The following is a 455446-nucleotide window of genomic DNA, read 5'->3' on the forward strand; positions in this document are numbered from 1 at the left end:
GTTCAGTTTCCATGAAGCTGTGCAGTTCTGGGTTGGTTTCTGAATTCTGAGTTCTATCTTGATTGCACTATGGTCTGAGAGGCTGTTTGTTATGATTTCAGTTGTTTTGCATTTGCTGAGCAGTGCTTTACTTCCAATTATGTGGTCATTTTTAGAGTAGGTGTGATGTGGTGCTGAGAAGAATGTATATTCTGTGGATTTGGGGTGGAGAGTTCTGTAAATGTCTATCAGGTTTGCTTGCTCCAAGTCTGAGTTCGAGCCCTGGATATCCTTGTTGATTTTCTCTCTGGTTGATCTGTCTAATATTGACAGTGGAGTGTTAAAGTCTCCCACTATTATTGTGTGGGAGTCTAAGTCTCTTTGTAAGTCATTAAGAACTTGCCTTATGTATCTGGGTGCTCCTGTATTGGGTCCATATATGTTTAGGATCGTTAGCTCTTCTTGTTGTATCGATCCTTTTACCATTATGTAATGGCCTTCTTTATCTCTTTTGATCTTTGTTGCTTTAAAGTCTATTTTATCAGAGATGAGAATTGCAACTCCTGCTTTTTTTTTGCTCTCCATTTGCTTGGTAAATCTTCGTCCATCCCTTTATTTTGAGCCTTTGTGTATCCTTGCATGTGAGATGGGTTTCCTGGATACAGCACACTGATGGGTTTTGGATTTTTATCCAATTTGCCAGTCTGTGTCTTTTGATTGGTGCATTTAGTCCATTTACATTTAAGGTTAATATTGTTATGTGTGAATTTGATACTGCCATTTTGATGCTAAGTGGCCTTTTTCCCGTTAGTTGTTGTAGATTCTTCATTATGTTGAAACTCTTTAGCTTTTAGTGTGATTTTGGAATGGCTGGTACTGGTTGTTCCTTTCTATGTCTAGTGCCTCTCTTAGGAGCTCTTGTAAAGCAGGCCTGGTGGTGACAAAATCTCTGAGTACTTGCTTGTTTGCAAAGGATTTTATTTTTCCTTCACTTCTGAAGCTCAGTTTGTCTGGATATGAAATTCTGGGTTGAAAGTTCCTTTCTTTAAGAATGTTGAATATTGGCCCCCACTCTCTTCTGGCTTGTAGTGTTTCTGCCGAGAGATCTGCTGTGAGTCTGATGGGCTTCCCTTTGTGGGTGACCCGACCTTTCTCTCTGGCTGCCCTTAGTATTTTTTCCTTCATTTCAACCTTGTTGAATCTGACGATTATGTGCCTTGGGGTTGCTCTTCTTGCGGAATATCTTTGTGGTGTGCTCTGTATTTCCTGCATTTGAGTGTTGGCCTGTCTTGCTAGGTGGGGGAAATTTTCCTGGATTATGTCCTGAAGAGTATTTTCCAGCTTGGATTCATTCTCTTCGTCCCCTTCTGGTACACCTATCAAACGTAGGTTAGGTCTTTTCACATAGTCCCACATTTCTTGGAGACTTTGTTCATTCCTTTTTGTGCTTTTTTCTCTGATCTTGGTTTCTTGTTTTATTTCATTGAGTTGATCTTCGACTTCAGATATTCTTTCTTCTGCTTGGTCAATTCGGCTATTGAAACTTGTGCATGCTTCGCGAAGTTCTCGTATTGTGTTTTTCAGCTCCTTTAATTCATTCATATTCCTCTCTAAGTTATTCATTCTTGTTATCATTTCCTCAAATCTTTTTTCATATCTTTTTTCAAGGTTCTTAGTTTCTTTGCATTGATTTAATACATGTTCTTTTAGCTCACAAAAGTTTTTCATTATCCACCTTCTGAAGTCCAATTCTGTCATTTCATCACAGTCATTCTCCGTCCAGCTTTGTTCCCTTGCTGGTGAGGAGTTTTGGTCCTTTCTAGGAGGTGAGGTGTTCTGGTTTCGGGTGTTTTTCTTCTTTTTGAGCTGATTTCTTCCCATCTTTGTGGATTTATCCACTTGTCGTCTGCGTAGTTGCTGACTTTTCAATTGGGTCTCTTAGTAGACACCCGGATTGTTGATGATGAAGTATTTCTGTTACTTGGTTTTCCTTCTACCAGTCTAGCCCCTTCGCTGTACGACTGCTGAGGTCCACTCCAGACCCTACTTGTCTGGGGTGCAACTATAGCAGCTGTGGAACAGTGAGGGATGCTACCAGTTTCTTTTTCTGCTATCTTTGTCCCAGGATGATGCCTGCCAAATGTCAGTCTTTTGGATATAGAGGGGTCAGGGAGCTGCTTCAGGAGATAGTCTGTACTTTATATGAGCTCAATTGCTGAGCTGTGCTCTGTTGTTCATTCAGGGCTGTTAGGCTGCTATGTTTGATTCTGCTGCAACAGAGCTCATTAAAAAAACCTTTTTTTCTCAAATGCTCTGTCTCGGGGGGTTGCGGCTTTGTTTTTGGATGTCCGTTGAGGTGTCCTGCCCAGCTAGGAGGCAGTCTAGTCACTTTTTGACTGCCACTCCGCCCTGCTGTTGTGAGGTTCGCCCTGTTGCTGCAGGCTCTGCTCTTCTGCTGTGGTCTCCGCCACAGGCTACGCCCTGCGGTGGAGTCTCTCTGTTGTAGGGGGTTGCCTCGGCAATGGCAGGCTGCGTCAGCAGTGTTCGTGTATCTCAGTAGGGGCGGGTTGCCTCGGCAACGGCAGGCTGCATCAGCAGTGGGCGTGTATCTCAGTCGGGGAGGGTTGCCTTGGTAATGGTGGATGCCCCTCCCCCACAGAGCTCTCAGGGACCGTCTCCACGGGGAGCGTTTGGAATCACCGTTTTGTCTGTCCCACTGCACTACCCCAAATGCTGTGTCCCTGCAATCCCCTGGGCTGGCCCACTGTCCAAGTCCCATTCTGTCTCAAGTTCAGCCCTCTCGAGTCTCAGGTTGCTGGTTCAACAGGGCACCCAGACAAGCGCACCCTGTGGGGAGCGCTGGGTAGGGCCGGCTGCCGCCACCCCAGCTGCCGGCTTCACCAGGCAGAACCTCTGCCTGGTGTCTCGCGTCTCCTTTATACTTGGGAATTTCCCCGTTCTGTGTGAATTTCAGACAAAGATCAGTCTGAAAATGCAGCTCTGACTCACCTCTCCACGGATTCACCGAGAGCTTCAATCCTGGGTTGTTCTCACAGTGCCATCTTGAGTCCTTCCCCCCAATTCTTCATTCTATAAATGAGAAACCTGAGGTCCTGGAGCTCATGAAGTCAATTTCTGACAGAGGCCAGAACCCAGATGTGCTGCTTTCTAGTTCTGTACCTTTTTCACCATATAACTTATTTTTCTTATTTTCTTTTGATTTTGCATGGTAGAATTCTCCCGGTTCTTCATGGTCTAAGATAAATGGCACATCTTCCAGGTGTCGAACCAGCAGTGAACCACTGCTCAAGCCTGTTTGCCCACAGTCCGTCTGTAACCTACTAGATGTTTGTGATCCTTAGCTCCTGTCTTGGATCTTAAATAGGTTGAGTGAAGGTAATGATGCTATCTGAGACAAGGTATGTCTATTAAGATGCCTTCCATATAGGGAAATCTCTGTGTCTGTTTTTCAAATTAATAATTAAACAAAAAAATGAGATGTATCAATTTAGATCCTTGAGTACTAAATCTGTAATATGAGAAAGTAGATGTATGAAAATGTAAAAACAATCATGCAACGATGCAATTCTTTCTGATTTCCTTGAGCAAAAGCTTCCACATATTTTTTTGTTTTGTTTGTTATCGATTTTTAAAAAATAATTTCATTCCTCCTCTTTAAGCCTGTTTTTTAATAAGAAGAGAATTAGTGAATTATAGTGACACCAAGTATTAGGGATTTAAAGATTAACTTTGGAAATCCGTGTGTCTCCTTAAAACAGGCAGAGTGTCATTTCAGCTGAGTGAAGAGGGGCTTCCAGCCAAAAAGACCCAGTCTAGTTAAATTGAAAAAGGATAGGTTAGTGTTTGCCAGTGGATGTTTAAACATAAAATAATCTATCACCTCAATTCTTCTGTTCCAGTATATTAAATAAGTAAATGTTTATTATACTAAATTCTATTACAAACTGGATGAGGGAAAGGGAGCGATGTTTTAAAACTAGGAATTTTATATATCTCATATATGGGATTACCTTTTAAAATACATTTCTATTTTTAAATATGTTGCTTATATAGGACTCAAGGGAGGGTTAGAAGGAAAAATTTAACCCCAAATGAAATTAGTCCTAAGGAAAATACACACACACAAACACAATTCACTCACGGAGGGACTACTAGTAATTTTTAAAACGAGACACAGAGGGTAGAAAGAAAAATGCAAGAACAGGCCTTCTATGTTTTCAATACTAAGAGTGAAGCAAAAAAAGTTTATCACAGCCAGTTGTTAGTGGTCATGGGGATAAGCAGATATTTAGACACTTGACTTAATTCAATTCACTTCAATGCTATGCAGCAACTAATTATTGAATGTTTATGATATGCAAGGCAGTATATTGGCTAGGAAATATAAGGTAATTAAGGATGATTGCGAATAATTTCTATCCTCAGAAATTTTGGGCAGTATGGATCTTGTTCATAGATCAATTGATCTGAATAACAACCCCCTCCCCATGTACAGACGTTACCACTGGTTCCTGGGAAAGAAGGCATCTCAATTGACCAGATAACTCCTTCTATTCATCATTTAACATATTTAATTTGTCTTCCTATAACTTAAGATTCTTTGTTTAACTTAAATCCGAGCATTTTCTCTAAATCAACCTTAAAGACATTTCCAGAAATGAAACTTTGAGTAGTTCTAAAATCCGAAGACCTCATTCAAAACATTAACATATTTCAATAATATTTACTCATATATCATATTTTACTAAATTCTACAAAATGCTTTAAAATTATATTCACTGAAAAACTAATGATAATTTTGTTTCTAGAAGGTCAAATGGAAACCAAACTTAAATGGCATCTTGGGCAAAATTTTATCAAAATGTTAGCTTCTTCAAAAGTTACTAAGTAGTGAATAGGTATTAATAGAAGCAGAACCTTTTCTGCTCCCCAACTAGAATGTGCACTCCTTCAGAGTAGGTACTCTGTTTTTCATCTTTGAAAAGTTAACGTGGGTCTTATACAGTGCCTGATACACAATGAGCACTTAGTATTGCATGTTCAGAATGAATGAATTAATAAATAAAACATATGGCCTGGCAATATTCATAAAACTTCACCTCTTAAATTCTAATTATCCACAAAATAGAGAATGATTCCGTAATATAGAACAATCCAAGAAACCAGGCAGGTGTTTCCCTGGGCCAAAGAGGAGAAAGTTACCCTGAGAAGAAGAGCTAGGGCAAGATGGCAGCTGACCACAGCACCTACTCCCCTTGATCTCCCATAGATGTCCTGTAGGGTGCACAAATTGTAGACATCTCTTCAGAGGTGTTCTTTCCACAGAAATATTATCACCAAGAGCTGCACCCCATAACCTGATATCCTGGAAGTCTGTCCAACATACTGAGCAGAGCTATCCAATTCCCAAAGTCAATGGGATTTATTGCCAAAGATTTCTGTGCAAGTGGTAGAGGACATATCATTCTCATCTTTTGCCCTCCTTGGTGAGATGTTTAAATAAACACATAGTTTCATTCCTGGACTCACTAGCTGGGTATTCTTTGAAACTTCAATTACAGATCACTCGAAGGAACAGTGTGACCTCCGAAAGCTCAGGCTTGGAATTCTGTGAGGAGGGTAATCACAAGATTAATGTTTTCCCTATTTAAATCTAATTTCAAACTAAAAATAGCTGCAAAAGCCTCTACTTATCTTAGAAGGGGAGGCAGGCTGGCAAGGGGTAGGGATTATACCACTAGAGAACATTCACAATAAATCCTCCAATGTTTCAGCATTGAATATGTTAATTGGGGACTATGAAATAGCGTTTGTCACATGTGCAGTGTGTCTCCCTTTGTCAATATGTGATGATTTTTTTGTAACACAAACAGAAATTCATAATTTTCAAATAGTCATATTTTGGTATTTAACATTTTTGAAGGGTTTTAAGCACCCCCAAATCATTGATTTATGTGCTGAATAGTCTCATTTATTATTTTCATTTTATGAAAAACATGAAAGAATTTAATTGACTTTCCCAAGGTCACTAGCAAAGCAATGATGAGAAACCTGAGAGTGAATTCTTTCTTCTTCCAAATATTTTGAAAGTTGGCTCATGCGAAGAAAAGAAAAATGCATGATGAAAGAGCACTTCTGGGAATGAGAAAGAAACTTAAGTCTCTCAGTGCCTAGAGGTCTGCGCTAGTTCCAAAGATAAAGCTTTTATTTTAAGCCCAGAGCTCAAATTAATCTTCACTCTAACTAAATATTTTTTATTATATTCTGAATTTGGAAAAATAAATGAAACAATCAGAAAGAAAAATGTTATGAAGTTTGCCCTTATTAGTCTAATATTTAATTCCAGTGTTTTGTGCTTTGGCACATATTTAAATAATTTAGGATTTCAGCAAGCTACCCATGTAAAAATATCTCTGGCGATGTAATATTTATTGAGCCAATAGTTATTGCAAGCTTAGTCAGATACTATTCTTGCCTTCCCATTTAATTCTCATAAAAAACTACGTGAAGCAGATGCTATTCATACCACGCCCATTTTATAGATGAGGAAATGAGGTATAAAAAATTTAACTTTCCCAAGGTCACAGAATTGTGAGGGTTGGAGACTGAATGCAAACAGGATGTGTATCTATCCAGAACAAAACAAAACAAAACTACACTGAACAACCTCACAGCTCTGTCAAAAGCTACGTTTTAGCTAATAAATCCTCGTTTCCAGGATGTTTCTTTTCTTTCTTTCTTTCCTTCTTTTTTTCTGGGAAGTTCACACTGAAAGGAGGTGTCTTAAAGCCATAAAAAACGATGAGTTCGTGTCCTTTGTAGGGACATGGATGAACCTGGAAACCATCATTCTCAGCAAACTGACACAAGAACAGAAAATCAAACACCACATGTTCTCACTCATAGGCGGGTGTTGAACAATGAGAACACATGGAGACAGGGAGGGGAGCACCACACACTGGGGTCTGTCGGGGGGAAAGAGGTGAGGGACAGCAAGGGGTGGGGAGTTGGGGAGAGATAACATAAGGAGAAATGCCAGATACAGGTGATGGGGAGGAAGGCAGCAAACCACATTGCCATGTATGTACCTATGCAACAATCCTGCATGTTCTGCACAGGTACCCCCAAAACCTAAAACACAATAAAATGTATATTTAGAAAAAACAAAACAGCAAGTTATATTAAAATATGCATTGCATGATCATAAAAAACCCTGACAATGATAAGAAAATCTTCAGCAGAATGTTAATTCAATATATTGTTTCCCAGAAAACCTTATTTTTATTTCTAGATTTTTCCTTATTCCTAAGTTTTCTCTATTGGTTTGAAACCTAGTTCTATTTTGTACATAGGAAGGCATTCATGGCAAACCAAATTCAAATTCCTACTTTGCTTCACATGGGCCGTGTGACCTGGGGCTTACTATCGAAGTTCTTCAAGCCTCTTTCACGTTGGTATTCAGTAAAGTGTTCCCAAACTTGTAGCTATAAATGTTTTGTTAGGAAGTAAAACAGAATTTAGAGATTAGCCTAAACTTAATTTACAAAAGAAAAAGAAATGAGGCTCAGAGAAATTCAGTGTTTTTGTTGTTGTTGTTGTTGTTGGGTTGTTTTTTTGAGATGGAGTCTTACTCTGTCGCCCAGGCTGAGGAGGCAGTGGCGTGATCTTGGCTCACTGCAACCTCTCTCTGCCTCATGGGTTCAAGTGATTCTCCTGACTCAGCCTCCTGAGTGGCTGGGATTACAGGGATCTGCCACCATGCCCAGCTAATTTTTGTAATTTTAGTAGGCACAGGTTTCACCATGTTTACCAAGCTGGTCTTGAACTCCTGACCTTGGTTGATCTGCAGGCCTTGGCCTCCCAAAGTGTGGGGATTCTAGGCATGAACCACTGTACCTGGCCAAAATTAAGTGATTTCCAAAAGCCTCTAAGCTAGCTCATTATGGAAACAGTAATGAACCCATGTTGCCAGAGTCCCAAGCATTTCTGGACTCTTTCACCACCCTGTGCTATCTCAAGCTGGTGAATAAATAACTGATAATCCTTGCCACCAGGAAAAATTTTCTTCAGGCAGCTAAGCATGATTATCTTCACGTATAACCAGTTACAGCGCTGGGCAGAGAGGTGGGGATGTAGCCAAAAGTCTTCTCAGTGTCAGTGAATTTTAAGTACTAGACAGTGTGTTCAGAGTCCCTTGTTGCCACTTGGTGTTGACTTACACTTTCCCATTTGAATCCATGACATTTTAGCTGAGCTCTGGAAGCTACACGAATATCACTTTGGTGGTTTCATTTTGAAGCTTAGCTGCATGACTTGAATAGGTCCTCATGCTTTTTCACAGGCTCGCCCTCCCTGAACATCTCCATGGAGCACCTCCGTGGAGCTTCTCACGGGAGCAGTTGCTAACAAAAAAAAAAAATTACTGCTGCCAACTGACTTCTTATGTGCATTGTTCTCTGTGGCAAGGCCCAGGACACTCTCTCTGGCTTAGATATGTTCAAATTGTTATCATTAATGTGGATAAATATATAGAAGGCTTGCTGAGCCAATTTACAGGTGATACAAAGATGGAGACTGCAATGAATATGATAGAAAAAGTATAAAAAGTAGGTTTTCAAAACAAAGAAAGTGATAATTTGGTTCCCTTCATTTTAGTCAGACCACCTATGAACTATTATTTTCCTTTCTAGGTACCAACGACATAGTTAAACTGAAGAGCATCCAGAATTTTTGATAAGAATAAGAGATAATTCAAAGCATGTGAAAATTATATAGGGTGGTTGACGGAACTAGAACTGCTTATCCTGGAGGGATATGGTACCTATCAAGAACTATGAAGGATCTGAGATTTTACCCTACTTGCAAAATAACAAGTTTGCAACAGTTTCATGGCTGCTGGCAGAAGACACAAGACTTCTGGGTCAGAGACAAAGGATAGTTTATCATTCACAGCAATCACAACACTGAGTATCAGCATTTTCCCATGCCAGTTCCTTAAGCTCCAGTTCCCACAGGTCAACACAAAAAAGCCAGATGGTGTTTGCACACACAATGGGCTGCATTACAGGAGGGGAACTCTGAGCTAGGTAAATCCCAGTATTTTATAATGAGCTGCAAGCAAACCTGCCCAGCCATTTTTTTAAAGGGAAGGGAGATACTATCTCTAAACAAATCTCTTTGAAAAAAGCAAAATGTTGTCAGTGCCTCTGCTGGAAAGACATGCAGAAACAGGAAAGATCCACAAGAGTGACTTTCAACAATAACTACATCTTGAGCATTGTAATGTTAACAAGTATTAGAAATCTTTGTCACTCCAGAAGACAAAACAAGATGCAACTGAAAAAAATTACAGAAAGACAAATTTGGGGCTGATTAAGAGATATTTTATAAACAACAAAACGAGCTAAAAATGGGATGGACACTTTAAGACGTTAGACGTGTTAAGGAAGAAATCAAGCAGCCACTTGTTGACTATTGAGGAAAATATTAATATACCAGAGAAGTACTGAATGTAGTGGCTGTATTAAACTTCTTCCAGCACTCCAGCTATCAGAAAGTAGAGGGAGAAAAGGAAGTGAATAAGAAAACTGGCAGGACAGAAAAGGATAAAGTATACTTTCGAACTTGAAATACTCAATTGTATATTTTCTGAAGTTGTATGTCCGAAAAGGATCCAGAAAACTCTTTGATAAACCACAGACTGCAGTATCCAGAGCCTTTACAAACTTTGTGTTGTAATCTCCCTTGTCGAGCTTCTTCAGCTAAAAAAAACAGCTCAAAAGTCTACTTGGAAATTTAAAAAAAAACAAAACTTTGAATCTTTATCCTAGATTGATTATCCCGTGTTTTGAGAAACAGAGTATTTGTGAAGGCATCCTCTACAATCTAACTGGAAATACTTCTGGTTGCCCAGACACTTAAACTGAAGCTTCAGGATATCCCAACAGAAAATACATCATCCATAGGACTTTTCCAGAAACAAAATATGTCTTCCCCCCTCCCTGCCAAAAGAGACTATTAAGATTATTATAACTCTCATGTCAATTAACAAATGAATATCTTTATTTATGATTTCATTAACTGGCCCTTCTATTTGAACTCATCTGTACACCACATATGTAAGATCCTGTAGGTACAACCAGAAGGTTGAGAAGTAGCCATATCATGCCATATGACCTCTCTGCTTCTCTGTTTCTTTATATGTAAAATGAGGAGGGTGAAATAGATTACAGCAATGCTTTTTTTCCCGCTTTTCAAACTCCAAAGAACCCAGGAAGAGCCTCTTTCTTAAAAGCTGGCATAAGTTTGGTGCTCTGAGGCTGGTCCTAAGGCTTGGAAGACAATAAGGGTGGAAATCCCTTTTAAAAGATAGCTTAAAGGGAATTTCTCTAACTCTGAAGCTCAGAAAGTAGAGAAACATCAATCAGGATATTGAGAAAAGCTGCGGAATGGAGGGATCTAAGAGAATCTTGTGGTGCTTTAGAAAAAGACATGAATATAGTTTATAACTGAAACTGAAGGCAAAATTTCCACTGTACTAAATGCAGCAGGGAACTCTATTCTAAAAACATTACCTTGGAAAGGACGAAAGACTGGCTAATACATTGGGCTTGGTTCCCTGATCAGAGCAAGATGCTAGATGGGGAAGCCTCATGTCTTCAGAGTAGACCCCTCTCTGAACATAATTCATTTATTCTTGTTAGAAACAAACAAAGCTTAGAGGGTTCTCCTTTTCCATCTCAAAAAAAATATATGTATTCTGGATTAGGCCAGTTGGATCCTGGATTGCATACGCACATACAGTCATTTGGGTACTTTCTGGATATCATGGCTCAATGCTACAACTTTTTGATTAATCAATAAATGAGACACCCATCTAACATCATTTTTCTTGGTCGATGCACATCTCACAAGTCACATCTTAGATTTTATTCAATGTTTTGGGGCTTAGAATATTTATTTAAAATAACTGTATTTCAACATATTTTACATGTCAATTCTGAAAGTTGACATCTTGAAATTATGTCTTTTTAAAAAAATAATTTAAGGTGAATAAGTGAAATTTCTTATCATATCAAATTTATCAATATGTTTACATTATAAAAAGCTCAGTGTTTCATTAAAACACTGTGCAATGAATCCAGTAAAAAAGGAACTTGAATATATATTTTTTCTGCATACATAAACATCTGCTCTAACTTTTGCCTCCTAAAATTATTTATTTTGCCTCAGCCTTCACCCTTAAAAATAGCAAAGCAATTGTCTGTCTTGAAATGTTTATTACTTTAACAAGAGAGTCAAATTAGGCTCCTTCACACCCAAGTTAAACTTGCTTTACTTAGTGTTTAAAATATTTTAAAAGGTCTCTTGGAGGGAGAGATGTTGATCTAGAACCTGAGATCTCTGGGGGAATAAAACATAGGGTTATGATTCCCAGCCCTGGCTAAGAATGAGGTTGCCGCATTTTTCTGAATCAAAAGGCAGATCTATTCTAGAGAACGACCTTGGGAAAGTCTAGGGTTGTTTTTTTCTCTATCCTGGGATGCAGATATACTCCATAAAGGCCAGCTGCACTTGTTATAAATATCTTGTAAGATAGGCAAAGAGCTGCGCTATAACTCCTCTAGCCAGAAAGCCAGGAGAGAGAGGGCTTATGTGATCTTTTGAGAATAAGGTGTTCACTCCAAGGAGCTCAGAGTAATTAAAACAGAGAGTTAGCACTTCTTACGGGGGGATCAATTTACTCTGAAAAGCCCAAAGCTTTTTTTCACTTGTTATGGTACTCTTGCTCTGGGCAAGGGAGGAGGCAGGAGAGCCAGCCGGGGCAGGTTGAACAAGGAGCAGTAATCTGAGAAGGGGAAACGAAAATAGAGTGGGAAATAAAGGGAGCGGTGAAAGAAGAGCAGGCTTTGCGAGGCCCTGTGGCACTTGTGGGCAATGCCTGTGCTCAAAGACCTCTCAGGGGGCCGGTGGCTATTTCAGTCTGTTCCCATTGTAGAAGTGGATCCTAGTGTTGCCCTGAGGAAGGGCACGGAAGCTGGAACTGACACACTACTCCCTAGGTCATTTTTCTCCTCGTGAATCTGCAATGACTCCCACCCTTGATTTTTCTGTTTAGGACCCTCTGAGGTCTAGCTCTGCCTTTGTCCTTCCGACAGGAGCTCCCATAGGAGCTGTCAAACTATCTACTCCCACCAAGCTGTATTCCTGTTTTGGGGCTGCATACCCACACCTCTGTTTCTTTATTCTACAGTTTTTTGTCTTCCTTTCCTTTGCACATATCTAAATTACCTCCATCCTCTCAGGTCAAGATCTGATTTATTTCGTATTAATAACTTACATTAAACTTTATGCCAAGCACTTAAACATGCACAATTATACCTGAGCCACTGTCTCCTGAACATTTCCTTTATTATTTTGGCTACATTCATCTTTCCTCATGTTTTATATTTTGAAGCATTTGTTCACTAACCCAACTCTACAGGATCAACCCCTATTGATCAAAGGCTGTAATAATATGTCCATTGTCAATAAACCCCCAGGAAAAATTGGAGTTAGGAGTTAGGATGACATAAGCTGGTAGAATTTTGACTAGTGCTGTTCATATATTTCCATATTGTCTAATAAAATTTTTCCATGATGATGTACAACTTTTATAATGAAAATCAGCTATTGTGCCATTGTGCTCCAGTGGAAGAAAGAGGAAGACCCCATCTCTTAAAAAAACACAGATAAAAATAGAAAGTAAAAAATAAAATAAAAATTAGCATACACATTAAGCTCCTCCAATAATTCTGATGGTGTGAGAGCCATAGGTCCATGTTAGTCATTTGAACAATAATTCAGTCATATGCCTTTTTAAATGTATTCTCCATCCAACAAGATAGAAGAGTATTCAACATTAAGAACTGGCCCTGTCTTTTCCCCCTCTCTCCAGTGCTAGCAATTACAGGCTCAAGGCAGGGGATCCATAAACACATGAGTGACTCTAACAAAAATAAGAAAAAAATTAATGAGGACACACATGACAAGGTACCTTTGAAAAAAGAAGAAAATCTTACAATTAATAGGTTAAAGAAGTGTGCTTCTTTTAATTAAAAAAGGTAATGACTAGCTGAAGAGAAAATTGGAAGACATAGATTATAAATACAGCCTAAGGGGGTTGGTTTAGATACAAGCTTTTCCTCCCAATAAAAGTTGTAATAAGAGGTATTCACATCTCCCTTTTTGGTGGTTTTAAAACCCATTGGTTTTATCTGTGCAGGACAATTTATAGGAGCCCTTCTTGAAATGGGAGAGGGATGAATAGATGACCTTTCATGCTGTTACCTCTTTTCTTCTCTATCTCTCGGAGAAATGTTAAGCCTCAGTATTCAACACCAGGCACCACCCCCAGTGCATTAGTTCTAGTGACATAAGAGAGGAAGCATTTCTGTTTCATGAAAAGTTTTATTTGGTGACTATATGCAATCATGAATACACATTCCTCTGAAGGCTGTAAAAGTCATCTCCTCTAAACAATTAACTTTTCATTAAAAAGAAAACCTTGAATCTTTACTAGCAACCTATTATTTTAATCATTTGTGTAAAAAGTAAATTAGGTAATGTATAGCTACCTCTATACATGTTATTAATATGAATACATAGAATGTAGTTAGCTTGATAAGTAGTTTTTAAAACTCTGTAGCCTTTGAATTAAGTTTCACTTGAAAAATAAGACGATATTCTCACTCACATTCACCAAGGACAGAACCATCTCTTTTAAGCTCTCCCATTGCTTCCCAATGCTCCCTGCTTTAGGAGAAAACAAGTAACTACTTTGGGTCCATTCAGCACAATCTTCCTCATTCTTCTCAGGACCCAGAGGCCCATGAAATAAAACAGAGACATAATTAGAGCTAGGAAATCTCTTCCTAGCCTTGTCACCAGATTCATATGAGATCCTTTTTAGCTTTATTCTCTAGTCAGATCAGGTGATGCTTTGTTTGACGGCAAATCTATGTCAGTATTGATGCTCTTGGTTTCACAATCACACAAGTTCAGGAGTATTCATTCATTGAGCAAACATAAAATTTAAACCTTCTTATGTTGGGTTAGTTAAATAAATATCCATTTCCAACATCCTCAAATGTCTTTAACCCAACTGCATATTTATAGAATAATGGATTAGGGTCCTGGGACCAAATATGGTTTCAATTTGATTTGTTGAGAACACTAAAGAAAGGGAATCCTCGCCGAGACATGAGGCACTTCACCTCCTCAGGAGGAGATGCTTCGCCATTCCTCCTAAGCAAGGGCATGGTCAAACTGCCCTTTCTCCAGGCCTTCAAGTCCATCAGCCCAGGTAGAGGTTGGCATGCTTCGATATGGATCCAAAAGAATCCGGAAGCACCGGACAATGAGAATGCCCAAGAAAATAAACAACAAAATCACAAAAACAAATGTTGTTTTCTGCTCCAGAGACATGCTAGAATCTGATGATATGTTCCCAAGGGGCACAAGTGAAGAAGGGATGGGCTGTCCACCATCCATGGTCCAGGGAAGCCAGAGCACAGGATCTCCTGGTTTCCTTTTCTTCCATCATCAGTCTGCGGAGGTCATAGTGGCTGCACCCTGGAGAGGCTGAGTTATCTGCAGGGAAAAAGAAAGGGAAGGGAAGGGAATACCTATAAAATAGCAGCCTTATTTTCTAGGCTTACAGTCATATTTTTCAAAGAGAAAGAGAAATCTGTAAACCAGATTTCTTTTTCACCAGAGATGCTCAATTCCGTATAATTACAGGGAAAGATATTTTACTCTTGCATGAAATTACCAGATTGTTCTCAGAAGGGCCACCTGGGGCCAGGAGGGATGGGCAGGGAATACAACTATAATACAGAAGATGAGAAATGTGCACAGTAATATTGACCTCAGGGCGTGCTGTCAGCTTGACATTCGAACCCAGACTCGCCTGCCAAGTCTCCACTAATATTACTCTCATATTGTTCTGCTCCAGCTCTGCTCCACTAATACTACTCTTACATTGTTCTCTTGATAGGGCCATAGTACGAGCCTCAGCTATGTGCCAGCACCATAGCTAAACTTCACAACCACTTTACTGCATGCTTCATGAGAGCAGGGATCTCTGTAGTCGCAGTGCAAGGAAACAGAGGCTAGAAAATGTTCTTAAAAGAGAACCCCTCTCCGGGACCATCAGGTTCTGGGCCTCAGGCTCCACTCTACTGCAAAATGGGTGTGGGACCCTGGAGAGGTCACCAAGCTATAAAAATGCAGGTAGAAATGCCTGCATCTTTCATGCTGCTATAATAAGGATGAAGAGCTGTGAAAACCCTTTGAAAATGATACAAAGAAGAAAAACAAACAAAGCAAAGTGTTACTTCACCTAAGATACAACTAAGGGAGCTATGCGGCTTCTCCTTTCTACTGCCTGGGCCAAGGGAGAGGGGAGGTATCTCAGACTCCCAAACTATCAAGTTACTGCTGCTTTTTCTTTTTTCCTCAGAAAACAAAAACCAGGTTCCATACTTGACCCTGGGAAGCACCTAGAGAATTAAGCCAAGGGAAAGGAATTGATCAATGCATATTTTCAAAAGGACAGTTTTTCTTACAGTGGCTTGGAGACTATCAGTAGAGAGGAAGAGAAGGAAAAGGACAAGCAAACACTATTTTAATTTTACTGGTAGAAAAACTTAAGATATATAGGTAATACTGTATCCAAATACAAGTATGTATTACCATAATAAAATGCAATTATATAAACGACAAGTTTACGCAAAGGTTATTAAAAGCTTCAGATACTGAACTAAATCTACTTAAATCACATTGTAAACAAAAGCATATACATTAGACACTACAGAAAATTAAATGACATTTGTTATGAATTTGTTTATAAGGAAAATTACATAGCAGTAATTAGCTATAAAAATAAAATATATGACCTAAAGCATCAACACAATATTTCTTCAGTTAACTTAGAATCATTGACTTCAAGTACAGCACTAGTAATCACAATATAACAGCTTGAATGCATATGGACACTTCAAAGTTTATAAAATCACAGTTTAGAAAACAGTTTATAAGGGGGATCACAGTTAGAATCTGGGAGGAAGGCGTTACTAATTCGAGGGTAATGCATCATTTTTGCAGCTTTATCATTTTGAATTTTTTTTAAAGTCTGGAACAGTTGCAAAACTCATTTATAATTGATGTTTGTTCTGAAATAAGATTGGGATAAAATTTTGACGCATTTTTAATAAATAAGCTCTTCAGGAATTTAGAAGATGTGAATGCACTGGGTTTTGTTTTGGTTTGCTTGTTTCTAAGCACCCTCCCAGCCTTGGGTATTAATTCCTCATGGGCCAGGCCGGGAAGGCCAGGAAGGGAGGGGAGGCCAGAGCCTCCAATGCAGGTCTCCTCAGTACTTCAGACCAGGGCCACCTGTGCCCACCAAAAATATCCAAATCATATTTAATCAGATGGATTATAAAATTCTCCAAGGGCTGAGCCAAAGGAAACCCTGCTGACGACAGAGGAGCAGACGCTGAGGCCATTCCTGGTATACTCCCTCTTTCTTTTTCATGTCCTGCTGAGGATCCTCTCACTTTGATCCGTGCTCTCCTCGCTGGATTACCAGAATCTCGTTCCATGTCCTTTTTCCCTCCAGCCCCAAATGAGGCCGAGTCCTGTTGTTTGTCCATTCTCAACAGAGCTGAGACAGGTATGCATTTTCAGAATGTTCTTTAGGAAAACACCACATAATCCAAAAAGGAAATATACAAAGAGCAAAGACCATTATCTGTATAAGTTGACATAAGAGTTTCTGGATCTGTGAAATCCAAAAAATCAAGGAAGAACTAGATAGAGAACCTTTTGAGTCCTTGAGAATGACCTCCTCAGCACTAGCAGGCTGACTGGTGCAGCCATACCTTGCTCTGTCCCTCCCTTCCCCACTGGGGTCTCCACTTGATGAGCAACATTGTGACCCCGGGAGCAGTCCTCCCCAGCCTTCTCTTCCATACAGGGCAAATGCCAAATCCTTCTCTCCTGGATCAACTCTCATACTTTCTAGGCTTCACCCACAACTCAGGATTTAGAGCAAGCAAACCATTCATTTTGGGGCTGCAGTGGTGGGCAACCATTCCAGAAACTCCAGCAAATAACTTATCCTGATTCAGATCACCTGCCATATCTGCCTCTTTAATCACCCTAGGAATGACTTGGGGGCTCAGATTCTGCACTAGGATGCCAACTACTAGAATGATTTTCAAAATCAGTTTTAACTTGCAGTTTTACCATCCTCAACTGATTAAAAGCCAAGGTACAAAGGAAGGGTTAGCCCTCTTTGCATTGAGAAGCCTCCTAAAATGTACATTCTCCAATGTCTTCATCACCATACCTTTCCTGATTTACCAAGTTAATGAGCAAATACAGGTGAGAGAATTTTTAAAACTCTGTAGCACATTGAGAGTGGTAAACCTCACCTCCCCCTGCAAACTGTGGTGCCCAAGTTCCTATAAAAATAACTGCTTTTGGTCAAACTGTCATCTCCTATTAAATTGCAGTATTTTACCTAGGAACGTGGCACATTAATGTGTTAGCAGGAAGTTGTGAGGACTGTTCCCTCCTGGAGGAGGACATGTGGTAGGTAGAAAGGTGATTGAAGGAAGATCTTGCTGGGAATGAGGGACTGTTGGATAGGACAGAAGACAGGTATGGTGGTGTGAGCAGGGGACCCACTGGAGAGCCCTGGGGGAGGGATAAGGGATGGTGGGTGACGATCAGGAGGTGATTGCTAAAGGGATAAAGAGATCCAGAAACAAATGCTATTTCACAATTTTGCTCAGGACTGATTGAAATCCCTAGAAGAGCCTGCCTGATGTTAAACATCCGATCAGCTAATCAATAATTTACCAATTTAGAAAGCTCAACAGCATGCATAAATTAAAGGAAGCATCAGCTACCATAACATGGTTAAAAAGCAATACATGTAATCATTTTGCTACCACAATACAAAAATATCCCAAGACATATAAATTTTTTAAATGTCTGTCTTGGAGTAAAATGTCCCTTTTTGGTAAAAATGATTCTTAGAAAATGTGCAAGGTTACTAATGACATCTTTCTTTTAGATGACCAGGGAAGTCTGTACAAGTCAATTATTCCAAAGGATTTTGACACAACCATCAGAAATCTTCATAACACATGGCAGCTATTTTAAGTATAAAGAAAGACCACAGTTACTCACAGCTGTATTTTAATCCTGAAAGGCTTTCCCCATCATATAGAACATCTGTGCCTTCCCTTTGTCAGGTCCATTTGTGGGTGCTCAGGAAATAAAGTCTAACTTCAATACTGAAAAATTAAAGAAAACTTTAATTAAAAGATACCATTTGCAAAAGTTATATAATACATTTCTTTGCTCCAGTCAAGCTCCCTTGGGATATTGGCAAAAACAGAAGACACCCATTAATTACTTATGAAGCCCAGCGGGAGCAGTCATTGTAGCCACCGTCATTCACACTCTTAGCTCACTTTAGTTTTAGTATTTTCAAAGTGGCTTTCCTCTTCCCTTGCCCATACTTCCTACAGCCTGCATCTCAATTCATCTTCCTAAGCCCAGATCTCACCACTCCTCCCCTCAGAAAACCTTTGCATCCCAGTGTCCACAGCCCATTAACCCCCTTGTGGGCCTGATGCCCAGATGTTTTCTGGACCACAAATTAGAAACTACTCTGACAGTAGAATTTTTAAGATCTGAGTTTTTATTTTTATAAGTTTAGAAAGGAGCCAAATGTGGCCGGGCGTGGTGGCTCACGCCTGTAATCCCAGCACTTTGGGAGGCCGAGGAGGGTGGATCATGAGGTCAACAGATGGAGACCAACCTGGTCAACATAGTGAAACCCCGCCTCTACTAAAAATACAAAAAATTAGCTGGGCATGGTGGCACGTGCCTGTAATCCCAGCTACTCAGGAGGCTGAGGCAGGAGAATTGCCTGAACCCAGGAGGCGGAGGTTGCCATGAGCCGAGATCGCGCCATTGCACTCCAGCCTGGGTAACAAGAGCGAAACTCCATCTCAAAAAAAAAAAAAAAAAAAAAAAGAAGAGGAAGAAAAAAAAAAGAAAGGAGCCAAATCACATTTAGTTCTCAGTAAAATGGCAAATGTGTTGATCAGAATAAACTTCCATGTAACTAAGTCTGTGGACACCTGCAGAGAATGTCCTCATTTTGTCTGCTTTTCAGCTTGATCTAATACCTGCTGTGCTCTGAACACCTCCAGGTTTCCTACCTCATAATGCTTGGAAAGATTCCATCTGTGGAAAGAAGGAGAGGAGGCAAGCATAATGAGGCAAGCATCTTTCCTCTCCTTGTTTCCATCTCTTTCTCCCTTAGAGTTCACACCAAATACGCCCTCCTTGGTGGGGCCTTCCTTGTCTCCCTTCACCAAGAAGTCCATCTCCAGAGACTTCACCTGTGCTCTGTGGCAGCACTGATTACAGTGAAAGTCTTGATGGTGTTTATCTCCTCCCTATTATACAACAAGCTCCTTGAGGAATTCTTTGCTGTCCTGGGATCATTGCCTCTTTAAATATAGGCTGAGTCAAATCTCCGACCCCTTACAGTCCAGGGAACTGAATTCAAAATTAGAGGTGACAGCTAACTGATGCAGAGAGGAAAAACAAAAGCACGTGTCATCCGGCTGGACTGAGGTGCTGGACCATCACATTTGACATAAGTCTTGGTTGAAAGAATCACAGCTAGTTCAAGTCACAATGACACTTTAAAACCCACAGATCTTGTAATTTGAGGAGCCATAAGTTATTTGGCCCTTTAGATTTTTTTTGGCCTCAGTGTTGGTGGGTGGGATCTGAAATATAAAAATCGGCCAGAGATGGACAGTTACGCTTTTATTTAATAGGTCAATTCTTTCTTACCGAATCTACTTTTTGGTGGGGAAGGGCAGCCATTTAAAATATTCTGAATCCAAATGTCTTACATGGAAACTATTAATGTCAACATGTACCCTTCTCAGGCTCGGATCCCTTGGACATTTTATTTCATTAGCATCTCATTATACAATTTCACAGTAAGGAAAAATATTTTCTCTGAAGAAAATATATCTGAAAGCAATGACATGTTTCTTTTTTTTAAAGTGACAGCAACAGAATTACTTAAGTGCACTGGACACCTTGTTCCGTGGAGCCACACACAGGCATTGATTCTACAGGTCATCAACTCAAGGCCCACCCTTTTGTAACAGGGTGCAATGACAATACTAATAGTTACAGTACCTCTGTAATTCTGCCTAGCACACAGTGGGAGTTTGATAAATAGGTGGGGATGAGTGAGTATTTTCTCTTTACACCATTTTTGTGCAAAATGATACTTATTTTTTCATTTCCGTTATGTGATCAATCACACTAAGGTATGAAAATTATAAACTGCCCAGAATTATAAAAACCAGTTACCACAAAGGTAGCACCACCCCTCCCAAGGATGTCAGATCCCATGTTTTTCACTGGCATGGTGGAATGAGTTGAAGGTGTCATTCCTTAGGTGTTAATGGCCTGTAGGGCACAGTGAAGCAATGCCGTCTGTATTTTAAGTACTCCTAAACCACATTATTGTAGTAACTAATTTTTAAAACTTCTGGGTCAGAAACCTAGTTATGTGGCTTGACGTGGTTTCAGAAGTAGATGTCAAAACAGCCATTGAATAAGGACCCTCACAGGTTTGCCCGGTTTCCATTCCCGTGTGACGGACGGGACACTTTATCCTACAAAGATATCCTGTGAACATTATTTATATTTACCTGACAGACTAACAATACCAATCTGTAGACTTTAACAGGAATGGAATTGTCTAGCTAGGCAGGACTGAATTTGCAGTGACTGGCAGAGACAAACTTACTCAAAATACTGCATTATTCTGCAACAGTTCTGAAGTTAACTGTTGAAATGTTAACATGGCTTTGAATGATTAAAGTAAGACATATCCTGATACCGAGCCTAAATAGAATCCCTCTCTAATTTTAGCGCTAAAGGAAGCCTGGGCTGCATTCCTGTTTGTATAACTGTAGTCTCTGAAAGTACATTTCATTCTCCAACCCACTTACCCACTCTAGACGTGTAAATCTCCCAAGTGATCCTGTTATCCATCCCCACCACAATTGTGAGCCATCTGCATAAGCCACCTCATTATCTAAGCAATGGAATCACCACATAAGCAAATATTATTCCCTTACCAATCTTTCAGAAATTCTGTGTATTATTTTATTGAACAGTAACTTGTGTTCCAGATATACATACAAAGATACAAAATATTTCATATAAATTCAAAGAATTTATCGCCCTATTTGTTATCAGCCAAGAACTTCAGGTAAAGATTTCCTGGCTCTTTCTAGGTGCTTCACAGATTTTAAATCCTCCCACTCCCCTTATTTTAGGCTCATTTAAATACATGGCAATGTCTATGTATTTTTTTCCAAGTACAGCCCTTCGGTTCCAATACAATAGCCCTGATGCTTCAAAATTCACAGGAGGGCTAAGGGTAAATATTATTTTATACTCTCAAAACATAGACTCAAGTCTGCTAGAAAGCCTACAAACAATGATTTTATAAACACAAGAATGTCTTCAGCTACAAATGTCAACAGGCAGTTTCAGAACTGTTGCCAGCCCCCACTGCTGCACTAGGAAATCTGTTCTCTGCTTGTTCCTGCAAAGTCAGCCTGCAGACACGTCTGCTTGGGCTGGGAGTGGACCCTGTTATTCTCAACTCACTACTGCTGGTAAGCTCTGGGTCAGCAGGAGACCTTTCTTTTCAGCCTGAACCTCAATCTCAGCTGTACTTATTCCCCCATCTTCATCTTCCTCTTAATATCTGCTTGAGGAATTTTCAAGGGACTGCAGGGCAAGGCTGCTGCTGCCTGAGAACATCAGAAAACACCATGAGGGTGCCCGGTTAGGAGCTGGTGGTTATCGAAAGGCATCCTTAGCAAACTGGAACTTTTAACTTCAAACAATAAGCCCTACTGCTCCGTCTGGTTTTCTTTGTCTTTCTTTGTGTGTTTCATAGTGAAAACGGCTACTTGCTGATACCTCAAAAGGCTAGTGCTACACACAGTTTATCAGCCAGGGACAGTCAACACTATCAATATGAGTTGTTGAGTTGTGATCCTTTGTAAACAAATCAGAGCACCCTTGTTACATTTTGGAAGGTTGGATGTTTTAGGTGACTGATAAAAAATAAAATTAAATAATGGGCAAACGGCTTTCAGGAATCAATTACTGCAGCTTAGGAAAGAAAAAAGCCTGCTTTACTACTTACTTCATTCAGTATCAATAACATTACAAACTTAAGCATGCTTTAAAAATAAATGCATCATTACATTTAACCCCCTCTCTTCTTAACTTTAGCTACCAACTGTTTAATTAGACTTATCTAACAACTAGATCTAAATTCAGAACTTGGGTCTGAAAGGCATCTATGCGATGATTGCTCATGCATCAATTGTAAAGTTAGAGAAAAGCATTTAATTAGCCTATCAAAGATACAGTTTGGGTCAAGTACCTGGCTCTGGCCGAATACATACTTGATCCATGTCCTGGTGGAACAGTTACAGGTAGTTACGAGCCTCTTTAGATTCCTTTCTTCCCGACCACGCCGTGTGAAAGCAGTAGACAGTGGTAGCTGCAAGGCAGCTGATGGCACACCCCAGGTCTAAAGCTGTTGTTTCAGGCTTAGAAACTTCCCATTAAAACCCCCAGTTAAAGGAGCACCGTCTTTCTGTGTGAGGCATCATTAACGGCCAATACTGCTGCTTCTTTGAGGTGAGCCATGATTTCAGTTCTGCCTCAGCAACTCTTCAGAGGATTCTGCTTCAGTGAGTAGAGGCAGTATCCTAGCAGTGTGTCTGAAATCATCTTCAAGAAAGCATTAACATTCAAAAGGAGTACGGGGGAAAACATCACTGGGCATTCCCATATCTTTTCAAAATCAAAACCATAAATCTACCAGTGCTCCCTCCTCTCTATTGATTGTTGACATTATTCCTCTTTGGGGGTGTCAATTAGCACCTTGCAGCCACGCTTCATATTGATTATAGTAGATGACCTTCAGACCAACTCAATTAATAGGAAGACTTCTGGGGAAGGGCATCAATTTAGCATTTGGGAGAAGAAGAAAGACTCATTTTCCTAAAGAAAACTAAAGTGACCTTTCCAAAAAGCAGCATGTATGGGGAGGAAAGAACCATTTAAAAAGAACAAGATCATAGTTTCACCGCCTGTCACCTGTTTGTAAATTAGCTGGGCAGTAGATTGCCAGGTTTTGTGTCTCTTTGAGCAGCCTGCATAACTGTGGCACTGGCAAAGCCCCATCTCACACAGGCCACCTGAGACCACTCAACGAATAAAGAAGATAGCTTTTTGTTAGAGAAAGCTGTTCTCATTCTACAGATTCTAGTTACCTGCTACAATGCTTAAATTACTTTCCTTTGATAAATAAATAAATTTCCTAAATAAAATTGGAAAACATTTTAGGATAAAATTCTTCATTGAAAAACCACCTCTCTAAAAAGAATTCAGCATGATGCTTAAGACGGAGCCCCCTTGTTTTTTGGCAACTCACCACTTGCTTTGTTGAAGTGGAAGTACAGTTAGCGACAACACACCCACCCACCAAATGATGGGGTGTGTGATATTTAAAGCTGCCTCTAACTGTGCCTGTCAGCTATGTTGTCTCCTTAGCTCTGGTGAGCAACCGGCTCTTACCCAGCAGCTCTAGGAAGCTGGAACCAAGCTCATTTTGTAAGAGGAAAACCCCATCTGCTGACAACAGACCACAGTCCTGGATAGAATAGGCCTCACACCCAAAAAGAAACTTTCAAATCAGATGCTAAATGTTAAGATCAAATGCTTGATGTTAGTCTAACCTAAGAGAACATGCAGATTCTTACCCCATTTGTTTCCCTAACTTTTAACTGAATTTTCTTTCCAAATCATTTTACTTACCCTATTTTCAGACACACATGCACCACATACCGTTAAGACAATGCGACACATGAAATCCAACCGAGCATGATCATCCTGTACTAACTGGCATCCCTCTGGCATTCAGTCAGTGCTGGCAGAGGGAGTGCCTGTCTTGGTAATGCCAACAGAGTGTGGTTGAGGAAACTTTCTGACCCCACCCTTCCTCCTATACTTATCATTCCATGTGGTGAGAAAACATCGTAGTTAGACATGGGCCTGGGTGACTGTATCTTGCCCTCCCAAAGAGGCCTTCTCAGATATTGTTTTAATCTACAGACTGGTAGAGGCAGAAGGGAACCTGAGAGGGCCTGGGGCTGTCCTCTAGCCACTCTGCAGGCTGAAACCATCCCAGAGAGATGAGTGCCTGGCCTATTTTTAAAACTCTCCAGGGAAGTAGATTCCATAACTTCCTCTGACAAACTCTGTTTAAATGAACTACTCTGCTGCTTACTTAGTCTAAATGGGTTGGCGCGTTTCTTTTCATCTTTTCATTCTGTCCTTGCTGCAAAAAGTCAGGCATTAACTACTACAAAATTTTGTTAGAATGCCCTTTCCCTTCAGGAAGGCCGATCTAGATAAACCAAAGAGTATTTGATGAAGATCTGGTGTTATGCTTGGAGCCAAATTTAAATCTCTCTTCTTAAAGATAATTATAATTGGAATTATTAAAATTAGTCCTTCCCCCTATGCAGCTACATTATGTGAATCATCATGAATTCTAAAACGATGAATAAGGGTTTACTAAAAATCCATGTGAGCATTTTAACGTAGATCCTATTTCTTTTGTCTTTAATAATCTTTGCATCTCTTCTCTGAATTCTTAAAATTCTGCTTTCTGGTGCAGCTTTAAATAGGAAGCCTAGAATACTACACCGAGCTGTACACAGCTCAGATACACAGGAAATTGTGATGAAACAGGATGATTTCATGATGTATACGTGGCTATATATGCTTCTACTTAACAATTCTGATCCCAGTGCCACTCCCAGGTGTCATTTAGTCTTTATGTTTAATGATACAACATCAAGAGTTAATATTAGTTAGAAATCTACTTTAAGAACTTCTACATTCTGATTTCAAGCCTCACCTTTAATGTTCTTTAATTTACAGTTCTTTCCTAAATGTCCTATGATGCACTTTTCCATGAAGAAATAGATAATGGATCTGAAAAAAAGACTCTATGAGCCATCAGTCTTTATGCCAGGACAAGGCTGTGTTATATTATTATTGTGTTTCTTTCTAACTCTGCCTAATCCTCAAAATAAAATTGAACAAAAACTCTATATAACCTTCAAAATATAAACATGGTTTTTATCACTAGACTTTTTGTAAAAATCTTTTCTTCCTTCCTTTGTGTATGTTCTTACTTTCATTTATCCAGGGACTATTCATGATCTCTCAGTGTCAGATATGTTCTGTGTTAGGTGTTGCAGAGAATAAACAATACGAATACTAGGTCTTGGCTTCTGTTTGTTCATGTTGTGCACTGAACAACTCTAGGAGGCTCCTTGATGAACAGGGCCATGAGGAGCTCCACTTCTAGCGATGATTGCTGAGATTCTTGACAGACTGGCCCACTTCCACTAAATTCCTAACCTTCCCAACCTCCACCTTCACGGCTCACCCAGCAGACATCTGAACTGTCTCCTCACCTTTCTATAGGACCTGGTTTCACAAGGTCACCAGTGGCTTCTGGTGGCCTCAAGCCAAAGATTCCTTTCAGTATTCATCTTCCTTGCTTTTTGGCAACATTGGGCACAGCTGAATACTCACTGCAAGGAAGGTTCAGAAAAAGAATATATGGACTAAAGTTAGTGGCGGGAATGTGCATCTCAGTCCCAGGGCCCCTCTCCCTTGCTTGGGGCCCTCTCTCTTCATATCCTCTCTTTTGTACTCTGGGGTTCAGGCCAGATGAAATTTATGCAACTACCAGAAAATGGGAAATGAGGGTGGAAAGACAAGCAGGCTAGGATACATGTTAATAACCCCACCAGTTTTTAATTCATTTAAAAAAAGTGCTAGCCAGTTTATGTGTGTTATTTTTATTTCTGTCTTCTTGTTTTTAAAAAATCAATTTATCAGGTAACATAAAGCTCTTTTTTTAAAGACAAGATTAGCTCTCTTTCTAATATCTCTCTGGTTTGTCAGGTCTAAGTTTATTTATCCACTCAGCTATCTTCACAGATCAGTGAACATTCAAAGCTTAAGGGAACAGTGGGAAAGGTTTAATGATATTCACACCAAGCCTATAAGTTGGGATCTGTATTTAAGAGTTATTAAAAGCAAGCAGGTTAAAGTCCAGTTGTAGATTGGTAGCCTCCGCGTTTGATCTTTTCTTGAATGCATTTCTGTATACATCACATCTGTGTTATGCTAAATGCTCTATTAGTAGCTGATAAGTCTAGAAGAGAGAAGGACTCCAAATAAAGATGAGAAACAATGCTGTAACACATCTTGGAAATGTATGTGCAAGAAAAAAACACTGACAGAATTGAATACTTTTGAGGATTATAGATTGCCCTACAAAATTTTGTTTAGCCTTTTCTGTATAAGTCAGAACAATAAAGCATATAACCAGGAAATGAATCACGCTGCCAAAAAAGCTGATCTCCAACCCTAAGAAGGAGCAACTTCACAAAATACACAGCAGCAGTTCTATTTAGAGGCGATATTTGCAACATTTAAGTTATCAATTCTAATTACAGTATAAAAGTATAAGGACATCACTATGGATTAGTCACTGTTCAAAGGAAATACTTTGGCTTTAACAGCCTGGTGGGTAAATTTATTCTTTTAAAGTGACTTGTACAATAATAACAATTTCCTTAATGGGTTGAAATACTTAATGCCTTTAAAATGTCATACAAAATGCCAATTAGAGTTTTATACAAATCATCCTTCTGTATTTTTATGCTGTCATTTTGGAACTGTTCTTTTTCTGTTCAACAGCCACATTTTAGAAAGGAAACCACTGCATGAACAGTTTGAGGACTGAGCAGCTTAGAACATTAGGATAACCAAGAAAATGAAATAGAAGGTACCTGGGAATAGCTGACCTATTAGCTTGACTTTAATACCTAACAAAATTCTGGAACCGAAAATCTTTCCACTGATAAGTCAATTTTGAAAACACCCAGAGGAGAAAAAAAAAATCATATGAAGCTGTTAAAAAATGCTTGTTTAAAAAAATCATAAAAAACCGATTTTCATTTCTGATATTTATACTTGTAGAATGGTGGAGGCTTGAGAATGTGGTAAATCTGAATGCAAATTTAAGCTGCCTCGATGCTACATCTTCTAGATGATGTACTTAAATGCTGCTTGCAAAAAAATTCAACTTTATAGATATTTCAAAATTTCAGTGGGACAATCGAGAGTTTCAGTTATGTAATATATTATTAAAATAGGCAGATATTAAGATTATATCTATCTCCTCCAAACTTGGGTATGAGGCCTATCATCTATAATTTTGCCTGTAAATAATATATATATTACATATTTATGTATAGTCAGGATGTAAATATTATAAATCATCTATATTTCTGTTATATATAATATTAAATTACCTTATGAGCTTGTTAAGCATACATATTTGGCCAGGAGATGGAGGGGGGAAGGGCAGCTAGGCCCAGATAATTTAATTCAGTAAGGCCAAAAACCTGTATTTGGAGTAAGAAACTTACATGATTAATGACGTAGAGCATATAAAGTCTACACTTTGAAAAATTATAAAGTTAAATGATTTTTTTCCCTTTTTGATTATTTGGCCATGATAAGCAGTTTAATTATGGCCAAATAATCAAAAATGGGAAAGAATCTTTTGAATATCACAGACTTCCATGAAAAACTGATTATATCCATGGACCCACCCTTAGAAAAAGGTAAAATGTATATGCCCCGCATTGAGAAACTCTGCCTGGAATTCCCATTCAAAATACATGCATCTTTTCTTCTCTTCCTTTCTCCCTCTTCTTGTTTCCTTCCATTGAAGTGGTAGTAAAGAATGACTGGAATAAAGCCCATAGGAGGAAGACAACAGAATAGAACGAGAGGCAAAGAGAAGCTTGGTCTATTTTTGGGAGAGGGAAAATGAATGGAGGAATGCTGAATGAAGACAGAGCTTAGAAAACATGCCAAGGCAGCTCCAGCTGAAGAGGGGAGTGACTACCCAGCTGGAAAGTCCGGTTAGGAAGAAGTGAGGCTAAATTAGGGAGAGGTGGAAACCCCACGAACAAATGAATGACCCATCACATTCCAAGGCTGTGGAGACAGCCAGTGGGTCAGGAATCCTGATATAGCTGTTGGGACAGGTGGCGGCAAGATTGAGCTAAATTACCAGTTATGATAGTCAGAACATCACAGAGAATGTCAGCATTGATTGAGTTTAGACCTGCTAGATGAGGAAGTGCATAGGGTTGCTGCTTTTCATTATAAACCCTTTTATGCAATTTGATTATTTAACCATGTGCATATTGGCTAACTATGCGCTATTTCACTTTGCAAAAAATATCAACATAGTGTGGGCAAACAATTAAAAAATAAAAACCTCACCTTTAACCAAGGCAACCAATCTCATATAATAGCATTTTAGGTACCAACACCAAATGAGTGGGTGATTTTTTGAGGACAGGGCACTTCTAGAACATTCAGAGTTTTCCCTCTAGAGTTATGGTCTGCTTTGCATATAAGTAAAACTAATCTTTCTTTGTCTTCCTCAAACAACTTATGTACACTTAAAATGTAATTTATTGTAATAGCATGCAGTGCAATAAAATCTAAACTACTTTCCTGGTTTTTCCACAGCAGGCAGACATGATCTGTTTTTATATGTGCTAGCTGTTTATTCATTTATATAGCTAACTTCTATTTCATTATTTATTTTTCATTTACTTATGTGTGTATATATTTATGCCCCATTACATTTCAGAAATGTTTGAAGAAAACTATGTAGTAGATTATATGTCATTAGGGGTAGCAGAATATCACATTTATTATGTGATATTGTATAATTATGTATTTATGTAAAAAATTATGTAATTTTTAAATTGGTGATCTAATAAAAGGCTGAATGTACTTGTTTTCAAATTTTGAAGAATAAAATCTTTTTAGAATGATTGTTTGGCTGAAACACTACACATATTTAATCTAAAAAATCTGTGTCCCTTATTAATTTATTTTTACAACTGTATATACTTACAAATGCAATAGCAAATACTTAAACACGTTCAGTGTTTTTTACTAACACAAAGGTGAAAAGGCTGGATGGTAAATTAGTAGTAACTGGATACAATTCAGAAACAATTTTCAAAGAGCTTGTGAAAAAAGCAACTCTTCATTTGAAATGCTCGAGAATAGTACTTTTAAAAAAACCTGAGACAGAACAGATATTAGCCAAGTCTTGCTTCTATTTCCTTTCATCCTCATGAGAATGGCCTTCAACACTGCTTTTATGAAGGGTCCTTGCTTTTGTTCTCAATTTTTTTTTTTTTTTTTTCTTTGAGACGGAGTTTCGCTCTTGTTACCCAGGCTAGAGTGCAATGGCGTGATCTCGGCTCACCGCAACCTCCGCCTCCTGGGTTCAGGCAATTCTCCTGCCTCAGCCTCCTGAGTAGCTGGGATTACAGGCACGCGCCACCATGCCCAGCTAATTTTTTGTATTTTTAGTAGAGACGGGGTTTCACCATGTTGACTAGGATGGTCTCGATCTCTTGACCTCGTGATCCACCCTCCTCGGCCTCCCAAAGTGCCGGGATTACAGGCTTGAGCCACCGCACCCGGCCTCAATGTTTTTCTTAATTCAAAAGTGGATGTTGGGTCAATTGAGAAAAATGAACATTAGGTATTGTCAATAGCCCTGCGATTCGTGCTGCAGGGGTTGGGTCAAATGCCAATATGATATTCAGTGAACTATGGATCACTAATGTGTAATCCAAGAAGAGCTGTTTGCAACTGGGAAAAGGATGAAGAAAAGTCTCTTCATCCAAGACCACTTCATCCACATACCCACGCTCCTAGGCCAAGTCAGGATGGCACACTGGGCCATTCATCATTAAAGGGTCACCTTTTCCCTGGCCCTGCCTTTGAGAATTAGCCTTTATGCCCTGAGATGAGCTCTCTCTCTGGCTTCTAGGGCTCTGTTTCGGTTTCCCTCTAGGGATGAAATCTGCAACTTGTCTCTCTGTCTGGTATAGTTTTTTGCGTCTCTTTTTTAACCCTCCTTATTCTGTAGTCCCATCACCCCCAAAACAAGAAATTTCTCCAAAGTGTTTCCCTTCAAGTATTGTCAATTGAAAGACTATGTGGCTCAGGAAAGTAAATACAACAAAGAGTAGAACATATTTTTGCAATTTCTGTCAAATCCTGTTTTTATGTCTTTCTGATATCTAACACCACAAAAGTAACAGTAAAATAGTAATAATAATACCACAATCACAATCACAAAACTCATCAACCTTGTACCTTTGGTATTTTTAGACACACTGAACTCCTATAATGGCAAGAATTGGACCCTCTGGTAAGTGATGCTGAGCATTTTTCCATGCACCTATTAGCCATTTGTATGTCTTATTTTAAGAAATATCTGTTCATATTTTTGCCTATTTTTAAATCAGACTTTGGTTTTTTTTTTTTTTGCAGCTGAGTTGTTTGAGGTTCTTGCCTACTCTGGTTATTAATCCCTTGTTCGATGGGTAGTTTGCACGTATCTTCTCACTTTCTGTGAGTTGTCTCTTCATTTTGTTGATTGCATCCTTCGTTGTGCAGAAGCTTTTCCGCTTGGTGTAATTTCAATTGTCTATTTCTCCTTTGTTTCCTGTGCTTTTGGGGTCCTATGCAAAAAGAAAAAAATCTTAAGCATTTCCTCATTGTTTTTTTCATGTCTTTAATCCATTTTGATTCGATTTTGATGCATGATGAGAGGTATAGGTCTAGTTTTATTCTTATGCATATAATTATCCAGTTATCAGCAACATATATTGAAAAGACTATTCTTTCTCCATTATACGTTCTTGGCACCTTTGTTCAAGATGAGTTGTTCGTAAATGTATGGATTTATATCTGGGTTCTCAATTGTTTCATTGGTCTATGTGTCTCTTTTTATGCAGTACCATGCTTTCTTAGTATAAATTTGTAGTAAATTTTTAAGTCAAGTAGTGTGATATCCTTGTTCTTTCTGCTCAGGATTATTTTGGTTATTTGGCTCTTTTCCGGTTCCATACAAGTTTTAGAATTACTTTTACTATTTCTGTGGAGAATGCCATTGGTATTTTGATAGGGATGGAATTTAATCTATAAATTGCTTCAGGTAGTATTGTCATTTTGACAATATTAATTATTCCAATCCATGAGAATGGAATATCTTTCCTTTTTTTTTTTTTTTTGGTGTCTTCTTCTGTTTCTTTCATCAGATGTTTATAGTTTTCCCATTATAGATCTTTTACTTCTTTGGTCAGATTGATTCCTAGGTATTAATAATTGTTGTAGCTATTGTAAATGGGGTTGTTTTCTTGATTTCTTTTTCAAACGATTTGCTGTTGGCACATATTAATGCTACTGCGTTTTGTGTGTTGATTTCGTGTCCTGCAACTTTACTGAATTTATCAATACTAAGTTTTTTGGTGGAGTCTTTAGCTTTTTCTAAGTGTAAGATCATGTTTTCTGCAAACAAGGCTAATTTTACTTCTCCCTTTCCAGTTTGGATGCCCTGCATTTCTCTCTTGCTTAATTGTTCTGACTAAGACTTTCATTATCATATTGAATAATAGCAGCTAAGTGGCCGAGTCTGGCCATAACAAGTGCTGGTTAGGATGTGGAGAAAGGGGAATCCTCATACATTGTTTATGGGAATGTAAATGCCACGTTGGAGAACTATATGGAGGTTCCTCAACAAACTAAAAATAGAACTATTGTACAATCCAGCAGTTCCACTACTGAACATATATTTAAGAGAAAGTGAATCAATATATCAAAGAGATATTTGCATTTTGATGTTTATTGCAGCACCATTCAAAATAGCCAAAACATGGAGTCAGTCTAAGTGACCATCAACAGATGAATGGCTAAAGAAAATACTGCATATATATATATATATACTATGGAATATTATTCAGTCATTAAAAAAAAAGATGAAAGTCCTATCATTTGCAGCAACTTGAATGGAACTAGAAGCCATTATGCTAAGTGAAATAAATCAAGCACGAAAAGACAAATATTTCATGTTCTCATTCATATGTGGGAGCTAAAAACATGTATCTCATCAAGATAGAAAGTAGACTGGTGGTTACCAGAGGCCAAGAAGGAGACGGGGCAGGAAAGAAGGAAGAAAAAATAATATAAATGAATTTTTACCACTGAACAATATAACTAAAAATAGTAAGAGTGGTAAGTTTTATGTATTTTACCTCAATAAAAAATGAATTTAGAAAAGAATTTGACCTTTTACATGTTTTCATCCAGTGAAATTTGTGTGTGTGTGTGTGTGTGTGTGTGTGTGTGTGTGTGTGTGTATGTGTGTAATTATTCTGACTTCCAGTTAGGCTGTAAGATACATGAGAATGAAGGAAGCTTAATTTATTTTTCACTTGAGTGAATATGATTTTAGGAGAGGTAACACATTTATCCACAGACCTCACTCTGTTACAAATCATCCTAAACAATCAAAGTAATTGGATTTTTTTCCAGTTGTTTTCTCTTGCAACATCATTGTTATACTTTGCCTGTCATAGTAAAACAAGTTTAAACTGGTTTAACCATTAATTGCTAGCTTCCAACTAGCAATCTTCATTTGTGTTAGACAAGATAGGCTAGATAATGCTATGATTTAAAAATATTATTTTCAGTGGCAAAAAATAACAAAAGTTTATTTTATTTTTTGAAACAGGGTCTCACTGTGTCACCCAGGCTGGAGCGCAGTGGCACAATCTTGGTTCACTGCAACCTTCGTCTCCAGGGTTCAAGCAATTCTCGTGCCTCAGCCTCCCGAGTAGCTAGGATTACAGGTGCACACCACCATATCCAGCTAATTTTTGTATTTTTGGTAGAGACGGGGTTTCATCATGTTGGCTAGGCTGGTCTCAAACTCCCAGCCTCAGGTGATCTGTATGCCTTGGCCTCCCAAAGTGCTGGGATTACTGATTTGAGCCACCACGTCTGGCCACAAAAGTTTTTTTTCTTGCTGCTTGTTCATGAAAGGTCATTCAGGGACTCTGCTCCTATGTCACTGTGATCTTTATTCCAAGACCCAGACCGAGAGACTGGACTCTACCAGATAAGGAGGTAGAGAGAAAAAAAAGGGGATGGCAAAGCATGTGCTGGTTCTTAAGGACTCTGTCAGTAGCTGAAATTGCATTGGATAAAGCAGATCACATGATCACATCTAGATTTAAAAGGCTAAGACATATAATCTTTTCTTAGGAAGGAACGTGGAATACTGTCAAGCAATAACATAGTCTACAACTACATTTAACTAGAGTGTTACCTTTTACAGAATGACTCTTATGAGATTACGTCCCCAAGATAAACTTTCATTAGTATAACTGTCCCCCATCTCAGCATCTGTGAGCTTCATCCTACACTAACACTGTCTTCCAGTCTTTGCTTCGTTTCCACCTGCTCTTGCTTGAACCTCCTGCTTCAGCCTCCCTGCCTTCTCTTTGCTTCTAGCCTCATCTTGGCTTGTGATGCCTTAGTTTATCTAGTTTAATTAGTCTCTAATCTACTGAGCCCTGTTGTGGATTATGTCTTGTCTCCTTTCTGGCTCAGCACAATACAGCTGTCTATTTAGCATGTTGCTCTTCTCATGCTGCTCCAGAACTGTAGATCATTCCTAATTGGCAATGGCACAGTCTGACATTTCCAGATGTACTCCTGTGTCCTGGCTCCAGTCCTAATGAATCAGTTATTACAGCCAGTATCTCACAGGAGCCATACCATCCCAGGACACATAGTATTATCATTGCAATTTTATAGCCATATAGACAAGATGTGAGGAGGTTAAGTTATTTACCCAGGAACACAGAGATGACATTAAAAACATTTTTGCCCGCTTCTCACTCTTCTTCAGTGTCTACATAAAGAACCAGGGCACATGTCCTTGGGACCTCTGGAGGGTGTGTCATGGAAAACAAATAAAAAATTTTTAAAAACCATGGCAGGTCTCAACATAACTCAAAGTTTGATAGGAGCCTCTGGAAGAGCAACGACATTCATTTCTCAGTGAGTGGAGAAGGCGGATGTGGACATTGAAAGAGACTGCATCGGCTTTGGAGTCTGAGAATTGTCTCTCTGGTCTGCAGAAATGTTCCAGTAGAGTAGATGAAGATTAAGTGTGGCCTGGGTGAGTATGACAGGTGGGTGGCAGGGAGGGAGCTTGATCTCCACTATCAGGCAACCATTCCTTGGGGCTGAGATCCTTAGAGAAAAGTTATTTAGGAGGTTCTTTTTCATATTTCTGACCTACTAGCAATATCCAAGAATAGATTACTAATTAGAGAGTGTTTTTGTTTGTCTCCTCTGTTTCTCCTGCGCCATCTTTTGCTGTTTCATTGCTTTCTTCTGACCGGATAGTACCTCTGAAATCTTTCTTCTCACCACCCTAATCTTCACCAGCCCCTCTGCTGGACGCAGGTAGAATTGAGCTAATTTTTAAAAAGCAGCAATATTTCTAATAAGGTGTAAGTGTTAGACTCCTGGGGACCCCACAAGGTGTAAACATTGCTTAATATTTCTGCTTCTTCATTCTTAGAGGACAACACAAGCTTGGTGCCTCCCCGAGAGCAGAGTAAAAGCTCCTCACAAAAAACAAGATAAACAAACCAACCGAAAACCCACACCCAAAGTCAGCGTTCTCCAATAAAATTAGCCTGTTCACAATCTTGCATGGATTTAAAGAGTGTTCAGGCTAACCTCGAAGTGGCCACCGAGTAGCAAGTCCACTAACTCAACAAGTGGGCAGCTGAGTCCTCTTGGTCCCTTGCTACTATGCCCACCCCTTACATTTACACAGTTGAATTTTCTCTTGAGTTAAAATGCTGCATTACAGGTGGCTCTGCACTCAACATAGCACTGGGTCAGGGGCTGGTTGGGGGTTAGGATAAATTGTCTCACTTAAAAGTCCACAAAAATCGTTACCACTTGATTTAAAGAAGAAATTTTCATCAACGTTTTCCATGTTTGTGTTTTCCATTATAAAATCATATCTCAAAACTGTACTCTAATTAGTGTGGCACCAAACGACAGCTCCACAATCCATCTCAGTGATGTTGCCCTGCAGGAGGCATCAACAAATAAGGCAATCAATGCTTTGCTGCTTTAAGGATATGGAGCTCCTTTATTCCAGGAAGAATATTGCTGAGTCTCGAGCTACATCACAACTAGAATGCAAACATGCTGCAATTTGGAAAAAAAATTGATACCATTTTAGACATAAATCATTCAGAGCAGTGCAATCTCCTACTGAGGAAAGAGGATGGAGAGTTACTTGAAGACTCCTGGGCCCTTCAGTTGTAATCTATGGGAGGCAAAGTGGTGCAAGGATCCTGCAGATCTGCATTTTTACCCTGACCACGGGGCAAAGTTGCCTTAAACAAGTCAGCTCATGGATCCCACTTTCTCAAGTTTTTAAAATAAGAACACGCTAAATAGACCGAAAATTGTATGATTCCATCTATAAAATGTCCATAAGAAAACATTATCACTCTCTTCTCCTGCACGGTTGAGCTTTCCAAAATACTCAGCATGTCCTTCAGGATCATGGGAGCAAGTGCAAGCCCTTTAAGAACTCCATCTTCTAGCAAAGAATAGATCCACCAGCATGTCAGGAGGAACATCAGGAGGGAATTTTCATCTGGAAGATGCAACTGATTTCTTGAGTTTCCATGGACATTTTTTAGGAAAATACCTTGCAGTATTGCCTCACAGTCTACTTCTGTCAAATGTGGGTAGCTCTACATTCCTATTTGCCTCCAGTCTGCACCTGCAGTTAGAAGTCATATGTTGAAATCTGAGGGGTGAAGGCTCTGAAACATGGTGTGAATGGGCGAGACATCCTTTCATTTTGCAGGAACTTCTACTCAACTCTAATGTTCGTTCAGTACTCTCTAGAGGGTAGGAGTGGGGTGGGAGGTAGAAGACAGAATCACATCTGTTGTAGATGAAGCACACTATCAACTTTTATACACAATCCTACCATTTAAATTGAGAATATCAAATATCCAGAGCTATTTTCTACAATCATTTGAGTATCAAAATAGCTCAATGTTGTCTTTTGGCCAGTCATAGGGAATTAGACTGTTTCTCTAAAATACTTGAGCTTGCTTAACCTCAATTCTACAAATGTGTTTTCATAAACACAAAGACAATTCAAATCTACCATGATTTGAGTAATTGGTTAACTGGTACAATTCAAACATAGTAGCTAGTGATAGCACTGGCTATTTTCCTTTCAAATGTTGCTGTTTATATGATGAAAACAAAGCTGATGCCTTGCAAGCAAAAGTATATTCTGTGAAGACCTAAATAAAAAGTCATTTCAGGGTGTAATTAGAAATTGTGAAGCCTTCATCAATGTTTCCAGTGGAGTTTCTTGTGATGCTTTGCTAGGTGAGTTTTTGCTACTAGGATTTCACCTTAAATGATTGACTAAATGCCTATGTATTCACGTGTCTTTACCATTTTTGGATTTGGTCATATTCAACCATAATGTAATTTCAAAAGTACTTCTATTGTTAGCAATTGTCATTTGTGCTGGCTTCTCCAGTTTGCTGACACATTTCTTAATGACTTCCAGAAACCACTCATCCACTGAGGTCTATTCCTCCATCAGCCTGGCCCTGTTCCAAAATGACCCTCCCTGGAATACACAACAGCAAAGTCTCAATATAAATAACTCATAGAAGAAACTTCGTTTAAAACAATTTAACAACTAGATTACAGACATATAAAAGAATGAGATTCTAATGGTATCCTGAGAGTTCATCATTAACAGCAGCTTAAGACGTAAAGCAACTCAAATCATTACATTGTTCTTCTCATCTTACCTGTACTCTTGTATACGTAAAATAAGAATAATATTAGTATTTACTTATGCCCAGAGTTGTGGAGATTAAGTTAAATTTATATAAAAGAGCTTGGAACAGTTCCTGGTACATAGAAGTATATGCTATCATATAAGCTACTACGTAATGATAAATATTACTTTTATCTTTTTTCTTCAGATTGTGTGTATTGCACACTTTTTCTCATGATAAATTATAATTTTTCTTTTCAATTTAACTCCAGCAAATTTAAACACAAATATAGTGTTAAAAACTATTCCCTATGCTCAAACTGGAACTGGAACACTGAACAAAGATTGAGCTATCTTTTAGATCATGTGTGTATGTTGTTGTTATTTTTTATTGGATTTTCATTTATATGCCAAACACCTTTAAGGTGTTTTACATGCTATAATTTACTTAATCCTCATAAATATATTAGATATTGTTTTTTACAACTTTGCAGCTAAGGAAACCGAGACAAAGACTGATAATATAACTTGTCCAATATCACACAGGTAGAAAATGATCAACAGAGGATTCAGATGGAGGCAGCTAGATTCCAGACACTACTTGTTTAATCTCTATTATTTCTTGTTATGGATAGAAAGTTCCTTATTTCAATTCCTGAGCTAACAGCTACCATTGTGCAACAATAAACAAGTCACTATTAAATTACTGTCAACTGTATCTCAGCAGAATTGCCCACGTTTAGATTCTTCACAGAGGCACACTTTTGTTTAGTGAGCAACATTTTACATATGTCCTAGATCCCTAGTTTAACATCAGTGAGAAGCCTTATACTTGCCCAGACGTCCAGTATGGATTAGAGCATGTAGCAGGCCTTTCATACATTTTTGGACCTATGTGATACCACTGGACTGTGAGCATTACATAATTCATTTGGAATGAGGTGATTTTTCTATTCTAATCAAGGACTCATTTTCCCTGCTGGTACCTCTCCCTCCACCATATATTTGGGGAAGTTTGCACTGAGTTCGCTGGAAAAGTGAAGAATCAGGATCATTATTCTTAAAGGCAAATTCTTTCTTTCTCTTCTTCATTTTTTTATTTTTTGAGACATTAACCACTAGACAGGACACTTAAAAATGTTACAGAGAAGTAGATTATGGAAAACGCCCATCTAAAATTCTGTTCTCCAGAGCCGGGTGTGGTGGCTCACATCTATAATCCCAGCGCTTTCGGAGGCCAACGTGAGTGGACCACTTGAGGTCAGGAGTTTGAGACCAGCCTGGCCAACATGGTGAAACCCCATCTCTACTAAAAATAGAAAAATTGGCCGGGCACGGTGGCTCACGCCTGTAATCCCAGTACTTTGGGAGGCCGAGGTGGGTGGATCACGAGGTCAAGATATCGAGACCATCCTGGTCAACATGGTGAAACCCCATCTCTACTAAAAATACAAAAAAATAGCTGGGCATGGTGGCGCGTGCCTGTAATCGCAGCTACTCAGGAGGCTGAGGCAGGAGAATTGCCTGAACCCAGGATGTGGAGGTTGCGGTGAGCCGAGATCGCACCATTGCACTCCAGCCTGGGTAACAAGAGTGAAACTACGTCTCAAAAAAAAAAAAAAAAAAAAAAAATTACCCGCACCTGGTGGTGGGCACCTGTAGTCTCACCTACTGGGGAGGCTGAGGCAGGAGAATCACTGGAACCTGGGAGGCAGAGGTTGTAGTGAGCCAAGATCATGCCACTGTCCTCCAGTTTGGGCAACAGAGTGAGATTCTGTCTCAGAATAAATAAATAAATAATAAAGTAAGAAATAATACAAACTTTTGTACTCCCACCAAATGTTGATCGGACCTCATGAATAAAAACAAAGCACATCAGGGTTAAGCACTGAAAGTCTCCTCTGCCTCAAAGATAAGAACCCAAAATGACTAAGCAGGCAGAGGGGAAGACACTGACAACTTGGATGTTATGTGGAGAAATCTTGGGAAGCATTTCCACCCTGCCCATCACTATTTTATATTTGAAAGCCAAGACCCAGACTCTTCTTCAGCCAGAAATCTGCCAAGCTCCCACCAGGGACCATAGAAAATACTCTAATTCTATTAGTAATGCATATATGTGTATTAAAACTAAGTGGAAGATTTTAGGTAGAAACCAATTTTCTCCTCTTCTATGAATTCCATTTTCTTCTTAAGCCTCATTCACTATGGGAAAAGCTGTTTCCTTCTGACTCGCTGTAATTGTGGAGTCACCTTAGCTTGCATTAGTTGTTATGATTAAATACTATTGATGGAAAAGAACTCCACAAGTATGAGATGCCTTCAAAATATTAAGCACTAATAATTGATTGTGGAAAATGTAACTGCAGTTAATTGGGGCAACACTCTCTTCACATCAACATTTAAACTTTTACTGTTTTATATTCTCATTCAACAGCCAGCAAATTTTTCCTGTAAAGAGCTTTGCAGGCCAGTTGGTCTTGGTACTTACCACTTAACTCTGTTGCAGTATGAAAACAGCCATAGATCAGGCATAGACAAGTGAGTGTGACTGTGTTCCAGTAAAAAGTTATTTCTGGATACTGAAATTTAGATTTTACATAATTTTCCTGTGTCATAAAGCATTATTGTTCTTTTGATTTTTTTCTTCAACATTTAAAAATGTAAAACCATCCATAGCTTATAGGCGTAGAAAAACAGGTGATGACTCTATGCATTATCTGAGGACAATAATCATATTTTCCTCATCTAAATGAGTGATAATCAGATGCTTCAAATAACAGTAATTTATGTGAGCACTACGGGGTCACAGGAACTTGCAAATCAATACAAGAAAGGAGAAAAATAGGGAAAGAAATAACTGAAATGTCGTACTCTTAAGAGTTGTTATACTATACATATACGATATAAGGCTTGTATACCATAGAACCCTTAAGAGTTGTACTATACTCCTTGTAAAAACATTTCTCAGGAAGCTATTTGGAAACATTGCCTTTGTTTTTTACTTTTAAAATTTGGGTCACAGTTGAACATGGATTGCTCGGCAGTGCGTCAAGAGGCTGCTGGGCCTTTGCTGTGATTAGTGTCAGAACTGAAAAGACGTGATACAAGCCATGATTGTTAATGGAAGTAACTGTTTCTCCTGTTATCATTCTGCATGGAAAAGAGAGAGAAAATAAACCTAAATAGAAAGAAAAGATCTCATGCTTGTTTGTGCATTTTGATGCTAGCCCTAGTGTTAAGCTTTTTCAGAATAATTCAAATAAAGCTACGTCTTTCTGAACCTTAAGAAAAAGAGATTTCTTCAGAGTTGCAGGGTGCTGCTGCGCCCCAGTTAAACAACCTTAACCATACTGAACTCTGCTGATAACTTGTACTGTTTCTCTGGTGCCCAGGAGAGATATGGGCTCACTGCCAATTCGGAAAGCTTCCTACTTGTTACTGTCCTCATCACCATGGACCCATTGTTTCTAAATGGATAGTGAGATCCCTAGTGGAGCTCCAAAGTATAAAACCCAATCATTTCACTTTCAGATTTATATAGTTTTAAACAATCACATCATAGCAACTAGAATCTATTAATACGGTCAATACCTAGCCACAAGTCTCAATGTCTCCAAAACCTGGGCAACACCAAAGAGCTATAAACTCTAGTCTACTGACATCCCAGTAGAAAAAAATCTTAGAATCACCAGGTTGGAATAAATTTTGAGTATCATCCAACGTTCCTCAAAATGTATCAGAACAATCCTTAGGTCATTTCAGTTGGAGGAGTTTGTAAAAAATGTGTAGCATTTTTTCCACCCTTTTCCCCGGCGATTAACAAAAGCATAGAGGAAACGTGCTATAGGAAAGGCAAGAAACTGAGATGACTCACGAAAAGACAATCAGTGAAAAAGCTTGGTCCTGAAACTCTAGTCTACAAATTGGAGTGAAAAGTAAAGGTAGTATGTTTGATGTCATTCAAGAGAAGTTTTGTACCTACGGCTTTTCGGCTTTTCGTTTGGAACAATACAAGCTCATTTCCTGCCCTCTCAAGAAAGTGAGCTCTTCTTTCCCTTTCCTAAGCCAAAACCTCCTTTTTCCTCTCTGTAAACAGCTTCTCCAACAACACATTTACCCTAAAGATTTACTCATTAACCTTGAAAAAATGTGGGGATTTCTCCTCAATTCTGCCTGGTCTAAGTACGTATTCTCATTATTGTTAGTGCATTTACTACAGATATTTACCAGATATATACTCTATCTGTCTATCTATCTATCTATCTAGGTACCAGATATATACTATAGATATCTACCAGAGTAGTTAGAGTGTATCCCCTTTAATGATATATTTATTCATTCAACTTAACTGTTAAATGCATAACATGTCAACCAGTATACAACTTTTATGTCTTAGATTGAAATTTAGGGTACAGCAGGGAATTTAAGTTATTTTGTGACTCAGAGTTGTCCCTAGACATTGTCTCCAGGGATGAGCCTTTGTATTGTCAGCTCTTGCGCTAACTTCTAAAAGAGCCTTCTGTATTTCCCTGCATTGAAACTTACCAGCTTATATCCTATGCCCCAGAATTCTCTCCATGGCTAGTAAAGAGTTGTGATAAGTATGATGTCATTAATAGCTATTAGTGACAATGTATCACTTTCTCTGAAATCGTGTACTTTAATCAGGATTATATTAAAGAAAATCAGAATGTGAGAAATAAATTTATATCAGAGCTGTAATTTCAGGCCGAAGAGGGAGGAATTTTTCAACTTTGGAGCTTCATCAAGGCTCTCATATATAACCACCTAGACATTCTATTCCTCACCAAACCTAAATAGTCCAGCTCAGAGAAGTACTCAATACAGGTTGAGCATTGCTAATCTGAAAATCCAGTATCTAAATGGTTCCAAAATTCAAAACTTTTTGAGCACCGACATGACACCATGAAAATTTTACACCTGTCCTCAATCTGACACAGCCAAAAGGGAGTTGCACAACACACGGCTTATTCAGTAGCCCCAAGGGAAAAATAAAATGACCCTCAGACTATGTGTATAAAATGTATAGAAAACATAAATGAATTTCATGTTTAGACTTTGGTCCCATTCCCATCTCATTATGTATATGCAAATATTCCAAAATTTGAAAAAAATCCCAAATTCTGGTCCCACCCATTTTAGATAACAGATATCAACTGTATATAATCTTAATAGTAATAACTATCCACACAGACTGCAAATGAAAAATGTTCATGGCAAATAGTATATGCAGCAAAATTTTAAGGTTATAGTTATCAAAAGCCTCCACATAATAATTATACATGAGAACTCTCTAGTCTGTATAGAATTTTCTTAATAATACTATATGTCTGAATTTCCTCAAGTTGAACATATGCTTGAGCTATATACATGGACTTGTGAGCATAATTAGTCAATTTGTGAATTTTAACCCACTTATACTTCTAATATCAAAACTTAAATTTAAATTTTTTTCTTGTATCAACAGCTTACCCTTAATAGGTCATTAGTTGCAAAAGTGCACTTTAATTGAATTCTATTACAACCAGTCTTAGTATACATTTCTGCATGTGGTCTTTAATAAAGCCATAAGCAAATGTTTCTTAAATATGTGCTGCTGTTTTGTCCTGTTTTGTCCAAGAAAAAACAAAGGACAAGGATAATACTAAGCAAAAGTAGCACAAGTAGTTAGCAAATTCATAAATCAGTGTTTAATCTATATTCCTCTGGTTAAAAGAGCAATTTTCAGGTTAAGCAAAGCCATTTGCCTTTATTACAGGTATAAATATTTCAGAGTATTAACTGAACTTTGATCATTGCTATTAAATTCCTCTGAGCATTCAAAATTTTAATGAAGGCAAAATATTTTTCACTGAATAAACAAATGATTAGCTGTAAAAATAGACATTTAAATGAATCCTAACTCATAAATGTATTTAGTTTTCCCTAGATGCAAGTAATAAGAATTCCTCTTTTTTGCCAGTGGCATAAACATGTATTTATGTAAATCTAAGCTTTAAGGAAAGATTTAGAAATGCCTTCAGAAAAAGTGATATCATTACCATAAGCATATTTCATAAATATATATCCAAAATATTTTAAAGGGATGGTTCCTCACATTTTTTAATTACATTCACTGATTTTTCTGATTAGTGAAGCTGTTTCTACTGAAATTCACTGTTTATTGCTTACAATGTCCTCATTTATTTTTGCAGATACATTTAGAAGGCAATTATTTTAGTAATCACTTTATAGCTGAAGGTACTAAAACTGAAGGACTTATCAGTCTCTCTCTCTCTCTAAGTAATGCTGCAAAACAATTTGGTATCTCTCTCTAAGCAAGGACACAAAACAATCAGTTGCAGAGCAACTAAGAAAATTGAGCCTTTCTGCACGATAACAATGCGATGTTGAAATCTGCCAGGGAACAAACTTCCGATGTGTGCCTAATTCTTAGGATACTTTTTTTTTCTGAGATGGGGTCTCACTCTGTCACCCAGGTTGGAGTGCAGTGGCGCGATGTCATCTCACTGCAACCTCTGCCTTACAGGTTCAAGCAATTCTCCTGCTTCAGCCTCCCACGTAGCTGGGACTATAGGTGCATGCCACCACGCCTGGCTAATTTTTTGTATTTTTAGTAGAAATGTGGTTTCACTGTGTTAGCCAGGATGGTCTCAATCTCCTGATCTTGTGATCCACCCACTTCTGCCTCCCAAAGTGCTGGGATTACAGGCATGAACCCCCGCACCCTGCCATTCTTAGGATACTTTTATTTGTTCAGGCTTGTTCACTGTCAGTGGATGCATTTGTGGAACAACAGACAAGCTCATGGATATCCAAAAGGAAAAGAGTGCAAGTATTAAAATAGTCATTCTTTCCTAGGTCCCTCACCAAACTGAGGGGGCAGTGGACCTGGTGATGGGGCCAGAGATCAGAACTGACAACTGACTCTGGCACTCAGACTCCTTCAAGGTCCCTGGGACATGGGTAGCTGTGGGATAGGGGCATTCTTTATTCAGGCTTAGCTCACATTTCCCTGGGGTAAAGGGGTCCAGACTCCTTACATATAATTCTGTCAGTTACTTCTTACAGAAGCCCTGTTAACTAGTTTGTATTATTACTCTCAATGTACTATCAAGATTGAAGTGATTAGGTTCACAAGATTGAAGCGATACTTAAATTCCAAAATACACATTCTTTTAGTAACAAATCAACCTTTAGTTTTTTAAGATGGGGCTAGAAAAAGTCTCTTTTACATAGACTACTGATGATTTATATTTTCACAGTAGGAAGGCAAAATTATCATTTGGAAAATAACTTATGTTATTTCTGAACATAACGTCCCAACAGGATGGGAAGGGGAGATTCTCTGTCACCATAAGGCATCTTTGCAGGCCTAGCTGTCGCCCTGATTTTGCTCTTTAAAAGGCCCATAAGGGCAGAAAAGTGTTAATAATGTTCCGTTTCTCCCTTGTGTAAAATCTGAGAAGGAACCCAAAGAGCCTGAGGTGTTGGACCATGGGATAGAGTATGTCACCTCTTGACTCTGGAAGGCTGGGCTTAGACTAGATGAGGCGACACCTCCTCAGGGAATTTTCCACTGCAGCTGACTGCACACTGGCAATGTGGTTGAGTTATTCAGGGTTTTCTTGTCCTTTTGTTTCTCTCTCTTCACTGGCACTCACACTAAAGTACAGAAAATCACAAAGATGTACTTGTGTATGTATACATTAATACTCAATGAGCTGAGATGAGCCTGAGGAGGGGGGGCGGGGGCTAACAGGGCAGAAGAGGGCCCAAAGCAATGCTATGTCCATTACTGCTTCTTTCAGAACCACCTCTGAGGCGGGTACGTGCAGGTGTCTAGACATGCATGAGAAGGGGGAAGAGCATAACACTTCAGTTATGGATTTCACGCACTGCGATTAGGATGTGAAAATAGTATTTGAAGGGATCTCACAAAAGTTTCTTTCTAGGCAAATTGTATTCCAAAAACATAGTTCACCTAAATGTCTTTGATATGAGTTAAAATGTTAGAATAGATATTATTAATGACTTTTATATGTGTGTGATATATGCACACACATATAATCTTACAAAATTTCTAATATATTTAGAGATACAAAGAAAAAACACCGTAAGTTCAAATAATAGAGATATAATGTGCATTGATATGCAAATATATATATATATGGCCTGATTATGCAAACCATCTTTTCTTGAAATTGATGAGGACATTCAGCTTCCTTATATGACTCACCCAAATCTTCCTTACTAAAGAGCAATCAGGAACTTGAAATCTCCTCAACCACCTTACTTCTTGGGTTTTTTTAAATTAGATTCACAATTTGTATTCCAAAATATAGTGTTTCATCAACTCATTCTTTAAAATCCAGTCCTGGGGCATTGCTAACATCAGAGTCATGTAATAAGCAGGAATGCTTTGCTGCCTGGGTATGCATGCACAGAGAGACACACAGACACACAGACACCCACCTCACACACACACCCCACTCAGACAGATACACAGACACACACCCCACTCAGAGAAATGCTCCTGTGCCTTTCCAGATCGGGACTGAGCGTATCTGCTCCTCTCAGTTCCACCACTGAACACTGCTCAACCCTGGAGAAGGAGAAGAAGGAGGCAAAATCAAAAACAAAAACACCCTAAGTTTCACTAAGAATTCACCCAAAACAGACTGAGGATAAATTTATAAGTAACACAGATTACTTAGAAGTAAATAGGTAATTTTCTATTAGGCAGAATAGAAACAAAAGCCATTCTATTCCAACTAAGTTCAGAAGTGAAAAATGTTTAAAATTGTGTTTACTTTGCACACCTCAAGTATATGACTACTCATTACATAACTAACTGTGAGATTTTTTTTAATTTCATTTACAGTGTAAGACTCAAAAGCTAATATTCAGAAACTCTGGGAATATACAATGATGTTAAAATTACTGAGTTGTACATAAAGGGGTTTTGCTGAGTGAATGTAAAGCAGGCTGCATTAATAACTCTAATGCCTTTAAAGCCAAAGTGAGGGACATACTTTAATTCATATGCTTGTGAAGTTCCTGTCTGACAGCTGATAGCATCATAATAGTCTTGTCCACATTGTTTATTTTCAAGTTAATAAAGGATTAAGGGATATGTTTTCTAGACAAACCAAATAGATGATACAGAATCATCCATGACAAATATTTTCTTCAGGATAAACCACAAAAGATATCAGCTAAGAAATATATCTTCTAAATCTCATATTAGGATTTGGGACATAAAAATAAAATGGGAATTACTCTGTCACAGGGAAAAAGCAAGTTCTTTACGAAAGCAATCAATTCAGATAAAATGCAACTGAAATATTTCTGATCTTTCTCAGTCAACTGGAAATAAATATGAAACCATTTTCTAACAAAGCAAAAATTGCCTTTGAACTTCATTAGTTACTTTTATAAACATAAGTAAATTACTTTCATTGCAATAATTTCCATTAGTTATTATCTTATTCATCTAATCCCAATTAAAAACTAAGAACAGAACACTTTAATAAATTGAAAAGATCAAATGTGTCAACAGGGTTTAAATTGTCTTGAGAGCATGTATTAACATTAACTGAGAAGAAAATATACCCACTGGAGATGGGAGGGAGGCATGTCCCACTTACTGAGAGTCAGTGCCCCTGATGGGGTGACCACTTGTCCTCTTGACATGCTAGCAGAGAAAAAAATAACAGTATCTTCTCTATGATCTTTTCAAAGACATTAATCAATACGAATATCATTCCAGATACTTACATATTCTAAACGACTGTCCTTAGTTAAACTGTCACATTAATTTATATTTTTAAAAATCAAAAACAATCTAATAACTGCATATTTTATGACAAAATTGCTAAATTCTAGGTCTTAAGAGGATTTATATATGAAGGGGCATGCTCTTGAAGTAGCCCATGTGAGGAATGGCTCAATCAGACGATCTCCAGGGATTGAACTGAGAATCACAAATTCATACAGAAATCACTTAGGTTGTTACAGTGCGAAAACAAAAGTTCTGTGTTCTTCAACACAGTTCTCTTACACAAGTTTGGGGGATTTCTTCAAGGAAAACCGAGCAACAGATCTTGTCTTATGTCATAAGAAGTCTATTTGCCCACTATGGAAAGCTGAGCAGACCTTGTCTTACATGACAAGGACTCTGTTCTTTCCCACTACTCCATCTAGGGTGGGGGACCCCAGCCTTCCAGATATCCTGCTGAGAGTGCCCATTTCCATGATGCATAATTATGGTGACCTCTTAAAAAAAAAAGTAGTGACCAACACATTGCCAGAAGGATACCCAAACCTCAGTAATAGAAACTAGAGAAACAGAAATGTAGAAACCATATTTTTGAATATGTCATCATTCATTCTCAGTCAAACACCATTATACGGATCTCATCAATAAATGCAGTGGCTTCTTTGACTTCTACTATACCTGTCTCTTCACTATGAGGCAAAGGCTGGCAAGAGAGAAAGGACTTTGCACTGTCCTTGGCTGCAAATTTTCCAGCTAACACTGTGGACAGTCTGCCCCTTCTGATTGCAGCAGAGCAGTCTTTTTAAAAACCCTCTTCATTATCTTAGGGGTTTTCTTTTTCCTCTCTTCTGTGTTTGACTTCCTGTTTCCTGTGTTCCACGTTTTTCTTCTTCATTTGTTCTCTCAGTCTCAGTGGATCACATCTTCCAATAGTGCTCTGGACAAGAATGCCTTGAATGTCTGATAACAGAGTCTGTGTTCTATCCTCTCATTTGGTTGATCTTTTACCTCTATATTGAACTCTACATAGGAAATAATATTATTCCTGAACTTTAAAGGAATTCTCAATTCCACTAGCTTGCAGAATGCGTTTGATTTTTAGTGCTTTGTATGTGACTTGATTTTCCATCTGGAAGCTTTGAGAATCTTCCCTTTGTACCCAGTTTTGAAATTTCACAATGATGAGCCATAGATAGGCCTATTTCCATTCATTGTCGAGGCCTCCTGTGGACCCTTTCAATCTGGAAATTCATGACCTTTACTCTTGGGAAAATGCCTTCAATTATCTTCTTGATGATTCCCTACCTTCAATTTTCTGTGTTCTTGCTCTTTTTGAACTTTTATTATTACATATTAGATTTTCTAGACTGTTTTCTCAATTTCTTATCTCCTTTGACCAGTTTTCTGTCTTTTTCTTCTATTTTCTTCGTTTTGCTTTCTGAGTGCCTCTTTTCCTAGCCTCTTGCTCACAGTTTATGGATGCAGTATCTTCTGAAACTCTCTGGGATATTCATAATAGGTGTTGGAAAATTTCTTCTTCATCAGTGGTTTTTATTATCTTGCTAAGTTGTTCTTTTCCTGTCTGTTCTGGTTTTTATCTTCCATCTTGGAGTCTTCCCTGATTAGAAACTCTAAACATGTATATGAGGCTGGTTGACTTTAAGCTTCACTACCAGGTAATCTGCGGAGCCCACTTACTAGAAAATTTTGATGTCAGTGACTTTAGGTCTTTTTTCTTAGGCTGTTTGGACTCTTCAAAGTAGAATCTTCCTATCTTCTACATAAGTGATAGAGGCCTGTTGAAGTATCTAAGCACTCAGGGATCAGTATGCATGAATTCACCTGGGCCTGTTGTCATCAGTATTGTTAGCATATCCCTACTCTGGGCTTGGGTAGTCTCAACTCTTATCACTGCCCCTTCCCTGGCCTCCTCATTGTGTTGAAGAATCCAATTGAAAAGTGCTGCCTTAAAGGACTAAGTATGACTGGCTCACTATCTCCTTGGCCAGGTAGAATCATTGACTTATTAACTGCTCAGATATGATGAAAGGACATATAATATTCCCACTACATACAGATGGAAAAGCTGAATCTCATCCATGGCAGAGAGTCTTCTAAGCAGTAAGCTCCCTTATTTACCTGGGAACCCTGATGATCAACTTATTGCTCAATGAGTTGCCCTTTTCAGGTTCCAAAACCCAGAAAATAGTTGGCAAACTGAAATTAAGTTGGTGTCTATAAACAGTAAGCATATAAGATTCATGGCAAATGTTTACGGTGCCTGCAACCTAAACTTTCACTCCCTTTTAGTGCTGTTAATTAAAAATAGCCCTCTTTTTCTTAAAGAAATTAACTAAGGGAGACAGGATGAAATACACATGCTGGAGGTAGTCATTAGAAATTCTCATAAGCTCTTATCTTTGAGTCATTTATGCACCAATTTTTCACAACAAACAAATGCTCATTTTCCATATGGCTTACCTTAGTTTCCATATTGTCATTTACTACGTCTTTTCCATTTGTAATTTTCTTTATTCGCTACTTCTCCAACTCCTTTTCCACAAGTTTCTTTCCCCTGTTTACACAGTAAATTCAAGATCAGTAACATTTCTAACCAACTGAGCTTTACAATCATCAGTAAATCAACCAACAAATGATTTTTAAAGTAGACTGCGTATGTGTGATGGAAGAATGAACAAGCCCAGGAGATAAAGTATGAGAATATAGAAGCCATCTTCATGAATATTCTATAGTTGCAAGATTTTTCTATGCAAAACAGTTACTTCAAATGTACATAAAATGTAACATAAAAATGCAGAAGATGTGTCCTTGATTAAGTTTCCTCCAGCTGGGGGTGCTTTGCCCTGACACTGACATGGTTAGGGATGATTAGCATTCCACAACATCCAAGTTCACAGTGTCAGTGGGTTGTCTGTGAGCTTGTCTGTATGAATAAAAAGTCATTCTAATTCCGTTAATATCATTAACAAAAAAATAACATGCTGGCAAGATTGGATTTGAACTTCTGTCTTTTATCTGCCAAATTTCCATTTTAAATTTAATCAGAACAGACATACTTCTAATGCTGAAAGCAGCTCAGTAACAGCTGACATTTATTGAACATTCACTACAAGCCATGCAGCGTACAAAGAACATGCATTATCATACACCATTCTTTCAAATCCCTGTGAGGTACTTGTGATTACTCTGCATATTTTACAAATGTAAAAACTGGGTCTTGGATTAATAATGTGACCAAGGTCACATAGCTGGGAAATTATAGAATCTAGGTTTCATGGCACCAGTGTCTCTGCTCTTAAACATGATGCTTCAGTGTTCCCAGTATTGGATAGAATACGTCTGAGAAAGAAAAACAAAATCCTAAACTCTCCAACAAACTGAAAAAAAACCCCTGGCCAAGGAGACCCCCAGAAAAACTTAAAACTAAGTTTCCTAGGCATGAGGGATGGGAGGTTGGTCAAGCCTCATTACACACTCAGTTCCTTGCTAACTACCTTTAGAGGTTTTTTTTCCTAAAAGTTAAACAGAAATCATCCCTAGAAAACAAAAAATGAAAGGCTCACTCCCCCCCAACTTCTACCAACTACCTGGTACCGCTATTGAATTCCTTCCCCTTTTCGGGGTTGGTTGGCAGCCACTGACCAGCATTCCTTTCTCATAAGGGAACACCAACCACAGGCTGGTTCTGGCCAACCCATAGAGGGCGCTCAGGGTGCATCTGTGTCCTCTATTTGACATTGTGACGTGTAGAGCCTAATTTTACTACATTTTAATGTCTCCACTCCAAAGTGAACACAGAATGTATGTAACATACATGTTTGTTTACCATGCATGTGCAACAATCCTCTCACGAATACTCCTAGCTCCTCCTGTAGTCTATTAAATATGTATGTCTAGCTGATCTGCCAAGCAGAACATTTCTGTGACACTTTTCTCTCCCTCAAAGTGACAGTGCCTAGTGGCCTCATCCGGTACTTCTCACTCAGCTCCCACCACATGGACATTCCTGTTTCTTGGAGGTACCAAGCAGCCCCCACCTCAGGGGCTTTGCACAAGCTGATAAGGCTCTTCCTCTTCGTGTCTTTATGATTCTGATCGGAGATCACCATGACTGAGAGGTCTTGCCTGCCTACCACACTCCTTTTTTTTTTTAACTCCACTATATTGTTTTCACCAAAACCTACTAGCAAATGTATATATACATCTATGAATCATACATGTGTGTGTGTTAGCATGTCACATAGTACTCAATCACTGTTTAATGAATGAAGAAATGACATTGGTTGTGCCAGTTGAATGAGTGCAGATGCGAAGCTCCTGATGCTGTGCAAGGGTTATTTCCCATTCCTCACCCACTCTTCTTTCCATAAACGGCCTTCCTTTTGCTTAAAGGGCCTAGAACTTGAAAACCAGTCAAGAAATTCAGCAAAATAGTGCAAAGGGAGGTGCTTTGCCTCTAGCTCTTTGTAACTAATCAGCTCTGCTTCAAGGGCCTGGAGGAGCTATTTTTCTTCCAGCCACAGCTCTTCCATTTAAAATGGTAATCCCAGGTCTCATTTTGTATTTTCTCCTGTACAAGGATGTGAAGGTCACCCACTTAGCCAACTCTTCAGTTCATGCGAAATGCATTTAGAAGCAGCAACTAAGGCAATATAAAAGTGAAGATGAATTAAAGTTATTTATATTCAGTAAAAATCTGTTGGAGGAGTAAGGTAAGAAAAATGTGTCTCCACAGCAGGAGTGCTCCATACGTAGTTAAGGAAAACCCATGAGCCACAAACCACTAACCAAGATTACAAACTCACTTCATTCCAGAAGCTGCTGGGCCAGGTAAGGGGCAGCTGAAGGATGATAAGGATGTGGCTCAGGTGCTTCCAAAGCAGAAGAACCGAAGTGACTGAGAAAAAAACTTGAAACAAGTTTATAAGTACACTACCCCAAAGTGATAACCACTGGGAAAAGAAGAATTCGATGAGCTCGTTTTTACGCTTACTCTACAGATTCGCTTTCGTTTAAATTTGAATCACAGAATACAGGAGCATCTTAATATTTTCTGGACTGACACTTTGAAAGCTGGCCATTTGACCCTTTGTTAGATCACATTCAGCTCACCTGCAAATGTACACATCACCTTTCTTCGGTCAAAACTTTACATTTCTCAGTAATGTCTCTTCCTGTGATCCAATGGATTACCTTTAGAAGTTCATGAAGCTTCCACCAGCTGGACGTAATCTTGATGTTACTCCGAAATAAAAACTTCAGTCCTTGTAACTTCTTTTTTTTTTCCTGATTCACAAATGATATTAAAAGGATGAATATTTTACTCCCTTGGATACCTACATTTAGTTTATGTTGACACCCTTGATGTAATTCTCTATGTGCTAAAATTTAACCCCTGGTGTTTATACGCAATACAATGGGTTACAGTGAAATTGTGACAATGTAGGGCCTTAGCATATTATTAAAAGGATTATTTTTATTTATAGCTGGATTACCCAGTATCATTATTCCAAAGGTTATATGGAATAATAAATTTCGCCAAAATTTGAACCATGTTCTACATGATTCAAGGATTGAACTTTTAATCCCTGTATAATTGAAGATGTTCAGGCAATTAACTTGGATTGTTTATGTGTTTTTCTGACTCAAAATAAAGTGGGGTTTTGTATCACTTAATGACACAGTATTTTTCACACTACTGGTCATGAAATAAATTTAGTGGGTCATAACAAGCATTTTCATAATGAAATAGAATAAAATAGAAAATACTAAAGTACAGCTATAGGAAGGAAATTATTTTTCATAAAACTTTTGTTTCAAAAGTATGTAAACATGTATCTGTAATATGTATATGTGTTAAGATGCACTATCAAATGTACTTGTTAATGTGATAATAGTAAAAAAAAGTGTGAAAGTCACTGATTTAATAGGTGCACTTTCATAAGCAATTAGCAGGTATCCATTGTAACAGACAAAAATCCAATTCTTAGATTAACTAAAAAAGAAACATCACTCTCCATGTGAACTAATTTCAAGATATGAATTTAAAACTATTGAAATTTCTCAAGAAAAATATGTACTTGACTACAAAGAAAATTCTTCTGACTTCTTGAAATCAAATTCCTAACTCACTTTATAAGCTGAAGAGTAAAACCAAACAGATACAAAAAAAAACCTCTTAGTTACCTGAAATAAACTTTTAAATTAGGATTTAAGATGACTGTGCTTTGTTGGCATTTGGATGAATAATTCGAAAGTTTTTTGTTAAAATGAAATGTAGACATATCTATTGGGATTTAAAAATCTTAAAAGAGGCCTTTTCAGGGCTTATTTCATTATGACAACAACTTTGCTGAGCCACTAGTGAGGGAAATGATATCTCTGGCATCTTAACGGGTGATGTCAAAGATGGGTACTTGATAGAGGCTGTCCTGGTCTCAACCCTTGTTCTAGAACCTTCAGTGGCTGCCTGTGTGAAAATTCTGCAGAGTCAGACTGTGGAGGGGAGCAGCAAGGAAGTCCTGTGAAAGTCCACACCAGCAGAATGAGATTCTAGTGTGGGGGCTGCTCTGGGACTGAATGGAAAATCTAAGAAGCTGCATATGCAGATTTACCCTTAGGTACTCAGGGGGCAATGATGGCCAAGAGTGCTTCTTGAGACCCATTGAGATGACCCCAGACTTCTGAAAGAAACTTGTACATCACCTGTGCCAGTCTGCAATGGTGAATGGCCTGACGGGAAACATTCAGCTTATTTTTCCCTCTGCTAATTGGTGTATCATTAAATGTTCTTTGCTGGAGTTTGAAGAATTCATTTGTCCTTATCTCACTCCCAAGAACTCCTTTGTTGAATGCCCCTCCTTTTTTTTTTAATATAGAAAATCAGCACAGAATGTGGCATCTGAGTAAAAACTGAACAGTTGACAAAAGCATCTGCATCTTGATTTAATGCTTTTGAAAAAGTTGAGCTGTAAAAATTAATCTAGTCCATCCATAAGAGTATTTGAAATTCATTGACCAGCCTCTAGAAACCTTCACAAGTCATTTTAAAAAGGCGCAGACTATAAATGGAAAATGTTTTTGCTGGGAAGAAATCCAAAAAGTAAAGCACTTCTAAAATTTATATCACACCATCTAGATCTTTCTGCCCTCATTTTCTCTTGCAAACAGTGTTATAAGTTTAAAAGTTAAGTTCCTAAGTCCAAACTCCATGAACAAACCTTTATCAGAGACCCCCATGAGACCAAGCGGTATAAATATTAGAATTCTAACAGTAGTTCCAGCTTAAACTTTTACACTCTCCTTTCATGCCTCTTTCCTCATATATGAAAATAGAGTCTGATAACTCTAGGGCATCCTGTTGATTTGGTGTTCAAAAGTAAGTCTAACTGGGCAAGTTTTAAGACCTATAGAGCATTTGCTTACTATGGTATACAGAAAAATACTCCCCCAAAGATATACACACATGCTAACCTCCAGAACCTGTGAATACATTACCTCACAGAGAAAAAATAATTCGCAGATGTCATTACGGACCTTGAGATGGGGAGATTATCCTAAATTACCTGGGCAGACCCCAGTAATCACCATGATCCTTACAGGAGGGTTGCAGAAGGAGTTGAAGTCAGAAAGAGAAGAGGTAAAGGTCAAAGCTGGGCTCAGAAAGGACAGAAGATGTTACACTACTCGTGCTCAAGATGACAGAAGGGAACATGAGCCACAGAATTAGGAATGCAGGCAGCCATCAGAGGCTGGAAAAGGCAGGAAATGGATTCTCCCTTTAGATCCTTCAGTGGGAAATGACCTGGCCAGCAACTTGAGCTTAGCCCAGTGAGACTGATTTCCAACTTCTCTTCTTTTGAATAGCAAAATAATAAATTTGCGTTATTGTAGGCCCTATGTTTGTAGTCATTTATTATAGCATCAATAGGAAATGAATATACTTACTAAACTCTTTTTGAAAAAGGAAAATAAAAGCTGAAGCCCTTTGTCTCACTTTTACTTTGGAGAGCGTGTGCTTGATTCTTAGAATAGCTGCTCTCACCCGCATCCAATCTAAAACTGGCCTTAGCCTGAGCACTTTCTCCTTGTCATATTCACCCAATTCCACTCATTTACTAGTGAAAAATGGAAGTCAACAAATTGCCTTACCCTCCCAAATAACATGAAAAATTCCATGATGGAAAAATTCTTTGACATAACACCTCAGAACACACTTTTAAAGGAATAGGAATAATAGTATATAACTAGCTAAATAAATACTAATATTATACTTACTAGAACATATATAAAATACAGAAGCTTTATAAATAAATCAGGCTTTTATGAATGCTGTCTTAATTTCCAGAACTCCTCATACTCATTTTCACTTACCTCGGTTTGCGTAGAAGTTTTTAAAACAGAAAAAAAGTAAGAAAGAGATGGATTTATTTTGCTTATCTCTTTTCCTATTTTCACCACTATTTTATTACCAGGTTATTTTTCACATTGGATATTATTTTACCATTTACTTTAGACTAGATCTGGTGACTTAATCGAAGTTCAAGTCAATCTCATTTCAGCAAATAAGGTAATTTAATTATTTTAAATTTCAACTTGGTAAAATATGTTCTCCATCATTAAAACTTTAAGAGCAAATCTGTGCTCTCAGACAAAATTTATTTTTCAAACTTTCTTTTTTTTCTTATTTTGGAATTTATCAGTAAATAAAACATTCCTTCTTAGACTCTCATCCACTCATGTCAGTGATCCTGTAAACCAGGAAGGGTAAACTATAAATGCCCCTTCATTTTGATCCTCTATTAACATTGTACTTTCATGTAACAGAAAAAAAAAAACGATTAAGAAGGAAAGTAAAAGTCAGATTCTCTGAAGCTTGACTTTCTGCAATAATCTATAAAGCAAATACATTTCTTCAGGTTCAGCGAAAGTGCTTACAAAACCTAAGGAGACTCCTGTAAAGTCAAATTTACATAAGACTTTAAATGGGAAAATTTGAATCCTAGAATTCAAAAGCTTGCAGGAAAACCTAGGATGTTATTACTGCGTCTTATCTTGGCTGTAAGTTACTCTTTCACAAGTGAGATTTGGCCCCAGAGTAAAATACAGCCTGAGATACAAAGAGTTCACACAAGAAAGTGCTCGTCCTAAAAACTCGCAAATAAAAAAGGGCCACACAGCAAGCTGGCAGTGAAATGAGAAACAACCTCTCAAGGAAAGGTCAAGAGAGGATGTGGAGTGAAAAATCTTTAGGGAACTGTCACTGTCTGAAAAGGAAAGTGACAAGTGACAAATTTCAGAGAATCAGAGGAGAACAAAGGATGGGAGCTGAAAAACATGGAATAGAACCACTTGCCTTCTTTTTTTGAGAGACCACTCAAGGTCATTTCCCAGGAATCCTTAGGAATTCTCCTCTAGATAAAAAAGGGGAAATGTTGGTCAAGATGCTGCTCAGATTGCTGCTAACTGGGAAGAGGTGCCTCCAGAAATAAGATGAAGCTGGGAGGAAAGAGATCTGGGTTCTCTGAGCTAGCCCAAGGCCTAACTTTATCACTCAAGCTCCTGGAAGATTTTTCTTCATTATTAAAAATAAAAATGCTTAAAAGTGTTGTTCCAATCTTCCTCATAATGATCTCCTGTGTGATCATGACCAAGCTTAAATTCACACACGCCAGGCACAGATACAGAAACACACACACACACACACACGTAGAGTTCTTAAGCCACTTCCCAATTGGTGGTAATTTGACATGTACGTATAAAGACTTTTAGTTCTTCCTGAGCCTGCAGATCGTGAGGACCTTTACCCCTGGGACACAGGGTTGCCTAGGGGCCCACAGCCTGTAGAGCTGAGACTCTACTTTAGCACTGATGGTAGATCATGGAAGGCATATAGTTCATTTTAAATGTTTGAGCAGCTACATTGAGCAGCAGGTGACATTAATAGTAAGAACGCATCTTATTTAACCCAATATATCAAAAAAATCATTTCAACACATAATTATCAAAATGTGTATATTTCATGGACACTTACACTAGAGCTCAATTCAGCTAGCCACATTTCAAGTGCCCAGTAACCATGTGCATCTCATGGCTCCCTTAGGGCAAGTACAGCTCTAAGGAATGAAAGTCATGAAGGTTTGGAGGAGACAGGGATAGGCTCAAGTGTTACTCAAGATGAGCACTCTGGTGGCCTTGAATAGTGATGGCAGAGCAAGAGTGGATGCAGGAAGCTCAAGGAGAGGCTGTTGTCGGAGTCCATGTGTGAGATGTTGAGGATGTGAGCTGCAGCAATGGCAGTGAGGACAGACTTGAGAAATGTTCAAGAAATGGCAACACTAGGACTTGGTGATTAGATGGGGTAGAGTAAGATGGAATAGTTTAGGATGATTCTCAGATTTCTAGCTACAATGACAAAGTCAATAGTATTGCAATTTGTTGACACAAGGAATCCTGGAAATAACATGTCAGGGACAAGATGAGGTGGGCAGCAGGGATAATTTATTTCTGAATGTGTTGAATTTGAGTTGCCTGTGTGGCATTTACATGGAGATGTTCAGCAAACTTTCAGTTATGGGGTTCTGAACGTCAGGTAAAAAATTGGGTCTAGAGATTTAGGAATATAGGTTTAGAAGTTTTTCCATAAATATATGTTCTTATAAGACCCCCTGAGAAGAGCCACGGGCCAAGCAATGGATGGAGGAAGAACAGTTCTTGGAGGGACTTGCACTTTGGTGATAGCCAGGGATGCTGGGATCAGTTGGGTGTGAGTTTATAATGGAACGTGGGTATCACTGGACACCACTGACAGAGATCCCTGTCTCTCCTTTTTCTTTCTCACTCCTTTGTTTTGTCCCCTTCCATTTTCCCTCCTAATCTTGGCTTCAAAGGTAGTAGGGGGAATATCTAAAACATGCAGTAGCACTGCTGATAATATTCAGTGATTTAAAAGTTTCCCAAGACTTACCCTTTATTGTGTCTTAAGCATTGTGAGAAACTATGCAACTCTAGTCAGAGAACCCCAAACTTGTGGTCATATGGAGGCTGAACTGAGAATAGTTCTGAAGGTGTTCGAATAAATATGCAAACCTATCTTCCAACTAGTTCCTCTAGCATCAATGAGATAAAGAGTTGAAAAGCTTTTCTTTAGATATTAAAATGTGCAATATTTTTTCAACAATGAAAATACTTTTAATATCTCCAAACTTGGCACATAGTTTAAAATATGCAGATATTCATCATTTACTTTAAGATAACTTTACATCTTTGAGGTTTTAATCGCTTCTTTTAAAAGTTGTTTTTAAAGATGTTCACTTTTGATGAAAGCACATTACAATGTCATTCTGTAACAGCAGTTTTCCATCAAATGCTTTTTTCTTTAAGTTGTGAAAACAACATTGATTATACTGCCAAGCACTGCTAAAAAATGTTCTGCATCATAAAAGGATTTGGAGTCCCATTTATTATCATCTAAATTGTATATTGCACACTCGATAGCAACATATCATAAACTAAGCAGCCTTTCCTACTTAAACCAAGAGATATTGTTATAAAACAATCCAGAAGCCTTTTTGGAAAGCTTAATTCGATGAGTTCCTAATCTAAAACGAATCTTGTTCCCCCAAGCAAATGCTGATGCTGTGATTGCCCCTTAGTTTTGTTCACAAGTTTGGTAATGTTGATCCCTTAGCATGGCATTGAGAGAGATTAGGCTGAATGACAAGGATGCTAAAAGTGTAGCAAATCCCTGAGGCATCACGGCTGGGTTTAGTTCCCCACATTTCATTACACAGAGGTAGTTGTGTTTTTCTCCTGGGAGCCATCAAATAAACTTCAGAAAGACAAACCTATTAGCATTGACCAAATGAATTACAAAATTCCCAATGTGGTGACCATATTTTTTCAGGTAAGTAAGAATAGGGAAGCCATTAGCATTTCTGTGGCCCAAATTTGAGGTTCTAAGCATCCTTTCCTAACACTGCTGCAAGAAAAGTGATTAACTATTGGGCACTGTGCATTACAATATGAAAAATACAGGCTGAGAATGAACCAACGCTAGTGAAGAATTCATTCAACTAACTTTTGTAACAGAAATAATTCTTGTTTATGTACTGTCTCTTATACCTTCATATAGCATATTTATTAGAAGATAGTAATGCTGGATTTGGTATCTAGGTCCAGTTTCTTACAATTGATGAAATAGTCTGAGCTGAACTTAAATACTGAGTGTGTGTGTGTGTGTGTGTGTGTGTATGGTACACACACACATATATATATACATGGTATACATATATATGGTACACATATATACAATGGTATAACTAAAAAGAATCAAATGATATTAGTTATACCGTTACTTTTTAGTTCTTTTTCATGGGATATAATACTATCAGAAAATATAAGCTTTATAGCCTTTATAATGTCAAAAAATGCCCATGATCCTACAGATCTTGTCACACTTCATCAAGAAGTAGAATCTATGTCTTTTCCCGTTGAAATTGGGTGTCCCCTGACACAAATAGAATGTGGAAGATGTAATGCCACATGACTTCTGAAGCTAGATTAGAAAATGTGATGCAGTTTCTTCCAGTCTCTCTTGGGACCCCCACCAGTGGAGTCCTAAGAAGTGCCAGGCCACCATACTGTGAGAAAGACCAAACTAGGCCACACTAGGAGACCAAACAGAGAGGCCGCAAGACTCATGAGCAGAGAGCTGCCTGGCCAGTCCCCAGCTGCTTCAGCCACCAGCTGACTGCACTCATACACGGCAGTCCAAACACAACCTTTCCGCCAAGCCACTTGTCAATTTCTGACCCACGGAAACTAGCTGGTCAGTCATTATTTTTGTTTGTTGTTTTAAGCCACTACATTTTGGGGTGAGATGTTACACAATATTAAATAACAATTACATATTTTCACCTTCTACCTTAATTAACGGGCCTCTTTAATAAAGGGACTTGCTGCAGATCTTTAGTGTAATGCCGTAATGCCCCCTCCACCTCTCTTCGTTTCAGTCAGAACCACGGAACTCATTCCACCAGCTGAGAGGAATATGGGCTGTTAAGGGCTCGCAGCTGTGTCTCTTTCCAGGGATTGCCGTCAATCAAAGGAGCTGCCTTGCCAAGGTACAACCCTCCCTTAGGAGAGAGCCCTGTCCAAAGACTGGTTGATGGAGGAGGCAAAGACTCAGCCTCCTTGTCTTAACACAGGCAACACAGAAAGGTCATCACAGCTCCAGAGCGCCTTGTGGGATAAGCTCAAGGCTCAATTGCAACCTTATCACACACAACTTCTTCCTCTGCTCAGTCTTGCTTCACTTGCTGCCTTACAAGTGTTATTCCTGAGGGTCGGCCTAAATAAGCTTCTGCACACAAATTTCCATTTCAAAGGCAGTTTCCAGATAACTGGACCTAAGACAGGCCATAGTCCAAAGTTAACTGCCAATACAAAAAAGTTATAAAGTCAGGCTCAGAGATGCTCTAAGTCTCTGGTTTTCCAGTAAGCAGCAATAACATTGAAAGATACATTGATGCTATGAACATCAGTCAACTGATTAGCATCTATAGACTAGGATGGTTTCCTTAACAGTCTTTACAGCATTTTTTGCTTGATCTGACACTTGCTGGACTTGGTCTAATTTGCCTGACCAAAACCAGCTTTGGCTTTAGGAAGACCCGACTATTCGATGTCTCAAAAGAGAGTATGCTAAAAATAAAGGCATTTTTAAAATGGATCTGCATCAGCAATTAAACACTTAGAGCAAGACTACAACCCATTTCTAAACCTTGGTCTTGGCTATGTGGCAGAATTTCAGGAGATACAGGTTGTAATTATCTAAAGAATAAAACTTTTACAACAAAGCTCATGAGACCTGACAGTGCCTAGTTCCATTTTTCCTAGAAGTGAGTGTTTTATTTCTTATGCTATCCACCAGTCACCTTCCAGAAGGATTCATTATTTCACAAGGACTGAAAAGAAAGACAGGGTTCAGAGATCATTGCTAGAGGCTCATGGTATGGAGACAGCTCAGTGATTTAAACCACAGGACACTCTTATTTTTTAAACCAAGTCCTAACTTCTTCTTCAGGCACTTTATAATTAACTCATGAAGACAAGCTTCAAACTTCTTTTCTCACTTGTTTATCCTCCATTTGCAAGCTCTTCCATGTCTTCACACGAGCACAGCTACCAGCAGAAACTACTGATTTCTCAGATTTTTCAGTCCTATCGAGGCATTACAGACAATTGGAAAGTGAATAGGAACACACGTTTACTGGCTTCTCAGTAATCTGCACAGTGTGATATGGAATCGTTCTGTCCTATCTTACCAGCTTGGGGAGCAAAATAAAGTACCATTTTTAAAAATCTCTAAATTAAATGAAGCTATCAATCCACCCATGGAGGACAGTGTTTCTTCCATTCCTGGGGCCTTCCTTCCCAAAAGAAGTTCTAAGACCCAGAGGTTGTTTACTTAGTCAAAGGGGTCAATTTTGATAGCCAGCCCTTTCAGGAGAGAAAGTGGGCCATCTTCCATGATCAGTCAAGTAATGTACATGCTGCTTCAGTGGTAGTGGCTGTTATTCCCACTGTGTGAAGGCAGGCCTCGCCTGCTGAGCAGACCACAGCAGTCCACCAGTGCTAACCTGATAGGAGTTGCTCCCACTCAGGGGAGAGTAGCATTGGTATATTGTTCATCTAAGACTTCCCAGCCCCACAGCTCTCTAGAGACATAGCTCCCTACCCTACACACAAACTCAGTCATCATCCCAGATTACTCGTGTTGCTAAAGTGGCTAGGTCAGATATGTCCAAGCATCCAACACATGTTTTGCTCAGAATTGCATCCCTCTGCCAAAACACCACTTACTGCCAAGGCTAAATTAGGGCACCCTCCTTGGAAAATGAGTCCCCAGACTACTCCACTAGTGTCAAGGGGATAGGCCAGATCTAGGGAATCAGTGGTGCTGCTGACAGCCTGGCTTAGCTGTCAGTAGGAAGCAAAGTGGTTATTGAGTTTTCCTCTTTCTGTTGACTGAATCTCTCCAACTTCCTTTCCCAGCAGGATGTTGAAGAGATCCAGTGTGGTTATTGACTTTTCCTTGGCTTTGAGGGAAAGTCAATAACCACACTGGATCTCTTCAACTTCCAGCCTCAGGGCCCCTCAATTTCCCGACCCAGCATGGTTCTCTGTGAGCGCTCCGCCTGTCTCATCTCCTAGCTTGCCATCAACAATCAGAGACCCACCTGCCAAACACATGTGCTTGATTTCCTATAGCGTGTAGGGGTAGCAACAAGAGGTACCAGCAGTTTTAAAATAACGTCATTACACAGGATTTCTCTGACTCAGTTTCCACTGGGTCAGGAGGAACTCTAGCAGCTCTACATTGGGAATACAGCTTGGGAATAATAATGGGAATTCTCAGAGATGTCCTGTCCATGTTCCGTGAAGCCCTTCTCTGTGTTCACAGCTATTACTGCTGCTCGCTGTAGAGTTGTCTCTTGTCACAGCGATCCCCAAAGCCAATTGTAACCCAGTGTCAGCTATCACTGACAATGTTCACCAGAGGCACAGCACTGTGGGCACACACCAGAGTGCTGCCCCTGCAGCTCCTACCTGGCCAGGGCACTAACATGTGACAAGGCCACTGGCAGTTCCTGGCAAAGTCACATCAAGGCAAGTACTGCTCACACTGAAGGAGAGGTTGTCCACCAAGATCAGCTCCAGAAGCCTGGATCGCTGGCTATTCATTTTCAGAGCTCTTATGCTTCATCCCCCATCTCACTCCAGCCCCCTCCCTTGGACACAACCCAATATCCCTGGAGGCAATTATATATAGATCCACACCGTGATTCCCCAGGACTCACTTTGTGCAATTCATGCAGCCTGACTCATTCTGCCTTTAGGGCATCTTCTTGTCTAGCAGATGCCCAGTTTCCATCATGGAAACTGCACCTGGCAGGCTCACCTCCTTGTCCCCCAGGCTTGCTCATACAAGCCTGAATCCTGGGGCAAGCAAAGCCCAGCCTCCTGCTTCAAACTCTACTGCCAGCATGTGGCCCATTTACTTTATAGATTAAGAGATGGCTGATGGCTGTGGGCTCAGACCTCTGGAGAGAGGTCAAGATCAGGCAGGTACTGTTCAAGTGGGTGCTGAGGTTTCTTCAGCAGGACTAAATAATGCATTAAATTTTAGTGGGGTGAGATGGGAAGCCACCAGGAAGTTTTTTGAGAAAGAGGAGGAGGACGGTTTAGGGACCACAGCTCAATTATAACATTTCCATTTTTCTCCAGTTTTATCACCAAATACCCCTTTGCTGATCTCTTAGGACCTACATTTTCCTGCAAGGACAAATAACATTGTGTTTGTTGTATGATAGGAGAGACCCTCTAAGAAATCAAGTCATCTGGTTTATGATAGCCTCCTCCAAAGGCAGAGGGATTTAGAGAACAACTAAGTTCTTAGAGGAAAATATTTCAACTTTCTAAAATCTGTGAAACGGAAACTGTCAGCTCTATTCCTAAGGACTCAATTAATTAAAGTTAAGTCTCCACAAACTCTGCCAAATGCCAACTCCAGATTAAAGGGCGTGAATGCACATTTCTGTTTGACCTCTTGTTACCAGTTAGTACCTGGCAGATTTGTGAAAAGTAGCTTTGTGTGCTGATGTAACAGAAACAGGTATTAACTAGCAAAGAAGGAAGGGAGAGTTCAAGGACAACCTCAAGCATTTAAAGTTGGTGACTTTTCCTTTCATCTTTTACCCCTCACTGCTCCTCTTTTCAAAGTGTTCAACTTTTACTTTTTCATCTTTTACTTTTCGCCCACATATATGTTTCTTGAATATCTTCAATCCTCTCTTCTCATAGGGGTGTGTCTGGGATGATCAACTGCTTTGAAGTCTGCCTGCTTTGGGTCTCTCAGTTAACAATACCTTTCCTTTCAAGATGTTACAAAGACACAATGCAATTTTGTTGTAAAGCTCCCAGTTTAGAGCTGGACACACGGGAGCTCAGAGCAGGTGGCGAGTCAAGGTGGCAGATGTCAGCTCACTGGCCGTCAGAGCTGGATGCCCATACTGGAGAAAAGGTAGTTTTGTCTTCTGTGGAGACCCAGCCGATCGCAGGTGCTTAATGTGGCTCTGCAGCCCTGGACCTTTCCCATCAGGGCCACACAGTGGGACGGTTAAGGTCTGAGATTTCTCCTCTGCTTCCCATCTTCCAAATTCCTCTGTTAAAAGAAATCTCCAGTCTAAGCAATAATCATTTATTTCTATCTTATTAGAAATTGGTTTAGGAGACTACTTTCCCATGTCAGTAAAGCAAACAAGGCAAATAATAGGGAAGTTTTAAAATGTGAGGCTCCCACAGAGGAGTGTTAAGAATTAAAAGAAAAGAAACGCTGCCAGGTAAGCTGGGAAGAAGGAAGTAAATGAATTGAATTTCCATTATGTAGCACAAGAACCCAATTAAGTAGGTATTAAACCTGCACAATAGGTACATATTATTCTTGGATTTTTAAATATGAGAAAGCTGAAGTTCAGAGGGGCTTAAAATTTGTCCCACCATTGATTGTGGAGACAACATTCGAAGTCAGGATGGCCTGACTAGTCTGCTGTGGTACCTCCCTGGAGTCCCATCCATCACTTACATCGAGTTTTCCCAAGGAAGCCACAGCTGTAGAGGGGCCCGCCATCTCTTAGCCTGGGGAGGGATGGCTTCAGGGCTCACTCTACAGAGGTCTGGAACTAAATGAGAACTGCTGAGGGTCTAATTGGATATGTTTTAAATCAGATGCCTTGTGATAATACTGAAAGATAACTAGCATAAAAACATTATTATTTATTGAGAGCTTCTGCTGTCCCAGACTCTGTGCACAGCACTTTATAGACATTGTCTCAGACAGAATGCCACTTAAACAGAAACCATCATTGGTCACTGGTATTCAACCTCTTCCTTGGAACCCCAAAGCCACACAATCTAAATGTATGTCCAGGTCACAAAACCAGCTTGTCAATTGACCTAGAAACCAATTTTTAAATTTTTCCCTATTCAATGCTTTCAATTCATCTTAAGGAGTTCTGTGGTTTCTAATAATGCTTAGATAACAAAAGCTGTAATCACCTTCAAACAGTATTGAGTTCAGTTCAGTCAGAAGTTACCGAGTTTGTCTGTTCTCCTAAAGAAACAAAACTCCAAATTCCTTCAAAATTAAAACAAGCATCATTGCCCTGCTATCTTGTTGCCTTTCAAGGACGTGCTCTCTCCCTTGGCTCTGTCAAATCAAGGCTGATTCAGGCACAGTTTCTAGGCTAGGATGGGGTGTGCATGCAAAGGTCATGCTGTCTGAATGGTCCCTTGAAGCTCCTCTCACTTGGCTCATGGGGTAACACTCCCCACTACCCCATAGCAAGACTTGGAGTAAGGGAGATAGGGAAAATAGAAATACCACAGCATTCCAAACTGCCTCCAAAGAAAATGTCTAAACACTCTTCATCAGTTTCACAGAACTACTGCCATCTCTTAGCCTGCCCTGCAGATGGGGATCTAACATCTTTGGCACATTGTGTTTTACTCTTGGGCTTGGGCTCACACAAGACAGCAGATAGTCTTTTGAATTCCTCTTACGCTCCAGTAAGGATACACATTCACACTGCCACCCTTTTATTTCACCATTCATACATTCTGAGAAATGCTGTGCTTTCTGGGAATCAGTTTCTTGTGTTGTCTGGTTCTTTTGTAGCACATGGCACACCGCACTCTGGCCCTCAGATATCATGACTGGGTGCAAATTCCTGCTTCCTGGACAAAGACTAGGCAGCACAGACTCTCACACTTTTGAGGCTGTGAAACTTCTAGGTTTTTCATAGTCATGCCATCTCCCTTCCACCTTAACAATTTCTGGAACATAGTGCAGTGGGACTGGAAACAATTTTATAATTGTTTTAAAGTCCTTTGAAAATGTCTTAAAGAATGCAAGATCTCCATTAAACCTGTTTCTAAAAAATTCTCTGTCCTTGTCCAGCCATCTTCTCCAAACTTTAACTATGACTATCTAAGGCTTTTTTTTTCTTTCTTTCTTCAGAGATAATGTGGGCTGGGTTTAGCGGCTCATGCCTGTAATCCCAGCAATTTGGGAGGCTGAGGTAAGCAGATCACTTGAGGTCAGGAGTTTGAGACAAGCCTGGCCAACATGATGAAACCCTGTCTCTACTAAAAATACAAAAATTAGCCGGGTATGGTAGTGTGCACCTGTAATCCCAGCTACTCAAGAGGCTGAAGCAAGAGAATCAGTTGAACGCGGGAGGTGGAGGTTGCAGTGAACCGAGATCACATCACTGCACTTCACCTGGGCAACAGAGCAAGATTCCATCTCAAAAAAAATCAATAAAATAAAAAATATACTATGAAGCCCATGTAATATGGGAGGAATTTCTATGAGAACAGACATGAAAATACTATTTTCAACATATATTTCTCCCATTATTACCAACAATAAATATATATTAATCCATCTTACAATAACTCCTGAAATGATGACAGGATAAAGAATAATAATCAAGTTGTAGCTTGAATTCTTGTCATTCAGTCTCAACGAGTTTAGCTAAATTTTATTTTTAAAAGAAAAAAAATGTTTTGCATGCTGCCAATAGCTCAATGAAATTTCACTGACTCTTCTCATTAATCCCTACTATCAGGAATTCATATCAGTCTGAGGGTCAATATTGTGAATATACACATAGACTTTTTTTAACTGTGTAATATGATTAAACACCATTGTTTGTGGTAGATAAGTTATAAAGACAAAGCCCTGGATATGCATGTCTATGAGCTCTTTCTAGAAGAGGCTCTTGATCAGAATCCTGTTTAAGTCAAATTAGCTGCCTTCTGTACTTCTACGGGTATAGAGTGCAGAGTAATTGTGAAGGTTGAGGAGGCTGCCTTCCTGTGGAAGAAGCTGTTCATAAAGTTGTAAGCTCCTCAAGGGCAGGGCTGCATGCTACATAAACTGCCTTTTAACCTGCCCTAGAGTAGTATGCTTTTCCAGTTTTTGATACATGATTCTCATTTGCAAAATATCACTCACTAATATGTGTTCATTTCTCTTTCTGAAATCATGCTAGGAAGATGGTAGAACCTTCATGGAACTGATGAAGATCCCACAGGTGTTTTCTCTGGATGTAGTTTGGAGTGCTGTGGCCAGCCACACACATTCAGGCTTATACCAGCTTTCCAGGACTAGTACTTCTCACATCAAGGCCTCAGCGGCAAGGTCTTCTCTTCAGCACCCCGACTACGCCTCTCAGTCATGTTCCCCGCTTCATAGCCACCAAGTGATTCATCACTGTTTGAAATGATCTTGTTCATTTGTTCTTTGTTCTCTTGTTTATTGTCTGTCTCTCCATGGATGTTTAAACTCCAAGAAAACAGGGACCTTGATGTCATTTGGGGCTGCATATCGTGACCTAGATTAAGGTCTGGCACATTGTAGGCACTCAGTAAATGAAGTTCTGGCCAGAAACCAGAGGAAACTTGAATAAATTGCTTCACCTAGGCCTTGGGTCTTCAACCACACAATCAAGGCACTTCTAGGTCATTGTTAAAGACCCTTCTGACTTTAAAGAAAAAAAAAACTCTTCAAATTATTTATATCCTTACACTATGTTTGTATATTTTGCTTTTGTCACAAATTAATATATTTATATTTTATAGATTTAATATACTTAAACATATAAATTATAAAATATATAAAGATATACAAAATATATAAAGTTTATATATTTTATAAATATATGAATACAATCAATATTATGATATTAAATATATTTAATATTTTAATTTGCCTTAATAAATTAAAACTATTGATGAAAGTAGGAATGGGGCATACAGTCAGTGGTCCCCATTATAGTTATTTGTCTCTGTTGAGGGACAAATATAGCTATTGGTTCCAATTATGGTCCCCATTATACAATTGGTCCCGAGTTGCAATATATATTTTTAGCCTAATCTCTTGGTATCTGGAAATAATTTTAATATTAAATTAATCTCTTTCCATTAGTTGGTTATTTTTCCTTAAATATTTTATCACAAGCTGCTAAATCCCTTCTGCAGAGTTTTATCGCCAAACTTTACAGTCCATCTCTCTATGGCAGAAAAGCAGTGCTCTATTCTGTACTCAAAGGATCTGTGAAGAAACCATAGCGATGAGGTTGGGCAAAGCCAACACCAGAAGACACCAATGCATCTAGCCAGGATTATACACAACTACTGGAAGGACAGAGACAAGGAGAGGCATAAATGAGATCAGATCCACAGACCCAAGCAACAGTAGGAGAGAAAGACATTCTTACCAATGCCTGGAGACTCCAAAGAAGACCCATAGACATTATTAATAGTGAAACTCACACCCAGCCATCTTTAATTGTCATAACACTAGCACAGGGACCAAGATCATGCACCTGATATCGTAAGTACTTTGGGATTGATAATAATAACTAAGAAAACATGAGGCAGGAAAGTCATCATTTCAGCTCTGAGATAACACCCAGACGTTTCTGAAATGTCCTGTATAAAAGTATAGCCAAGTGAAGAAATGCGGTTCCGCTCAACATTCAGTCTTTTCAGCTTGTCAATCAGCATGTACAAACACTTGCTTTGAAATGGCAAGAAACATCAACAAAGGAGCTCATTTAAAGTAAGAGTTTTCTTTGGGCATCTACTGTGGTTTAGGACTCATTTATTTACTAGCAGTAATCAGCTTTCTACTTTCCAGAGATCATTTTTGCCTAAAGCTAATCTGTACATAATCTGGATTAAGAAGTTCCAGCCTCTTAATAAGGTTCACCTCCACTTGTTTGTGTGCAGGTGCAATATTAGAAAAGCAGAATGATTCTCTTTATTCTCCCATCCCCAGCTTTCTAAGAAAGACTGGAAGTCTTTCTTACAGTCTTTCTTAGACTCAGCCCTTGTCTCACAGATGCAGTAATGGGTAGAGAGAAGAAGCTGAAAACACTTGGAGACACTGTACTTGTTTACATAAGGAAAGGCTTGAGTTATCCATAAAGGAAAACTCGCACAGCAACAGCAAGGAGAGGAAAAAGCCAGAGAATCAGAAGTGTTTCAGGGAAAGCCGGGAGGTCCTGGAGCATCAGACCCTGGGAGGAACTGGAGGAGCTGCAGCCGGTGGGTGCTGGCAGTGCGGGGCTTCAAGGAGCTGAATTGCAGAGGGGTTTCCAGGCTGTTCCATCATATGTTATATGATGTAACCCCCTTCAAACGAACTTCCTAAACACTCACCTGTTTCAAAGCTTGTGGAACACAGCAGAAGTGTTTCTCTCTTATGTGTTATTGTCTTGGTCTGGTTCATAAAGCAGGAGTATGATAGCCTGAAACATTGGAGTGGTATGTGGAAAGATCACATAAGGTGGTGCTGGCATTTAAGGCTCTGCTCTCTTTATTGAAAAGTGGCTGAAAGGCACAAAACCTGGCAAGTGCATTTAACCCTAACCCACACGTGCTTACAAGCATGACTGATGAACTCCCACCGGAGCGCCACTCAAGCCCACTCCTAGCTCCTCGGCGCCTCAGGTGGTTGCTGCGGCTGCTGCCAGGCATCACTGCAGTGACCACAGAGCACTGCTACATCTGCATCCACCCCTCCCTGGCTTCACCACCTCACACAGGCCCCCTCATACTGCTCTTGGGAAGAAATAACCCCAAAAATGTATGACTGTCTTTAAAATTGTACGATTCATTTTCTTCCTTAGATTTTTTTTCTATATTTTCCAAATATGCTGTGTTAAACAAATCATATATAGTTGTGGTACAACTTTTAAAAACTGGGTATTCATCCCCATTTCCTTGCACAGAGCACCTAAAAGCCTTGGAATTTCTTGAATCATGGCAGTTTCTTTTGTTATTCATGCTGAGCCTCTTTGGATCACCCCAGAGTTTATGCTAATGAGGTAACTTTGCGTGGAGGCCCCCTAGATAGTCTCCCATGGGTCTGGTCACCAGAAAGACCAAGTGATTATGGAGTTGGAATTTTAATCCCCACCAACAGACCTCCAGGATGCTGGGGAATTGGGGGTGGCTGGAGACCAAGCTCCATTAAAAACTCTTGAACAAAGAGATTTGATGAGCTTCTGGGTGGCTGAGCACGTGAAGGTGCTGGGAGGGAGGTGTGCTCTGAAAGGGCTGGAAGCTCTGAGTCCTGACTTCCATATCTTTCCCAGTGCATCTCTTGATTTGGATGTTCCTAAGTTGTATCCTTTATAACAAACAGTAAACCTAAGTAAAGTGTTTCCGTAAGTTCTGTGAGACAATGTGGCAAATTATTAAAATGAGGATGGGGTTGAGGGTACCTCAGATTTATAGTTGGTCAGTCAGAACTATTAGAGGCCTGGACTTGTGATTGGCAAGTGGGAGCAGTCTTGTGACATTGAGCTGACAGCAGATAGTGTCAGAATCTAATTAAATTGTGGAATACCCAACTGGTGTTTGGGGAGTTGAAAAATGGTCTGGTGTGGGAAAACCCCTCACACATCTGGTGTCAGAAGTGTTGTGTGAGACTGTAGAAAAACAGAGTGTATTTTCCCAATGGTCCCTTGACATACACATGTGGTATTTTAAAAGAAAGAAAGCAAACCATCTCTTAATTATAACAGTGGTTAAACAATGGGTTGGGCCACTTACAGTTGCTTATAGAGTCAATCTCTCTAGACAATTCTAAAAATATCAATGACTTTGACTTTGGCAATTTGGAAGTCAGCCTTCTTGGTAGCATAAAATTGTAAACAGTGTATACATTTCTCTTCCTTCACTTCTCATCCTGGAGGTCTGTGAGTGGGGATGAAAATTCCAACTCTAGAATCACTTGGTCTTTCTGGTGACTCTGGTATTCTCTGTAATAAAGGAGTTCTATTTACTCTTCTAGCTTTCGCCCTCCCGATCCATTTTCATACTGCCGTTCACTAGATCTGTGTCAAACAACACACACTTTGACCATGCTCAGAAATCTCCACTATCTCCTTGTTATCAGCTGAATGAAAACACACTCCTCAGCCAGGTTATCAAAGTGGTTCATAAACCAGCCCACTTCACCTCTCAGATCTCACCAGCCACGGCTGACACCCTCTACCTAATCCAGGCCCAGTGTTACCTGCTACCCTACCACAGAGACCGCTCTCAGTCCTATGCACATTCAGGTCCCATCTGTTCCTGTGGGTCTGAAATCCTCCACCCTACCTCCCCTACACTTCTCTCCACTGCCCACATCCACTAGACCTCATAAGGTCCAGCTCAGGCACCTCCTCCTTCCATGCACCGTTTCCTGTTGGCAATCATCCATACCATGCCCATAACTGCAATCTTTAAGTTCCTTTGACTTTATTGCTTACACTATTTGCAACTATTTATCTGTACTCTGATACACTTCTCAGTTGTTCCACACAGTTTAGTCCTTTAGCATATCAGTATGACAATACTATTTTGATGTTGCCATTGTAGTGGGTAAACTTAGGTGGCAGGTCCTCTCAGGAGGGGGCCTTGCCAGCACACTTTGGCAAGGAAGCTCACCTGGTTCAAATGGTCAGTCCATCTGGCCTCCAGAGATCCATCTGCTTCAGAATCCCTGTTTAATTACCTTGGAAGGGCTCTTATTAAGATTGTAGAAAGACAACCAAAAGAGATAACTTAAGAAGCAACGGTTTCACACTACGGGCTATGAACTAAATTATATTGTTAGACATTCAAATGGCGCATTTAAATTATACAATAAAATGCACTGCAATTTTGTTCTTTGGGATATTTATAGATGTCATACACATTCACAAAGAATGTTCAATGGTCATATAAATTCAGTAAATACTAGATAAAACAAACCAATTTATCTAGTCGAGCATTTCTCAGAGTCTCCATCATTTGTGCTGGGAATACCCCTTAGCGAGTTAGTGAGTGCGCTATTTCCAAAGGCTGACTTCCAAATTGCCAAAGTCAAAGTCATTGATATTTTTAGAATTGTCTAGAGAGATTGACTCTATAAGCAACTGTAAGTGGCCCAACCCATTGTTTAACCACTGTTATAATTAAGAGATGGTTTGCTTTCTTTCTTTTAAAATACCACATGTGTATGTCAAGGGACCATTGGGAAAATACACTCTGTTTTTCTACAGTCTCACACAACACTTCTGACACCAGATGTGTGAGGGGTTTTCCCACACCAGACCATTTTTCAACTCCCCAAACACCAGTTGGGTTTTAGAAAATTCAGGACCAATTTTCTATACAGAAATTTCCAGTAATCATGTTCTAAGGAACTCATTCTAGCTGACACTGGTATAGTTAAGGTGTTATCTTCCAGAACCCTCCTCATCAGGGTCTTGCTCCAGCCCTTAGAAAGCGCAGCTGGAGGGAAGGTTTATTTTCTTTTTATTTACTTAATTTTTTTTTTTTTAGATTCAGGGGGTATACATGCTTGTTTGTTACATGGGTATATTGTATACTGGTGGGGATTGGGCTTCTAGTGTACCCACTATGCAAACAGTGAACATTGTACCAAACAGGTAGTTTTCAACACTTCCCACCCTCTTTTGGAGTCCCCAGTGTCAGTTAGCAAATGTTTATTTTCTGTTTCTGATTTCCTCTGTGTTTTGTCTCCTGGTCATGTGAAAGTCCTCTGCTCTTTCATTGCATGTCTCACATTTCTTCATCTTCAGTACTGAGCCACATCACAAACTGTAGATAATTCTTGGCCTCTTTTTGCATTTGCTGAGGCAGCCTCTTGTTACTGACTAACATGGTGGATGCTGGAGTCCCACAATCTGGCTTTCAATGATAGGTGTTCCACTTACCAGCTGTGTAAACTGAAGACATTTCTTAAGCTCTCGGTGGCTCATCTATGAAGTAGGAATAATCAAAGAATATCCCTCACATGACTTTGTGAGAGATTAATACATATAAAGTGCTTATGCAGAATCTGGCCTCTAGCATGTGCTATTTGTATGAGTTTGCAGTACAGTCCTCCATTCTATTCCCTTAGCAATAGCAAACTATTAGCCATTCAGAAGACCCATGTACATCCTAAAACATTGGAAACCCGACTCTTGACTTTTAAAAACTGCTTGCTGTAATTGCCTAAGGAAACTCTTTCTGTGCTTTGGTGGAAAAAAGAAAAAAGAGTCATAGCAAGAATTAACTCACTGCTTTTGGTGAGAAGATGATGGCTTAAGAGTTATTCTCTCTTAATCTACTACAGAGGTCAGCAAATTTTGTCAAGGGTCACATAGTAAATATTTTAGGCTTTGCATGATGTAAGGTTTTCATTGTAACTACTCAACTTTGCCATTATAGTGCAAAAGCAGCCATAAGTAATATGCAAATGAATGGACACGACTGTGGTCCAATAAAACTTTATTTACCAAAACAGGAAGTTGGCTAGATCTCGTCTGCAGGCCCTGGTTTGCAGACTTCTGCTCTATTATTATCAACCCTGACCTTCCCAGCCTCGTGATGATTAGAATAGCAGTTCCAGGGTGGCCCTGTTTGTCAAATGTGAACAAGCTGACCCCTCTGGGAGCCAGTAGAAGTGAGAGAAGCCAGTTCAAGGACATAGCCAACAAACTTGGAGAGGAGAGGCAAGAGAACTGCAGAAAACGTTTGAACTGTATTGTAAACATTTGAATCAACTTTGTTGATACATTGTAAACATTTGAATCAACTTTGTGGAAGCCTTCCCTACCTTGGGGTTTTATGGTTATGTAAGCTGGTAAATTCCCATTCTTGTTTAAGCCAAGTTGTGTCAGGGGTTTTTTGCCATGTGCAAACTGAAGTCTTCTACTGACGCATCATGATTACAGCTATATTAAATACATCAATGAACACTTTATGGTGAATGCTCTTGGTGTTGGATTTGTATTTTATATCTAGCTAAAACTTTTTCTGGGTTATTCAGAAAAGAAAATTTAACAACTAAAGCCCATTTCAAAACGAATTTAGAGCCATTCATCTAAAAATTTCTAGGATACTTTAGACAATTCTAAAGTGCTTGGGGACATTATCTTTCAAGTATCTATTTACTCCTATTTTGTTTATAAAGCTCTCTTATATTTTGGTTATATTGCTTCTGGCTCTTCTATTATTTTACACAATAAACACAAGCAAATTCACCCATCAATCTATAACCCCTCAAAGGTCTGAATCTAGATGAGAGGTTCTCTAAACAAAAACAAAAGACACATTTGTACTGCCTTCATAAATCAATTTCTTCTGATAAGATTGCTTTGATGTCTGAGAGTCAGTTCTAAACATAAAACTCCAGAATGCTGTGACCACTGTTTTATCTCCTGTTTAGAACAGACAGGGTAGTACAGGGTTCTTAGGAAAAGTATTTAGAAATGTCTTCCAAGTCCACATAAAGATTCTCAATCTTGAACACTAGAAATGGGAGAGCCGAGTATGGTGGCTTATACCTGCAGTGCTAGCTACCTGAGAGGCTGAAGCAGGAGGATTGCTTGAGCCCAGGAGTTTGAAGCTGCAATGAACTGTGATTATACAACTGCAGTCTGGCCTGGCTGACAGAGAGGGACCCCATCTCTAAAAGAACAGAAAAGAACATTTAAAAAACAGTGGAAATGATAAAGGCTTTACCTCTTAGCATTGAACCCAACTATAGGAACAGTACCCATGAGGTCTCTGAGTAGATGGCAGGAACACTTTACACAACAGACACAATCCCTCACTCACACGTACTCACACATACCCTGAGACACTCACTATGCTCACAAATTTGTTCGTCACCCCTGGAGAAATTTATTTAAAAAACAGTCTGTGTTATGTACGAGTTCCCATACTCATCGACCTGCGATCCCACAGGGACATTAGCAATGGGATTTTGTTCATGACGGAATGAGTTTTCTACTACTGCTATAACAAATTATCACAAATGTATTACAGGAAAAACAGGAAAAGAATGATGTATTGCATTATTTTGCTTAAACAGCATAAATGTATCTTCTTATAGTTACCTAAAGAAGTCTGACACAAGTCTCACTGGGCTAAAATTAAGGCACAGTTGGGCCATGTTTCTTTTGAAGGCTCTAGGGAAGAATCTGTTTCATGTTTTTCAGCTTCTAGAGGCAGCCCACAGCCTTTGACTCATAGTTCCCTTCCATCTCCAAAGCCAGCAAGGGGAAGTTGAGTCTTTCTCACATGGAATCATTCTACTGTATTCTCTGCTTCCTTCTTCGATTTTTCGGGTCCCTTGTGATTAAACTGGGCCCATCCACATAATCCAGTATAATCTCCCCATCTCAAGGTTAGCTGATTAACAACCTGAATTCCCCTATCCTATGTAACACAGTTACCAATGCCAGACATTAGGACATGAATATCTTTGGAGGCCATTATGCTGCCTTCCACAAGAGGAATAGATAAGGAAAAAAATAAATAAAATACAATGAATGACAGGTGGTGATAAGAGCAATGAAGAAGTGAAGTAAGTCAGGGTATAGGTCATAACAGGACATACTATGTCTGGTTTTATATGGGTCAGTCAGAGAAGGCCTCGTGATTAAGGGGCATTGGAGTGAAGATCTCTAAGAAGTAAGGGAATTAGCCATGAAGCTTTCTTCAAGGGAAGCTTTCCAAGCAAAAGGAACAGTAAGTGTCAAGAGCCCAGAAAAAATCATGCCAGGAATAATGAAAAGAACAGAAAGGAGACAGGTAGCCAAAGCCATCTGCAGGAGGGAAGGAATGAGAGAAGACAAGGGCAGAGAGGGAATGGTGAGCATCGCATCAGGCTTACAAGGCAATTAAGAATGGCTTTGGATTTTACTCAGCATGAGATTGAGGGGTTTTCTTCTCAGTATTTTTAGAAACATTTTACTTTAAAGTGATTTTAGAAGAGTTGCAATGATAACCTAGAGTTCTCTATCCCTTTCACCCAGCTTCCTCTAATACTGACGTCTTATGTAACCATAGCACATTTATCAAAAGTAAGAAATAAACATTGGCACAAAACTATACAGACTTTATTCCGGTGTCAGTGGTTTTTCCACTGATGGCCTTTCCCTGTCTCAGGATCCAATCCAGGAGATCATGCTGCATTTAGTTGCCATGTCTCTTTAGTCTCCTCCAATCTGTGACAGTTTCTTATTCTTTTCCTGCTTTTCATGACCTTCACACTTTTGAAGAGGACTGAGCCTGTATTTGTAGAATGTCCCTTAATGTGAATGTACCCGGGCCAGGCACGGTGGCTCACGCATATAATCCCAGCATTTTGGGAGGCCGAGGCTGGTGGATCAGAAGGTCAAGAGATCGAGACCATCCTGGTCAACATGGTGAAACCCCGTCTCTACCGTCTCTACTAAAAATACAAAAAAAAGTCAGCTGGGCATGGTGGCGCATGCCTGTAATCCCAGCTACTCAGGAGGCTGAAGCAGGAGAATTGCTTGAACCCAGGAGGCAGAGGTTGCGGTGAGCCAAGATCACGCCAATGCACTCCAGCCTGGGTAACAAGTAAAACTCCGTCTCAAAAAAAAAAAAAAAAGTGAATGTACCTGATGTTTTCTCACAATTACACTGGGGAAGTGCCCTTCTGATTACATCTCGTCATGGCTTACCAACGGTGATGTTGGCCTTCACCACTAGGTTAAGATGACATCTTTCCAGGTTTCTCCATGGTAGTTACTATTTTTTCTTTTCCATGCTTTATACAAAGAAGTAGGATTCACTTCCAGGAATCCAGTTCACACTCAAAAGAAAGAGAATTAAGTTTTATATTCTAGAAAGAGGAGTATCAAATAATATGTGAACATACGTTAAAATTGCCACAGTAATTAATAAGTATTTTTAGAAGAGATACTTTGAGGCTATGAAAATGTCCTGCTTCCCCTTAAAATTTTGCCCACTAATTTTCATATCCATCAAAGGATCTCAGTTGTAGCCACTGGTGTTATAATGGTGATTTTCTATTTCCTATATTCCTTCTATGTTTAATATTTCTAAGGAAGATTTACCCCTTCCCCTTATTGTTTATTTATATCAGTATAGACTCATAGATAATCATTCTTTGGGTTATACTCTAATATTATCATAACTTTTTTTTATCCATTTGTTCTGGCTTTGGACATTGGGAACTCTTTCAGATTGGCCCCTGCATTCATTTGAGATGGACGTTTCATTAAATCTTGTTTTTAATGTATGCTCCATCTCCTGGTACCATAAGATGCCCCAGGTTCATCTTCTCTGTTCCCTGCCCTCACCTTGGATTCAGCCATTTCTTCATGGAGCCCTGGTTTGTTTTATTGGAACATGGTACCTGGAAGCCAGGATCTGGAGGCCTGGTGTGGTGGCTCACACTTGTAATTCTAGCATTTCGTGGGGCAGATTGCTTGAGGCCAGGAGTTTGATACCAGCCTGGACAACATAGCGAAACCACGTCTCTTAAAAAAAAATTAGCTGGGCATGGTGTCCCAGTTACTTGGGAGCCAAAGCTATTCAGGAGGATAAGGTAAGAGGATTAGTTGAGCCTGGGGAGGTTGAGGGTACAGTAAGCTGTGATCACACCATTGTATTTCAGACTGGGTGACAGTGAGACTCTGTCTCAAAAAGAAAAGAAAAGAGAGGGGAAGAAGAGAGAAGAGAGGAGACGAGAAGAAGAGAGGAGAGGAGAGGAGGGGAGGGGAGGGGAGGGGAGGGGAGGGGAGGGGAGGGGAGGGGAGGGGAGGGGAGGGGAGGAGAGGAGAGGAGACCAGGAGAGGGGAGGGGAAAGGAGAAGAGGAGAGAAGAGGAGAGGAGAGGAGAGGGGGAGGGGGGAGGGGGAGAAAGAAGGGGAGGGGAGGGAAGAAGATCCGGGTGCAGGTCATTGAAGAGATTTGAGAAAAGAGAGAAACACTCCAACTTGAGTTTTTGAAATTTTTTTTATGCTTTGCAGATTTGTTGAGGTATATTCACAAACTATAAAATTCATTCATCTGAAGTATAATTCAGTGGTTTCTAGTAGATTCACAGAGTTGTGCAAAAATCACCATAATCAATTTAGAACATTTTCATTACCCGTGATCAATTTGTACCACATTTATTAGTTAGTGGACATTTGAATTATTTCCACTTATTTTGTTTGACTTTTTTTGATTTTGTGCTCTTTGAGATGAAATTCACACTATACAATTAACTCTTTCAGAGTGTGCAGACCAATTTTTTTTCATAAATTCCAGAACAAATTCATTACTCCAAAAACAAATTAGCAATAACTCTTTTTTTTTTTTTTTTTTTGAGAGGAAGGCAGGAAGGGAGGGAAGGAGGAAGGGAGGGAGGAAGGGATGAAGGAAGGAAGGAAGGGAGGAAGGGGGGAGGGAAGGAGGGAGGGAGGGAGGGAAGGGAAGGAAAGAAATCAAGCAATGAGAGAGACATTGCCGACCTGGATCTAGAGGTTTACAAGTTGATTTCTTTTTTATTTATTTATTTATTTTTATTTATTATTATTATTATTTTTTTTTGAGAGAAGGAAAGAAGGAAAAAAATGAGTAAAGGAGAGGGAGAAAGAGGAAGAGAAAGAGGGAGGGTGAATGGAAATATTGCTTTATTCTAAAAAAAATGGGTATTAATAATGGCCAATCAATGTTTCATTTAAACCTATGAGTAGGTGTGATGTGGTATTGACAAGAATGTATATTTTGTGTATTTAAAGTGGAGAGGAGCTCTATAAATATTTATTAAGTTTACTTGTTCCGGATCTCAGTTCGAGTCCTTGATATCCTTATTAATTTTCTGTCTCATTGAATCTATGTCTCTATGTTTCTGGGTGTTAGGATCGTTAGCTCTTGTTGTTGCGTTGATCCTTTTACCACTATACCTTTGTTGCTTTAAAATCTATTTTATCCGATATGAGAATTGCAACTCCTGCTTTTTATTTATTAATTTATTTATTTTTGCTCTCCATTTGGTTGGTAAATCTTTCTCCATCCCTTTGTTTTGAGTCTTTGTGTATCCTTGCATGTGAAACAGGTTTGGATGTAACATGCCGTTGGGTTTTGGCTGTGTCTTTTGATTGGGGGATTTAGTCTATTTAAATTTAGGGTTACTGCCATTTGATGTTAACTGGCTGTTTGATTCATTGATGAAAATTCTTCTTTATGTTGGTGCTCTTTACTTTTTGGTATATTTTTAGAAAGGCTAATACTGGTTGTTTCTTTCTGTGTGTAATGCTTCTTTCAGAAGCTCTTGTAAAGCAGGCCTGGTGGTAATAAAATCTCTGAGTTCTTGCTTGTTCATAAAAGATTTTATTTTTCCTTCAGTTGTGAAGCTTAGTTTGGCTGGATATGAAATTCTGGGCTGAAGGTTCTGTTCTTTGAGGATGTTGAATATTGGCCCCCTCTCTCTTCTGGCTTGTAGAGTTTCTGCTGAGAGATCTGCTGTAAGTCTGATAGGCTTGCCTTTGTGGGTAACCTGACCTTTCTCTCTGGCTGCCCTTAGTATTTTCTCCTTCGTTTCAACCCTGATGAATCTAACGATTATGTGCCTTGGGGTTGCTCTTCTTGAGGAATATCTTCGTGGTGTTCTCTGTATTACCTGGGGTTGAATATTGACCTGCTTTGCTATTTTAGGAAAATTTTCCTGAATAATATCCTGAAGGGTATTTTCCAGCTTGGATTCATTCTCTCCGTAGCATTCAGGTACACCTATCAAACGTAAATTTGGTCTTTTCACATAGTCCCACATTTCTTGTAGACTTTGCTCATTCCTTTTTATCCTTTGTTCTCTAATCTTGTCTTCTTGTTTTATTTGACCTCTGATATCCTTTCTTCTGCTTGAACAATTCGAGTGTTTAAACCTGTGCATACTTCTCGGAGTTCTTGTATTGTATTCTTCAGTTCCATTAATTCACTTATATTCCTCTCTAAGTTGTCTATTCTCAATAGGATTTCATCAAACCTTTTTTCAAAGTTCTTAGTTTCTTTATGTTGGGCTACAACATGTTCTTTTAACTCACAGAAGTTTCTTATTATCCATTCCTTGAAGCATGATTCTGTTATTGGGATGCGCTCGTTCTCCATCAAGCCTTGTTCCATTGTTGATGTGGAACTGTGATCATCTTTAGAGGGAGAGGCGTTCTGATTTTGAGTATTCTTAGCCTTTTTACCCTGGTTTCTTCCCATCATCGTAAATGTATCCTCCTGTCGTCTTTGAAATTACCAACTTTCAGATTAGGTCTCTTGAGTGGACATCCAAGTTATTAGTTCCCAGGGCCAGAACGGCGGCGTTAAGACTGCTGGTGCTTTTCTGCCCAGGATTCTCCTGTCTGGCTTCCTTCTTGTGTCCGAAATAGGCGTCTCTGCCTTCCCGGGGCTCCAAACCTCGGTCAGAAGGGGAACTGGTCCTGTTTACTCTGCTCTGAGAGCTGCCGAGTTGAGGTGCCCTCACAGTCGCCGCGCCAGCCTCAGGAGTCGTGCTGGGGGCCCGTGTGGCTCCTCCAAACCTCGGTCCGAAGGGGAGCCAGCCCTGTTTACTCTGCTCCGAGAGCTGCCTCGCCGAGGTGCCAGCAAAACCACTGCACCAGCCACGAGTGCTGGTGACCCATGTGACTCCTCCACTGGGGATCTTCTGTTCCGTGAGCGACCTGAATTTGTCTGAAAGTGTGGTGTCCTCTAGTTCTCTGCACTTTAACTGAGAGCTGCCATCCCGAGATGTTAGCGATCAGCCATCTTGGGTTCTTAATTTCCCTTTCCTTACCTCTTGGCAATTACTGATCTGCACTCTATTTTTATGTCTTTGCTTAATTTTGGACATTTTATATAAATGGAATTATATAATACATAATTTGATTTTTTTTCACTAAATATATTGTTTTCAAGGTTTATCAATATTATTATAGTATGAATCAGTACTTCATTTCTTTCCTCCCAACTTTATTGAGGTATAATTGACAAAAAAATGTATATATTTAAGGTGTGCAACATGGTGTTGTGCTATACGTATACACTGTGAGGTGATTACCACAATGAAGCTAATTAACATATACATCACCTCACAGAGTTACCTTTTTTCTCTGTGATAAGATTTAAGATCTACTCTCTTAGCAAATTTCAAGTATACATTTTATTAACTAGACACCATACTGTACACGATGCTGAACTTATTCACCTTATAACTGAAAGTTTGTACCCTTTCACCAAGATCTCCTCATTTCCCCACCCTCTCACCCCTGGTAACCATCTTTCTATTCTCTGTTTTTATGAGTTTATCTTTTTAAGATTCCAAATGTAAGTGAGATCACGCAATATTTGTCTTTGTGTATCTGGCTTAGTTCATTTAGCGTAATGTCCTCAAGGTACATTATTCATGTCGTCACCAATGGCAGGATTTATTTGTTGTTTAGTGCTGAATAATATTCCTCTGTGTGTGCATGTCACATTTTCTTTATCCATATATCTGTTAACAGACGCTTAGGTTGATTCCATATCTTGGCTATTGAGAAGAATATTGCAATGAACATGGCAGTGCAGACATCTCTTCAAGATAGTAACTTAATTTTCTTTCACTATATATCTAGAAATAGAATTGCTGAATCATATGGCACTTTTATTTTTAATTTTTCGAGGAAATTCCACGCTGTGTTTCATAATGGCTATACCAACTTACAGTCCCATCAACAATGTGTAAGACTTCCTTTTCTCTATGTCCTCACCAATCCTCATTATCTCTTGTCTTTTTTATAATAGCCATCCTAAGAGGTGTGAGGTGATACTTCATTGTGATTTTGATTTGCATTTCTCTTACGATTAACGATGTCGAGCACCTTTCCACATACCTGTTGGCCATTCACGTAACCTCTCTGGAAAAACATCTATTTATGCCCTTTGCCTATTTTTAAAATTGGGTTATTTGGTTTTTTGCTACTGAGTTGCATGAATTCCTTATATATTTTGTATATTAACTTTTTACCAGATGTATGGTTTGGGAATATTTTCTTTCATTCCATAAGTTGTCTTTTCATTTTGTTGATTGTTTCCTTTGCTCTGCAGAAAGTTTTTAGTTTGATGTAGTCTCTCTTGTTTATTTTTGATTGCCTGTGCTCTTGGTGTCACATCCAAAAAAATCACTGCCAAACCAATGTCATGGAGCTTTTCCTTTATGATTTCTTCTCTGAACACTTAAGTCTTTAATCCACTTGAAGTTATTTTTTCTATATGGTATGAGATAAAAATATAATTTCACTCCTCCACCCGTGGATATTCAGTTTTACCAACATGATTTATTTAAGAGACTATCCTTTCCCCATTGCATATTATTGGCAGCTTTATCAAAGACTACTTGACCAAGTATTTTATTATTTTTGATGCTATCGTAAATGAGATTGTTTTCTTTATTTCTTTTTTCAGATAGTTTATTGTTAGTTTATAGAGAAAAAAGCAATTTTTGTATGTTGATTCTGTATCTTGCAACTTTACTGAATTCATCATTAGTTGTTTGTTTGTTTTTTAAGACAGAGTCTCACTCTGTCCCCCAGGCTGGAGTGCAGTGACCTGATCTTGGCTCATTCCAGCTCTGCCTCCCAGTTCAGGTGATTGTCTCACCTCATCCTCCAGAGTAGCTGTGACTGTAGTGCACACCACAACGCCCCAGCTAATTTTTGTATTTTTGGTAGAGAGAGGGTTTCTCTATGTTGACCAGGCTGACCTTGAGGCCTCCCAAAGTGATGAGATTACAGGCATGAGCCACTGTGCCTGGCCAATTCATCATTAGTTCTAACAGTTTTTGGTGGACTGTGTTAGGATTTTTCTGGGTATAAAATCATATCATCTGTAAACAGAGGCAATTTTACTTCTTCCTTCACATTTGGGTACCTTTTATTTCTGTTTCTTGCCTAATTACTCTAGAACTTTGATTATTATGTTGAAGAGAAGTAACGAGAGTGAGTAAACTTGTTTTCTTACAGATCTTAGAGAAAAGGCCTTCAACTTTTCACCATTGAGTATAATGTTACTTAGGAGCTTGTTGTACATGGCCTTTATTGTGTTGAGTTACATCCTTTCTATACCACATTTGTTGAGGTTTTTTTTAATCATATCATGAAAAGGTGTTTAATTTTGTTGAATGCCTTTTCTGCATATATTGAGATTATCATATGACTTTTGTCCTTTACTCTGTTAATGTAATGTTATAACATTTATTGATTGACATACGTTGACTTATCCTTGCATCCCAGGAATAAATCCCACATGATCATGGTGTATTATCCTTTTAACTCTTAATTCAGTTTGCTAGTATTTTATTTTGGGTTTGTGCATCTATGTTTATCAGTGATATTGGCCTGTAATTTTCTCTTCTTATAGTGTTCTTGTTTGAGTTTTGCATCAGGGTAAAGCTGGCCTCACAAAGGCCAGTTTGCAAGTGTTCCCTCCTCTTATTTTATTTAAGAACTGAGAATTGATAATTCTTCTGTAAAGGTTGGATAGAATTAACCAAGGAAGTCACAAGGATGTGGGCTTTTTGATGGGAGATTTTTTATTGCCGATTTGGTCTCCTTAGCTGCTATTATCCTACTTAGATTTTTTCAAGATTTAGTCTTGATACATTGTATGTTTCTATAAATGTATCTGTTTCCTCTAGGTCATCCAATTTGATGGCTTAGAATTTTTCATAGCAGCTTAATAATCCTTTGTATTTCTGTGGTATTAGATGTAAGGTATCTTTCATTTCTGATTTTCTTTCATTTTTAGTTGAGTCATCTCTCTTTTCCTCTTAGTCTAGTTGAAGGTTTGTCAATTTTACTTATCTTTAAAAAAAGCAGCTCTTAGTTTCATAGTTCTGTGCTTTGTTTCTCTAGCCGCTATTTTATTCATTTTATTCCTGATTTTTATTATTTTCTTCCTCCTACTACTCTAGGTTTAGTTTGTTTTTCTTTTTTAGTTATTCGAAGTATAAGATTAGATCATTTATTTGAGATCTTTCCTCTTAGCATTGATTTTTCTGCACCCCATAGGTTTGGGTCTGTTGTGTTTCTATTTTTGTTTGTCTCAAGATAGTTTTAACTTCTCTTTTTATTTCTTCTTTGGCTCATACATTGTTCAGGAGCATATTGTTTAATTTCCACATATTTGTGAATTTTCCAGTTTTTCTTCTGTTGTTAATTTCTAGTTTCATACGATTTTGTTTAGAAAAGTTGTGTGACATGATGTCAGTCATATTCAATTTTTAAGACTTATTTTGTGGCCTAACATATGACCCATCTTGGAAAATGTTCTGTGTATACTTGAGAAAAATGTATATTCTGCTACTGTTGGATGAAATGTTCTCTATATGTCTGTTTGGTCCATTTGGCCTAAAGCCCAGTTTAACTCTAATGTTTCCGTATTGATTTTCTGTCTAGGTTATCTATCCATTGTAAAAAGAAGGCCATTGAAGTCCCGTACTATTATATTGTTATGAATTTCTCCATTCAGTTCTGTTAATATTTGCTCTATATGTTTAGTTTCTTCAATGTTTAGTGCATATATATTTATAATTGTTATATCCTTCCGATGAATTGTCATTATATAATAATATGCTTTGCATCTTGTTACAGTTTTTGACTTAAAGTCTCTTTTGTCTGATATTAAGTAAAACTACTCCTGAGAGAAAGGGATCCAAGATGGCTGAATAGCAACAGCTCCAGAGTACAGTTCCCAGTGAGAACAGTTCAGAGCGTGAGTGCTCACCTCATTTCCAAACAAGTTTTCACTGCCCACAGACCAGGAGATTCCCTGGCCAAAAAGCACCAAGAGTTTTCAGAGTGGCAGCTTCAGCCAGTGTCGCATGGGTGCACAGAAACTCACACAAGTCTGGGTGGCCGTTTTGACTGGCGCCTGGAATTCCTGGGAGACAGAGCTGCCCATTCAACTGAAAGGGAGGGGGCTGAGACAGGGAGCCAGGAAACACTCTGGATTGAGCGTTTTGCAACAAGTGCAACTGGACCCAGGACCATCCAGCTCAGCTGGGGGAAGGGCATACCCCACTACCGAGGTAGTCTGCCACTACTGAGGCAGTTCACACAGCAGCAGGGCAGAGCCTGTAGCAACTCGGCAATGCCTCTGCTGGCAGACTGTGACTAGACTACTTCGTGTGTGACAGGGCATCTATGAAAAAAGTCAGCAGCACAACAGGAACTCATAAATAAAGCCAACCTTCCTAGGACAGAGCACCTGGGAAAAGAGGAGGTTATGAGTTCAGCTGCAGCAGACTTAAAGCCTGCTGCATCTGCCCGGCAGCTCTGCACAGAACAGTAGAGCTCCAAGCACAACACTTGAGCTCCTATAAGGGACAGACTGCCTCCTCAAGCAACTCCCCAACCCCCATATATCCAAAGAGACACCTCATAAAGGAGAGCTCAGGCCAACATCTGGCGGTTACTCTTCTGGGACAAGGATAGCAGAGGAAAAAACCGGCGGAAACCCCACAGGTGATCCCCAGGAGAGCAGGATCTGCAGTGGACCTCCAGCAGTCCTGCAGCAGAGGGGCCAGACTGTTAGAAGGAAAACTAGAAGCAGAAAGAAATAGCTTCAACATCAACAAAAAGGATATCTACTCAGAGACCCCATCTGAAAGTCACCAGCTATAAAGACCACAGGTAGACAAAACCACAAAGTTGGGAAGAAACCAGTGCAAAAAGGATGAAAACACCAAAAACCAGAATGCCTCTCCTCCAAGGGATCATAACTCCTCACCAGATGGAGAATGAATTGGATGAACTGACAGAAACAGGCTTCAGGAGGTGGGTAATAACAAATTTCTCAGAGCTAAAAGAACATGTTCTAACCCAATGCAAAGAAACCGAGAACCTAGAAAAAAGGTCAGATGAAATGCTAACTAGAATAAACAGCTTAGAGAAGGATATGAATGACTTGATGGACCTGAAAAACACAGCACAAGAACTTCACAAAGCATACACAAGTTTCAATAGCTGAATAGACCAAGAAGAAAGGATATCAGAGATTGAAGATAAACTTAATGAAATAAAATGAGAAAGCAAGAATAGAGAAAAATATGGGATTATATGAAAAGATCTAATCTACATGTGATGGGTGTACCTGAATGTGATGGAGAGAATGAATCCAAGCTGGAAAACACTCTTCAGGATATTATCCAGGAAAACTTCCCCAACCTAGCAAGGCAGGCCAACATTCAAGTCCAGGAAAGACAGAGAACACCACAAAGATATTCCTCAAGAAGAGCAACCCCAAGGCACATAATCATCAGATTCACCAGGGTTGAAATGAAGGAGAAAATGCTAAGGGCAGCCAGAGAGAAAGGTCGGGTTACGCACAAAGGGAAGCCCATCAGACTCAGACAGTGGACCTCTCTGCAGAAACCCTACAAGCCAGAAGAGAGTGGGGCCAATATTCAACATCCTTAAAGAAAAGAACTTTGAACCTAGAATTTCATATCCAGCCAAACTAAGCTTCATAAGCTAAGGAGAAAGAAAATCCTTTATGGACAAACAATTGCTCAGAGATTTCATCACCACCAGGCCTGCCTTACAAAAGATCCTGAAAGAAGTTCTAAACATAGAAAGGAACAACCAGTACCACCCACTCCAAAAACTTACCAAATGGTAAAAAGCATTGACACAATGAAGAAAATGTGTCACCTAATGGGCAAAACATTCAGCTAGCATCAAAATGGCAGGATCAAATTCACACATAACAATATTAACCTTAAATATAAATGGGCTAAATGCCCCCATCAAAAGACACAGACTGGCAAATTGGATAAAAAGTCAAAACCCATTGGTGTGCTGTATTCAGCAACCCCATCTCATGTGCAAGGACACTCCATCTCATGTGCAAGGACACACATAGGTTCAAAATAAGGGGATGGAGGAAGATTTATCAAGCAAATGGAGAGCAAAAAAAAGCAGGAGTTGCAAGCCTAGTCGCTGATAAAATGGATTTTAAACCAACAAAGATTAAAAGAGACAAAGAAGGACATTACATAATGGTAAAAGGATCAATGCAACAAGAAGAACTAATGATCCTAAATATATACGCACCCAATACAGGAACACACAGGTACATAAAGCAAGTTCTTAACAAAGTACCAAGAGACTTAGACTCCCACACAATAATAGTGGGACACTTTAACACTCCACTGTCAATATTAGACAGATCAACGAGACAAAATTAACAAGGATATCCAGGACTTGAACTCAGATCTGGATCAAGAGGACCTAATAGACATCTACAGAAATCTCCACCCCAAATATTCTAAAATTGACCCATAATTGGAAGTAAATCACTCCTCAGCAAATGCAATAGAACGGAAATCATAACAAGTAGTCTCTCAGACCACAGTGTAATCAAATTAGAACTCAGAATTAAGAAACTAACTCAGAACTGCACAGCTTCATGGAAACTGAACAACCTGCTCCTAAATGTTGACTGGATAAACAATGAAATGAGGGCAGAAATAAAGATGTTCTTTGAAACCAACAAGAATGAAGACACAACGTACCAGAATCTCTGGAACACATTTAAAGCAGTGTCTAGAGGAAAATTTTTAGCAATAAATGCCCACCAGAGAAGTAAAGAAAGATTTAAAATCAACACCCTATCATCAAAATTGAAAGAGCTACAGGAGCAAGATCAAACAAACTCAAAAGCTAGCAGAAGACAAGAACTAACTAAGATTAGAGCAGAACTGAAAGAGATAGAAACACAAAAAGGTTTTCAAAAAATCAATAAATCCAGGAGCTTGTTTTTTGAAAAGATCAACAAAATAGACAGACTGCTAGTCAGATTAATAAAAAAGAAAAGGGAGAAGAATCAAATAGATGCAATAAAAAACGGTAAAGCGGAAATAACCACTGACTCCACAGAAATACAAATTACAATCAGAGATTACTACAAACAACTCTATGCACATAAACCAGAAAACCTGGAATAAATGGATAAATTCCTGGACACTTGCACCCTCCCAAACCTAAGCCAGGAAGTTGAAACCTTGATCAGACCAGTAACAAGGGCTGAGGTTGAGGCAGCAATTAATAGCCTACCAACCAACCAACAAAAGCCCAGGTCCAGACAGGTTCACAGCTGAACTCTACCAGACTTACAAAGAGGAACTGTTACCATTCCTTCTGAAACTGTTCCAAACAATCCAAAAAGAGGGAATCCTTCCCAAATCATTTTATGGGACCAACATCATCCTGATACCAAAACCCAGCAAAGACTCAACAAAAAAAGAAAACTTCAGGCCAATAACCATGATGAACATAGATGCAAAAATATTCAATAAAATACTGGCAAACCAATTGCAACAGCACATCAAAAAGCTTATCCACCATGATCAAGTAAGATTCATCCCGGGGATGCCAGGCTGGTTCAACATACGCAAGTCTATAAACGTGATTCACCACATAAACAGAACCAAAAACAAAAACCACATGATTATCTCAACAGATGCAGAGAAAGCCTTCGACAAAATTCAATAGCTCTTTATGCTAAAAACTCTCAATAACTAGGTAGCGAAGGAACATATCTCAAAATAATAAAAGCTATTTACAACAAACCCACAGCTGATATCATACTGAATTGGCAAAAACTGGAAGGATTCCCTTTGAAATCCGGCACTAGACAAGGATGCCCTCTCTCACCACTCCTATTCAGTATAGTATTGGAAGTTCCAGCCAGAGCAATTGGGAAAGCCAAACTGGGTGCTAAGAGCCTCCTGTTTGTTTTTGCTATGATGACACCTTGAATTGCTTAAATTTGTATGCTTTCTCCCAATCCTGTAGAGTCAAGCCAGCTGTCTGCATGAGATGTTTCTGCTTGCTATTGCTGTAAGCGGGCATGCAATCAGAGAGCCAGCTTCATGGTGGTAAGATGAGGCACATAGAAAATTTGGAGTGCCCTTGGCTGAACACAGTGACTCACGCCTGTAATCCCAGCATTTTGGGAGGCCGAGGAGGAAAGATCACAAGGTCAAGAGATCGAGACCATCCTGGCCAACATGGTGAAACCCCATCTCTACAAAAACACAAAAATTAGCTGGGCATGGTGGTGTGTGCCTGTAGTCCCAGATACTTAGGAGGCCGAGGCAGGAGAATCACTTGAACACAGGAGGAGGCTGCAGTGAGTCAAGATCATGCCACTGTGCTCCAGCCTGGGTAATAGAGTGAGACTTCATCTCAAAGAAAAAAAAGAAAAGCCCTCAATAACCTATAGCGCTATTATTATTATAATTGCCATGACATACAGAGAGGAACTCATTATAGAGCAGGGCGCTGAGGGGATTTGCTGGGTATCAGATGGGAGGTGACAGAGGGAGTCAAAAGTTTTGAGCAGAAGGGAACAAAAGGAAAAGTATAGAAAGAGTGAGAAAGTGACAGATAGTATAAAAACAACTCTGAAAAGCAAAAAAAAAAAAAAAAAAACCCACCAAAAAAAAAAAAAATTGAAGTGGAACAAAGGGAGACAAGAGCAGTCCAAACAGCAGACAGAGCAGCTGACCTGGAAATGCGTCCTTGCACCCCGCCAGCAGCAGACCTCTCTAACATTTCTCGCATTTGTTCCAGATCTAGATTGAGAAACAAGAGGCCAGCCTTTTTAATTTGTTTTAACCTGATGGAAAGCTTCTTCCTGGATGCTTGTTTTAACTACTTGCAATGTGTTTCTTCCGTTCACAAGAACAGTCTTAATGGACTATAGGAAGTGAAAGGGAGCAGAAAGCGCTGCAAAGGAGAGGCCACCCCAACAAAGGACAGAAGCATTCTTTGTCTCTGGGTTGTGAAGGAACAAAGGACAAATGTGTAGAATAGGGCTGGAAAAACTGCAAAGGATGCTTTTTATTAATACCTCCTCTGAGCAACAGTCATTTCCTTAGACTTGAGGTTCAACTTGAGGCCATGCAATCAGTTTTCTCTGTTCAAAGTCAGCTGGTGGGAACTGAAGCAGCTTTGACCTCCTTACCATTAGAATCAGACTTGCTAAGGGGACTCCTAGAGGAGGAGAGTCCTGGAGCTTAACACGGTTCTACCTGTTTATCCTTATTAAACTTACTAAAGTTGCCTTAGCCAAAAAGTCATTATTCTGGGACCCCTGTAAATGCCATTGAGCTTTGGAAATGGCTAAGTTATAGCTTTTGTTTATGATTAAAATGAACCACCTATACAGCTAGAAAATTGACACGAAGCTGACCGGACCAGATCCACCTTATTTATTAAGGAAATCTTATCCAACAGAAAACCACATCAGAAAAAATACAGTAGTTAGTGTTTCTAGGCAAAAGGATCACCAGTGCCTGAAACACAGAAACCCGCTAAAACAAAAACAAAATATGGAAAAATAAGGGGTTGCGTGTGAAATTTATTAAACCTCTACAGTGAGATGTTTCAGCTCTGAAAATTCTCCTGTCTACGTCTTCCCCTGTTACTCCTTGCCCTTGATATCTTCCCAGATTTACTGTCTACTAGCAAACATTTGGGAGCAATGTGTCCTGCTGAAGGGCCAATTTTAACCAAGCCCTAACTACAAGGCAAGCTTCTGAAACAGCCTCATGTGTGTAAATTAACTGCAAGAGCTCATTGTGCCCTTTTCCTGGAAAGGAAAGCACATCTATTTACATGCATCTGTAAATCGAAACCTACTTGTCTATGGTGTTCTGTGGACATGACAAAACAAAACCCAGGCCGGCTTGGCTTGGATGAGGGCTGAGCACACAAAGAGATCTATTCACACCTTTGGACTTGAAGAGAATCATATGGTCCAGCCAAGGTCAACTAGATGATCGCAGCCTGATTTCACAGATTAGTTTTTAAAGGCACATTACGTATCTATTGCCAAAAGTGTTATTCTCCCCTTTAAAATCAACCCTCAGAGATACGAAACAAGCCTAAGAGGAAATATCAGATCTGATTGGGGGTAGTATCTCTTTAAGATTTACAATTTGTTAATTTGTGTAGAAGAAAAAAAAAAAGATTTACAATTTGTATTATCTAGTGAATTGGCTGTTATGCCTAATAAAAAAAAAAGCCTCTTACACAATGGGATTTTACTCACTCATAAAATGTATGGAGAACTCCTTGCAATGTCCACAAATACCATCAACATGTAAACTCACAAACTTCTCTCATGTCTTAGCTGGCATAAAGTATTTTGGGGGAAATTTCCTTCTTTTTTCTTTTTAACTTCTTTTCTTTTGACTTTCTTCCTTTCTCTCATTTTTTCTCCCTCCTGTCTGCCTTTTTTCCCTTCCTTTGTATGAAAGAAGGGGAAAGAGATTCTAACATCTGTTGAGCACCCACTTCGGTGATAGTGGTTTCCAAGTATTATCATATTCATCAGTACAGCAACCATAGGATTCTTTCCATTGGCTTAATCTGAAATATTCTGTCATGCTTCCAATCAATCTATTTTTAATTGAGATTAATTTTTTTAAAGTAGCAAAGGCAGTTAAGTGCACTGTTTTAAGATGTCCAATTCCTTAACATACTCGATATGTAAAGAGCTGCCCTACTTGTATGATCGAGACAGCATACAATTCATGTTTGATATAAAATCATACACAAATGTGCACACACAAAATACCTACTCTTTTTGTTCTGTGATGTGTATGCAAGGTTTTATTGGTTGTCCCATGTCTCTCTCTCCACCCCCCCCTCACTTCTTCCACTTTCTCTTTGTCTTACGTCATACCGATTCACAATGAGGCCCCTGCGCTTCATTGCCTCATGCTCAAAGGCAGCTTGTGGTCTTCAGCAGATGAGATCTGATGTGGCTACACAGATCCAATGTGGAGGGAGAGGTCTGCATTCTTTCCCAGAGATTTCGCTCACTCTTCTCCATATGTTTTTCTAATATCTGTCAATTCTTTTCTCCATTGCTCTATCAGATTTTGTTCCGCTGTTTTATCACATTGAGAAGATTAAACTTCAACTATGCCTTTGGGCAAATAAACTTTAAAGTGAAGACAGTTTTACTCTCTACCAAAATAGCTTGTAAGATGCAGTTGGGGAAATTAACGTTCTGCTGGGAGGCTTCACACTCTCATGCTCAACAGTGTTCTCCACTGGCTTTTTAATGGTAATAACAATCCACAACGGTTGAGTTGTTTGCCCCTTAATCTTCACAAAAAAATAAGAGGAAGGCACTATTTTATTCTCATTTTATGATAAGGAAGCATGGAGAGGTGATATAACTCTTTAACGTTGCAGTGATGGTCAACAGTGGAGCTAGGGCATGGCCCATACCTGTCTGATAAAAAAAAACTCCTAGCCGGGAGGGGTGGCTCACGCCTATAATCCCAGCACTTTGGGAGGCTGAGGAGGGTGGATCATGAGGTCAAGAGATCGAGACCATCCTGGTCAACAAGGTGAAACCCGTCTCTACTAAAAATACAACAATTAGCTGGGCATGGTGCTGCGCGCCTGTAGTCCCAGCTACTTGGGAGGCTGAGGCAGGAGAATTGCCTGAACCCAGGAGGCGGAGGTTGCGGTGAGCCAAGATCGTGCCATTGCACTCCAGTCTGGGTAACAACAGCGAAACTTCGTCTCAAAAAAAAACCAAAAAAACTCCTATCTGTTCCCTAAGCCATCCTTCTCACACGTGCCAAGGGGACTCCAAAAGATTGTTCTGTGAATCAACATCTGCGCACATGCGCCCTACATCCTTGAATTTGCCCCCTCAAGTAGTCTGTAGTGCCTTGTTTACAGGTGGTGATGATAGCAATAGTAATAATTGCTGTCAGGGATGCGACGACTGGCTGGTGGTGTTCATAATGAAAGTCAGCCTTCCTACCACCTCCCCTAGAGCCCAGAAGATCATGATCTCAGACCATTTTTCTTTGGGCTCATTTACCAAGGCAGTCATAGGTAAAGAAAGGCAGAAGTATTAGAGAAAGTGTGAAGATCTGTTGCAAGGATGCAACGAGCAGCACAGCAGAGAAGGGGTTGTTTGCAATGATGCAGGGGCTGGAGGGAAGTTTTGTAAGGTCGTGCTGGAGAGGGGTGTGTGCAAGTAAGCTTGTGCTACATGCTAAGACTATGCTGGGGCATTTTTTTTTGAGACGGAGTTTTTCGCTCTTGTTACCCAGGCTGGAGTACAATGGCGCAATCTCGGCTCACTGCAACCTCCGCCTCCTGGGTTCAGGCAATTCTCTTGCCTCAGCCTCCTGAGTAGCTGGGACTACAGGGGCGCACCACCATGCCCAGCTAATTTTTTGTATTTTTAGTAGAGACGGGGTTTCATCATGTTGACCAGGATGGTCTCAATCTCTTGACCTCGTGATCCACCCACCTCGGCCTCCCAAAGTGCTGGGATTACAGGCTTGAGCCACTGCACCCGGCCTGCTGGGGTAATTTTTAACTGTCAGGCCTTTCCTCCCTAGGTGCCCAAGGGAAATGCTTTACTGTCCTTAGCCATTTTGCAACCCGTATGCCTTTTGTTTCTGGGGTTGCAAGATACCGGCTGTGGTTTTTCACACAAAAGGGTTGCAAATGGAGTTAGGTCCCTGGGTTAGGGCGGGTCCCTGTTCCTCCAGCCTGGCTCCTTCCCGGTTCCTTTTAACTTATTGATTTATTCGGGCCCCACAGTAACTACTTATACTAAATTTTACTGTCATACACTATTCTAAATGCTTTTACATACATGAACCCATTTTACAGATGAAAATGGGGCTCAGAGTCAAATACCTCCAATGCAGATGTTTCATGCTGTAGGGGTGGAAAGAAATCTTCCTCTTTACCCCCTGAGGGATTACCTCCTAATGTAGGTAAGGAATGAATGAAAGAAATGGATGAAAGGCAGATTAATACAAGAAAAAGGCATACAAAATGTATTTAAAGTCTACAGGGGAAATCACAGTAGAGTGATTACCCAGTAATACAATGAGGCCTGAATGCTTTCATACCCTTCTTAATAGGGGAAGGGGAGATGGTGATGAAGGAGTAACTGATTTTCCATGAAAATGAATGAACCCAAAGAAAAATGGTCTGAGACCATGTTCCACTGGGCTTTGGTGGAGGTGGCAGGAAAGTGGACCTTCATTAAGAACAAAGGTTGTCTTATGATATAGATAGAGCCTCCCAGGAAATCTCAGGAGCTGCATTCAGAAGAGTAGGTGAAAAGTTTGTCTGGATGTGGTGACAACTCCCAGTCTCTTTTCTTCTCCTGTGGTTAATCTTTCCTCGTCTTTTCATGAGATTCCTAAGGACGGAGTCTTAAGACAATTGCATTTCTTTTGGAAAAAAAAAAAAGAGCTTCCTTAGCCAGATAAGGAAATTTGAGACAGAGTCCCTTCTGGTGCTTGAGAACAGACAGGATAAGAGAAACAAGAGCAAGAGGGAAGGACAAAAAGAGACCTTGGTTCTGAGGCTTATTTCTGAGACCTTTCCATTTTTTTCCCTTCAAAGCACTCACCATGCCAAAGTACCATATTCTGTGGTACTGTTTTCTGGGCCTCCCAGTGTAAATTTAAAGGGCTGTCCTTGATCAAGAAAGTTTCTCCTGTCTTCCAGGATTTCTCAGAGCCTTTTCCTATGGTAATGTTTGTTAGGAATCTCTCAGAGGAAGATGCAGCACTCTGAATTTTCTAAATGTGTTTGACAAAGGGACCCTCTGTTTGGATAGAGGCAGGGGTTACTGTTCTGCCAGACGTCCTCAGGGAGAGGCTGGTCTTGGCAATCACCTCTTCCAGGGTATGCAAGCGAATTCATTTATCAGGCTTTTTTTCCTATTCTACAAGGAAGCAAATCTGGGGACACCATGTGGCAGGGAGTGCCAAGGGTGGTGACAACGCTGGGAGAGGGGAGGGGAGGATGGTGGTGCACTTGGGCAGGTGATTTAACCTCTCCCAGCCTCAGGCTTTTCATCTACAAAGTGAATATGGTGATGTCTCCCTGTGGTGTTGCACCATAGATAATGATGGTGCTCGGTACAGGGTATGTGCATGGTCAGTAGTGACTGGTACTTGTTACCCTGTTACCACTTATAATAAGCAGCACAGCCTTGGGAAAAGTTCATAATCTAGAGTAGGCCTCATTTCTTCCTCTATGGGATGACAGGGCCAGGCATGTAGTCGCTTTTCAATAGGTGACATTGAATAGTTTTCCTCCAGCCAGCCCCACCTCACACGGGGAGTGCCCCTCGGCTCACTTGCCTCAGTCCTCTGAAGATGCACGGATTCCAAGAGCAACTGGAATTCATATTTCTTGATTACTTTCAACTAGGCTCAGGAAGCTCATCCATCAGGACTCACATTGTTTATAAGGAGACATCGGGTTCATTTCCATTTTTAGGGTGTACATTGCAAAGCCCACTATGACTGAAGATCTTACTGGACACCACACACAGCAACTGCTGTCGCACAGCCAGGAATGTGTTTTCTCCCACAGCCAAAATGTTGTGACTTCACATCAGGCACAGATTATAGCTGACCTGATATTGGGTACATCTGAGGTGGACAGAGTCTCTAATTCTATTCAGAACACAACACCTGTCAGCAATCAACAGAATCAAATGGTCCTGTGGAGAATGTTCACTTCCTTTTTCTTTGTGAAAACACAACTATGGGTTGAGGGAAGCATCACAGACAGATAAGAAACAATGAGCCTGGTTTCCCCAGAGTAAACCCAAGCAAGGGCTGGCACAGTGGTTCAGTACCTAAGGCAAAGCCAGTAGAAAGGGACTGTTGGCAGCTTCCTTAAAACACTCTGTGCAATCCCAGGAAGAGAAGAGTAACATAAACTAAATGCCGGGGCTGTTTTCTTTGTAAAATTTCAACAGAAAATATCAACTTGGAGGTTCTCTAGAGACATACCTATACTCTATATCGAAGAGTGTATTTTAGCTTACAGGGGAGACTGCCGGTTGATATCAACCATTTTCATTTGTTGCAGGATCTGAAACAAAACCTTTTGAAAAAATTCCTATAAGGTTTCACATATTACCCAGCACGTGGCAAGAGCCAGATAAATGGTAGCAAAGTTAGTGCTGTGCCATCATGTAATCAGGTGAAAAACATTCATTTTTCTTATCTGCAACTTATTAGAGTTCTGAATTAAATTCTGAAAGCACTAGAAAGTCAAATTTAGAATACTCCCTTCAGCAGCAGAAATGGGGTGAATAAGAACAGGGACACTAGGGAACCACCTTATTACAAGCCATTTCCATTTGACATTTTGCTGTATTTGAAGAGGGTATGTGGTCATTGACGCCTACATATTAGGCATTTGATGTGCAACTGGTGCCCTCTAGTGACAGGGTGAACAGTCTTTGTCACTAACTCTATCCTTACCTCCTACCAACCAACCCCAGATTTGCGAGAGGGAGAGGCCAGAAGGTCAGTCTCTCTATAATTCAGTAGGCAAATCTCAGCAGGCATCCTTTGATTTCTAAGGTAAGAGTTCTTAAATGCTTTTGAAGTTTCACTTTTCTTTTGGAGAAAGGACACTTTCTACCTTGTGTCTCTGAGAACTTCCCTAGCATGGGAGCTGAGTTTTTAAAGGCCACCTCAGGTAAATTCAGCTATACTCCAAAAATCACACAATTCCTCTGCTCTCTGGAAGACCATGGAATAATGAGGCAGTGGATTTTGATTACGTGGGAATTCTGGAACCCATCTCCCACCAATACTGAGGGATGACTGTAAATATATGTATACAGTGTGGCAGATACAATATGATAGATTACTGCAGGAACCATGAAAACGCACAATCCAGTTCATTTCTCTGAATGTATCTATACTTTCCACCATGATTTGATGCACATTTTCACTTGCATATGGCATAAACTGATTTTTTTTTTTTAGCGAATGGAAGCTTACTTATTCAAGGATTAGTTATTACCTCATGGAAATATTTGTCGACCATTCCTTAGTTTCCTACTTAGAAGCAGGGGGAAAGTGTGTTTTTACTACTAGGTAATTTAATCATTTTCCCCCCTCACCTCCTATATATCTACTGGGGCCAAGTCAGCTGAAAAAATAAAATCATATAAGCAAACTGCCACTTCATCATCTTGTCTCAGAAACTCCAGCTGGCAGCACACATTTCATACACCCCAAATGGAGTGTTCTGAAACAGACAGGCGAATTCCAGCTTCCCCTAATTTACTGCCCTCCATTCCATAGCATCAGATTCATAAAACATTGCCTGGGTGGCTGGCTGTCTCACTGTCTTGAGGCTGAAGCAAGGCACAGGGGACCAGGAAGGAGACTTTAGTTGCCAAGTCTCTGCTGACAAGAATACTTGCCTCCACCCTTTTAGAGCACTTAACTTAGGCAAAAGAAACGGGAAAAAGACCTGGCTTGCCAGCAAACCATTACGCAAATCTAAAGATGTGGTATTAAGTTCTGCTCCTGTAAGTGTTCTTTCCATGACTAGCCCTATTAATTGGTGCTTCAGCTTAAAAACTATTTCAGTTTTTATGTCACAGAAGAGACTTGAGAATCCAATTAGCTATGTTTATTAGGAACACTTGAACTTTTTTCTACACATTGTTTTCATGTTAAATAATGTAGTGATAAGGGGAAAAGTTCCAGCAAGAGTTTGAGGCAATTGCATTAGGCTCTAATTTTCCAGCAAGTGTTTGCATGTATCCTGGACAAACAACTCTGCAAACTCAAAAGTAAACTAATTTTTCACTCTTTGGGAGAAAGCACAAATGAAACAGCCCCATGATAGGGAAATAACAAGGAACGGTGGATAACCTACATGACAGACAACTGAATTCAACTCTAATTTCAATATATCTAGAATACACATTAAGTAGCCTCCCATGCAATCCCAGCAATAACCAGATCTTGAGTTCAGTTTGTGCAAACCCACTCCTTGAGGCCCCGCCATGTACAACCATCATAATGCTCACATTTTAAAGCTCCCTGGAGACTTCACAGGTATTAATGGATTTGTACAGTCTGTTATTTTCCTAAGGTCACAACTGAGAGCCCAAAGTGAATCCCAACCCTCTGTTATATTTTGGTCAGGGTTTTAGGAACCGGGCAATCTTACCTAAAAATTCAGATATCTGAATTCTCTGGGGGGAAAATCAAATGATTTGGCCATACCCAAGTCCTCCATTCCATATGGCAACAGTTAGCTGAAATGGAGCATGCCCGTCCCCTGTAGATGGGGTATGCCTCGCTCACTTCTATTGCTTGCCTGACCCCTACACTACAGGCCTTTGACTTTTCCATGGTGGTTTACAAGAGGCTTCTATGTATAGTGGTAATTAGTTTCTAATGGTTATGAGGAAGGTAAACAAGTTCAGTCTGCTGTGCTACAGCTCATGTTTCTGTAACAATTAGCTTAAACAAAATTGGTAAATGGGTGAATGTTGTTTGTATAACCTAGAGGTCTTTTTGGTTCATGTAACTAAGTAGTAGCAGCTAAATGCAAAATCACAAACACTCAATGCCCATCAGCCCATGTTCGCCTTTTTGGCTTAGATGAGGCTCCGGATTTGTCTGCAAGTGCTCATTGCACAGTACTCCCTCATCCTTCTGTATTTTGTTCTTTTTCCACAGCTCAGCATGCTCGGTCCTTTATCACTGCCTTCCCTTTCCATCAATCTACCTTCACCATTTTTGTTCCTAAAGGTAAAGGCCTCTTCTTTTGTTGTATTTACTTATTAGAAACATAAAATGTTGTAAATTTTGTGCTAATATTCTAATTGAAGTTATTATGAGTTTTGTTAGTACCTGATTTCAAAGTTATACAGGTTTTATTGATCTGTCCCTAATCCCATCTTTTCCCGTAACTTCTTTTCCTACTGCAGAATTATACAGAAAGCAGGGGTTTTCACAAATATGTCTGTCAAATTATAACACAAAAGTGCTATTGAAAAATTAAGACCTTCGCTCCATAAGAAGGACCTGGAGTAGAGGTTGGCATGTCTCATGGTAAGCCCAACAGTTAATTCTCCAGCATTAAAACAGGCAATTGTAAGACACTGGCTAGCATTTAGGGGCCACATTTCATGCAATATCCCTGTTTTTAAACATCAGAAGCATACTCAGTGTGGGCAGATGTTCATAAGAAACACTCACAGGAACGAAGTATATATATTGCTTCCTTTCTCACAACAGTCTTGTACCTGTGATATCAACACCTCTATTTTACTGATGAAGAAACTGAGGCTGAAAGGGATTACAAACCTGCTTGAAATTTCATTCCTGCCAGGTGGTGAGCACAAGTTTCAAATCCAAGGTTTCTAACCTTGAGCTCTTCTATCCTTCAGTAGTTTCCTGTCGGAAGTTGAGCAGCTCTATTGGACCATCTTCTTTGGATCAATTTCAACCTCCTTCTACATTATTACATTTATTATTCAAAGTCCTTTAAAGTCAGACTTGCATGTGGCATTTTTGAAGTGTTTTTATTTAAAAAATTAAAACACTTATTAACAATTACACTGCACAGTACATGAAGAATATGGCTTACAGGGCCAAACAGACTTGAGTTCCTTTATTTAAAAATATTAATTTTTTATTAATATTTATCAGTGTGTGAGGCACTGGGGTGTAGTGGCAGATATGACAACCCTGGTGCCGGTGCTCAGTAGTCTTATATTCTAGCAGTATAATCTTTTGTTAAATGTGTGAAACAAAAATATCACCTATTTTAAAGGACTACAAAAAGGAATTTGGAACTACATATGCAGTAAGGTGTCACTCATAGAAACCACTTGGCTGTTAGCAGTTGTTATTGAATTTATAAAATAATAATACTAATTACACAGAAGCAGAAGGGGCAAGGAGATTTTAGGATAAGTAGCTGCTCCAGTGCAAAAGCCACCATCAGCAGTCAACAATCCTTCACGCACCCGTGACTCCCTCCTCCCCAGGGAATGTCTCAGAGGTGTGCAGGTGTACAGACTGAGGTGTGACCTGGTTGTATACAAAAGCTAATTCCTCTACAGTCCCACTTATTCTGACACATTACATTATAAATGAACTTACTTGGAATGTAACCAATTTCTACAAAGAACTATTCATTTCAAAAGTTCTATTAAATCATAAACCCTTTAGCTCCTGCCCCCCAGCCCCTGGTATGCTTAAAGATCCAATGGCCATCCTTTAAAAAATAAAGTAAGTTTCACTTCTAGCAAGGGCGAACTAGGTTTTTTAGATCCAACTTCTCACCAGAAACAAATGAAAAAGCCAGATAAATATCGTATGAAAAACATGTTTAAAATAATCAAAAAGGTACCAAATAAATGAGAATTTCTGGGACCAAGGACCAGAAGAGAAACAACAAGGGCAGAAGCCTGGCAATATTTTGCCCCCAAGGAATATTGTGAGATATAAAAGCAGTGGCTGAGATGGTGAGAAACTGAGAAGAGACTTTTGACAGATTCACAGAACTATGGAGATACAAACTAGAGCACAGGGCCTGCCACAAGTTTCAAGATTTCAGGTACAATCCAAGAGAACAAATCTTTGGCTTACATTTATATTGAATTCAACAACCAGCAAAACTCTGTTAGAATTTAAGGTAGTGGTTATCTTAGCTGGGAAGGTGGGGACTATGATTTCAGAAGGCCTAAGGGTACTCTGGGAGGCTGGTCTATTTTTTTTATTAGAGCAGTGGTTACCTGAGTTTATCCATGTTGTGATCATTCATTTGTGATTTATGTAGTTTCCTAGATGTACATGTCTATAACAAAATTAATTTTTAAGTATTTTAAAAGGCATGTGGTCAATACCTTGCTTGAAGACTAGTTTAACAAGAAATTTTCTTCGAATACCTTCCTGATGTCACTAGAGAACATTTGTGGCCTTTATCCTAAAAATGATACTCAAACCTAGTTAATGGTTTCTCAAATTTGTGAGGATATCCAAATGTCAAGAACGTACTTTCATACCAGCAGGAAAGCCCACAACAGCATTTTCAAACTCAAAGGAAAAATATGGAATAAAAATAGTTTTTCGATAAACATAATAGTGCGACACTAAAAGTATACTAAGAAAAAGTCCTCAAGCCGTTTTTTGATTTCACTTTCATTCAACAAATATTTATAGGATTAATTACGTACCCGTAACTTCCTGAAGTAAATATTCATGATGGTGGGAAAGACACTAGTTCAGCAAGTCACGTACTGTTTGAATTTTCTGTGATTCATCTGTTTTGTGATATTGGGCAAGTAGTTTAATCTAAGTTTCAGTTAACTGATCTATAAAAATAGGATTAATAAAATCTGCAGGCTTAATAAAATGTTGGTTTAAGTTTCTACTCCAGTGCCTAACAATAGAAACTTATATAAATGTTAGTTCCTCACTTCTTACTTTTTTTTCTTTGAGATGGAGTCTCGCTCTTGTCGCCCAGGCTGGAGTACAATGGCATGATCTTGGCTCATCGCAACCTCCACCTCCTGGGTTCAGGCAATTCTCCTGTCTCAGCCTCCTGAATAGCTGGTATTACAGGAATATGCTACCACGCCCAGCTAATTTTGTATTTTTAGTAGAGATGGGGTTTCCCCATGTTGAGCAGACTGGTCTCATCATTTTTAATTCTTAAAATAAGTTCTCATTAGGATAATTTATAAGATTTCCTTCCTCTGTAAATTTGTAAACTTCCTTGATATCATTTTGTCAATTTTGTTTCTATTGCCAAATCATTTTTGTTCTCCAGTTAATTCTGAAATTAAATACAAACAAACAAGGCCTTTCCCAGGCCCGGAACTAGTATTTTTCTGGTCTATTTAAAACAACATTGTCTTCTGTCAACCAACCAAGAAACCCCACCCAGCAGCCCCTTCCCCCAATTAATATTTTTTGTCTTCTGGTATCTCCCCCTCCCCTGCCCCACACCTTGTCAAATCAAGACAAAAATTTCTTGTCATGGGATCATAAATTCAAAATAAAAAAAAACAGAATACAGCCACTATACAAGACAGTTTGGTGGTCTCTTACAAAACTAAGCATACTTTTATCATACATCCAGCAACTGCATTCCTTGGTATTTACTAACTAAATGGGCTAAAAATAGTCCATACAAAAACCTGCACACAGATTTTTATAACAACTTTACTCACAATTGTCAAAACTTGACACAACCAAGATGTCCTTCAGTAGGCAAATAGGTAAGTAATCTGTGGAATATCCAGACAATAGATTATTATTCAGCACTAAAAAGAAGTAAGGTATCAAGCCATGAAAAGACATGGAAGAATCTTAAATATGTATTACTAAATGAAAGAAGCCATTAAATGAAAGAAGCCAATCTGAAATGGCTTCTTTCATTTAGTAACACATACTGTATTATTCTGATTATATTAATGTTCTGGAAAAGGCAACACTATACAGAGACAGTTAAAAAGTTTGGTGGTTACCAGAAGTTGGTGGGGAGATAGAAAAACATGGAGAGTTTTTAGGACAGTGAAAATATCCTACAATATTATAATGATGGATACGTGTCATTATAAATTTGGCTAAACCCACAAGAACGTGCAGCATTAAGACTGAAACCTAAGGTAAACAAACCATGGACTGCGGGAGACGATAGGTCAATGCAGGTTCATCGATTGTTTACTGTTCATTGATTATGGACCACTCTGGTGGGGAATGTTGATAATGAGTAAAGAAGCTATGTATATGCAGGGGAAGGGAATATATATATACATATATATATATGGGAAATCTCTGTACTTTCCCTCCTCCTAAATTCTGCTGTGAACTGAAACTACTCTAAGAAATAAAACAACTCAAAGAATCAATACTCAAGAAGTAGCCTCATGACCATAGGCCTGAACTTCTTGCCTGTTACTTTATCTCTAACATATCCTCTCCTCCAAATAGTTTTAGTTCTTTGATCCTGAAGTTAGCAACTCTGGCTATGTGAATGTTACAGTTCCACTAGAAAGATGGTGGTTAAGTTGCTGTTGTATAAGAATTCTTGGCAGCCAGCAAGAAATTTAGATAAAAAAGAAATATGGGTCCTTTTAATATAAACTAGCATTAAAAAAAATCACTATACAACTTTGAAAATACATCAAAGCATTATTTATTTATGACATATTTACATACTTACAAAACTGATTTTATCCAATACATCATCCTGTATAGTATTATAAAATGAACATCATATTCTGGGAATAAAAATCCGTATTTCTTAATAACTTATGTATAGCCCAACAACTTTTAGAACACAGAATATTATCAATTTGGCTTCCCAACTACAAAGTCCTGTTTATAATTTTTTCTAGCCAAGGAACAGAGAAGATGCAACAGCATATTAAAGTAATTTAGTTAACCCTGAGTAATTACTATCTTGCATAATTCTGAATGAATATATGTAACACACTTTCATCTGTATTCTTAGATACTTATACTATCATACTATCTTTTTGTCTATATTTATCCACCTCAATTTTCAACTTTATTAATCTTCAAAAGAAAGAGGAACAAAGAATGGGAAAGTAATAACAGACTCAGAAGAGGAAACGTCTAGCACTGCCTCAACATTCAGAAGTCTGTGACAGTTTAGGTCTAGGGTTGTCTCAAAAACCTAACAAAAGGAGGATCCTGGACTGAATAAACTGAGCACCTTGTCAACTAAGGTTGATGTTAAATTATTTTTCCTGCATTCTTTCTGTTTTCTTTCATACTAATTAAATATATGTGTACAAGCTTATAAAATTCAATTTGGATTAAAATATAAAATTCAATAACCAGGAGCTCTTCAGAAGAAAAAAAAAATTACAAAACCACCTCAACAGTGGTAAAGTACTAAAGATGGGTTTTCCTAAGACAGAGGGAGAACAAAAGCAAATAGCATCCCCTCTCTGCCAAGGCTAGCACAACAGTTACAAGGAATTGGGCAGAAAGAGAACAGAACACTCAGGCTGGATGATTAGTGGCCTGAATATTATGATCAGCATATCTTATGCCTAAACACCACCACTAAGTCTGCCTGGCTAAGCTGGCATGGTGTGTTAGAGATAATGCGTTACTTTTCTTGCCCCTTTTATAACAGGGAAATCTAAGGACAACAAAATAAACAAAAGGCTGAGAAAGCTGAGCATGTGAGTCAGTCATGCTCTGCTGCTTTTCAAAAACTCTGGACCAAAAAAAGAACCAGAGAGGCCAGACCAGTTCATGTATTTCTCTCTTCCATCTGCCCGTCTCTAATCCTCCTTACCCACTCACACTGTTCTAAAGAGCAGAAGGCTTACCAGGTCACCAGGGGCAGGAAAATTATCTAGCTTCAACCAAGCCATGGAATAACTACCACTGCTATTTGGAAATTCTAGGAAAATAATCATCTAATGAAATGTCAGTGTTTATGATTCTATGAGAACAATTCTCAAAACATCAAAAAACACATTTGTGACTTGGTAAAATAAAAATCAAAGATAAATTAAGATATTTTTAGGATCTGTAAAATCTCCTTGTAATAGGAGAGAAAGTACAAGAACTATTTTAAGGACATGCTTCCCTTCAGTCTGTAATGAAAGACTGTTTCTGTCATCATGCCACTGCCATGATGAAATACTAATAGAAAAGGATAGCTTTTTAAAATAAAGTGTAGAAGCAAATGGTAGAGAAAGACTTCTTTTACTCTTGAAGGAGGAAAAAGAAAGTATTCTGTACCTGCTACTCCTGGAGAAAAGTGCACTAAAGCAACCTGTTACTTCTCTCTTCTGTCTCTCATGACTTTTAATGACACCAAAGACTGATATTCACTAAACAGTCATTATACAGTGCTTGGAAAGTAATGTATATATTTTCAAATTTAATATTCATTCCTTTTAATCTCAAGTAAAAAAATAGCAGAAATCCAATAATTACTTGAAGTGGAATTAACACAAAGCAAACCTTATATGTAAAGACAGTGCAGGACAAGAGCTTCAACATCTTTTATAAAACTGCCAGAGATTGTGCTAATTCTTTTACATCTAAAGAACTGTATAGAAGAGTAAAAAAATTAAATTACATTTATGTAAGAAACTATCTTCAAAAAAGTTGTTTCAATTTGTATATACAGAATTCAACAGTATTAAGAAAAAAACATTTAATTATTTCCAAAAATGGTAAAATATATTATTTGAGGGGAAAAAGGCTTCCACTAAATAGAAACACAATAGACTAAATAAACTAGATTGAATATAAAAGTTTCTTTGAAAACATCCATAAAAAGTAAAGGCAAAATGGCACAAAGTTAGAAAAGTAATGCTTAAGACAAACCAAATAATAAGTAATCTTAATTAAAGTAAAAGACATACTATCCCATAAGCAATACAGTAATCCTCTCTCAAAAATGTCTCTATTACAACGTTTAGAGAATATGAGGGGAAGCAGAAACAATGGCTGTTGTCAGGGTTTATTCTTGGAAGTACTGAATCGTATTATACAAAAATAATTTGAATACTTCTGATTTAAAATACACTTGAATCATTTGCCCCTTAGCTGTCATATAGCAATGAAAAAATAAAATGTATTGCCCCAATGTTCATAGTATAAAATCTGAGAAATGCCAAAAGTTATGTTTAAAATTGAAAAAAGTATAATTTTCCAAACTATATGTGTACCTTATGACAGCAAAAGAAAATGATCAATTCCATTATTTTGGCCCACATTATTGAAAACATGCACAGAAATGTGGAACAGCTCTCTATGAGTAGGTGTCTCATGGTAACTGTCGAGTAGGCTGCTCAGCATCAGCCCTGAGATCGTGTGCACATACAAAAGGCATCAAAGACTGACAGGAATGCTTTTATAAACACTCAATTAACATGTTCTAATGTCTTCTTTAAAAAACAAAATAATCAAGGACATGGCATAAATGTCTCCGCACATGAATTTCCACTTTAAAAATTTGGCATATTAAATTGTGCTGTAAATATATTTGTATGTTTTCTTTTTTGAGAACCATGATAGGTGAAATGATTATAAAAAGGATTTGTTTCTTTTTGTCTACTAGAATGACATGATGCCTTTTCGGAAAAAGAAAAATTGCAGCCTACAGGAAAATGATAAAAACTACTGGATTCATTTGAGCTATTCAATTTAAGAAGGGATAACCACTTCTTTAACAACAAGCTAAAAGTGGGGGAAAATCTCAGTCTCCCAGGTGAGTCTCCTCTCACACTGTCCTGGGTGGCAGGCGCTGTTTATACATGCCTGCTATTGCTCTGGCCGCACTGTAGATCATCTGTCGACGAGACATGCCGGTAAATGCCATGTGCCAATCAGTCCGGTTGACATTCAGTAAACTCTTTTCCAGGACTTCACCCACTGTCACCAAAAGGCCTGACCACCTCAGATTGTAGTCTGGGGGAGTTAGACTTTGAGCCTATGGAAAGATGAAATTGATATTACTTATAATACATTTTAAAATATCAAACTAGCTATAAGTAATGTTTCAAAGTGTTTCGTGTTATTTTAAATATAGATTATGACAAACACTGAAAAACACAGCAAGGCTGTGGACTGTATCAAGTAACAAGGCTAGAAAACAATCAATACAATATTTCACACATCTACTTTTTAAAAAAAATATCCCCATTAACAGGGCTAATAGAAGTTCTAGTTCTAAATTGTCACTTCAGGTTTACAGTAAGATTGGTACTAAAATCAGTGCTACAGTTATCTTTTTATAGTAATAAAATTTCAACCAGAAAGAGGAAAACTGCAAATTAAGGCTTAAACCCATTCAGAAAAGAGTTGCTCAATTATCAAAATTATCTCTGGAAATGTGATTAACATGTTGATATGTATCAAATAATCTCCAGTCCAGGACAACATCAACCACTAATGCAATGTTCCTAGTTGACCCAACTCATATCTGCTCCCATTCAAATCATTTATACATGTACAAAGAAATGAGAGAAGAATAAACTCATTGTTTGATATCTAAGAATGATGTGGTTTTTCTGTCCAGAAGAGAATAGCCACATGTAGAATGGATCTATACAGTTACAGAGGACTACCAAATGTACTGTGTATTACAATCACCTGAGGAGCTCTTGTGACTTTTTAGTAACAAGTTCTCATGTCCCACTAAGATAATGGAGACACTAAGATAACTGAACTGGAAACTCTACAGCTGGTTCTAAGAGAAACAGTGCAGTATTACATACATAAAATAGCTTCCAAGTAAATATGATGCAAACAGTCCAGCACTTGGGAACCCCTGCTCTAAGTATTCTCTTCCAAAGTCTACTACAGTATCAGTATTTTACTATATTTCAAAGAAGACAAACAGCAGATACATTGCTAGGGTCCTCAGAGACACCAGTAAAACTGTGCTTCTCAAACTACAGCATGCACATGCATATGAATCCCCTGAATATCTTCTGAAAATGCAGCTCCTGATTCACTAGTCCTGTGTTAGGGCCCGAGAATCTGCATTGTAACAAATTCCTAGGTGATGTTTATGATGCTAGGCCAAGGACCATACTTTTTAGAAACAAGATCTTTGATATTATTGGCAAAAATCCAGAACAGCTGGGGTTGTTTGTGGAGGTGGGAAATCATTTATACTTAAATTTAACAAGCACAAATTATATGAAATTTATTTCTAGATTTTTACTAATATTTGTATTGATAATTATAATTCCCTGAAGGGCTGATTTCTATTCCCTTAAATTAAAATTTTCCAACAATAAAGAAGCATAAAACATTTCAGAATGAATAAAAAAAAAAAAAAAACAAGAGGAGAGCTGAATACCTGAGGATAAAAAGAAGACATTTCAATGCATATAGTTTTGTATCTTCTAAACTTTAAAACCAAATGGCACAAAATAAAACAAACAGAATAAAAAGCAAAGTAAAAACCAAACAACACCTGTGAATACCATTATTCAGAATTAAGCACTATTAACAGTTTGCTGTGTATCTTTCCAGGCCTTTTTCCCTATTCTAACTAAAATTTTAAAGCACACACATACACACCCCTGCTAGTAAATGGGATCATACTAGATGTGCTGGTTTCGACTTTCACTCAGCAATATGTAATAGCTATCTTTCAGTATTGGTACACACAAGTCCACTTCATTCTTTCAGGTCTACTTGTTTCCAATATACATTCCTTAAAACAAGACAAAAATTGTCCTTTGCAATGGTCAGACATCTAGCACAGGAGTCAACAAACTTTTTCTGAAAAGAGCCAAGATGGTAAATATATTAGGCTTTGTGGGCCAGACATTCTCTGTTGCAACAACTCGGTTCTGCTGCTGTAGTACAAAAGTAGCCATAAACAATAAGCAAACTGGCATGCGTGTGTTCCAATAAAACTTATTTACAAAAATAGATGGCAGGCCAGATTTGGCTGTTTTTTGACCCCAGATCTACTGCAGTGTTAACAGTGGCAGTGACAGGAGCATCCTCATAATTAGAACGCTTCCAATGTTTTATTTATTAGATCGAAAGTTTGCTTTGATTTTGTGGTACACACATACCCTTCTACTACTAGTTAGCTAAGAGCTATTAGTATGATTCTTTCTAGCAAATACCTTGAACGCTATTGAAATCTTTTTTCTCTCTTCAATGCAGATGTTCATGTATTGAATTATGTAAATTTACTATTGTTGAACCATTCTGCTGTTCATGGGACAAATCTTTCACGGATAGGATACAATGTTCTTCTGATACATTTTTCAATTTTATTGATTAATTTTACCAATGGTTTTGATATTCAGTTCTTTGGACTATAATTTCATTTGAAGTTAAACAAGGCTAGTCTCACAGAATGAATTGGAAAACTATCTCTCTTTTTGATACTTCATAAAGCACAAGAATCATCTTCTCTGAACATTTTGTAGAACTCACTTATAACACCATTGGTATTCTGCGATTTTTTTTTTCTTTTCATTACATAAAGTTCTTCCATTGCAATGCTTCAATTAGGTTGAATCATATGAAACTGACACAATTTAACTGTTTCTGACCATCAAAGGCAACAAGGTCATTTGATTTAACCTGATACTTACTCTTAACTATGGCAAAATTTATACTTATCTAGAAAATCTTCTATTTTATCTGATTTTTCTAATTTATTGGCATAACAGTATACATGGTATGACCTTCATATTGAAATAAGTTTAATGTTAATATCTATAAAAAGGTTTTCCTGAACTTTTGAAAAAAAGTAATGGTGTAAATAAAAGTTTCAGTAAAATTTCAAATTCCAAGCATCAATTCTTAGTCCTCTTTCTAAACTGTAAAGTCTAAATAGGCCAGAGGTTACTCTGAGGGATTATGTGAACACATGTGCCACACTTCTATGAAAGTACAAATACATGCATTTTTCTTGGGAGAGTCCAATTGCTTTCTTAGATTCTCAAATGCCCTCAAGTCCCTATTAAGTTCAAAAGACAGTTTTGAGGGAGGCTGAGGCAGGAGAATTGCCTGAACCCAGGAAGCGGAGGTTGTGGTAAGCCGAGATTGCGCCATTGCATTCCAGCCTGGGTAACAAAAGCGAAATTCCGTCTCAAAAAAAAGACAATTTTGAAATGATATTTAACAATGTACAAAGTAGAAGAGTAACAAAAATTTTATGAAATTAATGACAGGAAAAAGTAGAAAATCACTTAAGAGCACAGAGATTTCAATGCACATATATATTTATATTCCTTTTTGTTCATGAAAGGATTAGAGAAAAAAAAAAAAGAGGAATAAGCCTTATCATTTATACCTACATTCTCCTGCAAACTGTGTGGATAGGTACACTATTAGGTCTATTTTTCAGCCAAAAAACCTAAAGACAGGTGCCTAAACGGTTTCTAATGTTGACTTCACTAAAGATGAACAAGAAGACAATCAAATCAAAGAAAAGGGAAATGGAGATAACAATGGAAATGAAATGTGAGATAAAAGGGAAAGCAAACGAAAGGTGGACATGAAACAAGCAGAAAAGGTAAACCTTTTCCTGCACTCAGAGTAAAACAAAGAAACAAATGAGAGAAACAATGATTAACCACGTAATGTATTAGCTTTCACAGACACCCTGAAAACAAAAGGAGAAAGTTACTAAAAAAACATACAAGGACCAGGAAATTAAAAAGCAGAGAAAAATACTAAAAGAAAAAAGACTGAAACAAAATCAAGAACACATTTCTAACAAAAAGTTGAACACAAATTTTTATTATGAAAACAATATTCCAAGTTTCTCTGGAGGATAATGAAAAAGCAAAGGAGAAAACCAACCTGCTGTACAAATTCCAAAGGCACTGGTGTGGCTTGTGTAAATGTTTCTAGATGAATGCCGTGGACAGGATCTTCAACCACCAAACAACCAATGTCGAACCATCTGCAACAGAATTGTTAGTTTCAAATGGTTTATATGCCAAATAAAACTTAACATGAATAGACAAAAAGAAAAAATAAGTACTATTATTCAGATAGAACAGCAAATTTCAAAAAGGAAATATTTTTCTTATCAACTTGCAAGAGGACAATTCATAAAAACTACAGATAAAAGTACTCTGCTGTATTAGTTTCAAAGGGAAAAAATAGAAAATAAACATATAGAAAAAATAATTTAAAATTACTTATGGAAAGCTTCCCTTCCACGGGAAGGGAGAATAATTAAAGTAAGGGCACTCAAATATGCAACAAGTAAATTTACATACATTGTATATGCAAACAGCTTATAATAAGTAATATTTCTCAATTGACACTTGCTAAAATATGGGAAATTTTATAATACCAACTCTATTATGAATATGTACCCAACTAGCTAAGTTACTAGCGAATTAAAAACTAAGCTCACTCAGAGGAAATAATAACAAATATTCTCTTCATTACTAATAAATCCTTCTAATCACAATTTCTGAATTATTCACAATGAGTCAGTCTTTGAAAACAGCCTCATGAAATCCAGGAAACTTCTCTTTATTTAAAGAGATGTACGTATTATACAAAATGATAAATTTTAAAAATGACTTAAGTGAAACAACTGTAGTACCACCCAAATTTTAGCTAACCCAAATCATGAAACAACCAGACACCCTTAAAAGATGAATTTAAACAATAAAAGGGTATGAAGCAGAAAAATGTTCAATCTCTATTTTTTAATGTAAATCCAATAAAATGCAATGAAATATAAAACAGATTAGGAGACTTTTATTTATACATTCAAATAAACTACAAAGTAAAATATAGAGTAACATAAGCAACTTTGCTGAATACTAAAATGGCACTGTATAATGTCTACAGTACTGATACCCTAAAACTGTTTAAAAGTCTAAACATTAAATAATGACATTTATTTTATAATTTTAATATTTTGCATTTTAATACAACTTTCTCAGTCAAGATAATGTATTTGTAAAGCCTCCATAAAGTCAAGCTTGGCCAAATTTTATTTTGCATAATTTGCATACAATAATGTCTATCGTGAATAACATACTAACCAAGTTTTCAGGTGTGGACATCCTAAAAAGAGTTACTGAAGGTATGAGGGAAGTTTCTTCTATGATGCCAGTGAATATACCTTAGAACTCTGACCTAGCCTTGACTCAGCTCAGACTGCAACTACAGTACACTACATTACCCTCCCCCTCTCTTACACCCTACAATTGTGTTTATTCCTATAGAGGAAAGGATGAATCTTCTCAAGATCACCTAAAGCCTCTAGAGTTTTGTTTTGCTTTCTAACCAATAGCTTTCAAAGACTACTAGGCATTCAGAGAGACAGCACCATATATTCAAACCAAAAGGAAAAAGGAAACTAAAACAGACCCACAAGTGACCCTGATATTAGAATTAGTAGATGAGGATTTAAAAGTAATTATGATTTGGATAATCAAAAAAAGAGAGGTAAAGAAAGTGCAACTGCAGTAAAAGATATAGGTATTCAAGAGATAAACTGAACCTGTATTTTAAAAAGTAAGAACTCTATGTAAGAATTGAACAACAGGCTGGACACAACAGAAGGCAGGATTAGTGAACCTGAAAACAGGTGAACAGAAAATGTCAAAACTAAAGAACAGAGAGAAAAAAAGAGTGGGGAAAAAAACACCTGACAATGTGAGACCCTGTCAAAAGTGAACCGGCATGTAATTAAGGTCCTACAAAGAGAAGGGAGAGAAGATGGGCTAGAAACAAGTTTTGAAGACATAATTGCAAAGAATTTTCCAAAACTGAAGACATTAATCCACAGAATCAAGGAGCTCAGTTAATCCACACACACAAAAAAAATAATTAGGAGAGCAAGCAAGCCAATGTATATAATCATACCATACTGAAACTGCAAAAAGTAAAATGAGAGAAAATCCTAAAAGCATCTGGAGAAAACATATCTTCACAAAGACAATACACAAGAAGATGGAGAGCTGACTTTTTAACAGAAATGATGGAAACCAGGAAACAGTATTATGACACTTTTAAAGTGCTGAAAGAAGAGAAACTGCTCATCTAGATTTCTATATCCAGCAAAAATAAAGGTGAATTAAAGCACTTTCAAACAAAGAAAAGCTTAGAGAATTGGTAGTGAGCAGCTTTGAACTATGATATAGTATCAAAGGAAGTCCTTTAGGTTTCCTTTAGAAGAAAAATGACCCCAAACAGAAAAACAAAAATACAGGAAAGAATTCAGAGGATAAACCAACAAATACTGACTGCAAAGAACATTACTAGTTATATTTTAAGAGTTTAAAATACATGCAGAATTAAAATACCTAACAATGATACTGCAAAAAGTGAAAAGGGAGTGAATAGTATTAAAAGTAGTTCAAATTTTTATTATAATGTAATACATCAAAAAGGCACTTTGTAATTTTTAAAGTTAACTATTAAACAGTAATAGATTAACAGAGATTAAAAAATGACACAATAATCACTGGAGAGTTTCTCAGTGCTTACATAAAACATTGAAACTTATCAATGTAGAATTCAGAGCTCTTCACAATTTGTCCCCATGTCATCTCTTGATTTCCCATCCAACAAACCTTCAACCAAGTTGATACAATCCCTGATCCCAGAATACATTTCAATTACCTTCAAACTTTTTCTCTACCCAGAACATTCTACCTATTTTGTTTCATTTGGCCAAGTTTCACTTCTTCAAAATCCAGTTCAAGCCCTAATCATTCATGAATTTCACCTGACACTATCTCCCCAGAGTTACCTCCAATGAAATTTTATACATTTCTTGTCAGCAAAAAATTATGTTCCTTTTTATATAATTACTTAAAACTGCTCATCTGTGTACTACATATATCTTCTCTCCCACTGGCCTGTAATATGCCTCAATGTTGGAGGACATGTTTTGCATATTATAAGCCACAAAATGCTATGCCCATTGTTATTCAACACTGATAAAACAAATAATTAAAGAAAAACACCACCACAATGCAATTACAAAAAAAGGTAGATTTCAACAAAGGGAAGTTCTTTTTAATATAAATTAATTCAGCAAATTAAAATTTTTTCCCATAAAAAGCCACCTATTAAAAATACACAGCCCTCAAGAACAATGATGAATTATGCTGTCTGGAGGTTTTTCTAAACTATTGTGAGCACAAGAGAGACAGCCCTCACCAGAAACTCAAACCTAGTGACTGCCATCAGGCCGTCCCATACCCTCTATGACTTTGAATAACATGAGAATGATTGTGTTTGCTCCTCATGGTCAATTATATCCACATCAACTCTATCATCTTATACTTACTGCCATTTTATTAAGTAATTATTAGCATGATCTCAGAAAGCAGCCAGGCATGACCAATGCCATTTTATAATTAAAAAAGAGAAACAAGGATAGAAATGCCAGCTAAGCCAAGGACATACGGCTAGTTAAGTGATACAGCAGGCATCAAAATACACTTTTCTCTCTGGTTATAAAACAGGAGACACTTTTTGCTAAGTATTCAGTGTGAACTCCCAGACCCAATTATATTTTGCTTCTAAGAGGAACATAATACACTTCTTACTTGTCAGGCAGCAATTCTGCAATGAAGTTTTCTACTGACACAGCTGTCTGTTTTTCATGGATCACTCCAGTTCGACGCAAGCTATCTATCCGTTCCTGGGCACCCTAAACAACAATGGCAGAGGTTAGAAACAATTTCAAATTATTTAATATTAAATAAACTAATTTATGATTATATAAGTAATACATGCATACATTTATATGCAAACATGTATACTCACTGTAAATGTTCAAACAATAGAAAAATATAGTGTAAAAAATGACAAAATACAATTACATTTCCTCAGTTATCAACAGTGGATACACCTTTCAAATTACTCCCCTATGCATTATGATGTTGGTTGCTCTTGTGAAATGGTTCATTTTTGTATTACATTTTCTCATTGGTTGTTACTATTAAATAATTTAAGAAAACTATTTTTTAATGTTGATCTGGCAAGAGGCCATTTTACTACATAAAAAGCTTTTAACAGACCTACCAGTTTTTCAGTTAATTCTCTCTTGAATTTTTTAGGTAGGTAATCATATCAATAATAAATAAATTTTACTCTTTCTTCTGATTCCCTTTAAATATACATGCACCAAAATGACCAGTTACTTAAAAAGCTGCAAATGTATACATTACACCAAAGCTATTCAACCAAATAATTACCACTAAGGAAGCAAAACTGAATGGCTGAGAACACTGCATAGATAACTCAAAATCATAAACTGATTTTATGTAATAGAAAACTAAAAGCTGGATTAGTGACAGAAAACGTTTCTGTTTATTGCTTTTATCTGAATCATTTCATAAAGGTGACTATGAACAATGTGATGAATATGTGTTCAAAAGGCAAGATAAAAAGTCTGAACAAAAGTAGCCATAGATAATTTTTATATATAAGGGCAGCAAAGCTCAACAGAGAATATCAGATTAAATGATCAATTCTTATGCAAATGAAAATTAAGAAGGTTAGGACACATCTCGGGAAAACTCCATTTATTTCAGAGACAACTGAAATAAAAAAGAGAAAGTGACAACTGTATGAGAATGTGTCAAACAATTTAAGATACTAGCTCATAAAGATGAAGATGATATGATTTAAAGTACAATAAAATCAAGCCTGTAATTCTTTGCTCACTCTTCTATCTCTAGTGCCCAGCACAGTGCCTAACTTAATAGATGTTCAATGAGAACTTACCACATAAAAAACTAAACAAACAAAAAAAAAAGGCTTCTGAAGGCCTATGTGGTCAATGTTAAGAATACAAATAGTGTAAATATGGCATCACCAAATCCAGTAACACTTAAATAAAGAGGCAGCTGTTGATTTTGAAGGCAATGTAACAGATAAGATAAATTCAATTCTTTATACTGGATGTTACAAATCTGCCTAATTCCTAGAGGGTAGTTATGGCTAAATTTTAATTTTAAAAAAGCTTATGTAAATGCTAATTCAATAAAAACGATTAAGGAATTAGTGAGATGTTTAGAGAGTCATCCCCTAACTCTTTGAAGGTGGTATCTCAGCTACGCACTACAACAAAATATTCCTAGATTTTATACTCCCTGGGAACAGAGACTAAGTTTGTTCATTTTTCACTACCTTACAGCACAGGGCTTAATATACCATAGGATTCAAAAAATATTTAATTAAAATTAATTAGTTCCTTCAAGAGACAGGATAATAAGCTAGGTAGACAATTTTCTTTTAGGTTTATAAAATCTGTAAGGAAATGAAAATGGGGTTATATGTGGCCTTTCTTTTTCCTCTGACCATTATATTAATTAAATGTGGCCTCTTTTGGAGTTACAAATACAAGCATTTTAATATTAGTCCCTACCAATGTTTTGAGAATGAGATTTTGTTTTTTAGCAATATAAGAGATCGAGAATTAGGTAGTTTAGAGGCCATATTAAAATAATCATTTTAGAATTGAATACTGTACTCTAAGAGCTTATACCAAGAAACTTGGTTCAATGAATAGTTAAAATTTTATATACATTCATAAATGATTATAGATATTATATTTGTTGAATATAAAACTATATAAAACAGTAGTCATACAACTGGCTTTTCAATAAATACTGGGCATAAAAGTTCTAGAAGCTTCCTAACTTTAATTTTGGCTGAACTGATTTACTTCCTTAAATAATTTCCTATTTTTAAAGGGCAACTTAAGTTTAGTTCAGAAAACCCATTTACTTCAAATAAAATCTGATGGGAAGAACAAAAATGTTGTATTTTTATTTTTCTTCTCATTAGCTCCCTCTACTGTTTCCGAAAAAAATAAAAAGCCAACAAATTTACAAATCACTTTCTTATATATTAGTTTCAATGAATTTTAGTTTTGAGCTTGAACTGAAAATTGTGGGAAAAGAATTCATATGTATAAATTTGAAGGACAAAACCAATAGCAAAAAATAATCTGTCAAATCCTATTACAGCAAGATAAACAAAACTACAATAATTTCCATCAAATAAGGTTATCAACTTCCATATCACATTTATATAACGCTTCACAATTTCTAGAAAGCCCTTGTTTTAGTCTCTAATTTCAGTGAAATGCATTCACCATTTTGTCTAATAACCTAATAACCCATTTTAGGATTTTCGTCAGTTTACCCTCGGCAACTGAATCCTGAAAAGTCTTCCCAGACCTGTAAACTCTTTCCAACTTACAAAACCTCTTGGGAAATCTTGAAATACATTCTCAATCTAAGTTTGTAACTTGTTCTAGTCTTTCAAGTAAAAATCACCTATACAAATGCTTATGGTGTTTATCTTACACATATATAATTGGTTTAATGTGCAATTATTATGTCTACATACTTATTTTACCCATGTACTGTACTTTTTTTTTCATTTCTAGATTAAATTCAAACCCTACAACTGTAAGTTAGCTTTGCTAAATTTTATTAATTCCAAACACCTACCCCCAAATAAAGTCTTGTCGGCAATGTACACTAGGGCTCAAATTCAAGAGAACTCTACTACAGAAAAGAAGCATTTCAAAATGTATGTGCTTTTGGCAGCTCTGCTGTGTGTGTAGGGACAGACCACTGTGAAAAGTGAAAAGGCAGAAAACATATAATTTAATTCATATTATATACGATGTACTACATTTAGATAGACTAATTATTCCCTAGTAGCCCCTAATATAGAAAAGTGGTTTTGTGGTATGTGAGTGTGCATATGTGTAAAAGAAAAGAGCTTCATATTCTACTTAAATAAAGTACTAAATACAACTCAAAGAGCACGTCAAACTCACGCAGCACTACCTAGTAGAATAAAAAATAATCCAGTGTCCGTGTGGGTTTATGTTGAATGACTAATTATAATTAATTAACAGACTTCTGCCCGAAATATACTATGTCAATTACCTCATTCTAATGCTTTACATGCACTAAATGAATACAGGTAAAGGGTCTATGTGCCTGGCTCAGGGGATGTTCTCAATAAATGTAAGGTATTATAAGCTCTTTTAAACAAAATAACAGAATGTCATATATGAAAATGCATTTCTCCTTAAACATAAATACAGTTGATCATATTATTTTTGTGGATTCCACATAATTACAAATTTGACTACACACTGAAATTTATTTATAACCTCAAAATCGGACATGCACAGAGCTACGAGAAATTTGAGTTGCCTGATACACATACTCCCAGCTGAGGTTGAACAAGGCAGTGCCCTGCCTTCTTCTTTCAGCTGACATAATGTAAACAGGTATCATATTTGGGTGTCTATTTAGCATCTTTTTGCATCTTTGTGTTTGTTGATGTTATCTGCTGTTTTCAAACGGCCCCCAAGTGTAGTGCTAGACTGCTGTCTAGTGTTCCTAAGCACAAGATGACCATGATGTATCTGACTGAGAAAATATGTGTGTGTTAAATAAGCTGCATTCAAGCATGAGTTATAGTTACAGTACTATTAACTGTGAGAATTCAATAACGAATCAAAAATATCTGCATGTATGTATGTGTATAAAAATATATTTAAACAGAAAGAGATATCAAACAAAGTTCTGCATTGACAGGATGGCAAAAAATGTGACCAGAGGCTCACAGGGGCTCTAATCATAACTCCCCTGGGAGCAATGGCTCAGTAGTCACAAATTCAGTATCTGTAGCAACCTTATAGAACATAATTATGTCGAAAAATAAGAACTGTCTGTCTTGCAAATAAGATTTCTTGATGGATTAGAAGTGGGTAATGAGAGAAGTCAGGGCTGACTCCAAGGTTTCTTTACTGAGAAAATGGAAGGACAGAACTGCTATTAATTAAGTTGGAGAAGGCTAGAGGGAACAGGTGTGGAGGAAAAAAGTTTAGATCTAGACATATTAATTTTGAGATATTTAAGTAAAGTTGTCAAAAAGGCAACTTTTTCTTTTTTATTTGCTTCATTGCCCAGGCTGGAGTGCAGTGGTGCAGTCTTGGCCCACTACAACCTCTGCCTCCTGAGTTCAAGTGATTCTCCTGTTTCAGACTCCCAAGTAGCTGGGATTACAGGCACTTGCCATCATGCACAGCTAATTTTTTAAATGTATTTTTGTAGAGATGGGGTTTCACCATATTGGCCAGGCTGGTCTTGTACTCCTGACCTCAGGTAATCCACCTGCCTCAGCCTCCCAAAGAGCTGGGATTACAGACACGAGCCACCAAGCCTGGACAAAAAGGCAACATAAATCAAGAGTCCACAAGAAGGTCTCAGGTGGAGATATGAATTAGGAACTGTCAGCACAGATTTGGTATTTAAAGCCATGGGATACTCTGAGAGTGAACTGATAAGGCGAAGGTTACCGTTAGAAGACTGGAGAGAATATGAGGACTCATCAAAGGAAGCACAGAAAGAGCGAGCAATCAATGAAGGAGGGAAAAACTAAAGTGTGGTATCCTGGTAAAAAAAGCATTAAAGAGGAGTACATGATCAACTGTCTCAAAAGGTCAAATAAGATGAAGGACATTAGCATGAGCCCGATAGCACTATCAGTGGAGTGCTGGAGGTGAAAGCCTAATTGAGGTAGATTTAAGAGAATGTAAAAAGGATTCCAGAGAAGTGCTGGCAACTCTTTGGAGTTTGGCTTCAAAAGGAAGCAAAACAGGTCGTAAGTTATGGAAGAAGGGAGGTCAAAGAATTTGTTGAGGTTTCTTTTGGTTTTTTTTCCAAGGTGGGAGAGATGTTTGCCAATGAACTGTTCATTTGTTCTTGCATGCGTGTAAAAGAAAAGAGCTTCATATTCTATTTAGATTTAGATATAAGTTTAGATCTAGACATATTAATTTTGATATATTCAAGTAAAAGTTGCCTTTTTGGCCGGGCTTGGTGGCTCACGTCTGTAATCCCAGCACTTTGGGAGGCTGAGGCAGGTAGATTACCTGAGGTCAGGACTGTATGCTGGTCACAATATAAAGACAGAAAAGTAAAGTATGAAAGACAGAATGGAATTCTTGGAACTTACACATTTTTAAGCATTATCAACAGTGATAATAAAAAGCTTATGGGATTCAAGGTTTAATATCAGCTCAGTAATTGATTTGAATGTTAACGCTGGATTAAGAAGATCTCGTTTAGGACTTTTAGGACTAACTACTCTTTTTTTGTGCTCTCTCAATGTTTCTTTCCCTCCCACAATAATCAAAACTTACCTTAGATTTTTTTTTTTTTAAACTAAAACTCCACTATATCTTCGTAATACTACAGGGTTGTCTACTAAAAGCAAAGTTCATTGTTATTTCAGTATGTAAAAGCCTATTGGCTCCATAGAGACAGCAGATTATCAGAATTATTAAAAAATTAAATGGTAGTTTCCATGTCCTGAAAATGGTGTTCTATTACTCACTTTTAATCCAGCTGCATAGCCCACTGGTTGTGGAGCAATATTGGACTGCCCAGCTTCCCCTACAACCACAGCTAGGCCAAAGACTTCCTGGAAGGCTTCTCGGACAGCAGCAACTTTTACTTCTTTATTTGAGGTAACTACGATATCCAATTCTCCTCCAGATTCTATAAAGACCAAGGGAAAATTTAAATTTCAAATGAAATTTTTGTAATTACTACCATATCAGGTGCTAACATCTAATTTACATAATTATTACCAGTCTCATAAAACCATGCAAGATCATTACCTTTTTCATATGGTTGAGAAAACTGAGGCCAACAAAGTTTTGCCCAATATAACGTATCTATTCAGCACTAATGTCAGGATTCAGAGTATACCAAATGTGTAACTTACTCAGCACTAATGTCAGGACTCGTGTGTAACGACTCAGCTCTAGTGTCAGGACTCAGAGTATACCAAATGTGGAAATTACATATCTGGCTTGTGAAGATTCACAAGAAATTACATATCTGGCTTGTGATATGTAATGTCAGTTTTGAGTCCTGACATTAGTGCTACACAGATATGTAGATTTATGGAAAATTAAAGACTTACTGATAGTAATTTGTCAAAGAGTTGCATGGAAGTTATGCACTAAACAAGAACTTCCATGAAATACACTTTTTACCTAAAAAATAGTTTCAATTTGGGGTCATCAAGCTTTTCATTAACCATCCCCATGATGTTTTGAGCATATATCACAAGTAGATATTTATCAATTATACATGTACTACAGCCCAAATATAAATATGCCAGCATATATGAAAATGAATATATAAAACTTGAAATCTAAAAGATTAAGAATATGAAGTAAAAATATTTTCAAATATTAATTTTTCAATTACTTAAAAAACCTATGCACTACTATTTCTAGACAGAACAATTTGACCAAATGTTTCCTTATTTTTAAAAATCTTAACCTGACGTTTCTGTGATATAACGAATTCTAAACACAGCACGTTTTGATATTTGGCATTATTAGTCATCACTGGCAAAATAGATTTTTCATGAAAATTGTTTGCAATCTAAAACATTTTGCCTTGGACACAAGGCTGTTTTTCCCTAACAAATATCGTATGGAACAGTGAAATATATTTTCAAATACTTGGGTTTTTTAAATCATGGATCCCTTTTTCCTGACTGATATGTATCAAAGATCACATCTTTACTGGAAATTTCAGAAGTTACTAGAACATAAAAGCAATGGATCACACAGCAGAGAAGAAGAATATATACATTTTTTCACTTTTTTTCTTCCACATGGGACACAACTCTTGATCATAGCTAAGTACTGCTCCATTAAGCTTCAGCTCAAAATGGCTTTTCAGCTGTGATGAGTAGTCCTGCCTTTAATGATAATAAAAGGAGACCTAATTAAAAGACTGGAGACAGTCAAACTGTGTTCAAATCCATTTCTAATACTTTTTGAGCTTTCTTGACATATTTGAAATTGTTACGTCAAATGATTTCTAGAATATTTTTGTAAAAATACCTTAAGATTTACTTTGAGTTTTGTTTAGATAAAAATGGTGATGCTTTGCTGTCAGTAAAGGTGTCAGCTTTTCTGAATTCAATCTTATTACTTTTTAAAGCTGATTAAGTTATAACATTTGCTAATAACAGAAATTCCATTTCTCTATCTTTCTATTTTCCCCTTTGATGTTACACCTTTTTCTTGATGTCATGAAGACTGGTGGCCTGAAAAACTCCCTTGAGTATGAGCTCTGCCTTTATCATTTACTAGCTTCTTTACCTTGGGGAAGTCACTAAGCTTGTTTTATGTAGAAAAATACCTGCCATCCAGCCTGGCCAACATGGAGAAACCCCAACTCTACAAAATATAAAACATCTGCCATTCAGCCAGCCTGGTCAACATGGAGAAACTCCATCTCTAAAAAAAATACAAAAATTAGCTGGGCGTGGTAGCAAACGCCTGTAGTCCCAGCTAGTCAGAAGGCTGAAGCATGAGAATAGCCTGAACCCAAGAGGCAGAGGTTGCAGTGAGCTGAGATCATGCCACTGCACTACAGTCAGAGCAACAGAGTGAGACCCTGTCAAAAGAAAGGGGAGGGGAGCGGAGGGGAGAGGACGGGAGGGGAGGGGAGGGGAGGGGAGGGGAGAGAAAAGGAAGGGAGGGGAGGGGAGGGGAGGGGAGGAGAGGGGAGGGAGGGAAAGGGAGGGGAGGGGAGGGAAAGGGAGGGGAGGGGAGGGGGGAGAGTAGGGGAGAGGAAGGGGAAGGGAGGGGAGGGGAGGGGAGGGGAAGGGAGGGGAGGGGAGGGGAGGGGAGGGGAGGGGAAGGGAGGGGAGGGGAGGGGAGGGGAGGGGAGGGGAGGGGAGGGGAGGGGAGGGAGAGATGGGGAGGGGAGGGAAACAGCAAAAGCTCCAAAATATTAATTCCTTTTTTTCTTCATTCAAAATATGTACTAGCAAAGAAAAAAACATATAAGGCAGAGTCCAATTTTGAATCCTTTGGACAGTTATAAACACAAACAACAACTCGGTTGATTTAACACTTGATTCAATTTTCTACTACAAGGGAAGAAAAGTGGCTAAGTGTAAAAAAACTGAACATGAGTTCAATACAGTTCCACCAAGCTGTGTGATCTAGAGTGGTAACTTACATCCCTCTGAAACTAGGCTCCTCATCCTTGAGGAAAATATCTACCTTGCAGTGCTCTTACGAGAAAAGGCCTGACAAAAGCATTCAATAAAGACACTTAACCATTGCTAGGCCTTCTCCTTTGACATTTACTAAAGAGTAAATAACCAACACAGTCAAGATTGTGAAAGCTATTAGCTGTTTATTGCCACTGAAATTTCTGTTCAGGTACCTGCTGCACAATTTTGACTTAAAAATTATTTTTTACAGAATTACTAATAATTAGTCACGGAGCTTCGTGATATTTTTTCACACATTGGATATGTACATAAAAATTAAATAGCAGACAGTATCTATCAACTGTCCAGATGATTTTGAATGAGCATTCAGAGGTGGTTAAAAATAGCTTTCCAATGCACCCAATCATCAGATACTATTAACTAGATTTGCTCCCTCCAAAAATATTCCTCAGTTAAGCATAAACATATTTAATTAAAATAGGCAACCAGAGAAATATAAAAAAAAACAAGTATGAAACAAGCACCACTTCAAATATCAGCAGTGAATAAAGTAAAATTCAAATAAAGCAATGCTAACCTATATTTAAAATTAAAATCAACAAGCATGCTAGTAATTTACAGTTTTAACTCCTTCTAACTTCATTCTGTAGAATTTTCAAAATTTAATGACTTTTTAAAAAGATGAATTAGTAACACCAAAAACTAAGAAAGACTGACAATCAAATTAATTCAAGAATAGGAATTTCCACTGATTACACAATCAGTGGAAATGAACAGAGAATTACAATTAGTGGCTGAAATGTATACATACTTTAAAAAAATATGGCAGAGACTGGTCTAACTTATGTACATACTGATATAGGGAGCCATGCCAGGGTCCAGTGTTGTAATCATGCTTTCTACTGAATGTTTTGTCTTATCAAGCACAGACTTCACCATAGGATTCCCAGCCACACCCTGCATAAAACAAATTAATATGTAAGTATTCACTCTAAGTGAGGAACACCGTATCTTCATGTTTGTGAAGGAAATTTTTTAAAAAGTTTCCAACACATCCCAAACCAAGATTTCTGTAAGACATATAAGATCAAGACAATATCAAAGTGCTATTAAGTTTCTAAATGATACTCTCAATTTTTCTTCCTGACTCACAGCAGTGTGCAGACCAGCAGCAATCTACAGACAACACTTTGAGTGGCATGGGTATGTAAATGATGCTATTCTATATACACTATATATATGTGTGTGTATATATACATATATTTATTTCATATAATTTTATTTTTATTTACTTATATAAAAGATTAGGCAAAACTTGTCCCATAGGGTCTCAAGTAAAGGTCCCAATCAGGTGTCTGCATTAAGCCCATACTTGTTCCCTAAAAAAAAAGAGTAAAAACACCTGTCATCTGGGGGCAGAACAGTTACTTACTACCTTAACATATAACATTTTGCTATGTTCTACTAGTTTCTTCTTTTTCCTACTTCCTGTTTCTCATTTTGTACATTCCCAAATTCTCCATTTATAGTCAGATCTATTCCTCTGGATTCTCAGAGCCATACTACTACACAGAAGGAACCAAATCTTGAGTATTCCTTCTTGTACAATACTTCTCAGTGGGTAAACGACACTCCAGGGAGTAATGCCTCCAGAGATGGTATCTGACAAACCTGCCATGATTCCCTCTCTTCCAATCTTCCATTTAATAAACTAAGGTGACTCAGGAAAAGATGACTTCATAAAATTGAAATTTAAGACTGCAAACCAACTGTATGCTGAAGTATCATGTGTTACTACTATTTACATGAATTGTAGAGTTGAACTGGGTATTATGACTCATGACAAACACTGACACATGCTCTTAACAAGGGACAAAATGTTGTAATCTGTATGCAAAGAAAACTTTTTTAAAGTACAGAGGGGTATTAAAAAAAAACAAGCTTAGAAAAATGCCACATTCCTGAAATATGAAGCTCAAATATTATAAATCAATTAATCATCTACTGATTTTTAAATGTTTAATATAATAATAAATTATAATTTAAATAAAACTGCAAACAAACCCTTAGCAGAATATTGGAACTTGGCAGAATAATTTCAAAATTCATTGGGAAAAAAATTGGGAAAGATGAGTAAAGAAAAATTTAGAAGAAAAAAGAAATCAACCAGCTTACACAACTTATAGAACTAAATACTGATACACCTTTATAAATGCAGACTTGAACTGTCCTTTCTTTCTTACTTATCACTGAATGTTCCAAAACACAAAGTTAAAGTAATTAAAACAGTGTGCTCTACTACAAGAACAGGCAAACAGCAGTGGACTAGAATAGAGGCTAGAAACTGATTTTAAGACACAATTTCCTAAAGAAGATAAAGGGGTCATACCAAAGCAATTGGGATATGATACTGAAAGACTCTATTGAGCAGCTGGAAGAAAATTAAGTTTGAGCTCTACCTTATATATTATATAGTAAAGAAATCTCAACTATATTAAACTGCTAAGTGTCTAAAAAATTAAACATCAATGGAACTAGAAAAATCATAGAAAAACATTTATCCTAGTATCGTAGTGGAAAAGAGATGGATCAAAATGACTCCTGAAATTGAAGAACTTTTCTGTCAAAAGTGTAATAAAATTAAAATGTAAACTAAAAAGTGAGAAAACCGCAACATATGAGACCAGGTAGAAAAGTATTCTTACTGTATTAGGAGCTCTTACAAATTCATTAAGAAAACAAAATCATCCTAATTTAAAACTAGGCAAAAAGCATAGCTGGTAATTCACAAGAGAAAAATACAAATGGCTAAAAATCACATGAAAAAATGTTCGAATTCAGTAGCAAAGGAAAGCAAATTAAAATGTGGTATTACTTTTTGCCTCTCAAATCAGAAAATATCCTAGTCCAAATTAATAACCACTGATGGCAAGTGAAAAATGCTATACCAGTGTATTTTGGTATGAACTTCCTAGAATAGAATATGTATCAATATTTTCAAATGTTCACTCAGATGTTCACCAGGAATTAATTCGGAGGAAAGAAAGAAGTCCATATATCCATAAAGATTTACATATAAGAGTGCTCATCAGGCCGGGTGTGGTGGCTCACGCCTGTAATCCCAGCACTTTGGGAGGCCGAGGCAGGTGTATCACGAGGTCAAGAGATTGAGACCATCCTGGTCAACATGGTGAAACCCCATCTCTACTAAAAATACAAAAAATTAGCTGGGCATGGTGGTGTGTGCCTGTGGTCCCAGTACTCAGGAGGCTGAGGCAGGAGAATTGCCTGAACCCTGGAGGCGGAGGTTGCGGTGAGCCAAGATGGCGCCACTGCACTCCAGCCTGGGTAACAAGAGTGAAACTCCGTCTCAAAATAAAAAAAAAAAGAGTGCTCATCATAGTTTTTGGTTTATTTATTTATTTATTTTGAGATAGGGTCTCACTCTGTCACTCAGATTGGAATGCAGTATCATGATAACAGCTCATGCAGCCTAGACCTCCTGGGCTCTAACAATCCTACCACCTCAGCCTGAGTAAATGGGACCTCAGACACGCTGCAATGCCCGGCTTATTTGTTTAAGTTTTTGGTAGAGACTGGGTCTCATTATGTTGCTCAGGCTGGTCTCATACAGAACTCCTGGGCTCAACCAATTCCCCTGCCTGGACTTCCCTAAGTATTAAGATTACAGGCATGAGTCACCAAACCAGACCTAATCATTATGATGGTTTATTGGTAAGAATTACAATTAGAAAAGATCTCTTTGGTGACTATAGTTAAGAACAATGTATTATATTCTTGAAATATAAGATTTTATATTTCAAGATTTTAAGTGTTCTTACCACAAAAAATGGTAAACATGTGTGATACTACATATGTTAATCAGGTCAATTTAGCTATTCCAGAATGTATACATGCTTCATGTATACAACATGTTTTACATAATACATACAATTCTTGTCAATTAAAATAAATTAGCTAATTTAAAAAAATAATTACAATTAGAAAATGCCAACAGGCAGATTAGCAAAATAAAACATGAGAAATAAATGCAACAGTGTGTATGGTAAAGCAGCCATCAGAAAACTCAAAATACATTTCTGAAAACATATTTTATGGCCAGGAAGATGTTCATAATACATGCTCAGTAAAGACCAGAAAACACGAAATAGTATCCATATGACCTGTCACTACCTCAATTTGATTTTCATTCAAAGGACATTTACACAGAAATGCATAGGTAAGAGACTAAGAGCAGCTACAGAAAACTGCTAATAGAAAAGATTTTTATTTTTCCTTGTGCCATTCTGTATTTTCAAAATTTTCTCTAATGAATATATATTAGTTTTATAATTAGAAAATTAAACATGATTTAAAAATACCTCTTACCTTAATAAAACCCCAGATTCCACCAGCAGATGCTTCATCCTGACCTCTATTTATTCTAGGGTCTTCTTGTTCCTCTGGAAAAGTAATGGCTGATGTGGTTCCAGTTCCCTGGGCCAGAGATGTCAAACTGGCTTGCTGAGTAATAGGAGTTGGCAAAAGACCTGGTCAATGGCAAAATTTTAATATGCATAATTTATTTCATAAACTTTTTCATATAAAAAGATGACACCAGATATGAAATGAGTAGGTCAAACAACTTTAATAGTAATACTCAGGCATTTCAAGATTGAGTTATCAACTCAAAGATTAACACAAACCTTTATAAAATGCAAATTGAACAGAATTGCAAAAGAGAAGTTTACTTCCCTTTACATAGGCTTACACCAAGTTTCTTGAAAATGGACAAAAAGCATATATCCAAAAGTTCTTCAGGTTTGTTTTATTCAGCACTTCCCTGAACAGCTACAGTTCAGGTCTCTTTAATCCATAAAATCAATTAAGCACTTGAAGCCCATCACATAAAAGCAGGCAAACAATTAGTACACATACTCTATATACTTCATGTTAACGCAAAAAGAAAATCCACATATACATAGACATGGATATAATACTTGGACTCTGCAATAAGTTTCATTTGTAAAGATACACGGGGAAAGATAGATAATAAAAACCACAGAGAAGTTGCTTTTTTTCCCTAAAATGAGAAACAACAGGCAGAGGATGACAAAAATGAAGTTTTAATAACTGGTTTGCAACAATTATTCCAGAGAAGCAAAAGAAGTAGATGTAACTGACCTAGGAAAGAAAATGACCCAATATCACAAACTTTTGGCATACATTAGGTTTTATTTGTCTTTGAATTTTTACCTGGCTAAAAAACACTACTCCCTGGACCAGTACTGACACCTTTCCAGTAAAACTGAGAAAAACTCAGACTTCACCTTGAAATTTCCCTATAAATGCACAAATATTAGGACAAAATTCTGGAATTTTCTGATACCCCATATACTAATCATCTACTAGGTTGCATATCACATAAAAATCATATACCAAATTATACCAGCTTCATTTTAATAATTTAAATGGCAAAAACATGAGATAGGTAACCCTGGAAACCAAAGAAATTAATAAACAGAAGAACATTAATGCAGAGAAACTGGGATGCCCACCCACTGCTGAAAAGAAGGTAAAATGGTACACCTGCTTTAGGAAATAGTTTGCTGTAGAATTACCATGTAAGTCAGCAATTCTATGCCTAGATATATACCCTAGAAAAATGAAAACATGTCCATACAAAAACCTGTAAACAAATATTTATAGCAGCATTTTCTAAATAGCCAAAAAGTGGAAACAACCCAACATCAACTGATTAACTGAACAAATGAAATGTGGTATACATATTCATACTTTACAATATCATTCAGCCATGAAAAGGAATGAAGTACTGACAAATGCTACAACATGGATGAACCTTGAAAATATTATTCTAAGTGAAAGGTGCCAGTCATGAAAGACCACATATTATATGATTCCATCTATATGAAATGACCAGGATAAGCAAATCCACATACATAGAAAGTAGATTAGCAGTTTCCTAGAGTTATGAGGATTTGGAGGGAAGTAGGGACTGACTGCTAATAGGCATAGAGCTTCTTTTTTAAAGTGATGAAAAGGTTATGAAATTGTGACAATGGATGCATAATTCTGTAAGTAAACTAACTATGGAATTGTATGCTTTAAATTGGGTGAATTGTAGAATATATGAATTATATCTCAACAAAGCTATTACTTTAAGAAAGAATAAAATATTAATAGCCATGTATTTCAAAGTATTCATAAAAGAGAATTACCTGTTCCTGAAGGTGCAGAAAATGATGGCATCAGGGGTGTCTGGGGAGCTCTCCCTGCATGTCCCCTTGTAATGTCATAAGTTGAACCAACAGAAAATCCTGATATAGGAGGACCCGAAGGAGGTGCAGGTAAAAGAGTGTTTGGGGCAGAAGTTGAAGGTGGGAAGTGAGACCCAGGAGGATTACTGAAGGCAGCAGCAGTTGATACAGGAACAGGAGGTGGCATAGAGGTAACAAGTGGTGGGACAGAAGGAACTGCAGGAGGAGGCACAAAAGGTAATGGCGCTGAAGGACGCACAGGAGGAAGGGGCAGCTGAGGAGTAGAGTATGCAAGTGGCGGCAAGGACTCCATGGAGGATATGTTTGGAGAAGAAAAAGAACTGGTTGCTGCTAGAAAAAAGTGAAGAGGATAAAAGCACAGAATTAGAAATGCTTTTTATTTAGTTTTCAAACTGTCTCACTACTTTCTTTTGGCAAAATTTTTAAATTTACCAGAGCATATCCCAAGAATTATTTTGAAATGTATAATTTAAAATATACAACAAATATAACTGAATATAAATGACTTTCAACTCCCATAAGTAAAAGCAGCAGCTATATGAACTTATGGCATTGTTCATTTTTGCTTTTTGGTTTGTTTTGGTGTGTTTTTAGTAAAATAAAGCTATTTTTCATCTCTAGTCTGAGCATAAAAACCTATGCCCTCAAGGCTCAGAAAGGTTAATCACCAGAAAGTCATAGAACAGTAGGTCAGGCCCAGTGGCTAACACCTGCAATCCCAGCACTTTGGGAGGCCAAGGCAAGGGGATCACCTGAGGTCAGGAGCTCAAGACCAGCCTGGCCAAAATGGTGAAACTCTGTTTTTACTAAAAATACAAAAATTAGTCAGGCATGGTGGTGAGTTCCTATAATTGCAGCTACTTGGGAGGCTGAAGCAAGAAAATCACTTGAACCCAGGAGGCAGAGGTTGCAGTGAGACAAGATCGCGCCAATGCACTCCAGCCTGGGTGACAAGAGTGAAAGTCCATCTCCAGAAAAAAAAAAAAAAAAAGAAAGGTAGACAAAGCTGTAATACATGCTTTTTAGGATATTTATGTCATAATATAAGCAATGGTTTACCATAATTATGAACATAAAGAACAAAAGTCTACCTAAAGCAAAACACTAATGCTTTCTTACTTTAAATACAAAAGACTTTCTCTCTACTCTTTAAATTAAAAAGGCTGTTTCCATTCATCCTGAAAAACATAGGTAAGTTTTAATATATACATTTTTTTCTTAATTGTCTCTGAGAAAAGATGATAGTATTTTCACTCTTCTCAAAACATATGTTAGACAACTACATATACCTAATGGAACAGGGGTGGAAGACATAGCAGTAGCAGCCAGTCCTGAAGGATTTGGTGGAGGAGTCCCAGGTGGTGTTGTTTCTATTCCACTCTCTTCCATCATTTTTCTTCAATTATGGTATACTGTAAAAATATAAAAATATAATAAATATTACACCGTAATCAAAAGTATATTTTTAAGGTTTTAATAGCAAACAACTAAAAAAAAAAATTGAGAGAGATGTCCACCTTTACTATTTACAATGTAACTTATTTCCAGATAAGTTTGTCAAAATTTCTAAGAAAGCATCTATGAGAATATTTAATATCAATCTGTAACATTCCCATGTAGATGTTTTATAAGTAGGAAATAATTTCATGTTATAATAACAGTATAATTAATTATCCACTACATTTCACATAGTAAATTACTAATTTGATTTCTGCCACATGAATGCATGTTAGAGTTAGTCATGTCTGAGCCAGATGCGGTGGCTCATGCCTACAGTCCCAGCATTTTGGCAGGCCAAGGCGGGAAGATCACTTGAGGCTCGGAGTTGGAGGCAAGCCTGGGCAACATAGCAAGATATCATTTCTAAAAAATAAAAACAAATAAGTAAATATAAATTTCAGTCATTCCAAACTTAAAAATGAGGCTGGGCACCATGGCTCATGCCTGTAATCCCAAAGTTCAAGGCTGCCGTGAGCTATGACTATACCACTGCACTCCAGCCTGGGTGACAGAGCAAGACCTCATCTCTAAAAATAAATAAAATAAAATATTTAATGTATTTTTAAAGCCCTTCCTCTTCTTTCATAAAGCACTGCATACTAGATATCCTTGTTAATAAAAAAAAAAAAGAGCTGGGCACAGCAGCTGACAACTATAACCCTACACTTTGGAAGGTGGAGACAGGAGGAGCCCTTGAGACCAAGAGCTTTGAGACTAGCCTGGGCAACACTGGAAGACCCCATCTCCACAAAAAATTAAAAAATCAGCCAGGCAGAGTGACATGTGCCTGTGGTCCAGGGACACAGGAGTGAGGTGGGAGGATCACCTGATCCCAGGAGGCTGAGGCTGCAGTGAGCAGTGAGAATGCCACTGCACTCCAATCTAGCCAACAAAGCAAGACCTTGTCTCAATAAAATAAAATAAAATAAAATGTGCTTGACTGGATAAAAGCATTAATTCACAATTTTCCTAGTTCACATTTTAAAGCATATCCATCACAGATAAATTATTTATCTGAGGTTTTAGAAAAGTTAATTACAGCAAAATGCCATTAGATAGCAGGATCCTAATAGATGACAATGGATTACAAAATATGAGAAAACTTACTTTAAAATCACAAATTCTCACGTCTATCTCAAGTACAGAACCAACTTCTAAATACGCTATATTTGTTTTGTAATATGTTTATTCATTTAATAAGTATTTAGTGAGGGTCAACTGGCATAATGGCAATACTGAGGTAAATTTTACATGCATAGTGGTGCCTCTGGAAAAAACAATGATTATCATAAACAAATAGGATACTTACAGTCTAGTAAGGAAACAATCAAATAATAAAACCAACTTACAATGAATGGTACCCTGAATTATGTGCTCTGAGGGTAAGAACACAGTTTTGTTTGACAGGAACATGATTTTGACTTGGAGGTAAGGAAAGGATTCCCCAAAGAATTCAGATAAACCAAGATCTGAAGGATAAGAACTTAACTAGGCAAGGGAAAGGCAGAGTCCAGAAAAAGTGAAAATATAGCAGGTATATATACCAACTGAGCTGGGGAGAACAGGATACATTCAAGAAAATCCATGTGAAGAAAAAGAAAGGAAGAATCAGGACTGGAGAGACAGAGAGAAGCCCAGAAAGTGTTCGGTCTTACAAACCAGGTTAAAAAACTTGGGTATTTAAAGGACAGAGTGTCACTGTAAGGCATTCAACTGAGGGTGGCAAAACTGTCTTTCGTTTTAACTTTTTTGAAGCAATTTTAGGTTCACAAAAAAGATGCAAAAACAGTAGACTCCTTGAGTACCCCAAACCCAGCTTCTATCAGTAACACCATCTTACATAACTATACTACAATGACCAAAACCATGAAACTGATATTGGTATAATACTATTAACTAAACTATAGACCTTATTTGAATTTCACCTGTTTTTACATTTACTATGTGTGTATGTGCATAGTTTTATGAAGTTTCATCATATGCCCCATCTCGTATAACCACCACCTTGACCAGGATATACAACTATTCCATCAATACAAATAAACTTCCTCATGCTGTTCCTTTATCTACCTTCCCATCAACTGTAAGCCCCGGCAAACACTGCTCTGTTCTCTATCACTTTCTCATTCCATGAATGTTACATGAATCATACAGCATGTAACCTTTTGAAATAGGCTTTTTTTCACTCAGCATAATGTTCCTGAGATTCATCCTAGGTGCTGCATATATTAAGTTGGTTCTTTTTCGTTGCTGAATAATATTCAATTGTATAAATATATCAGAGTTTATCCATTTGCCTGTTGAAGGACATTTAGGGTGATTCCAGTTATTAGTGACTCATATTTGTTTTATTAAAAGATCTGAACAAAGTATGTAGACTGGGCCACTGGGTAGACAGAGCAAATGCAGAGAGGCCATTAAGGAAAATATAGAAGTAGTTCAAACAGAAGTAAATAACAACCTAGACTAATGATTTTCATAGTAGGAGGGGATGATTATGCCCCCAATGAGTCACTTGGCAATATCCAAGACATTTTTGATTGTCACAGCTACAGGGCTACTACTGGCATAGAGCAGACAGAGACTACAGATACTACTAAAAATCCTTCAATGCACAGCCTACACACAAGAATTAAGTGGCCCAAAATGTTAATAGTGCCAAGGTTGAAAAACTCTGACCTAGACTCAAGTGATGACAGCAGAGATGGAGAAAAGAACTGCACAACTGAATAGATGGTGGTACCAGGCACAAAGAAAGGAAACATGGCAAAAGGTCAAAGTATTTGATGTTCTCTCTGGGGGAGGTTGTTGGGGGAAATCGTAAAATGTTTAGTCTTTGACATGCTAAGGTTAAGCTCCTTAAAACAAATATCTAAGTAGAGACACTGACTTGGTCTGGAGCTTAGCAACTACACAAATGGTGTTGTCATCAGTGTACTAATAGTCTAAGTCATGTTTTGAGATGAGATTATATAAGAGAATACCAAGATAAAAGAGAATATAGCTTAAAACCAATTACTGGTTAAGATGGAAGACAAGCCTGCAGAGTGTAAGAGATGAGCAAAAAGGAAGAAAACCAGGAGACTGTAGTGTCCAAAAGCCAGTGTTTTGCAGTATGAATGGGCAACAGTATTAAATGCTGCAGAGAAGCCAAACAGGATACTATCTGAGAAGTTCAATGGATTTGCCAAACTGGAGATTAATTTAGGGAGAGCGGTTTTCATGGAAAGAGTGGGGAAAGAGGCCAGTGTGAACTGAATCGAGGAGTGGCAGGTGAGACTAATATGCATGACACTTTCAAAAAGTTTGGCTGTGAATGTAGGAAAGATCTATGGCACTAAGTAGAAGACAGGGATCCAGGGAGGCTGAATTAGGCTAGAGCCTACTCTGATTCCAAAATAAAATTTTTATAATTTTATATCACTCAGTACCTTTACATCGAAGGTAGGCAACTTGAGACAGAAATTCCCCTTTGGAGATTTTATCACTCCGCAACCAAGGCTACCTTTTTTCTACATTTAATTTTTTATTGGTCACTCACCCTTCTATTGCAGATGCTCCCTAACCCTTACGATGACTAGCAGAAACCCTATTAAAAGAGAATCCCTAACATTAACAAATGTGTCGGCGAAAGAAACTGTACAATGAAAACAAAGCCATAACGTGGAATAAATATATCAATTTCTTTGTTTTTAACGGCTTATATGAAAACTGGCGTAATGGCAATACTGAGGTAAATTTTACATACATAAACATAGTGCTTTCTACTAAAAAACCTATTATGATAAAACAACACGGGCCGGGCGCGGTGGCTCACGCCTGTAATCCTGCCACCTTGGGAGGCCAAGGCAGGCGGATCACGAGATCAAGAGATCCAGACCATCCTGGCCAACATGGTGAAACCCTGTCTCTACTAAAAGTACAAAAATTAGCCGGGCATAGTGGCACTCGTCTGTGGTCCCAGCTACTCGGGAGGCTGAGGCGGAAGAATAGCTTGAACCAGGAGGCGGAGGTTGCAGTGAGCCGATATTGTGCCACTGCACTCCAGCATGGCGACAGAACAAGACTCCATCTCAAAAAACAACAAAAACAAAAACAAACACATAAGTGTCAAGAGTTCGTAACGGTTTTAGGGCTCAAGTTTTGTCAGGAAAAGTAATATTCATGTACCAACATTAGAGAAAAAGTAAAGAAAACGGCTTAAAAAACTGAGTTCTCAGCCTGGCTACACCCTGTTGTTCCAATTTGCTTGTGCCTTGGTTTTTCTGTTAAAAAAAAAAAAAAAGTGAATGGCTACTTACAAGGATACAAGACATTGAACAGTGAAGCTTGGTAACTTTTAACACATTAAGAGCAATTACTGCTGACGTACTCGTGCCACAAGATTGCCTCTACTGCAGTGAGCGCTAGCTAGAGCCTAATGTGATTCCAAAGTAAAATTTTATAAATTTTCACTGAATTAAACAGTGGCTGCACAGGAGAAATACTGAATATCAAGATGTGTCACGATCGCAGAAATGTACGTGTCTCTCAAAATAACTACTTAGAATGACAAGTAGTTATTGGCTATAAATCCTACCAATCTAGGAAATTTATTAACCTATAAATTTTCCTGAAGGAGGCCCCAAGACCAAACAAAGAAACAAGAGAATACAAAAACCCTCGAAGCAGCTCTAAGCACCGACAGGGGAACCTCAGGGAAAATAGCTTCCTTTCATTGCCGGTCCAGGTGTGATGACTCGCTAGCCTCCTGGGCCTCTCTAGGGCCGGAGCGGACGAAATCCTGTTTCAGGAGACCGCAGCCTCCCCGAAAGGCTCTGCCACGTCTCCAGGCCAGAGAGGGCCGGGCTAAGGTCCGCGGGCGCTCGCCGCCAGTCTATCCTGAGGTCAGCGCCCTGGTAGGTGGGGCCAGAGGGCCAGGGCGCTCCTGCTTTGGTCCTTGGACAGAAGCAAAGTGTCGCGGAGCGAGACCCTCGAACCGCACCTACCATGCCATCCCCAGCGGAAACTGTTCCCCTTGCGAGGCGCACTCCTGCCTGCTGCACCTCGCACGCCGCCATAGCAGCGCCCGGACAGCGCGAGTGTGGGTTCAGAAACGACCCCGGCGTCCAGTGGTGCCTGCCGGCCCGCCTTATTTCCAGTGACTGAGTCCCTCGGGGTCTGGTTCTGGCGCCTGCAAGCCATGCCATGCCACGCCATGCCACCACCCTCATACACGCGCGATACAGCCACCTGGCGCTCACCTGCGGACCGGGAGAGTGCCTGCGTGATCGCTGAAGAGTGAGGGATAGGAAGGTCGGGACGTAGAACTACCGCTTGGAGAAGACAACGATGATACACTCTAGAGCGCACCTCCACGCGTCCCCGCCTACAAGATGGCCACTGGCGGCGCATGCTCCTGCGGCTGCCACGTCGGCCGCGCGCCGCGCCGCCCCGCCCCGCTCCCGCGTCGCCCCGCCCCGTCTGTCCCACAGGCCGTGAACGCCCGGATGCTGCAAGTTAAACTTCGGTACCAAGATTTTCTCAACCACCGAGACTTGGCTCTGCCCACGCCCTCTAGAAGCATTCTCCAAAGGGACTGGCCTCCTTCCTACTCCGCAACCCCCTTACACGAGATTGCCACGTGTGTAGCTCACTCATCCTGCGCCACAGCCGCCTAAGGGATGGAGATGAGTTAGCCAAGGTCAGCTAGTCCAGTCAGCACCTCCAGGAAGGACCTCGCGGCAGATACAGGGGACTTAACCTGTATAGTCAAAGATTTCCAGGTAGCAGTGATTACGTCAGAAGACAAGGATCGGGGAAGAGGGAGAAGGGAGAAGAGTAGCAGTTACTGTACTAATTTTTCTCCAAGTACATGTATTGCACATTTTTTAAATTGTAAAATAGACAGATTATCAACTTTTTTATCATTATATGCTACACCTAACACAGTACCTGAAATAGTTGGTGTTCAATAATGTACCTTAGATAAATTAATTAATGGAGTGCTATAGAAGAAAATAAGAAACTTGAAATCAGAAGTCTTGATTTGAGTCTGAAACTAATGCCAGTTGCACAATTGCCTGCCCTTGTACAGGTCACTTAATCTCCATGAGTCTCCATATTTCTGTCTGCAAAGTGAGAATAATACTATCCACCATCCCTAACTCCGAAAAGTGACGGAGTCAAATAAAATCAGGCATACGAAAACATTTTTTAAACTGCTTAGCATTAGCATATGAAAATTTGTTTTTGTTGTTCCCAATTTTTTTTCAGGAACTCTTTTATAGATTTAACATTAATCTATCTCTTGAGCTTGACACCTGTAATCATTCTAAAATAACTCACTGAAAAGTTAACACTGTGTAGCAATATGACTTCAGATCTCACTGTGCAACTACCAAGGGTGGTTTTCTTTGGTGGTGACTCCTATCCTCTAAGAATGTGTGTAGGCAGCAGTACAGGTCTGTCTCCAGAAAGTGCTGTTTGGGGTGGTGCTGAAGACAGATACCATCTTCATCCTCTCTCATCAACACCCTTAGTAGTTATAAAGTATGTTGGTTTCTCCATCCTTTCAGAAAATATTTATTAGTGGCTGCAATGTGCTGAGTATTGGAAATGCTCATTACTGGAAATGCAGTAATGAACAAGACAAGCAAGGTCTTGATACCTAGGGAGCATTCTTTCTAACTTTCTAATAGGAGAGAGGGTAGGAACAGGAAAGTAAAGTAAGTACTGTTTGTGATATGCACTTTGAGGAGTCAACAAAGAGTGAGGTAATATTGACAGTACTTGGAGTAAGACCACTTCAGATAGGATGAATGGGCAAGGCTTCTCTGAAGAGGTGAGATGTGAGCAGAGACCTGTAATGCAGCAGGACTGTGCTTATCTGGACAGAAAGAAGAGCATGCAAAGACTCAAGGAGGGAGTGTGCATGGCTTGTGTCCAGAACAGCAAGGAAGCAGGACTATGAGAGATACAAAGAAGAGAGAACAGAGAGTGGAGCCAGATCATGTCTAGCCTTGTAGGTCATGAGAAAGTCTTTGTTTACATTTTGAGAGAAATGAGAAGCACGTGGAGTTTTGAGAAGAGACCTGACAAGATTTGACATCAATTTCTGATCACACTCTGATTGCTGTGTGACAATAGGGCATGCAAGGATGAATGCAGGATGACTGGTCATGAGATGATGGTGGCTTGGTGTCCCTAATGGAGGTGGAGGTGGCACACGGTCTGGATGTATTTTGAAGATGAAGCTGTCATGATTTGCTGATGGGTTGGGAGTGAGCTGTATTAGTTTCCTAATATTATCATAACAAATTCCCGCAGCTAATGTTTTAGTTGGCTAAAAACAACAGAAATTGATTCCTTCACAGTTCTGGGTCTAGAAGTCCAAAACTGAGGTATCAGCAGGGCCTCTCCAAAGGCTCGAGTGGAGAATCCTTCCTTGCCCCTTCCAGCTTCTGGTGGCTCCAGGTGTTCTTTGGCCTATGCCAGCATACCTCCAATCCCTGCCTCTGTGCCAGCACACCTCCAATCTCTGCCTCTGTTTCCACATGGCCTTCTCCCTCATGTCTCTGTGTCCCAAATCTCTTTCTGCCTTTCTCTTATAAGCATACTTGCTTATGAGTGCATACTCATGGCACTTAGGGCCCACCCTAAATCTAGAATGATGTCATCTCAAGATATTTGTAGGTCTTGCAAAGATCCTATTTCCAAATAAGGTCACAGTCACAAGTTCCAGGTGGGCATATCTTTTTCTGGGGGGGTCACTATTTAATGCACTACATGGACAATGAGATAAGATGAACTTTGAAGTTAACCTTGAATTACATTAACTGTATTTCATGTTTTACTTACTGCTTTTTGTTTAAACTTTAAAGGAACTTTGTGTGGCAGGTATTATTATTCCAGTATTAGAAATGTGGAAACTAAGGCTCTAAAAATGGTGTGTAGAGCTGGAGTTGGAACCTAGAATCCTTAGGCTGTACCTCAACTGCTTGTCTGCTCTATGGGTGGTAAGGCAAGAAGATTTTTTTTCTTAGTGTCAGACAATGAAGGCAGTCAATGGAAAATTGTGGCAGAAAGAACTACTTAGTTTGTTTTTTTTTTTTCGATCATTGCTAACAACTCATCAAATTCTTCCTTATAGGAAGTCTCTAACATATAATAGAATTCATTTGTGAGCTATAATGAGTGAGCAAGTGCTATTGTGGAATTTTGCTTTACTTGCTCACGAATATAGCCAAACAAAACTATTTCCCATTTGAGTTGAGGCTTTTTTCTAGCCTGAATCAGGTTTATTAGGTCTATTCTTAAATATTCTTAAGCTAGTTCTTAATGTTCATAATATTCATCTGAATATGCAAACATTCAAAAATATTCATGACTATTTGCAGGTGGATAAGAGATGAGGCTGAGACTAGGCATCTGCAGCATAACCAGGAGTGAAGGCAGAGCTGATTCTGGCTTGAGAGATGACGGGCTTTGCTGGGAGAGCCAGCTCTGAGTTACACAACCAGAAGAACACTTCAATAGATAACGCCAAGGGTACTGGCTGAGATGTAGGGATCAGAGGCCCACACCCATGCTCAGTGCCCAACCATGCCGAGGATAAGTAAGCTCCTTTGGCAACCAGAAAGAAGAAGGAACCTTGTCTCAAATGTTGCATAGGACACACTTGTACTAAAAAAAAAATTTTTATTCATTTGAAATTCAAATTTAGGAGGCAAGTGAGCTGAAGCTTAGAGTGTGAGAAGCAATGTAGCAAGGACTAGGACATCAGCTGGCACCAAAAAATCTGGACTGGAATCTTGGCTCTGCTGGGTCACCAGCTAACCTTGGACCTTTCACTTAAACACAGTCTCTCCATTTCTTCACCCATAAAGTGGGACAAATAGTCATATTAATACCTACCTCATAGTTTTTTTTTATGAAGATTAAATGACTTGATATGTGTGGAGTGCACAGCATAGGGCCTAACTCACAGTATTAGCTCTTACTCTTTGAGTTTAAAATTGCCCAGATATTCATCTCATAATGACTATTTTAAGCCAAAAGAACTTTTATTTGGTTGAGTCTGAATTGTAATTTCCAAATCAAGGTTTGTTTGCTTGTTTGCTTTTAACTGAAGGAAATTTGGTGATACATAGTGGGACCCTACCTCTCAATTTGTCTGGGACAATCCACTTTAGGGTTGTTGTCCCGGCATGATTTTTTTTAAAGTACCCACTTCTTATTCTAAAAAGTGTTCCAATTTGGACAATAGAACTTATGGGTTATCCTATTACAGAGATATCGAGAAGTCACTCATTTTTACACGAGTTTAGTGTGCACATTTCAATACCTGTCCTTTTCCCCCACATACATAATCATCACTAGAATTTAATTTCCTTATGGAAGAACAAACTCAGCCTGTGTCCCACTATAGATTGGTGTGTCCACTTAATACAAAAAAAAATGGAAACTGAACAACCAGAAGAAACCTTCCCTAACACTGAAACCAATAGTGAATTTGGTAAACGCCCTGCAGAAGATATGGAAGAGGAACAAGCATTTAAAAGATCTAGAAACACTGAAGAGAAGTTTGAATTAAGCATGCTGCTTCAGAGCAAGTATGGTGGGCAGTGACTGGAAAAGGAGGCAAGAATATTAAGGCTCTTCGTACAGACTACACTGCCAGTGTTTCAGTCCCAGACAACAGTGGCCCCAAGCGCATATTGAATATCAGTGCTGATTTTGAAACAGTTGGAGAAATTCTGAAGAAAATCATCTCCACCTTGGAAGAGCGCCTGCAGTTGCCATCACCCACTGCAACCAGCCAGCTCCCACTTGAATCTGATGCTGTGGAATGCTTAAATTACCCGCACTATAAAGGAAGTGACTTTGACTGACTGTGCGTTGAGGCTGTTGACTCATCAGAATCTAGCAGTAGGAATTACTGGGGTCAAAGATGCTAAAATCAAAGAACTTCAAGAGAACACTCAAACAACCATCAAGCCTTTCCAGGAATGCTGTCCTCATTCCACTAACAAAGTTGTTCTCATTGGAGGAAAACCAGACAGGGTTGTAGCGTGTATAAAGATCAACCTTGATCTTATATCTGAGTCTCCCATCAAAGGATATTCCCAGCCTTATGATCCAAATTTTTATGATAAAACCTATGATTTTGGTGGTTTTACAATGTTTGATGACCGCCATGGACTCCGAGTGGGATTTCCGACACGGGGAACAGATGGTTTTGACAGAATGCCTCTTGGTTGAGGTGGCATCCCATGCCTCCATCCAGAAGAGATTATGATGATATAAGAGATTATGATGATATGAGCCCTCGTTGAGGACCACCTTTTCCTCCTACTGGATGTGGTTGGGGTGGTAGCCGAGCTTGGAATCTTCCTCTTCCTCCACCACCACCACCTAGACGGGGAGACCTAATGGCCTATGACAGAAGAGGGAGACCTGGAGACTGTTACAACGGCATGGTTGGTGTCAGTGCTGATGAAACTTGGGACTCTGCAATAGATACATGGAGCCCATCAGAATGGCAGATGGCTTATGAACCACAGGGTGGCTCCAGATATGATTATTCCTATGCAGGGGGTTGTGGCTCATATGGTGATCTTGGTGGACCTGTTACTACTACACAAGTAACTATTTCCAAAGATTTGGCTGGATGCAGGCTGGATCCTGGATTGTTGGCAAAGGTGGTCAGCAGATTAAACAAATTTGTCATGAGTCGGGAGCTTTGATCAAAATTGATGAAACTTTAGAAGGATCTGAAGATCGGATCATTACCGTTACAGGAACATAGGACCAGGTACAGAATGCATATGCATACTATTTGCTCCAGAACACTGTGAAGAAGTATTCTCAAAGTTTTTCTAAGACTGATGAAGAATCGAAGGAGTCCTGCATCTTTTTTTTTTTTTAAAAATCTGCTTCTGTTTAAAAAGCCAACATTCCTCTGCTTCATAGGTGTTCTGCATTTGAGGTATAGTGAAATCCTTGCTCTTCATCAGATGTAATGTTTTAGTTCCTTACAAACAGGGTTGGGGGGGAAGGGCATGCAAAAACTAACACTGAAATTTTGAAACAGCAGCAAAGTGAGTGGATTTTACTTTTTGTCATTGTTGGTGGTTTTAAAAAATTCCCGCCATGTAATTATTGTAAACACCTTGCTTTGTGGTCACTGTAACATTTGGGAGACGGGACAGGAATGAAAAGTAACAGTAGTCCACATGTCCCTGGCATCTGTTCAGAGCAGTATGCAGAATGTAATGCTCTTTTGTAAGAAACATTTTTATGATTTTTAAAATAAATTTAGTGAATCTGTTTTTGGTGGTCATTTTTGTTTAAGACAGTCATTTTTAAATGGTGGCTGAATTTCCCACCCCACCCCTAAACTAAACAGTAAGTTTGATTTTCAGCTCTTCTGTTGGATATATAAGTGCATCTCTTCTTGGACATAGGCAAAATAACTTGGCAAACTTAGTTCTGGTGATTTCTTGGTTTGAGTGTCTATTGCTGGGAAGAAATTCCATCATATATATTCATGCTTATAATAAGCTGTGGATTTTTTGTTTGTTTCTGCAAATGCTTGCCCCTACTTTTCAACAGTTTTCTATGTTAGTAGTTGTAAAAAACTAAGGTGGGGAGCAGTACTACAAGTTGAGTAATGGTATGACTATATGCCAGAATTCTGACTGGCAGCAAGTTTTATTATCAGAATAACACTTGGTTATGGAAGTGACTGACTGATGCTGAAAAAAATGATTATTTGTATTAGATCATTTCTCACCTATGATAAAAACTATCAACTTGCTTTAGTGTCTTATTACACTTAGTAAAATATATATATATATATATATATATATACTTGTTTTTCCATTATATGCAAATTGAAAGAAAAAGATGTACTATTTCTTTGTTGTATGTTGGATTATGTAGGAAATGTTTGTGTACAATTCAAAAAGAGATGACAAAAGTCTCTGTGGATGTTTTGTGTACTATCTTGGCATTTGTATTGATAGTTAAAATTTACTTCCAAATAAATAAAACATACATGATGCTAGATTTGATTGATGTGTGCCCAGTTTGAACAATAGTTCACTGACACCTGTAAAATTTGTTGAAACATTTATCTTACAAGGAAATACAGCAATCTTAAATTATAAAAATGAAGAAGAAACTTTATTATTTTTCTCAAATACATATTTGTAAAAACATTCTGTGACTCTTTCTTGTTCGCATGGTAAAATCTTAAAAACTCCACTTACCCTTGCTTACTAGACTCTTCTCCTTTTCCTATATCCTGCTCTTCATTTCCTAGACACCCGCTGCAAGGATCTGCCCTACCCAAGCCTGAAGTCATACACCTTTGCTTCTACCAGTCCCTTTAACTGAAGCGTGTTTTTCCCTTTCCACCTTCTACTAATAGGTATTCATCACTTTCAAGGACTCACTCAAAGTTTTCTTGTACCATAAAAATCTTTCTACGTTGTAGTATTATTGGCTGCGCATGCTTACATTCTCTATGCATTTATGAGCTCCTTGATGGTAATGAATCAGGGTTTAGGATACCACTACATTCAAACTTTTACATAAGTGAGTACTATGAACATGTTTTGAATTGAGTTGAATTTTCTATTAAGATTCATGTACAGTACACACATTCCAAAATGTCCTCATAGTCATCTTTTTTTCTCCTTCAAATGTGAGTTCACTAAAAATATTCTTGTAGGAGACAGAACAAATGTTTCTTTTGGAAGTTTTGAAATTTTTCTTTGAATAAGAAACCATGCTGGTGTATGCCTGTAGTCCCAGCTACTCGGGAGGCTGAGGCAGGAGAGTTACTTGAACCTAGGAGGGGGAGACTGCAGTGAGCCGAGATCGTGTAATAGTACTCCAGCCTGGGTGACAGAGTGAGACTCTGTCTCAAAAAAGAAACCATGCAACTAAAATTAGTTCTCTGGCCACGGAATTACTGTTAATGTGCAATAACATATTACAAAGTATTCTAATCGTTTTCTAGAATTTTGTGTTTTTACAAAGTTATAAGTTTGCATAACGTCAAGCAATAACTCTCAATGCATAACTCCTAAATATTTCTATCTGTAGTAGTGTTTCTCAAGACTTTCAATTCACAGAACATTACACTTTTCTCTTTTAATTTTATAAGTTTAGAAAAGGTAACATAACATAATTGTTCCTACAGGCACCTTCGTTTTCAAGCAATATTTAAAGCTCAGATTCATGTGCTTTTTCTTTTGGCAATTCAGCATTTATTTGATGCTTAGAAGTGAAATTTTGACAAGAGTGTTTGTGAGGTGAATGCGTCCAATTTATGTAACTCACCAATCAACGCAACTGCATGGAAACAGCCATTTGGTGTCCTTCTGCTTCCTATCTCGCAGAACCGCTTCTAAGCGGGTCAGCAGGGTTAGGTAAAAAATATACTAGATTAGGAATCTAGCACAGCTTCTGCCACTAATTAACAAAGTAACTCTTGTCTGACGGTTACCTTCTCTGAGTTTTAATTTCCTCCCCAGACAAGGAGGGATAGTTAAGTGGTGAGCATTCATTATGGTTAGCTTCCTAACCAGACAGAAGAAAATAAGACATCCTTCCTCATCAACATAGATGAAAGGCTACTCTGGGCACACTGCCTGCAAAAAAAAAAAAAAAAAAAGAAAGAAAAGAAAAATTCTTGATGAAATGTTAGAAGATTGAATTGAGGAATAGATGATAATGGTGATGGTGATGATGGTTGATGATATACATTGTGACTAAGTAACATTGTTTTCCCCCCCAGGAATAGAAGGGTGGTCCTACTTCAGAATTTTTTTTTTTTTTTTTTTGAGACAGAGTCTCGCTCTGTCGCCAGGTTGAAGTGCAGTGGCGCGATCTTGTCTCACTGCAACCTCCACCTCCCAGGTTCATGTGATTCTCCTGCCTCGGCCTCCCAAGTAGCTGGGACTACAGGTGCGTGCCACCACACCTGGCTAATTTTTTGTATTTTTAGTAGAAATGGATTTTCACCGTGTTAGCTAGGATGTTCTCAATCTGCTGACCTCGTGATCTACCCACCTCGGCCTTCCAAAGTGCTGGAATTCCAGGCGTGAGCCACCGTGTCCAGCCCTCAGAAATATTTATTGATGATTTAACAAATTTTTAAAGAAAAAGAATCTGATAATACCAGTAGATGCAGGTAAAAGCCTTTGATAAAATTGAACTCTTATTCGTGATAACTCTTGTTAAAGTAGGAATAGAGGCAATCATTAATCTGATAAAGGACATCTACAAAATAACAGCCAAAACACTTCAGTAGTGAGATAGAAGCCTTTCGTTTAAAGTAACAAGTAAAAAGAGATTTTTAAAAAAATTTAACATGGGAAAAACACAACTATACTTATTTTTAGTAAAAATTCCTGTTGAAATGATCCAGTAGGTAGTACTTGTACTTCTTTTCAAGCTCCCAGTGGTCTTCACCAGTACGCAGCCTTAAAGAGCATCTGCATGCTAATGACTTCCATCTCTATGTGTCCAGCTATAACTTCTCTCCTAAACTCTACATCTGTTTGTCCAAGCAGGAGACTAATTAAAACTCTTAGTGTTTCCTCCAAATATCCTGCCCCTCTTGTGCTCTTCCTATTTGATAAATGGCAACTGTGTTTTTCTAATTTCTCTGATAAATAACACCTCGGATCAAAGTCAACATCACCAGTAATAAGTTGTGTTGAGAGAATATACTTTTGATATAAAGTAATGAAACTGACACTTTTTCTCAGCGGTCTTCCTCCTTCAAAACCATAATCCCAGTGTAATCATGAGAATAGAGAGATATTCTACAGTATATCTGACTAGTACTCCTCAAAATTGTCACGGTCATCAAAAACAAGAGAAGCCTGAGAAACTGTCATAGCTAAGAGGAGTTTAAGGAGACAATGACATTTCACTGTAATGTGCTATGGAAAGAAACAAAAGAATACCCAAATTAGAGCAAGAAAACACTGTTTATTTTGAGCTTGCTATAGCAGGGGAGTAGCCACCATCACTTGCATTTGGTGCAAACTTAAAGGCAAAGACTCAGAGGAGTGGAAAAGCTTTACAGGGGGAAAAAGAGAAACTTCAGATGGGAGGCCTTTCTCATGTGGAAGCTGTAGGTGAGCCAAACAGGACCAGGGTTAGGAGTGCATTCATTCATTTAACAGAGATTTGTTAACCACTCAAGTGCTTCCTAAGTACTTGGGACTTAAACACTTTCTTTAGTTGGTCCTAAGTTGGAAGCTGGGGCAAAAATTAGGGAAGCTGTCTGTTATTAGGTTCTGGCCATGTGGGGCCAATTGCTATAGGGCTAGTTGTTTAGCTTCTTGGACTGGTTGCTGCAGGTTGTGGGTCAGAGTTCTGTTATTATATATGGTCTATCATTACCCACTGGGTATTCAATCTCACTGTGGTATCCTGAATGAGATCCTGGAACAGAAAAAGGCATTAGGTAAAATCTAAAGAAACTGAATACAAGTATGGGCTCTGGTTAATAAAAATATAGTAATATTGGCTCATTACTTGTAACAATGTGCCATACTGATGTAAGATGTTACCAGTAAGAAGCAAACTGTGTATGGGGTATGTGGGAACTCTGTACTATCCTTTCAATTTTTCTGTGAATCTGAAACTGTTCTAAAAATAAGTTCACTTTAAACACACACACACACACACACACACACACCCCTACCCCTTAGAGACCTCCCTGACTCCTCACTTTCTCTCTCCACATCTAGTCCTTTAGAAAATCCTGTCAGCTCCACCAAGGAAACAGTCAGTATCTGACCACACCCCCACCACACTTCTGCTCCCACCTGAGCCCCGACTTCACCCAGTGTCACTTGGAAATCTCACTAGCATTGTAAAGGCCCACTTGCTCCACATCTGCCTGGCTATGGTGCTTTTCCACAGAGCTTAACCATGGCCTGCAAGGCGGTGACCCAACCCCTGGCCCCGCTCTGCCCTCACTTGCCACCACCCTTTCCCTCACTCCCTCTGTTCCATCATCCTGGCCTAGTGCTGTTTCCAGCCCCCTCACACATTGGGCTCTTTGCAGCTGCTCCCCCTTGCTGAATAGAGTCCTGTTTCCACATATCCTCTGTCCCAGGGAGGCCTTCCCTAAACATCCTGCTTCATTTTTCTTCATAACACTGAGCACTTCCTGATATTACAATATAAATCTATTTGTTTACTGTCCATCTTCCATAAATATAAGCTTATGAACTCAAGGGCAAGTGTGTCCGTTTCATTCACCACTATCCCCAATTTTAGTCCCAAGTACTTAGTAGGCACTCAGCCAATCTTCGTTAAATGAATAAGTAAATGAATGTGCCAAGGATCATAAAGTTTCATCAGTGCACTGCAGTTGCTGACACTGCAGAGTTCCCTTATCATTCTTTTCCAAAAGATTCATAATTTTGCTTCCATCATATCAAAAATATTATTCCAGAGATAATTTAGTTCTTCGTTTCCTTCACATACATAAAATTCATTTTACTTAGTGTGAGTCAATTAAACTTGGCCTCAGAATATGATCTGAGACGGGAGCTAAGATTCCTTCCATAATTTATATGCATAGGCATGTGGCATCGCCTGCAGCTTAAATTCTAGATGCTACAATTCCTGGAAATATTTCAAAATATTCACACAACCAAAGTTTATTGAGTAAAGCACTATGTTAGAAGACATAGACCAGAAATAACAGAAACTAATTCCTTCCCTAAAAGAGATTACAGGCAGCAGGAAATACACATATCAAAGCACAAAAATGTAAGAATGAAAAATGCCAGATACTTTAACAGAAGTACACATAAAATGATGGTGAGAACACAAATTGTATGGCATGACTACACAGTGTTGTATGAAAAGAGAAGGGTAATTGGGAAAAGAGCCCTTGAAGCTGGTGGTCAGGAAACCCATCTGTGGTGGTTTTGTTATTCCCTATATTTGTTCATGCACTATTATTTTGTGGGTAAAAAGGCCATTCCTTTTCAAGACTCTCTCTTCCCTTGGGTTCATGATGCTGCATTAATCTGTCCTCCAACTTCCTTTTAACTTCTGCTTCTCTCTTCCAAAATTTATTTTCTTTTAGGTACCCCTGCCTTCTTATTTGAGAAATACTTATTTCATGTGGGTATCAGACACTAGAATCATTTAACAGGGGCTGGTTCTGTCACATTTTATTTCTGCTGTCCCCAGAGGCACACTTATGAGAGCTGACCCCAGGGCTTAAATCACGTTCCTCCACTCAGTTGAGAATGGCAGGAACAAATACATGGTCAACTAACTTTTAGCATTTGGCCTGCAAGAGATTATCACCGACCACTGCCTCACTGCCCCCATCTATCTTCACCCCACCACTACATTAGACAGAAAGGATCTGTACTAGTCCATTTTCACACTGCTAATAAAGACATATCTGAGCCTGGGCAATTTACAAAAGAAAAATGTTTAATGGACTCACAGTTCCATGTGGCTGAGGAGGCCTCACAATCACCGCAGAAGGCAAAAGTCACATCTCACATGGTGGCAGACAAGAGAAGAGAATGAAAGCCAAACAAAAAAAGTTTCCTCTTATACAAACATTAGATCTCATGAGACTTTTTCACTACCATGAGAACAGTATGGGGGAAACTTCCCCCATGGTTCAATTATCTCCCACTGAGTCCCTCCCACAACAGAAGGGAATTATGGGAGCTACAATTCAAGATGAGATTTAGGTGGGGACACAGCCAAACCATATCAAGGTCAGACTCTTGGCATATCTCTTTTCAAGATGGCAATCCCAATTGTACATTCCCTGCTTATCCACAAGAGAAAGAATATACTCTCAAAGAGCTTTAACAGAAACACTTGATTCTACATCTCCCTTGCTAATCTTTCTCTACAACATCAGTTCCAGTTTCTAATTACATGGAAAGCTCACTGTGTTCTCAAATGCAATCAGCTACAAGATAAATTACCTTATCCATGAAACTATTTTCATTTTTTATTTTACTTTTTATTTTATTTTATTAATACTGTCATTATGCAGTAATTAGAAATAATACTCCACAGCTCTCCCTACTCCATCAACTATAGTCATCAAAATTCCAAAATTGTAAAGATTTCTATGGCCTCTTTGCCTCAATGGCTTACCATCCCTACAGCTCTCATGCAAATTTAAGGCTTGTGCTTGAACTCTGGAACCCAACTCAGATTTCTGCATACCACCACCAGGCTGACCACATGATCCTTGCCTGAAAACTTTGATTTCCCTCACTTGAAGGCAGGTTAAATCCAAATCCTTTAGCTTAGATTTCAGATGGTACTAACATCGTCCCATACAACTTATAACCCTACTACCTCCTTACCTAAACCTTCGGTGAATAGAGTATAGTGGCAGTTGTTTAACTTGTATTAATTCTGATTTTTTAGTTCATTTCAATCTTTTGCAAATCCTGGCAATACTATATTGATTCTACTTAGATATGTCTATTTCATTTTACACATGTGCAAGTGTATCTGTAGAATAAGTTCTCAAAAGTAAAGTTGTTTGATCAAATTATATGTGTCTTTGGAATTTTAGTGGATATCGCCAAACCGCTGTGCATTGATGACATACTAGTTAATCCTCTCCCCAGTGAAGTATGAGTGCCTGCTTCCCTACTTCTCCAACTAGCTTGTTATCAAACATTTGAATCTTTGCTAACTTACAGGTATATTTATCATATTAAGAGTGAAATTATTTTTTGTGTTTAAGGTTATTTGTGCTTCCTTTTCTGTGATCTCCATCTTATCTTACTGATTTTAAAAAATTAGTGTATGAGAGATCTTCACACCCTAAGAAAATTAGTCCTATATATGCAATGCATGTTGCAAATATTTTGCCTTCTCTGTGATATAAATTCTTTGTGTGTGTGTGTCTGTGTGTGTGTGCATGTTGCCATATATATATATATATTTTTTTATTTTTTAGATAAAAATAAAAGTTTTTTTATAGAAGTAAGTTTTTTTATTTTATAAAAATAAAATAGAAGTTCATTAGATCTTTAACATCAGCTCATTTATATTAAAATCAAACTCAGATGACATTTTTATGATGATCCTATATTTTAAAATATAGATTTAAAAAGATTCATTTTATTTATATTGTCTTATGGATAAGATCTCACTGCATTGACTAGGCTGGCTTGGAATTTGTGGACTCAAGTCATCCTCCCACCTCAGCCCCCGAGTAGCTGGAACTACTGGCGTGTGCCATTGTGCCTGGCAAAAATACAGGCAAATATATTTCATAAGCTTTTCTTATGTATTGAACCTTTTTTCTTGCCATTGTTGATAGTCTTTTCTTTAACTACATTTTCTGATTAATTATTGTGTGTGTTTAGGAAGGCTATTTGGTTAATATTAATTTTGTAACCTGTCACCTTACTGAACTGGCTTGTTTCCAATAGCTTATGAATTGATTTGCTTTTATTTACTCTTCCTTTACAATATTTACACTTCTTATTCACCAATATTTTCATCTTCTAATTTTGAAAAATTGACTCTGGTTTTATTTGTGGTCTAAAACATGGTCAATTTACTCCAATGCTTTGTAGGTTCGTGAAAAGAATGTGAAGTCATGGAATTTAATTCTGTGCAAAGCAATTAGTTAGCAAACTTAACTTATTACTTACATTATTTATGTGTTCCATTTACAAACTTATTTTTTATTCACTTGCTATGTCATGAACTGAGATATGGGCATTAAAACCACCTCTATCTAATGTGCTTCTATTTCCTTTTGTGCTTCCTGTAATTTTTGCTTTAAGTATGCTGATACGAGGTTATTGCATTCATAGATATACATAATGATGAGATCACTGAAGTGGATTGTATCCTTTATTATTTTCTTTACATTTGTCTGATAGGCCTTTACTCATTCTTTCATCTTCAATTTTTCTGAGTTATTTTATGTTAGATACAGATCTTGAATTTGAAAATATAATTACATTTTGCTTTATGATTCAATTTGAGACTTTTTAAAATGAGGAGTTAATCAACTTACCTTTATTGATATGGCATACATGTTTACTTTTTATATGATATATTTCATATTGTGTTTTCACTCATCTTGATTTTATTTCTTTTTATAATTTTTGTTATATCATCTATAATATTTTGTATTTTGTATATGTGTGTATTGTCTGCTAATTTGGAGAGTTCATGTTTTGTAGTAATGGTTATATTTATCACTATTACTTTATGTTGTGTATTTGACTTTATATATAGCATCTCTACTAAAAGAAAAGATGAAACCAGTATACATCCATGGCTCTCTTGACTGCTACCATCTCATTTCAGTTGATTATATATTTTTGGTAGTATCTACCTTTTTTCTTTTTTGAGAGAGAATCTCACTCTGTCACCCAGGCTCAAGTGTGATGTTGCAGTCATGGCTCACTGCAGTCTGCACCTTTCTGGGTTCAGGTGATCCTCCTACCTCAGGCTCCCAAGTAGCTGGGACTACAGGTACACCCCATCACACCTGGCTAATTTCTTTTTTTGGGGGGGATAGAGGTTTTGCTATGTTGCCCATGTTGGTCTCAAAATCCTGGGCTCAATCCATCTACCCACCTCATCCTTTCAAAGTGCTGGGATTACAGATGTGAGCTACCACTCTTGGTGGTAGTATTTACCTTTACATTTTAAAATAAGACACCTGTGTTACTTGACTTACTGGCTTATTATGATTCCCAAGACCCTTCCTAGTCTTCTGGTCTGTATCGCCAATCTCCACTTCTTACATCTAATGTAAGAGTCAAAATCAGAGTATAGGACAAGCTGAAAACTAAGTCACTACAGCAGAAAAATCTAAGCAGGGCAATATAAAAATTAGCAGCTATGGGCAAATCTGGGATCTATATTTTCAGAAATTTGGGCAAAGAGGAGCAAGGAAGCATTATAGGAGGCAATGATTTTCAATTAAGTTTGGGGAAGCAAAGTAATGGACTTCGTTTGTAAGAATAGTTTTGGAAGTAAATATGGAGTTTGTGAAGTTGGAATCTATGAAGGGGTCAGTGAAGCAGAGTTCATGTTCTGAATGTGGGCTGTCTGCTGCCACTATCTAATGAAGATAGGTGCTTCTTTTTGTTAAACTAAATATAGTACCTGAGGATTAAGAGGTAATATGAGCCTTCTTCATTTATGAATATTCTACCTGAATATAGGCAAGGTAAAACCCTATATAACTGGGAACATCCATCAGAAAGAACAGTAGACAAGAGTAGTGTGCTCACTGGAAGGCATATAGATTAAACACGAATAAGGTGTTGGGACTGATTACTGTTCCACTGCAGAGGGGAATAGTGCTTGTGGGAAGGAAAAAACAAATTTCTTATATTACTTACCAATACTGGTTTTGGCTAGAAAAACAAATCAAGCAGCCAAAGATAGAAGAAGATAAAACAACAATATTAAGGGTAATTGTTCCGGTTTTCAGATATGAAAAGATCTTGGCAACTGTTGTAACTACTCTTGCCAAACACTTCAATAGTCTGATTTTGTTATGATATTTTATTTCTCCTTAAAGAATAAACAAAAAATCTGTAAAAAGTTCTACTTGTACAAAATTCTAACATAATATCTTGACTATAGTAAGCATTTTTAAATGTCAAAACAATTTTTTAAAATGAAATTTTGCATCCATGTTATCTTTGGAATAATGATCAAATCAAAACTTCAACTGTACTACCATGTTATTATGATCATCAAATTCAAATTTGACAAAACATTAAGAAGTGTGAATTGAGTCTCAGCAGTAGAAAACAGATTTTTTTCTTCAATATGAAAAAATTACTGGTTGTTTCATGAGACTCCATATGTAGCTTCAATTCCTGTATGTTTGTGTTGCCGAGAGTGAGATCGGGTTGAAGGTTAGTAGGAAATTAACAAGGTGGGATTGGGCTCACCCAAGGAAACCTGGAAACTTTGTTATGAACACATGGTGTTGGGTTTTCTAGGAACCCCAGAAATTAAGCACAACCACTGCTGAAGCTACAGTTTTATAAATTGTTAGTGCCTGAAGTATCGCTCCCTCCATTTGCTTTTTTTTTTTTTAATTACAGCTATAAGAGGTATAGTTGACATACAACTCATCCATTTAAAGTATACAATCCAGTGGCTTTAGTATAGTCACAAAGTTGTGCATCCATCACCATAGTCCATTTTAGAACTTTTTTATCACCCCTAAAAAGAATCCCTATTCCCCTTAGTCATCACCTGCCCCATCCCTAGCAGACCTCACCCCCAGTCCTAGGCAACTGTTAATCTGCTTTTCATTGCTACAGATGTGCCTTTCCAATTTACCTATTTCAGATGAATAGAATCAGATAATTGACTGGCTTCTTTCACTTAATATATTTTTAAAGTTTTTTTCATGTATCAGAACTTTATTTCTTTTCATTGATGAAAAATATCCTGTTGTATGAATAACACACATGTTATTCATCCATTCATTGATTGATGGGCATTTGGGTTACTTTCACTTTTTGATTATTATGAATAAGGGTGTTGCAAACATTATGTACAAGTTTTTATGTGGGTGTGTTTTTATTTCTCTTGTTTATACAATTAGGAGTCTAATTGCTGGATCATAGAGTGATTCAATGTTAAACTTTTTGAGTAATTATTGGTCTGTTTTCATAAATGGCTATACCGTTTTTTTTCCACCAGAAATATGAGAGTTCCAATTACTCCAAATCCTTGTTAACACTTGTTATTATCTGTTCATAGTATTCCTTCATAATCTTTTTTACTTATGTATGGTAATGTCCTCTGTTTCATTTCTGATTCTAGTGAGTTAAATCTCCGTTTTTTTTTCCTTTGGTCAGTTTAGCTAGAGGTTTGTCAATTTTGTCTATTCTTTCAAGGAACAAAGTTCTGGTTTTGTTGACTTTCTTCATTGTTTTTCTAGGCCCTGTTTCATTAATATCTGCTCTAATCCCAGTTTTGTTCGTTATTTGCATTGTATTTAGTTTTCTTTTTCTACTGTTTCAGGTGAAATGTTAAGTTGTTGATTTGAGGTCTTTCTTATTTCTAAATACAGGTATTTACAGCTATACATTTCCTTCTAAGCACTGCTTTAGCTACATCCTTGAGTTTCATTATGTTGTGTCATTTTCATTCACGTCAAATTATTTTCTCATTTTCCTTTCTATGTGGTTATCATTTTTTGAAGACTGTCTAAACTGTCCAATTTGACAGCCACTAGCCCCATATGGCTACTTAAATTTAAATTAAAACATAATAAAATAAAATAAAATAAATTTGTTCCACAGTCATACTAGTCACATTTCAAGTGCTAATTAGCTGCATTTGGTGAATGCCTGCCATATTGGACAGCAGACAAAAATATTTCCACCATTTTACAACATTCTGTTGGGCAGCACTGCATAAGCATGCTCAGAGGGGGGAGTATTCAAACACAAAGTGTCAGTTCACAATATGCCTTATTGCTCATTTTCAAATTCCACGTAGTGTATAAATGCCAATCCAGTTCAATACTCATTGCTTAATATATTCTCTTACTATAGTCTCGACAGGAATGCTTTTTATGTTATGCAGCCCCAAAGGTTGATCTCCTCCTTAGATCATCTCCGGCATGTTCAACTACACTTTTGCTTCTGCTACTGCTCCTGGCGATTTCTTGCTTATCTTCTCCTAAAATTGTTTAGTAATTATCAAGTACTAATGTTCATAAAGAAAGGGAAAGTGGCGGGGAGCGATGGCTCATGCCTGTAATCCCAGCACTCTGGGAGGCCGAGGAGGGTGGATCACAAAGTCAGGAGTCAGGAGATCGAGACCATCCTGGCTAACACGGTGAAACCCTGTCTCTACTAAAAATACAAAAAATTAGCTGGGCGTGGTGGCATGCACCTGTAGTCCCAGCTACTCGGGAGGCTGAGACAGGAGAATGGCTTGACCCCGGGAGGCAGAGGTTGCAGTGAGCTGAGATCATGCCATTGCACTCCAGCCTGGGTGACAGAGTGAGACGCCATCTCAAAAAATAAAATATAAAAAAAGAAAGGGAAAGCTGGAAGAGTTAATAAATGCTGAATGTCTAGTGTGTACCAGGCTCGCTCTGGAGCTTCTTATGTATTAATTAGCTCACTCAAACCCTAAGAGGTAAATATTTTTATCTTTATTTTCTGATGAGAAAAAAAATCCATTTTTAACATGTAAGGGCAGAAGCCCACACAAATTATAAATGAGAGAACCAGGATTTGAATCTTTATTAGGCTCCAAAACCCTCTCTCTCTTGCTTATTTAATTAATCAACTTAATTTTTTTAGAGCAATTTTAGTTTTATAGAAAAAGTGAGCAGAAGTTACAGAGGGTTTCTATTTATCACCCCAATCACAGTTTATTATATTATTAACATCTTGCATTAGTGCAGTAAACTTGTTACAATTAATGAACTAATATCTACGCATTATTATTAACTAAAATACATCTTTCACATTAAGGTTCACCCTTGTGTATTGTTCACTCTTGTGTATTGTGTTGTACAATTCTATGGGTTTTTACAAAGGTATGATTCATATATCGACCATTATAATATGATACAAAATAGCTTCACTGCCCTCAAATTTCCCTTTATTCCAACCATTCATTCCTCCCTCTTTCACCCTGAATGCCTGGAAACCACGGGTCTTTTTATTGTCTCCATAGCTTTGCCTTTTCTGGAATGTCATATACTTGGGATTATATACTATGTAGCATTTTCAGGCTGGTTTCCTTCACTTGGTAATATGCATTTCATGTTCCTCTATGTCATTTCATGACATGATGGCTCATTTTTTTTCTATCACTAGAAAATAGTTCATTGCATGACTCTGTAAGAGTTTGCTTATGCATTAACCTGTTGAAGGACATCTTGGTTGCTTCCAAGTTTTAACAATTATGAATAAAGCTGCTATAAACATTAATTTACAAGTTTTTGTGTTTACCTAAGTGTTCAACTGGTTTGGGCAAATACCAAAGAGCATGCTTGTTGGACTGTAAGGTAAGAGCATGTTTAGCTTTGTAAGAAACTACCAAACTGTCTTCCAAAGCATTTGTGCCATTTTGCATTCTCACCAGCTTTGAATGAGGGTTCCTGTTTGCCCCACATCCTTGCTGGCATTTGGTGTTGTCAATGTCATGGATTTTAGCCATTCTACAGGTGATAATAACACCTCAATATTGTTTTAATTTGCAATTCCCTAATTGCAGATGATGTTCAGCATCTTTTCAGATGCTTATTTGCCATCTATGTATCTTCTTTGATGATGTATCTGCTCAGACCTTTTACCCATTTTTTAATTAGGTTGTGTATTTTCTCGTTGTTGAATCTTGAGAGTTACGTTTTTAAGAGGTAGATTGTGTCTTTTAAGGAACTGGTCCATTTCATCTAAGTTATCAAATTTGTGGTCATAGAGTTGTTCCTAATATTCCTTTTAACACTCATGAAATCAGTAGTGATGGCTTGTCTTTTATATCTGATACTAGTGATTTGTATCTTCTCTCATTTTTCCTTAATTAGCCTAGTTAGAGCTTTATCATTCTATTGATAATTTCAAATAACAAACTTTTAATATTGTCATTTGTCTTTATTGGTTTCCCATTTTAAATTCCATTGATTTCTGCTGTTATAGTTAATATTTCTTTTCTTCTTCTAAATTTGGATTAAATTTGCTCTTCTTTTGCTACTTTCTCAAGGTGTAATCTTTGATTATTGATTTTAGATCTTTCTTTTTTTCTGATGTTTGCATTCAATGCTACAAATTTCCTTTGAGCACTTCCTTTGCTGTATTCTCCAAATTTTTATAAGTTGTATTTTTATTTTATTTAGTTTAAAATATTTTCAGTATCCCTTAGAACTTCTGTGATCCTTGTGTTATTTAGAACTATATTGTTTAATCTCAAGCATTCTGGGATTTTCCAGGTATCTTTCTGTTATTGATTTCTAATTTAATTCTATTGTGGTCTTTAATGACTTCTATTCTTCTAAATTTGTTGAGGTGCATTTTATGGCCCAGAATGCGGTCTTTCTTGGTCAACAATATTCCATGTGAGCTTGAGAAGAATCTGTATTCTGCTGTTGCTGAAATATTCTATAAATGTCAATTTAGATTCAGTTGATTGATGGTGCTGTTCTGTTCAACTATGTCCTTAATGATTTTCTGCTTGCTAGATCTGCCAATTACTGATAAAAGGATGTTGAAATCTCTAATTACAATAGTAGATTCATTTATTTCTCCTTGAAGTTCTGTCAGTTTTGGCTCACACATTTTGATGCTGCATTATTAGGTGCATAGACACTAAGAATTGTTATATCTTCTTGGACATATAACCCCCTTATCATTATATAGGATGCCGTTTTGTCCATGACAACATTTCTTGCTCTTAAATCTGCTTTGAATGACATTAATATAGCTATTTCAGCTTTCTTATGATTAGTATTAGCATATATTTTCTCCATCTCTTTATTTTTAATCTGTCTGTCTCTTTAAGTAGGTTTCTTGTAGACCACATATAGTTAGGTCTTCTTTTTAATCTACTATGATACTCTGTAAATTAAATGGTTATGTGTTTATTCATTCATTCATCTTTCCTCCCACATGTTTTATTTGTTATTATTTGTGTGTGTGTGTACAATAAGAACACTTAACATATCATCTAGCTTCTTAGCAAAGTTTAATACAGTGTTAACTATAGGCATTATGTTGTACAATAGATCTTAGGACTTATTCATCTTGCATAACTGAAACTTGCATCCTTCAACTAATACCTCACCATACCCCTATCCCTACCCCAAACCAGCTCCTGGCAACCATCATTCTACTCTCAGCTTCTATGAGTTGAATTATTTTAGAATACTCATACAAGTGGGATCAAATGGTTTTTGTCTTTCTATCCAGCTTATTTTTAAGTGGTATATTTAGACAATGATGTTTCATATGGCTATTGATATAGTTGGATTAATATGTACTGTAATTGTTACTGTTTTCTATTTATTGTCCTTATTTTTTATTTCCTTTTTTGTCTTTCACTCTTCTGTCTTCTGTGATTTTAGATAAACATTTTATGTGATTCAATTTCTCTCCTATCTTTGCATATAAATTATGTTTTCATTTTTTATTTTTTAGTGATTTCCCTAGAGTTAATGATTTACAATTACAACTAACCCATGTACAATTTCAAATAACACTATACCACTTCACAAGTAACGCAAATTCCCAATGTTTTCCTCTCATCCCTTAAAACATTGCTGTTATTCCTTTCCCTATCCCCAAACCGAATACATCGTTGCTATTTTTCTTTAGAACAAACTGTTATCCATTAAATCAACTAAGAAAAATAAAATATTTTATTTTGCTTTCATTTATTTCTTCTCTAATGCTCTTCCTTTCTTTATGTATATCAGAGTTACTGACCTATGTAATTTTCCTTCTTTCTCAAAGACTTAAAATATTTTACACTCAACAGTTCTACTGGATACAAATTCCCCATTTTTTATTTGGTGAGAAATTATTTATTTCGACTTCACTTTTGAAATATAATTTTACTGAGCACAGAATTCTATGTTGGTTTTTTGTTTCAACACTTTAAATATTATGCATCACTCTCTTCTCACTTGCATGTTTCTTTTTCTCTTTTTTCTTTTCCTTCCTTCCCTTTACCTTCCTTCCTTCCTTTACTTCCTTTTTCTTTCTTTCTTTCTATCTTTCTTTTTCTTTCTTTCCTTTTTTTTCTGACAGGGTCTCCCTCTGTCACCCAGGCTGGAGCACAGTGGCATGATCTTAGCTCACTGCAACCTCTGCCTCCCAGGTTCAAGAGATTCTTGTGCCTCAGCCATCCAAGTAGCTGGGATTGTAGGTGTGTGCTACCACATCCAGCTAATTTTTGTATTTTCTGTAGAGATGGTGTTTTGCCCTGTTGGCCAGGCTGGTCTCGAACCCCTGAACTCAAGTGATCCTCCCACCTCAGTCTCCCAAAATGCTGGGATTACAAGTATGAGCCGCCATGCTGGGCCCCACATGGTTTCTAAATAATAATTATCATCTTTGCTCCTCATAAGTAAGGTGGGTTTCTTTTCCCTTTGGCTTCTTTTAAGACTTCCTTTTTTGTCTTTGCTTTTCCGTGGTTTAAATGTGATTCGCCAAAGCATAGATTTGGGGTGGATATTTATCCTGCTTTTGTGTTCTCTATGCTTCCTGGATCTGTGGTTTGGTATCTCTCATTAATTCGGAGGAAATCTTCCATCATTATTGCTTCAAATGTTGCTTCTCTTTCTTTCTCTTTCTTCTCCTTCTGGTATCCCCATTACATGTATTTATACCTTTGGTAATTGTCCCATAATTCTTGGGTATTCTATTCTGTTTTTATTCATTCTTTTTTCACTGATACTTTTAAGTTTGGGATGTTTTTATTGATATATTTTTAATTTCGCTGATTCTTTTCTCAGCCATGTCCAGTCTACCGATAAGTAATTGAAGGCATTCCTCCCTTCTATTGTAGGATTTTTATTTCTATAATAGCATTTTCTTTTGAGTCTTTCTTAGAGTTTTCATCTTTGTGTTTACATTACCCATCAATTCTTGCATATTGTCCACTTTTTCCATTAGAAACCTTAGCATATCACTCAGAATTATTTCAAATTCCCACTTGGTGGTCATTCTAAAATCTCTGCCATATATGAGTCTAGTTGTGATGCCTGCTCTGTCTCTTCACACTGTGGCTTTCACCTTTTCTCATGCCTTGTAATTTTTTGATGAAAGCTAAAGATGAAGTACTGGGTAAAAAGAAAACTGAGGTAAACATATCTTTAGCGTGAGGTTTTATGGTTATATGACTAGGAGTTTGTGTTTCCTCTTTGCAGTAGCTGTAAGTGTCAGAGGCTAAAGTTTCCTCTGGTGACCTTGTTTTTGTCTCTTCTGTTGTCTTTGGATTTCCCTGGAGACTTCTTAAATCATTCCTGAGGTTTGCAGTTCTTTCCGCTGTAATCCTGTTGTTGTATAGGAACCCTATTAATGAGAAAGTAAGGTGTAGGGTGAAGGAAATTGTTCTATAGTCCTAAGATTTGCTTTAGTCTTTTAGTGAGCCTGTGCCCTGGACTGTGACACAGTCATAAGTTTGTTGTATTTTCTCTAGTATGAAATGACAGGTTAGACCGAATCATATCAAGAACCTCAACTACTGCTATCTAAATTCTGACTGCAATAATTTAATCTCTTAGTTTGGCAGTATCTTTGTGTCATTTTTATAAACACCCACTAGGGGGAGAGAAAATGTGTTTCTCATCAGTAACAATATAATAGGTAGATAGGATAGGACATTCCTACAACAACATTTAGATATTATCAGTTTTTCCCCATGATGAAAGCTCTACTTAAAGTGAAGCAGCAATCTGAACATTTCGAAGATGTTCTTAAAACATCTCTACTGTAGATTTATTACTTAACTGAAGTTGTCTTATTGCTTCTGGCAATTTTACTGGAGGCCATTAGAGGGAGCTCAAAGCTTTTAAAATAATATTTTTTTTCTCTGTTTTCAGTGCTTGATTGTCATTACTAGTACTTTATTTTTAAGACCCTGAATTTTCAATTGAAATGCAGGATATTTACCCTAATGTGTCTACCTGATAATAAAAAGAGAATAAATTGCTTTTAATGAATTACTTACTTTAATAATATGAACATGTCATAGCAGTATTGCAGTGTTTAGAGAATAGTCTGTTTTCATTTTAACCATGTGAAGAATAAGAAATTAAAGATCTGCATAAATTAAAAGTTTTAAAAAGAAATGAATTGCTTTCTAAAAGATCCAAAGAATATACATGATCTAATACAACAAAATCTATAAGCAACATCTTACTGCTGTTTAGTAAAGGCTAACTCCTTATTCTACATAGGTAAATTTTTTTCTAGCATATATGTTTGTATTTCCCTTTAAACTAAATTTTAGGCATACAACTTTTGATACATATGGGTTTTTTTATAATTCTTTTCTAATTATTTTCTAATTTCCACTATCTTCTTTGATGTATGACTTATTTAAAATTGTGTTTTAAACTTTCCAATCGTATGAGGATTTTATTTTTTTATTTATTGATTTCTAATTTTGTTTCATAAAATTAGATAAAGGAGTTGGTCTATATTATGTTGGTTTTTTTTTAAAGGTTATAATTTTGGGTACAGGTAGATATGTGTGTGTGTGCATGCATGCATGTGTGAGAGAAAGAGATAAGATTTTAGTTGTGACTTTTTTTGCTAACTCAATGTTTCAGCTGAAGTCTCAGCTTGTCAATGTGCATCTTTGTTGAGCATTCTAAGATAATGTGAGACTGGTGATACAAAACTGAAATCATCCTTCACTTCAGTGCTGTATGTGATCAGGCTAGAGGATTGGTTATGGGATGATAAAGATGCAGACAAGAAGTACAGTATTTCTTTAAAGACAAAGTTGGAGAATCATGATATTTCTCATTTCCATCTAGATGTGGCACTAATGCTACTCTCATTTTACTCACAGCCAGGGACACATACTGACAGAAACAATCAACGAGCAAGACAGATGTTCCCTAGAATTTGGGGGCACAGTAATTGGTACTGGGTTCATGAATAAATATATTCTAAAAGTAAGAGACAAAGTGATCTGCCTCGAAATGGACTGCACTTTCATAGTCTGTTAGGGCAAAAGTGAATGCATATTTCTCTCAAGATTTTATGGCTACTGGGGAGGAGCACACCGCCTAAGAGTATTAATCAGGAGAATGGGCAGCCACAACAGAAGGGTAACCTGTTAGAAGCTAGTAGTTTGGCTGAGGATTTGTAAGCTGAATGCATAAGCAATACTACGGGATCTTTGACAATTTTTCACAGAAGTGCCTTTAGAAGAAAGAGCCACGGTTCGGGTGTGGAATACAAAGCAAAGCTTCATACCAGATTGTGACCCTGTGAGCCTTGAAAAATTGTTTTCTCCTTAATGCCCCTTTTATAACTTCCTTCTCTCCCCATTGACCAAAACCACATCCAGGAAGTGAGAAGAGGGTGTACCAAGGAACAGGAAGAAGCCTACCACACCTTCTTTCTCATAAGTTTTTGAACCCATGTAAACTGAGCTGTGGATGGAGAATGTCTAAAATTGGGTCAGAATGTAGAGTTTATAATGGGCTAGGCTGTATTTCATTGCCTGAAAATGATTAGAAGAGCTATAAAACTTGTCAATATTTTGTTCAGGAGCAAAATCTTTAGAAATTGAAGGATTAGTTTCTCCTTGCACTTTCCAACAAACTTGATAGTTCAATATACCATGTATAAGGGTACAAACAAATGCATCCATATTCATATCCATATCTATTTCTATATCTATGTTATGTACACACACACACACACACACACACACACACACGGGTTAGCCCAAGATGGTTAATTATATTTTTTAAATGTGTTATACTTTTCCCAACATTTGACATTTTCTACTTTTTCTTGAAATTCTTCAAATTTTCTTTACATAGTTTGAAACTATCTTGCTCACATGGATTCAGAATTACGGCTTACAGGTAAATTGTTATTTAGCTGCATGTTAGAATTCGGGTGTTCCTAATAAATCTTTTGCCTTACAGTCTATTTTGTTTGAAATTAATGTAATAACAGCAACCTTCTTTTGGTTAGTGTTTGCTTTTTCATCTTTGAAATTTCTATCTTTCGGCATCATTATGCTTTAAGCATGTCCTTTTTTTTTTATTTGAGATGGAGTCTCGCTTTGTCACTCAGGCTGGAGTGCAGTGGCACTATCTCGGCTCACTGCAACCTCTGCCTCCCGGGTTTAAGTGATTCTCCTGCCTCAGCCTCCCAAGTAGCTGGGATTACAGGCATGCACCAGCCATACCTGGCTAAATTTTGTATTTTTAGTAGAGATGGTGTTTCTCCATGTTGGCCAGGCTTGTCTCGAACTTCTGGGATTACAGGCATGAGCCATTGTGCCTGGCCCTTTTAAGTAAGTCTTTTAAATAGCACAGAGCTGGGTTTTATTATTTTATACAATATAAAGCTCTTTGTCTTTTATCTGGCAAATTTAATTCATTTTATTATTTTTTTTATTTTAGGTTTATTTCTACAATCTTATTTTGTGCTTTCATTCCTTCCAGTTTTCTATGATGCTTTATTCCTTCTTATCCTCAATTGGATTATATCAAACTTTCTTTATTTTCTTTTTGCACCTTCACTAATTCCACTCCACACTGATTTTATTTCTATATTTTATAGATATACTTCATTGAATAAGTTAATTTTCGTAAAGTCATACAAGAAGCTTAAAATCAGAGCTTTCATGTGTAGGCTTATGAGGAAAAGGAGCAATCCCTCCCACTCCCCAGAAGCAATTAAACACTGCCTCTTTCTTCTAATAATTCTCTTTATTATCTCTAACTAACATTTTTTCTGCTGCTTTTTGAATTTTTTATTTTAGACACTGCTGACTTGCTCTTACGGCTACTGTCCTGGAACTTTCTTTACTATTCTCCTGATAGTTCTATGTTGGCTCCCCCACTTCCTGGACTTCATGGCTTCTTGTTTCCTAGTTCACCAGCTTATTTTGTAATAAGTAATTACATCATTCTCCTTATTCTATAGAAGAATACATCCTTCTGTAGACTACTAAAAGTGGATGCTTGTGAGGAGACTTCTTCTCAGAACTTACATATCTGAAAATATATTTATCCTACTCTTACACTGGATTATTGGTGAGGTATGAGGATATGAAATTTTAAATTAACAATCATTATTCCTTAGAAGCTTTAAAGCATTTTTCCATTGCTTTATCCCTTCCCACATTCTGTTGACAAGTGCAATGTCATTCTCTTTCTGACTTTATGATTTCTCTGGGAAACTTTCTAGTTTAATTGCTCATGTTCTGGTGTTTCACAGCGATGTGCTTTGGTAAGAGGCTTTCCTTTCCTTCATTTGATCATGCTGTACACTCAGTAGGGCATCTCTAGTCTAGAGTCTCCAATCCTTAAGCCCTCAGATGTTTTGTATTGTGTTTTTGATACTTTCCTTTCCTGAGTTTTCTTTTCTTTATGAATTACCCATCTCGTGTATTCCTTTATAGCAGTACAAACAAATACAAAACAAATTAGCAGATGAATGTGAAAACAGACCTCATCTGTTAGGTCAGGGGTCCCCAGTCCCCAGGTCATGGATCTGTACTGGTCTGTGGCATGTTAGGAACCAGGCTGCACAGCAGGAGGCAAGCAGTGGGCGGGCAAGCATTACTGCCTGAGCTCTGCCTCCTGTCACATCAGCAGGCATTAGATTCTCAAAGGAGTCCAAACCCTATTGTGAACTGCACGTGGAAGGAATCCAGGTTGTGCACTCCTTAAGAGAATCTAATGCCTGATGATCTGAGGTGGAACAGTTTCATCTCAAAACCAGTCCCCACCCCGATCTATGGAAAAATTGTCTTTCCTGAAGCCAGTCCCTGGTGCCAAAAGGGTTGGGGACCGCTGTGTTGACTTATCAGATGTCTTTGGCTAAGCAAGTTTTCTCTTCTCCCCTTCAGCATTTGGGTCATCCTATCTGTAAAAGTACTCAAAGAAATCAGTCAGTTGTATAAAATTAATATTTTTAAATATGCTTACCCTAGAGGTTAGGAACTCAGGATCTGGAGTCAGATTGCCTGAGTTTAAAAGCTGCCTCTTCCACTTACCAGTTTTATGACTTTGGACAAGTTCTTTAACCTCTGTTGCGTCATCTGTAAAATGAAGATAATAATAGTTCTTACCATTAATTCTCCTTGTTGAATATTGAATGAGTTAATAATGTAGAGCTTAGAACATCATATGCTGGTAGTTACCCAGCTATGCATAAACTACTGGCAAGGCACTCAGTTAGGTATTGGGAATACCAAGCTGAAGAGGGTTCTTATAGAAAGAAAATAGAAAATTGATCTTGAGCTAAACATTTGTCAGAAAATATAGATTAATGTTTGAGTGGGAATTGAAACCAAGTAAATTTGGCAAAAACCTTGATATAAACCACTACCTTTGATTCATTTAAGGAAGGTGGATTTAGCTCTTATTAACTGTATTAATGGGACGAGCAGTGGTGCCAATAATCACAAACAAAAGATGATCTGAAATTAATTTCCATTTGGCTTTGAAAAGCCTGACATTATTATTCAGGGGCCATTTGTCTTAGTACATCTTACTAAAGTCAATATTAAAATGATTTTTCATTTTGTGAAGACAACAGTCCATGTTAGAAGGAAACAGCACACATCTTGCCAAAAGAAAGCCAATTTGGATCATTAATCAGTTGCAGAGAATTCACAAGTTAAATAAATACAGAGAAAAACAACCATTAGTAAAATGTCTCAAGTGAAACAGTAATTCAATATGAGTGTAAAATCATTTCAATTGAGAAAGAGGGGTTAAAATCTAAGAATTTACTATATCATTTCATTAAACTAAATTCTTAATGTGAATGACCTTAAAATTTATCTTTGTTTCACACAGGTTAGATTCCAATCTTTGCACTGTTATAATCTATGCTCTTATGAGGTAGTTGAAATGAAGATAAAATAATATTGCAACAGTTTGTTCGTTTATTAAACACCATCTAAACTCTATCTGCTACGGAATACAGAAAAAGGTACAGTTTCATATTGAAATAGAAGCTTTCTAGTATTATAATAGGATGAAAGATCAATGACAGAACTATAGAATTAAAAAATTATAAGTTATGATTTGTCATTTTTGTAACCTTCATTTAGGTGAAAAACATTTTTGGATATATAAAATACAATGTTGATATAATTGTGATTTCCACTTAGAAGATTTGTGAGTCTTTATTTATCCCAGCTATTTTATTTCTTTTTTCTTAGGCTTTTGTTGAAAACTTGCTGTTAAATAATAGTGAAACATTATATGAATTTCCTATTGTAAATGTTTTCCACTTTTAACAAATAAAAATTTGAAGGGGCCACTGGAGAACCTGCCTAATAGTTTTTTCTAATGGATTTTTTTCTATTCATTTTGACTAAATTAATTCATAGAACTATCTTTAGTTCTAAACTCTAAATATAGATAATAAATCCATTTTAAAATATTTCTTGGTGATACTAAATGATAGACTGCAGGGAAAAAAGAGTAATGAGACATGCAGTGATGCCAAATCCAATCAAGCATCTGTTGGTGATAGTGCAGGAATGCAATGATGTGGGAGTGAAATACATTTTATCACTAAAGGCATCAAAATTCAACATGAGATTTCTGAAACTTTTGAGGGAAATCCTGTCAAATGGGCGCCTGCTAACACAATACTTTCACCCTTAGAATAAGCTAGTGTGTTTTGTACATTTAAACGTTCCATTTTTTTTTCTGCCAGAAGCGTGGAATTCTGAAATCCAGCAGACAATGCACAGAAACCCAAAGATCAATGTGTTTCTAAAGGGTTATATTGCTTCCAGTGCTTCCCAGACTGTTTATTTATTGTGAGAAACTTAACTCCTTCAAGCTTTTCAGTAATTCACCCTTTTTGTCCATGTCAAGATGAAGTGGTCTCTTGTCTCTAACAATGGACTATTTGATGATGACATCATCAAAGCCACTGGATGTGCACAAAGCGAGGAGGCATGTCCCACTGTGCAAATGGCCTTCAGCTTGACTGCCATGGCACCACCACCATGTGTCACATAAGCGGCAAAGCCAGTGCCACAGAGGACACGGAGCCGTCAGGACAGACCATCACCTAGAATGCAAGAATTCCTTAAAATACAGAGTCCATGACCATACTCATGGGAAATATTTACATTAGTTATTTATAGCAGCAAACCATGAACAGAATTTTCAACCCAGCCTGAAAGATGACTCGAAATAAAAGGAGAAAATGGGAAAAAATAATCAAGACTCTATTAAAGAACGATTCTTCCCCACAGAGAGAAGGCATATTTTATTTAGTAACAATTTCTCTTGGATTTTGCTTGCATTTGCTTCCTTTGTTCATGAGCATCTAGCAGTTTTAGCACCACTGAATCCCATGTTTCAAGTTGGTAAATGAGGCCTGTTTATTTAAAAAATTGTATGCTAATAGTAAGAAATAAAAGAAGGGAGGTATCATACAATAATTTCCCTCACTTTTATAAGAAAATCACTATTACAGTCAGGCATTTTCTCTACACTCGATCTGTACAAAATCGATTTTATTTCTCATTGTATTGTCACTGTCGTGTAAATGTTTGTATTCTCCATCATCCTGTAAGTGTCTTATGGGCACGTACAATGTCTCTCTCATTCCTTGTTTACTTAAAATTTTTTTTGCAAATCTAATATTTGGATATGGTTAACAAAAATTAGTACAAAAGTATGTACAATACAAAACAACTTTTCTTTCCACTCCAGAATGACTGTCCTTTCACCAGGAGCAACTACCATCGGTTTCTGTGTGCATGTTCTTCAAGAAATGTTCTGTGCATATACAAATGTTTACAACATGGCGGTGTGTTACATAATCTTTCCTGAACATTGTTTATTTTCCTTTAACAGTATTTTTTGCCTAGCTTTTCACTTAAGCCTATGATCTATGGATACGACATATTTATGTAACATATTTCTTATGAACAAACATTTGGATGGTTTCCAGTTGCTTTTTCTTTTTTACAAACAAGCCCTCAATAAACATAATAATTACTGTATATTAAATTTCTAAAATACAATTTCTAGGTTAAAAAAGGATATAACTTATATTTTTTAAGATATTTCTTAATCTCATTAAATTTTACTTCCATCAACAGTGTGTAATAGTCTCTTTCCCCCATGACTGACAGTGCTGTGTATCACCAAACATGATGACCTTTTCCAATCATGTGAGTGAAACATTACATCCTATCTAAATTTGTTTGTTTTTTTAAAATGATGAATGAATTTGAGCATTTAAAAACATGTGTATATACTATTTGTATTTTATAAGGTATGTTGCAGAGTAATTGTTGTTCATTTTAGAAAATATTACAACGGTAGAATGCAAAGTGTATTCTTTGCTTTCAGAGTATAAAGTTCAATGCATCTTCTTAAGTCCCTTAAGTCCTTTCTATTCTCTTCTATTCTGATCTGAACGTCTACTTGGTCTGTCATGAACTGGCTTTATGAGTTAAAGTCTCTTACTATTATTGTGCTTATCCTTTTTTCTTGTACTTCTTGTTATTTTAAGTTATAAATTCTGATGTTATATTTATTTTGAGAAATAGCTTATTGAACCACTCATTGATATAAGTTGTCTTTCTTGTCTTATTTTATGTTTTCTACTTGAGTTTAGCTGTATGATATTGACATCAAAATTCCTGATTTTTGTAATATTTTCCTGGCATATTTTACTCATACCTTCACTGGTAACATTTCAAACACTTTATTATTTATATGTATTTTGTATTTCCAATATAGTGCTTTTATTTTTTATCTGTATGTTGTTTACATTATCTGTATATTATGTATACTGACATTTTAATGTTTATATTATTTATATTTACTTGTATGTGACATATGTATTTGATCATTTTTCTGCCATTTTGTTTTATGTCTTCTGTCTTCAGTACTTTTCAGATTTTAATATTTTGCTCTATAAACGTATTTTGTTTACTTTTGTGTGTCCATGCTTTTTCTATCAATTTAGAAATTTGTTTTTTTCATCAGTGGATTTATAACTTGATGTAATTTACCTACATCTTTATTCCTTTATCAACTTTAGGTAGCATCTATAAAAATATAGATTTCTACTATAAAAATGAAGAATTAATAGATTATCTCACATTTCCCACTGAGATGAGGAATTCACCGACCGGTACCATTGGAATTTTGGTGGTTATATTATTATTTGTAGTTATTCTCAACTATATCTTTAACTAATATATCATCTTCTCTTTCATGAGCTACACCCTTGAGACAATATTTTATAACACCCCCATGAAAGATGTATCAACCAATATACTTAAGATTGTTATATCTCACCTTTTTTTTCTCATTCCATCAATCTGTTTTGTTGCTGTTGTTGTTTATATTTTTCATGTCAGACAGGTAATGTGCCAAAGTCACAACAAGATTTGAGGGTGACTTATCTCACACATGAGTGTGAACACCTAATCATCATACTTACAGACTACAAAAAGATTTTGTTGTTGTTGATTTTGAGACAAGGTCTCCCTCTGTTTCCCAGACTGAAGTACAGTGCTGCAATCATAGCTCACTGTAGCCTCAACATTCCGGGGCTCAAGCCATTCTCCCATCTCAGCCTTCAGAGTAGCACTCTCCCACCTTATGCCCTCATTAATTTCTTTTTTTTTTTTTTTTTTTTAATTTTTTATTGGATTATAGGTTTTGGGGTACATGAGCAGAGCATGCAAGACAGTTGCGTAGGTACACACATGGCAGTGTGCTTTGCTTTTCTTCTCCCCTTCACCCACATTTGGCATTTCTCCCCAGGCTATCCCTCCCCACCTCCCCCTCCCACTGGCCCTCCCCTTTTCCCCCCAATAGACCCCAGTGTTTAGTACTCCCCTTTCTGTGTCCATGTGTTCTCATTTTTCATCACCCACCTATGAGTGAGAATATGCGGTGTTTCATTTTCTGTTCTTGTGTCAGTTTGCTGAGGATGATGTTTTCCAGATTCATCCATGTCCCTACAAACGACACGAACTCATCATTTCTGATTGCTGCATAATATTCCATGGTGTATATGTGCCACATTTTTCCAATCCAGTCTATTATCAATGGGCATTTGGGTTGATTCCAGGTCTTTGCTATTGTAAACAGTGCTGCAATGAACATTCGTGTACATGTGTCCTTATAGTAGAATGATTTATAGTCTTTTGGATATATACCCAGTAATGGGATTGCTGGGTCAAATGGAATTTCTATTTCTAAGGCCTTGAGGAATCGCCACACTGTCTTCCACAATGGTTGAACTAATTTACACTCCCACCAACAGTGTAAAAGTGTTCCTTTTTCTCCACATCCTCTCCAGCATCTGTTGTCTCCAGATTTTTTAATGATCGCCATTCTAACTGGCGTAAGATGGTATCTCAATGTGGTTTTGATTTGCATCTCTCTGATGACCAGTGACGATGAGCATTTTTTCATATGATTGTTGGCCTCATATATGTCTTCTTTCGTAAAGTATCTGTTCATATCCTTTGCCCACTTTTGAATGGGCTTGTTTGTTTTTTCCCTGTAAATCTGCTTGAGTTGTTTGTAAATTCTGGATATCAGCCCTTTGTCAGATGGGTAGACTGCGAAAATTTTTTCCCATTCTGTTGGTTGCCGATCCACTCTAGTGACTGTTTCTTTTGCCGTGCAGAAGCTGTGGAGTTTCATTAGGTCCCACTTGTCTATTTTGGCTTTTGTTGCCAATGCTCTTGGTGTTTTGTTCATGAAGTCCTTGCCTACTCCTATGTCCTGGATAGTTTTGCCTAGATTTCCTTCTAGGGTTTTTATGGTGCCAGGTCTTATGTTTAAGTCTTTAATCCATCTGGAGTTAATTTTAGTGTAAGGTGTCAGGAAGGGGTCCAGTTTCTGCTTTCTGCACATGGCTAGCCAGTTTTCCCAACACCATTTGTTAAACATGGAATCCTTGCACCATTGCTTGTTTTTGTCAGGTTTATCAAAGATTGTATAGTTGTATGTATGTTGTGTTGCCTCCGGTGCCTCTGTTTTGTCCCATTGGTCTATATCTCTGTTTTGGTACCAGTACCATGCTGTTTTGATTACTGTAGCCTTGTAGTATAGTTTGAAATCCGGTAGTGTGATGCCCCCCGCTGTGTTCTTTTTGCTTAGAATTGACTTGGCTATGCGGGCTCTCTTTTGGTTCCATATGAAGTTCATGGTGGTTTTTTCCAGTTCTGTGAAGAAAGTCAATGGTAGCTTGATGGGGATAGCGTTGATTCTGTAAATTACTTTGGGCAGTATAGCCATTTTCACGATATTAATTCTTCCTAACCATGAACATGGAATGTTTCTCCATCTGTTTGTGTCCTCTCTGATTTCGTTGAGCAGTGGTTTGTAGTTCTCCTTGAAGAGGTCCCTTACGTTCCTTGTGAGTTGTATTCCAAGGTATTTTATTCTTTTTGTAGCAATTGCGAATGGCAGTTCGCTCTTGATTTGGCTTTCTTTAAGTCTGTTATTGGTGTAGACGAATGCTTGTGATTTTTGCACAATGATTTTATATCCTGAGACTTTGCTGAAGTTGTTTATCAGTTTCAGGAGTTTTTGGGCTGAGGTGATGGGGTCTTCTAGGTATACTATCATGTCGTCTGCAAATAGAGACAATTTGGCTTCCACCTTTCCTATTTGAATACCCTTTATTTCTTTTTCTTGCCTGATTGCTCTGGCTAGAACTTCCAGTACTATATTGAATAGGAGTGGTGAGAGAGGGCATCCTTGTCTAGTACCAGATTTCAAAGGGAATGCTTCCAGTTTTTGCCCATTCAGTATGATATTGGCTGTTGGTTTGTCATAAATAGCTTTTATTACTTTGAGATACGTTCCATCGATACCGAGTTTATTGAGGGTTTTTAGCATAAAGGGCTGTTGAATTTTGTCAAATGCCTTCTCTGCGTCAATTGAGATAATCATGTGGTTTTTGTTTTTGGTTCTGTTTATGTGGTGAATTACGTTGATAGACTTGCGTATGTTGAACCAGCCTTGCATCCCTGGGATGAATCCTACTTGATCATGATGAATAAGTTTTTTGATTTGCTGTTGCAATCGGATTGCCAATATTTTATTGAAGATTTTTGCATCTATGTTCATCATGGATATTGGCCTGAAGTTTTCTTTTCTCGTTGGGTCTCTGCCGGGTTTTGGTATCAGGATGATGTTGGTCTCATAAAATGATTTGGGAAGGATTCCCTCTTTTTGGATTGTTTGAAATAGTTTTAGAAGGAATGGTACCAGCTCCTCGTTGTGTGTCTGGTAGAATTCGGCTGTGAACCCATCTGGACCTGGGCTTTTTTTGTGAGGTAGGCTCTTACTTGCTGCCTCGACTTCAGACCTTGTTATTGGTCTATTCATAGTTTCAGCTTCCTCCTGGTTTAGGCTTGGGAGGACACAGGAGTCCAGGAATTCATCCATTTCTTCCAGGTTTACTAGTTTATGTGCATAGAGTTGTTTGTAATATTCTCTGATGATGGTTTGAATTTCTGTGGAATCTGTGGTGATTTCCCCTTTATCATTTTTTATTGCATCTATTTGGTTGTTCTCTCTTTTATTTTTAATCAATCTGGCTAGTGGTCTGTCTATTTTGTTGATCTTTTCAAAAAACCAGCTCTTGGATTTATTGATTTTTTGAAGGGTTTTTCGTGTCTCAATCTCCTTCAGCTCAGCTCTGATCTTAGTAATTTCTTGTCTTCTGCTGGGTTTTGAGTTTTTTTGATCTTGCTCCTCTAGCTCTTTCAATTTTGACGATAGGGTGTCAATTTTGGATCTCTCCATTCTCCTCATATGGGCACTTATTGCTATATACTTTCCTCTAGAGACTGCTTTCAATGTGTCCCAGAGGTTCTGGCACGTTGTGTCTTCGTTCTCATTGGTTTCGAAGAACTTCTTTATTTCTGCCTTCATTTCGTTGTTTACCCAGTCAACATTCAAGAGCCAGTTGTTCAGTTTCCATGAAGCTGTGCGGTTCTGGGTCGGTTTCTGAATTCTGAGTTCTAACTTGATTGCACTATGGTCTGAGAGGCTGTTTGTTATGATTTCAGTTGTTTTGCATTTGTTGAGCAGTGCTTTACTTCCAATTATGTGGTCAATTTTAGAGTAGGTGTGATGTGGTGCTGAGAAGAATGTGTATTCTGTGGATTTGGGGTGGAGAGTTCTGTAAATGTCCACCAGGTTTGCTTGCTCCAGGTCTGAGTTCAAGCCCTGGGTATCCTTGTTGATTTTCTGTCTGGTTGATCTGTCTAGTATTGACAGTGGAGTGTTAAAGTCTCCCACTATTATTGTGTGGGAGTCTAAGTCCTTCTGTAAGTCATTAAGAACTTGCCTTATGTATCTGGGTGCTCCTGTGTTGGGTCCATATATGTTTAGGATCGTTAGCTCTTCTTGTTGTATTGATCCTTTTACCATTATGTAATGGCCTTCTTTGTCTCTTTTGATCTTTGTTGCTTTAAAGTCTATTTTATCAGAGATGAGAATTGCAACTCCTGCTTTTTTTTGCTTTTCATTAGCTTGGTAAATCTTCCTCCATCCCTTTATTTTGAGCCTTTGTGTATCCTTGCATGTGAGATGGGTTTCCTGCATACAGCATACTGATGGGTTTTGGATTTTTATCCAATTTTCCAGTCTGTGTCTTTTGATTGGTGCATTTAGTCCATTTACATTTAGGGTTAATATTGTTATGTGTGAATTTGATACTGCCATTTTGATTCTAAGTGGCTGTTTTGCCTTAGTTGTTGTAGATTCTTCATTATGTTGAAGCTCTTTAGCATTCAGTGTGATTTTGGAATGGCTGGTACTGGTTGATCCTTTCTATGTGTAGTGCCTCTTTTAGGAGCTCTTGTAAAGCAGGCCTGGTGGTGACAAAATCTCTGAGTACTTGCTTGTTCGCAAAGGATTTTATTCTTCCTTCACTTCTGAAGCTCAGTTTGGCTGGATATGAAATTCTGGGTTGAAAGTTCTTTTCTTTAAGAATGTTGAATATTGGCCCCCACTCTCTTCTGGCTTGTAGTGTTTCTGCCGAGAGATCTGCTGTGAGTCTGATGGGCTTCCCTTTGTGGGTGACCTGACCTTTCTCTCTGGCTGCCCTTAGTATTCTCTCCTTTATTTCAACCCTGTTGAATCTGACAATTATGTGCCTTGGGGTTGCTCTTCTTGCGGAATATCTTTGTGGTGTTCTCTGTATTTCCTGCAATTGAGTGTTGGCTTGTCTTGCTAGGTGGGGGAAATTTTCCTGGATGATGTCCTGAAGAGTATTTTCCAGCTTGGATTCATTCTCTTTGTCCCCTTCTGGTACACCTATCAAACGTAGGTTAGGTCTTTTCACATAGTCCCACATTTCTTGGAGACTTTGTTCATTCCTTTTTGTGCTTTTTTCTCTGATCTTGGTTTCTCGTTTTATTTCATTGAGTTGGTCTTCGACTTCAGATATTCTTTCTTCTGCTTGGTCAATTCAGCTATTGAAACTTGCGTTTGCTTCGCGAAGTTCTCGTATTGTGTTTTTCAGCTCCTTTAATTCATTCATATTCCTCTCTAAGGTATCCATTCTTGTTATCATTTCCTCGAATCTTTTTTCAAATCTTTTTTCAAGGTTCTTAGTTTCTTTGCATTGATTTAATACATGATCTTTTAGCTCACAAAAGTTTCTCATTATCCATCTTCTGAAGTCTAATTCCGTCATATCGTCACAGTCATTCTCCGTCCAGCTTTGTTCCCTTGCTGGTGAGGAGTCTTGGTCCTTTCTAGGAGGCGATGTGTTCTGGTTTCGGGTGTTTTCCTCCTTTTTGCGCTGGTTTCTTCCCATCTTTGTGGATTTGTCCGCTGGTCGTCTGCGTAGTTGCTGACTTTTCGTTTGGGTCTCTGAGTGGACACCCAGAATGTTGATGATGAAGTATTTCTGTTGCTTGGTTTTCCTTCTACCAGTCTAGCCCCTTCGCTGTACGACTGTTGAGGTCCGCTCCAGACCCTGCTTGTCTGGGGTGCACCTCTAGTAGCCGTGGCACAGCAAGGGATGCTACCAGTTTCTTTTTCTGCTCTCTTTGTCCCAGGATGATGCCTGCCTAATGACAGTCTTTTGGATATAGAGGGGTCAGGGAGCTGCTTGAGGAGACAGTTTGTACTTTATAGGGGTTTAATTACTGAGCTGTGCACTCTGTTGTTCATTCAGGGCTGTTAGGCTGCTATGATTGAATCTGCTGCAACACAGCTCATTAAACAACCCTTTTTTTTTTCTCAAATGCTCTGTGTTGAGGGGTTTGGGCTTTATTTTTGGATGTCCGATCAGGTGTCCTGCCCAGCTCAAAGGCAGACTAGCCACTGTTTGGCTGCCGAGGCTCCGCCCTGCTGTTGTGTGATTCGCGCTGTTCCTGCCGGCTCTGCTGTGGTCTCCGCCACGCCCTGCCGAGGAGTCTCTTCGTTGTAGCGTGTTGCCTCAGCAACGGCAGGCTGTGTCAGCAGTGGGCGTGTATCTCAGTAGGGACGGGTTGCCTCGGCAACGGCTGGCTGCGTCAGCAGTGGGCGTGTATCTCAGATGGGGCGGGTTGCCTCGGCAACGGCTGGCTGCCTCACAGTGGGCGTGTATATCAGTTGGGGCAGGTTGCCTCCGTAGTGGTGGACGCCCCTCCCCCACAGAGCGTCTCGGACCGTCTGCCCGGGATAGTTTGAAATCGCGGTTTTGTTCGTCCCACTGGGTATCCCAAACGATCTGTCCCTGCAATCCCCTGGGCTGGGCTACTGTGCAAGTCTCGTTCAGTCTCAAGTCCAGCCCTCTCAAGTCTCAGGTTGCCGGTTCAACAAGGCACCCGGACAAGCGCGCCCTGTGGGGATTGCTGGGTAGGGCCGGCCGCCGCCGCCCCGGCTGCCGGCTTCACCAGGCAGACCTACTGCCTGGCGTCCCATGTCTTTTTATACTTGGGAGTTTCCCCGTTCTGTGGGCAACAAAGATCAGTCTGGAAATGCAGCACTGACTCACCGTTTGCGAATTCAACGCGGGCTCCAATCCTGGGTTGTTCTCACAGCGCCATCTTGAGTCCCTTCCGCCCTCATTAATTTCTTATGCTCGTAGGCACCGGCAAAAGGCTTTTTAGGAGATTTTGCCTCAGGTATATTTGTCTCTCTAATAAGAGAATCTCTCTTTATTCTGGAGACAGAGGATGGAGTGGAGAGAACAAAAAGAACATAAGAAAGAGAAAGAAACACATGAAAGAGAAATTTAAAAACTTTTTATTAAATGCATTGTGTACATGTTGATGTCAATTACCAGACATTAAATCTTCTATACTTAATCTTGTATCAACCTCTGAAATTTTCAAATAAGAAAAGTAGATCTTTGTTCAATATATGGAATGGAAATCTACTAACAACTTGCTCTTTTTCTTTCTTCCTCTCTGCTTCTCTCCTCTCCTTTTTTCTATTCTTTTTTCAACTTGCTCTTTTCTTTTCTTCCTGTCTTCTCTCTTTTCTTTCCTCTCCTCTTCCCTTCCCTTCCCTTCCTTCCCTTTCTCCCCTCCCCTCCCCACCCCTCCTCTCCCCACCCCTCCCCTCCCCTCCCCTCCTCTCCTCTCCTCCTCTCCTCTTTCCTTTTCTTTTCTTTTTCTTTTTTGAGATGGAGTTTCACTCTTGTTACCCAGGCTGGAGTGCAATGGCACAATCTCTGCTCACTGCAATCTCTGCCCCCCAGGTCCCAGCGATTTTCCTGCCTCATCCTCCGGAGTAGCTGGGATTACAGGCGCCCACCACTATGCCTGGCTAATTATTATATTTTTAGTAGAGACAGGGTTTCACCATGTTGGCTGCCTGGTCTTGAACTAATCCCCCTACCTTGGCCTCCCAAAGTACTGGGATTACAGGCATGAGACACTGTGCCTGGCCTGCTTTTTTCTTTTAATGTGAAAACATTTGCAGATAGATTGGCACTAAATCTTTAAGATGATAATTTAGCTACAAGCATCAGATGCTTTAGACTTATGTGTGTCCTTTGAGCCATAAATGCCACTTTTAAACATTTTTCCTAAGGAGATAAAGTTAAACAAATGTGTATTATAGTAATATCTTATTAATACTGAACAATTAGAAACAACATAAATATCCAGAGAGAAGTCACTAAATAAATTATATGGTGAATATATAGAAGAGACTAACCAAAGCCATTACAAATATAGAATATTTAATGATAAAGAAAAATGTTCAATGAAAAAGATTTCAAGACAGAACACAAAATTTGTGTGTTCAACACAAAAAACTTTGTGTTGTTCGTTTAAAGAGAACAAAAATGTTATTTGTGTTGTGTCTGGAAGGCAATTTTATTTTCCTTTATCTGGATTAAAATAATTCACAATGGGCATGTACTGAATCAGTAAATAAAAATAATTATAAATAGTCATTGAAAAAAATAACAAATAAGATGAATGCAATTGGGTTTATAACATACTCTAAACACAGGTAAATAATTTTCTGTGATGTTTTAACCGGTTTATCACCCACAACAAATGTTTGCCAGTTTTACAATTGCTTTGACAGTACAGACTATCCCCTATTTCTGATGGTATAACTTAAGAGTTTTCAAATTTTACGATGGTGCGAAGCAATACACATTCAGTAGTGACTGTACTTTGTGTTCTAATACAACCATTCTGTTTTTCACTTTCAGTATAATATTCAATAAATTACATGAGGTAACCAGCATTTTATTATAAAATCAACTTTGTGTTAGATGACTTTACCCAACTCTAGGCTAATGTAAGTGTCCTGACCACATTTAAGGTAGGCAAGGCTATGCTATGATGTTTGGTAGGTTAGATGTATTAAATGCATTTTTAACTTCTTACGGTATATTTAGCTTACTATTGATTTATCAGGATATAGCTCCATCAGAAGTTGGGGAGCATCTGTATGTGCTCTAAATCATGAGTCCTATGAAGCATCATCAATCATAACGTTATGGGGATACAGAATCACTTTTATATAAGCTTTTGGAAGCTGTTACCTCTCTCTCAATGACCTAAGGTTCCATGTCCATTCTTGACCCTGTAATTACCTTCTTGAGAGTTTAATTAAAATCTTTGTCAAGTCCATAAAATGAATATCCCTGAGACACTTTTAGAGAACCTCCAGTGAAGACTACTGGGTTATTTCCCTAATGATGAGAATAGTTTAGTAGGTTTAAAGATAAGTGTTAGCTTTTATATTCCCAATGACATACAATAAGACCACTGTTGCACATCCGAATTTTGACCCTTGCTACTAAAAAAGTAAGTATTGGAACCTTTGTAGTTGACTGCCATTCATTAAAAAATTTCAAATTTCACAATGGCAAATATCTAAGAAACTTCGAATTCAAGCATTTCTATGCAATGCATTCTACTTTAGACATACATGCTTATAGCTACGCCAAAATCAAACTGTGCTCTCAGTATGAGCGCCAAGGCTCAAGCCAAACTGCTCTTTGCCTCTCTGAGTATTCTCTAACCTGGACATCCCCGCGGATGAATCTCTGCTGGGTCAGAAAGTGCCCACCAGATGTCTATGGGATTCTTTTGAAAATTGTTATTAATCTGTATTGTTTCTCCTCTGACTGGACATAAGTCTATGGCAGGAGCTTAAGTTCTTCATACTAGCCTTGAAGGTTGTCTACTTCTTCCTGAGTTTGTACTGAGGTAGAATTCCACTTTTTTGCATAACCCTTTTGGTTTCAGAGTGAAGCTTTGATGTAGAAGAACTCAAAGCCCTGCAATGGAGTGTCAAGTTATCACGAAATGGGACTTTCTGCATTTCATATTTGCTGCTTCACGATAAATTTAGGATGCTAAGGAAAAACAAATAGCAAATCCTTGGGGCATTATATCTGTGTGGATATGATAATAAATTACATTCTAATGTAAGCTTTTAGCTGTGGACTAACTGGAAAAAAGCCTAGCCCCATCTCACTGATGTGTGGAAAGGTGGTGAAAGAATCTTCAGCTTTCAAAAGTGATAAATGACCATACTCTGTTTTAATTTAAGCCATGGAAATACATTTTTTCAAAAACTCAGTATAGATTACATATGATTCTGAATCTGTGCAAAACATTCTTTGATAGCAGAAGCAAAATGATAGCATGTATGGAAAAGTAATGAGACCATCGAACAAGGTATCTGAAAATAATTGCAGAAAAATAAAAGGTTAACAGAGGTATCCAACCCTTGTTTATCTTGGGTTTGTCTTACTAATTTAAGCAACTATTTTGATGCCTTGATCAGAGATAAATGAAATCACTTTTTGCTTAAAATAGAAGTGATTTATTGCCCAGCAGTGTCTTGACATAAAAGGATTCAGCCATTATTCCATATGTGTTTGGATGAGAAAAACAAGAAAAGAAAGTATAGAATTGTGCAGTTTGCATGCATTTTAGACTCTTTCAAGAAAATAAAGCAGTGATGTGATTTAAGCAGCATAAGAACATTTACTTACATTTATTTTAATGATAATTTTCATAAATTTTGTGAACCTTATTCTTAGGCTACATAATTTGCATTTTAATATTTTAGAACTTTTATTGTATTCTGAGACCAGCAGTTACTGAAGAAAGATGGAAAGCATTAACATTTTTCCCTTGGTTTTGCCATCATACCTTAGGAAAAATGCTTGCTGTATAAAAGGAAGATAATTCACTTTAGACTGGAAGCTCCCAAAGGGTAAAGATAATTTTTTTACATACAATATTTTATACAGCCCCATATATATATAAATCATTACATGAAAAAAATAAAAATTAAACTTTTCAATATGCAAATTTCTTCTATTATTAAAAGAAAAGAAACAGCTGAAATGTTAATCATTACAAATTCCCAGTAATACAAAGTGAGTCCTTTTAATTCTGGTGTTGAACTAAGGAGCAAAGACTTTCTGCATAATCAAGAAGAAAGCATGAATCCAACATTTACTCTGAAAGGCAATTTCACATCTATAATTTTAGGAAGCCATAAAAGTCATTAGACATAGAAGTTCTATTTTAGGCTTCCAGTTTCTGATCTGGCACATAAGGAGCTTATAAATCACCATTCCATCCTTAAAAGGATGAAAAGCTAAACAAACTGAAAAACAGCAACTCTTCTCAGATCTATCAGAGAAGTGAGACCACAGGGAAAACCACTACTCCCGAAACTGGAGAGACAGAGAGGGCGATACAGAGAATCATGATTTACTGAGGCAGAAAAACCAGGAATAGAAACCTCCACAGCAACTAGTGACAAGCTGGGAAAGCCTAAACTGCAATTGATAAATTGGCAGCTCAGTGTGGACAAATTTGAGAGCTGGAAACTCCAGGGGGGCACAGTCATGGGGGTCCCTCAGTGCTTCTGAGAGTTTTGCCTTCAGGAGCTGGACCTGGTCTTCACAGTGAATAATACAGGAAAAAAATCCACTCTTGTTCCAGGAGGGGAAGGAGAAAAAAAAAAGGCCATTTTGAAATCTTCCAAAGCATTCTGTTCTGCTTTACAAGTCCTGCCTACAGGACAAACTATTTTACCAGAGCCTGAGCTGCTGGGGTTTTATCACAGCTAAGCTGATCTGGGGAAAGGAACATATCCAACTCCAGCCTCCTGTAGCCATCCTGTCTCACCTAAGAGGGGCAGGCATACTAAGTAGCACCTGTGAAGTTCATAGCTCCAGGGTACAGGCTTACCAAAGATTGCAACTAATAAATAATAGGACTATAGAATGCTTCCCCTCCCCCTACACCTTACTACTACTTTACCAAAGGTTTGTTTATTACATTTTCTTTTACCCAGTACATTATGCACACCTTTCAGTAAAAAATTACAAGGCATTTTAAAAGGAAAAATACAGTTTGAAAAGAGTGAACAGGGATCAGAACCAGAGTCAAATATGTAAGGAATGTTCGAATTATCAGACCAGAAACTTTAGAAAGGCATCATTAACATGCTAAAGCTTTTAATGGAAAAAGTAGGCAACATGCACGAACAAATGGATGATGTAAGCATTTGCTGCTGTTAAGAATGCAAAATGGTACAGCCACTTAGGAAGACAGTTTGACAGTTTCTCACAAAACTAAAGATACTCTTACCATACGATCCAACAATCATCCTCCTTGGTATTTACCCAAATGAGATGAAAACTCATGTCCATACAAAAACCTACACATGGATGTTCGCAGCAGCTTTGTTTATCATTGCCAAAACTTGGAAGTAATCAAGGTGTCCTTTGCAGGTAAATGGATAAATAAACTGTGGTACATGTAGACAATAGAATATTGTTCACTACTAAAAAGCAATGAGCTATTAAGCCATAAAAAGAAAACTTGGAAAAAACTTACACATTAGTAAGTGTAAGAAGTCTATCTAAAATGGGTATATACTGTATGATTGTAACTATAAGACATTCTGGAAAATGCAGAACTATGGAACCAGAAAAAGGATCAGTGTTTGCCAGATGTGTGGGAGGAGAAAGGGATGAATAGATGGGATTTTTAGGCAGTAAAACTATTCTGTGTGATACTACAGTTGTGGACACATTTCATTTACACATTTGTCCAAACCTATAGAATGCACAACACCAAGAGTGAACCTTAATATAAATTATGGACTCTGGGTAATGAAGGTCTGTCAATGTAGGTTTATTGATTGTAGCACATGTACCATTGTGGCAGGAAATATGGATAGTGGGGAAATTTGTGCATGTTTAGGGAGAGAAGGTCAATGAGAACTCCCTGTAATTTCCATTCAATTTTGCTGTGATCCTAAAACCTCTCTAAAGTTTATTGTTGTATTTAAATAAGATATTTTGCATACCTGAGATCATCTCTGTATTAAAAATAATATTTGCTGTTTTTATAGCCACATTATCCCAAAAAGGTTGGAAACTTTTCTGAAATTTTCTGATGGACATTAAACTTTTCCATTCTTATTTCTTTAATGTGGTTAGCTACTAGAAATGCCAGCTGACACCCATAAGATGGAAGACAAAGTCACTTAAACAGTGCTCCCCAGAAAGTTCACCTTAGAGCTGCATAGATTAGATCAGGATTTGGGATACCAATCTTAGCCTTTCCTTGTTTACAACCATGACTTGATCATGTAAGAATCTATTGCATGACATGTCAGCACAGCAGTGTATTTGATGACATTTTGTTATTTCTAGGAAATCACATTTATTTCTCTTCTTTCTTGATCTTTAAAGAATGATAATTTTGGTAAATTCTAGGTTAACATATTTTCTCAGTTACTATAAAGCTATTTTATGTTATTTTCCAGCAGGTAGCACATTACTTTGAGTTTTAAAATATTGTACACTGCATATGCTATGACAATTCTATGAGAAAAAAACCAAGTCAATATCTTTGTTTTTCAGGTGAATTAACTAGATTCAATGAGATGAATTATCTTGATCAAGATCATACAAGGTATCAAAACTGGAAATCTTTCAACAGTCCTGTCAATTTCACATTGCCTCTTGTTTCTATATAATTCTCAAAATAATTTGCTGATTCAGAGTATATTCCTTTCAATCTTAGAATTTGAGGTAGCCACAATAAAAGCCACTTCCACAACAATGCAAAAATAGACAATAAAGGTGGTAAGGTACAGAGAGAAGGTAAGATAAATAAATATGGAGACTTAAATAATGACTGTGACTAACTGTTAAGTTGAGATGAGATTCCTTAAGTATAATGGCAAAATCTGCATTATAAAGCAATGCTACTTGGAAGAGCTAGCATGGTTTGTGCGTGGTCGGATGAGAGGAAAGGGAGAGGAGTTCAAGAAAGGACAGAATGATCCTCTATATCCTAAAAGAGGTAAGCCAAATCAACATTTCTAAGTTTTTCTCAAGAATACAGTAGCCTACCTATTCTAATCAGCAAAGAAGTGGCAAGGTACAAACATCCTTCTCCACTTTTGCATGCTTCAAGTGGCAAGATGCTAAGGACAGCTGTGAGTAAAAATGTTAAGAAGAAATCCACCAGAGGCAGACGATTTGGATACTGACTGATCACATTAAAAAAGCTGAGATCCCCAGCCAGGTCTGTCATTGGTAAGGGGCCACCACATTCACTGCCTCTCTGAGCAGTTACTAATTGTGTCCGATTCCTCCTAGGTTTGCCTTGAATAACTTGCTTTCCCTTAGCCTCCAAAATGATTTCTAACCATGTAGAGCTCTGACTACAGAAGTGGTGAGTGTAGTTTTAAAAAATAAATAATTTAGAATGTGAACACCCAAGCAAATGTTTTCCTGGACGGTATCACCTTGTGTAGTAACACCATTATTCTAAGAGATGCTGTCTTGGCTTAAATCAGTCTGCCTTTCGAACCAGTAACAGTCACAAAGGAAATTTGTGCTGCATTATGTAATGTCATAACATCTCACGTACATTGCTTTACTGAGCTTCTCAGATACTGCATTGTTGTTGTTTTATCCAGTTGAAGATCTGTGGCAATTCTGCACTGGGCAAGTCTATCGGTGCCATTTTCCAACATCATGTGATCACTTTATGACACATTTTGGAAATTCTTGCAATACTTTAAACTTTTTAAATTATAATTATATCTGTTATGGTGATCTGTGATCAGTGATCTTTGATATTACCATTGTAATTGTTTTTGGGGCACCGCAAACTATTCTGATAAATGATGAACTTAATCACTGAATGTTGTATGTGTTCAAACTGCTCTACCAAATGGGAGTTCCTTTGACTTTCTCCCACTCCCTGAGCCTCCCTACTCCCCGAGACACAACACTATTTAAATTAGGCCAATTAATAATCTCACAATGCTTCTTTGTTTTTTTCTTTTGAGATGGAGTTTCACTCTTGTTGCCCAGTCTGGAGTGCAATGGTGCAATCCTGGCTCACCACAACCTCTCTGCTTCCTAGGTTCAAGTGATTCTCCTGCCTCAGCCTCCCAAGTAGCTGGAATTATAGGCATGCACCACCACACATGGCTAATTTTTGTATTATTACAACATGGTTTCTCCATGTTGGTCAGGCCAGTCTCTAACTCCTGGCCTCAGGTGATCCACCCACCTCAGCCTCCCAAAGTGCTGGGATTACAGGTGTGAACCATCGCACCCAGCTCTACAATGCTTCTAAGTGTACAGATGAAAGGAGGAGTTCCATGTTTCTCACTTTAAATTAAAAGCTAGAAATGATTAAGCTTAGTGAGGAAGATGTGTTGAAAGCCAAGATAGGCCAAAAGCTAGGACTCTTGCGTCAAACAGTTAGCCAACTTGGAAATGCAAAGGAAAGTTCTTGAGGGAAATTAAAAGTGCTACTCCAGTGAACACATAAGTGATTTAAAAAGTGAGAGTCTTATTGTTAGTAGAGAGAAAGTTTCAGTGGTCTGGATAGATCAAACCAGCTACAACATTCCTTTAAGCCAAAGACTAATTCAGAGCAAGTCCCTAACTCTCTTTAGTTCTACAAAGGCTGAGAGAGGTGAGAAAGCTGCAGAAAAAAGTCTGAAGCTAACAGAGGTCTGTTCATGAGACTTAGGGGAAAGGAGCCATCTCCATCACATATAAGGGCAAGGTGAAACAAGAAGTGCTGATGTAGAAGCTGCAGCAAGTTATCCTGAAGATCTAGCTAAGATCATTGATGAAGGTGACTACACTAAACAATAGATTTTCAGTGTTGGTGAAACAAACTTGTATTGAAAGAAGATGCATCTAGGACTTTTATAATTAGAGAGGGAAAATCAATGTCTGGCTTTAAGTCTTCAAAGGACAGGCTGACTCTCTGGCTAGGCACTAATGCAGTTGGTGACTTTAAGTTAAAGCCAATGCTCATCTACTATTCTGCAAATCCTAGTACCCTTAAGAATTATGCTAAATCTAGTCTGCCTGTGCTCTATAAATGTAACAGCAAAACCTGAATGTTGGTACATCTGTTTACAGTATGGTTTACTGAATATTTTAAGCCCACCGTTGAGACCTCATGCTCAGAAAAAAATATTCCTTTCAAAATATTGCTGCTCACTGACAATGTACCTAATCACCCAAGAGTTCTGACAGAGATGTACAAGGATATTAATGTTTTTATGTCCGCTAGCACAATATCCATCCCGCAGTCGATGGATCAATGGTCAAGTTCAACTTTGAATCTTTTTATTTTAAAAATGCCTATCGTAGGGCTATAGCTGTCTGGAACAGATTCATCATTCTAGATGCCAATAAGAACATTCACGATTCATGGGATGAGATCAAAATACAAATATTAATAGGAGTTTAGATGAAGTTGATTTCAATCCTCATGGATGACTCTGAGAGGTTTAAGAATTCAGTGAAGGAGGTAACTACAGATATGATAGATATACCAAGAGAAGGAGAATTAGAACTGGAGATGTGACTGAATTTCTGCAATCTAATAATATAGGAGTTACTTTTTATGAATGAGCAAAGAAGTAATTTCTTGAGATGAAATCTACTCATAAAGATGCTATGAACATTGTTGAAACGACAATAAAGGGTTTAATATATGATATCAACTTATTCATAAAGAAATGGCAGAGTTTGAGAGGATTGACTCCAATTTTTGAAAGAAGTTCTACTATGGGTAAAATGCTATCAAGCAGTATCACATGCTACAGAGAAGTCTTTCATGAAAGGAAGAGTCAATCAATGCAACAAACTTCATTGTCATCTTATATTTAGAAATCTCCATAGCCACTTCAATTTTTGGCAATGAACACCCTGATCTGTCTGCTACCATCAACATTAAGGCAAGATCTTCCACTCGCAAAGATTATGACTTGTCAAAGGCTCAGCATTTTTTAGCAATAAAGTATTTTTAATTAAGATATGTTTATTTTTATATATAATGCTATAATGCACACAATGCATGCTTAATAGACTATAGTATTATGCAAACATAACTTTAATATATACTGGAAAATAAAAACATTTGTGTGACTCACCTTATTGTGATAGTGTCTTTATTGCACTGGTCTGAAACCTGCAATATATTGAGATATATGCTTGTATGTAAAGTTGCATGACAGTGTTCTAATAATTGCGCTTAGTTTTTAAACTTTCACTTAATGGCAATGTGGCTTCTTAAAATTTATGATATTTAGAGAGAAGATTCAAGATGGCACTGTAGGAGCAGCTTTAGGATTGCAGCTCCCAGTGAAAGCGCAGAGGGTGAGTGGATGCCACATTTCCAGACAGATCTTTATTGCCCACAGACTAGGAGATTCTGGCGCCCTTTCAGCAGGTGACTGGAACACCTGGGAGAGAGTCAACCATTCAACTTAAAAAAAAAGGGCTCTGAGGCAGGGAGCCAGGTGATCAGGCTCGGTGGGTCCCACATCCACAAAAACAAACAAAAAAACCCAGCAATTGGAAACACTCAGGGTTGAGAGTTTCACGGCAAGCACAGCTAAACCCGGGACAGTCCAGCTCTGTGGGGGAGGGACATCTGCCATTACTGAGGCACTCCACCCCTATGGAGGTAGTCTGTCATTGCTGACACAGCCTGCCGTTGCTGAGGCAACCCGCCATAACAGAGAGAGTTCTCCCATTACAGAGGTGGGCCAACATTGCCGAGGCAGTTATAACCACACCCATATAAACAGGACTGCAGGGAAATACACACGGCAGCAGGGCAGAGCCAGCAGCAGGGCGGACCCCACAGCAGCTCAGCAAAGCCTCTGCAGGCAGTGACTAGGCTGCCTCCTTGCTGGGCAGGACAGCCCTGAAAAAAAAAAAGGCAGCAACACAACGGATACTCCTAAATAAAGCCCTAACTCCCCGGGACAGAGCACCTGGGGAAAAAAAGGGGGTTTATGAGTTCTGCTGCAGCAGACTTAAATGTACCTGCCTAGCAGCTCTGAATGAACAATGGAGATCACAGCTCAGCACTTGAGCTCCTATAAAGAACAGACTGTCTCCTCACACACCTCCCTGACCCCTGTATAACCAAAGAGTCACCTCACAAAGGACTGATCAGACTGACATTTGGCAGGCATCATTCTGGGACAAAGATAGCAGAAGAAGAAACTGGTAGCAACCCTTACTGTTCTGCAGCTGCTGCAGGTGAACCCCAGGCAAGCAGGGCCTGGAGTGGACCTCAGCAGTCCTAAAGCAGAGGGGCCAGACTGTTAGACGGAAAACTAAGAAACACAAATAACTTCATCATCAACAATCTGGACATCCACTCAGAGACCCAATCTGAAAATCAGCCACTACACAGACGACAGGTGGATAAATCCACAAAGATGGGAAGAAACCAGCACAAAAAGGAGGAAAACACCCGAAACTAGAACTCCTCACCTCCTACAAGGAATCACAACTCCTCACCAGCAAGGGAACAAAGCTGAACAAAGAATGAGTGTGATGAAATGACAGAATCAGACATCAGAAGGTGGGTAATGAGAAACTTCTGTGAGCTGAAAGAACATGTTCTAACTCAATGCAAAGAAACTAAGAACCTTGAAAAAAGATTTGATGAAATGATAACAAGAATGAACAACTTAGAAAGGAATATGAGTGAATAGATGGAGCTAAAAAACACAACATGAGAACTTCACAAAGCATGCACAAGCTTCAACAGCCGAATTGACCAAGCAGAAAAAAAGGATATCAGAGGTCAAAGATCAACTCAATGAAATAAAACAAGAAGGCAAGATTAGAGAAAAAAGCACAAAAAGGAATGAACAAAGTCTCCAAGAAATGTCAGACTATGTGAAGAGACCTAATCTACATTTTATAGGTGTACCTGAATGTGACGAAGAGAATGAATCCGAGCTGGAAAATACTCTTCAGGATATGATCCAAGACAACTTCCCCAACCTAGCAAGGCAGACCAATATTCAAGTCCAGGAAATACAGAGAACACCACAAAGATATTCCTCAAGAAGAGCAACCCAAAGGCACATAATCATCAGATTCACCAGGATTGAAATGAAGGAGAAAATGCTAAGGGCAGCCAGAGAGAAAGTTCAGGTTATCCACAAAGGAAAGCCCATGAGACACAGCAGATCTCTCTGCAGAAACCCTACAAGCCAGAAGAGAGTGGGGCCAATATTCAACATCCTTAAAGAAAAGAACTTTCAACCCCAAATTTCCTATTTAGCCAAACTGAGCTTCATAAGTGAAGGAAAAATAAAATCCTTTGTGAACAAGTACTCAGAGATTTTGTCACAACCAGGCCTGCTTTACAAGAGCTCCTGAAAGAGGCACTACACACAGAAAGGAATAACCAGTATCAGCCACTCCAAAAATGTACCAAATCATAAAGAGCATTAACAAAATGAAGAATCTGAATCAACTAATGGGCAAAACAGCCAGATAGCATCAAAATGGCAGTATCAAATTCACACATAAAAATGTTAACCCTAAATGTAAATGAGCTAAATGCTCCAATCAAAAGACACAGACTGGCAAATTAGATAAAAAGCCAAAACCCATCAGGGTGCTGTATCCAGGAAACCCATCTCACATGCAAGGATACACAAAGGCTCAAAATAAAGGGATGGAGGAAAATTTACCAAGCAAATGGAGAAAAAAAAACAGGAGTTGCAATTCTCGTCTCTGATAAAATAGACTTTAAAGCAACAAAGATCAAAAGAGACAAAGAAGCACATTACATAATGGTAAAAGGATCGATACAACAAGAAGAGCTAACGATCCTAAACATATATGGACAATACAGGAGGACCCAGATATATAAGGCAAGTTCTTATTGACTTACAAAGAGACTTAGACTCCCACACAATAATAGTGGGAGACTTTAACACTCCACTGTCAATATTAGACATATCGACCAGAGAGAAAATTAACAAGGATATCCAGGAATTGAACTCAGACCTGGAACAAGCAAACCTGATAGACATTTACAGAACTCTCCACCCCAAATCCACAGAATATACATTCTTCTCAGCACCACATCATACCTACTTGAAAATTGACCACCTAATTGGAAGTAAATCACTCCTCAGCAAATGCAAAATAACTGAAATCATAACAAACAGTCTCTCAGACCACAGTGCAATCGAGCTAGAACTCAGAATTCAGAAACTAACTCAGAACCGCACAGCTTGATGGAAACTGAAAAACTGGCTCTTGAATGTTGATTGGATAAACAATGAAATGAAGGCAGAAGAGAAGTTCTTCAAAACCAATGAGAACGAAGACACAACATACCTGCATCTCTGGGACACATTTAAAGCAGTCTCTAGAGGAAAATATATAGCAATAAGTGCCCACATGAGAAGAGTGGAGAGATCCAAAATTGACACCCTATTGTCAAAATTGAAAGAGCTAGAGGAGCAAGATAAAAAAAAAACTCAAAACCTAGCAGAAGACAAGAAATAACTAAGATCAGAGCAGAACTGAAGGAGATAGAGACACGAAAAACCCTTCAAAAAATCAATAAATCCAAGAGCTGGTTTTTTGAAAAGATCAACAAAATAGACCACTAGCCAGATTAATAAAAAAGAAAAGAGAGAATAACCAAATAGATGCAATAAAAATGATAAAGGGGAAATCACCACAGATTCCACAGAAATTCAAACCTTCATCAGAATATTACAAAGAACTCTATGCACATAAATGAGTAAACCTAGAAGAAATGGATAAATTCCTGGACACTTGTGTCCTCCAAAGCCTAAATGAGGAAGAAGTAGAAACTACGAATAGACCAATAACAAGATCTGAAATTGAGGCAGCAGTTAAGAGCCTACCACACACAAAAAAAGCCCAGGTCCAGATGGGTTCACAGCCAACTTCTATCAGACACACAAAGAGGAACTGTTACCATTCCTTCTGAAACTATTCCAAACAATCCAAAAAGAGGGAATCCTTCCCAAATCATTTTATGAGACCAACATCATCCTGATACCAAAACCCAGGAGAGACTCAACAAGAAAAGAAAACTTCAGGCCAATATCCATGATGAACATAGATGCAAAAATCTTCAATAAAATACTGGCAAGCTGATTGCAACAGCACATCAAAAAGCTTATTCACCATGATCAAGTAGGATTCATCCCAGGAATGCAAGGCTGGTTCAACATATGCAAGTCTATAAATGTAATTCACCACATAAACAGAACCAAAAACAAAAACTATATGATTATGTCAATTGACGCAGAGAAGGCCTTTGACAAAATTCAGCAGTCCTTTATGCTAAAAACCCTCAATAAACTCGGTATTGATGGAACATATCTCATAATAATAAAAGCTATTTACAACAAACCAACAGCCAATATCATACTGAATGGGCAAAAACTGGAAGCATTTCCTTTGAAATCTGGCACTAGACAAGGATGCCCTCTCTCACCACTCCTATTCAATATAGTACTGGAAGTTTTAGCCAGAGCAATCAGGCAAGAAAAAGAAATAAAGGGTATTCAAATAGGAAAGGAGGAAGCCAAATGGTCTCTATTTCCAGACGACATGATAGTATATCTAGAAGACCCCATTGCCTCAGCCCAAAAACTCCTGAAACTGATAAGCAACTTCAGCAAAGTCTCAGGATACAAAATCAATGTGCAAAAATCACAAGCATTCCTATACACAAATAACAGACTTAAAGAGAGCCAAATCAAGAACGAATTGCCATTCAGAATTGCTACAAAGAGAATAAAATACCTAGGAATACAACTAACAAGGAACGTAAAGGACCTCTTCAAGGAGAACTACAAACCCCTGCTCAATGAAATAAGAGAGGACACAAACAGATGGAGAAACATTTCATGGTCATGGTTAGGAAGAATCAATATAGTGAAAATGGCCATACTGCCCAAAGTAACTTACAGATTCAATGCTATCCCCATCAAGCTGCCTATGACCTTCTTCACAGAACTGGAAAAAACCACATTAAACTTCATATGGAACCGAAAGAGAGCCCACATAGCCAAGTCAATTCTAAGCAAAAAGAACACAGTGGGAGGCATCACACTACCGGACTTCAAACTATATTACAAGGCTACAGTAATCAAAACAGCATGGTACTGGTACCCAAACAGAGACATAGACCAATGGAACAGAACAGAGGCATCAGAGGCAACACAACATATCTACAACCATACAATCTTTGATAAACCTGACAAAAAGAAGCAATGGGAAGGGATTCCCTGTTTAATAAATGGTGTTGGGAAAACTGGCTAGCAATGTGCAGAAAGCAGAAACTGGACCCCTTCCTGACACCTTACACTAAAATTAACTCCAGATGGATTAAAGACTTAAACATAAGACCTAACACCATAAAAACCCTAGAAGAAAATCTAGGCAAAACCATTCAGGACATAGGAGTAGGCAAGGACTTCATGACCAAAACACCAAAAGCATTGGCAACAAAAGCCAAAATAGACACATAGGACCTAATCAAACTCCACAGCTTCTGCATGGCAAAAGAAACAGTCATTAGAGTGAATCGGCAACCAACAGAATGGGAAAAAATTTTTGCAGTTTACCCATCTGACAAAGGGCTGATATCCAGAATTTACAAAGAACTCAAAGAGATTTACAAGAAAAAAACAAACAAGCCCATTCAAAATTGGGCAAAGGATATGAACAGACACTTTACAAAAGAAGACATACATGAGGCCAACAAACATATGAAAAAATGCTCATCATCACTGGTCATTAGAGAGATGCAAATCAAAACCACATTGAGATACCATCTTACGCCAGTTAGAATGGCAATCATTAAAATATCTGGAGACAACAGATGCTGGAGAGGATGTGGAGAAATAGGAACAGTTTTACAGTCCTGGTGAGAGTGTAAATTAGTTCAACCATTGTGGAAGACAGTGTGGCGATTCCTCAAGGACCTAGAAATAGAAATTCCATTTGACCCAGCAATCCCATTACTGGGTATATATCCAAAGGACTATAAATCATTCTACTATAAGGACACATGAATGTTCATTGCAGCACTGTTTACAATAGCAAAGACCTGGAACCAACCCAAATGCCCATCCAGGATAGACTGGATAGGGAAAATGTGGCACATATACACCATGGAATATTATGCAGCCATCAAAAATGATGAGTTCATGTCCTTTGTAGGGACATGGATGAACCTGGAGAACATCACTCTCAGCAAACTGACACAAGAACAGAAAATGAAATACCGCATGTTCTCATTCATAGGTGGGTGTTGAACAATGAGAACACATGGACACAGGGAGGGGAGCACTACACACTGGGGTCTATTGGGGGGAATATGGGAGGGACAGTGGGGGAGGAGAGCTGGGGAGAGATAGCATGGGGAGAAATGCCAGATACGGGTGAAGGGGAGGAAGGCAGCAAATCACACTGCCACGTGTATACCTATGCAACTATCTTGCATGTTCTGCACATGTACCCCAAAACCTAAAATCCACTGTCCCTCCCATATTCCCCCCAATAGACCCCAGTGTGTAGTGCTCCCCTCCCTGTGTCCATGTGTTCTCATTGTTCAACACCCACCTATGAGTGAGAACATGCGGTATTTCATTTTCTGTTCTTGTGTCAGTTTGCTGAGAGTGATGTTCTCCAGGTTCATCCATGTCCCTACAAAGGACATGAACTCATCATTTTTGATGGCTGCATAATATTCCATGGTGTATATGTGCCACATTTTCCCTATCCAGTCTATCCTGGATGGGCATTTGGGTTGGTTCCAGGTCTTTGCTATTGTAAACAGTGCTGCTATTGTAAAAATTTTTTAAAAAGATATAAAACATTTGAAATAATTGAGGCAATGATTAAAACTTAGAAATAAAAAAATTATGGTATTTAATACTGATTTTTGCATTTAATGAAGTATGTAATGCTTTTATATTTGTTCACTCCATCAAAAACATTCAGTGGGAACCTATCTGATATGTACCAGGTGCTGAGCTCAAAGAAATATCATTTTTCTCACCAAAGGAAAATGCTTTTTAATAACAAAAAGACATTTTTCTATTAATTAATATACATGGTTCCTCACTCTAGGTTTAAGGGTATTCATCGGCAATCATCGTATACTTTCCTCTAAGGGGGAAAAGAGCAATACTGTAAGCCTTTGTATCTTTTTTTCTTGCACATTTTTCTCCCTTTTTCTGCTTTATAAATAACGCAGTTTTTGAAGTCCAACATTTCAGCTTAGCCTGTCAAGGGTCTCTTTCAATATCTCAGGCAAGTAAGAAAAATCTTGCCTTTCATTCTGGTGTTTTAAGATGATCTTTTATATGTATGTACTTTAAGTTCTGGGGTACCTGTGCAGAACGTGCAGGTTTGTTGCATAGTTATACACGTGCCATGATGGTTTGCTGCGTCCATCAACCTATCATCTACATTAGGTATTTCACCTAGTGCTATGCCTCCTCTAGCCCCCCACTCCCTGACAGGCCCTGGTGTGTGATGTTCCCCTCCCTGTGTCCGTGAGTTCTCATTGTTCAACTCCCACATATTAGTGAGAACACGTGGTATTTCGTTATCTGTTCTTGTGTTAATTTGCTGAGAAAGATGCTTTCCAGACATGCCCCTGCAAAGGACATGAATTCATTCTTTTTTATGGCTGCATAGTATTCTATGATATATATGTGCCACATTTTCTTTATCCAGTCTATCATTGATGGGCATTTGGGTTGGTTCCAAGACTTTGCTATTGTGAACAGTGTCTAAATAAATATACGTGTGTATGTGTCTTTATAATAGAATGATTTATAATCTTATGGGTATATACCCAGTAATGGAATTGCTGGGTCAAATGGTATTTCTAGTTCTAGATCTTTCAGGAATCGCCACACTGTCTTCCAAAATGGTTGAAGTAATTTACACTTACACCAACAATGTAAAAGCATTCCTATTTCTCCACATTCTCTCCAGCATCTATTGTCTCCTGACTTTTCGATAATCATTTCTAACTGATGTGAGATGGTATCTCACTGTGGTTTTCACTTGCATTTCTCTAATGACAAGTGATGATGAGCCTTTTTTCATGTTTGTTGGTTGCATGAATGTCTCCTTTTGAGAAATGCCTGTTCTTATCCTTTGTCCACTTTTTGATGGGGTTGTTTATTTCTTGTAAATTTGTTTAAGTTCTTTGTAGATTCTGGATGTTAGCCCTTCGTTAAATGGATAGATTATAAAAAACTTTCTCCCATTCTGTAGGTTGCCTGTTAACTCCAATGACAATTTCTTTTGCTGTGCAGAAGCTCTTTAGCTTAATTAGATCCCATTTGTCTATTTTGGCTTTTGTTAGTTGCCATTGCTTTTGGTGTTTTAGTCATGAAGTCCTTTCCCATGCCTGTGTCCTGAATAGTATTTTTATGGTTTTAGGTCTTAGGCTTAAATCTTTAATCCATCTGGAGTTAATTTTTGCATAAGGTGTAAGGAAGGGATCCAATTTCAGCTTTTTTGCATATGACTAGCCAGTTTTTCCAACACCATTTATTAAATAGAGAATCCTTTCCCCATTGCTTATTTTTGTCAGGTTTGTCAAAGATCAGATGGTTGTAGATGTGTGGCATTATTTCTGAGGTGGCTGTTCTGTTCCATTGGTCTATATCTCTGTTTTGGTACCAGTACCATGCTGTTTTGATTACTATAGCCTTGTAGAATAGTTTGAAGTCAGGTAGCGTGACACATCCAGCTTTGATGTTTTTGTTTAGGGTGGTCTTGGCTATGTGGGCTCTTTTTTGGTTCCATATGAAATTTAAGGTATTTCTTTCCAATTCTGTGAAGAAAGTCAATGGTAACTTGATGAGGATAGCATTGAATCTATAAATTACTTTGGGCAGTATGGCCATTTTCACGATATTGATTCTTCTTATCCATGAGCATGGAATGTTTTTCCATCTGTTTGTGTCCTCTTTTATTTCCTTGAGCAGTGGTTTGTACTTCTCCTTGAACTACACCCCTTGTTAGTTGTATTCCTAGGTATTTTTTTCTCTTTGTAGCAATTGTGAATCAGAGTTCACTCATGATTTGACTCTCTGTTTGTCTGTTATTGGTATATAGGAATGTTTGTGATTTTTGCACATTGATTTTGTATCCTGAGACGTTGCTGAAGTTGCTTATCAGCTTAAGGACATTTTGGGCTGAGGTGATGGGGTGTTCTAAATATGCAATTATGTCATCTGCAAATAGAGAATTTGTTTTCCTCTTTCTAATTGAATACCCTTTATTGCTTTTTCTTGCCTAATTGCTCTGGCCAGAACTTTCAATACTATGTTACATAGGAGTGGTGAGAGAGGGCATCCTTGTCTTGTGCTGGTTTTCAAAGGAAATGCTTCCAGTTTTCACCTATTCAGTATGATATTGGCTGTGGGTTTCTCATAAATATATCTTATTATTTTGAGATATATGCCATCAATACCTAGTTTATTGAGAGTTTTTAGCATAAAGAGCTGTTCGAATTTTGTTGATGACCTTCTCTGCATCTATTGAGATAATAATGTGGTTTTTTTCTTTTGTTCTGTTTAACTGATGGATTACATTTATTGGTTTGCATATGTTGAACCAGCCTTGCATCCCAGGGATCAAGCCAACTTGAATGTGATGGATAAGCTTTTTGATATGCTGTTGGGTTTGGTTTGCTAGTATTTTATTAAGGATTTTTACATCCAGTATTTTATTGAGGAACATTTCACATCAATGTTCATCAGGGATATTAGCCTGAAATTTTTTTTGTAGTTGTGTCTCTGCCAGGTTTGGTATCAGGATGATGTTGGCCTCATAAAATGAATAGGGAGTATGCCCTCCTTTTCTATTGTTTGGAGTAGTTTCAGAAGGAATGGTACCAGCTCCTCTTTGTACCCCTGGTAGAATTTGGTTGTGAACCCATCTGATCCCGGACTTTTTTTTGGTTGATAGGCTATTAATTGCTGCCTCAATTTCAGACCTTGTTATTTGTCTATTCACAAATTCAACTTCTTCCTAGTTGAGTCTTGAGAGGGTGTAAGTGTCCAGAAATTTATCCATTTCTTCTAAATTTTCTGGTTTATTTGCGTAGAGGTGTTTGTAATATTCCCTGATAGTAGTAAGTATTTCCGTGAGGTTGGTAATATAATCCCTTTATCATTTTTATTGCATTTATTTGATTCTTCTCTCTTTTATTCTTTATTAGTCTGGCTAGTGGTCTATCTATTTTGTTGATCTTTTAAAAAAAAAAAAACAGCTCCTGGATTCATTGAATTTTTGAAGGGATTTTCATGTCTCTATCTCCTTCAGTTCTGCTCTGATCTTAGTCATTTCTTGTCTTCTGCTAGCTTTTGAATTTGTTGTTGCTTCTCTAGTTCTTTTAATTGTAATGTTAGGGTCTCGATTTTAGATCTTTCCTCCTTTCTCTTGTGTGCATTTAGTGCTATAAATTTCCCTCTATACACTGCTTTAAATGTGTACCAGAGATTCTGGTTCATTGTGTCTTTTTCCCCAATGGTTTTAAAGAACATCTTTATTTCTGCCTTATTTCATTACTTATCCAATAGTCATTCAGGAGCAGATTGTTCAGTTTCCTGGTAGTTGTGTGGTTTTGAGTGAGTTTCTTAATCCTGAGTTCTAACTTGATTGCATTGTGGTCTCAGAGACTGTTATGATTTCTGTTCTTTTGCATTTGCTGAGGAGTGTTTTGCTTCCAATTATGTGGTCAATTTTAGAATATGTGTGACATGGTGCTGAGAAGAATGCATATTCTGTTGATTTGGGGTGGAGAGTTCTGCAGATGTCTATTAGGTCTACTTGGTTAAGATCTGAGTTCAAGTCTTGGATATCCTTATTAATTTTCTGTTTTGTTGACCTGTCTAATATTGACAGTGGGGTGTTAAAGTCTCCCACTATTATTGTATGGGAGTGTAAGTCTCTTTGTAGGTCTCTAAGAACTTGCTTTATGAATCTGGGTGCTCCTGTATTGATTGCATATATATTTAGGATAGTTAGCTCTTCTTGTTGCATTAATTTCTTTACTATTATATAATGCCCTTCTTTGTCTCTTTTGATCTTTGTTGGTTTAAAGTCTGTTTTATCAGAGACTAGGATTGCAACTCCTGCTGTTTTTTGCTTGGTAAATCTTCCTCCATCCCTTTATTTTGAGCCTCTGTGTATCCTTGCATGTGAGATTGGTCTGCTGAATACAGTACACCAATGAGTCTTGACTCTTTATTCAATTTGCCAGTCTATGTCTTTTGATTGGGGCATTTAGCCCATTTACATTTAATGTTACTATTGTTATGTGTGAATTTGATCCTGCTATTATGATGCTAGCTGGTTATATTACCCATTAGTTAATGCAGTTTCTTCATAGTGTTGATGGTCTTTACAATTTGATATGTTTTTACAGTGGCTGATACTGGTTGTTCCTTTCCATGCTTAGTGCTTCCTTCAGGAGCTCTTGTAAGGCAGGCCTGGTGGTGAAAATCTCTCAGCAGTTTCTTGTCTGCAAAGAATTTTATTTCTCCTTCGCTTAGGAAGATTAGTTTGGCTAAATATGAAATTCTTGTTTGAAAATTATTTTCTTTAAAAATGTTGAATATTGGCCCCCACTCTCTTCTGGCTTGTATTGTTTCTGCTGAGAGACCTGCTGTTAGTCTGATGGGCTTCCCTTTGTGGGTTACCTGACCTTGCTTTCTAGCTGCCCTTAGCATTTTTTCCTTCATTTCAACCCTGGTGACTTCAATGATTATGTGTCTTGGGGTTGCTATCTCAAGGAGTATCCTTGTAGTGTTCTCTGTATTTCCTGAATTTGAATGTTGGCCTGCCTTGCTAGGTTGGATAAGTTCTCCTGGATAATATCTTGAAGACTGTTTTCCAATTTGGTTTCATTTTCCCTGTCACTTTCAGGTACACCAATCAAACGTAGATTTGGTCTTTTCATGTAGTCCCATATTTCTTGAAGGCTTTGTTCATTTCTTTTTACTCTTTTTCTGTAATTTTGTCTTCTTGCTTTATTTCATTGGATTGTTCTTCAATCTCTGATATCCTTTCTTCTGCTTGATAGATTTGGATATTGAACTTGTGTATGCCTCATGAAGTTATCATGCTGTGTTTCACAGCTTCATAAGGTCATTTGTCTTCCTCTAAACTGGTTATTCTAGTTAGCATTTTGTCTAACCTTTTTTCAAGGTTCTTAGCTTCCTGTAGTGGGTTAGAACATGTTCATTTAGCTAAGGGAAGTTTGTCATTACCCACCTTCTGAAGCCTGCTTCTGTCAATTTGTCAAACTCATTCCCTATTCAGTTTTGTTCTCTTGCTGGTGAGAAGTTGTGATCCCTTGGAGGAGAAGATGCATTCTGGTTTTTTGAATTTTCAGCCTTTTTGCACTGATTTCTTCCAATCTTCATGGATTTATCTACATTTGGTTTCTGAAGTTGGTGACCTTTGGATGGGGTCTCTGAGTGGCCGTCCTTTCTGTTGATGTTGAAACTGTTTCTTTCTATTAGTTTTCCTTCTAACAGTCAGGCCCCTTTGCTGCAGGTCTGCTGGAGTTTGCTGGAGGTCTACTCCAGACCCTGCATGCCTGGGAATCACTAGCAAAAGCTGCAGAACAGCAAAGATTGCTGCCTGCTCCTTTCTCTAGTAGCTTTGCCCCAGAAGGGTACCTGTCAGATGCCAGCCAGAGCTCTCCCTTATGAGGTGTCTGTTGGCCCCTAATGGGAGGTGTCTCCCAGTCAGGATACATGGGCATCAGGGAGCCACTTGAGGAGGCAGTCTGTTCCTTATCAAAGCTCAAAGGCTGTGCTGGGAGATCCACTGCTCTCTTCAGAGCTGCCAGGCAGGGATGTTTAAATTGGCAGAGGCTGTCTCCACAACCACCCGTTTTCCCAGGTGCTCTGCCCCAGGATATTGGGGGGTTTGCTGCCTTTTTTCAGAGATGCTGTGCCCAGAGAAGAGGGAGTCTAGGGACATAGTCTGCCTGCAGAGGCCTTGCTGCGTTGCCATGGTCTCCACTCAAGTTAAAACTTCCTGGCAGTTTTTTTTTGTTTACATTGTAATGTTAAAATCACCTACACAAGTATCAGTAATGGTGGACACCCCTCCCTTCACCAAGCTTGACTGTTCAGGTCAAGCTCAGACTACTGTGCTGGCTGTGAGAATTTTAAGCCAGTGGGTCTTAGCTTGCTGGTCTCTATGGAGGTGTGACCTGCTGAGTTGGCTCACTTGGCTCCCTGGTTTCAGCTCTCTTTCCAGGAGACTGAACCATTCTGTCTCACTGGTGCTCTAGGCACCACTGCTGTGTGTGTGTGTGTGTGTGTGTATAAAACTGCTGCAGCTAGCTCAGTGTATTTCCAAACAGCCACCCAGTTTTTAGCTGGAAACCAAGGGCCCTGGTTTTGCAGGCACCAGAGGGATCTCCTGGTCTGTGGGTTGTGAAGATCATGGGAAAAGTGCAGCATTTGGGCCAGAGAGCACGGGACAGTCCCTAATGGCTTCTCTCTCTTTTTTTTTTTTTTTGACATGAGGAAATTATTGCGTAAAAAAGAAATATCTAGAGAATGCCACAAAAAGGCCTAGTATGGTTACAGTACTGAATATAAAAGGCAATTGCTCACAATGACAACACTGAAGTACTGAGAAATACTAAAGTACTTTCTGAATCGAAGTCAAATGATATTCAGCATGGTTTTAATGTCCTCATGTATATCAAAGTTTTCCTAGTCTGATACTTCTGTAAACCAGGTAACCAGAACACCCAATCATAGAGCTTTTGCTGATATACAACTTGCCTAATGGCTTCTCTTGGCTAGAAGAGGGAGTTTCCTGGCCACTCACTCTTCCTGGGTGAGGTGATGCCCCACCCTGCTTCAGCTTGCCCTTCTTGGGCTACACCCACTATCCAACCAGTCCCAGTGAGATGAATCGGGTACCTCAGTTGGAAACGTGGAGATCACTCACCTGTGTCAATCTCACTGGGAGCTGTGCACAAGAGCTGTTCCTGTTTGGCCATCTTGCCAGTACACCCAAGATAATCATTTTTGAATGACTTAAGAAATAAAATCTACAGCAATACAAATAAAATATTCAGTATACTTTATTGTTACTTAATTTGCAGCTACAATTCTTTTTTTTTTTTTTTTTAATTTTTTATTGGATTATAGGTTTTGGGGTACATGAGTAGAGCATGCAAGACAGTTGCGTAGGTACACACATGGCAGTGTGCTTTGCTTTTCTTCTCCCCTTCACCCACATTTGGCATTTCTCCCCAGGCTATCCCTCCCCACCTCCCCCTCCCACTGGCCCTCCCCTTTTCCCCCCAATAGACCCCAGTGTTTAGTACTCCCCTTTCTGTGTCCATGTGTTCTCATTTTTCATCACCCACCTATGAGTGAGAATATGCGGTGTTTCATTTTCTGTTCTTGTGTCAGTTTGCTGAGGATGATGTTTTCCAGATTCATCCATGTCCCTACAAACGACACGAACTCATCATTTCTGATTGCTGCATAATATTCCATGGTGTATATGTGCCACATTTTTCCAATCCAGTCTATTATCAATGGGCATTTGGGTTGATTCCAGGTCTTTGCTATTGTAAACAGTGCTGCAATGAACATTCGTGTACATGTGTCCTTATAGTAGAACGATTTATAGTCTTTTGGATATATACCCAGTAATGGGATTGCTGGGTCAAATGGAATTTCTATTTCTAAGGCCTTGAGGAATCGCCACACTGTCTTCCACAATGGTTGAACTAATTTATACTCCCACCAACAGTGTAAAAGTGTTCCTTTTTCTCCACATCCTCTCCAGCATCTGTTGTCTCCAGATTTTTTAATGATCGCCATTCTAACTGGCATGAGATGGTATCTCAATGTGGTTTTGATTTGCATCTCTCTGATGAACAGTGACGATGAGCATTTTTTCATATGATTGTTGGCCTCATATATGTCTTCTTTCGTAAAGTATCTGTTCATATCCTTTGCCCACTTTTGAATGGGCTTGTTTGTTTTTTTCCTGTAAATCTGCTTGAGTTGTTTGTAAATTCTGGATATCAGCCCTTTGTCAGATGGGTAGACTGCAAAAATTTTTTCCCATTCTGTTGGTTGCCGATCCACTCTAGTGACTGTTTCTTTTGCCGTGCAGAAGCTGTGGAGTTTCATTAGGTCCCATTTGTCTATTTTGGCTTTTGTTGCCAATGCTCTTGGTGTTTTGTTCATGAAGTCCTTGCCTACTCCTATGTCCTGGATAGTTTTGCCTAGATTTCCTTCTAGGGTTTTTATGGTGCCAGGTCTTATGTTTAAGTCTTTAATCCATCTGGAGTTAATTTTAGTGTAAGGTGTCAGGAAGGGGTCCAGTTTCTGCTTTCTGCACATGGCTAGCCAGTTTTCCCAACACCATTTGTTAAACATGGAATCCTTGCCCCATTGCTTGTTTTTGTCAGGTTTATCAAAGATTGTATAGTTGTATGTATGTTGTGTTGCCTCCGGTGCCTCTGTTTTGTTCCCTTGGTCTATATCTCTGTTTTGGTACCAGTACCATGCTGTTTTGATTACTGTAGCCTTGTAGTATAGTTTGAAATCCGGTAGTGTGATGCCCCCCGCTGTGTTCTTTTTGCTTAGAATTGACTTGGCTATGCGGGCTCTCTTTTGGTTCCATATGAAGTTCATGGTGGTTTTTTCCAGTTCTGTGAAGAAAGTCAATGGTAGCTTGATGGGGATAGCATTGATTCTGTAAATTACTTTGGGCAGTATAGCCATTTTCACGATATTAATTCTTCCTAACCATGAACATGGAATGTTTCTCCATCTGTTTGTGTCCTCTCTGATTTCGTTGAGCAGTGGTTTGTAGTTCTCCTTGAAGAGGTCCCTTACGTTCCTTGTGAGTTGTATTCCAAGGTATTTTATTCTTTTTGTAGCAATTGCGAATGGCAGTTCGCTCTTGATTTGGCTTTCTTTAAGTCTGTTATTGGTGTAGACGAATGCTTGTGATTTTTGCACATTGATTTTATATCCTGAGACTTTGCTGAAGTTGTTTATCAGTTTCAGGAGTTTTTGGGCTGAGGCGATGGGGTCTTCTAGGTATACTATCATGTCGTCTGCAAATAGAGACAATTTGGCTTCCACCTTTCCTATTTGAATACCCTTTATTTCTTTTTCTTGCCTGATTGCTCTGGCTAAAACTTCCAGTACTATATTGAATAGGAGTGGTGAGAGAGGGCATCCTTGTCTAGTACCAGATTTCAAAGGGAATGCTTCCAGTTTTTGCCCATTCAGTATGATATTGGCTGTTGGTTTGTCATAAATAGCTTTTATTACTTTGAGATACGTTCCATCGATACCGAGTTTATTGAGGGTTTTTAGCATAAAGGGCTGTTGAATTTTGTCAAATGCCTTCTCTGCATCAATTGAGATAATCATGTGGTTTTTGTTTTTGGTTCTGTTTATGTGGTGAATTACGTTGATAGACTTGCGTATGTTGAACCAGCCTTGCGTCCCTGGGATGAATCCTACTTGATCATGATGAATAAGTTTTTTGATTTGCTGTTGCAATCGGATTGCCAATATTTTATTGAAGATTTTTGCATCTATGTTCATCATGGATATTGGCCTGAAGTTTTCTTTTCTCGTTGGGTCTCTGCCGGGTTTTGGTATCAGGATGATGTTGGTCTCATAAAATGATTTGGGAAGGATTCCCTCTTTTTGGATTGTTTGAAATAGTTTCAGAAGGAATGGTACCAGCTCCTCCTTGTGTGTCTGGTAGAATTCGGCTGTGAACCCATCTGGACCTGGGCTTTTTTTGTGAGGTAGGCTCTTAATTGCTGCCTCAACTTCAGACCTTGTTATTGGTCTATTCATAGTTTCAGCTTCCTCCTGGTTTAGGCTTGGGAGGACACAGGAGTCCAGGAATTTATCCATTTCTTCCAGGTTTACTAGTTTATGTGCATAGAGTTGTTTGTAATATTCTCTGATGATGGTTTGAATTTCTGTGGAATCTGTGGTGATTTCCCCTTTATCATTTTTTATTGCATCTATTTGGTTGTTCTCTCTTTTATTTTTAATCAATCTGGCTAGTGGTCTGTCTATTTTGTTGATCTTTTCAAAAAAACAGCTCTTGGATTTATTGATTTTTTGAAGGGTTTTTCGTGTCTCAATCTCCTTCAGCTCAGCTCTGATCTTAGTAATTTCTTGTCTTCTGCTGGGTTTTGAGTTTTTTTGATCTTGCTCCTCTAGCTCTTTCAATTTTGACGATAGGGTGTCAATTTTGGATCTCTCCATTCTCCTCATATGGGCACTTATTGCTATATACTTTCCTCTAGAGACTGCTTTAAATGTGTCCCAGAGGTTCTGGCACGTTGTGTCTTCATTCTCATTGGTTTCGAAGAACTTCTTTATTTCTGCCTTCATTTCGTTGTTTACCCAGTCAACATTCAAGAGCCAGTTGTTCAGTTTCCATGAAGCTGTGCGGTTCTGGGTCGGTTTCTGAATTCTGAGTTCTAACTTGATTGCACTATGGTCTGAGAGGCTGTTTGTTATGATTTCAGTTGTTTTGCATTTGTTGAGCAGTGCTTTACTTCCAATTATGTGGTCAATTTTAGAGTAGGTGTGATGTGGTGCTGAGAAGAATGTATATTCTGTGGATTTAGGGTGGAGAGTTCTGTAAATGTCCACCAGGTTTGCTTGTTCCAGGTCTGAGTTCAAGCCCTGGGTATCCTTGTTGATTTTCTGTCTGGTTGATCTGTCTAGTATTGACAGTGGAGTGTTAAAGTCTCCCACTATTATTGTGTGGGAGTCTAAGTCCTTCTGTAAGTCATTAAGAACTTGCCTTATGTATCTGGGTGCTCCTGTGTTGGGTCCATATATGTTTAGGATCGTTAGCTCTTCTTGTTGTATCGATCCTTTTACCATTATGTAATGGCCTTCTTTGTCTCTTTTGATCTTTGTTGCTTTAAAGTCTATTTTATCAGAGATGAGAATTGCAACTCCTGCTTTTTTTTTGCTTTCCATTAGCTTGGTAAATCTTCCTCCATCCCTTTATTTTGAGCCTTTGTGTATCCTTGCATGTGAGATGGGTTTCCTGGATACAGCACACTGATGGGTTTTGGATTTTTATCCAATTTGCCAGTCTGTGTCTTTTGATTGGTGCATTTAGTCCATTTACATTTAGGGTTAATATTGTTATGTGTGAATTTGATACTGCCATTTTGATTCTAAGTGGCTGTTTTGCCTGTTAGTTGTTGTAGATTCTTCATTATGTTGAAGCTCTTTAGCATTCAGTGTGATTTTGGAATGGTTGGTACTGATTGATCCTTTCTATGTGTAGTGCCTCTTTTAGGAGCTCTTGTAAAGCAGGCCTGGTGGTGACAAAATCTCTGAGTACTTGCTTGTTCACAAAGGATTTTATTCTTCCTTCACTTCTGAAGCTCAGTTTGGCTGGATATGAAATTCTGGATTGAAAGTTCTTTTCTTTAAGAATGTTGAATATTGGCCCCCACTCTCTTCTGGCTTGTAGTGTTTCTGCCGAGAGATCTGCTGTGAGTCTGATGGGCTTCCCTTTGTGGGTGACCCGACCTTTCTCTCTGGCTGCCCTTAGTATTCTCTCCTTTATTTCAACCCTGTTGAATCTGACGATTATGTGCCTTGGCGTTGGTCTTCTTGCGGAATATCTTTGTGGTGTTCTCTGTATTTCCTGCAATTGAGTGTTGGCTTGTCTTGCTAGGTGGGGGAAATTTTCCTGGATGATGTCCTGAAGAGTATTTTCCAGCTGGGATTCATTCTCTTCGTCCCCTTCTGGTACACCTATCAAATGTAGGTTAGGTCTTTTCACATAGTCCCACATTTCTTGGAGACTTTGTTCATTCCTTTTTGCGCTTTTTTCTCTGATCTTGGTTTCTCGTTTTATTTCATTGAGTTGGTCTTCGACTTCAGATATTCTTTCTTCTGCTTGGTCAATTCGGCTATTGAAACTTGCGTTTGCTTCGTGAAGTTCTCGTATTGTGTTTTTCAGCTCCTTTAATTCATTCATATTCCTCTCTAAGGTATCCATTCTTGTTATCATTTCCTCGAATCTTTTTCAAATCTTTTTTCAAGGTTCTTAGTTTCTTTGCATTGATTTAATACATGATCTTTTAGCTCACAAAAGTTTCTCATTATCCATCTTCTGAAGTCTAATTCCGTCATTTCGTCACAGTCATTCTCCGTCCAGCTTTGTTCCCTTGCTGGTGAGGAGTCTTGGTCCTTTCTAGGAGGCGATGTGTTCTGGTTTCGGGTGTTTTCCTCCTTTTTGCGCTGGTTTCTTCCCATCTTTGTGGATTTGTCCGCTGGTCGTCTGCGTAGTTGCTGACTTTTCGTTTGGGTCTCTGAGTGGACACCCAGAATGTTGATGATGAAGTATTTCTGTTGCTTGGTTTTCCTTCTACCAGTCTAGCCCCTTCGCTGTACGACTGTTGAGGTCCGCTCCAGACCCTCCTTGTCTGGGGTGCACCTCTAGTAGCCGTGGCACAGCGAGGGATGCTACCAGTTTCTTTTTCTGGTCTTTTTGTCCCAGGATGATGCCTGCCTACAGACAGTCTTTTGGATATAGAGGGGTCAGGGAACTGCTTGAGGAGACAGTTTGTACTTTATAGGGGTTTAATTGCTGAGCTGTGCACTCTGTTGTTCATTCAGGGCTGTTAGGCTGCTATGTTTGATTCTGCTGCAACACAGCTCATTAAACAACCCTTTTTTTTTCTCAAATGCTCTGTGTTGAGGGGTTTGGGCTTTATTTTTGGATGTCCGATCAGGTGTCCTGCCCAGCTCAAAGGCAGACTAGCCACTGTTTGGCTGCCGAGGCTCCGCCCTGCTGTTGTGTGATTCGCGCTGTTCCTGCCGGCTCTGCTGTGGTCTCCGCCACGCCCTGCCGAGGAGTCTCTTCGTTGTAGCGTGTTGCCTCAGCAACGGCAGGCTGCGTCAGCAGTGGGCGTGTATCTCAGTAGGGACGGGTTGCCTCGGCAACGGCTGGCTGCCTCAGCAGTGGGCGTGTATATCAGTTGGGGCAGGTTGCCTCCGTAGTGGTGGACGCCCCTCCCCCACAGAGCGTCTCGGACCATCTGCCCGGGATAGTTTGAAATCGCGGTTTTGTTCGTCCCACTGGGTATCCCAAACGATCTGTCCCTGCAATCCCCTGGGCTGGGCTACTGTGCAAGTCTCGTTCAGTCTCAAGTCCAGCCCTCTCAAGTCTCAGGTTGCCGGTTCAACAAGGCACCCGGACAAGCGCGCCCTGTGGGGATTGCTGGGTAGGGCCGGCCGCCGCCGCCCCGGCTGCCGGCTTCGCCAGGCAGACCTACTGCCTGGCGTCCCGTGTCTTTTTATACTTGGGAGTTTCCCCGTTCTGTGGGCAACAAAGATCAGTCTGGAAATGCAGCACTGACTCACCGTTTGCGAATTCAACGCGGGCTCCAATCCTGGGTTGTTCTCACAGCGCTATCTTGAGTCCCCTCTACAATTCTTTATACAAGGATAAAGGCCAAACATTGCTATTTATCAATGCTCAGCTAATTAGTGAGTAAAAAGATTAAAGTGAATGTTTTAAAAACTGGTCTAATATGAAGAAAACAACAGTTAACTGAGCTCTTATAACATAGTCATCTATTTTTAATGTCCTGTATTAATCAGGCATGCATCCCGGGAAAAGTCTCCAGTGGGCTCTACCAAAGTTAAGGAACACTGTCTGTGATACTTACAAACAATGATGTGATTAAATAGATTTGTGCATGTGTGCATTTTTTTCTGAATGGCAATTCATAAATAATTCCTCATATAAAGAATTTATATATTAAAGGGAATCTGGGACCTTTTAGTAAAGTCATCCTTCAACTCAGTGTTTCACAGGAAATCCATTAGAGATCAGAAATCCTCCAGGACCAAAAAATTTGTTGAAGAATCTATTCACAAAAGAGGGAATCCAATTTCTATCAGCTGTTCCTGGTAAAATGGGTATATCAGAAATATATACATTTGAGGAGACCCAGTTCATGCTAATTTCCTACTCGAATGGATAAATTTTGTGGACATCAATTTTCTTGGACATAAAATAAACAAGTAGGAGAAAATGTGCTCTCAGCTCCCTTCCAGCTCTTTTATTTTATAAGTCAATATCAGTGGCTTGGGTAGAGACCATGTTCCCCCGCTTGGACAATCAGAAATTAGGATGGTGGTAACCTAATAATGTGCTGAGGCAGCTCATACAGACTTGTGAGTGCCAACTGTTAACTTTTCCAGAATTTCATGAGCCAGTTGTTAAACACAGCCATTGTTAAAATTATTATAGCTAGGCATGGTTGTTTACACCTATAATCCTAGCACTTTGGGAGGCCGAGGCTGATGAATAACTTGAGCCCACAAGTTCAAGACCAGCTTGGGCAACATGGTGAAACTTTGTCTCTACAAAAAATAGAAAAATTAACCAGGCTTGGTGGTGCACACCTGTAATCCCAGCTATACAGGAGGATTGCTGGAGCCCAGGATGTTCAGGTCACAGTGAGCTGTGATGACACCACTGCACTCCAGCCTAGTGACAGAGTGAGACCCTGTCTCAAAAAAAAAAAAAAAGAAAGAAAAAAGAAAAAAACTAAAGTACATAACAATATATTATCTCTTAAAAGAAAATAAATATTCAAAACTCTTCCATTTTAATTATTTGCTACCTTTTACTATTAGCTGTGTCCTTGAGGTTAGTTGCATCTGTTGTACTTGTAGTGCGAAAATGCTATAGAATGGTGAGCTACTAAGCATCTCTTCCTTACTCTGCATTTAGCCATGTCATGTTGGAGGCTTGAAATTATCCACGGTGGGAGGATTTACATCATGGCAACGATCAGGTGCTACATATCAGTGCCTTCTAATTTTATTTTATTTTATTTTTGAGATGGAGTCTTGCTCTGTTGCCCAGGCTGGAGTGCAGTGGTGCCGTCTCAGCTCACTGCAGCCTCCGCCTCCCAGGTTCAAGTGATTCTCCTGCATCAGCCTCCCGAGTAGTTGGGATTACAGGCATGTGCCACCACACCCAGTTCATTTTTTCTTTTGTAGTAGACACGGAGTTTCACCATGTTGGCCTGACTCATCTTGAACTCCTGACTTCAAGTGATCCACTCGCCTTTGGCCACCTAGAGTGCTGGGATTACAGACATAAGCCACCGCATCTGGCTTCTTTTAATTTTTTTTTTTTTAACAGCAGCACAGAAAGTTTTATTAATATTCTGATTCTCGCATCACAGCTGTTAGGGCAGGAAAGGATGAGGATACACACCACCTGTATCGAAGAGCAAGCAAACCACCAACTGGGATCTTGAAATTCTCTCTAAACTGTTCTTTAGAAACATGCTTGTGCCTTTAATCTGCCTTTTAAAAGGGACACAGAACAGAAAATGCTTGTTTTTTTTAAAGAGTTGGTTGTTAAACATTTACCAGCATACCACTGAGGTCACTAGGCTGAGACCAAGGAAGGGGAGCAGTGGATTTAAATAAGGGAATCATAGTCCCACCATAAAGTGGACTACACAGATGTCTCTATAGGGCGAATTCCACATTAAATATTTTTGTCTGGATATGTGGGCTCATATATTCTTTAGCCTGACGCAAGTTTGTTCCTATAAGGAGGAAGGAAGGAGAGTTGAATTAGCAGAGTCTTAGATTGTAGAAAACAGTTCTAAGGCAGTTTAGGTCAGGCCAATGTAGAGTATTTTAGCTAAAGTCACCTATCAAAGTCCTGCACCCCACAAAAATAGGTCTTCCTTAATTTCCCCCTGTGGTCGATCATTGCCTGAGAGCAGCCTATTGAAAGTGTAGTCTCGGTGCAAATGTGGTGTAGGCAGCAACGGGACAAAGGAAGAGATGAGAGAAGTGCAGGGAAGAAGACGGTGGGGGCTGAAGAGAGAATGAAGACCAGTAAATGGTACAACTTGGCTGTAATGGAGGACTCAAGGAGGCAAAGAAGGGAAATGTTGAATGTAACATTTCTCATTAAAATGCACTGCTTAGTGTCGCCTATTGAAACATATAATGAAAATGCTCTTGACACTCAAAACTTCTAAAGCTGGGGCTCTCAGCTTTGTGGATAAGTATCAAAGGCCTGACTTGAGCCTTGAAATAAAAGAAAATATTTTGCTAAACAGACAGCTCTTTTTATCCTATATCCCTTTAGGTTACCAGCTTCCTCAACTTGCAGCTCTCATCCTGAATTATTTTAATTGTAGGATATGAAAGAAGGAGCAACATTTCCCAGTCATGTAAGATGAATGCCGAGGAAGAACAAAGCCAAATTTGGCATTGACAAAACAAAAAGTCATTATTCATTTATTCAATCAGTCTATATTTATTAAGCCTCTGCCTTGTGCCAAACAGCAGTAAACCATACAGAAAAGATCTTACCCTCATGGAGCTTACCTTCTAGTTAGAAAGGCAATCAATAAATGAATACACAAAATAATAATACACCTTCAGATACTAAGCCTCATGAAGTTGTTCAAGCAGGATAATAGGATACGGAATGATAGTCCTGTACCACACAGGTGATCAAGAAAGGCCTTCCTCCAGAAGTGATGACTGAGCAGCAGGCAACATTAGAGCATTCTCCTTTCCTGTTGAAGACTATAATTTGACTCTCACTATTCTGGTTTCCTTTGCTAAGAAAAACTGCATACCACCTAACACAACCTCCACTTTATATTGACCCCATTCTCTATTTACTGCCTGCTCAAAAGCTAATAGGTATTATAGATACACACATTGAAACAGGGTAGCCTGTACAAGTTTCTTAGTTCCAAAAGCATTTGTTAAAAAGAATCCCCCTAATATTTTGGGGAATGACAAAAAATAATTTTTAAATGGTAATAACTAGAATCTTACACATGTGTAAGCAAGACCATGGGAATTTTTTTTCAAGTTTTACTTTTTTCTTTAAAAACAATAGTTTTTTTAATGTTTTCCCCTCAAAGTATATAAATATAAAAAATAAAAAAGTTCTTATACCTTTAGATGTGTATTACTTAAGCATTATTTCTTGAATTGTTACATTCTATTCAGTTTTAGAAAATTTGTTAATAGAAAATGTTGGGACCAGAAAAACTAAAATTATCTTCTTTATTGTTACACAGAACATAGGATAACTATCTAATATTTAGGTATTTAATTTGAGGCAAAAATAAGTATTTTGGCTTACCTCTACATTCACCTGTTGATATACTAAGTAAATTATTATACTCAGTCTTATCATCAAGCCAGGTTTACCAACCATCCATACGACCTAAGTAAGAAGAAAGATGATATCCCCATTAACTATAAAATCAATCCTACAACATGACTCTAAACATCGGAATATGATAACAAATGCTAGCTCTGTCATTAGTAATCTTTTGTGACATGGTGGATAGAACTCAAACACTGAAACCAGTGTTGAGCATCCAGAAGTGCATGTGATATGTAATGGCTACTGTTTCAGTAAACTTTGGCCTTACTGTACAGTCTCTCAATTCCTCACCTTAATTTCAGTATGCATGGAATCTGCATTTCCCTTCCAAACACTTGGGAAGCAATGTCTGGAGCTGCTGATCATGATTGGACCTCCAGAGAAGACTGTTTCTGTTCATTCTTTAATTTTCCCTAACATCCAAGATGCAGCTAAAGCATAGCTAATCTGTACAGCTAGTTAGAAGCCTAGAAAATGGAAAAACCTCAAATGTTAATTTAGCAGTATATTTTCCATTTTGTGGAGTGTTCAGCAGAGGTTACAAGAAATCAATGGACTTCAAGTTCTGGTCTTAGGTATTTAAAGATTACTTGTTCCATAAACCTCATCATTATATTTCAATTATCAAATATACCTTGGCAGATTGGCCACTGTGTGGCATATTTGGATTTTTCTATTGCTTCATCTTCAGCATACAAAGGACAGGTCACCAGCATAAAAGGAAGTACAACATGCCATAAGCCAAGAGCCATGCAAGGCTTCCAATAATTCTACAGGTCTGATAAAATAAGCAATGGGGGAGAGATTCCTTATTCAATAAATGCTGCTGGGATAACTGGCTAGCCATATGCAGAAGATCGAAACTGGACCCCTTTTTACACCATGTTGAAAAATCAACTCAAGATGGATTGTGAGTTAAATGTGAAACCCAAAACTATAAAAACCCGGGAAGACAACCTGGGCAATACCATCCTGGACATAGCAACAGGCAAAAATCTCATGACAAGGATGCCAAAAGCAATTGCAACAAAAGCAAAAATTGACAAGTGGGATCTAATTAAATGGAAGAGCTTCTGCACAATAAAGGCAACTATCAATATAGTGAACAGACAACAGAATGAAGGAAAATTTTTGCAAACTGCATCTGACAAATATCTAATATTCAGCATCTTTAACTTACAAGAAAAAAATACAATCATATTTTATCTAGGTTTTCTTGTATTTTCTAATTAGCTCTACTCCATAGTAGAGGCTTATTGCAGTTTTTCAGTTTAGTCTCTTTCTATCTGGGCTGAAATTTTTCTGAGTGGATTGTGATCTTTCTTTGTCTTTTTATACTGAGAGAGTACAGGTTATGACAGTTAGGGTAGGAGTTTTTCCTTTAGTGACTAGCTGGTGATTAGTTTAGTCCTTTGTTGTTTGTTTTTTGAGACAAGGTCTCACTCTGTCACTCGGCTGGAGTGCAGTGGTACAACCTTGGCTCACTGCAGCCTTAAACCCCTGGGCTGAAGCAATCCTCCTATCTCAGCCTCCTGAGTAGCTGGGACTACAGATGCACATGCCTGGATAATTTTTTGTATTTTTTTGTAGATTTAGGGTTTCATCATGTTTCCCAGGCTGGTCTCAACCTCCTGGGCTCAAATAGTCCTCCTGTCTCAAAGTACTGGGGTTACAAGCATGAGCCACCACACCCAGCCTTATCCTCTTTGTTGATGTAAGTGGCAGAAGGCCTCAGTTCACAAGTCCAAGTAGAGATAGGTTGACGTCAGCCCAGTGTGGAAACTGCCTCTAAGTGTTGTCACCTCTTTCACTGCTGCATAATGCAAACAGCAGAAACATTTTTCCCTTCCTTTCTCTTTGTGTATCCATCCAAGATAACTGACTCTCATCATGTACCTTCTCCACCCTGCATCAACTCTCATTTACATCTTTAGCCCCTACTGGCACCTTCTTTCAAGGACTTGGTAACTTCCTGTATGCAGAATCCCCTCTGGTTGCCAAGACCAGACTTTGATTTTTTCTGGATGGCCATATTCCCTAGAATGTTCCCAGGTCACCATTTTCCTCAGAAACTCATGTCCAAATGTTATAAAAGCATTCCTAATTCCAACTAGATAACCTGTTACTGGAAAATATAAACATATTATTGCTTTCCTAAATTACATCTCTATAAATAAAATATGTATGAAATTTTGTGCTAGTATAAAAATAGATCAAATATGGTCATTCAAATGTATAGCTTCTGTAATATTCATTAAATACTTCTGATCTATTAGTCTCATCATTCATCTGGTTATTACAAATTGCTTCATGTTATTAGCTAATTTTTCAGAATAGTAATGTTAGCTAACATTTACTAGGTGCGTAGTCTATGCCAGGCACTAAAGTGTTTTGTATGTATAAAGATATTAAATTCTCACAAAATTCATGACATTTATTGTACTGTTACTTCCAGTGGTATTGCAATATAGAAACCAAGGCCTTAAGAGGCTAACTTAACCACAGAACCACAGTCACACAGCTAACCAGATGCTTTATTTCCCCCAACTAAATAATGACAGACTCGAAAACAGCTCAGACCTTACATTTCTCTGCATCCCCAACTGTGCTTGGCAATCAGGCCCCCAGTAAAGAAACAGCTATTGAAAGAAGCAGCAATCTTTTCCCCATGTTTGATCCCTACTCCGCAGTGCTATAATGCAAACGTTTCAAAGATGTTTTAGTCATAAATGAAAGCATTAACATAAGATAACCTAAAGCTAGTTACATAAGACTTGTCTCTCAGCCACTAACCTGAGTTCCATGGATCCAAATATGAATAAAATGTTGCCTCTGTCCTTCAAGAACAAGTAGGCTGAAGGGACAGCGTATATACATGCAATAAAATAAAATGGTATATATTGTTTTTTAAGTGTGTCTGTAAAGTGCTACAGGGCCACATACGAAAAAATATTTTTTTCCATAGGAGCATAAGGTTTTTTCTCTCATTCATCAAAATTAGAATCAGATATAGAAACACTAGTTTTTTATTAGAAAGTTTATTGTATTAATCTATAAAGTCATTTGGTGATATAAATGACAATGTGGGCTAATAATGACGAAAGTTTATCATCTTTGGAAAATAGAGATAGTTCAACACTGAAAGAATTTTTGTTTGCTACAACCAAGTAAATCATAATGTATTTTGATTTTTTCTTTTTAAAAATATATATCACAATTCAGTCATATCAAAATGAAGCCTAGACTAAATACTGAACAAGCATAAGCAGACCCAGTGTTAGGACATCAATATTAACAGGGCTCTAAAAGGGCAGCTTGCTGTACATCTTTAGTTAATAAACAAGCAATCATCCATGCCATGTGATTCACACTTGCATATCCATGTATACTTCCATGATGTGAAGCCTTTTAGATCAGAATCCCTCTTAAACATTCAATTTGAATAATGAAGACATGTTGCCCAGAGACAGAAAATTCATTTTAAAAAACATAACCTTAAAACTTAATTTTTTATGACTTCGTTTATTTTAAGCATAAAGTGGACTACTAATATTGACATGAATTATAAATGATATTGTGATACCCTTGTTTAACTTTTGCAATATTACCACTTAAAAATCTCAATAATTGGCAGTTACTGTGGCTCTTTGGGGATAAAGATGACCACACCTTCATAAAGTTGTTTGCATTTCTCGCAACACACAGTTATTACGCTGATGGATTTGGTTGAGTCAGGTTATAATTGTCCTGTTACAAAATTCCATGGTTGGTTTTCCTGAAATTGGTGAATATAAATTCCATAAAGATAATACTAAACATATTAAACTCTCTGTTAACATTACTACTATATCATAGGACAGCAATTAATGTCACTGTAAATAATTATAAAATGTTCCTTGTTATAATAATTAACTACAAATAACATATTCTCCTTATTAAAGCAAACATGAGTTACCATTTGGGCAAGTTCTGATGTACTTATATATAAATACAAATAATTTATAAATTTTCTGATACATCAAGTTCTAAGGAAAGAATAATAGTTTGGCTAACAATATTATATGGATGGCTTTTGCTAGGTATCTCTAAATTCCTTCACCACAGGATATAGAAAGAAAGTTAGTTAGAGGGTACAAAATTAACATGGGTTCAAAGGTTATGAGAATAGATTCACTTGTATAAAAAGTAGCATCACTGTCAAATTAAATTTAATATATCTGGAAAAGTTCCTAAAGTTTGTAATTTCAGAGGTAAAATTTTGCCAAGGTTCTTGTTTTCTCTTTAAATCTCATTCTAACAAAAGTATTCTTTTCTTTACCGAAATTGATATCAAAATATCTGGAAAATTTTGCCTTCTCAGCCAGACCTCTCCAAATACAACATGTAGTTTGACACCATACAAATTGCTATGTGTGTTCTGATGTTTAAAAAGTCCCAAGTAAGCTCTAATAAGAATTGCCTCAGGTACAAATGTCCTTTCAGGACATCAGCTAACTGGAGTGATTTACTTGTCAAAAAGAGCACACAGGAAGGGACGGCGGTAGCCCTTTGGAGTCCACATCCGTTGTCCAGGTTTCCTATTAAGTTGCTGTTGTCTTGTATGGAAGCTTTCATTTTATTAATAGTGGAATGAGAAAAGAAACAGGTCTTTTTTGTTGTTGTTGTTTTTAATCTATAATGGGGAAATTCAAATTGACCATGGTGCTCTGAAGAGATGATCTTTCAAAGAAAAGGGGAAAATGTCTTATTTTTTCTTACCAAAAAGGACCCTGGATGGCTACTGACTCGCATGTGTCTCAATCAGATGCCTATCACCTAGTCAAGAGCCAGCCAGTGGTTAACTATTGGGAGAAAACTATTGTTTCTAAGTCGTGTTCCAGGTCATTCCTTATTTCCTTGAGTTGACTTTGGAGTTCCTCAAAAGGAGCAGCCAACAATGGAGTAAGTGTTCTAAGTGTGTCTGCTGTATTATCCATCTAATCAAACCACCATCACACGTGCCAACGTGTGACATGAAATAACTGGATATTCCAACTCGATAACTGGCAGGAACAATGACTTATGCACAATACAGAAGGGATACACATACATCTTTGTTAATTGGCTCACTGAGACAGAATGCCATATAGGATTTCATGTCTTTAAAACATTGAAGACCACTAGTACACTGATAAAGTTGCTTCCTTATTCAGCTTTTCAGCGCTGTTGCTTCGTCAAGTAGATCAACAAAAGGGAAACTGGCTTTCTTGCATTGTCTCAGCATTCTGATATTTATAAGTCTGGTTTGCTTGGAACCATCCAGATTTCAGCTCATTACAGGATAATTAGTAATAATGCCCTCCATTTACTCTCAAGAGTGTCCCAGTTTGGACGGTCAGTTCTATGATCACCATAATGAGAGTTTTTTGTAAGATGAGTCTGCAATACTCATGCAGTAACAACGTTTCCTTTTTGCTCCCCTTCTCCCTGGTTTAAGCAAGACTCAGAACGAACAGATCAAAAGGAACTCCATTTTGGAATATTTAAAAGCATTTCTTTTTCAATCATGAGCCAATCACCTATGATTACTACTATTTTAGTAATGACCAATTTTAAATTCAAATTATATATTTTCATCTTGTCCCTCCAAAAGAAAAAAGAATAATGCATTTTTATCGATCAAAAGATGAGCGGCAATAATACAAGGAACAATGAACATATAATATTTTTTCATTAACAATCCAAACGCTACAAAACATAGAATATGCAACTTAAAAATGAAAATACAAATTAATGAAAAGTGGGGTACATGTCACATTAGCAATGCAAAAGACCAGCTTAAGCATAGTTTCTCTAAATTGACAATTAATAAATGGAAAGTGCCCTTTCTCAAATATGCACAAAAATATTTCGGTCACTTCTAGGGAAAAATTAATCAAAATGTTCTGCTAATTCTATATTACAGCATGTATTATTAATGGTTTACAAAACTTAAGCATCGTCTTGCACTTAAAATTTACAAACCCTTTATCAATCATTATACACTCATTCCATCCAGTCTGTCAAAAATAAAATTATTTCATTTCTTTATTTATGAAATAATTACTGATATGTTATGAATCACAAGTGGTGAATATGTATGATGCAGCCAGTGATCAGAATAATGTCATAGATCTGAAGTCGTTGAGGGTCAAATAGAGAGAAAAACCACTTCTGCCTGTAACATTTGTGTATTGACTTCTGCAATATTCACTACTATTTCTACAATAATTCTAATTATATATTTTCTCATTCTAAACAAAATCTAAGATTTTCATGTTTAAGTTTTCTGTCCGCTTTTAGAGTATATTCAAAGTCTATACAGTTACGCCACCTGACAGAACGTTTCCTCTTGCATTCATATTATCCCTGCAATTCTGAGTCCAGCTGAATAAAGTTAAGAATAAGGACCTGACAACATGTTCCTTTTCTTCTACATGTTCAGTAATACCCACTTTCCTGAAGTAAGTTTTATGGTAAACTGTACAATCTCAGGTACAGCTCTATGATGCAAATGAGAAAGAAAATATTCAAATTTTAATTTTTCAAGCAACGACATCAATGTCCACTGCAATCTGTGTCTCCAAGGGAGTTCTGCAAGTTCATGATTTCAGCCAACATCTTACAATAAGTCATGCTTCATGGGTATAGTTCTAAAACTAACAGCAATGGCAAATCACATCTCTAACTCCTTCAAAGCCACTTGAACAAAAAGCACCTATAGTCAGTGTCAGCCTCAGCTTTGAGCTTTCTGGTTCATGTCCAACAGTTGCCGACTGAGTTGATTAACATTCACACGAAAGTGGCAAAATTGAGGATGGAGAAGAAACTGCAGTTCTGGAAAGGGTTCCAGTGGCTACCAAGTGGTCCTTTGGTGTCATTCACTGCTGCTGCTGCTGCTGCTGCTGCTGCTGCTGCTGCTGCTGCCACCACTGTCCTCTCGCTTGGGGGAGGATGAACTGTCTCGAACTGGCAGCAGGTCATAATGACAAGGGATGTGACTGTTCTTTGGGAGGTCGTATGGATCCTGGGTGAGATGCCCATTATTGCTGAATGCTCCTTGAACGACACTCACTGTAGGTTCTGTGATAACCAAGGACTCATTAATTTATCAGCAATGGAAACATTTTTTAAAAGAATATGGCATTTCTTGCAAATATCAAACACACCAAGGGGACTTTTTAAAAAAATATAAGAAAATACTGGTTTTAAAAACATCATTTTTTAAGTAATCACATAGGGTGTCAACTCTATGTAGTTGGATCAACTAGCAAACACAAAGTCTGTTCAGAACTAAAGGATGACCACATAATCAGGATGAAGACATCAGGGGAATATACAGAATCCAGGATATAAATCATTGTCTGAAAAACACCTTGGGGATAAAGTAGGCCAAGCCCCTATTCCGCAGGTGAGAAGACTGAGGATTTCAAACCTTAATTCAGTTAATGAAAACACTCAACAAGTTCACAAGTTTAGGACTCAAGACTCAGGCTCTCAGTTCAGTTCCCATCCAACTGTGGCGGGGTTGTAGGACAGTTTAAAGGAGAATTGTTACTGACTTTACAAAAATAGATTTAGTTCATTTTGACTTCCATTTTTAAAAGCTGCCTGGCCAGGCGTAGTGGCTTACGCCTATGATCCCAACACTTTGGGAGGCCGAGGCAGGCAGGTCATGAGGTCAAGAGATTAAGACCATCCTGGCCAACATGGTGAAACCCTTTCTCTACTAAAATACAAAAAAATTAGCCAGGCATGGTGGCAGGCGTCTGTGGTCCCAGCTACTCAGGAGACTGCAGTGAGCCAAGATCGCACCACTGCACTCTAGCCTGGGGACAGAGCAACACTCCATCTCAAAAAAAAAAGCTGTTTTAACACTTTAAAAATAAATTATTTTATATATTTTCCCCAGGGACATATCTGGCATAAAATGAATTACTAGCAGTAAAGAAGTAGGCACTTCATTTACAAGTAGTAAAGAATATTTTAAAGTTAAAATCATAAATACTAAGAGAAATGTAGAAATAGAGACAAGAAGAGAGAGAGTGAGAAATGAAAATCTATAGCTCTATTGTTTAGCCAATGGTAGTGATGGTATGTTTTATCATTTCCCAGACGGTATTTGTAAAAGACAATCAGAATAACTCCAATTTTAAATTGAATTCATGTTAATTTGTAACACATTCACATCAGAGAATATTACTGCTATATTGGACGAATTTAAAAGTAAAATGTTTCAATCTTGCTAAATGCAATATATTAATATGATGAACTAGGAAATTGAATCACCTGTCTAATCCACTTGAACCATTTGTTTTGGCTAACTAGATATATTAGCTAATATGATACATATGCTATCCACATGTGTGCCAAAGTATTCACTATGGTTACAAAACAAAAGATGAATGACTAGGTGAAAAATAAAGAACATTTACTTTAAATTTTTCTAAATGATATTTTCCCTGGAAAATTTCCTTGGCACCAATTAATATGATCACTATAAACACAGGTTGCATCTATTAATAAAATATGGTGGCAAAACCCCATCTCTACTAAAAATATAAAATATTAGCTGGGTGTGGTGGTGCATGCCTGTGGTCTCAGCTACTTGGGAGGCTGAAGTGGGAGGATGGCTTGAGCCCAGGAGGTGGAGGCTGCAGTGAGCCGAGATCCTGCCATTGCGCTCCACCTGGGTGGCAGAGAGATCCCATCTCAAAAAATAAAATAAAATAAAATATGGACTATTATTTTTACTAAGATTTCTATGATCTGCAACTATTATATCATAATGACTTTAAAATTGTTTTTAAAAACTTATGCACTAGGTTCTTTCTATGGTTAGGAGAACTCACCAACTTCATAGACATTCTTGTTGGCTGAAGTTGAGTTATTGATTTCTGCATATGGGGAATCTCTTCGTGCTGGTGATTTCATCTCCACATAACCACACTCTGAGTTTTTAGGAATAAGTACAGGTGGATCTTTAATGGTGGCATATGGGTTTTCAGAACTGCTTAGGGAGCAGTTACTTGAATTATATTCAGAATTCTTTCCCAGGTCTGTGAAGAGAAATAGGAGGGGAAAGCTAATGCTGTGTCATTGGCAACATCATTTCTTGGTGATAACTTCCTTTTTTTCTTTATAGCTAGGTTTTCATAACACTATACACTGAAAAAATACTATACATTTTTCACTTGTTTTGGGGAGAATTTACTATAAAATGACCCATCTGTGAAGCAATTTTAGCTCCTCTCCAAGATGAGTACTGACATCAACATCATGTATCTGATTACATTTTTATGATCACATTCAAATATAATCAATTACATTCTATTTTATTAGTAGAAAATTTGCTGGAGTTCAGTCAAGAAACCAACTGTTGATGGCCCCAAGAGTACCAACCAAGGCTCTATTATAATGACAAGAAGACATTTGTGCTGAGAGGACTCTTGGTAAAAGCTCTGTACTGGGCACCTAATCACACACACCTGTCCTAAAGAGCAGACCTTGGTCCATAGGTAACCATGTGGATCTTTCCTTATTACCCCTGCTGTTTCCCTTTATCTGTTTCTGTCTTCTCATAAGCTATATTTCTTTCAAAGGAAATATGAGTGTTTCCTGAGCAAACTGAATCTTTTGTTCTTCAATACTTAAGCTCTGCCAAGGTCCACCTCTGGTCACTTTCTTGATGTCAGTCACACATTTGTGTGTTTCGTGTAGTAAATGACTGCACTAAAAATTCTACATTTTCTCTTGCCACTCTTGCTAGTTTAAAAATTATTTCAGTCTTTGAGATTAAAAAAAATTAACTGTGCTTCTGATTTCTTCTTCAAATTTACACCATACCTTTTAAAGATTTTCCCATATAGCTTCTGTCAAGTCCAAAAGCACCTGTGATAAAGGAGGAAAAAAACACCCAGTGAAAACTGAAAGGAAGAAAAACCCCATCCAATATTCCAAGGTCCTGGAAGAGGATTTCCCATTCAACAAACAAGGCTGCTATTTTCAAGCCTTTACACCAGATCAGTTGTCCCAGATGTCCCCAATGCTTAGAATTAAACACACACACCTTTGATCATTCACCTGGTCATTTACAGTGACTCAGGAAAGGCTAGTCAAAACAGGATAGAAACTGAGGCCCAGAGAGAAATCAGTATACTTGATTCAAGTTGCACAGTGGAAAGAAAGGATACAGCCAAGACTAGAGCTGACATTTCACACGTATGTGCAGCTCTTTCAAGGCTCTGATGGTTTTCAAATAGTTCTAATCATTACTCGGTTACATTATCTTCACTATAAGCATGTTTTCTGGAGACTGGAAGCTCTGAACACTGTTGACTAACACTTTACAGATGGTACTAGCTCTTGCCCTTCTTTATTCAGCTTTTATTTTATCAATTAGACTTTTCCAGATATGTGGACATAATTGTGTATGAGCCTAGATACACACAAAAAACTACTTTCTTGTTTGAAAATGGCTGGCCTTTATTTGGTGAAGGTGGGGAGGGAAATAGAATAAGAAGGTTCCTGCTCATGCTGAAAACAATTGAGAGAACGTGCAACCACTTACAGATATCAATCAGGTCACAAGCATGTTGTATAAAATATAAGTATTTAATCACAAATTCATACTATTACAAACAAATAAGAGGACATTACCTAGCCCATGTTATACTATCTGGTGTATACACACAAAACTGCATTGTTAATACTGCATGGGAATCAAGTATTCTATTGGAGATGTGTTGTGACAAAGGAGAAAACTACAAATTAGAAGACAAAGGGATTAGATGTCATCGCTTATTGGCCATATGACTTCGGGCAAGATGTTCCACTCTTGAGTGTCAATTTTCTCATCTCTAAAATGGGGAAAACAAAATTTGCCTTCTAGCCTTCCAGGGTTTTTGTCATCATTAAGTAAAACAAAGCATATGGAAAGGCTTTGTAAACTTTGAAGCACTGTACAAACGAAGTGTGTCAATTAGAGTAACACTCAGTACTACCCTTTGCTTCAGTCTTTCCTTAAGCACTCCATGGCATTTTCTTCATATTTAGTACTTTAGATTCTGGGGTACATGTGCAGATCATGAAGGATTGCTGCAAAGGTACATACATGGCAATGTGGTTTGCTGCCTCCATCCCCCTGTCACCTATATCTGGCACTTCTCCCCATATTATCCCACCCCAACTTCCCTATCCCCTGCTGTTCCTCCCCAGACCCCCCACTGACCCCAGTCTGTGATGCTCCCCTCCCTGTGTCCATGTGTTCTCATTATTCAACACCTGCCTATGAGTGAGAACATATGGTGTTTGATTTTCTGTTCTTGTGTCAGTTTGCTGAGAATGATGGTTTCCAGTTTCATCCATGCCCCTATAAAGGACATGAACTCATTGTGTTTTTATGGCTGCATAGTATTCCATGGTGTATATGTGCTACATTTTCCTTGTCCAGTCTATCATCGATGAGCATTTGGGTTGGTTCCAGGTCTTTGCTATTGTAAACAGTGCCGCAATGAACATACGTGTGCATGTGTCTTTATAATAGAACGATTCATAATCCTTTGGATATATACCCAATAATGGGATTGCTGGGCCAAATGGAATTTCTATTTCTAGGTCCTTGAGGAAGTGCCACACTATCTTCCACAATGGTTGAACTAATTTACACTCCCACCAGCAGTGTCAAAGTGTACCTATTTCTCCACATCCTCTCCAGCATCTGTTGTCTCCAGATATTTTAATGATCGCCATTCTAACTGGCGTGAGATGGTATCTCAGTGTGGTTTTGATTTGTATTTCTCTAATGACCAGTTTTGATGAGCATTTTTTCATATACTTGTTGACCTCATATATGTCATCTTTTGAAAACTGTCTGTTCATATCCTTCGCTCACTTTTGAATGGGTTTGTTTTTTTTCTTGTAAATCTATTTTAGTTATTTGTAGATTCTGGATATTAGCCCTTTGTCAGATGGGTAGATTGCAAAAATTTTTTCCCATTCTGTTGGTTGCCAGTTCACTCTAATGATTGTTTCTTTTGCTGTGCAGAAGCTCTGGAGTTCTATTAGATACCATATGACTATTTTGGCTTTTGTTGCCAATGCTTTTGGTGTTTTAGTCATGAAGTCCTTGCCTATGACTATGTCCTGAATGGTTTTGCCTAGATTTTCTTCTAGGGTTTTTATGGTGTTAGGTCTTATGTTCAAGTCTTTAATCCATCCAGAGTTAATTCTAGTGTCAGGTGTCAGGAAGAGGTCAGTTTCTGTTTTCTGCACATGGCTAGCCAGTTTTCCCGACACCATTTATCAAATAGGGAATCCTTTCCCCATTGCTTTTGTCAGGTTTGTCAAAGATCAGATGGTTGTAGATGTGTGGTCTTGCCTCTGAGGCCTCTGTCCTGTTCCATAGGTCTATATCTCTGTTTTGGTACCAGTACCATGCTGTTTTGATTACTGTAGCCTTGTAGTATAGTTTGAAGTCAGATAGCGTGATGCCTCCGGCTTTGTTCCTTTTGCTTAGGATTGTCTTGGCTATGCAGGCTCTCTTTCGGTTCCACATGAAGTTTAAGGTGTATTGTTTCCAGTTTTGTGAAGAGGGTCATAGGTCGCTTGATGGGGATAGAGTTGAATCTATAAATTACTTTGAGAAGTATGGCACCATGGCATTTTCAATCATCTTTTAAAAGAATATTACAGGCCAGGATGGCTTATGCCTGTAATCCCAGCACTACTGGAGGCCAAGGTAGGTGGTTTGCTTGAGCCCAGGAGTTTGAGACCAGGCTGGGCAATATGGCAAAACCTTGACTCTAATCTTTTAAAATACAATGCAATACAATAAGAATGTTACAGACTTAGGTTAAAAGCAGAGAGTAAAGTAGCAGCTAGCAATGAGCAGGCCAAATAAGTATTCAAGAATGTTAAGTCAATCTTTGCCACTGTGAATGCATCTCAGGGTAATGTTAACTCAAGTTCTGATGGTGGTCCTACAGGGGTCACTGGGTAAGTCCACACTGTTGTGGAGAAGGAAGCAGCCTCTAAAGGGAATATTTTCCTCTCTCAGGCAAACTCTCTTGCATCTGGGTTGTGGAGACTCTAACCAAGCCCACAGCTGGGGGAAAAGGCACCGAGTTATGCAGGGAGGCAGCATAAATGGGCGTGTAATGAAGAATTAACCTTACCAAAGAAAGCACTGGCCTTTGCCCTCAGCTCCTGGGAGGTGATCTTGAAGTCCTTGGACTGTCCTGCCCAGGACTACCTGGGGCAGGTAGTTTTGTTTACCTGGGAGCCCAGGGCTACACTGGATAGTGTAACAAAGTGATTTATGGTGGGGAGTTTGGGCGATCGGGTATCGTGGCCACCTCTGGAGAGGAAAGGCTAAAGGTCAACCATGTCTACATAATGGGAGTCAATCACATCTATATGACTGAGCCCCCCAAAAACTCTGGATACAAAGGCTAAGGTGAGCTTCCCTAGTTGGCCACACTCTGCATGTATGGTCACACATTGTTGCCAGAAAAAGTTAGCATTTTCCATGGCTTCACTGGGACAAGAAGACCCAAAAGTCATGCTTTGAACTTTCCTGAACTCTGTACCATGTGTCTGCTCCCTTGGCTGATTTTCATCTGTATCCTTCAGCTGTGATAAACTGTAACCATGAAAATGCCTATTCAATAAGTTTAGTGAGTCCTTGTAGCAAAATGTTGATCCTGAGGATGGTCTTGGTGATCCTCAAACTTGTAGCTAATGTCGGAAGTGAGGGTGGTCTTTTGGAGCGTGGTAAAGAAGACCCATAAAGATGGGGCACAGTCTGTGATCTCTAAACAGCTTTATCAAGGAGCTCTGTCTATGCTCCTCTTTGCCAAATACCCTTGGCCATCCCCAGACTATAGCAAAGTCTTGTTAAATGTTCATTTTAATCAGAGCTGTGCAATGGCTAGCCTTCCCCCAAGATGTGAAAGAGAGAAGCAGCATGGAGCAGATAGCAAGTTAAGGAATAAGAGCTGGGGCTATAAGGCCGGACAGCCCTGCCAGATTCTTTCTTCATTGCCTTGGAGGATCAGGGAGGTGTTTTAACGAGGGAGCAATCTGGATTCCCCATAAACTCCTGTATGTACCAATCCCTGGGGCAGGGCTTTCAAATGCTTGGTTTAATTAAATCCACACAATGAACCAGTACACGGTTATTACTCTCATTTTACAAATGAACAAATCAACTATGAAAGGGTAAGTGATTGGCCCAGCGCCATCTCAGGGCTTTTTGTGTCCTTCAAGGCTCTTTCAGATACCATCATGACAACTATTCCATCATTTAAAACACCTGTACGCTTTATCATCCACGACATGCCTGACTCCGTCCTTTGTGAAGAACTTTTTCTATGCAACAACTTTAAAGGGATGTTAAATGCAGAATTACACTTGAGTGAGAACAAACCAAGAAGATCCAGAATTTCCAATGAAGATTCTATGTTCCTAACACTCAGTCCTTTGGTCTCATTGAGCCAGAAAGCTGAGACATTTATATGTGACCAATGCAGTGATTTTGTATCCACTGGAGTCTTCACAATGGTCTAAGATAAAAGAGGACTTTTCTTTCACTAGTGCTGGTTGTTCACTAGTGCTAAATTGTAAATGTAATTAAGACTCCTAAAATGTCTCCTTTAATGTTACATGATGTTACCAATAAGCATATTGTGAGCCAGGTATATAAGTAATTTTACTGTGGTTGTAAATACACATCCTATTGATAAAAATGGTATAGAATGAAGATAAAAGGAATTTGTACAGTGAGCATGATAATCACTACACTACGGAAATGACTAAGAATTTGTATTCACCACTAAAGCATTTTTATTCCATAGCAAGAGGCTTTCCCACAGGGATCTGACACTGTTCTTACAGATGAAACAGTGTTTAAGGGCAGCAGCCAGAAGACCAGCTTTGAAATCCGGCTTTACCCCTTTCCTCCTATAAAATTTCAGAGGAGAGGCTTAACTTCTCTGTGCTTGCCAGTTTATTTCTCTAAAAAACAAGATTCATGGGAAAGCGTCCACCCAGGAGGACTGTCAAATTTAGCAAATAGGCCAAATGCAGTGGCTCATGCCTGAAATCCCAACACTTTGGGAGGTCGAGGCAGGCAGATCACTTGAGGTCAGGAGTTTGAGACCAGCCTGGCCAACAGACAGAAACCCTGTCTCTACTGAAAATGCAAAAATGAGCCAGGCATGGTGGTGCATATCTGTAATCCCACCTGCTGGGGAGGCTGAGGCAGGAGAATCTCTTGAACCCAAAAGGCAGAGGTCGCAGTGAGCAGAGATCATGCCACTGCACTACAGCCTGCATGACAGAGTGAGACCGTCTCAAAAACAAAAACAAAACAACATAAAACAAAAAATTAGCAAACAAAACACATAAAGGTCAGTTATATTAAACATTTAAACAAACAACAAATAATCTTTAGTGTACAGCCCATGTAATATCTGTGATTATATTTATGCGAAAAATTGTTGTTTATCTATCTGAAATTCAAATTTAGCTAGGATTTCTGGCCCCTACCTCCAAGTAAATGTACATGAAAGGATTTGTTACCCATAAGATACTGCACATTTGTAAGTTACTGTATCATCAAACTCCTCTCTGAAAATATGGGGTACAGGCTTAGAAACTGCAGCACATAATTAATGGTATATCACAGAAGTTCTTGAGGTGTGGACCAAGCATTCCTTCCCCCTTTTCAGGAGGCCTATGAGATCAAAACTATATATATATATATATATATATATATATATATATATATATATTTTTTTTTTTTTTTTTTTTTTTTTTTTAAAGATGGGGTTTTGCTATGTCATCCAGATCAGACTCAAACACCTGGGCTTATTCTCCCCTCTGCCTCCCAAGTAGCTGGGACTACAGGCCTGTGCCATTGTGCCCAACTGCAAAACTATTTCCATAACAATACAACATTACATGCCATTTTCACTCCAATTATTTTTCAAATGTACAATGGAGTTTTTCAGAAGCTACATGAAGTATGGGACCCAAACCAACTGAAGGGAAAGGAGACATGATAATCTAGCTATCTTCTATTAAGTCAGACATTGAGGAAACTTTTTAAAAAATGTAAAATAGTGTTGCTCTTCTCATTAATTTTGGGTGGTTTTGGAAAATGTAGTGATTTTTCACAAAAACACAATTTACGTTACCATGAAATGTGATTATTGTTAATTTAAATAAATTAATATTCTATTTTTTTATTTATAAATAAAATTCATTATAGTAAATTTCATTTACTATGCTAAATATAAATAGATGTAGCCCCTATCAGCAGAAGCTTTTTGGAATCCTCAATAAATTTTAACAGTGTAAAGGAGTCCTGATTTCAAAAAGTTTGAGAACCACTGATCTACTGTATTCCTGTTGGTATTTCTGTTTTCTCACCTGAAAGGGAAGGAGATCTCAAGTACTGATACCCTATATCAGAAGAGAACAAGGAGGAGTTCACAGCTGGGAGCCAAGCTCACAGGGTCCAATACTAGCTCTAACATTTCACAGGCGATGAGGCCCTGTGCAAGTAACTTAACCTCATTATAACTCAGTTTCTCAACTGTAACATGGAGATGGTGGTAACATTAGTACCTACCTATTAGAGTACTTGTGAGAATTAAGTTAACAGGCAGAGAGCTAGAATGTAAGCTATGAGTAGGCAGTAGCTTTTTGATCAATTCCTGGCACACAGTAGGAACTCAATAAATGTTTGTTGAATAGATAAAGCCATAGGGACAGTAGTTAGCCCTGCACAAGTGTTAGACATAATTCTGTTACTGTGCTTTTTGATGCAAGTTTTCAGTAGATCACCTTGGCACAGACAGAGATCTGTGACTCTTTCAGTGACTGATATGCAGGTCACAGTGCTGCTGGGGACATGCAGGACACAGTGCTGCTGGGGACATGCAGGTCACAGTGCTGCTGGGGACATGCGTTGGGAGAACTCACCGAGCTCGTTGAGGTAGCCGCCATGCTTCCAGTCTGCCGGCAATGTCCCAGTGCAGTCTCCCACGGGGCCTCTCTTCCCAGGGTTCACATTTTTGAGATTCACAAACAGTTGATTATTTTTTGACTAAAAAATATAAACAATGAAAGACTTAAAAACAAAATACAGTGCAGCACAGCACAGCATTATGAAACTGGGGAGAAGTCCAGCATATTGAGGACCAGTCCTTAGAGGGGGCTGAGCTCAGATGCCGAGGTGACTGCTTGTAATCTGGTGGGACTTGGAAGCTAACAGGAGCTCATGTCCTTCAGTCCCAGCTACTCCCTCAATTGTCTCAAGATCTTCATTTCACTCTGTCATCCTGTGCCAATTAGACATTTATTTGGATTTATATACATGTAACTTTGAATTGGAAGAAAAAGTGACTTCTTAGTCTATGCCCTCCCATCAAAAATTGTATGTTTGTGTGAGTCACAGGTGACTCTGAGCAGTTTTCCTAGGCATAAACACAAGGATAACATTATTTGCTTTGCTTCCGTCCCTGAATTTGTATGAGAACAAATAAAATGACGAATGGGAAAGTCTCTGGAGAATGTGAAGTGCTATTTAACCATGAGGCACTATAATTAAAACCTATAGCTGTACTAATTAAATTACAACTGGATTAATTTAATGAGCTTGATTTTTTCCTAATAGAGCACTGGAATTAGACAATGGAGATTAGAAATATAATTTGGGTATGATTGGAAGAAAGAGATGTTTGATATTTCAGAGCATTGTGGTGAAGACCCAGGGGTAAGCTGGGTGCTATTAAAGGAAAGCTCTGGGTTCTAGACAGCTCTGTCTCCAACCTCTCTGTGACTCAGTTTCCTCATCTGTAAAATCAGCATAATAATCACTCTTGATTGGTGTGAACATTAAATGAGTTTGTATTTTTTAAGTGATTAGAAATGCTTGGCACATAATAGTAGGTTGTTGCTATGTGACCACTAACTCACAAAAGTATTAATTTATGTGGTTCAGCCCAAATCAGTGCGTGTTACCTGTTGCTGTTACTAAAGCACAGGTGGCCAGGACAGGATACTAGAGGACGGGCAGTCAGAAGAGGTGCACGTGGAGATTTCGCCCACGGCAGATTCTGCTATAGGTCTTTATTTTTTGTTAATGTCATTATGAGTCATTAAGATCTCATGAAAAATTAGAAATGTTTTTCTAAAGCAGTGTAATGGAAACAGTACAGATTGTAGAGACAGAGAGACTTTGGCTCACACAGAAGCTGCCTTGCTTATCAGGCAGTTATGTCTGAAAATGACTTAAACTCCCTTCTACTCAGGTTTTCGTCAGTGAACTTGAGATTCCCAAGGCACACCCAGAGGACTGTTTATAGGAATAAATTAGATAATATATGTAAAGGACCTAGAACAGCTTCTGGTAAACAGCAGCCCTCAATAAATGCTGATTCCCTTCCCCTCTCCCTGGCCCACTTTCAAAGATGTGAACCAATTCCTCTCACCTTCGTGATGGTCATCCTGTCCCTGTTGTTGACGTGAGGGGATGTGGCACACTGGGTGAGTGTGTGGTAACTGGGATTGGTGAAGTAATGGCTATTAGCATTTCCACCATTGCTGTGAGGAAGGGTTCCTGCAAGAAGACAAGGAAATGGTTAAGGCGGCAGGCTCCCATAAATGTGTGTGAAAAAAGGGAATAAAAATAACAGAACAAATGTCTAGACTGCTTCCATATCACAAGCTAGACAGAATCTCCTCCTGCCCAGCCTACTTAGCAAAGCTTCTGAAGCAACAGGCCGCTGCCTTCCTAACTGTCTTCTTGGAAAAGTATGAAAGTCTTGTGAACAAATGTGAACCTGAGAGAACCAACCCTTTAAGATCAACAGGAGTGGCAAATTAGGCCTAAATTTAAAATAGAGTCAAGGAGGCCTTTGCTAAGGGTCACACCTGTACTCTGAGTTCCTGAAAACCAGCAGCTTTTTATCTTTGAATTTAAAATAGAGTCAAGGAGGCCTTTGCTAAGGGTCACACCTGTACTCTGAGTTCCTGAAAACCAGCAGCTTTTTATCTTTGGGTCTTTCAGAGCTCTGCTGAACCAACCAATCAGAGCTTACCTGCCTTAAATAATCAGGGCTCAGCTTTATCAACCAATCAGGGTTCAGCTGTATCAACCAACCAGGACTCAGCTGCACTGACCAATTAGAATTAAACCAGTTTCAAGCCTTCATTTGCATAAATGTACCTGATTGGACGCTGGGAGGGGACTTTTGTTATAAAAACCCAAGGCTTCCCTTTGTTTTCTGAACTGTACCTTCATTTTACGCTGGCTGGAAGTCCTAGGTTTGCAAACTGTTCACCGGAGTAAAATATCTTTCCTCCAAATTCCTTTTCAGAGAACTTTTGTTCACAGTATCCACAGACAACTGCTGTTTGCTTTGAGGATTGTACAAGCTGGGAAGGCATCATTTGAAGCTACTCTGCAACTTTCCTTTTTATAAACACTTGAGTGCTTGACACAATAATTCTGCACTGAAAATGCACTTCCATGTAAATCAGCTACTTCTCATATTTCCAGAGAATTTTGTAGTTTTAAATATGTAACCAACCAGAAGGCCTTCAGTAATCACCCAAAAATTAATAACAATTTTAAGCTTTTAAGTTCCTCCATGTAAGTGGTTATTTCTCCTGATAATTGATTATATATATTTTTTTCATTTTATAGAGTCTTGTGACAGGAAAAAAATCAAAAGAGTTTTCTTAAAGGGCTGTCTTGGTTCTTGCTAATACCAAAAAGCTGTTTCTGATATAACTTGGTTCCCTCTAGTTAATGATTCGGGTAGGCCTAGGGAGAGGCTCGGAAGCACATAGAAAGTTCCCACGTTCAGAGACAGGAAAACTAGTCCACCCCCCCGCCATCCATGACCTTGGTAAACTTATCCTCTCTTCCTTCCCACCCCCTCTCGCATATGAAAAAAGCTTGAGGCTAGATTAAAATTCCCTAAATCTAAAGCGCAAACACAATGAACTCAATTTAAAAACCCTCATAGCAAACCACAGAATGACAACTTACTATTGTTGAAATATAAAACTCACCTCTAGCAATGTATACCTCTTCCAAACATACAATTCTCTTAATGAGAATTGACAGAAACAATGGACAGCACAGCCAAACACCCAGTTTTAAAGAAACAGGATGAAATTTAACTTTTCAAGAAGGAAAATGTCTCTCCTGCCTCTGTTCTTACCTGAAATGGTATAATCTGCATTGATGACCCTCATAGCAGGGGTGTAGGTAACTGCTGGCATGCTTGAGTCCTTTCCCTTCTGCTTGTGTCTATAAATAATGAACAATGCCAGTAGGAAGAGAACAACTAGGACAAGAATGATGATGCCTGCAATTGCCCCGATCTGGTAGGAGTCAGCAGGGAGAGCAGTACTGGTTCGGCTTAAGCTGTTCAGATTTCCAACAATGATAACGCCAGCTAGAAAAAGAAGAGAGACTTGAGAAAAGATGACAATGCGCTGGATAAATGTTTGATCTCTACTTACAAAAACCTCCTTCTGTGCTAATGCCTGCATATTTTCAGTTCATAAAACATTAATTTGGAAGCAGAGCAGGAAGAAAAAGCAAACATTCCTCATTGTCAGATGTTGTTGGCCTATCCATGCCCAGAGAAAGGCTGCTTTAAGCCTCAAAAAGAGACAGAAGCTGGGCATAGTGATGTGTGCCTGTAGTTTTAGCTACTCAGGAGGCTGAGGTGGGAGAACTGATGTAGCCTAGCAGTTAGAGACGAGCCTGGGCAACATAGCAAGACCCTGTCTCTAAAAAATATGAAGAAAAAGACAGAATTTTTCTGAACTCAAAGAAATTCAGCAGTAGGGTTTGAGACTTCTTATATATTTCAGATTAAATACTTAGACTGGCAATTAATTTGGGATAATAATTTACCTAATTTTTATTTTGCTTTATTATTCAATACTGAGTTTATGCAGTTAAATGCTAAATGTCCCAACTGCTTAACCAAATATTATGTCTATCCTCAGCATTTCTAAGAGTAATTTTCCTTCTAAGCAAGCATAACACCATTATAAATCTAGTCTCAGAACAGGATCAGCCTTTTGCTAATTTCAATAGGCCTTTTACCTCAGAAGATATTTTTCATCCAAAGTTATTTTCCATGACAGAAAGATTTGTCCTGATAATACCTGATAGCATTACCCTAATACCTTACTCATTAAATTCAAAATTCAACATTACATAGTTTTTCCTTATGGTCCATCAAGTGAGGATGCTAAAGGCATGGGTTGAGATTCAAGAAATCTGGCATCTAAAAAAATTGACCTAGATATTCTGAACTTTCCCTTAAGCTTTCAGGCTGCAGTTTTATCATCTATAAACGAGAAAAGAGGCCTCTCATGTCACTGCTTCCAGTTCAAGTAAGTGTTCCTATGATTTTATTATTCTAAATGCTAGAGGACCTTCTCACAAAACAATCTGCCCTGAAACACAGACCACCAAGGACAATGTCGTGAGATTACAGAGTATTTGCAATAATGATGTGATCAGGAAATATCACATTCTATTGTTATGACAGTCAAATGTAAATCATGAGCATGTGAAGTTAAATGCTGTAAATATTTACATGGTCTGCAGTTTAAGCTGACTCCATCTATGACAATGTATAAGTTTTCTAAAGCCTTTTATAACTTATCTGCTTATTGCCTCCCAGGGACTACCACATGCAGTAGAAGCTGTGGCTCTCTGGAGGGCATGCTTCAGAACCATCAGAAGCACTTTCTCAGAGTCACCAACTCCAGACTCAGAATTTCCCAGATGGGACCACGCATATGACAATTATGGTCATTGTGATACGCACCCCAGTTAAAAACCAGGGGCACCAGTTTTACAAAAAGTTAAACATATGCCTACCATGTAATCCCAATTATTCTACTCCTAGGTATTTACCCAAGAGAAATGAAAGCACATGTCCATGCAAAAACTTGATTCACTCTTATTCATAGCACCTTTATCAGTAATACACCCAAACTGGAAACAATCCACATGTCCATTAGCACATGAATAGGTAAACAAATTATAGTATATCCATACAATGGAATACTATTCAGCAGTGAAAAGAACTGAACTGTTGATATGTGCAACAACATGGTTCCATTTCAAAATAATTATGCTGAGTAAACGAAGCCAGACGCCAAATTTTACAGTATAAAAATTCATTTCTACAAAATTCTAGAAAATGAAAACTAGTCTACAGTGACAGAAAAGAGATGAGTGGTTGCCTGGAGCATAAGGGATGGTAGAAGTAGGGAGGGGCATGAGGAAACTTTCATGGTGATGAATATTTCATTTATAATGGTGATGGTTTCACAGGTGTACAAAAAGTTCAGATTTTACTAAATTGTATACATTAAATAGGTGTGTTTTTTGTGTATAAATTACACCTCAATAAAGCCAAAAAAAAATCATAGACCCAATAGAAAGTTCATGAGTTTTGGAATAACAAAAATCTGGCATAAAAGCTGTGACGTATTCTAGATATTAGCTGTGTAACTTTGGGAAAATTAACCTCTTCGAGCCTTTGATCTCTTTATTTGCCAAAAAGCAACAATAAGGGATCCATCTGGCAATTAAATAAGTCACCAATTATGCCAGTTAGAACTGTGGTGAAGATGATGCTAGATAACATAAATGAAAATACTCCACATTGCCTGGAAGATGGTGCTCACACGATAAGAGGTATTATTTGCTAGTATCTTTACCTTGATCACATCTTGCTCCCTTCCATCCAGGGCTGCAGTAACAGGTCCCGGTGATATGGTCGCAGGTGGAGTTGTTCAGACAGTCACATAACTGGCGACAGCCGTAGCCATATGTTCCTGCAGGGCACTCTAGAGAAGGAAAGTCAAATGTAGCTTTGCAGCCTTGGGAATCTGGAGCAAGGCCATCTCTGACTGCAAGCCTTGCACATCTCTAGATGAATCCTTTCAGGGGATTCCTGTTCAGGCTGACTTGTAACCCCCAGAGTGTCCCAGAACTGGACAGCATTCCCGGAATCACGAGCACTCACAGTCCAGGTTGCACAGGGTTAGAGACAGGGCTGCTCAACATTAGAGCTCCTGAGACTGTCAGCTGCTACATCTCTGTAGAAGCTCCACCTCTATGATATATGGAGAGTCTGTGAAATTCTCATGAAACAGATGAAGATAATCACTAAGGGCAATTTGAGATAAGTCTACCAGGCAAAACTATGGGCTGGAAGAGGCCTATACTGAAAAGTATAAACTGAAATATGTTCTCGAGAACATAAATACTTTACTGTAGGCTCAGGGACCTTCGTAAATGCACATTCCCAACAGAATTAGCCAGGAATAGAAGAGGCAGACAACAAATTTTGTTGATTTTCTAGGTAAGAGCCTCATTTGCTATGGAATTGTTCAAACTCTGGATTTGCAGGTTGACGTATTATAGACAAAAAGAATGGGATTCTTATGATATGGTCTTAATAAGAATTAGTCATGAATTTCAAAGAATAGCGTAAGCATGTTAAATCTAAAAATCTTCATGACAAAATATTGATGCTTTTCATAAAGTGAGCAGCAGGGGGCAATGTGCTATTATTATTAGAATTCTCTGTCAAACACAGGGTTTCTGTTTACAAATAATCATTGAGAGAAGTCTCCAAAATAGGGACACTTTAATTTGCTGTTGAGAGTAATCACAGAAGCACTTAAGAGATTTTTATTTAACAAGACCCTAACCAGTCATCTGTCATTCATGTAAAATTTTGAGCCTCTTCTGGTTTCCATGCATATGCTTAGACATTTATACACAGACACACAATATTTGTATGCACAAAAGAGGTGTGTATGCAACCCTGACACTCAGTCAGGATCTGTTTCATGACTCATTGAAACATTGATGCAAAACTAAAATTGGGTTGTCTCTGTCTTGAGCTGATTCCTGGATGTCCCTTTTGCTATATTTGCTAGAAAGAGGATATGCAAAAATACCCTAGGGTTTAGCATGTAATAATGAAGCAACCAGGTTCAAAACAGCTCTGTGAGGTGCCAGTGGAGTGGAATGGGGAGGGATGCTTTATTGCCAGAGTCCTGCTATCCTGATCAACCTTTCCAGGCCACACTGCTCCGGTGGCCATAAGCTTGGCAGAACCTTCCCAAGAGTACAAACTAGTGAGCAGAAATTGCTCTTTACCTTTTCCTGCTTAAAAGGTTTTATCATAATAAAGTGGGTCCAATATAGCCCTAAGCCTTTATTTATTTATTTATTTATTTATTTATTTATTTATTTATTCTTTTTTTTGAGACAGAGTCTTTCTCTGTCACCAGGTGCCAGGCTGGAGTGCGGTGGCGTGAACTAGGCTCAATGCAACCTCCGCCTCCCGGGCTCAAGCAATTCTCCTTCCTCAGCCTCCCAAGTAGCTGGGACTACAGGCATGTGCCACCACACCCAGCTAATTATTGTATTTTTAGTAGAGATGGGGTTTCACCATGTTGGCCAGGATGGTCTCAATCTCCTGACCACGTGATCCTCCCACCTCAGCCTCCCAAAATGCTGGGATTACAGGCAAGCCCTTATTTATTTATCATAGATACTGAATGAAAGTCACAGAGGAAAAGAATAATGAGGAATTATTATTGTGTATTGAAAAACTCAATTTTATTAAGACTAATGTTCTTATAAGTTTGTGAGCAGATGCATAGATAGTGGGGTGGAAATTAAAAAATAAGGATGAGTAATTCCAACAACATATGGGGACTTAAAAAATTTAAGGCAGTATGTTGTCTTGAAGGTTGTTAAGACTAAGATGAGAAATTGTTAATGCAAGCAGTATAAAAGTACTATTTAGAGAAGGTTGTGGAAAGGGTGGCAATGTTTGCGTGGATTTGTTCCCTCCTCAGCAACAGGGGTTGGTCCTGGGCCACCAGCATTCCTCCCTACCGAATGTACTGTCCTCCAGTGTGAGACCTGGGTCCCGCCTCTGCCATGAAGAAAGCTCAGCTGCCTTTTTTAAAGCTCTGAGCAGCCACATTCCAAAAGTAAGAAGGAGAGGAAGGGAGAGCCCCAAAGAACAGAATGGAAAACTTGAATTCTGTCTTCGTTCTTGTAATCACACCTCCTCCACCCAGAGCGCTGAGTAGCCAGCAATGATCCCAGGGAGGCTGGACCTCTGGGAGGGGAAGTTAATAGTGCTGAGAAGTAACCAGCCATCAGCTCAAACAACCTAAGAGTGGTGAATTCTGCCTTAACCTTTCCAGGCATCTAGGAAATTTGATTCCAGAGGAAAAAAAATACTCCCTCGTGATGTCATGCTCTCATACTTACTCTGCTCACAGTGCCGTCCCATGAACCCAGTGCGGCAAGTACACTGCCCAGAGATGTGGTCGCAGTCAGCTCCGTTTTGACATTGACATATCAGCGCACAGTCTTTTCCATAAAACCCCAGAGGACATCCTGTGGGAGAAGGGAGGACATCAGGAGTCAAGAGGCTGATGAAGAGAAACATCTGGAGGCTCGTGCCTCCAACTTATTTGTGTTTCAACTCGAAGGACACTGAGCCATCAGTGAATACAGTGAATAGTACATATCTCAGCTTGCCACAAGAGCTTTTTTGAAGTCCCAAGATGAGCCTCTTGCAAGGAGGTTGTCATTCATAAGTAGAAGGCAAAAGAGTTCCATTCCTGTCAGTGTAACCATCACTGGTACCCCTGGAGGCAAGACTAGTGCCTTCTAACAAAACGTCCCTTCGACCCTGGAAGAATAGGACATTTCCTTTCATTCTTTCACATTACTACTTGAACTAAAATTCCAATGGGCTGAGACGGGTACTCTATGTTAAAATTACCTGTATGATTTTATTTGTAGTACAGGATGTCTCTGTTGTTGCTACTAGCCTTGTCCACTATCTCTGTTATTAACTTAGATAAGATCAACTTCCCTAAAGCGGTATACTAGAAGGCTTACCTTAAAAAATAACTATACTTTACAGGTGCTTTGTAAAAAGCAATATGCCTTCACCCTGCTGCATAATTTCCAATGCTTAGACCGGCGGGTTTCTTGAGCTAAAGACACCTAAAAATTCAGTTGGCTTACACAGGCTGGCAGCTGCCCTGCAAGAGTGCCTTGGGGATCTCTGGCACGATGAAAGCTTCAATACAGGCTGATTCAGTGGTTGTTTCCAAATATTACATACGCTTTTCATTTTCCCATTTTCTTATGAGACTTTCAGGAAGCAGAGGCAGTGCCGAGATGCCAGTTCTCACTGATGACCCTCTGCTGTCATACATTTATTTAGCACCTACCTACTCTGTGCCAGATTCTTTTCATTAATTCTCTTGTTTAATCTTTACAGCAGCCCAGAAATTCAGGGATGAATATTCCCATCCTGTAGACAGGAACTAAGCCCCAAGTACCCTAAGTCACACAGCTGGCAACTGGCAGAATGGCAGGGCCATGATTCAAATGCAGGGAGGTCTGGCTCCAGACCCCAGGTTGTTCCCACTATATCATGTTACTTGCACTTAAAAAAGGGTTCTCCGAAGCAGGTTCTAATTTTAGAATTATAAATAATATCTTACAAGTACCTTTCTCTAAGAAGTGAAACAATATTTATAGATATATGATCTCTGCAGAATATACTTGGACCAGCCTTCTTCCTTACCAATTATCCTTTTCAAATTTTGGTTCAAGGTCTACATTCTCACTTAGAAAGTTTTGAAAGACTGTTTCAGCTTTTTCTTCAATTATGTACTCTAATTAGTATTAGATAAGAATTGCTCAATTTTGGACCCATCTTTCCTCCTCAGCTTCTTGCTATTATTTTAAATTATCTGCTATTATTAATACTTAATTATAACACATGCCTTCCTGTCTTGTCTCCTTTTTTCAACCGAAGGTAAGAGGGCAGAGAATCATCTTCCTTCCCCAATGATGCTCAGCTTTGGAGTACTTAGCACATTATATCCTATCACACTAAAAGCCTCATGGAAGAAAAAAATCGTCAGGATGCTGTGAGATACGAAGTGGAGAAAAGAACTAGAGCAGTGGCTCTCAAAGTGTGGCCCCAAGCTGGCATTACTACCAGTTGACAAAAATGGTAATTCTCAGGTCCCAGCCCAGACCCACTGCTTCTGACTCTCTGGGGATGGGACCAGCTTCTGCATTTGTTGGGTCCTCCAGGTGATTCTGAAGCTTGCTACAGTTTGAAAACGACAGAACTCCATCTTTTCCAAGAGCTCACATTAAATCAGGCAGTGAGGCTTGTTGTCTTCACTACCTTTCTAATCTTTATACTTATCCTAACTTTTGTGCTGTTAAAATAAATGATTGAGCATTTGATCCATATAAATATGGTTTAGTTAAAGGAGAGAAGAGAAAGAAACTGTACACCGTCACAGCATTGCTCCACCTCAGTGTCCTAATGGAACCTAGAGACAGAATACTTGGAATGTAGTAGCTCTCAATCACTTAGAGAAATTTAGATGTCTAGAGGTCATTAAGAGAGTGAAGTACGCCAACCTCAGGGACCCTTGGAGAGCTCCAGTCAAGCATGTGGAGGTTGAGGTTATTTCCTCCTTGGATGAGTCTCCCCTTGGTGAGCCTCAGAAGGCTTGTCACTTACTCTGAGTGCAGTAGAGCCCCGTCCAGCCAGGAGTACATTTACATTCCCCATCATAGGCACTGCAGAAAGCTCCATTGTGGCAATTGCACGTGTGGATGCAGTTTGGGCCCCAGTGGGCAGGTGGACATGCTGAAATTACAGGTGTGGAGAAGTCCATCAGAGTTCTGAGGCCAATACCAAGTAGGGAGAATTCCATCCAACCCTACAGATCTCCCTGCATGTGAGAGGTTAGCAGTGCACGTCAGGACTAAGAAAGCATGCTGCTCTGAATTCTGCACTAAATCCCAGATGGCCTCCAAGCTCAACAACAACGACTGTCATTACTGACATACATATTCATTTACAACTGCACACTGAGGTGGCTGGGATAAAATCACCTCAAGTTTACAGATTCAGTTACTAAACAAACACTCATTCAGCACCTATTATGTACCCAACACTGTTCCAGGCACAAAGGAGAAAGCAGAGGATAAGACAAAGTCCAAACCATCCACTGGAAGTTTATATTTTGGTAGCAGAGGCAGGCAAACCAACCAACCAACAAAATGAAAAATCGGTGGTGGCAAGTACTATGAAAATAACATAAGGAAGATAAGGAAGACAATCATTTTGGGAGCTACTCCTTTGAGGAAGGCCTGTCTGAGGAGAGGACATTGGAGCAGAGATAAGGTGTGAAAAATGACTTTACTCAAGAGAGGTTAAAGGACCCAAGGCCATGTAGCTCATGCTTACAAATTCTAAATCCTGCACTCTTCAGTCTGCTCTAGACTTGACACTTTAGGCTCCTGTCAAATATTGAGGTTCTGGCTGAGTGCGATGGCTCACACCTGTAATCCCAGCACTTTGGGAGGCTGAGGCAGGTGGATCACCTGAGGTTGGGAGTTCAAGACAAGCCTGACCAGCATGGAGAAAGCCCATTTCTAATAAATACAAAATTAGCCAGGTGTGGCAGTGCATGCCTGTAATCCCAGATACTTGGGAGGCTGAGGCAGGAGAATTGCTTGAACCTGCTAGGTAGAGGTTGCAGTGAGCTGAGATTGTGCCACTACACTCCAGTCTGGGCAATAAGAGCGAAACTCCATCTCAAATATATATATATAGAGGTTTCCAGTGGCATGTAAAAATTGGTTTACTTGTAAAAACTCTTAATTGGAAGATGCAGAAAATAACACAACTAAATCATTAGGGGTCACTGCCAATTAAAGAGCCATCAGAAAATCAGATAAAATATCTGTGAAATAACATAAGATCATGGGGTAAAATAATTTCATTAACAAAAAATACTTTTTATTCATATTAATACTTCAGGAACATAATTGCATAAAAGGAGGACTGCCTATAATTTCTATATGTCTATCCAGTAGGGAATGTGGACCAATAAAGACAATCAATAATACATATGAAATAATTTTTAAAATGAAAAAAATTCTTCCAGAATTGCGTGCACCATTTTTGTCTAAGAGCAAGGGGAAAATACCAGGTGACAGTTGAGGTCTCGAGTGAACATCAGAACAGATTTTCTAAGTACAACACCCTCATTTCACAGATGAAGAAACTGAGGCCCACAAAACGTTAATAGTGACTCTAACAAGGTCACACAGATTAATAATAATATTTGTTATTTGTTAGACAAAACCAGCTTCTCTCTTTTAAAGCCACAGCAAGACTCAGTGAAAACTATTGAAGCATCTAGCCCATTTGATGCTCAGTGAAGCACTCTTTACCTAAAGCAACCCATTCCTTAGATGATACTTAACCAGCTTTTGTAAACCCATTTATGTCCATGATATATTTTTCTGAAGTAACCCACTGCCATTAGGCTGTTCTCCCTATATTTGTTATGATCATAGAATGGGAATATGGATTACTCAACTTAATATTTCTAAAAGGTAAATGTAGAGATAGGGCTTTAAAAAATCATTTTCCCAAGAACACCTGCCCCTTTAAATGTACGCCTTTAAGTTTTCAAAGTCTCTGTTTTCACCATGAAGGACTTTGCTCTCTTTAGACAGGCTCACAATCAGCCAAGAAGAAATATTAAGATGATTCTGTAGAGTTCATAAGGGAATCAATGAAATCAATGATCCCCAGGAGAAGCAAAGGCTCTTGCCAAATAAATCAGCTTCCTGTGGAGTGATTAAGGGAGGAGGCAACACTATAGTCTCCATTCATAGTTGTGTTTCTATTTCTGTTCCTTTCAGCACATTCCTCCTCCAAATGAGGAAGGGAAGAACTTCCAAAATAAAGACTACTTTTTAAAGGAACAGTATAAATCAATCATTTTATGACAATGATATTGGATCTTTTACTCTTCTCAAATCCTGTTTTTTGGTATGTATTTATCAATCTTTCCATATGCCCAACCCTTAGTCAGAGGCCTTGCAACACATGTAGAGTTAAACAGACTGATTTCTTCTCAATGATGCCCACAGAATGGGTGAACACATATCAAATAACACTTCTTTTACTAAGGAGCTACTCTTCTGAGATTTATTAGCTCTGCTCCCTTATTCCTAGAAATGGGACACAGCCTGGGCTACTTATGGAAAAAATTAACATTCAGAAAAAAATCTTCCAGCAAAAAACATATTGCTTATCAATGAATATTTGCAGGTTGATTGTAACTGTGAAGTTTGAATTAAATCATCAATAAAGCACCATGTAAAATGACTGGACACAGTCATTCTCTCATTTCTCTATGTGCATCATGGAGGAATTCAATATAAAGTGAGAGTGTTTCATAAAATTTATAATGAATGAAACCAGATTACCCCATACATATGCTATTCCTTGGTCAAAAGTTGAATACTTTTAGAAGTTGCACTGACCCTTTCAAAACATTCATGAATGACTCATAGTCAATGTCATTTTTTTCATGACATGCATACTCTAAGAGTCATCTATATAGTCCCATATAGAGTCACACAACTCCTGTCTGAAATCCAGTGGTGTGGAAGGCACTTGAGAGAAGCCAAGGTGAAGGTAAGCATATTAGGTGGGCAGTCAATTAGGATCCCAATAGGTTTCTAAGGCTCACGTCATTTAACTCCATTTCTTTCTTTCTCTGTATTTATTTCAATGGATGATGAATCACTGAAAAGTGGGTAAGCAAAATGTTACATATTTAGGTTCTTTCCAATGCATTATTTGGATTTAAATGTAGGACCACTGCATAAAGCTCTTAATGGAAAAAAAAAAGCATGTGTAGAATGTGTCTTATAGTTAGTCATATATTCTTTCTTGATTATATGAAAACACTCATACTTCAATCCTAAAGAATCTTAAAAAAAAAAAAAAAGAATGATTGATTAGTTGTTCTCAAATGAGACTTACGTTGAGAGCAGTCACTGCCGATCCAACCCGGGTAACACTGACACGATCTGTCAATGGGGTTACAGGTTCCATTGTTGGTGCAGGTACAAATTCCTGCACAGTTTTTCCCAAATCTGCCACTGGGACACACTGCAAATAAGCTATAGGTCAGTAACTCCCAATCACAACCTGCCTCACAGAATCTTAGAATCTTAGCACAGGAAATGACTTTAAAGGTCACAGGCCCAGCTGCTCATTTGGTAGCTATCTCTGCTCAACAGCATCCCTCATCCTGAATGGGCTCATTTTTACAAATCCATGAAGCCAAAGACTCTCATGTAGGTATCACAGACCGGGAGACGTTATTGCACTTCTAGAAATCTGACTTCAAGACTTCTTGCTCTGGGAGTCAAAAATCCTTCCTCATATTGATTTTTTATAGGAGAGCGTGTCCAGCTAAAACTGAAGAGTAGCACAACTCAGGGAATAAAAAGGTTTTGCTGGAGTGGAAAACCAGCTTTTCCAAAGCTCGAAGTCCTATCTGAGAAGCTGCAGATACAGCACCATAGATGGTATTCCTAGCAGACAGCTGAAAACATGGCCTTCAGGAAGACCAAGGGGAGGCCTGAGGACAGACTCTCCGGGGCGCTCATCACCACCCAGCTGTCCCAGATGCTTCGTGCTTTACCTTCATTGCAGAGGGCGCCTGTGAAGCCAGGCAAGCAGTCACACAGGCCGGAGATGTGGTGGCAGGGCCCGCTGCTGTGAACACACTGTGGGCATGTCTGGCTGCAGCGATGCCCATAAAAACCGGGGGAGCAGACTGAAAATAGAAGGGAAATTGGCAGTTATCTTTCTGAGATGCAGTTATCTTTCTCTCGCATTCCACATGGGGATCTAGTTAAAGTTTTATAGGTTAAAAAACAAAATCTTAAAGAAAAGTAGAAAAGATACTGAGAATTTTCCAAGTAGAAAACAGGAACAATGAAGGAACAAAGGAACCCTTTAATGAGGAAAAGAAGCCACTGAACTCTGAATTTCTTGAGGGAAGTAAATGTCTTAGTCTTCTTTATTTTCCCATTTAAGGCCCCAATTAGCTCAAGGCTTGGCGTAAAGCAGGGGCTCAAGGAATTTTCATTGAATAAATAAAGAGATAAAAAAATTCTGAAATACTAATAAGTCTCAAATAAGTACTCTTAAACCATTTGTTAATCTTTTATTCTTTAAGAGTCGTTACCGACAATAAATAGATCGACAGTCAAAATTTGAAGATTTTGCCACCTCAAAATGGTCCAGGTTAATGACTGTCATTGAAAGTGTTTAAGCAAAATGCTACATACTTAGGTTCTTGCCAAGATATTATTCAGACTTAAATATAAGATAACTGTGCAGAATTATTATGGGGAAAAAGGCAATTTTAAAAATTAGAATAGTGTAACATAATTAGTGACATATTCTTTTTTTGATTGAAATTACCTAAAGATTTGGTAAAATCTTATTGATCCTTCTCTAACTTAAAAGTCTTGAGAACCAATGTCAACAGCCTCCTTTTTTAACTCTGCAATTCCATTTTCCCCATAGCACTGATTTTAAGACTTACTAGCAGGATAAATGATTTGCCTCAAGGTTTGGCTGATGTTGACGTCTGGTAATTGAGGTAAGGCCAATGCCAAATTGCTGAATAAAATATTTACAGGTCAATGAATTTCTAGAACACCATTTGCAAGCTTTCGGGAAGGATGAAGGAATATATCCTGATGGTTGTGCCAATGAGGCAATGAAGTAATTACCGAGAAGAAATGGTTAAATCCCCATCTGTTAGGTTAGTTCTGAAGGCTGGAAAGAATGAAGCTCTTAGAGAAGTGCTTTCAAGTAGTTCTGCAAAGGACAAGTAAGTATTACACTCTCTTCTGCCTTCAAGTCCAACAGGACATCACTATAAACTTAGAGGTGGAACAGAGATCAGTATTCTGTACATGGTACCCAGGGACGGGAAGGTGGAAATTACTGCCTAATGAGACACTTACTCCTCTGACAAGTGGTGCCTCGGAAGCCTGGTGCACACTCGCAGATGCCATCGTCAGGGGAGCATGAAGCCCCATTTTTACAGTAGCAGGGCAGGGAGCAGTTGGGGCCCCAGCGTCCCTCAGCACACACGCTATCACAGTGGACACCTGAAACAATGCACATGGGGCAAGGCTGAGTGAGAGGCAGTGTGGAGCTTCTGCAGTTGCTAATTCCAAGATGAGGACTAAGTTCACAGTATTAAACCTGAGGATCAAGAGCAGCAATGAGTAGAGAGTTATCATCTTATAAATATCAATACACAGTATCATCATAATGTTAAAATAATACCCAGAATGATTTTCTATGGAGTCATGAAGAAGGAATAACACACCTTTGTTATATTGACTTTTCTTCTTCAGGGTAAAGGAGCAAAGCGAAAGACCAAGGGCTCTGTCTATTGAAAGTAAAATTTATCAAAAATACAATATCTTTTAGCCCTAAGTGACTTCCTCCTCCTCCCATTCTTTGTTTTCACAGAGAAATAAACTGTAAAAGGATAAGGCAATGCAGTTACATAAAATGTTTTACATAAAGAAAACCCTCCCCTAGATTAAAAAAATAAACATCTTAAAATAACTTGATGGTGCATTGTGCAGAACAGAAAGATGTGCTGACATGTGCCACCAAATTCCTCCTGAAAAATCAAGTTTTACTTTGGAGAGATATTGGCAGAATATCACAACCAACATTATTTGTAGCTATGGATTATTATGAAACTGTATGTAGGTGTTTAACTCTCATTTTAAACACTGAGAAACTAGAATTAATAAACAAATGCCAAAAGTAAACAAAGGAAAGCCAAGGTTGCAAAACTAAAACTACATTTTATTTCCGATAAATAAAAGTCTCCTCTGTATATTAGTATTGGAAATACAATAAGGGCCTCTTTCTTGCCAGAATTTCTCACAACTCAAAGAAATCCTCTTCACATTGAAAGGCAATAAGTTATAATTAGTAGTGAACTGGCAGTTGCCAGCCTCAGACCAAATGAAAACACATTAAGAGCAAGCACGCACACCCTCCAGGATTCCAGAATACTAACGATCACCCAGCACCACGATGCTGAGACTGTCATGTCTTGTGTTATAATTTTGGCTTCTGAAATGATCAAGCAAAAAGTCACCACAGTCTCAACCTTAACATGGAAGCAATCCCAAACTATAACATGAATGTTGCTAATTGGTATGCCATTTCTGGTGAACAGTAATTCTCCACTTTTTATGGCTCCTGGTTGTTTTTTTTTTTTCCTTCTGAAAGTCTCCGGCATGGTAAAGGCCATTAAGTAGGCAAGAAAGCACGCAGACCTCATTGTGTCTAGCTGGAACCAACAATAGACTTTTATTTCAGTCTGGGCCATGGGCTGAAGAAAGGAGACCAGGTCTCTTGTTCATAAATCCAATTGGGGTTTAAATGTTTCCCATTGAATAAAGTATGAAATTTGGGCCTACGATGTTGGTTTTTTTCTTGCAATCATGAATATATTATCATTTTTTTTCTTTCAAATCTCTTTTGAAAAACTGAGATGAAATTGCAAACTCTGCCTTCCCAAAATGTGACACATCAGCCACAGATCCTACCTGGAATTTTTATCCACACCTACACTGGGCAGAAGCATCAAGCATATTAAGCAGTAAATCACTTCAAAATGAGGCTGCAACCCTAAATTTTGTTTTGTGAATTTAAAAGAAAGTACCAACAAGGGTAACCTGCTGAAGACTTCATTCTCAGTTCAAATTCAGGTCCTAGACATTGACTGTGAGCCAAAACTACTGCTTAACAACGGCCAAGATGGGGACACCTGCTTATTACAGAAACTCAGACAACCAACCCAGGGCATTTTGATGTGGAGCCATCGAGGCAAATCCCAATGAACATTTTGAAGAAGTGTAAGCTGAGTAATTATCTGGTTAATCTGACTGATCATCATCCTGAAAAATTAGTACTGATTTTTTATGCTTTTTTTGTTATGGTGGGAACTAGGGGAAGAGGGAAGATTTAGCCATTTATGATGACTTAGTTCAACTACTTGCCAGATCACTACTTCAAATTACACTTAATAAATTCAGTTAAGATAGAAGGGAGTACACTTAAGGTCAAAAGTATATGCTACTTTTTTATATTATAGGTTATCATGATTTATGTATTGCTTAGCACATTCTCAATCAGAGCATGTTAAGAAAAATGACTACAGGCCAGATGGGCAAATCTGAATAAAGAGATCCTTTCTTTCATAACTGATTCCTCGTCCCTTAAGAGGTTTGTTCAGCTGATTAGCCTAGCCATCAGTCATAATCAACTATATCCCCGTAATGTTCTTATCAGTAACAAGGCTCACCCTGTATCAAGAAGATCCACTGCAGAGATAAGCTTGTTTCAAGTGATTTACCCATTATTTCATGTCCAGAGAACTATAGCAAATTCTATAGATAATTGATCAAACCTTCTGTAACCAATCATATAAGCATCTTTCAACAGACCCAAGCTTACTTGAAAATAACTTTTCTTGTAGGATTGCAAGAAAATCTATCATTTGAATATAAATTATAAAAATTCTATTACAAATCCCCTCTTAAAATTCAAGCCCTTTTATTTTACTCTATCATTGGTAAAAAATGAGTCAGCATTTTGCAGAGATGCCTAATCTATGTGAAGATAAATATCAAGTATGTCTCAGCTAGGGGACAATTCCAGGAGAAGGTATGGAGTTGTCTTTCTTCCTCTTGCTGCACCCTCTTTTCCTACTTCTGCTTCTCTCCTTCTGGTCCTCTGTGTCCTCCTGGTTATTTTTCCCTTCATCTTACAGTCAGAAATAGACAAGATACATTTATTATTGCTGAGTCGTACCTTCTCTGGAGAATATTGATATTTTAAGAGAGCACAAATTCTAAGAGCCTAAGAAATAAATATTCTAATTGTGGAATTTTAAGCAGTAAGTATCACAAAGAGAGTGTTGGGTAGGTGTTTCTCTAAGTCGCACCTTATATATGTAACTGCTGAAGTGATTCCCTGCAATGAAACATTCTCCAGGATGAAGTGTTGTAAGTTTTGCTTTAACCACAATTTCTGGCTCTGTGTGTGTGTACGTGTGTATTATTTATGTTTATCTGCTCGGTTTTTTTTTTCCAACTTTGCTTGAGTCCTGTAAGACATCTTTTTGTTTCCTTGTTTGTCAAAGGTACAAAAGGAAACCCAACTCAACAAACATTCAAGGGATCTGGCCAGCTACTGGCTTGCTGGTGAGAAGTTTTCTTAGAAATGTAACTCTTGCCGGGCTTGGTGGCTCACACCTGTAATCTCAGCACCTTGGGAGGCCAAAGCAGGCAGATCACAAGGTCAAGAGATCAAGACCATCCCTGCCAACATAGTGAACCCCGTCTCTACTAAAATACAAAAATTAGCTGGGCGTGGTGGTGTGTGCCTGTAGTCCCAGCTACTCAGGAGTCTGAGGCAGGAGAATTGCTTGAACTGGGAAGGTATAGGTTGCAGTGAGCAGAGGTCAAGCTACTGCACCCCAGCCTGGCTCCTGGCAACAGAGCAAGACTCTTTCTCAAAAAAAAAAAAAAAAAAAAAAGTAACTCCAAGGTGGTAATGACCACAGAATAGGCACACCCTTCTCTGCCTGGGATCATGATCAGGAAAGGAGGTAGCATATGAAGGGGGAAGAGGACTGTAGGCTAAAGGAACAGTGGCTGCAAGACTCAAGACTCACAGGCCGGAAGAAGTGTCTTTCCTTCGGGAATTGCAAGTGTTGGGTACAGCTGAAACTCAGGGGCTGAGGAGAGCAGGTGAGGCATCTGGGCAGCCAAGCAGTGGCCACGTTGAGTTGAGCCAAGAGCGCCATGCTATGGAGTGGAAACCTCCCCCCGGTGTTAACAGGGACCAAATGAACAATTTTAAGAAGGAAGGGGCATAACTAAATTTGTGCTTCATCAGAGGGCAGAACATTGCCTGAAGATGTTGTGCCTGGGAAGAAAGAAAACTTGTCAGGTGCTCTTTTACCTGGGGAAACCCCATTTGGGGTTCCTCAAGTAAAAAAAAATTATTAAAGTGACAAGGCATGAAACTAAGTCAACGTTAGCTGAGACGCAAGGGAAGATGAATTCTGGAGAGTTATAGAAGAAAATCCACATGCAGACTCCCCTCCAATAGTCCACCAAAGGTAATTAATTTCGGCAGCTCCCTGATGGAGAGACATTGCCTGTTTTTGCACACCATAGCACCTAGTACATGGGAGGTATTAAATAAATATTTGTTGAATAAATTGATAAGCATAGTTCCTCTTTCCTACGTGATATTCAGGACCACTTTCCAATGGATGAAGCAACCACATCATTCTATGCTTCCCCAAATAAGTCTTCACTCAAACCAGGAAGCCCAAGATATTCATAGTTTGTGCACGAAAAATGGTGACCCTTCCCTGCTAAGGGTGTGGAGATGTCTGCCTTGTTTATTTTTGAGCAGATATATGTTTGGGGGCTCAGGTCTGTGTTTTTAAATGTAAGCCCCGATTATTAGGCCATGAAAGAATTATGTGACATCTTAAGGAAATTCCTTTGGAAGTTTTAGCAAAAAACAGATGAAAACTTTAATATTACAGGAAATAACTTCCTAAAACATGGGGAAGAAGAGGGAAAATGAGAAGGAGGTAGGTTTAAATCTGCAGCCATCTCTGGTTCAACGGGAGCATTTTTTTCTGATAAATGTTCTAATGCTGATAAGGAGATTTGTAAGGGACTGTTTTTGCCAGGACTGAGGACAAAGAGCTCTTTGATAGCCTTCACAAGTTGCTAGGCAATGGCTGAATGATCGTGATAAACTTCAGCTAAGCAGCTCTAAAGAAATGTTCGTGCAATTAATGCCTGATGCATTATGCCAGCAGCCTCAATGTGAAATCAGCATTCACTGGGCATTTGTGATTGCATGAATGCAGTAAATAAATCATCTGGGGTGTCATTCTTTCCCCTCTCATAGATGTAACCCCAAATCCTTGTCGTACTTAATTGCTTATATTTCTTATGCTAGTATTCCAATATTTGGAGCGTTAGTGAATGAAGGAAATGATTTTGATTCAATGTCTTGTTCCTGGGCAACAAGCTATTAAACATATATTAGAACAAAGCGAGATACTTGTTAATAATAATTGGACTTAGTAATTATAAGACGGAGGAACTACAGTATTTAGTCACAACACTTCTGCTTTTCTAATCCTTTGACCGACAAAGCAGTGGCATAGTGTAGTGTGGTGTAGTATAGAGAAGTTATTCACTGGTATATCCATCTCTGTCGACAGAGTGGCTGTCCTGATGCAATGTGAGCTTCTGCAGGATGGGAGTTGTCATCATTCATCTCCGTGTTCCAGCACCCAAGCATTATGGTTACAGAGAACCTGGAGACACTCAACAAATGGCTGTTAAACCAAATCTCTCTATTTGGATACTACAGATTTTAAAGATCAATAAAAAAGAATCTGCTTTATATAGATCAACCAAGTTGAAAAAAGTCCTGATAAGTCATATAAATCAGAGATGTTTGCCTTTGCAATTGCAAGACAAAAAAAAAAAAAATACCAGAGACCATGTCCTGCCTTGAACTGAGATAGAAGCAAGCAGAAAGGATTGCTAGGCAGATCTTGGAGTTCTGGCTTTTTCTATAGCCTTTTTTTGGCAGGGGGGTCGGGGGGGGATGATCACCTCCCTCCACCCTCACGACAGGGGCCCAGCCTTCTGCTTTTATATGATCCCCTCCCTCAAGACCAAATAGATAGACAGATACCTATAAACCTGCAGACACACTCTCCACCCCTCAGTACCCAAAAGGGTCAGATGGTGAGTCATTTGTACTTGTGGCTGATTGGGTGCAGGCATGTTAATTAAACTCGTTTGACTAAAGTTATTACCTCCAACTAGAATTTGCACTTATATGTCACTGGACAAAGGAAGGTAGGTCTCCCCTTATTTAATAATTTGGGCATCCCTTAGCTGCATGAGACATCACTTTGGGACAGATTAGTCTCTGAAGGAGCAGTTCACTCACTCAGCTGGTCAACCTTGGTATTTGGAAAAACATGGAAGGGAGAGCTTTCCTTGTGGAGAGAGGCTGAGGCCACTGTAGGCCTAGTTCTTGCTGGGAAGAGTGGAGAAGTGGGCTCTTCTCATCAACTTGCCCACAGGGCTCCTCCTTCCAATTCCACCCTTCCTGGCTGGCCTCAGATGAGCGCCCCCACCTCTCCTCTTTTTCTCCTTTCCCATCCCCTTACAATTACACCATGCTTTGCTAGTCTCATCTGTTGCTCAAGACCCCTAGAGTTTGATTGAGTGTCCTATTCTCTTTATCTGTTTAGCATTTAACTTTTTCCTTCTGGTATAAACACATCCTTAAACCTCCTCTTCTCATTTTCCACTGATTATGTGGTTTCCGTCAAAGAAATGGACCCCAGATCCGAAGCTCTTCAATAACTAGAGTAATAAGATACAGCAGATGCCACTATGCAGATCAGTAACTGCCACTGCCTGCCTGGGCCATCAGGGCAGACAGGGACACCAGGTAAGGTTTTGCAAGTTGTGCACTATACAAGAGCCCCTGGCCACGGAACTAAGTTGGGGCAGAAATCCAGCTTGCACTTCATGTGCCAAGGAGTACCTCCTGAGGGATTTCCAAATTGTTTCCAAATTTGTGTCAAAGGTGCTTTAGGGATGGGTAGAGGCTCCATACTCTTCCTCCTCCTCAGCCACTTTCCAAATTCTCATTTAGTAGGTGTGAGGTGGGGACTGGGAATATGCATGTGCAAAGAGTTCCCAGGTGATAGTGATCTTAGCCAGGGCTGGGAACGAGGCTGGAGACCACACATGTTCCCAGTCAGCTGGAATGCAATCTTGATTAGCTGTAATGCTCAGCAAATGGGTGTTCTGGCTGACTGAAGTCACAGCAGAAAAGAAGACATAAACTTCAGCCCGTTTCTGTAATTTTGGGAAAATACTTTATAAAGCACATCACTCCACTACTCTGGAAATATACATACATAAGTACACATACACACACACACACACACACACTCATATTTCATTGACATCTGAAATTTCAGTGTGGGTGAGTGGGGGGTGTGTGTGTGTGCGTGTGTGTGTCCCAGAGGTGTAGGACAACACAGCCTAAATCCTGGATGGTATTTCATTGTTCCCCATTCTTCTACTGCCTCTTATTGGTAAAATAGTCTATTGACTAAAAATGACAACAAATTAAGGTTTTAAATAATCACATGCTACAATAAAAGTGCATGCCTTTTCTTTTGAAAAAAATGGTATATTTCTTTTGGAAATAGGATCTAAAATGTCAAATGCCAATTTTATTTTGGTTACTTTTCATAGCAGTATATTTTGAGGACTTATTTTATGACTGGGTGAAAAAGAACTATCAATTACAACAGAAATAAAAAAGCCTCAGTTCCTTTGAGAGACTAGACCGTCAAATACTATACAGTGGGTTGTAGTTATAAGAAGTGGTGGATGTGGGAACATGATAAGATATCAGGCCAACTTCTTTGGCGTCTCACCTTAGGGCGAGACTTCCTCAATCTAGTCATGTCAATTCCTTTGTAAAGAGGAACAAGGCACTCCTGACCATTATCTCTGGCTCCAAATTTACCTGACCGCAATGTCCACAGTTGACAGAGGACTTAAGGCCATCTTGCTGATTTGGTCGTCAGGGGAAGAGCCCTGGGTTCTGTGTCAGATGTCACAGATTTATTCATAAAAGCCTCACTACACACAAACCTCCTGCCCAACATACTGCTGCCCTGTCCAGGGATACTTAATATTTCACCTACAGCAATCTCAACAACAGGGATGAGAGGAAATAGAATTACTTGCTTCCCTGGGCTTATGTTCATTTTTCAGCCTTAAACCTGGTGTCTAAATGAAAAGCAAAACCTTCTTCACATTCAGAAATGTCCTTACAAGGTACTAAACCAAAATAATTTTATGGGTAAAAACTTATTAGTCTGTCCAGTACAGATAATGAAATGATATCCTTTGTAAATAATATACAGAAGTTGCTCTTTCCTTTAAAAAATGAAGCCAATTGTTTTTTGGTCCAATTGTAGGTGTTTTTTGGAATTTCAGTAATTTTCTTTTCCTCTACATATGTTTTTGTGTACAATATGCATTCTGTAAGTGTGGGGGATGACCTCATAGCAGGCTTAGATACCGACAGATGCTCACAGACCAACAGCCCACACAGAAGACCCATAAATGAGACACTGGGGCAACTTAGCTGGCCTAGGAGCAATCATGACTGACAGGCCATGAGGCAGAGATGGTGGGCAACAAGCAATAGAGCAACATGAAGCAGTGGTCTTCCCTTTTAGAGAAGCAGGCCAGTCACAGATGGACAGAGGATTACAAGATTACATTGTGTGAAAAAGCCACTGCATTCCTGTAGGAGCTTGATAGGTCTAAGGCCAGATGGCATAATTTGTCTTACCCCATGACCCAGACTGTGGAATGCAACTAACACATTTTCCGGCTGGCTTCAGGCCAACTCACATCTCTTGCTCTTCTCGTGTACACTAGAATGTGCCTTTCACAGGCTGGTTCTAAATCATCAAAGCAGGTGGACACTTGAGCAGTGACTGGTGTGTTCGGGAACACCTCACATCCTTTCTACATTCATAAGACAAAAGTAGATTTGGTGGAGTGTTGTACAAAACAAATGATGTGGTTCCCTCTGTTAGGAAAGTTCTGAATCTGCCAGAAAGTTAAAAATGTTATTTTGCTTCATTGTGGTCATTGAGAAATTAGTATCAATCGTTCCATTTGAGAACTTCAAGAACCCTAGTAAAGTCAGAAAATCTGGTTCAATCCCTAGTGTGATGCAGTTTTCACATTTGGGGATGAAGAGCCAAGCAGAAACACTAAAAGGCAGAATTTCCTATTGTGAAGTCAGAGTTATCTCAGGTTTTGCAAGTCAAGATGGAACTACAGGGTTAGGGAGGCCTTGTGTCTGTGGGTAGCTCATTAGCCATCATGGAAATGGAAAGCAAAACCACAATGAGATACCACCGAACACTGACTAGGATGGCTAGAATCAAAAAGTCAGATAATAACAAGTGTTGGTGAGGATATGAATAAAATGGAACCCTCATACATTACTGGTGGGAATGTAAAGTCACCCTAGAAGAAGAACAATGTTTTTGCTCATGATATTTGGAAGATGGCACTAAATATCTTAGCAAATCTGTATACCATGAACAAAAACTTCTTCTTCCAGGACCATTTTTAGCTTGATAAACTTCCTGGTTGAAACCATGAAGCCATATAAATAAGGAGAAACTCCTACCCTATGGTTAGAGAATTTGTACTCAATCATATTATGAATTTGTCGTGACCCAAACATTATTATAAGAAAAAGAAAGTTTTAAAACTTTTACTTCTAGCAATGAACATTTTAATATTTGCATATTAACCATACAATAATATGCATATGCATACTTGCCATATTAATATGAGTATTTTTTTTTCCTCACTAAGGTGACCCTTATTTTTAGGGTTTATTTCAATCATTCTTTCCTCAGTGCTCAAAATACACCACAGTGGTCTTGCTGAACTCTTCAGAACAATTCACATTTTCCCCATCTTGCTGGCCTGAATTTTGACAGTTGGACCTTATGTGTAAGGTCAAGAGAACTGCCCCTGCACAAATCAACAAAACATCAGCCCTGGATTGTAGATTAAAGGTTTCAGTTTACTGGAAACTTTATCGAATTTTCTTTTTTTTTTTGAAAAGTTGACTTGTGTGTGCTTCTGTGAAATAACAAAGAACAGCACTAGGTGTTAAGTTGGTGGGTTTCACCTTTCAATTAGCAGAGCTTGGCTCTCACCTGACCATCCGGGGAGGCAGCGGCAATGGCCTGTGGTAGGGTGGCAGCCATCGGCGTGGCTGCAGTCGCAGCGCTCAGCACAGTTCAGCCCGTACGTGCCATCCTGCATGGAAGACAGCATCAAAGGTAGCAATGAGGGCCTGGGAAATTCCACAACAGGAGAGGAAAAGGCCATTTCTCATACAGTACCCTGCTGTCCCAAACACTTCTTAGAGGGACGCATCTTAATCACCTCTTTCTATGTCTTCTTAGTCCCCAGAATATCGGCTCCAGGAAGTCAGGGTTTTAAAGTTACTCAAACCCCCTGACACAACGGTTGAGATATATAAATGGTGAAGCTAATCATGCCAACACCCTGATATCTATATATGCAAATAGATGTAAAAATGCCAAGTATTTAAAAGAAGTTTATCCTATAAGCTACAACTCATAAAAATATTTTCTTTTGTTCCTAAAGGTTTTTACAAAACAGATCAGTGTCCCCTATAATGTATTTGATTCTTTAGTGAAAAGAGAGAATGACCCACACAAAAATGACCCTGACCCCCACAAAAATGCTCTAAAATTATAGTTTTAAAACTATAATTTTATAATTTAAAAATTTTTAATCATAAACTAATTTTTAAAAGTTACAGTTTTAATTGAATTAAGTTAATTGTCATAAGTTGCCAATGAGATACATGGTACTCTCAAGAAAAATGAAGATCTTTTGTTACTTTTTTCAAATTGTTATCCTGCTTTTCAGGAAGAAGTCTAAGCCACACAAAGTATTCTGACTCACAATCCTAAGTATGAATTGACACACCTGCTCACTCATCCTCTTCCAGATCTTTTATATTTTCACATGCAAATCAGTGTGGATGGTCTGATGGAGACAAGACTCTTCATGGACATGATCACTTTGCTTGTGGGGAAAGGATGGAAAGTTCAGCTCTTTCACCCCAGATCCTGAAAATTGAGGGAGGCACTACACGCCTCCCCAGCACCACCCAAGCACTAAGAAAAACAGGGTGCAGAGTTACCATGGAGGAGGAACATAGGCACCAGCATAGACAGGTAGTGGGTGCGAGATGAATAATTATTTGTCCAGAACTTGTTAAAATAACAAAAAGAAATCATTTTTTAGGCCCCACCAATGTTTGATAGAGCTGCGCAGGATTTAGCTTTGCCATGATATGAACCACTAAACCTTCAGCCTTCATTGACTGACTAACTCCTCTAAGGTATGAAAAGAGATAGTGCCAGGGGTTTTGCTTTGTCTACAATCAGATAGGGAGTAAAACGTGACCTCAAACTCATCTCCAAGTACTGATTAATTTGTTCACTAGTCTGATGAGAGGCAGCAAAGCTGACAACTCTGTCCTAGGGGTTTGAAGGCATGGAATATCCATGAGTGGGATCCTCTCTACTTTGGGAATTGGGTTGTACTTAATGAGGAGGAAGCCCAGAGAGAGAAGAGCATTGTGAAAGGCCCTTCTCGAGGGGCCCAGTTCAGGGAGTCACCCTGTTATCTTGCCATCAAACGATGACCTGGAGGCAGAGAACACACACCACAGAGAGAATGCCTAATGGCTCAGGAGAAAAGAATTGCCATAGGAAGAAAGAGTGATGGAAAAGAACTATGAGCAGCTTACTCCAGAATGCGCTTCCCATTTGCACTCCCTGAGAGCCTGAAGCAGATGCAGTATGAGATTTCTAATGACATGTATCTCCAAAGTAGGCCAAGGGAATAGAGTGAGCTATAGAGACATGTTAGGAGATTCTTATGGTTCCAGAGATACTTACGTTAAAAGATGCTGTTTCCAAACCTTCTTTCAACACTTCCATGAGCATTTCTGTGACATCAATCACCTCTCCTTTCAACTCCCTGCTACTTTGCACCCTAAAGGCAGGGGGATTTCCATGATAATGGAAACAAAATATTTGGAGAGTTGACAGGCATACATTGAGTGTTTGACCAGTGCTGTTCACTGGCTGCCACCAAGAGATGGGTGTTTAAGAAACAGAAAATAAAGGGTGGGGGTTGAGGAAACTGAGTAAGATGAAGGAAAAGAAGGAAGAAATTCTCACACAGCCTATCTAACCAGTTTCCATGTCTATCCCTTTTCCAATCCTACATCCAGTTTGAATCCAAACACCTCAGTTCTTCCAATAGTTACCAAAGTCTGGTTCACACTGAGCCACTTTAAGTCAGGAAAACTGCAAAAAGAAGCCAACTCTACAGCCTCAACTCCTCCTAGGCATTTTCCATCAGGGCACTGATTCGTGCATACCTGGCAGTGAAGTTCACATTTCTTCCCACGCCATCCAGGTGCACACGTGCAGGTCCCATCCAGGGTGTTGCAGGCTCCCCCGTTGAGGCACTGGCATGTTAAGTTACAGCCAAAGCCCCATGTGCCACTGGGACATCTGATGGAGCAGTCCACCCCGTGCCATCCTGTGTGACAAGAATGCCAGAGCAAGTGAGCCAACGAAGGTAGCAGGGAGCCTTGCTGAGCCTTTCCAAGCCACGTTTCTCTTTAGAAACACCTTGGAAATGCACAACCATGCCTCCCAGCCCCAGCCACAGCAGCAGACAACATTGGTTCTGCCAAGTTAGGCCTCCATCAGAAATGAACAAAAGGCACCCCTAAGGACCCAAACAGCCATGTGTGCTGTGTGATCTGTTAAGGATGCCAACACTGTGAAATACTAGTAGGCTATTGAGGAAGAGATATAGAGTTAGAGCACCTTTAATGGGCAGTGATGCACACTGTGGAATCCTGAGTTTTGGTCAGATCAGGAAAGTAAAATATTTAGGTGGAAGGGAGATGAAGGATTCTGCTTGAAAACACACCACCATCTTTAAGGCAGAACCCCATTAACCAGCTACAGTGTGTATCCTGGATCCTGGAGGATGAATATGTTCTGGTGCTCATATAACATTGGTGCTTGGCTTTGTTTCTTGTCATGACTCCAAGCCAGTCAGTTTAGAAGCATGAACACATGTCTGCTTGTTTACTCTTCCTAAAAGTGCACAGACTCACAGACTTTTGGAGCTGGCAGTGACTTTAGGGATCATCTAATGTGAGCCTCTTCCCTTGATTCAGAAAAGCATTCCAGGCCACAGTAGATGAGGGGCTTGCAGAAGTCAGACGCCGAATTTTGGTGCAACTGGAGCTAGAACCCTGGTTAAGGTTTCTTTCTTTTGTGTGTCTTTAGGAGGTAACATGACCAGGATCAAATTAAAGACTTATTTACCCATTCTTACCTGCCCTGCAAGTACAAGACCCATCCACAGGAGAGCAGACTGCATCATTTTTACAGCCACAGCGAGAGGAACAGTTTATCCCGTAGGTTCCCAGAGGGCATGGGGTGGAGCAGTCAATTCCCTAGACAGGCACAAGTAGTAAAATGCATTCAATTTTGCCAGCTGAAATAAGGCCAACACAAATAAACAAAAATATATCTTGGCAATGCTAATTATACTTCCTCTCTAATTTTAACACACTATATATTTTAAAATTTGTTATAATGTCACCACTATACAAATTTTAGAAATTTAAGGACAATACTAGCTGGTCTATGTTTAGGATATATTATTAAATGGGATCCAAAAAAGCTTGCACCTACATTAGTTTGGCCTTCATAGCAGAACTAAAACAAAACAGCAATAAAAATCCTTCGTCCTTGCTCAGACAAGTAGATATATAAAAATAAGCTGTATCTGTAAAATTACGGTCAATAAATAAACACCAATATGAACCATACATCTGATCTCAACCCTTCTGAGACATCCTTATATAATATTTAATATTTTTAGTGGGTAATGCAAAGCAACAGAACACATTCAGCCAGCAACATGATTCACTTTATCCGACAGGGAGCATTAAACATAGAATTAGGCTACCAAAGGTGACTGGAGGTCAGCTCCTTTCAAAACAGAAGGGACTATTAAGACAAAGCTAATTCAAGGGCTGAACCAAAGGGTTATGACATAGGTTAGAAAACTCCATAAAGATCCTCGCAGCTCTGTGACTTTATGATCCACCAGTTCTACATTATGTGCTCTGGAATAATCATCAACATTCTTCATAGTTCAATGTTCTCTTTAAAATGGGAAGAGCTCAAGAACAACACATTCTCCTTTAAAGCAAAGATTCCTAGCCTATCACTATGAAATCTTAGAAGCTGTAAGAAAAATTCTGCTCTATTAGCATATTGGCATATTTATAGGGTCTGGATTTTCAAAGGGCCCTAAAAACTAACGTACTGCTAACTACAGAATGTGAATACATTATAAATGCTAATTCGATGTGTCTTCAAATTTCATGAAATTAGAAACAAAAGCTGTCAACAATAACAGTAATCTACTTGGAAAAGTAACTTATTTGTCACCTACAAAACACAATATAATAAATTACGTAAGGAATAATTATAGTATTTTATACTTTCTGACATATATTTATATTAAAAATTCATGCCACATTTATAGTTTTACCAGCTTTCCCAGTCATCATACTAAGGTAATTCCTTATATCTCTATTAGTATTTTTCTCCTCATTTTCTCTCTCAATGATGTGGATGACGTTAGCACATTCACTGTATTTCACCAAAGGTCATATAAATCACGATGTGAGATACTTCACACTGCACCCCTCTTCTTCCTCCAGAGCCCCAGTCACTCACTTTGAATCCTGGGGCACAGGTACACTTTCCAGTCACACTGTCACAGTCTGCCCCATTTTGGCAGCTGCAGATCTGCTGGCAAGCTTCCCCGTAGAATCCAGGAGAGCATGTCTCATTACAGTAGAGTCCTGACCAGCCCGGCTTGCAGGCACACTCTCCAGACATGGGGTGACAGCTGAGAGACATGGATGAAAGAAACAAGTCGCTTTGGGATCAACATGACAGCCAACTTCTTTGCAAATGTTGCTTTAGCAATGATCACTATATGTGTGGGTAATCCCACGCACAATAATTTAAACTTCATTCCCAAGCTTGATTAGTTGAAACCTGATGGGTACTATAGAAATCAGCATCATCTCTATCAGTATGACTATTACAACCACATCCTTTTGTCTGAAATTCTTTTTAATTCACTTAAATTGACCTCACTAATTTTGTAAGAGATCAACTCTATGAGAAGAGCTAAAAAAAAAATTCCATCCAACGGACAATACCAAACCAGTTAACTAGTATGATGTCCCAGGAATAGCAAAAGCAGTGGCCTCATCAGCCTGTTTCTCCTCTCAGTTGCCTATACCTGGTAGCAAGCAGCTGTCTCCACCTGAAACAGCAGCAGCATTGACCTGCCAGGCAACCAGCTGTTGCACCATAGCAAATGGACATATCAGCTGTGCTGAAATGCATGCTAAGTGAGCTGACACAATGGGGCCCTCTGTGGCATGCTGGCTCAAAACACATGTGCTTCTCACCACGAGAAAATCTTAACAATCAAACCAGCTCTGCTGACAATTGGAAGACTATTTAAAGATGGTCTTCCTCACCTGATAGAGCTAAAACCCTCCCTTTAACTAGGGCCAACAACAAACACCTCTGTTATACCAGACATTTGCTAAATGACCTCCCATCAGAGGACTGTTCATAGATTTTTAACTCTTGGCAAGAATGACCACCTGAGAAGGATGAAGACTGAGGATGCAATCCCAGTTGTCCCACTACCTGGGTATCCTCAGGGAAAGCATACAACCTCCCTGGGCCTGATGTCCTAGTCTGTCAAGTGAGGGTCTCAGTAGCCATGCCCCGTAATCTCATAGCCTATATTCCTCCTCCTCCTAGTTCAGAAAATGTCTGTGGGTCGAATGATTTGGTGCTCATTTTCAGAATTTTATTTAAAAATACTTTTAGAACCCTGCTGCACCTTAGTGTTCATAGGCAAAGGCCTAGAAATTCACCAAACACTCAGAAAACATGGCATGAAGAATAACTAAGTACAGTTCTATATAAGAGGTGGTTTCTTGGGTACAGGTTTAGATTTACAGGACCAGGGCATGAGTCTCAAATCTACTTAGATCTCCTTAGACCTATTCAAGTCTGCCTATCTTCTGTTATCCTTGGGCAATCACTTATCCTTGAGCAATCACCTGGCATCTCCATGGCATCTCAAACTTAACATGTTAAAAACAAAGCCCTTGTTCTTCCCCTCAATATCTACTTCCAAGTGTCCAAATTTCCCTAAATAGCACCACCAGTCACTTAGTTTATCTAGGAATTCTTCTTTCTTTCTCTTTCTTTCTTCCTTTCTTCTTTCTTTCTCTTTCTTTCTTCTTTCTTTCTCTTTCTTTCTTCTTTCTTCCTTTCCTTCCTTTTTTTTTTTTTTGAGATGGAATCTCTCTGTCACCCAGGCTGGAGTGAAGTGGGGCAATCTCAGCTCACTACAACCTCTGTCGTTTCTCCTGACTCAGCCCCCCAACTAGCTGGGATTACAGGTGTGTGCCCCATGCCCAGCTAATTTTTGTATTTTTTTAGTAGAGATGGAGTTTCACCATTTTGGCCAGGCTGGTCTCAAACTCCTGACGTCAAGTGATCTGCCCGCTTGGCCTCCCAAAGTGCTGGGATTATAAGCGTGAGTCACTGTGCCTGGCCTGGGAGTTATTCTTGATAACTCTTCCTGCCTCATCACTAGAATTTAACCATTCTAATTCCAAAATATATTCGGAATCATCCCCTCATCCTCACTGTCCTCATTCTGCTCCAGCCAATGCCATCTACCTCCTCTCCTTCTGAACAGCCTTCCAACTATGCTGCCTGCATCCACCCATGCCTTATCACCTAAAGAATAACTCATATCATTCTCTTTTTTAAAACTCTGCAAAGGCTCCCCACCACGCTTGGAACAAAATCTGGACTGTTTAATATAGCTATGGTGACTATACAATTTATTGTCTAAACGAGGGCATTTTTAAGAGTGAAGAGAGATCTGCTGATAATTATACTAGGACAACAGGCCTAAACCAGACCGTCCTTGTGAAACCCGATACACAATCACCCTAAATACAGCCCACGGGGCCTTGTCATCTGGCCACTGCCTACTCCTCAACCTGTTCTTTCATCATTATTCTCTTTCTCTTTATTGCTATGCCTGACCACATTGGATTTCTTCTAGTTTGTAAAAGCATCATGTTTTTTTCAACTTAAGGGCCTCCACATGGCTATTTCATATTCCTAGGATGCAGTTTCCTTACTCTCTGCCTATCTCTCTCTAGTTTGTTTTTCCAGCCTTGGCTTAAACATCCCTTCCTCAAAGAGGCCTTCCCTGACCACCCAAATTTAAGTCAGATCTCTCCAGTTACACTCTTCTTCAGCACCCTGTTCCTTCTCCTCATCTCACTTATCACAATCTATAATCCTATGTTTATTTTCCAGTCCTTTAATGTCTTTCTTCCCTTCTAGAAGCACTGTGAGTTCCAGGAGGGCAAGAATTAAACCTGTTTGACTACCTTTCACCAGCACATGGTAGGCCCACAGTATGGCTGATTGAATAAGTGAAAAGGCCACAAGTGATCCAGAGTGGATGTGACTCCAGGTATCTAGCATTCCAACATTAATCTGCTTCTCCTTTACATCTCAGTCACCAAACAATGTTAAGTTATTCTGAGTGTATATGTATACAAAGGGGAAGATTTCCTCTAAAATTAATTTTTAAAATGTCAAAGTCTTGGCTGAAAGGACATAGCCATTAATCACAGGGAACAACTCATTAATGTCACCATGTTTGTGATGATATTGTAAGGAGACAGCATTTACTAAGCACTGAGTAAGTCTCAGCAATGTGCTGAGTACTATTTAGCTCAATCTGCACAACCTTCCTAGATGGTAAATATGATCCCATTTTCCAAATGAGGAAATAGAGGCCTAGAAAGGGTAAATTATTTATTCAAAGTCTCATGCAGGTAGCGGCAGAATCAAACTTGAACCCAGATTTGTTTTTATACCAATGAAAAAGGAGGTTTTCTAACAGCCTGCTAAGGGGATTAGACATGAAGGAGAATTGCTAAAATTTAGGATTTGGCATATACGAAGGAGTCAACAGGATCAGTAAAAACAAATATTATTAAAAAAAAAAAACAGGGAAAAATTTAAATTCACTTCAGTAAGTCCTTACATTTGATAAAAGAAAAAGAAATATTTCAAGTGACGGATTGGTTAAAGTAGCCTACCTATCTTCTTAACATATTGTAACAAATCATCTTAACATTTATATTAAAAAGTAGAAAATAGTATTCATGGTGTAGACATAAATGTTAAAGAAAATAGACAATTTGGAGGATGATGAATTGAAGCAAGAGGCAAGCTGAGAAATTGATATTCAATGACCCCCAGTGAGTGTTAGTGCGACACACTGGTTTTTAGATTGATTGACATCAAAATTAGTAGTCTGCAATTTGTAATTAGATGTAGGAAGCTAGAGCACTTTGGAGGCATTTGATGGGTTCTCATGCAGGCAGCTTAATTGGTAATGAGATTTACGTGTTGATGTAGGAGCAGCAGATTGGAGGCTGAAGGGTGATATACTCATTACCTGTTTTCTGTCTAAAGAACAGATTGATTTGTTTAGATAAAAATAGGATTATGCACATATGGAAATATTTGTCACTTATACACACATATAACCATATACATATATTTTAGGAAATTTTTTGATTTAATAGTTGAATTACACAAAAGTCCAATACTATGTAATATTGGCTGAAACAGTCATTGAACTTCCTTTTATTCATTTCCGTAGATGTTATTAATGCTCAAATGTAATGACCATTACATGATATTTGCAAATAGGCACATCCGGATTGTCCATGGCTATTAAATGTCTTTATTACTAAGAGCAGCTAATCTATTTCTCTATATTGCAAGTGGAATATTATTAAATCTCAAGTTTTATTTTCTTGTTCAAAATCATTTCCATCAAAACAGTTAGTTTTCAGTTGAAAAGTCCAGGTCACAGTGAATGTCTTTAGGCTCAATAATAGCGCTAAGGTTTAAAATACTAATATTACTTATAAATATATTTAAATTCATTTCAACCGTACGATAGATGGCAAAATAAAAATGGCTACAAATTATTTGCCACAACTCCCATCAATAGGTGGAGTATATTGAATCTGGACTTGCTTATATGACTTGCCTTGTCTAAAGGGACATTAGCAAACAAGACACAACGAAAGGCTTAAAAAATGTTTGTACATTGGGGTCTGCCTTGTCTTCTATTGTTTTAGAAGTCAGTTACCATGTGAAAAACCCAGGCTAGCCTGCTAGATCCTGGAGATGCATGGTTCAGTCACCCTTCTCACCCATCCAAATGCCAGACGGGTGAGTGAGGATATCCAGGACGAATCAGCCTCCGGTTGATCTGCCAGCTGAACACAGAGAGACCAGCAGAAGAACCACCAGGCTGAGCTTAGCCCACATAGTCAAGCAAAAAATCATCAGTTAATAAATGTCATTTTATGTCATTAGGTTTGGGATAGTTGCTTTTTTTTTTTTAATGCAACAAAAGCTACCTGATACAAACCATTACCCAACTATAGGACTACAACATATGTCAATGTGTATATCCACAGAACTCAGTAGGTACCTAGAGACAATGCACATCATTAATTTATATCATATTTGTTATCTCATTAATTATAATGAAAGGCTTTCGTACATTATAAATTACGTAACAGCAAAGCTCCACTTGCTTGATAAATGATAATGTGAACAAACTAGAGTTTTAATTAATACAAGGACCCTGTGCCTTTTGGTTTGAAGGGATCTTGGCCTTCCAGAAATTTTACATGTGGAAGTTCATGATATAAGAATTAGATAGATGGTTCCAATGATGAATTCAATAAGATAGAGTCATATAATCAACAATTAAATTTGTTTTAATAGAAATTTGTAAAAGCTAATTTTTAAAAATACCTTTCATGATTTACAAAATCATGAAAAGGCTGATTTTTAAAAAATCATTCTGATTATTTGGTATACATTATTAGACAGATTTTAGTGTTACTGATCTATGAAATTGTCAATGTACTTCTTTGTTAGCACATACATGTTTAGATACATATGACCTATGTCAAAATTACCACAGTTTTGCCATCAAATAATTCTCTACTTTGCACCTTGCCACTACTAACATGGTATCCAATCCAACAAAACCAACATGCTCTCTGCTTCTCCAATTCTTCTGATAGCAGAGCTCTTCCTCTGCATGGATTTATTATTCCATTTGATTTCAGTTGTGTCTGTATACAATGAAACAGCACACTGGTGTAATGTTCTTAGTTGTCACTACATGAGGCTTACTTTGAAAAACAAAACCCTGTGGAGATTATTCATTTTTATTCCCCCAAATATTTACATAAACTTTTCATGTAAAGAAAAGCAGTATTTTCCAATGAAGAAACCAAAAGTTGACTAATGTGGCTTACAAAGTTAGTTGAATCATATTGACAATACATTTCTTTGATATGTTCCACTAAAATGTATTCCAGCACACATACACATGCACACACACACACACTGAGTGCAAACTCTATACTTTGATTACTAACAATAACAGTGGTTTAAAGAAGAGACCAACCACATGCTTTTGTTTACTTTTAACTTTTGTGCATTTGGGATTTGATGTGGCTACAAGTTATCTTTCAGAAGTATAAATCAAGTAACAGTTGTGCTGAATGTAAATAAAAGTCATTCTGGTAAGATATGAACTGCTACATAATACACTAAATTTTTGTCAAACTCAGCTTTTCCAGCAGTCTGCAAAGGAGGTACAGAATTCTAAGTTATGTGTATCTAGTCCCTGGGGTAGGAAAAGAAGAAATAGGAGTAAGAAGATATTTTCAGGGCAGACAAGGTACAGTAGGGTGGGTGGGATCATGGTTTCCTGTTCTCAAATTCTTCGAGAGGTTTTTGAGCTAAAAGTCCTTTGTGAGTTCTATATCACAGTAATCAATTCAAAAGAGATATTTCACATGTGACAGCCACATGTGAAGCATTTCCACAAAACTTCCACCAGTACACTTCCTCTCTCTAGCCTTTTTTTTCTTCCACAGATGTGCTGTCAAATAAAAGATGCTGCAGTAAGAATCATTTTATGATATTTTTGCATAATAAACTTAGCCGAACTCCTTGTCTCTCATTGCATCTTTGCTTCTAAGGGAATGTCACCGAATCCCTTACTTAGGGGAAAGTTCTACTAACCTCAGCAAATTTCATTTTTATCAGTGGTCATTAATAGAGAATAGAATTTGATATCCACCAGTGACCATCGAACAATTTTAGCACCTCTGATGTGGACCATCACTCATTAAGTTAAAAAGTCTTCTCTTACTTAGAGATTCCTGCCCAGAATAGCCTAGAGGCAGGAAAGGGCTTGGGATGAGAGCCACTCTATCAATCTCTTCTTCCAAATCCTGAAAACCGAGGTTAAAACTTTCACAGGACACGTCCTTCCAGGGGAAGCCGACACTCACCTATGAGTGTTGTCCAGGTGGCAGGGGCACCGTTTGTCACATTTGATGCCGTAGAGCCCCTCGGGACACAGGCGTGCTTCACAGCGCTCGCCCGCAAAGCCTGCTTCGCAGAGGCATGCACCGCTCACATGGTAACACTTCCCTCCATTGACACACCGGCAGGCCTCAGCACAGCGAACACCATAGGTCCCAACAGGACACTCATCCTGGCACCTACCAAGCAAGAGGCAGGAACAAGAAGAAAGATTAGTTAGTGCCATGTGAAAATAAACGATTGATTCAGAATGGCTTTGTTATGCACAATTGAACTGCTTTTTGCTCTGGCAATTATTTAGTGATTGTCACATTGCAACAAAAACAAAAATAAAACAAAGAACAACAACAACAGAAGATGAAACCAAAACCAAAATATGAGCTTAGCACATGAGACATGTTTACACTTAGTGTCTGCCAAACTTACATAGCACTTAAGTGGATACTAACAAAATGAGAACAGATATTTTCAAATGTTAGTCCCAGTCCACAATTATGACATTTCAAAACATACTTTCCTGATTCCAAAGAGAAAAACTTTGTATCAAATTTGAACTAAATGTTAATTCTCTTGACTTTCAAGTGGACATTAATTTTTAATCTTAGCCATGTTTCTACTCTTGTTCAAAGCTGAATGATAATCATTACTTCTCAGTTAGAAAGTTCTATAACTAATAAGCCACGTCCTTTTTAGATATGGGAAACTCTGAGCTACCAAAATCAGATGTCCTCGATTTCAGGCATTGAAAAGTGCCTGCCGGTAGAAAAGCTTGGAGTTTTCTAACACGAAATGACTGGCTAGTGAGGTTTTGCCCTCTGTAGGGAAGAAGGGCTGCCAAATGACAAGGAGTAAAGATCAGCCCTCAAAACTTCACTTTATTGTGTTTTTAAAAATGGCATTGGAGCTCTGTCCAGGAGAAGGGATATGCTCTAGGTGAATGAGGTGGAAAGCTGAGTTGCTAGAGGGAATAGTGATAGAAAAGAGAAAATGATCTTTCATTGCTCCATGGAAAGCACGAATAGTTAGACTAGCCAAGTTTCTTTTTGACTAAGCTAGGTGACTGGCTCTCTGCGGCAGAAGGCGAGCTTCTGCCAAGGGAGAGGGAGACAGGGCTTCACCCAGCCTAGTACTCGCCACAAGAAGAGTACACTTTGTCTGGGCAGCCACTTCCCATGTGGCTCTTAAGTCAGGCCAGAACCAGAGTAAAAAATGTAGGTCAGCCTTGCATTTTTTAGATCTGTATAATGTGAGCAGCAAGGCATAATAACAAATTCAAGCACACTTAAAAGAAACAGAAAAGAAACATACTTCAAAGAAATACTGTTTCCACAAAGCTTTGCATATTTTTAATGATAGGGCGCAACAAGTAACAATACCAGGGTGGTAGGAATTCTATTTCAGTGTAGAAGACTAATCTTGATAATTTTTTTTTTTTTTTGAGACAGAGTCTGCCTCTGTCACCCAGACTGAATGCAGTGGTGCCATCATAGCTCACTGTAACCTCAAACTCCTGGACTCAAGTGACCCTCCTACCTCTGCCTCCTGAGTACCTAGGACCACAGGCACTTGACACCATGCCAGGCTAATTTTTAAATTTTTTGTAAAGGCGAGGTCTTGCTATGTTACCCAGGCTGGTTTCAAACTCCTAGACTCAAGTGATCCTCCCACTTCAGCCTCCCAAAGTGTTGGGATTATGGGGATGAGCCACTTGGACCAGCCCCTTCAATACTTTTCTGTTTACCTTTGGCTCTAGCATATATTTAGTATGATGGAGACAAGGAAAAGAATCTCATGTAAATTTAGTTTCATAGATTCTAGACATCTTCAGGTGTATTTGTCAACAGGAAACCTTCAACTGCTCAACAAACCATTAGAAACGTTATGGAGTGATTGAACTAATACTTAGCATAAAATAAAATGTGCGCCTAAAAGTTATACATGGGTAAACCTATTTTTGGACCAGAGTGTATTTTTAAAAATAAAGGTGCTCTTTATTTTTAACCTGTAAGAAGCTTCAATAAGCCGTCATTTAGTGTATTCCTTAAAGATGTAAACTTCAAAGAAAGAAATGCTTATAATAATTTGGTCTCATTGTGGCTACTATGGAAGGCTGACAAGACAACGTTTCAACCTATCTGCCAGATTTTCCTGCAAATCAGTACCAAAAGGAAAAAAGATAAAGATAAATAATTTCACTTCTCTCTCCCAAAAGAATTTGAAAACAAACCCAAATTTGAAGTTTTGACCTATCTTCATGATTTCAACTTGGTAAAAAGCACAGCTTTAAAAGTGGTTGAAAGTGGTGTAGCTCGGAAGCCTGGGAAAGTATCTGTTACCAAATTACAGGGAACCAGCGTGTATATTTTATCATATCTTGGCAGAGACTTCCTTACTCAGGAAAAATAAAATCTATAATAGCAGGTCTTGACCCATATTTACCTTTTAACCTACAATTAAACACACTACTAGTTTGTATTATAAATATAAAACAAAAAAAACCCTACTTGAATTTTACTTACTAATGCAGCCATTATTTAAGCTGGGCTCATATTCCCACTTTATTTTTTGTCAGTGTTACACTTGTAAGACAATTCTGTTAATAACAGTAGGTTTGTTTCTATCCAACAAAGCAAAATGGTAGGATGTCTTTCTAAAAGTATATATTTTCCATCTCGAAAATAAACATAATCATAAAATAGCTGATGCCTTTTTGACTGGCTGCATTTAAAGTCTTTATTAAGCAGTCTTATCTCCTTTTTGGTCACCATTTCCCAACAAATTTTATGCCCTTAATGCTGCTTCTGGGGTCATCCCAAATGGAAAAGGAAAAGCTCTCAGAAATCAGTAAAAGAGGAAATGCATTTTCTTAGGACAGACAGCAGAAAAGTAATGAAGATACAGCAGCAATAAAGATCAGCCACAGTAGAAATATGGAAATTTGGGGGTTCTAATTTTTTTTTACATTTCAAGTAATGTGTTGGAATTAGTAAGAATGGATAAGCAGTAAGTAGAGATAAAGTATTAAAACATCACTTTCCAAAACCAATGAGGGTTATAGCCTTGTTTTAATACCGTTTCTATTATCATGTTGCATGTCATTGTGAAATTCAGGAAAAAAGGAAGTGAGTTAACATGTAAGGGGTGACAGGTATCGCCTTCACACCTGTCCTTCTGAGTCCTTCCCTAGAGTGATTGGAATAGTTAGGCCAAACCATGATTTAGTGTGAAAGAATCACATTCCTCATTAAACCTGGGGTCTGTGAATCAGCTGCCTACCTTTCTAACATCTGGAACTGCTGCTCTGGGGGAAATGTAAAAAGCACTGGGAAACAGCCAACATTTCCACACTCCTAGACACAGGAAAGAGTTCCTTTATTGACGACTAATGCTGCATCCCCCCAATGCCTGTCTATAATTTTTGACCTCACCTCCTTTCACCCCCATTTATCTTCACCTTCGGGGTATTATGGAACGCAGACTTGGCAGAGCTTTTTTGGGAAGTTCATCACGGAGTCATACATCCCTTCACCCAATTAAAACTCGCTGAGCACCAGTCATGTTCATGAGCCCATGCGAGGCTGTCGCAGGGCCCAGGGTAATTCTAGGGCAGCACCATCAGCATTTGAAACTCTTTTTTTAACCTCTTCAGAAGGAGTTTTTTGAGGACCTGGAAACCATCGCCTCTTCACTCTTATTCATATTACATTTACTCACCGCAGTATCCCCTCAACCTTTCCACAAACCCCAAAACCTTTTATTTGGGCATCCCATGCACTGCTCTGCCAGCCTACAAGGTGCCTGTTTGGATTTTTCTTATTTCCTTCTGGCCGGGTGGGCTGTCCCCACATCCTGGGAGTGCTCTATTGGCTGTAGGGCCGGCAGCCCTCTGCCCTAACCTCAATGATCAAATTTCACTGACTTCTCAAAACAAGGGAAATGGCAAGTGAAGACCCCAGCTCTCTTTCTCACCACACCTCCTGACACAGATTGCCTCATGGCCATTCACTGTTGTCCTTTCATAGCGACAAGTGTATTTGTTGTCTTTGTGTGTGTGTATGTGTGTGAACTCTAGAACCCAGACAGGGATGACAGCTGAAAACAGGAATCACGTCACTGGCTCATCAGAAAAATCAATAGTTACAAGAGCAGCAGGTCGAAAAGTAAGTTCTCTCTTTACTTGCCTTCTCTTTCTCTGGCTCCTGACCTTCCTTGGCTCAAATGTAAAATTTATCTGAAAATTAACTGTTACTCCCTTTCCCTGTATTCCAGATGAAATAAGTATAAGCTCATTAGCCTTATATGTTTGTTGTTCTTGTGCTGCCTCTAATTTGAAACTTAAATCCCTAGATGGCAAGAAAATAATTATATTGACGTTTTAGTACCCTAAATTACGACAAAAAACTATTATTAAGATTGTGCTTGGTCTTGTGCCTCTCCTATCCCAACTCATTTATCTATAATAAGATGTTACATAGATCCAGAAATTATCTAATAGCCTAATCTATCCAAAATACAACCTAAAACTAGGATGTCAGTTACAAAACCTTTCTGAGTACCCCAATTACATGTTCTGAAAACTATGTACTAAGGGTTTGAAAAATTCATAGTATGAAAAAATTAAAGGAAAAATATAAAATTATATTAGCAAAAGACAAAAAAGCATTTAATGAAATTAAGTGGCTACTATTAGCAAAAGTTTTTAATTTAAAAAAGGAATTTAAAAAACTAAGAATGAAGAAAACAACTTACTAAAAACAAACAGCAAACATGAAACTATACTGAAGCTATTTCCAATAAACTTGGGAACAAGACAGGGATTTTTACTTTCACTGCTGTTTGTCAACATTAATTTGGAGGTTCAAATTTATGCAATAATTCAAGGAAATAAAATAATCATTTTAAATATTAAAAAGAAAAGACTAACATGTGTATTTGTAGATAATATGATAGTATAACTAAATAACTCCAGAGTTTCCCAAAAACAATATTAAAATTACCTTAAAAGTTTGGTAGTATGAATAAATTTAAAAGTAAATATTTGAAAGCAAGTTTTTCTTCAACTAGAAATACCCAATTAGAGGCAGAAATGAAATTTTTAAAAAACTACAAAATACTCAGAAATAAATTTTATAAGAAAATGCAGTGTCTAAGGTGGAGGGAGGAGAGAACAAACCTGACAGAATCTTATTAAAAGTCATAAAATTAGAACAGGATTTTAGAAAGAAGAAAAAATAGGAAAAAAAAGTTGAAGGAATTCTTAATTCACAGACATTATAAAAACAATGAGAGCTAATATTTATACAGCTCATAAACATTACTCAAATTGATAATCACTAGTATTTACACAGTTCATAGAAATTGTTCTAGAATAATATCTAATATTGATAAGTTCCAGGGTTGATTTAAATGTTTTAACACATTAATCCTCATAACAACCCTAGAGAGCAGCACACTTAGGATGTTACAGACAAAGGTGTTTCCAGGGACACACTGAGCTAAACCTAGGTTCCAAATGGTTGTTTTTCATCACTATGCCCCTCTGCCTCTCAAGTCTCTGCTCTAATCCTACACAGTGAGCTTGGCTAACTAGTCTTCCAGGACATGACGATTCAAGAGCATATTAAAAGAAAGATGCACACATCGAGTTCAAACCCTTCTGCACAGCAAAGGATACAAGCAACAAAGTGAAGAGACCACCCACAGAATGGGATAAAATATTTGCAAACTATCCATCTGACAAGGCATTACAGGTTGGTACAAAAGTAATTGCAATCTTCACCATTACTTTAAATGGCAAAAACCTCAAGTACTTTTGCACCAACCTAAAAACCAGAATATATAAGGAGTTCAAACAATTCTATAGAAAAAAATCTAATACCCCAATCAGAAATAGGCAAAAGATCTGAATAGACATTTCTCAAAATAAGACATACAAATGGCAAAGAGGCATATGAAAAAGTGTTCAACACCACTGATCGTTAGAGAAATGCAGTTCAAAACTACATTGATATATAATCTCAACCCAGTTAAAAATGGCTTATTTCCAAAAGACAGGCAACAACAAATGCTGGTGAGGATGTGGAGAAAAGGGAACCCTTGTACACCGTCAATGGGAACGTAAATTAGTACAACCACTATGGAGAACAGTTTGGAGCTTCCTCAAAAAACTAAAAATTGAGCTACCTTATGATCCAGCAATCCCACTGCTGGGAATATATCCAAAGAAAGGAAATCAGTATATGGAAGCAATGTCTGCACTTCTATGTTTGTTTGCAGCACTGTTTACAATAGCTAAGATTTGGAAGCAATCTAAATGTCATCAGCAGACGAATGAATGAGGAAATGTGGTATATATACACAATGGAGTACTATTCCTCCATAAAAAGAATAAGATCCAGTCATTTGCAACAACATGGCTGGAACTGGAGATTATTATGTGAAATGAAATAAGCCAGGCACAGAAAGACAAACATCACATGTTTTCACTTATTTGTGGGATCTAAAAATTAAAACAGTTGAACTCATGGACATAAAGAGTAGAAGATGGTCACCAGAGGCTGAGAAGGACAGTGGGAGGGTGTAGGGGAGAAGGGGATGGTTGATGGGTACAAAAAATGAGAAAGAATGAATAAGACCTACAATTTGATAGCATAATAGGGTGGCTATGGTCAATACAAACTTAATTGTATTTTCTGAAAGAATTTGAAGAGTATAATTGAATTGCTTGTAACTCAAAGGATAAATGCTTGGGGGGATGAATACCCCATTCTACATGATGTGTCTGCTTCACATTTCATGCCTGTATGGGGAACATCTCATGTATCCCATAAATATATACACCTACTATGTACCACAAAAAGTAAAAAGAAAAATATTAAAGAAAAAGAAGTAGGGTATACAAAGCCCTCTGACGTAACAGTTTACCATCTAATACAGAGGATGATAAACAGGGCAGTAAGACCCACGTGAGCACAGCCATTTTTTTCCTGTTTTATGTGGGACCAGAGAGCCCTAGAAGCCTCGGCAGATCTGACTCTATCACCGCCACGCAATACAATGATGAATGTTCTTAAAGACAATACTGAATCATAAGAAAGTAACTTTATACTTTTGAAAGGTACCAAGGTACACATCCCATTTAAAAATAAATCTATCCCCAAATACTTAAAATGTAAGAAGTGGCAGTCCTAAACACTCAACTCTTTAGAATGTCATATTCATCATGGGTTCTGAATAACTGATATTTTATGGGTTTTTTTTAGTACTTTTTCTGTTACCTTCAATTTACCATTGCTATTTATGACTCAATTTCTATACACTAAGTTAAGATAGAATCTGTCAAACACATTGATGCTGTTTAGCTGCTTCTGAAATATTATGGAATAGTCACAGACACATGGTGTTGAAGATGTTCCCTGGATCTCACAAACTTGCCTTTCACACCATTATAAACAGTCAGAGAAATACAAGGGCATCCCTTACCGTTCCCCTGTGTATCCTGGACTGCAATGACATTGGCCTGTGGCAGCATCACACGTCCCTCCATTATGGCACTGGCATTCTTGGGAACAGTTCTTTCCAAAGCGACCCTCAGGGCAAGGCTGACCACACACTGTGCCCTGCATTCAAAGAGACTTGGAAAATTAGATGGGCCTCCAGCCAGGGAAAGACGAATGGAGGATGAAGAAGAAAAGAGAGGAAATAGAAAGCAGGGATAGGGGAACAGGGCTGCAAGAAAATCAGATAAGGGAATTTTAGAACACATAAACTGTTCATCATCTTTAAAATGTTAGAAATATTAAATTGACTTAATTACTCAATAAGCCCAAATCTTAAGATATTTTCAAAGATGGCTGAATATTAATCTTAAGAAAAATCCATTTTAAAAACTGAAGTTTATGACAAAGTTGCATCGAATTATCATGGCAACCTAAGGAATGTATAAATCCTCCTAAGTGTTCTTCCATGTGTCTTCCATGCACAATAAGTCAACAATACTTACTGAGCATCAGTTACATAAATGGCAACATCTGCCACACGTGGAATATCCAAATGCTTTACCATATGCTCCAGAGAAATTACATGTTATCATTGGCTTTATGTCTTAAAATGTAGCATAACACAGGATTGGTATTTTGTGTACCTGAATTAACAATCACATTGCCAGAGAAAGACTTCTACAGGAATGAACCTAGACATTTATTTCAGAAGAAAAACATTTTATTTTCAGCAGATTCAATAAGCATTGCTGAGCCAAGATCAATCGGAAAGCTTATTTCCTGGGGAGAAAAATCAAGTTAGTAACTTGGACATTTCTCCTCACCCTAGAGGCTGTCCATCTTGTCAAGCACAGTCATTATATTTACTCCAATCCTGCATGGATAAGAATAAGAGACTGTACCAATAAGTCACTGAAATACTCTGTCTTCTTCTTCACTTGGCTGTATCACTTGGGCTCATAGCTTCCCATCTATTTATTGGAGTTATAATTAGACAAACAACATATCCCAAATAACAGGGATTTTTCTAATGTTTTTAACTATTGGAAGCTGTTGCTCTGTCCTCCCTTTTTCTAAAAAAAGGCAGACTGGGGGCACTCTGAAATTGGAGGCTAGCGAACACCAGATGGTTTCCTAAATGTTTATTCTGGACAGCAGAAGAAAATACATTTCCTCTAACTCCTGGCTACCCACAAAGGCAGTTGGTGTGCTAATTAAGTCTCCTCTGGTGGTTTCTAGCTATCTCCAAACAGGGAAATTTCATCAGCAGACTCTTGGAATCAAAAAAGGCCTTTGAGAGATGATTTGGATCGGCACTTAACTGAGAATCATCTACATGCCAGGCATTGAGCTAAGCACGGAGAATCAAAGATAAGGTAATAACCCTCAATTAGCTCACAATGTGGGGAGGGGGCAGATGTGAAAATCGCTCTGTCTCTCCACTCTAGCATGACAAGGTATACTTAGTGTGATGTAAAAGCATGAATGTAGGAATAATGTGCTGAAGGTCAGTCTGCGGTAAGCAGGGGTGAAAATTCTTACTCTCTCAGGGTCTAACTTTACCCATAATGGTCCACATAAGCTTCAGAAATGCACTGAAATAATCTTCATGCATAAGGATTAACCTTCACAAGCAGCTTTAAAGAGGACATGATTTCTCTTAGTTGAAATATGTAGGTGTGTGTGTGTAATAGGAATATGTATTCATCTTTGAAAAGCACCTGGGATGATAGCACAAATAACATGCTGTAAAGGAGAAGTATAAGTTAAAAGCTCAGTTATACAGAGAAAAAAAATAAATTGAAGCATTTTTGAAGCAGAAGTAAGAAACTTCTATCAATGTAAGGGGCCTAGGACACAGAGAAAGAGGTGAAGGGAGGCTCCATTGGGCTGCTAGAAAGGGTCCATCTGTCCACGCACTGGGACTCAGAGCTCAAGTCTGTGGTTACCATTAGCCCACATCCTGACCACCCCAACTGGGAAGAGTTTCAGCCCCAAGCTGAGGCAACTCCACAGACAATATCTACGCTGAAGTCCTGGGAGTCGAAGGCCTGCAGTTCCTTATCCAAAGAGCATGGGGTTCTCAACACTCTGCTGCCTCAGCAAAACACTTCCATTGCAAAAGACAAGTGTTGGCAAAAGGCTGAGCACAGGAAATGAAAGAATAGAAGAAGTAAAAAACAATCCAGCATCTTTACGTCAGGCAACTAAGAGAGAGGTGCTAGTTTTAATCAAGTCAAAAAGGTAGAGGAGGAGTAGCCTTACAAAAGACTTGGGTATACAGTTTGGATTAAATTTATTAACACTGACTTTGCCAGGCCTGCTCAAACCTGCTCAGTAGTCCTTAAATAGCCTTTTTTTCTTTGTCTTCATCCTTAATCACTCAATTAAAGTTCTTCTCTTCCTCTGACTCCATTGCCTTATGCTGTTTCTCCATGCTCTGCCTCTAGAATGAACTTTGGGCTACTCACCATTTCTGACCCTCTGGGATCTGATATTTATTGTATACTTGCCCCAGTGGCCTTGACATCTTAAACTCTCTTTTACTTCCCTAGACCCTCGTTGAAAAGTGGACTCCAGTTCTCCTTTGTTCCATAGCCACAAGAAAGGGCAATACCAGACCAATTCTACTCCCAGGTCTGGCTGTGGAGACTCCAGCCTCAGCATTGCCCAAACAGTCAGTGGCTTTGTGTCTATAGGTTATCAAGGTTGGGGTGACAAATATAAATTGAAGCTCAGGGCAGGTACGATCAAAATCTAGGAAAACCATCAAGTGATTTTTGGTGAGAAGGACAAGACTTAAACCTACAAAATCCTGTAATGTAGTAGTATGTAGAAGAAGCACTGCAGCACAGTTTACAATAGCAAAGACCTGGAACCAACCCAAATGCCCATCGACGACAGACTGGACAGGGAAAATGTGGCACATATACACCATGGAATATTATGCAGCCATCAAAAACGATGAGTTCATGTCCTCTGCAGGGACATGGATCAACCTAGAAACCATCATTCTCAGCAAACTGACACAAGAACAGAAAATCAAACACTGCATGTTCTCATTCATAGGTGGGTGTTGAACAATGAGAACACATGGACACAGGGAGGGGAGCATCATACACTGGGGTCTGTTGGGGCAAAATAGGGGAGGGACAGTGGGGGATGGGGAGTTGGGGAGATATAGCATGGGGAGAAATGCCAGATATATGTGAAGGGGAGGAAGGCAGAAAATCACAATGCCATGTGTGTACATATGCAACAATCTTGCACGTTCTTTACACGTACCCCAAAACCTAAAATGCAATTTTAAAAAATTGTAAAAAAAAAAAGAGATCGTTAGTATGAAAGGTAAAAGAGGGGATAATTAGAAAAATAGAAGGCAAAGAGATTAAGGAAGGGAGGCTGGGGATCAATAGAATGAAAAGCCTTGGAGAAGTTAAGCTGAATGAGAGCAGAAGACTCTTGGCAATTATGTGCCTTGTAACCTCTGAAAGAACAGCTTCACAACTGCTCATGGACATAGAAAGAAGGTGATAGGAAAAAAATCCATTGCTCTGTTAGTTTGTTAATGAAGGAAACAGATACTGGTTGCTCACTCATCTGCCTTCAAGCAGACACATGCACAAACTGATTCAGAGAGATGATATCAATATTATTATATTTCCTGATTTCAGATGTCTAATTTGAAACTAATTGTCACTGTGTATTCTACATAACACTAAGCATGTGAAATTGCTACATGAAGAAAGGGTATTCTGGTCAAAGTTTGGAAAATACATTGAACGGTTTCCTCTTGGATTATCACACTAAAGGCTCTGAAAAGTCCTGCAATACTTGCTAAACTTGACTTATCTCAATGTATCCCCAGATTTATATGATTTTTTTCACATGACACTTATACTGCTGAGAATAATGTTCCCAAAGAACAATAGCAATTCATGGAACAAAATTATGAAAATGATTATTACATAAATCCAGTGTTTATCAGCATTGACTGTTGTGTGAGACTAGATACTTGTCTCTCTTATCCTTAGGGGAAATGCAGGGCAAATGGCCACTGCCCTTTACATGACAACCATTAATGCACTTCAAGTTTAAGACTAAATCACCTTCTTTTGCCTTCTCAGAACTGAAGAGTTTCAGCTTTAAAATGGCTTGAGTATTTCCAATTTTGGAATATTCAACCATTGCTGTAGGTTTCTTTTGTGCTAAAGTCTCCCATATGTGTATTCACTGAATATCCTGGAATGGGTGACTTTGGGGTGGGGGCAGGGAGAGAGGTGGGAAGGAAGCTTACCATCCAGCCAGACGGGCAAGAGCATTCTCCGGTGACATGATGACACACTCCTCCATTTTGGCAAGGGCATCTCTGCTCGCACTGTGGACCATGTTTACCAGGAGGACAAAGATCCTCACAGCTGAGGAATTAACGTGTGACAAAGGACACTGTTATTTCCCAGACACATGACCCTCAGGTTCACAGGCACAATAGCACCCAGGTCCCCCAAAATAGACAAGCTTTCTGTGTTCAATAACTGTTCATTTAATTAATTAACATCAAGAACATTAATCAGATTGCCTGGAAGTGTCTCTAGGGAGTCACCCGGTCCTTCCCTTTGTTTTGGGGTACTTTCTAATAAAGCCATTTCTGTTTGAAGAGAAGCTGTCCTATCTGAGAACACTGAGAAAGAAAACTGGCCACTCATTGGTGACAGGAACTTTCCATGTAGCTCCTATGAAGCGCTTGTGCTCCAGTTTAAGTCTACCTTTGTTTATGTGTTTGTTCTATTCCCAGAGAAAATTGAGATGTTGCACATCACACCCTTTCTGTACCTATTCATCATCCATTTTTTAAAAATCTTTTTATTTTACTTTAAGTTCCGGGATACATATGCAGAAGGTGCAGGCTTGTTATATAGGTGTACATGTGCCATGGCGGTTTGCTGCACCTATTAACCCATCATCTAGGTTTTAAGCCCTGCATGCATTAGGTATTTGTCCTAATGCTATCCCTCCCCTTCCCCCCTACCACCCCCTGACAGGCCCCAGTGTGTGATGTTCCCCTCCCTGTATCCATGTGTTCTCATTGTTCAACTCCCACTTATGCGGTGTTTGGTTTTCTGTTCCTGTGTTAGTTTGCTGAGAATGATGGCTTCCACCTTCATCCATGTCCCTGAAAAGGACATGATCTCCTTATCATGTCTCCTTATCATCTGTTTCTTGCGTTCTCGCCTCCTGACTGTCAAGTTTCCCTTCCGTCACCCCCACTGCGTGTCGCATGGCCCTTCTTCTCTAAGCCTTTGTCTTTCCTGCTCTTCTGGGAAATCGCTCCAAGTTTCCCAGAGCCCTACTCAATTGTGGCTTGGATGAAAACCCATAAAAGCAATATTAACAATTAAATAGTTTGAGACAATCATCAATTCTTCTGACAATCAGGGCTTTCTAGGCTAATGCAATTTTTTTCTTTAGCTCCACTCTAAAGACTTTTAACACTGTCGGCAGGAAGTGTTTACCTAATCAGCTGCACTTTGTTTCTTCAAGTTTTTGTTCTGTGATTTATAAATGTAATTTTCTCAGTAAGGGAACGGGATTTTTCTCTTACTTTTTTTTTTTTTAGCAACTTCTGCCTCTTAATTCTGTTTCTGAATGGAAGTGAACTAAAGAATGCCCCTCCCGCAAAATAAAGACAGTGGAGGTTAAGCAGTTGCTTGAATGTTCCTCAGAAAGAATTAAACTATGTGTGTACATATAATCTACATAGACACAATACATATATCTTCACATTCACACAGCAGTATGTATCCATGGGCATTTAGTAACATATTTATCCCTAAGAGTTAATCTTTTATTATGAACTATTTTTTAACACCTTTCTCCTTTCTCTTCTAATGCACTGAACCCACAAAACTTTCCTCAGCTAATTAATTGCCACAAAGAGCAAAACAACATGGACATTTAACACCCAGGAGTATAAATGAGCATAATGTTGGGAGATCCAAACAGAATCCCAAATATGCCCAACAACCCCTAAATAGTGCCATTCAACTCAACATCCTGAGTAGTCCTCTCTCTCTTTGCCTTGCTAAAAGGAAAGCATGGAAGCTGGCCCTTAGATTCAGGCTGGGCTCTGATGTCCAAGGGCCAAACAGCAGCAGCACCTAGTGGCCATCACTGCTGACCTCTGTATCTGCGCCTGCAGTCTAGACCCATCAGTAACTCTTCAGCAATGCAAACCGAGGCACAAGAAATATGATGACAGCAGCAGCATGAATGGAGAGGGCGGGTGGGCTCTGCTCCGCTGCTGGGTAGCATGTGACTTACAAGGCTCCAGTATATCCTGGTGGGCAGCGGCATTCCCCCGTGACATGGTCGCAGGTGGCTCCATTCTGGCACTGGCATCTCTGGTGACAGTCGTTACCGTAGGTGCCCTGCTTACAACGGTTCTCACAGCGCCAGCCCCGGAAGCCTGCAGCGCAGTGGCAAGCCCCGGTGATGGGGTTGCACAGAGCCCCATTTTTGCACTGGCACCGGCTAGTGCAGTGGGGACCCCAGTGATCACCATCGCAGGCTGAGGTTGGGGAGAGAAATAGTGGAGGATATCAGAGCATGGGTGTGGGTAAGGGAGAACCAAATTTCTTCTCCTCTTGGGGAGAATGGCTTGGTGATGTCTCATTGCCTTTCATTAGCTGGGCATCAGGGCCCTGACCCCAACCATGGCAATGCTTCACAAACTGATGCTCAGCACCAACTGGGCCACCTCCTATCACTCCGTTGCATAACTATCACTTCATTGACAATCATGTCACAAAATAAATAAAAAGTCTCCATGCCTTTACTCAGCCTGTTTTCTGCATCCAGAGTGTGGAGTTTGATGTGGCTAGAGAAATGGGCTATGGAAGAGCTCAGGAGTTCTGCAAGGAGAGAAGGCTGGCCGGGAAGATGGGAATGATCAATTCATGCAGGGACTTTTAAAGGGGTTTCTATTGCATCTTATGAACAAGGGATTGGTAGTGAAAGATTTTAAGCAAGAAGGGAGAGCACAGATTTGCCTTCTACTAGGTGTGTGGAAGGAGCTGACAATGAGAGGCAGAGAGATGGAGCAGGAAAAATGGCAATAGTCCAGATCACTGTCACAGGCAGTGACAGTGAAAAGGGAGAGGGGACCCAGAGGCAAAGGTACTGGGGAGTGGGCTGACCCTGCTACAGGTCTGGGCCAGAGCACTCTAAAAAGGAAAATACTGATCCACTTTTAAGATATCAGTCAAAACATCTGTGATTGGAAGGTAATCTGAATTACCTACAAAAAAAAGGGGCAGAAAAAATGAACAAATATGTTTAAATATACCGACCTATTTAAAAAATAAGACAAGCCTGAAGCTGAAGGATGCACATTAAATAAAAAGATAACAGGCAAACAAAACCAGGTAAAAGACAAAAGAAGAAAATAGCATTTGAGAGATATACTTAAAGTGCAGTTCCAAAGAAAAGAAAGAGTGACTGCAATACAAAGTCAGTGAGTAGAGAAGGGGAGCAGGGAAGGAAAACAACTTTAATTCCAAACATTCTAAAAAATTACACAGGGTGATGATAAACAAAATCTACTCTTAATATGTATTGCCGAGCCAGCAGTATACTTATTTATTTATTAGATGCTATAAAAACCACTTGAAGAAGAAGCACCCTGCCTAGAGCTCTTAGAATAAATTGCTTTTATGATTTAAAAAAGTTTCATTTTGTAAAAATTTTGTAACTCCAACAGATCTGGAATAAATTGTTCAAAGGAAAAAAACTGTAGGTGCAAGGCAAACAACTCATCAGAAGTACTGAATCCGTCTTCCAATATTAGACTCTACCTTTGATTTCATAATATTAAAAGGTTTAAATAAATAATTCTGTTTTTAATCAGTATGGCTTTGGCCTCATAAGTACTTTAATAAATGCATTTTAACACAATTAAAAACAATGAGAGAGAATTATTGAACCTAAAGCAGATCAAGAAAGCAATTACCTAAGAACTCACAATCTTCTTCCACAAAATAAGATTAGGTAGTAGTTCCAAAATGAGATTGAAGCCTAATTGTTATTTATATGAGTTGTTTCTTTTGTTGCCTATGGATATGGACAATGAATCTTTTTTCCACTGTAATTCTTTTAATCTAGGATCTTAAAAGAAAAAAATCTTCAAGGAAATTACATGGTATGTTCCTTTTGATCCTCTCAGCTATCCCAGGTAGAAAAGACTCTATCCTGTTTTTAAGGGCCTCCAAAATAAATTACATGGGCCTTTGTAACTTGTTACTTGGTTCATCAATTCTCAAGAGTAAGAAATCATTCCATGTGAGCCAGATCCATTACCTTATTTAATCCTTTTGTTCTCATGACTTTTTCATAATATAGTAAACTTGTCAACCAGTATCCTCTTTATTATAAATGACCTTATTCACAAATGTGAATGCAGCTTGGCCTGCTCTTCTCTAAATACTACAACTCCGACACTTTTACTTATTTTCAAAAAGTTCCTTCAATTTCATTTATCCCTTTGCTGAATGCTCTCCAAAGTTTCCATGCCCCTCTTAACTTCCAGGAGCTTCAGATAATTAATTAAATATTTGTCAACTCCTTATGTTCAGTGGAGAATTAGTTAATTGACAAAACAGAAATTTTACCTGATAAAATTACCTTGATAAAAACAGCAAGATCACGTCAAAAAGCACTTTAAAACATCAGGTGAGTTCCTACAGAGTTTTCCCCACATGACACTGTGGTCACTGTGATCCCAAGCACATATGCTTTACAGAACATGTTTTACATAACAAGAGAGTGGCAGGAAGAAGTAGCAGAATTGAGGAAATGGGACTGTTTTCTTCATAACCCTGTTCTACACCCCATTCAACAACTTCTCTCCCGTTGCAGCAGTCAGGCAGATACCAGCTCTGTTTTCTTAGGATTAGACAAAAAAAAAAAAAACTTTGAAGATATCTTATCATGATAGAAATGAGTTTATAGCAGAAATTGATAACTGTCAGCATGAAAAAATGGGTTTCAGGCTTTTAAAGAAATATTATCAGGCGGACACGGTTAATTTCCTGGCTATATCTAAGCACAATGGCATGCTTTCAAGTGATAGCTTCCCCACTTTGGGCTGTATTTTCCTAAAATGCCACTAAACCATGGACCTCACAATGTGAATACCGTACATCGACATGGTCTATTCAGGAAAAAAATCCACATGCCGAAGTTACAGACAAATAGGAAGTGGAACAAGTAGGACACAGAAACCTGGGTTGAATTCAGATATTACTGCGACTTCCTTTCCTTTTTTCATTTATCATATTTAACCACTTCAATGCATCCATTTTTAAATGTATCCCAGTGAGTTACACAGTCTACAGCACATAAGCCAGCTTTCATCCCTGATCACTACTAGGCTACACTGACTTTGTCTAGACTAGAGGCAGAATCTGTTCCTTATGTTAGCGCAGAACTTGATCCGTTATCCTGAATTCAAGTACCATGTTTGGAGAGACAGCTTGGAGAGAGTATGAACTCAAACTATCTGACATCTTTTCCTTAACACCTCACTCTAATCTTACAGGGCAAAGAGTTTCTTTCACTCCACAGGAGAAAGTGACTGTTTGGCTATTCCCACTAACAACTTAGAAACTATATAGTTAACATGAAAATAGCTTAAGTATTATAATTTTTAAAAAAAGAGGTAAAGGAACAAAAAGTTATTTCTGATTCAACTGAAAGGGACCTAAATGCTAGTGAGCAAGTGCCGACTCATTTTCAGCCTCTGGTTTCAGTTCTTCCTGTGCTAACCACTGGAAATGGGCTCTCAGATGCAAGGTGCCCAGATTCATGCATATATTTCATGAAATGGCTTAATGAGAGTCTCAGACAGGCACAGACAGCTTGCTCTAATAAGCTCTCATAAGTTGGAAAACAAGTTTAAACTACTGGGTACTATCAGAAGTATATAATTCAAGCTCCAATCCTTCAGTGAAAACTAGTAGAGAACTGGGTCTTCCCAAGACAATAGACTCCCATTGGAATCCTTATGGCTATAACTTCCATTAAAGTTATAGCCATAGGGATTCCATTAAAGTTATAGCCATAGGGATTCCATTAAAGTTATAGCCATTCCATTAAAGTTATATCCATAAGGATTCCAATGTGAGTCTATTGTCTTGGGAAGATCCAATACTGGGGTATTGGAAGTTATAGCCATAAGGTTACATTCATGGGCTGGGTACTGAAGTTCATTCAAATGGTATTTTTTAAGTACCTGCCTGTGTCAGACGTGGCGCTACACTGGGATTCAAAGGAAAATAAAGAGTACAGGCTTCTAGAAGTTTTCCATTTAATGACAGAGACATCAAGTCTGAGGCAATACAATACTGAGTAGTAAGTAATAAGGTTAGGGGATAGATTAGGTACAATGGAAGGAGATGGTACTTAACCAGTGTTGGTATATCAGGAAAGGCTTCCCAGCTAAACTGATGCCTAGACTGAGACCAGACCGAAAAGCCTGGTGTGCCACATTTAGGTAAAGGGTAGAGGATTGTTAAGTAGGAAGTTGGTGTGAGAGGTCCAGGGGTTGCAGGAGCTACTACATTCAGAGAGAATGATACATGCATCAGCCAAAAGGCTAAGAATGCCAACTTGATTCTCTCTGCTATTGTGCTATGGCCATTATCATCTTTCACAGCTCTACACATAACAAAAAGAAGTAGAAATAACTATGGAGAGTCAGTAGGCCTGCGCTCTCACTCCCTCAGTACTCCCCAGCCTTCCAAGTGCAGCCCAGGAAACTCCATCCTTAGGCACACTTTTGAGAACTGATCCGAGATGCTCTCTGAAAACGGCATTATTTATTTTCCATGCCATCCACTTTGCACTTAGATGATCATTTTTCTTTATTTTACTTTTTGCAGAGACAGGGGTCTCACTATGTTGCCCAGGCTGTTCTTGAACTCCAGGCCTCAAGAGATCCTCCAGCCTTGGCCTCCCAAAGTGTTGGGATTAGTGTGAGCCACTGTGCCTGACAACTAGTTCATAATCTTTATATATGTTTGCCTTGTTCTGTAATTCCCAAATGAAAGTGAATTTCATAGATGTTAGGACACAATGACACTCTCTTGATTTCAGCAGAGTCAACAGAAGGTTTTGTACATGTATGACAGTCATCTGTTTGACAGACTTATTCTGATTTCAGAGGTGAAAAACTGTGCACCCTGAGTCATAATAATGTTGAGACTGATACTTACGGAAATAATGGCAACCTCTCCTTTTGTGTGGAAACCAGAATTCTCTTCATTTTGTTTTGTTTTGTTTGGGACAAGTCTCACTCTGTCACCCAGGCTGGAGTGCAGTGGCGCAATCTTGGCTCACTGCAGCCTTAACCTTCCCTGAGCTCAAGTGATCCTCCCACCCTGTGTAGCTGGGACTACAGACGTGCACCATCATGACCAGCTAATTTTTTGTATTTTTGGTAGAGATTAGGTTTCATCATGTTGCCCAGGCTGGTCATGAACTCCTGAGCTCAAGCAGTATGCTCACCTTGGCCTCCCAAAGTGCTGGAATTACAGGAATGCGATAGTGCACCCAGCTGGAAACCGGCACTCCTATGTAGTATTACAGGACAGTAGATGATCACATCCTTTTTAGAGATTAGTCTGGCAAAGTGTAATAAAGTCCCTTTACCATAAATTCTTCTTCTTTTTTTTTTTTTCTTGAGACGGAGTTTCACTCTTGTTACCCAGGCTGGAGTGCAATGGCGCGATCTCGGCTCACCATAACCTCCGCCTCCTGGGTTCAAGCAATTCTCCTGCCTCAGCCTCCCGAGTAGCTGGGATTACAGGCACACGCCACCATGCCCAGCTAATTTTTTGTATTTTTAGTAGAGACGGGGTTTCACCATGCTGACCAGGATGGTTTCGATCTCTTGACCTCGTGATCCACCCGTCTCGGCCTCCCAAAGTGCTGGGATTACAGGCTTGAGCCACCGCACCCGGCCTGCTATAAATTCTTCTTTTGGGATTTCTTCCCAAAGAAATAAATGTGTGTGTGTGTGTGTGTGTGTGTGTGTGTGTGTGTGTACACACATATAGACAACCATTCATAAAAGATAAATAGCTAACTCATTAATAATACCTCAGTATGCCCACAGACACTGTTCCAAGCACTTGTGATAGATTAACTCTCATAGTGACCCTATGAAATAGGTGCTATTGCTGTCCCTATTCTGTAGTTGAAGAAATTGAGATCCAGGTGACTTGCTCAAAGTTATGTAGGTAGCGAGGGGTGAAGCACAGACCTCCTGCCTCCAGAGTCCATGTTCTAAACCACTGCATTCCACTCTCAAAGCTCTAAGGATGTTTATCCTAGCACTGATCATAATAACAATACATTGAAAACAACCTAGTTTTCCAGGAATAGGAAACTAGTGCAAAAATTTTGGTACAGTCATACAATGGAATACTATCTATTAATTAAATGATTTCACAGAAGAAGGTTTTATGAACTGGAACAATATTTATGATATTATAATTGTAAAAAGTAGATTTTAAATAGGCCAGGCACAGTAGCTCATGCCTGTGATCCCAGCACTTTGGGAGGCTGAAACAGGAGGAGCATTTGAGGTCAGGAGTTAGAGACCAGCCTGGTCAACACAGAAAGACCCCCACCACATCTACAAAAACATACAAGAATTAGCCCACTGTGGTGGCTTGCACTGTAGTCTCAGCTACTCAGGAAGCTAAGGTGGCAGGATCACTTGAGCACAGGAGGTTGAGACTGCAGTGAGTCATGATTGCTCCACTGCACTCCAACCTGGAAGACAGAGTGGGACTCCGTCTCAAAAACAAACAGGAAACAATGTGCCATATAATCCGATTTTAGTAATACATCAGAATGAACCAGAAGAAACTGTTATTAATTTAGGTAAAGATGGTCAAATATCAGCAATTGCATATGGTTGAAATGAATATCTGGGGAAAAGAGGGGAAAAGGTTAAAATGAGAGACCGAGGTACAGTGAAATGTCATCATTGGGTATCTCTGGGTCTTGAGATTATGCATGATTATTCTTTTATTCATTTGGTTTAACCAGGTTTTCTAAATGTTTTACAGTAAATGTGTATCCTTTTTGGCAGTAAAAGAAAAGCAAGCAGTAAGGTTTTTTAAATGGTTCTATCTGCTGGGCATTTACATCATGCCAGGTTCTGTGCTCTATGCTTTACATACCTCTTCTTTAAAAAGTGGTATATATGCAGGTTTGTTACACAGGCAAACTCATGTCATGCGGGTTTGTTGTACAGATTATTCTATCACCCAAGTACTAAGCCTAGTATCTAATAGTTACTTTTTCTGATCCTCTCTCTCCTCCCACCCCCCACCTGCTTATAGGCCCCAGTGTCTGTTGTTCCTCTTTATGTGTCCATGTGTTCTCAATATTTAGCTCCCATTCATAAATGAAAACATACAGTATTTGGTTTTCTCTTCCTGCTTTAGTTTGCTAAGGATAATGGCCTCCAGCTCCATCCACGTTGCTGCAAAGAACATGATCTCATTCTTTTATACGGCTGCACAGTATTCCATGGTGTAGCTGTAGCATCTTTTCTTTATACAATCTGCCATTGATGGCCATTTAGGTTGATTTCGTGTCTTTGCTATTGTGAACAGCGCTGCAATGAACATTTATGTGCATGTATCTTTATGTTAAAACGATTTATATTCCTCTGGGCATATACCCAGTAATGAGATTGCTGGGTCAAATGGTCATTCTGCTTTCAGCTCTTTGAGGAATCATCACACTGTCTTCCACAACAATTGAACTAATTTACACTCCCACCAACAGGGTTTTCCCTTTTTTCCGCAATCTTGCCAGCATCTGTTATTTTTTGGCTTTTTAATAGTAGCCATTCTAACTGGATTACACCTATTTCTAGTCCTCGTAACAATTATGAAAAGCACATAGAGGATATTTTGGATTAGAATATTTAGGTTAAATGTCCAAAAACTAGTCAGTGGTGGCATCAGTATTCAAACCCAAGACTTTCTGCACACAAAAAGTCAAGGCTTTACATGAGGCCATTCTGCTCCTGAAGACTGAAATCACATGTTTAGGTTAAGTATAATATTCCACCATTACATTTTTCCTCTAATATGAAACCAGAACTCTTTCTAAGGCAGAGCAACAAATGATTAATGATTCACTGAGTAAGGCTTTGAGGCCAGTCAATTATTTAGGGACACTGAGAAAGAAATTACCTCAGTAGTGAGAATATAAGACATTTCTCAGAGAAAAAATAACATTAAGGAGATAGCCAGATTTGAAAAGCTTCTAGAAATTGATAATAATTCTATGTAGGCTGGGCATGGTAGCTCATGCTTGTAATTTCAGCATTTTGGGAGGCTGAGGTAAGCAGATTGCTTGAGTTCAAGAGTTGGAGACCACTCAGGGTAACGTGACAAAACCCCACCTCTACAAAAGATACAAGGTACAAGGTACATTCTTCTCTCTTAACCTGCCTCAAACCCTCAGCTCAATTTTCCATGCAAAGGAGATGAAATAGATAGTGGAGGGGGAGGCTGATATATTGAGTTTCTGACATCTGCCAGGCATTATTACATTATGAAGGACATTATGCAGCTATATTTTATTTAAACATCACAATAACTCAATGAGTTAGGTATAATTATTCCAATATTTTCATTTGCAAAATGGACTTAGACATAAATTTGTTCAAAACCAGTTGGCATTTGAGTGGCAAAAGCAAGGGTTCAACCCAAATCCATCAACGTAATGTCTCCAAAGCTGCAATCATCCCATATACCACGATGACCACCCCAAGAAGTGACAGTCATCAATTACAAAACCGGAATTAGTGCAGATTAACTCCTGGTTTTCAAAGGGGTACATTCTAGAACAAATGTCTCACAACTGTTTGTCTGAGGAATAATAGTTGTTTGCTTAAAATGACAGTTCCCAGGCTTCAAGTTGTAGCAGCAGGTTCATCAGAATAGTTTTGATAAGGAATATCCTATCATGTCCATAATCACACAGGTATCAACAAAATACAAGACATTAGAAAAAGTCTTTGAACACATGGAGACAATCTAGCAAATCTCTTGTCTACATGTAGACAAAGAACAAGAAAGGGAGCATGATTAGAGATAAACAGAATTGTTAAATAGAGAGGCGTTCTGGAGGAAGGAGGGTACATTAATACACTGTCTCTTACAAAGGACTCCATCAGCAACCAACCAAGCAACTGATAAAAATAGATGAACTCATTTTGTCCTTCAAGAAAAAAGTGACATTTACCATCATGTTCACCTTGTTACAAAATTCCTCAATTACTAGCTGGCATGAGGAGGGACTGCAGACCCTACATTGACTAGATCTGGGCCCTAGCTGGCCCACGGCCAATTCACTGCTATGGAACCTTGGGCAAGTCCCGAACCTTTATTTTTTGTAAAATGAAGATGGTGGAACACACAAAAACTTTTTGTTAAATTAAAATTAAACACTTTTTGTTTAATTTTGTTAAATTAAAATTACACAAAAAGTACTTTAGTTATGTGTGACACTGCACAGATCTAGTAACAGCAGATATTTTATTCCATGATTTGCACACTGGGATGTCCCAACCCAGCAAAAAGAATGCCCTAGAAAAACATCCTCCAGCTGTATATGAAGCTGCAATAACATCCCTGACCTTGGTTTGTATTATTTGTTTGTCTTGCATGAATCATTCATGCCAGAAAGGACAACTTGGTGCTCACAATGTGAAATTTCAAAAATAAAATTGCCCAGTAAATCTGTAAAGAAAAAAGTAAGCCTTGGACGTTTCATTCATTTTTACAAAGACAACCAGAGTGAGTTCAGGCCTGCAAGGAAACCCAGAACTACTTCACACTTAGTCTTCACTGCCAATTAAAAACTGGGGTTTAGACATTTCCTACTTGCTGATGACCGTATGTCCAGAGGTATAGGCTTGCATATGGGGTTCAGAAATATAAAAGGAGAAATAAACAAAAACCTGACTTTCTTAGTAATTCCCACTTTAGCATAAAAAGATGTCGTAAATAAAATCTGGAGAATATTGCCAAATTGGTAGGCACCAGATAATCTCAAGGCCTTGATTTTTCTTCAGTTTATCTATGTCCATGGTTCACCAACTAAGACAACAGAAGTAACCTTGAAATGCATTTTGAACTGTAAATAAGATAGCAACAGAAATGCCCAGTTCTGTGTACCTATATTAGGTATAAACAAATCCTAGGTGAACTGAGCAGGTTACGTGTTTTTTATTGTTTGTTTTGTTTGTTTTTAGAGAAAGGGTCTCGCTGTGCTACCTAGACTGGAGAGCAGTGGCACAATCATAGCTCACTGTAACCTCTAACTCCTGAGCTCAATCGATCCTCTCACCTCAGCCTCTAGAGTAGCTGAAGATACTAGCACATGCTACCATGCCCAGCCAATTTTTAAAAAATATTTTGTAGAGTCAAGGTCTCACTATGTTGCCTAGGCTGGTCTTGAACTCCTGGCCTCAAGCAATGCTCTTGCCTGGGCCTCCCAAACTGCAGGGATTATAGTCATGAGCCACCACACACAGCCAAGTGGTTGTTGTTGTTGTTGTTTTAAAGTCTTGGTTTAGTAGCCTTGGGACCTAACTGTTGAATTATATAGGTGTCAAGAACTTTAAGATAAATCTCTGCTAGATACTTATAGTGGGAGAACATATTGAATCTTGGAACTCAAACTTATTAGAGGGAAAGAGATGTTTGCTTATAATACATAAATAATCCCACTAGTGTTACTGTTTGAAGAAACTAACACTAAATGTCATCGGGGCACAGTGGCTCATGCCTGTAATTCCAGCACTTTGGGAGGCTGTGGCAGGTGGACCACCTGAGGTCAGGAGTTCAAGAACAGCCTGGCCAACATGGAGAAACCCTGTCTCTACTAAAAATACAAAAATTAGCCAGGCATGGTGGTCTGCGCCTATAATCCCGGTACTCAGGAAGCTGAGTCAGGAGAATCACTTGAGCCAAGATGACACCACTACACTCTAGCATGGGCAATAGAGTGAGACTCTGTCTCAAAAAAGAAAAATTTTAATTTCCAGTTATTAGGATTGCATCAAAATTGGTATACTGACTTGACAATATATATTTACATGAGGTTTGGCTATAATGTTCCCCAGGGACTTTAAACATAGGAAAATCAATGACTATGCAAGAAATAATAATGGGGAAGAAAATTCAATACTTTATATTCTAAAACATAGGCAAAGTACAAATAAGGCACTTTTAAGAAAATATCTCTAAAGAGTGTCTTTTAGAGGAGAGCAAAATAATTTTCCATGGTCTGAAAGGATAGAAAAACATGGTTCTTCCCAAAACATACACCCTTTCTTCTTAAGCCTCAGTTCCCTCAGGGTCTTTTATCTCCCTGTGATTTCATTCCTTGCGCTTCAGGCTAACAAGGCTGTGGTGTGTCATTCCCTTTGTTAAGGGTAGAAGAAAAGATCCTCATTCAAAACATCAAGCTCTTTAAAAATAAAACAACTTTGTAAAGCTTTTCCATCCATGAAGAAGAACAATAAAAATGTATTTTCCAGATCCTCTGAAAGCACTAAAACCCCATGTCCTTCACATGTCAAAAACCCCTCTGGAGAGCTGACAGAGTGCCAATGATCACCATGGACAACCACCCAGTGCTGTTTATATTAATTTTATTCAGTGGCTTTATTCTTCTTTTAAAATGTTGGTTAAATGAATTTTCAAAGCATAAACTGTCATTTTATAACTTCAGTGTATACTTATCTCAAATTACGAACCAGAAAAAGTGGTGTGAAATATTTATTCTATGTTGTGCTGAAGTGTAAATGTTGATGTATTCCTACAACAACACGCTGATAACCCTATTCGTAGTACAGGAAAATCTCAAGGCTATCACTTGTAGGCTAAAATTATATATTTTGGGGGGATTACATTCATTCACTGATGTCAGAATAATAATAACAACCTCAGAAGCCCTTATAAGATGTCTTAATGCAAAAGGTCTTGTCATGTTTTTATTCTTTTGATCATCTATTCTTTTGTTAAAAATTTCTTAAGCATCTTCTTCGGCTTTGAAGTTCTATTTATTGAACACTTATTACTTGCTCCTTACTAAGACATGTACCATAGCTAAGATTTCTTTATCTGTTGGAAGAGACTGGCCCACAGTGATATTTATCACAAAAGAATGCGCTAGGTGTTACAAAACACAGGATTGCACACGTTGCTGAGGAACAGAGAGGACCTATGTCCATGTACCTTTGGGCAGAGGAGTGAAAGGAGGGGGAGAGAAGGTTTCCCGGAGGAAGTAAGATTTGAGATGACTATTAAAGGATAAACATTCAGGACCACCATTGTGAAAATGCTGATTATCTTCCTTCTGGATGTGTGAGGCTAAAGGATAGAGGCTTTCAATGACTTCCCTAAAATCTCACAGAAAGAAAAGTAGAATCCTCAATGTTAACTGGATGGTCTGAAAGATTTAATAGAGTTTTCTTGAGAAAAAAGTTTAAACCATGGTACTATGGGAGACCACAGATAAAACTATGACAAAGGCTCATGTAACCACAGCAGAGTCTTAACTTTTTTATAAGCACTGTATCACATTTGCTTCATCACTGAATTCAAGAAATAAAACATGACAGATAGATAGAGTCCTATTTGGCTCCTTTGTGCCGGGTTCCTAACTCTTTCCCTACCCTTTCCCAAAAGGTAAATGCTGTGATCATTTTAATGTATGTCCTTCTAGTCTCTCTCTGTGTGTGTATGTATTTAAAAATAAGATACAGAATTATTTCATATATTTATTGGTTTTACATAAAATGTTTATGTGGCTGTGAATCTTTTGTTTTTCACCCAATACTATGATATTGAGATTTACTTTTTATCCTTATTTATTTATTTATTTTTGAGACAGGATCTCACACTGTCTCTGAGGCTGGAGTGAGGTGGCATGATCCTAGCTCACCGCAGCCTTGAACTCCTGGACTCAAGCAATACCCCTACCTTGGCCTCCTCGGTAGCTAGGACTATAAGCTAATTAATAATGATACATCTGCTAATATAATGGAATGCTACATACCAGCTTATAGTAATGGAGTTCAATTTTATACTATAAAATGCTGTGTAACATTTCACTATATTAACAGCCTCCAGTAAATTTACCTTTTCCCATATACACAGACATTTTTAGTTGTTTCCAAATTTTCACTACTAAAAAGATGCAAATAATCTACCTCCTAGTACATGTTTCCCCAAAGTATATAAGCAAATGATAAAGAAGTAGATATAAAGTTGCTGGATTACATGGTCCACACATTACAATTCTACTCTAGACATAATCAAACTGATCTCTAAAGTTACTCTGCCAATTCACCTTCATGGAAGTGGTATATGGAAGCTTCCCTTCACATCTTTGGCAACACTTGACTTTTTAACCATTGCCAGACTTCTTAACCATTGCCAATCTGATGGTGAGAAATGACATCTTATTTCTTTATTATGTACTTTCCTATTATTACAAAGATTAGCATATTGTCATGTTTATTGGTCAATCAGGTTTCTCACCTCTAAATTACCTTACGCTACCCTTTGCCTATTCTAAAGTTCAGAGGTTTTTTTCCTTATTGATTTCTGGGGGTTCTTTACATATTTTATATAATTATTTGTATGTTGCAAAAATATTTCCTAATTTCTCACTTCTCCTTTAACTTTGCTTATATTATCTTCTGTCTTAGAAATGTTTACAATGGTGTGGTCTAAATATTCTAAAAACTAATTCATGGCATGGGTACGTCTGCTTATGTAATAACTGATTTTACCACATAAGTTTTTTTTTTAAGTCGCTGTTTAATGTATGAACAGAAATTTCCAATTATATACTAACATCGAGTTCAAATCAATTCCATTAAAATTTAGATTTTCTTTATAAGTTACCTGCCTCCCCTAGTTTTATGCAAAAGTAGTGCTTAGTACATTTGATTTTCACAGAATTTTAAGATGACATCATTCATCTATGGAGCAAGAGTTTTGTTCTTTTAACCTCTACTATTTGTCCTACTGGGATAGTCTTTATAACTAAGATAAATATTATTATCTTTTTACTTTTGCCCTTTATAAGTTTTATCCAACTCAAGAACACTTAATTTTATCCAGGCTATAGGCATAAATGTTCAAACTCATTAAAAATTAACTAGGTCGTGTATGAATTATAAAAATACTTTGATCAAAGAAGGAAAGAGAGTGATCAGCTTTTGGAGGGAAATTCTGACATGAGGAAATTTTCAAGTGTTTTAAAAAGTTCTTTAACACAGTCACAAACAATAAGATATCAGATACAGCCATGAAAGAAACTGAATTATAAAAAAAAAACCACAACAGGCTGGGCGTGGTGGCTCACATTTGTAATCCAAGGACTTTGGGAGGCTGTGGTGAGTAGATCATTTGAGGTCAGGAGTCTGAAACCAGCCTGGCCCACACGATGAAACCCTGCCTCTACTAACAATACAAAATTTAGCCAAGCATGATGGGCAGGCTCCAGTAGTCCCAGCTGCTCAGAAGGCTGAGGCAGGAGAATCACTTGAACTCATGAGTTGGAGGCTGCAGTCAGTCGAGATTATGCCACTGCACTCCAGCCTAGATGAAAGAGCAAGATTCTTGTCTCAAAAAAAAAAAAAAAAGAGAATAAAATAAAATAAACCAGAATACCTAGTTTCAGCCAATGGACAATATAACCCCCTGAGACAAGATACATGTGGCTCTATTAGAATCAGGCAGTAGCCCAAGATAATAGGTGAGGGAATCAAGGGGGCCTACAGCACCATCTTGTACAAATCATGACTTCACTCTGAACACAGAAGCCAGCAAGCACATTGGTACAGTCAGAAAATGGTTTGTACATGTTTCATGTATATGTTTTTATGAGAGAAATTATAAAGATTTATGATCCAATATTTCTGCTCCCTATACAAACATTCTTTTAAACTGGGCTGTTATTTCCCGTAATTTATTTGATTAAAGAGGAGTCTAAAAAGATTAATGAAATTCCACTCATTGCTATGTGATAAGAAATAATTTATAGTCTGCATTTCTTTGCCTAATTTCTTACTGTTCATATGGCATCTGGGTACAAATTAACAACTAAGTTCTACATCCTCACATAGAATTTCCACCTTGAGAAATAATATAAGAAAGTTTAGATAGCAAAATTGTTAAGTATTCTCCACTGAGACAAGGGCTGATTTTCAAACACCTTCTTTAGTCATGGGGCCACCATTTCAGAAGTCACTCCTCCATCTCAGTGATAACTTCGATGTTTACCCTACAATCTACTCTCTCTTGAGGGTGAGGAACTTCCAGATCCACATTTTCCTCAGAGTTAACAGAAACCACACCTTGTACATCTTGCCTGACATCTACAATTTCATTGCAGCTACCAGTCTATGGCCAGGGAATCTTCTTCCAAGTCATGAAGAATGAATGTGTCTACACTGCACATAGCCAAGCTGAGTCCTGAAGCCACAGGAGCCTAAGGAACCTCAGGCCACTGAAGGAAAGATTCGCATCATGCCTCTCTGTCAAAGACCTTTGGTTCCTTCCTGGATGCTCCAGATGCTTTGCTGATTTGTTTGTTTCTATACTTCAATTCCTCTATCAAAATAAGAGCCCCTGGAAAGAAGAGGCAGTGTCTTACTCATCACCCATATCTCATTTTTATATCTGTCACTGCTCCTGGCATTTATGCCTTCATTCCTTCCACCCACAAATACTTATTAAGCATGACCATGTACCCAGAACTATGCCAAACATTCAGTGATAGCTAAACAGCAGGAATAAAACAGATAAAATTCATGTTTTCATGGGGCTTACATACTGGAGGGGAAGATAGATAAGAAAAAAAAAACAGTAAACAAATCAAAAATGTTTCAAAGTACCTGTTTAAAAATGTTATAAAGGAGATGTGATACAGAGTAATGGGGCATACCTTTTGCATATGGAGGTCAGAGATAGTGTCTTTATGGTGGTGGCATTTAGGCTGACTAATTGACCTATAGAAGCTAGCTGCGTGGCCAGGCACAGGGGCTCACACCTGTAACCCCAGCACTTTGGGAAGCTGAGGTGGGTGGATCACTTGAGGACAGGAGTTCAAGACCAACCTGGCCAACATGGTAAAATCCCATCTCTACTAAAAATACAAAAATTAGCCAGGCATGGTGTTAGGCACCTGTAATTCCAGCTACTCAGGAGGCTGAGACACAAGAATCAATTGAACATGGGAGGTAGAGGTTGCAGTGAGCCAAGATTGTGCCATTGCAACTCCAGCCTAGGAAACACAGTGAGACTCTGTCTGAAAAAAAAAAAGAAGCCAGCCATATAAAGAACCAGTGAGAAGCCTGTTATTCTGAGCAGAGAAAATATCAAGTGCAAAGGCAGAAATAAAACTAATGTGTTCCATAAATGAAAGGCAGAGGCTGAGCAGTGTGATGTCCTGAAAGGTAGGAGGATGAGAAGGCATCAGAGAAACAGGAAGGAATAGATCATGCACAGCTGGATGAATCATGGTCAGGGCTTTGGAGTCCATTCTAACTGTAAGGGGAAATTCCGGCCAGTATGGGGAAGGAAAGCAGCATGCTGTAAAGTATGCTTTTACAAGATCACTCTGGTCTCACTCTGGTCACAGAGAATTGACTCTAGTGGCATCCGAGGAGGAAGCAGGGAGACCAGCAAGGAGACTATTGCAATCACCAGTTTAGAGAGAATGTGGCATGGACTACAGCGGCAGCAGTAGAGATAATGAGAAGAGGTTGGATTGGGTTATATTTTGGAGTTGAACCAACAAGATTTGCTGAAAAATGAATATTGCACAAAGTATCAAAAAAAAGAAAAATCAATAAATGATATGGAGTGGAGTTAAACAATGCAACAACCCAGTCCTATCTTTACAATCATTGCATATGAACTCATTAGCACAAGTAATTTAAACATCGTTAGTATTCTCACTACGCCAGAAGCAATATAAACTGGACATGATTTCATCTGGTAAGGACATCTGTGATCAGAGATTGGAAAGAATGCATCAAACAAACAAACAAAACAAGACTTTACCAGGTCTTCTGTCTGGGAGATCTCATGACAAGCAATTATGGACAAAGAGAAGCTCCATTTAAAGCAGGGCATAGGGGGCTGGGCATGGTGGCCCATGCCTGTAATTTCCAACACTTTGAGAGGCTGAGGCAGGAGGATCACTTGAGCCCAGGAGTAGGGACCTGCATGGGAGACATGGGGAGACCATGCCTCTACAAAATAAATAAATAAATAAATAAATAGCTGGGTTTGGTGGTGTGTGCCAGTTCTCCCAGCTGCTCAGGAGGCTGAGGTGGGAAGATTGCATGATCCCGGGAGGTCAAGGCTGCAGTGAGCTATGGTCATACCACTGCACCTCAGCCTGGGTGACAGGGTGAGACCCAGTCTCAAAAATAAATAAGTAAATAAAAAAGGATGTGGCCTGTGGGACAAGAGATATCACAAAGGGCTGCCCCATCTGCTGTTCAGTCAAAAGACTAGGCCATGTGTGAAGAAGTGTGGTGTAAGCTATGTTTGTCACACAAGGAATTGTAAGCAGCATTTACTTGCCATTATTACACTGCCAGGCACCACACTGAGCACTTAACATGAGAATACATTTAACCCCCACAAGCCTATGTGTATAATATGTATTCTTATCCTTGTTCAAAGCATGAGGAAAGGAGGCACAGAAACATCACAGAAAGGAGAGCAGCTAGGATGATGGCGATTCCATTCCAGGACGGGTGATGGAGGGTGGTGGTAGTAGTTCTCTGCCCTCTCCTGAAAGTGGCAAAGAACAGTCCAAATTTTGGACTCCATGGGAAAGGCAAAATCAGCAGTTTCTGTCTGTGACCTCTATCAAACTACTTGGATGGTCCATCAGTGAAACTGCCTTTGGGATAGTTCTGATGAACCATTCAGAACTCAATCCTTCCCAACTATCGTCATCATCCTGCCCCCAACACCAGTGAAACCAGCTGATCTACTCTTATTCTTACTGCTCCATCAAACTGATTTCTAAAGTAATTCTGACGGGGCGACAGGCCTGTTAATGACTTACAGCGAGGACTGGGCTCCCAGCATCTGCTCTCCTCAGACAGCATCGATCCCACCATTGTTGCTAGTCAATAGACCTTTATGGCAGACTTTGCTAGGAAATATGTCAGCTTTTGTGCCTTAATATCCTCCAAATGGATTCCTCCATTTGAATATCCTGCAGGCAAAGTCTTACTACCTTCTCCACGCTGTACATCATGCCTGCTTTACACAAAAGGTTATCAGTGTTCCTTATGCTGCACCTGAAAATGTTTGAGCTAGTCTTGCCCTCTAGGCATATTTTCACTGCTGCCAAGTATATTTAACTGGAATGCTATTAGTGACTCAATAAAATCCAAGTTTGGAGTTTTTGGACCAGAGTTAATTTCTATTTTTGCCTCTATGTGTTTCTAATGTCAAAAGCAAAGAGCCCCGAGGGACAAGCATTTGAAAACCATACGCTGGCTGATTTAGGACTCCGCTATTTGTGCCCTATAGCTGTAGGTGAAATCGATTTCTCTATAGACGTGTGGAAAATTATAAATAGGATTACATGGATTAAGAAAAGAAACATGTTATTGCTATTCATACAAAAGGTTTAAAGGGTTTCCAACACAAAGAAAGATCTCAGGTGTTGCATATACATGTTGATTCAAGTAAGTCACACATAAAATCACAGACTTGAAAAGGATAATAAATAGAATCTGCCCCAACATTCACAAGATTATGAATAAGGAAGGTCCAGGTGGGTGCCATTATGAATTCATCATCTCTAATATTAATGGGCCCTCAACATCTCTCAGAAGGTTTATTTTCATAATTGCCTGGTATTGTCTGTCCCTGTCTCCTGTTCTCATTCTCACTGTTGCTGACTCTTGTTACTTTCAGTAAACCTCCTTTCCAATTTCTAGAGGCCCCATACCACTGTGATTAAAGTTACCAGCTCTGAATAAGATGCAAGTTTGGCTCCACTGCTTACTAGATATATAAATTTAGGCAAGTCACTTAATTGTTACTTCGTTTCCTCATCTGTAAACTAGGAAAAGAACTGCAACCATCTCTTAGTATGTTATGGCCATTAAGAGAGGTAATTCCTATAAAGTTCTTACAATTATGCTTGCCAAGTACTCAACTAAAGTGAAGTATTACTGTCATCATCAATGTAACTGCCCTTATGTCCACTTTCCTATCAGCAGACTCTCTCTCCTGCAAGTTTATCAACATAAAAAAGGTCATCTGATGCAGACTTCCTCAGATTCTCCTCCCCATCGCCCACCAGCACCCCTGACAGCTAGAAACCTGTTTACCCCTCTTCTGGTCCTGCTTTTCTTCCTCATTCTGTTGGCAATGGGAAGTACTCCTTGCTAATCTCTCCATCAGTGCCCAGGATCCCATTCCATCTCCCAGCTGTCTTCTCGAGAGCCTTGTTCCCTCTATTCTGCAATCCGCTCTCTCAACCCCATTTCCAGCTTCTCCCTCTTTTCTTTCACCATATTCTCAGCTTCTGTGTCTTTTTCACCTTAAAATACAGACAAAGGTATGAAAACAAAGAACTTTTTCTTGACCCTACACTTATTTCTTATTCTCTATTTCTTTGCTTCCTCTCCTTGGCTTCTCAGAGAAGTTTGTGGAAGAGTAGTCTATAACAATCTGTTTTCTGTCCCCAAGTGTACCCTTAGCCTTTTTTGCCCTTGTCCACTCAGAAAATCTCTCACCACCTTATCCAACTCCACCCAGTTTCCCTCAATCTACCTCTTCTACTGAGGCAGTTCTCTTTCTCTCACTTTATCTTTCACCCAAGCTATGAGGTCTGTCAGAGCAACAACCATTCTTGGTTTATTCCTTTATCCCCAGCATCTAATGCAGTGCCTTGCACACAGTAATCATTCAATGAAAGTTCACAAAATGAACACATGAATGACCTTCTCAGAATCATACAGTTCTGTCAATCTAATTAAATGGAAGCTTTACTGTGCTCCAACCACATGCCAGGCACAGTGGAGAATACAGAGATTAATAACATATGGCCTTTGCCCTCCAGGAGTTATCATCCAGTGATGGGAGAAGAGGAATAGAGGATTGATGCAGGGGCAGATAAATTGATGGGGGGAAGAATAGAACTAGAGCAGGAAAGAGGGGAGGGAAGAAGGAGATGGAATAAGATACATTAATGTCATTCCCTCATAAAAGCTAGGATATGCGTTAGGATGTCAGTGAAGGTAAAATACAGGTGTGCTTTTCAAAAACAAACATTTAAATAAAATTTAAGAAGAAGCAATATCTTTAAGTCTAGTCAAATAAATCATGATTTCATTCCAGGAGAACAAACTTTGTACAGTTCTCTGACATGCCTGGTTTTTTATACAGAGAATATATTGAGACCCAGGAAACCCAGGAACACTGGCTGTATGTCACAGGCAGGAACCCTTCCTCAGCTGCCAAGGTAAACAGACATATCAGATCTCAAAGAGAAGCATTTGTGAAACTGGACATTTGAAGATATTTGTCAGTCCCTTAATAGCCCATGTACTTTAGAAAGGAAAAAAAAGATAGCTATGTATGACAGTTATCAATTTATTACCATCTGACCATTTTAGACTTCTAATGTCAATAAAAGGAGTTAATTTTCTGGCTGGAGTGACTGGTCCAGATTATCAAGGGAAAATTTGGTTGCTGCTACACAGGGAGGGAAGAACTATGTCTGGAACCCAAGGATCCTGTGGAATACCTCTTAATACTCCCATGCCAGTAATGAAGATTGATGAGAAATGTCAACAACCAAAATAAGGAAGGACAAGTAGAAATGCAGATCTTTCAGGAACGAAAGTTTGAGCCTCTCCACCAGGTAAAGAACATCAAGCAACTGAAGTTTGGGCTGAGAATGGGGGAAATATGGAATGGAAAGTAGAAGAGGGAAACAATAGATATCAGTTACTGTCTTGTGACCAATTACATGAAAGAAGTTTGTAGTAGCTTTTAATGTTTTTTATTTGTTTGTTATATGTGTTTGTTTATTTTTATTTGCTGTTTTCTTTTTGTTTTATATGCTAGTTGTTGCAAGTTAATTTTAGTATCTAGGAAACAGAATATTCAATAGAATTGTGACTTAACTTGAAAAAATATATAACCAGCAATGAATCCAGTGAAGGTTGGGACTTCCATCTCCTCATTTTGGGAAGAGTGTGAGCATGTTCACGTCTAAGATGAATTACTGTATATTATGTAGAAATACAGGGGTTTTTTATATGTATAGGAATGCAAATGTGTGTAGAGGGTGCATTTAGGAGTTGGGTAACTAAAGGAGTGTATTGCAACAGTTATCAATTTACTGCCCTTCAGCTTTAAATTTATCCTTCATTGCCTTCTCGACAAAAATGAATACGTGCACTTCAAATATTTTTCCATTGCCAGTTGGCCAAATGTTAAGTATTTTCAACAGGGGGCGCTAAGGAGACATCGCAAAGGAGTTTTCCATTCTAGTTCCACTGCACTCAGACCCAGTACTGCACTAGTGCTCTTAGTTCCTAAAGCACCAAGCTTCTGGAATGCAAGCACAGTGTCACCCCCAGTACCTGGCTCCTGGAGCACCTATGGCTTCCCCAGAGCCCTGTTTCTGTAGCACAAATTGCTTATCCAGAACCAAGCTCTTGCAGCATGGACAGCTTCTCTAGTGTACAGCTCCTGCAGTACACTGTGGCTAGCAGCACCCATCAGCCAACGACTTCCCCTTTTTTGTAGCAGAGTACTTCTGGTGAGACTTTTCCATGAAGAATTTTTTTCAAAAGTTCTGCACAAGTCCTGGAGGGCATATTTCCAGCAAGTTCTGCTAGAATAGTACCTCAGCAGCCTCTCTGGATCTGAGTGAGCTGTGGCTGTGCCCTCTCCAGCAGGTCTGGATCACACCCTTAGTGGGGTTTCTTCTTTGGACATTCTATCTCCACCCTAGGGGTAGTGGTTGCTTCTTATATCTGCTATTCCTATATCTGTTAGGGATCTATCTACTTCTTACTAGCCCATCCCTCATTACTCCAATCTGCTATTACAGTTAGTTAATAATTCTTTATATTAAACTTTTTCCTTGCAAGTTACTCTGTGTCCTAGTAGTAATGAGCACACCAGCACCTAGATCTTGGTTTCTAAACACCACTCTACAATAAAAGGTACCAAGACTCCTTTAAAAAAATGGTTCATTTTAAGGCTGCAGCAGGAAAAATAAAAAATGAGCCTGGAGTATCTTCTAGCACTAGAAAGAAAGCACTCAAAACTGAAAGGATGAGTCATGTCAAAGGGATATAATGGGCCAGGCATGGTGGCTTATACTTGTAATCTCAGCACTTTGGGAGGCTGAGGTGGGTGGATCACCTTAGGTTAGGAGTTCAAGACCAGCCTGGGCAACATGGTGAAATCCCGTTTCTACTACAAAAATAAAAATTAGCCAGGTGTGTTGGCACATGCCTGTAAGCCCAGCTACTCAGAAGGCTGAGGAAGGAGAATTGCTTGAACTCAGGAGGCAGAGGTTGCAGAGAGCCAAGATCATGCCATTGCACTCCAGCCTGGGTGACAGAGCGAGACTCTGTCTTAGAAAAAAAAGAGGGACACCATGGTCAAAGCTGGAACAATCTGAGCAACAAAATAAATTATGTAATACTGTTTTTAACCCAAAATGTCAAATTAATATACATGAGTCCTTACTGATATAAATGTTTGAATAAATGCAGAAGAAACGAATCTTCCTTACAAAAAAATTTAAATAATATAGGTAGATATTCCTTCCTCAAAGACATAGAGCTTGTGTCCTGCCCTTTATCCCTGAAGGTAGGCTAGACTTAGTGGCTTCCTTCCACAGAACAGAGTAGAAGAAGGAGAAAATGGTAACTTTATGTAGAGAAGCCTAGCGCACTACCTTAACCAAATGATGAAGGTTAACCAAGTGATGACATCAATGAAATCACATGGATATCATGATATGATGTGAAGAGAAAGGACAATTCAACTTTGGTATTCTTTTCCAAACTCATAAGCCAAGTCTGATGATGAGAAAAACACCAGACAAACATCAATTGGAGAACATTCTATGGAATACCTGGCCAGTTCTCCTCTAGACTATCAAGGTCATGAAAACAAGGAAAGACTAAGAAACTGTCACAGACCAGAGAAGACAGAGTAGACATGACAGTGAAATGTAGTGTGTTGCCCTGAACTGGAACCTGAAAGAGAAAGAGGATGTTAGTAGAAAAACTGATAAAATCCAAATAATATCTGCAGTTGATTTAATAGTAACAAACTAATGTCAATTTCCCAGTTTTGACAAACTAATGGTTATTTAAAAGGTTAACAATGGAGGAGACTGAGTTTGAGCACACGGAATCTCTCTTTGCCACATTTCTGTAAGTCTAAAAGTGTTCCAAAATAAAACAAAATTATATTTAAAAAAATTTTTAAAATTACTGTGGTTCCTGTCTCCTGATTGGACCTTAAGAGATATAAGGAGCCAGTCTAATTATCAAGCAATTATTTTATGGATCTAATGGATACCACCAAATTGATGCATAACAATAACCAAAGAGGAGGGGACGTGGAAATAGAATCCTTAGAAATTAGGCCATTTAAATTCTGCTAAGTAATATTACTAGACCACAGATTTTGGCTCCAGAATTATCTTGTCGAGAGTGAACAAAACGATACATTTCCTGATATTTGGTTGATTGCCACAGACAAAACCCAGGCAGCAAGACCAGTATTCTGGGTTCAGCTCAGAATATCGTTTTTTTACCTGCTTAGAAAGGTACCAAAAATGGTTTTCTCGGGACACCTTTAAACATTTCAGACAAATTTTGATGTTTATTTATGCTTTTGTTCATCATAAAGCCCAAACATGAGTTGTAAAAAAGAAACTAAAAGTTGCCTCAATATCATATTTCAGTGTTAAAAGAACATCTGTTCTCAGAATTCTAGAGTCTCCATTAAACTCCAAAATAAAGGAACGGTTTATTTTCTAGAAGGTCCTAATCAGTTCTAGAGAGTCTGAAACCCATGTAGGCTTTTGTTTTGCTTACACAAACACTCGTCAGTGTGAGCCCTTAGCTCAAGGTAGCCTGCAGTTGGTAGGAGGCAAAGTATGAATACAACTGAAGTTATTCTGTAGCATTCTTGCCCTGGAATTAGTGGCAAACCACAGTTTTAAATGACTAATACACTCACTCTTCCCTATCCCACTAGTTTATAATAATGTTATTTTTCTTCAAGATGTCTAAGCACAACTGATTTTTAAACTGGAAAAGTTAATGAAAGCAACATCACATTTGAGGCCAGTCGGCCAGAAAAATGGACATGAGCCAAATCCCACGTCCCAAACATTTTGCCTCAATGGCATGTGAACATAATGCCCACTCTCCTCCTAATTTCCAACAGAAGCAAACAAAACCCTGCAAGACAATTTTCCCTTGGAATTGAGAAACCTGACAGGGGCAGAAGGACACACACATGCATATACATGCACACACACACTCCCAGTCCGTGTTTAAGCTACAGTAAAAAGGCTCTTTCACATCAAGTGTTCTGTAAACAGAGAGCACAGGGGCTTCCCCTGGAGATGCTGCTTCAGGGAGAGTCAAGAGATCACAAGTCCAAAACAGGTAGTTCTAGCAAGATAAAAAATCATCTCCCTAATTCCAAAGTAAGCAAGTAAAAATTTTTTAAATCAGCTTATCGAAATAAGTCCATTCAGACCAATTTCAAAAGATTACTTGGTGGCAACAAAGACAAATTCGTGCTGCCATGAGAACTTGCCAATTTTTTAAAAGTATTATTTTCTTTTTTTAAAATATAGTGTTTCATGCACTACAATTTAGTTGTGCTTTAATTCCTTCTCACGTTTCTCAAGGCGAAGAAAGAAGTATAAAAGAACAGGAAGTGGACACAATTACGTGTACAGCAACAAGTTAACCAGAAGATTTAGGTTTTAACTGTGAATTTTAGAAAAGCAACTGTATTATAGGACATTCCATCATATAATCTTCATGATAATGAATATGGGATTTTAGGTATAGACTGCTTTTAGTCCAAAATACCATCATTTTATAAGTATAATTTTAACATAATGAAGACAAATTATATACTATGTTAGGATTTAACAAGTACCAAAGTGTTCATTAATTTTCATTTATTACAGATATTTCTCCCTAAAGTTACCTGAACAAGTACTCATTATTTGCATATCAGAATTCAGAGATAAAAAGATATGTTAGCATCAAAAATACCAATTTTACTTCTGAGTTAAAAACCAACAGGTGGTAAATTTTAATCACCAATAGAGTTTCTTAGAGAAATCAACAGGTAAAAACGGAAGTGAGAATACAATAGCTATGTTACCACCACTGCCTTACTGAGGTAAGGAATCTAGATTGTGGACCCTACCCTGAAAAATGCATTCACATCCACAGAAGTATGAGCTGTTGTATAATTGTTGAAATTTCCTTCTTTCCAAAAACTTTCTTTATACTCAACTAACAAATTATGTATATGTACATGTACAGATTTAAAAGAAATGGTATGACCGAGTTGAACATGGCATTCGCACTCTGCTCTGCGTAGGGATGAAGAGGAAAAGCATGGCTCAGAGTCATCTGCAGACAAGGAGGCCCCTACAGCAAAAACATCCCAAGACAGGCAACAACAGGTGGAAACTTACCACTGGAGCAGTTGGTCCCTCCCCAGCCAGGCTCACACTGACAGGTGTTTGGAGCAATGCAGCGACCATGGACACATTTATCAGCACAGTGGGCTGTCAGAGAGAAAATCAATCAAATAAAGTTGGCACAAGAAAAAAAAAGCCAACAACACAGCTGTTGCACATCCAAGTCTCAAGTATCACTTAAAAACAACATGCATGCTTGATAATTTTCTTCAATCCGTTCCTCAGCCCTCTTGCAGTCTGCTGCAGAACCAAACAATTCCCCTTCTTATTTTGGTATCACCAAATAAATCCCATCATTTCTACTGTTCTATTCTACTTCATGCTAAATTAGAAAAGACGTTTCAAGGAAAATTGCCTAATTCACTCTTTAAAAAAATTATCAATGAGTATCAAATATATCCCTTTTGTTTCAGAGGTAGCCTATGTAGAGAAACAAACCACAAAGCAAGATATCAGGGCCTCAGAGTGACAGAGTAGATGGAGAGTATTATGATTGTGTATTATGATTTTTTTTTTACATAATACATTCACCAGAAACAAGAGTCACACTTCCTTGTGAACATGTTATTCACAACTATGACAACAGAATTGCATGCTCTTTTTCTGTGGAGGAGAATATTTGAAAAATGCCACCCAGGTCTCTGGGAACAGTAAATCTCAATCCTCTCTCATTAGTAAATATCTTAGGTGTACCAAACCCTTGGAGGCAAAGGGGCATCACGGCAAACATGAGTGAATGAACAGTCTGATGATTTCCCAAATAGGCATCAAAACATGCTGTGCCAAATCTTAGCATTATCATTAATCTTGGTACCATGCACATTGGTTAAACAGTCTTTCAAATATCTGGATACAGGCATAATTTTGAGAACAACTTGAAAGGGCTTGGGGTTCAGATACTCTAAAATTTTATTTAAGGGTGGGATGAAGTGCTCTGCACTTTAAAGATGCATTTTATTACTGTGTGTCTTATTACAAAAGTAAAACAGGTTTACTGCCTAAATATATAAAACACCAATAAGTAAAATAAGCCTTATCTCCAGTAACACAAACTGGTAACATTTTTGTGCGTATAGAATCTTCGGGAATTTTTTTCCTACATAATTTTCTTCTCAAAAAAATAGAATCAACTTTTTCAATGTGCTTTTCCACCTAATATAATGGCAATAATATTTTCATGTTGTTAATATTAATATATGTGATTTATGCACTAAGGTGTATATTATATATGTGTGTATATACATGCGCGCACACACACAGTGCATATATTGTTGAACCGAAAATGACCACTTCTAAGGTCTTGATCATAAGATTTAGACATGAAGATATATAAGAGAGGGCATTTTAGATGAAGAGAAAGCAAAAGCAACAGGTAAAAAGAAAAAAAAAATGAAATAAGAAGTTCTGTTGGGACAGTGTTTGGGGCAATAGCTTTGCAAGGGAGAGAGAGAGAGAGAGAGAGAGAGAGAGACCCTGAAAACCAAGTTAAGGTGTTGGGGCTTTCTTTATTCTGAGAATTATTTAGGAATAGTTTAATTAAAGGTATACATTCGTTATAAGAAACCAACAGATAGAGGACACCACAATGAAATAAAGTGGCCATAAATTTTGGAAAATACAAGCTCTCTTGCTATCACCAGAATAACTCCTTAGCATTAGGCGATTTAGTGAGGAATATCAGAACTGGTGAGCTTGGGACCCTGGTCCAGGGTAAAATTTTCTAGAGTTTGAAGGAAGTGCTTAGCAACCTCATAATATTTGAGTCAGACAATTACATATTTAATTGTAATTAAAAACAGAACTTGCCTGTAACTTATGAACACTCTGCCCCTGAATTATTTTAATTTTTGCTGTGGAGTTAAGTCAGTATGTGCCAACTTCAGAGTTCAGTGTCTCCTTCCACCTCTAGGGATGTGTTTGAACTTGCAGATGTCATTAATTTGTAAGCACAAAACTCTGTACTGTTCTTTTGTTAAAATTTAGATAGGTACATACCTAAAGCCAGCAAACTACTATGCTTGAATGTGTGAAGTTCAACTAAATGCCACAGCAGGCTTGAGTCTAACAGTGTAGGGGATGCTCCGGATGCTGTATCACGCTGTGTTAAATGGCAACGGGTACAGAGGACTCTCCCCCCAGTGAGAGCTCTGGCACTCACAGTCAATATGTCAATACGAGAGGGTTTTTTCCTCTCACTTTTCTTATGTACTGATGGCTTTTATGTTTGCAACTATTCCAGTGAACAGTCTTCAGACCCAAGTTTACCAATTCTCCTTCTTCAACACATTAAAGCTACTAAAATTCTGTTTGAATATCTCCAGAAGTTTTAAAAATTAGATACTCTTTGCCTTTAATGTGAAACAAGACTTCTTTGACACTGCATTTAAAACAAAACACAGAAATCGAATGTGGTGGCTGATGACAAGAAGTATTCCCCATGTTCTTGAATTTTACATTTTTGCATTTATTTAATAGTACAGTTCTCACCAATTAACTTCACACTAAAAAAGTTATAAATATTCATTTATGTGATAAATTTATATTAATACTACTTTGTTTTTATATCTTGGGCATCTATGTAAGATTTCATTTGACAAAAGAATTAATATTGCCATTTGAGAACGTGAAAACTGCTGGGTTCCCAAAAAGCTGGATTTCATGAGAGCAACCTAAAGTTTTGTATTCATCTGGGAAGGAGCTGGCTTTGAAGGGAGAATGTTTCCAGTATTCTATGGACAGGTCTCAATTTGCTGCTCTCCCTTTCTTCTCTATCCTTTCATTTTTTTTCCACTTTTTATCTTCATTTTCACTTTTTACAACTTACTGTCTTTCCTCACAAACCACTTATTTGATATACACCATAGAAGCCTCAGATTAAAATTTGGTTTTAATTGTAGTTGTGTTGACTCTTAATCCCAGGGTGACTCCAATTGAGTTCCACCTGAGTCAACGGGTAAGAAAGGTAAGATTGAGCAAGCTACCCCAGCACTTTTCTCTAATATCAGAATAACATTTTACTAGAATGGGTAAATAAATGCATGATAAGTGAAGCATATGTTCCAGAAAAGTAAGAATCCGAATTTCATGTTTGGATCCCAATCCATTGCTTTTTATTGCTCTTATTTTGTTAACGCCAAAAAAATATGTAAATTTCTATGTGCAGAATCAAAGGAGACCTGCTTCATAATGCTTTGAGATTGCTGATCACACAATGTTTTCATGTGTGATTCCTGATACTGGAAACTTTGTGTTTTATCAAATGAATTCTCAGAAGTTCAGTCAATTATAACAAATTTTTTAAATCCATGATGATAATTTTAGAATATGGATTATTTTTATGAAAACCTCTCCAGCTATCATTTGGCCAAAGTATGAAGCAAAATGTGGATGTGTCATTAGCAGAAAACAAATTTGCCCGTAAGTTAATTAGGAATTGGAAGGGGGAATCTACTTCCCTAATGATTTCTTTTTTCTTAATTAAAGCTAAAACCAATGGAATCACCTCTGAGCACTGATTGATGCCTAAAGGCAAATAATGATCTAAATAATGAGAAATATTGTTGGAGGGGAGTCTAAAAGGAAAGAACACAAAATCCTACTTCCATGATGCAGAATCTTCACATATTAGACTCCATTATACAAGTGCCATCTCTGCTCCCTGCCCTTTTCCACCATCTCTGGGCTCCTCCCACATCCAGCAACAGGCCTCATAAAAGATGGAAAAGAGCAAAGGGAAGCAACAGAGGACAGAGTAAGCAACTCTCTACATTCTCTGATGTCCCAACTTACCAAGGTGCAGAAACACTTACAATGGCACATGCATGACACAGACGCCCACTCCACCACCAAGAGATTAGCTGAGCTCAATTACTACCTTGGTCTTACCTCCCCTATTCAGCTTCAGATGCCACTTACTCTGGGTGCTGAGCTTCCATAACTAACATGCTCCACATGAAAAACCAATGTAGGCTAAAGATATTAATTGTTCATGTAGAAAACCCCAAAGTGAACTAGAAAAGAAAGAAGGGAACAGAGGTCCACCTAGCAAATGTTCAGCAGCTGAGATATAAAGAATAGGTACAAAGGACCCATTATAAGTGTGGCTATCTATGGATGGGAATAGATATTTTATTCCCTACCCGTGTCCTTTCTTCTCATTTTTAAAAGGGCAATTAAAAATAAGATAATCCTAGCAAAGATAGTCTATCCAATATGATTTCTCCTCTGCACCCATCTGTAAGAAAATCAGTAAACATCCTACTTTGAGTTTGAATCTTTTTTAGAGGCCAAATATAAGCTGAATCTCAACCTGCACTCAGTATGCTGCTTCATACACAGCAAGCTACACGGGGCAGCCAAGACATCTTATCCCTCAAGAACTAGGAGGCAAGAGACACTAATGAGAAGAACAGGCCATGTCTTTGAAGTGAAAGCTGTGGACAGTCTGTCTGCCTGATGGACAGGTGGGCACTGACATGATGACCCTGGAATCTTCTCTAATTAGGCTCCTGTTTCAGCCTTAGTTCCTAAATCCATTTAAATCCCATTACCAATGACATGGACCTCATTCCTTTTACTTGTAAATACTTGGCTTTAATACTGAGAGCCATTAACTATGCTCAATAGTTTTCTCTTCTGCCACATACAATTCCCTTTGGATTTTCACCTAGGAATGGCAAAAAAGTGAAAGGAAGAGTAGACAAACTAAAGATTTCTTTATAAACCAATTATATCACTAAAGACAGTACATACCATTGTCTTAAATAATATATTTATTTAAATTAATATGAAAAATGTTTCCAGAATTAAAATAGTTCTTGAAATCAACTGTCCAATAGAAATGCAAAACTTCCAGCTAATCCATCCCCAAAAGTTCCTTTTTATTCTGATGTTATGACCAAAGAGTGTGAGTCACAAATCTTTTTTCTCTCATTTATTCTATGAGTTGCTACAGAGGAATATAGATTTTTAAAGTTAAAGATACCTTTATTGAGCATCATTCCTGAATTTTTCAGACAAGAAAATAGATGTAAAAAAATGGATAATTTCCCCAATATTCATAGTTGGTATCAAACACAGAAGTAGGATTAAACCCTGGTCCCTGACTCCCAGTGGACCAAAACTTAAGATGAATTTTAATGGGAGTGAGCAGGAACAGTAGTGTAAAGGATGCACAGGATATTATGGATCACATACCAGGGCAGGTGTACTAGATGGCCAGGAGTCACTAGTCAGAAGATTCGAAGGAAAAAGGAGGAGAAAGCAAACAGAGAGTTGACTTCCAAGATAAACTTTATTTTCCCCACACTTTTGTCTGAGGACAATTACATGCAAAGTCTTTACAAAATCTAATTGCTACAAGTGTACAGGAACCATTTGGCTTTCATATTTCCAAACATTATATTGCAGCCTACCCTACTGTGTTTGTTTATAAAATGGAAAGGGGATTCTCTTTTTCTTCAGTTTGATATTTATTGATACACCAGGTACATTGCTAGGCACTACTACGTATACAAAGATGGCAGACTAGGAACTCAGTCTGCAAAGGAAATCTGATGTAGATCCATCAAAATCAATAAATGTACAGTAGAATTCAGAGATAATAAGAGAGGTTTTGGAAAAATACTGTGAAAGCATACTGAATGATTCAATTTATTTGAAATGTCCAAATGGACAACTCCATGTGGATAGATAAGATACTGGTTGTCTAGGGCTGTGGGTTAATGTGGAGTGATGGCTAATACAGGGGTTTTATTGAGATGATGAAAATTTTCAAAAATTGATTGTATGATGGTTGTACAACTCTGTGCATATACTAAAAATGGTTGAATTGTGCACTTTAAATGGTTGAATTGTATGGTATGTGAATTTTATCTCAATAAAACTGCTATAACAATACTGTGGGGACTGTGGGAGCAGTCAATTCCAAATGGGGTGAGATCAAGGAGGATCTTATGAAAGAGAAAATATCTGAGCTGAAAAAGTGGATATCTTTGTAACAAAGTTACAGGGAGGAGTGGCCAAAAACAGCTGCTTCATACACCTTTTTCCTTGCATCCCATCCCCAAAGTTGCATAACTTTTTGCTTGGGGTCAGGGGCTCTTATCCAACAGCCCCCTGTGGTCCACATGTGTAATGTCCATAGGGCTGATCAGTGGTCGAAAGAGCTTGAGAACACTAGGAACCTAGATGTTTGCACTTAGTAAATGTAATAATAATAATACAAAAACTCTATCTATAACTCTTTTGTCTCCATTCCTTATAGGGCTTTCATGTCATTTAAGGGCAAGTACAAAGAGCTACTACTGGCAGTGTCTTTGGCAGACATTGTCAATTGTATACCCAATATCTGTTCTTCCTTCTACCCTGATTAACAGAATCTTACTTTTACCAGGTCCAGCAGTGATGTCAGCAATAAACTACATTTATTGGCAGACACAGTTGGTAAGTTCAACTCCTCTTCTCTTTCTCCTTCCTGCCACTTGGTGTGTGGACTTGGCTGAATCTGCAAAAAGCACCAGGCAACTCTGAGGTAAGGACTAAGAGAATGATGGGACCCTTCACTCTGAATTATTTGCATGGGTAAATAAATGCCATAAACCACACACTTCCAGGTTTATCATGACATGAGGATCCTTATTATGTATACATTTCTATTTTTCAGATCTCTACTTCTTGAAGCAAAACATGATTTGCAACTAATACACTGCTCTTTTGAAAGATCATTCAGGTGAGTCAATTACTAAATTAAATAAAAAGCTATACTAGCAGAAAAATTGAAGACCCATCTATATAAGGAGGAGATACAAGAACTCAGAACTTCTGCCATACATTTTAAGTGAAGGTATCACAACCTAGTCCAAGTGGGATAGCCAAAGATGTGAGGAGAAGCAAAAATCTGGCCATTAGATGTGTACCTCATTCTCTCCCTGAAGCACTATTTTGGCTCAAATTACAATGTGAGAAGAGTTAAATTTGGATACTATAAATCCCAAAACAACTACAAAAACAATAAAACTAAGTGTTATAGCTAATAAGCCAACAAAGAAGATAAAATAGAATTACAAAAAATATTCAACCTAAAATGAAAGCATCAAAGAGAAAAATGAGAACAAAAAACAGATCAACAAGTAAAAATCAAATATAACTATATCAATAATCATATTAACCATAAATGGTCTAATATCAAAATTAAAAGACTGTAATTATCAGATTGGATTAAAATGCAAGATCTAACTATATGCTGCTTACAAGTACAAGAAACACACTTGATTAAAACACAAATATATTTAAAGTAAAGGTATGTTAAAAAAAAATACCATACTAACACTAATCAAAAGAAAACTAGAGGAGTTATATTAATATCAAGTGAAGATTTCAGAACAAAGACTATTTTTAGAGATAATAAAGGTCACTTCATAATGATAACATGCTCATTCATTCTAATGAAATAATAATCCTAAACATTTATGCATCTAATAACACTTTCAAAAACTGCAATGAGAAATAGATACAATTAAAGCAGGAGATTTGAATAACTAGTCTCAATAATTGATAGAACAATTAAACAGAAAATAAGAGAAGATATAGTAGATTTGAAACTAAAAGCCAACTTGATCTAACTAATAGTTATAGTACACTCCATCCAATAACAGCAAAATATATTTCCTTTTCAAAAACATAAAGAACAATAATCAAGTTAGATCATATTCTATGAAATAAAACAAATCTCAATCAATTTTAAAAGATTCAAGGGATATAAAGCAGTTTTCTAATCATAAGGAAATTTAGTCAGAAATCAATAATAGCAAGATATCTGGAAAATTTTCCCAAATATTTGGAATTAAATAACATACTTCTAAATAACTCAAAGTGAATGAAGAAATCAAAAGATATATTAATCAGAAGGTATTTTAAAGTAAACAAAACCAAAATCACAACATGTGAAAATTATGGAATGCTCTTAACACAGCACATAGAGGAAATTTTATAGCACCAAATGCCTACATTATGAAAGAAGAAATGTCTCAAATTATCTTAGCTTCTACCTTAAGAAACCAGAAAACAAAGACTAAACTAAACCCAAATGAAAGGAGGAGTAAAAGAAATAATAAAAACCAAAGCTGAAATCAATAAAAAAAAAAACAGAAAAGCGAAAGAGAAAATCAACAAAAATAAAATCTAGTTCTTTGAGAAGATCAGCACAATGAATCAACTTCTATCCATATTTATCAGGAAAAAAAGAGAGAAGACACAAATTACCAGCATCAGAAATGAGAGAAGTGATATCACTATAGAATCACTACAGATGTTTTTTTAAAGAAGCAACTGTTAATAAAAACTTATGCCAATAAATTTGATAACCTAGATGAAATGAAAAAACTACTAAAGCTTATTCAAGTAGATATAAATAACCTGAATGGGCCTACATATTTTAAAGCAATTAAATTAAAGTTAAAAGTTTTCCTATTAAAAAAACACCTCCAATTCCAGATGGCTTCTATGATGAATTATACCAAATATTAAAGGAAGAAATAATACCAATTCTAAAAAAATTTTTTCCAGAAAATTGAAGGCCAGAGACTACTTCCCAACTTCCCAAATATGAGGGCAAAATTGCCTTAACACTAAAACTGGAGACATTTGCGGTAAAAAAACAAATGAACAAACTACAAACAAATATCAATCACATAGGTGCAAAGATTCTATACAGAATTTTAGTGAATAAAATCCAACAATATGTAAAAGAATTAAACTTTCTGACCAGGTGAGGTTTGTTCCTTCGTGTGTGTGTGTGTGTGTGTGTGTGTGTGTGTGTGTGTATCTCAAGCATTTAGAAAAAGTATATTTATTCCTAACAAAAATTTTCTGCAAACTAGAAACAGAAGGGAGTTTCCTCAACCTGATAAAGGGCAAATATGAAAAACCTACTACTAACATGGTCAGTGGTAAAAGAGTGAAATGCTTTCCTCTAAGATTAACAATGGAACAAGGATTCTTGCTCTTACAATTTCTATTCAGCATTATACTGGGGGTTCTAGCAAGTATAACAAGGCAAGAAAAAGAAATAAAGCTCATATAGATTGAAAAGGAAGAAGTAAAACTGCCTTAATTTACAGACTATGTAAATACATGTATTTATTTAGAAAATCTAATGCAATCTACAAAAAACTGCTAAAAAGAATAAGAGTATTTAACAAGATTACAGATGAAAGTCACTATACAAAACCTCAATTATATTTCTATATGTTAGCAACAAGCAGAAATTGAATAGTTGTTTACCATACACCAAAAAATATAAAATACTTAAGGACAAATCAAGCCAAAGATGTGAAGGACCTATACACTAAAAACCAACAACACTGTTGAGAGAAAGTAAAGAAGAATTGAACAAAATTATCAATCAATTTGATCTATTTGACATTTGTAGAACACTCTCCCCAACAATAGCACAATATACATATTATCTTAAATAGTGAGATAGTACTTGTTTGTGAGTCAGATGACTCTATCAAAAAGAAATTAATTCTCCTCCAATAATTCTATAGATTCAAAGCAACGCCAAACAAAATTTCCAGATTTTGGCTATTATAAATAAAGTATTTCTGATCACTCATATACAACTACCAAGTGGTTCAGCCATTCAACTCCAGGTATTACCCAAGAGAAATGAAAGCATATGTATGCCCATACAAAGATGTACACATAAGTTTTCAAAGAAGTTTTACATGTAATTGTCAAAAACTAAAAAAAAAATCCAAATGAGTGACAGAAAGTTGATCAATGGTTGCCTGAGCAGGGAGGAGTGGATGGGAGAAATTACAAAAGGGTGTGAGGGATGAATAGGTTCACTATCACAATTGAGGTGAGGGTTTCAGGCTTATGTACCTATGTCAATATTTATCAAATTGTACATTTTAAAATGTGCAGCTTATTGTATGTCAATTTTACCTCCATAAAGTTGTTTAAACAACAACAAAAAAAAAACCTAGAGAATGAGAACTTTTAGAGAGAAGCAAAGAGCCCTCTCTCCATAGAGAAAAAGAATATCTGAGCTAACATTCAAATCCTCTATGTACATACCATGCAATTTCACTAAGTCTGTGGTCACTGGTGGGTAGAGCTCTTTAAATGCCTATGAAGGTATTGGCTTTAGATCCTCCCAATAAATATTTATTTGGGGAACTGCTAATACTAAAAAATGACAATTCGATGTTCTATTAAGCTTTTCCTCTACAAAGTAAATGACTTATACAGAAAAAAACATACAGTTTGTGTTGAAATAGACTATTGTAATGGATCCCACACAAGGGATTGAAATACCATCTGTGAAGCACATAATCCTATTCATTTATTTGAAAACAGAAAGAGTTTTTAGCTTAATTCCACACTTACATAGGCATTATCTATTCTGGCCACAACTTTCAGTGTGTCTCTTTAGGTTGAATCAGATTTAAGTAATGTGAGTAACATGATCTTAATGGACTGTAGCACCAAAATGTTAACCAGCACTGGAATAAACTCTAGTTTTCATAGGCACAAATTCCTAACAACTGAACCTTCAACAGGTCTGATGATAAACTGCAAATTGACTCAATTTCAGAAGGATTTCAAAATCATCAGCATACCATTTAGGAAAGAAATCAGAAGGAAGGTACCTTCATTTGGGACAAATTATTTGCCAGCTGGTCCTGTCATGTCTGCATCTATGAGGAAAGCATGACGATTCTATGTACAGGAAGTGCCATCCCAGGCTCTTCTGTTTTTAGAATGGCATTTCTCTTGGTCTGACCACTCTATGGAGCCATGAAATTCTTTTACAAATATTCTTTCCCACAGCATGTTTTCCACCACATGGCATTTCCCCTGATCTGCCCTATTTCATCTTGCTGACACTTTGCTTCCGGTTATCCAACACATCTGGATCACATGTGAATGATAAAGGCCAGCCCTAGGGAAAGTTAAAAGAGCAGTGGAAGTCATAACTGGGGTACGACTTTTCCCACTCAATTTCCTTGCCCCTTCTCCCTCCTTGGTGGTAGTCCCTTGACATTCCTCTAGAACTCTGATTCCCTCATGTTCTTTCTACTCTTTCCCTGTCTACACCAGCTTGAGAATAAACGGAATCCCCATGCCCATGGGTCAATGACTAATAACAACAGCTGAGATTATTTCCCTTGTCAGGAACCTTTGCATTTCAGTATGAAAGTCTTAAGCCAAATGTATAAATCAAGCAGTAAGAATTTCTTCAAAAGGAGAAGGGTTACAGTTTCGAGAGAAAGCTGGCAGCAGAGCCTTTGCTATGAGAATGCCTCAAAACCAGGGAATACGAACTCAAATGCCTTCAGAGTCCACATGGATAAACTGGAGAACTATTACAAGTCAGGTCAGACCTGGGGAAACTCAGAGAGCACTTGCTCATCCAAAGCCAGATGCTCCCCTTCAGTTCCCTGTCTGTTGCCACATTGGAGTATCAAGTCAGTGTTACCAATGGCCTGATTTTTCCATGGAAGAGGAAAGTCTCAAGTTTTAAGTTACAATTTTTAAAAACATAAAACTGTATGGGCCCTAAAACCCCCACAATTATGCATCAGATCATCCAGCCCCTGCTAAGTGATGGTCCTAAAAGAACATAGAATAAAGGGATTTTAAGTTTTTTGACAGGTCACGTCTTTTTTTCTTTCTTTTTCTTTCTTTCTTTTTTCTTTCTTTCTTTCTTTCTTCCTTTTTTTATCTTTCTTTCCTTTCTTTCTCTTTCTTTCCTTTCTTTCTCTCTCCCTCCCTCCCTCTTTCTTTCTCTTTCTTTTCTTTCTTTCTTCCTCTCTTTCTTTCTTAGACATGGTCTCACTCTGTCACCTAACCTGGAGTGCAGTGGCACAATCTCAGGTCACTGCAACCTCCACCTTCCAGACTAAGTGATCCTCCCACCTCAGTCTCCCTTTTTTCTTAATTTCACAGTTTTGATCCTTTATTACCTGTCAAATCTATCATTCATATAGCTAATTTGAGGGGTTTTTTTCTTTCTTTCTACCCTATTAACTGATCTTACAGCTATTTTGAATTTCATGTCAGGAGAGTCTTCATATGCACACTTATTGACAACTCTACTTTTTGGCGAACTATTTACCATAAAATACCTCTGTTAATAATAGTTCAAAATTTGGGGGAGTGGTCCAGAAGAAGCCGTTTGCATCAATGAGGCCAGTAAAATAGGCATCTCCTCCATGCCATAGCAAAGGTAAAGCAGTATCTATTATACCCTTCCAGCCTCAACTAAAACTTTCCCTTTCTTGAGTTGTTAAAACAGATAATATAATTGTTCTTGGAAGAAATTAAAGGTCCAAAGAGTCTCAAAAAAATAATAAATATTTAGAATTACCCAGTATATGTTTATAGAAAACAAAATCCCTCAATGCAGTGTTTTCCAAATAAGTAGATTCTAAGAACTATTTCTTCCATCATGTTCCTGGGAAAAGAAAAGGGAAGGAGGCAGAGGGAGTAAGGAATTCCATGGTCAAAAAAGTTTGAGACATGCCTTTACTGCAGGCATTCCCAGAGCCTTTAATAGGCTGAAGCAAATCTTCAAGAAAGGGGATCCAACATACTGCATTTCCCAAACTAATTGGATAATGCAACAGTGAATTCTGCAGGACGAGTATTCCATAGCTCACACTAGGGGCATTCAACTACAGATAATACCCAGGATCCAAGTTTCTGGAAAGCTATTCTCCTCCCTGGATCAACAAGTAAGTTTCATTTGTGGTGGCATATTTCCTTTTATGTTCCTCAATTTCATGCTAACTACAATAAATTAACTTAGCTATTGTTTTTCTGTTTAAATCTCCATTACTTTGACGGCCATATCTTTAAACTTGCCATAACCACCTATGCCCTTCCAATGTGGCTAGCCGGTCAGGGAGGCCTGCCTTGAGCTAATGCTGCCCTCTGTCACTTGAATCAAAAACGTCTGAGTTTCTCTGTCTTAACTCTCTTGGAGCTCTCTGACTGACTTTCCTTGAGCCTTTTTTAGAATAAGTTATCAATAAAAAAGGATCTGGAACGTGGGATATTACTACAACTGAAGGAAAGAAGAATATCAACACAGCATCGATTGTCTTAGGGAATCAGGCTCTCTCTCCTTTAGCATCTCTGTGTGTGGCCCAGATGGATGCACTAGGTTTACCACTGGATTATCTGTAAAAGCACTGGCAGTCGCTATCCCAGACTAAAAACATGCAAGTTCTGTCACCACCTGGTCATGTCTATGTTTTGTGGTTGGTTAGTTAGATCAAACTCTGTTTTTTCCATTATTTTTAAATGACTTTACCCTGAAAAGATTTGAACCATGGCACAATAAAAATTGCTTCTCAGTTCTTGGCTTTTATATTAGTCATTTTCTATCTCTGCAAGGGAATTGCATAAATTATTAGGCCTGTAAAAATTCTACCTGTCTTGCAAAGACTGCATTTTCAGGAACTCATTTTCTAGAGATAAGGCAAGGATTTTTTCATTGTTTCCTTTTGGCCCTGTCTCCATGGGACTCTAAAGTCAGGCTTTCTTAAGGAAAAAAACAGGCAGCATACAAATTTCCTTCTGTTTAGATTGAAGCTATCTTGAATTTATAGTGGATTTTTAAAAAATTAAATTATTAGTTTCTATTTATAAAGTCCTAAACAGTGAGCAAGAATTGTCAATCAGTAAAGCAAAAAAAGGTGTCTCATGTTATTTATTACATTTCCTATCTTCCCTGCTAGCAGAGACCAACTACCAGAACTGGAAAGCAGAAGTTTAGGTTCCAATAGATGTGTGGGAAAATTGAAATTTCTCCTGGCATGGTATGTGGACAAAAGGCATTCCCCTGTATTTACTGGTAGGTTCCTCTGAACCACGTCGGACTCCATAGCAACAGAGTACAGGGTCCCTATGGAAACATGAAAAAATCCACTGCCAATGGCAGGGAGGGCATCATGGGTAGGTATATTTGGAAACATACCATCTGATTGTTGTCAGTCAGGGTCTCTTTGACTAGCTTAACAGGATTGTCTCACTTTTATCTCTACTCAAAAGGATCTGCTTAAATGAGTCAAAAGACTAAGGTTTTTTTTTTTTTTAATATTTGACAAGATCACAACTTTATCATTAAACAAGACTGTGAGAATCAAACAAATCCAAAACAGAAGGCTCTGTCTGCCTTGAACTTCAATAAGAGATACTCCTCTTTTCTGAAGCTCTCCTTTTGCTTCCCTAAATCCACCCAGGGAGCCTAGCTTGCCCCTAAACAGATCTCTGCCAAAGGCGAACTCTTCCTAGCTGAAAACAAAGCACTTTCCCTGCACTGCAGCTCCCCTCAGCCTGAAGAATCTGGGCCCTAAACTTTTCAGCAGGAAAAGACCAAAATGATACAAAGCCAGGATAAATACTTAAATGTGTCCTTACATAATTGCCAGGTAGGGAAAGAAAGTCTCTTCAGTTCAGCTCTTCCCAGAAGCTGTGCCCAGTTGGTTGGCCAATTTGCTCAAGCCTGCCGATCCCTCTCCTAATCAGCCCACCCCACCCCACACTGTGGCTGACACTGAAGCAAAACACAGCCATTGAAAATCCTTTCCCATCCCCAACACAAACTGTTGACAATATGATCCTGAGTTAAGCCTGTCAAATATTCCAGCTCACCAAGGAAGCTAATTTTTTCTGGGGACAATAGCAAGAACAGTAAATATAACTTCCCACTTAAATGACAGAGGTAGGTATAAGAGGAGCCTCAGTTGATATCTCCAGGACTCCAGAATGCCACAGGATACTACACAGTCAAATACAGGGATGGCAAATGAGGCACACTCCGGGCACCCACTGCCACTCCAATCCCATGGCAGAAATCACGTGAGTCACTCTGCTGTTTCTCTCTTAACCCAGACACAGCCTCGGAAACCTTCTAAACACAATGTTCCAGGTAGTCACTTCCGAGAGATGGCACTCCCTTCCCCAAAAGGAAGTTTTTGTTAATTCCAGTCTAACATAATATTCCATTACAAAAGAAAAGAAATAAAGAAAAATGTATTATATGGCAAACAGTTAATTTGACTCCCAAAGTGCCACCTGTGTGGCATATCTGTCTCCTGAAAGGAAAAGAGTCCTGGGTCAGTGAGCTGCAGGTGCTTTTAAGCCCTCCCCTCAAAATTTGGGCTTAAAACCCATTGTTTTTTGAAGCATGACATTCAAACAAGAGTAAAGTTCATCTACAGAACTATTTTTCACATAAACACCAACCACAGTTCCAGCTCCTTATTTACCTACAGCCAGTTTAGTTTTACATAAAGTTGGCCAAGTTAAAAATCAGCTGTGAATATTCATTCACCGCTCTGGTAATCAATTGTCACACTCCTTTCTGTTAAGAACAGGAAATCATACACAGTTCAGTGTGTGGGAGTTAAGGCTTCTTATTTACGGTTCCAAAGTTCTCTTAACAAGTGCCAACGACAGGCAGGACACATCCATGGGAACTCATCTCACACCATCAGAGCTGGCCCGCCAGGCAATAAAGTGGGTGACCCAGTCCCCAAACCTCTTCCCTTTGTCTTTCTTACAAGCCACACTGCCTGGACACCCCCACTGGAACTTGAACTTGGAGTTAGCATTTGACCTCTCTATCTAACAAAAACAGAGTTAGCAGACTTAAGTCTACCCCAAAGGAAACAATCATCAGAACGGTCTCTTCCTTTAGAGCAGCATCCAGTGGGACAAGACAAGGCATGCAGGGCAAAGAGAATGGGTGCTGGACTGGAGAAGGACCCCTGGCCATCTCCTTTGTCCATTCACGATTCTGCTGCAAGTAGCCCTGCTTACAATGATCCGCTTTCTCTCCCATCAGCCGAGATGCAGCCAAGAACATCTGATTGAGAATGTATGGCCAGCCTCCTCTCTGGATTAACCAATCCTTCCCACAGAGGGAGGCTGCCAACTTCCAACTCTGCCGCTCTCTTTTGCTACATTTCCTGTGAGATTTTCCAAGTCCCATGTCACCAAATCTATAAGCAGCCCCCAATGTGCTAAGAGGCTGGGTTTCAAAGATGTGTTTGGAAACCAGTTGTGTGAATTTTCTTGGAGTTATAATGTTATAAATAATGCTTGGGTCCCTAGGGCAATATCAATAGTTGTTCATTTATTCCCGCATGTTCCTGAATGAACTACAGTACTGTGGGGATCACGAGTCTCTCTCTTTTCCATAGGTCAAGACATTCACATATCACTCTGGGCTGCCAAAAGCTTACCTCACTGCCAGAAATCAGAGCTCATTCCTTCATCCACAATGCTCATGGGAGAGGTAGGTAGGGGGAGAAGACAAGAGACTGCCCTGGCTCCAGATCATCCCTGAAAACTGTTTTCAGGTTTTGGGAAAGGAGGTCTCATGGAACTTTGGGGAGAGGAGAGAACAAGCATTCATGATGACGACAGTAAGAGCTAGGAAGGGCCTGGGTCTCCTGGTGCTGCTGGGCACATCCATGGGAACTGATATCTCTGGGGCACATGTTAGGAAAGTCTTTCTCTCAAACTGTCTTCTTTATCAGCCCCCAAATCAGCCTGTTTCTCTTTCATTTTCCTCTGTCCCCTGTTGCTTCTACTTACAGATCTCTGAAGAACGAGGCAATCTCACTGTATCTCCCACCCTGCTCCTGGCCCTAAAGCCAAAATACAAATGGTTAATAAATACAATGTTTTTTTCTGAGACAGAGGCTCAATCTGTCACCCAGCCTGGAGTGCAATGGCATGATCTCGTTCGGTTCACTGCAACCTCTACCTCCTGGGTTCAAGCGATTCTCTTGCCTCAGCCTCCCAAGCAGCTGGAATTACAGGTGTCCACCATCATCATGTCCAGCTAATTTTTGTATTTTTAGTAAAGACAAGGTTTCTCCATGTTGGCCAGGCTGGTCTTAAACTCTTGACCTCAGGTGATCAGCCTGCCTTGGCCTCCCAAAGTGCTAGGACTACAGGTACGAGCCACCGCACTCAGCAATAAATGTAAGTTTTTAAAGTGAGCAGCATTATTAATAATTAGAAAATGGAAGATAAAGCCAAGTACCATTTTCACCCAAAACGTCGAAAGCAACAATAATACCCAGGTCGGCAGAAATGTAAGGAAATGGGCACCTTCACACATTACAGATGGCCATGTAAGTTGTTAAAACCTAACTGGACAGCAACTTGGCAATGTGTCTCGAAATGCATTAAAATGTGGCTAAGATTATTCCTGTCTCCCAAATTTCATTTTCCCCTTCCCACAGAAATATGTGTATTATATGTATTTTTACTGGGCCTCTGACCACACAGACTAAAGATGCATTTGCAGCTTGGTGAGACCAAGTGACCAGTGGGATATAAAAGGTAATAGAACATGATCACTTCTAGAAACCTTCCTTAGGAAACAGTTGGCATTGCCATTTGCCTCTTTCTCCCACCTACTGCCTGCTGACTGATGTGTAGAGGTCAATAATGGTACATGAAAATGAAAACCACACCTTTGTAAATGTTAAAATGATATCCCATTGCACTTTGCAAGTCTCATGGCTATGTTTGGAAGTGAAATCACAACCTCTAAGGTCATCTTGCTCCTCTCTTCTACCTTGCCTTTGGGCTCATTCCACGTGTAGTGTGAAGTTACAGGAGTGTCAGAACAAAGATGCCCTTGTAGCTTGCCGAGAGCTTATGACAAAGAGATGGTGGAGCAGAAAGGTAAAAACTGCTTGGGTCCCCTGCTTGTTTGTCTACTTCTAGGTACCATATAGCCAAATTTAATTCTAAAGATACAGTATGCATACCTCTCATCTCAGAAATTTCATTTAAAATAATTTATTGTATGAATCACTCACATATGCAAAGGGAAAAATAAAATGATGCTCTCTGTAGCCCCAAAATTACGTGTGTCTAACATTAGTATATATTAATATAGTAAAATTCAATCATAAAATTATTTAGATGTGATTTATACACAAGAAAATATGTCCACAATATAATACAAATGAACAAAGCAGCTTATAAAAACTATGCATGCTATAACTTACAAATTTATATTGAATTTAAAGAAACGAAAATATATCTGGAAAGATACAAACCAAAATGGTAGGGCTATGAATGATTTATTTTCTCTTTATGCTCATCTATTTCCCAGTTTTTCACACAGATTAAAAAAAAAAGCTTCACGATGAAGAATAATTTTACGTAATTAAAAAATATATACAACAAGATATACAATTTTACTCTTTTAGTTATTTTTAAAAGTACAATTAAATTATTACTGACTATAATCACCCTGTTGTGCTATCAAACACTAGATCTTATTCATTCTTTCTATTTTTTCTACCCATTAACTGTCCATATTTTCCCCCACCCCACCCTTCCCAGGCTCTGATGACCATTACTCTACTCTCTACACTCCATGAATATAATTGAATTGTTTGTAACACAAAGAATAAATGCTTGAGGTGATGAATACTCCATTTATCCTGATGTGATTATTACATATTGCATGCCTTTATCAAAATATCCCATACACTTCATAAATATATACATCCACTATGTACCAACAAAAACTACAACTTTGAAATTAAAAAAAAACAATAAAAAATACATATATACAACAAATTGATGTTCTGATAAACAGAGTAGCACAGTTGAGAAGGGAAGGGCACAGGGTGTTTCCTTACTTCCACAGTCTGTATTTCATTCCTACTCTTTAGTATAGACTGAGCCCTGAAGAACATCAACAGTGGTTTACTTATCCTTCAGTCTTTGGTGGGCCTGGTGTTTAGAAATGAAGGAAAGAAGGAAGGGAGAAAAATGGAGGAGAGACAAAAGGAGGAAGAGAACCAAGGGAGGAAGAAAAAAAATGGAGGGCAGGAAGAGGCAGTGAGGAAAGAAAGGAAAAAGGTGAAGCAAGACCGGCACAGCAATTGAGAGGGAACAGACACAAGCAGACAGCCTTGGGACACACAGTATTCAAGAAAGTTTGAGTTATGCATCTTTTCATCTTAAGAACAAGATCAAAATTCTAAGTTAGAAAACTATCTGGACACTCGAGCAGGCTGAAAGGTGGGGACAAGAATATTCGAAGTGTCTAGAGAGTGTTGATATTGCAGATGAAATTAATGCACTGGAGAAAGAGAAACACCAGTGTTGCTGGTGTAACTTCAGACTATGTGAGATGAGGCCAAAGGCAAAGTGGAAGAGAGTGAACAAGACAACCTTAGAGGCTGTGATTTCACTTCCAAACACAGCCATGAAATTTGGAAAATGCAATGGGATATCGCTTTAACATTTAAAAGAGATAAAGGACCACACATCTTATAAGATTTTCAAATAAGAAATATATGAAGAGAATACATAATTGTGTCAATTATCATGGTAGTTAGAATAAAAATATTTACATATCTCAATGACCAAAGATATGCACAAAAATTTTATCAATCAGGGTAGCCAACTAAATTGAGAGTTGTAATCTACTTTGAAACCAGTACTAGGAAATAATATGTCTTACATTGAAGAAATATAGGGTACACAGTCTGGAATAGACAGTAAGTTCAGTATGCTCCATCAAGGTAGTAGTTAAGGAGCATGTTCTCTGATATTTGAAAACTTCAGAAGAAATATTATGTAGCGGAAAGAAAGAAAGAGAGAAACCCTGTCCCTTGCTTCTACAATAGGGCTGGACCTCAAGGACATTATGGTAAGTGAAATAAGCCAGTCATGAAAGGACAAATACTGTCTGATTCCACTTACATGAAGCATTGAAAGTAGTCAAAATCATAAAAACATAGAGTAGAAAAGTGGTTGCCAAAGGCTGGAGGTGGGTAGGGGTAGTTATTGTTGAATGAGTCTAGAGTTTCTGTTTTGCAAGATGAAAATGTTGCAGAGATATGTTGCACAGCAATGTGACTATACTTAATACTTCTGAATGGTCCACTTAAAATTGTTAAAATAATAATTTTAATGTTATGTGTTTTTACCATAATAAAAATAAATATCAAGAAATTCAATGAATTGAAGAGACTACCAAAATGATATCAAAAATTAACCAAACAATATGAAATGATGCTTAGAAGGTCACTATCTTTCAACCTTGTGAAGATTTTCAACTAAGTACAGAAATGTGAGAGAATCAAAGTCTATAGTATATATATTTTTAGTTTTAAGAAGACATTTATAATATTAAGAGAATATGGTCTGTAGAATAAAAGATCAGCCTTCTAATTTTATTCTTTAAATGTGTACTGGAATAATTGATTTTTAAATGTTATTTTAAAGTTGAATCTTACTAACACAATTTTTTTTTTTTTGAGACAGAGTCTTGCTCTTGTAGCCTGCCAAAGTACTGGGATTATGGGCATGAGCCACCATGTTGGGCCTATATTTTAACATTTAAGAGTACATAAGATTTCACCTTATTTGTAAATTGGGCTTATTAGATTTACAAAAATTATTTAAGTATATGGGAAGGTTTGTCACCCTGGAAGCTGAATTTCTTAAAATGAAAATCTAATCTATTAAATGTACAAATTCCATTTTTAAAACTTGAAGGTGTTTAAGTTTACAAAACATTAGTCAAAGTCTTCTTAATGTGTTTGTTAAATTTGTTAGACTGATGAATGAAACATCTGTAAGCTGAATTTTGTTTAAGAAGCAATGTTTTTTGGATTTATCAGTACAGTATATCAAATACTAATTATTAAAAACAAAGTAAACCTCTGAATAGTCTTTTATATATTGCATAGACCTGTGTGCACATATGCACCCACCCACACATACAGAGGCACACAAACTTCACATTTAACAAATACTAAAGAGCAGTTAGCATATTTGAGTGATCTGGTTTATTGTACCAAAAATTCATTGCCTTTGTAGTTTGAGATAAAAATCAGAAAAGTATTTTTGATGTAAAAATAATTTCACGACCAACTCAAGATGGCACGGTGAGAACAACCCAGGATTGAAGCTCTCAGTGAACGCGCGGAGGGTGAGTCAGGGCCGCATTTCCAGACGGATCTTTGTTGCCCACAGAACGGGGAAATTCCCAGGTATAAAAGAGACGTGGGACGCCAGCGAAGCAGTTTTGGCTGGTGCAGCTGGTGGCCGGTGCAGCCGCAGCTGCAGCCAGCGCTGCAGCGCAGCAGCACTCTGCAGCACTCCACAGCGCTCCGCACAAAGCACACTGGTCCGGGTGCCCTGTTGAACTGGCAATCTGAGACTTGAGAGGGCAGCTTGGCATATCCATCTGATTGAACGGGACTTGGACAGTGAGCCAGGCTAGGAGATTCCAGGGAAACGGCGTTTGGGCCAGGGCAGTGGGACAAACAAAACGGCGATTCCAAACGCTCCAGGTGGAGAGTTTCACTGCGGGCACAGCTGAACCCAGGACAGTGCAGCTCAGTGGGGTAGGGGCATCCACCATTACTGAGGCAACCCACTCCTACTGAGGTACACTCCCATTGCGGACACAGCCTGCTGTTGCCAAGGCAACCTGCCACAACAGAGAGACTCCGCCACAGGGCATAGTCCGTGGCAGCAGGGCGGAGACCGCAGCAGCAGGGCAGAGCGTACAGCAACGGGGTGGACCTTGCACCAGCAGGGCGGAGCCTCAGCAGGCAAATAGTGACTAGACTGCCTCCTAGCTGGGCAGGACAGCACAACGGACACATAAAGAAAACCCCAACCCCCCGAGACAGAGCATCTGAGAAAAAAAGGGTTTTGCAGCAGAATTAAATGTAGTAGGCTAACAGCCCTGAACGAACAACAGAGCTCACAGATCAGCACTTGAGCTCCTATAAAGTACAGACTGTCTCCTCAAGCAGCTTCCTGACCCCTCTATATCCAGAAGACTGACATTTGGCAGGCATCATTCTGGGACAAAGATAGCAGAAAAAGAAACTGGTAGCATCCCTCACTGTTCCACAGCCACTATAGGTGCACCCCAAACAAGCAGGGCCTGGAGTGGACCTCAGCAGTCGTATAGTGGAGGGGCTAGACTGGTAGAAGGAAAACCAAGTAACAGAAATACATCATCAACAATCTGGGCGTCCACTCAGAGACCCAATTGAAAAGTCAGCAACTACTCAGACAATAGGTGGAAAAATCCACAAAGATGGGAAGAAACCAGGGCAAAAAGGAGGAAAACACCTGAATCCAGAACACCGCGACTCCTACAAAGGACCAAAACTCCTCACCAGCAAGGGAACAAAGCTGGACAGAGAATGACTGTGACGAAATGATGGAATTAAACTTCAGAAGGTGGATAAAGAGAAACTTTTGTGAGCTAAAAGAACATGTTTTAAATCAACGCAAAGAAACTAAGAACCTTGAAAAAAGATTCAAGGAAATGATAACAAGAATGGATAACTTAGAGAGGAATATGAATGAATTGAAGGAGCTGAAAAACACAATACAAGAACTTCGCGAAGCATGCACAAGTTTCAACAGCCGAATTGACCAAGCAGAAGAAAGAATATCAGAAGTCGAAGATCAACTCAATGAAATAAAACGAGAAACCAAGATTAGAGAAAAAAGCACAAAAAGGAATGAGCAAAGTCTCCAAGAAATGTGGGACTATGTGAAGAGACCTAACCTACGTTTGATAGGTGTACCAGAATGTGATGAAGAGAATGAATCCAAGCTGGAAAATACTCTTGAGGATATTATCTAGGAAAATTTCCCCCACCTAGCAAGGCAGGCCAATATTCAAATCCAGGAAATACAGAGAACACCACAAAGATATTCCACAAGAAGAGCAACCCCAAGGCACATAATCGTCAGATTCACCAGGGTTGAAATAAAGGAGAAAATACTAAGGGCAGCCAGAGAGAAAGGTCGGGTAACCCACAAAGGGAATCCCATCAGACTCACAGCAGATCTCGTGGCAGAAACTCTACAAGCCAGAAGAGGGTGGGGGCCAATATTCAACATCCTTAAAGAAAAGAACTTTCAACCCAGAATTTCATATCCAGCCAAACTGAGCTTCATAAGTAAAAGAAAAATAAAATCCTTTGCGAACAAGCAAGTACTCAGAGATTTTGTTACCACCAGGCCTGCTTTACAAGAGCTCCTGAAAGAGGCACTACACATACAAAGGAACAAACAGTACCAGCCATTCCAAAAATCACACTAAATGCTAAAGAGCATCAACATAATGAAAAATCTACATCAACTAATGGGGAAAACAGCCAGCTAGCATCAAAATGGCACTATCAATGTCACACATAACAATATTAACCCTAAATGTAAATGGACTAAATGCACCAATCAAAAGACACAGACTGGCAAATTGGATAAAAAGCCAAAACCCATCAGTGTGCTGTATCCAGGAAACCCAGCTCATATGCAAGGATACACAAAGGCTCAAAATAAAGGGATGGAGGAAGATTTACCAAGCAAATGCAGAGCAAAAAAAAAGCTGCAGTTGCAATTCTCATCTCTGATAAAATAGAGTTTAAAGCAACAAAGATCAAAAGAGACAAAAAAGCACATTACATAATGGTAAAAGGATCGATACAACAAGAAGAGCTAACGATCCTAAACATATATGAACCCGATACAGGAGCACCCAGATACATAAGGCAAGTTCTTAATGACTTACAAAGAGACTTAGACTCCCACACAATAATAGTGGGAGACTTTAACACTCGACTGTCAATATTAGACAGATCAACCAGGCAGAAAATCAACAAGGATATCCAGGGCTTGAACTCAGACCTGGAACAAGCAAACCTGATAGACATTTACAGAACTCTCCACCCCAAATCCACAGAATATACATTCTTCTCAGCACCACATCATACCTACTCTAAAATTGACCATATATAATTGGAAGTAAAGCACTCCTCAGCAAATGCAACACAACTGAAATCATAACAAACAGTCTCTCAGACCATTGTGCAATCAAGTTAGAACTCACAATTCAGAAACCAACCCAGAACTGCACAGCTTCATGGAAACTGAACAACCGGCTCTTGAATGTTGACTGGATAAACAATGAAATGAGGCAGAAATAAAGAAGTTCTTCGAAACCAATAAGAACGAAGACACAACATGCCAGAATCTCTGGGACACATTTAAAGCAGTCTCTAGAGGAAAATATATAGCAATAAGTGCCCATATGAGGAGAATGGAGAGATCCAAAATTGTCACCCTATCGTCCAAATTGAAAGAGCTAGAGAAGGAATATAAAAAAAACTCAAAACCTGGCAGAAGACAAGAAATAACTAAGATCAGAGCTGAACTGAAGGAGATTGAGACACAAAAAAACCCTTCAAAAAATCAATAAATCCAAGAGCTGGTTTTTTGAAAAGATCAACAAAATAGACAAACCACTAGCCAGACTGATAAAAAAGAAAAGAGAGAACAACCAAATAGATACAATAAAAAATTATAAAGGGGAAATCACCACAGATTCCACAGAAATTCAAACCATCATCAGAGAATATTACAAACAACTCTATGCACATAAACTAGTAAACCTGGAAGAAATGGATAAATTCCTGGACTCCTGTATCCTCCCAAGCCTAAACCAGGAGGAAGCTGAAACTATGAATAGACCAATAACAAGGTCAGAAGTCGAGGCAGCAATTAAGAGCCTACCACACAAAAAAAACCCAGGTCCAGATGGGTTCACAGCCGAATTCTACTGGACACACAAAGAGGAGCTGGTACCATTCCTTCTGAAACTATTCCAAATAATCCAAAAAGAGGGAATCCTTTCCAAATCATTTTATGAGACCAACATCATCCTGATACCAAAACCCGGCAGAGACCCAACAAGAAAAGAAAACTTCAGGCAAATATCCATGATGAACATAGATGCAAAAATCTTCAATAAAATATTGGCAAGCTGATTGCAACTGCAAATCAAAAAACTTACCCATCATGATCAAGTAGAATTCATCCCGGGGATGCAAGGCTGGTTCAACATACGCAAGTCTATAAACGTAATTCACCACATAAAAAACCAAAAACAAAAACCACATGATTATCTCAATTGACGCAGAGAAGGCATTCAACAAAATTCGACAGCCCTTTATGCTGAAAACCCTCAATAAACTCGGTATCGATGGAATGTATCGCAAAGTAATAAAAGCTATCTATGACAAACCAACAGCCAATATCATACTGAATGGGCAAAAACTGGAAGCATTCCCTCTGAAATCTGGCACTAGACAAGGATGCCCTCTTTCATGACTCCTATTCAATATAGTACTGGAAATTCTAGACAGAGCAATCAGGCAAGAAAAAGAAATAAAGGGCATTCAAATAGGAAAGGTGGAAGCCAAATTGTCTCTATTTGCAGACGACATGATAGTATACCTAGAAGACCCCATCGCCTCAGCCCAAAAAATCCCGAAACTGATAAGCAACTTCAGCAGAGTCTCAGGATACAAAATCAATGTGCAAAAATCACAAGCATTCCTATACACAAATAACAGACTTAAAGAAAGCCAAATCAAAAACGAACTGCCATTCACAATTGCTACAAAAAGAATAAAATACCTAGGAATACAACTCACAAAGAACGTAAGGGACCTCTTCAAGGAAAACTACAAACCACTGCTCAACGAAATAAGAGAGGACACAAACAGATGGAGAAACATTCCATGTTCATGGTTAGGAAGAATTAATATCGTGAAAATGGCTATACTGCCCAAAGTAATTTACAGAATCAATGCTATCCCCATCAAGCTACCATTGACTTTCTTCACAGAACTGGAAAAAACCACCATGAACTGCATATGGAACCAAAGAAGAGCCCGCATAGCCAAGTCAATTCTAAGCAAAAAGAACACAGTGGGGGGCATCACACTACCGGATTTCAAACTATACTACAAGGCTACAGTAATCAAAACAGCATGGTACTGGTACCAAAACAGAGATATAGACCAATGGAACAGAACAGAGGCATCAGAGGCAACACAACATATCTATAACCATACAATCTTTGATAAACCTGACAAAAACAAGCAATGGAGAAAGGATTCCCTGTTTAATAAATGGTGTTGGGAAAACTGGCTAGCCATGTGCAGAAAGCAGAAACTGGACCCCTTCCTGACACCTTACACTAAAATTAACTCCAGATGGATTAAAGACTTAAACATAAGACCTAACACCATAAAAACCCCAGAAGAAAATCTAGGCAAAACCATCCAGGACATAGGAGTAGGCAAGGACTTCATGAACAAAACACCAAAAGCATTGGCAACAAAAGCCAAAATAGACAAATGGGACCTAATGAAACTCCACAACTTCTGCACAGCAAAAGAAACAGTCACTAGAGTGAATCGGCAACCAACAGAATGGGAAAAATTTTTTGCAGTTTACCCATCTGACAAAGGGCTGATATCCAGAATTTACAAAGAACTCAAACAGATTTACAGGAAAAAAACAAACAAGCCCATTCAAAAATGGGCAAAGGATATGAACAGACACTTTATGAAAGAAGACATATATGAGGCCAACAATCATATGAAAAAATGCTCATCGTCACTGGTCATCAGAGAGATGCAAATCAAAACCACATTGAGATACCATCTCATACCAGTTAGAATGGCAATCATTAAAAAATCTGGAGACAACAGATGCTAGAGAGGATGTGGAGAAAAAGGAACACTTTTACATTGTTGGTGGGAGTGTAAATTAGTTCAACCATTGTGGAAGACAGTGTGGCAGTTCCTCAAGGCCTCAGAAATAGAAATTCCATTTGACCCAGCAATCCCATTACTGGGTATATATCCAAAGGACTATAAATTGTTCTACTATAAGGACACATGCACACGAATGTTCATTGCAGCACTGTTTACAATAGCAAAGACCTGGAACCAACCCAAATGCCCAATGATGATAGACTGGATTGGGAAAATGTGGCACATATACACCATGGAATATTATGCAGCAATCAGAAATGATGAGTTCGTGTCGTTTGTAGGAACATGGATGAATCTGGAGAACATCATTCTCAGCAAACTGACACAAGAACAGAAAATGAAATAGCACATATTCTCACTCATAGGTGGGTGATGAAAAATGAGAATGCATGGACACAGAGAGGGGAGTACTAAACACTGGGGTTTATTGGGGGGAAAGGGGGAGGGCCAGCGGTCAGGGGAGCTGGGGAGGGATAGCCTGGGGAGAAATGCCAAATGTGAATGAAGGGGAGAAAGGAAGCAAAACACACTCCCATGTGTGTACCTATGCAACTGTCTTGCATGTTGTGCACATGTACCCCAAAACCTAAAAGGCAATAAAAAATTAAAAAAAATAAATAAATAAAACCAACACACAGTCAAAAAAATAATAATAATTTCAAATTTAAACTTGATTGCTTTTCCATTTTTAAAAAGCTACATGTGCTACAAAGCTAGAATCAGAAAAAGTTGGCAGCCTTTTCATTTCAGGGACATTCTTCTGCTGAGAGAAAAGCAAAAGACAATACATTTTATATGACTAGAAAGGAAGACTTGACCATATTAATTATCTGTAAACATAGTAGTCATAAGCACATGGATATAAGTAAATGGATCATGATGTACAGTTTAGCAAGTCGGTTTGATATTCATGATAAAGAATTGCCATGAGAATTACTTTAAACTTCATGAAAATCTAATGGTTTAATATTTATTCAACTTTGGAGCTATAGAGGAATAATTTTTATCTTCTAATTGAAATCCAAACATCACAAATACTACTAAAATCAAGGCCAGAACAGCACTTTCAGTTAGTAATACTGTACATGCAAGTCTTTTGCATTTTTCAAAGCACTTTAATATATCTTACCAGATCCTAACAGCAACCCTACATGATTAATAGGCATTAGAAGCAATCTTACAGATTAAGAAGTGAGGTTCACAGAAATCAAGGATGTTGTGGCCCAAAGATATTATACATTCATTGCTGCTTTGGGAATTGAACCTAGGTTTAATTCATCTGTTTTCTCCATTCTATGTTAAGAATCCGAACTAAACTTTTTTTTCTTGGAAGCCAGAAGGGAAAATCAATAAATAAAACAGTTTTCCTTGGAAAACTATATACTGGCCATGTGCACTCCACTTACGATGCTCATATTTGCATTTACAGTCAAATGATTGGTATATTGAAAGCAGAGAATAGTATCCAGTGATTTCTCAACCATAAATGTTTACACTAATCATACATCTTGCTTCTCTATCTCCCTAACATAACTATAGTTCCTATATATGCATTAGGATTAATGTATATAACAAAAAAGTGTTGGCTAATTCTAAACCATCCATGAAGAACCATAGAAATCTCCAGAAATACATAAATATTTTTTATAAAAAATGGTATCTGTTAATGACAATATATTAGAATATGTTTGGATCAATATTTATTTAGGTACAAGAACCTGAGATTTAAATCAATAGCAATTTTATAAGAGGTAAGTTATGTGGCATTAAAAAACACACACTATATATGCCTACACAATGCAAATACATATATACAAACATACGCATGTATATGTACACACACACATGTATTACAACCATTTCATTCCTCTGGACATTTCTCCATTTCATTTCTCTGAGCATTTCTTTATTAAGATTATGTATTAGGTGGAGCATACCTAATGCAAAAACCCAAAATTCAAAATGCTTCAAAATCTGAAACTATTTGAGCGCTGACATGAAGCCACAAGTGGAAAATTCCACTCCTGAGCTCATATCATAGTCAAAGCACAGTCAAAATCTTGTTCCATACACAAAATTTTTTTTTTTTTTTTTTTGAGACGGAGTTTCGCTTTTGTTACCCAGGCTGGAGTGCAATGGCGCGATCTCGGCTCACCGCAACCTCCGCCTCCTGGGTTCAGGCAATTCTCCTGCCTCAGCCTCCTGAGTAGCTGCGATTACAGGCACACGCCACCATGCCCAGCTAATTTTTTGTATCTTTAGTAGAGACGGGGTTTCACCATTTTGACCAGGATGGTCTCCATCTCTTGACCTTGTGATCCACCCGCCTCCGCCTCCCAAAGTGCTGGGATTACAGGCTTGAGCCACCGCGCCCGGCCTCCATACACAAAATTTTTTAAATGTTATATAAAATTACCTTTAAGCTATTTGTATAAGATGTATATAAAATATAAATTAATTTTACATTTAGACTTCAGTTCTATCCCCAGAATATCTCATATGGATGTGAAAATATTCCTAAACCCAAAAAAGAACAAAATCTGAAACACTTCTGGTCCCAAGGGTTTTGGATACTCAAACTGTACTTAAAATTTTCCAAATTATTATGACCAAGAACCCAAAAGCAAATGCAATGAAAACAAAGATAAATAGATGGGACTTAATTAAACTAAAAGCTTCCGCACAGCACAACAAATAATCACCAAAGTAAACAGATAACCCACAAAGTGGGTTGGGAGAAAAATCTTCACAATCTATACATCTGGCAAAGGACTAATATTCAGAATCTACAAGAAACTCAAACAGCAAGAAAACAAACAATCCCATCAGAAAGTGGGCTAAGGACATGAATAGACAATTCTCAAAAGAAGATAAACAAATGGACAACGAACAGATGAAAAAAATGCTTGACAGCACTAATGATCAGGGAAATGCAAATCAAAACCATAATGTGATACCACCTTACTCCTGCATGAATGGCCATAATCAAAAAATTCAAAAGTAATAGATGTCAGTGTGGATGTGGTGAAAATGGAACACTTCTACACTATTGGCAGTAATGTAAACCAGTAACCACTATGGAAAACAGTGTGGAGATTCCTTAAAGAACTAAAAGCAGATCTACCATTTGATCTGGCAATCCCACCTCTGGGTATCTACCCAAATGAAAAGAAGTCATTATACTTTTTAGAAAGAAAAATATACTTGCACATGCATGTTTATAGCAACACAATTCGCAATTGCAAAAAATATGGAACCAGCCCAAATGCCCATTAATCAACAAAAAACTGTGACAGACAGACAGATACATACATACATACATACATACCATGGAATGCCACTCACCCATAAAAAGGAACTAAATAATGACATTTGCAGTGACCTGGATGGAATTGGGGACCATTATTCTAAGTGAAGTAACTCACTTATAAGTGAGAATATACAATGTTTGGAAAACCAAACATTGTGGGAGCTAAGCCATGAGGATGCAAAGGCATACAAATGATACAATAGACTTTGGGGACTTAGGGGAAAGGGTAGGACATGGGTGAGGGATAAAAGACTAGACATTGGGTACAGTGTACATTACGCAGGTGAAGGGTGCACCAAAATCTCAGAATTCACCACTAAAGAACTTATTCATGTAACCAAACACTACCTGTTCCTTAAAAAACAATTGAAATAAAAGAAAAATCTCCAAATTAAAAATCATGAAACACATGTAAATTCTCAACACAGATAAGGCAAGAATATTAATCTTGAAGGAGAAACAAATTTAGAGTTTAATTAAAGTTATAAACAGAACAAAACCACACCAAGGAATCACAGACTTCTTCCTGTCCTAGTAATATTTTAATTTAAAAATTTCCAATCCTTTCTTTTTTTTCTAACCAGATTCTAAGAAAAGGCTTCTAAGCACATTGCTGTCCACACCCTCTGCTGTGGTGTTTTCTGCCTGGTGACATGCACTGGTCTTCCAGAGAGACAGCCTTGTTACTCCACAGTGTGCTCTGTGGACCAGCAGCTTCCACACAGCCTGAGGATTCAGTGGAAATGCATACATTTGGGCCCCACTCTGGACCCCTGGAATCAGAATCTGCATTTTAACAGCCTCCCCAAAATTTTGTGTGCTCATTCCAGTCAGAAGCAGAGCCCGTTTCTTCATCATGCTCTATACACAAGAAAAGTAGGGTTTTTTTCTCCAAGAATCTGCACAGCTGACAGAATGAAGAGCCATTCAGTGACTACCTGCTGCTTATCATACACATAAACATGAAATAAGAGCCTCATCCTGGGACAGTTTCCATGTGAATCTACATGAAGGACTATCTCCAGGACACTCTGGCCATCAGTGTATTAACATGAAACTTAAAATCTTCAGGATGTTTCTAAGCTACTGTCCTTTTCCCTAGAACCTTAACAGTACAGAGAATCCAGGAGCACCTGACTAGGCTGCCTTGCTAAATTTCCCAAAAGTGAAAAAACTGCAGCAGTAACGATCCTGAATATCCACCAACGATGCCTGTAAGGTCGGTGATCAGTCCTCTGGTTGATGTAGGCAGAATCACCACATGTGTGAGACCTATTTACTTAATTTCTCTAAAGTTTATTGTCTTCAAGAACCTTTTAAAAATCCAATTTCAAAAGAAACAAAGATTTTTTTATTGATTTTAGTCACCTTAAGAGAGATAGAATTGAACAGAGAATAGAGAATTTTCTCAACATTTCTTTTCAAGGCAAAATTATTTAATACATACATGTTTTTTAAATCTTTGAAGTCATGTAATGAGATGCAGCTGAGAATATCTTGACAACATGTGACATGGACAGGAGCTGGATAATCCTTGGTTCACAGACTACTCTGTCAATTTCATTCATTTTATTTAGGTAAAGTATCTCATTCTCTGTTTAGAATAAATACCTGCATCATCCTCCACTACCCACCACCAATTGATCAGACAAAAAACTTATTTAATTTCTCAAAGCCGCATTTTCCTCATCTTTAACATGGGTATAATTATGTCTGCCTCATAATGTTTCAGAAATTTTATAAGATAACATATGTACCTGGTACATAGTAAGCACAAAATAAAGTTAACTATGACTTTGTTGCAAAACTCTTTGAAGGCAAAAAGTATGTCTGGCTCATATATATATATGTATGTATGTATAATCTTTAGAGTCTAGCCCACTGGTTTTTACATTGTAGGTCAATTAATGCATGTTTTATTCAATTGAATTGAACCCACCGTGTTGAGTCTGATTTTTTCTATGAAAGAGGCAATAACTAAGATAAAGGAACAGTGACCTCCTTTATGCATACAAGTAGAATAGAAGCCTGCTTTTCTCCCAAAACAAGTTAAACTAAGCTGCATGGTCCTACCACTGTTCTGGTGACATCTGCAAGCTGGCCTATGGCTCTGAGAAGGGCACTATTCCATAGACTCCTTCACAAGGTGAGCCTGGCTACTGGAGGCCACTCAGCTCTCCTTCCTCAACCACAGCTGACTCTGAACTGGCAGCCCACTCTCCAGCAAAGTCTCTGGAGCCTAGAGAAGATGACTCATCTTTTTTTAAGAGACAGGGTCTCCCTATGTTGCCCATGCTGGTCTCAAACTCCTGGGCTCAACAGATCCTTCCACCTTGGCCTCCTAAAGTGCTGGGATCTCAGGCATGAGCCACCATGCCCGTCCCTGAGAAGATGACTCTTTAGCATCCATATCCCTGACAATTTTCTAATGAAGAGCTACTTTTAATATTTGTGAAGTGTTCTGATCTCTGAAAGTGGAAGGGGTGGGTGAGGGGAAGATGAGAACCAAAAGGACATGTCGCTAACATGTGATAGTTAAGACAGCCAGCCAGATCCCCACAGGAAACTCAGAAAGCTGTGGAAAGAGGGTGGGACAGCTGGCAGTTCCATGTCAAGCCTCCAGAATGACCGTCTACAGTGGGATCGATCATGGAGGAGCTGGTGGAGCAGGATGAAACAGGTGGGGAGGGAAGGGAGGACAGGACCTGCTCTCCTGAAGATACTTCAGTACATAAAATACACTTGTTTAAATACAGGTATTTGCATTAAATAATCCTTTCTTGCCTTCTAGGTAAATGCCCAAGAATTAAATTAAAATGATGACTGATTTCTGTGTTTAATTTATTTTGGTAACTGGAAACAGTTAAAAAGGGTGACTGTGTTATCTGCCTGACAGCAAAACTTGGTAGAAAAAGAGACTATAAAAACCCAACCAAAAATCATGTATTCTTTCTTCCTTCTCTATCAGCAAGGGTGCCTCACTTGTGCCAGCTGTGAAAAGTACAAAAAAAGTCACTGGGAATCACCCCCAAGAACAAGGTAGCATAACAATTGTTGGGGGAGGGTGAAATAATGAAATCAAGACATCAGAGTGGAAAGACAAAATATTTTAGAGACCAGCTCCCAGGCCCGCGAGACTAGAGAGTAAGCTGATTAGATACATTAGCATATCAAAAGGAAAAAATGTTGCAGTGTCAGGGGCAGTTGGTCAGCCAAGAGGCCTAGAAAAAGGAGAATTTTCGAGGCAAATGCTAGAGGTGTTCATTCAAGCAGTTAGGGAGACACTTTGCAAGTTTCCAGCAGGAGAGAAAACTTATTTTTACCCACGTAATTTCATGCATGATAGTGCTAGTGGAATGGCCTAACTTTCTAAGAATGGCTGCAATACTGAGTTAAAAAAGAGAGGCATTGAATTATGCAGCTGATGCCAGGAAACACTGAAGCTGTCTCTCCAACTGAGCTTGCTTGGATCTACACTCCCACACCAGCTTGCCGGTAAAATCTAGCATCTCACTTGCCAGGCCATCAAGAACAGAAGGTATGGCCAGAAGACAGGCACAAGCACCTTTCTGAGTTTTGTGTGATGTAGGAAAATGGCATCCTGGCTTCATGCATGACTTAGGAAAATAGCATCCTGGCTTCAAATTCTGTGACCTGGGTTAATAGAAATGTGTGCTGGGAGACAGAAGCACTCTCTTGATTGTGCTTGTAAGGTTGAACCCAGGTAAGGGCATCAAGATAATGTCCCCAAGGCCTCTGGGAAGTGGTCGGGCCTCCCAGTCTCCACATCTGTGTGCACTCCATTCACTTTCTTTTGAAAATGTCCCATCAGTCTGGGCCACTGAGATCTGCTTATGATTATTCTCTAAGATGTTTGATTATAAATGTGTAATTTTTCTTATTCAGCATCATTATTAATCAAAGACATGCAAACTGAGAAAAAATTAGCAAAAGGAAAATTGGCCCAGGGTATAAGCAAAAAGGCATTCTCATTTGCTGCTGGTAGGCATTTGAATTGGAAACACACCAAAGTATTAAAATATGTAAACTTCTAATCCAGTGATTCTACTGCTAGGAATTTATCTTTACTTAACGAAGGATATGAATAAGAGTAGTTCACAATAGGTAAAACTTGGAAATTGTGTGAATATTCAACAGGTGAGATTGGTTAAACAAATATTTATAATGCAATAATATACTGATATCTGCAATATGTTACTGATCAAAACAGATATTAACAATGTATTTTTATTTTCTTCTTTTTGCTTAGTTACATATTCTAATTTTTCTTTCTATAAACAGGTATTATTAAATATAGCCCTGATTCTGAATCCAAGCTAAGGAGCTGCCCCTCTCTGCATACAGAAAAGAATCCAGGGGTTGAAAAGTACATGAGACAGGTACTATTCCAAGTCCTCTCTCTGAGACAGCAAAGGAGCCTTAAAGAGGTATAAATCAGTTCTCTGAGGCCACCCACCCAAGTGATGGTAGAACCAGTGATATCACTGGGCTCTCCAGATTCTTAAGCTGAGATCTATCCAGTCATTCCTGGTGCCTCCAAATTACAGCAGAACCTTGACTCTATGCTACCCAGTGTCTCAATTCAGAAAGCAGAGGTGTCCCTCTAGCTGTATGTTGAGCCAGAATACTTGAATAAAATAGTTTTTAATGATCGTTCTTCTAAGTGACCTATACACAACAGTAAGAAATCTCAACTGCAAACTGCATCTCACATGCATCGCATATTCTAGGATTCTCTGAAGCATGTCATGAGATACCAAACTTCTCTCAAGACATCTCAGAATGAATTGGTGAAGTGGGGAGGGGAGAGAGGAGGGAAAATGACAATGGAAAGAAGTTCCATTTTGTGACCCAGACTTACTGTCATTTTTTAATGTGAAAACCCCTCTACATTTAATAAGCCTCATCATTCTATGCACCAGAAAAGAATACGCTGGCCTCTCGAAAGTTGACTTGGGTCAGCCTGTAGGAAAGTTAGGTCTCTGTTCTTTTCTGTGACCGAAGTCCAATGATTCCTGACCAATTTCCAATGAGACATTTATTGAAGAATTGTAATTTACATCACTACATCCAGCCTTGAATCATCTTTCTGCAGCTGTTTCCTCCTCAAGCAACATTCATTTGGAGACTTTGGATGGGACAGGAGGACAGAGTTAATGCTTCCTTCATTACACAAGCCAAGGAAAAGCAGCAACCAGAGGGGAAAGGAATGTTCCAAGACACCCATCTCCCCAGGTCTCCGTCTTAGTGACCATTAACAGAAGCAAACCAGCACTGGGAAACACAAGCGAATCTCAAAGAGGTGAAAGTCTCACTTACGGACACACATTTCCCCACTTTCATAAAATCCAGGGCAACACTGAGACTTGCGCCTATACATAGTCTTCTCCCCATGTCGATAGGCTGTCCGATAACTTATTCTATAGAGAAGGAAAAATCACATTGTTAGTTTTTTTGACTGATAGTTTAATTAGAAATAATTTACTCCAATAAAAATGAGCTATTATGTATAATAAAGGTCTGAAAAACAAAGTATTTCAAACTAATTATGAAGAAATATGCAATGCATATCTAGACCAATATAATACTACCTCATCAGTTTGCTAAGAATATATTAAGATTCTCTATTGAAGCCAATCTGTGCTTTATTTCATGGAGTCAGTAGTTTCATGATTTCCCTCTTTCACTTAACTTGAGATATGATGAAAAGTATTGATTAATTCATATATGATACCCATCTAAGCATCATTCACTTACGTATGTTTTAAAGGAAGAATTCAGAGAATTCCCTTAAAAACCTTAGGGCAGTCCCATCCCACTATAAGACAAAAGACCTCTCCATTTAACTAAAGCACCATTTATTCACTGATTCACTTAGATAGCATGTGTTTATTGAGCACTTACTACATCCTGGGCACGGTTCTAGATATTGGGGAAAGAGCGGGGAACAAAACAATAGAAATCCCTTGCTCTCAAGGAACTTACGTTTTACTGGGGAAGGCAGATCTGGCTGAATTTGTTAAAGTAAGGACATGCACTAAAGAAATAATGAGATATATAATGGCAGGTAATGATTACATGCTGTGAAGAAAAATAAGGCCTGAGTCAGGGAATAGAATGTGACAGGAGGGAACGCTAGTTTAGACACAGGGGCCAAGGCCAGCTTGTATGAAGAAATGACACTGAGCATAGCATCATCTAGTGCAGTAAAAGTCAGCAGATGCTACACTCAATGCATAACTCATACACTATAAATGTTAGTATACTACTAATAAAATTAGGGTATCAGAGTTCCTTCTATATTAACATTAATATTTAATTATATTTTAGTTTTGTTTCTGTGTTCACATTTATGGAAAAAAGTATGTCTTGTTTTACTTAACAGTCAAATTTAAGTTGGCCTAAATTGAGTCAGATGTTCAGTTGGGAACGTATGCTCAGATATGAATTTCTTGACATCTGCTGGTGTCCATATGTAATGTCCAGATCCAGTGTCTCCCTCAGTTATGCACAACACAGAAGCTAGATGAATTCTTGTTAACAAATGATGGTAAACAGCAGACACTTTTTGTGCAGTTAGGCTGTAAGCTCCTCCAGAGCATGGACTACCTTTCTGCTTTTCTATATCCCCCGTGATTTAGCACAAAGATAAGATAGCAGCAAGCCCTCAATACCTATTCACTGAATGAAAGAATGCACTTTCTGCTGTCACCAATATCTCTGTATCAGAATCTATTCCCAGTTAGCCAAACTCATGAGTATGAGCTTCTGTTACCTGTGCCGTGTGCATTTAAACCAGTTTAGAATGTCAGTGCAGCTCGTATAGTAAATTTGATCAAACGGATGTGGGTATGACTCTTGCACAGTCACTGAATAGCTGAAAAGAAATGGAAAAATTAAAAATCAGTATTTCTCTTTTTTAAATTAATAATACACTATGTGCTAAAAAATTTGTAAGCTAAATTGTGCCCATTTGCAACTCCATAGTGACTTCTAACAGAGATTTTCCATGTTTTATGGGGTTTTATTTAAACTAGAACCCCAAAAGAGCCAATTTTAACAATATATTTAAAAGACTAGGGTTCATGGTGTAACTTTCAAAGGAAATTCTCTTTTACTATTCACTATAAACCCTAATAGTCCCAAATTTAAAAACATCACTCTCTTTTTTTCTGCATTTAATTCCACCCTCCTCTTATCCCAAGGCTCTAGGGGGTTACAAAGGTCTTTCACAGGCAGTTATCATTCTAAAGTCTGCATGAAAATAATAAGGCTACTCAGAAAGAGACAATTCAAGTAAAGTAAAACAGTACATTTTACTACTGATTCTGAAAATATCAGAAAGAACACATTTTTCTCTAGTTGGAACTTGGAATAATTTGCTTTCAGGCAGTGGAAGACTATAAAGCATACAACAACTAAATAAATACTGTCAAGTAGTCTTTAAACCTGGTTCTAAACATATGGCTGAGACAATTAGCCTAAAATAATCATACCGACAGCTTGCTGCTACTTCAATAGTCTGTTTTTCAATACATTTTCACTAACAGCTTCTGGTTAGAGTAAAAACATACAAGCCTATGAACCTAAGAATGTGGGTGGAAAACATCCATGAAATATGAAGAATACTCAATGTTCAATTCCATACTTCTTCATTTTAAACAGTCTATTGCTTGCTTTCATTCTCTGAAAGATTTTTATGAAAATTTTTAATTAACGCTAACAAACAAAATGGGTGATAATCACCAATTCACTTGCTGTAAATCAACAGCCCAAGTTTACTAATAGGAAGGAAGGAAGTTAAAATGTCAGCATGAAGAATTCAGGTTAGACAGAACCTTCTGATTTGAAAAGCTGTGAGGTGCTAGCCTCACAAACAATGGGTTTTCTTTCTGCAGCTGGTCTCTGGCAGTCATTATGTATCAGGCTTCAATAGGACAGCCATGGAGTAATCATACTACTCATAGTTTTCTGTATTTCATTCTTTGGGATATCGCAATTTATTTCTAGGTAAATTTAGGGACCTCCATAAATGTTGGGCAAATGAAACAGGCCCTATTGAAAAAAGCACTGGATTAGAAGGCAGGGTTATAATTCTGTACGGACACTGAGAAACTGGAAGATGTTTAACCTTACTTCCCTGGGTCCTTAGATCACATTTTAAAATATAAGGAGTCAGAGATGGTGTTGAAGATCCCCTCTAATTTAGCATCCTGAAGTTCTGTGCAGAACTATATATAGTTTGAGGAAAATAGGAGTATAAAATTCATTGTTTGGAGCATTTCTCCTCAATCTTGACTCTACTCATTAAAATTATTTTGACACTCAAACCCAATACAGAACTGACTGCATATAAATTATTTTGAGCTATATTAAACTATAGTTCAACTAATTTAACTATATTAAAAAATAATTCAACTAATTTAACTATATTAAAACTATAGTTAAATTAGTATATCAACTTAAGTGGAAGCTTCAGTTTCTGACCGATGATAATTTCCTGCCTAATTATTATTGTTCAGAAACTGAAGCTTCCACTTAAGCTTATAGGAGAAAGGTACTAAGCCTTTCAACACGAATTTCTTTTCTGTTGTTTCTTACCCATTATTTTTCTTTCTATACAGTTTTTCCTTCTTTTTATTAGTAAAGTTATTATAATCAAATTATGGAATTTCAAAAACACATTTTTTAAAAAGAGAGCAAGAGAGAGCATTCCATAGCTCTCACATAATCACCAATATCATGTAGCTGTGCTTCTTTAAAGTTTCCAGGAGACTTTAGTGTTTAGTTGAGGCTATTTTTAAATTCTTATAATAATCATGCCATGCACATACTTCTGAAACATTCCTTTTTTAACTTGAGTGTATCATAAGCACATTTCCATGTTAGTATGTAGTCTTCAAATTATGACTGCCAAATACTTTGTAAGTGACTACACCTGATTTGCTCAACAGCCACCAATCATTAGGAAATTAAGCTGTCACTCTTCAAGGGGCCCATTTTCTGGAAGCGATGTGTTTGAGTCATGAAGGGAAGTGTCTTCAAGAATGGGCCCACCTTCTCTGGTCTTTTTCACGCCACTTTGGCCAGTGCTTAGGCTGCTGCTGGAACTTAACTAGCTCCTCTGCTAACACTCCATACCTCCACGTTCACCAGCAGCTGCTCCTGAAGTCACAGAGCGTGAGGGCACCTCCTCTATTATCTGGTCCAACCCCACTTTCATTAACAAGAAGCACTGAGCTTCCAGATAAGGTCAGCAATAACACCAAGACATTCAGACACTGGCCTGCCCCATCCTCTCTTAAACATCACTATAGAACATTTAAAGTTTCTGAAACAGACAAGGAGTGGGAAACTGGATTTTAAAAAATCGATCCCAATTCTGCACAACTTTCAGCATTCAGAGGCAAAACTCTACTTCCTGTTTGTTTGTTTAATCGTCTCAAACATACCGAAAACATATCATTACCGTGATTTTAATCTATTAAGTATAGTCTGGGGAGAAACCCCAGCAAGATTTAATTTAAGGTCAAAGAACCGGGGAGTCGGGGAGGAGATGGAGAATAAGGAGAGGAAGCCATTATCACTTGGGCACGTTCCAAAGTGGTTAATTACATTTTACCTGCCTAAATTATCTTGTTACTTTAATCAGATATGGTAATAATCTTCATTTCTTATCTCTGCTCACTTCAGGACTGCTGATTCAATTACTCTCACTTCTGTGTTAGTAATTGAAGGTTTGGGCAATGAGTGGTTTCTCTTCACTTGTGCCTTTTTTTAGAAGAAACCCATTGAATGGAAAAGCTCAAATTTACAGAAAACAGAAAGAAAGTTAGGAGAAGAAACAGATGATTTCTAGAGATATTCATTTTCCAAAAAGACACTGTACAGAGTTCCTATAATCATGAACATCTCTTGGGTATTTTAAATTATTTTATTTTCTTTCATTTTATGTACGATTTCTTAGAATCACAATTGCTGCATTAAAACAAAGCACATCTCTATTTCAAAATAAATAATTCAGCTATCAATTGGCATGCAGCTAGAAAGCATTGATGGAAGTATTTTTGCTTAGTGCTTTTCGAACTTGAATATGTAGACAAATCTCCCTGGGATCTTTTTAAAATGCAGATTTTGATTTAGTAGGTCTGGGATGGGACCTGAGCGTCTGCATTTCTAACAAGTTCATGACTCAGCTCTGCAAACCACACAAGCCATGGGGTACAGGTGATTTTTAGCATAAGAAGAGCTTAATATGAGCCCTACTACCAGAATTATGTCTTTGGAGCTCATCCTTCTCTCCCCATTTCAGTACAAGCCCATTCCCATTTCTGAAAATAGTAGAAGAACCTGTCACCTGTGCCTTTATTTGATCATTTTAATGTATCTTCTACATCTATCTCCATTCTTACCAAAACAATTCTACTTTCTTTTACCTTTCTTCTAGGAATTATTATTTGGCCTTTCAACAGAAAATTTATCAATAAGAATATTATAACTATCAACACTTCTTCCTAGTAGTACATTTTAAAAAAATGGAAAATTTTGTCATCATTTTCCTATTTGTTCACCTTCAATTTCCTTCTCCCTTAGTGAGCATTTTAGAGTTTATGCTAATCACTTCTACAGTTGTGGGGTTCTATTAAGTTTAGAGATTAATGTGCCCCTTGTTTGTCTTTCTCACTCATCATTCCCCCCACATTGATGTGCACATTTATTCATTTCATTTCCTATCAGAAGATGAACACACTCCTTCAACAATTATTTATTGAACACATGCAACATGCAAGGCAGTGTTGTAGACAGTGGGAATTATCAGTGGTGCAAAACAATGCAGTTAGGCATTGGTAGCTCTGGTCAACTGTTGACCAAGGAAGCAGAGCAAAATGTGTACTTCGTGTACGAGTGGGTGCTGGATTTTTTTTTTTTTTTGGAGACGGAGTTTCGCTCTTGTTACCCAGGCTGGAGTGCAATGGCACAATCTCGGCTCACCGCAACCTCTGCCTCCTGGGTTCAGGCAATTCTCCTGCCTCAGCCTCCTGAGTAGCTGGGATTACAGGCACGCGCCACCATGCCTAGCTAATTTTCTGTATTTTTAGTAGAGACGGGGTTTCACCATGTTGACCAGGATGGTCTCGATCTCTCGACCTCGTGATCTGCCCGCCTCGGCCTCCCAAAGTGCTGGGACTACAGGCTGGATTATTTGAAGCCTTGAAGTTGCGCTCTCTCTCTCTCTCTCTCTCTCTCTCTCTCTCTCTCTTTTTGAGACAGGGTCACGCTGTCACTCAGGCTGGAGTACAGTGGCACTTGCCCAGGCTGGAGTGCGGTGGCACAATCTCAGTTCACCACAGCTTCCACCTCCTGAGTTCAAGTGATTCTTGCGCTTCAGCCTCCCAAGTAGCTGGAATTGCAGACAGGTGTCACCACGCTTGGCTTTTTTTATTTTTAGAAGAGATGGGTGTTTGCCATGTTGGCCAGGCTGGTCTCAAACTCCTGGCTTCAAGTAATCTGCCTGCCTTCGCCTCCCAAGGTGCTGGGATTATAGGCATGAGCCACCTCACCCTGCCTTTTTTTTCTCTTACAGCCTTTCCCTCAGAGAGTTCATCTGTTCACATCTCACATCTCATCATGCTGGATATTCCCAAATCTATATTTCCAAATATCCAGGTCCATATTTTGAATTGATTTTATAAATACAATGTGGCAAACCCACACTAACCCTGTCCCTTTCAAATCAACTCTCTTTATTTTATTTTATTTTATTTTATTTTTCTGCATGTACAATGACACCCGGATTACTTCACACAGCAAGTTCTAAATCCTAGTCTTCTCTCCTCTTTCACTTCCTCGGTCAATGTATTGCCAAGATCTGTTGATTCTTATTTCACAGCATCTACAAACTTGACTTTTCCTCCCATCCCAAATCTACCATCCCTCCAAGAAGTCCAACCACCAATGGTCTCTTCCTTTTCTAAATTTGATATATACTCATTCATGTACCCACTAAATCATTTTTATGACTTTAATAAATATTTATTATATATTTTTGGTATGAAATGGTTTATCTGAGGTGCTGTAAATATTATAAAGATGACTAATAGGAAGTACTTCTGCTTAAATATTATATAATGGGGCTGGGTGCAGTGGCTCACACCTGTAATCCCAGCACTTTGGGAGGCCGAGGCGGGCAGATCACGAGGTCAAGAGATCCAAAACCATCCTGGCCAACACGGTGAAACCTCATCTCTACTAAAAATACAAAAATTAGCTGGGTGTGGTGGTATACGACTGTAGTCCCAGCTACTCAGGAGGCTGAGGCAGGAGAACTGCTTGAACCTGGGAGGCAGAGGTTGCAGTGAGCCAAGATTTCCACCACTGCACTCCAGCCTGTGACAGAGCAAGACTCCGTCTCAAAAAAAAAATCCGTATAATGAAGTTAATACCACAAATATGTAGAACTTCATTACATACATATATTCTCTCTACAGCTTAAAGTTGGGTAATACTAACTCCATTGACTAATCAGGTAATTATATTTTAATTACCCTGCTTGTAACACTGCCAGTAAAGGTAGGGACAAGCCCTCACCGAAAATAATGCTGAGTGAGAAACCAGCGAGTCCCCAGAATAATACCACTGCTGTGCTTGAAAGTTGCTGGGCTTTGTGCGTCCTAACAGTGGGGGACAAAGGTGATTAGAATGTGGACTCTGTGGTTTGCTCATCATGATGCTGAAATCAAGAGTTTGATGTAATTGTACTTACAGCTATTAAAAATACATATTACCCTCCAGTATATGTAAAAATACATATAATAAAAATACATATTAAAAATACATATCTTCTCTTTGTTTAAACACTTGCATTTATACTTTTTGGATGAAGATAATTTCTGGGAAATTCAAGTCGCACATTAGAGCAGAGCCAACCAGACTTGATTGTACTCCAATATCGCTGGATGGGTTTGGACTAACTTTGTGTCCCAAAAGCAACTATTAGGTCCCTGAGGATGACCTATTGTTTTGTGCTTCCTACTGCAAATTGCCCATATCTGGACATTATATCATCTCCCTTCACATAATCTTACCCTCCTCCAACACAGTACAAACTCTGCTCTGGTTGTGCACAGCTCTCGGTGGTCCGTATGGCACTGATTTCAAACTGCTGCCCCTTCCCAGATTCCCTCCCGACCATTGTAATCCACTCATCTTATTCAGTTCTTCAAGAGCATCTCAGGGGACACTACCTCTATGCAGCCTTGCCAGTTTACCCCAAAATCAGATCTCCCTTTTCCAGCCATCTACAGCACAATTATTTTAAATCCCTTATTTCAATATTTTAGTACATTATCCCATGCCGCTTTCCACTTCTCACTCATGGGTTCCCATGCATAAATCCAGCTCCCTGAAATTAATGCAAATTCAAAGCAGAGACAAGACCATAGGAAGATCTTTTAATTGAGCTATTAATGTTTTCCCTGAATCTTACAATTGCACCTGCATTAGAATCAGATATATCAAGATTTTTTTACATAATATATATGCCATAAGACCAAGGTAACTAACACTACCTAATTTATTAGCTATGACTAATGATTTTTACTTAAAAGTAATTTCACAAGCTCTTCTCTAATTCTAATTTTATACATCCGACTGATAATTACAGCATATAAGGGAACTTCTCAGCAATTCTTTGTCAGGCTACTTTCAGAACTATTACCTTTCCCAGTGGCTACACACATTAGGGTCTTCCAGATTCAGAGGTGATGATGTCCCAATCCAGTGGCATAACAATAAACAAATAAAGCTCAGGAATGAGTTCAAAGAAATAACCATTTTTTTTTCTGAAGAACAACCTACGAGAAAAAAAAATCCAAATTAGAAATGCATTGAAGTGACTCACACAGAATTCTTCTCAGTACAGCAACCACCAGGTACCAGTCGGCACTGGGTACCGTATGTATTTCAATAGCTCGGTCACCAAATTAAATGGCCCAAGAGAGGGGTGTTTCTTATGTTGTGCAGGGTGGCCACTATTTTGTAAATTACTAAAATATGCAAATCATCATCAATTGCTACAAGAACAAAAGCCCTCCTCATCCATGCCAGTCAATACTAAAGAAATCTACCAGAACAATTCAGAGCAACACAGGCCTCTACATTCGCTCACTGGGCGTATTTCCCTTCTAGAAGAGGAGGTTACACAGAGATAGCTGGCCTCATTTGTCCTAGAAAATAAATGATAAAACAGAAGCTCCATTGAATCAAGAGAGAGGAACCTCGAGTTCAAACTGAGATTCATTCAATAAGTCCTTCAATGTGCACTGAATGCCTGCTCCATCCTAGGTACCCCATGCAAAGGCTGGATATAAAATACAGAACCAGTCCCTATCTCTGCCCATTAAGATGCTTATAATTTAGTAGTCATACATTTCTTAAACACTGTGCTTCAGTTTCTCCATCTGCTGAATAGGAATGAAACCAACCATCTCACAGGGGTTTCTAAAAACTAGATTATACATAGAAAAATATACGTAAAGCGGTTTGCAGGTCAATGTTAGAGAAAATGAACCTAAAGACTGTAAAGGCAACATATTTGGAAGTTTGGAAAATAGATAAGCTGGCAAAAAAGACAGAAGAGGGTGAATGTTCCAGGCAGAGTGTGAGGGAGGGCCAGGTGCATTTAGGGAGTTCAAGTTAATTTGTGGCAAGAGAAAGGGGACAGCTGGAGAAAGAGACAGAGGGTGAGTCACCATGGGTTTCATAAGCCATTGTGCAGTAGGGAACTTCAACCAAGGATAACATGGAGCTATTAAAGGATGCAGAGTGGCATTAGAAGAATGACTCTAGCTGCGAGGGGAGGCTCTTGGAGGAAGGCCAGGTGAGACAGGACTATGGACAGATCAAGGCACAGGGGGTTGCAGGGAGTGGAGTAGCTCTGGGAGATTTTTAGGAAGCGGAATAAACAGGACTTGGAAATCGAACGTGGGAGTAAGGAAGGGGAGGAGCCTCTGGTTTATCCCCTTGTGAGGACTGTTAGCCCCTCACTGAGATGGGACTCATAGAAGCCCTCCTCTGGGGAGAGGAAGCTTTGAGTTCAGTTTTAGATGTGTCAAGTTGGGGGTTCCTCTGAGATCATCAAGCAAAGCCACCCACAGGCATTTATTGAACACGTACAATGTGCTAGGTAGGACCCGCGCCAGGCCCAGGTGTGTAACACCTGTAATGGTTTGCACCTGAGAACCACACCCACTCCTGTACCCTCTGGAACTTAGAAAGAAGTACAAGTTCAATTGTCATACTATGTCATCTAATCATTATAAAAATGGATACAAAATTAGAAATCACTGATCAATTTCTTAATTACATAAGAAATAAGCGATAATCTGCTTGTTGGTAAACTAGTGAAACTAGTAACAATGGTCTAGATTATTTGAGCAAAGCAGTGATTTTCTGGGTGGGAGCTGGCATTTTAAGAAGTTATACTCACTTTCCACACCAAGAAGTTTTTCATATTTGGGAACCAAATGTATTGAATAATAACTTTATGGTTTGAAAAGACAAATTTATCTTAAAACAATAGTAACAGCAAAAAAGTTAACATTAGGAAATAGTTTATCATTCAAATTCAGAAGGACAGATCAAACGAGAAAACATTAAATTCTTCAAAATCAAGATTGTTTAGAAGGACAAATACTTTAAGTATACTATAACAAGTTATCACTGACTGACAAAGGCTAAAACAAAAGAAAATGTTTGACTTGGAATAAAAAAAATAGTCATGAGTTTGTAGTATAATTAAAAAGTATTGTGTAAGCCATTAAAGAGGCTGTAAAATCTTAAAAAGGATATTTCAATGGCCACTAACTAATTCCAATGGACAAAGCATAAATAGCCAAAATTAACTTATAGATTAAATCAAGTTATTGGCATTTCTCACATGCTAACAATCATGAAGTTGTAAAATCTGAAGCTTAACATTTTATAAAGAAGCTATGTCATTTAACAGGGCTGAATAAAAATGATGATGATGACGATGATAATAAACAATAACAGCTAACATTCTCTGACCGATACTGTGTGCCAGACACAGCACTGAGCCATGTATGTGAATTATCTATGTAATTCTTACAGCAACTTAACCACGAAGTAGTAGTTTTTATTGTCACTGTTCTATAGTTGAAGCCATGTCATAAACACCCAGTGTTTTCCTCATCCATCAGAAAAATCTTTAATATATTTGGTTGTAACAAATAAGCATGGCAAATATCTCCTTGTCTCATTGCTTTATGTGAGGAGAAGTATTTCCTTTCAATGACGTGTGAAATGTGTTTAGCTTTCATTCTTTCCTCAAAGACATGAAGGCTGGTAAGCAGTAATCTGCCATCTACTCATAAACAATTACCCCAAATTAGAAAGTGTATTTCCTGAGTCATCTCAGACTCAAACCAACCATTTACCAATTAGAAATGTTTAGTCTGTAACGTTGAAATTGCCACAAGCCACGAATCAAAGTCCAAGAAAAAGTAAGAGGTTGTGAGTTTTCCTTTAATGTAAAAATGTAGACACTAATCTGTTTCTCCTCTTGCTTGGCACTTGATGCATTGCCCTGTGAAGGGGAGGTGACAGAGAAAAAGCAGAATTTGGTCACCTTCTCATTGCTTTGGAAGTTCATTATACAGAAATATCAAACTGCAATGAGAAGTCACAGGTACCATTTTGAAAGAAAAAATATCATTACATTAAAAAACGTATGTGTGTATGCATTACTTGGTCTCTTTGTCCCAATATATTTTCCTAATTAAAATTAGAAAATTAACTGAGCTCTAGAATAATCTGCAAAATCTAAAAGAATTGTTTGATCAAGAGGCAAGGATCGTGCAAATTCACATAAGTTGGTTAAAATTGTTTGAGAAAATAACACAGAGGTTATAGATGGTGAGGAGAGAAGACATCTCGCAAGTATGCCAATAAGCTGTAGAGAACTGAGAAACACATTTCTGCAAATTAGGAAACATGGATTGTCCTTTCATTCCATCTTGTTTAATAAAGTCACTGAGATGCAATTAAAATCAGAAGTTGATAGGACATTTAGGTCAGGTGTGGTGGCTCACACCTGTAATCCCAGCACTTTGGGAGGCCAAGGAGTTTGAGACCACCCTGGCCAACATGGCGAAATCCCATCTCTACTAAAAAATACAAGAAATTAGCCAGGCACGGTGACAGGTGCCTGTAATCCCAGCTACTTGGGAATCTGAGGCAGGAGAATTGCTTGAACCTGGGAGGTGGAGGCTGCAATGAGCCAAGATCGTGCCATTGTATTCCAATCTGGGCAACAGAAGTGAAACTCCATCTCAAAAAAATAAAAGAAAAGAAAAAGAAAAAAGAAGTTGAAAGGGCATTCATTTACTCTTTCCCTGTCTTCTTTGTTTTCTTCTATAGGTTTCGGTGAGTAAATGTGGTGACTACCCTTTTTCCACTACACCTACTCTGAAGAAGGAAAGTAGTACATTTATTATTCCTCATTTCTTTCTTCTATGCGGTGTCATTCCGTCTTATAATTTTCCACTTTGGAGTGCAAATGAACACAAAATGAAAATTTTTTAAAATAGTATTATTTCAATTGAAAACAAAGGCTATGCGGTGGTGATTTGTTTCATTAAGATAGACATTTTGAATATATTCATATATCTAAATTGGCTGTTGGCTACCCTCACCCACTCAGACTTCCTCTTCAAATAACTTTCCTTATGATTCCAGTTAACAAAATTTAAAATGTAAAAAAATAAAGTCATTTGCATGAACCCCCTAGTGCCAAACTTGATTGCATTCCAGATCATTCACTTAATTATTATGGAAAAATCAAAACAAAATCAGTACAAGTGATTAGCATTGCTAAAGTGCTCCCATTAGAAAGAGAAACTCAGCCCGCAGAGTTAACTCTTGCTGCCTATTTTGCAGCTTCACTTGGAAGGCAAGCTTTGCTTATTCTACAACAAAAGGCTCAATAAATAATCAGGATGAATAAAATCCTTACAATGGATGAGTCTTACTTCTGATGATAAGCAGTAGTTTCTTTATCATTGAGTTAAAGAGAAATAAATAATAGGGCGCTGACTTACTAATTTATTTTTGCAACCACAGAGGGGAAAATGATTCCAGATGATTCCTTTTGGCTCCAAAATCTATTTTCTTCCTAGAATCAATTAAGTGCACACATAGAAATAACTTGGATACCCTCAACCAGCTTTTTCTCAAGCTCATTTTTACTCCTAAGATCCTTCACATATCTGTAAATTAAATTAAAACAAATTTCTTGATTAAGAATACCCACTTTTCAACAAGAGCCATCCATTTCACTTGACCACTCTGTCATGTTATCTATAAAGGATGTACTCACTCCTCCTCAAACTACTCAGAAAGGCCGGCAGAGGCAGTGTGCTATGTTCTTCCTGGAGCTTTGAAGCCATGAACAAAGAAGCAATGGTCCAGCTTCAGCACATTAAAGATGTAGAATGAGTGATGCTTGCTGGTTACCCTGAGAACAATCTCAGATAAGGACTTCCATGGAAATACTACTTTGCTGATGAAAGGAATCCTTAAGGTGTTAGCATGACTTCTCTGTTCATTAATCAAGGATAGTTATTCCGATAACATATTATATTATCGAGGACTGACTATTCATTTCAAACAGTACAAGTGCTATATTTACTTTGTTTCAAGGGCCTCATGTCATTTTGCTAACACCAAACCCACAACAAACATATTCTAAATCAAATTAAATCATGTAATGGCAAGAACAGAGTATTACTGGGAAGTTTTTATGTTAAATGAGTGTGCCTACCAGCATTAATGGTCATTACATAGGTGGTGTTAAGGGATAATTTGAAGAAGACCCTGGTAACTCACTGGTCATCAACTTTGGAAAGTTCTCTACAATGTCTCTATGAATCCATCACCCACAACATACAGGGTGAAAAATCTACAAAAAAATACTCTTTAAAGATCTAAGTGCAAGAAACTATAGCAACTACTGTGACTTGTAAGGCACAGTCTTGCCCATAATAGCTTAAAATCTGCTAGGGAAAAAAATATAAACAAAATATGATTATTTGCCAAATGAGTCCATTTAGAAATGACTTACCAGGGTTTTAAGAGGAGGGGAAATCAACAAGAGCTGTGAAGGCTCATGAAGGAAGTCAAACTTGAGCAGAGACTTGAAAAAGAAAAGGAACTAGAAATCACTGAGTGGCACCGCACCCTCACAATGAAATCTCACTGAGTCTGTGCGAGAGGATCTATTATCCCCATACAGGGAACATTGAGATTAAACATCTCCCTGCAAATCAGACAATCAGGTAAGAGCAGATATATGAACAGGCCTGGCTGATGGCCGCTTGCAACTTGCCTTCAGCATGACACCTGGATAAAAGGAAGCCTCTGAGTAAATAAAAACTCAAGGAGCAGCCACAAGGCAAAGAGAAGAACCAAGCCTTGGGAGTGGAGAGCAGAAGGTTTTGTAAGGGATTAGGAGAAGAAATGCTAGAAAGGAGCACAGTGCTTGGTGGTGATAAAGGGCCTTCAGCACCAGGCTGAGGAGTTTAGACTAATTCATCCTGTCTGAGGTAGAATTCTCTTGAAATCTTTGAGCAAGGGCATTATTTGATGGAAAAAGGTGTTTGGGAGATTAACAGGGAAGGTGGGCAAAAATCAACCAAGGGACCAAATCCTTTGAAAGCAAAGACAAGTGGAGGCTACTGCACTCACCCATGAAGTGGAATGCCCTTCCTAGGATGGTAGCCTAGGAATCAGAAGTGTGTGAGAAACCAATGAGAGGAAGAATCAGCAGGACTGGGAGAAATAATAGAAATTATGGTGGAGATCAAGGAGAGTTGTTTTGGGTTTAAAACATTCTGCATCCCCAGGTTATACTTTCTGGGTTCGATCTATTTATCTCCCACTGAGAAAACAAGTTACATCTCTTTTTTATTAGAAAAAGAAACTTCAAACACTACTCATTCCAAACTTTGATGAATAAAATCATATTTCTTTTTCCAAATTTGTCATAATTTGATATACTTCGATAACATTCCTATTCATTCTTCTCAGCTTTAAGAGTCTTAATTTTCCTGGCCTGTCCACCAAAATAAAAAGCCCTCCTAGCATTTTTATAAAGTTCATTCTTTTATTCCTCTTTTTTTCAATGCTGCTATAGCAACCATAATTATACCCTATTATTGTAGCCAGTCTCCAAGATGGCATCCAATGATCCCTGCCTGTGTAAGCCCCTCTGACAGTGAATAAGTGGGCTTATGCAACCAACAGAATATTACAAAAATGATAAATTTCCAAACTAGGTCATAAAAGGCACTGAAAGTCCCATCTCACTTCTTTGAACACCATTTCGCAGGAAGCCAGCTGCTATAATATTAGCATGCGCAAGCAGCCATATGGAAAGACCAACGTATAAGGAACTGAGGCCTCCTACTAACAGCCATGTAAGTTATCCATCTTGGGAGTGGATCCTCTAGCCCCTGTCAAGCCTTTAGATGACTGCAGCCCTTGCTCACGTACTTATTATAAACTCATGAGACCCTGAGCCAGAACCACCAGCTAAGCTACTCTCAAAGTCCTGGCCCACAGAAACTGTGAGTAATAAATGTTTGTTATTTTAGGCCACTCATTTTTGAGTTAATGTGAGGCAGCAATATATAACCAATATGCTTATATTTAAGTATGTCATACCAAAACTACTTTTACTTCCAAAATACCTCCCAATAATGTGCATCATTTCATCGGCATCTTCAGTAGCATTAACTTATAGAAGTAACCACCTGCAATGATTCCGAAATCTTTTCTCTACATTTAACTCCTGGCAAGAGCTCATCCTCTGCTAATTACAGTTTGAGTTATTTTGTGCCAAGGGGCATAACCTTACAATGCCTGTACTTTGAGGTACATCTGCTGTTTTTCCACACAGGGCACCATCCCAGATTATCTGGCTATTTATGCATAGTCATTTAGCATGTGACCTTCCAGAAGAATTGACCTGCTTCATCGTAATGGAGAGTTCATCATGTGCTGTGAGCAGGTCATTTATAAAATGTTAAATAAATGAATTTCAGACTGTTCACTGGGTTACTTTTTCATCTACAAATAAATGTTTCTTTTAATATTTCCGCAGTTGGGCTACTTTTCTATGATTACCCCTGATCAGGTAAAATATAACAATTTAATTTTTTAAATTTTTTATTTTAAAATAATTTCAAATTTACTTGAAAGTTACCAAAATACCACAATATCACGAAGAATGCCCATGCATATATATGCATATATATATATACACACACACACACACACACACACACACACAAGTACACACACATACATATATATGCAATGTGAGTGGGGGGTGTGTATACATATATATGCAGTGTGTATGTGTGTATATATATATGTGTATGCACATATATATATGTTTTTTATAATTATTTAAGAGTAATTTGTGCACATCAGTCTCCTTTCCTTCTAAATACTTCAGTGTGCATCTCCTAAGAATAAGGACGTTTACTTGTATAATTATCATACAATGATACAGAAGAAATTCAACCTTAATGCAATACTACCATCTAATACATAGACCTAATTTAAATTTCATCAGCTGTTGTAATCATGTGGTTACTTTAATAATTTTTCACGTGGACACTTTTCGAAGGCTTTGCCAGTGAAGAAACATTTGTTATTTCAATCAGCAAACACCGGTGAAGGCTGCGTTGCCCTCAAAGACTTAACAATCTAATGGAGGGTAGTACCATATAGATGGTAATACCAAGGCAATGTAAAATGTGATTAGAGTCAAAGAAGGATGACAAAACATGTATGGGCATTCAGAAAGTACTTATAACTGGTGAATGGGGATAAGAGTTAGTATTATTGAAGACTCCACAAAAAAAGGTATTTAAGAAACTTGCTGTGGGTAGATGGAGCAAAAGAGATTATAGGCAGAGGGATCAGTAAGAGCAAAGGCAGGAGAAAGTGAGTTCCTAGAACAAAGACAAAGACGCAGGATTGTTTGAAGCAAAGTGTGAAAGTGAGTGGGAAAGGAAGCCTAGGGCCAGAATAGGCGCTGAATATTATGGCTTGAAACATTCAAATACCTCATGAGACCTCAGGCACTCTAACAGTGAAGGAATCTGAGAAAAAATGACCCAGAAAATGGAACTTGATCAACCCAGAAGGAACGGGAGACTTACGGCTTTTTTTTTCAACCAAAAACACTGTTTTTTTTAAAAGCGCTAATTGAAGAAGCTGAAGCATTTCCAGTTTGACCAATCCTCTGAGGAGCCAAGCAGGGAAAAAAATCTAATCACAACAGAAGAAATGACGAAAGAAGGCAATTTCCTTGAGAAAAGACAAGTCAAATTATAATAAGAAGAAACAGGAGCAAATAAAATTCTCTGATATGCAGCCCAGTACTTGAGCATCACCAGAATCTTCAGTCTTTCCCTGCACATGGTAGGGGGAGCACAGGGACATTAAGAGGAAGCCTAAATACAAGCAAGTTCCCTCTCTTGGGAAGATCCTTTTCAATGGTGTCTGCAGCAACAGTCAGAAGGATGCTAACAGATATTCTGCCCCCGTCACTGGCATGACAGGGGGCACCTACATGTCATCTGCTCTCCCATCTCTGGGTCATTAAGCTAACCTTCAATTACTGAGACACTCACTGTTAGGGCACAGATGAGCAATTCAAGTTAAGCCCTCCTTTCCTCAAAGGTCAAAAGAAAACCCCATAGAGGAACAAAGACCCTATGAGGAAAAGAATTTCTATAAAATCAAAATCTTAGAAAATTTTCCTGTCAACTGAATCTATCCAGATTCTATTAACGCAAACATGAACACACACACACACACACACACACACACACGCACGCACATGCGCACAAGCATTCTTCTAACAGGATACATAATTTGAGTTTTTAACATTTGCTTGGCTCCCAAGAGTTTCCAGAATAATACACATGCCTGGAATTCCACCAGAGCTCTTATGCTAAGAAATAGTAGAACAGAATGTTAGAGTTGAAGGCCTCCATGGGGTACAGTCAAAATCCTTTCATTTTATGGATGAAATAATCAAAGGTCAGGTTAAGATGACTTGGCCATGATCACAGAGCTCATTTGTAGGTGGCCCAACACTAGAACCCAGAACTCCGTTCTCTTCACTTATAGTCAAATCACCTGTCCATCAGGTAAAACAGTCACAGTCTTTCTAACATAACACTTCACTGTGTATTGTAGCAATAAACGCGTCTTGAAATGTAAATCCACTAAAGTTAGATACTCCAAGAGACTAAGCTACTTCCTGGTCAAAACTGAGTATGTGAATTAGAAAATACAAAAGATATTTCCACATTTACACTGTACACATGTTTTGAATAATCAGGGACATTTGTGACTCAACTGCCATTCCTCCCAGTGGACTCAGTTCTGAACCACTAATCCAGACCAGCAAGCGGAGTGACCACAGGTATCTCGCAGCAGGCATTGCCACAAAAGAATCTGAACACATTTATCCTCATAGTTTTAAGCCCACATCATCAAAAGCTTTGAAGATTTGGGGAAAAATTCGAGGAAACTGCTGAAAAACTATAAGTAGGTGAAAGAATGTCATTATTCAAAGCTGCATTTGGTCAGGACATTCAGGAGAAAATGCCTGGGCAGCCTCACCTCCCACTTCCACTTCCTGGCCAATCACATATGTATGCAAATATACGAAGCCACAACCCAAACCCCAACTTTATGACTCTTAAAATAGGGCATTGTTTTAGTAGATAAAGTACCACATACTGAATTAGCAACACCACTTCCTGTGGTATCTAGACTGATCTTTCAGCCAAGAAGTGACCCTGTCTGACCCTAATGGTTGGAGAACAATCTCATATTGACAGGAAAATTGAGCTTCATTATCCATATTACTTCCTTTGTTCACATCATCCATAATTATCTCTTCTAATTTCCCTGTGTCTCCTGGTTTGTCTTCCCCTGCCATTTTTAGTGAAACTCAGGACCTGACGCCATGGGGGCAGGTGGAAACAGTGATGGGGTAAATTCTAGTCTGGTGCAGCATCAAACTGATCACTGGCGGGTCACTGGCTCCCTCTCTGTTTTATTTCCTTTGCAGAATCATCAGTCAGGAAAGCAGCTTTCATGGCAAGCAAACTTATAATGAAAGTAATATTTTATCCTTTGCTTTTCTTATAAACCTCCACAATGCCTAGATTCATTGACTTTTGTGTAAACATAGCCTTTAGCAGAAAGCTGGTCCAATACTCTAATTTTACAGATGATGATGCTGTGGTCTGTAAAATTTAAAGTTTGCCCAAGGTCACAAAGCTATTTTCCAAGTAGCTTCTCCTTAGGCCACTATTGGGCCAAAATTCAAGATCCTGTCAGTTTGTCTTGCCCAATAATATGAATTGCTCCACACAAAGGTAATAAAGACGCAATAACTTTCTTTCTGTGGCTGATGCCACTGTTAATAGAGTACAAATATAGAGATAATTGGCCCTAGGGTGCTTATAAAAGTTTAACAGTAAAAAATTGATTAGTTGGCCAAAGACTTTAATAAGGCAACTTGTGAATGCTCCTTTTCATTCCCAGGAGGAAGAACTCGCAGTGAATTATGTCTATTCAATCTATGCATCAAAGGAGCAGATTAGATACAGGCATGGTAGAAGTTTCGCCAATGGCCATTTAAAAGAGCTGATGGAAGGTAAACTGACATCTCCTAATTTCCTCAGTGCAGTGATGCCTTCTTAGTTCTCTACAGTATCCTCAGCACCCAAAACAGCACCTGGCAGAGCAAATGAATAAATGAATCTAAACAAGAAAAACAGAGACGATTTAACTATGTAAGTCTGAACAAGTAATTTAAGAAAAAAAAAAAACTAGTTTAAAGAAGCAAAGTGAGGCCAGGTCCAGTGGCTCATGCCTGAATCCCACTACATTGGGAGGCGGAGGCAGGTGGATCATGTGAGGTCGTCAGGAGTTCAAGACCAGCCTGACCAACATGGTAAAACCCTGTCTCTACTAAAAATACAAAAATTAGCCAGGCATGGAGGCAGGCACCTGTAATCCCAGCTACTCAGGATACTAAGGCAGAAGAATCACTTGACCCTAGAAGCGGAGGTTGCAGTGAGCCAAGACTGCACCACTGCACTCCAGCCTGGGCAACAAAGTAAGACCCCATCTCAAAAAGAAAGAAAAAAACACAAAGAAAAGAATTTGGAATAAGATTTGTAATTGGTGCTTTGGACAAACCAAAGTCTATTGAAAAATGTATGTTTCAAGTCACAGGTTTTTTAGGAATTAGCAATTTCTATATACCATGAGGCAATTGTGCATTGCTTATGTACCTTGAAAATATTCTCTTTTGTTACTTTTTTAAAGTTCTAGGAGAGGACTTTGCATTTGTTTGTTTGCAAGTAGGCATAGTTTTACAACTTTTACAGGTTTACTGGCATTTTAGTTTTTCCTCCCCTCATTTTCAGCCAATTATGTTTGATCTGCTTATTGGCAGTGTTTTTCATTCACTTATTTATCTTTTTATGCTTAAGTCAATTTTTCAATGACAAAATTGTTGGAGAGTTCTCATCTCTTACTTCATGCAATTGTAAGCTTTGTATATTCTAGGATGATTTTACAACTTTTTAAAGCATATCATTTGGCTACTTCTCTGCTTTTCAAAGTTATTTAAGATCCATTTTTTAGCCAGAGATGCCAATTATGGCTGCTTAGTATGGTCCCATCATTTAAAACTGTTTATCATTTTTTACGTCCGCAAAAACGTCTATCAGGGATAAGGAAATGGCCACTTTTTAAGTTGGGGATTCCTAAAAACATCAAGTTTTTAATCCTTCAGTCTGACTTTTTACTGTAAAGATAAAATAGGTGTATAAGTCAGGTCAGGCTGCTATAACCAAATGCCATAAACCAGATGTCTTAAGAACAGCAGAAGCTTATTTCTCACAGTTCTGAAGGCTAGAAATCCCAGATCAAGGCACCGGTAAATTCAGAGTCTGGTGAGGGGCTGCTTCCTGATTTGCAGGTGGTACTCTTCTCCTCGTGTTCTCACATGGTGGAAGGGGCAGGGCAGCTCTCTGTGCATTCTTTTATAAGGGCACTAATCATACTTACTGATCCCGTTACTGATAGCAAAGTTTAAAACCAATGTCAAGAAACAATAACTTTGACTAGTTTTTCAGTTTAATCGGTTCATCCTTCTCACCAATCAACTTTCAATTCCTCCTCCATACTGCCACCAATGCTCTAAAAACACAAGTCAGAACATCACATTCCCCTTCTTAAAAGCTTTCAAGAGCTTGCCTTTGAGGTAGAGTTCAAACTGGCATTGAAGATTCAAGATGATCTGAGTCCAGCCTCATCACCCAGCAAACTCACGTATATGTCACTTGAGCAATTCTCAGGTACTTTCATTTCCCCAAACATTAGTGGTTTTCACTCCTTTGTCTTCACCCATGCTGTTCCTTCTTGGAAGGAACTCTCCATAACTGACCGTAACTCTCTGGTCAACTTAATTCTCACTCTTTAAGGATCAATAGTCACTTCCTCATAGAAGAGCTCCCTGGCTAACCTCGACATTATTCTTCTTTTCTCCTGTAACACCCTGAAACATCCCAAGAGTAGCTGACGTGTTCTTTGTGAGTAGTAGCACACATTTTATTCACTGTTTTCTTGCTTGTCTCTCCACTAGCTACCAAACTCCTTCATGTCAGAATAGTACATTGTTCATCTCTACATGTTCTTGGCATTCTTGAATGAATGAATGGCCCATAGGAAAAATCAAGCTGAGAATGTGCAAATCAGTTGTTCCGGATCTTGAAATCATTATTCTTAATATTTAAAAGACAGAAGTGGAAAGTCAAGATGATCTCATTTAATTGCTAAACTATACAACTACAGTGGAAAATCCTGGAGTTGAAATAAAATGATTGCAATACTAGTGATTATAAATATGTAAAACACAATGAAAGTTTTGTTTGGGGGATTTTTGTTTTAACTAGAGATAAAAATTGTATAGTCTCTGAAGAGAATGTATTGGCATTTTCAATGGTTTAATTAATAGTTAATCATTCTGTAAATTCATTTAAAAGCTTAAGGCTTTCTACTCATTAGCCTTCCTTTATTCTCTTTTTTTCTTTTTTTTAATTTTTATTTTTTTGAGACAGAGTCTCACTCCTTAGCCAGGTGCCGGGCTGGAGTGCAGTGACGTGATCTCAGCTCACCGCAACCTCCGCCTCCTGGGTTCAGCAATTCTCCTGCCTCAGCCTCTCGAGTAGCTCGAACTACAGGCATGCGCCACCATGCCCAGCTAATTTTTGCATTTTTAGTAGAGACAGCGTTTCACCATGTTGGCCAGGATGGTCTCTATCTCTTGATCTCGTGATCCACCCGCTTCGGCCTCCTAACCTTTATTCTCATTAACTGGATCTGCTCAAACATGGCTGTGTTGGCTGTGATTCTTGTGGACCCGGTATTCATCTCAGCTGTGGGCAAGGTGAGGTGACGATGAACATACATTTGAGAGCAGCAAAGGGCGCATCCAGGAGGGGCCGGAAGTCAGGCAGCAGAAGCCAGCAGGAAGTAATAAAGGCAAGATAAGGAGGCAGAGCAAAAGTGCAATGGCACCAAACCTACATGGCAGCCTTTTCCTGCACTAAAGCCTCTTTTAAAGTGTTGCGTCTCCATTGATAAAAAGCACAATTCCTGGGGCCTGCCTGTGTGGGCTGGAACAGGGACCCATTTCAGCAAATTTCACCAGAAAGAACAATGTGTGGGAATACCCTAGAATGAAACTGCAGTAATTAGCAGACTGCTATGGTCTATAGCAACTGAAGGACTACTCTGCTTCAATATGTTCTTAAAATGTTAGATTAGTACAGTTTAGAAAAGAAAAAGATTTTTATTACAAAGTGATTCAAAATATATGTTTGAAATATAGACAGAAAGAAAAAGGATTATTTTGTTTTGTTTTTTTGAGATAAGGTCTCACTCTGTTGCCTAGGCTGGAGTGCAGTGACACAGTCACAGCTCACTGCAGTCTCAGCCTCCCAGACTGAATGGATCCTCTCACCTCAGCCTCCTGAGTAGTTGGTTCTACACATGCATTCCACCCCACCTAGCTAATTGTTGTATTTTTGTAGAGACAGCGGTCTCACCATACTGCCCATGCTGGTTTTAAACTCCTGGACTCACAAAATCTGCCTGTATCAGCCTCCAAAAGTGCTGGAATTACAGCTATGAGCCACCATGCCCAGCAAGACTCATATATTTTTAAGTTTTAATTTTGAGAAGTAATTAAGGTCTGTGATGGTCTTTGATGAAGGTCACATTGTGACCATAAATTTTAAAATATTTTAATGGACCACCAAATGTACATACGTGTTTGTACATTACCCAAATAAGGCAAAGAATTTCCTTTATGCAAAGGTGGGCGTAAATGCACACCAAGTATAATGTTAAGAATAAATATATAAATAAACTGGAACATTAATATAGAGATAATTACAGTTTTTATGGGAAAAAGCCTTTAAGTTTAAGCAGATTCTGATAACTCTTTAGGGCAATTTGAACTAGGGAAGCTAAAGGTATTTGAACTAACACTGTGAGTTCTGAACTCAGCAGGGTCACAAGCTTTGCAACCTCTGACATTTTCCTTAATCTCTTCTGTTCTTGTCCTCATCAAGTGTCATTTCCCTGTTGCCTTTATTATAAATTCTCTCCGTCAACTCTTATTTTTTTAAGATTCAAAGTCTCTAATAGCAATACCTTCATTTTACTGCAAATATTGGAAACAACAGTAGCCAAAAGCACTAAAAATTAAGTGCACCCCATTATAATGAATACATTCATTTCCTTCTTATATAGTTTCCATAAACTATATTACTGTCATTTGTTCAAGATTTTAAACTTCTTAATCATTTAATTTAAACGGGAAAAATAAAATCTAATGAATTTAAACTATACATGAAGAATTTCTCAATTGAAGAATCGATGAAGGATAGAAATAGTTTCTGCCTGGAATATATTTTTTCTACCCTGCTAATTTGAGAGTCTATGATTCATTTTTAAAATTCCCTTAGGTCAACATGTAAGCCTCCCTATTTGTTTGAAATTCAAACCATTACATAACCTTTCTGTCAACTTACTTTTCTCTTCTCTCATCCCACATCTATTTATTAGCGTGTTAAGGACATAAGTAAAAATTGTCTAGTCTTTTCACTAGAAACTGCATAGAAATCTCTAATGGAACCAACTCTCCACATCCTTCTTCTGATATTTCTGTTTCCCTGAGCTGATGGTCATCTTTTGACATAACCAATCCCACCTCTTCAACTAGACTATTGGATCTTTGAAAGCAGAGCCCATGGTTTTGTCTTGTCTCCTATTCTACTCCTCCTTGACTTCTACTTCTCTCCCCATCTGCAAGAATATAACAGATGATCAATATATGGTTGCTGAGTAAGATCAAAGCCAGGATTTATAAAGTCATGAAACATTAAAGCATATTGAGCACTTGAGGAGAGTCAAGGGATCATATCCTGTGAGTCCCAGACAACCGATCCAGAGGCGTGAGGTTGGAAAGAAATACCAGAGTGGGATCCATAACTAGGGAGAACAGACGTCTCAGCGCGGAGCCTGGGTAACTGAGAAACAATCCCTGAAGTGACCTATTCCGCCAGGAGGTGGCGCTTCAGCTCAGGGATGCCCTTGGTTGGCCAACTTCCCACTTCATCTTCAAGGCATCTCCCTGAACTTACAGAAATATCTCCCCACCAGCAATGGAACTGGAACCAAAACATGAGCTGTATCATCCCAGAAAATCTTGCCCTTCTTAGGAAAAAATATAAGAAAGTTATTTTAAATCTTATTTAAAGAAAATCTTTACTTTTCCAGCAATTGTATAATCCTGAAGGAGGTGTCTGCCTGAACGACAGGTCTTCCCCACTGTATCTGGGAGCTCTCACTTTTAGATACAAGGTGTATATAAGGGTGATTTCTTAGAACAGATTTTAATGTGGCAAAATCTGAGTTTGTACATTGCTGATTTTACATTTAGCAAGAAGCATATTTGACATCAATGGAGGAAAAAGTTGTCTAAATGCATAAAGGTAGTAAAAAGTGAGTTATAAATATTAAGTTTCAGATGAGAAAACAAGTATGAAGTATCATAAAGGTTAGTACTGTTTTAATATGTGTGTGTGCATATAACTGTGTACAAACGTTAAATCACACAAATTACTTTTTCAGGCTAATTGGATGAGTAGGTTAACTTTATGATTTATTAACACAAGAATTGAAATTATAATTAAATCTTGATTCTTCTCCATAAATCATATGCTTCATGGGTTGGGTTAAGATAGATAAATTTAAGAATCTAGTCAACTACAAATTCTCTTGGAGATACCCTGAAAACTCAGAAGTATGCATTTGGAGAGAAAATAATAAAGCAATGATCTTACAAAGTGGATCTATGGCTACACTGAATTAGAAACAAACAAAAAAATTATCTCCAGGATATAAATGTGGCTTCCAAATCTACACTATCCCATAGAGCCATGTCAGAAAGAAAGCAATGCTGTCTTTCCCAAGAGCCCCAGGGTCACAGAGAACCAGCCTTCACAATCCAGGAAGAGCTAAAGAGAAAGTTTTCAGCCATGTGCTCTTACTATTAAGAGCGTATACTTTTCCTACCTGTCCCAAGTCATGAAATTCTTAGATTAATTTCCTTTAATGATGAGCCAGGTTCATGTTCATCATTTAAAAAGAAAGAAAAACAACCTTAATTAAGACACTTGCTTTAGAAACTGCCACAATCAAAGACAGACCTTTTCAGATGTAATTAAATTTTTTTCAAGATAATTTATCTTATTAAAATATGGTAATTTACCATAGTTTCAGGTTATCTGAAACCTTTCTAAGATTGAAAGCTATAGTTAATTTCTTGCTATAAGCAGTATAACTGAAGCTAAGAGAGTCAGAGAACATTTTATATTTACAAAAGCACATAAAAGCTAAAACTATTTATATCCAAGGTACTTATAGGAAACTGGCGTACTCCAGGAATCTGCATATGGTTTGATATCGGAGTGCAAAGGGCAATCCAGAAAGAGCACAACTGTTCTGGCTGAAAGAATCCAATCTTCCCTCTGAGGCATCCCTGCTGATAAGAACTTCAGAAGAAAATCCTTACAGAGACGTAATTTTTGACCACATCGGTATGCCCAATTCAAAATTCTGTGTGACTGGAGGTTTAATGAAGCACTTTGTTATTCTCTGAAATAAAAATGAAAAAATAGAGACAGTTCTTCAGGCTTAATTACCACATCTGTTATTAGGCCCTTTACCATGATTGACTGGAGTGTATGTTGGACACAGTGCCAAAAATCTCCCCATAAAAGCAGCTTCCTGCTCACTGCCTGAATGGCATTGGTCTCTGTTACGACCAGGATTTCTATGGCAAACAAGCAAAGTCTGATGCCCACAAGCCACTGTGCCAGCTGAAGGCACTTTTTCTTGGTGCCAGTTAAGATAGAAATGGGGCTGTCACTCTGCTTACTCTGACTTCCATCCCTCTCTGCCTTCTCTCCCTCCTTCGAACCTGACCACGCTTCCCTGGAGCCCATGAAAAGAAGGCACAGTGAGAGAGGAAGGAGCAGGGTGAGACAGGGTGGGAGCTAAGCTGTGGTTTTGTTAGGATGCCTACTTGCAGACATTAAATTAGAAGTTATGATGGGATGCTGCCTATTAAAATCATTTCCTAGCTCCTGCGGTAATTGAGACTTTTTAAAGTGCATGCAATGCTGAGAAGCTGACTTCTCTAGATATCTAGTCCCTTAGATGATTGAGGCCCTGTGGATATATGTGATCCTTTTTGAAGATCAACACCAAATGAGATTTCAGGAATTTAACATTGCATTCTGTAACATGCATATTAGAGAAACATGTTGCCAGCCTTCCTTGGCATCAGTAAAACTGTTCTCTGACTCCTTCAAGTCTATACATAGACATGTGAGGGATCTACTCATTAAACTGCAGTTCATTTGAAAAGAGTTGTCTTTATGAAGTATGTCATCATTCAACTTTTTAAAACTGCAAAATCCAGACACAGCTCTCTGTATGTCTGAGTCAAGTTACGGTGCAGGCAGCAGCACAGGGACAATTATTGGCACACAAAACCATTCTTCATACGAGATACACAAGCATAAAAGCCACAGAAAACACTTCACATCTGAACACATGCTGGGTAGGAAAATACTCAAATACTCACCTAACGCAAAACTGGCTGTCTAAAGTAAACAGCAGCTCCATGGCTCAGAAGTCCACAGCTATGACATAAGTAATCAAAAAAGACTAAAACTTATATAATATTTAAATATATCCTTCTGGAATCACCAAGTGTACAGAAGAATGTCCTTCAGGCTGTTTCTGCATTTAGTTTGCTTTTCAAGATGAGATTGTATAAATTTATGATGTACTTCCCACTTGCTTTTTTGTACTAAGCAATATGTATAGTGTTTTGAATGTATAGTTACTATTAAAATGGTGATTCTGTACACAGAATATAATCCAGAAATAATAGTGAGTAAAGTGTAAGAAATTACCAAGGAAGAGAAGGATTTTCAATTAGAAGGGTTTTACCAACACTTAATAAAAATAAAAAATATATATATTGTATTTTCTAAAAAGGAATGAACTATAAAAATCACTGTCTATACACTTGGGAAGGGGGCTGAGGTTTCTTAGAGGTTCACCCAGGGGCCTTCTCACTTTTCAGCCATCTTTCCACCTGAGGACAAAAGGAGGGTACTTTAGGAAGTAGATCTCAGCCTTCTCAGACAAATGGCAGTCCAGTTTGGTGTCATAGACGCCTTGCAAGTCATGATTGCTAAAGAACCCACTCATAAGCCCCAGACTTTCTGAAACCTGCCCTTTCTCTCCTTAGCCCCTATAGTACAAATTATTGAGGCTATTTTCAAACTAAGACTTTCCCTCACTCTCTTTTAACCATAAATGATCCTTTGTGATCTCCTTGAGAAAAAGAGAAGAGAATGTTAGAGCACAGTGAAAGTGGAATCAACAAATTCCCAAGTAATATAAAGGCCTCTCTCTATACAAGTAAAAAAGAGCTGTCTCAGAGCAAAATCCCTTCAAAGATAAATTTCTATAAGTAATGGTTTGTGTGATATTACAGAGAAAGGGGCCATCCTTAAAAAATATCTAAAAGCAATTTGGCAATGATTCTTGGATATGATACCAAAAGCACAAGCAATGAAAGAGAAAACAGATAAACTGTACTTCATCACATTTAAAATTTTGTACAACAAAGGACACTATCAACAGAGTGAAAACACAACCCACAGAATGAGAGAAAATATTTGTAATACATGATAAAGAATCAATATCAACAATTAAAAAGAACTCCTACAATTCAACAATAACAAAACAGACAACTTAATTAAAATATGGGCAAAGAACTTGCATAGACATTTCTTAAAAGAATATATACCAATGGCCAATACGCACTTAAAAAAAAGGTCAACATCACTAATCATTAGGGAAATGCTAATCAAACTGCAATGAGATACCACTTCACACTGATTAGGATGGCAATTATCACTAACTCTTCCAAAGAAGGAAAGAAAGAAGAAGGAAGGAAGGAAGGAAAGAAGGAAGGAAGAGAAGGGGAGAGGGAGAGAGGGAAGGAAGGAAGGAAGGCAGGTGGGAGGGAGTGAGTGAGAAAGAAAGAAAGAAAGAAGAAAGAAAGAAAGAAAGAAAGAAAGAAAGAAAGAAAGAAAGAAAGAAAGAAAGAAAGAGAAAGAAAGAAAGAAAGAAAGAGAAAGGAAGGAAGGAAGGAAGGAAGGAAGGAAGGAAGGAAGGAAGGAAGGAAGGAAGGAAGGAAGGAAGGAAGAAAGAGAACAAGTGTTGGTGTTGGCAAGGATGTGGAAAAATTGGAACACTTGTTCGTTGCTGTTGGAAATGTAAGATGGAGCAGCCACTGTAGAAAAACAGTATGGTGATTTCTCGAAATACATGGGATTACCATATGTTGCAGCAATTCCCCTTCTGGGTATGTATCCAAAAAAGAATTGAAAGCAGGTAATTGAACAGATATTTGTACACCAATGTTCATAGTAGCATTATCCGCAATAGTCAAAAGGTGGAAATGACACAAATGTCCACTAATGAATGAATGGATGAACAAAATGTGGTATATACTATAATAGGATATTATTTAGCCTCAAAAAGCAATGAAACTGCCACATGCTACAACCTGGATGAAACTTGAGGACATTATTCTAAGTAAAGTAAGTCAGTTACAAAAGAACAAATACTGTCTGATTCCACTTATATGAAGTACATAGAGTAGTCAAATTCATAAAGACAGAAAGTAGAATGGTGGTGGCCAGGGGCCGGAGTGAGAAAAAAATGGGGAGTTGCTATTTAATGAATACAGTTTTGATTTGGGGTCGTGAAAAAGTTCTGGAAAGGGATGGTGGTGATGGATGATGTATAACAACATAAATGTACTTAAATGTACTTAAAATGCCACAGAACCATACTTTAAAAATGCTGAATTTTATGGTATGTTATGTGCATTTTACCACAATATTATAAAAAGTCTAAAAGCAAGCTAGTATTAAGGACTAAGTAACAGATGCCTGCGCAAAAGGTGGGAATTCCTTACTTCTTTCCCCTACTCATCTGCATGATTGAGACAGACATTCATGAATTCTTCCATGGCTCACAGGGACCACACATGGACTGGGAATGCATTTGCTAGGACTTGAGAGTGGAAGGAGGTAAAACATAATAACAGCATGATCCTGTGTCAGCCTGGTCTCATCACCCCCTTCTCCTTAGGCCAGTGTCCCAGAATTTTACCTCTCTGGAGAGATCTAAAACAGATGGCAATCCCTCCAGAATCCACACACAGAAACCAAAATAGAGCAATTTAACTTTCTCTTAACTTTAAGTACATGAAAACTGAAAGGCCGTCAAGCATTTCGAAGCCACTGTGCAATGTCAGAATTCCAGCTCTCAGCAACAGCCTGACTGAATTCGAAGTTTGATTTGCTTGTTCAACTTGGAATATCTTAGGGATCTGGACCTGTTTATGTTCCTTGCTTTCTCATAAAACTTTTAACGAATTTGAGATTTTAAAGGAGCTTGTCTTTCTCAATTTCAATGCTTATTTCCCCAGTTTGGATTTTTTGGGTCATAACGAAGTCGCTTTGCTTTTGGGTTTTATTTTTCCCGTCTCTCATAATTGCTAATGAAGTTATGATTATAAAAAACAATGCTTGTTGAGTACAGAAGGCCGATCTCAAGCCCTCCTGGCAGGTACTCTCATAGACCAGTTATTTATAATACCTATAGGGAGAAAAGAGCTTAAAAGATCAAGCCACGCTGCACTCCTCAACAAAGTAGTCCACAGCTGTACAACAGACTGTGAGCAACTGCTCCGTGAGGGGACAGCGAGACTTCTGTTTTCCTGCAGGGTCTGCTCAGGTCACCGCATGTGGCATGGATTAGAGTCCCTGGGCTCTATTACCCTGTGGAGCAGGACTGGGGGTTACACACCAGACTCCTCAATCAAAGCTCTGTGCCATCAGGTCTCTTGGAGAACAGATAACAGAATTTATAAATTTTTTTAAAGCCAACAATTTCTTTTTTGTGTGTGAAATTTGTAAGTTCAAAATAAAAGAAGAGAGCAACATTCTCTTTTTTTTTTTAATTATACTTAAGTTCTGGGACACATGTGCAGAACGTGCAGGTTACATGAGTATATATGTACCATGGTGGTGTGCTGCACCTGTCAACCCATCATCTACATTGTGTATTTCTCCTAATGCTAACCCTCCCCTAGAGCCCCACACTCCCTGACAAGCATGGTGTGTGATGTTCCCCTCCCTGTGTCCATGTGTTCTCATACATGTTTCCAATAATCTATCATGGTGGAGTGGAAGAAAATGTCTCCAACATGGATAGAAGAAAGTTTGGACTTGGTCTGAAGTTGGTGAAATTTTGAGACTATGCTAAAGCTGTATTTCAAGAGACATGTCCGTAGAGTTCTTTAGGCTGGGACCTCACCATGAGTCAACAGAGAGGAAGAGCCCCCAGGGAAACAGCTGCCCCACAGATATTAAGATATTAGTAATCATCCTCAAAATAAACTCTTTCAGTCACCCGGTTTTGCATCTTCCATTTGGTGCCCAGCTCTGTGGCCAGGCGAAGCAGCTAGCCCAGGCGAAGCTGGGGCTCTGCTGTAGCTTCTGCCAGGGATGAGCCCTTGCCCACCCCATTCCCACCACTGGGCTGCACCCCAACAGCCCTGACATGGCCCCAAAATCTCCCTAGTCAAGATCACAGGGTTGGAAAGAAGCTTTTTTGAGCTCTTTGCCTTGTGAAGAAAGAAACTGAGGCACAGAAGAGTTTTCTCAGGTGCCTAACGTCAAATGGTGTGGCAAAGCTAGAACTCAAGGCAAGATCCTCAGGCTCCGGAGCCAGTACTTTTTTTTTTTTTACTCTTCTGTGTTATCTAACAGAACTCTGGGGAAAAGTGTGCTCCTCTCACTCTGGAAGCATTGTGTTGTTGTCTCATTCAAGGCCATGCCAAAGCAAAACAAAACAAATATTTGAATGGATTAGTGACGTTGGCCTTGAAATCTGCATCACTGTCAATGTTTTTCATTTGCACCAGGATTAGAAAACATTAAAAACATTACCTCAAGTTGATGCAATTCTCAAAGCAGGCAGCTAAGCCTGGCTCATGAGTGAGTAATGCTGGAATCTCAAACTCGGCTGATTCCGCTACCCCCCCCAACCCAGCATAAAGTACCTTTAAGATAAAACTTGAACTGAGTCAATGAAGCGAAGCCTCCTAAAAAGCAAGTCTCTGCTTAAGTAGCTCCGCTTCGGCTGGACTTCTTTCCTCTAACCATGGGTTCCCCATTGGGCCTTCAACAAGGAATCTGAGGCCCAGCGCTAACCACCCGCGAGCATCTTCGCTTCGCTGCCAACAATACTGGGCTACAGTGAATGGATGGGATGGCCACTGCTCATGGCTCTTTCTTCTGGGGCACAGCAGTCGGAGCCAAGCAGTGAGGCACAGTCCCCTTCTCATTTTTGTGAGTGCACCATGAAGGAAGGGCACTGTGGTTCCCAGCATACACTAAATGGGCTTTGCTCTACCTGGGGTTTTACTTGTGCTGGATCCAAATCCAACATACAGACTGGGAAGCTGCTTGCTTTTTTTTAAGGAACTGTTCCTTAGAACTCAGTGAAAAACCTTGCCCGGATTCCACAGACCTTTCTTCACTCACTAACACTTTGTTCTAAAAATCTGCCTGTGAGGACTTGGTTGCCATCCTTCTCAGCAGTGACATATTTACCATTAAAGCAAACAGAGAGGGCACAGTCAGCCACTAACCCAGGAAAACACTGCAGTCTCTCTTATGTGCCAGTGAATGAATCCACACGCCACTGGGGCCCTAATTACATGGCCTCATTTTTGTAAATAGCACAACCTGGCCAAGAAATGAAAAACAGTCTTCCAAATTCTCTAGCTAAGCAGAAAACTCCTTCGGTTAAGCTATAAGAAACCCTCCTTAGGTAAAAAGAGTTAATGTCTCTCTGTCTGCCACACCTGAACTCAAGAAAAATCCAGAAAGATCAGAATCCTGTCCTTTAGGGAAAGGACTACACGTAAGCACATGCTTGAAATTCTATAAGCAGATTTAGGTGATCACTTTCCAAAGCTATTTGGCATTCATAACAATTCAATATCTTCGACCAAAGATGACTGTGCAGGGAGGTGACAACTGGACCTAGAGAGTTAGCTTATAGGATATTCATAATCATAAAAATCAGATTCTACAGCAACCATGGGCTTCAGTGGGGCACTCTGACCCGTCCCCAGTGGCTGCACAAACAAAACTACAGAGCATCATTTACATACTGCCTTGGAAGAAAAGCAAGGGACTTTTTTTTCCAGCCCTAGCTTGGCAGAGCTCCACATCACAAGCTTTTTTGTTTCTGTTTTTGCTTTGTTGTGTTTTTAATGGCAGAAGAAAAGTGTCTTTGCTTCAGGTTGGCCTTCACCAAAATAAAAGTGGACCATCTGGCTTAGCTATACTGAGGAACTCTCTGCACCTGAATCCTTGGCTGGCTCAGGCATAGTGATCACTGTTCTGGAAGGAGGATTCTTCTCCTAAGTGCAGGGAACCACCTCATGTCTCCCAACCTAGGTGAAGTGTTTCCTCACTGGCAGGCCTCTGCTACTCAGCCTCCCTCACATTTTCACCCCCTCCAGTCTGGGTGCATCCTATGAAAACTTAGCTATGAGGCCAGTTGTTCAAAAACTAAAAGTTTGAAATATAAACTGTCCAGGCTCTTCCCATACTTCATATTCTCCAACAATGGTACTCTCTAGCTTTGGATCTATTTCACTGCTCATTAGTGCCTCCTCTAGAGGAAAAATGGGTCTTGCTGGAATTTTAACCAAGCAATTTTGTAAACTTTTGGCCTCACTAATGTATGGTAGGAGGTAAAGTCAAGATTATCCATTTAAATGAGTATTAGGATTGTGAGTTAGCTTCAATTTTTCATGTTATTCTTATGTTCCCACTATTGTAAATAATCTTGAAATTAGGTCCACAAATATTCTTTTAATGTCTTGATTTGCTCAGGGTAAAAAAATACCATAGACAGGATGGCTTAGCCAATAGAAATTTATTTCTTATAGTTCTGGAGGCAGGAAATCCAAGATCAAGGTCCTAGCCAACCTGGTTTCTGGTGAGGGCTTTCTTTCTAGCTTGAAGACAGCCACCTTCTCACTGTGTCATCACGTGGCAGAGAGAGAGCAAGCACTCAGTTTCTTTCTCTTCCTTTAAGGGCATCAACTCTATCATATTAGAGCCTCACCCAACAACTTCATTTCACCTTAATAAGCTCCTAAAAGCTCTCTCTCCTCACATAGACACATTGGAGGTGAGGACTTCAACATATGGATTTAGGGGGTGGGAAAGTACAATTCAGTCCACAGCTCTATGTTTGACCATTTAGGAGTAGAAAGGAAAATAAAATCTATTCTATGTGCTCAAGGAGCTTACATTCTAGAATCAATTTATGCAACCGATTGAAGGGCCCTCAAAGTTTATGCAATCTCTTTCCACAACCTCCAAGGCATCCTTCTTAATATACTCATAAGAACACACCTCCAGGCCAGTTGCAGGGGCTCACACCTATAATTCCAGAACTTTGGGAGGCCAAGGCAGGTGGATCACTTGAGGTCAGGAGTTCGAGACCAGTCTGGCCAACATGGCAAAATCTTGTCTCTACCAAAAAATGCAAAAATTAGCAGGGCGTGGTGGAAGGTGCCTGTAGTCCCACTACCTGGGAGGCTGAGGTAGAAGAATCACTTGAACCCAGGAGGCAGAAGTTGCAGTGAGCTGAGACTATGCCACTGCCCTTCAGCCTGGGCAACAGGAGACTCTGTCTCAAAATAATAATAACAATAAACAAACAAAAAAAATAACATACACCCTGAAAGTTGTTCTAGCTGGCTATTTCATTTCAGTTCATGGAAAGGGGCACAAAAGCACAGAGAGCTGAGGAGGCTTATGGCCCTTATGATGTGGTAACACAAAGAAATTAAATTCAAACTCTGGCTGTCTCTAGAGGGAGACCACATGTGCTGAGGTCTGGTCCTCTCCGTCTCTCTCAGACCTGGATACTTCAAAAGACTTCTTGATTCAGGGTCTAGAAGGAGCATTATATAGAAGCTTCTGCCCAAACCAAGACCAGGACTGTGGTCTGTTGGAAAGAAGAATTTTGCTGCTTGCCTGAATTAGGAAGGCAGAGTTTGTATGCTAATTAATTCAACAAGTTCAATGTTCAAAATCATATTTAAGATAGCTCAGGCCTGAGATACAATATGCCAGGATTCTGAAATGGATTCACTCAGTTAAAAACAGAAGTAACCTAGACAAATCTTTGGGTAGAAATTTAAATCTCAGATACAAAAAAACAAGAAAGCCCTACTGAGCATTTGCTATGTGCCAGGTACTATCCTAAGTCCTTTTCATTTATTGTCTCAATTAAACCTCATAAAACAGCTCTTTGAAAGAGCTACCATAATTATCCCCTCTTAAATTGTAAGGAAACTGAAGCATAGAGTAACTGCATGGACATACATTCAGTAAACAGTGGGACAAACTAGGATTCAAAGCTCAGAAATCCGGTTCTAGGACCCAAACCCCACTCCATTCTAACACATCCATGCCTGAACTTTTCAACTACATTTGTCTACTGGACATAGCAGTCAATGCTTGAAATGTTTACTAGACTGCAAATCCAGGAGGGCAGGAAATGTGTTTAATCCTAGCTATTGCCCTATCCCTGGCATAGAAGATTGCATGGTGTATATTAAGGGCTCAATCAATATTTATTGAATAAATAATGATGGGTTGTGTTCCAGTTATTATTGCAATAGTCTCCTTATTGTCTTCCCCATTTTGATTTCATTTTCTACTCTTATCATCAATGATAAGCCTTTGATATCTACTGCCTGGTGAATTTAAGCACTGGCAGCCAGCTTTCCAGGACTTTCCTACTCAACAACAACCTACACTTCCAACCTTATTCCTTTTTGTTTTTTCAAGACAGAGTCTTGCTCTGTTGTCCAGGCTGGAGTGCAGTGGCAAGATCTCGGGTCACTGCAACAACCACCTCACAGGTTCAAGCGATTTTCCTGCCTCAGCCTCGCAAGTAGCTGGGATTATAGGCGCATACCACCATGCCCAGCTAATTTTTGAATTTTGGTAGAGACTGGGTTTCACAATGTTGGCCAGGCTGATCTCAAACTCTTGACCTCAAGCAATCTACCCACCTTGATAGTTGGGTCTCAGCTATAATTCTATAGTTGAGATAAATAACTTTTGGCCTCCTAACGTGCTGGTATTACAAGCATGAGCCATCGTACCTGACCCCAACCTTATTTCTTGATTTTCCATTATACAAATCCTTTACTCTGACCATTCCTGCTGGTCCTTGCCCACACTCCTGTCCCTCCTCAGGGTTATACATTTTTGCCACTGATGTGCTCTCTCCTCTTCTGTGATTATGTTAAGTTCACTAATCTTTCAAAGTCCCATCTCTTCCAAGAAGCCTTCTCTGGTCACCCAATCCAGTGATCTCTCCTGAAATGGATCCTTAAAACAGATCACCTGCTTCCTCTACTTTCCTTTCCTCATAAACAGACTGGTAAAGTGCTGAAGACTACGGCTTGCCATTATTGGTATTCTCCTCCGCATGAAACCAAGGCTTGCCTTATAGCACACACTTAACGACCAGGGTCCAACTGATCTATGCAGACACATCTCACCTAAATGCAAACATCTGCTGATTTTTTGAAATAAAGTTTTCAACCTTTAAAAAAGACACATAACCTAACATTCATTATTTTAACCGTGCTGTGCAATTATCATCACTCTCTAGTTCTGGAACTTGTCCATTGCCATAAAAGAAAAACCCATACCCATCAAACAGTCACTACTCATTTCTCACTTCCCCTAGGCCCAGGAAACCACTAATTTACTCTGTGGAGTTGCCTCTTCTAGATATTTTATATAAATAAAGCCATACAATATGTGGTCTTTTGTGCCTAGCTTTTTTCACTTAGCATAATGTTAAGGTTCATTCATGTTGTAGCATATATCATACATACTTCATTTCTTTCCATGACTAAATAAGAGTTCATTCTGTAAATACATCACATTTTGTTTATCCATTCATCAGTTGACGGACATTTGGGTTGTTTCCACCAAAAATAGTAGTTTGGGCTGTTGTGAATAATGCTGCTAGAAGCATGTGTATACAAGACATTGTTTGAACACCTGTTTTCAATTCTGCTGACATCTCACCAAGGAAAAAAAAAATTCATTCACTAGCAGCCTCATCCTAAATCTATAGTTGAGATAAAGAACTTTTTGTTTAGTAACATACTATCTTAAAAGACATTTATGCTCATGAGTAAATTTAACTGTTTTGTATTCCAGGACATTGTAAATTCCTTATAGCTTATGCCTTGTTATCAGAGAATACATTTTCTAACATCTGCATTTAATTAATAGAATCTTATGTAAGCATTTGAATGATTCTTTCATAAGAAGCAGACCTGATTCCTAGATGTGTTACTTATTCTGGTGTTAAATAATAATAACTAACATATATTGAGCATTTGCTGTGTGCCTACCACTAAACTAAATGCAACACTCTTTGAGGTATATACTATTATCTTTTCACAGTTGATGAAAAGAGGCTTTAGAGAGCTTGAGTAGCCTGCACAAAGTCATCAAGATTTCAGCAGTAGACAAAGGATCCCAGCCAAGCTTGTCATACTTCATACAGTAAATGACAAGGTCAGCAAGAGACCCAAAGCATCAGAATCTTTTCTCTTAACCCACAACTTGAATCACATGTGTTTGTGTAAATCAACATCCAACCTATAAGTCTAATGCCTAAAATGAAGGGTACACACTGTGTACTCAGACCTCCCATAGGTGTGCTGTACCCATTTCAAAGTTAAGGGCCCCAGACTCTCTTTTGGAGAAAAAAAAATGCTCCTATTTTCTCCATTTGAGTCTACCAGCTCCATATTATAAAAGCAAGCTGGAATGTTCTATCAGTACAATGACTCACAACTCACTTTGGTATAATCTATGCAGCGCCACACTGACAGATGACAAGGGTCTTCTCAAGAGAAAAAGGATGACAGGATGTTCTGGGACGGGAAGCATGGGTTTACAGGAATTGATCCTGCAGCTCACTGAGGAGCTCAGGAAGTGTCGGCGGAAATAAGTGACCGAGATAAGCCAAAGACTCCACCCCTCATATCAACTCATCCCAGTTAGAAAAATCGGAGGGAAACAAAGCATTCCACTCTTAGACTTTAAAAGAGATGTCATCAAAATGTTCAGAAAAACATCCATAATCCATAGAGTCTTTTTCTGATTTCTCCTGACAGATTAAAATGAATGGGAGGAGAGTACAAAGTGAGAATAAAAAGATTTGCTACTTGGCCAACTTTTGGCCTACTTGGCCAAAACTACATTTGTTTTAGATTCTAAGGAATGGGTCTCTGCTAACACTATTGATCTCTTAGGCACTGGATTTGCTGCCTAGAGAAATAAAGCAATCCCTTATGATGGTGTTAATGCATTGTGTTCTGACACACAGCTCTCTGGCTATAGAAGTAAGGGTGAATTGATGGGTACGTAAAGCACTAGGCCCTCCCAGCTGCACCAGGATTCCAATTATCTTAGAGTTTACAGTTTCCCATCGTGATAGATTCTCAATTCTACATTAAACATAAAGCTTTAATTTTTGAATTTTTTATCGAAATGTAAAACAGAAAAAAAGGCATAAATCAAAACTGAACAGCTCAATAAGTTTTTATAAACTGAACATACCCATATAACCAGTACCCAGATTAACATAATGTCAGTATCCCAGAAGCCCCGTTAAGCATCCTATGCCTACAAAAGTATTTAGTATTATATGCACTACTTGAGACAAAAACAACAATAAAAGGGACCATAGAGCTTTCCATTTTTTTCAAAAATTGCTGCACCTACACAGAATTTCAAGTGTAGCACAGTATTCAGGCCTCAAAGCACGGAGGGTGAGCCTCTCTACATCACACAAATGGGGAGCCAAATGAACAGGCCTAATGACAACACATTGAAAATTAATGAACTAATGAACTAATCAGCAGAGTGTTTAACACAATCCTTTTGCCACCCATGAAGTCTCCTCTTCCCATTCTCTTCCCATTCTCCACTTCAAAGTCATCTATATCATTGGCAAAACCATTTAGTACAGAAGAAACAAACTGTAAGGAGAGGGGGGAATGAAAACATAATGAACAAAATAATGCCACTTGCCTCTCGAAATCCGCTTGCTTCTCCTTCTTTAATGGATTTGCAATGATAATCTATAATCAAGGTACAATGATCAACTTAATTACTAGGCGCTCTAAGTGACCTCAAGCAAATCACATATTGCCCTCTCCTGGATACAAACCTCTTATCTCAGAGACAAAAGGATTCCTACTGGCCAGTGAGCACCAGCTGCCTAACACTTGGTGTAAATGGGCTCTCCAGAACCCATCACATACAGAAAAGGCTTTCCCTGTTCTGCCTCACTCAAGTCTGTATTCTGTGCCTAACTTAAAAAAAAAAAAAAAAAAGGAAAAGAAAAGCCACCTACAAATATCCACAGGAACTAGGAAATAAGTCTCCCTTTGAAAGAAACCCAGAGGCAAAGGCTGAATGAATGACATACTTTTTCATAAAGGGAGTAATCAGGCTAAAAGAATAATCCTGTGGAAAAAAGTCTGTGACCTTTGCAAAGGCTGTGACCTTGAATCTGAATCTTCTTCTGACACAAAGAATGTAAGCAATTGTTGAGCCCAAGATTGGATCTTTACAGGAAGTTTGCAACCCTTTCCCTCAGGGCTAGAATCCAGTTTGAAAGTTAGGGGTGAGGAAGGGTATCTAGATGGCATCTGGAGAGTCACCCAGCCTCATAACTGTCCAAACTTACCAATAACTTTCTAGTGGTACTCATTGTATATCAAACTCAAAAAATTCTGAGCTTCAGAACAGCTATCTAGATTTGGAAGGAAATTATTAATGTATCATATACCCAGTGATCATTCCCAGGAACACAGAATTGTTCTCTGAAGTCAGAGACCTTGATTTAACCAGGATTTCAGATCAGGTACCTTTGATGAGTATGGGGACACAGGGAACATTTTTTATTTTTCAAATCAGTAATAAAATCCTGCAATCACGTTAAATCCTGCAATCAGTACAACATAGTAGAAAATAATTCTTCCTTAGCCAAAGATCCACTGGCTTTCTGACAGACTTGTTTTCCCCCAGAGCTATGTCTGCAGCTCCAAAACCAGAGGATTAATGATGCTTCCTCGGAATTACTTTTTTCCTTCCCAAATCCTACCTCTGACACATTGCTGCAAGTAGTTTAACTGTGAAAGGCCTTGACCTCCTTTCTTTGTCTCTCTGATTTAAGTGTGTCTGTTTCCTTGGGGCTACCAAGCTCAGTTGGACGGCTGGCCGCAGTGGAATGGTGCATCAGCCAACCCCTGAACAATGGGTCCCTTTTTCCGGCTATCACATGAACAGTGTTGTGTTACAGCCATTGTCCCTTCAAGTAGAGAGGAGAGGCACGGGTTCTCACAGACCAGCTATTCTCTGTGACCCGTCTCTGGCCAAGTCACTAAAATTTAAAAACACACACCAAAAGGCATGCCTTTTAAATGGAGCACTATAAATGTAACAAGGATCGTCATGTAAATATGGGCCACCTGCATCAGTACACCCTGTTAAAAATACACATCCTGGGCCCTGACTACACACCTACTGAATCAAAATCTAGGGAGGAGCCAGTATCTGCAGGTGATGCTCATGCCTCTGAAGTCAGACCATGGGTAAACATGCCTCGAGCGTTTCTAACCTCACTCATGGTCCGATTTTGCACATCTTTTAAGGAATCAGCTGAAGGTAGGGAGGATATTGGAGGGACTTACCAAATCTTAGTGCAGGGGGAGCAAACACCTGGGAAAAAGGTGAGAACAATGGGGGCTTCAGATGATAATAGGAATGTGGGGTGCGTTTGGTGGCATTTTATTTGTGGCTGGGTGGGTGGCTTTATGCTAAAAGAGACAGTATAGTAGTGTGGCAGGATCATCTTTAAACTTCTTAAGGGAAAATATGAATTCAGATCCAGGTAACACTAGAAGAAACATGAGACCTGTCTCTATCTCTGGCCCCAAGAATCCCATAATGGTTGAAAGGAAGAATAGTTTTCTCATTTTACACCTTCTCATGGAATAGGGAGGAAGATTTCTAGCCAATTTTTACTTGAATCTCAATAGGTCCCCCAATCCCATCTAGTTTCTATAAATTAACTTCAGTGTAATGTGAAGGGTCCCTTTAATGCAGATAGTACCATGGGAATGGGCAGGTCCCTTAAGTGCCTATCACAAAATGATTCTCAAATGTAAACTCACCACTCCTGTAGAACGGTTTATTCACTATTGCCTGAAGGTGCCTTGCAAATTCCTGCCACCACATGTTTGCTGAGCCCATTCTGCCCCTAAGACGCCCCATCCATTCAAATCTCTCCTTTAAGGTCCCACACTGCCAGGAAGCCTCCAGTGAGCACACAGAGCTCTCTCTCTCTCCAGAGAGCTCTTGTGGCAGCTCTCAAAACTGCCGCTTGGCTCTTACTACACCCAGGCTCACCTGCTCAGGTATATTTCTTTTTAATTGTTGAGGGTACATAGATGTATATATTTATGGGTTACATGAGATATTTTATATAGGCATGCAATGTGTACATTTTTAATCTGGTTTTTCCCTTGAAAGCAAGAACTTCTTGGTAATTACACATTGTATTTATCCCTATGCCCTACATAGCTAATAAATATCTGATGAACGTCCGGGTGTGGTGGCTCATGCCTGTAATCCCAGTACTTTGGGAGGCTGAGGCAGGTGGATCACTTGAGGTCAGGAGTTTGATACCAGCCTGGCCAATATGGCGAAACCCCATCTCTACTAAAAATGCAAAAATTAGCTGGGCATGATGGCATGCACCTGTAATACCAGCTACTCGGAATGAAGTGAGGCAGGAGAATTGCTTGAACCACCACCTGTGGCTATGTTGAACACCAGCCAAATCTGTGCAGCTCATCTGGGTCAGACGAGACATTAATGACAAGGCACTTAGTCATCCTTTAGGATGTTCCCAAAGATACGATGTTTTTAACAGATGCTAACATCCTGCACATGTACCTATCAAGATGAGGCTGTCCATACTGAAATACTGTTTTCTTTGTCCTAGAAGTGGGAACAGGTACAATTTATTGCCCTCTGAGTAGGAAATTGAGGTGGTTAAAAGTGCTTTACATAGTTTCTTTATCTAGGAGTATAAATCACTAGAAATGAAACGAGAGGAAATCACTAGAAATGAACAACCATAGTAACAGGATATATTATCACATTCACACTTTCCAGATTGGCTAATGCCACAGAGTTTGCATTATCAAATAACATCCACACAGTGACTTGCAGTTCCACAAAGTTCTATAAAGTAAAATAACATTGGTTTGTACCTTCTTTTTTCCCTCATAGTATGAGAAATCCTTTTATTAAATGCTCTAAATTAGTCCTCTGCAATAATGATGTTTAAAAAGAGTTAGAATGATCATGGTGAACAATGATCTAAAATGGTAAAGAAAAGAGAGAGAAAAGATAATTAAAATTTTGTGGACATTCAGAAGGGAGAATGAATGAATAAAGAGATTAAGAGACCAGTTAAAAGACTTGCAAAGGTTGCCAGAAAATGATACAGGCTTATGCTAAGCTAGAAAAAGTTCATTTCAGAAACAGAATTTTTAAAGAAGACAAATCAACAGAACCCAATGAATCTTACATTAATTCTTAAAACTAAACTAATTATTAAAACCAAATACTGGGTACACATCCTTGAGAAACTGAGAGTATAGGCAGTCCCTCAATATTGCTTCATTTGAAGTCCATCAATGTGGTTATTTGTACTGCATTTATTGATGCTGCTACCTCCCTGCCCTATGTCATGACGCCTCTCAGATACCAGCTGATGAATGAACTTTTTTGGTTTTTTATTTTATGGTACAGCTGCCCATAAGCCAATAGTTCAACTTTTGCAGAATCACCATCCTTGTCATTACTCTGAGAATTATTCATTCACTTATTCAAATGTGATTGCCTATTTTCATTATTACAAAAAAGCAAATGGGAAATGGGAAAATTAAAAGCCTAATAGTAATTATGAGAAGTGTTTGTCTTATAAACTCAAGTAAGACAAAGTTAGAAGTTATTAGACATGCCAAAAATGGCAAATCTTTTCATCTGAATCAGACATTTACTGAACTTGAACTTGAATTGTTGAAATGAGGAGAAAATATCCAAAATTATGGAAAGTTTAAAGAAAGAAAAACTAAAGTAAGGAGTATATACTGAATGCTGGGTCTAAATAGCAAGGTATAATTAGAGATTTCATCATATATTTAGCTCTCTAGGGCCAGAATCCCTTAAAACATGTAGAATTTTATACAATCTTCAGACCCATTTTCAGCAATGTGTCCTTTCAGGAAAGAAGGAAAGAAATATTGATACTGAACCAGTCACCATGTTCTGATCAAATACAAAAACAGAGGCAGAAGCGTTTTCTAAACGGAAAAGCACAGGGCAAAGTCAGTTATTTTTGTTGGCATTGGCACTGCCATTCCAGTGCTCTGACACTGTCATTCCAAAAACCAAACCAAAACCATCCTAAAGGATAAGCTCAGCTCTTCATCATATTGCCTGCAATAATGTTCAACATGTAACATTAATTCAGTGGTATTTGGTGTTTCATAAGTTCTCTTAGGATATTCTATCTTGTCCTTTTTCCACTCCAACTGATTTATTATTATTATTATTATTATTATTATTTGAGACAGAGACTCTCTCTGTCGCCTGTCGCCCAGGCTGGAGTGCAGTGGCACAATCTGAGCTCACTGCAACCTCTGCCTCCCAGGTTCAAACGATTCTTGTGCCTCAGCCTCCCAAGTAATTGGGATTACAGGCATGTGCTACCACTGCCAGCTAATTTTTATATTTTTAGTAGAGACAGGGTTTTGCCATGTTGGCCAGGCTGGTCTAGGACTCCTGGCCTCAAGTGATTCACCCACCTCAGCCTCCCAAAGTGTTGGAATTACTGGCGTGAGCCACTGTGCCCAGCCCCACTCGAACTTACTAACTTCCTAGCCTATGTCTAAGCAAATTGGAAATTCCCAAATGGCTTTTCCACACCCTCTGTATGTACACACTATTGTCCCAACCACTTCATGTGCTAAGAAAATGTTGACTATCATTCATCCATTTACTTTCCTCCAACATTTGTTAGGTATTTATTACATAACTATTATGGGCCAGCCACTTGTATGAGAGCTTACAATAAGGAATGATGAAACCGCCAGTCTGTTCGGGATAGACAACATTAGGATAATAAACATGGCTGATACAATGTGATAGATGCTATATTAAAGCTATCCGCAAGAATGGGAACTCACATGAGATATCACTAAGTTTATGAGAGAACTGGGAAAACCTTCAGAAGGAAAATCTTCAAAAGAATTTGAACAGTGTCCCAAAAGATGAATGGATGGTAAGTCATTGGTTAGACAGACAAGAGGGTCAAAGACATTTTCGAACAGCATATGCAGCTGGGTCATGGAAGAGTGAAAATGCACAGGATATTCTTGAGACAGTAACAAGATCAAGATCAGTGGGAGCCAAAGGGCTGGGGACCAGAGAAGCAGAAAATAACCCTGAAAAATGCTGCAAAGGTAGTCTTGTGTATCACGGCAAGGAGGTGAGACTTTATGCTATAAGCCAGTGTTTCTCCAAATGTGATCTGAGGTCATCTCTACCAGATTCACTTGAGGATCTTATCAAAATGCAGATTACTGGCCCTTACATCTGGGGTAAAGCCCTGGAATCTGTATTTTCAACATGCACCCAGGTAACACTGATGTTCACCATCCAGAGAGCTGCCAAAGATTTTTAAACAAGGGAATAACATGATCAGATTTTCATTTTAGAAATATGCTATTAGACCAAGCAGACAATCACAAAGAAGGTAAATTCACTCTTGCTAAATGAGCATGTGACTTGGCTTTGCAGTAGAATCACCTGGGGAACTTGTAAAAATGCAGACTTCACAACTCACGAAGACTAACTACAGCAATTCAAGGCAGAAGGAGCTAGGGTTTATATTAGTTTGAACCATAAGAAATTGCCATTTATTTAGGTCAAAAATGGTCAAATATTAGCAATTTCTCATAGTTTACACTAACATTTTAACAAGTCTTCCCACTCCTTGCTTCTGGTATAAACCAAAGTTTGAGAATAGTTAGTGAAATACAGACAGAGCTAAACGCTTTTCCCTTTTTATTAATTATTGATGTCATTACTCACTTTGATTAATATGCAAAGATGCAAGCAACATAATTTATGCACCTAAAATAAATGTTAAAAGAGAAAAGGAGGGGTTCAAAAACAGCCACCAATGAAGTAAGGCAGCTAATTTAAGGATTTTAGAGCCAGAAGGAACACTGGAGTTCCACTCTTTCCCCACCTCTTAACACAAGTTTATACATAATAAAAGTGATGCCTAAGTGGAGAAAAGCAATCTGCTTGAGGTCATAGGGAATATTTTGTTCAGTTTCTCAATGATATGTGCTTTTTATGTGCTCTTATGTGCATTTTAATGGGTATGAAAATTGTGTAGCTAAAAATACTTAGGATTTAATCTACAGAGTGCTAGGTCACACACTTGAAATGGGAGGAGGCACATGAAGCCAATACTCATGCTTAGCCACTTTTAAAATATAAAACCTAAAACAGTGCTTGACATGTAATAGACATTTAATAAATACTTACTGAACAAATGAGTAACCTCAAAAAAATAGGTTAAAGAAAGTATATTAATGCAAAGGACTTCCAAGGAGGTATACAGGTAGTGAACTGAGTGTAGATTTCCCACCTCCTCACCTGTTCCAAGTAGTCTTTGGTGCCCATTCATGACCCACCACCCTATAAATCCCAGCTTTACACCTTTATTTTTCCCACTGAAAGTGCCACAACAAAAAAATAATACCAAGATCATGTCTGAGCTAAGTTTGACAATAGGTGGTGGTGAAGCTTACAGATGAGCACAGCCTTCAAAGTCCATCTACATAGGAATAATAGCTAACACTTACTGACAGCTTATAGAAGCTATACTTGTGGGATTCAATGATAGTTAACGCTAGCTATACAATAATAACAATAGCTAATTTGTGCCTAGTATGTGTTAGGCTTGTTAGCCCGTCACATGCATTAACTTATTTAATCCCTTTAACAATCCTCTGATGTAGGTGCTATTATTATCATTTTGATCTTACATATGTTAAAAAGGTTAAGTAACTTGTCCAAAAATCACACAACTGGAAAGTGGCAGAGCTGAGAGCTGAATCCAGACTGCCTGGTGCCTAGAGTTTACCAACTGAACTCTTTGACCTCTCAGTGGTAAAATTTAAAGTTCCCTGCAAGTTGACCTCTTCAAGCACTCATGTCAGCAAGATGACATTTCTGGATAATTTAATTTGGCCCCAGTCTTTTCGTCCATAAGAAATGAAACATTTTTATTTGGGAAGCCTATACACACAGTGAGACCCAGGATACAAAGGAGTAAGGCAAGAAGAACCAAGAAGAAATGTCATTCTCTTCTGCCTTGGCACAGTGCGGTCATCACTGCCTGAGAACAATGATAACGGCTAATTGTGACTAATAAAATCTCAAACTTTGACTTTTTCCTAAAGAATGTGAATGCTTGCATGAGGATATTTTTCTCAAGAAGCAGCAAAGATACCGCCGTCATTCATTTAGACGTCATTCATTTAGAGGTGTCACTAAGAAAAATACTCCCTGAAAGAAAAATAAGGACAAAACACTTCCCTAAACTAGGCGTAAAAGTCCTCTAACCAAGGAATTTAAAAGAAAAAGATCAACACCGGATTTATCTTTCTTAAGTAACTATCACTTGAAAAACCGTCCCTTCCAGCACTCCCTAAGGAGCCAAACATACTGACAAGGCCCCGTTGGGCTTAGACAGCGACCTCACACCCCTACTGATCGCTGAGAACTCAGGAAGCGGGAGCATCCCGCCAGCCTGGAGGTTATCTGCACAAGCTGAATACCAAGGACTGGAGAAAGAGAAGTTTAGAAAACAGTGAATATCCCAGAGGGGAAGTTCAACTGATCTAGAAGAAAGGGCCCAGCTGAAACTGCTTTTCAAGCTCAGTCCGATTTTCCCCAAATCTCCCTACATCCAGCTATATCGCCAGGCAAAATAAAACAAACACAGGCAAGGCAATACAAGGGCAGGAATTATGCAAAATAAAATGCTTAATGAGGATGTCTCTCCATCAAAAATACTCCGAGATTTTCCTACACAATCCCATGTAACAAAACCAAATGCAAATAACAATAAACCCTTGAGAAGCACATAAACAACGCAGACTGAGCCCATCTCGCCCCAACTCACGCCTCACCTCGGTATCCAGGCTAAAGAAGATGTGCCCCCCGCCCAGGAGAAGCCTTCCGGCGTCCCGCCAAGGTCCAGGAGCCGCCGAAGTTAAGTTTGCCCAACTCTTACCCAGGTCTAGAGATCCTTGAGAATCGCAACGCAACCTTTTCTCCCCGGTCTTCACCCAAAGCCAGCCAAAACACAAAATCTATTCCAAACAGCACTGTTAGCGTCCAAGCAGCGTCCTAGAAGAAAGCGATCTTTACAGTCTTCCTTCAGGCGCAAAGGTGGAGACGCGGGAAAGAGGAACGTCTCAACGCGTTCCCAAACCCCCAGTTTTGCGCACGGGGAAAGTACTCGCTGCAAACTTGAACAAGGTTTTCTCTGTCTGGCCCGAGATGCTGGAGGAGGAGGGAGGTAACCCGAGCCGGGGCCGGGATTCGAGCAGTTGCCTCTGTTGCAGCTGCTACTGCTGGGGCAGTGGCCGCTGGGGGGTTGTCGCTTGGCGCCCCGCGCAGTCCCTAGAGCAACTCGCAGGATCTTCCCGGCCGGACTACGCCACCTCGATAGTGAGTCGCCCTTGCCTGAGCGGCTTCCACTGCCTGGGGGATGACCCCGCCAAAGGCCTAGTCGGGAAGTTAGCAAACGTTGGGGTCACCTCAGGGGGTGACCGAAGAGGTGGCAGAGTGGGTGTCCGCCTGAGTCCCAACCCACGATGGGTGCGAGTCCCTCGTCAGAGTCCCTGGGAGGTGTTCTAGACCCTTTGTAAGGATTTGTGGGACCGGGGCCGGCGCCGGAGCGGCCAAGTGGAGTGGACTGCTGGTCCTCAGTGGTGTCAGGGGAGAAAGCGCAAAGGTGAGCGCCAGAAAGGATGGTGATTAAGCAGTGCCAGAGTGCGATGCGGCAGCAAAGTGCCTAGGAAGGTGGGGCGAGGAGGTGAGGGCAGCGGGTGGAGGGTGGGATAGTCTGCTTTACCAAGGTGGGGCGGAGAGAGAACTCCCGGGACGCTCAGGAAAATCCCCACAGGTCCTCGGAGGCCTTGCGAGGCGATTTATTGGGCAATGGCTCCCTCTGCCGACTCGGCGAGGAGGTCCCAGGAGGCCCAGTGATGGAATGCTAAAACCATGAAGAGGCTCTTCCATTTGTGGGTTGGACGGGAATTCTGAAATCTGCTTCTATGACTGTCCATCTTCCTCTTCCACACTAAAGAATTTTCCAGCTTTTACAGGACCCCCTCCAATACAAACCTGATTGCTGCAAAGTTCTTTCTTATGTCGTTGAATTCTATCCCGCCTCTCCCCCACTAAACAAAAACAAAGACAGGCTTGTGCCCCATAACCACGCCAGATAATAGTCTCCTACGAGACTTTCACTTCCTCCCATTAATAAGAACTCTTGCTTTTTAGAGGGACTTCAAGAGCATTCTCGTCCCTAGTCAATAACAACTCCTGGAAAATAGTATAGACTCCACATTATGTTTGAGTGGATAAAGGAATGGAATGAATAAACACAGATCTGTTCCTCTTTACTCTCCCTGGCAGTACACAAGAGAAGACTGTTTTGGTGTTGCTCATTTGGTTGTTAACCAGTCATCATTGCCTCTTCTCTGGTACCAGTACCACCATTTTTCTTTGAGGTACCACACCTGCCACAAGGATGGCAGTCTGGGTGGGAAGGTCAGTCAGGATGGTTCAACTTTTCCCTGTCCAGAAGACAGCACCTGACCTAAGCTAAGCCCCTCAGACTGTCTCTGCCAGGAATCGGAACTTTGATCTGGGCAGCACAAGGACAAATAATTCTAGAGGTGACTGATCTATATGGCTAAGGAAACTGGCGGTTAGTTCATCCCACTTATTACCCAAAGATATTTTGCTGTATGCTTTGTGAAACTTGGTTGCTCCACTTTTCTTTTAATTTTTTAGTCAACTTTATTGAGGCATAAGTTACATTCAATATATTACACTCATATTAAGTGTACAGCTTCATGAGTTTTGAATAATGTATACACTCATGTAACCACTGCTTCATTCAAGATAATAAACAATTCTATCCCCAGATGGTTGTCTTTAAAATCAACCCTCATCCTACTTCATATTTGGCCCACTTAGCTGTTTTCTGTAACTATGGATTAGATTTGACTTTTCTAGCATTTCATAAGAATGAAATCACTTACATATTCCTTTGTGTCTGACTTCCTTCACTCCACATGTTTTTGACATTTGTTAATGTTGTGCCTGTATCTGAAGTTTGTTCCTTTTTATTGCTAAGTAGTATTCCTTTGTATGGATATGCCACAATTTGTTTACCAGTTTACCAAATGTTGATGGACATTGGGGATGTTTTCAATATGGGGTTATTATGAATAAAGCTGCTAGGAACATTCTTTAACAAGTCCTTTTGTGGACTTACATTGTTATTTTTCTTATCTTACAGGAATAAAACTATTAATACAGTAACTGTGTTTAACTGTATAGAGACAAACTGATTTCCAAAGTGGAAAACATTTTATATTCTCTCCAGCAAGATATGAGAATTGCTTCACATCCTCATCAACACTGGGTAGTTTCTGTCTTCTTATTTTTGCTTCTAGTGAGTATATAGTGGTATTTCATCATGGTTTTAATTTGCATTTCCCTACTGACTAATAATGGTGACCATAAAAGATGTTTACCAGTTTTTCATGTGTTCTCATGCCAGCTGTTCTTTGAGTTTTGACCTGCTCCGCTTCCAAACTGGGCTGGTTTACCCCTCCTTAGGCAACCTGGTGGTCCCTTGCTCCCGGGAGGTCACCATATTGATGTCGAACTTACTGCAGACACCCAATTGGCATAACACACTACAGCCCAGAACTCCTGTGCTCAAGTGATCCTCCCACCTCAGCCTCCTGAGTAGCTGGGACTACAGGCAAGCTACTGTAGTACAAGCTACTGTACAAGTGTCTGAATTTATTGCCCAATTTTTAAGAAAGTCTTTGGATTCTCATTATTGAGTTGTAGTTCTTTATATACCAGATGTTTGTCAGATATATATAACAAACATACACTCCCAGTCTGTTTCTTGTCTTTCAATTTCTTAATAGTTTCTTTCAAACAGCAGTTTGTAATTTTGATGAAGTCCAATTTATCAAGTGTTTTTTTGTGTGTGGTTGTACTTGTTATATTTTACATTAATCTTTGCTTACTCTGGCTTCTTACAGAAGTTTATAGTTTTAGCTGTTATATTTAGGTGTATGATCTATTTGGTGTTAATTTTTGTGTATGGTATGAGGCAAAGGCTGAGGTTTATTATTGTCCACATGGATATCCAGTTGTTTTGCCACCATTTGCTGAGAAGATTATCTTTTTTCCCATGAGTAACCTGGATACATTTACTGAATGTCAATTGGCCATAGATGAGTGAGTCTATTTCAGGACTCACTCGTTATTCCTTTCATTTGATCTGTATTTCTCTTCTTATACTAAAACCCTACTATTTTGATTACTATAACTTTATAATAGGACTCCAACTTAGGTGTAATAACTCTTCCAATTGTGCTCCTTTTAATTTTTTTTTTCAAAATGTGTTTAGCTCTTCTGCTTTTGTTTTTGTTTGGTTTTCTTCTTCTATAAAAATTTCAGAATTAGCTTGTCAATGTTTTAAAAATTCACTTTTTTAATTGAGCAGACCTTAAATCCATTTATCAATTTAAGGAGAAATTGACATAACAATATTGATTCCTCCAACCTATGAGCATATCTCTTCATTAATTTAGGTGTTCTTTAATATTTCTCAGCAATATTTGTAGTTTTCAGCATAGCAGTATTACACATAATTTTAAAAAAGAATCCCTAAGTATTTTCTTTATTTTTGATATTTCATAAATGGAATTATTTTTGAGTTCTTGTTTCCAATTTTTTATTGCTGTATGGAGAAATACAGTGGAATTTTGTACAGTAGCCTCACATTTTGCAATGTGGTTAAATTTACTTATTTGTTCTAGTAGTTTTTCTTTTTAAGTTTCCTTAGGATCTTCTACAAGCTCTGCTTCTTTTATTTATTTGTCTTGCCTTATCACACTGGATAGGATGCCCAGTACAACGCTGAATACAAATGGCAAAATTTAGTGTCCCGGCCTTGTTGCTCATCATAAAACAAAAGCAATCAGTCTTGTACCACTAAGTAGGATGTTAGTTGTAAGTTTCATTAAACTCTCTTTATTAATTTAGAAATTTCCTTCTATTTATAGTTCCTTAGAAATTGTTTATTTTGCCAGGAGTGACTACTGAATTTTGTCAATTTTTTTCCGCATCAGTTGAAATTATTATATAGTTTTTCTCCTTTTTTCTCTTAGTTGATTGAACTATTTGTTAAACTCCCCTTGCATTCTTGGATTAAAGCTTACTTGGTTAGTGTAATGGATTATACATTTGATATACTGTTGGATTTAATTTACTAAAATTTGTTCAGGATATTTGTGTCCATACTCATTAAAATTATTGGTCTGTATTTTTTTCTTGTGATCTCCGTCTGGGTAGAGGTTCATCGATATTTATTTATTTATTTATTTATTTATTTATTTATTTATTTATTTATTTTGAGACGGAGTTTGGCTCTTGTTACCCAGGCTGGAGTGCAATGGCGCGATCTCGGCTCACCGCAACCTCCGCCTCCTGGGTTCAGGCAATTCTCCTGCCTCAGCCTCCTGAGTAGCTGGGATTACAGGCACACGCCACCGTGGCCAGCTAATTTTTTGTATTTTTAGTAGAGACGGAGTTTCACCATGTTGACCAGGATGGTCTTGATCTTTTGACCTTGGGATCCACCTGCCTCGGCCTCCCAAAATTCTGGGAGAGGCTCATCAATTTTTAAAAATCTATTCAAAGTATCAACCTTTAGTTTTGTTGATGTTTTTCTATTAGTTACACATTTTCTACTTCGTTGATTTTAGCTCTTACCTTTACTATTTCCTTCCTTCTATATTTTTTCTTCCTTCTTCTTTCCTTCCTTCTATTATTTTTCTCTTCTTTTTCTTTAATTTCTTAAAGTCAAATTTTTGCTCATTGATTTTTAGATTTCTTTTTTCTTATATAAGCATTTAAAATCATAAACTCCTAAGAAGTACTGTAACTATGTTCCATAAATTTTGATAACCTTTTTATATAGTTAAAATATTTTTTTCTTTAACCCATAGGTTATATAAAACATTGGTATTTAATTTCCAAAGTTGGGGGAATTTTTTAGATATTTGTCTATATTCTGTAAATACATAATATCTTACATAATGTCTTATGTATTTACAGAATACATGTCAATGTCTGTTACATGCACAGAGTATGTTACAAGGGGAGCATCTCAGGTTTTCATCACCTTGAGCACTTATCATTACTATGTGTTAGGAACATTTCTAGTCCTCTCTTCTAGCTACTTTGAAATGTACAACACATGGCTACTAACAATAGTCACTCTACTCTTCTATTGAACATTAGAACCTATAACTTCTATCTAACTGAATGTTTATGCCTATTAACCAACCTCTCTTCACGTCTCCCTCTCACTCACATGCTCTTCCCAACATTTAGTATCCATTATTTCACTTTCTACCTTCAAAAGATCAACTTCCTTAGCTCCCTCATTTGAGTGAAAACATAGTATTCATCTTTCTGTATTTGGGTTATTTCACTTAATGTCCTCCAGTTCCATCCATGTTGCTGCAAATAACATGATTCTATTCTTTTTATGGCTGAATAGTATTCCACTTTGTATATATACCGCATTTTTCAATCCATTCATCAATTGATGGATGCTTACATGGATTCCTTATCTTTCCTATTATGAATAGTGCTACAATAAACATGGGGCACAAGTATTTTAATATATAGATTTCCTTTCCTTTTATTAAATACCCAGTAATGGGATTCAGATACATTTTTATTTGTTTTTAATTTAATTTTATTACTGCCAGGGAGAATAGTTCATCTTATTTCAATGCTTTAAAATGTACTGAGACTTGCTTTATGGTGAAAATATGGTTTTTTTCAGTGAATGGTTCATGTGCACCTGAAAAGAATGTACAACTTCTGTTGCTGTTCGGTAGATTGTTCTAAAAATGTCAACTGGTTCTCATTAGTTGACACTATTGTTGAAGTCTTCTATTTCCTTTCTAATTTTTACTACCTTTATTCTGAATAATAATAATTACTACAACATTACTAATACAATCTTAGATTAAGTGATTTTTCTGTTGGTGGTAACTGTATCACTTTTAACATATAATTTATAATTTACTAAAATTCCAATTATTTTCTTATTTGCTATTAATCTTGCCTTTTTTTCCCACATCTTCCTTCCTTTTATTGAAAAAAATTTTAGAAAATGGCAGTTAATAAAAGGCACAAACAAATCAATAGGGATATACTAGTGGAAAACACAATATAAAATTAAAATGCCACTGGCTTCTTTAATTGGTTAAGAGCACAAAATATAACAGGCAGAAGATCTGTTTCAAACAAATTAAAAAGCTATGCGTTTTAAAAATTCTCCCCAAATCAGATATATACACACCTACAAAAATAGTGTGTGAAGGAAAACTATCATACACAAGTCATATCTTGAATTCTTCAAGGAAACACCCTTTGAAATATGAATTAACAGAGTCAGCAACAGATTAATAATTTTTTAAAATTGAGTCTTAATATGCTACATAGCCCAAAACTATAATACATAAAGTACTGCTAGGCACAAAGGAAAGTCTGTACAGCTTTAGCAAAACTGCTTTCCCAAAAAAGCAAATTAAAATAATTCAATAGCAGACCGAGGAGACTACAGCTAGACATCAGAGCTACAACTTCTCATATCTGTGTCAGAAAATCTTATTTATCCAGAATAGACTAAAATTTCAGGACAAAACAGGGACTTTTTAACATTTCTTACTTTACCCATTTTAAGTTCTTTTTATCTCCCCCACCCCCAAAACCAGTAATTCAGCAACATCCAGCAGAAAGAGGGCTGCTTTTAGAATTGGCTATTTTATTTTTCTTTCTATGGCAAGACCAGAAGCCTGGATATTTCAGTCATGGAGCCTGGATATTTCAGGCTCATATGCATCCATGACCAGTGTCCCACTGTGGTCAAAAAACTTAGCAACGGACTTGGTGAACTCGGCTTCCCGCTGCTGCTTTGTTCTCCCACTGCTGAAGGTCAGCTTCAAGGTTTATTTGTCATTAAACCTTTGAAGACTGGAGGACAGCTGCCAAATATCATCAGGATCCATTCCTGTAGGATCTTTCCTGTGGGCCACAAGGAAGATGCTCTTCTCCTTATATGAGGTATAAATGGTCAGAATCCCCATCATCACAAAATAGGATATGACGCACAAAGCCAAAACGGGTTTGGACTCTGCAAAGGGGTGCATATAATCCCAAATCAAAGCCACTATGGCAAAGAAACAAGAGAGTGTACAGATGGTGAGGCGACCATCAATTAGACCAAAATTCTCCACATATTTGTATTTTTCCAGAAGTACCTTTTTGGCAGAGTCATCCAAAGAGTTTTTCACGGCTGATCCATCCCACTTGTCAGTTTTTACAGACTTATCGTCTATCTGCCACTTATCCAACAAGCCACTACGGCCAATGCCTGCCCCGCAGCTGGAACCACCACCAGCCCCAGTACTGCCTCCGCTACCACCGCTTCTCCAGCCTGTGCAGCTGCCGCCGCCATCTTATCCACCTCTGCGTATCCCCTAATCTTGACTTCTTAAAATATTATTTGTATTTTTAGTTGAGAATTTCATAGTAATTTTATAAGATTGTTCATTTAGCACTATCAAATTCCATTTTTGGATATGCAGTCCCTCTTTGGAACCTATCAAGGTCTTGGTGGAGCTAATTCTTTTCCTAGTATGTTAGCTAGCAAGCTTGAAATCATATTTGGAATTGATACAGAAAGCCATGATGCTCTTGAGCAAATAATTATTAGACATGTAGACATGGATAGAAGTCAAATGCAGATACTAACAGAGACTTTCTTCTCCATTTATATTTATTCACATCCTGTAGTACGGTCATTCAATTGCTGATAAATTCTACAACTCTATTATTGTTACACCCAGGCTACTTTCTTCATCTGATCCACAAGGATTTTACAGGATATTTTTCAATTACCTTTTAAATCCAGATATAGTCTCATTTGTTCCATTTACCTGTCTGCTAATATTTGGAATAAAGAAAACTAAGTCAGCCTACCAGTTCTACCTCTTAGCAAACAAGGTTGGCTTCTTATACCCATAATTTCCTTTCTGTAGTGCTCTCAAATTATGCTTCTAAATCAATGATTTAAAAACTTGCTTAGTTACAGCAATAGACTAGAGTTCACAGAATTTACTACTTTTTCCCACTTAAAAAAACAGAAGTGGGGGTTACTGCAGAGTGTAAACTCATAAGTATGGCAGAAGGTTATCATTTTTTTTTTTACTTCATTCAATTCTAACAAAAGGCATGTATAATTATTCCTGCTTTACAGCTAAGAAATGAAGGCTCAGAGAGATCAATTATCTTGCCCATGATCCTATATCTAGTGAGTGGCAGAGGCAGGACTGACCCTGGATCTAACTTCAAAGCTTATGCTCTCTCTACCACTTCACCTGCCTCAGAACTACATCTGTTTATTCTGGTCTTCTGGTGCTCACTGTGGTTCTTCAAATCTCACCATTGTGCTATGTTTAAACACCTTTTCCCCATAATCACTGAAAATCTGCACTGAAAAAAAAATGCTCAGGAGCCTTAGACGCTCTTGTGTGTACACAGCTTTATCTCTCCCAACAACACAAATGCCAGAAAGATAGGTTTCAGCCTAGGGACATAGAAGATTAGAAAGGTGTGGTTCTTGGCCCATGAGTGTCCTCCTATATGCCTTCATTTCAGTCTTCTTCCAGTCCTAGATATTTTTTAAGCTCCCTTCTCCAGTAGGACTCTTGTCCACATTTTTTAAAAGATCACTGTCTTTTAAAGGTAGTGGAGGAAGGAAGGGAAGAGCAGAGCAATGGATGGGGAAATTGTATTTGCAGCCCTTGACCCTGTATCAGGAGTTAGGAGTACTTTTATGTCTTCTTCATGCAACATGTCTTCACAGATGTCAGGCAAACCTGGTATTCTTATTGAAAGGGCCAACAACAGGATTCCAAATTCATCATCTTATTTCCCCTAGCTTAGTGTTTCTCCCCACCAAAGAAGTTTTAATATGATCCACAGTAAGAAGTACATTTCTCATCATGACCAAATTCCTATCTTTTTAAGTATATATTTAGAACAAATTTCATCAAACAACACTTACTCTTACCATGCATAATGTCCTCTCATGTTTTCTTAACGATGCTTCTCAAACTTTAATGTGCATGCTCTGTTCATCAGCTAGGGATTTTGTTAAATACGACGTTCTGATTCAGTATCCAGGGTGCAGCCTGCATTTTAACATATTCTTACATGGATGCTTCTGTTTCTTAGATTGCACTTTGAGTAGCAAAGTTCTATTCTGTATTGTTCTATTTAAATGTTAAATTACTTTCAGGACTCCCAAATGTATCTGGACTGGCAGTTTGTAAGAGCATTGCTGGTGTATTGGGGCAGCATGCCTATCTAGGATATTCTTGTAAATGTAGATTTACTGTGGAGTGAGTTCATGCTTGGAAGTAGTTCAGCAAGGAACAGGCTTTATCTTCCATATACCAAGATCATAGAAGTAAAGACATGAATATCTTTCTGAAATTCTTTTTTAAATTTCAACATTTGATACAGTGAATACATCTATTACAATTTGGAATAAATAGATCCAAGTATTCTGCATAATGAGGACTTATAATTGTGTGTGAAAAGAGAGTTACAGAAGTTGACCGAAGGCGAATATGGCAATGATGAAAGTATCAAGGGAAAAAAACATTTCCTGTAGTGTGATCGTCTTTTGTCTGCAATATGAATGCATACAGTCTCAGTCAGAGTTCTTGTTTTCAAGTAACAGAAACCAACTCCAGCTAACTTAATAAAAATAACATTGAAGGATTCCAGAAGAGTAGGCAGCTGGGAAGACCAAAGTTAAAAATGAGGAAGAACCCCTTTAGAGGACTGGGAAAAAAAGAATCAAAGCCATGGTCTCAGAGCTGAACCAATCTGGACAGGCTGTCCCTGCTGAGATGAATGAACTTGAACCATTTCTTTCCTTAGTCTTCGCATCATGCTCTCAAGATCAAAGTCACAGGAGAGAGCATTCATTTGGCTGAATTTATGTTTTGCATTCCCTCCTGGCTATTATGAGAAAACAGGAAGGATTTGGCCCTTCAAATTCCCATAGTGGGACAGATGGCCTGATACACATCCTTCCAGGAGCATAAGAAAGTGGGGAGATGAGATCTCCCAAAAGGAAAACAGGATACTACTGGGAAAAGGAAATATTAGGTTGGTGCAAAAGTAATTGCGAGTTTTACCATTAAAAGTAATTAAAAGTAATGGCAAAGCATGCAATTACTTTTGCACCAATGCAATAGATTCTAAGTCATTAATAAACTATACTGGACAAAGCGCTGTGAATTGGTCAGGCCCTTATTACAAGTGTAACAGGAAAGTAAATAGGATTTCAATGTTGGGTGAACCATGGGTATAGTCTCATAGAGTAAATCATAACTGGTGCACATTCTAAGTACATCCAAATCCACTCCTTGCACAACTTAATAAAAAGTATCAGAAAACCAATTTTGACATCACCACCACCACCACTCCAACCCCTGTCCTTTTTCCCTTATAGGAGAAAACTAAGGAACTCAAGAGGAGTCATCAGAATACCTGCCATGTGGGAGACATCAACCCCATTGGTGACTTTTTTTCTGCATCACATATTAGAGGTGAGAGGAATATTTCAGTAGAGGTAAGAGGAATATTTCTTCCCTCCCTATGGCAAGTTAAGTGAAAATGGAGGGGGAAGCAAGAGAAACAATCACGGTGATGAAGAATGCTAGCAAGAGGTAGAAGCCAGCATCTCCAACCCTAGTTAGACTTTGGTGAGGTAGAACAGGCAGATTTACTCTCTCCACACATTTCAACAAGAAGAAAGTAATTGGAAAGAGACAGTAGGCACTGTCTGTTCCCACTGTTTGGTGATGCAAGGATGCCTGAGTTTCCTTAGGGCCAAAGAACACCACAGGAGATATCTGGGCTTAAGCAATCTTGACATTACCCTGCCTAAGAGGGCTGCCTGCTACTGGAGGAGCCAAGTCAAGGAGCAGGAGCTGAAGGTGGACAGTGCAGAAGAATCTGGGTTGCGGTCATCACCCACATCAGATGCCTATGCAACTGGGGCCCCTGCCAAGCCTAATGAAGAGCCTGCCCATGCCCTGCCCTTCAGCAGTGTCCAGACATCGGCCACAGGCACAGTTGGCCATCCAGTGTGCACCACAGCAGCAGCAGCTAAGCAGATGTTTGTCCTTTCCCTCATCCCTGCTCCAAGACCCCAACACTCTGGGAGATATGGAAAAGATGAAGGAAGAGCAGGAAGTAGAGAGGAGCAGGAGAGAAGTGATGTACACATGATTCCCCAGGGTAAGACCATTTGCACCTGGTCACACCTAGACTGACAGGAAGAGTGAAAAAGTGGAAATGATATGAGACTCAAGCTATAAACTTGACTTTTTTAAACATGAAGTGTCTGAAATGCCACAAATGCTTCCTGAGACGTGAAGGGACAGAAAACTCTCATCAAAACATGCTTGAAAACAATGAGGAGAAATCAAATAAGAGGGTTTCATGTTAGTATCCCACTGACTCTCCAATAAACTAGTTGCACAGAAAAAAAAAAAACCCTGACTTCCTGTAATATAAGCAGAAAAGGAATTTATCGAGATGCTACTGAGTGCTCAGTGTAACACCTAGAGGTGCTGAAAGACTAGGTTAGGAAGATGGTGCAGGGACAGAATGAAGTTCTGCTCTCAGAGTTAACATCATTCCTTGGAACCGGTCTGGGAAAGCTCTGCCAGTGGATGCCAGATTCCAGAATTCTCACCATCAACACCTCCAGCCCTGGACACTGACTCTGAGGCAACCACTGCCTCTGGGAATAGGAGGTTGCTGACTTCCCTGAGCTGCCAAAAGAAGTCTCCATTGTCCCAGGTTCCAATTCAAAGCCCAGGGCTGATGCACCTGATTGGCCGAGCTCCAGACGCATGTGCAAGGCCCCTTTGGAAAGGATTCCAAAGAAGCAGGTATATGCACTTTGTTGTTTCTCTCCTGCGAGAAAGGCTCTTCCTCTCAGCAAGTGTCAGAAGCAGGGTTGCTATTAGCCCATACGGTGCTTTGTGCAAAATGAGGAATATGCAAGCCTCTACTTGCGAAAACAAGCAGGAATCTCTCCTGTCTCCGGTGGCTACAGAACACTGTCAGGGATCAGGGATCACAGCATGCCTGCATTTCAGCCTCACATGCCCTCTCTGCTGGGAGTCTTTGTGCAGTGCACAAACTGCACGAGTGTATGTAGTAGCCCTGCTCATAAGGTGAGTGTTTCTCAAATATAAACGGGGATGCAACTGAGGTAACAGATAACATACTACAGGAAGACATCAGACTTAGGGAGAAACACAGTTAGCAGATGATGAGCACACAGCTTGATGGGGACCAGTGAAGAGATGCTGTTATGAAGCCAAGACAAGTGAACAAAAGCCAGGCAAATACTGGGCTTTGCTGAGCACACACTTCCTGAATTAATAAAACTGCAAAGGAGCACCTCTTTGCATCTTGTATGGAATTTGTCTTCCAAAGAATGGAGGCACCAAGTAATACTGACAGAGAGTAGGCACATCTGAATCATCACGCAGAATTACTTAGAACCAGCAAATGTTTAATCAATACAAATGTTACTATTTACAACACCACCCCTCCTGAATGAGAGGATCATTTTCTTATATTTTACAAAGATTTCGAGACAGAGTTTCGCTCGTTACCCAGGCTGGAGTGCAATGGCGCAATCTCGGCTCACCGCAACCTCCACCTCCTGGGTTCAGGCAATTCTCCTGCCTCAGCCTCCCGAGTAGCTGGGATTACAGGCACGCGCCACCATGCCCAGCTAATTTTTTGTATTTTTAGTAGAGACGGGGTTTCACCATGTTAACCAGGATGGTCTCGATCTCTTGACCTCGTGATCCATCCACCTCAGCTTCCCAAAGTGCTGGGATTACAGGCTTGAGCCACCGCACCCGGCCTGCTTGTCAAACATCCAATATCTCTTCTTTCATATTCACTGTCAGTTGAAGACCCTGCTCCTCATTTCCCCATTTCACTCAGAAAACTGAAGCAATTAGAGGAGATTCTCCACAAACTTCTACAACTACAGATGGTCATCCACCTTCATGTCTGGTTGTGTGCCTTGACTTCCCTTCTGATGAACTGACCATACTCTTATTTAAGGCCATCCTCTGCACTTATGCACTAAATTCATTCCCTTGGGCCTCCCAAGTGATGTGGATTTCTCCCTCTCTTTCTGCATTATTATTCTCTCCTCTCAGCAGGAGAACTCCCATCAGCATTCCAAAATATTATTACTTCTTCCATTTAAAAAAAACATGCTGTTTGGACCCATTCTCCTCCTTCAGCTATTCTCTTTACTGTAAACTCCTTGAATTAAATTTTCAAACTCACTATATTCATATTTTTTTCCTTCTATTCTCTTTTAAATCTCCTCTAATCAGGGTTTTAGCTTCCAACCCTCAATTTAATACTGCTCTCTTTTTTTTTTTTTTCAAGGTAATCAAATGAGATTCAAGTTGCTGAAACCAATTGTCAGAAACATTTTCTCTCCCCTTCATTGAATATCTTTCTTGACCTGACATCCGGGATACCAGACTTTTATAGTTTTCCCTTTTTCTCTCTGGTGGCTTCTTCTGCGACCTTTGTTGGTTTCTTCACATCTTTCCAACCACTAAATTTTGAGGTGCCCAGGTCTCAATCATTGGATCACTTTTCTTTTCTAGCTACAGTAACTCCATAGACTATCTCATCCACTCAGAACCATAAATACCATTCCTATAATGACCACTCCTAAATATAGACCTTCAGCCTTGACCTCTGCCCCATTGCCTCCTGGACATCACCTCTCAGTTCACAGAGGGCATCTCAAAATGAATATGTTCAAAACCCAACTCCTAATTTTCCCACAAAAGTCTGCCCTTCCCAAATTCATCCCATTCATCTCCATCTCAGCAAATGGCATCTTCATCCTTTCATCTGCTCAGATCAAAAACTTGGGTGTCGCCGTTAGTTGTTTCTCTCACACTCACCATTAAAACTATAAGCAAACTCTATAGGCTCTAACTTCAAAATATATTCATCAACCTACTCCAGACCTTCACTGTTACCCCTGAATTAATACAGTGGTCTCTTTATTGTTCTCCCTGTTTCTGACTTTAACCCTCTACCAATCACCCCCAGCACCACAGCTAAAGTGACCTTGTTAAAACAGAAGTTAGATCAGGTTTCTCTCTTGCTCTAGCCCCCATGTCCTCCCATCTTAGAGTCAAAATCTTCACAATGCCTCTGTTTTAAGTCTTGTTCTCCAGAAAATAGACTCTGAGATGGAGATCTGTAGGTAGGAGGTTTATTGGGTTTGCTCTTGGGAACAACACTTGTAAGGAAGTGAGGAAAGCAGAATTGGGCAGAAGGACCAGTAGACTATGGTATAGTTACAATAGACCCTCAAAGCTGGCCTGAATTGAGGCAAGGGAACTCAACTCTTTTTTTTTTTTTTTTTTAAAGAAAGAGAAAAAGAAAGCGGGGAGAGAGAACAGGAGTCTTGCTCTATATTGCCCAGGCTGGAATGCAATCTAAAAGTTGGTATTAAAAACCTCTTTTATGCCGATAATTGTGCTTAACAGCAGAGACAGGAAGGACTAAGGAAAGAAAATGACAAATAAACAGCCAACCAATATTTTATTTAAATCTGCGAAATGCTATGCAAATGCTAAAGAGTGATTTGCTTCCATTTATGTGGTCACTTCCAAAATAGGTGTAATGTAGTACTGAAAAAAATGTATGTTCTATGGACCTGGGGTGAAGAATTCTATAAATATTCACTGAGTTTACTTGTTCCAGGTCTGAGTTCAAATCATAGATGTCCCTGTTAATTTTCTATCTCATTGATCCGTCGAATATTAACAATGTGGTGTCAAAGTCTCCCGCTATTATTGTGCAGGAGTCCAAGTCTCTTTATAAGTCATTGAAAACCTGTCTTATGTATCTGGGTGCTCCTATATTGAGTACATATATGTTTATGATCATTGACTCCTATTGTTGCATTGATCCTTTTATCATCATGTAATGTCCTTCTTTGTTTCCTTTAGTCTCTGTTACTATTAAAGTCTATTCTGTCAGAGACGAAAGTTACAACTCCTGTTTTTTTGGGTTTTTGTTTTCTCTTTATTTGATTGGTGAGTCTTCCTCCAATCTTTTGTTTTGAGTCTTTGTGTGTCCTTACTTATGAGATAGATCTGGATACAGCGTGCCAATGTGTTTTAACTTTTTATTCAGTTTGCGTGTCTGTGTCTTTGATTGGGGCATTTAATCCATTTTAGGATTAATATTGATATTTGTGAGTTTAATATTGTCATTTAATGCTGGCTGACTATTTTGCCCATTAGTTGATATAGATTCTTCATTATGGTAAGTTTTTGGGATGACTGATACTGGTTGTTCCTTTCTGTGTGTAGTGCTTCTTTCAGAAGCTCCTGTAAAGCAGGCCTGGTGGTGATGAAATCCCTGAGTGCCTGCTTGTTCATGAAAAATTTTATTTTTCCTTCATTTATAAAGCTCAGTTTGGCTGGATATGAGATTCTGGGTTGAAAATTCTTTTCTTTGATGGTATTGAATATTGACCCCCACTCTCCTCTAGTTTGTAGGGTTTCTGCTGAGAGATCTGCTGTAAGTCTGATAGGCTTCCCTTTATGGGTAACCTGACCTTTCTCTCTAGCTGCCCTTAGAATTTTCTCCTTTATTTCAACCCTGGAGAATCTAGCAATTATATGTCTTGGGGTTGCTGTACTTAAGGAGTATCTTTGTGGTGTTCTCTGTATTGCCTGGAGTTGAGTATTGTCCTGCCTTATTAGGTTAGGAAAGTTTTCCTGAATAACATCCTGAAGAATATTTTCCAGCTTGGATTCATTCTTTTCATGACATTCAGGTACACCTATCAAACGTAAATTAGGTCTTTTTACATAGTCCCATATTTCTTGGAGACTTTGCTCATTCCTTTTTACTTTTTCTTCTCTAATCTTGTCTTCTCGTTTCATTTCATTAAGTTGGTCTTCGACCTCTGATATCCTTTCTTCTGCTTGATCCATTCGAGTGTTAAAACCTGTGCATACTTCACAGAGTTCTCATATTGTATTCTTCAGTTCCATTAATTCATTTATATTCCTTTCTAAATTGTCTATTCTCGTTAGGATTTCGTCAAACCTTTTTTCAAGGTTCTTAGTTTCTTTACATTGGGCTAGAACATGTTCTTTTAACTCACAGAAGTTTCTTATTATCCACCTTCTGAAGCCTAATTCTGTTATTGGAATGTACTCGTTCTCCATCAGGCCTTGTTCCCTTGTTGATGAGGAACTGTGATCCTCTGTAGAGGGAGAGACATTCTGATTTTGGGTTTTCTCAGCCTTTTTACGCTGGTTTCTTCCCATCATTGTAAATTTATCCAACTGTTGTCTTTGTAATTACCTACTTTCAAATTAGGTCTCTGAGTGGACGTCCAATTTATTAATTCCCAGCACCAGAATCTGAGCAACCCACTGCGCCAGGCCAAAACAGTGGCGTTAAGACTGATGGTGCTCTTCTGCCCGGGAATCTCTGGTCTGGCTTTTTTCCTGAGTCCGTAATAGGTGACTCTGCCTTCCCAGAGCTCCAAACGTCAGTCAGAAGGGGAACCAGTCCCGTTTACTCTGCACCAAGAGCCGCCGCACCAAGGCGCCGGCAAAACTGTCACGTCAGCCACAGAGTCGCACTGGCAACCTGTGGGGCTCCTCTGCTGAAAATCTTCTGGTCCATGAGCGACAAAAATTCGTCTGAAAGTGTGGCGTCCTCTCGTTCTCTGCACTTTCACTGGGAGCTACAATCCCGAGCTGTTAGCGATCAGCCATCTTGGATCTCTCTTTCCTTTTTTTTTTTGTAAATTTATTTATTTTACTTTAGGTGCATAGTATATCTGGCATTTCTCCCCATGTTATCCTTCCCCACCTTCCCCTCTCACCCCACCCTCCACTGTCTGTCTCCTACCCCATCTCCAACTGCCCCCAGTGTGTGATTTCCTCTCCCTCCGTCCCTCAAGGACAGTCTTCAGATGTGGTCTGCTCCTGGGATAGAGCATAAGCTTGGGAATGAAGTTCTTTTCTGTTGAGGGCAATTTCAGATGAGAAACTGAGCTAGGAGCCATCTACAGCCAACAACCATTTGCCTCTTGGTTTTATCTTCTGCTCTCTTCTTTTCTTTTTTTTGAGACGGAGTTTCGCTCTTGTTACCCAGGCTGGAGTGCAATGGCACGATCTCGGCTCACCGCAACCTCCGCCTCCTGGGTTCAGGCAATTCTCCTGCCTCAGCCTCCTGAGTAGCTGGGATTACAGGCACGAGCCACTGTGGCCAGCTAATTTTTTGTATTTTTAGTAGAGACGGGGTTTCACCATGTTGACCAGGATGGTCTGATCTCTTGACCGCGTGATCCACCCGCCTCGGCCTCCCAAAGTGCTGGGATTACAGGCATGAGCCACCGCGCCTGGCCCTGCTCTCTTCTTACTCTATACTTCAGATACTTTAGTCCCCTTGCTTTTCTTCAAATATGCCAGACTCACTTTTACCTTAGAGCCCTTGCAATTTCCTCTGCCTGGAATGTGGGCCTTGCTGCATGATATCCTCAAATTTCATCATCTCAATGAGCCTTCTTATTCAGTTGTTGTAGCCCAACACCCCTTTCCCAATACAGCTGATCCCCCTTACCATGCTCTACCTTTTCTTTTTTAATACCACTTTTCACCTTCTAATAGCCTATGTAATCTATTTATTCATTATGTTTATTATCTGATATGTCTTTCTCCCACTAGAATATAAACTTCTTAATCTTTTCCTATTTTGTTCACTGATATATCTTAAGCACGAAGAGGTATCCTCATGCATAGTAATTCTCATAATGAATATATTTTAATCAAAAGTTTTATAACTCAGTAGAGGATTTTTATTTTCCACTTGGAAATTATCTTTTCTAAGTAGGAATTTCTTTTTAACATCAGAGTCTTCTGAATATGAATTTATTAAGTCACTTAATACATTTTCCCAAACCACAGAGTTGCCCAAACACAGCTCTCAGTTGAAGCAGGCTTATCTCTCAGATTATAATAATTACCTCACTCCTGCTATAAAAGTAAAGGAAGGGAGGAGGAGCTGCACATAACAAATTAATTAATCAAGGCTTTAATTTTTCTTTAAACCCAGGGAATTCATGTCAGCCTGCCTTGTTATTTACCTAACTACCCTCCAGGATATTAATATTATATCCTGCAATTTACAGCCTTTAAATGGCCATGATGTGTTTATACAGGTGAAGAGCAGGTGCTCTGGCAGAGTCTTTTCTTACATTTCTTATACATTAATTTACCTTGGAGTCTTCACACTCTGGAATGTTACTGACCTGAAAACAACAGAAGGTTATTTTACTAACTGCAGTGCTTTGAATACACTAAGAAAAATACAGTTATGTTTATATGGTATAATGCAATAAACAAGGGAATTGGAGCCCTTGGCAAGATTCTGGTTACCCAGCCCTGCTCAGCCACCCCATTACCCTTTGGGCTGGCTGACCCATCAGCTGGGGAAGCTTTGCTAGATTAGATGATGTCATAGGAAGTGAATTCTAACCAATTGGTGGGCGAAACCAATCCTCCATGACAAACATGATTTTACAACTTCAAATTGCTTTCTTCACCAAATAGCCTCACAGATATCTCTCCTAAAACAAACACTCTCTACTCTCAGTGTCAAGTCAACAATTCCTTGAATCTTTAAATAAACACTTAAATATGTAGGAAAGTTCTTAACCCCTTCTATTGGATTTTTCTATTGACACTCAGCCCACCTTATAAACTTTTCTATCCCTCCTTACAGTGCAGAGGCTGGAAGCCTGAGAAGTGTATTTCTGTGACATCCTAGCCAGCAGAGGTCTTGATGTATGTTTTTGTCTCCATCTTAAAGAGAAATTCGCATGATATTTGAAAGGCAGCAGCGAGGCAGAAATCATTTCTCTTCTTTCTGTGGCAGCAGTAGAAGGCATAGCATGGGCCTCCCAAATGTGAGTTTCTGTAGTGGCTTCTACACCCCCTGCCATTCCACCCACCTTGGGGACAAAGTACCACAAGATAAGCAGGAGCTTCCTGCAAGCTCCTGACTCTGGGAGACAGAGGTTCACTAACTTTCTGCGGTGCTGCACCTGAAAGTTAGTGATAGACCCCTGACTCACTTCAGCCCTTGATTCTTTTAACACTTGACGCATTGTAGTAAATCCTCTACTTGAAACACCTGGAATGCTTTTTATATTCTTGTCTGATCCCTTCCTATAAAACAGGCGTACAAATTTTTCTTTTTTATGTAAGACAGGCAATAAACATATACTTTAACTTTCATTTTGTGGTAGCAGCTATGTTAGTACTGCTAAGCTTTTTCCTATTTACCAGGATGTAATAAATGGCTAGCACAGGGCTTGTCTGCCCATGCCTCAACAGATTTTCATTCTTTCAATTTCCTATTAAACTACCAACAAGCACGATGATTTTTGCTTCAGTTATTTCTTAGCCAAGGGTAAATTAAAGAATATCAGGCTTATAATTTTCTATTACTGTTATTATCCAAAACCACCCCAGAAAATGAAGAAAATATGGATCCCTAGAGAAAAAGCAAGGGCTTTCCTAGGAAAAATGGCAAATAAATTTAGAGAATCAAACAGAAATTATTCACTACCATCTAACTACCTGAACATAAAAGCCATCTTTATCTCATACATTACACCAAAACAAATTTCAGAGATAAAAGATTTAAGTGTTAAAGTAAATGACCCATAGGAACACTTGAAGACAATCTCAGTGACTACTTTTAAAACTCTTGCTTGAGAAAACATTTTCTAAGTATGACACCAAAGGTAAAACACATTTTTTAAAAAACATATTTTTAGATCTTTTCATTGATTTTAGAAGTTTCAAAATATATCTAAATTTAAAATAATACAATAGTTTCCACCACCTAGATTTCACAATTATGCCATAGTTTGTTTACCATCTATTTGTATTATATCATTCTAAAGCAAATTTAATATATGAAGATATTTTAGTTCTAAATGCTTCAGCGAGGGTCTCCAAAAAATTGAAACATACTCTTGCAAAACCGCATACCTTTATCACACTCAGCAAAATTGACAGTAACTCTATCATATTGTCTAACATCTATTAGTCCATTTTCAGGTTTCTTCATTAAAACAAAAATTTTTCACAAAATTGTTTCCGTTCAGATCAGGATCAATCATTACATCTGGTTGTTAGTTCTTTTAAGTAAGTATTTGTAAATCTAGAGCAATATTCTCTACACCTACTTTCTTTTCCCCATGATACTGACTTTTATAAGATCTCAGATCAGTTTGGGTTTCTTTGTAGAAAATACCACATTCTGGGATGATTTTGTTTCATGGTGTTATTTAACATGACTTAAGATTGTTAGATTTCATTCTGAAAAAAAGAATTGAGATAGGCATCCAGAGCTGTCCAGCGGAATTTTCTACGATGATGGAATGCTCTATATCTATGCTGTTCATTATAGTCACATGGTAATTCAGCACTTAAAGTATAGCTAGTGTGACCAAATAAATTAATTTTAATTAGTTTAAATTCTAAACTTAAATATTACCTGTGGCTAATGACCGCTGAATCATTTGTGTTTCATAAAAGTGAATATAAAGTACCTATATGCTACCTATACATAAGTAGGTATTTGATAAATATTACTTCTTCAGCCTTCCAAATATAGTTTAAGTAAAGCATGCTATCAAATACACTATTATATAGATTCAAATGAAGCTGTGTGTGTGACTTTATTATACAATTAAGACCCTTTCAAAAGCAGAGAAGTAAAGGCCATCTGTTTACTTCAGGAATCTCCATGATCAACACCAATTGCTGTACTTGTTTTATTATCCACATGAAAATATCTCCTAAGTAGTACAGTTATTCTGCAGTCTGTATCTTTAACATATATACATAAGACTTAAGAGTTAGAACTCAAGAGGGCCAAGACAGCCAATTAGAAGCAACTGCAGGGCATGGCACTCACAGAGAAGCATAAAAGGGGAGAGTGAATTCAGCACCTTCAACTGAAATATCCAGGTACACACATTGGGACTGATCAGGGACACAACCTTACCCATAGAGAATGAAGAAAAGCAGCATGGGGCAATGGCCCACCTAGGAGCAACACTGAGCCAAGGGAACCCCCACCCCTAATCAAGGGAAGCAGTGAGTGAATACACCACACTGGGAAACCACACTTCTCCCACAGATCTTTGTAACCCTCACTCAGATCAGGAGACCCCTTGTGAGCTCATGTCATCAGAGCCTTGGTTCCAACACACAGAGCTGTGTAGAGTCTTGGCAGAGCAGCTGCTCAGGCACCCACAGACTTGGGAGCTTTACATACTTCAGCCCTAGGATCCCCAACAAAGGTGGCTGCAACTCAGGCAAGGAGGGATGTCCATACATACCCCTAGGAAGGGGGCCTAGAGATTGCCCTCTCTCACCACTCCTATTTTGGTAGTTCTGGCAAGGGCAATCAGGCAAAAGAAAGAAACAAAGGGTATTCCAATAGGAAGAGAAGAAGTCAAACTATTTCTGTTTGCAGATGACATAATCCTATACCTAGAAAACCCTATTGTCTCAGCTTAAAGGCTTCTTAAGCTGATAAGCAACCTCAGCAAAGTCTTAGGATACAAAATCAGTGTGCAAAAATTGCTAGCATGCCTATGGACCAACAGTAGGCAAGCTGAGAGCCAAATCATGAATGAACTCCCCTTCACAATTGCCACAAAAAGAATAAAATACCAAGGAATACAGCTAACAAGAGAAATGAAGGACCTCTTCAAGGAGAACTACAAACCACACTCAAGAAAATCAGAAAGGACACAAACAAATGGAAAAACATCCCATGCTCATGGATAGGAAGAATCAATATTGTGAAAATGGCCCTACTTTCCAAAGTAATTTACAGATTCAATTCTACTCCCATTGACATTCTTCACAGAATTGGGAAAACTATTTTAAAATTAGTATAGAACCAAAAAAGAGCCCGAATAGCCAAGGCAATCCCAAGCAAAAAGAGCGAAGGTGGAGGCATCATGCTACAGGGTTACAGCAACCAAAACAACATAGTATTGGTACAAGAACAGGCACATAGATCAATGGAACAGAACAGAGAACCCAAAAATAAGATGGCACACCTACAACCATCTCATCTTCAACAAACCTGACAAAAACAAGTGATGGGGAAAGGATTCCCTACTTAGTAAATGGTGCTGTGAGAACTGGCTAGCCATATGCGGAAAACTGAAACTGGACTTCCTCATTACACCATATACAAAAACCAATTCAAGAGGGATTCAAGACTGTAATGTAAAATCCAAAACTATAAAAACCCCAGAAGAAAACCTAGGCAATACCATTCAGGACATAGGCACAAAGATTTCATGACAAAGACCCCTAAAGCAATTGCAACAAAAGCAAGAATTGACAAGTGGGATTTAATTAAGCTCAAGAGCTATTCACAGGAAAAGAATCTATCAATAATGTATTTTTCCATTCTCATGCTGCTATAAAGAAATGCCTGAGACTGGGTAATTTATAAAAGAAAGAGTTTTAATTGACTCACAGTTCCACAGGGCTGGGAAGGCCTCAGGAAACTTACAACCATGGCAGAAGGGGAAGCAAACACATCCTTTTCATGTGGCAGCAAGAAGGAGAACTGCCAAGCAAAGGGGAAAGACCCCTTATAAAAAACATCAGATCTCATAAGAACTCACTCGACTGCCCCCATGGTGCGATTACCTCCCACCAGGTCCCTCCCACAACACATGGGGATTATAAGAACTATAATACAACAGGAGATTTGGGTGAGGACACAACCAAACCATATCAAACAGAGTAAACAAAGAATCTACATAATGGGAGAAAATGTTTGTAATCTGTGCATCTGACAAGGGTCTAATATCCAGCATCTATAAGGAGCTTAAACAAATTTATGGCCTGGCGTGGTGGCTCAAGCCTGTAATCCCAGCACTTTGGGAGGCCAAGGCAGGTGGATCACAAAGTCAAGAGATCGAGACCATCCTGGTCAACATGGTGAAACCCCGTCTCTACTAAAAATACAAAAAATCAGCTGGGCACGGTGGCGTGTGCCTGTAATCCCAGCTACTCGGGAGGCTGAGGCTGAAGAATTGCCTGAACCCAGGAGGCGGAGGTTGCGGTGAGCCAAGATCGCACCATTGCACTCCAGCCTGGGTAACAAGAGTGAAACTCCATCTCAGAAAAAAAAAAAATTTATAAGTAAAAACCAACAACCCCATTAAAAAGTGGGCAAAGGACATGAATAGCCACTTCTCAAAAGAAGACATACATGTGGCCAAACAAACACACGAAAAGAAAGCTCAACATCACTGATCATTGGAGAAATGCAAATTAAAATCACAATGAGATATCATCTTGCACCAGTCAGAATGGCTATTATTAAAAAGTCAAGAAACAGGTGTTGGTGAGGTTATGGAGAGAAAGGAACACTTTTACACTGTTGGTGGGAGTGTAAATTAGTTCAACCATTGTGGAAGATAGTGTGGCGACTCCTTGAAGACCTACAGGCAAAAATACCATTTGACCCAGCAATCTCATTGCTGGGTATATATCCAAAGGAACATAAATCATCTACTAAAAAGACACATGCACATATGTTTATTGTAGCACTATTCAAAAAAGGAAAAACATGGAATCAACCATCAATGATAGACTGAATAAAGAAAATATGTGGTACACATACACCATGGAATACTATGCAGCCATAAAAAGAAATGATACCGTGTTCTTTTGCAGGGACATGGATGGAGCTGGAGGCCATTGTCCTTAGCAAACTAATGCAGGAAAAGATAACCAAATACCACGTGTTCTCACTTATAAGTGGGAGCTAAATTATGAGAACACATGGGCACATGGCGGGGTAACAACACAATCTGGGTCCTGTCAGCGGGCTGGGGCGGGACAAGAGAGAGGATCAGGAATAATAGCTAATGCATGCTGGACTTAATACCTGGGTAATGGGATGATCTGTGCAGCAAACCACCATGGCATACATTTATCTATGTAACAAACCTGCACGTCCTGCACATGTACCCCTGAACTTAAAAGTCGGAAATTTAAAAAATAGTTAGAATTCACATTTTCTGAAGCAGATATCCCTTTGTGTTTACTTTTCTTTCAAATTGTTTTTAGCATGTATTTGGATTACTTAGAGCAAGCCAGGACAATGAGATTCAATACTGAAACTTTAATTCAAACTTGGAAAGAGGATCTCTTTTCCATGGGATTGAAGCTGGAGCTCCTGAGAAGCTGCCTGATGGAGAGTGCAACACAGAGCAAAGCAGACCTGAGACATAGAGAGGAGGAATTCCACTTTAACCTGTAGATCCAACCATGCCTGCAGCTGCGCTTGTTCACTGGGTAAGATTATCTCTATACTTTTCAGTTTTATGATCCAATAAATTCCTTGTTTTTCTTCAGTTGATTTGTATTGGTTTCTGTCTTTCTCACTGGAAAGAGTGCTATCAAAAGTACCTAGAATTTGAAATCAGACAAACTAGATTCTATTATATCTTGGATACAGTTTCCACCTCTAGAGATAATAATTCCCTCTTCTTCAGCCTGTTAAGAGGATTAAATGAGATGGTATGTCCTGCACGTTAGAGATACTCTGAATATGCTGGTTTTCTTTTTGAATTTGAGTTATAGTGATACCACGTCCTTGAGTTTTCACATAGTGTTTTCCTTTTTTGTAGTTCATTAAAAAGTACTTCATTTACAACCATATGTAATGTGAGGTCATCTGGGCCTAAACTGAAAAGGGAGAGGGGCAATTTACACAACTGGAAATGGGAAGTTTCTCACCTACTTTCATAAGAGAATCAGTTTGGTTAGGAATACTATTTGTCTTTGGATCATACAGATCCAAAACAGTGGCTGTGAATTTGTGTTGCTCTTCCCACAATCTATTCCTTTTTAATTCCTGCCGTAATGTAATGGGAATTGCATTGTGCAGGCTCTGGACACATGATGCAGTTCCTTTTGTCTTCTTAAATGCAACCATGTGTGGAATCTCCATTATTGTCACTGAAGATTTACTTACCTTTTACAATCATCCTGGATATAAGTACCTTGGTAATCAAACAGAATATAATTAACTAATCATTTGCAGGATTACCTAGCCTAAAAACCAACACAGTAAAATATAGTAAGCATGTTTATGTCTGTTCAAATCCCTGTATTAATAAAGGTGATCAGATTATACAATTCGAATGCATTTTTAAGAAAATATTCTGGCATAGAGGATTAGAAATATGTTTAAGCTAAATTTAGAATTCAGGCAAAGCAATCCTACAGCTTACTTTCCACTATTTTTTCCCTTCAACTAAGCTCTTAAGCTGAATAAATTAAAGTCTCCCAAGATGTTTAAACAGTTTAGTCTATATTAGTGTGCTATGGTTCATTATAAAATACAACTGTAAAACCATTGCTAAATTAACCTCTGATACCTTCTTAGTCATAACTGGAAATCTCTAGCAAAGGCATAATGGACCTGCTTATCTATTAATTTTAGCTTCTTATCCATAATTGTTTATCACCCCCCAAGAATCCCCCTTCCTTCACCAAATCTTATTCCTGTCTCTGACACACTGTATAACCTTCATGAATCCATCTTCCCAATCTGTCAGGCAAAGGCCGCTTTCTATTGTCTAATACTCAGTCTAAAATAATCTTGTACCTTGAAGATTTTCTTTCCTTCTTTTAAAAGCTTATCATAGTATGTTCCAAATTGTTTTGAATTAAGAAAAGCAAAGCAATATACCTTTAAAGGTAGACAACACCTCGTATGCTCATACGCATATATTTCTTAAAGAAGCAGAACTTCTTTGTCATTACTTTTTTATCATAATATGGCTATTATTGTTACTTCCAACAAGTACTATAATAATTTGCCCCACCACCCACCCATCTAATCTCTATTTCCACCCATATATGGCAGGATAAAACTTCAAAGTATTAGTTAATAATAAACTTTTCCTCATCCTACCAAGACCCTCCTTTCAGGCAGTTTTATATAAGGATCCAAGCTAAGAAAAGAAAGAGATAGAGATAGAGAACAAAAGCATGTAAGGCAGAAATAGCTGGAAAGAGCCCACAGTTTTTCTTAGACTCAATTTTAGAATTCTCTGGACCAGGGAGAAGGAAGAACAGAGATGAGAGAAATAAAATAGAGTGAGCTGGGATCCCACATTCTGTATCCATCCCAAGATCTGGGGGTGATAAAGTGACCCTTGATAAGTTTAGAATCTTTGAACAAAATGAGGCATGTGGCCTGCTTTCTGTCTAGAAACCCAAGAGATGGCAACCCCCACAGAAGCCTGATGTTTATCATAACTGTGTGCTAAATACTGTGGGTTGGCCCCCACCCTTGTAAACTCTCTCTTTTATCACATGGCTAGACGTCTGGAAACTACTTTTTCCAATCTCCTTTTCTCATTCCAGACTTGCCATTGGAAAGGACTTGCACGAGATTAAAGGGAAGTGCTGGGATGGCTGGATAGCCACATGCAAAAAATGAAGTTCGACCTCTACCTTACATCATACACAAAAATTAACTCAAAATGAATCTAAGACCTAATTGTACCTACTAATCTGTAAAATTCTTAGAAGACAGAATAAAGAGTAAATCTTCATGATTTCAGATTTTGCAATAGATATTTAGATATGATACCCCAAGCACAAGCAGCAAAAAAATTAGATTATTAGACTTCATCAAAATTAAAAACTCTCATATAGCAAAGGGCATTAAGAAAAAGTGGAAAGACAGCTATGATATAAGAGAAAATATTTGCAAATTATATATCTGACAAGGTGCTTATGTCTAGAACACACAAAGAACTATTATAGCTCAGTAGCAAAAAGACAAATGATCCAATTAAAAACTAGGTAAAGCATCTGAACAGACATTTCTCCAAAAAAGATATACTAATGGCTAAGAAGCACAAGAAAAAATGTTCAACATTATTAAACATTAGGGAAATGCAAATCAAAAACACAATGGCATATCACTTCATGGCCAGTAAGAAGGCAATAATAAAAATTAAAAAAAAAACAGATAACAGCTGTCAGTGACAATATGGCGAAATTGGAACCTTCATATATTGCTGGTGGGAATGTAAATGGATGGCTGCTTTGGAAATCAGCATAGCAATTCCTCAGAAGGTTAGAGGTACCATATGAACCAGCAATTCCACTCCAAAGTAAATACTCAACATATATAACTCCACACAAAACCTTGTATGCAAATGGTCATAGCGACATTATTTACAATAGCCAATAAGTAGAAATATTCCAAATGTTCATTAACTAATGAATGAATACATAAAATGTCTGTTGATACTATGGAATATATTTGGTAATCAGACCATATGAAATATGAACGCATATTACAACAAGAATGAATGAACAATAACACTGAGAACATTATGTTAAGTGAAAGTATCCATTACAAATGGCCACTTATTTTAAGATTCTATTTACATAAAATGTCCAGATTAGGAAAATCTATAGAGACAAAAAGCAGATTACTGATTGCCCAGGACCAGAGAGTAAGGTATAAGGCAACTGGGATTGAGGGGTGATGTCAGGTAATGAAATGTTCTAAAATTTATTGTGGTGATAGATTCTCAACTCTGTGAATACACTAATGGCATTGAATTATATACTTTAAATGATTGGATTGTATGGTATATAAATTATATCTCAATAAATCTGCTTATTAAAAAATGAAAGGGAAGAAGGAAGGCAGAGGCACATCTTCTCCTAGCTTTAGCTTGGGAGCACAGTGCCCTAAAGGAATGGCACTACAGTTCCTGCACTCTACTGAGCTGCACTTCAGTTCCTGTTCCTACTACTGTAGGAGCTACAGGAACAAACAAGCATAGTTTCAGAGGAGCGAGGAATTGTGCAGTTGTGGTTTCCTGCAGCAGCAGTAGCATCTTCCTGAAGTTCCTAAGCTCTGACTAACATCATCTTATCCCCTTCCTTTTGTCTCTTTTATCCCTTCCAATAATTTTGTCACTTAACTCCCTTTATTAAAATCCAATCTGCTTGAAATGCCTAGAGCGGTTTGTTTTCCTAACTAAATTCTTCTGATCGATAGTACTGCCCAGAGAATATCCTTTCTCCTTGTTCTCTTCCTAACACATTTGAAATTTTGTCCAGATATTCATCTCTCCACTACATAGCCAAGTACCACAGGAGACAATCAGTGACAGAGTGACCTCAGCTTCAGCGTTCAGCCTGATTTTTATCTAAGAGTAATCCCATTTATCTTTCTAAGAATTGGTTCAGAAATGGTCATCCAACCTAGTTATGCCAATGAGACATGAAGGGGGGTTTCCCAGAAACTTCTGGGAACAGTCTTCATTCTTAAGTATGAATCATAAGAAACTAACTAGATATAAAAGAGAAATCCCTATTTTCTACTTACAGCTATCATACAACCAAGACAGGAGTCTTCTTAAGAACAAAGGCGAGAGTACAGAGACAGTGTAGAGAAACACAGAGAACCTGGGTGTTTAATTGCATTATTGAACTGTTGGATCAACACAGCCTGAAACCCACCTTACCTCTTGAATTCTTATTTATTTGTTTATTTGTTTGTTTGTTTGTTTTTGAGGCCGAGACTTGCACTGTTGACCAGGCTGGAGTGCAGTGGCATGATCTTGGCTTACTGAAACCTCTTCCTCCCAGGTTGAAGTTATTCTCTTGCCTCAGCTGCCTGAGTAGCTGAGATTACAGGCATGCACCACAAGGACTGGCTAATTTTTGTATTTTTAGTAGAGACAGGGTTTTGTCATGTTGGCCAAGCTGGTCTTGAACTCCTGACCTCAGGTGATCCACCTTCCTCAGCCTCCCAAAATGCTGGGATTATAGGCATCAGCCACTGGGCCCAACCACCTCTTGAATTCTTATAAGTATAAGCTAGTTGCACTCAGGTAGCTTGAGATAAGTTTCTTGTTATTCACAACTGGAAACATTTTAACTGATACCCTGAAATACCATGATATGGCAGTCTCTCTAGGCAGAGAAGGCTTGAGACAACTCCCCAGATTCCCATGGCTCCAGATGGAACAAGACATTATCCAAAAGTTACCCCTAAAAGCTGAGCAATTTAGCTGAGAGGGGGCTGGTAGACCTGGAGGGGCCTTGCAGCCGTGATTAGGGGACACAGCAGTATAAGCCACACAAAACCAGAAACATTGTAGGAATGTGGACATTATAGTGGAAATCGCAAGAGTAGGATAATGACAACCAGGAACCAGATAATTCCTAGATCACAGCAAATTCCACATAGGACAGATGATGTCCTGAGACCACACTGTCCCCATTTGACATTTCAGTGCAACTCAAGGACCCATCATCCCTCAGACCTTGGAAGAATGAAGAATGGACTCTGTTAATTTTCTACCACCAAATAGAATGGAAGCTCAAAATAGAGATGGTTAGATCATGGAAAAATGAAAGTTATAGACTGAGAAGATCATAACGCTAGAAGTATACATCCTAATTATGCAGAACTAGTTCTTTGGCCTGCGAGTGGCAGAGGCAGCATGATTATTTTGATCATCTTGAGCATCCCCTCCCCCATTCTGTGTTTACCAATCCTGCATCAAGGAGGATCACAATCAGCCTCACTGTATCCTCCTCTGCTGCCTATTCTCATCTGGAATTGTTTAAATTTCAAGCTCAGATCATCTCACAAATGCAAATTATATTGTGATGGACTCTTGGACAAGCCAAGATCAGAAGTCTTGCTATAGAACTGTGACCCCCTAAGCCATTCCAATGACCCTCACCACCATTGTCGCCTTGATCAAAAGGTGGATATATAACCAGGTGTCTTAGTCTGTTTTATGTTACTATAAGAGACTACCATAGACTGGGTAATTTATAGTGAACAGAAATTTATTTCTCAAAGTTCTGGAGACTTGGAAGTTTAAGATCAAGGAGCTGCCTTCTTGTTAATTCACACATGACAAAAATATATCACATGGCAGAAGGACAAAAAGAGGTCAGGAGAGAGCAAGAGAGAACAAATCCATTACTGAAATTACAGTGTTAGTTCATTCATTAGGATGGAACACTCATAACCTAAATACCTATTAGAGGCCCCATCTTCCAGTACCATCACAATGGCAATTACATTTCAGCATAAGTTTTGGAAGGAACAACCATTCAACCCGTAGCACTAGATAAAGGAAACTCAGAGAAATGTCTATAAATTTTGTCCTGCAATCCTATTTTTTCCTTATGCTTCTTTCAAAGTAACATTTTTCCAAATTTGAAGCAGAAAAATAAAAATTAGATAATTACTAATGGATAATATTCAGATTCAAAATTGGTCTAACTGGTAACATGAAAATACTTACAACTCTGTTCTCTAATTAATTTTGTAGAATTTAAGTGGTACAGTGCTTGAAGCCACTACTACCATCACATAATTCGGTTATTTTCTTCATCCTCATTTGTATTCCAAACCCTTAAAACCAGTCTCCTGGCCAGGCGCGGTGGCTCAAGCCTGTAATCCCAGCACTTTGGGAGGCCGAGGCGGGTGGATCACGAGGTCAAGAGATCGAGACCATCCTGGTCAACATGGTGAAACCCCGTCTCTACTAAAAATACAAAAAATTAGCTGGGCATGGTGGCGCGTACCTGTAATCCCAGCTACTCAGGAGGCTGAGGCAGGAGAATTGCCTGAACCCTTGAGACAGAGGTTGCGGTGAGCCGAGATCGCGCCATTGCACTCCAGCCTGGGTAACAAGAGCGAAACTCTGTCTCAAAAAAAAAAAAAAGTCTCCTTCTCTCAATGTTGTCATAGATTAATTATCCCAAAGAAAGAATGACTGATGCTAACATAAAAGTCATTTGGTCTCAATTCTGAGATTAGAAAAATTTTTTCATGCTTTTATTCCAGCAGGAAGAGAATTTGCTATCCACAACTGGAAAATTAAAGCTAAGTGTCAGATGGATGGGTCTCCATCTCATTCATATTATCACCCATCTATTTAAACTATTTAAACCCATGGACTTGCAGTAAATAGTTTCATTACTATATTAAAGATATTCTTTAGTTGAGCATTTGATAGTAAATGTTACTCAAATAGTAGAAACAAATCTTAATTTTTAATAAATGTAAAAAATAAGTCTGTTTACTCTTTGTGACAGCTCTTACAACTTTACAAATGTATAAGTAATATTTAGCAATTATGTTCATATCTATTTCTAAGAAATCTAAGCTACAGTTTTTTTGTATCTTGTCTCCAAAAAGTTGAGTTTCTGCAGAGATCAGTTTGCTAAGGACAAAGCTTATTTTTAACATTTGAAAGTGTTGGCGTGCAGAAAATAATACCCCAAACTATGGCACTCAGGACCTTCTAAGACTGTCACGGGCATGTCTTTAACTTGGCAAAATAAATGTCTAAATTGATTGAGATTTTTCTCAGATGCTTTCTGGTTTACAAAGGTAACCCTTTTTATTTGCCTTGCTGAGGCACAAAAAGCAGTACCACAAAATACAGCATGTTGGCATGCGGAGTGCTTTGAATTAAAGAAAATTGAAAAGCCTGAGAAATAAACCTCAGAACCAATCTCTCCCTGACCTTCCCCCAAAACCCCTGTCTGGGATTCTCTTTCCTTCCCAAAGAACCAGGAGGGATTATCTCTGGAACTTCCTTATTTGACTAAGAAAGCTTTTTTTTTTTTTTAATCAAAAGACTTACCCCTAGGAATCTCTCATCAAATAGCCAGGAAAGATTAACCACTGCAGAAGAGTCATTCTCACAGAGAAGGCTGGGAGTCATTCCTACACAGAGACAGACTTTTCATCTATTCTGGAGAGTAACTCCAGAGATTAACTGGGAGACTCTATCTGCATAAGACAACCTTTGTTCACAATGAAGTTCTGCCTCTCACCTTGCAGCCACTTCCTCCAGAGCTCACAGGAACTTTGCCCAACACCATTGTTCTTGGTACTCATTCATTTCCCCTGCAAATCATTTATTTCTATACCCTACTCCTCATCTCCATTTCCCCTATGAAGAGGAGTATATAACCAACTGGATCTCATTGGGTTAGGGTAATCACTGTCCTATGATTTCCCCCAGGGCACATTAAATAAATTTTGTATGCCTTTTTCTCTAATTAATCCTCCTTTCCAATTTTATTTTCAGTGAGTCTTCAGAGGGTGAAGGGGAAACTTTCCCTCTTCTACCCTACAAAGGTTTATTTTTAATATTTTTATAAAACTTTGACTTGCAATTAGACCATGTGATATGGGTTAGTATGGTTAAAGAAGAAATTATTCATGACGCTTGTTAAAGGTGGTAAAGCAGACTTTATTCAAAGCAGGGGAGGCCTTAGCAATAGGTATAGAGACCACTGTAACAGGGTCTCACAGTGAGGAAGAGAGATCAAACTCAACTCTGACTTCAACAAGAACAAGTGGGGATTTATAACCATGGAGCAGCGTTGGGGACAGGGACGATCAATGGAAGGAAAATTACTAAGAGAAAACATCAATGATAAAGGATATCCTTGAGGAAACATTAATAATAAACATTAGGGATAATAATTAAGAGGAAACATCAAGGACTATCTACTTTGGTCAAATGACTATCATTAAAAAAATGTATGTTAACTTAAAATTATAAATGAAGTTTGTCATCACAGGTTGTTTTTACTCACCAAGCTGATGAGAATTAATGCATTGGGTGTCACTTGATCAAGCTCAAATTATTCCAATCTGTGTAAATAGAATGGAGAAAAAAATTATTAACATTAACAGTTCTTAACATTTAAAAACATAGCTTATGAAGATGTATTTAAAGAAACAGATCTAACAGATTAATTTTAAAACACAATACCAGGTACAGTTTTAACTTACAGGCACAGATGGCTGCAGAGGCTTCCAGGCTTTGGTTAGGGCAGTCATGGGAGCACAGATTTCCCAGAGGATACCAGTGATTGGTTTGAGCTGGGAGAGGCAGAAGCAACAGCAGTTTTCTCTAGCACCTGTTGGGACAGTGGCAGTAGCATTTCCTCCCTAGGTCAGTTCTGTGGCACAGTTCCCTGCAATCTACTAAATAAAGTGCTCCCCACAAACAAGGGTGTAAACCATGAGAGAGGAAGACATGGAATCTAGCAAATGGGAGCTCCAACATCAAACAAAGACGTTGTGTTCCCAGGAAGACAATAAAAGGAATGTCCTGAAACACAGCAGGACAGTGAGTCTAGAAAGAGACAAATCCACTGTGGAGTGGAAGGATGGATTCAAAATACATATGTTCAAGAACTAGAGTTCTTAAATTTTCCTTAAGTGCTTGAATGTATTACGAGGTTCTTACTTTCATTCTTACTCTCTACTCCCTTTTAGCTCTGTCCATTGTGTTAAAACCACCTCTGCAAAGTTTGTGACTGAGAGAAATATAGCATGGCTAAATTCATCTTGCTTCTAGCCTCATAGGCTGGCTGTCCTCATTCATTCCTGGGTGTAGGCCAAGGAAGGATGATAATAGTCCCTTTCTAAAACTGTCCCCTTCCTTGTCTGGGGACTGAAATTTCCTTTGTAAGACTAATGAAAGTCCATGAGATTAGGATTATAAGAAGGGCCTGATTTTTGCTAAAATGTAGGCATAGTTAAATGATAACCAGTCATCGTTCCCTAGCTTACTTTTCTTTTTTTTTTAAAGAAAGGAGAGAAAGAAAGAAAGGGAAAAAAAGGAATGAAAGAGAGAAAGACAGAGGAAGTAAAAGAGGGAGAGAGAACAGAAATGTTGTTTTATTCTGAAAATGGGTATTGAAAACCTCTTTTATGCCAATAATTGTGCTTAATAATGGCCGATCAATATTTCATTTAAACCTATGAGTAGGTGTGATGTGATACTGATAAGAATGTATATTTTGTGTATTTAATGTGAGGAGTTCTACAAATGTTTATTAAGTTTACTTGTTCCAGATCTGAGTTCAAGTCTTGGATATCCTTATTAATTTTCTGTCTCATTGATCTATTTAATATTGATGTTGAAGTCTCCCATTATTATTGTGTGGGAGTCTAGGGAGTCTAAGTCTCTTTATAGGTCTTTTGTATCTGGGTGCTCCTGTATTGGGTGTGTATATATTTAGGATCATTAGCTCTTCTTGTTGCATTGATTATTTTACTATTATATCTTTGTTGCTTTAAAATCTATTTTATCAAAGGTGAGAATTGCAACTCCTGCTTTTTATTTATTTATTTATTTTTGCTCTCCATCTGGTTGGTAAATTTCTCCATCCCTTTGTTTTGAGTCTCTGTGTATCCTTGCATGTGAAATGGGTCTGGATGCAGCATACCGTTGGGTTTTGGCTGTATCTTTTAATTAAGGGATTTAGTCTATTTAAGTTTAAGATTACTGCCATTTGATGTTAGCTGGCTGTTTTGACCATTCGTTGATGTAAATTCCTCATTATGTTGATGCTCTATACTTTTTGGTATATTTTTGGAAAGGCTAATACTGGTTGTTCCTTTCTATGTGTAATGCTTCTTTCAGAAGCTCTTGTAAAGCAGGCCTGGTGGTAATAAAATCTCTGAGTACTTGCTTGTTCATAAAAAAATTTATTTTTCCTTCAGTTGTGAAGCTTAGTTTGGCTGGATATGAAATTCTGGGCTGAAAGTTCTTTTCTTTAAGGATGTTGAATATTGGCCCCCACTCTCTTCTGGCTTGTAGGGTTTCTGCTGAGAGATCTGCTGTAAGTCTGATAGGCTTCCCTTTGTGGATAACCTGACCTTTTTCTCTGGCTGCCCTTAGTATTTTCTCCTTCATTTCAACCCTGGTGAATCTAATGATTATGTGCCTTGGGGTTTATGTGCCCTAGCTTACTTTTCTATAATTCCTTACTGCTCAGGTGTCATGTGGCCAGAAGTCACAACATTTGTGACTTCCTCAATTGCTCCTATAGATAACATCACTGTTGTAAAACCTAAGTCTTTTGAGATGATTTTCAGACTTTTGGATTCTGGCAACCAACTGACTCCACCTGGACCTGTGACTCATGATTCAACCGGTCCTGCAGCCCCCACCCAGATGCTGACTCAGTGTACAAGGACTGTCTTCCACATTCCTATGATTTCATCCCCAAACAGCCAACAGCACTCATTCCCTGAACCCCTGACCACTGAATTATCCATACAACCCATAGCCTCTGAGTTCTCAATGAGGATAATTTGAGTAATAAATTCCCATTTTCTGCTTGGCTAGCTCTACGTTAATTAAACTCTTTCTCTACTGCAATACCACTGTCTCAGTGAGTTGGTTTTATCTGTGCAGGGGTCAAAAAGAACTTACCGGGTGATTACAATATTAATATCAATAACAAAGCAATTTTTTTTGTCTGTGCAAGATGGAGTCTCACTCTGTTGCCCAGGCTGGAGTGCAGTGGCACGATCCCAGCTCACTGCACCCGCCACCTCCTGGATTCAAGAGATTCTCCTGCCTCAGCCTCCCAAGTAGCTGGGATTACAGGTGCATGTCACCATGCCCAGCTAATTTTTGTATTTTTAGTAGAGACAGGGTTTCACCATGTTGGCCAGGCTGGTCTTGAACATCTGACCTTAGGTAACCTGCCTGTCTCAGCCACCCAAAGTACTAGGATTACAGGCATGAGCCACCATGCCTGGCCACAAAGCAACTTTTTAGAAAATGAAATAATTATTAGCTTTTCTAGAAAAGCTTTGTCTCTTTTAACCTATGAAAAGGATTAGTATTTGTCTTTAAAAATCACTTTTGCATTTTTTTAGAAGAAACAGTGTGTCATTTCCATTATGACAGGAAATTGTGGAACATTGTAAGACTCACCTGTGAATGATATTTATATAGACATTCTAATTTTAACATTGTATATAAATAGAACCAAAGAAGATGAAATGACTGTGCATTTACGTGGTGTGTATTCAAGTTGGAGGAGGGAGACTGGTTGGGGTTAGAGGAGTGAATAAAGAAACTAAATCCTATCTTCAATAGTAGGAAGTCAATAGATAATATTCAAAACTGAAAGAGAAAAACAAAACTTAAGTAGCAGAAAAATCTGCTTATTTGAAAATATGGATGCAAATACCAGTAAAAACTGCTTAAACTGTTGGAAATTTCTTACTTTGGAAATGGGAATTAGAAGCTAAAAAGTGCAAAGCCGTAGATGGCTGTTAAAAGCTAGCAGAACTCAGCATATTTAAAGTGAATATGTATGACTATAACAAAAATAAAGATTAAAGTTTGAAATAAGAACCATTTTTCAATTCTTTCTCAAATTACATTATTGTTTTTTGTTAGAATTGCACTGAGATTATAGAAAGATAATTTAGGGAGAACTGACATCTTTCTGAGTATTTTCCTCTAGAAATATGGTGGAGACTTCTTTTCCATTCTCAAAACGAGTTTATTGTTTTTTGTTATAAGTCTTGTGAGTTTTTTCCTGTTATTTGTGCCTGGGCCTTCTATGTTACTTTTGCTATTACAATGACATCCTTTTGCATTATATACATTCTAGTGTACAGGAAAGCTCTATATTCTTCTTGTAACTTGCCACATTACCAAATGCCTACCTCTATCTCCTAATACTTTTTCAACTGATTATCTCATTTTCAAGGTAGAGAATCATATAAACATACAAATAATTATAATTGTGTATTATAATATTCCTTTCCAATATATATGACATTTCTTTTATATAGCCTATTGGTTAGTACTTATTGAATACAGCTCTACTAATGGGAATAATTGATTGTATTGCTTCCAACTTGAATAGGAATACTCCTGGTTTTCCCTAACATGAATATTGTCTTCTATTTTTATCAGATAGAAGCTTGATTGTCTATTTATTTCATATCTAGGACTTCCCCTATCTAAACACTCCTTCATACTTTATCATATTTGTATTTGTCTTTATACCAGAATTTAGAATAATCCCTGGCTCAATAAAATTTTTTTAAACAAATAGGTCCATAGGTGGAAAAGTCACCTCTAGACAATCACATGCTTTGTCTCTTTTAACCTATAAATACTATTAATATTTGTCAAAGTATTAAATCTCTTTTGCATTTTTGGAAGAAACAGTACTTCATTATTAACTGGATTTCCTGGCACTTCATTTGAAATGCTTCTATCTGTGCTTCTGAACATGAATTGTAAGTGTTATGTTACCCCTCTGTTATCTTTGTCAGATTTGGTTTCAGGATTTTGCTAGCCATATTAAACGAATTAAAATGCTTCATGTCTTTGTGTTGAAACAGTTCTAAAGTCATAGGAATTCAATAGTAAGAGCAATTGTCAAGAACGTAACCTGCCTCCTGGTCTTTGAGTTCTTCAGTAGCTATTCTTCTATTATGTTTCGTTGTCCTTTATTATACAAGATGCGCGTAAGTGGAATTTCATCATAGAAAGTTAAAACTATACCTAATTGAAAAGACTAAAAATGTAATGTCTCACCCCATCCCACCCATCTCCAGAATTTAGTACTTTTATTTCATTATTTTTCCTGTGTCCTCACGTATTTATACGTAAACACAATATGCATGTATATGTGCATTCATAATGTATAAGGAATAGAAGAATTATTCTGAAACTACTTTTTCACTTATTCCTTGAAAAGCTTTTCACTTATATGTTATAAATTATATGAAACTATATGTACTTCATGCTTTAATAGCTGCATAGTATTCAACATTATGGCTTTACCATACACTCTTCCACTACTCTTCTACTAATGAGTATCTGGATGTTTCCCTCTTCACTATCATTAGCAAACCTGCCATGATCATTCTTGTACGTAGACCTTTAGGCCCACTGCATGCAAAATATTTTTCAGAATAAGTTCATAAACATGGAATTACAAAGTCAAAAAAGGCTGTTTTAAACTTAATAGTAAAAAAGGTTCTCCAAAGAAGATTTTGTCATCTTATCCTTCCATCAATAAGGTATCCATGTGTTCATCTGTCATATCATTACTAACACTGGTATTGCAAAGCTTTTATAATTTTGTTAATCTGAATAGTGAAAATTGATTTAAATGTATCACATTAATTTACATTTATCTGATTACCAATGAGGTTGAATAATTTGTAGGGTTTATTGAACATTTTTATTTCTTTTTCTATAAATTGCTTTTCAATATCCATCATTCATTTTTCTATTGGAGTATTCATTATTTTCCTATTGATGCATATTAATATTAATCCTTTGCTAATATAATGCAAATATATTCCCAGGCTGAAGGTTGTCTATTAATGTTACTATGTCTTCTGCATTCAGAAGTTTCCTTTTAAATTTTAATGTATTTAAATATGTAATTATTTTCCTTTATGGTTTTAATGTTTTATATCTTACTTAGATAGCTTTCTGTACCACACGTTTATAATTTTTCTGCAGCTTTATCTAGTACTTTTATATTTAGGTTTTCGGGTATGGTTTAAGGCATATGTCTAAATGTATTTCTTTCACAATGGATAACCAATCACCCCTAACTGTATTGCTTTGAAAATGGATAACCAAGCTTCACCTTAATTTGTAAAGTAATTCATTTTTCTATCATTTGTTTGCCTTTTTTATTATTAATGGCAGCTGGCACTTACATAGTTCTGACCATATTTCAGGCACCCTTCTAAGTGCTTCCTGTATATTAATGTATTTAATCTTCACAACAACCATTAGATGTAGGTAGTATAATAATCCCTCTTTTACATATAACGAAATTAAGGAGCAGAAAGTTTAAGTAACTTCTCCACGAATGCACATACTGTGTGGCCTGGCCTAAGAACCAGTGTTCTTTACAATACTAAACCCTGTTGTGCATACCTCTCCTTCTAGATTCCATCCAATCTGATTAACGAGTATCTCTGCCTATGCCTGTGCATATCCTATACTTTGATTATTCGATTTTCAAATTTGTTTTAATTTTTGAAAGACAAGTTTCCCTCATTTTTTCTTCTAGAAGTTTTCCATGTTACTTGCTATTTTGTCTACCATTTGACCAACAGAATAGCATGTTAAGTTTCATAAATAATGATTAGGATTGCATTACATTTCTAAATTAACTTGAGGAGGACTGATCTCAAAAAAATTGTCTTCTATTTAGGAAATAACTGCATATTTGCATTTGTTGGATTTTTTTCTCTATTTTGCAGTTTTCAACGTATAAATCTTACAATTGTCAGGCATTTTATGTTTTTATTATCATTGTAAATAGATTTTTCTATTCTGTTTCATTCTTTAGTATATTACTGATAATATATAGGAAAACATGGATTTTTTTCCTATATTAATTTTATATCTAACTGTCATACTGAATTTTACTGATTCTAATATTTTTTTAAATAATTTCTCGGATTTTCACGGAAATCTTTAGTTTCCAAATAATTATCTTTGTCTTCCTTTATGATATTTATGTGTCATGTTATCCTTTTTTGGCCTGTATATTTGCACTGGTTAGAGTTAGACCCTCTGTTACAAGGTTAAATGGCAGGAGTGCTGGGAGAAAGTTTATCTTGTCTCTAACTTTAGTAGGACTGTTTCTAATGATTTACATCACACATGGTGTTTGTTCTTGGTTTATGCTAATCTTTATTAGTTTAATGAAGTTTCCTTCTATTGCTAGCTTACCAACACTTATTGTTTGTTTTTAATCACAAATTATTATAGAATTTTAGCAAATATATTTTTTTGCGCATATTGAAATGTCATGACTTTTAAAATCTATTTATATAGTTAATTATATTAATGGATTTCCTTGTGCTGAGTCATCCTTGTATTAATAATAGCTACATTTAGTGTATTCTTTCTATGGTCAAGAAATAATCTTAAACGAGTATTTACCTAATAACTTACCTAGACATAGTTATTAGGTAAATACTCATTTAAGATTACTGTGTCCTCTTGACAAACTGATCTTTTCTCTGTTATGAAAGTTTTTTATCTCTAGTAATAATCTTCATCTTGAAGTCTATTTTGCTTGATAGTAATATAGCCAAATAAGTTTTATTTATGGTTACTATTTGTATGGTATATATTCACTGTCATTTAAATGGGCCCTCAAAAAGCAGGTGTTGGAAAGTTAATTACCATTTTAGTTGTATTAAGAGGTAAGATCATTAAGAGGTAAGTAGGCTATGAGGGCTCCTCCCTCATAAATGAATCAATGCTGTAATCGCAGGAGTGGGTTTGTCATAAAGGGGTGAATTTGCATTCCTCCTTTCACTTGTCTGCCCCATGGACAACAATGTTGCCCCCTCTGTAGGATGCAGCATTTGGAATGCCATCTTGGAGGTGGAGACCAGGACCTCCCCAAATCTGCTACTGCCTTGATCTTGGACCTCAGTATCCAGAACTGCAAGAAATAAATTTCTATTCTTTGTAAATTACCCAGCCTCAGGTATTCTGCAGCACAAAACAGAATGAGCCACATTTTTTCTTTCTTTCTTTTTTTTAAAAATTATCCTTTAAGTTCTGGGATACATGTGCAGAACATGCAGGTTTGTTACATAGGTATACATGTGCTATAGTGGTTTTCTGCACCCATGAACTTGGCATCTATATTAGGTATTTCTCCTAATGCTATCCCTTCCCCTAGCCCCCACCCCTGACAGGCCCCAGTATGTGATGTTCCCCTCCCTGTGTCCATGTGTTCTCATGGTCCAACTCCCACTTATGAATGAGAACATGCGGTGTTTGGTTTTCTGTTCCTGTGCTAGTTTGCTGGAAATGATGGTTTTCAGCATCATCCATGTCCCTGCAAAGGACATGAACTCATCCTTTTTTATGGCTGCATAGTATTCCATGGAGTATATATGCCACATTTCTTTATCCAGTATATCATTGATAGGCATTTGGGTTGGTTCCAAGTCTTTGCTATTGTGAACAGTGCTGAAATAAACATACGTGTGCATGTGTCTTTATAGTAAAATAATGTATACTCCTTTGGGATATACCCAGTAATAAGATTGCTGGGTCAAATGGTATTTCTAGTTCTAGACCCTTGAGGAATTGCCACACTGTCTTCCACAGTAGTTGAACTAAATTACACTCCCACCAACAATGTAAAAGCATCTTCTCCACATCTTCTCCAGTATCTGTTGTTTCCTGACATTTTAATGATTGCCATTCTAACTGGCATGAATGGTATCTCATTGTGGTTTTGATTTGTATTTCTCTAATGACCAGTGATGATGACTTTTTTTTTCATATATTTGTTGGCCTCATAAATGTCTTCTTTTGAGAAATGTCTGTTCATATACTTTGCCCACTTTTTGATAGGGTTGTTTGTTTTTTTCTTGTAAATTTGTTTCTTTGTAGATTCTGGATATTAGCCCTTTGTCAGATGGGTAGATTACAAAAATTTTCTCCCATTTTGTAGGTTTCCTGTTCACTCTGATGATAGTTTCTTTTGCTGTGCAGAATCTCTTTGGTTTAACTAGGTCCCATTTGTCAATTATGGCTTTTGCTGTCATTGCTTTTGGTATTTTATTTATGAAGTCTTTGCCCATGCCTATGTCCTGAATGGCATTGCTCAGGCTTTCTTCTAGGGATTTTATGGTTTTGGGTCTTACATTTAAGTCTTTAATCCATCTCGAGTTAATTTTGTATAAAATGTAAGGAAGGGGTCCAGTTTTAGTTTTCTGCATATGGCTAACCAGTTTTCCCAACACCATTTATTAAATAAGGAATCCTTTCCCCATTGCTTGTTTGTGTCAGGTTTCTCAAAGATCAGATGGTTGTAGATGTGTGGTGTTATTTCTGAGGCCTCTGTTCTGTTCCATTGGTCTCTATCTCTGTTTTGGTACCAGTACCATATTGTTTTGTTTACTGTATCCTTGTAGTATAGATTGAAGTCAGGTAGCATGATGTCTCCAGCTTTGTTCTTTTTGCTTAGGATTGTCTTGGCTTTATGGGCTCTTTCTTGGTTTTATATGAAATTTAAAGTAGTTTTTTCTAATTCTATAAAGAAAGTCAATGGTAGCTTGATGGGGATAGCATTGAATCTATAAATTACTCTGGGCAGTATGGCCATTTTTATGGGATGTTTTTCCATTTGTTTGTGTCCTCTCTTATTTCCCTGAGCAGATCACTGCTATTTTTTAAACATGTCTTTACATTTCTAAAATTTTTTATTTTGATTAGCTTTTGCTTAAAGGTCTACTTAAAGTTTTATTTTTTTTAAAAAAAGCATATATGAGTCATATAATTTCTGAATTCTTGCAAATCTGAACCAGGCTTTGATTTGCCTTGCATTTGATAAAAGCGAGGTTTAGTATATAATTATTGGAACATAATTTCTTTTCTTCAGAAATCACACATTTTCTCTAAGGTTTTCTAGTATTAGTGTTGCAAATAAAAAGTCCAATGTCATTTAAACTTGTGGCAGGGGGCGGATATTTTTTCTTAGTTGGCTGCTTCTAGCATTTGTTCTTTATCCAGAATATGGTGAACCACCTGAATATGGCTTTTTTCATTATGTCTGTCCAGTCTTTGGTAAGCTTTCTCCATGTGAAGACTGAATTCTTCAACTCAGAAAAAAATGCCTTCTTTTATTTCTTTGGCTATTGCTTTCATTCATCTACACTGTTTTCTCTTTCTGGAACTCCTGTGATAATACTATTTCTTTTTGCTTTCATCTTTCCTGCCTCTTGACTGTCTTCTAAATTTCCAGTTCTTGAAATTTATGCTCTACATTCTGAAAGAATGTTTTATAGCTATGCTTCTCTTTATTTTCAAGACACATTTTTAGTTTCTAGATTCTGACTCTTTTGGTGAAAATCTTCACTTTAAAAAACTTAGCAGCTCTGCTTTACTAGAGGTTGTTTAATCTGAATGTCCATATTCCTTCCCCCTCCTTTGAACCATTAAATGTCTTCATTTATCTGGTGGTTTTTCTCTTATTTTTACAGTGGAAGAATTCGTTTTGCCAGCATGAACAGCCAAAATGTGATTAGTGGCTTAATAGTGACTCTCATTTACCACGTCTAGCATTTCCAACTAAAACTCCTGAGCTTCATCGACATAGGTAAAAAGTTTCTGATGATGATACACAAATGACTTTGTTATAATCCCTTTACATTTCTTGGATTATTTATTTCTAGAATAGGAAAGAGGAAATCATCAGATGCAATCAGGATACCATCTTTGTCACGAAAGATTCCATTTATTTTTTTCTAGACTGTAATGAAAGAAACTTTGTATTTCTCACTTAAGAAAAATAAATTTTTAAAGAAAGAAGAATTGGACATACTCAGCTTCCTTCCTCACAGAGAAATAGGAAAGTTATTTTAATTTTAACATTCTTATGAAAAGAGCCTTTTGGGGAGGGATAAATTTTTGTGTTACTTTCCCCCACTAAAAACATTTTAAATACATTCCTTGAAACCATCTTTTATAGTCCTGAATTTACTATACAGACTTCTGTGTTCAACTGCCCAAACAAGGATAGGAAAATATGCCCATGAAAGTTAACCTCTGCTGAAAACAACCATGAGGTAGAAAAAAACAACGAGAACATCTGTATTTTATCCTGACAATATGTTCTCTCTTATTCTGGAAGCACAGGATGTCTTTACTCTGTCAGCTGCAAAAATATTATCTCTCTGCAGGAATGAAACAAGTGTGGAATATATATTATGTTACCACATTACATGCATACCTAAGCAGGAAACAAAGAAAATAGCCATTTAATATATAACTCAGTTTTGCCTCCAGGGACAGATAAAAATTTTTACTATAATACCCAAATGGTACAGTCCATAAATATACATGGGAAATGTGATAGGGCGAAGTCAGGTTCTTTTGGCTAGATACTTGTGGCTAAAAATTTATCATCTGACCCTCATCCTAATCTTTCCTGCAAAGAGACATGAAGTAGGCTATATTTTTATGAGGTCCAGAAATCTGGGGCAATGGAGATCAAAACCCATCACTATTTTTCAGCAAGCCATTAATTTTTTAATGTCTACGAAAATGACTATTGGCTGATATCTTTCAGTTCCATTTCCAACATTATGCCTTATATGCAGTTTACCTAATAAACAATCAAGATACTAAAAAAAAAGAAACAGTAACTAAATTGGTAATTTAATAACTGGATTATTCTAAAGGTCTAGTTGTGTTTACCCTATTTGAAATCAATAACTTTTCATTTGGAATTTTAAATCCACTTTAATGAGCATTCTGCTAGCAGCAGTTTAATTTAAGATCCAAACTTATACAAACAAAAGTAATAGAGGATTTTACCCTAACAACTTATACTTATTTTTTGCAGACCGCATCACTGATTTGAAGGTATAGATCCCTGAAATCTCATTATTTATGCCTCTAAAATTTTTTTAATGTTTTTAACCAGAGAAGGGTTTGTATAGGAAGAGTATTCCCAATGTAAGAAGTCTTTATGTTGCTCAGATACTTGCAACATGACTGAAATGCTTCTTCTAGGACTGGTGCTATCTTTGGAAGCTTTTACAGAGCAATGACATGGCTGCCTCATAAGCAGTAAACGAGAAACATCTTGTGATAATGCCACTGGCTTTCATGTAAGCTACCTATTTTATGTCTTATCAAATTGAAGCATTTGTCAACACGCAAACCTTGCTTCTTTGTATCTTCACATTCCCTCTGATTTAATGCTGACAATGTTTTCAGCATTGCTCCCCTCTCTATAAGTAACCTTTTGGAGTCATGTAATCTATCCCTATAAAACTAAGTGGAAGCATCCTCCATAAACAAGGAGCTATATCTACTGTTTCTAAAATCCACTCTCTGGCTCCATACCATAGGGACTCAAGCAGCTCTGGAGTCTCCAGAGGGTGCTCAAGAGGGAAACTATAATCTGTGGGCTCCTCAGTGCCTCCCTGTGAGATGCTGTGCTGTCTTGCACTGATGTTGCTTCCTGGCAGCATTTTATAGCTATCACACCCTAAGGTACCAAGGCTGTACATCACCCTCATAATTTATGAAATTATTCATAAAAAGTGATTATTTCACCCTCTGTTACAGCTCTACTTTCCACAGAGGCTCACAAAAGTAATTTGCCATTACTTTTAATGGCTAAAACTGCAATTCGTTTTGCACCAAGCAAATAGTCCTTGGACCATGTTGGAACACACAGCACCAAGTAATGCCTCCCCATTTTGCCCCTCTCCCAGAAGCCTTGTAACAAACCCTCTCCTTAAGCACCACCCCCCAAAAAATCACATCACACAAATAGACACCCAGGCACAATCAAAACCCCAGTTCAGGCTGAGCTGGAGCCTTTTGCCCCATCTGTAAATATCCAAAATTCACCCTATATCCATGAATAACTTACTGTGTTGCTTCATGAACATTCCTTTGTCACCTGTAAGAAAGGAGCTTACCTGAAAATGACAGTAACACAGGGCAAAGCAAGCCAGAAGATGAAGAGACGCCCCTATCAACCTCATCTGAGCCCCTGAAACCAGCCTCCACCTATGTTTTCCACAGTTATATGTGGCAATAAATTCCCTTTGTTGCTTAAGTTGAGTTTGGTTATATGTCACTTGCAACCGAAATAATCTTGACTAATATACTAATAATTATCAAATTTTGTTGGGTTATATAAATATCAGTGCCTCAGGAACTTGAAACAACAAATCCCAGAGATGCGCAACCGTAAACACTATAGCCTGATGAGTGATTTAATTAAATACGTGCATATAGATCATTCCCCAAGCCACATATATACAAATAAGGAGAAATAAATCTGAAGGAGAAGGAAAAATCTTTTGCATTTTGACACAATTTATTAAGCAGAAGACATCTGCCCAATGTCTAGGTCTGGAAAGATAAATTATTCCATTTTATGTTGTTATTAAATTGTATTACTCTTCATTAAAGTTAAATGCATTTAGAGGAATTAAGCTTATCAAAAATTTGGCAGTGTAATGTAAGCGATGATTCTTTGTTTATTTGACAACATCCTCCTGTGAGTTGATTCACAATTTTAATTTTAGAAAACAATATTTCCTTGATGGGGGCTGACAGAATGATGTGAACTGCTGCATCATTTTGCATGAAGTCATATTGATTGTGAAAGGAAACAGAAGCCAAGTGACTTAACCAATTTTTCAAGGAGCATTATGACAATAATGTTTCCATATTGTCAGAGGGGATCACATCAATTTAAGAACTGAAATTAAGCTTTAGGAGACAATCACCTATCCTTTTAAAGATAAGTACAAAGGAGCTCAATAAAGATAAAAATTCTAAATAATGTTAGTGAAAAAAATTAGTTAAAAATGTATGAAATTATGTATTCATATCAAGCACCTTCTGTGGATACAATGAGGAGCACAACAGAGACATCAGAGAGCTTTCAACCTTGAGGAAGGCATTAGCCAATCACAAAGAGTTACAATTCCAATTGGGATGTTAGCAGAGAAAGGGACCTGTTACCAGGCCCATGCTGGGGCTTCATGCTAAGCAGATAGACTAGGGAAGGATTTCATGAAGAAGTGATATTGAACTGATATTTAAAGAATGAATAAGCCCTTACTCAATAAAGAGGGAAAGAGCATTCTGGTCTGAGGGACAAGCCTCTATATAGGTGTAGGGAAGACTGGGGCAAGAATAAGAGATCTAAAACTGCCCTGAGGCCAGAACCCAGAGAAAGGAGCCAGTGAGTGAGGAGAGCCCAAACTGAGCAAAAATAGAAAATTTCCTCCTAAAACACTGGGTGGACTTTGAATGGTTTCAGGCAGGGCTTGTGTGATCCATTTTGCATTTAACAAAACATCACCTTGGCTTCAGACTGGATAATAAATAGGGGATGGGGTCAGGGTCCAGGCAAGGGAAAATAGTACCTGGGGCTACATAGAAGTACGGGTGAGGGTAAGACACAGGTAGAGAAACCATCTGTCATGGCAGTTTATTCTTATCAAACATTTATTGAGAGGCAGCAGCAGGAAATATCACTGAATCATTCTCTTTCAAAAAACTCTTTATTGGGCAAAAAACTCAAACATCTAAAAGAGTGGAGAGAATAATTTAATGAACTCCTATATGCTCGACCCTAAGCTTCAACAACAATCAATGCTGTACTGATCTTGCTTGATCTATATTCCCACTCTTTCTATACTCCCAGATATATTTTTAAATTATGAACATTTCAAACCTTCAGAAAAGTTGTGAGAGCGCTACAATAATCATCCATTTAACATTCATCTAGATCCATTAAGTGTTAACAATTTGTTAACTTTATATATATATATGTACATAGAAAGTATATATATAAAAAACCGTATGTGAGTATATATACACACAGTATATATATGCATATATGTATCTACATATACATACATATACACTGTGTATATTCTCTCTCGTGTGTGTGTGTGTGTGTGTGTGTGTTCCATCATCTATCCCCTAAGAGCAAAGGCATTCTCCTATACAACCAGCATATAGTTATTGCTCAGGAACTTCAGCATTATCTAATATACAGTCTATATTCAAAATTTCCCATGTGTTGCAATAACATCCTGTATGGCTGTTTTTTTCCCAATCCAGGATCCAAACAAATCTCATGCATTCCTTTTGTTATCTTGTCTCTTTAGTCCCCATCAATCTCAAGCGTTCCTCAGCATTTGTGTCTTTTGTGACATTGATGCCTGTGAAGGGTCTTGGCCGGCAGATTTGCAGGATGTCCTTTAATGTGGTTGGTTTGATTGTTTACTCATGATTAGATTGAGGTGAAACATTTTGGCAGTACTATCACATAGGTGATGTTTGTCCTTCTCAATATATCACCTCAGGAGCCACATGATGTCACTTGTAACATTAGTGATGATGATTCTTTCACTTTTCTAACCTATTGAGTTCATATCCTATAGACATAATCCATTACTGAGGAAACCAGACAAGGACTGCAAAGTACAATTTCTATTTCCTCATGAGCCATATTAACACCAAGAGACATTTACACAGATCACCTATACAGACAAAGCTTTATTGGCTTTATTCGCAAAAGGTGGATATAGATCATAAATAAGCATGGATGGGGGATGAATATCCTACCACGATTAGAAGAAATCCGCAAGCTTGGGAATTTGAATCTGGAGAGGAAGTGAAGTGTGGAGGTGAAGCACATCACCTCAGGAGCCAGACTGCCCTGCTACTTCCCACCTGTGTGACTTTGCGCAAGTTACTTAACCTTTCTGTGTCCACATTTGTAACATGGGTCGTCATAGAACTTTTCCTATACGGTTGGGGTGATCACTGAGTTGCTACATGTGCAGTGCCTGGCATATCATAACCATATCAATGGGATGATGATGATGATGATGATGATGACAGTAATGTTTCTAGAGAAGAACCAGTAACCTCCATGTGTTGTTGACTAAAGGAAGACCCTAAGTTATTTTTAATAAAAAATATTATCTGAGCCCAGGCATGGTGGTTCACACTTATAATCCCAGAAATTTGGGAGGCTGAGGCAGGCGGATCACTGAGATCAGGAGTTCGAGACCAGCCTAGACAACATGGCGAAATCCCATCTCTACTAAAAATACAGAAATTAGCTGGGCATGGTCATGCACATCTGTAGTCCCAGCTACTCAGGAGGCTGAGGCAGGAGAATTGCTTGAACCCAGGAGGTGGAGGTTGCAGTGAGCCAAAATCATGCCCCTGCACTCCAGCCTGGGTGACAGAGCAAAACTCCATCTCAATATATATAGTCTGAAGTTTATACCCTGTTAAAAACATAATGTGGTAAAATGTCAACACATTTGTATAAAATCATCAACATCATTTAATGAGAACTACATAGGGCCAAAGAGTTTGATTTTAACAATTAGATGCCTAACATTAACATTTCTCAAATATTCCATGAAAGACATCATAGGATAGAAACATCTAGACGACAGAAATAGAGGAAGGGAGCAGGGAGAAACAAGGCAAGGGCAAAGAGGTGGAAGGAAAGAGAAAGTCCAACATCCCTGGCCCTGAGTCCTCAAATCTCACCCTGCCCAGGACTTAGTACTGCCCTTTCCACCACTCATAGGCTTGCTCCATAAACAGTCCCCTCTGGGATTCTTCCTGCTTTAGGATTTAAAAATCCAGGCTTTCATTATTGTCTCCCCCAACTCAGACTACCTACCCATACCCCAAACACACACAGCATGTTTTCTTTTTCTTCTTCTTTGTCTCTTATTTTTCAATGAAGTCCCACCATTTATCAAAATCAAATAACTTCTATAATCAGTATGAAGTTTACAGTCCCAAAACCCAGATGTGCCATCATAAAACTGCCTTTAGTTTTTTTAAACTGACTTAGATCACAAGACCCACTTCCATAAATGGAAAAATACCTTACTGCCAATTCAAGGGAAACTCAGACATTTCTGGGATTTCTTTCTCAGTTTCTTCGGGTAAATGGGAAGTCAACATGGAATTCATACTCTCTATTTCCTTCTGTTCTCTCCATCACTCCCTAAATCTGGGAGCAACAGGTAGAGCAGCTCGAGCTGCAGTAAAAAAAGAAAGGATTCTCTCAGTTCTCTCAAGGAAACTGTCAAGAACAGCAGACTGTCCAATAATCAAGCAAACGCCCAATTGCAATACAGGTAAGTTTCCCAAAATTGTTTTGGGAGTACAGAGCAGGTATAGAAAAGCATAAACTCAGCTCAAGGGGCCAGAGAAGCTTCCAGGAGGAGGCAATTTTTAAGTTTTATCTTAAAGAGTGAGAAGGAGGTAGTAAGTTTAAGAAGACAGGGAAAGATATCTCAGGGAGCCTTTGCTAAGGCATGGAATAGTAGGAGAGGGTGACGTGCTTGGGAAATACAAGTAGTTCCATTCATCTAGAACACAGGGCATGTTCAGAATACTGAGTAGGAGATGAGTCTAGAGAGATAAACAGACTGTACATCAAGCCAAAGGATTTGGATTGTATTCTCTAGATCAGAGCTTGGCAAACTGGACATGGAGTCCAAATCTAGCCTGGTTTTGTAAACAAAGTTGTACTGAACACAGACATGCTCACTTGTTTACATACTGTCAATGGCTGCCTTCATGCCTCAACATCAGAGTTGGATAGTTATGGCAGAGACTGTATGGCCACCAAAGCCTAGTATATTTACTATACAGCTCTTTACATAAAAAGTTGGCTGACCCTGGGCTAACCCACTTCAGTTATATATGCACCCTCTTTAAAAGGATAAATTATCCTAGAGCCAAAACTCCACTTAGATATTTTCAGTATATTGTTATTTACATACATGCAAACTTAAAATTAAGTGCAAGCATCTTATGCTTGTAGCTCTTTTGCAACTGTAAAAAGGTGCATGAGCTAACAAAAACAATACAATTCAAATTAACATATTAATTAAATGTGACTGATGACATCACGTGTATGGAGACAGATTCCACCGCGAACACTGGACTATCACAGTGCAGGTGCTTTTGAATTCAGCAGCTTGTACCACCTAGACCACAGGATGGCTTTACTTCTTTGAACTAGGGTAAAACCTTTGTTAATACCACAAAAGACAGTGACTTCATAGAACTTTATCTGTCCCAAATGCCTCATTTTGAGGTACAAATTTCCCCTGTCCTTTTTTGCACAAGCTCTTAATGATTATCGTAATGCTCATTGGTACAATGAAAACAAAAGGCATGTGCAGAGACCAAAATCAATTGTCAGGACTCAGCTCTAAGGCAGCCATTGAGGTGATCCACAATTGTTCCTATGTTTTAAAATATTATCAAATGGAAACACAATCATTTAAAAATTACTGCAGAGAGCTGCAGATTCTGTATGATATGCAGTTATTGACGAAATCTAACAGACAGCTCTTCATACAGCTACAAATAGCTAAAAACAACCAGTCCAAACTAGGTGAACCCAAGGGGTAGCAATGGATTAGAGAAAAGAGGACACATTTGAGAATATTCAGTACACTATCTGGACAAAACTTTAAACATCAAATGCTAGTGGGGAGGAGGAAGTATAAGGGAAGACTCAGGAATGACAGGTTTCTGGTGTGGGCATGTGTGCTCACCAAGTGAATAAACACAGAGGAAGTACAAGTGTGGGAGAGAAAGATACTAAGATCCCTTGGGTATGTTGAATTTAAGGCATCTGAGAGACTAGTTCTTATCCTGAATAAAGTTGGATGTATAGGACCATGTAGTCATAAGCAATAACTGGCTCATAAAGATATGAAGTTGAATTTAAGTTATAATTGAACTGCCAATATAGATGAAATGATAGCCCACATAGAAAAGTAAAAAGTGACAGAAGAAGAAAGCACTAAAAGACACTTAATCAAGAACTGGCCATACAGGGAGCTGTGTAAATAACTACATTTATGCATCCCTAAATATCATCAGTTCAGTATGACCTGTGCGAATGGAGGGAAATTGTAATGTGCATAATATGAGATACCAATACAAAAATTACTTCTTATATTCATTTTGGTGGATGCACAGAGGAGAGAAGCATCGACAGATTTACGTATGTTTGCTAAAATTTGGTTTGCACTTCCAGAAGGCACATTAACTTGGATAAAAAGACAAAATGGTACAGAATGTGGCAGTCACTCTTAGTTGTCTATTCAATATCCATTTCTTCTTTACAAACCAACCTGAATTTTTCTCAGGGGCAATGTGCTTAGCTGAAAACTTCCTTTCTCTGCTCCCTTTGCACCTATGACTGGCCATGTAACACAGTTCTGGCCAATGAAATACAAGTGAGAGTCAAAGGATGAAACTTCTGCAAAAGCTCTTTAAAAGGCAGATAGACTCAAGTGGCTCCATGCTTTGCGCATACGCTTCTTCCTGCCTAGATACATCGTGTTGGAGATGGAGCCACAGTATTGTGATCACCAGGCCTCAAAAACATGGGAAGGATTACTAAGCAGAAATACAGGAGGATCCTGGGGGTTTTGCAAATCCTCAGTATGAGCCCTGGTTCTGCTTCCAGATGTAAATAAGAATAATTGGACCCCTAATTTTTTAAGTCACTTTTTTCTGGGTTTCTATTACTAGAGGCTTAGTGAATTTCTCCCTCCACAGAAGGCCTGTTTGAAAATGGTTTCAGCTAAAAACTCCCTATAGATAGCTTTCAAAGTTAATATAATGTCCAGGAATAAATGAAGAGTTGATTTCCACCTAGATGCAAAAGGAAACCTCTCAATCCTATTACTAGGGCCGCCTGCTTCAGCCTTGATTAAACCAAGTGAAGGGAAAAAGGAAGTGGGCAGCCCAGAGCTTAGCTGGCCATGACAAATGAGTTCCAGGTAAGACTGTGTCCTCCAATCTCCAATTTTTAGCATTCTCCACCATGCTTTCCTTTTGCTTCTCATCTTCCCTTCCATTCTTAATCTAATGTAAGAAAAAGGTGAATAATAAAGTAGGAATACTATTCTTCATTAACCTTCAGTGCCTTTTCATTGTCCACCCAGTTAAGTTTATGAAGAATAATTTATTGAACTATTCATCTGTGCTTTGTATTGTCAGTGTTTTCCTCCTCTATTCCAAGCAAGTAGCCAGGCTAATTGCTGCCTTACTTTAGGGAAGTTTGTGGCAGAAACTTGAAAGCAAATGCCCTACGACCCCTGCTTGTGCCTGGTCTTTAAGAGCTTGGGTTCCTGAAGTGGATTATGCTGGAGGAAAACAGGTAGAAGCAGAAGTGACAAAGGAGAGGAGACTGCCCTATACCAGGAAGGTGTGGTGGTTTCCATGATCAAGGAGCCTGTGTCCTACTTCTGGCAGAACCGGGGGAAGAAGACAAGGCCTCAGAGGGGGTCCGACTGTGTGGTGAAGTTAGAGAGGCTATACCCTGGGCAACAGGGCTTCCATTGTGAAGAAAGATTGGCCTGCAGGCTAACAAGAGCAGAGAAACAGTCACTGCCATTCAAGGGTCTGTGACAATGCTGACAATAGGACCACCATAATGGGCCAAAACTTAGGGGCAATTCTCCTCTGTTTTAAGGAACCACAAAGTCTCTGATATACTGAAGAAGAGAGAGAGAACACCCAAATGACAGATTGAACTTACCACCAGCAAGGTGGTATGAAGGCTTACAGAAATAGCCAGCACACTCTACTGGCATCTACTTGGGCCCAAGACCTCAACAGCACAGTCTCCTCAACCTGCTGCTCCAGACATTTGGCTTTTCTTCCCCTGCTTGAATCCTACACTCATGATGCTTTCCTGCCTCTGTGTTTGCTTAGAGTTTTCTGTCCTTTGGCAATTTAATGCATGCATTCATCCATTTAATAATAAGTGCCCATCTTTTCTATCTTCAAATACTTGCCCTTCATAAAGTTCTCCCTGATCCCTCTGAAAAGCCATAATTTCCTCCTTTATATTTCTAAGTTTTGCACTTCTCTTGGGACATTTACCCTGTACTACTTTTTGTTACAATTTCATACCTGCTCCCCCACTATATCTTAAACATTTATTGAACATCTACTATGCACCCCGAAGACAGTGATGTTTCCCAAGTACCTAGCATAATACCACAGGTCCTTGACCTTAGGACACTAAACTGAACAGAGCACAGAGTGTGTCCTCAAAGTTCTCACAGTCTACGTATCATGTTCAAGGATCACAGGATTGTGTGTAGTGCCTTCTCAGCCTTTGTTGACCTTGATTGTCAGCATTTTAAACCTCCATTCAGCTGCTTGTACAAAATTTAAGTAAAATGAGGAAGATAATTTCGTTGGAGAGAAAGCTTCTGGATGCTTCAGAATATGCCACCTCACCTGAATGGTAACCATTACACCTGTAAATAAGATAAAATAGCAAGAAAAATGTAAAAGTGTGCTTTGATCATTTCCTTTTTGAAAGTTGATAAGATCATTTTTATTTTCAAAGAAAATGTACAAATAAAAATATTGTTACCACTTATTTGAAATCCATGAAAATTGCTGAGATGAAGGAACCATTATCCAAAAACTGCTTTCTCTTCCCGGGGTTTGCTTCCTTTGCCTTCATTGTTTTCTGCTGCCATTGCTGCTTTGGAATTTGCTGTTATATGTAATAAGACCCCATCACAGTGTTTGTAGATAAATCAAGAAACATTCACTGGAGATCTTGTCATAGGCCATAGTCCAGATTTAATCCCCGCTCTCCCTTCCCACGGTTTTCAGTCTGTTTAGGCTCTCTCTTTTTTCAAATTCTTCATTCTCCTGACTCTGCTAGCCTTTGGAGGTGACCTTTCTGTTTTCAGTCTCCCAAGTATGTCACATGCCTATATCGTAGTGGGCCAGTGAAAGAAGGGGCACTGGCCTGGAATCAAGAAGCATCACTTGGTCACTTACTCAATCAACAAATATTTTTGAGTATTTTCTATGTATCAGGACTTGGTCTAAGCCTTGGAAAGTAGTCATGAACAATATAGCAAAATCCCCAGCTTACTTTCTAGTGGATAAAGATAAGTATACAGATTATCAAGAGATTATAGCCAGTGATAAGTGCTATGAAGATAATAAAGGGGTTGATGTAATAGTGTGATTTTACAGGGTCACTTGGAGTACAGCTGTCAGGGAAGGCTTTTCTGCCATTAAAGCAGAGACCTGATGGGTGGGAAGGTGCTAACTAGATTCCGAGAAAGATTGTTTCCGGCATCACATCCCTAATATGTCCAAGGCACAGAAAGGAGGCCAGTGTGGCAAGAGCAGGGAGTAGGAGGAAGGGAGGGACCCTAGCGAGATCAATAGAAAAGGATGAGCTCATGGAGGATCTAGCAGCGATGTGAGGAGTTTAGATTTTAATCTAAGAGTATCAGATGTATGTGATGTACTTTAAGCAGAGGAATGAAACCATTTCATTTTTTTAAACATCACTGTGATTACAGGGTGGAGAGTGGAATTAGAAATATCAATTAGGAGACTATTGCATAAACTCAGGAGAGAGAAGGGGAAGGATTCAATTCTTTAGAGCTGGAGCTTATAGGACTTACAAATGAATCCCCTGTAAGAGGTACTGGGGAGTCACCAAGATGGTGTCCAGATTTGGGCTAAAAGACTTGGGTGGATGGTGGGTGCCCTTCACTGACACAGGACAGCATTCCAAGCCTGCCTTGCCCAACTCTGGGCAATTCTGCCTCTTCAACTTTGAAATAAACGCATTGAGATTGAAGAAGTGGCCCCAGGCACTTTTCCAGCATGAAAATACCACAGTTCTATTGGGTTATTAGGACAAATATGTTTTTCTTGCTTCCCATAAAGAGAATAACACAAGATTTAAAATGACAGAGGCTGAGATTCAAATCAAAGATCTGCAAACCCATGTGGTGGCAAACAGATTCCACGTGCATCAGTCTCCCCATATGCAAAATGGAATCACAAAACAGGCCCGTCTCACTGGGCTGCTGGGAGGGATAGATAATAAATGTAAGGCACCAGGAATATAATGGTCCTTGGTCAATTCCACATTCTCCTTTCCTGACAGACCCAACAATTGTTTATTTTCTTTCTTTCATTCATCTAACTTTGTAAGTCTCTTGACTCTGTGACTTTTCTCCAAAGATGACCAAATTCTAAGAACCGGGACTCCCAGAACAGACTTCACTCCTGTCTCTCCCTCCCTGGGGTGGTCACTTAGTCCGGGACCTCTCTGCCTTCTTGCCTGATGTTGACCATTTAAAGGGTGAGCGCTGGCCGGCGGCATGGCTCACACCTGTAATCCCAGCACTTTGGGAGGCTAAGGTGGGCAGATTGCCTGGGCTCAGGAATTCGAGACCAGCCTGGACAACACGTTGAAATCCCATCTCTACTAAAATACAAAAAAAATAGCTGGAGTGGTGGCGTGTGCCTGTAATCCCAGCTACTCGGAGACTGAGGCAGGAGAATTGCTTGAACCCAGGAGACAGAGGTTGCAGTGAGCAGAGATCGCATCACTGCACTCCAGCCTGGGCAACAGAGCAAGACTCCTGTCTCAAAAAAAAAAAAAAAAAGAGGGTGAGTGCCATGCAGTTAGCTTCAAGCCTGGGGACACCAGGGTTTCAACACAAGGGTTCCAACATCGGAGTTTAACTTTGACTCATATACCTTTCCCTGCCTTCCAGCTTCATCCCTTTCCCTGATCAATGGGGCTACGAGCGGGAGAAAGTGAACAGCAAAAACCAGTCCTGAGAAGAAAATGGGATGGAATGGCTGCTGATGAGAGAGATCTCATCCCCTGAAATCCCACTAATACGCTTTTTTGCTGCTGATGGCCATATTATTTGACACTTGAGGAACGACATGGACAAACTACAACAAGGGATATTACAGTCTCATCTGCAGCCTACACTGTTTTAGTTACCAAAAACTAAAATTTTAGATACCATAAAAATTCACTAATGATCTCGTTCGTTTTTCTTATTGATGCCTCTCTTTTTCATTTATCTCAATTGCCTATTTTTCCTTTCAGGAATAAAGCCAAATAACAGATTTCTTCAAGTGTCAAGCAAAAAGACGTGCACACGCTTCTCGAGATCCAGATGCAAGGCCGGCGTCCTGGGCGTCCCTGCTCCGGCCGCTAGAGGGCGGTGCGCTGCTCGCTCACCTCCCTCCGCCTCCAGCGTAGCCTCCGAGCCCCTGGCCGCCCAGAGAAGGGGGCAGAGACGCCTTGTGGGCAGATACACCCACGTCCGGAAGAGCTGAGGGAGGAAGCCACTTGAAAAGAAGCAGGTACCGCGAAGGGCACAGGGAGCTTGCCCGGGCTTCCTGCTCTCTGGTCGCTCGCGCTCGCCTCCCGGCCGCCTCGCCTCCCCTAGAGCAGCTCCTGCACCCAGTTCTTGCACTCCGTAGCGGCCGAGCCCCTCGCAGCCTCACCCTTTCGCACACCGCGCGCCTTCCCGGGTGTCAGCGGACTGGCTTCCGTCCGGCCTCCGCCAGTTCTCGACCCGGCGAGGTGACCCGCCCCAGGGTCCCCGGCGCGAGGACTAGGCGGGCCGTGCACCCGAGCTGCTTCCGCAGAGCCGTCTGCGGCGGGCCCGGGCGGGGACCACGGAGCCCCGTGCACCAGCAACCCCCGTGCCGCCGCGGGACAAGGAGGAAACAGGAACAGCTGGTTTTGTGGGCAGACCCTGGGCTGGAGCTAGAGCCAGGGTAGAGGAAGCAATAACAACATCTCTTATATTTGCAAGAGAGCTTTGTGCTTTCCAAAACGCACTCACAAATACCCTCCACGGCTTATGTTACTTCCTGTAAGGTGGGCAGGTATTAGGGACCCCTTTTTACAAGTGAGAAAACTGAACCCATAGGAAGGTTAAGCTTTAGTGACAGAGCTGGACTAGACTCCAGTGCCAGGGTGAGAGGTTTGCCCAAACATCCCTGACCTGTATAAAATCTGTCAGCAGCTTAGCGCGATGAAGGTCAGATAACTCACCGGCTGCAACGCTTGAGAGCCCTTACTGTGGTCCTTTACCGTGTCCAGGTGCTGCCGGTGGGGGACAGGGAAAGAGATCACAACGAAGACCCAGAAGAAACAAAAGGCAAGCGAATGTGGGACCTTTCCCACCTTCGCAGTCCAGGATGGTGGACACCGTCCTCTCACAAGAGGTTTGAAAGCTGTGATGTCCTGTCTTCCTTTCCTCTCATGGAATGAAAAGTCATTTTTGCCAGAATATTATACCTGCAAGATCTCAAGGGGAGGAGGCTGCAGCCCAGCCGCCAGAGATTTTTGCCTACAGAAAGCTTTTTTTTTTTTTTTTTTTTTCATCCCAAAGACAGACTTGTATAGCCTCTCCAAGTCCCCTTGAATTTTTAAGAGCGAGAAAGAAAAGCCCAAAAGGGGAAGGTAATGGTCATCCATGCCTTGGAAAGATAAATGGGTGTTTTAGTTTTGTTTTTAAATGAGTTTTCCTTTTCTGAAGAATTTCTTTCAAAAAATTAGTGGGAATTATGGTGAGGTATTATATGTTTAATATTTTTATATCCACTTTAGTAGATTTTAATATAAAATCTTGAGTCCCGTTTGAATTTATGACCCAGGTCGAGCTGCCCCGTTTCAGGTTCTACATTGGTAAAAATTAAATTGTAGCTTCCACCCATGTCACAAACATGTAAGTTGGGGAGGGTAACCTGCTATCAGGCCGTATTTACAGAATAGCTTAAAAACTACGCTAAACTTCTCAAAGATGTCAATATCTAAGCGTCTTTGGGATACTTCCCGACACTACCTGTGAGAATCTGTTCATTTTTTCTTTTAATTAGTACTTTATTTTACTGGAAAAAATATAACTTGAATGAAGAGAGCCAAAGTATATGCTGATGTGAGTATGAGTCAGGGAACTTGCTCTTTTTCCTCAAGAATTATTTCACTTAAGAAGACATCCAGATGATTTGACTATTTGCTGACATCTTGAATGCACCATAGATTCTTATGAATTGGATCCTTGAAGATTTACGCTTCAGGATGGCATGCCAGGCACACAAGTTCACTTCCCCCTTGCAAAGTCACTTGACATTTACAGTAAAGAAATAAGGCAGAAATAAAGTCATGACACTACTCTGACCAGAAGGAAGGCCATCTGAGAGAAATATACTTTTGTGAAGTTCTTGGCAAGAAGAATGAGGACAGGACCATAGTACTGGATAAACCAGAGCAAAGGAAGCTGAGGCCCAGAATGCGCTTGGAAGAAGGCCACAGCACAGGTGGGAGCCATTCTTTATGTCAGAGTCCCAGGAGACCCTAAATTTGTAGATAGCAAGAAATCAGAGCAGAAGCAGGATGCAGAACAGTAATCAGTGTAATTAATAAAAGGCGTATTTATGAAATACCTAGTGCAGGTAGCCCCTCCCATCTCATTCCTATCCCCTTGCATCAAAGCAATTAGAGGCTAAAAAATTTACACTGAAGAACTGCTTTCTTCCTGCTCCACACCCACATGCCCTAAAGGAAAGCACATTCCCCTGGCAGCATTCACAGTCGGACTCTCCAGCCTTAAGAGTCAGTAGAGAAGCTTGTAAGAGCACACAACAGCAGGGAAAACCCATGACACTGATCTATAGGATTGAGCACCAACCACTTGAAGAAATCCACTGTCAAGATGAGAGATTTGAGAAGGGGCCCAAGAGAACTTTGTGGGTTGATGAAACTATTCTCTATCTTGAGTGTGACTGTAGTAACATGCCTGTGTGCATTTATCAAAACTCATCAAACTGAACACCTTAAACAGATGAATTTTACTCTCTGTAAATTATATCTCAATAAACCTGAGCTTCAAAAAAGAAGCACAACGCATGAAAGGAAAGAAAGCTGAAGTTGTTGACATCTGACTTGGTTCGCAGTGGTGCTAGGGAGTTTGTCCGCTTTGCTAACAGCACAGAAGAGTGACAGGCTGGCTCCATCTTAACAAAGGCATTAAGCTAACTAACCTGACTGACTCAGAAGCAGGAGAAAGAAAGTCCCAATGTAAACCAAGTACACAGCAGGTACCAGGCATTCTGAAAGTCTTTATTTTATTTAATTCACCACACAGTGGATATGTCTGCCTAAGGAGTTGCCTCTTGTCTCTCTAAGTAGGACATTTGGGAGTGTCTTACATCAGCCTAGCATACCTCAATAGGCGCTCAATAAATGTAAACTAAATGTCATGCAAAACAAAAAGCAAAAGAGGCTTTTTTTTTTTTTGACATAGGGTGTCATTCTGTTGCTTAGACTGGAGTGCAGTGGCGTCAAATAGCTCACTGCAACCTCAAATTCCTGGGCTCAAGCCTACTATGGAGTAGCTGAGACTGCAGGCATGTGCCACTATGCTTGGCTAATTTTTTTTTAATACTGGTAGAGATGGGTACCTTGCTTTGTTGCTCAGGCTAGTCTTAAACTCCAGGCCTCAAACCATTCTCCCATCCCAGCCTCCTGAAGCACTAGGATTACAAGCATGAGCCACTGCATCTGGCCCAAAAGAGGCTTCTTATAAAAATAAAGGAACAACCAGAAAACAAGAAAGTATTGCTAGAAATTAAAAATATGGCTAATGTGCCTCGTTAACTCAGTTGGTAGCGCTTCAGTCTCATAAAAACATGACTGCTAAAAACTTTTACCTGTGTAACACAAAGACTAAAAAATTAAATCAAGGAAATTATCAAAATGATGAGTAAAAAAGAAAGAAATCAAAAATATGAACGAAAACTTAGAATCAGAGAATCAATAGACGTCCTACACCCACCTAACAGAACTGTCAGAAGAAAACAAAAAAAAATGTGCAGGAGAAAATTATTAAATAAATCATAGGTAAAGCATGGATAAGTAAAATGTGGTATATACATGCAATGAAATATTGTTCAGCCACAAAAAAGGAAAGGAGCTACATGCTACAACATGTATGAACCTTGACAACATTATGCTAAGTGAAGGAAACCAGACACAAAGGCCACATATTGTGATTCCATTTATATGAAACATCCAGAATATGCAAAGCCATAGAGACAGAAAGTAAATTAGTGGTTGCCAGGGACTAGGGGAAAGAGGTAATGAGTGAGTGACTGCTAACGGGTGTGAGATTTCTTTTGGGGCGATGAAAATGTTCTGAAGCTAGATTGCGGTAATGGTTGCTCACCTTTGTGAACATACAAAACCATTTCTTTGTGTGTGCTTTAAAAGAGTGAATTTTATGATGTACAAATTATTTTTAACTAAAAAAAATAGTAGAAGAAAATCTCCAGGAACTCAAAAAGACTGAAGATTAAATATGAAGCAGAGTAAATATATAGATACTCTCAAATTCATTCTTATGGAATTAATCGCTAAAAAAGGGTGGGAAAAAAAGGTAAAAAGTGTCAAGAAAAAAGTTACAGAAAAATTAAAATTGGCATCGAACTTCTCATTTGCAATACCACCAGAAGAAAAGCGAACAATGCCTTTTTCACAGTTCTGTAGGAATCCGTTATTGACCAAATTAGGATAGGAAATCAGACACCTATGAAGATAATATGTTCTAAAAAAGTTTTCATTCAACAGTAGTATAAGAAGCTGATGTCTTCGTGATATAATGAAGAACACGTGTGTTTGTTCTTAACAAGAAAAATGTAAGATATTTGGCATTTGGGTGAAAACAAAAACCAGTTTCAAGAACCACTGTGTAAATATGAACAACTGAAGTGTGGCATGATTTTGAAGAAATTGAGTGTGAAGAAAGAGAACCCATTTGATCTCAATGCCTAGAACATGCTTCTATGACTAGTTTAGTGGCATAGAGATTACATTCCATTTTCTGGAGATCAAACCACTTAATTCTGCATTTAATTATATATAATGTAGTAAAAATATCTGAAAAGTGACACTGATTTAAAGTTGTTGATGTAACTGTAGAGGAAATAGTAGAAGATAAATTCTTTCAGAGTGGGGAAGGAATAGATACTGTCTAAATAATCTGTTCAGTATAGAAGAATAGGCAAATTACCCTAAATCACAGTCCAACCATCAGAGGTCTGAAACAGAAGCAATTAAAAGTAGTTGCCTCTGAGGAGGGTACTGGAAGCTGCAAATAATAACCTTGCACTTGCTATTTAACACCAGGATATGTTTTCAACATTATGGTTTACTATATGTATGTATGACATGATTTTTTTAAGAGAGAAAGAATAATTCCCAAGCTTGCAAAATTGGCTGTATCATTAGAAATACTTCCAGCAGCAACATACAGAAACCTTTACTAACAGTGGCTTGCATCGTGACATTTGTTATTTGTTTAAACAGCAGTCTAGATGTAGGCAGAAGGAACTGACCACAGTTGGTTTGGTGGCTTGATGACATCAGCAAGAGCTCAGTTTCTTCCCATCGCTCTGCTATGCCACCCAAAGTTCTGGCTGTGGTCTCTTCTCAAGAGCCCAACATAGCTTCTGGCTCCAGGAACCAGTTTTCTTACAGCCACATCCAATATCAGGAAGGAAATTACAGAAACAAAAAGAACTAACTTCCACATGATGATCATCTTTTATTTTCTTTTCCAGAAGCCACCATCCCTTCCTCCTCCAACCTGTTCAGCTCCTTTCCATCCTTCTCTTGCATTTCATTGGCCAGAATTAGGTCACCTCCTTACCTCTGAACCAATCACGGGGAATTTAGTTCACCCAAATTGAAGCAGATCCATCATATCTCATCATCTGGAGCTGAGCACATTGCTCCCTGAACAAAATTGTTGTTCTTTGACAAAGAATAAGAGGGCATTGACTGTGAGGTAGGCAATAACAGGGTCTACCAGGCTGACTGACTGACCGATTAACTAACCAGCTACCAACCCTTATGAGGAGACAAATGCCAGGCTGTCTGTCAGAATCACAATGCCTGGAATCTCTCACGACAAAAGGCTATACAATCCTGAGGCTTTAGTCCTATGTTAATTTAATATGGATTAGTCTTTTGAGATAAAACCATTAGTCATGTGTTGGCATCTGCAAATTAGCACTGGCTTCTGGGGAGAAACTCTTGAGGAAAAAAAAATTACACCACTGCATTTTTCAAAGGTTCTACATCAAAAATTTATCAAGTGTAAAAACCCAGTCTGTTTGATACTGTTAAAATGATTAATACTACAAATAGCTGCTAGAAACAAGGCACATCTGACAACCTGAAGGACTGATAGAAGAGGCAAACATTTCCCTTTCTGAATTAAGAAAAGTTAGTTCCATCATTTGCATTTTCTCTCCCTCATATCTTATGACTCTGGCACATTTCCTAAATCAAAGACTTTCCTGGGGATTCTATTTATCAGATAGGTATTGGCTTGCTTTTCAGCAACCCTATCATAGTTGATTTACTAATATATCCTATAGACTTTCTGCACAATCTATACAGCTAAGGCCCATAGTGCCTCATAATTCCCACCTATTTTAAGTGAAAGACTTAATAATTAACATAGATGGGATCTGACATATGAGTGCTGCTCACCAGTTCACTGTCAGAGCAGGTCTGAATAATTAGTACCAGCAGCTCTTCTTTGCAGATATTAACACCTTATATTATAAATGTCAAGCATAGCACAAAGATGCAACCAGAAAACCTCTGAAGGGAAGGGAGCCCATAAATCAGGAAGGTTTCACTCTCTTTTTCTTCCGTTTTACTATCAGAAAATAAACCCAGGGTGGTGAGATTTAAAATCCTGCCCACCTCTTATTTATTACTTAGTATGGGGCCTTTCTTGAAGCTGAAACCTGGAGGAAGGGCTGAGGGGGAGGAGACATCTCAGCTGGGGAGGGATAATGATGCATTCAGGGGTGAGGAGTAAGTGGAAAACAAAACCTCACGGCAGCACTCACAGACAGTTCTGTGCCCTTTACCCATGACGCCGTGTTGTGTGCATTTGGGACTTAGAGGCCATGGGGTTGTACAATACAGGCCATTGGAGGGGGTTTCTTATAAAAATCATAACCCCCTATCCTACTCAGTGAAGAAAATAATCTCTTTTATGGTTGGAGAACAAGTGTGAGAATGAATGTTGTAATGTAATGTTCATAAATTTTAATGAGCTTCCTGAGGATACCAAGCCCTAAATAAACACCCCATTCAAACTAGGCTGTAGCTCTGCAGTTAGCAAGACCACATCCAGCCTCACTTCCCACAACAGGTATTACTCTTCTAACTGCAGTTACAGGGTCTCTAATTTAGAGATGAAGAAGTCTGTACTTCTGAAAAAACAAAAGCAAAAAAATCATTCTATCCTAAGAACTTTGGCACTTTGGCTATTACAAGGTTCCCACTATATTTAGCTGAGGTCAGTTTCTCTGAAACTCCTTTTGGTTCATCCTATTTCCCCTTCTAAGTACCATGAAATAATTTTACCTTTTTTTTTTCTTTTTTTAAACAGGATCTCACTCTGTCTCCCAGGCTGGGGTACAGTGGCGCAATTAGGGCTCACTGCAGCCTCAACCTCCTAGGTTCAATCAGTCCTCCCACCTCAGGCTTCTAAGTAGCTCAAACCACAGGTGCCACCACACCTGGCTAATATTTTTTAATTTAAGGTTTGGGGGTACATGTGAAGGTTTGTTACATAGATAAACATGTGTCACAGGGGTTTGTTGAATATATTATTACAACACCTAGTTATTAAGCTCAGTACCCAATAGTTACCTTTTCTGCTCCTCTCCCTCCTCCCTCTCTTCTCCCTCTGATAGGCCCAGTGTCTGTTGTTTCTTTCTTTGTGTTCATAAGTTCTTATCACTTAGCTCCTACTTATAAGTGAGAACATGCAGTATTTTATTTTCTGTTGCTGTGTTAGTTTGCTAAGGATGGTAGCCTCCAGCTCCATCCATGTTCCCACAAAAGACATGACTTCATTCTTTTTTGTGACTGCATAATATTCCATAGTATATATATATATATACCACATTTTCTTTGTTCTGTCTCTCAGTGACGGGCATTTAGGTTGATTCCATGTCTTTCTGTTGTGAATAGTGCTGCAATAAACATTTGCATACATGTGTCTTTATGGTAGAATGTGTTATATTCCTCTGGGGTATATACCCAGAGAATTTGCTAGTTCAAATGGTAGTTCTGGTTTTAGCTCTTTGAGGAATTGCCATACTGCTTTCCATAATGTTTGAACTAATTTACACTCACACTAACAGTGTATAAGGGTTCCCTTTTCTCCACAACCTTGCCAGCGTCTGTTTTTTTTTTTTTTTTCGTAATAGCAATTCTGACTAGTGTGAGATGGTATCTCATTATGGTTTTGATTTGCATTTCTCTAATAATCAGTAATATTGAGCTTTTTAAAATATGCTTCTTGGTCACATGTATGTCATCTTTTGTAAAGTTTCTGTTCATGACCTTTGCCTACTTTTTAATGAGATTGTTTTTCTCTTCTACATTTAAGTTTCTTATAGATGCTAGATATTAGACCTTTGTCAGATACATAGTTTGCAAATATTTTCTCCCATTCTGTAGGTTGTCTATGCACTCTGATGATAGTTTCTTTTGCTGTACAGAAGCTCTTTAATTAGGTCCCATTTGTCAATTTTTGCTTTTGTCATGATTGCTTTTAGTGTCTTTGTCATAAAATCTTTGCCTATTTCTAGGTCCAGAATGGTATTGCCTAGGTTGTCTTCTGTGTTTTTACAGTTTTGGGTTCTACATTTAAGTCTTCAATCTATCTTGAATTTATTTTTTACATGGTGTAAGGAAGGGGTCCAGTTTCAATCTTTTGCATATGGATATCCAGTTACCTCCACCCCATTTATAGAATAGGGAATCTTTTCCCATTGTTTGTTTTTGTCAGCTTTGTCAAAGATCAGATGGTCATAGATATGTGACCTTATTTTTAGGCTATCTATTCTGTTCCACTGGTCTATATGCCTGTTTTTGTACCAGTACCATGCTGTTTTAGTCACTGTAGCCTTGCACTGTAGTTTAAAGTTGAGTAATGTGGTACCTCCAGCTTTGTTCTCTTAGTTTAGTATTGTCTTGGCTATTTGGCATTTTTGGTTCCATGTGAATTTTAAAATAATTTTTTTGGCCGGGCACAGTGGCTCATGCCTGTAATCCCAGCACTCTGGGAGGCTGAGGTGGGCAGATCATGAGGTCAGGAGGTCAAGACCATCCTGGCCAACATGGTGAAATCCCATCTCTACTAAAAATATAAAACTTAGCCAGGCATGGCAATGCATGCCTGTAGTCCCAGTCGCTCAGGAGACTAAGGCAGAATTGTTTGGACACAGGAGGTAGAGGCTGCAGTGAGCCAAGATTATGCCATTGCACTCCAGCCTGTGCAACAGAGAAAGACTCCATCTCAAAAAAAAAAAAAAGAAAATAGTTTTTTCTAGTACTGTGATGAATGTTTTGGTAGTTTGATAGGAATAGTATTGAATCTGTAAATTACTTTGGGCAATATGGTCACTTTAATGATACTGATTCTTTCGATCCATGAGCATGGGATGTTTTTTCCAATTGTTTTGTGCCTTCTCTGATATTTTTGAGAAGTGTTTTGTAATTCTCACTGTAGAGATCTTTGACCTCCCTGGTTAGATGTATTCCTAGGTATTTTATTTTTTATGTGTGGCAATTGTGAATGGGATTTTGATTTCTGATTTATCTCTCAGTTTGGTTGTTGTTGGTATATAGAAAAGCTTGTTATTTTTGTACATTGATTCTGTATCCTGCAAGTTTGCTGAAGTTGCTTATCAGCTGAAGGAGCTTTTGGGTGAAGACTATGGAGTTTTCTAGATATAGAATCATGCTGTCTGCAAACAAAGATAGTTTGACTTCCTCTCTTCCTATTTGAATTCACTTTATTTCTTTCTCTTGCCTGATTGTTCTGGCTAGGACTTCCAGTACTATGTTAAATAGGAGTAGGGAGAGAATGCATCCTTGTTTTGTGCCAGTTTTCAAGGGGAATGCTTCCAGCTTTTGTCCATTCATTATAATGTTGGCTGTGGGTTTGCCATAAATGACTCTTCTTATTTTGAGGTATGTTCCTTCAGTACCTAGTTTACTGAGAGTTTTTAACATGAAGGGATGTTGAATTTTATCAAAAGTGTTTTTTATACGTATTGCGAAAATCATATGGTATTTGTCTTTAGTTCTGTTTATGTGATGAATCACATTAATTGAGTTTCATATGTTGAGCCATCCAGTGATGAAGCCTACTTGATCATGTCGGATTTGCTTTTTGATATGCTGCTGGATTTAGTTTGCCAGTATTTTAGTATATGTGCTGCCAAAGTGAGCACATTTGCCAGTATTTTGTTGAGGCTTTTTGCACCAATGTTCATCAAGGATATTGGTCAGACGTTTTCTTTTTTTGTTGTGTCTATGCCAGATTTTGGTATCAAGATGATGCTGGCTTCAGTGGATGAGTTAAGAAGAAGTCTCTCTTCCTCAATTTTTTGGAATAGTTTCTGTAGGAATGGTATCAGCTCTTCTTTGTAAATCTGGTAGAATTCAGCTGTGAATCCATCAGGTCCTGGGCTTTTGTTGGTGGTGGTAAGTATGGTAATCTATTTATTACAGATTCAATTTCGAAGTTCATTATTGGTCTATTCAGGGAATCAATTTTTCTGGCTCAGTCTTAGGAGGGTTAATTTCTGTATCTATCTTCTTTTTCTTCTGGAATTCCTTTGTGTAGTTGAAAAATGCTGCCTCAAACCTCCTGCACAGCAAGCTAACCAACCCTAGGTTCTTTCAGCACTCATCATGTGACAAAACTTCAATTATTCCTCTCAGTAAAGCACTGCCTATCTGGCCCTCTTAAAGTAAATTTACCCAAACAACAAGTAAAATACAACAGCAATAATAATAATCCTTATTAATTTTTTAGCATTTACTATGTGCCAGGTACTCTGCTAGGCATTTTATTTTTATCTTCTTATTTAAATCTTGCAAAAACACTATGCAGTAACTGTTTTTACACCCCCAATTTACCAATGAAGAAACCGAAACTCAAAAACATAAGGTGCTACCCTTACACGGTCCGTATGAGGCACAGTCAGAATTGACTAGGGCTGAAGTTCTTAGCTTCTCCTCCATACCTGGTGCCAGAACTTTCACGTCCCTACTTCTATGAATATTGTGAAGGACTGAATTTACTCTTTTCATTGGCTCTCAGGGTTTTGTTTCCCAATCTGTATCTTTAGCCCACACCTCTCTCTTGGGTTCTAGATTCTTATATCCAACTGCCTATTGGACACCAACCACTTGGACAATTCCTGCTTGCCTCAAACTCATCATGTTAGAAGCTGAATACATCACCTGCTCTCCCAAATGTGCTCCTCTCCTGCTGTTCCCCAAAGTCAGAGAATGGCTTTAAAATTCACTCAGTTGTCTTAGGAGCAAAATCTGAGAATCACCCTCAAATCCTTCTCTTGCCTTTACATTCAAACCATGACCATATCCTTGATTTCTCTACTGTATATTTTTCAGGTGTGTCCACTTCCTTCCATCTGCACTCTCACTAGAGAAGGTCACCAGTGTCTTTCAACGTCTTGTAATACCTCTTCACAGGTCACCAAACATCTAGTTTTACTTCTGTCCTGCCTTTCCCTCATCTAGAGTGAAGCCAGCGGGAACCTTCCAAAATGAAAATCTGATTAAGTCACTCCTTGCTTAAAACTTTTTTATGGTTTCCCAGCCCACAAAAATAGTATCCAGTGTCTTTAAGTGCATTGCAAAATTCTTCAAGGCATCCCTCTCCAATCCTCCCAGTCCTTCCTCTCCAGTTTCATTCATTATATACCCCATAACCTTTATGCCAGAGTTGTCATGAACCTCCTCCCATTCCTTCAGTGTTTTATGTCATTTTGCCTCCAGGTCTTTACACATACTGTTTTTTCTTATTGAAATATTCTTTCCTCTCCCCATTGCCTGGTAGATTAACTCCTCTTTATCCTTCAGCTGTCAGCCTTAATGTCACTCTCTCAAGGTAAATGTCCCTGAATTCTCTGATGCATTACATAGGATACCATTTTTTTCTGCCATTGTATGTGTTGCGCTTTATTGCTATTTCCTATTTAATTGTTTCCATAAAGAAATGAATTGTGTCTGTCTTACTGCTCATTAAATCCCCGAATATCGTTAAAGCACTAAACAAAGAAAGGGCTTGAAAAATATTTGTTGACCAATGCATGAAAGAATTAATGAATGAAGGAATAAATGGCAGTTGAAATCCTGGTCAAACATGGTGCACCTAAGCATGTCTTCTTCAACTTGTAGGTGTGAACTTAACGTTTGGATTTCAAAGAGGTTATCACATTTATTTTCCACTGACCTTCTTGTTGTTGGGTTCCGTAAATCTTTTCAGATTGCTGAGATGTTTTTGGATCCTCACTCTCTTACCTATTCTCTAGCATATTAGCTATCACTGCCAATTTCATGTTATCTGAAAACTTGATTAGCATATCTTCTGTATCTTCATTAAGCAAGGACAAAGCCTAGTGACCCCCACTAGATATCCATCTCTACTAATCAGCACCTATTGAGTATGCTACTTCAGTCAGGTTCAAACATGCTACATTTTCTCATTCTCAAGAATATCATGGGTAAACTTGTCAAGAGCCTTGATGAAGCCCAGATAAAGATTACTATAATTCTCCAAACCCACAATTCTCAAATTTCTTGGCCTATCACACTGACAGATAATATTCAAATGGTATCCACTGAGCATACTCAAGTTGTTGTGAAATTCCCAGTAGCAAAACTAAAACTCTACCTCTCCCTCTCTCCCCACTAGAGAAATCACACTGTAGAGCAAGTGGATGACTGGGGGTGTAATGACAGCCAGCAGGAGTCCTGGCTGTTCTAGAGCTGAGGCTCAGACGTGTTCCTGACAGCTGGCTACCAAATGGTCACTCCCACCTACACAGCATTTCTGCAGTTCATGCTTGGGCAGTCAGCCTTTCTCTCCCCTCCAAGGAGAATGCGACATTTCAGCAACCTTCCTGCAGGCCCTGACTCTACATTCATCTTAGATGGCACTTTATTCTTCCTGATTCCATTTCCTGGTGGTCTGCAAACATACTGGGATGATAAAAGAACTATGTGGTTAAACAGATTCAATTAAAATCAGTAGAGACTAAGAAGTGCAAGGACCTTTTACCTGGAGAACCAGATATTCCACCAAAACAATTGTATTATGAAACACTAATTGGCTATGCAATGCATCACCACACTGCCCTACTTGGCAGACTCTGAAGTCCTAGAATGGTATGAGATGATTAATGGCAGCATAAACTATATCCATGAATGAGCAGGGATCAGTAAGACATACGTCATCTACTGCACCCTGGTTGCAGGAGGCATCAAGCAAGTGAGACAAAAAATACGTTTATTCTTTGACAGTGAAACCACTTTGATTACTGGTGCTAGGTAAGGTCTCTTGGGAAGGGTCCTCAAAAAAGACTAGAAGTTGAATTCACTAAGAGAGTGGATACAGAGAGTTGTGATGTCGCCATTTCTAATCTACCATGCTTTTTGGACTAAGCTTCTATCTATATACTGGCAATCAAATCAGTAGCAAAAACAGTTGAAAGGAACACAGAAAACAGCTAGAACAGAGAGATGTCAGATGTCCAGGCAGTGAGGGAAAGTAAATGTGAGACTGCAACAAGAACTTGTGAAACAGGTGGACATAAGGGTTACTGGTTGTGGCAATAATTGCTCATTGCCTCCTAAATCTTCTCCCCATTACTTTCTTGTAAAAGAATCCTGATTTTTTTTAAAGCAGGATACATTGTTATTTAGCTAAAAGATGATATTTCCCATCTTCCCTCTCAGTCAGCTTAGGATATAACTAGTTTTGGCCAACGAGCTGTGTAAAGAG

General features: G+C 38.6%; 3 protein-coding genes, 2 long non-coding RNA genes, 1 other non-coding gene and 2 pseudogenes across 16 annotated transcripts; 3 read left to right on the top strand and 5 right to left on the bottom strand.

Annotated features, from left to right (window-relative positions):
* Nucleotides 1-13429: 13429 nt before the first annotated feature.
* Nucleotides 13430-24288, bottom strand: CTXN3 (cortexin 3). 6 transcript variants are annotated; one of them, XR_013532534.1, is made up of 4 exons: nucleotides 24043-24288; nucleotides 22593-22923; nucleotides 18244-18350; nucleotides 13430-14631 (listed from the first exon to the last, which is right to left on the bottom strand). XR_013532534.1 is itself a non-coding variant. In XM_035290963.3 (3 exons), the coding sequence occupies exon 3, from the start codon at nucleotides 14530-14532 to the stop codon at nucleotides 14287-14289; it is 246 nt and encodes an 81-aa protein (XP_035146854.1). In that variant the 5' UTR covers nucleotides 14533-14631; nucleotides 18244-18350; nucleotides 22571-22877; the 3' UTR covers nucleotides 13430-14286. The 6 variants fall into 6 exon arrangements, 1 of the variants encoding a protein (XP_035146854.1); XR_617767.5 differs by having other exon boundaries at nucleotides 22571-22923; XR_013532533.1 differs by having other exon boundaries at nucleotides 24013-24109.
* On the top strand, nucleotides 21662-36570 carry LOC128931329 (uncharacterized). Its single transcript, XR_008479536.2, has 3 exons — nucleotides 21662-21788; nucleotides 30508-30547; nucleotides 32912-36570. It is a non-coding gene; the product is annotated as an uncharacterized LOC128931329 (long non-coding RNA).
* Nucleotides 36571-102804: 66234 nt separating this feature from the next.
* PRRC1 (proline rich coiled-coil 1) lies at nucleotides 102805-135372 on the bottom strand. Of its 2 annotated transcripts, none has more exons than XM_008991593.5 (9): nucleotides 135232-135372; nucleotides 129778-129900; nucleotides 128429-128815; nucleotides 126579-126739; nucleotides 123044-123146; nucleotides 119532-119695; nucleotides 113702-113805; nucleotides 109974-110076; nucleotides 102805-106119 (listed from the first exon to the last, which is right to left on the bottom strand). In XM_008991593.5, the coding sequence occupies exons 2-9, from the start codon at nucleotides 129878-129880 to the stop codon at nucleotides 105910-105912; spliced, it is 1335 nt and encodes a 444-aa protein (XP_008989841.2). In that variant the 5' UTR covers nucleotides 129881-129900; nucleotides 135232-135372; the 3' UTR covers nucleotides 102805-105909. The 2 variants fall into 2 exon arrangements, with proteins under 2 accessions (XP_008989841.2, XP_002744685.2); XM_002744639.6 differs by having other exon boundaries at nucleotides 128429-128818.
* Nucleotides 135373-139281: 3909 nt separating this feature from the next.
* On the top strand, nucleotides 139282-141020 carry LOC100399264 (heterogeneous nuclear ribonucleoprotein K pseudogene; annotated as a pseudogene).
* A 27056-nt stretch (nucleotides 141021-168076) lies between these two features.
* LOC118151976 (small nucleolar RNA U13) lies at nucleotides 168077-168180 on the bottom strand. Its single transcript, XR_004740364.1, has one exon. It is a non-coding gene; the product is annotated as a small nucleolar RNA U13 (small nucleolar RNA).
* Nucleotides 168181-214452: 46272 nt separating this feature from the next.
* Nucleotides 214453-385211, bottom strand: MEGF10 (multiple EGF like domains 10). 4 transcript variants are annotated; one of them, XM_008991595.4, is made up of 25 exons: nucleotides 384951-385211; nucleotides 346279-346414; nucleotides 339337-339438; nucleotides 337881-337981; nucleotides 302556-302648; nucleotides 277014-277260; nucleotides 274990-275110; nucleotides 270676-270812; nucleotides 263160-263372; nucleotides 256363-256537; nucleotides 254945-255065; nucleotides 253968-254131; nucleotides 251695-251797; nucleotides 241784-241930; nucleotides 240445-240579; nucleotides 239778-239906; nucleotides 236445-236573; nucleotides 234149-234277; nucleotides 231565-231693; nucleotides 229032-229268; nucleotides 227292-227419; nucleotides 225781-225904; nucleotides 218638-218682; nucleotides 217644-217850; nucleotides 214453-215874 (listed from the first exon to the last, which is right to left on the bottom strand). In XM_008991595.4, exons 2-25 carry the CDS (start codon nucleotides 346392-346394, stop codon nucleotides 215669-215671), a joined length of 3438 nt encoding a protein of 1145 aa, XP_008989843.4. In that variant the 5' UTR covers nucleotides 346395-346414; nucleotides 384951-385211; the 3' UTR covers nucleotides 214453-215668. The 4 variants fall into 4 exon arrangements, with proteins under 4 accessions (XP_008989843.4, XP_035146856.3, XP_054107968.2 ...); XM_035290965.3 differs by having other exon boundaries at nucleotides 384847-385211; XM_054251993.2 differs by lacking the exon at nucleotides 384951-385211 and adding an exon at nucleotides 369481-369665.
* On the top strand, nucleotides 385208-444438 carry LOC144581567 (uncharacterized). Of its 2 annotated transcripts, none has more exons than XR_013532535.1 (8): nucleotides 385208-385676; nucleotides 387255-387410; nucleotides 395592-395688; nucleotides 409372-409599; nucleotides 428150-428265; nucleotides 434711-434824; nucleotides 441622-441881; nucleotides 442630-444438. It is a non-coding gene; the product is annotated as an uncharacterized LOC144581567 (long non-coding RNA). The 2 variants fall into 2 exon arrangements; XR_013532536.1 differs by having other exon boundaries at nucleotides 387255-387380.
* Nucleotides 391867-394156, bottom strand: LOC100399990 (signal peptidase complex subunit 2 pseudogene; annotated as a pseudogene).
* Nucleotides 444439-455446: the final 11008 nt, after the last annotated feature.

The sequence above is a fragment of the Callithrix jacchus genome, chromosome 2 (genome assembly GCF_049354715.1).
Source record: "Callithrix jacchus isolate 240 chromosome 2, calJac240_pri, whole genome shotgun sequence".
In the NCBI taxonomy this organism is placed as follows: domain Eukaryota; kingdom Metazoa; phylum Chordata; class Mammalia; order Primates; family Cebidae; genus Callithrix; species Callithrix jacchus.

Excerpts from the sequence above, each read along its gene's own strand:
- CTXN3 (XM_035290963.3), bottom strand. The coding sequence starts at position 14,532 with ATGGATGGTGGACAGCCCATCCCTTCTTCACTTGTGCCCCTTGGGAAC.
- PRRC1 (XM_002744639.6), bottom strand. The coding sequence starts at position 129,880 with ATGATGGAAGAGAGTGGAATAGAAACAACACCACCTGGGACTCCTCCA. Across the intron at positions 119,696-123,043 it reads TGGCATGGCTCCCTATATCA|AATCTGGAGGAGAATTGGAT; the intron begins GTATGTACATAA and ends TGGTCTTTATAG. Across the intron at positions 113,806-119,531 it reads GCTATGCAGCTGGATTAAAA|GGTGCCCAGGAACGGATAGA; the intron begins GTGAGTAATAGA and ends ATTGTTGTTTAG.
- MEGF10 (XM_008991595.4), bottom strand. The coding sequence starts at position 346,394 with ATGGTTATTTCTTTGAACTCATTCCTGAGCTTTATTTGTTTATTGTTA. Across the intron at positions 231,694-234,148 it reads GGGACGGCACTGTGAGCAGA|AGTGCCCTGCAGGAACATAT; the intron begins GTAAGTATGAGA and ends TTCCTTCTCTAG. Across the intron at positions 229,269-231,564 it reads GGGAGCAAGATGTGATCAAG|CTGGCGTTATCATTGTTGGA; the intron begins GTAAAGATACTA and ends TTCTTTTTCTAG.